This window comes from Streptopelia decaocto (assembly GCF_964273445.1).
Source record: "Streptopelia decaocto genome assembly, chromosome: 9".
Taxonomy (NCBI): domain Eukaryota; kingdom Metazoa; phylum Chordata; class Aves; order Columbiformes; family Columbidae; genus Streptopelia; species Streptopelia decaocto.
This window is the reverse complement of record NC_138664.1, coordinates 10,790,682-11,367,397: the sequence shown is the minus strand read 5'-3', so window position 1 is coordinate 11,367,397 and position 576,716 is coordinate 10,790,682. Positions and strand designations below refer to the sequence as shown.

Below are 576,716 nucleotides of genomic sequence, written 5' to 3'. Positions count from 1 at the left end.
TCAAAGAAAAAAATTCAGAGATCAAAACTGGCCTTCGCAACACGTGAACACTTTTTGTAACAACAGTATCACGTTCAAAAACAGGTTTCGAGCTTCGCAGATGAAGGCGAAAGCATTAGACTAATGATGTGCAGGTCTGGTCCTTGCTCCAGCTGGATCAAAGGCAGGCGGTCGGGATGCCAGCCTGCCCTGCAGCTCCGCTCGGCTGCTGGGGATTCCTCAGAGCTCCCGAGCACCGGGAACAGGCTTTTGCTGCTCACACACAGGCTGACTCAGCATTGGCAGCTCGATGCTGCATCAGGCATCCGTTTGATTGAGAACAAACTGTCTGCGTCCTTGTTGGCAAAGTGGCAATTGAAATTGTCCCCTGGGAGCACTTAGACGCGTGGTCACATTCCCATGTCCCGACAAGCGAGGTGAGCAGATGCTCAAGTTGGTGGTTATTCAGAGGACAGAGTAAAATAGGGGAATATGCTTAAATCTCACTGGATTCAGTTTACTTCATGCCTTTCCTAAGTGGGTGGTTTAAGGGAAGGGAACACCTTTGGGCCAGGATCATTCACTTGCTGCCAGACTGACAGCATCTTCCACAGCAGAGTCACATCCCTGACCTGGGTTCTCCCCTTGTCGCAGGACTACCAGTGCATCCCATTTATTTGGAGCCCCAGAGAGAAGCGTGACGGAAGCAGCTTGGACAGTCAGACTGGAAGAGGCTGAGAAATTAAAACGAAGTCTTTCACGATGCAAATTGTTACCGCAAATCCTCAGAACTAGCAAATTACAAAAGTAACAATAGCTCAGTTTTTCAAATCAAAGTTCAATGAAATTGCCATAGACTGACAAAACAAAGCAACTGTGTCAAACCTGCAGTTTCCCTGAAAGAGTTTCAGGGTTAAAAAAAAAAAAAAGAGTTAACAATGACCCCATTCTGCTTTGGAATGCCTTTATTTGAAAATAAACCATGTGTTAAAAAAAAAAAAAAAAACCCACTGTCTGTAACATTATAGTTTTCAAGGATTGTGCAGCCAGGAATTACAGATAAGTCCTCTTAAGACCATAAAGAAAAATCTTTTGATAGTGTTCAGCATATTGAACTGGCTTCCCCTAGTTCTTGCAGTAATAAACCTGTCAAGCAACCCAGAAAAGGAGAGCTAAGCATTTCAAGACTCAGACACGTGAACTTCTATTAACCTGCATTAACGTGTAATTGTTGCTGTGAGTGCACTGTTCTCAGTGTCAAGTGCTTGTAAAGGACACGAGGAAAATCTTTCCGTGTGAGAAGGACAGGGTAAGGGCCGTACTGTCCTCTGAATTTCTGAAACAGTCTTCCTGGCAAGCACTAAATTGATATGTAGCAGTTATTCCTGGAAACTTCCCATATGGTTAGTAAAATTCAAAATGGAAAGACATGTTATTTCACTTTAATAACTTCCATGTTTTACATCACACCAAGTAGTTACTAGGAAGTCTAAGAGCCAAATGAACAATTTCAGTATGATCACAGATGAGTGTTTCCAGCCTCAGCAAGGCAGCAGGGGGTTGGTGACCATTTGCTTCAAAGTTTTGAGGCACCCCGGCCAAACCAAAGAGGTCGTATGGCAGGAGGAGATTCAGGATGCAACTTCAGTGTTTTCATCTTCCACTCACTCCAGCTGGCTGTGGCCGAGACGGATGGGAACACACCTGTAATCCTGCCGGACGCGAACCCGAGCTACGAAGCACCGGAGGACGAACGTTTTCTTTAGACCTGGCTGAAAACCCCACACCAAGCCTGTTCCACCTCACCTGGAATCATAACACAGAGCTCTCTGCACCGCTCTTTGGGCACTGCAAAGATGCACCTTTCAAAATGCAGCCAAAGCAAGGTGGGGAGGAGGTACACAAGGCTCTCTGTAAGTAAATCGGAAGGGCAAACAGCAGGAAGAGCCATCTAATCTGAAGGAAAACATTTGCACAACAAGCAGTGGATATAAGCCAGCTATTAATAAATTTCTGCTAGAAATTAGAAAAAGGTGCAGAAAGATTCTGGCACAGCTTTCCAACAGGATGGGAGAAACACAAACCACACAAAAATGTTACTGTGCTGTAAAATGGTTGTTTATAAATTCACAAAGATGAGAGGACATAGTGACCTGTGACTGTGGGACCTGGACTTTCTCAGTTCTTAGCCTGGATTTGTGCTTCATGTTCCCCCAAATACCCTTCCTTTCAGCCAGGGTCATGTTCTGGCACTTGTTTAACTCCCATGAAATACAAGGGTGTCACTAAAAAGACGCTGTAGGTGTGTTCTCAGAGAGTAAGATGTGATCGCATAGGGAGCTGGATGTGCTTATGCGGGGCTGATCACTAGCTCGGCCGCAGATGCAGGTGAACAGGTCACCATGTCTATTGGACTGCTCAGTTAGTCCTCTGCCCACCTTCCAGACCCTGCCAGACAGACGTACAAGCAAAACTGCCCACGTAATGATGCCCTAACTGTACATCACAGTGACAGGGGGTAAGAAGTGCCGAGCTGGGATGCAATCACAAATGCCCCAATACAAGTGGACTGAAGGGAAGATGCTATCCCATAAAGCATGGCAGCTGCGAGAAGGACGGTGTGATAGAATCATTTTGGTTGGGAGAGACCCTTAAAGTCATGAAGTCCAATCGTTACCCCACCCCTGGCACTACCCCATGTCCCTGAGAACCTCATCTCCATGGCTGTTCAACCCCTCCAGGGATGGTGACTCCACCACTGCCCTGGGCAGCCTGTTCCAATGCCCGACAGCACTTCCCATGATAAAAAGATTCCTAATAACCCTCACCCAGTGCAGGGGCAGTTTCTGGGGATAACAGATGAGCACTGCCCTACCGAAACAGGTTGTATTTTCTGGAATTGCTTCTGAAAGTCCTGCTGTGCTTCCTTGAAGAGACTAATGCTGGACAGGTAGTGCTGGTTAAACTTCCACTGACTGGATGTAAAGGCCAATGTATAAACATATGCTGCTGAACAGGTGAGTAAGGAATCAACTCTAGGTTTTGTAAAAGCACAGCAGAAGTTCAAGATGCATTTCTTCCTTTGGGTTTCATTCCACTCATTGTAATCTGCCTCCCTCACCTTTCACCATCTTGCTTTAAGAAATATAGCCTGGGGGGCATTTCAGAGCCTGTATCCTCACCTCAGGTTAAAGTGGTTGCTGATGACAGACAGAGCTAAGCACACGCCTTCAGAATCCAAGCTCTCAGGTAAGAAGCACATAGCTAAACTTCGCCAAATTACTTTCAGGAAAAGCCCTGATTGAAAGGGATCTTCATTGTAAAATGCTGAAAGACATACACACACAGGAACCCCTGAAACTGCTGAATTGCACAAGAAAAAGCAGGAAACAGTCTGGGTTTTGACTCTCACAGAACTGCTTGTTTTCAGCTGATGAGTACATCAGTCTAATGTGTTCCAGAGCAAATGCCCTTCACATAGGACCTGCACACAGTCTGACCTAAAGGCCAGCCTAATTTCCACTGGAGTCGGAGCTGGAGGTCTGCTGAAATTTGTGCAAGCAGTGAAAATGTCTCCATGGAATTGAATCATGTCACTTTTGCCCCCATGTTATTCTTCCTGTTTAAACACAACTGCTGCTCAAAGATCCAGCCATCAGACTTGTAACTCTGGCTACCTAATGACCTTCCCCTTTCTGCACAGCTTTGGTACCATCCACATAATGGGAGACTTCTGCTGGAGATGCTCTGGGGATGAGGCTAACGAAAAAAATAAATAAAACACATCCATATCCCAAATCCAGCTGTTTCTGTGGCATCCCCAACAGTGGAGATGCCCATAGGCTGTATTAGCATAACCTACTTAAATTCACCAGAAGACAATATCTAAAGCTTCAGGTTTAGTACAGAGGAGCTCTCTTGAACCACACAAGCCTCCACTTCTCAGAATACAAGAAACGAAAAAGGGAAGGATTAAACACTGTTAATGCACACCATTCTCCTCCGCTTCCCTGGCACTGGTGTCCTTTCATGTGGTAGTTTGTTTTCCTATGACACGATTTCAGAAATACATCTCTCCAAACATCTGGAAAACATCCACGTGCTCTGCCCACCATAGCAGGAATCAGAGAAAAATCAGATTGTCCGTGTTCTCCACCTCTGCCCTCGTCTAAAGGCAGCTTCGGAGCTCATTTTGTGGTTACCTGCAAGCCTGCCATTGCCTCCAGAGAGCTTCCACAGCACAACTCCTGACGTGCTGAAGGCTTTGGTGCCTCCATCCCTGACAGCCGTGCCTCCTTTTAACCCTCTCCAGTTGCCATAGATCATCCTGGGATGAAAGTACTCACGATGTACACTACCATATGTTTAAATCTGGAAACAAAGAACAAGCAGCAGCTCACTTCTGAAGACTGAACGTGAATTCTTATGCAGAACAAGCTATTTTCTTAGCCCTGAGTCCAAGCCCCCTTACATACTGGGCAGAAAGGGGAGCAGAGAAGGCCCAGAGCCCTCCTGAGGGCGCTGGCAAGCAAGAGGCCGTAGCATCTTCCTGCTGTTTCAGTATCCACAGCACCAGCAACCACTTTATAAGAGATCCACACTCCTACCTCCATCAAGAGCAGATCCAAGTGCCTCTTCCACTCGGATTCCAGCATCCCTGTTGACCGAGAGCCATGGGAAGCTTGCTGCCTGTGCACACAGGATGTGGAACATCGCGAGCCACATACACCCAAATGATTTCACCTTTGTTCCCAAGACATATTTCAGCCTGAGTGACCTACTTCTTCACATTTTCTTCAGAGAAAGGACAGGGCAGCGTTCCATAGAAGGACTGCCAGAATTCGCCATCCAACAGCTCTGTTTTGTAACACAAGAGCTATAACAACTGACAGTAACCAAGATCTAGGACACGATGGCATCCGCTAACCATTTCATGGAATTGAATGTATATGAGCAGCAAAAGGAAACATCAACAAATTCCAGATGCAGAATGTAATTATGTTTGGATGGCAGAACGTTACATATTGTTTTCTATAGGGGAAAAAAAAAAAAAAAAAAAGAAAAAAGTCATCATTAAAGCAGTAGAATTTCAGTAAACTATGTTTTGGGTTACAGCCCAGAATAGTTACACTTGGCAGTTCAGAGGCATGGGTAAAATATTCCAAGGTTCATAAATCCTTGACTTTAATTTGTAGATATAGGTTACAGCTTTAGTATCACTGCAAGGGGGTAAATCATGCTCCCACCTAAACAGTTGCCAAAGGGCACTGTACCAAGCTTTCAGCTCTGTTGGGCAGCTTTTAGGAAAACCATTCATCAATGCTTTCGGGTTCCCAGGCCGCTCAGATGCTATATACTCATGGCAGAGGCTTCCTCGGCTGGAACCGGCTCTGCAGCACCTCTTTTTAACTGACACGTTTAGATGGTGGTGACCCAGGAAGGAAAACATACCTGGAGGTGGACTGGACATGAAAAAGGTGATGCCTCTCTCCCATCAGGTTACATCAACTATCTCAGTGTGAGGAGCCAGTCTGGAACTGTTAGGAATTCGTCTGTAAAACCAATAATCCAGCAGCATTCAGTGGCCTATAAAGAATTGTTTTTAAATTGCATTCTCTGGGACAAGTTAAAGGGTTCCAGCAGTACATGTCTACAAAAAAACAGCTACAAGTGTCTGGGAAGGGCTACTTGACTAAGATCTCATTAGATATTAGACACCTCATCTGCATGTTTCTTTCAGAGCTCAGGTTTTTGCTGTGTTAAATTAAGGGTTTAAGAAACTGGTACACAAGACTTATTGGTAAGATGCCGCTTTGTACAACAAAGACCTGATAATTAAGATGTCACATGGACAACATATCATGCCACAGCAGGGTAATAAAGCCAAAAGATGAAGCACGAGCCTGTATCGAGAGAATGTACTCTACAGATAGTGCCCAGTTTGTCCCATTCTGTTAAAATCCTTTGCTACAACAAAGCCTTGTCACAGCTAAAAGCAAATTAGAGGTTTTAACTTATACTAGTGAACAATCAAAGGCTCAGTACCATAGGCCACAGTCTGAAAATTTAAGCATGTGATTAAGGAGCACCTGAAGAAATTCCAGTGAAGTCAGTGGGACTTCTGAAGTGTGTAAATTGCGATGCTCAATCCAACAAGTTACAGAGTCAGCACGGGGAGAGCCAGAAAGTTTCTTGCAACAGTATGAGTTTAGGAAAAAAACATTCCTCTTTCTACCAGGCCTCAGTCACAGGCTGGTTTCAGTTCACTTTTGTACCAGCTGCATAATTATTTCATTCATATGCCCCCTCGGAAACCTTTCCTGGAATCTTTTATTTGGAAATCGTGTGATTTTCCGAGCATCAGACCATCTTCTGAAGTCCTATGCTCTGCATGCAAACCCTGCTTACCCCAAATGTTCACCAGAATTTGGTACCTACTATTCTTCTCATTTTCACATGGTGACAAGAAGAGCAAGCCTTCATTCTAAGAGAGTCTTTGGTTTGCAATCAGTTATAACAAGCTTATGAGAAAGGCTTTTTTTAAACAGAGAAAAAACAAACAAACTAAACAGCAGACTACTTGTGTACAAAGGTGTGGTAGGATGCACAAGTAGACTAGGCAGTATTGGTTTCTTCAAAACATTCAAGTTGACACCTGTGTTCTAAATTCTGGAGAAAGGGTGTCCCCTATAATCCAGCCAGAGCTCCTCCATTCTTTGAATTCCGGCTCACCCGCCCCAGCTCTACAAATGCAGGCTGAGGTTGAGCCAGACTCCTCCAAGCCACTGGTGCCACCATCGTCCCATTGCAGCACCCAGGTGCTTCACCCCAAGACATTTGTTTCCTCGCTGCTTGTTTTTACTGGCAGCCTCCTATTAAACTAAAGCAACATGTCCATACAGTAAACATCCAATAACCGGGTCACTGTCTAACATTCAGAAATTAGAGAGCAGCTCTGCGTCCACTACTGAGCCAAACCCCAAAATGAAGTGCTGGCCTGGATTAAAAATTCTCCCAGACAGGGAGAGAATTGTGGCCTTGTATGTGACAGTCTCGCAGTGTCTCCATCTCGGAGGGTTTCCAGGCTTGGACCCAGCTGTGCCAGGCAGTAAACCTTCATTGGAGATAACAGTGCTTCTCCAGAGGAATCTACTCTCTCAATAACAGCACTCGATAAAACACAGTTGTGCTGTATCACAGCCTATCACACCAAACGTATCTTACCCCATAAATGTTCCAAAAGAAGTTGAAAAATCAGTAAAGACATTTCCAATAAATCCAGATTTATATATGAGACTGTAGATGTCAGTGGAATGTAAAATGCTTTTCTAATGGAAGAGTTCAATAAAAAAGCCAAAGCTTTAACATGTAAAGAATGCAAATATCCTGCAAAGTCTGCAGATGTAAGTGCACAAATCAAACAACTGGGTCTGCAGAAGGCTGTGTAGAAACCCCAGCGCTGTCTATACTTTCATGTTACTGCCACCCACAATGACTATAATGTCTTCGGGTTCTCATAGACCCAGATCCTCAAACATTCAAATCCGTGAGCCTTGGGACTCATGATGATGACACATAAAATTACCTCTGGTCATAAACCAGGCATCGCAAATGTGCTGTACAAAATGACAGTGCTGGCCGCAAAGCCTGCGTTTGGAATGGGAAAAGACATGGATATAAAGAAGCAGGAGAAGGCAGAGAAATGCTTCCAACTCAGGAGGAACGGAATATTGGCAACCCAACCTCATTATCCCAAATCAACCAATTCCAGGAGTCAGCAGGAGGTTGAGCCAGGTACCTCAAAGCACCAGTTCCACCACCACCCTATAGAACACCCATGGTGGAGGGGCTCAGCGTCCCTACATGGTGAAGATATTAAGCCATCGTGAAGAGCCAAGCAGAAAGTGTACGCACCCCGAGGAGGGAGTTCCTGCAAATACGGGCTGTTGTTTGCACAAGCAAAGGTCAAAACCAGGCCACAAAAATTGTATTGGAAAAGGTCGATGCATCTCGGTTCACATCCGGCCTATAACAATTTCTTTTTTATATCTTATTTACATCTTTATCTGAAGAGAAACACAATAAATGAGATGAAGATAAAACGGTAAACAAGAATTTCAGCTTTAAGCTTTGATTTAGATGATCTCTTTTCCGATAGTGCTTATGTGAATTGTGCCGTTGGGTTATTTCTGGAATAACAGTAGGCAGAGTTTATAAACAGGTAACATATAACAATGTTTCTTATTCCCCCCACCCGCTTAATAAAGTGAAGGATCACCTAAATTTAAAACAACATATTTGAAACATTAAGAATCATTTCCTGGAGTGTTGCCTAGTTTGTTTTAAACTTTTTTTTCAACAACAACAACAAAAAAATAGAAGCCCAAACTGTGAACGTTTGTTTATTGCTTTTATGTTTCAATTGTACTTATTTCTGTGCCTTTACAAGTGGAAGAACATGACTTTATTTTTGCAAGAGCTCTTTCAAAAAAGGAAGTCGATTGTGCTCCTAATTGTGTATGTTTTTCAACTGAGAACCATAAGATATGAGAAAGTGGACCACGTAATGATAGCAAAGATTAATTTTAAAGGGTTTTTTATATGCAATAATGAGTAATCTGAGACCATGTTTAGATATGCTTACTTACAAGAAGCACATTATGCCCATTCCAATTTTTTTTTTAATTTTGGACTTCCCTAAATTCTTAAATTCCCTGATCTAAATGTCTGGAGACTCTAATGTCTCCCTCCCACAGCTTCCCCAGGGATATTTCCTAATGCACTAAGAATTAAAAGATAAGCGTTTCTTGATGGTGTTCACACTATTTGCTGCATTGTTTTGTTTTCCCCCAGTTTTCAAAGAAATATATACGATAGTGAAAATGCCACCCTCTCATTGAGAACATGTTCCCATCGACATGGACGGCAAAACAAGCAAGGAAACAAACCAAAACAAACCAAAACAAACCCAAGAACCACAGTGCTCTAAGACTTTGTTCACGTTGCAGTCATAAGCATTACGTTTTTCAAAGTATTTACAGTTTGCCACCTAAAATGGAAGCCCCAAAAATCAAAGTGAGGTTCTGCTGTATCTTCACCTAATACTGAGTATTTTTTTGAATGGATTTTTTTAGGATTCCAGCATACCCCCTGGAGTCAGGCTGAAGGTCCATCGTATGGCAATGACAGGAGGAGGGCAGCAGGGATTGTGTCTCCCTTATGATTCCTTCAGCACCCGGTTCCTCGCTGGCCTGGAGGACATTGTGCTGAGTCCCATGGAGATGTTCCTGCCTTTCAAAAGCATCTCTTCGCTACACAGCTGTGGTTGGGCCACCTATATCATGAGCTTGACCTTGACTCTGAACTGCCTGCTCTGCTACAGGCTCCCTTTCTCCAGGGACAGGCAGGGGAAGGTCATATTTCACAGCTGCCATTCCAAAGCAAAAGCTGGAAATCCAAGAGTCTTGACTTAATAAATAAAATTCCAGCAGTGATGTCTCAGTTTACATGGAGAGTTGACAGAGTTTTCTTCTAGCTAAGGGGCTCAAGTGAGTTACGGCGATGAAGGAAGACCCAAGAATGTTGATTAATAGATACTGTAATCTACAGAACGGAGGACCAAAATTCACATCCATTCCAGCCGTCACGGACAGCGAGAGGCCAGGGCTAAAGCAGCAACCAGAGATGCAGCAACACGCGGTATCAGTGACGCTCTGCCCAGCTCAAGTAGCACTTTGCTATTTGCAAACCCAGGAACAACCCATGTTAGAAAAATTCTAAATATCAGCACTTCCAGCTGCATGGAGACAAAGCTGTGAGGACACTGCAGGGTGTGTGATGTATTTGAGGTACCGACCAGAAGCATGAACGGAAATAACACATCGCTCCAGATCTTTTTTCTTGAACCCATTGGCACAAGAATTAGTTAGGCTTCTCTTTTTTTTAGGTTCTACAGTTTCAGGGCTAAACTTCCCCCCCCAAAATTCTGCCTGTTGATACGGCACACTGCAAGTCTGTACAGCACATTTTACTTCCAAACCTGCATATCTCGGTTCCTCCAGAAAAAGGGAAGCTTTGTGAGCAGGTCCCAGCTCTGCCGGCTGCCAAGGAGCCACCAGAGCCTCTCAGACATTTGGCAAAAACCTTCAGTGGTTCAGGTGGGGACGCCACGGGCTGTGATCTCGGGATGTCTGAGAAGGGGCTGGGTGAAGAACTGGAAGAGTGATGCTGGTGTGGGTGATCAAAGGAATGGACGAGATCTCCCAATTCAATCAGCATTTTCACATTAACAGCCATAGTAATCTGAATCTTATTTCTACACCTAATTTTACAATAACAAATACGTATCTAACATCCTCAATTTCACTGATTACCAACATCATTTACAAACCATCTTTCAGCTCACACTGCCAGTGACGCAAGCAGAGACACATCTGAGAGAAATTCCCTGTCAGGCTCAGACATCCCAGCAGAGCATCCAGCTCACGGTTATTACAGATCACTCTCCAGAAACTCAGACGATCACGAGGAGCAGTTTTTACAAATTTTGTTTAGCTCTGGCACAATGACAATGCAATAAATAAACATTTCAAAGACATTTTTGTAAGGTCCCTCAGTTGTTCACTGGGCAGTTGCCAGAAAGAATAGAAATGTTCCCCAGGGGTGAGGTTTCTGAGGGCACGAGGTGCTGGAGCCGAACTTACACACTGACGGATCCCACAGAATATCAATTATAAGGAAACTGGTAATTCTGAATTTGATGTTAGATTTATGCAAAACAAGGCGATAGTTGTTTGTTTTCATTCAACAAAGCAAAAAGCAAGCAGTGCTTGAACACTGATTGTTCAAAAGGAAAAGGAAAAAAAAAAAAAGAAAACAGAATAAAACCCAAAAGCCACACTCGTGGGGAAGCGAGTAACCATCAGCCATCTGTTAAATGAAACCTGGTCTTTCCTTCAGATCAGCTACTGTCTAGTGGTACATAATTAATATTGATTTGAAAGGTAGTCTGCCCGAGGGATCCAGAACAAGTGACTGTAGTACATGCTGACAAATGAAATATCATAATGGCCAGTTTACAGCACAAATTGAAGGAATATCTATCAGTAGGAAGGTTTTTTCCCTCCCCCAGACTTCCAAAAGGCTAAATTTGAATTTGACCAGATTTTAAACATTGGAAAATGGAAATTATATTTGAGGAAACTGGAACAGTCCTGTTCTATTTTATCAAGTACTTTAATCAGTTTTTCATGTCGAGCCCAGACTGTGTGTCTCAGTGGAGGAATTCCTCAGTGAAAGTCAATGGACTAAACGATGGCACTAAAACCTGCATTCCTGGGCAGTTTTTCTGCGCATGTTCTGTCAGCTGGAGACCTCCCGACGCAATTAGGGGCAGGAGGGCTGGAGGTCAGTGCTGGAACCTGGGATTTTAGCAACCTGAATTGCATTTCTCCCGCTGCTGCAGCCTTCCATGAGACATAGAGCAAGTCTCTGTCTTTTTGTAGCTTATTTTCGTAGCCGTGAAATGGAGGTAACAGGCTCCCCTCACAGAGACACGGAAAGGATAAAAACTGAAGAGTTCAGGGAAATTAGGCCTCTAATAGAAGAGCGATTGCCAAAGGGTTAGAAGACCCTAACGCTCTGCAGACGGTGCTGTCAGACACACTTGCTTTCAGAACTGCAGCGGAGGGACCCATCTTCACAATACCGAGCACTTCCACTAGCATTTTGCTTCATAAATACAAGCAGTAATTTCCTTGGGGGGAAAAACAAAGGCAGCAAAAGCCCAGGGTTATCGTTTCCCCCATCAAGCCTCACAGCCACACTTCCAATTGAGCACTTGGCTCAAAGGAAGGAGGGAGCCCTTCTGCTCTTCCTCTGCCCCTCCTTCTCTCTCCCAACGCGAAAGTTCGGGGAAAGGGTAGGAACACACTTGGAGTGAGAACATCCTAAAGTGATAATTAATAGGATACACCAAAAATGATTTGCACAAGTAAAACAGCTGCTGTGTAAAAGCATATTTACACCTTGTACTGAGCTTGCTTTCATCTCTCCAACAACTCGTGCAAGAAGCGTTATCAGAGCAACCCAAACCTCTTACTCTGTCAGCTTCACCACACTAAAATATCAACTCCTGAAATGCAATTACTCTGCGAATGCAAGAGAGTCTACTAAAGCAGACAGTGACGCGACATAATTAGGTAGAAGACGTGTACATAACCAGGACAGGAGCTGGAAAGCTTTACTATGTTTCCATAAAACATCCCGTTTCCCTCTATACAATCCTATGTCAGGAAACAAACAAAACAAAGTCTATTAATTCTGGGTTTTAAGACTAAAGAAGGAAACGACAAGTTATATTAGGAAAAACAGAGTGGCGCTTTAAAAAAAGATGTTTAAAAAATAAAAATCAATATGTCTCCAAATACTAGAAGCACATACACATGTCCCCTTTGGTGCTGAAGCAAAACTGAAACAATTCTAGTACTGCTCCTTTTTCCTTCAGCTTACTTTTAAACAAGTATACCAAATTATAGATTTGTCTGAATAAAAAACAAAAAATCAGGATTAATTCCAGAAATCAACATATTTCAATAAAATTATTTAATCTCCTTAAGCTGTTTGTTTTCAAGTCCAAAACAGTTTAAAGCTTAGTGTGTAAATACTGGGCTTCCAAGCATCCTGCTGAATTCAACAGAACAGAAGGTCTAAGGCATCATTAAAAATAACACATTGTTTGCATTTTTCATAAAGACATTAAGAGTATTTCATCTCTCTGAAACACGATCTCCCCCTGGGAATTATGGATGAGCAAAACCAGAACAAGTGGAAGTTAGATAATTTTTTTTTAAATGCCAAGAAGCCAATGGGTTAAGCTCTCAATTTATCTTTGTTTCTCCAAAGATACAACACTATTTCAGTGACATTAAGAGCGAGACCACACCTGTGTTTCTTTAGCAGTGGCCTGCTGAAAATATTTGTCAGGCATTGTGTCAGAATCCAGAGCACATTCTTTCACTTTATGATTAACCTTTAAAGAGATTACGTTGGGAAAACACTCCAAGTGACATTCATACTAAATTAACTGCATTCATCCTGGAAAGGGTTTACCCTTGAAGTCGGTGGTGTTTTTCAAACAAAGCCTAAATCAGCCGTAGAGGACGTGTCCGTAGGAAACAAAATACACAACCATATGCTGAAAACAAGCCAGGAACATTTTGATATTTAGACAGTAGTAAATTCAATACTCCATAGGAGAAAAAAAAAATAGGAAACTGATCCTTCTAATACAATCTGGTCATAGGGATGAGCAAATCAGCTTCAAATAAGTAAAACCTGAGCAGAACCTAGACTCGTGTTGCAAACAGATCCCTTCTTCCCCTCATCCCACAAATACCCAAACGTCTATAAAAAGTTCTGCCACCTCTGCAGGGCTTGGCATTGCTCCCGACTGTTCCTCCTGACAGGGTTTGCTCCCTGGATCCGTGTCAGCTGGTGCAGCTCCAGCCTTGTTTCATTGAGAGTTTATCTCGGAGACTAAAGCAAAAGTCAGAGGCTGCCTGAATCTGGGAGCTGGGCCAAATCTCCAAAGACAAAGAACTTTGTCCAGCACAATGCTAATAAGTGATTACACCCTCCCTTTACAAAACATTAATTCACTTGACTTGGGGCATAGGATTCCTTTTTCAAGTATACAGTAGGGGTTTAAAGAAAAAACTCGCTCGCTTGCAAAGCAACTGCAACAAGACCTGATCAAAGATATTATGTTGGACAGACTCCATCGCCGCACATCAGAGTCATTTGTACCGTAAACAAAGTGGTAGGAACGATACAAAAGTAAACGTGATCTGCGTGTTTTTGGAAGAAATGTGTCAGCAGCACAAGGCGAAGGCTCCACCGCATTCCCCAACATGTCACCACTTACAGTGGCAACCAGGAGAAGAATGGGCCCCAACCACCCAGCTTCTCATATTCTTCTGTCTAAGCACCAATTGCAGGCGGCTGTCCTGTCACAGCACTCTGACTTGGACCTGTGCCCAGGCCACATGTTCTTTTGTTTGTTTTCTTAAATTCTTAGTGCAAAATAATGCAGAATACTTCCAGAATAGCCAATCTGCATCTGCACTCCTCTGGAGGGGAGGCTGACAAAGCTGCTGAGTGACAGCACTGCACAGAGCAGCCATTTGGAGTACAAAAACCTCAAAAGCTCCACAGCCCTTCAAAACCTCGAGAGGCCATTCCATGTTCTGGAGCACCATCTGCTGGTACCTTGTATGGCCACCTCCACCTGCACTGCAGCAGCCTGACGCTCCTGTCTCAGGGAGGACAAGGGCTCTGTCCCCAACAGCAACTGCTGAGCCACCTTCTGCACCGCTTAACAGCAACCAGGCAGCGCTTTATGATCAAGGACAGCCAACTGACCAAGCCAGATCTTCTTCTCAGGGGTAGCATCCACAGTAAGGTAACTCCAGGTGTATCTGCAAGAGCTTTGTAATTCAGATTTGAAGCGATTCTTAAAGCAGTGCTGCAATGTCAGAGAGTCTGACTTGGTCTTTGGGGGCTGGTGTTGGTAACAGTGCTGCTGCATCGTTCTGTACCAGTCTGAATCCAGCTCCGCTTGTATTTGCAATGTTTCATAAGCCAGAAGTCCATCGTTTCAGGATGAAAATGTAGCAGCCTGGTCTCACACAGAAAATGGATGATGCCCCTCCTGAGAACGAGGGCTTTCCCAGAAAGTCCTGGGTAAGGACTTCAGGTTCTGTGATTTCATCTCCATCCCAGTGTTTAACTTCTGTTGCTTTTCAATCACAGGTATAAAGAGGACAAAGAAAATTGTAAAGTTTACTACTACAAATTTTAAACACAATCTTAATACTTTTTTTTTTGTTTTTGTTAAAGACCATGGTATTTCTTGCATGATTTAGAACAATATCCTGTCTTAAGTCATGAAGATAAAAAACCCGTGATCACAAATTAACAGTTGTTGATCAGTGACCACTTAGAGGTTTCACATTTCTGTAATAAAGTCAATGTTCAGTTTAAAGGTGAGAACACCCTGAACTCATAGAATGGGGATTTCTTGACTGCTTGAGCTTCTGCAGAGTCTCAGTTTCTTTTGACGTGCTTCTGTCTTCTATACTGGTCTACAGCAGTTTGGAACTCCAGGAGCTGGCAGCGATTCTTAATGCATTTGTTGGGAGTCTGTAAACTCCAGATGGAAGCACAGGATTAATCGGTGTATGTGGTTCCTAAAGCATCTGATATTTGCAAACATCTGGGGGTTTTGCAGTGTCCCGCAATGCAGAATTTTTCTACCACCCAATGATAAAACCCAGATTTCTCATGTAGAAGAAAAATAGCAGGTCTGCCAGGTCTCAGTCTCACTCTTGGGTTTTGGGGAGCTGTGGGGTTTTTGTTAATTAGAAAGACTTTATGTCAAGTAAATATTTGGAGATCACAGATTTTCTTTGCTGACTGACTTCTCAATACATAGACTTTCTGTGGCTGTTTATGTCAACATCAAGGATTTCTGCTTTTTCTTTTTTTTTAATCAATTCCCCAAAAAAATCCTTGAAAAACATTAAGACAAAGGCATGACTCACTTTCAGAATTTCCTGTTGATTTTTTTTTAATGACCAGGATGTCATTGGACAGCTTGTCCTAAAATAGACTGATCACAATAATTTTAAAAAGACCAGGCATGTAGAAGGTTTAAAGCAGCAATTCTGCTTTACGAGCCCCTTTTTCTAGCAGTGCTGTGAGTGGCCTCAGGGCAACCACTGGGACTTTTGCAGGTACAAGATTCTCAGAAAAAGACTTTAAAGAGCGAGTTCTCACCGAACACTGACAAAGCAGTTAACAAAAAATGAAGAGAAACACAAAGCCAAAGCCATCTCCAAAACCAGAAACGCACTTCCAGGTTTGTCCCTGCAGTTCTGCCACCCAGCCTCACCTCTCTAAACTCTTTTCTGGGTTGCCAGGGCAGAAAGGTGAAGATCAATGGGAAGGAAGCACACTCGCAGAAAGAGACAGAGGAAGGGGGTTGGGCTGGCGCTTGGAAGTTTCTCCGGAGCCCTGGGATAGGAAGTCAGGGCAATTACTCTCTGAACAGGCACATTAACTGCAGAAGAGAATTTTGGGTTTTTCTCAAGCTCTCACATTCATCCAAAACATTTCTCCCCTTGAAAAACATTCTACTTTTTCATTAGACGTGGGGGATTTCTACTCAGTAGAAAGACTGAATTTGAATGCCACATGCTCCACAAATCCACTTTGATAATTTTGATGATCTGTTGTTATTTCATTAGCATTATGCAACTACAAAGGGCGAGAGGCCATGTTAAACTCCATAAAACTTTTAGAATCCTGTGGAGGAGGGGTGGTGGGGAGGCAACGAGGGAACAAATCAGCTTAAGGAAAGTATTGGGGAAAATAGTTCCAATGACACGTTATGAAACTCAGTTTTGGTCAGGCTGACGGGGTCAGCAGGTGGGCAATGCTTTCGATACACATGGATATTTTGCAACTGCAGAGAAAAGCATTAGCACAAAATTACAACAGGTTGAACAGCAAGAGAGGCTGTTCCTTGATGCGTTTTGAACTGTGGTTGATCCCAGAGCACGAATCACAGAACTGCTGAACGCAGGACGCTCGCTGGGATGGAGACGGGAGCCGAATCTCCCTTTGCACCGCTATGGATCTGAAAACAACAGCCAGACAGGCTGGGAGGTGGGGAAGCTGTGACTTGGGAGCACAGTCTGTATGACTCATTCCTCAAAGAGAGACCTTTAAATGTCTCACGACTGAGAAACAGCCAGCCAAGAGTCTCTTCCTATTCAGAAATTTAGTAGACAAGGGATAAAAATTCACTAGGTAGTTACATATGGCACTACATCTGCAAATATTTTACATTTCCAAATGTTTAGAGAATTATAGAAATAGTAACTCGTACAGCCTCCCTGTAAACTTTCTGAACACATTTTATAGAATAAGCTGAGGCAAAAAAAAAGTAGCTCCCTCCAAAGCCAAACAGTCAGTAGCAGTTTTGAAGAGATCCAGAGCTAAAAATATCGCAGAAGATGAAGAAGGCTCAAGTCATGGCAATGCAGTTTTACTTCAGCAGCACTCACCGAGCTTTTTGACCTGGGTCAGCAGGTTTTTGTATTTCTGCTGACAACTTCCACCAGGGAACACACATTTCACAAAACCTGCATGCTTCTGGAATCAAACTTCCATTTTTATTCTTACAGTTTGGGGATTACTTTTTTAAATAAAATTCTATCGCATGTTTGTGGCAGCACCATCAGCACCTTCACATCAGCTATAATAAAGCAAATAAAAATCTCTAGTTATTTTTAGATATTCATTATTTCTGTGTACATCTCATGATATTAATGAATGTTGACAATGAATGTTATGCTGACAAAACCAAAAGCTATGTGGAGGATTGATAATGAAACATTGAAAGCAAAGAGTTCTTTTGAAATCCTGATTTAACTCTTCCTACTTACAAATTCCCAGTCAGCCATTCAGGAAACAGGATCCAGGGAATCCTGTGCAGTTTAGTTGCCTAATCCAGTACTGCAAATACCAAATTATGAAAGAAAAAGGAAGCAAAAAGTTTAAGAACATCTTATGGACTCTAATCTGTTCTAAGGAAATGACTCCTGCATAGTATATATGAGTGAACCAACAAAAATGTAATTCTGTTAAAAAAATAATCTATAAAGAGGAAAAAAATGCAGTAAATTACTAACTGCAGGCTCTGGTCAGGAGTTTCTGGCTCCCATGCCCCAGCTCCAGCTCCTAAACCACATCGGTCTCTGCCACACAAACTCCAGATGGAAAGGGCTCAGCTTTGGGTCTCCTGGTTCAACCAAGAGCAGGCAGGGCTGCTGCCCAGGGATGGAAACGTTCTGGTTCAGGTTTCTGGCATGTGCAGTACACAGCTCTCTCAGACATGTGCTGCTGCATGTGCACGCACACCCATTAATAAACCTGGGCTGTTACCTTTAGGGAATAGCCAAAAAACTCTAAAGTGGTGACCTACTGTTATTGCAACCATATCGTCTTGAAGCTGTAACAAACCTTTCCTCCCCTCCCTCCTCCCTCTCACTCTCCTCATGCATTTTCAGCACAGATGGCCAAAGCCAGGCTCGGAATTAGGAACCTCCGCTCTTCTGAGCCGCACGTCGATGTAAACGAACGCTCAGTTTGGTCGGCAGGATTGTGTATGTTTGTAAAGAACACAGGAACTGATAGAGCACATCTGCTCCCACTGCTTCTACAACACTATTTCTTTCATCTGTTTGAGTTTTGGCTTCTCCGAGAGGAAGTAATTGGCTGTTAATTATGGGGGCTGAGAACTGGTCACATCACAGAACTGTGTTTGCAAGCATGATTCATGACAGCATCATTTCTCAGCAGCTGTCAGCAGTAAAGGCTCAGCACTTACAAGAAACTATTATAATATTATACCAGCAAAGGATGAAGACAAATGCTGCGCACAGCTGAGAAAGCAGCAAACAAAATATTTTTTTAAAACCTTTATTCGATAGAGAATCAACTTGAAACATGCTGTTTCTCAGGAGAGATAAACAACAATCCTGCCAGCATGACTTCCCAGACCATGAAACTGAAATCCAAACTCTTCAGATGTCCTCCCCAGAGCTGGATGAAAAATGAAAGACCTCTTCTCATTAACAGCTGGAAATTTTAAACTCATTCTTAACGCTCCTCATACCATCTCTGTTCCCGTGTCTTTCTTGTCTTATGTTTAAATTGTTTGCTCCTTGGGGAAGACATTTAGATTTGTTATCTTCATATAGGCCCTAGGAGATCTGGCCAACATCCAGTACTACAGTATTTAAAACCGGGAAAACAGTCAACCTGCATCAGATCAGAAGTCCATATAGAACAGCATCCTGTCTCCAGTGACTCCCAGTAGCAAATGCTTTGAGGGAGAAAATGCAAACATCAGAGTATGTGTGCACTGAACTCCTTCCCAACTATGTTTTTTCTGCTTCCTGCTGCCAGCAGTGTAGTAAGAAACTAATAAGAAATTAAAATTGACATTATGGCATAACAGAGAGATCTAAATTCCACTGAGCATCTCAGTCCCTATCGGCTGTGCTGCCACACTGTCATGGTTGCTTTCTTCAGAGAGAGCTTTGGAGAGCAAGGAGAGGTTTGTCCCGTAAAGTCCTAACTCATCATTGCAGATACCATCACCTGAAGCAGCTCCAGCTCTGCTGCCAGACACAGCCCATGGGTTGGACTCAGCCCATTTTACAACCCTGTGTCACAACACACTGAAATCGGTGGCAGTTCAGCTTAAAGTGCTGGGCTGTAAACCGGAGCAATTAGGGAGTGTCTGTCCCTGCTGCTGGGACAGAAGCTGGTGTCCCCACCAGCCATCCCAGCTAAACCTGCCCGCACCCGTCAGACAAACACTTTTATCACCCTAAACAAAGTCTGTTCTTGGAAAAATTTTCTCCCTAGAAATGAAGCATTAGTGCGCTGGTCATTAGAAGAGAGGGTTGTATGCAAATAGTTTGTCATAACCTCAGTTCTAGACTGGGTTTCCAAGGCATGAATTAAAATGACAAGTTCTGCACAAGCCCTAGACAGCTCTGGTCTCCTCCTCAATGGCAACTGCTAAATCTCCTCCTGTTTGCCAACATGCCCACTGTATGGAAAAATATGGTATAATAGACGGTACCTCTGTCCCAACTTAGTCATCAGCGATTGTGAAAAACAAGGTGACCCAAAGACAACACACAGGGAGGAGCGCAGTCTTTTATAAGAAATGAAAATACATTTACATGGGCTGCAAACTTTTTGGTGTGGTTTTACATACGCAGTTCCCTTCAGGGTAATTGATGCTGGGGAAAAGTCTGGTTTGCAGTAGGCAGGAAAAATTAAGGCATTCAAAGCAGCTTCGTGTTGTTTGTGGGCTAAACCAAAATACCAGGACTTGTATGTAAAACACAAATGAGAAGAAAAGAAAAACAATGTTATAAAAATCCCAGCGATGGAGCTTCAAGAGAGTCGATAGATAACATCTCTAACCTACCCCGTCAAAACAGGGCCTGAGCCTTGTTGCCACTGACTTTCCTTAGACTTTGGAGGATAAACTGAGCAAAATGTTTGTCAATACCCAGGAAAGTTTCAATTCAAGACTGCTTATTTCAGGAAAATGAGAGCTTCAGGAACTTGAAGATGATAACATACTGTCCTCGACAGTCATGGAAAAGAGCAAGACATTCCCTTATCTTCATGAAAACCAGCTCCCCCTAGTACTAGAAATAAAATACTGGAGTTTTATGGATGGGGAAGTGACTGCCAGAGAGAATAAATCCTTTGCCTAAGAACCAGAAAGCAAATCTTGATCTCTCAGTGCCTTAACCCCCAAGACTATTCTCTCACTCAGTCCTGTATCACAGTCCATTCTCTACTGACTCCACCAAAAAGCCTCTCAGTCCCCCTGCACTTTGAACACCTGAACTGGAGATTTACTGGAGTCTTGGTTGTACTGGTTGAATGATAAGAAGATACTAACAGAACTATAGGTGTAGTGCTTGAGCAGCAGAGAATGCCGTTCTCACAAATGATACAATTGTCTGCCCTGACTGGCAGTAAATTGGCACTTTTCAGCAGACACTCCTATTTTTCTGAATGTAAATGATTATATCTTTTAAGGTTACACGGGGGCAGACTTGTGGTGTCACAAGGATGGATGTACAGAAACACACATCAACATGTTTAGGTCTGTAGTTTAGATTTTGTCTCTTTTCTTCCTTGGTGAGCATGAGCTGGAAAAACTGGAGGTGCTTTCAGCACCAAAGAATCGCAGCTTATGATCTGACACCGTCTCGCTGAGCTTAATTGTATGGTGAACAGTTCCTGATTCATGCATCTCTGTGCAGCTTCTCAGGCCAAGTAACATCTCCGAAAACAGTCCCAGTTCCTCAGCACTGAGAGTCACATCCCTGCATCTGGCCAAGACGCTCTCGAGAGCAAAAGAAAAGCCACCCCAGAAACCCCATGTCTTCACAACTGTCCAGCGTTCCTAATCCAAACATAAATTAATGCTGGCCCTGCTGTCGATGTTCTCAGAAGCTATTCAAAGAAAAAAGTAGATAAGTCCTGAATCTGGTGGTCTGGAGGGCACCAGCCTGCATTTCCGCAAATCTTTCACAGAAGACATATGGTTCTGATGATAGGTGTGACCTATCAAGTTGAGAATTTAGTCTATAATAAATATGCCACAGACCACACTCGGTGTATGAGTTGAGGGAAGTTGCCCAGCCAAAAAAATCCAGCTCCATACAGCTGCTGTCTCTGGTCCATATGCTGCTGAAGAGCTTCCCACACGGTCCCTGCAAAACACTGAGACGGTCGGTGGGGCGTTAGTTCTGAGACCACAGAGACATTCAGCTTCACGGGACTAGAATAACACGGCCACAATCCGCTTGAGAATGGCCCCATTTTATACAGGACACAGTTATTAACTCTGCCCTCTCTAATGGGATTTCAGTCAGAAGGGTGCACTCAGTGTCTGAGAAAAGCTTGTCCACCAAGTCGCCATTTTAATGAACTTTTGGGGCAATGATTAGTAAGGCTGAAGATCTAGCTAAAACCCAAACATCTCAGCTGGATAATCTTTAACCAATTAATCACTAAGAAAAATCTTTTGCAAAACTCAGAGGAAATGCAGACAGTTCCCTTCTACACAGATTTATTGGAAAGGTTTTAATAAACACAGATGTTGGGAACGGATGGCTACTGTGTAATCCTATGTAGAAAAAGCCAAGGGACAAAATATGCCTTAATGAAGACCTGCATACCATGAAATTTTCCAAAACAAGCGAGGAAGAAACATGGTCAATGTTACAAACAGACAAATCACAAGAATCCAGATGCCAAGATTAGTATTTTTTTAAAAACTTTGTTTCTTCTCCCACACCTCATTTTTAAACTAAAGAAGGTCCCCGAACAGGCCTTGATCTGAACAACACACCAGAGAGCTCAAGAGTCCTACGCAGCATTTGAGTCCGTTTTGTAGACAATTATATCCAGTTTTAAACAATGACATTTAGATATGAGAAGGGCCTCACTGTTTCTGCTATCCTCATTTTATGGTTTCTGGTCATGCAGGTAGTGCATGCACATTTTGATGTCAAAAGGGACACAGATCCTTCCACGAAGAGCTTTTGCTAGATTTTAGTCTCTATTCTGTTTTGGTTTTTAGAGGAATCGAAAAAAATCACCATGCAAATATTTCGGAGGCAATGAACCCATTACTGGCCTGTTCAATTCCCAGTAACAACACTGTGATACTGTGTGACCAGAACTAACCCCGGTTAGCACAAATGTGTCCACTTTTTTTCCAAAGAAGATTCAAAAATTGTACACTAAAGCATAAAATGTCCAAATTCCTGGCTTCAACAGTTTTCAGTACAAAAACACAAACTGTAATTTTTCCTGAACTGACTATAATATGCTGTCAGAATATCAGAATAGCATTTTTACTGAGTTTGCCCCCTCCCTCTTTTTATTTTTTCCCTCCTTCATTTGGGACTTTCATTCACTAATCACAACTAAATAACCCCCAAGGAGAAAATGTTATTTTTGCAAGTCCAATATCCTTGTTATGCCAGTGAACTTTGCCGAAGAATCCAAAACTCAGGCAACTCAAGAATATATTTGTAATATTCAACAAAATAATAAATTCAGCACATGACACAGGAAATAATAATCAGATGATCTCAGCCCCTGAAGTATTTCACTGCTGTGGAAATGCCAGGTTGGAGAGTTCATGTGGAAAAGGAAAAGCCTTGTAACTTCTCCAAACATCAGTCATCACTTCCAGATACCTCTAAATACTGCCATTCATTTCACACTGCAGGATATTGTATCGAAAAGCAAGGCAGGGCCAACGCAGCACCTTCTACCACTAAATATGCACTGCACAAACCTTAGCTAAGTGTGTTTTTCCTATTTGGAATAGGGCTCTTTCATTTCCAAAAAAAGAGTTTCATGCTTCTCGCAGAGCAAAATATTTATAGCCACATGTGAAAAAAAAAAAAAAAATAGAAAAAAACCCCCAACATATATATATATATATGAGAAAGAGCTCAAAAAGGCAAACCCAGAGGTATTCCAAGATACCTCCATGTCAAATATAGAATGACTCATCCACCTCTTTCAATGAAAATGTTCATCCTAGATAGATCAAAGGCACTAAGCACACCAAGCCCTTTTTGCTAGACCTGGCAAGAGAGTAAAAAGGTTTTCAATCAGCAGCCACTTAGTGGGAGGTCTGTGAACAAATGAAAGCCAGCACACGCTGGCATATGAAAGAGGCCGTCCCCTACAATGCACAATGGGGACAATGTACAGAATCTAAGCATAGTTTGAAATGAATAGAAATTCTAGATTGATGTTTTTGTGCAGCTATGTACCAGATGCCATATGGATCTGATATTAGCAGCTCTGCATTATTTTTGTTACAGACTTTCAAAGATCTTCCATTCCTGCCCATCTTTCACACGCTTGCACATGGAAGGCCGGGACAAATCATAGAATCATTCGCTGCACATTTACTTCCAGCCTCACACTCTCTGAGGATTCCTCTCACCTTGCAAGCAGTCTCAATATGCCTTGCAGCAAAGGAGTCTCTGCAAACTCGTTAGGTCATATTTACCGCTTGGGCTCCCACCTCTCTCACCCCCGACAGCCGGGCTGCGGGAACACAGAACACAGGGAAGCAAAACGGCCAAAAGTCGCATTTCAAACCAGCCCGACCTGCCGCGGCCACCGCTCGCGCCGGGCACGGAGCTGCAGGTGACCTTGCACAGCGGTGTTGTGTGTTCTGCCCGGGCTGCAGCGCCTTCCCGCCCCGGCAGCCCCGGGGGGTTCGGCGGCACCGGCCGCTCCCGCGCTGCCACCGTGCGGCCGCTCGGCCGCGGCACCGGCAACTTACCGGGGAGCACCGAGCACCTTCCCCCGAGGGGGGAGCACCTGCCCCCGGGAGGGGGGCACCGAGCACCTGCCCCCGGGGGGGGGGGCACCGAGCACCTGCCCCCGGGGGGGGGGGCACCGAGCACCTGCCCCCGGGGAGGGGGGGGCCACCCACGATGCAGCGACTCAGGGGATAAGGGTGTCAAACGGCAGCCCCAGCTAACACCAGGACTTCTCTCCCAATGCAGATGGGAAAGCCCCTGCCACCCACCATCCCATTAAAACCTGTGCATTTCCAGAGATAAAAATCACTGGAACCATCTCCACTCTGGCAGTGCCTGGGTTATCATCCGTGCTGCCTGTTTCTGCACCTCGCGGGGTGCTTTACGTGTCCCTGTTACCTGAAAGCGACTGGTTGAGAGCAGGAAGGGTCAGGCCAGGAGCAGGAGAGTGGCTGGCAAAGCTCATCAGTCAGTAATTCAATGAACCTGTGCTGCTGCAGCAATGTTCTGCTGATTGACCACTATCCTTCAGGCTGCTTCAACATAGGAGAAGACAGCTGAAGTTACCTCTGCAAAGAACATGTAGCTATCGGACCTTCAGAAAGCAATGTGAAGCTCTCCATGGTTTCCAGAGAAGCTGGAGCTGTGTCTGGTACTTCAAAGGAACTGATAAATTAATTAACCCTACACTATAGTAGTTCAGTTCAAAGGTGATAAAGCTTCTGTGGAAGGTGAACACAACTGTCCAGGTTACAGGTCTCAGTGTAGAAGTTGAGGGGACCCACTGCAGGGACTTGGGCAAACCCAACTTCTCAGGACTAATTTCACAGATCGTGAGCTCTCCGAGGCCAGTAGGATGTGAATGGGCCCTCCTGCAATGGTTAAATACGAACAAATGTCTCTGGGCAGAGTGTATTCCATCCCCAAAGGTTTAGCACTTCTGTGCAGTAGAGCAAACATCTTGTATTCCTCTCATGGAACGCTTTACCTCACTGTTTGTGGGAAATGGAGAGAACAGTATCCCACAAAGCTTCCTCAACTCCTTCCCACTTTTCTTTGTCCTCCTGCTTTACTAGCTGTTGTTTACCACTTTCAGCAGCAGAGACAGCAGGCCCGGAGACTTATTTACATCCTATAGTGTGGCTAATCCGTGGCCAACAAATAGCCAGAGGGACTAGTAACACACAGGCTGGCCAGATCACTCCCGGTGAAGAAAGCACTGCCAGACCACAATGCTCAGCCTCCAGCTCACTCCACGCTGCGAAACTGTGAATACGAGTAACAGGGATGACGCAGACTCGTATTAACGCCAGCCTGACCAACGCACGGGTTCACTCCGGCTGCCTCTACGGTTATTTTCTGTACACACACGTGGGCTGGGCCAAGCCGCTCAAACCCCACCGGCGCAGCACCGGGAGCTCCTGCGCTTGGACAGAAAGTTTTTAGGGACTTTACACTTCATCGTGAGAATGGTACAGTGAGAAAAGCTGAGTTGCAAGTTACTTGGGTTCGGAGGTTTTTTGCTAAAGTCTTGTAACTCTTTTTAAACATTAACTGTGTGCAGAATTGATGAGTACAGAAGAGAAAATCCTGACACTAATATCCTTCTTAGTTATAAAGAATTCATGCATTTTGCCCTGTTTTGAAAGTCATTAACCAAGCTCATGGAAGCAGTTTTTCCATGACCCTTACACTTCACCAGTAACAAACACTTTGAAAATCTGTCTGGGTAACAGTTGCCTGCAAAGCACTTAAAATTTATAAACTTCTTGTACAGTTTCTGACATTTATCATTGCTAAAGTAAATGGAAGCAATGGAATCGACTATGCATCATGAGCGATATAATGCAATATTAAAGGACACCCAGTGGAGTACTTTAGAAGCTTAGGAATCTAAATCATACACGCAGTGCTGGGAAACCGCATAGGAAAATGTGCAGCACCATTTGTTGGTGGACTGTAGCTGTCACTGCTCAGTGTTATGGAGAGCGAAGCTGCGCTGCCGATGCGCAGGGTTACATAATTGACAGCGGTGATTTAATATTTACGTGAATTAGAAAAGGAACTGCGGAAAGAATTCCTAATGAGTGGTTGCAAGCGTTTCCACACTGCCCGCCACAGCCTGAGCTAAACAAAAACTTGCAGCAAGATGAGGAGGGTTGAGGCAAACAAAGAGATGAGTTCATGCCACCGGTCCTGAGGGTCCCTGGAGCTCAGCCTGGAGCATCCCAGCTCTTTTTGGGGTGTCCATCTGAACTATTTAATAGAGAAGGGCAGATAGCAGGTATGATGCTAAGTAGCACTGATGATCTAAAGGAGATTCCCACCTTCATCTCTTCTAACTTTTTTTTTTTGTTGTTATCCTCCACTGTCCTGGTGCAGGTAGAAGATGAACTGAGTACAAAAAAAACCAACTTCAAATGCACTTTTATGAACCCTGCAAAAGCTGCTGTGATCTCGGCATGTCCCTAGGCAGCGTAATTTTGGCAGGTTTGTGGCTTCCACGGGTCTTGAATAAACTGTTTTGGCTGCAGATTTTGTCTGGACAGAAGCTGAAAGCTCTAACCAAATGCCAGGAGCTTCCAAATACCCAGCAGCCCAGGGACAGGAGCTGCTCTGCACAACTGACCACTGACGTTCACAGCTCTGCAGTGTGTGTTCAGGTGTCAGATGCAGATCGGTTGTACAAAACATGCTCAGGGACTGATGGGCTGGATACTCTGTGCCAGGGGCACACACAAGGCAGGTTTCCAACTGGGAAAGCCCAGACAAAGGGGAAATAAATATGGTTTGTATGGGAGTTTTGTACGCACCTTCCTCCTCATTCATTCACTGCTTCTTACATACATTCCAGGGAAATATATAGATTTTTTTTTGAGTGATAAGAATGAGGACTGGAATTGCACTTTAGAATTATTTTCTTTTATCCTCTTCCTGGGTTTTTGTTTTATTTTTTAATCTTGCCTGCTTTCCTTTCCACCTCTTTTACTTCTTCCTTCAGTCCCGCTGAAGATACACAGGATCACGGTGTAAGAAATAAATCACACTTCCCATTCCTCTATTCCTCCTCCAATAATCCGCAAATTCTATTAGCTGAAACGCTGTGGGCCACTGGGATGGATGGGGGCAGACAGGGAGGCGCAGACAGAAATCCTGCCCGGCAGCGCCTGGCGCTCCCCGGCTGCGTGGTGCAGAGCTGCCCTGCTGCTGGGCAACAACTTCCTCAGCAGGATCCGTCCAAACCCTGATCGCATTACAGAAATTGCAAGATGAAAATGAAAGTTTAAATTACTTGAGTGTTTATCTTCATTTGTATATATTCAGCCGTTTAAGAAGATGGATGTATACACAGTACCACCCCCAGCCGAATGATGAGTGAATTTATGAAGGACGAAGCAATATGAACCGAAACCAAGGAAGAGCTGAGACCTCTGGGTCCTGCCAGCAGTTACAGGGGTCATTTTTGGGGCTATGGAAGCACCGTTAAGGCCACTGCTGAAGCTCAGCACCCCTCCTTGTGCTAATGCAACAGTCTGTGGGACCCCACTGAAAACCAGACCTCTGGAAAGGGCTGGGAAACTGCTCGAGAAAAGATATTTTTGGAGGACTCTCTTGACACTGTATGAGATCTTGAGGTCTAGACCCGCTGTGGAAAAGCTATGTGAATCATACATGAAGCGTCAGTTGAATAAAAGTCTCAAAATACTATTTAATTAATGTTTCTGTCTTTAATATCAAAATAGATATTATTTTTCTGGCATGATGGTCAAACAGTTATATTGCTCTTCTGGGGGAATTATATGTTATTATTAGCAAATGAGCAACTTCTGAAGTCATCAGTTGATTTTCAGAGTGCTGTTTTCAGGTTTTTTAATAAGCTTCTCACAGCTACAGAATAAAAGTTTGAAAGAAATTAGGTAAAAAGAGTCTAATGGCTCAAAAACACAAGGTGAATGACAAATTTGGAAAGTGTACTTATCCGTTTTAAGCTCATGGTCTTTAAGACAATCTCATGACTTTGGAGAGTCTTGGATACGTAGTGCTGGGATACGTAATGTTGCTCTTCACAGCCATTTCCTTAAAATCTTTGCAGAAAACTTGTGTGACTGACACAGAGAGCAAACAAGGAAGCAAGATTCACATAGGGCATGAGCACCTCGTGTTTCCCCAGTTTGCTGGTTTTATGGCATAAGCACATTTGTATGTAAAGCCAGCAATGCTTTATTTGTTAACCAATAACACGGATGACTCAGTGCAGCCAGTAAGCACGTGTGCCCCAAGAAAACAGAGATTCAGCTTGGCTGGTATTATTTACACACAAGGCTGTGTGGAATCTCTGCTTCTAATTACAGCTGTGCCTGGCTGGGGCGGGTGGGTTGAACGTGAAGCTCCCGGGCAGGATGGACGTGCCCATGGGACATCATCCCTTTCAGACAATTTTCAGGTCAGTCCCCCACCTATCCAGGGTGATGCCACCGAGAGTAAACTTGAGATGGGTGCAAGCTGTGCCCTCAACAATATCCCAAATTTATTTTGGCAGGAAGGACCAAGCAGAGGACCATTGGTCTCCTATTCCCAGCTCTACCTGACACACTCTGGTCACGTCATCTCCACCTCCAGATTCAACACAGCACCTTTGCATGGTCCTCCCATCAGCCACAGAATCACAGAATGTCAGGGATTGGAAGGGACCTTGAAAGATCATCCAGTCCAGTCCCCCTGCTGAAGCAGGAACACCCAGATGAGGTTACACAGGAAGGTGTCCAGGCAGGTCTTAATGCCTCCAGAGCAGGAGACTCCACAACCTCCCTGGGCAGCCTGTTCCAGTGTCTGTCACCCTCACTGAGAAGTTTCTTCTCAAATATAAGTAGAACCTTTTGTGTTCCAGTTTGTACGCATTACCCCCTGTCCTATCACTGGTTGTCACCAAGAAGAGCCTGGCTCCATCCTCCTGACACTCACCCTTTATACGGCCAGTGGGAGGCAAAGAAAAATCCTTATGTAGTCCTTGGCCACTGTACCGAAATATGGAAGAGGACTTAAGATCTCTTGTTTTCTTCTAAAAGAAATCAGAGATCAGTCGTCAACCTGACATCTTCCTAGGGACTGTGACGACAACTCTGTCACCAAGCCATCCCAGCACGCTCATGGAATGGTAAATTAGACTCTGAGCTGCTTGAAGATGTTTTGGGAAAGCATTAAAACAAGGCCACATTCTCAGAGTGCAATGTAAAAATCTAGTCTCTGTTGCTCTAATTCCCCAAATGCCAAGTCCCTGCAAGACACATATACTTCAAAAAACAAAACGCCATAAAAAGATCAAAGATCCCTCTGGGAGTACATTCTCTGTACTCTTCAAAGCCAAATGTCCCCTCACTTTCCCCCATGTAAACTGATTAATTTCAGCAGAAAGAATCTGCTCACAAAATCAGCAAATTCATGCAGTGAAATAAGTACCCATACATATTAATTCAGGGACTGCAAACAAAATCGAGAACCATCTGTATTTTTCTCTAGAAATACCAGGAATTCTACTCATTCTCATTTCCAAGCTGCAATTGTCATTTAATCTGTTACCAGGCGTTTTTTTTCTTGAGTCATTTTGCACATGGATGCGATACAAGCCCCTTTCCCTGAATTACCGAGTAAACGAGCGCACCATCTGGCCAGCCCCCCGTCTGCTGCAGCCCCAGCGCCTGCGGGGCTGTTCCAAAATGGGAGGAATGCTCACCCGGTAGACTCAGTTCACATCCTCCCTCCTATTGACTAAAGCTGCCCTGTCCCCTTCTGGGCCGCTTTATATAAGGGTTTGGTGGGAAGATGAGGTCTCTGAAATCTTAACCATCTTCAAATGTGCGCGTGTGTGGTCTGAGCAGGCAGCTTATGCAATGAGAAATGGGAAGCCGCTAAAATGATTCTGCTTCTAAATATTTTGACCTTTATTGACATTTATAAGTAGCAGGCAGCTTAATTACCAATGAAAGGAAGTTATTAGCTACAAAAGGAGCCTGTTCTTTTTTCTCTTTATGGCTCCTTTCCCAAACCAGTGCTGTTAGCTGAGGTTGCTGTGGCAGGACAAGGCACAGGAGCCCAGGAGACCCAGGCTACTTTACAGCTAAACGATACAGAAATCCTTACAGAACTCAAAGAATTTTCATAAAGTGGATACTCCAGAGACAGCCCATTATGAACAACAGACCCTCCCTTTCTGTTGGTATTAAAACCTCATATTCCAGCACTGTCACGTTTCTCTACATGGAATTGCTGGGTGGGCATCACTGCTGGCTGCTTCTCTTTCAAGCACACCCATAAACAAGACCTACCCTTTTTTTTTTTTCACTATATGCATTTAGGGGCTGGCACAAGGAGCTGAGATGTACAAGGCTTGGCTGCTGATCTTGATACATACTGTGGAAACAATGGGACGTTCTACCCCAGAGGTGGCTGAATTCCTACAGCAAACTGGAGTTCCGCTCCAGTCCCACTAGAGCGATAGGCTTATGTGCTGGGCGATGGCACTTACAAGAACATCCTAATTAGAAAATACTAAATATAGGATATTTATGAGGATGAGTAGTGCTCTCCCATAATTTTAGAATCTCTTTCTTTCAGTAAAAACAAATTAGGAGAACAGTATACCAAAACTACAGCATGACCAGAGGTCTGATTCTTTTTTTAACTAAATCAGTGCTAATATGAATTAAAAATAGACTTATGAAAGAACTACCCAGCTCTGTACATGCACATCAGTTCTGTAGCACCTATTAATGGTGTCTTAAGAGACTTTATATATGAAAGGAGAAGAAATGTAGGTAACTTATGGGAACCCAAAGAAAGATATATAAACAATTATTTTCTCACTGGGTGACTAATGCCAAGGTATAAATTCCCCAGTAGGTAGGACAGGAGCTACATGGTCAAGACTGCATTTCAGAGCATATCAAACCCAAAACATCATGGAAGTTCCAGCATTCTCCTAGACACAGTAATTTAGCTTTTCATCACTCTCCTCCTGTTTCTACCAAAAGAAGTCCCATGATCCCTTCCACCAGTCTCGGCTTCTGATTTTCTGACAACCTTGGGGAAGCTTAAGCAAGACATTTTTTTTCCTTCTCTGAATTCTTTTCCCAGGTCCTCCTGGCTTTTTTTGCTCTGTATTCTTTCCACCTCCTTTACTGAGTCATTAACTCACCCTCCATTTCAGAGGGGAAAAAAAAGTGCTATTCACAACTTATTTGAAACTAAGCATTTGATCCTGCAATCGCTAAAGTCAAAGGCAAAAATGGCATTCTAATGGGAATACAGTTCCTGGACAGTGTGTTTTTAATCAGAGAGCCTTCACATTTAAGAGGAAATCATTTGCATCATATTAGTATTCGTTGTCCACCTACACAGGATGGGAAATTTGAACAAAAAGGTTAAGTGTGCTGACGCCAAGAGGGTTTGCCCACTGCAGAGCTGCTCCCAGCAATGAAAGCGTCTCAGCTGTACCTGTTCCAGGAAATTGCATCCAAAAACCTCTGCGCTCATGGCTCAGGGGAGCCAGACCTGTTGCTGACTGCATGTAAAGGTCAGCTGAGATCACTGCGTGGAGTATTGCACCCCAGGAACAGTCCGAGCGTGCAGAAAACAAAAATAGAGCTCAAGTGAAAGGAGGTAACAGAAGGGAGGCTGCTGCAGCCCATCTGACACGGTTTACTCAAATATGTCACTTTAGATCAACAGAGAAATGTCCTCCTGCAAAGTGTTTATCGAGGGAAATGGAAAAATGATACAAGAGTTCTTTGTGCCTGTTGCAGAAAAGCATTCGTGGTCTTTGCCGTGCAGGACAGTTCTTCCCAGCCTGTGGTCACAGCATCAGCTGGAGCCTGGGGCTACTTCTGAAGAATCTGTGAAATGGAACCACAACAGAAAAGCTGATTGTGACAAGGCTACAATTCGCTACAGAGATGTGGCCCTCTCCATTGGAGAGTTTTAGGCACCTGCAGTTTATAAAAAGATCGCAAGTCAGTTTAAGTATTTTTTACAATATGACTTTTTTTTCTTCCTACAATGTTTGATCTGATATTAGATAAAAGACTCAAACCCCTAATTTTCTTTCCAAGAGGCTTCCCAGAGGTCCTCCAAGTCCTTTTTCAAGGACTTTTCCAAGCCTTTTTTTTCTTTGGAAGAATCTCTGATGATGAACAGCACCTTCTTAGCCTTGCACGTGAACCTGTCAGGCATGACTGGTAATGAATGTTAATTTAGTCTAAGAGTCCTCATATTAATTGCTGGAGTGCTCGGGAAAGACGGTGGAACACAACATGGGTGGAAACGCCTTTTCCTGCTTTGTGGCAGAAGCAGCTTCTTGTGAGTTTGGTTACATACAACTCGGCACACGTCAGGTAAGTAACAAAATGTTGTAGGAACCAGCTTGCCATCGGGACAGAAATTAATACAGACTGAACTGGATAGGGCAGGAAAATAATACATGGTGCTTGAGAACAAAAAGCAATGAGGCCCATTGGTGTAGGCAGACTCTTTGTGAAAAGACTCAATAAATTAGTTTTCAAGGTGGAAAACACCTTCCAGGGGATCATTTCTCTGACACGTTGTGGCTGTTGAGGACCACTGAATGTCACACCCTGAAAAGCCTGTGTTATCTTTTAGGAAAATGTCTCAAGTCTGATACTGCTTCTCCTTCGGCAGCTGTTCTGGCAGCTTCAGTTACCAGCTGTTACCGAAGGGATAGACAGGATCTCACGTCTCATGCGAACTTCTGGTTATCAAATGTCTGAGGAGAAATTAAACATATTTTCCTAAAGATTAATAACAAGCAAAGCTTGTGCAAATATCAGCCAAAGTAGCTGCTGATGTGCAGGCTCCAAAGACTTGGAAAAGCAACTCCCATCCAAGCTTGCAACAGGGAACAGGTATCAGTAGGAATTAAATATTTGCCTGAATTGTGATGAGCTATAACAATTCAGTAAATCACATCTCTCCACGTATGCAGCTTGATAGGAGTCAGACAGCTGCAGTGCCCTGGAGAATGGGGCAGCAGGTTCTGGGAGGAAGGAAATAGCTGCCACATGGAGTAAATAAAAAGAACGTTTTTAAAAAAATGCACACAGTTTGCTGCAGAATCATTCCATTCAGCCTGGCTAGAAACACAGGCAGCTACAAACCGATCATTCATCTCCAACATAAACACAGATTTGGTTAGGCTAGCAGTAACATAGGCTGAGATTTTTAGTAGATGACATAAATAAATGTATTTTTATATTTCCTGACCACATTAAGCTTGAAATCGGAGTTCTAAAATGTGAGCCACACACTATAAGACTGCTAATAGCCAATAAATTCAGAGAGTCACAGTGAAGCAATGTTTTCTCCTTAAAGGTACATTTTGCTGCCATGTACATAAATACAAGGGGATTTGGGTTTTTATGGATTTGAAATTATATGTAGCTGAACATGATGATTCAAAAAAAGGTTAAAGTTCTCTTAGGAGGACAGCAAGATGGAAAACACTTCAGAAGGCACAATCTCAGATTCCAAATATTATTTCAACATGGAAAGACTTTAGCAAGGAGATGGGGGAAGGTTGGGGAAAAGTACTTTCTCCCCAGAAGACACAACCCAGGAGAGAAGAGTGAAAGCATCCGCGTTCAAGAACATACATGTAATCCTCTGTTCCTATCACACCTCTGTCACGCTAAGAAAACACAAAACAAGTTCTTATCCTGCCTGGTGCATCCACTTCCCATGGGTATCATTTGGATTATAGTGCTAGAATTCCTTTAGGTGGTGTCAAAGGAATGAAAAACCTTAGAGAATTACCAGCTGCTAAAGGTAATTTTTAACCTCTAGCCCCTGGGACACTCTGAAGTGGAGATCAGCATTATCATTGTGATATCCCACACCAGGAAACTGAGTTCAACAGATGGTTGGACTCCATCTTAGGGGTCTCTTCCCACCAAAATTATTCTGGGATTCTATGAACTATTTTTGCATCTTCTCAGAATGGGTCAGTACCAACGTCAGGAGTGGTTTTTAGGTGGTAGCTGGCCATACAATACCTAAAAAGTCTCTCAGATCCATAAAGGCTGATGTCCAGGCTGCTGCCCAGCACTCAGAGAACTTCCTGATGAGAGAGGAAAGTCCTTCAATATGGAACAAAGTTATTTAGTTTTTGGACCAACGCTTTCCGCAGGTCTCTTGCAAAGAGACGTATTCCCAGTGGGAAGCAATAAAGAGTCAGCGTGTACTGGCTCCGCTGCCTGTTATTGACTGAATGTTGTCGGAATAGCCAAGATGAAAATATCTGAGCGCTGATGTCACTGCAATACAATTATTTTGGAGGCTTTTCAGTTTTGCTTGGGGCGCCTATTCATTTGAGGAGACTTGCTGATCGTCCTCTAATGCCTGGAGTTTTGTGAGCAGAAAGAAATGAAGGTGGCAGCTAAGAGCCTCACTTCACAATGAGTAAAATAATCCTTTTAGGGGAGCATTTCTCATTCCTAGCTCAGTTTAAAAACCAGCAATTGAGACTAAGTAGATGGAATGTACTAGCAGAATAAATTTTAAAACAACAAGTATTTTCAAGTGGAATTCAGATGCATGATGACAAACAAAACAAAAAAAAAATAACCACCTCTCCACCCACCTATGTTAAGGTTGAAAAGTCAAGTACTCAAGAGCGGGAAACACCATGAATTGAGGTCGCCTTGTACAGTCCTAATTCACTTCTCCTGTGTGATACAATTAAAAGATCTTTTTCCCCATGGCCTCACCCCATTTAGTGAGCAGGATGAACAGAGCTATTCAGTATTTCTTTTTTTACCTTTTTGAGTCAATGTGTGGCCTTGGTTTTATTTATAGCATGAAGTTTAAACCCTTCAGTGAAAACAGGATTATTCATATCCTTGTGGGTTTTAATATAACACTTATCACAGAAATATTTGCTTCAAAAACATAACAAATGTCTTATGACAAAACCCCTGCCAAGGAGGTAGGATGGTAGTGAGGTCCCTTTGGCTCAAGTGCTTAATCAGAACCAGAGGTCCCACAAGATTCTTTTGATTAGTATGAGATCATCTGAATGCAATATAGCATATAATATATTCTTGTTTTTAGCAAACTGATGGTAACAAAACTCCATTTCTCTGAGACAGAGCTCCAAAACTTCCACTGCCATGAGTCCTGTGTTGGAGAAGCCATCTGTTTCCTTTCAGGGCCATCCATAGCACTTGCAGACCTTGCTTTCTGTGGTTTAAAGCACCTTCTAAGAGCCCTGGGCAAACAACAAGCAAGGAGCCACGCGATGTAGCAGAGTAAGGCTAGAATTAAATCGTTCCTAGCTCCCTTGATTTTGGAAAATTCCCATTGAAATATGCAATTTAAAAGAAAAAAGAAATTACTCCCTACCTCTGTTTCCGTATCCTTGTTTAGAAGTACACGTGCACGAGCAACCATGGCAGGGGTGGGACTGGATGAGCTGTCAAGGTCCCTTCAGCCCAAACTATTCCGTGATTCTATGATTCCACGTGATTGTAAAGATACACCCATAACCAAAAAAGTAGCCATAAATGCTTGCAAAAAAAATGACACAACTTTATGTTTGTAGGATTTTTGTTTGAACATAACAGTCAAAAAAGTTCTTTTTCAGCAGCTAATCAACCATCAGCAAAGTTTCAAATAAACTTTAATTCAGAGACTACATAATCATTCTTCTCACAAACAAGACAATTTACATCCACCCTTTTGATTTGGATCTAAGCTACAAATCAAGTAACTCTTCTTTTGAGACATTGTCTCTGTGGAAAAAAAACATTACCTCGAGTTCTTCCATCAGTGTGTAACCCAGTTGAGAAATACAATTTTCAGGTTTATGCAATCCTGCAATCCTATCTGCACAATCTCTCAGAGAAATCAGTTTATTATTCCCTATGTCACACCAATTGTTTGACATTATAGTCTTAAAAAAATGCTTATATTAGAAATATTTACAAAAAGGAAATAGACTTACTGTTCTGGCAGCCATCAGGATCCCTTTATATTCTTCTGTTCCATATTGCTGATCTCAAACTGTCCCTCAACGATACTTTCTTCAGAGGAGAGAATCTGACAGCTGAAAGAAAAATGTGCGATGCTTACAGTTTATATCCACAAGACTGGAGATTTTGCATGTCTGGAGGCTTTAGCATTATTATTATTGTTATTACAAATATATTTTGGAATTTGTATTTTTGGCATAACTGGAAGATTCATTGTAAAGAATGTAGCTCTTCTTTTTTAAAATGTGTTAAATAAGCTTGGATTATTTGAAAATCAAGTACTTCAGCGATGACTGTAAAATTCTTTTTTGATTTGTTTTAGTAAAAAGAAAGATGATCTCAAGTATCATTTAGCAGCGTCTTTAAAAATACCACCATTACTATCCTAGGATGCAGCAACCTGGCACAGTGGCACTGCTACAACCTGCACTGCATCAAAACCATTTTGTGCCTGAAATTTTAATCCTGCACGTGAAAAGTGACAAAGGCTCTTAGAACCTCATCCAAGCCATGCTGTAATTAGCTACACTTTCTAACGACCTAGCTTTGGATTTGTCCCCAAAACAACAAGGGGGCTGTGATACAACGAAGGATTGTGGTGGATATTTCACTTAATACATTAAATCTCCATTGGCATCACTCGGTATTCTACTGGAGTAAAAGTCACTAATGAGAACTACTAAGGCCTCATCTCTGAAATTTATCCCTGAAAAAGTAAAAGCCATTGCTTTTTTTTTTGTGTAGGTTTTTGTTTGTTTGAATACAGAAAATACAAGTACCAGGCAGTGCCATCACACAATGGTCACTATAGTTCACCCCAGCTGTACAAGAATTGAGATTATCCCAGTTCATCTTCTCACTTTCTCTGTGAAGACTGAGAGTTTCCCCAGGAAACAAGGAACCTGGCAGATTGGAAGCCGCTCTCTCAGGCTGTGCTCCTGTAAGGAAAGTCAAGCTTTCCCTGGCAGACTCGACACTCCAGTCCCATTGACAGCTATCCTGAGGCTGCTAAGTACCTTTTATATCCCTTTGCTGCTCTTCTCTACTTGTACTGGCCAGATGGAAAGAAACAGGTCCCTATGGCTGAACTACTATTAGTAGTTCAGCCATAAATAACAGATTTCCAGTTCACTGTGCAGCATTTTTCACTGGCATTTTTGCAGTGGTCAGCAGAGCGGGTGGTGACCGGCATTGCAACCATGTCACAGGTGAGGGGAGTGAGGACGCAAGCCTGGAGTCAGCCTGGAACTCCCCTGGTTGTCCCCAAGCTCCTCCAGCGCTGGGTGATGCTGCTGCTGCTCAGGGCTCTTCAGGGGTTCAATTGCTCACAAGCCTGAACCTCTTCACCTGAACAGAAGCAAACATGGTCTCGGTGTCTTTAGTTATCAAGGTGGTTTATCTGTCCCCTTCCTTGCCAGTTGTGTCTCCCTGATCTGTGTGAAAAGGCCAAACGTCATCCCTTCGAGGGTAGCAGTAAAGATGAAATGTCCAAGGGGTATGTTGGAAAACTGGTGGTTAGATTGGACAACCAGAGCACTGAACTGGAAAGTTTCATAAGCTGAATATCCATAGAGAGAACAATTCTATGATTTTACTAATGAGCTAATTCAACTAATTCAATAATGAACAAATTCAATGCCTTCCAAAACAATTCATGAATTCTTATTCATTATCAATTTACAGTTCTTGGGGATCTTCATTAATTAGCAGTATTACTACTTGTTATACAAATTCATGTTCTGGGTGCGGTGTAAAGACCAACATGGAAACAAAATACAGTTGTGCCTTTTTGTTCATACTCACAAACAGTGATGGGAAAACCTCCAGAATCTTTCTCAGTGTTTTGTAGTTGTCAAGACACTTCATCTTCTCCCATTCCCAAGCTTCAGAAGTTTCCTCTTTGTGATTGCAAACAGATGATGGCAGAGCATGCAATTGGACGAACACAAGTAAATTCCAATCAGCGGTAGCCTGCAGCAGCGTCTCAGCGTTCACAGCACATGGAGGCCAAATCTTAGCATGAAGCTGTCAGCAGGAAAAGATAAATTAAAATTGATTTGGAGAAGCAAACTTCTGTGACCTTCTTCATTGCACCCAAGAGTATCTAAAATATGTGTCATTTAATATATATCATGGTTGGATTTTCAACCATCCACTGAGCTTGTGCGTTCAAAAATCTAATATACACCTTTGACTGAATCAGTGCAAAGTCTCATGAGTTTTGACCATTTAAGAGAACAGCATTCCACAAAAGGGGGAAGTTTCTGCACCTCTCTACATGCACCAAGAAGCATTTTTAAGACTATACAATTTGGGAGCTTACTTAAAAATGAGACCTTTAATATTTGAGCTTTTAGTACAACTAGAATAGATTCTGCAGATTTACCCTGTCCTCACCAATCTTTGCAAAACAGCAATGGTGGATTCTCAAATATCATAATTTTTCCCCAAATTACCCCAGAAAAACCAGCAGTTAGTGATAACAGCTATTCTGTGTGCCCAATGGCCATAAAATATGATAGCAGTAGCTTTCATAATAGTGTAGGCACTGCTAAATAAATATGGTGTAAGTTTCAGATTTATCCGTTTTAATCTCATCTCAGGGATCCCACTTCAAACACAAGATCTTCCAAACATCTGGAGGTTTTCTTCAGACGGAGACCATCCTCAGAAGCTGCCCACAGATCTCCCAGGACACCAGGAGCCTCCTGGTAGCCCAAGCGACAACAGGTTTATCAGCAGAGCAGGTCAGTGGTGGCGTAAAGAGCTGCAGAAGAGGAAAATCACAAGGTCAGGTCCAGCAGAGTTTATTGGGTCAAGGGCAGAGCTGTGCAAACATGATCGCATCAGTCTGGCTAAAAGCATTTATGTAAGAAATAAAAATGGCTCTAAGCATGGAAAAGTTGGCAATCTCTGTTCTGAAGTTACCGGGCAACCTTGCTGTATGTATGCAAGTTCAAAACCAGGCTTGTTAGAGCAGTGTCTTCAGTGTCATTGGTCTCTTTTCATAGGCAATAAAATGCATCTCCTGCTTTTCCAAACACTCCTTTCTGTCTTCAGAATTCACTTAGTCATAAGAAACACTTCCGAACATCTTCTCCATTAACAACTATATTCCCCCAACTGCTTCAAGTCAAAGCAGCCTGACCGATTGTACAGCAAGGCATCCTCATTTCAATTACTTCCAATTTTCTGTTTTTCTCTGAAAAGAGAGGCCAGGCCATCAGTACAGTTGAGCATTAGACAAAGTTTCCAAAAACAGCTAACATAATGCAATGAAAGTCATTTTGTAACACAGAAAAATATGAGTACAGTTATACAAGTGTTCTTGTTCCAAGAACAATTGTAAGTGGGTTTTGTTTTGATTTTGAAAAATCTCCAGTATCTCAGGGTAGTTGCAGTAGACCACACACTGGAAAAATTACGTGGTTTTCTGGTCACTGTATAATAAGATTTTTCTTTCTGAGACAGAAAAGGCCTATTTCGAGTTGGAACAGGAGGGCAGCTCGGAAGAATGAAGAATCAGGAAGCTGCAGAGATAAGTTAGAATTGAGTGAGGATGATTTGGTCTCATCTGAACAGCTGCCAGGGAATTAGGAAGCTTCTACTTTTTCATCAGCCTAGACAAAACATAAGGGTTAAAAGCAAAAATCAAATAAATACCAGTTTGGCAGTATCTGCTGTTAGGCATGACTCTATTTTTGACTGTCTATCTGGAGATAAGAGGTTTTGCAACACGAAGCATACCCTAGATAGAAAATCAAGTGGGAGGATAAGTATCAATTCCTTTAAGACAGGGGGTTTGTACCAGAGTCTCTGTGACGTGGTCACAGAGCAGTTCTGCAGCAAGACAACACCGAAATACCTACATCATTTATGGATAAAGATCCACTCCAGGCTGCAGAGAAGCAAACAGCGGATAAGCCGTAAGAGGAGAGTCAATTGTGACTTTCCCCCAACTTTTCCCCCACCACGCTGGGCCAGTCACATAACCTACTTTCCAGGTTATTTTACTGGAGTCAGTGGGCAATTTTGGATGGGCTCCACTGAGTACATTTTTTAACATTCTTTTTTACCAATAAAACAAAATAAAATATTTTATAGCCTTGATGTGTTTCTGGTGCATTTTAGAAACTACCACTTATAAAACCTTTCCAAGATGAAACAAGAGGAAAAATGACCAAGCTGTAGCAATGTAAATATCTCTTTTTTTTTTTTTTTTGGTAGAGTTGAGCTTTTATGCAGGAAACTGGGAAACAACATCACAGGAAAAGACTGTGTTAAGAGAAGAAAACCCATGTAAGCACAAGTTAGAGTGGAACAGAATTGTGTTTCTAGCAGCCCATGTTAAATGCAGTTTATGTGCACACCAAGGGCTTACTCCTCACCACCGAAGTGGGTGACAATTCACCAAGTGGCTTTAGTGACACACAAGCCAGTCCCTAAAGCAGCAGACTGGCTGGTACACAGGGCACTGGGCAGAGAGACGGAGATCTGAGTGGGGTTCCCAGCTGGATACAACCCCCGTGCCCCATTTCTGTCCAACCTCCCTGGGCCTCAGCTTCTCATCTGCAAAGGAGGAGTCAGTTTCTCTCCTGGCACGTCAAAGCCTGTGGTTTTGCTGTGGTTTTAGGTGCAATTGCGATTTAACAAGGAATTATCAACACACACCTTTAATCATCACAACTGTAGCATCACGCAGCACCGCAGTGATGCTTGTATGCTGCTGGAGAAAAGCATGCCAAATGTACAGCAGGTAATTAAAAATGTGCCTTAAGCACTGAGCTCATCTGCAGCACCTGACCTATGTATACAATACCGCCCTTTATGTGCACCATAAATCGCAAAGTGCACGAGCTGGGTGATTTTCAAGGATCTCCTCCTCCGTGCTTGCAAACAGTCCATCCTGATGAGTCAAGCAAGAGCACTGAGAGACCCGCAAGGATGAACAGGGAGCTCCTGACAGTGTTCCCTCTGGAGCTGCAAGACACTTTTTGACTTCTGAGATCAGAGGCAGTACATGAACTCCAGTGTGGTTACTGACTTCACGCTACCTGGCAGCATCTTTGATGTTAATGCTCTTTCGTGTCATTGACCACGAGAGGGCACCAGTACTGCTCTAAAAACAAAAACCAAAACCGAGTCGCTAAAGAAATAAATAAATTGAAATTTGCTTACACACTGTATAGCTTCAGAGGAACAGAATAGCAGGTTCCAAGCCCTAGCAATAGGTTTGCTCTTCTCAGTGTATATAATCTATGAGGGAGGACTGAATGATAACTCACAGAACTAGAAGAAGGAGCAGCTCAAGTTGGACAGCTGACCTCCAGGACCGGGAGAGCTGGTTTTTTCCACAAAGACCTCACCAGAAGGAATCCCTCTAGCAACAAGAGAAAAGAAAAGCCATATTATTTTTCAAGACCGCATCCTGAATATCTGATTCAAAGTTATGCCATGTAAAAACAAACCCTTGGTCTCACAAAATCACCCAGTGAGATCTCCGTGCCAAACACCATCCAGGACAGGGATTTGCATCAAGAGAAACATGCCTACTAATACCCTGTATTCAAGAGCAAGTACAATTATGAATGTATAGATCACTCAAAAAGCTAATTTTGCTTACCAAGGAAAATACCTCATTGCTAAAAGATTCGTATAGTTAAGCTAAACCTTTTCCTGCAGCATTGACTGTGAATACAAAAGGATTGTTCTTTTTTGTTTTGGCTGTAAGTGAACAAAATGCTGTTTTCAACTAGATGTTTCCCCTGAGCTTTTGTGACAGTTGGATTAATTCTGTGCAATTATTCCGTGAAAGTAAATTTATTCTGAATGCCCTGGTAAATTTCTGGCAGTTCACAGGAATCTCCCCGTTGGGACACATCCATTGCAAAGACCACCAGGTAAGCCAGAAATGGGGAAAAGATAGTATAACTCAACCAGGGTAGAAGCCAGAAAACAGTCTAAACCTGATGAACCTTTTTGCACTATTTGAATAGCTGTTTCTTCTGCTGTATTTGTGAAGGTAAAGCCAGAAAAACAGAGCAATGAAGAGTTCCAAAAAGTATGTATTCATTTGAAAATAAAATTAATTGATAGAATATTCCACAATGAGCTGTGCATAAAGTAAGACTATTTTCTTGGAAAAACATGTTTGTTTAAAGATATGTTTCTTGCCCTCAAGCAATTCTTGAAGTACTGAAATTATTTATAATACAGTTATCACACCAAAGAGTGAAAAAAATATTTGGATTCAACTGTTACTCCTAGCTCCAAATGAGTTAATCCAGATATGAATCAGGTAGTTACAAATGTCTAAGACTATAATAAGACTACAGACTACAAGACTACAGAAACCAGTGATAAGCCTCACGGAAAACCTTTTCTGTTCTCCTTGCTTCTTTTCACATGACTGTCAGTCATTTCAAACAAGAATACAAAAGGTAACGCTAAATTTAAACTAACTTAATGAAGAGTTAGATTTGACTGTCAATGTCTAAATTAAAATCACATCTATTTGCAACCTTCTATATTCAAAATAAAAATACTTATAGAGTATGCAGACCCTGCGATTTTTAAAAGAGTTGAATGGTCTTTTTTTTTTTTTTTAGCAGTTAAAAATACAGTGCATACACAGTAGCATTTTAAATTGATGCTGGAACTGGATAAAAGGGACATCATCAAGATAAAAGCTACAATTATTAAAACAGCAACAATTGCAAGTATTAATTTTCCTTTCCAACTTTCACAAGGTTTGTTTCTATTACATATTCAGGTGGCAAGATGCTGGCAGAATAATCACTCTTATTTCTTGCTTCCACTCACAATCCCTGTTGGCAGAGTTTTAGTTTCTGGGATAGTTTGAAACCCAGAACAAACCACCTACGGACAGAGAGACTTTTAGAATATCCTAAAGATAAGGAACATTATGGAAAAGATGCAGAGAGCGCTTCTAATATTTATAATTTTGTACTCCATTCTTCTCTCGTGTTCATCACCTTGCCAGAAGCTTAACTGCATTTCCACTTAGCCCAGATGCTGCTTTTAGCTGTCAGTGAAAATCATAATTCAGCAGAAAAAAATAAGCTTTTCTTTTTGATCCCCCTGAGCCTACATTGTGGAGTGGCAAAACTTGACAACGCTCTTCTATTTTATCAGGTGGGAACCTGCAGAGAACGCTTTGCAACGATGAAGACTCACATTTTGAGAATGTGGTGTGTGCTTGTGCCGATAATACAGCTGAACGCAGCTGAGGATTTCCAGTGGACAAAGAATAACCCAGGCTCCTTCTATCACGGCACTTTTCCAACTGGTACTTTTGAACTGCAGTTGATTGTGGGGTTTAAGGCTCTGGATCTACTCGTGTGTTTGCTCAAGAAAGCTGCCAAAAGGTTTTTCTTCGCCTTCCTGAGAAATAGCAGAAAAAAAAATTCAGGTTTTTGCAGAAGACATACTTAATATCATCTTCTGCACCTCACCCTGGAAATATAAGGATTCACATAACCCTGTACTTCATATTGTCACCTAAAACAGTAAAGTCAGAGGTTAATAGATTAACATTTCATACCCAGATCTCCCTTTCCTGTCTGTGATTGAATAAGATGCATAGTATAACAAATCACACCTCAGAACTCTTCTACTTTTCCATAAATTATCTACCACTAACAAAGAATTAGAAATTAAAAATGTCCTTCGTTACACAGCTAACTTAAGAAATCAGCGTGAGTGAAATAATTGTGTTGGGTTTGTTTCAAGCTGTTCAGTATTATCTAATTCACTCTTCAGCACTGCTTTATGAAACCTTGTCCTTTCTTCAACATATATTTATATACTCAGATATTTAATTCAACCAAAACTTAAAAAGATATAGGCACTGATGTGTTTTTATGCTCAAGTTTTTAAGCGGCTTATAAAACGGATTGTTTCCTTTTGTATAATACTAGGAAAACAGTCCAGCATTTCTCTATATATTTTATGTAACAGCAGCTAACTTGTAATCACTAAAAAAACCCCATGTAAATTAGCAAGCAGAAACTATGTGGGAACCTACATTTTTCTCCCAGTAAAACATTTCTGCCACACTATCCATGCACCACCTCGTCGCTGTAAAGTAACAGTAACAATATATAATATATGAAAGACTTTGATTCCTTTTCCAGTGCATCAGGAAAGAATACCTTTAGTCTACACCACATTTCCTGGCTGTTCCTTTTTATGCACTGATCCAATTTCCCATAGGAAACGTCGGCCTCTGGTTCAGTAGACGCGCAAGCACACACACTTTACACCAAGCTATGCGGCTGCCAAGGTCTATCAATTACTTTCTCATGTGAAAATTCAGCACAAAGACCAGTTTTGCAGGAAAAATGTTGCAATCGTAACTCACTCTTTTTCCCTTTAGGTTTTTTATGGGGTGTTGGAAGTTCTGCCTACCAGACCGAAGGGGCCTGGGACAAGGATGGGAAAGGACCAAGTATCTGGGACGCTTTTACTCACAAGAAGGGGAAAGTGTTTAGAAATGAAACAGGAGATTCCGCATGCGATGGCTACTACAAAGTGAAGGTATCGTTAAGGAGGTGCTATCCCTCCTGAAACATTCTGGAGCCATTTCATGAGACTGATTTCCCATTTTGAAACAACAGCAAAAAATGAAAAGCCTTAGTTATTCTAAAGGCTCATTTAACTTAGGAAGCCAAGAGATTATATTTTCAATTAGTTTGGTAAAATCTTCTTAATAACCTCATAGAATCAATAATGCCACCGTATTTGTCAAATACACCTCAGTTTTTCAGGATTTTTGTGTCCAAAGAAATACTCTAAACTTTGGGGCCGTCCAAATGCTTGGTTAGAACAAAGGCAGCATTTGAGCTTCAAATAAAATTAACATCGTTTTTGTGTGTGTTTGAGCAGCTTTAAAGGTTTTCTGTGTACATTTAAGAATAATAACACCAGCTTTAAAATTCAGTCTCGTGATATTTTAATTAGATTTCCTTTTCTCAGGCTGACATCCAGTTACTGAAGGAGCTGAAAGTCAATCACTATCTCTTCTCCATCTCATGGCCTCGGATTATGCCCACTGGCATCAAAGGTAAGCGTAACAATTTCCCAGATCCTTACCAGTACTAGTAGACAAACAATTTTACTTGTGAGTACAGCACAGTTGTTTAACATCACTGTTAAATAAATATCTGTCTCTCTGTCTGCAGAATAGAATTTAACCATTACCATACAGCTGTCACTGTAATGTAGAACTCCTTGGTTAACGTTTTTAGATTTCTATTCTTCTAGTTATTTGAAGAACAATCCAGCTAATTTATTGTCTTGCGTTTCATCAGCAGAGCAATTAAACGAGAAGGGAATACAGTTCTACAATGACACCATTAATAGTCTTCTAGAAAACAATATTACCCCTATCGTGAGCCTCTACCACTGGGATCTTCCACAGGTTAGACAATAGTTAAATTACTGAAACATAGAGGAACGTGGTAGGAAAATTTATGTCTAAGGATTATGTGTACTTTAGAAAAATATTTAAATATGCCTGCATGGTTTCGGGTGTGATTATAGTTATTTTCTGTTCATTTGCATTTTATATACCTTGTAGTTTACCTATGCCAAAGTTTTGAAAAATCTCCTTCTGAGCTACTGAAATAGAAATAAGTCTTTGTTAATAAGCAACTGAACTTTAAATAAGATTATTGATTCTTGAAATTCTTATTTACAAAGGTTCTCCAAGAAAAGTATGGTGGCTGGCAAAATATCAGCATGATAAGTTATTTTAACGATTATGCAAATCTGTGTTTTGAGAAGTTTGGCGACCGTGTGAAACACTGGATTACTTTTAGCAATCCGTGGGTAAGTTGCCAACGCTTTCCTTCCAATCACTCCCATTACACAGTTCCGCTCCCCAAATTCTGCCATTAGAGGAAAGCAGGTTAAAAATTGGGGAGGGAAAGGGAGAGACTTTTGCCATTAATCTTTGTGCCCAAAAATCTCAGTGGGCAGATTCTGCACAAGAACAGAGTTTCAAGATGTGAAATTCCAGGGAGGTTTTGAAAAATCATCAGCTGGAGAGAAAAGAGGCACAGAAATCAATTTTAACTGATGGGAGCTGAAGGGAAGGAAAAAGGGGACTGGAGAGGGTAGAGATTGAGAAACAGGCTGTGCAAAAAAAATACAGGATCTAAATCCATAGGACAGCAGCAAATTCATTACAATAACCGTGTGTGTTTGCAGGCGGTCGCTGAAAAGGGTTACGAAACAGGAGAACATGCACCAGGACTGAAGCTCGGTGGATGTGGAGCATACAAAGCAGCGCACCACATAATTAAAGTAAAATTAAAATCCTGCCTTATGTTATGTGTGAATGAAGAAGTTTTTTGATTTTTCTCTTTAAACAGAAATGGAATTTTTGGAATGATGCCATTTCCAACTAGCACACCAAAACTATAGCCCGACTTTAAACCACCAATCCGTATTCAGATGTAGCATGAGATGCTCGGTGCTTGATGTGACGCTGTTGCAACAACTTTTTCCTTATAATTTGTCTCTCTTACAGTACATTTCAAACTGGTTGAATAAGAAAACATCCAGGTTACTCTAGAAACAAGGGGCAAAATCCTGGCCTGTTGAAATGGAAATTTTACAAGTGTACTCAGTAAGGCTCACTCTCAAACTTCCACTTGCCTGAATAAATTAGGCAAAGACAGCCCAAGCCTGGAGACACTGGACAGAACAACGTACTGAATACAGCATATTACCTTCATGGGGACCTCTGGGAATCTAGAGGAGGAATCTTGCAAAAATGCTTTTTTAACATTTTACATGTAATGAAAGCATCCACAATATACATAAAAGAAAGATGATATTTTCAGACACAGCTTAGTGCAAAAACCACTCTTGGTCTTCACTGGCTTTCTAAACTATGGCATAGCAGATGAAAACGTGCATGTGATTATTTTTTTAACTTGCAGACTCATGCGAAGGTATGGCACTCTTACAATAACACGTGGCGTAGTGAGCAGCAAGGTAACAAGGGTTCATTCTGTAATCACATTTCTATTTATATTAAGGGCTTAAAGATTATGCGTAAGCTGCAGAATTGTCACTTTGTGTTTTAAGGTATGGTTGGAATTTCCCTAACAAGCAGCTGGGGTGAACCTGTTGATCCTCACAGCCAAACAGACAGAGACGCTGCAGAAAGATACATACAGTTTCATTTGGGATGGTTTGCAAATCCAATTTACAGAGGAGACTACCCAGAAGTTATGAAGAATTATGTAGGTAAGCCCCAGTATCTGACTGTAACTTCAGTAATTACATACTTAAAGCATATTACACCAGATTAGCCCTGACCAACATGTGTTTTAGCCAAGCACAAGGCCCCAGGTGAGACAAGACTGGGTGACAAATGGCCCATGGGGCAGACACAGCTCCAGAGCAGCATGGAACTACAAACCTGAGCAGCTGTTGAGCCCAACAGTTGCATGTCTCAGTTGCTCTAAAGCAGAAAGGAAGCAGCTTCCTCCCATTTCAGTCACAGCCCATTGCTAGTGGGAGTCATGAAATATTTTTCTGGATTTTCCACCTAAGGACAAAGCAGCAGCAGGTTGTGATCACTAAAGTCTGCGTGTCTACAGGGTGCCACTGTATGTTTCACAGAATGAAGATGACAGGCAAGGTACCCAGTAGCAACACTTCTTGTCATATTATGTTTCCAAGCATTCTGTTGATGTTTATCTCCCTCTTTGGAAAAAAAAAAAAAAAAAAAAAACCACACACAACACTTAAATTCACTGTCTTCTCCATCTTCTCCATGTATTGTACCCAAATTACTTCTCCAAACCAACAGGCTGAACTTTTATTTCATCTTAAAGCAATCAAACTAAACTGTCCTCTACACTAAGCTCAGGAAGTTGGTAATTATTGGTGGTGAGGTAAAGAAAAGCAATTTCTATGCTGCTCAGAAGTATGTTTTCTGTAATTCTTTTGCTAGGTAGGAAGAGTGCTCAGCAGGGCCTGGGGACATCAAGATTACCAACTTTCTCAGTGCAAGAGAAAATCTATATTAAGGGCACATCAGATTTCCTGGGAATTGGTCATTTTACTACTCGTTATGTGATACAGAAGAGTTTGCCCTTTCTACAAGTGTCCAGTTACCACAGTGACCGGGACAGCACTGAACTGGTGGACCCAAAATGGACAGCTGCAGGACCTTCATGGTTATATTCTGTGCCTTGGGGATTCAGAAGATTACTCAACTTCATCAAGGTGATTACAGAGTAAATCTTTAAGTGAACAAAACATCTGGTCACATGCAGAGCCCTTCAGGACCTGCACTTGCACCATTTCAGATATTCAACAGTTTCACCTCTGTATTTGTCTTGTTGTACTGGAAAGTTTCTTTGCCAAAAAAACACCTTAATTTAAGTACAGGAAGGTGGAGAGGTCATTATTTAAAAAAACCAAACAAACAAGGCAAAACAAAAAAAACAAAAATAACAAACACCCCACACACCATAGTTAAATTCCTAGTTACACATTCTTCTTACTACAAGTAACTAAAACTAGAAAATTGTTTTTAATGCATTTTACTAAGAATCTCAAGTTCTGTCAAAACAAGATGTTTTTTTTTTGATACTAACAGGTCTAAATATCTTTGTTTGCAGACACAGTACGGGAACCCTCTCATTTATGTGACAGAGAATGGAGTTTCTGAAAAGGTCCAGCGTGCTCAACTGTGTGATGAATGGCGGATCGAGTATCTGAAAGGGTATATTAATGAAATACTGAAAGGTAACTTTAAAAACATCTTAATGTACAAGCTTTTTAAGCTTTTTTCACATTACAATAGCTTTTACTTCTGTAATTTACATCATAAATATTGACAGATTAAATGGACAGCAAGCTAGACTAATAGTTTTTGACAAAAATTACAGCCTGGCCAAACATCCTTATGCTAATAAATACAATAACCTACAGGAGATTTAGTACTGGAATAGATCAACAGTTTCTACTTTTAGAAAGGAGAGATTGCCCCTTAGCTACCATACTTGTAGAGCTCTAGTACATCTAAGCTAAAGACATTTCCAAAGAATCTAAATTCCTTTTCTGTCCTACTCCCCATCTCTCGCTGGTGTAAAACAAACCACCTGCAGAATCATATTTGAAGAACGGCAGACAAAGGCAACAAGTTTAACAGAATAATTTGTATTCTGTTGACAGCTCTAAACGATGGTGTTAATGTCAAAGGTTACACTGCCTGGTCCTTGCTGGATAAATTTGAATGGAACAAAGGCTTCTCTGAAAGATTTGGATTTTATCACGTTGATTTTAAAAACAAGAACAAACCACGATACCCAAAAGCATCGGTTGACTATTACAAAAATATTATCAGTGCAAATGGATTCCCAAACCCAAGAGAGGTGATGTCAATCACTAATTTGATTATTTTTTTCTTTTTTCTTTTCTTCAGTATATGGGCAAATATCACACTGAATTTCATGAAAGCACTTGCATGAATGTGGTACATGAAATTTGACACTTGGATATCATAAATTAGGGATGTGTTAAATACACCGGCCTCCAGAGACAGAAAGAGGGGAAACACGCTCAATTACTCTTTCTAAAACATTTCACAAACCCTAAGTGAACTTATTGATGTGAAAATAAACCCCTTCAAAATCATAAGCTACCACTGCTCTGCCAGATTTCTAGGCAGACAATTATGCATACATGCTACCTTATTGAAAAATATTATCATATGCTTAAAAAATAAACAATTAAATATAAGAAATATATTGCAATTAAAAATCACAAAGATACGAAGAAACTTGCAGGAAATCATGTGTTGACAGAATAAAATAGTTCTAAGTCAGTGGTAGTGGACAAACGGTCAGGGGCAGAATGTCCCAGTCTAATAGAACTGCTGCATGTCAACCTTCCCAGGTGGAAAATTGGCGTAAGGAGGCCATGGACGCTTGCTCTGCCACACACCAGCTGCTGGCTACAGGTAATCGTGTGTCTTCTGTTTTATAAAAGCATATTGTGTAACTTTCAGATTTGTCAGTTTCTTAAAAGGAATTTTCTCCTTTAAAGCAAAATGGCTTTGAAAGACAACAAGCCTCTAAAGACAAATGTCTTTACTCTCTCCAACTAAAGTCAGTGTAGCTAAATTGATCAACTTTAGATCTTAAACACAAACTGTAAGAGTTACTATTTAAAATTAAGTCTAGGGATGACCCTTACTCTTAAAATAATGAAAGTGTTAAATGCTCTTTCAAACATCAAGCAAAACAAGACAAAAATCTGTGTTTGATTTCTTCCTACAACAAAACAATTAATAAAATGGGCTAAGCCCTGGCCTAAGGTAGCATTAAGCCGCATTTCTGCTCTTTTATACTCCTGGTAACAAAACCAAAACCAGTACAAGCAGCAGCAGCTGCTGGAGAACACCGAAATAGAGATTTTGCCTGCGGTTTCTACAGTGCTGGGCTCATCTGTCCCATTTAAGTCCTTCCCAGTGTAATCCAGGACCATTCATAATTCCAGAACTAGGACAATGGTCTACCGCAGCAAATTTCTGAAGCTTTCAAGAAAGATAAGTATTATAAAGTCTTCTAAGAAGGATGAGATAAATTTCTAAGAAGGATGAGAAATTCTACATGGTAGACAACATCAAAGCAGTTAACCTAACTTCATCCTGCTCAGCCTCAGCTGCTGAGCTCCATGTTCCATGGGAATTAACTGTGTTTACTGAATTCTTGGAGGCTTACCCGTGGAATAAAATTCTACAAACCAAAACCCATTTACTCTTCCAAAGAGCTGCAAAACAATCATAAAAAGGCTGAAGCGCTTCCCAAGGATTTATCTTTGACAATTTTCTACCTTTTCCTTGCGGTGGGGGAAATAAAAACAAAACAAAAAAAATAAATAAAATAATCAAAGGAACAGTAGAATATTGCAAACAGATTGAAGCTACTTCATAGTAAATATGATTCTTGCAGCCCTTTGAGCACTGACATTGTCAAAAAAATAGCTTAGAGAAAAAAAAAAAGAGGGAAAACTCATGCATTTCCACTAGCTTTTGCAGACTTATGAAATTTTGTTTTGTTTGCTCTTTATGCCAGTGTCAACATTTAAAATAATTTTAGTCATAAATGTTCAAAAAATCTATGGTAACTCTAACAATGAGTATGCTCCAGAAGACTGAGTTTCTAACCTATCACTCATGTCCCACATTTCAGACTCCCTGCTCACTCGCATGGAAATGCTGACAGAGATTGTTCTTCCTACAGCTCTCACACTCTGCATCCTCACCAGTATTGTCCTGCTAATATTCTACCTTCGAAGTCACCATTAAGGTCACATACTTACAGTTATGTTTTATTTATTATGCAAAATGAAGATAACTGTTTTACTGTATTAGTTAAAGCTGACCACAGATGCCTCTTTTGGTACCATTGCAAAGAACTGTTCCTTCACCTATCCACCTAGCACTTTTAGAGTTTTTTCCTATTCAATTCCCAACATTTTTTAATCAAAACCCAAAGAACATTTTCTTCCCGCGTTACTTTCTACTAGTTTTAAGTAGCAGATTTTGCTGCTTATTATTTTGGAAACGACTATACATTTTGTTCACCAGAAAAAATTGCTAGCTAATATTAAAGTGATTCAAATCTTGACAGTAGAAATTTCAAGTGATTAAAAGCTGCTTGCAAATTCTGATTTCAGTTTGTTCATCAATAGACTTTTAATTAGCACATAACTGCTACTTGAAGAGAGGTAGACACATAATTTTTAAGTGGAAAAAGATTTCAATGTTCTAAGAGCACTGCTTAAGCATTAACTTATTATTTCACATCTAAAAGTTTGGATAACATATGCCTTACTAATTAAGCATGGAAAATATTTAATGATTAATCAAATATAACTGCAACGATGAGGAATGATTCATACAGACACAGACAGATGCACAGAGTTGTTGTTCGCAGCAGGAGCAGAACCAGGCAGGCTGAGCTCACTTTCATTACCAGTTCTCAATTTATAGGTTTACAGATATGGGCCTGGATTTTTTTTTTTTTCAAAAAAAAATGTTATTCCAAATACCCCACACTCATGTTGTGACTGTTTTCAGTCACATTCCCATGCATATCTTGTGGGTGGCATTCCAACCCACTCATTCACACGCCCAGGCCCAACATTCACACATCATACATGGGGGGTGGTTTTCTGACCTGAGATATCATTCTCACTGGCCTGGGCTACCGCTTCTTATACTCATAAAAACATACTTCTGTACAACCTGTCCAAGGCCCTTTAGCTGGAACCGCACATCCTGCTGTTCCCACAGACAACATCTGAGTCAGATTTAACCCGACTCTCATCTCTCCAGTTTAGTTTACAGGGAGCTAGGTTTACCCCATCCAACCTAATTCACTTGGCATTGAGGGGAAAAAATATTTGAAGTTTAATAATACTCCAAAATATAAATACAGGGACACAGAACAATCAATCTGCCAGAAGTCCACAATGTTCTCGATAAATAGTTTTCCAGATATGTCTCAATGATTGTGTCTTGACACCAGGAAAATAAAACTAAATTACTTGTTTTGTTGAGATAATTCACTTTGAAAAGTGTCTGATAGCATTCCTAACAAATAAAAATAAAATTTCAAACCCCAAAGTGCAGAACTTTACTGAATGCTTGTAAACATACAAATATATCTATGATATTTTCAAAGTAATCATACTGTACATTCATAATTGCATACAGATGACTTATAATGCATTTTGGTTTATGGCTGTGTATGTCACACTTCAAGCATTCTGAAGAAAATAACTCACTAAGATGTGCTGTTGCTTCAAACCACAGAGTGTTTCTAGATGTACTGTTGGGACACAGATAAAACTAATCTTTCCCTTTTACTGTATCCATCCAGTGCCTGCCTGGAGAGTAACAGACAGCTACACAAAATGCACCTGACTGCACTGGGCCAGTGTAATAAAATACATTCTTTCTTCATGGCTTCCCTTAACTGTGGAATTCAAAAAGAGACCTGCACAAACAAAAGAAAAAGAAAGAAATTGTAGAGATTAGTTCCTGGAGCAGCTTCAAGAACCATTTTCAAACCTTCACTTTTAATGCAGGGAGCTTTTATGACAAAAATTGAGAATGACAGGAAAGCTTTACCAAAGCATTGCCCTGTCCCAAACCCCACCCCAAAAAAGGCAAATTATTTCTATACCAGTCCATAGGCTTAATTTTTCTCCCTTCTCATGCATTTTCTCTTGTCCTACATTTGACTGCAGCAAGATATATCTTCCCTCCTTAGCACCTCTCTGACCAGAAGCCAGCATTCAACAGGTTGACCTGCCTTCAAACCCACTCTTAGATACATCAGCAAAGATTTTTAGAAATAAGTTATAAGATACTGTGTAGAATATTTAACAATCATGTCACGCTTCAAAGGTGAGAAGGCAGAAAGTGACCACTTTGAAAATCTTTTATATTCTATAAATACCACCTCACCTGAAGACATAAGAAAACGCTCGGATCCACTGAATTCAGTATAAAAACTGGGTTCAAAAGGTGTACTTCAATTATTTCATATTCCTTACCTGTATTGTTTGATGTCATATGGTCAAATGGAGGATTAGTACTAACACACCATGTTGTTTTAACCTCCTTCGGTCCATGCCCACTAATTATGTCCACTTTCCATATTTCTGGGTGATCACTGAGAAAATAATCAAAGAAATATCAAAATTCAGTCAGGCATTCAGTCACATTTGAATTTTAATGCTGCAGATATTGAAGTTTCTCTTACTTTTGATAGAAATTCTTAACAAGTGCTGGTCTGATGGGCAGCTGAAACACGTGCTTCTCATTTAGAGGGTTTTCCTTATAATACTTCATGCAAATTCTACAATGAGAATCAACCAGTTACTAACTTCCTTTGGGGAAATTCTTGCACAAAATTAACTACAGTCAGACTTTGTTTTCCTTTGGTTTTCCATTTTAGTCACAAAGCAAAATTTAACAGGAAGATCCAACTGCTACTTCTGCAATCATCTACATCAAGGAGGGTTTTTTTGTTTGGTGGTTGTTTTCTCTGTTTTGTTTTTTTAGGAGAGTTTCTTTACAACTGTCAAAGAGAAAGTATTTGTTTTCATCATTTAAAGAGCAAGTAGAAAAAATGAAATAATTACTTTGTCAAAAGGTAGAGGTTCTCATGTTTAAGACACAGAAAGACTGTAGAGCTGACCATTATTTCCAGCATATGATGAAGCTTTTGAACACGATGAACTTGTTCTTGCAGATCAACTGATGTGGAAATGAAGTATTCCTGGAATAGCAAACAGCTTCTACTGTTAATTAGACACTCAGTTCCTACAGACACACAACATATCCTCAGATACTAAAATAATTTTCCTGCTTCTTTTGAGAACCCAAAATTTTAAGAATGGCCCAGCAGAGCCAGAACAAAGTTTCCTGCTACCAAAGTATGAACAACGGTTCACTGTCCTGTCCAACAGCAACCTGTACAACATACCTAGGAAATAATATATAAGAAAGCAATATAATGACATTTCTGCAGTATATTGTCCCATCCTCATGATTTGCAATTCGGTTTCTCAGCTTATAGGGATGATATGACTTGAATCCCAACATCAGCTGTGTGCTCTACTTTATACTGCTTTCAGAGTTTAAAAAAAACAGAGCATCTCACCATGTCGGTTAATGCTGCAAGATCACGGCCTGTAAAATGAACAGGGAAAAAAATAAGATTAAATACAAGCAACATTCAGGTAATCACACAGGAAATTCCACCAAAGAAAAGCACAACCACTAAGACTCTGATGCTCTTTATTGACATGGTTACTCATTCAAAACAAGAAAAACTGTAAAGTGCCACAGCTGAGGCATTATCTTATTTACCAGCAAGGCTGCACAACAAAGAAACTTATCACATACCTTGAGACAAGCACCCTCCTGGGGACATACAGGTTTACAAATAGTGAAAATAAAAGAGCAAATGAAACAAAGAATGAAAACAAGATAACAATGCAAAAAGAAATGAAGAAATGAAGAGGTGAAGGCAACAACAATGGGAAAACAAATCCCTCTCACAGATTCAGAAAAAATACAGCTACAATATTGAAAACAAAGGCACAATGTTTTCAAGAAAAGAATGTACTTCACAAAAATATTTCCCCTGCAGCTTGTTTCCAGTATAATATATATAGGAATAATATAAAATCTTTCAAAATACTACAGAATGTACAAACATAGCTATTACATATCAACACCCTTGCCTGATTTCCTTTTAACCCACATAGACCATAAAGAAAGAGAGAAACAAGAGGAAGGTCTTATTTTCCCACCTACAGTAAACAGATAAGAAAACCACACAGTCCACGGTTATATTAATCTGGCATTTATTTTACTTGAAGTTCAGCCTAAAGGCTTTTTCAAAGTGAAAAAGAAACATACAGTTGCGCAAACGATAGTTATTTAGAAACCAATTCATTTGTATCTGGCTTACCTGTGAAAAAACTGACATAATCCTTCTTCATCTTATCCAAACCAACCTCCAAAAGCATTTGAATTGGAGTGATGCCACTGAGGGAAACGGTCTCCATCTTTCCATGATAAGACTGTTGAACCAATTTACTCAGCAAACTGTTACTGCCTTGATGAATCTAAAAATTAGAAAAGTTTTCTTATGATGTAACTGTGTACAGGGCATCATAAACATCCTTTAGAAGTACACCACCACGGAAAGAGGCAAACTGTGACACAGGAAAGTAAGTTAAAAACACCACCACAAAAATGAGGAGTAGTAAAGTGACAAAAACTATATTTAAAGAACTACTTCAAACAACTCAAAATTATGTAATTTATAGTGAAATACAAATACATACCCACGGTTGTATATCACCACATGCCAAGGATTTTATGATCTGTGACAAACACTCTACCACCTCCTGATAGGAACCAACACCTTGAAGAAACGAAACATGCAATATTTGATTTATCAATCTCTCTCTAGCTCTTAAGTCAACATATATTTGCAAGAACAAAACCCCTCAAAGAACAACAGCTGAAATGACAGATTACACTTTTTTGTTAAAGCTTGTCATATCATGACTTTAAAAAGGGTCACTCTACAGAAACAATGACCAAGATAGCCCACAGAACTGCACATGACTCTTCGAGAACAGCACCTGGCAGAGGCAGATCATCACGTTGCGCATTCTGGCTACATTACACACATTGCAGCTCAACACGTTTGATAAATGTAACTCCACAGCATCTATCCAGAATATGAACTATTAAAATCCATTTATCCAACTAACCACTTCCTAAGCGAGGAACAAACCTCCACACATTGCACAGCTGCAGTCATGACAGGACATTTTAGCTATTGAGTTCTGATTTAAGCAACAGTGGTTGCACTAATAGGAATGAAAGGGATTAAGAAGTTACACATTCCATCCCTCAAACAGAAAGGAGTTGTTATCTCTGGAACAGTTTAACAAAATAATGCGTAACCAGAAAAAATAATAATAAATAAACAAAAAACCATTTGACTGAAGGACTATGAGTGGTATGACTAGAGTGATAAAGTTTGTGTGCAGCTTTATCAGCTTAAGATTGTCCTTCAGACCTAGAAAACTTATATATAAAATTTTCCAGTTTAGAGCAGATGAATACTCCCGATTGCTTAGTACCTTTTACAATGAAATGAAATAGATCTCCTGCTAGTAGTTGGTCTACCTTTATGTGTTATAAGAAAGGATTTCATCTTACATATGTCAAATTAGCTCTTTTGGAAAAAGCCTGTTGATAACAAGTTTCTGAAGAGCTGATCAGTCCTTAAAACCCAGAGAAATTTATATTCTCTTCACTTGCAGCCTGCTAGATACATAGAACAGAAGAATTAAAGGAAAAGAAGTGAGGTAAAAACCAAACAAACCACAATACACTTACTTCTCATTTTGCACCACACTTGTTCAGCAAAATCCAGGTCTCCTCGCTCACTGAAAATTGATTTTATTGCACTCTCTGCTGCAGTAGTGTCAGATTTGACTTCCTGAAAGAGGTTTTTTTTTTTTAAGTCAAAAACGATGCCTAAGATACAAAGATCTTACGAATTCAAGTTTACTCCAAAGATGAAGATTTGGTCCATCACTAATTTTTCCCCCTTTTCAGTGAAACTACCGCACAGCAACTACTAGTGCACAGTAATTTGGAAGCATACTTTTATTTAAAAGTGAGATTAATTCTCTTCAGAATTATCATACTGGATAATTGCTAGCTTTGGACCAGGAAGTGAAGCCTACTATCAAAAAGACTCCTGATTGCAGCCAAGTGAAGCTCAACCAGACAGTTCAGTAAAAACCAACTATTTGGCTCAAGATGGTCTGGACCTTTTCACCCAGACCGCTAGTAAATCACAAGAACACAGTCTGGCAGGTGCTAACTCAGAATATTACCTCTGCTACACTGACTCAGATGATGCAATATCTCTATGTATAGCTAGCAGTGCCCTGGATGCTGGTAGACCATTTACAATAAAAAAACAGGGAGGTTTTCTAAAGGTAAAAATGACAGTAGACTTTCTATCAGAGGATAAGCTACAGAACTTCTAACTTGGCCTGTAAGGCCTGCTTTCCACTATTTTTACACAGCAGAAACAAAGATCTCTCTATATACCCATGTACTTACATACATACATAAGTGATATACCAGATGTAGCCAAAATTTGAAATAACTACAGTTATAAGGGAAAAAAGACACAGCAATTGGTAGGAAACTGCATATACCTCTGTTTCATTCCCGTTTCCAGATGTACAAGATCCAAACATCTTCCTCTTTAAATCTAGTACAGGAGAAAAACAAATTTCACTACTTCAATAAAAAAATTATCATCAGATTAAGCATACAAATCCTCAGACACATCATAATTGACAAATACACTGACTGGATGGCTAATAGACAATTCATCAATTTAGAAATTATTTGTACAGGGTATAGTCAGAAAGGATACTTTGTTAACTTTTTTTATTATACACCATACATTTTCCCCAGATACCTTTACTACATTGTTACCTAAGCATTAACTTGCTAAGTTCCAGTGTGGAAGCACTAAGGGGTAGCAGGTGGCCTAACAAGTGTCTCTGGTTTTCTTCCACATGTATTTGTCAGAGTTTTTATCTGTTTCTCCAAGTCTTACCTACACACTGAAAAAAAATTTACAGTTCCATTTGAAAAATCTCTTCGTGCATTCCTGATTCTCTTTTTAGATTGGTTTTCTAATATCTTAAACTTCTGACAAGACACACTTTTACAACAGTTTTCAGAAAGAATCAGCAATTTTCAGTGCTTCATTTGAAGATGTCAGTATTCTCTTCTACCAAAGAGACACTTCACACATTTAGAAGTACACGTGCATGTCAGATAACCTGCAAGGCACACCCAGAACTCTCTCAATTGGTTTTTAAACATAATTGTGTTATTTTACAAGGAAACAATTGTTACTTTTATACAAGATGTTAAGACAAAATAAAATGATAGATGTGCAGACCAACCTATTTAAACACGCTGTGCAGGTGGTCATAACATAGAAAATTACATGTCAAATTTGAATATTTTACAAATTGTATTAACAAGTGGAATTTCTTTTTGCTCCTGTGAAATCCATCTCCCCCCATATAACAAGCAGCAATTACCAGTCAGAAATTCCTGGACCAGTTTAACAGCCGATTCAGATTCTAAACGCTCAGGCCACTCAGTCACACCCGTCTTCAAACCTTCAGCTAAAGCCTAATGGCAGCAGCAAAATCCAAACACCATGAGTCAGTTCTACACGTTCATATTTCCAAATGTAGTTGACTTACCCAAGAACCACATGGCTCAGTAGAGCTAACCATGGATTTGGAAACTTCTTGAGTTTCCTGGCTTTGTGTTGGTGAGTTATCCTCTTTGTATTTAGGAACTTAACTACTAACTCTAATAGTTTATAAAAACATCGGTCTTGTAAACGGAAGAATGAAGGCCATGCCCCTTCTTAGAGTTTACCTTATCAGAAAAGAGGAAATTAAACCCTCATCACCAGCTCCCAAAGCTGGCATTCTACATTAAACTGTTTTCTGCTCTCTTACCCTCCCCCCTACAGCACCTGAATCGCACCAAGAGACAGACCCTGAACAACCTCCAACACCACAAACAACATAAGCAATAACCCCCACCCGCTCAGAAACGCTGAGCTAGCTGAGGAAAAAAAAAAAGCTGAGGAAAAAAAAAAAAAGCTGAGGAAAAAAAAAAAGCTGAGGAAAAAAAAAAAAGCTGAGGAAAAAAAAAAAAGCTGAGGAAAAAAAAAAGCTGAGGAAAAAAAAAAGCTGAGGAAAAAAAAAAGCTGAGGAAAAAAAAAAGCTGAGGAAAAAAAAAAGCTGAGGAAAAAAAAAAGCTGAGGAAAAAAAAAAGCTGAGGAAAAAAAAAAGCTGAGGAAAAAAAAAAGCTGAGGAAAAAAAAAAGCTGAGGAAAAAAAAAAGCTGAGGAAAAAAAAAAGCTGAGGAAAAAAAAAAGCTGAGGAAAAAAAAAAGCTGAGGAAAAAAAAAAGCTGAGGAAAAAAAAAAGCTGAGGAAAAAAAAAAGCTGAGGAAAAAAAAAGCTGAGGAAAAAAAAAAAGCTGAGGAAAAAAAAAAAGCTGAGGAAAAAAAAAAAGCTGAGGAAAAAAAAAAGCTGAGGAAAAAAAAAAGCTGAGGAAAAAAAAAAGCTGAGGAAAAAAAAAGCTGAGGAAAAAAAAAAGCTGAGGAAAAAAAAAAGCTGAGGAAAAAAAAAAGCTGAGGAAAAAAAAAAGCTGAGGAAAAAAAAAAGCTGAGGAAAAAAAAAAGCTGAGGAAAAAAGTTTATGCTCAGCAGCTGAAATTGGAATTTCTCACTCATACTTACAAGGAGCAACTGCAGTTCTCTGTGCACCCGATAGACAGAACTTCCAGGGTCCCCAGACTCCAGCATGATATTCTAAAAGTTTCAGAAGTTTATGTCAGTCTCAAACTTTACATATCAAGTGTCCTAAGATTTTCATTAGCAAAATACGCATTAGCATGATTTCTAGATTAACACATTGTGCTGCTTATATAAAGAATAATAAGCACATATGTCCGGAGTCAAACTTATTTTTTCTCATTTATACCACTCATGACATAAGCTGCAGAAACAGTTCAAGTTTGTTTGCTTTTTCCTTCTTGACTTACTAGCATGGCAGCTGAAGTTAGAGGGGGCGTCTCCAGAATCTTATCTACAGTTTTCCATGTCATATCAACAAATACACGGCTTCCAGAGTCTCCAATTGTGTCCTCTACTGAAGGAGCTCTAAAAAGCTCATACCGAGCAAATCCTTTCATCATTACCTAGAATAAACAGATTTTAAGAAAAGAATGAAGAACACCGCAACATTGTTTTGTACCTACACAACATATTTTTGAAAGCATTTTACACACACATGAATAGTTCTAGTATCAGACAAATACACTAAAACACAGGGAGTTTAAATATTACTTCAAGAGACTGTTATACTATAGAATCATACTAAGATGAGATTCTAAATTGAAAAGCTTCCCAAAACCAGTACCACAAACTTAAAGCCAGAGTTTTTAAATCTAGATTGGAGGCATTACAGATCATAAAAACTTACAGTAGATGAATGATGTCTCATTTTATGTTCTGTTTTGAGCTCTTCCAGGTTTGGAAAGCAGGTTTTATCAGCTGTAGGACCTATGAAAGGAAAAAAAGCAAAAAATAAAAAAATTGACAAAACTGAAATTTGGGACTTGAAACTAATTCTCAAATACTCCATTTGGTCAAGTACAACTCGTGTTGTTCATCGTGCTGTTGTCCACATGTTGCAGACATCGTGCTTTCATTTGTCCTATTGATAATAAGAGCTGGTGTTAACATATAAATGTTTTGTAAGAGTCAGTGCTCATCTAAGAAGTTGAATTGTAGCAAATTAAACTTGCTAAGTTATCGCACCTGAGTAAAGGTAGGCCTGCACTAATACTGCTGCAGTAAGAAAATTAAAAAGTTATTTCCCCCTCAGGGCATAGGCTAAAAACATCTCTCTTTTGCTTTTTCTTGCTTTTCGAAGTGAGGAATATCGAGCAGCACCAAGCCAACACCACACAAAGGACAAAGACGCCCTCACTACATTAATATTCCCACATTTTTAAACCTTCCTCATTCAATTTTATGTGTATCATTATAACCTTACCATTACACGTGACTGTATACAAGTTGATCCCTGTGATTTTGTGTCCAGCTTTGAGAGGCTCAGCTCCAAGCCAGTAAGTGTGTTGGGGATCAGAACTGTCACACCTTATCCAGAGGGGAGGAAGCACAACCAGTTGTCTTATGTCCAAGTGGGTCATGTTTGGATTTTGTACCATTGCATATAAGGAATTCAACCGCCTAGAGACATAAGCAGGAGAAATAAAAAAAGATGCCAGCAAGTACAGCTATATCTCTCTTACAAAAACCTTAGCTCCTATCTACCACACTTCACTAGCAGACATCAAATCATTTTATAGAAAGCACACAGTATTACAATCCTCTTCTTACAGGTAGAACAACAAAGTCACAAAGGAGGAGGTAAGGTATAACAACTCAGAATATAAGTAATATTTTAATTTAGACTAAAGATTCTGAAATCATAACTGAATTTTACATTTTCAGCATATTAAAAGGATTAGTTAAGCAAACTAGTCACCATGTTGTGGTACCAGGTCTTGACATTTTTATAACAGCCACAGACCTCAACCAGATTTAATCGTGTTTGGTTTTTGTTTTTTTTTTTTTTAAGAGAAGCCTTGCAAAAACAAGCACTGAAGTCTTTACAACCTTTCTTTGCTCACCTACACCCAGACAGTCCTATTAACCTCACAGGACAGCTCACAAATGCTTTTCTAGTATTGACTTCAGCTATTTTGTTAGGAATACTTTTGGCTGGGGATGAAAAACAGTCAAATCTCTTCACTAAACTAATGAGTAATTTAGTTTTGGGGGACTGAAAATAACACGGGTTCTGAATACTAGGAAGAGAGAGAGAAGTTGCAAAATAAAACCACATCAGAATGGGAAGGCAGATCTTTGGCACTTACCTTGCTCTTGTGATGGGAAGAGCCACTGGACCAGAACCCTCCTGTGGTACAAGCTTAGACGCCTCAAGAGCATCACCTGGGTTTGATTCTTCCACTGGGTCACTTTCTTCATGGTGTTGCTTTAAGACAAATGCACAGGTAAGTAAAAATGCAAGGTATGTGAAAATATTTGATAATAATTCAGAAGTCTTAATTACGTTTAAAAAGTTAACACTGAACATATGCACTTACTGCTTTCTGCAAAACATACATCGTATTGCTTCCATTCCAAAAGCTTTCAACAGGACTTTTGCAGCTGTCATCAATCAAACAAATCTCCACATCAGTCTGGAAAAAAAAAAAAAACAAAAACACAAAAAAACAAAACCCCACAACTTTTTGATACAGTATATATGTATACATAACTGCTGCATTTTAGCATTTTATTAATGCTAGAAGCTGCAAAATTAACTAAGTGCACAAACTGTTTTCCAACCCTATAGCAACCACGGGCACATCTCAGCCATTGCCAGCGGCTGTGTGTTTTAATCACATATTCATTCGGGTTTCTCAGCTGTATTTTCACACACGCATTTACCTCAAACAGGTACGGCTCCTCAGGGTCATTTCCCCTTTCTTCATATATTCTGAAAGAAAAAAAAAAGTTAAGGTACATTAAGCTTTGTCCTCCGTATTCCCCATTAAACAATTAGGCGATGGGAGATCTGTGTTCCTGTAGTTTACGAACTTAAACTGAACTGCATAAACACCACGGGTACACCCAGCGCCTCAACAGCCCCCCCCCATGCCGCGACCCCTCCCTCAGCGGAGCGGCCCCCAGCGCAGACGCCGCCGTTCGCAGCCTCACCGGCGGAGCTGCCCGTAGAGCTCCAGAGCCGCCCGGCACTGCGCCTCAGCCGCCGCCATCGCCCAACCAAATCGCGCGCTTCCCCTGCCGGCACTACAGCCATTTTATTGCCTGTGAGGGGGAGTGACTCATCACAGAGAATCCCTCCGCCGGAAAAGAGTCCCCTGGTTTGGGAGGCAACGAGAGCGATGGAGCCGCCCAGGGGGAGAGTGCTCGGTACCGAGGATCGCGGCGCACGCGAAGGAGCTCGAGCCGGGGCTGGGGTCGGGATCTGCCTGGCCAGTGTGACAGAAGGCGGCGGGCAGGGTGCGGAAGGACATGGTCCATAGAGAAGGCAGAGTAACAAGTCTTTCCTTTTCCGGTCGGGCTGCAGCGGAGGCGGACGGGAGCACGAGAGGCTCTGGCGCCGCCGCCATGGTGAGGAGCGGGCGGTGGGACCGTGGCGGGACCGGAGGGGCCAGGGGTGGGGGTGATCCGGGGCGGGCAGCGGGCAGGGGATGGCGGGAGCCAGGCCCGGAGGGCAGAGCCGTGCGGCGGGCAGCCCGAGGGCTGGAGGCGTGGGGGCCGCCGGCCGCCATTTTGGAGCCGTCAGCGCCGGGGCTGCCGCGTGGAGCCCGGAGGAGCGGCAGCGCTGGGGGCGGGCGGGGTGCGGGGGGATCGGGACCCAGAGCTCGGCCTGGGCTGCTGGAAGTCACCCTGTCACTTCTTTACCCTTTCTTCGGGCACTGGGCGAGGTCGGGCCCACATGGCCTGGTCTGGCCTGGCTTTTTCAGATTTCTCTATTTCTCTGAAGCAGATCTAAAGCAAAACAAAGCTACACCGAAGCATTTGAGCTTATGTAGAGCTAAAAGAACGATATCTGTAAAACCCATTCTATTTTTAATTTATTTTTATTACTCTGAAACAGACTTTAAGATGCCTTGGTCTGAAGCCAGGTTGCAAATGAGCGTCTTTTCTTGCTAATACCATTTCAGTTGTCACCTGATTCCTTCAGCCTGAGCAGGTTTGTTCTGTGCTTGTGCCGGAGTCTCTGCACTAACCCAGAGCCTCACTCTAGTAACCAGCGTTCAAAACACAGACAGCACTTCTGGTCCTACTAGTTGGTTAGTTTTGAGATGTGCAGTATTTTTAATACCTCTGAAATTAATTGCATCTAGGAAAGAGAAGGAAGAGTCTTTGCCTCTTGTTATAGCCATGAGCTCTTAGTTGAACAAAAAATACAGCATAAAGCTGAAAGATTATTTTTTAAAGGGTGCTGTTCAGACCAGCAAGCTCTTATTTGACATCTTGTCATTTTTTGAAAAGGAAGCTGGCGCTACTCGCAGCTGGATTTTTCACCTCACAAATTGTGAGGCACCAGGGACTGCTCAGACCACAAAAATTGCACTCTGATGCTACCTTTGCTTTCCTGTAGTCATTGTGAGTCTCTAGATTGTATTAGAGAAGTTTGTTACAGCATTTCAACTGCTAAACATTGCCAAGCCTCTGGTAAACTGAATGAACACAGGTGGGTTTTAAGTAGTCTTTGTTAATACTAGATGAGAAGCAGTTTAGAAAGTGTTAGTAAAGAACCCAGAGATTTATTTCTAAATTAGTTTTACCCAATTGACTTGGGACTCTTGAATTTCAAAGCTCAGGTATAGTTTTCTGAATGCGGATTGTGCTGTGAAGCACTATTTCAAATGAAAATTATTGCTATGATGAAGTAATTTGCGTCTTATCCAGTGTTCAGCGACAGTTGCCTGATGTCAGCATGCTGGCACTGCTGAGCTGAAGACCCCTTCACTCTGAGCAATAGTCGATGGATTTGAAAGCCACCAATGTACTTTACTTGTGCTTAAGAGTTTGTTTTCTTTTTCAGGCTTGTGCTCGACCGTTAATATCCGTCTACTCTGAGAAGGGGGAAGCATCAGGCAAAAATGTCACCTTGCCTGCTGTCTTCAAGGCGCCCATTCGCCCCGACGTCGTGAACTTTGTTCACACCAATTTGCGCAAGAACAACAGGCAGCCCTACGCTGTCAGTGAGCTTGCAGGTACAGACAGAACTGCTTGTGTTAGCCTTTGGGTTTAATGTAGGTGGGTTAAAATTGAAACAAATTTAGAATTGAAACGATAGAAGCGCTGCTCAGCGGGATTCTGTATAGAAGGCAGGGCACCTGTTCTGATTATTGATAATCTGATTCAAAGTTGTATGAAATACAACTTTATTGTTCTGAAGAACAGCAAAGTGTTGTAAAAGTCTTGGTGCACTCTGGGGTCTCACCTGAAATGTGCATCACTGGAAGTATTGTGGCACCTACATCATCAAGTAGAATCTACATTTTTTGCAAGAAGTGCACTTTGTCTGGAAGTGTCTCAAACAGAAAATGGATGAAAAGCTGCACTTTGTGATCACTGCTCCATGCTGACCGCAGGGGACTGGCCTTGGGTGCTTGCCAAGACAAAACCTGTGTGAACAGGAGTCTGGACTTGCTTCAGGAGCAAACGGCTACTGCATCCCAAGAGATCTGTGCTAGGAACACCCATTTTCAAGTTTATTTCTGATACTTTCACATAAACATTTTAGTCCATTAGGGCAGCAGTGCCAATTCAGGCCTCTAGATTAAAGATCAAGCTTAGAAATGAGCATGGTAACCTACCTGATTCTGACCTAAGCAGATCTCTAAGATGGTAAGAGTTGAATTACCTGATCAGGATTTGTTTTGCTGAAATGATGAGATTCCACTTAATTGGTCCGTGTTTCTGAAACACATGATGACAGTGGATGTTCTGATTGCTGGTTCTGAACTCTGCCTGTTGGTGACTTTATGAAAATTGAAATGTTGTCTCAGTCTGAATTGAAATCTTTCTGTTCCAGGTCATCAGACCAGTGCTGAATCTTGGGGCACTGGGCGAGCTGTTGCTCGTATTCCTCGAGTCCGAGGTGGTGGAACCCACCGCTCTGGCCAGGGTGCCTTTGGAAATGTATCCTTTCATCGCTGCCCCTTGCATCGGCTGTGAAGCTGAACTCATTGAGCAGAAAAATTATATTTAAGTATCTAAATGTGAAATGGAATCTTCTTCAGGTAGCTTTCATTTTTCAATTTTTTTTTCAGTGCAAAAGTGGTAAATATAGTGAATCTGGTGATGCACACGTCTTGCCATGATGTCGTAATTTGCGTCTTACTCTGTGCTCAGTGACAGTTGCCTGCTGTCGATGTGCTGGTACAGATGGTTGACGAACAATTAACACTGAGCAAGGATTATAAAGTCCCACTAGACAAAAAAAGCTTTGGAAAGGTTGTTCTTAACTGCGGGTGCACAGATGTGTCGCGGAGGCCGCATGTTTGCCCCCACCAAGACGTGGCGGCGCTGGCACCGCAGGGTGAACACGACTCAGAAGCGTTACGCCATCTGCTCCGCCCTGGCAGCCTCAGCTCTCCCCGCGCTGGTCATGTCGAAAGGTGGGAATTCGCTCCCTGGAAATGTTTGCTGCTGGTTTTTATTGCCCAAGCAGTACCAGTTACTATGTGATTACTCCAGCTGTTTCTTGTTGGTAACTAAATTCTCTTTGAAAGAGTTCATGAGGCCATCTCACTGGTTCTGTCCAACTCAGGAAGGTACTTCGCCATTTTGTGGTGTTGGAAGTTTGGTGATGCTGAGGTGCTTTTTTGTGTGTTGCTGACACAAATGCTGTCCATGCAGCTCATGGAAACTGAATTTGGAATCATGGGGCAGTTGGGGTTCATTTCTATTCATGGAAGCCAACGATTTGCTTAGTATTCACTCAGGTACAGAAGGTACCATCTGGTGCAGACCCACAAGACTCCCCTGCAATGTCACTACTGTCACCACCATGTCAGCATATCTGACCACAGATTTAATTTCCGCTGTTTTTGATGTTGCATAATTTCTGAATACACAAGACAGGACGTTGAGAAACATGTACAGCCGAGATCAGCGGGTGACTTTGTGTCTTGTCAAATCCTCACTAGGCCACCGCATCGAGGAGATTCCAGAAATTCCTCTGGTTGTTGAGGACAAGGTGGAGAGTTACAAGAAAACCAAGGAAGCTGTTCTCCTTCTGAAGAAGCTGAAAGCCTGGAATGACATCAAAAAGGTGAGTTCCTGCAAATGTGTTCTTCACAGCGCAACCCGGGTGACCTGACCCTGCCAGGGTTACAGGAGGAATTCCAGTTCTGATTTGATGCCACTAGAAATAGCTTGGTAATAAAACTATAAGAAGCTAAAAAAAAAGAGTTGAAGCAAAGTAAATTTACTACTATGCTGCTTTACTCTCTGTTTAGTTGTCTTTATTTTGGTGATTCTTAATAGCTTTTGTCCGACCCTTAAGAATGATGAGCTTCTCACTGGTCCGTGTTTCTGATCAGCACTGATGATTGTGAAGTTCTGACTAAAGCTGTTTTTTGTGTCTTATTAGTGGGATTTGGACTATTTTGAATATTGACAAGTTTAATTTTTCTCTAGGTTTATGCTTCTCAGCGTATGCGGGCCGGAAAGGGCAAAATGAGGAATCGCCGCCGCATCCAGCGGAGGGGACCCTGCATCATCTACAACGAGGACAACGGCATCATCAGAGCTTTCCGGAACATCCCAGGTGACTGCAGCTCGGGACACGTTCACTGCTGGTTTGGGAAACTGGCTGGAGTGATGAGATTCCACTTCATTGGTCCGTGTTTCTGAAACACATGATTTGGTGGAAGTTCTGACTTGCTGAAGGAGTTCTTAAAGTTTGTTCTAAGAATCTGTTCTGCTGATGTTGAGGATGTTTATGACGAATGTTAGAGCTGTTACCAACCCTAAACTGCACCTAGAGGCGTTAAAAATAAGGCTGTCAAATTGGTTGATGGAAAAAAAGATGAGTATTATTTTTAAAGAAATATATTTTCATACATAGGTGTATGTAACTTTGTAGTGGAGAAGCTTCTAAGCCCACATCTGTTTCTGTATACTTTCTCATTGTTTATTGCTTAGTCTTGCATTCCTTGATTTTAATCACAAATTAAAGGGGTGGGTTTGTCCGTCTCTACAGGAATTACTCTTCTGGATGTGAACAAGCTGAACCTGCTGAGACTCGCTCCCGGGGGCCACGTTGGGCGTTTCTGCATTTGGACAGAAAGCGCGTTCCGCAAGCTGGACGACCTGTACGGCACCTGGCGCAAACCCGCCACGCTCAAGAGCGACTACAAGTAAGTGCAGAGTTACTAACGGGTTACAACGGGCTGGGGAGGAGAACCTGGGAGTGAGGTGGACAGCGATCACCGGGACTTTATCCTAGATGCCCTTTTTCACTGAATTAGCCACCGTTTTATCATCTAACTTACCGGATGAACATTTGTTTCGCAGCCTGCCGATGCACAAGATGACCAATACGGACATTGGGAGAATCATGAGAAGCCAGGAGATCCAGAAGGCGCTGCGTCCTCCCAAGTAATTATTTATCTAACAAACGTTGAGTGCGGTCTCTCGAAATTGTCAAGCGTAAGGCTTTGTAGCGAGATCAGGAACCTGTTGGGATGTCAGGGCTGGGATTCCTTCAGCTTTTGGGTGTAAATACTGGGAATTATAGTTCCCCAACTGAAAATTTCAGGGAAAATTGAGCAGAATTGTGACAAGAGTTGGTGACACGTGTCCGTCCTTTTCAGGAAGAAGATTCGCCGCAGGGTCCTGAAGAAGAACCCGCTGAAGAACCTGAGAATCATGATCAAGCTGAACCCGTACGCCAAAACCATGCGCCGCAACACCATTCTGCGCCACGCGCAAAACGTGAGTGAGCGCCCCACCTGGGAACCCACGAATTTCGCTTTAGCGCTTCCGCTTATACGTTGATGATATTTTTTCTTCTTTTTTAGCATAAACTGAAGGAGGAGAAGAAAGCGAAGGCCAAGGCCAAGCTTGAGGCGGAGAAGGCAGCCAAGGGCGCTGCAAAGGCCAAGGCTGAAGCGTAAATCTCATCTGCTTCATCCGTTTTGGTTCAGACAGCTGTACCGTGGACCTGCAACTATTAAATTCTATTGGAACAGAGAAATTGTGTCATTTTTCTGATTCTTTTTTTCCACTGGGCTTTTTCGGGCGGGTTTACAGTGGGAGCTCTTTCAGGAGGAGGGACCGGTGGGGCTGGGCTTTGCCGTGCTGGTCCGTGCACCCGGGAGCGGAATTCATCTTTTCCGGGCTTAAAACGGCGGCGCGCGGGGCCGTGACCGGAAGCGGCCACGCGGTGGCGGCCGCTGGCGGGAAACGCAAATGGCGGCGGAGTGACGTCACGCGGGGGCGCGGGCTCCTCCTGCGCGGCAGGGGGCGCTGCCGCCGCCCGTTTCCCGCCGGCGGGCCCGCGCGCGGAGGATGCTGAGCCGGCTGCAGGAGCTGCGCAAGGAGGAGGAGACGCTGCTGCGGGTGAAGGCGGCGCTGCACGACCAGCTCCGGCGCCTCAGGGTCAGCGGGGCCGAGGGGCTATGGGGGGAGCGGGCACCCCCGGGCTGGTCCCTTCGCCGTGCTGCCCCGGGACAGCGCGGCCGCGGGCAGCGGCAGGGCCGGCACCGCCACGCACGTCCCTTTGTATTAATATCTCTGATGCTCTTGAGTTGCGACCGAGCGGGAACCGGAGGGGTTTGGGTTGTTTCCTGCGGCCTCCGTGTCTTTTAGTCGTTTGGCGGCAGCTGCTTCGCAGACTTATTGCTGAGCTCAGCGCGGCTCTGCAGCCGCGTCCCGGGAAAGGGCTCTGGGGACAGCGGTGTCCCGGGAAAGGGCTCTGCGGACAGCGGTGTCCCGGGAAAGGGCTCTGGGGACAGCGGTGTCCCGGGAAAGGGCTCTGCGGACAGCGCCGTCTGCGCGGCTGGGGCAGCGTGAAACGAGTTTTAAAAGCTTTGCTGTTGATTATTCGAAAATAATTAAATTTTAAATATAATATAGAATTTTTGGGGGTTGGAAGAGACCTGGAGACCTTCAGGATAAGCGAGTCCAACCATTAACCCAGTACTGGCCCATGTCCCTGAGAAACTGTGTAAGCCTTTGCTAGAGCCCCAGAACAGTGACTGTGCAGAGCTGTCCCTGTTCCCTGCTGGCAGGTGGAGGAGCTGGCCCTGCAGTCCATGATCAGGTCCAGAGAGGGGAACGACACCGTCTCTTCAGCCACCGCTGCAGAGGAGACTCGCAAGGTAAGGGACACCCAGGGGACACCTGGTGACGGGATGGCCAGCCCAGTGTCACGGCTGTCACCGCACGGCAGGGAGAGGGGGGCTGTGCTGGTGCCAGGGGCTGCCGGGCTGCCTGTGGGTGGTTTTCATCTGTGGTTCTCGTGGTGACCTTATTGTGCTGCTCGTTAACAGAAAAGCTCAGCTCTAAAATCCATCTGGTTTGTGTTTTCAATGATTTTGCCTTTTCCCATCCCAGAAGGCAGCGTGTCCTTTCCAGGGAGGGTGGGAAATACCTGATTTATATTATTTGCATGGTTTCGGGTCACCATTTATTAAACACTGTGTCTAATACTCGGAACTATGCCAAGCTGGTTCAGCTGATGGTGGGGGATGGAGGTCCAGACACCACCCGAACTTCTCACTAAACATATGGTCAGCCTGAACTAGTTGAAACAATTTTAATAGTGATTTGAGAAGTATTTGGTATCGCTGCTGGTCTTGATAATTAGCAAGATAAACTCTTTCATTGTAGCAGACTCTGGGGCAGATGGACAACGAGGCTGCCATCAATCAAACGGAATTACACCTGAGTCTTCAAGACCATGAAGAAGAAGAAGAGGAGGAAGAATCTGATTGAGAGAAAAAAAACAACAGAGAAGTGTTTTAATACAGACTCAGGAATTTCTTCTTCATTTATATAAAATTCACCAACTGATTTTCATTTTGCCCTGTATGTGGATATGAAATAGCTCATTTGCAAGAGTCGTGGAGTCTGGGGAGGTTCCACTTGAACACGAGTGTCACAAGCTTGGCACATCTTGACTTAAAAGAATGAAAATGTGCTGCAGAAATATGTAGCATAATCTGTTCTGCATTTAAAACCTAATGTAGCTTTGTATGTTGTTGGGAGAAGTCATTAACCAAATCAGCCTAATTTAACGTACACTAAAAGCAATAATTCATCTACTGTTATTTCCTGATGCTGAAAAATAAAACCAGGCCAGGGAGGCTGGTTACTGAACCAGTATTGTATTACTAACCTCATTTGCTTAAAGTGGGAATTTTAGGATACACAACAAGAAGAGATGTGTCCGGGACGGTGTCTTTCGGCTGCCGTGTTCTCCATTGCACAGACGCTCCCTGTCAATGTGCCAGGACACTGGAGTTTGCACCAGGACAATCAGGTTCTGCAGCATGAACCTAATCCTGAGTGCGGGGCCTTTTATTTGTCCACAAATTGTACGGTAAGAATTGGTCTGTGTGACTTGTAAAAAGGAACTGATATTTTTAAATTAGCGTTATTAACTTCATAGATCAATGCAAGTCCACCTTCTGCTTTCAAGTGACCTTCAAGGAGGGGGATGAGTTCAGTAAGTGAGTTATAAAACAGAAAGTGACGTGAAGTCCCCTCCGCAATGTTATTAATGGTGCGGTAATGAGCTGGTGCTGCTGTAACCAAGGGACAACACATTCTTTCTCCTCCTGGAGTGCAGACACCATGCACTGCACTGGTTATTTTATCTAAAGACTTGTTTTAAAGGACAGAAAACCAAACTCTGTTAAGCTGATTAAAAACAAACAGTAAAAGTCATATTCAAACTGAGCCACTTTCTTACCAGGAAAATTGTTATATCCAGGGTTTTTCGTTGCACAAAAAGTATCTAATGGTGCTGTCGCTGCCTCTGGCATCAATTGGAGAAAATGGAATAAAGATTCTTCTGGAGTTTGCTTTCAAGAGCAGGAAAGGAACTTGGAAAAGTGTCCAGGGTGTGGTCAGAACAAACAATTCAACCTCCCACACCTTCCTGCCACCGTTTGAGGAGAGATTGGTTACGTGGTTTGTAGCATTAGAAACTGAATTTTGGAATGTAAATGCTGCTTTCTCTTCTACTAAACACTAATTGGTTTTTGAGAAACCTGATGTCTTAATGAAGGGGCTTAGAACATGAGTGCAGAAGATTTAGCAAAGCTTTCCCCAGCCTGACAGGTAAAAGAAAGTCCAAAAAGTTTGAGCTGAAAATGTTCAAATAATTGTGTGAGTACACGTGGGAAGGCTGGGGCTGTGAGGAGCTCCAGCCTCCCCTTCCTTTGCGTGCTCCAGCTCCAGAGTTATTCTGACTGTTGAAAAAGGTGATTTGTCCCCAGCATGGTCTCCAGTAGTTTTCATGGATCTACTTCCTGCTGCCTTCTGCAAATGAGTCCCTTGCTTGCTTTTGGATTAGAATGGACCAGTTCAATTGTATTTTGTAATAAAGTACTTTTCCTGGTGGCTTAATACACGTAACTCTGCTTGCAGTGTTCACTTATTGCTGTCTGTGGAGCAAACAAGGAAAATGAGATTTAAATCTCTCAAAACTTGCTGTTCATGTACTGCATGTTTATTTTACCAAATAGCAGAAAGTGCTAGTGTAGTTTTTCTGTGTCTAAGTGTGTATAATTCAGATATAAAGCTCAGGAGAGGTTTGTAATTAAACGCTGCACAGGCTTGTCACACAGCTGGTCCCGTTCCGTGAGCACAGGCTGGGGAGGCCCTGGATGTGTCAGTGACTCATTTCCTGCTGCTGATGGGTTGAGGCTCTTCCGTCCCTCTCTGATACTTGATACTGTTGGCCAAGTGCAAGTTCATGACCAGACTGAGTGGGATTCCTTTTGGGAAGGAACTTCAGCTATTTCTGTGTCTGAAACATCCTTTCAAGGAGCTGAACTTCTTACAGCGCTGCTGAGAGCAGGACATTGTGCTGAGGACATGTAGCTGTACCCACCTCCCCCTGTTCTGTTTCTGAAGAAAAATAAGCTGAAGAAATCAGTGTAGTCCTATCACTGGATCATTCCTGGATCACCTGGTCCTGGGGTTTGTGCCACGGTGGTGGCTTGGCCTGGGAAAACACCCATCACAGCCACCCAGGGGTTACAGCACCTGGTGTGAGCACAACAGACAAGAACTGCAACCACACTGCCCTCAGACATTGCACAGAAACCTGGGAAGCAGGAGAACCCCACACTGCGATGGCAACTGACTCGAGCCCTGTGTCACACCGTCATTTTACATACACAACGTGTACCTCTTGGAACTAAGAGTGTTGCATGGTTGTGTGGAAAAATATATAGGAAAAAAGAGTGTGTAATGCAGCGATGGTTAAGTTTTTGAGTTTTAAAAAAAAAAACTTCAAGAAGTTACTTGATAATATATTTATTAAGAGAATCCATTGCTAAACATCTGAGAGAATAAAACAATAGAGAATCTTCATACACTTTAGACATTAACACAGTTGTCATGAATCTTTAGGTTAAAAGAAAGCAAACTGCCTGGATCATGGTCTTGATTCTGTAGGACACTTCCAAGAACTAACTTTTAAAAATCAATTAGAAAGACATACATCACTAAATCCAAGTATGATATGTTTTAAAAATAAATATAGAAATATGAACAAGTCTACAATTAGAATATTGCCCTGTACATTCCAAGAAATGCAGAGCTCTTGCCTTCTTCACCTGGAAAGAGAGATCTCTAAACAACAGCAAGATCGGCACCGCTAGGCCTGACTTTCAGATACGGTTTGGCAGCAGCAAAAGCACGTTGGGCAGATCCAGTCTGGGAGCGTCCCCACCCCTCGCTGCGTGGGAGATCAGGTAAGCACGATTGGAGTACCAACAGTTTACAAAGAATCTCAAGAAAGTTCAAACAAGCTGGGGGGAAACACCCCCAGGGCTGTTTTCATTAAGAAAGAATATCCATAATCACTTAAAATCAGCAAGCACTGGAACTTAAACATCTTACATTTTGGTCAGTTAACAAACGTAATCCAATACAATACCAATTAGTTTATGACAAAATTTAAAACCGTTTGGCACATGCTATAAAGACATTCTTCCTTAAGGGGTGAAACACATGTTTGAACAGGTACAAGCTGAGGAAACAGGACCAAAATAGCATTGTTGTTACCAGATGCGCAGGACAGGGTTTGCTCTCCCCTCAGACCCCAGCGGCGTGTGTGGGTGTGCTCGGCTGGTTAAGGCCGATGGTCGAACAGAGCCACCCCGCAAAATCCACCTCCTCCGCTTCAGATCTCTTAATGAAAGCGTGAATCTGAGCACGGGAGAAAGAATACTATTATTCCAGCGCTCAAACCATGAAATAATGATTTTGAATAACAAGAACTACCATAAATGCAGTTTTATTTTCAGTATTCAAGGTAGCTAGAAAATTTGGCAAGTCATGTGAAGTGACCAGGAGAGCTTTGCTGCAGGATTACGGAAATAACCGGCAGATGAAATGTAGACATCGCAAAGTATTCCAGAGGAATGCTGCCTACACAGCGCCTACCGCGGAACGCTTACACCTCGGGATGTGATAAGGATGTGACTCAGCCACTGGAGATAATACTCTGGAAAATATCTGCCTGTGTACAGAAAGGCTTTTTGTAACAGCAAGAGCCTGATGGCATTTTGCACCCTGAAGTCCTAACATTATACTTAAGACTGTTAAAAGATCCACTGAAATTGGTAAGGTCATTTCATGCAGAAAAAAAAAAACCCACAACTTGGGATTTGTTTCTATCTAGTAGTTCTACAGGTTTTACAAGGCAAAACTGATTAAAAAAAGGCAGATTTTGTGTTTCACAAAAGATAAAAGTATATTTAACTGGTCCATAAGGTATGTGCAATTTTATTCTTTTGGTGATAATAAAGTATATAGATGATTAATAAACCAGAGAAAGAGAGATCTCTTTGGCTAATTAATTTAATAGCATTAGGTCATATACTTATTGTAATTATCAAGTGGCAGACTCCAAAAACCACCAGCATTCTTCTGCTTGACAGTCCCTGTCCCAGCAGCCCCTCCTCAACCTGAGCTGCTTCTGCCAAGGGCCATGAACTGCACCCTGGGCCATGTGCTCTGACCTTGGGTCAGCTGAGGGACCCAACCTGCACAGAAAAGTGCTCTTAGTTCAAGTTAAGAACTTCCACTTACCATCAGCTGCTTCAAATCAGCTCTCTCAGCAGGGTTTTTAATTAAACTAGGAAAACAGAAAGCATTACACAAGTTACACACTATTATCTTTTAAAATAAAGATCAAGTTACATCAATGTTGGTCGACTGCTTTGGTCCCAAGAAGATGCCACTCCAGATAAGAGCATTGGGTAATGAAGCGCCTCTCAAACATAGATCTGGGTCTGAGAACAATTCCCTTCTGTAGGTCTCACAGCTCGGGTTTTAGGTATGAAATCCTGAGTTGTCTGATTGGGTTCAGTGGGGGCAGGAGTGAGTGTCTATAACCAAACTGGAGAAATCAAATTCTCATTTAAAAAAACAACCTCAACAATGTGAACCACTTTATCTCTCAAGTTTCTTTCACCCAAGTATTTTCACGCTCAGTATCAAGCACACTGATTGCGTTACTGTTCTTCCTTTTGGAAACAGTAAATAGACCTACACAGCTTTTAATAAACAAACTAACTATCTAAACTGGAATGAACTGCCTCCTTTGGCACTAAATACACTGGTTCAGTGCAGGTGTCACTGAAGTGCAATTGGAAAAGGAAATACATGAGAGAACAACTGCTGGGATAAAGCTGTTATTTCAGTGAAGCACTGGGAAAGAAAAAAGCATCTGGAGCCTGCAAAGACTTCGGCATCAGATGGAATGGTCAGTGCAGAATGCTGGAAAGGTTACTCTGAAAAGTGAGGGTCCTCCTTTACAAATGTCTGTGTGATCGGAGCCCCCACATACTGTGGCATCTTCAACGCTGAGGAAGCACTAATCGCTAATTTAAGTTGCACCCAGCAGCAGAGATTGTATCTGAAAGGGGAACATCTCTCAGCTCTGGGGTTCTCTTGGGATGCACATGTTGTCATCTGGTGTCTGTAAAATGAGCTTTAGGCACATTAACAGTCAGAGAAATAGGATTATGCTGATTGAAATTACATTTGCTATGGCCTACAAGTAGGGACTCCTACAAGTAGGATTACCAAGTTACTGATACAGCAAGACAGCCGGGCTGATCCCAAATGTGTCCCTCTGCAACCTAGCCACAGAGAAAATACTCACCATTTGTTAACAAAATCTTGAAATTCAGAACCAAAAACACCATTGGGCAGTTTTGGAGGTGGCTATAAATAAATAAATAGAAAAATAAGCAGTCATTCAGCATAACTAATACATGATTATGCAAAATCTACCAATCGCATGTCCTCTATCTGGGTAAAGCTGAGAACCCCCAGCACTGCCCAGGGCTCCTTCCAAAGCTGAGCTCTGAAACAAATGCCAGGCAGACTTCAGCTTCCATCCACATCGATAAAGGATGTGCTGTCCTATGTTTCATAAAAGTAAAGATGCTGAGCTTATCACTCACTAATATTTGTTATTGCCCTCACAGCTGCTGGTTTTTAGGTGTTTCAATCATAAATCAGACCAGAGTTTCTATGGTGTGGGGTGGTTTTTTGTTGGGTTGGTTTCTTTCTTTTTTTTTTTTTCTTCTTCTATACACACACCTGAATGGGGTTATCACAGCCTTGAGTTGTCATTAAAGAGGGCTCAGCACAGCTGGCAGTAATTATCACAGTTATTCACCTCACTACTAATCTCCACTTTGGGGAAGAGAATATGCCCTGCACATCACTAGTTCCATAATCCTTTTGTTCTAAATATTCTGTCCCAGGGAATGAGTTTGTTCAGGTTCTGAACTCAGAAATAATTCCAATAAAGACAGAAGAGGTACCATATAAAACCTGCATACTATTGTCTTGTTCTCCATGACATCTGCTATGGGATGCGAGTTAAGTTTATTCTTACACCACAGGGCCTGTGAGCACTTAACCCTGTACACATGTCACCCAAGTGTGCATTCAGTTACTCCCTGGTGTAACTTTGTTGGATGTAGCAGCTGCCACTGATTGCTTGTGCTGCAGAGGGGGCAGCAGATAATTCACCAAATTCTCAACTAGTGCGGCTTTTTAGCTCAAATCAACCCCCCTCAGGGATGCTACAGGAGCAGGACCACAGCATCTTAAATAACCCAACACTAACTCTATTCAAAGTTAGTGCTGTCACATTAAAGTGTTACATAATATGCAAAATAGGTTTAATGTGAGAGGAGAATTGTGCATGCAGATGAGGAACAGAAGCAATTTATCAGTACACGTACAGTAGCATAAGCAATGCTCATCTCTGCAGAGCCCTAGGCACCAACTGTGCTTTTTAAATACATGTGTCAGACACTTTTTATAAGTCATTCACCTGGAACAATTATGTTATCCAGCTGTTACAAATTATAGCCAACATGAGCATGCTTTTTTTTTTTTTTGAAGGGCACAAGCAGTGGAGTCACAGGAGGTTCAGTAGCACTTGTGAAAATAATGGAAACAGATTATCAATTCTAAAATACAAATCTCTATTAACTAGCCTTGTAGGTTAGCTATTTGAAAGATATGGTATTATAAACTAAGTTGTTCATAAGACTAAAATTAAATTTAAAAAATAGTTTTACATGTACTTGACCGTACTGTTTGCTATTAACTGTCCTAACAGGTTACATGATGCAGGCTGGAAAACACATAAACCTACTTAAATAATGCAGAGAATTGAACTAGAATTTTCCTGGGAATAATTTAAAATCAAGCCAACACACATATCAGAAAGATGGGTCTCTCACACTGCAGCAATAACAGATCAGAAGCCCTGGCTTATCCTAACACTAATCCCACACGCCCTCAAATTCTAGAATGCTTTAAAAATTTACAATTGTATTAGTACAAGTGCAAGCAGTCGATTACCTCATTGACGATGTAATCAAGAAGTTCAAAGATGGCCATAGGGGGTCTGCTGTCTGGTCCGTAGGCTAAGAATAAATCATAGAAGTGGAAAACCAGAGTGTTATGCTCCTTCTGTGGTGGGAGGGGGTTAAGAAGCTACGTCATACACACTACTCTTACATCGCATCTAGTGGATTTACAGGAAAAAAATAAGTGGAAGAGCAACAGGGTAATACTTTCACACAAGGAGACACTGTTTTCAGGTCTGACCCAAGCCATTAACTTCACCGGGATCTTAGTGGTGCTCCGTTATTACCAAAAGCATCTCTGGTCCATGATTCTCAGGTACCTCCTCACACTGAGACCAACCCACGTGCCCAAACACAATCCTGGTATTTTTTCAAGTTCAGAGCCACACTATGCAGACCAGTATCAGATAAGGAAAACCTTTAAGCTCATGGAGAAGAGCATCAGAGAAGAATTTAACAGGTTGGTGTAACTTACAGCTCACTGGCCGCCCAGGTGTCCTTTGCCTGGGCGAGGTCTCTGTGACTGGAGAATCCCCCTCGACTGGGCAGCCAAACATTAACTCGAGCTCCTTGGAGTCAGGAGGAGGAATCGGGTACCTGCCAATGGCCATTTCCACCAGAGACAGCCCCATACTCCAAATATCCGATTGCACTGAATAATGAGTTCCCTGTAGTCTTTCCGGCTACACGTACAAAAACAAAAAATAGAGAGGAAAGACAGCATTGTAACAAGAAAGAAAAATATTGCATTCTGCAATAGCCTGGATAAAAATGATGGATGAAACCCCAACTTATTAGTATGACACCTTCCAATGAGTGACTTATTGATCTTCTTCTTCTTTAATAATCTCATCTGGAGTTCCAGAAGTTCCACAAACATTCCATAACACCACTGCAAATAACTTTGAGACTTTTAAAAAACAATGCTATTTGTGTTGCTGTTTTATTTCTTTAGCATCATATCTAAGTGCTACAACTATTAATGATGATGGGATAATTAAAGAGCAAGAAAGCTAAACTAGTATGGGCATCTAAAGATTCACCTGGGTCCCTGAGAGGCTGTTCTTGGTTTGCTTCTTTAGGAAGGAGAGGAGAGGTAATTTTATTGATTCTACATGGGTCCAAAAGTGCCCTGGGGCTCCAGAAATAATCCTGTGGTCTGCAACACTTCTCAGCTGACACCATTCTGACCGCTCCCTATAGCGGAAACGCTTCTATGCAAGGACTGTTATAGACGTGCATGTGGCAGATTTAGATCGATATTCAGTTTCTAAATAAACTGTTCAGCTCTATAATCCACTAAAATGATAATAATATAATTCAATTGATATGTTTAAGTCTTATGGAGGGCACAGACCTTGCCTGGAGATAGAATGATTGAAACAGATACATATTTATACACAAGATAGGAAGATAGACTTAGGCTGCCAGCTTAATCACTCACACATTATGGCCTGACAAACAAAAATACCATAGGCTTAAATTTTTCTTAGAAAAACAAAACGGGAAAGCACAGGCTAATGTAAATATTACAAAAATGTGTGCAGGTAAGGCAAACTCTGCTAAAAATATATTTTGTATTGTCTCTAGGAGACTCAAACAGTGGCCAGATATTTAGGGTGGAATTCTTCGGTCAGTTGAATCATGATTAAAACCTGTCAGATATTGCAGTCCCATTGCTCCAAAGATCCTCAGTTTTCACCAGCGTATCCATCTGCTGTTTCTGCCTGAAGAGCTACAACATAAAATTAGTCCTTAACTAATTCTTTTTGCTTAGTTTTTCCACTTGCTTTTTCACTACCATGTTGAGTGCTGAATATGGTTTCTTTAATTTCAATAAAATATCAATCTGGATAATCCTTGGATCCATTTTTATTAAGACTTCTTAAATAAAATGCTCAATTTGCTTTTTTCTTCTCTTTTAAAAATCAAGTTCATATTTTACCAGAGTGGTGCACATTCTTGCCTGACTATATGCATATTTTGGAAAAAATATATACGTAATTTGAAACATTATCATAGATTGTAAGAATGCAGTACGACTGTAAAGCCTCTTCCCTCTGCCATAATGGGTGATAGATTTATTAAATTAGTTTTTAACATTTACTGAAATTATATTTGAGCTTTCTCCAGTGTTCCACCTCAGCTGATGACAGGAAGCAAAGCTAAATCTCAGCCTGTTAAAACAATAAATCGAAGAAAACTGAAAGCGTATGGCACTTTGCTCTCATTCCTTCTACTTGAAGAAAAAGGATGAGCCAATAGTATGTCAAGGGCTCAGAAGAGATAGAGCTGCGATTTTTTTTTTTGCTAATTAGCAACGGCCTCTTGATGTACGTGGGAACACAAGCCACAGTTTTATTTCAAGTATGTTACCAACATTAAGTGAAAAAAAAAACAAACCACTGCCTTTGATGTTGAAATGCAGGTCGCATGCTGAGCTGTAGCAGCATTATTACACTTTTCTCCTTTAAGTTTAAGCCCACACAGTTTCAGTCCTACAGCAGGATCTCTGAGCGCTCTGATTGTAGGAGTTAATTGCCTGTATGCGGAACGAGGCGAGTACATGAGAATAAGAGACCTGTTATTTCCATTAGCTGTGACTTTTGCATAATGCAAAGAGCTCATGTGAAGTGCAAGTTTCAAGGTATTCCTCATTCAGAGGAATAAAGAACACCCTGTCACTAGTCTCGGCTTAGCTGCCACGACCTTGCCCACACCAGCCGCTCGTGCTTTCTCTTGCTGCTGCAGCCGTGTTGGGTTCTCGGGAGCGAAACGATCACGAGTGATGCAGCCGCTCACCTGAGTGACTGCAGCAAAATGCTGGAGTGGAAAGAGAACCACACTTACTAAGGAAAACAGACTATAAATACCGGGCTTTTCTGGAGACCCACATATACAAAATTCAAATGCATTAACAGCCTGGATTCCGTAATGTAGATGCAATTACATCTCTTTTGTAGCGTTATAAAATATTCCAAGTTGCTCGGCTTTTCTTGCAAGAGTTCTTCCCCCCGACACACGATCTGATACTGGAATAATCCTGGAATGCAGGAAGCACTGAACTATGAACAGCAGTGGAAACAGCAATAGTTGGTTTCTTATTTGGTTACCGGAATTGTGATGACTTTCCAATAAAGTACAGTAAACTCAAAACTATAAAATCTGTACTTACAGACATGTAGGAGCGTGTGCCAACAAATGAGTTTGCCATAGAATCTATCAGTTGTCCACTGACACCAAAATCACACAGCTTGATTTCACCTCTGGAGTTTACCAAAATGTTAGATGGTTTAACATCTGGAAAAAAGTGAATTAGTTATTTATATTTATAATAGATAAAATGGGAAAATTGGCAATGAAACCAACATGAAAGGTCAGAGTTAGTGGGAGTCTCCGTTTGTTTTCCTTCTAACTATGACATAATTCAACCTCTTCTCTGGGAACACTCAGAGATCTGGTTCCCTATCCAGGCGCATTTCACAGGCACTCTATTTAAATACAGAGAAATGAAAATAATTTTTTTTAATTAGAAGTGCAAAAAAGTTGTTAGCTTCAAGATTCAGTTTCACCCTATTTCCCGGCCTTCAAATTTTAAGTTTGGGTATCTACATCCTCCTTGCAATGACTAACAATTGAGATCAAACTGAAAGTGTATATCAGCATATCTCCTCTTTAATGTTCATTTGCCCAGAAATAATCAATAACGAGTCCCTATATATTTATTTTACAAAGCTTAATGAACTACGGCAGCCACACCATCGTAATTTGGCCTTTGCATGTACACAACCAGAAATCATCCTATAGTAAAACAGTTCTCAAGTGTGTTCTTGCTCTTCTGGGCTTTGTTTGTTTTTTATTTTATTTTTTTGGAGGGGGGTGGCCCCGTTGTTGCTTGGTTGCTGAGTTTAAGAGTTCTGAAAAAATAATTCTGCTATTGACATGCTGCATTTAAAATACTTGGAGATTGTTTACCTGTGATAGAACCCCCTTATGATTTTGTATTCATCACTTTTTCTAAATGGAAATTTAATAAGGGTCACTGGTAGCTAAGCAACTAATAACAGCTATTTGGGAATGCAAAGGTACAGAGAACAATTGTTTAGCATTTCTTTTATAGCTGTAAGACTTTTTAAAATGTATCTTGTGGCTTAGCTGGTCATTACTAACGCATTATCGAGACAAGTAACGACAACTCACAGCTGCAAAGTAATGCTACAGAACAAAGGGGACTGTAAATTGGTTCTGAGGAAAGAGATCAGCCTGTCAGAATTTCACTTTAGACTCTGCTATTCAAAAGCACATCCAGCAGTCTAGAGTCTGTAGCATATTTTCATTTGCTTTTCACTTTTAAACACTGATAATTCCAGGTAGTTTCCATTTCTGTGACTGTGGAACTGATCTTAGTTTGTGATGTCAAGAGAATGTCACTGGAAAGATGATACTGATGTGACTCTTCCCCACTGGAAAGAGATCCCCATGCAGGTAACACCCCACTGAAAAACATTCATGGAGACTGGAAATGAAGACAAAACTCTATTTTAGCTGTTTCTCCCCCCAACCCCCTTTTAAAGAAGAAAACAAAGCTTGAGTGAAATTTTCTACTTCTGGAAATTGTGGCTGCATTTTCTGGTTCCTGACATCACCGTATCAGGAAACTGAAGCTCTCCAGGCACACTGGAAATGGTGTTTTGTGATGATTTGTGTCTACACAAGTTGTTCCAGGCTCAGCTGCAGGACAGCAAGTCTACAGCTTGTCCAGTTTGCTTGAAGCGAGTATCAGCCCCAAAAACCCACCCAGAGATCAAGAGGAACCGCCCTCTGGGCCTGGGGACATCTTCCTCCTCCCATAGAGAAAATCCCAGCTGCTTTCCCAGGTAGAATCTTCCTCCTTATGGAGGGGGAAGAATATGGGCAGGTATTTTGTAGGTAGCACTTTGAATTTTCCACCCCTAGGAAAGTAACTGGCTTATTAACACTGGTCTCCTCAATAGATTCTCCTCCTATAAGAGCAGCAGAGGTTCTGGGCAGTTTGTGGAGCTGTTTACCAGAAGGAAAGAGAATGCTGCACACTGGTTAACTGAGCTGAGCTTCAGTACAGTGAGATTTCAGAGGCCTCCTGGGCAGACAGCTGAACCTTCTGCAAGTTCTGCCTCCTCTGTGTGAGTTTCAACTACTTGTAGAGAGCTCACCACAAGTACACTTCACAATTAAAAGGAATAGGAGCTTGACCTTTCAGTTTAAAATTCCAGCAGGGAAAACCAAAACCAAACCAACTAAACAAACAAACAAAATCAAAGAACAAGCAGATGGTGCAGTGAGTCAGGCAGCAGAGATCAGAGATTCCCAGCTACACAGGAATCTGCACCTAAAGTCTGTGTAAAAATGCAAGGTGGAAAAAACAATGTTTGCAAAATATGCTGGAAGGACTGCAGAGCCTAAACGAATTATAGGTACGGCTTCTGGATTGGTACTGCTTATCTGTGCACATCTACTAGTTCAACTCAGAACAAAGACATAAATCCTCGCTTATCTCTACAGCTCATGAATACTTCATGTTCATAATTAAATGGCAAAAACCAACATTGTCATTCTGTTCACTGACAGTGGAATGCTATTCTCTTCATAAGCATCTTCCATGCTCTAGGATCCACCTGGTCTCTCAAAGACTTTGCTTGTATCTTCAGTGTTTCTCTAGCTGATAATCCCACACTTTATCTTTCTTACAATAACACAGCAAATCATTGTTCCTCGCTGGAGATTTATATAAAATTTGCCTTTCCCTGAGCATTCTCATTTTCCTCGCAAGGCACCCAGTGTGATCGGAGCACGATGTTTGGAAAGCTGCTGTCTTTCTGCCCCTCTAAATGTAGCACGCTACGCTATTCTAACTCCAGCGTGCCCGAGCACTTCAGCAGCTTCTCTGAAAACTAGAGATTTGTGTTGCCAAACGGCACAGGAACACCAAGACATCCTTCAAAATACGTGCACTAACTTGCAAGAGACAGACAAATCTAGGGAGGAAGACCAAGTGTGTTACATCCGTAAAGTATTTCAGTTTTAAAGAAAATGAAAGGACATTTCACGTGTCATCCCAGACAACCCCGAAACAGAGCTGTGCGATTCTAGAGAAGTCTTCAGCCAGCTCAGAGGCACGGTACATGACACTGAGAAAGGAGCTAGTTAATAAAAAGAAGTTTCCAGGACTTACAGGATGCCTTGTAATCTCTGTAAGAGCTGGGCCTCCTCTGCCCGAGCTCTGCTCTCTGAAACCAAGGTGGCCCTGGACATTATCACAACACCATAAGGCAAGAATTTCTTCTGCGTGGAGGTTACCGAGTTGCCAGAGATTTGAGAACGTATTTGTCTTGCAGCACATTATTGGCACCTTCAAATTCTGATTTCCCGAGGCGGGATCTCATGAGAAGACTCCAGGAATCAACACCAGAACAAAGTACTGAGAGCATCCCTGCTCTGTGGCACCTCCTGCCCTGGAGCTGCTGGATGCAACTGCAGCGCAGGCACCTCACAAAGCATTTTCTATGCAAGAGGAGACTTACAGAGTGAATTACACTCCAGATTGTGCTCAAAAATACGTAAAATTATGTTCTGATTAACTAACTTATTCATCCAGAGACAAAATACAGGAAAAAAAAAAAAGTTTGTGCATCTTAATAGCCTGTAGCAATATACTTTGTAATTAGTTACAGGACATTTCTTTCACTGTCATTTAGTGCCTTCTGGTAATAACCACAGAGGTAAATAGTGCCATAAAAGTAGCATTTTCTGTAACATTCCCTGTTACAAATATCTTTATTTAAGCAAATAGGAAATAATAATGCAAATATCTACCACAGTCACACTCCTTGCCCCTTTCTTTTCTGTGCCTGCTTTGTACCCCGCCAGTTTGTCTTTCCAAAGTTTTGCAATTTCTATCATGCCTTTTCAGAGAGGAACAAAACAAAGCCTGGTGGCCCAGATGAGCTAACGGTCTATAAAAAGACTGTATTTACCATTCCTTCCTTAATTAGCCCTTGTGACTTCTTCCTTGAGCTGCCTGTAACGATGAGTGAATACTTTTCCCCAGAGGTCACAGTTTATCCAGGACAGATCTGTGTGCAGAAGCAGCTTAAGCTGAACCTCGTGTAGAGGAGCCACCATATTCCTTTTCTTTTTTCCCCCTAGTCATTTATGTTGATACTTCTTGATCAATCCAACTGAATGCAGCACTGACCAGTTTTGTTTATTTATTTATTTGTCATTCCTTTCTTTCAGGTCAGCATTATTATTGGTCTAACAGAGTCTCTCACACTTAGAATGCTGCAGGCTGCTGACCATTACGGAAAAATTAAAATCTTATAGAATCCTTACCATCCAAGACACTTCTGTGAATTTTTGCCCTATGGTGATGTTTTACGTCCTTGTTTTACTGCCCCGCATTAATGCTGAAATCTCAGTTGTACCAGCCACCCTCAGGTGCCATCAACCTGCACCATCACAGACCCTCAACCGCTCTCAAAGCGAGCGCTCAACCTCTTATCTTCAAAATAGCACTTGGAGGTTGCACAGCCCAAGAACAACAGGTCATCCTAACCTGTTCTGTATGAGCAGTTCATCGGAACACTAAACGCTAGACATCACCTGAAGCTCCTGACAACTCCATTTAAACTGATTTTTCTACCCCAGATTTATACGCAGTGCAACAAAAGCAGTGATATGAACACTTAATTTATAAAATCTACATTAATGTGCGAGACTAGTCAAGACAACAAAACAAAGCTGGATGCCTATGAGATTCAACGGAGGGTTCCCATACACAGATTCCTCCCCCTGCAAGCCTTACTTTATAGCCTTATATTGCATTAAAAAAAAAACACACCACCCACAACACACAAAAGCATGTAATAAACAGTTTACTTCATGTGGAAGGTGATCCTACAACAGACTGTGTAAATTAGGATTGCTAATTGCTCTTTTGGTCTGGCCAACAAATATAAACTCAGGCATATATTAGCGTTTGATGAAGATATTTTTAGAATCTGAAGACTGATCTTATATGGTACAAAACTCCACAAACAGTTGGCATGGTTGATACATATCGCATTATGACCGTGATGAACAGTGCCATTCAAACAAAACCATGAAATACTCCATCTCTAGTCTTCAATTTACACTCACGTCAGCAATAATGGTATTTATTACTTTAACATATCAAGTGTCATTTTTGTTTAATGGAACATACAACAGCTTCAAGAAAGAGCTGGATTTTAAAAAGGGCAACTTTAAGCTGAAAATAAGGCAGGGCATTTATTTTACATTAAAGTAACTAAAGACCCCAGAAGTGTAGGAGCAACACACACATTTTACACAGCTTTACTGTGTATGAAAGCCTGATGTATAAAAGAGATGAAATTCCATATGACAGATGTCTATAAATAGCATGTGTAAGAGAGCTGATAGAAGCAGTGACTTGCTTTCAGAAGTTTTAATGGCAATAACAAACACTGAATTGTCAAATTAATTTCAGGTCAGAGGTTGTGATTGTGAATCTCTCCAAAGATTTTGTCATTGCACTTCATAGATCTGTTACTACCAGAAGACTAGCAGTTGTGATGAAGAAAAGGACACAGTTGGACAATGCTTTTTGTAATATAGTTTTCTTCACAAACAGTTAATTATGTCATTGCACAAACCCATTCCTAGGTGTCTTATCTAAGTGGCTTCTGCTTCTCTTTCCCTCTTAAGCGAGGGCAGGAATGGAAACTACATGAAGGGTTTGCCTCACTAAGTGTTGCCTCATTTCAAATGCTGACATTTCTAAGAAAGATACCGCCCACAACCCTGCTACACAGGGTTTATCTTCACTGCAGCTACACCAGGCAATGGTTACTCAGCCCAAGTGCCACGGCTGCAGGTAGAACTGTGAGAGCATCTTTAATGCACAGCACAGTCCTGACTGGAGCCTCTGCTTCTGTGCCTGTGTTCACTTTTCCAGTATGAAAACAGTACGTGATAAGCTCCTGGGTGTTGTTCTCTCCCAGAAAAATGTGGGAAGACTCATTTGGTATTTAAAGGAAACAGAGGCTGAATCACTGGGGTGCTTGAACACATTCCTTCGCTGCAAAGGGAATACTTGTGGTCTGCAGTTACATTTCCACCTTTAGCATATCCTCCCCACCAGGCAAGTCACTCTGGCAACAAGCAGCTTCCAACAGGCAGAAATTCTGTGTGCACAGTTTCCAACAGAATACACACACACACACCAGGTTGAAGCATGGATTATAAACCCAGATAAAAGGCAGTAAGACAGCAGAAGTTGAAGATAAGCAACCATCATAGTGAAAGATTCGGATTAAAAAAAAAAGTTTGCTTTATACGACTCAAAAAAGCTCTCTGAACTTAAGTCATATTGAACCTTAAAGAACCCACCATATGAAAAGCATGTATTTTAACTTTAATAAAAACTAGATTCAAGGAAAGTTACAATGCAAAATTTTATCTTACCTCTGTGCATTATTTTATGCTTTTCTCTCAGATATGTGAGTCCTTTTATTACCTAAAGACAAATAAAAGAAAAATTTTCAATTTATGAAACAGCAAATATAATTGCATGCTTTGTCTGTACAAGAACTCCAGCTGAATGTGACATAACAGAAATCCCAAAGTGTACTCGCTGCAAACCAATATTTTAATCTGTACCTCCAGCTCAGACTAGAAACACAGAATCAACTGAACCTTTACTGGAAGTTTTGCATACACAGCTCGTTGCACAATAGATATGAAAAAGGTATTATTTAAAGTTTTTTAATGAAACTATGTTAATTTTATTCCCATCCAGAAGCAGAAGCTGATAGGAAAGCGGAAAATCAAAGTGAAGACAATAAATGTGTTATTCATCGCAATGCCCTGAGCTACCAAATAATGACGTGTACAAAGATTGCTTTTTAAAAGAAAGCACCAGACTTAAAAATCCAGTAATATTGCTCTTTCCCACATCTTTCGGTCCTGAAGTGGCCGTTTCCTGGATCTGGCATTACCACAGACACAAATGTACCCGCTTCCAGCCTCCCAGAGCAACGCAGGCACTTACCGCAATGCTGACTTTGCCCAGGATCTGCTCGGGAATTCTTCCAGCCTTTTTCAGTACTTGATCCAACGAGCCACCATCCTAATAATAAATATTCAAAGAGTCAAGCTCTAATCAAATTACTCTAAAACATTTTAAAACAGGACTACAGCCTGAAGACAACTTGGTGAGGAAAAAAGAGTCAGTTTTCATGTTTGATTTAATACTGTTACGGTACATACCTGAAAAAAACAAATCATTCCTCAGTAGGAATCAGTCAGCTTTATGTTTATTTTAAACAAACATTTGGCCAGGAACAACATCCACTCAAATAAACACTTCATACAATGATGCTCAATACTGTTATTTCCATGGTTTAGCTCCTGTTAAGTACTGTCCACAAATAGCTGTAGACCAAGCATTAGGAATTTTACAGATTTCTGTAACTTTCAGACCAATGCAATAACGTGCATTTTCTCCTTGTCACAGCCATCACATGAGAGTCTCTCCCCCTCCAAAGACAGAGCAAGGAGGACTGAAGGAGCGTAGAAGACTTTGTGAGCCTGATTATGGGGATAAAAATTCATTACACTGGAAAAGACCATGTTTTATTCCTAAATATAACAAGTGCCAATGCCACCCCACAACAACAACTAAACCCAGATCCCCGTTCCCACATCCCCTGACAAAATCCTGCGCAGGGTAAGTTGGGTTCTCTTAGTTCTGCACATCCAGGGTGGCTCTTCCAGCTTCCAAGGACAGAAGGTTGATATGGAACAGATCTCAAAATAATAAAATAGGAAAAAAATGTTTTTAAAGTTTTCATGGTAAGTAACAGCCTTGCTAATCTTATTAGCTTAAATAAATTGAATGCATGCACACGCATCCCCAGCAAAGTCAAATATATTCCTCTGTTGCTAAGGGCTTCTGAGAAGGAAAACTGTAAAAAATTATATTTAGCAACTGATTCAACAACATGCTTGTGCATAAGTTCTAGATCCTCTAGAGTAGAGAACATAAAATCAAAATAATAAATTAGAAAGTTCTCTCGAATTAAAAAACAATCCTGTTGTCCAGATCAGCATTTGACATCTCCCAGTACTCAAGACAAAAATCCAGCTTGAGAAAGTTCTGCCTTCACCCATCCTTTCGAAGTCTTCATCACCATTTATACATGTAAAGAAAAAAGCTAGAATCTATGCCAAGTTTTATTATTTGAGGAGAAAAATCTAAAACCCTTATGAGAAAGAAAGTGTATAAATACTTATTTAGTCATGTATTTTTTTCTAAAAATCACACCCACATAGTCCACACTCAATTAAAAATATACCAACAGAAAAAAAAAGTCTATATAAATCCCCTGTATAACCAGCCTGCATTTCTGGGCAGCTGTCTAAGCTGAGACACCAGTATATTAACAGATTTCATACAGAAAAACACTTTTTCCCTTCCCCAAGGACTAGATCCAACCCTGGGAGAGGCTGAATACGATTCACTTGCCCCGTGTTGGCTGCAACGTTCAGTGTCTTTCAAGACCAGTTTCCAGTCCTTTTGCCCGTTAAATACCTGCTGCTAAGCAAAGTTATGTATTTGATTTTGAATTTATGTGCCTAAAAATATAAACCACTTCAATCTTCAAGTTCAGCCTCCAACTTTTTGTTCATATTCATACTTAAGTTTTGTAACACGCTGCTAAAAATAAGAATTTTGACTGGCAATAAGTGAAAGAAAGATAAGTACAGAAAAAGACAGTGGAGATTCTCATCTAATCTTTTATCCAGAACGAGACCAAAAACTTCCACCTAATGATCCACATTAAGTCAACAGCTTAATGGCTTAATTAAGACTACAATTTCAACAATCCACCTTTTCTATTTCATATCCTACTGATCAATTGTTCTGTGTGTTAAAAAATCTTGTATCCAGGCTGACTTAGCCCAGATTCAGCCCTGAAAAACCAGATCTTACACTGCCTTCCCTTAAACTGAAGGGATTTCTGCTGTCAAATAGGTCATTCCCTGTGTAGGAATTTACAAACCCCGATCACTCCTGTTAATTTTCCTCACTGATAAATAAACTGAGATTCCTTAGGCCTTTTATTTCTCCATGTAATTCTATAAGGCCACCATCTCTCCTGCAGCATGTGTCAACGCGCACACTCTTAGCAACAGCAGATGTGCACATTGGTGACATTTAATGATGTATTGTGAAACAATGCCCAGAAAGTCATTTTTTAAATCTATTTTCTTCATATTTTTCATTATTGTTTTCAATTTTGAGAAACTAACTTTACAATTCCCAATAGTCATTTGTTTTTTGAGGTATGCACGCTTTCCATTCAGCCAGCACATGCTTAAAAACTGCATCATGATCACTCGTTCCTAGGCAACCATCAATTTCTTCTAAAAAATTCCCTAAGACTAGACCAGCATTAAAACAATCCCATGTACTTTCCAGAAAAAAAAAAAGTAAGGTTTCTCTCTGAAGTTTTGTCAGGGAAATAATAAAAAGGTCTTTAGATTTATTGTATTTCAGACTATTAATAACATCCTCTACTAAGCAAGGAAAAAAAACTGACTGACCTGTAATTAAAATTACAGAAAATTTACTTTTAGGGTTTGGTTCCATATGGTTAGAGAAAGGCAAACAGATGTCAAGAAGAGTGTGTACTTTTCTATTAAAATGAAACGCAGTTAAAAATATTTTTGGTATTAAAAGAAGTTGTTGTATTGAGTTTGCATGGCAAGGTTGTGGTAATAGGGGGGGCTACATGGGTGGGATCTCTGAGAAGCTGCTAGAAGCTTCCACCATGTCTGATAAAGCAAATTCCAGCTGGTTCCAAGACAGATCCACCGCTCACCAAGGCTCAGCCTCTGGGATAACATAGTTAAGGGAGAAAAAAACGATGAGAGAAACCACTCTGCAGACACCAAGGTCAGCAGTGGAGGGAGGAGGTGCTGCAGGCACCAGAGCAGAGGTTTCCCTCAGCCTGTGATGAAGATCATGGTGAGGAAGGCTGTCCCCTGCAGCCAGGGAGATCCACGGTGGAGCAGATCTCCACCTGCAGCCAGGGAGATCCATGGTGGAGCAGATCTCCACCTGCAGCCCCACGCCAGAGCAGGTGATGCCCAGAGGAGGCTGTGACCTCATGGGAAGCCCACGCTGGAGCAGGTTGTGACTCCGTGGAAGGGACACACGCTGGAGCAGCTCATGAAGAACTGCAGCCCATGGGAAGGACCCACACTGAAGCAGGGGAAGAACATAAGGAGGAAGGAGCATGAGAGACAACACATGATGAACTGACCACAATTCCATTCCCTGTCTCCTGTGCAACTTGCGGGAGGAGGCAGAGAAAATCAGGAGTACAGTTAAGTCCAGGAAGGGAGGAGGAGCGGGGAAGGTGCTTTAAGACTTAGTTTTTATTTTTTCATTATCCTACTCTGATTTTGATGAGTAAATTAAACCAATTTCCCCATCTCAAGTCTGTTTTGCCCAGGACAATAATTGCTGTGTGATCTCCCTTTCCTCATCTTGACCCTTTCATTGTATTTTCCCTCCCCTGTCCAGCTGAGGAGGGGGTGACTGAGCAGTTTTGGTGGGTGCCTGATGTCCAGCCAGGGTCAACCCACCACAGGTATATTAGATCCTTCTGGCCTTGTTCATTTCATGTGCACTAGTAGTGTTTATAATTGTGTTTTCTGTAAAACTGTGGAGGGAAAAAAAAAAAAAAAAAAAAAAGAGACAAAATATGGATTCATCTAAATAAGACTAAAATAGATTCTCATTATCATAGCTACCAAGGACTGTACAGCTGTAGTATGGGAGTGATCTGGTCCATTCTGCATAAAATAAACTAAACCCAAACCAGAACAAGTAGCAGAACTGGGTCAATATTTTTCAACAACACAGATCATGGATAAAGGAGAAGCAAACTGTACATCTTACACCTCTACAGAGAAGCAGATATTGGAGAAGGGGATAAAACAGATCATATCAATCCCAACCTCAGACTTGCAGAGCAAATCTGAAATACAGTATTTGATTATTTTTAGTGCAGAAAGGTCTACTTCGTTAACTTAAGTCCTGTCGACACACTGATTTTGCATTAATGGTCTGTTAATAACTTCAGGCTAAGACAGTTCTATACGTACTTACCATATGTTCCATGCAAATGCTGATTTCTCCATCACTGTAAAAAGCTCCATAAAAGCCCACTATGTAAGGAGAGTTGCACTCATGTAGAACTTGCAGCTCACGGATGATCTGGTTTCGAATAGCCGGCTTGATCTCTAGATGAATTAACTGTAAAATAACCCACTCTTATTATTTTCTTAGAGGCAGAGGGCCATTCAGAGGGAACGGCTTGTTCAGAGAGGTTTTCAATAGGTGGCTGGATAAAGCCCTGAGCAGTCTCGTATCTGATCGCTCCAGGCAGCTCAGACTACGTGACCTCCCGAGGCCCCTTCCAACCAGAATTATTCCATGACTTAACTGTAAAGTAATCCATCCTTATTTTCTTAGTGGCAAAGGGAAAAGAAGACACTACAATACAGCATGAGAAAGCTGAAACATCAGCACCCATGAAAGATACCAGATTTAGAGCAAAAGAAAGGGAAATTATCCCTAAAATAAACTCTATTATATAAACCAAGAAAGGTTTTCCATGTTACCCAAGCATTCTGCCTCCACATCCTCTTGAAGAGAACATCCAAACCCTTCTAACTATTTCCTGTTAAAAATGGCCAAAAAGTTCCTATTTTGGCAAGGTGTTAATGAATGACAGCTATTAAGGCATAATCTATTGAAACTACCGACAATGTAAATAACATCTAGGACTCTAACTTTTTAAATTTAATAACAAATCAGCAGCGACATTTCATGGATTACAAAAAAGTTACAAGGAAGCAGCAAGTTTACCAAGGGGACTTTTTCTAAGAGGATACATTTTCATATTTGAAAGCTACAGGAGCAATAGGAACATTCCAAATGAGTTGTAGATAATTTCTTCCTTCAATTCAAAATTCAACCAAAAGAAACTTTCAAACATCTATTACAAAACACATGAGATTGTACAGTTTCTCAACTCAGAAGGACAAAAAACCCCTATTATTTTATCAAGAATTCAAATTCTGATTATGACAAGAAACTAAAATAAATTACCAAAATTCCTACACATACAATTGCAATAACATTATTTTGAGATACTCCTCACAGCATAAGAGATTATTCAAGACAAGTTATTTATGCTACAAAACGTGAGATTTCTATCTCTACACAAAATACTTATCCATCAGAAAAATTTTGTTCCAGCACATTTTCTTCATGTATCTGTTTCCTTCCCATAATTTAGAAACTGAAGCTCTTTATGCTGAAGAAAAGCCATGAACAAACATCTAAAGGAAACGTGTCAGAGCCAAACTGACTCAGAAGCAGCTGCTGAAAAATATCTGCACAGGTGTTTGTCAAGCATTAGTGGAAGAAACAAGCTGAACCTCACATTAAAAACTCCCCAAACTGAATCTAAATGCAAGGGGGAGACTGTAAAATACTCTGTGCCACTAGATTGTTTATCTCATACAAACAAGAAGTCTGTTTCTTTTGTGAAAGAGAAGACTAAGAGACATTAGTCAATATATGAAAGAAAAATTGCAGTTCAGAAAACATCTCAGTTGAATCAAATATTAATGAATTGCAGCAGCATTTCCTGTTAAACCCACAGTAGGTGGAAAAAAAAAAAAAACACACAACAATCAATTAAATTTATTTAGTTGAAGGAAACTTCAGAGATTTGTGTATTTTGTAATTCTCTGCCCTCAGAAGCAGGCATTTTTCTTTGCTTCTCTCCCAGCGCCAGTGTACTGAGCACAGTTACTCTTAAAAGTCAGTACAATCACATTTTCCTTTAGTTTTGCTGAAGATGACAGTGGACTCTTCTTACAAAAAACACCAAAACTGAAGTCTTGCAACTTGTCACATTAAAAAATTGAAGTTTTCAGTGTAGTGTAATAATGGGATCTGGGATTTGAACGTGATCTGTGTTTTATCCCTCTCCAAGGCCAGGCTCTGTTTCCCAATCCTGCCATCCCACCCACTGCAGTACAAGGAACCTTTTCCTGGAAGAAAAATGGCACAAGGTGCCCAAACAGAAACAACTGGGCAGTATCACAGATGCATTTCCCTTTCTGTATTTGGTTCCCAGGTATATTGAGAGGAAGTGAAAGCTCCTCACATAAACCAAATGAGAATTGAAACATCAAGCCAGTTCCATTAACAACAACAAAACTCAGTTGTCTTACAAACTAGGTCACAACTGCTAACGGTTGTAAAGCAGAAAGCTGAATTCTTGAAAAGTACTCTTGCCAGAAGAACAAGTACCTTTTTGCGCAGAAGCCACCTGCACCCCATGATGAAACTATAAAACAGGAGATGTCACTGTACTCCAGTGTATTCCCTCATTCTCAGTTTTTGGAGTTCTCATGTTTTCCAGTATCATTCAGAGGCCCTTTTCTGATCTGCAGCTGAGAAGGAAGATCTTAGGACAGGTTGTACCCTTTTCCATTCCTCTAAACTTATAGCCCAGAATACAGCATATTGTCACTTTTCCCTACCGTATACCTTTCAGTAACGTTTGGGCCTTCGTCTTGTGAGTGAGCCCACCACATTTTCTTTGCAAGATATATACCCAGCTGAAGAGATCATAATTGTCAAAATGGGAAAGGAAAAAAAAAAGGGGGGGGGGGGGCAATAATTAATGCCTATCCTTTCATTATAAACACATGGGACACTATTTAAAAAAAAATACCACCACACCTGGGAAGTTTAAGATAAGCAAATGCCATCTTTCCTATTTTTTGAAACACATCAGCTTCCCTGAAAGCTGGCATAGAAAAGTCTTTTGTGTGTGTTTCAACACCACTTACTCCTCCAAATGAAGTCACTATATTTTATAAGACAACCTCCTTAATAAAAATCATCCCTAAGTTCCTGTTTCTAAGGCACGCACCTTTCTTGCCATTATGAGACCAGAAGGCTTGTGAGACACTTTGAAGACCACACCACCATTCCCTGCTCCCAGCTCACTGATCTTCTCAAAATCATCATCCTTCAGCTCTCCAACTTTCTGTTTCTGGGTAAGGAAAGCTTCAAGGCGCTTTCGTTGCTGTTCATCCAACTCTAGTTCTTCCAGCTTCTTCTGAAGTGCTTCCAAATTTGTCCTGCACGGCAGAGAAAGAACAGATGATTATTAAGCTGTTTGAGCTTACCCAGCAGTGGTGCAAGAGGAAAAGCACTGAGGTCAGAGACTAAACCCACTACATTTTTGCACCTATATCCATTATATAGAAGGACCTGACTTGTACAGTCATCCCCACGAGAGACAGATATTATTGTAACTCTGATTTAAGTAAGCAGTATCTTATTCCAGATAAAACAATGACATAAACAAAGAGATGATACCCAGCTTCCCCATCTTTGATGTTCCGCCCAAATTCACACATGTTAAGTTTCGCTACCTGCAGGAGCGGCTTAATGACTCAGCAGATCTCCTGAATCACAGCACATCATTCCACACTATTTTTAGTCTTGCATTTTCAAGGATTGTGTTGTAATCTCCTACAGAGTTTGTCTAAATGTTTTACCTACTTCAGAAGCTTTTTATTTATATATCAGTACAAAGTCAGCACACACAGCCAAACATACATTAAAAACACAGCCACTGGAAATACAATTTTTTTTTGGTTTCACTGCAGAAAAGAAACAGCCCAAAGGTTTCAAGCAAGATTTGTCTTTTGTTTAAACACCCATCTACTAGAAATCTAGGTTTAACATGATCAAGCAATACAAAATAGAAATACAAAACTTTAAACAGCAGTTAAATTTGGGACTACAAACAAGTTCTGTTTCTCAGTAAGATTCTTTTTTAATAACTTCAGATCCCATGAAAGTGCTTCATTCCAACAATATAACAACTTAAAGGATCATTTAAAATTCCCGGTTTCCAACTGCAACAATAAGTTGCTGCAAGAGTAAATATTTAACAGCAAATACCTGATTTGTTTAGCCAAATTTAATGTCATGTTCCCAGGGATACAGTGTTGCTATGATGAAAAGGTTGAGGAACAGAATCTACTTCTTCAGAGCCTAAGCCACTTCCCATTAAAAAAACCCTAAATTTTCACCAATAATTCAGAAAGCTATTTTTATTTATTACTTCATAAAATGTCCACTTTCGAAACATGCTGTACAAAGTGACATTATCCGAACGCCCTGCAAGGTGCCGGACAGTTGAGAATATATAAGGTTGATTCTTCAAGAAGCAACAACAAATAACACTCAGACTCAACAGAACGACAGAATTATGAGATGAAACCCTCAATGCACTCCCAGGCAGGATAACAACCTCGGTCTGACACCACGTAAGGTTTAACTGAGGCGAATAAAAATAATATAAATATTCACAGCTCTTCCTTACTACACGATGACTCTGACAGTTCAAGCAATGACACACTCCTACTTCATTTATCAGTTTAAATATGTTGGACAGGATGCAATTGTTAAGCTAACTTAGGAAGTGATAATGCTTAGAAGAATTAAACAGAGGAAGCAGAACGAGCCCTTTGATGGAAAGGTGAGTTCTGGTCAGTCTGTTATTCTGACACTTTAATTGTTCAAGTATGAGATTACCAGGCAATGCTTGGGAGCAAGTTTCACCAAACACTCACCCTGGGCCAGTGTAGTTTGTCAGTGCTGCTCGAAACCAGAACAAAACTGATGTCTTTCATTCTGGTCCGTTGCTTGAAGCACTAAATATTAATCAATTTCAAATGTAAATAGATAAATTAAAAAAAAAATAGTATTTATGTCATTGAAATTGTCGGTGGTGATCTACTCCCGGTATTTCTAAGAGGCAGGACTTGAGTAGTTTCAGTTTTGAACTTGAACTACTGTAAGAAAACTACCCCCTGACTGATAACTATGACTGCTATCTGGACCCTCACCACAGAAAAGCATCCAGACAGGCCACAGTGCGAAGCACAGACCAAAACAGGTGGAAAAGTAAATAACTGCATATGGAGTTCTACAAATCAAACTAAACCAACACATACAAAAAAACAGAAAAGGGAATATTTAAGTCAGTTCACCACTAGGACACCACAAAATGTTAAGGAGGCTTTGGTAGCTAAAAGTAGCAGCACGCTACTGTGCTCACATCTGCCTCCAGAAGGAGCACTAGTAGTTACTTAATCTTATATAAAACTTTAATTCAGAGACAAAGATTCCTATTAAAATTCATCACCATTACCTGCTGCAGTCTTGGAGCTGTTTTTTCACTGTCAAAGCACTACGCCTTTGCCAGAGGGGAAATCATCAAACCACCTCAGCACTCCTCTGTTCCAAGCACTACTCTAAAGCAACAGGTTATCATTTAATTTATTGTGATCAGTTTTAAAGCCAAGCACATACTAAACATACTGCACTAGGGAAAGAATCCAGCTTTCGTAACGTGATCATCTGAATGAAGCCACAGGGAGGTCAATGCCGTTTTCTCCATTTGTTAAAGAGACAGTGTAATTTCACAGAATGCTATCAATAAATATATTTTTACTTGGCTAGCAGAAATGGATAAATATGGATAAATAAGCTGTATAACTAGCAGATGACACCACAGCAGAAAATCTGCTTACTTCAGATACAATTATTACAAGATCTCCCTCTTCCAGACTAAATGGAAAGCTAAAAAACAAAAATATATACACTCAGGGCAAGTTTGGGGGGGAATTGTTTGTTTGTTTATCCCCTCCAAGTACATCACCAGGTACCAGGTGCTCTAGAGGGGGAATTATCTCCATCCACACTTGATCAGGTAGGATCCTTTCTATTAAGTCAACATTACTTCTTCCTTTTTACTCAAGGAATATGCTGACAGTACCGCGTCCTCCTAGTCATGCAGCACTTCTGTAACTTCAAAAGTTTAAAAAGAATGCAAAACAGAACTTCAGAGTGTGATCTCCTACCAAATACACACAACCACACCCACCTCCCCCCAAAACAGTGACCGCTGATGCGCACAGAGAAACTTCTCCGTTACTGCAATTTGCACTTTACAAAAGGCCCATTTTAGAGACCAGAAGACAACAGCAACGGGACATCCTGGGGGAACACACATCCATTCCTTCTGCAGACAGTTTGTGAAATTTCACAGAGGTGAGAAAGGTTTTCCAAGGAGCATCACAGAGATACTGGGAGCTTTTCAGACTCAATGCCACCGCACCTATATGGAAGCTCATCTCGGACTTTCAGAACTGCCTCATGCATCCCAGTCTCTCACCTCCCAACAATGGCCAAAAACGGATGATTCGAAAACAATAATACTGGGTGGCAATAACAACAAAAGAAAGAGCACAGCAACACCTCTAGTTACTGCTGGATTAAATGTTTGTTCTCTGTTCCCAAGGATGCACGTGGCATTATCCACAAACTCCTGAATGGACAAGATGTATCACAGATGCCATCACTCCACCAGGTTCCCAGGTCACTTTTTTAGCCCATAATACTTTTCGCTTTGAGTCTGGTCGCAGGTTTCTTCACACTAACTTTCTTTTTAAGTATCAGAGCCCCCATGATTTATAACCACTGTAAACGTGTGCCTACAACACCGTAGATACATATTACTGAGTTAGGAGATACAGAGCAAACCTGAATTTCCTACACACAGGTTGGGCAGGGAAGAATAACAGATTCTGCTGAGCGCTCTCCCCCTGTACACAAAAATGGGCAGATGGCAAGAGGAGACTCCTCAGTTCACACTTTTAGGGGCAACCACCCCAGCACTGAAGAAAGCGCTCCTGGAAGAGATGCCTTAACATCTTACGGCATTTTTTTAAATTCACATTAGTGAAAGTTAATCAGATATTTAGTCCTAAAGGCTGAATTAAAGCTGTACTCAACCCTGAGAGAGAAAGAAGGAAAAAAAAATGGTAGAAGAAAAAAGAAGTCTGACAGTCTTTGAACAACTATTTGACAAATTACTGTTAAAGTTATTACTATCAGCTTTGCAAGCGGAACAATTAGCGTGAGTGAAAGCATAAAGAAGTACATTCACTTTCAGATCTCCTGTCACATGAGGACACAGCTCGGGGGTTGTTTTCCAGAACAGTGACAGTGACGCTTTCCCCAAGCCCACACACCTGTCAGAGAAGGCAGGAGGCAGCTCGCTCACTGCTTCACTGCCACCAACAGCCTCGACCAGGGAGCTGAAATCAGCATTAGGAACACGAAGATATTCTGCAGTTTTGAAAAGACAGACTACTATTTTGCATGACTGTGCCAAACCTGGGCAATCAGACAAATTTTTACTTAACTTTTGCTTTAACAAAGAATAGTTCACATGGAAGATAAAAGTAATTGCAGTAGCCACATAGCTCGCAGCACAGGTGTGTCTGTCTGGGCTCACTCCAGTGCAGCCTCATAAAACCTGCAGTTAAACCAACAGCTCACAAAGATCCAAACTCACTGTAAGTGCAAAGGAGCCTTGTTTGGGAAAAAACACACTCTTTCAATTCCTGCTTATTTTCAATTCTTGCAACATGTTAGCGGTGCATCATAAATTACCCTTTAGGTGGGATATATGATTGCCCAATACACCTGCTCATTTCTAGCATGAACTTCAACGTCAGAAAATACCATTCCACTTTCATAATGCAACAGACACAGTCGGGCATATTGTGAGGTTTAATACTGCCAGAAAAAGATTACCCAGTAAGAATAAGAGGCAGACTATCAGAAGAAAATCTATTTCTTAGTCCAAGGTATGTAAAACTAAACCATTAGAGAAGTATTGTTCTGTCCAAAAAGTATCCTGCTAGACTAATCCAATGGAAGAATTCTCATTTCTGTAAATCTGAAAGCCTCAAATTTTAAAAAGAAAATATGCGATATGACTTCAAGTCTCCTACCAAGGGGACAACTTAACTTCAAAAACTCCTTATAGGTTGAGCTGGTGGGCAGGAATCTTTGCTTTAAGCTTCCTCCCTCTTTTCCTTTAGCCCAACCAATATCCCACTGAACATTTCAAGACTATTTTTTTTTAAATAAGCCAAAGCACGCCAAGCAACATGTTTGAATTGAAGAAGACAGAGCTTCAAGAGAGTAAACCCACAGACACAAGCAGTGGTACAAATGGGCAGATACCGGACTTGTGCCCTGAGTGCCTCTTCCCATCAGGTTTTTTGGCAGCTGCTCCAGCCCCACTCCAGTTCCAGCCCTTTCTCCCACTGGCAGCAGCTGCCAGTGAGACTCAGACACCCCGCTCGCATATTTAGCTCTATGGCAAAACAATCTAACTGCTGTTTGGTTTTTTTTCCCTTATTCTTCCCCCAACAGTTAAAAGGCTTCCTCAGGAATTACTGTAGCATTGAATTCACATTCTGCCTTCTCAAATATATCCAAGAACAGAATCTCCAGAACCAGAAACCCAAATTCTGGATCTCCCTTTCATAAATATTTGTGCACCTACCACTGGTTTTTCCTAGCCAGCACTACACACAACCAGAAAAAAACAACCAGGGGGCAATTAACACTGCCTTATGAACAGAAAAAGGAATTTATCATGTATTTAAAACACAATACAGAGGACAAATAGAAGTTATAAAATTCTGATCATCAGCCAACATGTATTCACACAAGTCCCGCTTTTCCATTGTTTTATGCCTCTGAACTATGAGTTAAATTTAATGATAAAACCAAGGGGTAAATACATGCAATAGTAACAGTAACAGTATCTTCACAATTCCCTTATGTCGTAGATACACAGCCTCTGAGAGACACTACAATAATAAAAAAGATGAAGTTACAGTACTGGTTTACAAGGCCCATGAAAAAGCCAGGATTAGAACTGAGATGCCTTCTGTGCAAGAGCTGACAAGGAGAAGCACAAATTTCACCAAAGCTGCAGTTAACACATCAGAGACCAGGGAAGAATTGCCAGAATGTACAGATGAAAACATACCAAAAAAGCCCACAACTGGGATTGAGAGAAAGCTCTGGAAGGCTTAGATCTTGCCTACATTTCAAATGGATAGAGTGTATAACACAGAACACTTGGCAGTATAGCCATTCAGTGAGAGAAGTTAGTAATTTTTACTTAATAGATGTATAGACTGTATACATATAGAAATATTCACATATTAATATACACATATCTATATCCAGACAGAATATTTTTCCCCCAAACAATGCATTCTGTGATTGCTATATTTGCTACATTGAATCTGCTGACTCATCTTCCGACCACATTGCAAAAAGTTCTAGAAAAGCACAGAACAATGCTGAGTTGTAAAAAAAACACTGAAAGAAAGATTTGTTGCCAGGAAGTTTTAATGGTTTGCTTTAAAAACCCGTAAATAGATTTTTAAGATGATATTTGTTCATCCAAAGAATCCCACACTGCTGGAATATCTCTGTCCTAGTTCTCAGGCTGCAGAAAAGTAAAATAATCTGCTTCCATTCTTACTCCTTTTGCATGTGTCACCCACTTTGCCCTTCCATCTGCTGGATGCCAGGGAGGTGACCCAATCCAGGAGAAAGACCAGAAGGTAGAAGTTCTGCTGAAATCCACTCTCCTGTTCTCCAGACAAAACTCAGGATGACAACAGCTTCTCAACAGATGTTCGTGCAGATTCTGAGCAGTAAATTGTCTTTCCCAGCTGTTCAGTTCCTGTGGGCACTGACTGGCAGAAAGCCTTGAGCATCCATTCCAAAGTGCAACTGAGATTTTGTCTAAGTAATATTGAATATATATCACATCAGAAATTATCTGATTAGTAATTTCTAGAAACGCATTAGTAAGTCTTCAGGAAAAAAAAAAAAAAAAAAAGCAACCCACAACATTCCTTCCTTTAAAAAAATAATTAAGAAGTCTTTGGAAGAAAGAATCTGCTTCCCCCAAATTCAACAAGCTGGAAACTAATGTTGCCAACTAATGTTGCTTCCTCAAAGAGACATTTTTGTGTTTTGGCACTGGAATCCGTACACTTTATAAAGCCCAGTCATTCCCCAGGGCAATGATGGGAGAACAAACGCAGCTGTAAATAGGGTAACACAGGCAAGGAGCGGTGGGGAGGAAGCTTTTTTGCTGGAAAATTTAGAACTTGATCATTTAAAGGGAACATCTAGGTTTAGCATACATAAAATTACTTTATCAGTTAATTTCCAAACATTTCTCCTGTATACATTGAAACATTAATACCCCCTCAAAAACTGGCTGATGTATTTCCTGTCCTATGTAAATACCCCACAACTTTCATCTTGCCGGGTGGTTTTTGTTTGTTGTTTTGTTGTTGTTTTTTTTTCAGCTAGTGCTGAAGCAAAGACCTTTTGCCCAGATCAACAACAGTAGCACTGTTGTTATGCCAAATAAATAATTCAACTGCATATTGGGTTTCCTTAGTTCATTTTTTTAAGCCTTCCTTGGCTACTGGGTAACACTGGAAGGTCTCAGAGGTAATCTGTTCCTCTCCAGACAGACCTGAGACTATGCAATTAAAAGATCTGCTACTCAGAAATTGTTGTAATTACTGAATTTCAATGTATCTCAATAGTTTCTCTCAGGCTCTGAGTATACAGTCATTTAATCCTGCAAGCCTGGGCTGCTGCCAGAGGAGGTGGCTCTGCCTCATTCTGCCCCCAGCCATTCATTCCTAAGTAACCAACACAGGTAACAGATCCATTTAAAAATTAACTAAAAAGTATGGCAAAATTTCAGCTGGAGTATTTCCCTGATTAAGTTCACCATGCAACTACATCAGTGCTGCCCTCCAAAAATTAATCTGGACTTCTCTGGCGAGTCCATTCTCCATCAGATCAGGATACACATCTGACTCACCAGAGCCAACACAGGAAAAGAAGGATTAGGATGACCCGGGCACGGCGAGGACAGGACTTCAGAGGGAGCAGGATCTTGTACATGCTGAACTGGGAAATCACACCTCCATAATTATCTGCAGAACTGGTGTTGTAAAGGACAGAAAAGTGGCTGGATCCATATTTACAGCCTGCACTTTCCTCACCTTTGCTCCCACTGGAACGCAACATCTGTTTTTAAAGCCTGTTTTTGTTTAACTCTCCTAAACCAACTTATGCATTTTGATCAAAGACATCATTATAATAACTAAAGTATGCCTCCATTACTGTCATTACACTTAAATATAAGCGCAAGCACATAACAAGACTTGGTAGTTACTGTCACCTCAGTATTAAGCATCTTAAAATATTTCCTGTGTCCATAAACTAAAAGCTGCCTATTAAGACCAGCACAAGTCAATTTGCCACTTGCATTAACTTCTGTACTAGCAGTGCACACTTAGTTATAAGTATTTTCAGTATACACATCAGAAATAATACAAGAAATTAGTAAGGTGATGCAGGCTCTTAATTTCCACTATTAGAACACATGTTCTGTTAACTTTAAGCATTATTAAAATGCTATTTCTTACTCAATGAAGGACAATGCCAGGCTCACGCACATTTAAATAAAATGCTATGAGTATGTTTTAATCTAAATGTGGAAAATACAGGGAATAACAAAAAGCTCATAGTTTTCTTGGAATTATAAAGCATTTATGATTGCCTGCCTAAAATGCATTCTCTCACACCACACACATGTATTTGTAAGCTTGGTTAATCCTTTATTAGTAATCAATTATTAGTAATCAATTAGAAAATCAAAGTTTCTGATTTTTTTTTCTTAAAAATATTGATAAGCTTGCAGTAATTCCACATACAAATCCAATGCAACTGCTATTTGTCCACATCAGTCATAAAATTCCAGGACCTAATCTTCCAGAACCCCACACACAGGCACAAAGCTCCCCTAAAGTCCAAGAAATTCCACAGAGGGGCTGCTCCTCCTCAGAGACTTTGTAAGTTTAGAAACAAAGGGGGGGGGGGGGGGAAGTCCCCCCAGAACACAGGCAGAAGCGACCCAGCAAGCATTAAAATTAACAACTCTTGAAAATCTTCCTTCCATTTCTTCCAAACTCACCTCCAAGAAAACAGACAAATCCTCTCAGAACAAGGTCTATTGGAAACAGCCTAGTCCTTCTGCTGCACCCTCCTGCTGCTTCATTTTACAATGCAAATTTGGCAGGGGGGAAGAACACCACACCAAAAAACCAACCCAACCACCACACAAACCCATACTACAGGTGATGGGAGATCTGCCTTTCTACTCCTACAAAGCCCAAAGTGAGTTCCCTTGGGAAAGGCATTGAAAAATAGGAAAACTGCAAGATGCCTGGTAAGCAAGCAACTGTTTATTTTGCAAACTGTAATACAAACTGAAGCTAAAACCAGTTTTGCACAACTCCCAAATTATCCTTTGACTATCAAATACAGGCAGGTGTACTCAGAGGTCATGCCAGCTATTCAGAGGCTTCCTTAAATGCAATTTGAACAGAATAAACAGCAAGAAACAACACAAAAAATTAATACTGCAGTTTTTAGCCTATGCCTGGAATTTGCCAGTCGTCCATTTCTACAAAGCTCCTCTTTGGTTTGAACGGTTCTAAGGCACAGATGTACTATAATTAAGACTTTTTTTTAAAAAAAAGACAAAACCCAGAACTGCTCATCATGGGCACAAGGCCCACCAGTCATAGCAGCATCACACCTGCTGACCCCTTTATCACCCCCACTTGTCTTCAGACTCTCAGGCCGTACCCTTAAAAATAATACAGTTTCTAAGCTGAAATGACCTATAGACAGAATCTTCTTAAATTCCTCTCAAAGACCTAGTTCTTCACAGCATATTCAAGATTCAAATTCCATTCCCTGATTTTTTGTTTATATTTTTATCTAATTAAACACAAACCAGAAGTGTTGTTTCACACTGTTCTTAGTCCTCCTCGCCAAGAATATAATTGTGCTCTGCTCATCCTCGATATTACACTCGCTATGACCCGTCTGAGGTTTGCTTGGCCCTGTCTTCCCAGCGCAGAGACCACAGTTTAAGCTTGACTTGGAAGATACCATTTGTTGCTAAAACACATACACAGTTTGTATATTTCAGAATTCTTTAAGCAGATGGAAAAAAAACCCAACCAACTCCAAACAACCATCCACACCTAAAACACACACCTCAATATAAAAATCTTATTTGAAACAAGACAGTGGAACTTCTGTTTCAGCCCAGTTTCTACAGACCATCAGACATGCCCTTATCTGTCATGCTAAAAATCTAGTTGTATCTTATATTCACTGGCATTCTATATCTAATTAACTTTCTCATTAGAAATATAACCCTTCCCTCTGCCTTTTTTTGGTAAAGATGTAATTAAAGAATGACATGAAGTAACTTTCTTTTCATGTGAACAAAAAACTTATTGTGATACAGAAAGGGGAATGATCTTGAAACCCCCTCCCTCCTGCTTCTTTGCAGAGGTAGCTACTTCATGTTCTGGGTCTACCTTGGATTTAGAGAAACACCAAATTTGGATAACAACTGTCATATCCAAAAGAACAAGGAGTCAGAAGCTTTACAGGAACAGAAAGTGGATATTTTGTTCTTCTTTCTTTTGGCTATTAAGAGAGTAAACTATCCCAGCATGCTCAATTGTAAGAGAAGACTCCCTTTTATTAATTTCCTTTCACTTTTGTTTGGTTGTTTTCCCTGTTTTCTCTGCAAAACCGTTGTACAGGTCTAGCTGTGCAGCTCCAAAAGTACCAGAATGAAATTAAACTCGCAGCTGGCCAACATCATCTTGGTTTCGTTCTGACGATCTGAAGCAACAGGGAGCTCAAGAACAGCAGTGCAGGTTCAACTCCCTCTCTGCAACTGCTTCTCAGCAGGAAGTGTCAAAACCAGAAGTGAAGCTCACAGTACAGGAAAATCTTTTATTCAGTTGTCTCTATTGTCCAGCAGGGTAGCTGGGGATTTGGAAGGCCCAAGAGAGAACGACAACATCCTGTACAAATAATTAAAGTAAGTGCTACAAATAACAAAAACTGCTGTCAGGGAAAAAACCATTGTGAAATTTTGATTAAAATATTCAGTATACATATAATTAAACTGCCAGTACTTCAACTGTCCTTTATCCTACCTTGCCAGGATACATACATACATACATAAATAAATAAACAGCCACACAAGTGAGAACCAGGCCTCATGTTCCTCACACTTGTTAAAGCCCTACACATCATGCTACACGCTTTTTCTTGCTCCCATCAATGAGTTCCCATCACCAAACAAGGATGAATATAGAGGACAAGACAGGAATAGAAAGCAGGACGTCCTGAATCATCCAGCCCCTTCTTTCATTTCCTCCCTCTCCCCTTCCTTTCTGCCAGGAAGTCAACATGTCATATACACTCATTCCTACAAGTACTAAGCTTCAATATTTTAAAACCAGCAAGAGATTCCGGGGGTCAAATACCCATCAGAATATGCTACAGAACCTTCCACCTCTGACAGCTAGAAAGTTTCTGAATTCCAGCGTACAATTACTGATGGCAAATCTATACCCGTTTGATTTTGTGCCAGCATTGCCTTCAGGCCTAAATAATTCCCTTCCTATGGATGTTTAGGTCCTTCATGCATTTACAGGCAGCAATCATACCACTTCGCTCTGAGTCTTCATTGCACTTAGCTAAGTAATTTGAGCTCTTCTCATTCTTTGAGAGGTTCTCTTCTCTGAAAAAGAACAGGGAAGCATCATTTGCAAAGTGACAGGTTTGTATATGGTGGAAGCAAATGAGAAACTGGAGACTCACATAGCCAAAATTCCATTATACCAGGAATAGAGCTTTAGAAAGTGTTAATTTGGTTGTCCACGGATGCATAGCATACTTGAAACGCTCAACAATGTACAAGGGCTGACAAACAGCTCTACTGTTGATTTCAAGCAGTAACCAAAGGGGAAAGAAAAGCACAGAGAGGAAAAAAAAGAAACAATCTTACAAGTGAAGAAAAAAAAAGTTTTCATTCTAATTCCAAAAACATTTCCAAATTCTGATGCAACTATTCTTTGCCATTTGAAATCATTCACAATGAGGATTTAATATTAGCAGGATGAGGGGATATTTCCACAATTAATTAATTCTGGCTGTTTAGAGAACAACAGGTTGCCAGGTTTAATTTCACTAAGCTACCTCTTTTAAAAATACTTGACACATCTCTAAGCTTGGCAAAACCTGGGTATAAGGTATTATATACAACAGAGAACAAAAGTCTAAGGGAAACACATACCAAACAGATCAACATACAAAACAGAAAATGAAGCAAGATGGTTTCATCGGTGTAAACAAGATTCAGCACTCCCACGAGCATCCACATACTCCTGACAAGCATTAGACATGTAGAAGTAATTTAAAATTAATGACATTCCCTGAGTGAATCAATACTGAAGAAACAGTATACTTAATACATTGCATGTTCAGTGGTTAACTTCAGGTAGCCAAACAAGCAAGTGGTAGGTGTATCAGATTTACTCTATAAAACAAGACTAATATGCCATATGGATCCCTGAAGAGTAAATCAGCATATCCACAAGTACTTTGAAAAAAAAAAAAAAAAAAACCCACACAACTGGAAGGTGCTGTACAGGTAAATATAAAAATATTTTCTCCCATCAATCCAGAACAAAAACTACATTATATTCTGATCATAACACTTAGAAACAATCAGTAACTCCTGCCAAAGAATACTCTCTAAACAGCTCATCTCTAAGTTAACCATCAAAAGAGCTTGCTAGAAATGTCACAGCTGGAGCTGCTAGATGCTGATTTTATTTTTTATTTTAAAAGATGTTTGGGTGGTTAAAGGAGATCTGAGTCTGTCTGAAAAATGCAGCAACAACAATACATGCAGAGCACTTTAAAGCCCAAGACTTGTAGGTCTCCCCACAATAGTGTGTCAGGGTGGTACATAAGCAGACCTGAGCTCAGTTTACAAATCCAAGAGAATGCTGAACTGACCATACAGGGACAGGAATCCATTCCGCCAAGACGCATTTTTGTATCAAGGCTCTGTTAAGAGCTAGTCCGTCACCTTAAGATAAAAATTAAGTGGTGAGCACAGACCTGCTAACCTTAAAGAAATTCCTTTTATAACCCTTCAGTATTGTAGGGTGCTAGCACTATGTGTGTGTGACTGAAGCCACCAGGATCGCCCAGATCAATAAGCTCAGAGGCTTCATAAACAACACATAACAATTCAATATTCTGCCTTTCTTTCTCCTCTCAAGTGTACCTGTGATTAGCTCAGACCTCCCTTCCACACATTTATACAATGTAATGTTTGTATTACACCCAGGAATGCTCAGAAGCATTTTCTCCAAACACACATCCCTGATACACCTAGAGCTACATGCTAATTACTGAAAAACAGATCTACTGAAACTAGCATTAGTTTGGTTTAAGACAAGGAGGAGGAAAACAAAAAACACCTTTCCTACAAATCTGGGATTTTCAATATTATTTCTCCCACACACATCTTTATGAAATATACAGGTAGAAATGTATAATTTGACACTCATTAGATAAACATATAATCTAAGAACTCAGCAAACACCATTAGGGACTACAAGAACAGAGTTATACAAGTTTTGCTCTATCATTTTTCTACAGCTTATTTACCTTACATATCTGACAGAAGCTTATTTATTGCCGAAGACATCACCCACTTAATCCGCTGAGGAGACTCTCAGCAGCCACCACGAAGGGGCCGCGCACCCCCCCGGAATCGATAACTTTGATTTTTCTGGAAATGAGGCCGTGCCGGCGGAAAACGAGACGGCTTAAGGAGAAGTGAACCCAGCAGCGCCGGGGCCCGTTCGCCGCCTCGCTCCGCGGTTTTCCCGGCGGACGGCGGCGGGGGCCGGTCCCCGAGAAGGCGGCGGCTGCGGCGGCCGCGCCCGTCACCTCAGGGATGCGGGACAGCGGGTGCGGGGCAGCCCCGGCCACCCCCAAACCGGCTTCACTCACTCTGCAGAGCTGGTCCCGTTGACGGCGGAGCCATCCGGAGCGGGGTTGAGCTGAATCGGCCCGGGCTTCTTCTTCGGCATTTTCGCCCCCAGACGGCGCGGAGGGGAAGGGACGGAGGAGCCCCAGCCCCACTCCGGCCAGGTTCGAGGGACTTCCTGCGGCGGAGCAAAGTTGGGGGCTCCTCTCGCCGTCGGTGCCCCCGAGGGCTGTAGGCAGGCGCCTCAGCGGGCAGGTGCCGGTGGTACCGCCGCCAGACCCCGACCGTACTGCGCTGCCCCTCCCGCCCAACACCGGCCTCCCCTGGCAGAGCAACACCGCACTCCCTCCAGCAGCTCCCGACGGGGAAAGCTGCCCAGGCTCAAAATGTGCCCTTCTTGGGAACTGCGCCTGCGCGCACCGCCCCGGCCCGCCCCGTGCGCAGGCGCGGTAGGCGGGCGCATGCGCGGTGAGGAGAGCGAAGCCCGCCTGAAGCCCTGCCCGCAGCGCGCGCTGCCCTCAGCGGCGGGGCGCGCACGTCGTGGGGCGGGGGAGCCGCTCCCCCCGGGTGCCGGCACCGGTGCCGGCAACGGTACCGCCACCGCCTCACACGGTTCATGGCTCATTAAAGTTTTCTGTCTGAGAATTCTCTTAGCGGTTAATTAAAATAGCTGCTACCGACAAGCGACGCCGCTTTCTCCGCAGAGAAATCCCGATCGTTAAAGCGATGTTTTATGGAGCTGCTTATTCCCCTCCCTCATTAACGTCCCCCGATGTGGAGGCTCCTGTGTTTATAATTAAAACACGAGCCTCAGCTGGGGTACTAACGGCTGCTAAATTTTTCCCAAAGTAAATGCCTGAATTAAAAATGGAAACGGAGGATTACGGTTACAAAACTGCGAATTATAAATAGTAAAATGAGCAGGAAAATGAAATGCCTGAGCTGCTCTTGCTAAATCTTTGCTGCAGCTGCCAGGAATGGGCAGATTTGGTCACATATAACGTGATGATGGTTTTATGTGCCCACATTTCTGTGAAGTTCTGACTTGCATCGCTATGATTTTGGGGCTCTCTAGCTTTTTGTAATTACATTATTTTAGTGAACCTAAAAACATAACTAAGAAAATTTCATTTTCTGGGAGCTCTCCATCATGTTTTGGCATTCAAAAGCAAGAATGTATGGCTGATAAAATATGATTGATAATATTATAATAATATTTATATTAAAATAAATGTATAAAATACAAATTTTAAAAATCAGTGTTATGTATAGTAGATTATACTTTATGAACCTGCTCCTTATTTAACAGTTTTAGGGTTAGACATAGAAGTCCTGAATGATTAGGCAGCCAGGCTGCGACCCAATGCCACGGAAAGCACAGCGCCTCTTTTATATGGGTAGCTGTGGGGAGAAAAACACAAATCTAAGGTTAAAATTTCAGAGAAAAAAGCTACCTTAGTGCTGAAAAAAAAAGCCACATTTGGATTTAAACTGAACTCTGCATTGTTTTAATATCAACTTGCTTCCACGCATGTTCAAAGTACTGATTTTTTAGAAAATAAGTCTGCCATGCAGCACTGGGGGACATATGAACCATATTGTTAGGAGCGGTGGAATCAGGGGGACTCCCCTGGGGATAGGGTGACAAACAGGCAGGGTGACAATGTCCCACAGCGGTTCAGCTGGGCCTGAGCACCAGTGCTGAGCAGTCCGCCTGACGCACTCCCAGCCTGTGACAATGCGGCGCCGTGTGTCACTCACCGCTTGGGACAACCGTGTGGCCTTGCTCCTGTCGGCTCTTCTGGGGCGGGCAACGTGGCTTTCCCAGTAATAAAGATGCTTTTTCTTCCATTAGTAGCAGTTGTTCCTCCATACCAGTTCTGAGAGGGAAAATTTAAATTTAAAGATTCCTGTCATTTAGTTGTAGAGCTTGAAAATGCAATATTAGAGTACTGCCGTATTAGAGTGTGGATCAACAAAGCCAATCTGGATATTACACACACAGAAGAGTTAAAACAATACCATTCCTAGGCAAATTGGATTAAACAGCTCAGGAGATAAAAGGAGTTATGTGTATTTGACTTTTCTGAAGAGTGACAATGCAATCCTGCCCCTACTGCTGACATCTGCAAAGAAATTTGGTAAAGATGGAAACTCAAAGGCCTGTACCCTGAGAAGTTATCCATTAAGCAGATTTCTTCTACTTTCTGACACAGCTGAGAATCTCTTACCACTACTACTGTGAATTTTTGTACTGTACAGTGCTCTAATCTCTCAACAAATGTGACACACCTAGAAGACTCTACAATTACTCATAAATTTGTTTAAGTGGTAAATTAAATCTCTTGCAGACACAAGTGAGCGAAGAACTGAAGCAGAACAGAACGACTTGGTGCTAAGGTGGTGGTTAATGGCTCAGTACTGAGTCAAAGCACAAAAAGGCAGGTTTTCTGGCAGTTCTGGCACTGACCATTATAACTGGTATTATATTTCTGTGCTTTATGGCTTTTGCCTAAGAGCAGAAAAAGATCAATGCCTAGAAATGCCACTCCTCCCCGCGAGGCAGCTCCAGCACCATGTTTGTGTCTCTGGGCAAGGCTGGGAACTGCTCCCCTGCTCCGGGAAAGAAATAAAGAAATTGGGATTTATATAGTTACAGTTAGTTGAGAATTTTTACTTTTGTGTTATTTTCCTTTCTTTTTTTCTACAGGATTAAGGCATTGGAGTAAAACTGAATGACTAGCATCTGCAGTAAGTCATGAAGTATCAAGTCTTTCTACACTAAAATAATTTTCTTTTTTCTGAAGAAGACACTGAGTTGCAGCTGAGGTTGTTTTTTTCTTCCCACAGCTGTGTGTGGGGAAATGCAAGGATTCTCTTGTCTGGAACACTGAACTCCTTCACAGAAAACGTGAATATTAGGCACAATTACTATATATGCCCCATATAATTGCAGTTGTGCTATGCTATAGTCGCCCACAAGAGTTATGCAACTCTTTGGATTCTATTATGTTGCGAAGTCTGGCCTCTTTTCCTCTGAAAAAATATCACAAGGAAGTTTCTGTTTTCTTGTAAATATCTGGACTGAAAAAACGAGAATTTTAGTTGTGAACTGTGAATTTGCATACAGAGTTTGAATTATTTTTCTCCTTGCAACACTGGTTTCTGCCATCAGAAAAAACCTACACAGAGGAATGACTGGCCATACCTGCTGAAAACTGTGGGGCTGGTGTGCAGAATGGTTGAAACACAGCAATAAAGAAGCGTGGATCACACTGACTGCGGAGTAAAGTCCATAATAAAAATTAAAATGTAAATACTTTGTATAAAGAACCACTCTCACCTCCATATGTTTTAATTTTCTGTGGTTTGCAAAAGTAAAATAATATTTTTAACCAAAGCAGGAATCAATGGTTTTATAGAAACTGAAAGGAAGGACGAACTTCCCTATCTATTATGTGAAAACGCTGTATCTTTTCTAACATCTTACCCATTTCTAAAGTAAAAACGTTCCAGTTATTCTTTTCCCAGCTCTGCCGCTCAAAGACACGCTCCCTCCACCCAGTTCCAGCTACTAAGAGACAGCTCCCTCCTCTGGGCCACTTCACACTTGCACCGCAAACATGGGGAATGTGAAAAATCACTGAATTCACTCCGCTGTTTTAAAGCCCCTTTGACCTGTAGCACGAAAACAAAGGTATTTTGAATTTCCACTATCGTACCCCTGGGACCTCAGAGGGACCCAAGAGCTGGGTGGCCTCTGGGCTTTGCTCAAAGCCACATGAAAGGCACTTTATTTATTTTGTTGCTGTTTATTTTTTATAACAGCTGTCACACGGATCTATGTAAGCGTATGGAACGACCAGTTTTCTTTTATATGATTATATAGCACACTTAACATGTTTCAAGGTTGTTGTAGGATGGTTTGAATGTCTGTAAAACAAACAGAATTAACTTCAGTGTATTCGCAACTGAAAATTAAGGATTTTTCCCCACCCAAACAACACGTGTTCTGAGAATTTGAACATTCTCGGTGGAAGGAACTGCATTTTGCTTTACAAATGGGTGTTTCTGAAGGCGAATCATGCAGGAAAAGGCAAAGAAAAAAATAAAAGGTAGTGTATTCTCTATGAAAGACTTCTAAGCAGGGTGATTTTCTGATTTTTTTATTCCACCACTGCTTGGGAAAACAGAAGTGAAATACACCCCTGTAAACAGAAATTGATCCAGTAGGCTTGTCTTCATTACCACTTTTTTCCCTCATGGAAACCTGAATTTTATCTAGTTTCTTGAATGAAAAGGAAAACATTACTAGATACATTAATTGCATCACTAAATTAGCCCAACTTGTAAAACTTGATTGCCACATAAAGCTGCATATTTTCCTGACAAAACGTGCACATCAAACGTTATTTGTAATATTTAATGCTTCTTAATCTTTTTAGTGTTTAGCAGAGCAATTTAAGGAAATAATTACTACCATAAGCAATGGAATATAAAAGGTCTGATTCCAATTTGATTGAAATTGGCCAACAGAATCAAAAATCACTAGAAGGGGCTGACAGACAAACTGGCTTTCAAACAGCCAGCGATTACAAGCTTTCTTGCACATTTTTCTGCAAGAAACAGGTATTGAATAGAACACCATAGATCAAATCACAATCTTATTTTTTTAGTAACATACTAAAAAGCTTAGAAATTAATGTTTAAGGTGACTGTATAGTGTAACGTTTAGATTAGATTAGCAAGGTAAAAATCATAAATAGCTGAAGTTTGCTAAATCCCTAAGATGTGGTTTCCCACTAACATAGCTGCAATGGTACCAGTTTTGCCGAGGATTTATTGCATGAACAGCTTTGCCAACATAACACTTAGAGGGTTTTTGCAGAACAAGTATTACTCCCATAGGAGTAAAGCCCTTCCAATGTAGAGGCAGTTGATTATCCATTTTACAGATTCTCTTTGCCATATATTAAATATAAAATAAAACAGAAAATTAGACAGAAATATAACATAAAGTTCTAATTTTCTGCAGTTTTTCTAATGATATGACATTGTTCCATACAGAAACAAGCAATATCTCAGTTTCACTTAAACTAGAAACCAGAAGTGTTTTCTAGAATAGAGGCAAGCTATGTTGTTGGATTGTTTGGGTTTTTTTTTCTTTCCTAACTTATTACTTTATCAGCATGTGGCTGGTTATTCATTTCCTGAGGAAAAAACAATAATCAATGCCTGCCAGGTTATGCTTTTCATTTAATTAGGAACACAGGACTGGAAGGAACCACATAGGTCATCAAGCCCAGTCTCTAATTAAACGCTCTTCAAAAAATATCGATTAATCAATGTTGCATAAATGTGGTAGGTTTCATAACACCGTATTGCTCTGCAGACGTGCTTTTCTGATTTAATCTTTTTATAGCTTTTTTTATACTTTTCCAGCACTTTTTAACGTAGAAAAGTGACTGTTATTTTCAGTGCAAAGAACTCATCATTTGATTTTCAGTAATTTTATGACAAAAATCTTTACAGTGTTTGGTGCTGGAAATTAGCAGCACTTGATCTAGAATTTTTAATACATCTTTGTGATTATTTTCATAGATCATGAATTTCAGTCAATTGAAGAAATTGACCATATGTAAAGAGTTAAGACAAATTGATTCAATGCTAACAAATCCATTAATGCATTCTTTCTATATTTAATGTATTTTTTACTATAAAAGATGATGCTGCATTTGGGAATACAGTTTAAACATTAACTGTTGAAATAATTTTGACTAAAGGATAATACTTTTTTTTTTTAACTGGAAAGTAACTGCAATTGATTTTGTCATGTTAGAAGGAGTACATTAAATTACCAGAAACCTTATTTGTCAAATTCAAATTAATAGAGAAATAAGGAAAAACCAATCAAACGTATTAGTATTTGACATTAATTCAGCCCATTTTGCTTAAATGACAAGCCTACCATTTGAGTCAGATACACTTCTATGGAGTGACCTGTAAAAAACACCAACATTTTTCAGATGGAACAGCACTGGAGATCACAGCATGGAGCTTCTGTACTATTGTTCCTGAAGCCCAAGTCCTTAAATGGCATTTTATGTGCACAGCTGCCAAATCTCAGAGGGCTCAGTGTATTTGTTGCAGCCTGGACAACTGCAAACTATTTAGATTTAAGCTACCAGAAGGCTCACAGGCAGCATGTGTATAGAGAGAGTCTTAGGGTCGCTACCTGTCCTGAGTGTCCTTTTCCTCAGAGAAAAGGGAGAAAAGGGCTCTGCAGACACTATTTTAAATCTCATTTCTGGCAGCGATTCATCATGGGGCCTAGCAAGCTTGGATACTTCGAATAAAGTTCTCATTCCCAGCAACTTTTACAGAATTACAGAATCCCAGACTAACTGGGGTTGGAAGGGACCTCTGGAGACCACCTAGTCCAATCTACCTGCTAACACAGGGTCACCAGAGCAGATCACACAGGAATGTGTCCAGATGGGTCTGAATGTCTCCAGAGGAGACTCCACACGCTCTGGGCAGCCTGGTCCAGGCTCTGGCACCTCACAGCAAGGAAGTTTCTCCTCATATGGAGTTTCTCTCACATGGAACCTCCTGTGCTTCAGTCCGTGCCTGTTGCCCCTCAACCTCTCTTTGGACACCACTGAAAGGAGTCTCATCCATCATCTTGACACCCACTCTTGAGATATTGATCACATTTATAAGATCCCTCTCAGCTTCTCTTCTCCAGGCTGAGCAGCCCCAGCTCTTGCAGTCTCTCCTCATAAGAAAGATGGTCCAGGTCACTCATCATCCTTGTAGCTCTCCGCTGGACTCCCTCCAATAGTTCCTTGTCCTTTTACCTGAAGAAGTGTCACTTATAAAAACTAAGTCGAGACGCCTCAGCGGCCCAGCCCAGCCCAGCCCGGCCCGGCTGCTTTTGGCGCCAAAAGCGTGGCCACGGCCCTCCCGCGCATGCGCGCCGCTCTCCTCAGCCGACCCCTCCCGGAGCTCTCGCGAGATCCGGGTTTATCGCGGCGCTTCCCGAGCGCGGTTGCTCGGCGGGGCCCACGGAGCCGCTCGCCGGGTGTGCAAGGGAAGCGCTGGGAGTTCATTCCTCTCTCCCCTGAGGAGGCAGCGAGGAGCCCGCACCACCCTGTTCCGTCAGCGGGGCAGCCTCGGGGCCGCTGTGCCGGCGTGAAGGGAGTGGGGCCTCCGTGGCACCCGCAGGTTGTGGCTGTGGGGTCCGGCCCTGGAGACCCAGCGGGCTCCTTCAGTGGCCCCTCTCGACTGCCTCCAGCTCCGTGGGAGTTTCTCAGCCCGGGATCTCCCCTCCGAAGGTCAGTGCAAACGGAGCTGCCCGGGGGTGTCACTAAAACCGTCTGAAAAACAGCCTTCCCGTAAAAAAGAGCAGTTCCTGGAACCTTGGGGGTGTAGCCGCGGTGAGACTGGGTCACCCTGAACCCGGTTGTGCTGATGTGCTGGAGTCTCCGGAATTGGCTTGGCTAAAGGAGCCGGAATAGGGCAGTCCTCCAGGCTGCATTTTTAAGTGAGTAAGCAGTAAATCAGAGTAATTATCGCCCAACCCCCCCTTTGATATTCAGGGCTGTGAGTGGCAAACAGCTGTATTGATAGGTGCTTTTGTTGTGTTCTGTGACCAGTACCCACCACTCCCAAGTGACTTCGATGAGTTGAAACATGAAAAACCCTTATATTATTCGGCCTACTGAGGCTGGATTGTGTCATCCGCCTGCATGGTACTGTTTCTTGATTTGTGTGACATCATTTTTTCTGGCTGGCAAATCTTTTTTTCTGTAAAAGTTGTCGACATATTGTATATAATTGATGTTTAGCTGCCTCTCTTTAAATGCATTTGCTGTTTTCCTGTAGGAGGGGAACAAGTTCATCTGTGGCAATGATGGACCCTTTGGAGAACAACTTGTTTGATCTTCCTGATTATGAGAATACAGAAGATGAAACGTTCCCACCTCTTCCACCTCCTGCCTCTCCTGGAAGAGACGATGTCGAATGGGCTCAAGCAAACGGAGGTGAACCCCTGTGACCCCTAAAGATCCCATTTTGCAGTATAGACAATGAAATGCTGTGAAATCAATATTATTGGCGCTGTACTTCACCATCTTGCGTTTACTGCATGAAAAGAGTCTTGTGTAGATAAGAAAGCAATTCATAAATTTAAATTGTTATTGATCCTATGATTCTAAGCCTGTGGGAAAAGCTTGATTTTGTAGATGCCATGAAAATTTGCACACAAATAAAATTTTACAAAATTCAAGCTTTTCTAACAAAATGTCAGTGAAGATAATTATACAGTGGTGATCTACAGTTAACCTTTATGCCTTGGCTTTCAGAAAATAGTGTTGAATGTAATATTCCAGGGAGGTATTAGTAGATTTTGTAGAACATATGACCTAGGAAAAATCCAAGACACGTCAGGACAGTAAAACATTTCCTTTTCAATGAACCTACTTTGTTAGAAAAGTTGATTCCTCAGTATATTTTTAAGAGACTGATTTATTTCTAATCTGTCTTGTGGAAGAAGCAATGTGAAATAAGCAGATGTTTGTTTGCAGTACTATACCTGCAATGGAATACTTGCGACTGTTGCCTTTTTGATAGGGTAGAAACTTAAAATTTATATGACTTAATTGTAGTTGATGACAATTGCATTATAGACTTAAAAGTATGTTATTTGCTTTATTAGAACCAGATGGAAACCAGCAGTCACAAACGAAGGATTCTGCTGTAGCTACACGGAGAGCAGTTAAACGACCGATGCCTAAACTGGATGCCCAGAGGTAATTTTTTTACAGAATATTTCTTTCTGTGATGAATTTGGTATATGGCTGTGGGGAATGATTAAGGTTACCGTGATCCCTGCTTGGTCACAGCCTGTGAGTTTTGGAGATCAAAGTGCCTCTTGCGTGCTGTATCTCAACCTTTTTACTCCTTGCTTACCTGTGTAATGCTATTACTAGTTGTAACTTGAAGACTTGAAGTCTCTCTGGGATTTAGCATGTGACTAATAATTTAAAATATTTTTTTATTCATACATAGGAATCTTCCAGCTGAATATTTTTTATTTTGCTTCAGGCATAGTATTATAGATTTCTTTCTTTAATAAAAGTGTGCTTCAAAATAAAATCTCAATATAATGATGACTTTAAGTTACTACTTAAAGTACACTTACACCTGACTTACGACAGGGAACTGCTGGAGAGGGTCCAGCGTAGGGCAACGAAGATGATTAAGGGAGTGGAGCACCTCCCTTATGAAGAAAGGCTGAGGGAGCTGGGTCTCTTTAGTTTGGAGAAGAGGAGACTAAGGGGGGACCTTATTAATGTTTATAAATATATAAAGGGTGAGTGCCATGGGGATGGAGCCAGGCTCTTCTCGGTGGCAAACAATGATAGGACAAGGGGTAATAGGATCAAGCTGGAACACAAGAGGTTCCACTTAAATTTGAGAAGAAACTTCTTCTCAGTAAGGGTGACAGACACTGGAACAGGCTGCCCAGGGAGGTTGTGGAGTCTCCTTCTCTGGAGACATTCAAAACCCGCCTGGACATGTTCCTGTGCGACCTCACCTAGGTGTTCCTGCTCCAGCAGGGGGATTGGACTAGATGATCTTTTGAGGTCCCTTCCAATCCCAAACATACTGTGATACTGTGATACAAGTTGGATAAACTCTGTATAAAGGATTTTAATATATATTTTAATATTTTTTCACTAAAACTGGTGTAAGTTCTTTATAAGCAATGGAAAGAATCTGAGCTTTCAGTTTCTTCTGTTTTAAATACACTGGTGAAGTTAGTGGTACCACAGGTGGATGCTCTGCTCATGCATCTAACTAGTTTTTACTTGACCTGTATAGATACAGGAACTGACTTTCCATGTAATCCAAACAAAAAAGCTCCTTGGACTAGAAATATACGTATGGTGAATTTTCCAAATAAGTCTTTGGTCTTGCAGAGTCTTTATCCTATTTTGTGCATTTTCTTAATGACTTCTAATTCTGTACATCTTTCGAGTAGAGCTCTGAGGCTTTACGCTATTTAAAGGAATATGAGGTTGGTTGTGTGGTTTGTGGGTTTTTTGTTTTATTGTTTGGTTGGTTTTAATTTGAAAAACAAAGTGTGGGGTTCAAATAACTTCACCCATTTCCTAATAACAGGTTAATTTCAGAAAGAGGACTTCCAGCCCTGAGACACATGTTTGACAATGTAAAATTCAAGGGTAAGGGGCATGAGGTAAGACACAGCGAGCTCTTGTTTGGTTTCCTGGGACATTAATCTAGATTTGATAGGTTACTGCACATCTGATACAATGAGAATTGATATTACACTCCAGTTAGCCAGCTTTCTACACTGATGGGGTTTTGTAGTTGCAAATATTAAAAACAAAGCGCCAAACAAAACACCTAAGCAATACTGCTCATCTGAGCAGAAATCTTTACTAGATAAGGTTTTCTAGATGTACATTTTTCTGTGTTCTTAATTTCACAATAAATGCCAGCTGAGCCCGTGGATTTTGTTGCAGTTTGGGTTCAGACCTGGGTTGCTGAAGGGCAACTTCTCAGAAGCCTGCCAGATGTTCTACAGTACATGCAGATGCTTTCCCTGAACTCACGTTGCTGTTCTGATAGCTTGAAATTGCACTTATGGATTGATTGTGGGAGGAAAGGCCACCCAAGCGTTCATGTTACGTAAATTTTCAAGAGACTTTCAAGCTGCAGATGCTTACTATTTTCAGAAATGTTACTGCGGTGTTTCCCTCTGCAGTCTGTTGACTTTGCCACCTTTTACTAGCTGGATGTCTTGTTTTATGATCTAGGCAGAAGACCTGAAGACCCTCATACGACATATGGAACACTGGGCTCATAGACTATTTCCAAAATTGCAATTTGAGGATTTTGTTGACAGAGTAGAGTCTTTGGGAAGCAAGAAGGAAGTTCAGGTGCGTATGGTTTTTATTGGGTTCGTGCAGAACTGAGTGGTGTTATAGGTAGGTTTAGGAGAGCAATTACGCAAGAAAAGATGACCTAAATTGTGGAAGAACGCTGCTTCATCTGGGTAGGTGATAGATGAAGGACTAGGAGAAAGATCCACAGCAATAAAAGTTGTGAGTCAAACAGACATGTTGTGAAAATAATGTGTTTTTTTAATCAAGTATAAAGAAAAAAATCAAGAGTAGTATTAAAAATACAGCAATGTTGCACAAAGGATTGTTGCAAGTGAAATAGCAGTATTTTAATCTCTCGTTTGCAGACCTGCCTAAAGCGAATTAGACTTGATCTTCCTATTTTACATGAAGACTTTGCAAGCAATGAAGGTGTGTGCGTTATGCTGTCTTTTCAGTTGTTCAATGCTTAAAATTGCTTCCACTCTTACTGCTTAGAAATGAATGGTTTTCATGCTTTTGTAATGTAGAAGAAATTGTTGAGTGGTCCTCTGTTTTAAAACCAAGCCTTCAGTGGTACTCAGATTAAAATGCTACATTACATATATATAGATATATATATGTATAAATAAAAGTGTGGGGTGTACTGAAAGGAAATGGAAAATGGGTATTATTACCAGCATTGTTAGAAATACTCTTTAAAAAAAACAAAACAAAACTGCAATTACTCTGTGAACATACTGGTTTGCATTGTGCTCTGAGGAGTGTCTGGGCTGTGACATGTGGCTGTCTTCAGCGCTAGCTGCATCTGCCAGAAGTGGAATGCAGCTGTAAGCAGCCACAAACAGTAAAGCGAATGGTTCCTGCCGACAGTGTCTGTCAAGCTATCAGATTTTTCTGTGCGATGGTTCCATACATTTGTAGTTAAATGCAGTGCTGATTGGTTATTGAACCTATTAATGAGCGTTCTGCTATAACTGGTCGTCTTCAGCTGAAAAACGTGAGCGGGTATCTTACAGTTTTGCAATAAACACTGAAGCCAGGGTATTGCATTGAAAATCAGGTAATTCTCTGTTCACAGGCTCAAAGTGGTGCAGAGGTACAAGCGTACTTGGCCTTGGGCACTCTTTCAAGAGTGCTCTGCTTCTCTGGTGGTGGGTGTTTGTCTAACAGAGCGGGGCTGCCTCTGTTTTGCATTTTTTATTGTTGCCAAATGAGTAAATATTCCATAATAGTAGCACAACAAATTCAGAAGTGACTGTTCAATGCCTGTGTTCAAACCTCTGATTCCCATAGCTGGTCCTTCCACCTCCCAAAGGGCAGTGTTGTATTAGGAGGGCTGGGAAGAAAATTATGTGGCCTTTCAGTGAAGATCGTCTACATTTACCCTTCCCACTTAACCCACAAGCACAGCTCAGGATTACACACTTATTACACAGAGCTATGCCTCTCTAAATTCAGGTATTTATTGTTGGGTGTCTGGGATCTCTGCCAAGCGTTTGTTGTGTACTTTGAATATGGGGTTATGTGGACCTAGGCAGAAAATTGCCCATTGAAACTAAATTACAGAATGACCTTTAGCTGTCAATACAACTTTAAAATGTAGATGCCTTTAAAATGTTCTCGCAACAGATATTTAGCAGTAGATCTCTCTCTGGGTTCGAAGTGTTAATTTCTGCCCCTCCTACCTCCTCATTTTTAACTAGATGGTGGAGGGGAAAGCAACGGGCTGGATACAGCCACTGAAGATGCACATTCCTGCTCTGGAAACGTGGAAGAATTCACTTCTCTGCCTGGCACAACCCTCACGGAGGAGCAACAGCAGCGAATGCAGAAGAACAGGCAGCTGGCCCTGGAGCGCAGGCAGGCGAAGATGCAGTGCGGCAGCCAGCCACAGCACACCGGTAATCAGCTCTGAGCTTCAGCCCTAACGCTGGGAACAGTAGCCTGAGCAGTTAAAGGAAAGGGTAGTGATGGCTTTTGGCTTTACTATTAAATAGCAAAATGCGTAACTCTCAAATTTAAACTCTCTTCCTGTAGTCAGACTCCTCCAAAGCTAAGTCAGAACTGTTCTTCCTAGCTGCTACACCAAGTTGTGATTGCTTTGTCTATGAAATGAAATTCAAAATTGCTGGTTGTCTCTGGCATTAGCTTTCCTGCAAACTCTGATTCTGGTGATAGAAACTGCAGTTAAACATACAGCAACAATGTTTCCTCATGGCAGGAAATTGGTTTTGTTTTGTTTTTCAACAGAGTTCCCCATTAGTTCCTCAGAAGAGGAGTTTACTACTCCAGTTGCTCAGGATCCCTCTGACCTTATTGAAGACACTCAAGTTAACACAACCAAAGTAGCTGTTACAGAAGCTGAAGCTGGAGATAGAGAATTGGAATGTGCCAGCGAAAAGCAGTGACTGTTCCCCCAGCTTTGAGTGACTTTCTTGACCAAAAGACCCCAATAGTTAAGTACTATCTTGATATTGAAACATTGCTGGCTCTTTGCTCTGACTCCAGAAGCTTCATGGACGTCTTCACCATGACATCCGTATTGTCTCTTGAAACTGCAGATGAGTAATTCTGTACTTTGGAAAACACAACAAAGATCTTCATCTGGATTTGAGACATCTCTTCCACCTCCCACAGCGTTCTTTAGGAAATGTTAACAAGTTTTTTACCTACTTTGAATTTCGTTTACAACTTATGTCAAATGGAATTAGCTGGGATATTAACAGGTGAATTTTCTATTAAAGTTGGGTTTTAATAGAGGGTATGTAAAATAGCAGCTAGTGCTATGTCTGAACACCTGTTGTGGATTTTTTTTAACTTGCTTAGCAAGTACCTGTATCTTTTTCTTATAAAATGGAAGCTATTAAATTGCAGCAGTCAAACCTGAAATTCTTCTATGAGGCTGTTACAGCTACAGACCCTCGAACCTTCCCCATCCCTTGTGTCAGTCAAACATCTCTTCAGACAGGGACAGCCCCTCAGGGGACATATTCTGGCTTTGACTGCATCAGTTGTCTTCCTTCAGCTGGCTGTGTCTCTCAGCTCTGTTTCACCCTCTTGCTACAGTCTCGCTTTTTTCCTACTTGCACAATCACTTTTCCCTTTTGTGGGATGAATAAGAAGCACCACAGCGGTAAAGCTGTGAGATCAGTGTTGGCTGTTGTTCCTAACAGAAACTGAATTTCTGGAAACTGAGGTAAGGTAAGAGCAGCACTGACCACAGATGAAATAAGTTAATGTCAATGGGTGTTATTTTAGGCTGGATAGGCAGCTAAGGGATTTCAGTAAACATAGATTTGGTATTCTAGATCAGCATGCAGGAGTTTGTTCTTTATAACCTTGTAGCTATAGTGCACAATAGCCAACAGCTGTAGGAAATACTTAGGTTTTAAGTACTTTCCTGTGTTGTCCATACACTTTTGAATGATAGTCAAAAGAATTCAACACACTGCCTTTAGTCTGGAAGATGAGGTTTATCATATATAAAACCTTGTAAAAATTCATACATGTTCATAATCAGATAAAAATAATTCTTATATAAAATAGACATTTAGTTTCTTCTTAAAAGGACTTTTGAATATTTAAATAGATCGCTTTTAAAAAACAATCATATGAAGTGAAAGGAGCAGAACATCAAGCAGCTGTTGCTGGGTCGGGGCTCAGGTTCTAATGTCAGCCGAAACATCTAACAGCGCCAACTCCCTGATCTCCTCCAGCAGCTGGTACAGGCTCCTGCCCTTGCTCTGGCAGTACTCCTGGTAGTCTTCAGCCATCACTTCAGCTCTTGAGTTTTCTTGGGCGCGCTGGGCTGCCTCTGCTGACTGGCTGACGGCTTTTACCAACTCAGATTTCACCACGTGAAAATTCTTCTGGGAAATTTCTGTGGCGGGAGCCTGGTACGGCGCGTTCCTGATTATTTCAATCTTGATTGTATCAGCATGGCAGCGGGAAGTCTGCACAAGTATTTTTACCTTAAAAGCAATACAGAAATTATTTTATTTCTGATGGTGCTATTTCCTTTTATTTCCTTCAGATTAAATACTCACTGTAATATGATCAAAAAGGCTTAAAGTAACGGATTCTCCAGTAGTTGTAGTGGAAGTAATTTTATCCTGAAAGCGATGCAGTGACCCAGGCTTCCACTCACAGCTCCTGTCACCTTGACAAGAGATGACTAAGCCTTCTTTGTTTTTCATATATGCAGCAGCTTTGATTCCGTATCTAAAAAAAAAGCAGGTGAGCAGAGAGAAGCTGTTCTAACAATTTTCACCCTTATCAGTTCTGATTTTGAGATCAACAGATGTGAGTGAGGATTATATAAAAGCAACATAAAGGGGCAAACACTGCAGCCTGATAACCCCGCTGCAGGGACACTGACGCGTGTTGTCAAAGAAACCCCCGCGGTACATGAAAACAGCGTAAAGATGGTGACTGTGCAGAAAAAGTAAAATACAGTCAGTGATCCATTATCTGAGGTGTTGGGTGGAGCCTGGAATGGGCGGATGCTGAAAGGAGAGCTGTGTTACAGGTTATTCCAGCCCAGGTGAGGAAATAGTTGTTACTGCCAGACCAGCAGCGTGCTTGCACTGGGCTCGCTGGGAGTGTTTTGGCTCCTCAGCCATGCACCTAATTCACCTGCAGTGCTGGAGACCACGGGCCTCCATTGAGCTGCTTTATGTCCAGGGATCAAGCAGCCACTGGCTGTATTTGTGAAGTCCAGGGATTCATGGAACAGTTCCTTTACCCATCATCCCTGGAGAACATCTTTTGGGGTTTGTTTCTTTCTGTTTTTTTGTACCTGTAGTAGCTGGGTAGCTGGGTGTTGCTACCAGCAATACAAAACCACAAAGGTTAACTAGTAAGGGAGAGGAAACGTATTTTTCTTCCCTCCAGCTTGAAGAGCTGGCTGAGTCTTAGCAGAGGGAACCCTCTCTGGTTCTCAGGTGGGCAGTTCCTACATCATTCACTAGTCAACTTATAAGCCAGATCCAGTTAGTATACTTTAAAATACAGATTTAAAAGCTCAGAAATTAAAACGTACTGTTAGCTTCATGCAAAGAGTTAATTTCTACTTGGATAGACCAGAGGCAGAGTTGAGATAAGCCAAACTGCCTTAACAGCACCATGGAAACATTCCTTTGCCACTGCCCTGCTGCCAATGAGAGTAGCTGTTCTGAAGGCACTCCTGCCCTGTGTAAACCCGTCTGTACTGAAGCAAAAAAGCACTGAAGAACACATGGCTTCACGATTTGCAAATTTAAAACCACCTTTAAATAAGCACTTCCTGTGGTTAAAAAAAAAAGGCAAAACATTCCTGTCCTTTGCTACTTGGGCAAAAAATGGCCTTTTAATGGTTAGAAATAAATCCATATTGTGCAGCGTAGTCTCATCATGCCCTCACAGGAACTCTTGTTCAGAGTCCATGTGTAGAAAAGCGCTGCTTAGGATTTACAACAAAACTTAAAACGCAGTCATAGGTCAACACCAGGCTTCACCATTAATATTTATCAAGCACCAGAGGTGTCATCTTAGTAACTCTTAGGTCTTATTTTTAAGCTCAGCCCAAGCTCAAATCAACTCACCTTGGTACAAAAACAAGCACACCATTTGTTCTAATCGAGTAAATCACACCGTCTGCTATGCAGCGCTCATCTGTTTCTGGGGTTTTGTCTTTGAAGTACATGCACTGGAAGAGCTCGGTAGACTGCTTCTCAGCATGCTGGGCTGCCTGCAAGCACCCCCCACAAAAAAAGATAAATATTTCAACAAGGTTTTTTGGCTTTGATTTCCATAGTTTCTTTTTCTTATTACTTACTCCCTTACCTGTCCACTAGAAAAATTACATCTACAAGGAAATCCTACATGTAGTACAGGTGAAGTCTGAGGTCACTTTTACTACCACTCTCAGAAGACAAGTGATAAAAAAGAAGTGACACTATGTCATTGTAGAACCCAAAAGCCACAGTCGGGACTGGTATCCTGTTCCGTTGGGCAGGATACAAACATACGGAGACACACACATGCACACTGAGCATCTTACCCGGTTTCTGTTATTAATGTGTCTGCACAATTCCTCAAGATCCTTATTACTGAATACATTTTCCTTAATGTCTCCTTTACTGTCCTTCAGAGTCGCTGCCATCAGGAGTCTGTGGACAACAATATCAGCGTATCTTCTAATTGGTGATGTGAAATGAGTGTACTTCTCCAAGGCAAGTCCTACCAATTAAAAAAATAAAAGCTAAGCAAGTAACTGCCTCCCGCCCAACAGTTCAGAAATAATAACAGGAATAGCATAAGAAGTAAAGTGCCAAGGTACCATAATGATGAAACTCTTCCTCAGGACACGAGCCGGTTGAGAAGTACAAGGCGTTAGACATGGCATGAGTGGCCATGGATCTCAGCAGCTTATTGACAATTGGATCCTGTGGGTCGTGTGCTTTATTCAGGGATTCTGCCAATGTTTTATTAGACCTGTCAAAAAAGTGTTAATTCTGAAGAACATTATGCTATCCCTGATCATAATAGGTTACGGTTAAAAATAGCACACAAAAGCACATAAAAATTTATGAATAGTTGTTAATTTAAAAATAGGAATGACAAGCAGAATGATATTAAAACTTTCAGCACAGTTTAAGAACAGCTCTGCTCTAGGAACATGTTTAGAAAAAAGCCTGTTTTCACCAACAGGCCTGTCTCCTGCAACCTGGAGAACTAAGAAGGGCTGGAGCAAAACCCATTCTGTGCAGCCCAGAACAGACAGTGAGCTGGTCCCAAACCTGTTCTGCACAGGAGAGCACAGACAGAACAAGGTGACATCCAAATAAAAGGAGGAACCAATGACGCCCTTCACACTCCATTTCCAGAAATGATGCCTCCCAATGCTGTGAAGCTCACAGTCTTCTCCTACTATCTAACGAAGTAATTCTGAATTATTTTGAGTCATTTAAAATGACGCTATTGCACAGAATTAACTTGATTTAAACAAGTACTCCCTTACACTAACAGAGCTTAACCACTACATACCGACCAAACAAATTTTTTGGGGGTATGTCTAAAATCATTCAGATACTGCCATTTTCGGTCCAGCCAGCAGAATGCAGGCAGGCACTCTTGTTTAGAACATCATCTACTGCTCACAGACAGGTTAAGGTAATTTTTTTTTTTTTTTTTTGAGAATTGCCATACAGTGTCTATTAACATTGATACTGAGAAGTGTAATGTTTTGTGACAGTAGCATAGCCAAACAGTTGATTGCTTAACTTTAATTAAAGCACTTAAGATAAGTAACAAAAGATACCGTGTGTCTATTGAGAAACCTTTGGAACTGGCACACTCTCGAAGTTCAGTAAAAAATTCCTGTCGTGGTGGAGGGTGTTGACGCAACAAAGCTTGATGAGGAAAATTTTCTGAAATCTTTTTTGCCACCCAGTGGTTGGCAAGAATCATACATTCCGCGACCGTCTCGTGCACCTCCAGCGGCTGCTTGGGGATGAGGTCATGGATATTACGTTGATCATCCAGCTGCACTCGGATTTCTACCCCTTCCAGTTCCAGAGCCCCACAGCTGTCCCGCTTGGCTCTAACATGTCGCGCTATATCGGTGAGTTTTGATATCGCCCAGACCAGTTCAGCTAACTTCTTCTCTCTAGTTCTTTCATCCAGGTTTTTCAGTTCTGGGATATCACCAACAGCACTTGTGTCTCCATCTAATAATCCCTGTGCCGTTTCGTAAGCCAGCTTGTACGCAGACCGAATGATGGTTTTGTTGTAGCAGACTCTCAGCACTTCGTACGATTCCTTTTCTAGTTCCCACAAGACGCTTACAGCATACCTTAAAGATAAGATCACAATCCCAGAAATAGTTCTGGTTGACTTAAACTACTATTTCGAGTGCATCCAACTGCTACAAATTTACAGGTTTCATTCTGTTTTTTACTGGAAACCTTTTTCTTCATAAAACAAATCAATGGCTCAGCGATGCCACTACAGCACCTTCCTTTCAGTGTCATTTATCACAACCTAATAAAGGAGGGCCAACTACGTCAGCAATATTTTCACTCCACCTGTTGAGGCAGAGTACCCCTATACAAGGCCACATCTATTTTAAAGTACAGCTCCAGTGAAATAGCTATTTTTATGCTTTTTGATTTTATTAGTCAGATGCATCCACTATGAACATATCTGCACCTTGCATATCCTAATACCAGCCAGGCAACTAACCCTGTAAATCGTAATAAAATGGGGTAACAGCACATTTGAGGAACAGGACAACAGTGAAGGCAGTGACCATTCACATGGGTGCAGGTACTGCAGACTGAAACGCATCTGAAAAAACACATGAAAAACAAAGATGCCTTCACCTTTAGGCTGCTCTTTAAATACAAAGCAAATTGCTCAAGGTATGGGTAAACACTATTGAAGGATGAAATAGTCACTGTATAATGTATTTCAGGTTTTTGTGACTCTCTACTACTTTGCTTACAAATAGTAACAAATAATTCAAAGAGCAAATGCATAAGCAGTTCTTACACCAAATCTTACCTATCAAGTCCACTGAGAAGAGAGCAGATGTCAGCGCTCAGGACGGAGGGCAGCATGTCATAACGACGATCCGCTAAATAATAAGTTGTTGCCCTGAGGAATAAAATACATTTACTATTCTTCTCGCAAGGACTCACTGGTGTGTATCTCCCAAGCAGTTTGTGGTATAAGCGTAACTTCAGCAAACCAAGACACATAGCATGATTTTAAAAGGTTATTCTTACAGAACCCACACGTGCAATACTGAAGTAAAATTATTTAAATAACTGTTTGCACAGTATAAGCCCAGTTTTGCCTTCGTTGGGATCTTCAGCTGCCATTAAGGCCAGAACTAGGGCCTTAGAACTAGAACAAAATATGGTCAACTAAGAAGAGGACATTCAATGGCTGTACTAAACATCTCTGCTGGCTTTACAGTTTACATTTCTTTGCATCTACAAAGAATACATTTCATAAAGTGATTCAGCAGTTCAAATCCAAAACAGTGGCAAAAATGGAAAAAAAGAACAGAATATTTGGCATATTAAAACACGAGATTGAATATTAAAGCATAAGCCTGCCAAATATTCCTGGAATTAAATTCATGTAAGATTTAATTCCATTTTGTGGGTGTTCTATTTTCTGTGTGAAGATCCAGCTCCCTTGGAAAGCAAACAAGTGGTGTTTCTTTAGAGCAGCATCACAAATGTCTAAGCTCCATAAATCTTCTAATATTTTAAAAATTATTTACCTTGCTCTGGCCTCAACATCAGTGTAAGAATTTGCTGCCACAAAGTGGGTGACATCAGCAATGTGGACACCCAGCTCGAGGTTCCCGCTAGGCAGAGATCTAACGGAGAGCGCGTCATCCACGTCCTCGCAGCCCTTTGGGTCAATGCTGAAGATCAAGTGCGTATCTCTCAAGTCCAGACGCTTTTTTTCCTCCTCTGGATTCACTTTCCATGGATTCTTTGAAGAACTCACAGGCATTTCACTCATCTGTACACAAACATTATTTATGAACAATTATAACTTTTCTACAAAAAGAAGTAAACAAATTAGATTTAATTAGCTTTTCCTTTTCTACTCTGTTGATTATTTTGTGTGCTTTTTATCCCAAACAAATCGTTCCTTTCTTGCATTTTCCAAGTCAGTCTACCACATCTACTTCACAAAAAGTATGAAACAGAATTGAAAAGAATGTTACACACGGTATTAACAACTGGTATTATTGTGGTGATACTGCAGCTCTGGCAAACATCACCACTGTATATATATGTTTTAGTTAATTGTAGGTATAATCAAAATACTTATCTATGAGAGCTGGTTGCTCTCCTGGTTGAAGACAAGGATTTAAGCAAAAGATTTCAGTAGCTCTGGGCCTTCAGGATCAGTACCATAAACACACACTAAAGTCAGTAATATCTTAAAAATCTACCTCAAATTAGAGTTTGTAATTATCTTCTCACAGCAGACAGATTACCTTCAAAATACTCTGGAATTGAGAATTTGTTGTATGTAAAGAACCACAGATCCAAATGTAATTCCAGAAAAATAATCTATTAATAGTTTTCAGCTTTTAAAAACCTGTTGGCAAACAAGACGTTCAGCTGCAAGAGGATCCCTCTCTTCAAGAAACAAGACCCTGGAAATCAACAGAAATAATCACAAAGACTAACCTGGATTTCTGAGAAAGGGGCAACACAAATGCTGTTCTCCACCAGAATAGCTGCAACTTCCCCCTCGAGATCTCCGATTTTTCCTAGAACTCTCACAAAGTGTCCATTGGGATATACAGACGTAGATTCCCAAGAATCAATACGCACAACAACCCTGTAATCCTGCAGCAAGACAACTCTGTTAGAACAGCAACCTGCTCCCGACCAGCCATCAGCAGAAATACTCCTGCAGGGGCAAACAACGCTATCCAGAGACTGCACCTCTAACAACTGGAGAGAAAGGAAAAAGAAACCCACAAAGAGAAGCATCCAAACAAATACTGAGAATTACTATTTATTTCCTGATCCAAGATCCATTTGGGGTCATTATACAGAGAATCTCTGTCTTAAAGCATAAAATATAAAAGCTAAACCAAGATGTACACAAATACACCAGAAGAAACACAACTGGAATTTACTTCCTGGCTGTGAAGAAATACTTAACATTGCAGGTGAAAACAGCTAGAAATGAACAAATCCACATTTCTTCTTTCTCCAGCAGTGCCAGGCTAATCATCACAATTCATTATTTGTTGAAAAGCTCATATTGCTTTCATCAAAGTCATACATAGTCATAGATCCATCAAAGCCACAAGGGCTATTACAATTGAAACCCCTAATATGACATTTAATTTATCAGAAAAAGAAAAAAAAAAGGCAGCAAGTAGTATATAAATGCTCAGGGTACCTGGACTGTGTCCCAAATTCGGAACTCAAATAAGCTTTATTGCCAGAATGTGATGCAGTTTTGACAGGAAATGAACACAGTCCTTCAAGGCAGAAACTGAACTTCTCTCACAGACCTAGCTTTATTAAAAGTTTTACCCATGTTTTTGCCAAAATAATCATCATTAGAGCACAATTTTGTAGGAACACAGACTAGTGAAACACAGCTTTCAAATTACCTGTAATGCTTCAGCCTGCTGAGTACTGATGCGGATTTTGGGAATTCGGTAGTCCCAGGGTGTAACAAGGACTTTCTGGGCGTTCCTGCCCTGGGACTGGCTCTCTTCTTTAGAGGGGAAAGTGACCACGTAATCCCTCCAGTTCTTCTGAATGATTCCAACAACTTTACCTTTTAATAAGGAATATTGTTGGCTGTACATTAAAGAGTTAAACAGAACACGAAAGCAAATATGTGGGATGTATAGAAGATTCAGTACTTTGTAATATGAATTAACGTGTCCAGAAATGTGCATAACAACTGCTAACAACATATGGTATGCAGCCAACAGTACAAGTTTGTTGTAAATTATTGTTGGCACAGAGAGATTTCAATGAGCTTTTGTTTATATGGAAACTAACTTCATTGTATAGATTTCAATCAATGGTACATAAATTATTCAGAGATTCCTACTACTACTGCAATGTGGCCAATTCCAGTAAAAAATAGAGAAAATTTTAAATAGCAAAAATCAAACACCATTTTCTTGCAGGAGGAGAATCAACCTCCTAAAACATTTAACTCTGACCTCAGCAACCTATTGTTTGTTTAGATGTAGCTATATCTGCAGAGTAATATTTTCAAATTAGACTCTAAGTTCTCGTGGCACACAGGCATGTCACATTGTAATGGAAGCTGGATACTTCTTCACCTAACAAAAACATGTTCATCTTGAGCATTATTTGTCATCAAGGAAGTAAAAGGATGCTGTTACCCTTTTGTATAATCACCAGTGATAGTGGGGGACCCTGGTAAATTGGTCTGTATTAGAAGGGCAGTTCATGTCTTGTAGAGCTGTGAAGAATGACAGCATGCATTTGGGTAGCAAAGTATTCCAAACCCAGTATTTCAGGAAGATAACCAAAATAATACAGTTATTTCTAAGAAATAAATTGAAAAGAAAATTAAAGAGAAAAAAGGGGGGTTTGCATATAGAAATAATCTTGTTGGGATATGTTAGAATGCTTTCATTTGGGATAATCACATCAAATTTACTGTGCTGAAAAAAAAAGTGACAATGACAGAAATGGAAAGTAGGGATTATGTAATGAATATAATTAATGTAATGTATGTACAACAGAGCTTGGACCACGAGAGTGAGGTGATGTTAACAAACCGTCGCCTCACGCTATCTGTTTTACCTGTGGGCATTGGGTCACCAGTGGTGTCTGCAGGTGCTTTGTCCTCGGTCTCATTTTCACAAAGGGCAACGGTCCGTCCTTTCCATTCCTGCACAGGCAGTAACTCAACAGCTACCACATCACCATGGATTGCACGATTTCGAGCTTTGGCCCCATAAATGAGGATGTCACTTTGAAGTTCTAAAATTAAAAGGAAGAGAACTATAAACTGCTAAAAAATCCAAACCCCTCCACTCTTGGCAGCATTTCGCTGAAATAACAGAAAATTATGTCTGCAATATGATTTCTTCCAAAAAGCACTACTGGCAAGTAATTAATACTGCAAAAAAAATTTACACCTTTTCATTTTTTTAAAGATGATATTAAGCAAATTCTTGGACAAAAAGCAGCATAGGCTGAGTTCATTGTTCTTAGGCAGCAGCTTTAAAAACACACAACACAGTTAAACTGCAGAAACGATTGCCACAGGATTCTGAGCAGGGTCCAGAAGAAAACAAGTTTTAAAAAAAATAGAAGTACATTGAACAGTGGTTTGACTGCAGGGTCTGTCACAGGAACATTTGAATGCACTAATTAGTGAAAGCTGGGACACTATATCTGCACAAGGATATCAGGCTGTTCCTTCAAAGGGATTTATTACTAACCCATACCAGAAAGACAATACCGGCATCTTTTCACCTGTTTCTTTGCTGCCAAATCCCTGAAGTCGAACAAAAGCTTCCAGTTGTGCTCTGTGCTTATTGACATTCAGCGTTCCCTACAAGAAAATAACAAACCAATGAACAGAATGAAACAGTCACACCTCTAAATAGCCAACTTTAAAGTACAAAATTTCTGGTTTTACAATTATTTTTACACAAATTAGTAGTTTTTATTGATATGTAGGATATTTTGAACACAACTGTTCTCTCTATAGGGGAAGAATGTATGATGCAGAACCTTAAGTACTCACTTCTGGAAAAGAATGGTAAGTTCTTTTAAATGCTCAATTTAATTATAAGATGGTAAAGGTCATTTTATTCAAAGCACAGACAGTGTAAGATTACTTTTGCTGCCTGCCTTGATATGGAACCTGGAGTTATTCCTACAAGAAAGAAAACCCTCAGTCTTTTTGTTCATATTCTATTTCTGCCTCACTCCTGAAATTGTCAAGAAAGGAACAAATTACTACCTCTGATTCTTTAAATTATTCTTAAGAGCAGGACACTTGTCCAGCAACAACCCATATTAAGGCCCTGAACAGCCATAAACCCATAAATTAATTTCACTGACTGAGAGATCTCGGTGCAAATGAAGTATGAAATGCTGCCCTTGTGCAGCATTATTTATGTTTAGGAATGAGATCTAGCTGCTTCATATCATGCCTAGTTTCTCAGTTTACAGGTATATCGCATATCAACCTGAAGACAGATCCAGAGCAAATTTAAGATCCTCAACAGCAATTCTCATCTTAACTCTTCCAAGAGAAAAAAAAAACCACATGCTCACAAGACAAAGTAAGTGAATATTTTTATAATCCAAATCCCTTCCATCCTCTAACTCTTGCTTTTTTGTTTTCTTTCCCTCTTCCCACGATAGCGATATTTCTTTATCTAATCAGTCAATTCAGGCAACTAAAGGGACCAAGCACAAGACTGCATTATTCTGTGTATGCTCTTGATATAGCGAATTACCTGTATGTATCTTCCAGATTTGATTCCAGCCTCCAATATTTCCCCAGGTAAATGCTCAGGATATTCTTTTCCACTGTTTTCTTGGCTTTCACTCTCCCGTTCACGCCGAGCTTGAAGTATAGAGTCAAAGAGTTCATGGGCAGCCTTTAAGTCCGGCCAAAAGTTATCCAAGTAATTCTGTGTGTGCATATAGAAACAAACATGAAAATATTTAGAGGACACTGTTAGAGGACACTTCCTTTGGAAAGCCCATAATGGACATGAGCCATCTCATATGCTGTACTCAAACAGCATTTCCACGTGGTAATGATGTTTCTGCTCTAAACGCCACAGATATGTTTGAGATTCAACCAAGCAAATTTGCTAAATTTAATACAACAACAGAGGCGTGACTGTTAAGACAGCATCCTAGACTAGAGATTCACAAACTTTTACTACCAATATACCCCATCCAGGCTACATGCTGCTTGTAAAGTGCCGCAGCAGAAAAATCAAACTGACAACCCACTATTATTTTTAATTATTTTATTTACACTTTTAATGTGATTTTGTTTGCTACCTTTGGGCCACTTTCCATTGCCTCATAGCAATTAAAAAAAAAAAAAAACAAAAAACAAACAACAAGCACCATAATTTTTATATAGCTTTAAGGTAAATCTATTTGGTCCTCATTTTACTCAACATCCTTTCACAGCTAAACATAAAAATCCCATCCACATATACCACTGAATACAAGTGGTATCAGAGATCAACAACTAAATGAAAAATGAATTGTCTTCCCATGCATCACTGTACCCTAACTAGTCAAGGCTGAAGTAAATGGGCAGAATAATGCTGATGGATATTCAGGCTACAGCTCTTTATGGACTGCTTGCACTACAGGTTTAGACAGCTGGCTGAGGTAACTGATTATTGTTCATCAATGCCAAATTCTTGAAAAACAAGGAAAACAATGAAAAGACCTCATAAGAAAGATGACCTCTATCTTTCATGCTGCTGGTTTTCTTTTCAGCTCTCTAGTTTGCTCACTGCCACCATTTTTTATGACATTCCCATGACTGACATCTTTGCTTTCTTTGATAAATGAAGACATGAGTTAACATCATAGTTTTCTTTCAATGCATTATACATTGGGCTTTATTGTACTTGCTTCACCATTTTTACACAGCATAAAGGAAAGCTGCTTCTATTTTTCTGGCACGTTACCTTGAAGGAAATCACAAACACTCCTTCTGTTTCATTTCCGTACTGCCCGATAGCATCTTCATCTTCTGTTACCATAACAACTGGCATCTGACTCAAGCAGTGATTATAATACCAGACTGCTGCATTGTAAATACTCCTAGGAAAGCAAAGTTTGAAATAAGATTTCTGGCATACCTCATTTGCCACTTGCAAGACATTTGCAGGCTTTGTATAAAGCAGACTTTGGTTTAACACACATAGTTTGGAGATACATACACCAAGCTACATAAATCTGATAGATCAAAAAATTTTTATGTGCCATACATAAGCACCAAAAGAACAGAGGAAAATAAAATGTTTCCTCTCCAGTACACTGACTTGTGCCCTACTGCAACATAACATATTGTTCCTCTGACTGAAAGTTTGTAAATGCAAGTTGGAAGTGCCAGGACACCAATGCTGCAGTGTTTGCAGGCTATCAAACTCAGCATCTAACATTCCAGTAAGGTGTGTGCGATCTATTATGCAAAAACGTTGTTTAAAATGGCTGTGTAACTTTAAAATGATCCAGCTTTTTTTTTTTTTTTTAGCATTATTGCTTTTAATTAAGTACATTTTTGTCTATTTTCCTCAGACAACAATGCTGATGGTCTCTTAATCACAAAAGGACAATCTGGACTCTCAGTTATTGTGAACTGTTCCAGAGCTAAGCAGAGCAGGAATATCAACTCTAACACATCCAATGCACGCTAATATTCCTAAATACAATGTCATGATGCTGTCCACCAGAATACTAGACAAGTGAAAACAAACCTGGTCTGCCACTTCTCCACAGATTCTCCCTTCTCTCTTGGCAAATAACAATGCTGGTGGAATTCATTAGCAAACACAATACAGTCATGACGGGCATCCTTTACTAGATTTCGTAACTTGTTGTATTGTCTGGAACACAAAAAATGTTAATATAATCTTGTGTTTTCTTTTGATAATACTGTTTTAACTACAGATGAAAATACAGCTGAAAAACTCAAGGAAAAATACAAAGAAATGCATTCACACGATTGCACCGTTGATGATAAAACCTAAAACATGACCTGTAAGCAAGCCCTTCTAATGAATGCTTCTGATATTAAACATGTTATGGCAATACATAGGTTAATGTCTGGTACCTTAAGTACCACACAATAGTGTTAATACAAGTGCTCAGTCTTTAATACAGCAAACCAAAAATATGTCCATAATCTGGTTGTGACACATGATATATCATTACTGCAAAGTCCCCTTAATTCCTGTCACAAACCATCTAATTAGTTAATAATGCTACAGGTTTAATATCGCTCCTATCAAGTGACAACTATGACAGGCATTGAAGTCTATGGATCACAAAAGATTACAGTTCTTTCCCTTCTCTAAAATTAGATTAAGATACTTGAAAGACCTTAAACCAAATTAAGCCCAGTACATTTGCTGACTTTGGGTTACCATGATTAAATATACATTTTAAAAAGTTACTGTCTTCAATCTAAATTAAAAATAAGTTTTTTATAGGATAAGTACCTGCGTCCTTTCTGATGTTGCACAGCTTGACATGCTGTTTGCATGAAAATAATCCCTTTCAGCTCCGGCAACTCGAGAATCTCAAGGTAATCTTGAACAACCTTGCAGTCAGGGACAACATAATGTGTAACATCATCTGATAACAATTTGCCATCTAAAATATAATTCAGATTTCAAAGGTTTAGCCTTTCAGTTGCAATACTGGTTCCTTAAAAATACTTTCAGATGCCAGGAAATTAGAGTTGCGTATCCTCAAAGGTACACCTATCTCTTTTTCTGATGAACAGAATTATGACTACAATTCTGTGCTACATTCTGTAAGATTTGTGACAGCACTCTTTTGCATCCGCCAAAATTTACTGCAAATTCTATCCAAATGGGTGAAAAAGATCCACTTTCATTATGAGAAGGATGTAACTTAAAGAGTGTAGGTAACAGTCCTTTTTTCTCTACTTCCATATGAATAAAAGAAACTGTACATCTGCCACATAAAATCTTTTCATAGAATTTTCAGAGTTTCTAGAATGATGGGTACTTCTGTCACACTGCTGCCACAGACCTCTCTATTCAACATTATCCGTTTACAGCAGGCTCTTTTTCTATATTTTTACATAAAAGAATACAGGTAAGGGTACACGTGGAGAAGAGCTACTGCAGAGAGATGTTCTTGAATCTAAACTATTAACCATAATTGCTCATTCTCTCTAAAGAGATTCCATCTCTCAGGAATACGCTGTCAAAATACCCATCACAGATAGCATTTTAAAATGCAGCTCAAAATTAATGAGTTTGATTGCTTTCGATCTTTCAAAGATTACCCAACAAAATTTCAGGTGGGGGTGATCACTGTATTTTCTCTCAATGCCTATGTATCCCTTATGATATTATAAACACTGAACTGCTGAACCTATCGTAGTGCATGCAAATTATATATGATAAATGCATATAGATCTTGACAAGTCAGGTTATTTTCATGTATTTCTTAGAAGATGACACAGGACAATCTGTGTATTAACTGTAATCGCTAGAAGTGTGAATCCAATAGGCACAATTCCGTGTACAGTTCCATGGATACATGTCGCACTGAGGCACATAATGGATGATGGCAGAAAGCATCCAAGAAAGCTAATATTTATTAATAATTCAGAAGTGCATTAGAAGTGAAATGTCACTTGAAGATTTATGTAGTCTGCCCATTTTAAGCTATCCTTGCCTAACCTACACATCCAGATCGGAACAGCTTCTAAGCAGACACAGCACACTATCACGAGGATCTGCGATGTGATTTATGCACACAGTCGCTCACAGGGCATGAAATAAGTTTGCCCAGCACACTGTGCAGAAAACAAATGTCCAGCTCACCTCTCAGTTACCTGGAATTATTAAAATGGGCATATTCTGCCACTTCTCTACAGCACAACTTAAATGTAAGTCCAGAAGAGGGGAAGTTAGGCACAGCAGGAGAGGTAAGACCTTTTTATGGTACAAGTCTGTAATTTCTCCTTAAAGAATTCATAACCAGATGCAATACATTAGGGAGCAGCAACTATCACTAGTCCTGACTTCTCAGAGAGCAGTAATAGACTGTTCTACTTCTGCCCTCAACTGCAACAGGCACTAAAAGCAACCATGACATTTGTACCAAGTACCATTCAGAAGAAAAAGAAAAAAAAGTTTTAAAATGCTCAATCTTTTCTTTTAGGCAAGCAAATAATTTTGTCAATTTAAATAGGTTGGATATTATGTTAGTTGTCTGTCAGTTTCTTGCACCAAATAAATAGTGCTATTTAACCACAAAAAAAAAAACCCACCTGAAATATCAACAACAGGTCACATGATGGTCTCTGATGCCCATAATAGCACCACAGGATGTATAAACAACAACAAATCTAGATATCATAGAGGCTTGCATGCCCGAAACGGCCAGATATAACACTGGCAAATACATTTAATTACTGAACAGAAATGACTGCTGATGCAGAACTACAAGATAACAGCTTGGCCCCACTGTAAGAACACTTCACAGGTTCGTATAGAACTTAATCCAGGCTATAAACCACCACCCTCCAGAAATTAACGCATTTTAAAAGATCTTTTAATAAAGGGAAGTATGAAACTTGTGTAATCCTTTTATCAGGCTGTAAACGCTCCATAGTTAACTCCTGTGACAATCAATTTCTCCATTCCTTTTTCTCTCAACACCTCGTTTATTTCTGAACGATTTTGCTTTGAAGTTCTTCGGCTGTACCCTTGATTTGGAACCGTTGGGCTTTTTCACGACTTTATTATAAGCTGTTGCTCGGCACCGCCCGCTCCCGGCTCGGGCCGGCTGAGGAGCGCTCCGGGACGAGCCTCCGGTGCCCGCACCCCAACTGGCTCCCAGCTCCCTCCCGCTGTTTGTCCTCTTTTAGTCACCGCTTTATTCCCGCTCGCTGCCCTCACACCCGGTTCCTGTCAGGCCTCCCGGCACTCCAGCCGCCAAGGCCGTGTGGATCGCTCTGCCCGGGGATCTCTCTGCCCACGGATCACCCCCTGGACCCAGCTCTGCCCCACGCGAGTTGCGGCACAGCGGCTCCCAAGCCAAGCCGCCCGCCGCTCCAGCTCGGCCCCGGGCGCTGCCGGCTCTGGCAGCGCGGATCCCCCCGCCTCTTCCCGCCTCCCGCCGTCAGCCCCCTCACCGCGCGGGCAGGCGGCCGGGCACAGGCCGCTCCGGCACGGCACGTCGGGCCGCAGGTAATGCTCCCGCACCACGCGCACCGAGCGGCCGTGCTGGCCCCGCAGCTGCAGCACCTTCTCCGTGCGGAGCATCGGGGCGGCGGGAACCGGCGGCCCCACGGCCAGGCCCGCGGCTCCCGGGGCGCTTGCGCGTGGTGCGCGGGGCGGTGCGAACGTACGGGGCAGGGCCTCGGTGGAGGGGCGGGAAATGAACGGGCCGGTGCTGGTGGCGGCGGCGCTGCTGGGGCGAGGCGGGGGAGTCGGGGCGGCAGCTGAGGGATGGGCGGGCTCGGGCTGAGGGAACCGGGGCAGCAGGGCGGCTGCGAGGCGCAGCCAGGCTAGCTGAGGGGCGGGCGGGACTGAGCTGAGGTAACCGGGGCAGCTGCTGAGGGGAGACGCTGAGGGACAAGCAGGAACGAGCTGCGGGAACAGGGGCAGCGGCTAAGAGGACACAGAGAGGCCGGGTGGGGGCTGAGGAGGACATGGTTTAGTGCTAGAGTTAGGTTACGGTTGGACTCGATGATCTTAAGGGTCTCTTCTAAGCGGGATGATTCTACGAGAAGACCAGCCATGGGCAGGTGCTGAGCCCTGGGAAAGCCTGAGCTTGTGCGGCTGCGGGAGCAGAGAGGACAGGTTCCCTGAAAGTGAGGGAAAACTGAGAGGTTTGGGACGCTGGAGAAGTGCTGAAAAAGTAGCTGTGGTCCCACATAAATGCGTACATCTCCATGGCCTTTCACGGCATCTTCCAGGAGAAGTCCTGGGCCTGTTTCTCGTACCATTTGTTTTTGCATAATCACCTGCCAGCACTTGGGGAGCTGAGGTGGGAAAGGGGTCGAGGGGTTGAGTGCATGAAAGCCCTAATGTCAGCTAATTTATGCACCGGTATTGCTCTTCACATTTACAGAGGGGAAGATAAAGGCACTGAAAGATTAAGGCTTGCTTGAGATCAAACAGAAAAGCAGCAGAAGGTCCTGAGTCCCAAACATTGTTTCTGGGTCTGAGTCAGTGCCCTGTAAATAAAGGCTGTAATGCTGTAAGTATGGCATTTGGGGGATGATTATTTTGACTATTAGAAAAGCATTTGTACTTTCTCAATATTAATTGCCTACACCATAATTTAACTTGAACATAAATGCATGGTGCAAACTATCTAGTGTTTGTCCTTAGGAGGAAAAGAGACTGGGAAAGAGCCAAGGCAGTATGTCACTGTATGTTCCTGTTTATTCTACTTTCTTATTTTCACATGTGTTATAAAATGTGTATCTCCAATGACTAATACTTCTAAGTAACCCATTGGTGCCAGTAAATGGAAGTACCATCTGTAAGGAACTGATTTGCAGAAGCCAAGTTCTCTAACAGATGAGGAGGAGGAGGTGTTATAACTTGGTGAGAGACGATTGAAGTGTAGACTTGGTTTTGGAAGTCAGGATGATTTGAGACATATTATGTAAGGAGGATGTGAGAGGAAAGGGAAAATGGAGATCAAAATGGTGGAGTTCTTGTGCTGTAGGAGCAAAGATTAAATAACCAGTGGTGATGGAAAAGGGAAGAAAACCACAATATTTGGGGAAAAAATACATCATGTAATTTGGTTTGAAATGTAGTGGATGACATAGTGAAGAACACAGACCAATGTGCCTAGTTGGTGTCATTCAATGACTGCAGTAAAATGAAGGTTAATTAAATGAAAGTGATTGACATAGCTACTCTTATTTATTCACTTTCAAAGAGAAATATCCAAGACCTTTGGGCTAAGTTCGTGCATTGCTGGTACCGTTGGGTAGCTGAATGCTTATTTCTAATATTCTAGTGAGAAAATGTTTTGAATTCTGAAAATTTACCCCCTCCCTTCCTTCCACTCTTGGAGAGGAACCTCATATAAGTAGCAGTCTAAGGTTGAGTCACTAAAACCAAATAGAACTGTTTACACTTTAACAACTGAGTTTCTCTCAGTGAAATCAGAGACAAACTTTCATGGGCATCTGGTAATTGGTTTTATGAATGGCAAGGAGTTTGTACAGGGAGAGCCAAAACTAACAGGATGACAAGAGCATCTTTAATTGTTTTAAAATAAAAGCTGCACAGTTCTAAGTATCAGTACCAGAAGATCTCATTAAATGCTGAAGAATGAAGGTGGAGTGCAGCACAGCTGCAGAATGGTGAGACATACATTTCTTCATGCAGTTTTCCTTCATTAAGTGGTTGAGAAAAAACATGGTAGAGCAGAAAGAAAGCAGCACAAATATTCTTTTCATAGATTATTCCTCTCTTCATATGGTTAATGCTTGTGAGCGCTAGGGAAGCTTTTGTTTTAAAGGAGTGAGAGAAGTTTCTTTGAAGTTCTGTTACATGTTTGTTCTTGCCTATATTGGGAAGAGCAAGCCTCTGAGGAGGTCTCCCTGCTTGGAAAAACATGTCGGGAGATGCAGGGCAGAATTTCAATGTATTACCTTTTGATAGAAATTGCTCAATATTTTGGCAAAGAAATGTCTCGGGTCATTGGACAATACCAGCTTTTGGCTCGAGTTTCCCAAGCTTGGAGCCTGACTCAGCTGACAAAAGCCTGGAAACAACATGACCCAAGAGACTCGTTTTGAATGCAGAAGTTTATTGTGTAGGTTATTAGGCATCTATATGTGGAAATGGAGTGTACGCAAGGTAAGACCAGGTGTTCAAATAAAGGCACAGTGTTGCTGACCATTTAATGTTGACCTGCTTAGCAATCAGTTGGCACTGCACAGATAGATCTTTTGAAACACCTCAATTCTGCCCTGGCAAAACAGCTACTGGGTTTTCTTCTTGCAAAGGGACTTTTTGGGTTTGTAAAGACTGTTATTATACCCTCCGCTCTCCCTCCTGTTGTGGGGTGGGCTGCATGAATAAATTAGGTTTCGTTAGACAAGTTGAAGATGGTGACAGAAAAATAAATAGAAAAGTATATATAGCAAATTTTATTCTGGTCTGCTGCTGTGCTTATGAACAGCTCTGCAGTAGACAGCCTGAAGATGGGGTTATGTAACGGTCTAATAAAGGCTGTTTGAGGAAAAAAAGATGGAGTAAAACAAAAAAAAAGGAGAGAGTATTAAAATCTGGGATCCACGCAGTCATGGAATCAATAGAAATCATATCTTTCAATTTGAAAATGGCCCTTTTTTTAAGTTTCTCCAAGAACTCCACCACCGAGGTAGAGGATGCAAGATTTGATTATCTTATAGCATATCTTTAAAGGTGGTTCTTCCATTCTTAAAGCAATTTTGAAGCAACTGGCAATTCAGCATCTGCTTCTAGCTCATAGAAAAGTGAATAAAAGCTGTCTTTTCTCTTGGAGATTCCTTCTCCTGGACTGCTGGCTCAGTAAAAGCCAAACATTGTAAAAATACTACCCGCATCTAGAATGGTCTGAGGATTAATATGCCATTCCTTGCACTCATAATGCACAGTTCTCGCCCAGTTGCACTCTGGATGCCAATAATTAGTGTCTTTTAGAGATTTTGTCTCCTTCCTACTATGCAGCAGAGATCAGTATCCATGGTTTTGTTACATGTTCCCATATTTCTGAAGTAGAATTCTTTGCCTTCATTTGTGAGAAAGCATATAAAAACTCTCCGCTTTTGTTAGCAGGAGGGACAAAATATATGGTGGTGTTATAGCTGAAGGTCTGGGAATTTTATTCTATTGGGTCAAAATGGTCAGATTGCCAGTGAGGCTCAGTTTAGCTGATGTAGCACATGCTCTTATATTATTCTGTTTATCAGCAATATTCCCAGCTGGAAATCCCTTTCTACTAAAGGAGCTGTACCAAGGTTAATAATGTTTATTGTCAGAAAAAATTGGCTTCATTTCTAGTCTGAATTTGCTGATGTTTTTGCCTCATGGTGTATTTGTAAAACTGGAAAGCTCTTCTATCAAATTTCTTTCCTCTCCTGCTTTTACACTGTCATCTAATGACCTCTTTTGCTTTTTTCTTTGAAAACTTGAACAGGTCAAACTCTTCATTTTTTGTTTTGCAACTCTTTAATCTTTTTGTGTCTTATTTCTGAAGAGAAAGACATTGCTTAAATCCTCGTTGCATTGTGTATACTAGAACTGAAAAGTGCACGGTGGTCTGAAACAGATACAATGTAAAAACTTCCTACTTCTTGTTCCCTTGTCTATGCATCTTAGAATTAGCACTTCCTAGGCAGGATCCCTGCTGTGTGAGCATGGCTTATGTATTTTCTTGCTTGAAGCTAAAAGTTTAAATTTGTTTATATCTGTATACGTTATTTGCTGGGCCCCGTTTTACGAAGTGATCTAGGTCAGTGGTCTGTGCTCTGTCAGGTGTGCCAGTCACAAAAATATGCAAAAGAAATCTCCACGGTGACACTTGTAGGTAATCTGAAAATAGGGTTTAATGATAAGGCCTGTTAGTTAAACTTCCCTTAGTCAAACTGATATCTGCCATGCTGGTTTGCAGCTTTCAGAGTAGCTGTGGATATGGTGACAAACAGCTCGTTTTCCAAAACCTTCCAAGTGCTGGCTGCATTCTTATTATAGTGGCAATATTGCTTTTGCTCAACAAAACTATAGTCTTTTCAAAGAAAGATGCCAAGTTATTTCCACCAGGTCTATTTACTGTAAACTTGTATCAACTGGAATTAATTATATAACCCTCCTTTAATTATTATTGTCGAATGCCATATTAATTAGACTTTCTGTTATTTTGCTTGGGATTGCACTTTGACTGACAGGCCTATAATTACCTGGGTTATGTCATTTATGTGTTAAAAATTATTTTATATAGCATGACAAAGAACCTGATAATATTATTTTTAGTTAACAGAAAATGATTTTGTATTCGTGCATTGTTAGACTTCTGTTTGTTGGTTTGTTTTTTTTCCTCTCTGGATTTCAGTCAGTCATAAACCATCTTAGTACCTTTAAGTTTGCAATACCGGTTATTACCACTGGGAGACACTATTTAATTGATTTTGGGTTGAAATGGTAACTTTTGCTACCATTACCGTGGCTAATAGGCTAAAATTCAACCTTTCAGCTTCTGTGAACAAACTGCTTTGAGTTGCTTATAACATAAGTAGGCAAATTTCTGCTCCAAAATAAATTAGAAACTGATGCTCTTCTGTAATACAAATTAAAAAAAAAAAAAAAAAAAAGAGGCTTGCAGATCTCTTTGAGCATGGCAGGAATATGAAATTACATGGTGTTTACAATTATTGGAAGCATAAAAGCAATTTATTTACCACAATACCTGTTTTTTACTATAGTATGCATTTGATTTTCTTCCCACCACCTTTTTCATCTTTGGATGCATTTCAAAAATTTACTACATGACTGAATTGCAAACTTGTGTAGTATTTTGTTCCACTTGTTTTCTGTACCTTTACTTTGTTCATTCCAGCATTTGAAATGTATTGACTGATGAGAGTTCTCAAATATTAATTCAAGGAAAAGAGCCTTTTTACTAACATCGTTAGAATGTTAAGCTTGAGCTGATTAAGGAGCTTTAGGTTATTTGTAGATGGTAATGATTTGGTGGATTCCAATAATTCTGCTTCTGTAAAATATGTTTATGTTCATTACACTAGAAGTTATGAAAACAATTTAGATAGATCAAAGGAGGAGTGCACTATATGAATGTTGTTGTCATCAAAACAAGTTGGATGTGTTTGGAGCTGTTCCATTGCAGTGATGCCCTGTGGTGCCTCAGCCTCTGGAGCAGCTCATGTGTGGGTTCAAAGGATAATCACGATTAGAGATGGAGAGACCTCACAGGTCACCTTTCCCACCCACCACCAAATTGAGATTGCTCCCTATAGTGTCTCTAGCTCATGTTTGGGGTCAGTACTGCACAATATAATGCTCTAAGGTTTATTTATTTATATGTCACAGTAAATAGAAATCAGAATTGCAAGGGTGACTTTTTTTTTTTTTTAACCCCTGCTTTCAAAATCACAAGCAGAAGTTTCTGGGTGAAACTAATTAATTTCCTCTTAGGCTTTTCTCATAAGAAATTAAATGGGGTTGACCTGTGGGGAACTCCACTGTTGTGATTCGCTGTACAAATGAGATAGAAAAGGTTTTCCTTGATCTCAGAGATGTATATTGAAACCAAAGGAAAATATCTTATTGTATTTTGTGTCTGCAGCTTTGCATCTTAAGGGCTTTATATGTTTCTCACTAAAGGCTATGACTAAAGATTTTATACCCGTAAGTGCTCTATCCTCTGGCAAATCATAGTGCCTAACAGGGGTGGGTAAATAAGTTTATTACTCTATTTTTAAAAAATTGTTTACAAGGGGAAAAAATGCAAAATTTCAAAATAGATTCTTTTATCATAAATATTGTCAAGAACTAAGTCTTAACTAGTGAATAATTCAGGGGTACCTAATTGTATACAGTAATACTTAGCTATGCTGCTGAGTTCTGTACATAATGATATTATTTGTTTCCTTACTGCAAGTGTATGAAAACTAACCAACAGTGAATACTTTGAATTTAGCGTAAAAGTCATAGAATGACATATGTACTGCTAACCACTGATTGTGCAATTTGAGCTTTTCATTTGGCAAATGTTCAAGCTTAAAATGTGTTTTTCATGATTATTCCCCTTATTAAAGCCCATTTGCTATTCATGGAAAGTGAGCATAAAAGGGATGTGAACGGTCAAAAGAAATCCATTTAAAAATTCAAATGAATATCCAAGGGAAATGGCTCGCAGTATTTGACCAACTCTACTGGGTATACTCTGCTGTGGAATGTCTTATTAATAGGTGCCTTTGTCATTGTCCTCAAGGCTTTCATCACAAATGTGAGATAGTTCTGTTATGACTTCATATTGCAGTCATTATGCAAAATTTGTTCATGATTTTGCTAAAATGGCCCCATTAGAGTGATGCTAGGTGAGAACACGTTCACCACGCAGTTGCTCCTTTTTCAATTTAATCAAAAACTTATTTGTTGTGATACTGACTCCTGAGTTTAAATGAGGTAGAGTGGAAGAAACTCAGAAAGAAAATCGATCTGAAGCCCACTGGTAAAGAACTATGTGACAAGTTTTTTTGGTGGTTTGTTTTTAAATAAAGCAAGTTGCAATGGCCTTAGCATTTGAGCCTACAGTAGTAATCTTTGTTTACTGTAATTTCTGAATGAAGACAAGGTGTTAAAATATGGGCTATAAGCTGTGTTCTGTAGTTAGATACCACAACATTTGTGTATCATAATTCCCTGTTATGTTGGAGAGTTAAAGTTCTGTGAGCAAGTGCCTGGTTTCTAGTGGCAGAAACTGAAAAAGAATCCGCTGCATCATTCAGCCTGAGGTTTTGGAGATGCCTTTACTCATGCGAGCTGAGGTCAAAGGCCTAATGCTTTTCAGAAAGGTCTTGCTTCTTAGCCAAATTTATAACTGCTTGAACTAAAGCAAATAGATCAAATTATTTGCCTGGGGTCACATGCCAACTGAGTGGCTCAGCCAGGATTTCAGCCAAAGATCCATTCTCTTGGTTCATCACCCTTGACTGTAAATAGTAGATTTCATTCTGGTTTATGAAGATATTAGCCAGGTAGCATAATGTTTTATAAGTTTCTGAAAGAGACTGAGCCACCATTAAATGAGGAAATAGTCTAATGGGTAATAAAAATTAAGAAAAGAAACAAGATACAAAAAAAATATTGTCAGAGGAAGAAATTAAACCCTGGACCAGTAGTTGACTCTCCTGTTAGTCTGGACCAGGATACAGGGTTTTCCTGGTCAGAGCAGTATGAGTTGCACAATCAGGCAGTTCGTCACCTGTGGCTGTCCCCATGACCTCCAAAGCGAAAATCCACTGTGGATATTGTAAGATACATCACTTAACTTCAACATATCAGGTAGATATCTAAAGTTAAGGAGGTAGGCTGACCTAGTTTCTTTCTAGTGAACAAGGAGAAAGACTGTTGTGCTTAGAAATGGGTGACATTTTTCTTACTGATGCTTATTTTAGCTATTTTTTCCACTTTTTCTCTAGTCCCGATTCTACATTCCAGTATGCAGTGTGTGCTGCTGAGGAAGGGCAGAGGGCCACTGCGCGCAGGTGTCCCACATGTTGGACCGCAGAGTGCAGCTTCAGGTAAGAGAAGCTTTTCTGCTGGTGCAAACTGAAGGCTAAAGACCAGACCCAATTCTGTGGCAGAACAGTTCTGGATTTAGAGTCAGGTGACATGAACATTTTCAGATATGACAGCCTGTACCTTTAGAAATATATAAGAAGATGAAGGGACAATCTTGGATTCAATCTCTTATTTCTGCTTAAAATTGAGTTTAGCATCTTATTTTCCAGCTTTTTTTTTTTTTCATTCTTCTTCTTCTTGTATGTCCTGTCCCTTCAGTTTAATTTTTTGGAATTTAATATCTCACATTGATGATTTCTGTTCCTTATCTTCCCTTGATCCATTTCTGCTTCTCTGTTAGATTCTGTCCCCTTGAGTCTTCAACTAATGTCTCCCCGTATGTCAGATTAAACAAAAAGATTTACAAGATGCTAGGGTGCGAAAGGAACTAGAGAATGTTTATGTGATTGTAGCAGGCTGACCATTAAAATGACTTTATTTCTACAGCTTTTCAGATGCTGGGCTTGACAGTTTCATTTCCGAAACTATTTATACTCACAAAAGTACATAACAGCATTTCCATTATTTTCGTATATGCCTTTTTTTTTTTTTTCCTGTATTTTATCAAGTTAGCTTGCTTCTGTTCAGGCCTGATTTCAGTGAATAGGAATACAAAGTGGAAAAATCCATTCTAAAAGAGACTGTAGCTCTTTATCTGTCCAAGCATCTTTGTGTCCCAACACATTTTTATCTCAGTCTACTTTTCAGCGTCTCCTGTTTATTTGATCCAATGGTCTGACGTGCACAAGAGGCTTAGATGAAAGTTGCACCTGAAGAATCTGTGTGCTCATAGCTGAGGAAACTTCCCAAAGCTGCCTTCCTCAGTAGGCACCAAAGTCCTCGCGCTGTTTAGGTACTGCTTCCAGAGCAGGCCATATTATAGCAAGGTCTAAATATAACTGTTGCTTCACATTGAAAACATAGAAGGAGTAGTTATTTTACAAAACTAGTACCAGTAGATCTAACAGTAGGCTAGGATGAAGAAGAATGATCAGTTTTATTGTCTTGCTTTTGTAAATATTATGCTGTCCAAGCACATGATGTTCCATTTTTCTTCTGTTTCATTAAAAGGAAAAAAACAGATCATAACTTGTGGCTTTGAAAAGGAAACTTCAACTAACTTTAAATATTCTTGAACAACACCATTGTATTAAATTCTGGCAGAGTTTGCATAGAGAGATTGTGCAAAATCATTCTCTAGAAGTGTGTGAGAACAAGTTCAGTAACCATCTGTTAGGAGTGGTCCAGGTGTAACTTGCTCCTTGCAGTAGTCAAATCAGTGATTCACTGACTGTCTAGTCTAGTGAACCACTGTCAGCTCCCAGGACTTCTCTACAGACCACCAGCCCCCTTAGTGTCAGTGATTGTGGAAAACATAATATAGACAATGCTTGCTGTGATCTCACAGATGACAGTTTGGGAACCACTAGACATAACGACGGCTTTGGTTGCCCCCAGCTTTGCACTTTGGTGGTTCTCTACTGTTGCTGTAATTCCAGGGCAATGGTAGAATAAGTTTGTGATGATATATGACAATAACAAGTGTCTGAGCTCCAGCTCTTCCTACAGTTTTGTGTGCTTCCCTCGAAGGGGCTGCTGGCCCAGGAAGCTCAACAGGGTGACAGCCACTGCCTGCCAAGCAAATGCATTTGTTTAATCTCTGCTGGTTGTGGATAAAAACTGCCAATAGACAGAAGAAGTGTTCTTTTAAAAAGCTAATTTGGACCTGGATGAAGATGTCTTCTGCCCTTAAACCCCGAAATATCAGTATCATCAAGCCCAACCGTAACCTAAATCTAGCACTAAACCATGTCTGATCTTGGTATAATGTGAAAAGTTTACTAGAATCAGATAGATTTTGCTTCCAGAGTTATGTATTCAAGTGCTTATGCCAATTTTAAGTGCAAGATTGAAATGAAATATAGGAGAGGTGAGGAACTGACTGAATTGATTTAAGGGAGGGATTCAGCACAAAGATTCTTGTGAATGTTCACAGGCTTTTGATCAAGTCCTAAAGACAGACTCAAGACTTAAGATGTTTTGACTTTGAAACAAGGGCTCTGGTGTAATTACATAATTTCTGTTATTTTCATTTAAACTGATGTGTGCTGATCAGATCGTGTTTTGTGTCACTGTACTGTTTCTGCTTTGATGATTGTGAGAAACTTAGTGACCTTTTTCAGCCTGTGAAGCTGTACACTTCCTTCAGATCCTTCATTTAGCTTGTAAAACTGTTTGTTAAGTTTTAGAGGACAAAATTTGTTTGTTTTTGCCAATTAGAGATTATGGGGCTAATGGTATTCTAAAAACACAGGAATACTTTTAGTACTGCTTCATCTTTGCCTCTTTTAGAGATTTCCACACCTGCCATTTGTGTGTAATGTGCCTGTTGTTGCCATCTCCCCGTGACAGAGGGCTATCTCTTTGGAATCCTTAGGATTTGCGGGTTTTTAATTAGAATGGATTTATGTTGATTAGAGTTGATGGGATTGAAATGCCATGTAGTTATTAATTTCCTTGTTTAATTTTGCTACTTAGTCATACGTTACCAAAAATATCTTAGAAATATAGCTTTTTCACTTGTAAAGTGGCAAAACAGAGAAATAAATGCATTGCGACATGCTGTCATTTTATGAATAAACTTCAGGCAGATCCTGACTTTTTAAATTCTATGAATGCCTATTGAGCTCGATGAAAACAAAAATAAATTTTTGCAGGCAAGTTTTCTTAAATTGTCTTTGAAAACTGAAATAAAACTTATGGGAATTTGTATTGGGATTTAATTGTTTTCTTTTTACATTTAAAATGTCAATGAACATAATTCCTTGAAATTCCAGAATTAGAAAATGTCCGTTATAATTTCATATCTGTAACATACGCAGTACAGACCCAGGTTCTGTACATGAGTTCATTTTAATCAGCACATGGAATGCTATTTCTGTTTTTGCAGGTAGGAAAAATGATATAAAAAAGATCTCACTGTAACAGGATAAGGTCTTCTGCAGAATGGACCAGCTTTGTAGGCTGCTCATCTCTGCAATGATGGATAAAAGCAGTAATAAAAAATCCCAGAGCAGATAAAAATTCAGATTATCCTCTTTGCAAAAGTCCCATGCTGGGCCCATGAAGACAGTGGGCTGCAGCACTGAGATATGCAAGTCCAGTTGGCTGAGTTTTGGACTGGAAATCAGGACTCCCAGGTTTTATTCCCTGCTTTGTCAATGCAACTGTAGGCAGTTGCTTTTCTTCTATTTTGCCTTCACTCTTGCTAGGGTTGTTTTTTTGGGGGGGTTGTATATTACTGTGAGTTTATGGGAATTGAATGAAATCCTGGTCTTGATTAAGAACTGAGTGCTATCTTTATGCAAATATATTATAATGGCCGAAGATAAATATGATCGTAGAAAAGGGGTACAGTTAAGGGAATGTTAATATTCAGTGTTCACATTCAACTAGTTCCTGAAACTGTAGGGTAAAAGTTCACGCAGAAATCTATCATAAAGATAAATTCACAACTTCTTTCAGCTTGGCTCTTCTTTCTGTAATAAAATCCATTCATCACTGAAAACAACACTAGTGAACTCAAAATTTCTTTTGATAGAAACATAACAGAGCAATGTGTGTTGCACAGCGTGTCCAAATAATGCCAATTGCTGTAACAGTACATTTCATACAGATTTAAGTTCTGTCCTTAATATTATGTCTATCTGGAGACGGCTGTTTGAAGAAACTGGCTACACCTGATAAATTTGCCCCAGCATATTTGGAAGTACTTGTAAATAAGGTATAAATGAAGATATCATATGGACATGTTTCAGAATGCCAGCCACATGAATTTCTGTCTGCTTCAGGGCTTATTTTAACTTTATCTGCTTTGCTGTTGCTTGGAATTCCGGTCAGCTTTCTCCAGAGAATTTCCTAAAGGAGAGCAGTGTCTTGAGTTTCTGTGTGAAGGAGCAGAAATTTCGGGGACCTCACTGCCGCAGTGTAGGCAGATGAAGTTAATCAGCATTATTCTTTAGCTCCTGATTCCATGCCCCTTTTTTGGTCTGTGTTTGTTCATGGCTGTTCTAGCCTTTGGGTTTCAGTGAAGGAGAAATTCTGGTGCTTACTATCACTACATCTCTTCACAGAAGACCTATTGCAGTATCACTGCTTTACATCAGTGCCAGCAGATTTTCAATTTGGTCCAACCTTAGTTTAAGAAAATGTAGATGAATAGTCTTTAAATAATGGCTCTCTGAATGACTGGACAAACTCCAGAGATTGGCAATAGTCTCTGCAGCTTTTAACCCCGTTACAAATGCAACTGATAATGTTCCCTAACCTGTAGATGCCTGTTTGGTGTGAAGTTGGGAATCGGTTCCATTTCTCCCAGATCCTTGATTTTACCTCAGCCAGCACTAAGAGGAACGTCCTGTAGACATGTGGGAGCCTGGCAGATAAACTGTCCTTTAATTCTCAAAACCAGAAGGTGAAGATGTGGTTGGAAGCAATGGGTTTCTTGCTTTAGTTGCAGTATGTGTTTTCTTGGTTCAAAAAAATCTAGTCTTTGAGGCTGTTTACATATGAGTTTTCACTAAAAAGAAAATAGTTTCTGTTGACCTATATGACATTTCTATTAATTATGCATTATATATGCAGCTTTTCATATTTTTTTTTCATTGTGAGCAGCCTCTTTGCTTCTCAGCTCATATTCATAACACTCATTAACATTAATAAAAATTTAGGTGTTCCAGGGTGATTGTCAATCTATTTTGATGTTCTCCAATACTCACCAGTTTCTTGTGATTCAAAGCAAGGCAGAATGTCATCCTTGTTGCCAGCATGTACTCGGGGATTCTGATATGTTTCATATAGAATTACACATGGAAATAGTTTTTCTGTGCTCCGGATAGCAAACCATTTATGGTATGAAGCTTGGAGACTGTGATATACCCAAGCTATTTTAACTGTTTAGGCTATTCTGATTCATCAAAATAGTAGATCTCTTTATGCAATAAAGCTGTCACAGCTATCCTGCGGCAGGGAATTCCACTTGTAAATTTTGTGAAAGATTGGTCTTTTATCAAGTTCCTTTATGATAAAAGGAGTAATAGCTGTATACAACTGACTTCCTTTTGCTATTTTTGTTAGTAGATCAAATTTCTCCCTGAAGTTAATCAGCTGTAGTTCAGTTGAATGAATGCCCTTTCTTCCATTTGCATATTTTCTTCAGCCTTACCAAATCCTGGTTTTATTTTAAAATAATTTCCATCATACTGAACAAAGAAAAATGTTGTGTCTCAGTCCAGTGCAGGTGCCTTGATTAAGAAAAACAGCAGTTACTAAGAATGATGGTCATACACACATGATTAAGAGCAGAATCTGACCTCATACAGGAAAAAATTGACACAACCCCCTTAGTCAGTGGCCAGTTCTTAACTCATTTTGAGTGTCCTTTATATTGTGTATGGGGAACAGACTTAAAAAACAATTGATGTAACTGAATCAGGCCCTCTATGCTTAGTGTCTCTTTGAATTAGATGAATAGCTTCTGCATACTTTTGCTAGTGTTATGCAGGATTTGTGTTTTCTGCTGGTTTTTGATTATTTGTTCATTAAGAGTACTGGGGCAATTGAGTGAATCCCCATACTTGGCAGAATGGAACCATGATGTAGAAAAAGGTAAATTAATGTTGTCTCTGGAGCAAACCCCAATACTGGAGGATGTCTAGGCTTTTTCACCCTTTGGATTGAGTTGTTGTGCTTGTCTGAACTTGGTAGCTAGTCAACAGTTTTGATGTAGAATAAAGTGAAATGCAAGTCCTATGAATGCAGGAATTACCTTTCTAAATGAGAGTAAATTCTCACAATCATTCTTTGGGTAGATCAGGGAAGTCAAACAAAACATGCACAGAGCTGGCTCTGGTTAAGACTGTAATTTCTACAGTGCCTACAACTAATATGTTTGTATTTGATTTGGACACTTTCTGTTGGTAGAAGGGAGTCATGCATGAATGAGGCCAACACTGTTATTCAGTATTATTAATGATGTTGTCTACTCCTAGTTTCTCAAAAACTAGAAAACTAATAAATTTTACATATTGGGAAAAAAATCACAGATAAATCAAACAAATATATAAATTCTTTAAAGTATTTAATATGTGTTAAGAGGACAGAATGATGAATTCAATATTGAAAACCAATATCAAGTTTACAATTATGTACCATTTATCATCACTGATTGCACAGACAGCATATTATTGCAGGGAACAGAATGATGTATAAACTGAAACCCTGATTGGTTTTATAAAAAACATGTTAAAATTCATGTTGTGTCTGAAAAGCTTTGTTGTTCTTTTTCAAGCATTATTTTCAATGATAATTTGTTTGTTCAGGCACAAATTATGCATATTTAATTTCTTGAACTTTAATATTAAATCTGTAATAGTTTTAGAGTGCTGAAAACTGATGCTTTTACACACAATAACATGATTCAGTATGCTGCTGTTCTCTGAAGCCAAATTCCCTCTTTAAGAAAAAAGAACACAGGGAAAATGAAAAAGTGGACAGGACCTAGTTTTGAATTGGACATGTAAAAACAAGTAAATGAAAGCAGTAAAAATGTTCTTGAAAGGTGATTTGCCTTTGAAGAGAAAGCATGTCCAAGTGGCAGTGTCTTACTCAGCAGGCCTCCTCCCAGGGTAAAATTCTGCCTCCCCCAACAGTCGATGGCAAAGGTCCTGGTGACCTCAGTGATTTCAACCTTCCCTTGTCTGGCTGCACTGAAGGACATTCCTGCTCACCTCTGTGAAAGAGCTGTGCTGCTTTCAACTCCTGTCACCCCAGCCGAGCTCTGGGAGAGGCAAATGAATTCTTCTCTGGCTCACACTTTATCAGCAGAATTATTAAGCAGCTTTCAGTTGCAGAGTCACTCTTGTAATGCATTCTTGCCTCTTTTTTTTTTTTTTCTCCCTCAAACTCTTTTCTCAGTTTCATGTTAGTGCTCAGGTTGCATGGAGATAACCAGAGATATCATTTCACCAAACTGAAGCCGTGCACCCATAACCGAGAGTTATTTTGTCCTTCAGAGCTTCAACAACTCATTCTGATTTATGGAAGAATCCAGCTATGCTTGAAGATTCAGCTTGAGTCTACAGAGTTATAACTCCAGGCTAGACTCCTTGAGTCAACAATAATAAGAAAGGAGCCAAACCATCTTTTTATATCTCTATTTGTAAACTGCACATTTTCAAAAGAGAACCACTGAACTAGAATCAGTGTGATGCAATCTAAATGTTGTTTATCCTGAATTTCTTTTTAGAGAGGGGTTGCATTTCAGAGACCAATAATAAATGGGTATTAGTCACCCTCAAATGTAAAATACATCCACAGCCAGATTCATTGACATTTACTAACATCTACTATCCTTCAAGGAGACAACCATATTGCAGAGAATACCAGAACTATACTTCGGTTTCCAGATGAAATTACTGAGCTGGATGGGATTTTACATGAGAAACAAGAACAGGGCTGAATGTTTGTCACAAGCATCTGTAAACAGTCATGCAACAATATAATTTGGGGTTTTTTTTGATGTCCAGGGCTGTCACAGTTTGACAGCACACTTCTTTTGAAAGTTTTAAAGAGAACTCTGAAGGATTAAAAAAAAAAGTAGCAGCAAGCTGGCCTAATTTATTTTAAGCAGACTGTTTGTTTTTTTTTTTTTTTCTCCATGCATTTCAGACAGCATCTTTCCTTTCAAGAAGAAAAGTTGGGGTGGCTAAATAGTTCCCCAACTGGAAACTGGTGACAAAACTGAGTCATAAACAATGACATCAGTAGAGAGCAACTGGTGTTTTTAATATTCTTATACAAACAACAAAACCTAATTATCTTTATTTATTCAATAAATCTAGTTCAAATTTGATCTATTAAATTATATTAAATATTGAGAATAATTTAATAAATAAACACAATTGCTAATTTATTATTGATATTCATTACTAGGATGTTTATAAAAATAATGAAAAACAGGTTGAGAACCATGGGGATTAATTCACTTCAGGGCCCAATAGTGCTGTGGATCCTAGTTAGGTTGTCTTACCCATAGCTAGTGAAGAAAAATAGCATTTTGGAGCTGGGGGGAGAGCGGAGAGCTGGGTTCGCAGAGAAGGGGGAGGATGGCAGCAGCTGCTGCCAACACACACGTGTTCTCCACCGGCCGCTTCTCCTGGCTGAGGTGGCTGGTACCAGATCTTGGGAAGGCTGCAAACTGGGTCAGCACAGCAAGGGGAAGGTGGGGAACCTGGGGAAGTTTTTCTGGGAGACAGAGATTGCAGGGAGTCTCTTATGGTACCAATTCTGGTCTAAAGTATCTATATCCATTTTGAAACTCTGCCAACACCTGCGGTCATGTGCTGGCACATTACCGAGAAACACGCAGTGCAGGACAAAGGATTTTGGCAGCCCCATGTGTGCATAAAATACTGTACAATGTGGGGATTCATCGTGTGGCTACAATGACAAAAAAGTTCTATGAGCCATTGTGGTACGTTATCAAAAAGGGACTTGGTCTTATGTTTCTTACATACTGAGATGATAAAAAAGCAGGAACTCAGCCAACATTTTTCTAATTAGAAAATAATCAGTAATAGTGCATAACACAAATAGAGCATTTTATCTTGAAAAGACTGTGCAAGCATGAGATTGCTGGCTAAAAGCTAAGTTCGTGCAGCTGTTCAAATCACCTGTCATAAGCATTTCAGTCTAATGATTTTTATCATCATACATTTGTAACTTCTGATACATCTTTCAGGGAGAAAATTACGACCATGGCGTGCAATTTGCTCCCTGTCTGATACCCCTCTGAGCGTCCAGCGGCACCGAACCACCCAAAAAAGCAGCAGGAGTGCAGTGATTCGACAATGCGAGGGCAGATGCTCTGGACGGTAGAGGATGCTAGAGAAGAGGTAAATTTTCCGTCGCACTTTTCTCTGTCTATTAGCATCCCCTCAGCCTCCTGTTATCAGCTCTCGCCAGCTTCTCGCCATCCAGGGGCTGCTTTGGGCTCTCGGAGCTGCCTGGGTTTGCTCACGCCTGCGCGCCCCTACCACGGCGTGGAGTTGTAAACCGAGCCGCCTTGAAACGGGTCCAGAAGTTTGCATGATCTCCCGCTAAGCACATCCGAGGAGTTTGATAGGTGATCCCGTTCTTGCAGCTGCGGGGGGCAGTGAACCTGGGTTTCCCCCATCTCCTGCCCGCTGCCTCAGCTAGAGAGTTTGCTTTCTCATTCCCTCATCACGGTTCGGGCGGCAGCCTCGGGATGCCGGGGTGTCGGTCTGATTCTTTGTCCTTTTCGTCTATTTAAGGTATTTTAATTGAATCGGGCGGAGGAAAAAAAAACAAACAAAACAAAAACAAAGCTCGTACACAAACCCCAACGCTTCAGGTTTAGATCTCCCTCCTCCCAAACAACAAATGGTTAAATAATTAACGAGATGCCAAACCAATCATCACCAAACGAATAAGCCAAAAAATCAGCGTCAGCGCCGCAGGAAACGGGAAAGTTTCTGCGCGCTGAAGCTGCCCCTGTGGTACCGCGGGTAACGCAAGAGTCCAGGGGGAGCGGAGCGCGGCCCCAGCCCGGGGGCTGCACCCAGCCCTGCGTCCCAGAGCGACAGCCCGAGAGATGCTGCTGTGACTTGGTTCTGCGCTGGGAAATGAGCGGCTTGGAGCCCCCACCTCCGTCTCCTCCCTCCCTCCTCCTCCTTCCCCCTCCCCCGAGTCCTGCGGGGAGGCGGGTTTAAGGTGGGTCGTGTGGCCGCGGTAACTTTGCTAACAGAGCCAAAGAGGCGCCCGGAGTCCCCCGCAGCAGCATCGCCTCCCCGCGCTGGGCAGCGGCACCAGCGCGGTGCAGCCGAGCGAGCGGCCCCGGCTCGGCCGTTGCAGCCCGGGCTGCCGCCCGCCGCCGCCTCTCGCAGCGTCGCGCTGCCACCGCCGCAGCCCCACGGATCCGGCCCCTCGGCGGGGGCTCCGGCCCCGGGTCCCGCCCAGGTAGGTGCGAGTCGGGACAGGAGCCGGGCGCTGCGAGGGGCGCGGTGCCGGAGCTCGGCTGTCTGCAGCGGCGGCCCCCGCGCCCCGTTTGCTCCTGGCGCTGCTGCTGCGGGGCAAGGAGCTTCCTCTGCACCCTCTGCCTGCAGGGGAGGACACCCCTTCCTCGCTCCTCCTGGAGCTGCCCAGGCATCCAGGGCGAGCCCGAGGAAAGGCAAATCTCTCTCCAGCCTCCCCTTTCTGCTCCTTTCCTCGGTCTTTATTCAGGTTCTCGTTGGTGTTTTTTGGAAGTGCTGATCTAGGAGATACGTGCGTGGGTGAGATCTTATGGCTTTATTAGGACTCTCCCCTCTCAGCGCTGCTCTCAGAAGCTGCACCCCCCCACCGCATGGTTTACTGGGGTGTTGTGTCGGCAAAAACTTTCTTCTGGTTGCAGGAGGCAGATTTGGTCTCCGCCCGTCCCCGTCCTCGGGCTGCTGCTCCGCGCGGGCGCGTGGAGTGCGGGGCTGGTGTCTCGCTGCTCGGGGTGGAGCGGCTTCCCTGACCTGTTTTAACGGGACTCCTGATGGACGGGGACTTTGGGGCAGGAAGAAGCACAAGGGAGTTGTTGCAGGATGCAATGTGTCAGTGACGCCTCAATTTTGTGAGGTTGAGGAGCTTGTGGAATCTCACTCTTGCTGGTGCTACTCACTGCTGCCAAACATTCCCTTCTTTTGCTAGGAAGGACTCTGTCAGATGGTTCTTAACAAAGAGGGAGAAGTTTGGGAGTGTCAGGCCATCAGCTCCCAAATTCATTGCTCAGCTGAGCTCCTCAGGTGATGGCACTTAGTTCTGATGTATGTGTTTATTAATACTAATCTGCAAGCACTTGGCAGCTGGTTGGCCCAGAGGGGTGGGCAGAGGGTCAATCTTTTGTGAAACCAAGGCAGCCATCTCTCAAAATGTTACTGGGGTGGAAGATTTAAATAAACCCTGTGATCACAAAATACTGTGAAGGCTGGAGTTAGACCTTGCCCTCCACCCCAGCAGGAAGAAGGTCCAGAGTTAACTAAAAGGAAGTCTACGGTTCATATCTGTATGACCTCCTGATTTAGAACATCAATATGTAACATATCAATTATCCAGAATGTAGCAGCCTGTCTCCCATCCCTATCCTGTCAAATGGGAGAGCCTCCTGCCCCCCACCATGGTCACTCTGTATTTTGGTAACAGCAGTCAGGTGACTGGATGTTATGTCTCTTTACTTCCAAATGAACTACTAAATATGGGGCTTCGTAGTGCTGTGGAGGTTTCTCCTTGGACAGCCGAGTCTCAGTCCGAATTCTTCCCGTGCTTAGGCTTCTCTTAGAGTGCAGGCAGAGCTTTTCTGTCCCTCTCTCTGTTTGGACCTTCCTTACATGTCCACTTTGTTATTAAATCCCTCAAGTTTTTCTTCTCAGAGTGATGTCTGATGAATGGTTTCAGGGGTATTGCCTTGCTTATAGTAGTGCTAAATAAAGGTGAGTAAACCAACTAAACATGTTCACCATAGGATCTGATTTTATGTGATCTTTTATAGACTGAGGATCTGGTCTTGCAAAGGCTTATGAGCAAGTTTATGTTCATGGGACCTGGTCTGGAGTCTATTAAAGTTAATGTGAGGCACTTGAACTGGCTTTGCATTAGGACAATACATACTAATAAGGATGTATGTTCAAGGATAATGATACACATTTGCAAAATTAGCCTCAATGCAAGTTCATGAGTTCTTATTTATCAGTAAAAATGGAGACTTCTTCAGTGTTCGAACTGTTAAACTTAGTTTTCTTTCTGCATCTTCTTAATACCTGAGTAAATCTGTTACAGAATTGCAGAAGTTTTATAGTGAAAGTGTTTCAATATATGAACCACTGAAAATGGTCATGTAATCACTGTCTGTTTCTCAAAATATAATTTCATTGTTGCCTTTCTTTCCAGTCAGTCATCTACTTTATATAATTTTGTGATTTTAGTTAAAAATCGGCTGAGGTAAAACATGCAATATTAGATTGCATGATGTTGATTTTGTTTTTTACTTATTGAAAAAGGACTAACTTGATCTCTTATTTTTATAATTAAATGTAAATTAATAGTCAAAAGTATAAAAAAGAAGCCAATGCTGTCTTTTAATAAGCTGCATGTGTATAAGCATATTTACTATGAATGGGGCATTCAGCCATTTTCACTTTGAATAATCCATCGTCCTTTAAATGCTAGGCAGCAGAATTAATATTTAAGCGAATGCATACAGCAAAACTATAAATCTCTGAAAATGGTTAATTATACTGGAACTGTGAATGTATCTTCATGTACAGCCTGTAGAAACTATTTCTCTGTAGTGTTATCACAGTTCTTGCAAACCTTTTATCCTTGTCTGTGAAATCGGTTCTAATTCTGTGCTCCTGCAAAGCATGTGCTTGGTTATTGTTTTCAAAACCATGTGGTTTGAGGTACTATTTAAATATAATATTTATGATAGTACTTTGGTTGTTCAGCTTAAAAAGAGAAGTGCTGCATACCGTTGCATACTAAAAAGCTTCTGTACAATTACTACTTTTTGCAGCACTGCTGTGCAAATCTCTGGGGCGGGAGTTTAAATGGAGACTTTATGCAGTTCACAGTTACTTTATATAAAAGCTATAAACTCATTTTCTTGAAACACAGGGGCTGCAGGCATCAGGGAGTGTGGTAGTATGGTACCTGCACTAGTTTTTACAGTTTAATTATTGCAATGTGTATGCTTGCCGTTGGCCTTTGTGTACTTCAGTGCACAGAGTGTATGGTGGGTTCCCACACACTATCCATCTGTACCACTTTGGGTTTGAATTACGTATTTAAACACTTCGGTCTTGTTGTAATTTTATGCAAATATGTCAGTTCTGATTGTGTCTCTCAGAGGAGCGCTGAGACATGTGGGGTCAACTCCACTGCCCCTCTCGCCTTGCATATCTGTGACACTGCAAGAGTCACAGTCTAGTTCCAATTCAAAGCTGAAGTCACAGGGATTTTCTCCACTGATGGTAGTGGACTTTACACCACACTAGTTGCAGGTAGGATTCAGGTCTCACAGTCATCTTGGGTTCTCTAGGGTGTCCTACCTGCTCCTTAGTTGCTGTTCCATCAGCATTCAGTTTTCCTGGGAGACACAAGTCATATCTGGTGCCCAATGCAGATATTTTGGTTTTCCTCAGGTGTCTTAAATAGCGCTTGGCATCCCTGTTTAGGTAACTGAGTCCTTCCCTGGCTGTCTCACATATGACTAATACGTAAAACCTGGGATCAAGGAAACAGTTACAATTACTGTGTGAATGAGTTATCCCTAGAAAGGGTTGTTCAGATGTTAATGGAAAAGATGAAAAAAATTCAACCTCGTTGTTCTGTACCATGCAGACTGACTGTACTGCAGCAGCGACTTGCACAAAACTGATTGAAACCTCAGTGAGGAAGTTCTGTATGTTAAGGGGAGATGAAAAGCTTGTAGAAAATTAGAAGAGCTACTCCCAAAGGAGACAAATCCCAGATAGAATCAGATTTAAAGGCTGCCAGATAATTTCTGCCATATGATACTTCTGTGTGATTCCTTTGAGTGATTTATGATCAGTGCATGCATACAGAGAGGAAGAATTTTGTTTAAGAGTTTACAAAATGTGATCCTTACCTTATGAGTTAAAGTTTATGTACCAAATTAATGAAGAGACAATATTCCATGCCCTTGTGAAGATCAGACTCGGTAGCTGTAAAACAGCGGGCTACAACCCTGAGTCTCTAAGATATTCAGTCAGGGTGTCCAAAGGTAAGTCCAGAATTCTCCAAGGTAAGTGTGTTACAAACCCTTGTATGTGAAGAGTAGTGCTGAGACCTTCAGGCCATTTCTCCTGTCTGGCTGCTGCTCTAAGGGGAAAGTATTGAAATTTCTATGAAAGCTGCTTTCTGAGAGAGGGAGAGAGATAGAAGATGAAGGTCACCATGTAGCCTGCTCACAGAAATGCAGCAGTAGAGAAGAGCGCTTCCAACTTGCACCAGATTGCAAACAAGGCCAGAACTGGTAGGCCTGACTTCTTCCTTTGCAATAAGAGCTGGCACTGGGAATTTCTGCCGATAACAGCCTGACTATAAAGGCTGATGAATGAATAGGCATGAGGCTGAAATCGGATTCACTGCTGGAGAGATGCTCTCCCTGGAAGAGGAGTAAGATGCAGTAGCTGAATGAAAATAGCTCTGTACTCTACTTCATTTTCTAGGTTTTTCAACCCAAAACATTTGATGAGCACCAATAGTCACTCTGAAAAATATCTTGAAGGGTTAACAAGGCACCAGAGGACTGGCAGAATATGACGGCTTAAAGGTTAGCCAAGTGTGAAATTTGTGAACAAATCATTTTTTTTTTCCTTGCTTTTAATTTAACTGGTAGATATGAGTGGAAATGCATCCAGGTTCTCTTAAGTTCAGATATGGAGCTGAAGTCTTGTTTAGCCTTTTTTCTTGAATTCCTTGTTATGACCTAGACTTTTGCTAACCTCCTGTTTTCATCATTAATCTTATGGTACAAGGTTTATGGAGTGTTGTGAACACATGAGAATCTGCTTTCTCTGGAACAAAGGAGGCAGGAAAAAGCTATAGAAAAATGACTGGGTAGAGTATTGGAATTCACAGTTGCCTCCTTAAGGGGCCAAAAAGGAAGGTAAATTAAAAGCTCCAAAGTCCTTTGGATAAAGGACGTAACCCGTTTCTATAGATTGTATGGCCAGATGAGGTGTTTTCAGAGCATATTCTACTTTTTCATAGGGTTTGAATCTTTCAAAACACACATCCGTTTTTGAGACAAATACTGGAACAGTATAACTGTCATTTGACAGAGTCATTTTAAGAGCTCTTAAAGGTTTGGAGAGGGTTTGGTACAATTACTTATCCCCCCCCCTTTCTTTTTACCCAGCGTAAAACATGGAAGTATGCTGATATAAAGCCAGTGTAAGCATGAGGAGAATCAAGTTCTTTATCATGCTTTTAAAATCTCCCAAGCGAGGGAAGCATGGATGATTTGTAAGTAGTCGACTGGCATATGGTACCATTATGATAACATCATGTTCACAGCACTTTCCAGATTGATATACAACCTTTCTAAAATAAGCTCGGTAGAAAAAGAAAAGAGAATGTAAAGTCATTTAGCAGCCAACATGCTTTTGGTAGCAGTGTAGGACATTGGTAGGTGACTTCTCTGGCACTCAGTTTGTCGAGTGAGTTGTGCATCGTAGTCTGGTACCTACTTGACAGGCAGTCACTCCAGAAAACTGCCGTTGCAATTTGCACACCGGAGTCTGGTTCATGCTTTCTTACTTCAGTGAAATGCTGTATTTATTTTCATTTCATACAGTTTTGATGAAGTCGTGGGGGTAGCACAGGGTACAGAGTTTGTTTCTCAGGGGGAAGTCTGGTATTAAGCCCTTTTTTAGCAATATAAGGAGAAAGACTGGGGTTATCTGGGGATGGAGACTGAATGATATTCTAGTTCTGGATGGAAATAACCAGGCTGAGATTGAAACTGTCTCATTGACATGCTGTGTCACTTATGGTTCTCAAGGAACGGTGAAATCATAAATATTCTTCGAAGCAGGAGCCTTGACAAGACAAACTATGGCAATGTTTCACTATTCAAAGGGGTTTTATCTACTTGCCACAGCTAGCTTAATTCTATTACAGAATTAAAACAATGATACTTTATGTGTCATTATTATAGCATAAATTATACTTTTGTTTGCCTTCATTTAAATGTAAAAGCTGTAAATATCACTTTAAAGAAGTGCTGGCTGATTAATTTGAAATCATATTAACTTCTCTGTGTTAAAATGGATAAGGCAAATGAAAACCATTAAAGTTATAACACCTACCATTTCTCAAACTTAGTAAAAATGTCCAATGTAGCAATGTTCTTCATCCCTTCTCCTCTTCTAATTTCCTTTTTTCTGCATATTTCAGGCAGGCATTTTATCAACCAAACAGGGCCAATCAGTTATTTTATAGATACAATTCAGGCATCAGAAAATTTACTTCTCAATGTTATAATGCAAGATACAATTCAGGCATCAGAAAATTTGCTTCTCAATGTTATAATGCATTGCCTTCTACGAAACACTGTGTGGTTTGCTGTGCACTGAAACACCAGGGCAAGAAGGGTTTTATACCAGTGTTTCTTTGCAAAGGGTGAGACATTTGTGGGCTTGTTTTTGCAGCTGGTATCACCTTTAGGATGAATTGCCTTCTGAATATGATGCCTGTCCTCTCCATCCAAGGATGCCAAGGTAGTTCTTGGTAGCCTGCTGGTCCTCAGAGCAGAATGTCAGAGCAGGCCGGGCGTTGAACTTTGAAATTACTCAGGTGTGGTGAGATAAATCCCACCCTTTCATAATAATGCCTAGTTTCCATTTCACTTGCAAAGAACAGTAAAAAGACTAAAAGCTTTATTATCAATGAATGAATGAACAAATGTGAAAATTATCATTTGTTACTCTGAGCTTTAATTTAGAGACGATGAGTTTTGATAGCTGTAGTGTTAAAGCAGGACAGAACTATGCATGTATCTTACAGTACCTTTGCCTGAAGGAGGATTTTTGGATGTAGCCCCAACTATTACCAGGTAATGTTACAACAGGAAATGTTATTGTACTTAGTTATGTAGAATTTTGTTTTGAGGAGCAAAGTCTAGTAACTGCAGTCACTCATTTAAACTACCAATAATCACTGTTCCAGAAGACTGCAAGAAACTTGAAAAGTTCTCCAACAAATCAGTCTTCTTTAGTGGTGGTAAGTGTAAATTACAGTGTGAAGTTTTCTTGGAGTCTTTGGTGCCATTATAGTTGTTATTAATTATGTATTATGCGCTTGAAAGGAAAGACATCAGTACCTATAGGATGTATTTGCATAGTAATTGAGGATTGATTAGGTGCAGTCACTGCAGTGAGGGCTACTGGGAATAAGTCACAGAAATTACAACAGTGGTAAATTATATTTACAAAATATTCATTTATGGTAAATGATGATGGTCTAATATACAGAAGGATTTGTATTATGCTGCAGCTGGAAGGAGACTGGTTGGCATGGTGTTGCCTGTTGCAGGGGGGGATCCACCCGCAGCTTACCTAGCACTGGATGATAAACTTCAGGGCAGATGTTGTGATTTGTGTAAACTGAGGTCTGAATTCACTAGAAGTTATTAGAGTTCTTGTTAATGCTTCAGGGTTGTTTTGGAGCTTTTTTTTCCCCTTTTGCCATTGCCAACAGAGAACATTATACATTTGTTAGCACTGGATTTACTTCAGTGGACACGTTTAGGAACATTGACTCTCTTTACAACAAGGTTACTTTTTTAATTTAAAAGTAGCTCTTTTCCATATTACAATTTGTTTATTACATTGTGTGGGAAAACTATAAAGTAATATAAAGTCTTCACTCTTGCATTAGAGTTCTGGAGAAGAAATCGTGTAAGTCAGCCCGCATAAAAATATCACTGTTAGGAGGCGATGTTGTAAATTATGAGCTTGACTCCCTGTGTGTGAGGGTTAGTCCATCTGCTCTCATGAATCATTCTTGTTAGCAGTGTGAAGAATGCAGTCTTAAAAAAGTTATGTCACTTCAGGTGAATTCTTAAGCCACAGTGAGAAAGATCTTCTGAGCAGATCCCTGTTCAGACCGTCTGCCCCACTCCAAGAGCGAGTGGTGCTTGAGTGTTTGAATTTCACACTGAAACCCCAGCTCGTAGGCAGGCTCTTTCTTTCCTTTCCCTTTTCCCTTTTCCCTTTTCCCTTTTCCCTTTTCCCTTTTCCCTTTTCCCTTTTCCCTTTTCCCTTTTCCCTTTTCCCTTTTCCCTTTTCCCTTTTCCCTTTTCCCTTTTCCCTTTTCCCTTTTCCCTTTTCCCTTTTCCCTTTTCCCTTTTCCCTTTTCCCTTTTCCCTTTTCCCTTTTCCCTTTTCCCTTTTCCCTTTTCCCTTTTCCCTTTTCCCTTTTCCCTTTTCCCTTTTCCCTTTTCCCTTTTCCCTTTTCCCTTTTCCCTTTTCCCTTTTCCCTTTTCCCTTTTTTTTTCTAACATCTTGGACACCTGGGTATGAATTAAAATAAGTCTTGTGTTGCATGTTGCGTGTCATAAAAAAACAAACCAAACCAAAAAACCCACAAAACCCAAAAACAAACAAAAACCAACAAGCCAACTTTGATAAAAGTATTTTCTTGCATTAGCATAATAGCTTGTTATTCATTATGTATGAGTTCATAATGGACAAAGAATTCTTCTCATCTAGCTGAAATGAATTACTCAAAGGGATCGGATACTAGGCTGTTTGGAAATAGGATAAGGTGATCTTCATGCCTTTCTACTTCATACTGTAATATTCTTTTTTTTAGTTGTACACAAGACTTAAATCTGTACAATGTATGTCAAAAATACAGTATAACCTCTGTATTGCTCACTAGTGTGTTGTATCAGACATTCGTAACTTTGCTGTGTGAAGGACAATTCTATTGTTTCCAGCCTCTATCAGCTCTGAGTTTCAAACCTGAACTCAAACCAGGCCCACGATGGTGGGCAGTCTAGTAGTCGGAATTTTCAACTGCATGGAAGTCTTGCTGTTCTTTTGGAGATGAGACTTTGATCAGAAATATGTAGGACAGGAAGTCTTTTAGGACAAACAGTTTCTTTAGATGTCTTTTACGTAATATATAGGCATTCATTCTGCTTGAGACCTTAAAGCACTTTACTAAATTTGATATTAAGTAATAAGTGTTATGGTTACTGTTGTTTATTGGATAAATCTACTGCCAGAAAAAGATGTGTTGCAGAATCAGGGAAGGTAAAGCCTGTTCTTGGCTTTGTCAAAGAATGTCTCTAACATCCGTGTCATATATTTTCTGGGAATACTGATGCTCCTGATATGTTTTTTTTTTAATCTTAACACATTTGTAGAATACTCCAAGATCCTGTGCAAAGTTCCAGTGAGTACTGTATGCATCCCTGGGCAAATTAGTGTTGCATTAGCTATAGAACAGTCTGCCTTGCTCATTCCTCTTAATTTTATGGAGGTGACTGCTGTCAGTTGCCACTGAGTCTGAAGCCAATTAGTTCTGTTCCAGTTGTTGCTGTATTTTGTGCAGTTGGATGATGATAGTTTGATACCAGAAGATGTGATTATATATCAGTTTTCTCATCTATCTGGAGTCGTCTTGAAAACAGAACTGGATGTGTAAGCACACTTTTATTGTCTGATAAAATAATATTGGACTTTCCTTCTAACTTCTGATCAAGCAGAAGCCTTTGTAGAAAGGAAAAAAAACGTTGTGAGTGGGAGAAACACTGTTTCAATAAACTAATTTTAGGTCAGCTGGGGCAGCGTTGATTCTGGTTAAAGTACAGCAAAAGAAGAACACAAAATAATTTTAATTACTTAAAATATTGCTTGCTGTGATACAATTGTAAGATACGTGTATCTCTTTGCTTCAGATGGGGCAGGATCTGGTTTTGCAGCAGTGTTTGAAGTTAGCTTAAACTTTTCTAACACTCAGGGGAGTGAACAACAGCCTAACCCAAAACCAACTAAGGGTGTGTTTTAAAGGATTCAGAACTTGAGCCTAAATAAGAGGCTACATTTGTAAGTGGTACTCATAGTGTTATTAAAATGTAATAAGATTCTGTGGCCTGATTAAAAAAAACCAAAAACCAAAACACAAAAAAGACCCCCCAAAAACAACCAATCAAACCCACCCAAAACCAAAACAACAAAAAAACCAAACACAAAGAACACCACAACAAAAATTCCAACCCCAAAACAAACAACAAAAACCACCAACAAGAAAACCCCAACCAAACAAATCCAAACACAACACCACCAACACAATAACCAAACTCCAAAAACTCTCCAACTTGTTTTAAAAAACAACATATAATGAAACCCCTACATTCATGTCTAAATATGTAAATTCTGTTGAAGTCACATTGAGATCTGTGTTCCCTTAGTCAAGCCACTTCCTCACAATATATGCTCTGCTAATCAATATCCAAATAGAAAGAAACTGAACTTGCAAATGATGAGGCAGTCCTTGGGTTTCTCCACTTGCTCCCTAAAGCTTCGTGTCAAATACAGTAGACAAATCTTCACATCTAAATAATTCATCTGCAAATAGTGGGAACAAGAGGAGGAGAAAAGGAAAAAAAGAAAAAGTTGTTCCATGCTAAAATACAATAATGCATTAAAATTAATCAATTTCCTCCTGCTGGGGAACAATCATTTAGAAAACATTTTAATTACCAAAACTGAATAATGGGATCAGTATTTTTGAGAAGGTTGGATTCGCCCTACTGAGCGCTGGAGAATCCTCTTCACAGGAGCCCATAAAAACATTGCTGTTTTCAAGTTGCTACTTTCAATCATAATATTTCTGGGGAGAAATCAGATTTTTTTTCACAGCAGCTTTTAAGAAAATGTCGAGTGGACAGCAGGCATGTGTTAACTATTCTCTGCCCAGAGCTGAGCTTTGCATGTACTCCAGCATTTATTTTTTTCTTTTTTTATTTTTGGATGACAATTTACCGTGCATTACTTAACACATATCTGAAGTCACATTTTCAAGCCAAAGTGTTTGGCTGCAACAACAGACAATGCTGTAATATAATGTAAAAATAGCATGCTTGTGTCTGTGTTCAGCCTAGCAATGAATAGAAACTTGCAGAAATAAGAAAACTGGGTCTGTTGTTTTGGCCAGAAGTGGCGTTCAAGGAGAATGGTCATGGCTATTACATTAGATAGAACAACTTTGACTTTCAGAATTTGCCATAGAGGAGCCTCTTTCCCCCTTCTTCGATGCATAAGGGTCTTGGCCTCCAGCTCTGGTTTCCTGGGCATTTGTCAGAGATCTGAATGTTGAACAGAGCCATGACTCACTAATTGCAGAGCATATGGTGACCCCCAAGGGCTACCACTACCTGGCCATCTGGGAAGCTTGTAGGAGACTGTAATAAAAGCGGAATATATGGAATATATTTCAGTCTAGAACAGTTTATGCCAGTCATAAGTCTTTTTCTCCTATGAAACCATTGAAGCTTTTCTCTTTTGTAAACACAGCAGGGCGGGCACATAGTCACATTCACTGATTTTTGCCTAAGTTTCTGGGGGTGCTGGATAACACTCATGCAAAGATGTGGCTGATACTGTTTGATGTCTGATTCCAAAGCCCTCTTGCAAGTCCTGCAGCTCAGGTGATGTAAAGGGGCTCCTGAAGAACACGTTTCAGTTAGATGACAGAAAATTTTGTACAGCATATGTTTATACTGAGGCCAAGTGAGAACTGGTATTTATGTGTTAGTCATGGGAGGGAAGCTGTTGTTTTCCTAGGATGTATTGTAACTTTTCTTTCACAACACTGGACATCGTTTAGCAGAATAGTTAGTGAACTGGCTAACTGAGTGCCTGCTGGAGATTTAGTCACATTAAACTTTAAAGATAAGCATACACTGAACAACTTTGCTGAAGCTGCTCTGCAAGAATTTCAGGAAAATTTACATGGACCGGGGTCTTGAGTGTGTGCTTAGGTTAAGCTCGGATCTTAGTACTTTGCTGAATCAGGATATGAAGTTTGCAAAGAACATTAAAATAGATTCACTGAGAATGATGTAAATATGTTCACACTAGGGCACATGAGCAAAGCTGAATATCCTTGTAATAAAAGTACCTTGTAACTTGCGAAATGAACAAAGTTCCCAAAATGATTATTGCATGCTGTCTTTTCTGTTTGAGATTATTGAAATAGAATTACTGAGAATGAAGTTGTATAAAAGGAATTTTCTTTTTTATTTTCATAATTATTCTGTTACCCACATAAAACTTTTCTCTATCTTGAAATGATCTTGGTTGGTACTGCAAATTACTGTAGGCCAAGTAAAACCAGTCTAATTGAGATTCATAAATCCACTTTTTAACAAGTACAATTAGGAATAGTTATTAGAGACCAGCTGGAAAACATTAGGAATAAAAATTTACCATAGGAGGTTTTTATGTGTTTGAAACAGTTTGATACCAAAACCTAAATTAGATCACCAGAGAAATGAACCTGCTATTTAAAATCTAATTTGTACACAGAAAGTTAATTCTGAATATTCCTATTGATAAAAATTTTATTATTAGGTCTTGTTAAACTGCCTATTTTTAATGGAAGTCTGACTTTTACAATGCTTTTCCTATAATTAAAATATGAGAAGTAGCAACTTGATTATATTGAATGCATTTGTGTCTAGTGGCTGTGTAATAAACTTTGGTGCTAGTCAATTCTATTCTCTATTAGGATTTTTGAAAGTAGAGAAGTTTATTTGGCCTGGTTCCAACCAATTCAATTCAAAGGAGCTATTCAGTTAGTGCATTTTGGATCAACATTTTAGGAACCTGAGCACAGGTTTTCAAACACATCAGAGTACAACTTGGCACCTGGGGAGGTAGGAAAGAAGTAAATCACTGAGACTTTCTCCCAGTAAGGAACTCAGTACTGGAATGTGCAATAAGAAAATGGTGCTGGCTGTGTTGCGGCAGATCAAAAGCTCTTCTTGTTCAGTACTGGGCCTGCAGCTGTAGCAGGGCCAGACCCACAGCAACACCACCCCCAATATTCTCCTCGTTTCGTTTTCATGGGCTCTTTCTGCAGTTGGTGCTGAGAAAGAGAGGCTGCTCGAGTGGCTGAGCTGGAAGGGAAGATCAGCTTTGAGATTGCGTGTAATCCTGCTGACCAGTATTTGCAAACTGGAGTTTGCTTTTGTATATTCCTTTTTCAATATTTTTCCTTACTGTATCAAGGAAACCATTCTAACAAGTAATTTCTGTTGGCTATGTATAAACTCAATCACTGCTCAACAGAGGAAATTACAATATGTGGAAAATCCTTCCTCAAACTTTTGGTTCAGTTTTCACGTTATTCCTGTTGCAATTTTCAAAGTGCTGTTGCAACAAAGAGAGAATGCTTTTAGTGTAATTGAAGTGCCTTAAAACAGCATCTTATCAGTCAACTTTGAATTTTTTCTTCCTATTTGTGGTTAATTGTATTTCCCTCCTGGAAAATTGGACAAATGAATGCAGATGAAAGAAGAGTATTATATTTTTTTTTTTTTTTTTTAGGATAAATAGGTAAACAGCCATAATAAGCCATCTGTGAACAATATGAATCAAGGGTGTAAATTCACTACAGTCAAATGTTTTCCACCATTGATAAATTTGACACATTTATTACTCATCTAATTAAATTGTGCACGCGGAGCAGGCAGGAACCTAACAACCTATGCAGATGTCAAATGGGTATTTAGTACACTTCTGATTAATACCAGCTAGTTTACATCACACTGTGTTGATTTGTTATGCTCAAACAAAACATGTTCAATAGAAAAGAAAATGATGGAGCCAAATTCTGGTTTTACGTAAGTTTGTCTGTTCTGCAGCCTCGTCTGGCTGGGAGATGCTGGTGCTGAAGATGCTGAAGTGACACCTGGGACAGCACAGCTGTGTCTGTGGGACACGGGGCAGCAGCGCCGGGGTCGGTACGTTGGACACAGAGGTGTCTTGACTGAATTTCATGGCCTGTGGCATTTGGATGGTCAGGTTAGAGTGTTGTCGTGCTTCGGAGATTAGAGATCAGGAAAACCCCAGGGAAGCTGGTGACGGAGGCCAAACTGTACATGAATTATGGGATGCCTGATGTTTAAATAACCTTTGTAACAACACGCCTGTGGAGGCAGACAGTTGAACTTTTTCAGTTTCCATCTTAATTTCACAAAACCCAATCCCCACTGCCTCTTTTGTTCATCTGATTTTCAAATACCTGCAACAGCAACCAGTTTCTTAATGGGTAAGAATTCGGCTTTCTCCTTTGTGTCAGTTCACTCCTACAAGCTTTTTTGTTGTGAAATACAAGCAAAGGGAAAGAGCATCTTTCTGTCTCCTCTTTGAAGGCTCAAGGTGATTGCTTCCCGCATTGCTGCCCTCTGGCTTGCAGCAAGGGGAGGGAAAGTTTGGTATTCTTTAGCTGGCTTTTGTCTATCTGCGTGTAGAAATCAGCTAAAGCCTTAGGCTGACATAAAATTCAAAAGGAAGAAGAATGCAGGACAGCACAGAACTTGTTTATCAATTTTCTTTTCTGCGAACTTCATGAATTGGGTTACCACCTAGGAAGGTGGTTTTATTTGTTGTATAATCAAAGTGGTTAGTACTCAGGCCAGAGCCATTTATTTGAGGCAGTTAATTACCATTTGTTATTCCCTCCACACTCCATTGCCAGGGGCATTCTGGTTTTGGCAAGACCAGCATGATTCCACGATTGGGGTACAGACATCCATACGAGTCAAATCCCACAGCAGCCTACCTGATTCCCTGAGGATAACACAAGGATGAATCTCAGGGAAAGCCCGTGCTTGCCAGTAATGGAAAGCAGAGATGCAAATAATTTGCTCATGGAGCAGAAAGTAGAATTCTAAATGTAGAGATTTACTGATTTCCCAGCCCTTCATTTTCTGATTTATGGCACTGAGTCAGAAGAGAGAGTTCAAGAGACCTGCAGGTGGGACTATTGAGGGCTCGTACCACAGAAAGTGGCTTTGGGATGTCCATCCAAATGTGACAGTCAGTGCCACACCAAGACATTTGCTGGTCTCAGTCTATTCTGTGTATAAATGGGCAGATACCAGGTGCTCTAGAAGGATCTTTTAGCTCAGCATCAGTCAGAGCAATAGGCCAGAAAATAGAATGTATATGATTTCAGATGACTGTGATATGTTTAAGAAGATTTAAAAGATTTGGAGATAAAAGCAGTTGTTTTGGGTGCCTGGGTTTTGTTTACTACATCCAGGAATATCAAGGAATCCAGTGGGATTTCAGGCCCTTTGGTAGCTTTGAGCTGTGGCTTCTCAAGTGTGCAGGAGTCCCCTTGGTTTACTGGACTGTGTCTAGAACAAGATTTCCTTTCTGGTCTTGCAGCCACTGAAAAGCAGATTGCTGATAAGAAGTTGATAATATTTTTGTTTATACTAGTATGTTCTTTTAGAGCTAAAAAGCTGATGTAATTCAACAGAGACACCATTAACTTTAGCAAATTTAAACCACTACTGTAAGAGAGCATGAAACTCATCCCATGATTTGATTTTGCTGCTGTATTCTCAATCTGTTTAGGAGATAACTGAATAACATTTTCCAGTCAGCTTCAAATTAAATACAAATCTTGGTTCAACTGTATAACTTCTAACTTAGAAAGAGCCAGAAATATCCTCCCCTGAATGTCCAGTGCTTGGAGGAAATTCTATGCCTCACACAAGGGCCATGTTTTGGGCCACTGGTAAAAGAATCTATGGTGGCTTTGTCACAGAAAATACACTCATTTTAATCTGAAACTTCGAGAGTAACTCTCTTAATTCACTTCCTCATGGAAGCTTGCAAAGCATTTTAAGTGTTTCCAATTTTTAGCTTGTATATTAGTCTCATTTTGTATGAATTCCTGGGCTATTTCAGGAAGTTTGTCAAAATCAATTATACATATTCCTATACTGTTTGTGTCTCCAGGTTCTCTTCCTCCCGGTGCTCTGGCACCTCGTGTCCCACATCTCCAGCTCCCCAACCTTCTGTACGACAGATTTTTGTCCTGATCTCCTTTGAAGACTTTATTGCTTCGCTGGCTTATTCAGTGCCACACGGGCCATGAGCATTTAGGATGAAAAATAAGGAATGTTCATTGCAATGAAGATGTTAAATGTGTTTTACCGTTTTTGAGAAGGCGGAAGCTCCACCTCCCTTACCGTAGTGTTGTGGGACCAGGATTTTAATTTGGTTGGTTTGGTTGATTGTCAGGCTCCTTCACGCTGAGGTGAAATAGTGTCCCCCTCAATACCAGCACCCTAGTTCTTTTGGTCAATGACGGCAATGCCTGTGAGCCAGTACTAGGGCAAAACAAAGAAAGGCATTAATACATCTGCTCTCTTTAGGAGCTAGTTAGAGCTGCAGCTTATTAACCATTCGAATTGCTTTTGGTGTAAGATTTTGGGTGGAAACATTTAATTACTGAAGATCTTGCTCTGCTTGGAGTTACCTTTTTATTTTTTTTCTTTACCTGACACTGCTTTCATCTTATTAAAAAATTTGTCTGAATAATCAAATTGAGCCTGGTATAAGACATAAGGTCTCTTCTTGCTGTGGCCAAGTTTACATGCATAATTCCTTTTAATTTAGAAGTACATCAAGAAGAACATATACCACTTGGTGTTCTCAAAGCCTCAGCTTGAATATTAAAATATACATTCCTGTAGCAGGTGTACATGTATGTATCCATTGTCAGAACATGGAAAATAATATTTTCAAGTCACTGAAAATATGTCAGTCAAATCATATACGTTGGTACTTGCTGACTTCACTGACCCTCATGTTTTTAGGAAACAACTGGTTATTTGGATATAAGTGTAGAATTGACTGACAAGTAAGATTTACATCAGTTATATCCCCTTTTGAAAATGAGGACGTATTTTGTAGGGATAATTTATAGTGAATTATCTTTGAACCATCATCTGAAACCTCAGAGTACTTTAAATGATGCTGTCTTGGTCATCATTAAGAAATATTTAATATTGAAATCCTCCATTACTTGAGAGAAATCTCAAGGCAAATTACACTTTTGTGTAGTTCTTACTGTAATTAGAAGGATGGTTCTCAAGGTCTGTAAGTGTGGGAGTTTAGGGAGAAAACAGGAGATAAATACACACACATAAATATAGGAGAAGCTGTGGTTGTGCTTGTGTGTATACATATAACTTTGAATATTCCATACACTTTGTTTTCTGGGGTTTTGGTTCTGCAGGTATTTCATTTGGTTAAAGAAAGGTTGGGTTTTTTCCATATTACTGACAAAAGTACTCATGGTACGTATATATTTAGATAGGTATATCAGGTGGCACAGCATACATGGCAGCAAGTAGACTATCAGCAGCTTCTTTTAGATCTTTGGGTCAGTATTCTCTTTATAACAAAGGTAATGGGAGTTGTAGGATTAATGTAAATTCATGTGTCTTTTTCTAAGCAAGTAGCAGAATGAAAAAACCCCAAACCACACCAATACCTAAAAGTACTTGTTTAAATAAAGTTATCATTACCTCATGAGACCTTGCAATAAAATTTGTCAGTACCAAACCATTTTCAGAAGTTGTAGAAAAAGGACAATGAAGTTGGAAATAGAGAACGAAAAGAATATAGAACATATATATTATTAATTAGTAGGGGAAGCTTTATGGAAGGCACAATAATCTGGAAAACAAAAGGGACATTGGGTTTACTTCTGGCTAGGCTGCCTGATATAGAATATTTGTATTTATCAAAAGATTTTTCTACTTTATATTGCTTATTGATTACGGGAACAGGATGTTTATACTGTGCCAAGTCCTTCTGTGTATTCCAGGTGAGATCAGGGCATTTATCTGAGGGAAACATGGCTTGAGCACAGGCAGAATACATTACTGAAGAATATCACAGGAAAGCTATTCATAGTTGCAGAGACAGCTATAAATTAATTACTTGAGCTGGTTCTGATCATACAATAAAAGGAATAGAATTGCAGCAGCTCATTCCAGTCACAAGTGTGTGCATACGTATTCTTCATACTGACCATTGTGTTTATTTGGGAAAAATAATAATAATAATAATAAAAAGTCTGGCTAGGTTTTCACTGCTATCTGTGCTGTACCAGTAACCATTTTAGATGAGGTGTGTTAATTGTCCTCATGAAGTGCTCAGACCATTGAAGTGAACTCCTCGCAAACTACATCGGGTCAGCTCATGCCAACTTTTACTGGAATGTCTCCTGTAAATATTCTACAGTGATGCTGCTTCTTTTTGTCACCTCTTTGTGCATGTTTGTGAACTAATGACATAATGTGTCCTATCAATGTGCATGTTGGTTTTTAATTCATTTAAGTTTGATTTAATTAATTTTAATTTCATGAGTGGAAGTTAAAAGAATGTTTTAATGCTATTAGCCTACAGTGGCATTAAAACTAGAACTATTAATTAAATGTAAACAATAGTATTGCAGTTGTAAAATTTGCTGAGAAACCTGAGCAGTCACTTCTGTGACAAATCTTTATTTCACAGACAAGATATGCAATTAATAAATATATTGGTATGTTAAGGTGTCTTACAATTTAGATGTTGTTGGCTGTCTGTGTTCAGGTTCGCCCCGATGCAAACATATTGCAAACATATTACACCCAGCTGTAGTTAATGTTCTGTCAGCAAACCACAGGGGATTGATAATGAGTGATCATCATGTAAGACTTTGTTGTAAGTATTGAAATTAGTACATAACATTAAACATCTATCACAATACACACCCAGTTTGGTCACCATTCCAATATGAAGCAATGTAAACCAAAGTTAGGGTCTTTTTTGTCTTCATTTATTTTTCCTAAACTCTGGAGCTTTCTACTCTGAGCTGGTGAAATCAATATTCTCCAACCGTTTTTAAAGTCCCAGTGACCTCCTCCCTGCAGGGTTGTTCTGGCATAGAAATGAAATCGGTTGGTGACTTAGACGCGAGATTGTGAATGGCAATAATATCTTCAGATACAAGATGTTTGTCACGTTTGCTCTTTGGAGATGCTAGCTGAGTGTGAGGATTTGTTTTTAACACACACACACAAATTAACATCACTCATAGATACAAATCAGTTTATGCAAGTATATTTGCATCTTATTGTATATTTCACTTATAAATCACATGTTCATTTGCTCTGAGCCTCTATCAATCGACTATATCAGAGTTGGGCCAAAATCATTGGTGTAAAACTCTTTTGACCCAACTGGAATCAAAATAGTTTTAAATGCATCATGAATTATCTGACTTCATGTCCCTCTCTCACCAGTTTTCTGTGCTGTTCCTGTGTTATGTGGCACCAATATAAGCTACATTTATTAATGAAGCATGGAACTAGTGTACATTTATTGACAGGCATTGTCTTAATTTGCTGCAATATTTGTGATTTACCTCAAACATTCTTAGTATCCTTCCACTTTTGAGGTGAACAAATGCAAATAAATAATAGAATTCCACTTCTGCCAAGGAAGATTATTTCTTTTTCTAATATGGAATGACTGTCAGGTGGATTTTTTCAGTTATGCCACTGGACTCTGTAGTGAGTGATCTGCACTTTACAATTCTCATGTTTTGGCAGTGAAACTTTTAACAATTATAGTATGATCAAATTATTTTCTACTTTATAAAATGTTTTTGTTTATTCCAGTGATGTAAAACTTTTTTTTTTTTTTTTTTTAAATTTTACTCTAAATGCTTCATGACCACTTGCCTCAATAAAGCTAATTCTACTGTAGAAAATGTTGATGGCAGCACCAATTCCAGGTGCTGTGATAGATTTAATTTGCAGTTACAAACTCGGTGCTTAGTAGGTATGGGCAGCTATTATTGTTTGCTTGGTGGGGACAAATTGGATTTAGATTTCAAATTATTAATTCTTGTTGCATATTGTGGATGTTAAAGACGTAGATGTAGTTACTTCTAATGAGAAGCTGGTAAAAAACTCCATCTGAACAGATTGAAGGATACAAAGTTTGGACATGTGTTTTATTTATTTCTTTAGCTTCTGTTTCTAGCATTTGGAAATCGTAACAATTTTAGTTCATGTTCCACATACATGAAGTAATACTGGAATATGCATATCAAATACAGACTTGGATTGTGAACCTTATGAAATCAGGTGCAAGCCCAGTAATTTAAATAGTGAGTGCTGGGGTATAGTAGGAATATGCTGGGTTTTGGAGACCTTTTTAGCATCCGTGTCTCCTTAGTGCTCAGGAACCAATGGCCTTTGTAGTGCGCTTTTCTCGAGCAACAGTGTGTTACAAAGGTGAATTTGCCTATGACAACCTTGTTAAATAATTTCAGATCAAAGTGAGAATGTTTGTATCACAGAGCTGTGCTATGATCTTGAAAATGTTTCTTTTGTTACCAAAAGCCCCCTCTTTGAAGTGGCAGTTGCATTTGGTGAATATCTAAAGCATTTTTTATCAGTGTCTCTTGGACACTATACCCAGCAAGGTTTTGTGGTGAGTCCTCAAACACTTACATGAAGAATGTGACACCCACTGTTGTATGGACATAGGCCAGAATAAGGCTACCTGCAAGAATTTGTATTCAGCTGATGGGTTTATGTTGTTCTTAATCAGAGAAAGACACCTCGTCTGACGGGGATCACTGTGGGGTGTTTGGTGCTCACTAAGAGAGCTGAGCTGGCACTGCCTGGTTAAGTCAATTCTTTGCTTCTCTTGCTCTTGATGGAATGTCATTGGAGATCAGATCTTTATTTGGTTCATCGCACAACAAAAATTGCGCTATGTTGTTGCAAAGCATCTTTTTTTCCTGGGGCAAATATACCACATTCTGTACAACTGGCAAAAGCTCCCGGTTTGCCCACCTCTCCAGCTCGCAGGCGTTGCTCACCCCACCCTCTGCTGTGTTCCAGTCTGGCAAAGATACACCATTGTTCCAGTTCTTTTTGCAGTACAAGCCACCGCAAAGTGCCTTTGAGAACAAAAGAATAGCCAAAGCAATGTGGATAATGACATATGAGGCTGGATACAACATGAATCTCTGAGATTGGGATGAGACTTCAGATAGGATGTGCCATGAGGATCTTTTATCTTGAAACAATAGAAAAAAATGGGTTTAGTGGGTCTTTGTTTCCATTGGGGCAAAACTTGCACGGAGGCAGCAGCACAGGGAAAGAAATGCAACTGAGAAAAACCAGAGAGGAAAGTGAGTTGGTTATTTTTTTTTTTTCCCTCTTTATCTTCTTCAGCAGCTGCTCTCAGCCTAATCCTCCATCCCAAAATGGGGGATGCAGAGTCACTCCCAGATTAGTCCACTCAGGTTCTGAGGAGGGCCCAGTCCGAGTGACTGAAACAGGAGTGTGAACCCTGAACCTGAACAAGGGGACTTTCCTCAGGTGGAGTTTTGGCAATGCTTTGCAATTTGTAGGTCTACAGGAAAGCATTTAATATGTGTTTATTTTTAATTAGACCCAAAGGTCCCATTGATTTCAATGGGAAAAGATTGTTATAAGCAAACTCCTGAACTGAACTCTGATTTATACAGCAGCTAACTTTAGAGAGAGCTGAGCCATCTGATATGCATATGGAAATCCCAAGGCCACAGAGAAGATTTGCAAAAGACAGAGCTTTAAAATCACAATATCTGAATCTTAACTGAATGATGGCAACTGCATCATTCAGCTCAGGGCATTCTATGATTCTATGAAGGTTGTTTATCTTTGGTTTCACACACAGTATCAAAAAAAAAAGGTACTCATGATCTGATCTTCCCTTGGTTTGCTTGAGCACAGTATGATAAAAAGCAGCTTTGTGCAAAATCTCTCTCTTTATGTCAAAAGGGCATTAATTTGTGACTTCCCATTCCTCTTGTTTTGGCATAGTCCATGTTTTGTGCCTTGTACCCTGCCAGGAGCTGTGGGGAGCTCCCTGCATCCCCTCACACCCAGCCCGGAGCTGTGAACTCCTCCAGCAGTGAGTCCTGGAGCCTCTGCTGGGAAAGAGGGCACGTTATGGCTTAGTTCTTGGACACTAAATAAATTAACACTGAAATTATGCACCAAATACTGAGCTAAGTGATAATAGACCAAAACCTTTCTATTCCATGCCTGATAATAGTTTTAATGATCAGAATATAATGGAAACTCTGCGATATGTTTATTAATATCTTTCCCATAAATAATTATCTTTAAAATGTTACTACTCTACTTTTTTCAGGACTGCTGTTTGTGGGTGACCTTGTCTGTCTTCTTTTCAACTTTGCCTGTACACGTCACTCCTGACTTCCCGCTGTAGAGCTATAAATCCTCAGCACCACTTGCAGGCAAGAACGGATGATTCAGGACTATCTAGTTCATTGATGTACAGTCAAGCAGAACTTAAACTACAAAGGCAGCCTTGTTGATTGTGTCATCCAAAGGCACGAGGCAGGAAGCTGAGAGACAGTACTGGGTATTTACTTCACAAATGAACAACTTTTGATCTTGAAAATCCCTGTATGTTTGCTTGCACAGAATTCATACTGGGCTTTTCTGGCGGCCACAGCAGCCCTACGTTGCTCAGTGTGTAGTGCATCCTCTTCCTATGTCCCCTATTCAGAAAGCTAAGCAGAGCCTTCATGGAGCATTTGGAAGAACTTTGGTGACTCCTGTACACCATGAATTTGCTACTTTTTCTGTTAGTGTTTTAAGCTGAAGTTCAGGAGAAAGTGTGTTCTTTTATGCGCTTTATGGCATCACCTTCAAACCATCTGTAACTAGCCTGTGGAAAAAGATCAAAAAGTTTGCTGGATATAGAACTTTTTTATCACCTAACTTATTTTTGAATTTATTGATGATTTATGATACTGTAAAATGTCCTTATTTGCACCCTGGAATACCATGCTCCCTTCTCAAGCTCTTCATAAAAAGAAAAATCTCTAAGACCAGTTTTCAAATTTATAAGCCTGAGGAAAGCCTGAGACTTGTGTGCGGAATATGATTTGCTCAAGTTCATACAGTAAATCAGTGCCAGGTGACAAGCAGGACCACTTTGATCCCCTAGATAGAATCAGTTCAGGTCATGAGTTTATTAAAATATTGTTTTAAGAAATAAGCATAATATTTTTTCCTTCATTTCTTTGCAGTATGATAGCTTACATTTTATTGAGAACATCCAGCTGCAATGGAAACTTGTGCTTTTATTGTACGTTCCTGGCATAGAAATATGTTGTCAATGCCATATTGATCCAACTGCACAAGCTAGTTTAACAATACAGTGTAACTTTAATTCCTTTTGATAGTTTGCCCTTTCTTAATCGGGCTGTACCATCTTCAGAGAATCAGTCTTCATGCCTGATTACTATTGTAATTCTTGCATTCTCTTCTCATATACATTTTATGATTTGAAGTTCAGATACCTCTTAGAGAAACTGTCCAAAATCTTTATCTCCCTGCTCCTTCTATTCCTACAGATTTGACAGACGTGGAACCTTAACATCTTTTAAATCCTTACTTAAAAACCTTCAACATGGCCATTCTAGTGGATTGCCACATGTCACTGGCCAGGCTGGGAGTCAACCGTGTGTGAGTGAGGAGGTTCATGGTATACCAGGAGTCAAACCTGTGTCTTTATTGCAGGACAAGAGGACTGTGGCGGTCAGGGCAGTGACCCCGATGGGGCTGCTGATTACTCTTGTACCTCAGAGCGATGCACTCAGCCCTGCCCAGGGTGACTTCAATGTCAATAGTTTGCAATAACAACTTCAGGAAATGTGCGGCTGCGTAGTTGAAGTGATATAGAGTTTATGCAAGAGTAGTGTATCTGCAAAGCAACATTGCCAGTCATTCATTAAACTTTGTAACTTTGTGGTGGTTTTTTGTGGTTGGTGGTTTTTTTTTGTTTGTTTGTTTGTTTTTGTTTTTGTTTTTGTTTTTGTTTTGAATATCATATATCCATGTTACAAATAGTTGTTGCTTCCAGTTGCAGGCATAGTTAAAAAAAAAGAAAGCTAAGATCAATGCCTACTTTTAGGTGTAACTTAACATCCTGCCCTAAATGGTATTTTGTCCCCTGACACAGCGCTTCTTTTATTTCATTTCCTCTGAATATTATATCATAACAAATGTGATGCTTTTTGCAGCATGCTTTGATGTGGAAATCCCAGTGTTAAGGATCAATGAAGTTAATTAGTAGTGATTAATGAGAGAACATTAATTGCTAGACTGGCCCTTAGAATTGCAAGCGGTCACAAAGCTGTCAGAGAGCTCTAACTATTCAGCCAGCAAAGTCAATTTAGATTGTGTGTTGCACAGTATGCAGTTTGGTTAGTTGTATCATAATGCTAATTAAATACCTTGAGTGGAAACTATTAATGAAGGATGTAAGTTATATATCACCATATCTGCAAAAATATCTCAATGTATCTTTTCAGTTTGCTAAATTAATGCTATGATTGTCCCATTCTACTGCATGGTGGGTCAGTCTGGAGCAGCACAGTTGACTTCATTACAATTATTTGAATTTACCACAGCGTGACTGAATAAAAAACATGCCCATTTTGATTTGTTTGTTGACTTGCTGTACCTCAGATTTTTTGTACTATTCACTGAATAACTCTAGATAGTAAACAACTAGTGTGTGAAAGTGACTTTTCCCCCAATACTATGAGGTGGATCTGTGCATATGTTTGTGTAGATGTGTGTAATATACACTGACTATGTGAGTAATTGTAGCTTATTTTTTCAGCATAATTTTAAATATCTACATAGCTTTGGCGATGTACTGGGCTTCTTTCAAACTGTAGCAAAGTTTGATAATGTTGCAGAGCTTTAAAATGCAGCCCTTCCCTGTCCTTACATAATGAAAAAGAAGAATGCACAATTCCAGAGAAAACCCTTTTCTTTCTGCATGACATAACCCCTTTCGTATTTGAAAGTGTAGTGCCAGAAGTTGAATTGCTTGCTATTTAATCTTTACTAGAAGCAGCACAATTTAGCCTTTGGCTCTCTTTAGGAGGGTAGGAATTGGAGAACAGAAACAAACAAAAATACATGAATGTCTTTCTAGTATAGATAGCTATTAATGGACTCCAACTCAGGCCAAGCTTTTACTCAATAGCACAGCAGTTTTTTATATACCAACAGAGGGCTTTTGGTCTTTGTGGCATTACGCTTTCCTGCTTTTAAACAAAAAAGAAATAAAGCTTGTGTTCAGTTGATGAAATGTAAACTGACTTTCTTTGAAAAGCCAACTCTTGCTCTCACAGTGGGTTGCGCAGTTAAGCTTTCCAGACTGAGCAGAGGTTACCCAATTTGATTTTAAGAATCTGAAAAATTGTCAAATATTCTGAGGATTCTGATTAATTGATTTTTCTTGTACCTATAGTTAAAACACTTGCCTGATATTTTTCAGCCAATAAATTTGAGTAGAAGGGCATATTTATACTCTGTAAATGAAACTGTCAGCAACTGAGATGGGTGGCCTGATGACTCAGATGTAGAATTAAGTATTTGTTTATGAAGAGCCTCGCTCAGGATGATCAAGTCACAGCTGAAGCATGTAAATGCTAATGCAAAAATTAAAACTGGTTCTTGTGGCCTAAATGATTTGTGTCCTTCTCACAGTCTGGATAAGCAGTAAAGTCCCTAAAGTCAGGCAGAAAAAAATAAGAAAAAGGTAACAAAGGAGAAAGTTAAATATAAAATACATTTGCATAATACTAAGAGTAAAGAAAATAAGGATTCGGACATAAACTAACAAAACTAATTTGTGTTCTTGCACAATGAATTCTCATACTATCAGATTGGCTTGTTGCAATATATATTTCCTTGAAACAGAAAATTTGCAAATAAGAATATTTCTCTTGTAAGAGGACATATTGAAAGTATCATAAAAAATCTTTCCTCCTTCTCCTCTTGTGTTCACGGCTTGTTGCAAAGGAGAACATTTCCTATTTTTCATCCTTCCAAGAAGAATGGCAGCTTTGCTTTAGTGACCCTCCTGTTTCTACCTGGCCTGAGCAGCATGAATTCGAAGGATTTCCTCAACTGGGATCTTTTGCTTGGCAACTCACTTCTTAACATGGCTTGTACAGGAAAAACTGCCATCATTTATAAGCGTTTAGCACTTCCTAAATGTTAAACATCTAACTAAGTTATTTCTCACTTCAAGTATCCTCAGCCAGCAAATTGTGCTTAAAATTGTGGTTTGGAGTGATTTGAGAAATCCAGGCATCAGCAGTTTTGAGGTGAGGGCCGTGATCCGCTGTAACAGCCGCTGGTTCTGATTCCTGCTTCCAGGATTGGAGAGAGTGTCACACACAACTGGAAGGAACTGACGTGAGCCTGGAAAGACACATTGGTGCTCAAATCAGTCTTGCTGGCTCAGGGAAATGGTAAGAGACTCCTCAAGGGCATCTCTGAAGGGATCAGAAAGTGATTTAGTTTGGGGACAAACTTACTGGTACATCTTGGGTAGCAGCCTTAATTAGCTAGTGTTGCTTCTCTTAACTATTTAGTGCCTAGAACATGTCATAGGTCCTTGTCTAGGCAAAAAGGAAGGAATGGCAAAAAGATTTGTGATGTTGTTTGTGGATGCTGCTTTGTGTACAGCTATTGATATAGCCAGTGGAGACAGAAAGGGCATGGAAAGGTCATGTCATCCATCCTTCTGTGCGGATGTGAATGGGCCATTCATGATGTTACAGAATCATAGAATAGTTGAGGTTGGAGGGGTCCTCATGAGATCATCTACTTCAACCCCGCCCCTGAGTCATCTAGAGCAGGTTGCTCAGGAGCTTGTCTGGTTGGGTTTAGAGTATCTACAAGGATGGAAACTTCATGCTGGGATGCTGGGAGTGTCAAAAGCCTTATGAAAGTCAGGATAAACAACCACCACTGCTCTCCTCTCGGCCAGCAAGCCAGTCATCTCATCACAGAATGCTATCGGGTTGATTAAGCATGATTTCCCCTTCATAAATCCACGTGGACTGCTCCCAGTCACCTTCTTGTCCTTCCTCTCTTTGGAAATGGTTTCCAGGATTATTTATTCCGTCACCTTCCCAGGGAAATGTTGTGTCCTTTGTTCATGGTTGCTTGTGACTCCTCTGTGTGCGGATGCACTGGACACTCATGAAGGATGGGAGAAAGGACCCTCCTATGCCCCAAATATGCCAGTTGACATGACTGAGATTGCCACAAGCCCTGCTAGCAAATGATAACAAATTGGAAGGGGATTTGCAAACTATTGCCTTGCTAAGGCAAGGTGGCAAAAAATAAAGTACTGCTCTCAGATGGGTGATCTGGTCTTTGTATCACTCCTATTGAAGTGTACTTCTGTTTTTCTTTTAAACTTATTGGGAGACAAAGAACTGTAATTATTTATAGATTTTCCAACATTATGAGTCTAAAACACTGTAAAAAATGGTCTGGAGGAATTGTTTTTAACACATGTGTATCTTAATAATAGAATTTAATGTCAATTTGTAATGCTGAGCGTATGTGGCACATGAAGCAACATCAGTGCCCAAAGGGAAGAATCCTTCACAAACATGTTCTGCATTCCCTAACATGGGGAATGTTCTTTGCAAATGGGTGTGTCCATCCTCCAGGCATCGCAAGTGAATGACATTTAATCTTTGGTGCATTAAACCAAACCTTGTCTGAAACTGTTCTATAAGTATTATAATAAATTAATTAAAGCAGACCTTTCTAAACCAATCAATTTTGATGTAATTATCATGTTGGTGTTCATTACTCAGTAGACAGAACAATGAATTCTAAAGAGCTTTTGTTTTATTTAAATCAAATGCCAATACCTCAAAATAGATTCTCTGAGCAGCAAAAAGATTATCTCTGTGGTTTACTTCTGCATGGGGAATTATCTCGGCGCAAGCTTTACTCAGTTCTTCTCAGGTTTTAGTGCCCCAGACTCAAATAGTGCCAGTGACAGCGGAGAGGGAGCCAGGAGGCCCCTGCCAAGCACTGACCAGGTATGAGATGTGGCGTAAACTTCTCCCTCGTCCTCCTGGAGACAAAAACTATCTTCTTGGGTTTTTGAGACCAAGTTCTTTTGCTAAGAGTACCACGAGCTCGTTTTGAGTAGGATGATCTGGTAGCCACACATGTACAACATTCAAGGACTAAGAAAATATTTTGGAGACAATAAGTACACCTCAACATCTTGTGTCTAGGAACACAGTATGAAAAGCTCAATTGTCAGGTTTAGGGTTTGAAGCAAATCTGTGTTTCGGATGTGCTTTAGTTTGAGACTTGTAGTAGAATGAGTGTTTGAACTGCTGCATACATCTCACGGAACAGAGACTGTGAATTCATGACCTAACTTTGGACTCGGGCTGCATGAAGGATTACCTGGAGCGCATCTCTGCAGTGCCTGAAATGCAGATTTACTGCAGCTGCTCTCTGCATCTTGTCCTACAAAATGAATCAGCCAGTGGAGCCTTATTTCCTCTACAATTCTTTGACCTTTTCCTATGCATGGAGGGAATGTGAAATTTCCGTTTTAGCATTGACCACCAGAAGGATCAGATTCCTTATTTTTGCCAGGAGTGTCTTAGGCAGACAGACACACGTGTGTGTGCTCCATGTCTGCAGAGAGTCAGATATATACAGATAGTGTGTTGCCTTTTGCATGTCACTTTCCCTTACATATAAAAACTGTCTTAAAGGCTTGATTACTAGCCAGTTGGAATCAATGGGCAAATTCTCATTGATTTCAATGGGTTTGGCTAAAATCCCTAATATCTAGTATTTTTCACCTCTGGGCATTAGGAGCATGGGATAGTGCTGTGGAGAGGGCTTTCCGGTCCAATACCACATTAAAAAAAAAAGAAGTCACTCTTTGATTAAATTTTGAAATGGGCATTTTCATTCTAATGTCTTCTCAATCATTAATCCTCAGCTGTCTTGTCAGCAATTTACTGTTAGTTCTCTTGTAGGTGGGACTGTGTTTTCTGATGGCAGTTAGCCAGACTTGCTAAGAAAAAGTTACAGATTCTAAGTTCCTCGGCAGTGAATTCTGCTGACACAAGTAGACAGTGTGAAAACATGTGAAAGACTTGGCTTTAGGTTTGGGGTTTTTTTCCGAAGCCTGGAGAAAAAAATACATTACAATTTCCTAGTGCTATGGGCCTTGTGCTGACTGAGGTCCTGGCTGGAGTTCTCCCTTCTGTCCTATGGGAATTCTACCTAAAAGGAATGAAAGAAACTCTGAAGGAAACAGGAAAGAAAACCAACCAAACAGCAATAAAAAGAAAATAGTGAAATCTGACATTTTCAAATCCCATCTGAAAGTCTATTCAATGAGTTTTCACTAGGCACCTAATTAATATTTTTATTTAGAAGATTAGCAAGTTGCAATACAGCTAGGTTTAGAATAATTTAGTTTTAAAATATGATGGCTCATTTTGCTGGTCAGTAGAGGCAATGAAAATGCAGCAGGCAACATGATTAGAGTGATAAACTCCCTGAGCAAAGGTTCATGTTTCCCACCCTCAGGATGGCTGAGTCGGTTACAGTCAGAGACTTAATTCTGCTCATAAACTGTCAGTGGCGCTCGTGCTGTGTGCGCCGTCCGAGCCTGCGGGTGCCTTGAGAAAGACCTCAGATGAGAGAGCAGAATAAAGTCGAGAAAGATTTATTTCAGATTGTGACATTTTAGTGGGATTTTTTTTTTTAATATATAAAAAGGTTATTATGCTCTTTTTGGTTTGTGTGTTTGTTTGTTTGTTTGTTTTCCCGGGTTTACATTGAGCACAGATCATACAGTTGCATGGCTTAATGATAACACAGCTTTATTATCTTTCACTAAGTTGCAAATAGTGGTGTTGAATCTGGGATTTGTTGAGGCTTGGTTTGGATAAACAGCTTAAGAACAAGGTTGTCAGTGCAGGTTCTATCAGCTGACTGATGTTTTCCACTTATTTCAGGCCACAGAGAGACTTTCTTTCTAGGTGAAGTAGTTGAGCATATTAATTCTCTCGTAAGAGACTGTCTTCACTGAGCAGAACTGGATGAAGTCGTACTCCTTAGTGTTAATTTAGTATTAATGTTACGGAAAGTTGGGCGGCTTAGCTGGTGATTTGAGATAGGTTTAGTTTTGCAGTCAAGCAGATGAAGACACTTGTTCGTTTGTCTGCTTGTATTCCAGCAATGGGACTGCAATCGGCAGTTGAGGAACTTGCAAAACTAACCTATGCTGAGCGAAATTCTGCCTCTTTGTTTTTAACACAGTGTGAAAATGTTCTGTTAGAATGTGTCATTCCCACTGTGGAGACTCCAGTGTTCCACACCATGCTGTATTAAGTATTTGAATATTCTTAATACGCTTGGCTTAAAGCATATGACAGCCTGTCTGCAGCAATGGATAATAAAAAATGGCTAAAAAGAGTCTATTTCTTTAAGGCAGCTCTTAATCAGTAAGATTTTGTTTTGCCAACTGATTTAATGTTCAAATAGCATTATTACAAAAATCACAGCACTTGCTTGAAGTGCCTGTTTCTTGTCATGTCAAGTACCTCCTGGCCATTTATTTTGATCCTTTTCTTGGTAAAACACACTTCCTTCACAGTTTGCTGCTTAGTATTCTGCTGTTTCCTTTACAGTACCTCTCTGACTTTCATGACATATTCCTTGAGTTTGAAAAGATGTCTGTCCATATAGATTTGAAACGAGACAAGGTTTCATCGTATACCTATAGAAGCTAAACAACATTATTATTAAATTACAGTGTCTCTGCCATGGAAATATAGATTTATGATAACACAGCATTAAGTCTTCTTCTGTAAAGTAATCCATTTAAATAACTCACTCATCTTGAACAATACTTATTGAAGGATTTGGACCTTGGTTCATACATCATCTTTAATGCATTCTTATCTAAATTCTGCCATACTTGGAGAGATCAGGACATGGAGAATATGAATTCAAGATGCTTCCTAAATCAGGTTTGTAGGTAGAGCTGGGAATCCTCACTTGCCCCTGTGCACCTGACTGCAAATGTGCCATCTGAAGAGCATGATAATAGAAGCAGAAGAGCAGAACCGATATGCACACATGTTTGTGCAAGACAAGAAAGGGATGGGCTGTTGATCTTTTCATGAGCATGCGAATGCCGTGTTGGATCATCAATAGAATCTGGGGCAGAACTGGAACAGGAAGGTGCTGCTGTACTTTATATGGATCTCCCTGCAATGGGCAAGAAAGTAACTGAGAAAAAATATTCTCAATGTTCAGGAGTCTGAAGGATCAATGAAATGTTTTCAGCGTATTTCAAAAGACAGGAGCTCTCCTATAAGTTGCTAAAAATGCATGATTGAAAACTAGAATGTTAGATAATTAATCTGTGTACCGCAGAGTAGGAACACAGTCTTGCAATGACTATTAATGAGTCAGAGCTCACTGGTGGTCCATGCAGAGTTTTGGAAAGCAAGTTCTGCAGACTGAGGACCCAGTGCTGTAATCCTGGGTGCAGCAGAACAGTCTCGACGCTTTGCAGGTGTGTAACAACATGTGCATTTACAGGAAAGGCTGATTCAGGTTCCTGGTTCATACTTGGAAGGGCAGAATGGCTTTTTGCAGGACTATTTTAAAATACAGATTTTGCAGACAGTGGTGAACAGAGTGACAAAATCCCCCCATCAGATAATCATTGGTGGGTCAGGCAGTGATTTTCTTCTGTGCCATAATGACATTTCTCCATGCAAGGGAGTCCAGGTGCTTTTGTCAAATATTGCTGATCCACCCGGTACATCTGCCGGTGTTGACTGGTTTATAAGCAAGGGAAGGAGCTAGATAAGGGTTGTCTTCATTCAAAAAGACTTGTATGAAAGTTCCTTGGCACCTCTGTTGTCAGCAAAAATTACTTGAGCAGCAATATACATTATGAAAAGAAGCAAATTAATATCTGGATTTTACTATTGTCAGAAGTTTCGTATTACAGATACACAGTATTAAAATCTATTTTTACATATTTTATTTTTTTTTTAATACGAATTTTTCTATTGGTTTCTTTGGGGAAAAATTTGGGAAGTGTTGTATGGCATTTGAAGCTGCAGCTTGAGTTAAGTGCTCAAATTCTAGTGGTTTTGCAATTAAGGGAATTCTAACTTAGGTAAAATTTAATTTTGTAATGCTATCATTTTGATAATAATTTACAATGAAGTTTTAATCTTATAAACCACTGAAAATGAATGCACCTTTTTACCCCAGAAAGTTTTATATCTATGTGTTACGTTTACAAAGTATGGCAATTTAGATGCTTATTTAGCTGTGAATGTGTATTTCCTTGCTGTATCTTAGAATGCAATAATAAATGTAAATACGTTTTATTCAGTCAGTCAAACAAGCTTAACTAGAGCATCTTCATGCAACATGCTCTAGAATTTAGGCTTTCCAAACAAGTTCAGTGTGTCATTGATGTCCAGAGCAGATCAATAGAATGGGAATCGCTTGCAGTTTCCCCTGAAGTGCTGCAATGTTTTACTGCTCTCACATTTTCACTCTGCAGCTTCTTCTCTGCCAGTGAGGACACATGTCCACGCCAAGCACACGTTGTACAAGGATACAGAAAGATGATGTATACCAATGAAGTTCATGTTCTTTTTGCTTTCTTTGTTTTCCATCCTGCTCTGGTAAAGTTCTGAGCTTCTTTATCTCCCCAGGGAGCAGGAATTTCTCTACGGGTACTCAGGCATTTAGATGAGGTTCTCAGGGACATGGTTTAGTGCTAGATTTAGGTTATGGACTTGATGATCTTGAGCATCTCTTCCAGCCAAAACGATTCTATGATTCAGTGTCTGCAAGGTTTGGACCTCAACTTTGTGGGTGTTGTTTAAGTAACATCACTGCAGCAAAGAAGTGGGTTCGAGTGCGTATACTCATTGTGAGTATCTTCTTCAAGAGGCTCTAATACCCTCCAGATCGCTGCGATATGTGATTGTAGCCTGGTTGCTGCATCCTGAGAGCTGCAGAGAGCAACGTGGTGTCCTTGTGCTGCTGGCCAGGAGGAGGGAGGCGCAGAATTCGATGAGTGAGCAATGGCCTTCGGCCGCTGCACTGGGGATATGATCTGCTGACCTGTCTGCTGGATTCAAAGCTTCTTTGAGCTGAAAATTAGGGCCCAGAAGCCCAAGAACTAAGCTTGAAATGTGTCGGAATATTCGTGTGTATTTTTCACCTAGTAACGATGCCAAGCTCACCCCGAAGCCAGGCTTTGGCACGAGCTTCAGTAGTAAAATTCAGTAGCAGAAGGTTGTGCTACTGCAGAGCCCCAGCAGACACTGCGGAGGAGCAGGGTTAGCGGGCAGCAGCGAGGCGCTTTTGGAGTGATAGTACTTGATTTCACGTTAATGGGAGTTACTTGTGTGCATCAAACACAGATTAGACGCTACAAATGAGTCTGCTATCTCCCCAGCTCTCCCTCCCCCAGGTTATATTCCATATGCTGTGCAGTATTTTGTTTGATTTGTACCCACACAAACTCGGGGAAGCTGTCTCTGTAGTGCCTAGGCCAGCACTGGTATGTTCATTTGTGGCTTGGTTTCTAGTCTAAAGCAAGTAGATCACATTTTCACTGTTGAGTCTCTCAGTATATATGCAGGATGCTAATGATTTAACATGAGGCAGATTGAGGTGAGAGTGGCCTCTTATTATCTGGTAGCTGAAACCTGCCCAGATGAATACCTATTACTGTAGCAATTACTGTTACTGTAACAGGGAAACCCTCCACTACTGTTATCTAGTATATTTAGTCAAAATTAATTTGACGTTAGCCTAAGTCATTGCCAAGATTTGAGTTCACTGGAGGTTTTCCTAAACAGAATGAAAATTAAAAAAAACACACAAAAGTTCTTTTTCCTGTGACATATTTCCCATTCATTTTGCCAGGTTCCCCGTTGCCTTTGCTGTAGTTGAGATCCAAGCTATTTCACTTGCCAGCTGCAATAACTTATTCAATGAGCAGATTCCTGGGCCTTTGTCTATTCTTTATTTTCAATCTGACATTTATATATTTCTCATTTTGATATTGGTAGGCTTTGGCTTCTCCTTGTAGGTAACAGGCAGTGAATTGGGTGTGGTACATACGTACACACCCTTCAGTTTGTTGCAAATTGGGGCCATGTCTCCTGCAGTATGGAGAACAGACCCATCTCAGTGCGGTGTCAGGAACAGGAGTCCCGCTGGAACCTGTCCCTGCCATGGGTCTCGCTGTGGTGGCGTCCAACCCGTCTCGTGATTCATCGTGGGACAGCAGCATAGAGGAAATCTGCAAACTCTGTGGCATATCGTGGGTCAAATCTATTTGGTATTACACTTTTCAGATAACAGGCTACATTTTTATGTTCTGTATTTCTCCTACTTGTGGTGAGACTTATTCTTCAGCTTCTGAAAACTGCTTCAGGATTTTAGGAATGAAAGTTGGTGTGCCCTGTGTGTAACAAATTTCACAGCTGGCTGCTAGGCCTGAATTTGAGAACAACCTGACAGAACATCCCTCCAGTGATGTGGAGTTAGACTTACCGAAAAAAGCATTAGAAATAGATGGAAGTAGAGGGTGGGAGACTGCCAGCCAGTGCTGTTTGCATTCCTTATGCTGACCAGTTTAAGAAAACGGTGTTTATGTTTTTCATTCAAGAAGAAGGGATATGTTTAATGAAATACCGTGGCTACTCTTTCTCTCACTTTTTCTTTGCATCTTTGAAAGAGTATGAGAAATGCATAAGTTGGGCAATGATGTTTGACAGATTATCTCTTGTATCTCTTGGAATGAAATGATTTTGCAGTCAGGCTTCCTGATGTGTTATTTAGCAGAGGAGACAGACCTCGAGTCCTTTGGTTTCCCACTTTACAGGCTCTTTGAGTACAATGGAAGTACATGCTGTAGCAATGTCGTTCTCATATACATGGGAAAAAGCATTATCAGATAATTAGACTGTGTCATGGAGATGTAATAAAAATCCTTAGGAAATTAATTAATGCACATGTACAATAGCTACTTTAAACCACAACACTTTAGCCATTTAAAATTAGGCTCTTTTTAAATAGCAAAAGCAATTAGTCTGCTCTGACTGATTGCTTGCCAATTTTTTTTAATGTAAGACTTCTTTGATTTATGGGAGTAAAAAAATTAAGAAGGGGAAGGGTAAAATTCCATCGTGGCTGTTCTTAACAAGGCAAGTATTGAGCTCAATAGCTGTTTTTTCTGTGCTGCAGTTATCTCTTGCTTCCTACAGTCCTTAGGTAAAGCTTTGGAACTTTTTCTGCATTATCTTCACAAGTATTAGCTTACTGGCACAATAATGTTTACTAATATCTGTTATGTACAGATAGAAGAGTTGGAAGGTATTTTTTATGTTAAATCTCTCCTCCAACAGGAAAGATTATTCAAACTGAAAAATCCACATTCTTTTTGGTGGCATCCTGGCTTTTGAAATAAAATCTCCCCTCTTAAGTCCATAGTATCACAAGTTTTATTTTAACAGAAGTAAGCCAGAATATCAGCTATGAAAGCAAAGCAGGAAATGCAGCGTATCACTGAAATGGCCATGACCTTCAGAACTGAAATAGAATTTCTGCTCTTGGGCTGAATTCAGCGTATCTGTCATGCTGTATGCCTGACTTCAATGGGTTCATTGCTTCTACTAAAGAGCTTGTGCTTTGGCATGTATTTTAGTATCTAATTGAATCGCAGCTCATGTTTGCAGTCAGGCAGTATTGACATGAGGCTACGAATAAATACGAAAATTTCCTGCATCAGTTCCTGTCTCTCCAAAGGTAGGTGATGTGCTGAAACATTGAGGAACTCAAGAAAAGTGTGGCTGTGTATTGTAGAAATTTAGGCGAGTAAAGAGTAATGAATGCTTCATAACTTTGATGGTGACAACCATCATTCCCTTGCAAATGTTCTCCTGTCCTGCTACACCTAGTGCAGTCTGTGAGGATCTTTGGAGTAGCTCCTGCTCTGTGCACGTTCTGCTTGCCCGGGTTCCCTCCGTAGAGGACACGTTGACTTGGCTTCCCACCTCCTGCTTGCACGACCCAGAGCAAGATCTTTGGTAGAAAGGGACAAATTATTGAGTAAGTGACACAGAAGAAGAATTGCTATGCATATTAAACAGGGGATGGTTGCTGACAGCATGTATTATGGAAAAGGGGAATCTGCACAAAATGAAATACAAACCTTGCTGGAATTTAGCTGTTACCTGTGGCTTATATTATAGGACTTAGAGGTATTGCATTGTCTTCTAGAGACTACCCACCTTAAATTTTCTTACAGTTCTCATAACATACTAGCGGTCTTTCTGTTTCAGCTACAGGTTGAACATTTTCTTGTCACATCAAGCTTGTCTCCTGTCGCTGGTGTGGGTTCAGAGAAAGTAATACCAGAAAAAGCATTTTTCTTTTTTTCAAGTAAAACATGGGCAACCTGTTCAATCTGTGGTTTTCTTTCAGTCTCAAGGTTTTCTCAGAGCTTGTGAAAACCTCTTGTCATGGCATATGACAGGCTGAACTGCTGAGATGAACGATAGTTGTGTTCTGCTCAGTGCTACTGGATTTACCGTGTACACATATTAAGAAAAAAAAAAAATAAATCAAGTTTATTAACTTGGAGTGTTAATAGAACTTTCACGTTAAAGTCTGTATTCAAGAGGCACACAGAGGCACAGACAATGTAGCTGGTATGTCCATAGCTATGGGTAGAGTTTGACCACAAATCATTCAGAAAACCAGGAATTATTATAGTAAGAAAAGGAAATACTTAATCTTTAGTTCAGTCCTCTGTAATTTATACCCTCTTTGAGAACTGTGTTTTTTTAGTTATTAATACTTCCTGTGTCAACACTGTGCTCAGCGGTGAACACGCTGCGAGTGCAAGGCTGTGATTGGCACGTGGAGGCGAGCGGGACGTCCCTGTGCACTGCAGGCTCGGTGTACGGACCCTTGCATGCAGGTGGATGACACAGGTGATAGAGCACTGAGAAAATACCGTGTGCCAGGAAAACAAAAAGTGTGTCCAGTTTTCTGTGAGGTTAACGAGTCAAACCGGTTGACTGTGCAAAGTCAGGGCTAGAGGAAAAGGAAAATAGGAAATAACAGAAAACAAGTGGAGAGATGTAGGCAAAAGCTGTTATGTTAGGAGATGGTGGGAAGAAACAGGTTGTCTGAGTAGCCTGATCTATGTTCTGTCAGAGAAACTTGAGATTTGCATCACTTTAGCATTATTACTGTGACCTTATAGATCTTGGTGTTATCCATCTGTTATTGGTGAAGTCTTGTGTGTGTCACTTTTGTAATAGAGGGGCTTATTCAGCAGGAGTACTTGACCTGAAATCAATGGCTCAGACTTGAGATTGTAAATTAAACAGCTTTTGACTGGAGCTTAAGATTTGGTACTGCATAAATAAAAATTCAGATAATAGCCATTCTATGAATAATAGAAAAGCCAGACGCCAACAAACAAGCTGGGATGGAGACAAATGCCGTGTTCATTTTACTTATCACAAAATCACATTCGGAATATATTTGGTTATGGTACCAATCAGATGGTAGGTTTCTTGAAGAGTTTTAGTAGGATGTTAACTTTGTACATTAGAATTAGTAATGTTGGTGGTTCAGCATGAAAAAAGAAAGAAAAAGATTGTGCATTTAGTAAATGTGGTTGAGGTAAAACTGAAGGAAGCTGCCGACATATTTGCTGCGATGGATTTTGACAGAAAATGTGCAGGTTCACAGTCTTGGAAAGCGTGAAGTACTCAGATTGTCTCAGTTCCATGAGTCTTCCCAGGAACTCAGTCTGTTGTAAGACAACTGTAAACAGCTTTTAGAAACCTCCAAGCCATCCATTGGGGTATGTTTGAAACCATCCTGTGTTTTTTAAAATACTACTTAGTGATGCCAAAAATTAAAAGACTGTACATTAATCAGTAAGTTAAATAAAATATTTTACCTGGTGTGGTTCTGATATAACCCAGTAAGGAATAACCCACAGAATCAAGGTATCTGTTGCTTTCTGTATGCTCTCAAAACATGTATCTTTTTTATGCTGGGCTTTTCACAATTATCCTTAGTGTTTAGTTTTACCGTTAAATTCAAGTAGCGATCACAAGGGGTTGCTGGAAATGTGCATAACTCTGGAAGCAGCAGAAAATTGCTGCACTACACCTGTAATCCACCTTGCAACATGGATGATGCTTTGCAGTTACTGTCAATACATGCCCAGGTGTTCCCAGAACTGTTGGGCTTAAACTGTAAAACTCTGTGATAAATAGAGGGTGGACAGCTCCTGTGCTGTGTCCACCAGGATATTCTTTCCTAAGTCTCTTCTTCCAAGAGAGAACTTCACGTTATATCGAAATGAGGGTGGATTTTCTGGCTGATGCCAATGTCCTGCTGTTTTTACTGGGGAAAGGAAATCTCTTCCTTCCCAGAACTTTCTCCTGAGTTTCTGTACTCTGACTTGTTCTCAAAAGGCTCCTCTGCTTTTATATCAAAGAGCTTTTAGTCCCATCATATCAGTGATCATTTTTCAAAGCGTATCAATAGGGCCTTTTCATTCAGGGTGTCTGAGACAAATGGACAGAAGTAGCTCGGAACAAATATGTCAATTTGCCCAAAAGTACATTACAACTGGAGGATGTAGATGGAAGAAAAGAGGGAGGGTTTAACATCATGTTGGTCAGTCTTGTTACAGCTGATTGGGAATTGAATGGTGAAACAGGAAAATGCTGTTTCCTGGAATATAAGGTTAAAACATGAGAACTATTTCAGAGTGACTAAAGCACTTGGCTCGAATGGGAGGGATCAAGAGTCAAAACCCTGATTCACATCTATGGCTTGTACCTGATGTTTTCCTATCCTAAATAAGAGCCTGGATCTTTGGCTTATAGAAACAATCTTCCTCTTGATCTGAGATGATGGATAATTATGTATGTAAGAAATGTAGATGCTTCATATTTTTCTTTTTCCTTTCTGTAGTATCTAGATATTATTTAAACCTTCAAAAATATTTTCAGAAATTAAAAAACCTGCTTGTTTTCCCCTCATAATATATTCAGATAAGTTGGAGGCTTCATTTAGGTGGAAAAGGTCTCTTGTTTTAGGAATTATCTGTCAGATTCTGAGCTTTCAAGGCACGCTGCCAAACCCACCTTTTCTGCAGGCAGCTGGTAGGTCGATGAACTGGTTTGTGAGGAGTTATCATATAGTGATTACTTAGATGGCTTGTGGTAATGTTATAATGGCAGTTCAATTAATATGATAAGATCTTAATTGGTTGTGTAGAATATTGTCTTTTAATCTATGCAGAGTGCCAAGGGTATAGCAGAGGTGCATATAAATCTGACTAAAACCAGAGTGCCTGTGCCTCTCACTTGCTTAGGCCCAGGATTTAGACCACACAATGTAGATGAATCTTGTAGGAAATTCATTTTTCCCCAGTGACTGATAATAGTGTTAATGAACATTCTGTCCACAGAAGGGATATAGAAAGGTCCTGTCTCCAAAAACAGAGGCCCTACCTTCTACTCAGAGAAATGAGGGGCTTGATCAGCCAAGGGCTATGTCTGACAGTCACATCGAAGGCCAAAGAAGTGACCTATGGGCCTTAAAACACACATTTCATGAATTTCAGCTAAAAAGTTGGGCTTTGTAGGTAGATGCTTCAACAAGTCTGCATTACTGAGCCCAGTTTGTGAATCCTGGACGTTTTTCAGTTTAGGTATGGAACTCTGTATAGGAAATATAAGTCAAATGATGGGACTTGTTTTTTCTTGATGACCTTTCACCGGCCTGTTGGAAGTTTCTTCAGCCCCAGGAATTCTTAGACCAGGTTCAAGTCTGAGAACTGGGCACAGAGAAAGGCACAGTGTATAATAGGAACTGATAAGGCAGCTTCCCAGCCCAGTTGTATCCAAGTTCACCTGAGCGATTCGCAGAACTGACATGTACCTGCCTGCAGATTAATTAGGTTTTAACTAAGCATGCACGTACCCAATTTGCATGAGCAATTAAGGCATTGCTGCAGACCACCAATTCACCTGTTTTGTACACAGGCCCTAAGTTCTACATTTGGAAATGAGCTCTTTGGGTTAGTTTATTATTATTAGGACAGAAAGCCTTTTGAGGGGAGTATAATAGTTGTGTTTTGGTGGGAGGTGTCATGCTTAAATGGAGGTCTCACCTTCACCAGAAAGAATTAAATGTACTAGGGCACGGAATATAGGCCTAAAGGAAAGTATTGTATACGTCAATCCATCAAACCTCATTGTTTTTCACAAAATAAGTGGAAGAAAAAAAGTTTAACTGATGGGCTATCAAAAAGTCACAAATCCTGATCTGCACCAAAGGGGTGTTATTGTAGGAACACTGCATTAAGTAATGTTTAGTCACATAGTTTAGAGTATAATTATTTCCATGTAAGTTGGTATCATGTGAATGCAATGGGACATGGTAATGTATTAGCCAGCAGGGCTGTCAAACTGATTTGTGCTTTTTCAGTTCATATGTATTAATATGTCTATTGGTGTTGCCGTGTAGAATGCTCACCACTGTGTAAATGCAGAAGAAAACTCAGTGTTAGAAAACAAAACAGTAAATCAGGGAGGCAAAATACCTGTGTAGCTCAGATGGTGATCAGCCACATCTGGAATGTGTTACTTACCTCAAGTTTTAAGGCTTGAATTTTTTGGAGTGGTTACATTTGGTCATTAAAGTACAGCCAGTTCCCAAGCATTATCGTGCTCCACACAAATGTTTAGGCCTTTGAACACACAGACACATCAATTGGTGACAAGTCAAGCTGATGCTGTTTTAAAAATCCCCAAACACAAACTCTTAGCAATGCTGGAGCTCTACCCTACATTGACGAATAAACCTATGAGTGGAACACATGTGTGTCTATGCACACGCTGCTTATTTCTCATTTCTCAAATGTTGGTTGGGTCATTTGTGTGTAATTGCCACGGTGCTGCTTGCTCCAGGTTTATGCCTGGACCTTTTCCTTGCTACTACGGGTTGCCTTGGTCATAACATGATCAAGGAGCTGTGGTGGAAGGGTTTCTGAAGGACCTGAAAGGCACAAACTTTGTGGATCAATTTTGACTGTTTTACACAGCGGAAAGGCTATGGAGAAAATATAAAGAGGTGCCAGTGGTTAAGTTGAACAACTGGGACATAGGTGATATGGAGGAGATAATAGGGTAAAAAAAAATAAGATAAGGCAATAACTTCACGATTCGGGCCCATAAGGCAAGAACAGCCTTATTGTGGTGAGTGGAGGGGTAACAGTGCAAAGCTTCAAAGGTTTTGACGTGGTTTAATAACTCAGAGTTTCTTGACTACGAAAGTAAAACAGTTCTTCAGTGAGAGAGGGAATCCAGCCTGTCATTAATGACATTAGTTCCGTAGATCCAGTGCAGTCTAGAGGGCACATGATAGGTCCAGCCCGCAGCTGGGCTATCACAGTACATATTTCTTGCCCTTCTGAATAATTCTCCTTTGCAAAAAACTAACGCTAAGCTGATGCAGATGTTTTGCTCTTCTTCCTCAGTGTTCAGGTTGTTCATTTCCCATGTGTACGTGGCCTAAGAATAAACACAATACTGCAGTTTTCAGAGAGCAAGGGAGCGTTTACTTAATCATCTTGAGCACGTGTTCCCTCAGCTAGAGAAACTTTTGTCTTTATTCTGTTTTTCAACCTCTGCCTTTTTATTAGGAAAGAGAACTGCTGCATCTTTAATGCACTACTTTACAACCATTTATGTAGAAAGATTAACAAAAAGGAACCACACTTAATTTAAGATGACAACTTAGGTTTGCCTCTGGATTCTTTTTTGGCAGACGTTCTGTTAGTAAATTACATTTGACAACCTGAAATAAATTGACACCAAGATTTATGCCTGCATTTGCTCAGAGGGCTGTGGTTCATCAGACTGTGTGGTTAAAAAGCTATGAAAAGTAACAACTAATTTAAAAATTTATTTTTAGACAACCTACATGGGCTACTGATGCTAAAACTTTGTTTAAGAAGAATCAGGTTTCTGAACACATGGAGGTAGTTTTTCAGTTGATAATAGAGTTATAGATGTTTGTGCAAGAAAAAAGAAATCAACATAACAAAATGAAGAAATGAGTCATAATGATACATTTTCAGTTGCAGATTAACACACACAAAAAAAAGGTTTTAAAAACAAAACCAAGGACATGGCATCATTGAAAATTTTCCCAAAGGAGAAGTCAATGTTAGCGGAGATTGCCAGAATTTACTTTAGCTGTTACCATGGATGAATAATTATGCTCAATTCAGCCAGTGATATGGGTTCACAGCAGGTTAATTGGTAATAATGGGTTTCATTCCAAACAGTGAGGAATGATATTTCAACAAAAAAAGCGCTCTCACTGAGAGCTGGAGATGTCCTTGCTTGCAGCGCTCCACGTTCAGAATGACATGGATCGGGGACCTGTGTTCTAGTTTCTGCAGCAATGAGGTGCCCTCAGTTTCTCATGGCTATTGAAAGAGGATGTAAGAAGCTAACGAAGCATCTAAACTCTGCAACCTGCTCCTGGGTTTTTATTTATTTATTTATTTATTTATTAAATTCTTTACCCCCCCCCCCCCCCCCCACTAAAATTTGCATTCCTTGGGACGGGACAAAGGAGAACAGAGCCATCTTGTTAAAATCACGATGCAGATAGACTTTTATCTCTGTTACATAGTTGTAAACACAGAGTTAGCCATTTGATATAAGACATGCTGATATTAAATGGACAAAGTAGAATTTTCTGTGCTCGTGAGTGTGCCTGTGCCTACTGCATAACATAGGAGTTCTCCATCACTCCCTCTATCTTGTGCACTACACCGTATAAATAATAATGAAGTAGGAATAAGTCTATTGATTATGATGTGGTTAAAATAGGATCTCAGCCTCTCAATTCAGAATCTTCTCTCACTTCAGCATGTTTTCCTAAGCCTTGTGTATCACCTGTCATGTACAGCGTCCCAGCAATGAGGACTATTAGTAAAGACAAGAGAAGATATGAATGCATTTAATCCTCGCTAAGCCTCCTTACGTGGGTTATACCCCAAGTCATCACTAAGTGTTGTATCTAGTTCTTCCATCCTTCAGCTCCTGGGAACCTGTGTGATTCCTGTCTCAGCGTTCAAGTCCATGTTTTCCTGTTGCTGCCTGGAGTTGGATTTCCACATTTGAACATGCTAGTGACCCCAGCAGAAGCTTTCCAGGCAGCGCTAAGTAAATCTCTATTTAAAAAAAAGGAAAAAAAAAAGAAAAAAATAAAACCTTTGAAATCTTGTCCTTTCATGACTTGTTCAAAAAGAGAAAAAACCCCTCAAACCTCTATCTACGTGTTCAGAAGCAGCTAAATCTAGTTCTATTGGATTTGTATGCAAGTCATTCCATACAAAGAGAAGCTGGAAATACATTAATAGGACACTTCCAAGGTTGAAATTTTTGGGCCATTATTTTCTCCTCTGCCCGAACAGGTTTGGTGTTTTTTTTGTGAATTTCCCCGGAGAGAAAACACTATCACAGTGTTTGGATTCTTCCTCTTTACTTTTGATGAGCCAAAGGCACCACACCATGCCTTGGGATCTGTTGTAGCTACTTGAGCACTGAATTGTGCCCATAAATGTTTTTCCTCTCAGCCTCCTGAAGCCTGAAGTCAGGCTGGAAATCCTGGGCTTGCCCTTTGGTTCAGCTCCTCAGACTTTTCTTCCAAAATATTCAGCGTATTTCCTATCAGCAATACCTGCTGCAAAGTACGAGAACACAGATGTAAATGCCAGAGTTCATTATGTTTAGACATAATAAAAGAATATAGCAATATTTCAATCTATTTTTTTTTACTGGCAAAGTAATAGTTATTAGCCTGTGTTCACACATACCCATGCAGTACCTGGTGCTGTGGATAATCAGCTCAGCTGGGATTCTGAGTGTCCTTCCATATAGAAGTTTTAGGTAGTAGGGAAACATGATCGTATTGGACTTTTCTGTGGAGAGTGTGGGCTGCTTCTCTGCTGAGTTTTCTGTTGGTTTGTCTTGGTGACTGTGCTGTTTCTTTTATATAAACTTGCCATACATTTTGTAATCTTCTTGTCAGAACACTTCCACTAATATTCCATTTCAGTATTCTCTTAATTTAAAAAAAAAAATTATTCTCGATTTATTCCTGTGTAATTCTTCTCCTTCCTTGCTATTTGTGATTTCAAGCAGAAAGAGACTTTTGTGAGCTGTCTTGAGGGAGGCTGGATCCTGTACTGAGACACTCATCCTCATCTTCTGTTGCCACAGATAACTCTGAAATACTGGCCAGCACTTGCCTGCTCCACTCCCCAGAGGTTTAGGCTGCTGACCACTTTGCCTGCCACTAATTACTACTACCTGGAATCTCACCTTGGACTTTTAAAACCTTATTTGGTGTTCTGTCGAAAAGATTGTCTCAGATACAAATTGCAGGTAATTATCTACATCCATCATTCTTCACTGTGCTCACTAAACATGAAGTGGTTCTGCACTGGGGTCTTGACTTCCCTGTCTCGCTTCCCTTTCTGCCCATCAGTGGCATTAAGGACGTTTTGCTTCCAAGATCTGCAAAGGGCAGGTAAGGTGAAGTCTCACGTATTGGGATATTGGAACAAGACCACTGCATCCTCTCAAGAATAATAAAACATACAGCATATGTCTTCGGTAAAATAACCTTTTGCTTCAGGCTTGGTGTCTCCTGGGAGCTATATTTTACCTTAGGAAATATTTTACTGCTTTTGTTCTCCGAGTCTGCCACTAGAGTGATTATATATAATATGCTTTCCATGCAAAAAACGAGGTGACCTGTACATCACACATTCAGATTCGGGAAGCTGATTAACCAAGAAGGAACACTCCTCCAGTCAGTAAGGATATTTCAGTCAGAAGCTGGTGACAACAATATATTAAGCCACCAGGTTGTTCTGTGACTACAACAGGAAAGCTTTTCCAAGTGCTTCCAAAGCTTTTTCTTGAGCGGATCCTGTGCAAGCATGCAGGAGTGGACAAAAACAGCTACAAAATTATCATCCATCACAACTTATAAAAACTTTTCAGCAGAGTGTGGGCTGTCTCATGCCTACAGTAAGGATATAATTCATTTGCTGTTTGCTGTTGCTGAAGTAGCAGAGCCTTTCTCTGAGACTGGCTTTAGTACGTGTGGTGTTACCTCCTGATCTTCAGTCCCTTCACTGTGAGAACACAGCACAGCCTTGTCTTGCAAGGGACGTGTAAGCAATTTTCCCTTACCATTAAAGCACATTTCTGAAACATTTCTTAACCAAATAGGTCAGAAAAGACACAATTATATTTGGTGCCTTTCCGTTATGACAATTCTGGAAACGCTCCTGTGTCAGTGAGGTGCTTTGTCACCTTCCCAGTAAATGGATGGTCTAGTTGAACGATTCCACTGGTGGCAATCAGAAGGAACTGGTTATATCATGCTCATGTTTATGTATATACATGATATGTGTATATAATGTTCATATAATGCTATATGAACAGTGTCTGTAAGTTGAAGGCCCAGACCTAAAATCGAACTTCAATGTCTGCCACTGATACCAAGTAGAAGTTGTTGAAGTGTAGGGAAAGTGAAATACAAACTAGAACATAGAACTACTTTACTGGTGCAAGTGTTTTTGATAGACATTCAGGTGTATCCTATACTATTTTGGCAAAAATCAATACTCCAGTTCCTTCAGTGTTGTTTGAAAAATTGTACAGTGACTTATACAGCAACTAGTTCAGCAAACAACTTTGGAGGTGTATGAGTGTACGTGCAGTGGTGATTTAAAGCTATGAGTTCATTTTTTAGGAGTTAGTGGACAGAAACTGATCGGTAAATTAGATTATAGAAAAGCAAAAGGTTTGCAGTTTGTTCACTGCAAAGCTCTCATTGCTCTTGATTTACAAGTCACCTGCCTTCCTAAATTCTCATGCACTCCCTGTGTCAGCCATTCGTACGGAGCAGCCACCTGAGCTGGCACTGTGAGCAGATACTTTTGTGCCATGATGCTGTTAACCAGAAAATAGTTTTGGCTTTTTAGAAGAACAAAGTCCCCCGTGGTGTCAGTTTGGGTAGTGGCTGCAGGGGGGTATAAACCATAAGGTGAAACATTTGAAAAGTGCTCCTGGATCTCTCAGTCCTCAGACATGACTCCAAGTAGCTTAATCTTAAGAGAGCAGACGTTCAGTAGTTTTAAAACCAATGCCAGAGATTTTATATGCGCTGCAAAATAATATATTATAAATTGCTTTGAAATATCTGATCAAATCATTAGTCATGACTTGCTTTTGTCTTCTTGGTACTAGTTAAGCAAATGGACGTGGAAAATCACAGTTTCCTTATGAAACAACTAGGAACTAAGTAGTTGTTGCAAAAAAAAAAATCGGTGGCTTTAACTGAACTGTGAAAATTAAATTTAAACCATATTCTACTGCATTTTTCACATCCAAGACATGAAAATCATATCTAGTACATTTTCAGCATCTGGCAGTGATTTGTGGTGTTAAACCTTATGAGCATTTTCATCTATGTAACATTAGGCCATATCCCTTTACTTGAAAAAAATCAGTTGTAAACCAATAATTACTTTGTTAAATCTGGTGTACAGTGCTCTCACACAGGAATCTTCCTTTTATCCAAAGGTCTTAGAACTTGATACCTCTTCGCATTAAAGAAGTAAACAAATCTTTAACCTTCCCTCAGTGATTCATCAGAAAGGTCAGAGCTCTGTTCCCTCCAATTTCCCGGGCTCAGCTGGGAGCTGATTAAAGCTGCCGGCTACGACTTGTCGGGTTTGTCAGAGACAACTATATAAACTCTTTGTTATTCACTTTGCTGTGTATTATAAATATATTTATCTTCTTCTGTCAGAGCCTGGCTGGACAGGTGCTAGAGAAGCAGTGAAGCTGTAACATTGAGTGCTCGAACAATGTCATTACTTAGTAACTCACAACAAAAACATGAGCAGAATATTCAGGAACTTTCTGTAGTTCTTCCTCTTGTAGGTGACTGGAGTGATTGAAGAAAGAAATGTTTGTTATTCCAGGAGGTTTCCAGCAAGTGTGTGTCTGTGTATAATCAGAATATGACTGTGGCTGTTTGTTATTTTGTGTGTTTGGGGCAATGTTTTGGTGCTGGTTTTGTTATCCAATGTGTTTGATAAGAAAATACAACAAACTTGAATAATAAAGAGCATTTTAGGACTATGTAGATTGCATCTTGATTTGGAAAAGGACTAGAATATCATAATCAGATTGGGTCAAACTAGAACTGTTAAGCTGTTGAATGTCTTTCATGAAGCAAAGAGTATCACACATTGGCATTTCGTTCAACAGAACAAGATTCTGGAAACATGGTTGGTTTTTATTTGAGTTTGGTTTAAGAGTCTTGTGACTTGCATATATATATATATATATATATATATATAGGGGAGCAGATAAAGCCAAAAAATGCCGTATGATATGACCTGCAAAATGCAACAGCATCCTGAAAAAGAAAATGTTGCTATATTTGAAAATGATATTTGTAAATAGAATGGTTTTACAGGAGAGAAAGTACATATTGCCTTTCTGTAATACTGACACATTTCAAACTGTGACATCGATGTGATCTGGAACAGACAAAATACCGAAGCGCAGAGTGTGGTCGGGGTGAGCAGGTTGGGAGCAGGTGGCAGAGGCTCATTTTGAGAAATCTGCCATCCATTAATTGCCTGTTCCTGCTTTGCAATCTAACGCTTTGTAGATGTGTGTCACTTGTTTCTTTTATGTCTCAAGGGTCATGAAAAACAGCAGCATTTTAGAATTTTCTGAGTGTTTCTGCGAAATTCTCCTACTTTTAGGCTTGACTAGAGTATTATGTCACGCAGCAATAAGTTGATACGAGGCCGTATCGTGTTCTGCTTTGCTGCTTGGAAGATATGTCTGTTAGCTTCACAGGCAGCAGAAATGTAATGGTTTTAACAAATTCCCTCCTGGACTTTTTCATCACCAAAACTGATGTTCACAAGTTTGAACATGCTGTTCTGTATCAGACAATCTGTTAGAAGAAGTGGGAATCAAGATGAAGAAAGGCAAAGAGAGGATTTCTTCCAGGTCATGTCTGAGCGATAGTGTTAATGTGTACATGCTTGTAGAAGACTTTAGTTTCTAGTTATAATCAATACTTGATATATTTTTCCTATTATTAAAGCTTGGAAAGTCAGATTTCACTTAGGAGAAAGCAAGTGACAAAACAGTTCATTAGTGATCTACGTCTAATCCTAATAAGTGCTACAATTACCTCTACTCTCATTCATTTATTTGTCCCCATTTCTTCCTGCTGGCCTACTGCCCAATAACCTTTTTCTTACCACCCACATCAGAAACGGTTCATATGTGTGGATTTGCTGTCTTCAGTACTCTACAGGATTCCTTGTTAGTAAGGTAAAAGAAAACATGTTAATATTACCAGTGTTAGAGCTGTATTTCTTCTGCATAATATTTTGCAAACAAATTATAGATGTTCAGTGTCCTTAAGATTCTCTGTTAGGATCCACATGCTGCAAATTCCTGGAGTAGGCAAGTTTTCCATCTCAGGAGTAAGGGCAGTGAGTCACTGGGTTCCAGGTGGCACAGCTGTTGGAAGCTTTAGGCCTCTGTAATTTTTATTTCTTTTTTTTCTTAGAGGTTGGATTGGCAGTTGGTGCTTCCTTTGCCTTGTGTCCACTGGTATTTTTTGCAGGGGCCAGCTTCATCCTCCCCACAAGAGCAGTTTGAATAGATTCTGGAGGAGCCTTTTTGGAGTCGCAGTGCGAACAACAGTCCCCAGCAGGACAGCCCGAGCTCACCTGCTCTGTGCACCATCTCAATCTTGTTTCTTTTTCTAGGAACACAGGTCAGCAATCACTCTTCCATTAATCATTTCTGCACCCTGAGTCACTTTCCCTGTGGCTTTTTGAAGGATTAGCCGTTGGAAATAAATTTTCTTTTACATCTCGCAATTTGTTTTCTTTTGCTTTTTCTTAGACCGTGGAAATAATTAAACTGTTCTGAATCTGGAAAATTAGTATATTAAATCAGTTGCCTGTTTCATTTCAAAATCGAACATTCTTTGTGCACTGCTGTTGAACTATGGAAACCTTTAAAAACACCTGACAAGTAAAGACGTTTAGCCAGTTTTTCCCGTGAATAGTGGAAGATGCAACAATGTTGTCATTTCTGCTACATTCCTGAGGTAACTGGTAACAGACTATCAGATTCTATTCATATGCAAAGCTGAAAATTGTGGTAGCATTAAATTAAAACAAATAACTCAATGCTTATGATGTTAAGTCAGAGACAGGCTAATGCTATGCTGTCTATGAAGCCTACAGTTATTTACAACCCAGATGTTTACAGAAAACGAACCAACCTTTTTTTTTTTGAGGAACTACTGTATCCTCATTAAGTCTCCACCTCCACAGTGGGATGTTTGGCTCTTTCAGGCAAACACTGTTTGTGACACATCTCAGAACTGATGTTGATTCAGAGGAGAGCAGATAGAAACTGGGAATAGTTCAGTTGCAAAAATAAGCAATAGTTCAGGTGTTAAACTACTGATGCGGAAAATTGCTCTGACAGTTATGATGTTGTTCTGTCTTTTCCTAAGACTCCAGGTATCATTTACTTCCAGTGCACCGACGGCTGCCGTGTTTCCCAGCACGAGCTGCCCTGTGCTCTGCTCCTTGTCTGTGGCGGCTGATGTTCAATGCTGCGCATGTGCAAACATACTGAAAGAACCTTACAAACTGCACCAAAGAACTTCTGAGATTAAAACAAAAACACAACAAAACAAACAGACAAATAAAAAACACAAAAACCACAAACAAGCAAACAAAAACAAAACCCCAAAAAACAAACCACAAGCACATGGACTATTTATCATGCAGGCATTGTTCTCTCTCATCTATATTGGGACAACTTGCTGAAGCAAACTGCAAATAATAAAATATAGGAGCAGACCTATCGAGCTTACTTTCACTTCTGTATATTCAGTTACAAGCATGTAGCTAATTCTTGATGGAGAAATGCATACTCTTTAGCTTATAATTAATTTGAATGCGGACTCCAGATATTCCATTTACTAGGTGTAAAGTTTTGATTATAAAAGGCAACTGGATGAGATGAAGAAGAATTTGTTAACTTGAATACTTGAATTTAGGTAGTTTAAGTTCTACACTAAATGACTATGTGTGACCCTGAACCAAGGTTTTGCTCATGTGTTATGTCATGGGATTTTCATCTGGGAAAGCCGTGAGGTGTCGGAGTTCTTGGCTGTTCCTTGCTTACCAGCAGGGTCCTGGCTACTCTATATTTCATCTAGGGGACTAAGGAGCTTCTCAGTACCAAGGTGAACTGGCTGTACAAAGTTGTGGTGGAAGTTCATTTAGAATGTAATGTACCACTGCTGTCTGCTTATTAAAGAAAATAAAACATTGAACAAATGTAGAGAAGGCCAATATGGTCATTAAGGCAGGGAGAAACCTGTCACATGTAAACTGAAATTGAAGAACTGCCCTTGTTTCCTCAGTTTCTGTCACTCTTTTAATGCATAATATCCTGAAAGACATTTGGAATTGGGCATTGCAGGTCATTTAAAATTATTAATTGCTTCAGAACAGTCGCTTTGGAAAAACTTGTTGTTGATAGTGCCAAAATTAGTGACAAAATAATGGTCCACCCATGTGACAGTGGTACAGTTGAAACTGAGAAAGAGATTTATGTGGCTCACAGCACTTGGGGTTCTACCAGCAGTAGCACCTTCTTTCCTTTTCTCCTTTATATGCTTTTCCTATAGTCTGTCATAATTCTTAATTGAAATAAAGGACAAACCTTAAATAAAGAACTTTTCCTGTGCACTGCCTGTGTAGTTGAATTTGACATGCTGAAGAGTGGTCATGAGTGAACAGAAGAATAAAATTTGGCAGAAAGAAATAGAAATCTCTCTCGTGTGGAAACTTGCTTGTTCATGAACATCATAAAGCCCGTAATTTTTTTCGAGCCCACTCACAGCACCAAAAATGGCAGCATGGGGAGAAATGAGCACAAGCACAAGGATCAGATGTGCGGCTCCATGATGTCACAGGGTCATTGTGTCACTCCATACTAATTGATTTCTGGGGCTGATTGTAGCAATCGTTAATCACGGTGCATTGAGCCGCACGCCAGCTCCACAGCTGGGGCCGGGACAAGTGGCACCTGTTTAACCAACATCCTGCTCTCAGCACTTCCACGCTTGGTCTTTAAACTAAACCAAACTGCTAGAGGTGCAGTAAGATTATTATTTTCCTGTGTCTTCTTAGGAATTTAGGTTGTTGAAAACTTTAATTTATAATAAGTTCAGAGTTCCCTGCTCGTACTGACAATAATGTGCCACTGAACAATGAGGCATGGCCTAGATGGAATTAATAGAGCTGCTGTAAGAATATTTAACATTTCTGGATATTATTATGCTACTCTGCATATTTATTAGAGAGAAAAATGTGATAATATGAGGAGTGTTCCTTTTTTACAAATCTGTGTTGGAAAAAGTTGTTGCAAGTGAGGTGTTTGCTCGGATTCTGGTATTAGAATAGTCTGACCGAACCCAGGGTCTCATTTACTGTATGTAGTTAATACTAAGCAAGAGCATTAAGATGTTTATTATCCAAGCCAATATCTCGGGAAATGGGAGCTAACTGACATGACATATTAACTATAGAAGCTGCCTTATGATGTTAATATGATGCATTTATTCTACCCTTCCTTTCTTGTTTAGAAACAGACATATTAAACCTGATGCACTGTTTCTGGTGAATCCCATGGTGTTTTATAATAATGAAGAATTCCCCCCCACCTTTCTCCATGTGCCTGGCAATCATGAAAAGTTACTTAGACATGTTACATCCAATTGGAATATTTTTAAATATAAATGCCCATCAATGGCTGGGTTCTCAGACACTCAAAGTCATTGGTAGCCAAATGTTGCATTCCTAGGAGATTATGAAATACTTTGGCCATCTGTAATCACTCTTCTCTAAGGATTGTAGCAATTCTTTTGAAATTCGTGCTTAATCTCTGCAAGTTCTGTTATATATTTTGTCAGTAATTTCAGTCATGATGGCTTGCTGTCAATCATCCATTGTCAAAAGATAAGTGAATTTCATAAAATATTCTCTTGGTGCTGTCCCACAGCCCAGGAAGATTTCTCTGCAGACTTTGGTATTATAATGAGATGTAAGGCATTAGTGAATGGGGCTGTCTGTTGTACACACGCTGGCTCAAGAAAATGTTTCTGTAAGGCAGGAGAAAGTGTAGCTAAAGAGGACTTGTAATCCTAACATCATCTTCAAGTATCCTAAACAATAGTCGTTGATGTAAACGTAAATTACAGTTATTACATACTTCATTTTTATGGTACATTATTAGATAACTCTTCAAAGAACTTTTTATCACATGCATTTTCATTAATTACCATTAAATGTTGTTAGCAGTCAGGTCTGCTTGATCAAAGACAGATTAAGTTGTAGCAAGATACTAAGAAGTAACATATAGTTTACTAATTATATTATTGATTTTATGGTCTGAAGAATCCTAATTATATGTGATACACACTGGCCGTCTCTGCGCCTGCTGGGGGTGCTTTGAACACCAACAGTTCGGAGCATCTCGGCTGCATCAATCACTGCTGGGCCTGATTGGGCGTCTGTTTTCAAAGGTGATGTTTTAATGGAATCTGAACAAGTGTATTCTGTGTGGCTCCACATGAAAGAGGAAAGAGATTTGGGATTTTTTGCTACTGATTTTAATCATTCTGCAAAGATTTTAGATCTGTAGGCGGATACTTTTGAACAGTGGTAGTAATACGGCAGAGTTGATTTTAATTAGTAGGCCAGCCTAATGCAGAATTTCCCACAGCTCCCTATGACTTGTTTGTAAAAAGTGAGTTTTTAGTACTTTCTTCAAAGTTAATGATAGATTCAGACTTCAAAATTTTAATTTCACGTAAAGGCAGAAACTGGAAAAAAAACCAAAGTCATGAGGTGAATATTTGATCAGAACAAATGCAGTTCTGAGCAACAGGAACAATCTCAGACGTGTCTTATGTAAGTATAGCCCTTTCCTCCAAAAATGAAAAGGAATTTAGATCGATGACATAATTATGAAATGTTACTCTTACCCTTAATTGCTTATACTTAAGAACATGAAAAGCCTAGTTTCTAAAGTATGTGTCTGTGTATGTAATTAGCCTATTCAGTTGCATGAAATTTCAATTTACTCTCAATTTGTCGTAATAAGGTGATATGTTACTAGTAAATATTTTGTTTAAATTCTAAAGTGTGAATATCTTTTAGATCTAGACCGATATCCATATTTGCAGCTGTTACAAGGTCTGAAGGGGATATTTTGACCAAATCCTTCTGAGGAAGACCCTACAGGCAAATAAAGTACTTTGACAGAGTCAAGGGATATTTTAAGTGTCTGAAAAAAAGAGAATTGCTTACTATAGGTTTTTTTAAATCAACTTCCAAATGTCGGATTTTCAAGCTCTTAGAATAGCATTCTACTTTATTCTCTTCTACTAGTTTATTTAGCACTTTTATAACTAACACTCACGAGCTAAACTCTTGGTTCCTGCTCTTGCGCTTGGGTTGCAAGACTGGCTTTCTCTTCCTTTGTATCAGAGACACTTTTAAAAATGAGTAGTGAAGTAAGAATGCCTTGAGGTAGAATAAACTCACTAATTTCCAAGGCACAGATGTAAGGCCAAGGTCCAGCCACACGAAGTGCTTTCCCTTGCAGCCGCTCTGCTGGAGGACTCAGGACAGGGCGGTGATCACAAGATGGGGAGCAGGGGGGTTGAGCTCTTTGTTCCATCTTTATGTGGAAGAAAGCCACTATCATCTTGTGTGCTTCGCAGAAAATCCAGAGGATATTGCAAGGTGTATTGTCAACACAGCCCTCAAGAATCACTGAAAGGAGCAATTCAGGAGTTATTTGGATAGTCCAGGAAGTAAAACAGTAATTAATGATGTATTCAAATACTTTGGTGCTGTATTTATCTATTTATCCTTGTGGCTATCTGTTGTTTAACTGAACGGTGATTTCTCTGTCCCAGGGAATTGGCTTATACTTATCTGTTCAACTTTATATGTCACAGGTACAACAGGAGTAAATCATGTCCAGTGTTGGTTTATGGCGAGAGAAGCTGTAGCTCAGCTTCTCCAGACTTGAAGAAGGGAAGCAGTGCCGTGTGTGATGAGAGACCGGGGGAAGAGGAAATGGTGGGTAAGAGAGAAAAGCAACATGCAGACTAGTGAGATTCTAATGAGTGGCAAGAAGAGAATTTAGAGTCATCGATCTTGCTTCCGGTGTTCCTAAACTTGTAACATTTTCATGCACAGAGAAGACTTATGTCTTCTGTGGTAAAGAATGGATCACAAAATTATAAGATCTTGACACTTTACCCTGCAAGACATGACATACCTGGTGACCGAGCAGATGCTGAAACTTGTAGCACAGGTTCCCTTGGAGACAGACTTACTTAAGTTGCGGTTTAAATAAATAGAGACACAATTGCTTGAAGTAAAGAATTGGAAAGTGGCTCTTGATCTTGGGAAGAAGTCTCCATATAATTTTTAATGGGTTCTTCAGAGCAACTTTTGGACAGCAGTGTGCAAGGTAACAACACCTTGAAGATGATGAGAAAGTCAGAAAAACAGCCGACAAGGGAAATGGGACTCACTGGGTGCACCTAAAGAACAGTCGGGGGGAGCCTGGGAGACCTTCACTAATGCTGAGCTCTGGAAGGGAGACCAAGATCACCTCTTTCTTTACAAATATAAATTTTCCACAAGCTTGGTGCTAACCAGTGCAGGAGTCTCAAAGCTTATGCTGCCTTTACCTTGCTGAAGATTGTGTCAGAGAGGACAGGAAAATGGGGAACGTGCTTCTTTTCTGCCACCCTTGTCTGCTACGTTGGGTTTTGTTTGGTAGGAGACATGTAAGAGAGACTTGCTCACATAATCTCATGATAATCTCAGATACCTCATAAGCTTCAAGTTAAGTTGACACTAAGTTGAAATATGTTTAAACAAATTTAAGCTCCTGGTTTTGTGCCTCTGCAGAGGACTTAATGAAGCACCATAGGGGACCATTTCCCTTGGCTGTCTGAGCACTGTGGGTCTGAGAGGAAGACACAAGAGAGGGCTCAGGAAGAGGGCTGAGGAGGTGGCACATGTATGATGGTGATGAGGGTAGAATACAAAGAGAAAACTGTACTTGCCTTAACTTGTGGAAAAAAAACTTAATTAGCACATCTGTAAAACGACAGAAGCTGAGTCCTAAAATTACCCCTACCTCTTTTATAATTTTTGTTAACCTTTTTTCTCAAAGTAGTTAAATGAATTTTCAGTGCCAATTTCAGGAGAAGGGCAAAGACGTAGTTGTATGCACCAGTTGTTCAGATCTGCTTTGGTCCGTAGTGATTTTTCTGGCTACTCTTTTTCTGCCGGAAGGAAAATACTGCCTGTAACCTGGGTGGTCCCAGTACTGTCTGTATCTGATGGTTGAGCTGGTAGATCCAAATTCTCTCCAGATTCACGTTGGCTTAGTGAACTGAGTGGAGTTCAACCATTTATATCAGTAGAGACTCTGGGCCTTCCGTCTTCTTTGTCTTCTACCTAAAATACTCCTCTTCAGCCCCTCAGTTCTTTGTGGATTTGCTCTGCCTGATCTATTTATGAATGTTCTTCTCTCGGCTGTATGACAGATATTTCGCACAGTGCCCTGTTACTGTAAGCCAGGTGCTTTTATCCTTAATGAACAATTTCCTGGAAAAAAAAAAAAGAAAGAAATAAACAATAGATAAAGTAGGTCATGGAGACAGCAGAGTCAAGAGCTTTGCATAGTGATGTAAAATTAAATAAGGCTGGGGTCGTGTTCTCATTTATCTCTCCAGTTATTGCTCTAACAGTGTGTGTGATGGTTCCTGGAAAGATGAGGGTATTTTGGGACACTGTTTGGATCTGCTGGGAATTCTGGCCACAATCTCCTCTTCCCTCTGCTCTGCATGGGGGAGAAAACAGGCACAGAAGTGTAAGACTTGGATGTTATGAAAAAGACCTTGTTCACACACCATGGCCTTCTCTGGGGCTTCAGCTTTCTGTCCTGGAGAAAGGCAGATCCGCTCAGCATATTTTCCATGTTGGATGCCTAAACCCAAGAGCTCAGAGCCATTTCCAGGTGCTCAAGTAACCAGCTTCTGAGAGAGGCAGAGGTTTGTGCATGCTCTGAAAAATCAGATAAATTACATGGACTCCTAACTTCAGGCTTTTAGTTTTGACATGATTGAACCAAATACCATTCCTCCAGTATTGATAGTGTTCCAGATATGTCCTGTGAGAAGCACAGGAAAGCACAAAAGATTATTGCAGTTTCTGAAGAATCCTCTCATATTTCAAGTGAAATTGGCAGTTTTTAAGTGGCTACTCTAATTCTTAAGCCATTAGAAATCTAAAAATTGATTTAACATTTATCTTACATGTATCAGACATTCATAGAAAAAGTTACATTCTGTGTGGGCCAGTCAGTGTTTTTAACAGCTGTGAAATTAAAAAAATTAGAGTAAGATTTCAAGAGCCTGGGAGGGAAATTGACTGCAGGAAGAGAACATCTGAGCACTGTTGTGACAGAGAATGCCCAGGAGAAGAAAGCACTGGGAAAATCCAGAGCATAAAAGATGAAGATCTATGGTACTGGACCAGTGGGGTTAATAAAGGTACAGATGCAGAAGAAACAAACATTATTTCCTTACTCTCTTATGAGGAAACTGAAGATAAAAAGCTTTGCCCTGCCTGCATCGTATCTTGAAAATACATGTTTAGTTTCAGTGTTCATTTTACTCCAGTGTTCAGTTCAATTTTGTCTGGATTACCATCTCCAAAGTTCAAGGCATTCACCAACTTAAACCCAAACTGGAAAAACTGAATCTGGATTCCCAGTGCAGCTTCAGGGTTTGCAAATCAGCCGCCTCCCATCAATACTGCACCGTTTCTGGAAAAGCAGAGATGGGTCTGTAAATGAAAGATGAGCTGCAGCGTTGGGCTGTGGTGGTGCCGCGGATCAACAGCCATCAATCTGTGTTACTTAATTTGTCCCTGGCTCAGCTGTTCACTGTACTTGGAACTTTTTTGGCTGTTTGTTTCATTTGATTTTCCTCTGAGATAAATGAAGACAAAAAGAAGGGGCCAGTTGTTCTTGACAAATAGAAGTAATTTTTAAAAAATATAATGGTAAAGGGTGTTATACATTTTCAAACAGCACGCTTCTTTACTGACTTTTGCAAAATCAGACTTAATTTATTTCATTGGATATATATCAAACATCCTTATGTTTCATTGCTTGTCACTCCCATTTTCGGGTCAACTTCATGTGGACTCTTAATGTTGTAAAAAAAAATAGCTTGGAATTACTGGTTGTGTTTTTTAAGCTAAATACTTAGAAACATATTATTGCTCATCAGTGCGTGCCTCTAACACTTGGGTTGCTTTATTTATCCTGGGTGTTCTGGGGATACAAGGTCTTTGTTGCTCTAAGTGTCTAAGGAAGCATATGCTGTAATTGTTTGACATCTTGAACAGGGATGAGGTGGGCGGCTGTGTGTAAGCAAGATAACTCGGGTTCTTGGAGATGGGTTTGATGTGTGGCAGCTCCCTTGCTCTTCTGAAGTAACGTATGTGGAGGAATATCTGAAATATGCATGGGATAGCGAGTATAAATATACTGTAGAGAATGTGACTCCCCACAGGGTTTCAGCAGCTTTAAAATCCCGCTGTGCAAGAAGCTGTGGTGGGGACGGGGACGCTGCGGCCCTGCTGGTTTCTCCTGCCATCCCCTCGCAGCAGCGCTCGCGTGATGAGGTCAGAGCTGGAGAGGGAGGCAAGCAAATGCTTAGAGTGTCTCGTTCTGACTTGTTTACCATATTTTAATTGAGAAGGTTCAGATATAACCACCCCAGGAGGGTTTCTTAGCTTGCAGGAGATCATCCTCTCTTGAAATACTGCAGGGTCCTCAGATTTTGCCTTTGCCGCCTGCCAGCACCAGCGTGCTTTTGGCAGAAAGTGCCGGTGGAACGTCAGCCGTCCCCTGTCCTGCCCGGCAGGGCTTGGGAGGTCAGGAGCTACAAGGAGCACTGACGTTGCAGTGGACTTGAGTTTGGATTAATAACTGGAAGGGCCAAATGTTCAGAGGGCTGGCTTCCAATTCTGCACTGGTAGCTGAGTACATGTACAAAATTATGGGCAGAAAATCACAGATAATTTTTTTCCGAGCTGACCTTTCTGAAAAGGAGCCAGCAATAATCTGCATTTGGGCATCATTTCAGCAATGTTTTTAGGTGTTGTTAATGTAATATTTTCATTATATTTCTGCCTGGACTATTGATTAACTATTCAATTATTTAAGAAAAAGAAATTTAGTATTGTAATGAATAATAGCTTTTTGGATTGGTACTTGTGCCTTGCACAAGCGTGCATGGATATGGAGTTTGTCTAAACACTGATAAAATAAGAGCGTCTGCATTTCTTTGTGTGTTAATGTGGATTTCATCCAGTGGATGGATAATGCCAGATGTGTTTATGCAGATAATGCCAACTGTGTTTATACATTGTTACTTCAGTGTCTAATCACTATTCAGTTTGGAATATGCTTATTCTTAAGACACTTGGCAGGTTGATCTGTCCCCTTCCCCTGTCTCCTGTGGAAGAAACTGAGACTCTGAGAATTTGTCCTGAATGTCACGTGAAGTTTCGGATCCCAGTGGTGGGTGGTGTGGAGGTGCCTCTGAAGGCTCAGAGAAGCCCACAGAAAGTGCTGGATGCAGAACGTGGGTAGAACTGGAGCTGCCTGGGTCCAGCCCACTTTGCTGACCCCGTGTCACACCTTAAGTCTTTGACAGTGCAATTTAAACTCGGGTCCTCAAAATCCTGGGTGCAAACACCAGCCTTTGTCTTGATAAACATATTTCATCAGCCATAACTAAACTAATTGCTTAGACTGTTTTCTAGTGGCACGTCGCTGTGCTATTTTGACCAGGTTTTCCTTTGAGAGCACTGAAGGAACAATCCTGAGCTTCTAAAAATAACATTTGATAGATTGAGAAGAGCTTATTTCATTATTTATTCCTGCTTTGCTGTAGCCAAGCTCCCAATGACTCCAGTGGAAGTCAGCTTATAAGAGTACTTAGTGCTGAAACAGATTTTCAGACTTCATAACATATCCATGGAACTATAACAAAATTCACTGTAGCAATTGCAACTCACACTGATATATTTTAGAACTAAGAAATGTGAAGTAGCTTAAAGAGATTTGGACATTCAGTTCCCATTAAAATCAGCCCCCCCCCCCCCCCGCCCAGTTTTGGAAAACTGAGCAACTGTGGTTCAAAGAATATAAGAGAGAGTCAGGAGGGCACTTTCGCAGTTAGGACCTTGGTGCATTTATCTGGTCTTTCAAAGAAAGCCTCTAAAACTACATCTCAGGAAACAGAATTAGTTCCTTTATTTGTACTGAACAGCATCTACTTCCTCAGTGATGGAGCAGGGGTGGCCGAGACTGAGCAGACAGGGCTCAGGATGCAGCTCTTCATACTTTTCCTTTCCACAGACTGTGAAGATCTCTACATTTTACTTTTATTCTTTTATTTTTCAAGTCACATTAATTACAGAAGATACCACAGAATCGTTTAATTTATTTCATTCCCAACATTCACTGTAACTTCAGCCATGAACTTCAGTTGAGCAGCAGAGGAGCGTAGTTAACTTTCACAACGAGAGCATAGAATACTTTTATCCTGAAAAGCTGAGGTTCCTACTTACATTTATTTGCATTACCCTTATGGCTAGAAGAAAAAAGCTGCAACAAGCTTTTCTCCATTGTATGAACTCCAGTGTAAGGTAAGAAATGTCCCGATTTTGTACATCTTGTTGGTCTGTTCCGAGCTTGTACTGCTGCTGGGACTGGTCCTTCCAAGACACTAGGCGGTACAAACTCCTCCTGTGCCCTGAGCCTTCCCAGGAACGTCCAAAACCATTGCATTGTCCTGCTCAGCTCCATCCCTCCCCTTCACTGTGTCACCTCCAGGTGACAGGAGACTTGAGTCTGGAAATGGTATCAGGGATATTGCTGAATAGTCATGATTTCTATATCTACTCCAAGTATTTCCAGTTGTTCAACTGCCTCTTGAAATCGCAGGCAGACAGACACACAAACCTCCAAGTGAGTAGTGCTGGAAGAGACCGTGGAAAAGCAGAATTCATGACTGACAGCTTGTGTTTTGTAGCCCAAATTATAGACCAGTTGTTTTGCACTGCATGTAAGGGATAATAATCTGCGCTCAGTACGATGTCTCCTAGAGGCTTAAATAGATCCTGTTAACTGAAATACCATCTTTGTTAACAGGGGCAGGTCCTTGTCTGCTGCCTTCCCGCGCTGATGGTGTCAGGCGGCCGTAGAGGGAGCCCAGCAACCCAGCGCATGGGGTTTCTGCCAGTTCTATCACTTGAATTTCTTTGTGTTCAGATGATAAGAATCACATTCTCAGTGTTTTTGTATTCAGTACCTGCTCCTTCCTGGAAGTGTTTATCTGTTTAAAACAGCTTTAAATTTTCATTAAAAACCAAAACAAACCCACATCTTGTCATTTGCAATACTTCTGTTGCTCATGGCAGCAACTTTTAGAGGTGACTACTGCATTGAAGCGGCCGAGTCCTTGACTGCCCAGACTAAAACAACCTGTTTCTTCACATTCATTCTGAGCTCTGCGTATCATCCAGCCCTTTCATGGTATCTCAAGTTATTAATCATAAATGGAGGCATCCAAAAAATCCTGATGAGTTTTGAAACTCATGGCCTCATTTAGCTTTCATAACAGCTTGTTTCTAACAAAATCTGATGTAGAGCCAAATGAAGTGTGTGTTTAAATGATCCCTTGCCTAAACTATCATGAAAATTTCAGCTGGGATGAGAAGGAGGAACGCCACCCGGGGCAGCTTTGGTGGAAGCTTGTTACTACTTAGAGACTGAAATAGCGTAATCAGCAAACACTCAGTCACTTTAATGCTTCTTCAGTGAAATCCAACTTTTTGTTTCCTGGCTTAACTATTCTCTTGCATTTTCCTTATTCACTTACATATAAATACTAGAATAGATTTTAATTTTAATGCACCTAGATTTTCTTATTTGGTAGAAACTATAATTAAGAACAGAATTAGGGAACCTCTTGATAAATATAATACGTTTATGAAGAATCAACGGGGCTTCGTAAAAGCTTCATAAATTATTAAAGCCTTTTGTAGCAAGATCAAGAAGATCCAGTTAAGTATCCAGAAGGCTTTTGCAAGATCTTTCATCAACCTTCCTGAAAGAAACTGAATTTTCTTTCTGGGATATAACAGAAAAAAAAGTCTATATGTAAACAAAATGTTGTTTATGTGGTAGGAGATGATAGGAAACAAAATCTGAGAGTCAATAGTTGATTTCTAACAGTGGAGCAAGAAGTGAAATCGAGGAGATGGACAGAAAAACAAAGGAAGTGTTTCCTACAGTACATGGCAAAGAGTGAGACCATCACAGGATTTTGCTTATGCTAAAATGTAAATGTAGAGGATTGAAATTAAGATTTTCACAGATCAAAAAGTATTAGTCAAATGATTGGAATAAAATCCATTAAATGGTATCAAACACAAAGACCCACTAGTGGCTGAGGAAGTTGCAGTTACAAATCGCTGGAGGCTGGAAGGTTTAAAGGGATGTGTAACTATCAGCTGCCTTCTTGGGTGGCTGATTCGTAGGCACAATTATCTTGTGATATGTAATTTTTTAGAATGGTTTATCTAATTTCTGTCTTAATTTGTTTCCATTCCCCCAAACACACTTTCTTTGACCGAATATGTTTTCTGTTTTTTGAATCGATTGCTCACAGGGCCAAGTGTTTTCCGAAGAGCTTTCCTGTTCACGTGCTGTGTGTCTCCATGTGCTGATAATAAAAAAAAAACAGGATTCGCGAGGAAGTTTTAGCACTTTGAGGTAAGACTTTTTAATATGGCTCTTTGTTAATTTCATTGCATGGAAGTTTGTCAGAAAAAAATCAGGCTCAGTTATTTGACTACGTATACGTTTAGACATCTGAATGAATGATCTTCAAAAATGCATAAGGATTGAAGGATATCGCATGCTAGTGAAAGACACTTCTGTAAATGTTTTCTTTAATTGCAGCTGGACACCAAATTAGGTGTTTGCCTGATTCAGATCTCACTTCATCCCAAATTGAGAGAAAAGCATTTAATTGAAAACTTTGTCATGGAGTGGAAATTCCATCTGAATTTCATGTCAAAGTCATGTTATGAAATATTTTTATGACAGATATGCCTACATGAAATGTTTCACTACTTCTGCCCCTGAACAGGCAATCCTCAATGGTCATTTTTAGTTATATTTTCTGGTCTGTCAGCCAAAGAAGCAGAGGAGAAATTTAATCTGTGGTTTTGGTTTTGCTTTTCTTTTTTCTCTGAGCCACTTGAAGTATAGACTTGTCTTCTTTCACAAGAATCTTACCAAAGCCACGTCCTTGGCACCTAGGGAAAGCTTTAGAGGATATTTGCTTCACCCAGCAAGGATTCTCTGGACTCTTACTTTCTTTATGTGTAGGTCCCAATCTTGTGGGGCACGGTCGTCCTCAGCTTGTGCTGTGTAAACTGCAAAAGAGAGCAACAACCCGCTTTTGTCCATCCACATTCTCATGTACTTATCCAATTTAAATGACCATCTGCATCTTTTGGTCTATTGGCAAATCCCTGCGGAGTTTCCTCAGCAAAGGTTTCTGTAAAGTGAATCCACAGACAGATAAACCAATGACTCCCCACCTACTAGTTTTTCTATAGCAAAGATTTGGGGCTGAATGGTGAAAGTGTGTGTCCTTTGGTTTGTGATGGAACCAGTGGCTGTATCAATATTGTAGGTGAAGGACTGAAATTTATTCCAAAAGGAGCGAGGTCTGTGAAAATGGCTTAATGAGTAGCAGGTACCTAACCTAATCAGTTATAATTACCAGAGAACGAGACGCTTGTGAAAAATCCCCTGATTGTGTTTTGGATTGAAAGCCTCTTTTTCTCGCCGAATTGTGCCTAAATTGACTTCTTTCGCTCCCAAAAAGAAAAATCAGGCCTGGAGAGGCAGAAAATCAGAGTCCATTTAGGGTCTGCACAGAGGACCTGCGTGTCGTTTATTTTCTTGTTAAGCTCAAGAGGCTGCCTGTCCTCAGGAGAGTGGCCGTGGCAGACACTAGAAATGTTTCTATCATCTGGATGTATCTTTAATGAAGTTACAGGCATCATCCCCCTGAAAGACTCATGTTGCCTCCTTGTAGAATATGTTCCAAACATTAAATGCAATGCAGGAATGTAGAGTATATTATGCTGAGCAATAAAAGCTGAAAAAAAACCCCATATTAGATGTAATTTCTGGATTCCTTTTTGATGTTGGTTTTTAATATATGTGCTCCTATTTTTAGACACTTATTCTGAATCTTGTATTAGCAACCATTCCATTTTGGTATGAGGTCTTTTCTATTAACACTGATCAAAGTGAAATGTGTCATTTGAGTTAGAAAAAGAGACACTTGAGATGAATGAGGTTCTGCTGTGTTTGGAGAGTTGGATGTTTCTGATACACAATCTGACATACAAAGTTAGAAAATTAATTGCACAAAGCAGTTCATTTTGAAATATATAATAAAACAGCATTAGCAGTAAAACTTTAGAAAATAATTTTGAACCTCTTTCAAATACATTGTAAACAAATATTCTGTGTGCTATTAGGGATTATAAATAATTCTTTGGTGTTTAAGTCTAACCCGATACATTGTTTTCTTAAGAACAAGCTGAGGTCTCTGAGAACTACAGAATTCAAATAAAGAGCTGCTCAAATTAAATGCGAAAGGGCTCAGTCTCTGTAGGAAGAACTCAAGCTGTCTTTCTGCCTCTAAATAATTGAAGGGTAAACCTGGGCTGCTGATGTTCTCAAGAAGTTAACACACCGAGCACAGAACTACGTTTTGATCAAAAAAACGCCTTTCTTAAGGGTTGCATTTCCTTAAGCTGTTTTGCTTTGCTCTGACTGTTTCTGTCGATGAGAAGCAGGTTTTCCTCTAGTCCATGTACCAGTGTAGAGAATGAACAAAGCGGGGAACTGCAGCCTGAAATACCGTGCTCAGTAGAACTTGTCCTCTGTAACTTGGTATTAATCAAGTGCTAAGCTTGTGTAACATGTTAAAGGCATCTTTTGAAGGTATTTTTGTGAAAGGGCGGTCTGTCATTTTGTTGACCCTGATACTTGAGCGCTTCACATCTATTGGCACATGTTATGATAAGAGATCAATTCTGCTCCCAAACAAGCTCTCAGTTTTTGAACATTTTGTTGTACTTGTTTCCCATGGGCACTTGCAGGTCAGCCATCCAAGACACTTTTCCTCCATGGAGAGGGGGTGTCTGGGGCGAGTGTGGCGAATGACTTTCCAATAAACAGAGCTCTCTCTCGTGCCCTTTTCTCCTCAGTCCTCTTAATTTCCAGAGTGAACTTTTGCGTTGTTGCCATGGGACTTTGAAGCACCCTGCAGGTAGAGAAGGCCACTCATAGACTTAAATCCATTTCATGAGGAACATTAACATTAAATCATGTTAATTAAGATTAACATGACTTATATGGCTTAAGACCTCTCTTTGGGTTTAGCAGAGCTCTAGGAGTAATTTAAAAGACGAGCTATTACTCCCACTGAGACCTTGCCTTGCAAGCCACTGAAGGCGATGAGTGTCCTGGGTCAGGAGGTGATTTCAGTGCCTCTTTGCTGACTGTCCCTCTGCCGCTCGTTCTGCTGTGTGATGACTCTTTCCAGCAGGCTGTATATCAGCGCCATGCAGAGCAAGCCACTTAATGTCTCTTTTGCTGTTCCAGACCATGAGGCAATGAGCCATGTGTTTTTTAGATGATCATATGAAGATTCAATCTATTTTTAGATCTTGTTGCCAGGAATAATTTATGAGACTTCTGATTTGAGTGGTGGATTATGTGATGATGTAAATGCCTGAAATGGGTATTTTAAAATATTTTTACAGACATAACATTTCACAGATTAACACCTCTGATGCAGTTACATTTAAAAGGAGCTTCAGATTCCCCATGTATTTTATATTTTTCACTCATGTCATTAGGAACCTCTAGGCAAACACCATGACTTCAGTTTCAAAGCCCCAAGTGAGCAATAAGTAGGTATAATTCAGCACACTTAATAGATGAACTGTAAGATGATGAAGAGACCACACCTATTGAATTTTATACAATCTATTTCCAGCTTTGGTGCAAATGTTTTTATTTCATGTTTAGTGTTCAACATAATGTGACCCAATATGCTGACCTCTGTCGTTCTAAGTGATTCCCCAGCTAAGAGTTGAGAAGTGGATTGATTTTTCTTCAGTCATGTAATAAGCATATGTCTCAGATCTAGCCTGCTATATTGACACATGTAAAACTCATTTACATAAATCAAAGAGGGTATCTGGATATTCTTCCATTTGTCTACAGGTTGATGAGAGAATAGATTATTTTAATACCTCAGTTATTTATTTTGTTGGTCCAAACAGACAGTTGTAAACATGATCAGTACCAGAAATGTTTTTTGGAAGAATCATTGGGGCTATCAATATCTTGGGTGTCTTAATCATCAAATTCATCGGTTTTAGTAGGTTTAAACATATTAATTCCTTTTACAATACATTTGCACTTTTAAAAAATGTTACTGTTTAATTGATTGCTTTTGCAAGTATTTCAATTTGTGAATAACTGCACAGTGTTTGGATATGAACAGAAGCAAATATGAAAAGGCCTAGAAGGAGGTTTTGTTCAAAGTGATCTTTAATGGCGCTACTTTCTTTTCTTTGTCTAGACACAACAATGGTGGCACAGATCCTGTTCAAGTGGATTCTAAAAGGGCTTATTCTGCCTTTTCTGCTCAAAACTACTCTGTCCCTAAACCCAGATGATCCAAATGTTTGTAGTCATTGGGAAAGGTAATGTATAACATGCCAATTTTTAATTTTTTTGACTAGCCATTTCATATTTTTACATTTAAAAGGCAAAGGAAGAGCCATGATTTGCTGAATACCACCCTGCCTCACAGAAGAACGTGGATTTGTGTGACAGAAATAGTACTTCTGAGTGCTTTTGAGGATTTGGATGATCCCAAAGCACAGGTTCTAAAGCTGGAGCTATAGCCCACAGACCCCTGTGTTATCCGTCTGCTCAGCTCGACTTTGGAAAGCTCCTCCAGAGTTCCAGCGAGAGGACTGCAGAGGCATTTTGTCATTTATCATGGAGAGACCTAGAAAAACAGTGGCCCTGTTCTGTCTTGCTTTTTTCTGCTTGTTGCCAAGCAAGACTATTAGAGATTCTGACTAAGTTTTAAGCCCTTCCCGCTGCAACATGCAGACTTGCTGTGTATGTCGTGAACTTTGTGGCCAGATCTGCCAAATTCGTGTCATCATCAAAGAGCATCTGCATAAAAGCACGGGGAATTAAAGTCCCTGGTAGTTCTGTTCTTCCTATTGTTACAGTGTCCTTGTCCTAAAAGTGGATCTTTGCGAGACGGTTCTTACGAGTACACAGAAAGCCACTGCCTTTGATCGGGTTCACATTCACACAGGGTCTGTTTGCAGAGGTTAGAGTTCCTGTACTCTTAAGTTTAACTTGCTAAATTTCCAGTTCTGTTCTGTGGTTCAGTTCCACACAAATATAAACTACCTTACACTCTAGCAAAATAAACCCCTTAACAATAGCAAAAATGGAATCCTACTTTAAAGGCACCGTGTTTTGATTTTAGAGATCTTAATTAGAGAACTAACTGTAGGTAACGCAGCTGCAAAGCAAAGACCAAACAGGAGTAGGATTTTGCAGTCTGTGTTGTGAGGTGAAGTGCATTCAGAGCACAGGAATAAAATATTGATTTTGTCTGAAGAAAGTCAGCAACCTAGAGACCCAATCAAGGAGAAACAAAAATTAAATACCAAAATTGATTGGTTGTACTGACCAAGATGACTTTGTTACTTAGATGTTAATAAATCAAAGGGAAAAGATTGTTAGGGCAATTGCTGGATAACTAACGGGATCGTAAAATAATAATCAAGATTTGTGAGTGTTATTGTTTAACATTAATAATGTACAATGTAAATCTTTTACATTTTGGCATTAGTAAAACTAAAAATGTTACTGTCAAACCCAGCAAATTTGGTAGAGGACAAAAGCAACATCTAATAGAATCTCAGCCTGTCCAGAAGGGGCATGACAAGCAAGGCAGAAACAGTCCAGTCTTTGATTTCAAGCCAATCAGACCCTCCTAGCAAATATTTTGGTATTCCTGTACAGGTGCAACCTCCCAGGACTTAATCACATCAGCAGTCCCGTTGGTGGGAAGGAAATCACTTGGGTGATTAAGACGATCGATATAATGAATGAATTGGAGGATCTAATTCCTGGGTCCTGACCCTGCCTAGAATGATTTCAGGATCATTCTCCAAAGATATTGTAGATCTGATAAATTCGAGCTTGTTTCCACATCAGAGCCTGAGATTCTGAGTCTCTTACGCAGTGCACACACTCACTGTAGGGCTCACAATGTTCTAAAGTGACACTAACAAGTCAAGGAGATGTGTTCCTATATCATGTGGGTGGCCCAGACACTTTCAATATAATCATAGTAATAAATATACTATCTGTTGCATGAATAAGTAGTGTTTTGGGAAGGAGACTGCTGGATTTTTAGTCTTCCTTCTAATAAATTTGGCCAATTTTTGTTCCTGTCCGTTCATTTGTACAAAGGGGGGTAATCCCATTCTAACCACACTTCAAAGTGTTCCAAATCTAGATACCGGTTCACTCTTGTTGCAATTTTCAGATAGTTCTGAGGTTATTTCTGCTACAAATTAAAAGGATTAAATTTGTGCAGCAGAAAAATAAACACTCTTCAACCTTTTACAAATGATCCCATTTGACTGGTGCACCTAATATTTGAAGTAATGATGCTGCTTCATCATAAAATGAAGTGTGAGCATCCCATTGTGCTGGCAAAATGCAGCAGTGCTGAGTTAATATGAGCTCTTATTAGCATGGTGGAATACAAGCAAAAATTAACAGTCCTAGGCAGGAAAGCAGCTGAGACATTTTAAAAACGTGGTGCTTTCCTCTCTCTTAAAATTTGCACTATCAAGTTAACCAAATGCTCTTTTCACCTTCTAAACTACCATGGATTTTAGTAACACTGGTTTATTTTCCAGAGGGAATGGTTCATTGCTCAGCCTGCAATCTCTGTCCCTAGTTCAGTTATGGAGCCCAAGGCTGACGCATTTCCAAAATTTTCAGGAAGAGCTGTGGTTGAAGGAAGCCTTTTTTTTTTTTTTTTTGATAACACCTAAAGTTTCTAAGATTATTGATTTAATTATTTTTCTTACTGGAGTGAGATGAGTAGCACATACAGGGAACCGAAGCTTTTCATGTTGCAACAAACAGCCTTTCTCTTCCTTTCTTTCTCTACCCCTAGCTACGCTGTGACAGTGCAGGAATCTTACGCTCATCCTTTTGATCAGATCTACTATACCAGATGTACTGACATACTGAACTGGTTCAAGTGCACTAGACATAGGTAAGAGCTGATCCCCAGATGTTTTAGTTTTAGTTTGCCTTTTTATCTCCTCACATACCTTTTATTTATCCAAATTTTTGTGGTGGTCTGATAGAGATACGTACGATGACTGGGGTATTTGATGTTCTAGGGCATTGACTGAAGTATTGAGATTTTTGCATGAAATTGGAGTGAGATCAAGGGAAGTGTCAGTTGCTTATGGGCCATTCAGCAGTGTATATTCTTGCCACTCACCCTGCCAGGTGACTGAAGTGTTTATTACATGACCAAACGTGACCAGCTGTCCCTTCCAAGTGGTCAGTGTGTGTCCAGGTTTATGGTAGGAAGTCCCTGCAGCTCCTAAATCTTGGAGAATCAGGCACTTGAAGGTTAGTGATAGTTGTAAATCGATCCATATTTGAAATACTGCACCCAAATCTGTATTGAAAATCAGGTAAAATGAGGATGTGTCCATTTTTAGCACTGAATGAAAGCTGACACTAAACAGTTCGTTTATCCCAGGCTGCATGTTATTGCTGTTACATTCTTTCTGATTCCAGGTAGAAAAGTATCCTAATAAATATCCACTAATATTTTTACTTTTCCAAGGGAGTTTTAGAAGGCTACTTGGCACCTTAACTTTCACACATTCAGTAGCAAAGAAGCTGTTCAGCACCATCCCCGTCTGACTGTGGGTTTTGCTTTTTAGCTTCTGTGTTACAATGTATGGAATTGAACGGAGATGCAGAAGTTTCTGGGCTATTGTATAGCTTGGAATGCAGCAGAGTAAATCAATTGGCTTATCTAACATGAGGAATAATAGATTTTGTTCAATTTAGGTAGTGTCAAATAAACAAACATGAACAAAGCTGTTTTGCAGTGTTCGCTGTTAAATATTCTCTGTTACATATTCCTTTTCTAATGTGGTATCATTGCTAACGCTGTGAATAAGTCTAGAAAAGCTACAGAATGCTTAACACCTTTTAATTTCTGTGGACTACATACTGTGGTGGGGAAATATGCTTTAAAAACTGACCTGGGACTATAATGTCATTCTGCCAGGCATTGATGCCTTGGAAGGGTTGGCAAGGAGGAAGAAATCACTTGGGGTTAACTTCACGGTTTGGGGATCGAGAGCAGTTTCGGCTGCGGTAATTCCTTGTGCACACCCTGGCACAGTGGTCCCCGTGGAGGATTCTGTTCCTTCCATCGATGATCGCTGACCTTGCTGATATGCAGAATGAATTGTTTCTTCTTGAAGAAACTCCTTGCCCTTGCTTTAGCACTGGGGAAATGTTTTAAGGTAGCAGTCCTAGGAAGGGCTGTGGTCATCAACTGTCATGAGTACTGTGTTTATAATACAAGTTATATTTCAAGTTTCAAAACAAGTATTGATTTTTTTTATTGTGGCTTTTAATATCAAAAGCTTACATGCATTTTAAAATAATTATTGAATGCTATCCTTACTATAATTTAACAGAAATATAATTCCACCAGTAAGCATTGATTTTCAGTATTGTCAAATGGCTTTCTGTCTTGCAATTTAGAATAAGTTATAAAACAGCGTATCGAAGAGGACTAAGAACTATGTATCGGCGAAGATCTCAATGCTGCCCTGGATATTACGAAAGTGGAGACTACTGTATACGTATGTACAGAGCTTTGATTAAGATATGACAATTAAAAGTAATTTCTGGAGGAGCTGGAGACAAATTAAAGATGTATTCCAGTAGTAATATTAAGGGCTGATTTTCAGAGCTGATTTTGGTCACAATTGCAGGTGCAAAAGATTTCAAGTCCTTTCAGGTTTGTGTATTTCAAGCACCTAAGTAAAATTTTGCTGAGATCGTCAGAGAGGGAGTTGATCAAGTTCCCAAGTTCCTTGAATCAGACCTGACTTTGGGGGGTAATTTACAAAAGTATGCACTAATTGTAAAGAATTAGGAGAACTGAGAACACTCTTGAGAGTGAAGTATTACATAGTTTTAGAAGCAGCGTAAAGTTTCTGCCTCTTAACTTTGAAAGTTCTTTCTCCAGGTAAGAACAGTTAAAATCTCACTATGTTTCATATGGCCCCCTCAATAATTTTGCCATTTCTAAAGCTTCACAAATGTCAGAAGAATTTTTTCCTAATTGCACCGTATAAGTAAATAAAAAGCTCTGGAGTGTGTCAGGTCAGTCTGAGGGTGACAGAAAACGAAACGGATCTCTCAACAACACCTAGGAGTTTTGTTAATTAAAAATGGCCTGTACACGCATGTCACGCATTTTCAGTATGGCAGCTTTCTGAGTGCTCTGAGACAGAACACATTTGCTGTACTTTGCTCAAAACAAAGGCTGGAGCTGGGGAACTCTTGTCTACATCTTGTTAGATTGAGATTATGACCCAAGAAAAATCCAAGGAGGTTTTGAACAGCATCAGAACCCAAATTTTATTGACAGGTTTAGAGTGCCATAGAATAATTTAAATGTGAAAATGATACAATTATCCAACTAACGTGAAGTATCCTGACACGGTGCTTTAAAGCTATTTAGCTCTGTTGATGTTTTTATCCGAATACCTATATTGTACTTATATTGTAACATATGAGCACCTCAAAAACATGAATAGACCCAAATCTCATTTTAAGTGACCTCTGTGCCAAACAGTTACTTTGAAGAGGCTTTGGGCTGTGAAAAATTACCAGCCCTTTGAGACGAGGCATTAGAATTAGCCTTATTTACAGGGACACTAATAATTTGATCTTTTGAAGTGTCAAGTGCTGTTACTTAAGTCCTGAAAAACATTTAATGCAACCTATTGTCTTTGCTAAAATCCTTCCTATGATAAATACGTACTTTTAAATTTCTGAAGTGTCAATATCATTTCAGCAGTTGTTCCACATACTTTTATTACCACCTTGAATTTTGCGACTCAAAATCCTGTCTGGCATAGAACATATTTATTTTCACTTTTCTCTCTGCGATCTGTCAATTTTTTTAGCTTTTAGTTTTTAATTACCGTGCTGGTTGCAACAACGGGAGATCTCTGCAGACTTTCTGATTCTTTGAGGATATGAACATTTCTTTTAAAGTGCTTGTTTTTTTAGTATTAATACTCAAGAGTTCTATGGCTGCCAGGCACATGTTGTCTTTCTGCTATGGAGAAAGAAGAGCATTCACCATAGACCAAGGTTTTGCTGGTGCAGAACAGGCAGCAGGTATCTGCTCAGCCTGGGAGTTTGTGTTTGACACTGTGCAGATTATACATTCTGTCTGTAATTTACATTCTGTAATTGTAATTTACAAGTGCAGGAGTTGGGTTCTTTTCTTTCACTGTCCGCTTGGTCATAAATGCCAAGTGCCTCAGGGGTGTTTTCTGTCTGTCCTTCCTGGGAGATCTCAGCAGCAAGTGCAGCTGAGAGGGAAATGATGTAAAGGGAGAAGTTTCCACCGTCACTGATTCCAGACCCTCAGACTTTGTTTTGATACCACAAGTAGCCACATAACAGAAAAAAAAAAAAAACCCAAACAAAAAGCCTCATCAAAACTCTTTGACCCTGCAACCAACAGTTTGAAGACACAACAATATTTAGCTAATGGGATCCTTCTCTTGTCATTCCTTTTGTTTCTAACACATCAAGCCCTGTTCTGTTAGTTTTGTTTTGCTTTTTTTTTCCACGATGTGTTCTTGTGCCAACAAGCAAATTCTCCCATTCATCATTCTTTGTAGTCAGCAGTGAATTCCATTTTCATTCCTGGTGACAACTGCCTGCTTTTACCTCTTTCTTTACCATTCTCTTTCCCATTTCTTTCTTTTCTTTAAACCGATATTTTCTGCTCTCCTCACAAGGTAGTGCGATACTCCTGCCCCACGTTCTCTAGACACATTCAGTGCCTGCGTCTCTAACAGCAGCTGCTACAAGAGAGGTCAGGAGACGCCATCCAAATGGTTCCCCTTGCCCGTGCGGTCACAGGGCAGCGTGGTTTGGAGATGAACGTCCTTCCACCAAGCTCCACCGGCTCAAAGGGCAGAAGCCCCAGCCCTGCAGAGCAAGTTCCCCCCACTCAGCCAGCTCTTGAAAATCTTTTCCATTAGCGATGGTGGGAGCCACTACGGCATGGGGAGGAGAGAACATATCCTGCAGTGAGCCTGCTGATCAAAAGAAAGTTTGATTAAAAAACACTGTGTAGATTAAAGGCTAATTGGTTCTTCTTTCATTAATAGCAGTCTTTATTTCTTGCAAAAGTTAAATAGCTTTGTAATTAACAGTGACATGTTTAAACTAGAGAAAACTTGAGTTTAAATCTCTATTAATGTTTCTTGGATTTTAAAACAGGAGTAAAGGCTTTCAGCTACTGTTTTGATCTTTTCCCTTCTCATTTACTATTTTTTAAAGGAATGTCAGATACATGTTTTTATCTTTGGCCTCCTGTTGGGACTTACTACATGGATTATGTCTAATAAAATCTCAGTTCTAAATGATCAGGTTGACCCAGAGCCTTCTGCTCTGCCATTCTTTATCTGATGTGGTCTTTGCCCTTTTGAGATCCTCATATGCTGCTGCCCCATAAAATATGAAATTCAGGCACAAGGTCAAATAATTTAACTTGTTGACTGGTAAGTTATACACCTTGCCAGCCTGTTAGTACCTAAGTTGAAATTGTCTTCTTTGTGCCTATAAATGTATTGGAATATTTTGGGGGTTGTAATGATATTCAAAAAATACCACCTGAAAAATGCTGCAAATATACATCTGCTTTTTTTTTTCATTGATGTCTTAGAAATGGTTGCTACCATTCTGGTAGTTTTGCAAAATGAATCCCCTTCTCTGAATGTTCTTATACATGACATAGCTTTTCACTGAGCTGTCCCTGAAAACAAGCAGCATAGTCTGCGTAGTAAATCACAGCAACTATGATTGACTGTACTTTGTATGCTAAGGCAAGCTTTTGGCAGAGCAAATGCATAAACCGCAGAAAATCTTTTCTTAAACAACCACAGGGTTCAACTGCCCTTCAAGGTTTTTGTAAGGATGTTTTAAGATTATATTGCCTAGATTAATATCTGTGGTAGATAAAGCATCTCTGAATTCTTTGCTGCTCAAAAAATGAGAAAAAGAAAAGGAATATTACATGGTTCTTCCGTGATTTTTACCCTCTGAGTAGATGGTAATTGAATACTTCCCTTTAAGAATATGTCAGGCAGAAAGATCTTCTATGTACTAAATGGATACATTTTTGTCTGAGAGACCAATGCTTTGTTCAGTCTGTCCATTTTAATCTTATTCTTGCAGTACAGATTTATATAAAAGAGACATCTCTTCTAGGTAACAAAGGGTCAGAGACCCAAGCATCAGAGAAAAGGAAGATGGGACTGCAAGCGGCATCTACTTAGATCTGACTTTTTGGCAGAAAAAAACAACCATGAAACACAAAGTTGAGAATTCATATGTTCTTCAGCGATTGAGATATTTTAGCTTTTAACAGTTTTATTTTTCACTTTCATACCTTCCACTCTTTTTCTAATGTATAAATCTATGCAGTGTGACAGGATGTAATAATGACAGGATTAGTGATATAGCAATCTTATTTACTGGCATTTATCTGTCATTCAAACCTGCCAAAATTTAGCAGTTATAGATTGACCATTTAACAGTTCTTTCCTTCCTTTGCCAAGATATTATTGATCTCAGATTGTTTCTCACCATTCAGCTTTCCGCATTACAGTTGCCTCAACCATCATCAGGGCTCCTTCAGTTTGGCAAATCTTTTAGTATTGGTCTCACCGGTTGAATTTCAGTTCATCACCCGGAGCGGTCGTTCGCTCAGGCCAGCGGTCAGGGACATTGTTATATTTGCATGTAGTTATTTACCCATCTTTTCAGCTAGACCATGCCTGACACCCTTAATGAATTTCAAAAACAAATGAGGAACATTCTTTTAATAGCTGGCAGTGAAATTAGGCCAATCTTGGACCTGATTCTTTTCAGGATTTTAAATAATGTTTCATAAATTCTGTAATTCCAATAAACATGCCAGCTTCATGGTATGATGTATGCTTTTACATTATAGCAATGTGAACATTCCTACCTCAGGATCGCACTCACATTTCTGAGGCTGCATGTCTAGTGTAGTATTTTTAATCTTTGAAGAGGCTGCCTTATTGGAGCCATATGGCTGGATTGTTAAACATCTGTACCATAGGAGTAACAATTCCAAAGCTTCCTGCCATCTGGATGAATTACAATACTTGCAATTCAATGCGTATGTTACAACACCACACTGACACTGCAGTAGAGCGCACTAGTGATGAAAAGGAAAATAATAGCTTTTGTGATCGGTGCAAAAGTTGTACACTCTTAGAAAATGTTGAATCAGCAGCTTAAAGTTCCTGAATATTCATAATGTTTGTTCATACGTCAGATTTGTTGATTATTTTCACTTTATAAGTCAGTAGCTCATTAACATTTTAGAAGAAATGTTGTCCCCCCTCTCTTCACACCTCAATTTTAAATTCCTCATGGTGAGGGTTCCTGCAACTTGAAAATATATTGTTTGAAAACTGCTGGACTTAGGAAATATATTTTTCTTATCTTTATAGACACATTAAAGCTGGTGCTAGTAGTTTCTGTAAGAACCTTACTGTTACATTATTCAAGTATAGCGTTCTGTACATCAATAATGCAAGATAAATTAAGGGAACTGATACAGCAGTACATAGATACTTTGTGTCAGGGGATGTTATTTTTCTCTTTCTGGTTTGGGATGTCTGAGTGTGAGAAAATAGTGTGAAAGGCCATTCTGCATATACTGTCATTAATTATGGAGTTGAAATGACAGTAGGAGATGCTTTGAAATTTGTCCTTTTATAAGCATTTAAGATGACTCCATATATCTTTTCCCAGTGAAGAATACAGGGAAGATAATTGGAGTCCTTGGTTCCCATCTGAGGGAAAACTTGCAGAGGAATTAAGAAATAGCCGTAGTCGTAGTCATAGTAGCAGCAAGATTCTTAGCTCTGCATGGTGAGCGGGAGGAATCCCTGTTTTCTGTGGAATGAGCCAGTGGGTTGATGGAAAAGCACCAGAAGGAGCCTGTGACAGATCCGGTTATCTGCGTGCACTGCAGGGTGGAACCTGGGGCCATACACTCATACCCAAAATACCGTTTTAAACCACCAGGCCCCAGCTCTGCCAGCAGCAGAGCCTGTTCGTCCTGAGCATCTTGCGAGGCAGGTGCTTGCAGGTAGGAAGGGGGAGACCAGCCTTATAAGTAGGTCAGTTCATTTTGTGGCATAGACAAAGACACTATTTAGCCTTAAGATAATGGAGAGACCTCTTTGACGGGAAGGTGAAAAAATCAATTTTCATCTCACATCCATCATTTTATATTTGCAGTCAGCTTTTGGATGCTGATGGATTTGCAAAGATGCTGGTGGGGAGTAGTAATGAAATAAGGGAAGGACTTGTGGAGGAAATGCAGTAGAGAAGGAGGAGAAACAAAATGTTCCTACAGAGGAATGAGAATAGCATGAAGGCGGAAAGGGAGAGCATGCTGGAGCTTTATAATGTCTCAAAGGGCTTAATAAATATCAGAGGAAAAATTATGCAGGCATTATACTTAGAAAAAGATTTAGACTATTGCTAGTGTAGCAGTAAAAAAGCTTTTCTGGCTGCTTTAGGCAGTCTCAGTTGGATCAGTATGGAGCACACTGGGAATGCAGACACAGAAGGAGACGCTGGATCCGGAGCTGCTCAGTGTTCATGCTGATGGCCTGGATGCCAGGAAGCTTCAGCAGGATCAGAAAAAAGGCACAAGAATCATAGATGTGAGCTCATTGTTGAATGCAAAGGAGGAGACATGCAAAATTTAATCCATTAATTTGCCTACTTTTAGCAAAGACAGGTTGGACCCCAGCTGCTGTAAGTCAGCACAGGTCCACCAGGGTTGGATGGATATCTTCAGTTACTTCATTTCGCTTCCGCATCTTCCTGCATGTCTTGATTCCCTTTCCAAATCCTCTTCCTCCTCCTGCTTTAATACACTTCAGTGTTGTTAATGCTGATCTAGAATGGCTTGGAGGGCACTGTTGATCCACAGTAGCTTTGTGGCTCAGTCCTTCCTATGTTGCTGACATCCACTCCCTTGCATGCACTTATAATAAGATCCTGTCCATCCCATGTATGAAAGAGCTGGTTTTGAGGACGTACACATGCAGGATGTTTGCCATTTATCAAAGAATGAAGGCACAGAATTCCAGAAGATGTTTTCCCTCCAAAAGAAGTTGAAGTTCATTAATAGTCCAGACATATGGAGAGCTGGGTTAACTTACCAAAATCAATAGGGTCAGAAAGAAGATGGATGTGTGAAATGAAACACATGTTTGAAATTGAACTTGTTTTCTTGACCATTCCTTTACATCCTTTTCCCATTTGATAGATTTATTTCCCTTGTGCTCTGAAGAAGTTTTAAAGCTGAGCAGAAAAGGAGGGAGAGAGATAGAGAGGAAAAGAAGTCACTTAAATAATCTAGGTGGCCTTTAAAAAGAGCTTCTGATGTACATACAACATCCGGTCACTTGCCATGGTGGGACAGGGGAAGAGGAAAGGAAACTTGTGGTTCGAGATTAAAAAAAAAAAAAGTTTAATAAGCAAAAGAGAAGTGGAAGAAGAGAGAACCAAAACAAAGGATGGAAAGGCAGTCACTCACCACCTGCCCTGGGCAGATTGATACCAGACAGTCACTGAGCAAAAGGTGGTTTATCTGAAGGCCTCTCCTCTCCCTTTTTATTGCTGAGCATGATGGTACTGAAAGCATGGAATAGCTCTTTGGTTAGTTTAGATCATCTACCTGGTTGTGTCCCCTCCCAGCTCCTTTGGCATCTCCGATCTCTTCATTGAGGGGGGAAGCAGCGTGAGAAATGGAGAAAGGCTTGGTGCTGTGTGAACTCTGTTCAGCAATAGCTGAAATGTTGGCATTATCAGCCTTGCTTTGGTCACAAATCTAAAACCCAGCACCATCCAAGCTGCTATGAAATAAATGTACTCCATCCCAGGCAGAGCCAGTACACACAGCCATAGTTGATAAAACACACTCAGCTATATGATCCTAATGAAATCTCCTTATGGCTTTTTTTGGTCTTTCCACCTCTTAGTTTTAGTGGTGACAGGGCACTGCTTTGAAAGCTGGTGTGAACCACTACTCACTTCAGAACTTCAGAAAGAATGAGCCCATGCTGGCAGTTGTCTGAGCTGGCGGAGGGTCTGTCCCTTGTCCCTGCCACCCCCTGGTCTCTTGGCCACTTACAGCAACAGCCCTGGATGCCCTGAATATGTCAGCCTTTGCGGGCAGGAGGAGCCATTTGGCTACCTGAGTGCATTTACTTATAGTTCAGCTATTCCTTGTCTCCTCTGTCACAGGAATGAGACAGTCTGAAAACACTTGACAGGTGGAATTTGGCCCTAATGAAATTTAACAAGGGAAAGTGTAGAGTCCTGCATCTGGGCAGGAACAACCCCAGGTTCCAGTATAGGTTGGGAGATTACATATTAGAGAGCAGTGTAGGGGAAAGGGACCTGGGGGTTCTGGTGGACAACAGGATGACCATGAGCCAGCACTGTGCCCTTGTGGCCAGGAAGGCCAATGGCATCCTGGGGTGTATTAGAAGCGGGGTGGTTAGTAGATTGAGAGAGGTCCTCCTTCCCCTCTACTCCACCCTGGTGAGACCACACCTGGAATATTGTGTCCAGTTCTGGGCCCCTCAGTTCAAGAAGGACAGGGAACTGCTGGAGAGAGTCCAGTGCAGGGCAACAAAGATGATTAAGGGAGTGGAGCACCTCCCTTATGAAGAAAGGCTGAGGGAGCTGGGTCTCTTTAGTTTGGAGAAGAGGAGACTGAGGGGTGACCTTATTAATGTTTATAAATATATAAAGGGTGAGTGCCATGAGGATGGAGCCAGGCTCTTCTCGGTGGCAAACAATGATAGGACAAGGGGTGATGGGATCAAGCTGGAACACAAGAGGTTCCACCTAAATTTGAGAAAAAACTTCTTCTCAGTAAGGGTGACAGAGCCTGGAACAGGCTGCCCAGGGAGGTTGTGGAGTCTCCTTCTCTGGAGACATTCAAAACCCGCCTGGACATGTTCCTGTGCGACCTCACCTAGGCGTTCCTGCTCCAGCAGGGGGATTGGACTAGATGATCTTTTGAGGTCCCTTCCAGTCCCAAGCATACTGTGATACTGTGAAAAGCTTCATGTTAGGCTTAAGTACACTGCTTTCAGCATCTTCCTGTGCGTAATGTACATTTCTGAACTTCTGGAACACGTCTGTAATTATTCTGCCCTTTTAGCAGTCCCTCTTAAAAATGCCAGTGGCATTCACTCTAGGAATACTACATGAGCCTGCCTTAAAGAATCATAGAATCATTTGGGTTGGGAGAGACCCTCAAGATCATTGAGTCCAACTGTTCCCCCACCCCTGGCACTACCCCATGTCCCTGAGAACCTCATCTCCGCGTCTGTTCAACCCCTCCAGGGACGGTGACTCCACCACTGCCCTGGGCAGCCTGTTCCAATGCCCAACAGCCCTTTGGGGAAGAAATTGTTCTCCAGATCCAACCTCAACCTCCCCTGGTGTAACTTGAGGCCATTTCCTCTCGTCCTGTCAGTTGCTACTATGCAATACTGTACCAACTTAGTTGGGTTTATTGATGTTGATTTCTTAAATGCTGGGTAATACATAGGAACGACTTTACAGGGCAGGAGTTTAAAGAGGTTGTAGTTCCCCTCACTCCCGATCAGCTTTGTCTGGTGTGGCATGTATTCCATGCCTCATGGTAGAATAAAGATATATTCTTCCATGGATTTCCAATTGCATTTGCAACTGCAACCATTTCTGGTGATTGTGTGATAGCCCAGAAAAATAGGCCAGCTGCTCTGTGGCTAAATGCAAACAGATAGTACTGTGTTATGAAACAAGTCTTCAAAATTTGTAGTAAGTGATCACATATGGTAAAATACAAAAATACTTACAACTCTGAAGCGTAAATCATTTAGACCAAAGTGTAAAAAATATTAAGATGCCATATTTTGCAGAAGATCACTGTGGGACTTCAGAAGAGAAGTAACAACTTCTTATTGCAATGATACTTTTGCATCAGGAGCCTGGCTTTCCAAGGTGTTGAACGCTACCATTTCCATCAACTTGGCTGAGAACTGTGGATATGCACCATTTCTAAGTAGTGTTAACACCTCAACAATAAAGTGTCAGCTGTTGCTGTTGAAGTAGCAACTGATCTGCAGACTGAGTTGTGCTTTCATATGGACATACTAATGCTTTCTGTAGCTTTATATAGCAAAGCACCTTCCTGAGACATTTGCATGAGTTACTTCAGTGAAGTGGGTGACAGTGAAGCAAAACAGCACAAATTCTTCATGGGGGAAAAAAAAACAAACCACTATGATAGGGCAAAATGGCAAGTAGGAGTGAACTAAAGGTGCCCAAAGTGCACATGATGGCAGTTTCAGGTTTGCAATAGTCACTTGATGAATCGGTGTTCATTTTTGGTTCCCTAACTGTTCTCAGTGAAAGAAGACAATGTCAGCTGATGGCTTGAAAAGCATCTGTTAACACTTCACTCTCTAGTGCAGTGCAAGAGTATCAATCAAATATCAAAAAGACTAATCAGAGACAGAGCTTTTCTAACCAGCCACGGCTGCTTCCTCGAGAACCAGATACTCCGTGACTATTTACACAGACATTCTCTTTTTCTTTCTGTTAGAGGATTAGAGCATTCAACTTCATATTTGTGTTTTGTTGCGCATGCCTTTCACTTTAATAAAGGTGTTTTAAGGCTCCTCAGGGAAATTTTTCGTGAAACTTCAGTCCATTGCAGATTTGATCACAAAATATTTTTGCATGATTTATCTCAAGCTCAGTGTTTCTAACATAGGTATTCACTTTAGCAAACCTCACTTACTCTAATGCAGTAAGTCAAGAGATATTTTCAGCCTATTTAATCCCAAAGCTTTCCTTCTTTTTATCAGGATTTTTTTCCTTACTGAATACTATGATTTACTTTTATTACTGTAATGTCCAGAAATCCGTGTGCAAAACCACTAAAAGATAGCCTTACTTGAAAAAGGTTACAACTTAAGTATGTAAATCGACTTGAATAAAGACATTTTTTCTGATTAATATTAAGAAACTGTGTATGAAACATGTGATAAACATACTTGTAAAGAAATTAAACCTGATATTCAGTGTAGCAAGCAACAAAAGGCAGATTTTGGTTAGAGCAGCGCGGTGCATGTCACTGCGATCACAACATCTGCATTCACAGGTGTCATGTTTTAGGAAAATCTGCAATTTAAACAGAATTCTTTTAAAAAAATTATTAAAAGCATCCAAAATGATCTCTTTTTTTTTTTTCCACCAAATACTATGTAATAGTTTTGTTTATGTAAATGCTATTTAACGTTTACCTTACAGCAAAAGGCAGACATCTTCAATAGTTTCTGACAGCGTGGGTGAAATTTTTTATTTCCAACTCTCTTTTTCTATTTTCAGGCAACAGTGTGAATCACAGGAACTGCAAAGTACATTTTACCATGTCTCATTAGTAGAAAGTTTCTCTAGGCACTTAGATATTCCTAAGAAATTGGATTTGATCCTGAATCAGCTGGCTTCCCGCAAGCTGGACTTGGTTAGAGAAAGTTTAAACTAGTGGCTTCAGATAAGAGTCAGCACCCGTAATTATAAAATAACTTGTTTCCTGGGGTGTTTTTTTTGCAGTTCTTTTCAGTAAGATGTTCTGAAACACATCCCTATGGTTCCTTTTGAAATGTGAGAGAAGTGAAAAGTGTCTGCATTTAAATATTCCATCCCCGGTTGGCGCAGCTTACACATTAACACGATCTTCAAACAGACTTTAATTCTCTCCTCGGTTTCAGCAGGGTGACCTTCCTTTACATTTTGTGGCTTGATGTTTAATGGAAACAGAAATGCATTGGTGCTCTAGGGCCGGTGCCATCTAATAGCCTGGCCCCAGCGACAGGTTTGCCCTTAGAAGTTTGTCCATATTCATCCTATTTTGGTGAGAAACAAAGAAAATATATTTGTTAGATTGGCTTGATGAGATTTGGAATAAGAATGAAGAAAAGTTTTGTTTGAAAATCAATAGTTTATTCAATGTGCTACAGGACTCAAATTTATCTAGGAGAATCGGGGTAATTTAGTTTTATTGGGTGTTGCATTGCTCAGCAAAGATAGCCAGGAGTATCATGCAGTCCAGATGCCTTCATCTATCTACTTTTCATCTTTTAGGAACAACATTTTTGATGCACCCATCCTCAATCTTACACACAGCACATACTCTGGGCCTATGAGAATCAATCAGCAGTGGAGCTGTGTCATTTACTGACAGAAAATGGAATTTTCTTGGCATGAGACCCACAATTCAGGGCAAGTCAGTAATCAGAGAACTACGGACATGTAGGAACGCTACCAGAGCCAAAAATAAGTATTTCACAGGAACAGTAATACGATGGAATTTGTACACAAAGAAGTTCACTTAATGCCGTAAGTGGGTAACTAGCAAAATATGCAAGTGCTGTAATTTTGAGGTGATTTCTAGAGAACAAGGCAAGATGACTTAGTTATTTTACCAGACTCTTTAGGCCAAACTCCTGTGCACGTCTCTCTTCCTGTCTGCGACAGCACCTCTGAGAATCTTGCCCTTGTTATAAGGGTTTGGTTTGGTGGTTTGTTTGTGTTTGGTTTTGGTTTTTTGTTTTTGTCTTTGTTTCTTTTTACTAATAGTTCATTTGCATTGACATTATCCTACACGCTTCCTCTATCGCTGCTTAAATGGAACTGCTACTCAGCCAGTGTTGGAACACATACATTCTTGATCTGTTTGAGTGATACAGTCATAGTAAGACAGCAGATGTAGCTGTGATATGAACAAGGCAGTGGTAACGTACTAGTGAAATGTCTACAGTGAGAAATGCCATCCCACACCTGCTGAGCTTCACACAGCTCTGCCATGTGTGATACAAGTATTACCTGTTGATTCCCCCAGCAGCCTGTCAAGTGTGGTTTGACACTCCCTGCCACCACAGGTCCTTTGGTGGATCACGTTACGTTTGCTCTTCATCAGGTAGGTTTGGCTGCTTCTCCATAGGTTGGCAGGAAAGCTGGAAGGACCAGGGATCTTAGGTACGAATTTCTCTGTTCCCCAGCCTGCCGACAATTTGATTCCCTCAGGCAACAAAAAAAAATCCTGTAAGGTTAAGAACAAAATTATTGGGGAATACTTCCCCTGGTTTTTATTACAAGATAATTTGCTTTTTCCCTCTTCTCTCCTCAAAAAACCTGGAGCCTGCTGCTGGCAAATACAGCCTGGTGAAGTGAGGTCTGCTAGATTGTATGCAGAGAGAATGAAAGACAATGTGTAAGAGTAAATGTTAATATTTTACATTACTTAGAGAAAAATAGTAGTGCCTTTTCTAAAGGTGCAATATAAAGCACAATTTGCAGACAAATTGTCATTAAGTTTGCTGGTTGGATGAATCAAGTTCCAGTAGAAAATTAACTAGTGAAAATGTATTTTGTACAAATTGCTAGAAAGTGTTGGTCAATTTGCTAAAATGGAAGGAGTGGGCAGAGGGCACAGGAGGGGAAACACTTTCCTGGGTCATAGATTCTGCTCTGCTGATTCAGGATCTCTCTTAACCTCATTAACAGTTTGAACTAGTGATAATGATTGTTTTGAACCCTGCAGTGAGGAAATGGGAAATCGTTTACCAGAAAAAGTTAAATGCTGAAATTATCCCAGAGAATAATATTGTATTAGAACATTGATCAGCAGAATTGATCTCAGCATAAGTCTTTCCACTCAACATGGCAGAACGCAATGATTATTTCTAGTTGAAGCAGTGGCAGAAAATACATAAAATCAGTTGCAGGCCTTGAACGATCAACAGCTATCAATATTTAGCCGATCTCCAGATAGTTCTCTGTGGTCTCAGCTTCACTTACTGTGGTGGCAGTCAGAAAGGTTGAGCCTTAGAGAATGTAAGTGGTTTAGGAATGTGACATGTTAGAGTGGTGAGGATTTCAGCTGATCGTGGAATTTCTCTCTTTGCCCCCCAGAACAAGCCCAGGTGCGTGGATCTCCTGATCCTTACAGAGCACTGGGGGTCAGCAAGAGACCTCCCTGTGGGGACTGTCACCTCTGACCTTGGGCTGAGGCCTTCTCCTCATACGTGACGTTAACCATGGATTTGTTGAAGTCGGGCATTAGACAGATGCTGTGTCTTTGTTGCAGAATTTCCCTAGTTCTTAACTCCCTCGTGCCCTTGCACTAATTCCTCATGCCGGAGCTTGGCTGTGATTTATCTACAGACTAATGAATTAGTGCTGCTTTTACCCAGCCTCGTAACCTGTCCACTTTGCAGGGCTGATGCACTTCAGTGCTCAGAGTCCTGCAGCGCCTTCCCAAAATTCCCTTTTTGTGCTTTGAAATACTGCAGAGTTCTTCAGTTATTCGCCCAGCCAAAGACACAAAGCAGTTCAGCTTACTGACCCCAGTTCTGCTCCTCTGACATTTGCTGCTACAAGGAGGATGCTTTTCAGCTCTCATTCAGACATTATTAAATGCTGAGTACTGTCTCCCATTCCTTCTCTCTTCCAGAGCTGATGAAGCCAATGGGGCTTCAAAATGACACAGAGAGTCTGTTAAATATGTGACTCCCTTCGACCTCTCCTTTTACAGGGCTCTAACCTTCTCCTCTATTACTGTCTCTGGCGCTATTTTATGGTCACCGATGCGATGCCATTCCTGCCTCAGGGATATGCTGCTCCAGCTCAGCACCAACCAGATTGCAAGCCCAAAAAATGTCCCTCCATTCTTTCTTTTCTCAGGGCATGTAGAAAATGTGATAGTCTCTTCTCTCCCATGACCTTCCCCAGAACAGTTTACTTCCCCAGCCAGTCCCTGGAGTAAGGTGATAGATTGCATTATGGACCAAAGTAGATCCCCCTCAGTGCCAGATCCTCCAGTAACTGCTGACCGTGAGGATTCCTCCTGTGAGGGGCCTGAAACCCTGAGCTCTGGCTGGAATTGTCCCAGGACTTGTACCCTGGTCCGTGTGCTCTGCGTGGGACACTCAGCCATGACAAGAGTGTGGGAGTCCCTGTACTCACCTGCTCATTAGTCACCAGAGCCCCAGATTGCCATTTATCTGGTTACAGAAATCTGAGCTGAAACTATCATAGATTTTATGCTTATTAACAAATCTTCACCTTCTAGTGATTCATATAGGGATTTACTGATATTTTGTCAGTGATGACACTGACATATGTCAGATTCTGCTCCGGGGAGAAGACAAAATCCCCAAAATATATCTCTTCTTTTACTTGAGATGTTCCCAAGTCTCTCTGGCATAGCCCGCTCCCTGAGCTTTGGCAGGGTGTCAGGACTGAGGATAACGCAACCCGGCTGCTCTCTGGAACAGATCAATGGCTCACTAAGGCAACGGCCAGAGACTGCTCCTGTCCCAGGAGACAAAAAGGACCATTGGTCCTGTTCTGATCGCATCGATGCATAGTCTCTAATTCCAAATCTGCCAAAAAATGCAACGGAATTGCACCTACGGGAGAAGGAGTTGAGCTTGCCACCCATTTTTGTTATATGACCTGTGTCAGTCTCATCTTCCCTTTGCTCACATGAATCTCCTTGTTTTTGTACTATTTTTTATTAGTACTTTCATTGGATACCAAGAGGGAGATGAAAAATAAGGGATGCCATACACTGAAACAATAAATTCCTCAAAGCCTGAGCAGACTTTGATATCTCTTCATATCTTCATCTATTAAAGCTGCTAAACCCTGCATTAAAGTGCTTTCCAAGGTGATAAATTAATGGATGTATCCTGAGTGATGACCACAGAAATAGACATTAAGCAATGCAAGGAACTATTATCCCACTTCATTGAAACAATTATGCAGAAAACCACCTAATCAGCATGATTCCTGACAGAAAGGCAGTGATTTAGGGGGGGAATCTTCCGTTCCACAAATAAGCAATAATCTAAGAATAAAGAAAACCTACCTACATGCATTAGCTCTAGTCATCTTTCTTTTACTATCAAGCCTCCCTTTTCTGAGCACATTCGAGGAGAACCCAGCCAAAAGCTGACTACAGGCTTATCTAATGAAGCCAATATCGTAGACTCAGCACAACCTGGATTCGGGCCAGCACATTAAGATGGAAACACCAGAGTGGCCCTGAGTGAATAGAATCCTAATGGAAAAGGGGCAAGCATCTTTTTCATCTTTTTTTGTCTTCTTTGACCTTTCTGCATTATCTGAAACCACTGGCCATGAGATAACTGCTATTTCACCTGAGCAAATTATTCTTTCCTCTAAAAGTGGCGTGGGGGGCTGGAGGAATGTGCTAAAATGGCCCAAATTGTTCCAGAGACACACATTAAATAGTGGAAGAAAACACCAGTTTTACCATTAAATTTCTGCTTTATGTAGCCCAACAACTATTGAGCATGGGGCAAACTAGTTAGATGATCTGAAGTTAAAATACCAACATCATATAAAAAAAATACAGGTCTACTTTTGGTTCAGAGCAAGAAAATTAAATTGGTCTGAGTTTGGGTGAAAACAGTGTATAGTGAAGAAAAACTGGCAGAGACTGCCTAAGGTAGTGCTGACAAAATGCAAATATTTTGAAGAACTTGCACTCACGGGGCAGCGTCCTTTAGCCACGTGTGCAGTCAGAATAGAGCGGCTCGTTCTGTGCAGTTCTGGGAGAGACCTTGAATGTCTCGTTGTGTCTGTGCTCTCATAGAGTAGCATCTGTATCTTCATTTAGCAATGTTTTCCATTATGATATTGTTTGTACGTTTATTTATGTTTTCCGTCACCTCCTGGCTGCGCTGCCATCCCTGGGCAGAGCGCCCGCAGAACCCAGGAAACTGGAATTTATACAGAACGGCTCGTCAGCGGCTCACGCTGCTATGAATGAGTGCAGTTCATCGAGCTCCTTCTCTGCTTTCTATGCTGGGTTCCTTCAGACTTTGTAATTATCCTGATCTTTGTTTTGAAGGTATTTTGCACAACAAAGTCCCACTGAAACGGGAGGGAGGTGGAACTTGGGGCAGTGGCTGGGAACCCCTCTGGGTTCAAAGGGCCCCTACAAATGTCACCACGTTCCATCACAAGCAAAAGACGTGTTTTTTTGACTCTGCCTATTGTGAAATAAATACACAAGTTATATTTTTGGGCAAGCTAACAAAACTTTACCAAGCTAAATCACTCCATCGTTATTCTCCTAGAATGAAACTCTTCTCTAAACGCACTTTCCCCTCAAGGAAAGAGGCTGAGAAGGTGGTTGTGGCAGGTCTTAGTTACTTTGCTTAATAGATGCAAGAAGTCAATGTGTTGGTAATGGGATATAACAGCGCATAAGCCAGCGCAGTACAGCAGGGTAAACCCTGCACAGTCCTGGTTGGGATCCACACAGAGGAATACAGCAGCAAGGAAACCAGAGCAACTCCATACCTTTGTAGATAGGAGACACGGGGAACCCATTTAGAGCATATCTAAGTTCATATTCAGGACAATTAAAAAATAAGTGCTAATGTTAGAGACGTATATGCAGCCATTTCAGGTGTGAAAAGAGTTTAATCTTTAGGTCTGTTTCCCAGAGGATTGACCTTATATGTTACAAAAAGCACTGTTTTTAATTATAAAATAAGTGATAAGCATCAAATGAATTGCTACAGAACCCCTTTGTTGACTTTATTCTGTGATAAGGAGCAGTTGCTGTGTGACCTTGAATACGGCCAAATAACTCATGCCAAACGCATTGCTACAAAGATGGCATTTTGGCAGGTCTTTGATGTAGGTCATTTTATTACCAGCCTGAATCAAACTACAAACTGATCTTAAACTCATGCCAAGAATGTTAATAATAAACTGATCAATGGGGTGCTGTATTGTTCAGGAGAATTGGTCGAGGGAAAATGTGGACATAAAAAGTCTGGAATTCCAAAGGTTGAGCTGCTCGGGCTATTATACTGGGAGAAATTATATTCCTTGCATTAGTACAAGTTTTCTTTACCCCAGGGGCCTTTACCTGAGTGTTGAACAGGACAGTGTCAGAAAGTATACACTTATCTTTATTTTTCTTGACCTTTATGTGCAAGTAATTTTTATAGTTCCATTAACTAGTAAGATCATTTGCAAACCACTGTACAAAGTATATTATGAAGAATGCCTTGGGGACCATTGTGTCCTATTATGTTGAATGTTAATAGAATGAAAAATTAATTTAAACTCTAAAGATTAGAGCAAGGCAAGACCTCCTTTTTATAGGGGAAATTTAAAATTTTATTTGCTATGGTAAAACTTTAGAGTAGTATCCTACTGTGACCTTTATATGGACCTTTATAGGACTGATTCAAATCAGACGGTACAGGAAGCTGATGGAATAAATAACTTATATTAAAGCTTCCCCTTTAAAAAAAGGGGGATTTCTGTGACCCCCACATATGGGATTAGTCCTGTGTAATTTCACAGCTTTAAATAACTCTATGCTAGCGAGCTCATAGCTGCTTGTTTAGCAAGTTAATAAACCAGATCTGAGAGAACTCACAGTTCCAAGCGGTGTCTTACCTTACTCGACTCTTTAATTGCTCATTAAACATTGTCATCTTCCGCTATGCGGGACTTCAAAACACCTAAAAAAAAAAAGATGCGGTTCTCTATGGTACATTTTTATATTTTACATACCACTGATCACTTGGGAATGAGGAATAATATCTTGAGACTTGCTTCTAAGTCTCGCATAGCTCTCCTCCCTAGGGACTGGAGCATTTCTACAGAAGTCAGTAAACTTTATAGCTTCATTAGTGATTATTATTTCATATTTATGTTAGCATAGTTAAGGTGTGATATATTTGTATGGCTAAATCAACTACATTTAGACTGGTAATGCGTAGGAGTTTTGTTATCTGGAAGAGCAAAGAAATATTCCACCATTGATCTTCTTGCTCACAAACTGTGCCTTGAGCTGGGAACCTGGCCTAGTCATTTTACATGTGAGAATGATTTATTATTGTAAGTGTCCATACAGGGAACAGAAAAATCTCGGTTTTGATTTCCATACCTCTTATAAAAATAATATGTGTTTTATTAATGAGGAACCTGTTTTTAGATAAAGCCATACAGGGCAGAATTTTCTAAGTATCCCTACCTCACCATATCGTATATCTTCTAGTACACTGCACTTTTAATAACAAATTAGAAGTTTGTGGCTGTTCTGGATGTGAACTTCTTGTCACAGATAACTAGCCAGTTTTGAATGATTGCATGAAGGCATGTATTGCTTTATTGAAAAATCCTGTTTTCCTAATACCCTACCTTGAACTCCATCTCACAGCTGTGGCCTAGGAGGCCTCACTGTCTTCGGAATCCCTAACTCAAGAAAAATAAATGTGCAGAAGATTAGGACAATTAGTGACTAGAGAATTAGCTATCAATATTTCATGCCCCCTGCAATACTGTCTAAACACAAGATATGAAATAAGAATAAATTGCACTTCTGACATGCAGCGAACCAGGAAATGACTAATCCAGAAAGATCTTGTGGTTGTTATAACGAGGCGACATTCTAATCAGTGGTTTTCAGTACAGCAGCACAAAACTACTTCCCAAATCAGCTTTACTGACCTTGTTTTATACAGGAATGAAATAATCTTTGTCTTGGAAAAAGTCTTTTGTAAGCCAGCTTCAGCAAGCTCTTAAGTAAACACAAATATAAAAACATAGGATATACAAACACAGGTTATATATGATATATATTATATATATGTATATATATGTTAATATAATGATATCATTGCCACTACATCATATTTGTTGATAAATCACACATGTTAGTCTACATGGAAATTATATGTTCCAACTCAAACATGCAGTTTGAATCACTGAGAGGCTGAGTTTTTGGTGATGTCCTGAGCAGTAAAATGGAAATAAGGCAGGAGGCAGTCAAGTTCAGCCTTTAATGTAGTTATTCAGTATTGTCCAAGTTTTTTTGTGTGCGATGAGCATACTGGCATATGGGAAAGTAAGTCAGACACCAAAACAGCACAGGAGAAAAAAAGTCTTGAAACCATGAGCTGCTCCTGCTCAGGGAGAAGAAAAGGAGATTCTGCCATGTACATCTCTAGTCAGCTGGGAAGTAGGACACTAAAACCAGCCAGTTTTTCATTGTTTGAACCTTGAGGATATTGGACTTTCAATAATCCAACAGTGGACAAATAAGATATAGAACACTGTAGTTATGGAAAACTTGACGGCCTTGAAAAGAAAAGCCTGCACATAGAGCTGCTGCATCATGTAGTAAAATTATTTCTTTTCCTTGAGCTATTTTTTACACCTCTGTTTTGGATCTTAATATACTTTCAAAACTGAGCTCCATTTCATCCTATGAAGAGTAGCAACTGGAGTACAATGGAAGAAGCTGGTACTCTGTAATACAATAATAATAAGTGTCAGTTTGCTGAAGATGTTGTTATGAAGCAAAACTGCTAAGCAAAGTGATTTCTGGTGTTACGGTTTTTCATTACAAAGAGCTGAAGTGACAAACGAGTTTATTGCTGTCAAGAGACCTATATTTTATTTTGGTCTCTTAGTATTAATTAAATATTGCAAGTAATTTTTGTATGGGTGTTTGCTTTGTTTAATATTTTTTGAACAAAATATTGCTCTTGAAGGCATAGTTCAGTGTATGTTTACCAACCACTTAATGTGTTTACAATGCCCTGTATTGTTTGTTCCTAACAGCACTGTGCACAGAGGAGTGTGTGCATGGGAGGTGCGTTTCTCCTGACACTTGTCACTGCGAACCAGGATGGGGAGGCACCGATTGCTCGAGTGGTGAGTAAAGATTACAAAAATGTGATGAAGATACATACCGCTCTTAGCAAAAAAAAAGGCCTGACATAAAGCAGTGACCTTAGAACTTGGATGCTTTAAGTGGAAAAATGAAGGTTGTCTGTTGGTTGTTTTGCAACAATATGTGATAATACCCCATCCTATGATAATGACATTCACCTTTTTTTGCTCGTTTTTACAAAGAAATGTTAAATGCAGTGGAGGATGCTCTTAATGCTTTCGGTCCTGGTATTAGGATACTGGTATAGATAATACAGCTCTACTATGATTGCTTTCTCTCTTTAATCTTTAATACAACGTATTGTTCATTAAATACTTTGTGAGCGCTTGGAGTCATTTGGAAAGCACTGGTTTTAGACAGAGTCCTTGTCCTGTTGAAGCCAGTGGGAGTTTTGCCATTGACTCTTCACACAGCCCAGATTCTACCATCTGACTTGAAATCCACTCCTTAAATTAAATGGTAGAGGTGGGAGTTCTGCATCTTTTCCTAGGAAACTAATTCTCACTTGAGGCTTTCAATTCTTTCAACTGGGGAAGCTCCCTATGTCAGACACTCTTAATTGGTAATGATAAGTTTGAGTCCATGTTATTGGTTCATGCTGGAATGGAACAGCCAGCGTTCTTCCCAGGACAAACATCAGAGATGTTCTGCAACACAGGGCCGATACGTTATTGGCAGAATGGATATAAACTTGTTAACTGGAGTCTATTTGTGCGTCCGGCAAGTAAATAAAGCTGCATCAAGAAAGATGCTGTGAGTCATTTACTGAATGAACGTTTCGTTTTGCCTTTACTTCCTTTCTCCCAGATTGATTTGGATCTTAAAAAAGAGGCATCATTACCAGGCAAAGAGATAACAGAAAAGGGATCTATAAAGGGAGACATTGGAACAGAGTTCAATGTGACTGGGAACAAACACCTCCAGAGCCTGAGGTCGATGGGCAGACCGGTCTCTGGCCAAGTTACTGGTGTTTTGTCGGCAGCTTTCCTGATGTCTCCTCAGATAGAGCAGAAAAGGCAACGGACTGAGCAGGGAGGAAGGGCAGAAGGAAAGGCCAAGCTTTGGGACCTGATGCAACCTTGCCTGACATGTAGGCAATTAAAAAACTGGGCAGCATAACATACTGAATATCTCTCTATAACAATATTTTTTAAAAGAGAAAATAGTATTTTTAGTTGTAAAAACTGTAGAGAATCTCAGGAGATCATTTTATCCTTTGGTTATTTTTAGTAACAGATATTTTAACCTAACAGCCAGTGAGTATTTATACAGTGCATGTGCACTTAGAGTAGTTAAAAATAATAATGATATTTTAAAAATACTGTGACAACATGGACACGCACATAGAGATGTATACATTTTTACACACATGATCACAGAGGAACAAGCACTCCATGAAAGGGTAAGATGTCAGGGCACAGAATGGTCTCATGGGCTAAAACTACCCAGTGACTCTTATTAAACTGCACTCCTCTTGCAAGTGAAGATAAAAGGAAAAGAGGGTTTTTCCTATATTGAATATTTAGCTTTTAAAAGTAATTAGGAATATTAAAGCACTGACAATGATTGAGATAGAAACATTATTCATAACTTTTATTTCCGCACTGGGCAGCAATCCAGTATATTTCATTTATGAGGTTTCAGCGGTGGAAAGAGAAGAGTTAGCCAATTCCTAAATTAAATATGCCCTGTTAACATTTATAAATGATAGCCCAGGATTAGCTTTAAAATTTAAGCTTTCATTTTATTAATATAATTAGTGTGTTTGCTGGACTATAGTGCCCATTGTCTTTCATTCCATTTGTTATCAGCTGGACAACATGAATTCCTGTCCCAAGGTCTGCTCTCACAAGCATTGTCCAGTGTAATGCTTGTAAGTGTGAACAGCCCCCGAGAAATCGGCTTTTCCTGCAGCCGCGAGCGCTGCTCACCTTTATGCTTCACACTGGAATTTGGATGACTGGTCTCTTTATTGTTGGGAGAATTTATTGAAATTAAAAGGTACAGAACAGATATCAGTGAATCCACTAGAGTTGTTATTCTGTTTCCAGGAGAGAAGCTGGGAGCCTTTGCCTGGCTGAGGTTAACTGGGATTTTCAGATACCTTGGTGATCTACGTATTGAGTCATGTACTGTTAGCTGGGAGTAATCTGGAAAACATTTTTCACTTCTACTGCAATAATGTATTACCTGTTCTCACTTTCTCCCTGTTCCTTCATTCACGTTGGCCAGCTGCTGTGCAGGTTACATGTTTGCAATGACAACTGTGAATTGTTGGGTGTTTGTGAACAGCTGCCTCTTGGGCTGTGCTCTGCACGAACTGAAGCCGTTGGTGGGATTTGCGGCTCCCGTGGGGCCACAGGACTTTCTATTTGGTCCTTGGTGATTTTGTTAAGTCACAGGCATATTGCTTTTAGTGTTGGCCATTTGAAATTATTTTACTGGGAAAGGGATTGCTAGGAAAAACACCTCTTTTAAATTTAGAAAATTGCACAGGAGCTGTTTCCTAAAAACCGTGTTGAGAAGTGGAGCCTACCTGAGACCGGGGGTCATCTGTTACCATTTGCTTGGAAAAGTTCTGGGGACACTTGCTCCTTTTGAGGCGGTATTTCAACACCCTGCAGATGAGACCATCATAGCTTTCTAAAACTTATATCTAACTTTCGTTTGGTTTGATGGGTGAAATTCAACCCTAAGCAGAGCTCCAGCACAAGTTCCAAGTGTCACTTTGAAACCAGAAGTCAGATCCAAATGTTTCTCTTTTTTTGGTGCACCACAAAGCCTGCCTGTGCCAGGAGGGGGTGGGAATTCCAACACTGAGCACAAATTTCCTATGGGGGGCAAGGTTTTGGTGTTAATGCAGTTTCTCAGTGTTACCATTCTCCCTTGGCTAGAATATTCTCAGTTTAATCTTTTGAATAGTTACAGCTACAGTCTGTGGTCATCCAAACAATTTAATCATCTTTCTCAGACTTTGTTTCATGCTTTCCTAAAACTCACCCTTTAGAACAACAACCACAAAACTTGCTGTTCAGTGCGGCCTCCCCCTGACTAATCATGGTGCGTGTTAGAGTTCATCTGTTGTCAAGGTTAAAATCACTTCAGATGAATTGCTAAACAATTATAAAAAACCCTGTGCCATATTCAGCTCTGCATGCCTCTATACCTGTCTTTTACTGCATGCTGGTGGACATCTGTCGTTGCCCGCAGGCTCAGCCTTGATTTCATGCTATAAAGCTGCAATATATTAGGACTTGATTACCATAACAATAAAAAGAGAAGTAATGAGGTATTAACTAAAGAAGCTCTTGAATAAAATGTTTTCAAGGTTTTAATGATACAAAAAATGAAAATGAAAAGTCTTTTAAAAAAACCCATAGCTTTTCCCTTTCCTTTTAACTTGTTCTACTAAAATCATGCCCATTTTGTCCATGCAATCTGCACTGTTGTCTTTTTAAATACAAAGGAAAATCGCAAATGCTCTGTGTGAACCTACCTGCTCACCTGTCCAATTATTTCAAAGCAATTAACTTCAAACAGTATGATATACTGGCTGGAGGTTCTGGTAGGAATATAATTGACTGTTGGTGGTTCCCTGGCCTCTTCTGGGTCTCGAGAACAACCATCTGTATTTACAAGCCGTTCGGCCCCACTCCAGCAAAGCACTTAAGCAGATCCTTCACTTGACGCACGAGTAGGACTTTTCATCTGCTTTAAGTTAAGCCAGTGTTTAAGGATGTTGCCGAATCAATTTTGAAGAAAAAGCTAAAAAGACCTCAGCGAAATCTAAACAAGCCTCTCCCTGAATTCATCAGGCCTACAAGGTGATCTTTCTTTAAAAATGCTAAAACTCACCAGGTAATGTTTTTAAAGACCATTTTTACTCTCATGAGCATTTTTCATTGCATGGAGGTTAACAAAAATCTTCGTGGTTAGAAGGGGATTCACAAAACAGTGGACAACAGGCAGGGAAAAGAAAGTTCAGGGCAAGAGCCCTGAATTAAAAGCAAGAACCCTCCAAACTAGTGTGTGTGCCAGTTTGAGAAATTGCAAAGGAAACAAACACAGAGGTCGTAATGAAAAAAATAAAGTGGTTTTGAAAATGTTTGCTTTGCTATTAGTTTCAGGAGAAAATTTAGTACTTGCCTGAAGTGTAATTAAAGAGATGTTGGTATAAAAATGCCAAACCATCTTTCTTCATGTGATGTCACCTGGGGAGAGAGATGATAATATTGCTGTCTGGCATAGTCTGATGGGTAATGTACACATATGGATAATGTGGTTTCCTTTGGAAAGGATGTTTTGTACAAACTGTCATTAGGAACAAGAGCATATTTCATCTTTACCTCTTTGTCAAAAATAGCCAAGGTCAGAACAACCAGCAAGTGTAACATCACAGCAAGATCACGCTTATAGGGTATAGCCCTAGAGCAGCCGGAGTGCTTCAGTTCTGAGACCAGTGATGAATGAGGGCTGCAGGTACTTTGCTAAATCTGAAAGGGGACAAGCTATGGAAAGCAACAGTAGATGTCTCAGGAGAAAAACAGAGTATTTTAAAGTGAGTCTGTGGTATTTTTCAGGCTTGATTTTGGCTTCTGTGTTCTCAAAATACTTTGAACTATTTCCAAAGAAGAAATCAAGTTCAAAGGAAAGATTCCAGGTTTGTGAATAAAGGCTCAGCCAAAATTTAGTCTAATGTCAGGGACTGATCTACTGGAATCATTAGTTTATTTTTTTTTTGTCCTCAGGTTTTTAGGACAGGATTGGCCAAAGTGCAAAACCTCAGCTGTTCTCACCTGTTGGTGGCCACTACTTAGATTCAGTCCCCGAAGGACATCTGTCTGTCTTTCTTGTATGGGAATTTGACAATGCTGTGGGTTTTATCACAGTGACTGTTGTATCTAAGTGCCAAATGAGGTGACAGAACCGAGCACAATGTTTCTGCTTCTTCCAAATCCCATGTATTTAATTTGCCACTCCAACTGCTCCAACTGTTGAGTTAGGTGCAGTTTCTAGAGATCTCTTTAAACCTGAGAAACTTCAGTTTGCATCCAGGCTTAATTAATGCTTTAGCTGAAACAGAATTTCATATCCATAGCATGTGGATGTTAAAGTTTAATACACTTTTCATTTAAGCCAACCTCAAATTGCACCTTAATTTTGATGTGATTTGCAGACTCAGTGACAACTACATCATGCAAAGAGATGCAAATGTATAAAAACAAGCCCCAGCGAGGCTCATACAAGGATCTTTCCCTAGCAATTACGGGCTGGAATTGATTTCTGTCTCTTTCAGTTCTAACAACTTGCTCTTCCTTAAACATAAAAAATCTCCAGCTCCCTTCAACCACTGCTGAACTGGTGTAATCAGGTAAACAGCTTGTGTTTAATTTTTGCCTCTGCTGGATGTGAGCCCACGCACTTGGGCTGCCGTACCCAGGTTTCATGTGTTAAGCAGCAGATCTTCATGGGCCCAGCCCACGCAGGACAGCCTGTAACCAGGGAATCAAAGTGTAAACACAAGCTGCTGTTCAGTGCAGTTAGTAGCACAGCAGCATGTCCTGTATATATTTTTACACAGATAATTTGGCTGCATTAAACTGGGCTAATCCATCATTTTTCATTCAGTGGGAATATTCTGTCTCTTGCTGAAACTGTTAATATCTGCTCAGTTATTTGTGGCGGTTTCTCCTTGATCTGTTAGAGATATGAAGTATCTTCTAAGATTCTGTGAGTTTTGGAGGTGCTGCAGGCTAATGGAAAGATACAACAGTTGTATTAACTGGGCTGAGCAAAAGGCAACAGTTAATTCTGAAGAAAAAGTAAAGTAGATCCAAGATTTACTTTGGGAAGAAATTTCTTTCTACACTTCTGTGTGATTCATCGCTGATGAATAGATCAGTTGCCAGTTGTTCTAAGTCTTGTACTAAAGTGAGTGAAAAATAGAAATTCAGCACCCTGTGTCCTTTTACTTCCCACCTCCACCTTCGTGTTCCCTGTCAGAGTGTGCGAAGGGACTTCCTGCCTCAAATCAGCTGGTCACATCTAACGCCAAGCTAGTGACAGGTTATTTCCCCCGCAGTCCCAGCCCTCCTTGGTGAATGTCTCTTCTGAATGATTTTCAAGAGTCGGTTGAGCTGACCTGACTCTGCTCCAGTCCCTGGGTTCTGCCTTCCAGGGTGTGCTGCTGCTCTCAAGGCTTGGTCTAGCAGCGTACTTCATGCATATGAATAGTCCTTTTCAAGTCAATAGCGAACAACTGATGTTATTTTAGATAAATGCTTAAGTCGTTATCTGAATGAGAACTTAAGAGATGAGGGGGGAAATCAGGTTGATGAGGATCGCATTTAGGGACCAAGAGTTATTGAGTATCCTGCAGGCTGCACAACAGCAGGTACTTCCTTCAGTGAACTAAAACCACCATCAGCTTCCCCAGAACCAAAAAAAAGAGGCAAAAGCTTAACGCCAGGTGTCCTACAGAGAATGTGATACATGGGTCAGTGATCTGAATATGCTCCGTAGTTCTAGACAGAGACGATGTTTTAACCCAGCACATAGGCGAGTGCCAGAAGATAGAGATGTGATAAGAAAACAGTTTAGGTGTGCAGTGTAACAGGCCTCCAGCTGTCCAATAAAGATTTTTTTTTTTTTTTTTTTAGTGTAAAATGTTATCAGAATAAGTCTGCACAATTATATGTCATTATTACTATAGTACCACAGTCATCTCCTCTGTTGAAGCATTTGGTTCTTTCCCTGTTTAGTGCTTTGGTTTAAGAGGTAAGCCCATAATGAGTTGCATGCTGGAGTGAATATTCATATAAAATTCAGATGATCTGTTGAAACCGTGCTTCCCATTTATACCCAGAGTAGTAGCTGCTGAGGCTGCTGCATACTAAGAGTTTGTCTTCTAAACTGGCCTGAGGTGACAGCACCATTTTGTACTCACTCTCTTTCTCTTGATATCATCTTTCTGTGTTCCGTGTAACCAAATTATTAGGCAACTGTATATGCTGGATATCCCTGGAAGATCAGTCTGCTGGTACCTTGAATACAACACTGAGTTCTTGCTGAAAACCAAGAAGGGAAGCTGTGGGCAAACCTTGTTGTGTAAAACCTGTCATGAGGACAGTACGTCAGGGACTAAACCTTCCAAAGGGAGTATAAAAAGACATTTAGATTTCAGAGAAGAGAGGTGGGTGTGGATTTTTGGGAGCAAGCAGGGATATACGTGGAAGTTCTCTACCAAAGCAAGACCATGGTGTTGATGAGGTTTTGAAACTGAGAGTACAGCGTGACCAGTCCTCCCAAAGCTGAGCCCCACTGAACCTGGAGCACATCTGCCACATCTGGAAATGAACTTTATAACGTAGCTCTTCTATTTTCTGGGGAACGGCTTGATGGTTGGCTAAAACTTTACAGTTTAAGGATAATTTTCAGTAAATGAAACCATGGTTACTAGTACTGAATAGGCTGGATGCACTCCCATGCAGGTTTGATGTGGTTATGCAAGGGGGAATTTGGCTCACACACATGTTCCCTTGGCTGCCGAACCAGTGAGAGCAGAGGAGACTTCATCGAAAGGCAGCGTATGTGTGACGAGTTGCTAGTTTTATTAATTTCGCTGAGGTTTTTCTCACTTTAGACAGGGTAATAGCTATAAAAGAAAGAACCTACTAAAATATGCTTTTTAATGAACTGAATTGCTGATGCTAAATTTCATTGCTGGAGCATCTTACAATAATTTGGCTTTAAATGTGCACTATACACATGAACAGACTTTAGATCAATTTAGAAGAACCCTTGGTATAATTTTATGGTCTGGTCACCAAGGAGCTGTCACTTGGAGAAAAGAGCAGAATTCCCTCTCCCAAAAAGTAGGTGAAAATCTCAGATGTGGACATGCACTGGAAAGTGTTCCCGGGGTTTCCACTTGCTGACAAACAGATCAAGCAGTACAGTGTCCTTGGGAAAGCTTCCGAACCACCTGTCTCTGTGTTTGGCACGGTGAGGTGTTCCAGGGAATGCCTGGAGAGGGCAGAGCTCAGCTCACTGCCCAGCATTAAGGCATCAGAAAATCCCCTGGGAGCTACTGCAGGCACCTGAACCTGGAGTAGCTCTGACTTTTTCTGCGTTATGAATAACTGTCTCCACAGTCGTCTGCTACGGCTGGGAAAAGCCCTACTGCCCCATTCAGGATTTTTTCGAAAGATGCTATTCTTCCCATTACAACACAATTTAATGAGCAGTGATGAAAGGTTGAAATGAAAAAGAGAAACGAAAGGTTTCATTCAGAAATAAGACTTGACATTTCCCTCAGGCCCCCAGCAGGTAAAATTTGTTAGAAAATAGCATTCATTCATCACCTAGCGTTAGATACAAGGCTTCTCATGTACTGATACCCGCGAGCTGGGGCAGAGCCAGCAAATTCATTCGAACAGCATCAGTGAGCATGGCCGAGCACGGGAGGAAAGGTTGCAGGAACAAACCATGCAGAGATGCATCTTTCCCTGATAGTGAGTGTTTCTTTGCTTAGCTGTAAATTCCAATGTCTATCACAAAGATACTAAAATACTTTATTTCAAAAAAAATAGCAGCTGGGTATATTTCAGCTATATTTTGGCTGCTCTACTGAACAGCTTTCTGAAATGAAATCCATATCATTCCTATCTCCTCCCTCCCTGTGCCTTCTCACTGACCTGATGGTTACGTAGGCAGTGTTTTGCTAAAGGAAAGTGTTACATGCTAATTTTTTTCCTCAGAATTCACCCTGATTTTGTGTGATCCTAGATAAGCCTCCACAAGGTGAGGAGTCCTTATTTCTTTTTTTATTTCCATGGCGCTGAGTGTATTCATCATGTGGATGAAGTGGGCCTGTATCGGAGCTGAAAAAGGGCAGCAGATTGCAGTGGAGCTGGTTCCGAGCTCAGCCATCAATTAATATCTTTGCTAAAGATGAGTGAGGTGATGTGCGGCTGGCCTTGGTGTGTTGGGTGGGTTGTACTTAAAATACAGCTTGGAGGCAGCTTTACTAACTTTAGAGATGTGATGATCAGATCTGCAGAAGATTATGCAGAAGTGATGCGACATGGCAGTTTAAAATGAGAGACCGATAATGCCGGTTTACTCCATTGCCTAACGGCAATGCCTATATGACAGTATATTGAATCCTTCTGTCATTTATGGTTTTAAAAGTTATTTCCATGTCAGTAAAATATTTGTGTATGAGTAAGAGACCTCTTTTAGAGCAAAACCGAGAGATGAGTTTGCCATTGTACGGGTAAACTCAGGTAAAAAAATTCTTCGGAGTGTCTTTTTACCACAGCCTCACAATCACTTGCATTTCTAGTAACTTCTCAGTGCCAAGAGTAGGCCATGATGACCTTAAATCACTCTATGTAAAATGTGAAAGTTTCAGAGAGTATTCTTCTTTGTTTTACTCAGCGTTTGTGCTATTGGAAGTGTGATAGCATACTTTCGAAGTGAAGTATTTTCAGAAAAAATTGCTCTGAGAAATCCTGTTCTCATGAAAATCCTTCCTAGACCCTTCAAATGATACCCTGACACTTATTTGTAGTCCTTATAAAATGCTGAAAAAGAGTTTGCCACAGAAGCAGATATCTCGTCTCCCGGTGAAATGAATGTTTGTTGACACAGCTTGTCTGCCTCAGTGACGTGGAGAGAAATAATGAACTAGCAGAGGACTCACCCAGTGCAGATCCGAGTGTAAACCCAGGGTTTGGCAGGACGGAGTCTTCTCGCCACTGCGCGCAGGTGAGCGCTTCGCTCCGACTGATCATCTGGACCTGGCAGGGAATCTGGGGGACTCATATTTATCTGTTAAAAAAACATATAATATGAGGAAATGTGTTGTGACCAAAGGAAATAAATGAGCAGATGGTGCGTAGCATCCTTCTTGACACTCCAGAGGAGACTGTTGTAGCGCAGCCACCCATTACAAACATATAGTCATTAAGAGAGGCCAGATCCAAGAAGAGCCGGGGGAAGGTGATATGCATGGAAGCATGGAATAGAAAGCAGTGCAAAAGGAAGACTGAGACATGACAGAGGAGGGATTTGGAGGGGAAAATGGGAAAATAAGCAAGGTGAGATGGCAGCCAGAAGCAGCTGTGTATGGGAAAGGAGCTCAGTGTGCAGATAACTGGATTTGAGACAGCGAATAGCTGAATTTAGATGTTTTGCAAAATGAACACACTGCTGCATGTGATGCACTAAGAATTTCACACTTGTGAGCAGACAGTTACTGGCTGATTCTACCAAGTAGAAATTACAGATTTTGTCAAAATAAGAAAGTAAAGTGGAAGGAGAGAGGATAGAATGGTGGTGGGTGATGCCACAGCCAGGTCAGTGAGGGTGAAGGTGACAATGAATTTGAGAAGACAAAGGGAACGGCAATGATAAAGGGAATGCAAACTTCAGCACGCCAGCAATTGTCTCAAATGGCTGAAGCCAAGATGCTGAAAGAACATCTTTTTATCATGCAAACAGTTTAAAAAGTGAGAAATAATCTAATGCTTGCAAACCAGTGGTGATAACCTGACAGAAGAAGGATTTACAGGTGAAGCGCTCTGGATGAAGTGGCATTTGTCTTTTTTGGTGTCGGCGAAGAACCCCATGTAAGTGTTTATGAAGTGATGTAAACATCTATTCTATAGTAGTCATCAGCACTATAGCTTCAATAAACACTGTTCAATGTTTAACGTGGTGTATTGAAGAGGGATGATGGAAGTTATAGTGCATTCAGCTGTCAAAACTGCCTTTTCTTGGCCTGGAAGGGTAGTGCAAGGAAAGAAAGTGCAATTTGCAATAGTCAGTTTTTATTTTGTCACTTACAAAAGAAGAAGCAGAAATTCTGCATATTATGGAAAATTTCTACAGTCAAGAGTTCACTTGTATTGGTGTACTCATGAAAACACTTTACACCTTCAGTCTTAACCCTTTTTTTATACCATTTGATTGTCTTGAATGTGTGGTCTGTATCAAGCACATCCTCCAGTCATTTCTTTACAGCTCAAAAAGACTTGACTTGGTGCAGAGAAACTGCAGCATTTTATTTATTAAACATGCCTGTGTTAACCCAGCAGAGTATGTGAAAGTTGGGGAGTGAAAATGAGAGTTGAAGAGCCCTGAATCTCATTGACAAAAGCGTGAAGGCCATTTGCCAGGGAAGCCGGGAATAGACCCAAGTGTCACAGATATGTCTGTGTCTTTGCAATGGCAAGAACTCATGAAATACGAGTGGTGACCTAAAAGACAAGTAGAATCAGATAATAAAAATGCACGTTGAGTTTCTGGCTTGTGGAGTAAAATAGAAAGAGATCTACTGCTAAACGTAGACATGTTTAAAGAACTGTAGGGACTTCATTGCAGAAAGTTGGAAAAGGGAGAGTATGTGAGAAAGTTTCCCATCCACAGCTACTTTGTAATAGTAAGTTTTAACCACTTTGATAGCTTTGGTGTGTGTTGTGCAAGAAGGATTTAGGCCCCATTAGCAACAACAGTAAACGCCAGATAGAGATGATGTGTGTGTTATTACTGAGAGTATTTCATATCAGGAAGATCTTTGTGGGCATCAACCAGAAAGAAGAGAGATAAAACACTCATTCTTTGATCTCGGAGGGTGGTCATTCAACAAAAAAGTCTCTGCGGTTCATCATTTTCAATAGGTTTTCTGCCTCTCATACAGTGCCTATTCATGCAAAGGCCAGAGACTGTGAGGCTATAGAAGCCCTGTCCAGAATGCTTAAAAATATGTGTCAAATGCAGGTTAGATGGGTGAAATGAACCTGCAAAATTCAGATTTTTACAGAAATAGCTAAAACATGAAACAGTGGATGTTTGTGGTAGTAACAGAGGTAAGAGTGTCTTACCCTGCTTAAATCTCACTTTCATGAACCCTTTCTCCAGAGTTGCTGTGATCTAATTATGTAGCAGTATCAGTAGATCAGGAAAATTGATTGCAGGATAGTTTTTAGCCAAGGACCAAGGTCTGATACCCCACCTCACTTACTCAGATTGCAGTGATAGTTTCCAAAATAAACATCAAAGCCTGAAAACAAACTGCAGAAGGAGGCAGGTTTGCGGCAAGACATGAAAGGCAGGGAAGGTCCATTTTTCCATAGGGATTGCAGGGTTTCCTGCTGGGGTGCGAGGCAGGGAGAGATTAATTTTAGCTTGATGAATTCTTGGGAATCCAGAATAACTTTGGCTTTTTGTTTCTGAACTACTGTGTCGGTCTGGACGTATCGTTTCCATGTTTTATTTCGTTTGCTGTTTTATGAGGTGGTGAGTCTAACCTCCTTTGTGTGGGATACTTGAGTTTCTACAGGGAAACTGCTACGGAAGAAATAGGTGTTCTCATTAAATTAGTACAATCAAATGTTGTGTGTTCTGTAGTGGATGTATGTGTTCTATCTGGCAGGAAGAAATGACGATAATTAATTACTTTGACATGCAGTCACGATGTTGCACTCTGTATTCTAGATGTCCAGATGTTGGGTTGTTCTTCCAGGATGCAGCATGTTTGAATGGATTAGGAGGTGCATTTTTTCTTTGTGTGTGACTATGACAAATGGAGGCCCAGCCAAGCTGCTAACTTGCTTGAAGGCATCTTTCACGCTTCATCCATTGCATGAGTGATAGATGGTATTAAACCACTTCTTTGTGAGGAAAAACACATTGTGGATAATGGAAAGGAAATCATCAGCACTAATATTTATCCCAACTTTGTTTTGTATCTGCAAGATCAATGTTTTTCTAATTCACTTTTCATTCTCTTTTGCTTCATTTGCTTTGTTGTTGTAAAGAACATGTTGCATCTTGGGAGAGCACTGGGTCACACTTTGATCACAGTTTTATTCATACAGAACGACACAAGTGGAATTATTCTGGATTCATATAAGTGACAACAGAAACTCAGCCATTGTCAAATGTTTAAATTCAATATTTAATGTTTCTGAGTTGTGTCTTTGTAGTAGGTACAACTGTTCTCATCAGAAATTTCTTCTAATTTGATTACAGAAGGAGACTTTGATGTGTCCCTGTCATCTCTCCTTCACTCACCAATCACCCAAATCAGTGCTTTGCTTTGAATTGGTTCTGGGGCTACGGCTACTTAGGACAATTTTAATAAATATTTGGTTCATGAATATTTAAACGTGCTGCCTTTTCTATATGTGCATTAGACTTGTAACTGTTATTCTATCATTGTATCATTTTTGTATTTGTCTTGGCAATTTTTGAGGACAACTCTTAGAATTCAATACTAATTCTTTCATTTAATTGATTCTTGAAATATCATTTTAGTTCTCTCTGTGTTTTCAATAAGAATTTTTTTAAAAAAGGTATTCTGTACCCTGCTAGATTTCCTGTGCAAGTTCTTTGGGCTTTAAAATATCATTTTAAACTGAAATAATTTTAAATACTATCAAAAAAACCCATAATATCCAGTAAAGAAAAGTTTGTCTTCTCTTGGTATCAGTTTATCGAACAGTTCTTCCTCCCTTTTGAATTTTTCAGGAGAAAACTCCTTAATTGTTTTATTATGTTATGTGTCAGCGATAACAAGATCATTGATTCTCTCTTGCTGCATAAACCAGCCTGTTCAGACAGTACTACCAGAAATTTGTTACAGGGGATGCTTTTATTTTTATCAAATATTTGCTATCTTAACTCAGGAGTTAAGCAGTAAAGGTTCAGAGTGGACACAGGAATTTTGGACCGACCAAACTGTTATTTAAATGTTTTTCTCAAGTTGAAGAGTAGAGAGGGGAAATTTCTGCTTTTTAATATTCATTACTTTTTCTGTGAAAAATCAGCAGTTTCTAATCCAATAACAAGACCACCTCTTGAGAAGAGGCTCCTTCCAGTTGTCTTTTTACCAGAGAGTTCCCCAAATTAGGTTCCCCCTCTTAATTTGTGATTAAAGGCTGCCGCACCGTGCTCTGCTGCAGAGAAAAGTCCAAATTTTACCTTTTCTGTATGTCTTTCACAGACTAAAAAGCAAGAGTAGCAGTAAAGCATATTAAAGTGAAACAGAAATGATAAAGCTCCGTGTCAGAGCTGGGTACGAGTTGTGATCAAGAGACGTTCTGACTCTGTCGGGATCATTTTCCCTGGTGCTTCCTGTGCTTGTTGCACAACACATAATTTCCACATTTCTTTACTGAAATTGAATAGTTTCTTTAATAAAATCAGCAATGATCAGCACAGGTACTTGAGTCATACTTCTTGTATATGAAATTCAGAGTTTCAAAACATTCAAGAAAGGCAAGTTAAAATTATAGTAAATTAGGTTAAAAATCCCATTTTTCTTCATCATTGAGTACTTCTTCTTGTACTCCCATTCCGATGGGATTCAGGAGGGACGCGTGTTTTGAAGTTTTCTATTTGGAATAAGCACCTTTGTGAAAAAATGACTTTGTCCCTGGAAGTCTGTCCACTGATGTTTGCAGTGCTGCTCCCTCCTTTGCCAGGAGAATTCTGAGGTTCCACTACCACTTACATTTCACTGAAGATCTCAGAATGGGGCTCAGATCCAACTCCTGTCCATCCTAAATGAGACTTCACTAGTTAATTGATCTGATGTGAGTTCTTTGCACAGAAGCTGTACTTTCCCTGTACCTGCGCGTAGGAAACATGTTCATTATCATCCAGCAACTCCATGACTGATTAGCTTATATTTGCTTCTCCCTCCACATCTTCCTCTAGAGCCACGCATTTTCCCTGTTTCAATAGAGAAATGGAAATTAAATGTCAAACCCATCTCTGATATTTCGAAAGATACAGACTTGAGAAACAGAAGAATGACCAGAAGAAACATTTAGAATGTTATTTTAGCCCAGTCATCAGATACCCAGCAGCCAATCCTATCTGTGCCTTGACCGTGTGTAATTGCATTTTAAGTAAGTGAACAGACCTACCTCAGTTGCAGGATTGTTTATTTTGCTGTAATTAGGTGAATTAATCAGTACATTAACTTCCTAATGCAGAGGACAGTTCTGAAAGGAATTGCAGATATTTGCCATTTTGATAAGATTTAAAGAACAAAAACCTCTGCAGGATGTCAGCGTTACAAGGCTACTAGAGCTCTGTAAATGTGTAAAAGATTTCAAAACTCCATGAAAAAAAAATTGTATAGTACAGAGAAAGTTACACTCGAGTTGTTTTTTGTTTTAAGGAAACGGGTTTAATTCAGTTGTTCTCCTTTTATCTAAATTTGTAAACATCAATGCAGAAGTAGCCCGGACCCAACCTATAGTTAATGAAACTACATTTCAAACCCATGAACAAAGGGCTCCCTCCCTGTCCTTTGCTGCAGTTTTCCCACTGGCATCACCCAAACCATCCCAGAAACTCCCATGGAGCCGGGATTGTTTCATGTTCTGCACAAGGGACAACTCGGGCAGCTCCTGGTGATGGTGCTGCCAGACTTCTCAAGGTCCAAAGTCTTTCTCACCAGAATACTTAACATGCTGCGCCCTGTTGTTAACAAAGGGACATCTGATGCTTAACGGTAAATATAGGCCGGCACGTTAAATGAGACTTTCTGGTTTCGCCTGCCTCATCCACGCTTTCATGTCAGGCTTTCAACACAGTGATTCTTCGGACACATTAAACATGAATCAATTCCTTTGTTTCAGTAGTTGAGTGCAGTCCTGTATCTCATTAAAGAAACTAACAGTGAACAATGCCACATTACTAAAACTTTTTTGTATCTCAAATAAATACAAACTAGCAAGCAGGCTAAGTTTTTGCCTGGGTATCTTCTTGGGAAGGGAGCTGGGATTTGTACTGAGGCATGGTTGGCTTCACCCGTTCCTAAAATGCCCTGGTCATGAGCAGGCTAAAGTGAAGAGATGATCCTTTGTCCCCGACCCAGGCTCTGCCCTTTGTCCCCATGTCCTTTCTGTCTCTTACCATCTCCTGTCTCATTTTTCTTTTGCTGTCTGCTCTTATCCATTCTTTTTCTTTACTCCCCTCCCTTATTGCCCTCACTACACCTAACTCCTGGGTGGGGAGCAAGTCCCACACCCTCGCTCTCACCACCGTGCCGCTTTCAGAAAGTCAGAGGCCACAAGCTTGTTTGTGGAGAGGCTCCGCATGGTGAACTGCCATCCTGATTGCATTATCCACCGGGCAGGGAGTAAAGTAGGTTTCAAGGAGTTGCCTACTGTTTAACCCATGGTAAGGTGTTGTGACAGAACAGCGAAATGGCTCTCAAGCAGAGCAAGCACAGATTTTATTATCTTGAGTTCTCTGTTATTCTGTGTCTTCCCTGGGATGCTCTGGTGCTACTTAGCTAGCCTGGCTAAGAGTCTACAACACCGTTTTATATCATGGAAAGATTCATTTAATGTGTTTCAAAATGACAGTCTGCCTTTTCAGGCTATGCATCCAAATAACAACTGTTCAGTGTGGTTACTTTCTTAGCTGAGTCACAATTTAAGTGGAAACTGCCAAGTGTGCCACCAGTGTCACGTCGTGGTCTCCCTCTCACATAATAGTGGAAAACAGAGAGAGGCAATCAGGAGCACTTATTTAGTGTAATCTGTGTTATGAGAATTCAACGTTAGCAAAGGATGCCAGGCTGGCACCCAGGGGACTTAGCAATGTATTTCTATATTTGAACTTCAAGTGGAGAGAAGAGAGATGGGGGACGGGAAAGGTGTATATATATATATAGAGAGAGAGAGACAGAGACAGAGAGGTTTATGAGGCATTTTCTAAAATTTAGGAAGAGTCCATAAAATACAAGAGGATTTGTATTCACTTTAATAATGGGCAGAGGACTGTTTCTGCAAAATCAGTGATTGTTGCTGAAAGGCATCACAGTCCCCACCTGAGCCTCCTTCCAGATAGCTGTTCAATACAGGTGTCCCAGCTCCAAAAGCCTAATTAGAATGAACAGAGTCTCCATTTCTTTAGAAATTGAACTCAAACCGATCTCAGCTGCTGGCAGATTTGGAGAACAGGTGAGGATGATTAAGTTTTCTGACTCTGACCATATCCTGAGTCTCCTGGCACCTGGCACCTACCTAGTGTCTTTTGTTTGCTTATGATCATTAAAAGTCATTAGTGAAATTAAGGAATTCTTCTGACTGGATTGTACTGTCTCTTTGAAAACAAGATGAATTTTGGTGGAAAGTCTCAATGTAGTTCCTGGCAAAGCAGTTTACATTACGTGTCAGAGATCAAAATATGCTTGGCCAGGTCTCTGTTTGCCACATGTAGAGCAAGTTCGTGCCTCGGGGAAGAAGAGCCTGGAGCTTCTGCTGCCTCCTTTGTACAGCGGCAAAGCTGTGGCTTGAGAAAAGGTGAATATGCAAATATTCTTTCTAGTTGCAGGGAGTTGAATTATTTGTATCCAACATAATTTTTAATGCACTCTTTTGTTCAGCAATTAATATTTAACAGTCTCAAATAAAACTGTCAAACAATATGGTCTTCGCAATACAGTTTTAAAATATCTACGAATCCTTCATATTCTATTATAATAAAACATTAGAATGGCTAATGTGAGCAGTGATTTAATTTGGTTATTTTAGTACAAAGATGAGCTTTAATAATCTTTATTTTACTTAGGGTTTTTGTCTGTGCATATGTGCAAGAGAAATGGAGAAAAATGTGAGTGTGTGGGGACATTAATGATTTTCAGGTGTCCGTTCAGTGGCTTTTCTCTTACACCCATTTGTAGGCTGCCTGGAAATTTATCTCAACTTAATTCTCTAGTTATAAGCGATTTGCAAGTTGAGCACTAATCTTCATAACCTTTGCTACAGTTGTGTCCTTGCTGTAATAGGGAAGGTAACGCATTAGAAGTCACATGCTGAGCTCTGGCTGTACCTGAGATTTAATGATATTTAACTCTGGACCTAATTTCAGTTTACAAGCGATTACACGCTGTCCTCTGGGACGTTGCTGCAAAGAATTTCCAAATAAGTTGCAAAATAGTGACGAATTAACTTGTAGTCTTGTCAAAATCAATTATCTTACGTGACAGCTCAACTACACTTTTCTGTTTGCTGCACTGCAGCATGCTAAACATCAGCCAAGGCGTAAACACAAAGTCCTTCTGTGTCAAAACTCTGGAGTAGATTGATCTTGTATTTCATGTGCATGCAAATCTCCTGTAGGCTTAATGGAAATGTTTTGCTTACATTCACAAAAAGAGAATATTCTTTCCTGCCATGTTTATAAACAGTTGCACTATGCAGTTGTGTAAATTGGGTATAATTTGATCAAAACATTCTCGTAGATGTTGTCCTTGGTTGATCCACGGGGTCTTTAGGAAACCTGTCAACAGCCAATAAGATACAATCCCTGCACCTGATGGGGCTTTGGGGAGGAAAAGGAAGGACCTCGCAAGTCAAATCACTTTTTCTGTATTGAGGAATTTAGAGTTAAATTTCCTGGCCTGGAGGAAGCGCTGTGATTCAGCTGCGCCTGTGGATCCCGTCAGTTCCTTCTGTTTGTGTGAAACTCACACTGCAGAGAGCTCTTGTTTGAAGTCCTGAATGCTTAGGAAGACAAACTCCTTCAGTTCTTACTCAGTTTGTCGTTTTAAAGGTTTCATCCCATGCTGTGTGCAAAGAGACATTATCTGTGAGAGCATAGACTCTTCTACAAAATGCTGTAATTACATGATTATAAAATGCACAGAGCCACTTTATTATAGTTTATATATAAAAGACAGTTAAGCTGACAGGGTAGCATTATGCTGTAGGGTTATGATCGGCTTAAGAGAAATAAAAGATAGTAACGATACATCAACATCTGTTTAGGTCAAAATCTCTGCGGGAAAAGCTGCTAAAAGTTGTGAGCGGTGTCGTGCGAGGAATCTGTTCTGCAGGTTTAGCACTTGACTTGGCTGTATGGGGAGGCCTGTCAAATGTTACTACAGAGAGAAATACGTCTAGGACTTGAATCATTTCCAAGCTTTAATTTCTCTGATATATTTCGGAGAACAAGCGTTACTGAAATAGTAGATATTGCTGCCAACAGATTACTGAACCAGGAAAATACTATTTCAGTTGTAGTATTGGTAGATAATGAAGACAGAATCAATGACCCAGTCATAGAAAATAACATCAAACTGAATAATGACCATTTGGTTCATTTAAATCCAAGGGAAGTAAAAAGAAAAAAAAATCACATCTCTATAAAACAAACATTCAAAAATAAGGAAATTCATTTGGAATGTTTTATGGCCTGGAACATTCAGGAAATTTTGTATGATAGATGCCCTGAAGTCCAGGTTCTAAGAAAACTGTCAGGAATCAACAACTTAAGAGGCAGAAACTTGTAGTTGGAGACACTAGAGCCAATTTCATACTAGTTATCAAAAGAGAAGACAGTAGAAATAAGTAGAGATCTGTAAGGAATAGAAGAAGGAACTGAAAAGCAAACAAAACCATGTCTTAGAAGTCAGGCTGTGTTAGGGATAAAGTGAGATTTGCCAGAAGCCGACACGGGCCATTAAAACAAATAGCAGCTGTGTGGGTGAAAAGAGAAAAGAGAAGGATGGGAGAGTCCTGCTTTGGTGGCAGTGGAGTGGGACACTGGTGTCACCAAAACTAGACAGAGGGTTTGCCAGTTTTTCTGAAAGAATGAAGATTCTTGCAGAACAGAATGATGAGTAAAGGGGAAAGAAATAACCGCAACTTAGGTAGGAGCAAAATGTGAAGACGTTCATATGTTCACGTAAGAGAAACCAGATAATCTGCCAGCCGCGTCCTCAGACAATGGTGGATGGAATGTGACCTGCTCGGCAGCATCGGGAATAGATCTTGCCAAGGCGAAAGGGCTTCGTGCTAGAGGCCAACATGTATTGACCAGCTTCTTGCAGATATTGCACACGTTGGGGCGTTTAATGCCTAACACAGAGTTTACTTATTTGAAGTGACACAGTATTTTGATTTAGCAGAGGGCTACAGCAATGCACTTAAATTACAGTACAAGTGCAAATTGCAGAGTGTAGCAATTGCAATATCGAATCGTAACACAAACACAAATTTCATTCCTGTGTATTCCTGTGTGTTCATCATCGTGACGCCCTGTGTCCCCAGCTGCTGGGAGGGAGTGTGTGGGTTGAAACCAGCTCAAGCCCATTGCTCTCATCAAAGTTCTCCATTGTTCATTTTTTATAGCCCATATTGAGCCCAGTATACACTCCCCATGCTGATGTAACTAACTGAGGAAGACTTATATTTGCATTCTTTTGATTAACTCAGGGAAAAGCACTTACACAGGTGGCTGATCCTCAGCTGATGCAGCCAGTTGATCTAGAGAAAAGGCCACCTTCCGATTGCCTTTCTGTGGAGAGAAATTGGACCCCGTTTTCTGATCGTTGTGGTCAGTCACTTACTCATTCATCCCCAGCCCCAAGGACGCGCAGCCTTTGCCTCTCTCTGCAGAGTCTTCTTCCATTGCAGCAGCTCATTGATTGCTCACAGGCTTGTGGATGTGAAGAAAATCAAACATAGTTCTACATTTAAGAAGGCAGAAAAATAACACATGTAGCTAAAACCTGTTTTTCCAATTTCAGTAATACAAACATCATAGAATACCTTTTGAAGGAAATAAGAAAATCAAATGCCTAGAAGTAAATGAAAAATGGAATAAAATACAACATATATTTATCTAAGGTAGATAGTACTAAAGGAAGCTGATAGGTATCTTTGATAAAATAACCAATTTTCCAGGCAAAGGGGACAGTGGGAAATGCTTTGTAAACATAAACAAGTGGAGGCAAATTGCTGGCTGACGTGTCCACTGTAAATGTTGCCTTGCCATGAATTCTGTAGCTTGTGGTACATTAACTAAAAAATGATGTTCAGTTTATTTCTATGAAAACATCAGCATGAACCACGTAATGTGTACAAGGCAGCCGGCCACATCATGTGCACACTGTTGGAGCTGCCTCCTGTTTGCTGGAGACGAGTTGAGCTGTATGGTCAGGATGGGGTTCACAGCATTCTCCCATATGCACTGAACCTTGGCCCCGTGGCTGGGATTCAGTTGCCCATCTTGGGCGCTCGTGGTCGCTGACTGCTCTGGAGCTAATGAGCTGCACGTGTCTTCTAGGAAAATATATGGGAAGGGCAAAGGTGGTGGAGCTGGAGAGTCTGTGTTTGTGGGTGCAGGAAGCAGAACAGAGCCTTTAGTGTTCCTGAGAAGACATTGCAGAAGTTTGAAATGTGTCATTGGCAAAGAATTTCTGAAAGAACATTTGTTTTCTGATGGAAGTCCCTATTTAGGTCTACACAGTTACATTTAACTATTAACTCAGCTACAGAGCTGACCTCTGTGGGTGGGTTGAGAGTCTGCAGTCCCAGTGCAGGTTGTCCCGTTATTAAACCTCTTCCCATGAATGTAAAGGTTGTTTTCGTACTGGGTGCATCCAATTCCTCATCTTGTTGACAGTTCCTCAATTCTCTTGATAGGCATCGCTGTCAGTCAGCATTTCAGCTTAAAATACTCTCCAGTTGACCCCTGCATGTTAGAGAAAGAACTTAGTTTCTAGCTAGTGTATGTAAAGAACACTTTTTTATTAAAAGTAGCAATGTAAATTTTTGTAAAACTGAATTTGACTATTAGCCTTACAAAACAATTCATTATCATTTATACCTCGTGGCAGTGGGAGGGATATCTCAGCAAGGTGAGGACTGACTTGTGACAATGGTTTAAATATCTGGGCTGGCGTGACCCAACAGAAGTTTCTGGGTGCTCTCGTCCTGATGTGGGTGCCTGAACAGAAGAATCAGCTCCCATTCGGACCCTGAAAGGTGGCATGAGACACCTGAAGCCACCAAACTGGGGCCTGGAATGGAAATTCTGCCTTCAAAGTTCATGTCTGACTTCACCACTCTTCTAGTTTTCAGGCACTTTACATCATTAATAGTTGGTATTTTTTGCCTTGGAGGGAGTCTCAACTCAGCTCCATGGAGCTCCATTATGCAAAGTCCATTTTAACACTTATTTAATAAGGAGAAGAGGAATTAGTTAGCATGCTGAATTAAATAAAGAGTGAAATCCTAGTCCTGGAAGCCAATGGGAGTTTGGAATTGGCAGCAGTGGGGTATGGATTTCAAGCACAATATTCATTTCCTTTTTCAGGAATACTCATGTCTGCTCTAATGTAAATAAATATTACCATGGAAAGTTATCCTACTGCAATTACTTTGTGCATTACATCCTAAATATCTACTTGTACATGACATTTACTAAAGAAAAACACTTGCAAATTACATGTTTGATTAACATTACATCTTTCACAGTTTAAAAAGGGTATGGTAATTGAAAGCTGCATTACTTAGAAACCATGAACTTTATTTGAGCTCTTCTCTATAACTGCAAATCTTCCCTTTTTTATTGAATATTTCACTCTGGATTTATGAACATTTATAATAGGTGGAAGGAAAGTCCTCTCAAAGCAAACATCCCAGAACATGAAGGTAATGAATATTTCCTGCTTTGTCACTCAACAAACAAAGGTGCACATGAAAGGACAAGCGGGTAGGACAGTTCAGGATTTGCACCCTGTCGGTACCTGCATAAATGTCCATAGCTCTGTAGACCTCTGCAGAGGACCTGCCTGCACCGCCGAGAAACAGAATCATAGAATGTCCTGAGTGCCGTCAGAGCACGTTTTTGCACCTAAGCGTGAAAACAGACGTTACCTTTGAAAATAGACACCCTTGAAAAGAAGTTATAATTCAATTCAGTCCTTGCAAGACTTCTTCACAAGTAGAACAATATCCTGTGGTGTTATTCTTGTGAAATGGCACTTGAAATATTGTTATTTCAGCTCTGGTGTGTGGAACCCACACTGGTGCAGTTCCAGTGGCTTCAGCAATGTACCGGTTGATCCCCTCTCACAATCAGGGCTGGTGTCTCTGGGTGCTGGTAGGTGAACTCTGGGTGAAGCTGGAAGGAAATCTCTTGTCACGCGCATTATACTTTGAGTTAGAAATGAGCTCCTCAGTTTTGGGAGAGAATATACTGTTTCTGTGGGAATTTATTTGTACTATCTTCTGATTTCTGCATACAAACTAAGCCCAAAGTTAGACAGAGAATTACAGTCCAGTTCCTGTTTGCCTTGGTGGGAACTGCAGGTCCTCAGCCTCTTGGGAGGCGACTGAATTTCTCTTTGGGAAGACAGGGTTAGCATGAAATGAATATGAAACACTGGTTCTAAGCCTAAATAAATCTTACCTGTGCTGTTCTGTTGCCTCCTCATGATGCATGTATGACATAAATTCTCAAAATCTATTTTTGTGCTACTGCCAGCAGCGTAGAAGTCGAGTAAATAAGAATGATGGCAGCCATAATGGCATTGCTTATGAGAAAATAAAAGAAAAGACAAACATGTCCACACACTGCTTATAAATCTATTATAAACTGTGGTCTAAGCTTTGCTACAATGTTTGTAATTTAATCTCCATTGCAGTGTACAGTTGATACAGTAAAGGAAATTTACTGTGCATTAAAGTTGTGAACCAATTAACTTGTTTAAATATTGGAATAAATTTTTTTATGTGTGTATAGATATGCAAGGCTCCAAGAGCTTTTGAATATGTGATAGTCTTGTAGGGAAGAGATTTGCCAGGTCAGTTGCCTGTTAATTTGAAATGGTTACGCGTCTGTAATTGCAGCCGGTTGTTCAGAAATGTCCTCTCCCGGCAGGCGACGGCAGGACCGCGTCCAACGCCAGTTCCGTATTGCACCCTGGGACTGGTGCTGAAGAAACAATCACTGCACTGATGTCCACCCAATGGCGATAACAACCGCATGTGCTGCTCAGGGCTCGACGTGGCTCTACAATTAGAGTCACACACTGGGCAGTCACAGCCCAAGTTCTTTGCTTAGCAGTTAAATGTCCTGTCACTGGGTAATTTCACTTCATGGGCTGGTTTGAAATGTGAAGTGCAGCCCCTGGTGAGGGATTCAACCCATTTAATCCAGTTCATTGCTCTGGGAAGCACAATTCTTTGCCATCTTGCTCAGGGATGGAAGTGGATGGGGCTGTGGTGACCCTGGTGTGTCCCTTTCCAGCAGTTTGCTCTGGGCTGGCCTGTGTCTCGTCCTTGCAGCTCATTTCTGAGGCGCTGGGGTTTTGCCTTCGGCCCTCCCCTCTGCCCTGTGGCGTGGGCCTGGGTTGTGACTCAGACAGAGTCTGGGTGGAAGACAAAACTGAATAGAAACAGAGGAGTTTTGTGAGAACTCCCTTACAAACATGAATGCACAGTTAAGTCCTGTGGAAGTTCCCCCTCTCAGACAGGGTTTTATGGTTTTTTAACCCCTTAGGCCACCCAGACCACATTCATTTTACCTTCTCATGTAATTATTCAGGCGTTTGCCACACAGCTCCCAGTGACATTCCTAGAAATGTCATGACTTTTTTCCTTTCCTTGGGGCTTGGCCCTGTGCAGCGTGCTCATTTTCAGTAAACTCCGCTGATTAATAACTGTGTTTCTATACATTTTATTTCTCAAATGGCCTTTGTACTCACTGGAGCAGCCAGGTCACCAAGCAGTGGAATGAAAACTGGAACAACACACAGCTGAAAAATAAATAAATAAATACCACACACCCTTTTCATGGCAAGCATTAAATAAACGGAGTCTAAGAAAGATACTGCACTTGCACTATTCAGGCCTTTGAAGTACGGTTGTATAATGTATTATTTATTGTGCATCTGCCACTACTGCAATATCAGCTAATAGGGGAAAGATGTTTTAGATGTTACTTAGGAATGTAAAAGAACTTGTCTTGGTGGTTCGTAGGCTGTAGGAAGGATTTTTCTGCTGCTGCTTCTGTGGCTGCAGGTAACAGAACTCCTGACTTTTCCTGCTGAATAATGATTGAACATTTCGTAGTCCTGTCCACCAAAGGGAGACTCTGGAGCTTCACAGCTGGTTTCGTAGAATCATAGAATCATGTGTTTCTATTTGATTTTCACTGGGTGAGTTGGTTTGATTTTCACTGGCTGAGTTATCAGCTGTAAGAAAGAGCATCCAGGAAAACACTTCCCTCCTCCCATGGCCCCGCAGCACCAGAGCGTCCTGGGGACAGGGCGGCTGTGTTTCCATTTCCAGGCTGCATGGAGGACTTGGGTACGTGGGCAGCTCTGGGGCCACGATTCACAGAACACAGGCAAGAGTTTAACTGCCATGAGATCACTTGGAGGTGGACTTTGGATGCTGTCCCTTCCCTCTTCATAGCCTGCTCCACAAATGTCCCTTTGCGGGGCCGGGAGGCCTTGGCTTTAATGCCCTGGTGGCTGCTGGTGTCTTCACCAAACAGGATGTATCTGGGGTAAGGATCTTCAGAGAGCTTTTCATTCCCATTGTTCCAGCAGAGCCATAATTTGTGAGTAAGTCAAAGAGAAAAATGCACCTTCTATCTCTGCTTTTAATTCAGAATCCCAACAATCAAACGTGAGTTCGGTGAGAGATGAACCGAGTGGCTGATCTCTCTGCTGCACGTTTGGGGGACGAGATCTGCATCCTGAGGCATATACATACACCCAGTACTTTGTTTTGTGAGGGCATGTCCCTGCTAGTTGGAGCAAATGTCTCTGTATGAGGGGAAAGAACTACTATATCGTTTCAACGCACTGCTCAGCTGGAACTGGTTTAAATATCTGTTAAAAATATTTGCTTATATTTATTTAAAAGTTGCATAAGCTCTCACTACTGCACATGAATTAGGGCGGATTCTGTTTCGGTGTTACTGTAATTCTCATATTTGCCACTGGCAGCCTATCTACATTATATAAATCATCTCTAGAGCACCTAATTTAGTACTATTACAGTCCAGATGAAATATTTATGTAATTTCCCTTCTTTTGATATAAACTTCAGTTACAGAGAGAAAATTGACTGTAAAAATGACATTGTAGGACTCTATATTTATCTTCTCTCAGTGATTTCCATAGCAAATTTACTCCATTTACCAGCTGAAGACTTTTTTTCCTGTTGCCTGATTGTAAGCATGGCAAACTGAGCATGAAATTGTAACATCATGGTGTGTTTCTCCAAATCACGCTTGTCACACTTGTAATCTCAGCAGAGGCAAAAGACGGATTTGCTGTCTGGGCTGCACTTGTAGCAGTGATCCCTCTGTAATTATAGAATCACTGTTTCATTGAATGATACCACACCTCTACCATTCCTAGACAAAGAAGAACATGTTGATATTAATACTTAGAGTAGTGTTTTGCAGCTCCAGTCAGGAACTGGCGCTTTGTTCCGATAGGCGTCGTATTATCAGGAGACAAAATTTAAAACCTTTGCTTCCAGCTGATTAGTCCCATATGCATCCTTTAATGGTTAAAAAGGGGCTTCTTTTCCTCCGGGCAGGAATGAAATAATCCTTTCTGTCTCATTATCTGTCTGCAGCTGGAGAACTACAGTGGTATTGGATATTCTACCAGCCTGCCAAAGGCTGTTGTAATTGGCCAGTGGGTTAAAACAAGTTCTTGGTGAGGGTGGGAGGCAGGCAGGCAAACACAGACACACGGTGACAGTGGAAATCTTATTTCAAGAAGAAAACAAAAGAGAACTTTTACACCAGAGACCTTGCATTAATAGCGTTTTCAATTCAGCGTCTTTTCAGCTCAGAGTCTTGTCTGAATGCCCAGTGGCTTTCGTAAGACAAGGTTGAACTTGTTGGAATCGTTTTGTATAACATTGCAGAAGATAAATCAACACTGATCTCAGCAGGAGTTCAGAAAACCTCAGCGAGCCCACTGAAACCACCAGGAAAACTGTTTCAAGTACCGACCCCTCAGGTTCTCATATTGTAGAACCCTTAGCAAAGTGGATCTATGCGTGGAGCAAGAACGTGGAGTGAGAGATCTGGTGGATCTGGAGTTGTGTAGTGTAGATACATTTAAATATCACAGAGACTTCAGGAGGTTCAGAGCATGTGCTCAAGATGAGATTAGGCAGCATATGGTCCTGGTGTCTGTGACTGTCAACACATCCCTTCTCCTTCATGCAGACAAGACTGTCTTCAAGAGGTAACCTGCTGGTGGAAAAAAATCACTTATTTATTGGCAGTCTACTCAAAAAGCCAAACTTTAAAAGCAAGAGTGACATATTAGAAAGTATCAAAGATCCAAAATTAATTCCTATTAAATATCCTTGCCAAGCTGTTTTGATAAAGGGCTATATTTAAAGGGAACAGCGTACCCATTTTGGATAAAATCCAGTGCATTTCTGTGACTTTGTTTTGTTCACACAGGTGGTGTTCAGTGAGAATCTAATGCATAACCTTTGAACTGCTCCATCCACCATATTGTCTTAGTGCCAAAGAAAATTCAGTGTTCAGTTTTCCCTGGCATTGGAGATGGGGGAGGGAGTTTCTGACTAACATCCATTTTTGGTGTGCAACAAAAATGCCATATGGAGCCAAATTGGTGATCACTGCTGCTTCAACTAGAGTGTTATTTCTTATTTGTGACATCTTAAAAAATCACTTAAAGCTTGTCTTTTAGTGCTGGGCACTTATATGTTATTGGCCAAGCCCTTGACGAAAACAGGGAACAATCTGTAGAAGTCGGTTTTACGCAGGGATCTTCCTTCATTTTATTTCAAAGCAGCTATTAATAAATTGTTAAGAATATTCTTTCAATCCACTAATGTACCTTCTCATTAACACGGGTTCATTTCCTGTGATGACAGCGGTAACGCAGAGCGTGCCTCTGTAAATCGTGGGTCGTGGAGCCCGACCTAAACCTGGAGCGCTCCTGCGCTCGCTGCTGCAGAGGCACCGCGTGCTCCCGCTCCGATTTACGGACAGCAGTTCGCTTTCTAAAACTACCAACCTTTCAACCTCCTTCCTCTTCTCACTGGGGATAGTATTGACATTTAGAATCTGCAGACAAATGCTGCAGTAAGAAAGTGAATGTTTTTTTAATGGAGACTTCTGCCGTATCTGTGAGAGTGTAAATGTATGTACACAATTTGCATGCATTTCAATATATATATCCTGATGAATTTCAGTGGGCCATTTTATTCAGGGGGAAAAATAGCCACTACAGTCACCATAATTGAATGAATATTATTTTAAATATTCTAATGTGAGAGAAAATCATTTTCTGCAGAAGGCCAAGATGAGCCTGTGTACCTACAAAATCACATTTCAGTCCTCAAAATAGACCTGAAGTAATACATAGACCTTTTGTTTTCTTCTAGCACAGAGATAAGGCCCACAAAAGGCCGGAGGATGGTTATGTATCTAGTTTACTGGTAAGCCTGTCACCGACTGGGATCGGCTCCTTCTTCCCTTTTGTTCTCTCTGGGCTGAGCCATCTGGTGCCTCCTGCCTTGGACAGGACGTGTGTCTGTCCCAGCCCGCCGGGGCGGCAGAAGGTGGATGTGCTTCAGTATGAGCTGTGTGAACCCACACAGGCTCGATATGAGGTACAACAGTGCTATTAATGGCTGAAGTCTGGGCAGGAACCTGTGGATTTTGGGGCAGGCTGCCTTCACACCTACAGATCCCAGCCTCGTGCCTCGGATTGTCACCTTGTTGTGACAGAGATGGCAGTTCAGCTCGGTGTGTACAGCCCAGTGCCACAGGAGAACACAACTAACAATGGGATTAATTTGCCCTGGCAAGCTGACCCTCATCTTACTTAACCTTTATTAATGGCTGTGGGAACAATCAGGACACTCAGCATTGTCCAATTTGAGCAAAGGTTTATCTACCCCAGACCGAATCCTTGGCAAGCTGCTTCCCTCATGTTCTCTTACAAACCCAGCTTTAACTGGGGCTTTTCCTTCAGTAGTTTGTTGTTGTGTTGTTTTTGTGTCATTGTTGGTTTTTTAAGGTAGAGAATAGAAAAGAAGTGGACAGAATCATGTTCCATCCCAGTGAATCACAGTAGACACACTTGACAGACTTTCTTGTCCATACTCATGGTTAGTTACTCATTATGGTGGAGGATTTACAGCAAAAACTATCCAGCCTCTTCCAAAAGTGATGTATTATGTATTTGGTTGTCAACATGAGGCAGCTGTTGAACCACAAGCCAAACTATTGAAGGGTAGCCGGAGTTCCTTGGTCTCCAGCTCACTCTTTGAACAGTGAATCAACTTCAGGAACACAATTTGTTTATCTATATTTAATGGTAGGCTATATCAGTTTTTTGAAGAGAACAGGACAGGCTGGTTTGCAAAGTGGTGATCTTCTAATTCCATTGAAATTAAACCAGAAAACACAGATTGAATAATGTCCTTAGGTAGGGACCTACATTTGGATTTTCTAAGATTTGTTAATCCTGGCTTGTTTCAGATTGTCAAGTGACTGTGAGCACCAGAATTACTTGTGGTATATTCATAATATAATATTTTTGTATATCCATAACATTTTTAAAAATTTGGTGCCGAAACTCCCACTATTTGTACCATGGCACAAGTGACTCTTTGAGGTGAATAAGGGCATGATGGAAGTAGGAACCAAGATAATATATGCATCATAATCCATCCTTTACTAAAGGCAAATTTTACTAAAGTGATAAATTCTGTGTTATTTCCACAAAACCCTCAGGGTGCCTGGAATGCAAGGACACAATGTGATCCACCTGGGTTTTTTTTACTTGTCTCCAACCCAAAAGGAGATCTCTAGTCCACAAATGATCAAGATGAGTATTTGCTTTGCTTTCACGAGAGGTTATCTGTAGAGTGCCTCACATCCATTGTGAAATTTATTTCCTGATGAATCCAATTTACATTAATGTGGGCTCATTAAAAGATAATTATTGTGCTGAGAAGAGGACCACAGCATACATCAATAGAACATCTGTAATTGTTTTAGTCGTATGATAAAGAGATAATTCTGAGTTCAGCTTTTCATAATGCCACTCTTATAAATGTCAAAACTGGATTCTTATTTTAACAGCTATGGCTAAACTTAATTACTGTGATAATTATTATCAAGGAGCAGATGCCCAGCACCAGCTTACCTTCTCTCTATTAGCATGCTATAGAAATCTTTAATGTTCTAACAATTATGATTTTAACAGAGACTAGTAGGGTCATAAATGTTGAAATATCTGGATCAGCAAAGTTTTGCTCAGAGGAAAATAGCACTTTTAAAGTTAGCATTTGGAAGACACTATTGAACAGTGATCCAGTTGCAAAGCTGCTCTATAGTTTCCCAACATAAATAAAATCTGAATACATTTAGCGAAGATACTAAATAAAAAAATGGGGTTTATCTGTTGAATTTTTCTCCATGTTTGGAAGTACATATCAGAGTTTTGGTTGTATTATCTGAGTCACCCTCTGCTTGACATTATATAACAATAATTAATGGATACTTGCATTAATATCTTCATTTTCCAAGTATTTCATAGCATTAACTAATTAATCATGACAGCAGCTGCATAAACTAGGAAGAAACACTGTGCAACAGAGTTCATGTTCCTTAGCTCTGCCATTGCAGAGTAACAGCGCAATAATTTCTTCTTGGAGTATGTGAACAAATGCTTGATAACACAGAGGAGAAAATAAAGCACATGAAGCTGGGAGGCAGAAGCAGGAGGGCAGGTGGAGGACCCGGTCGGGTGCTGGAGATCAGTGGAAGCTCATGTGGGTGAGGTGGTGTGGGGTCTCTGTGGTAACAGTGCCGGAACAGCGAATTCTCCTGTCTGTTGGGAAGGATGTCATAGTGGACCAATAGAAAATATACTAACAGGGAGTGTAAGGTTGTTGTGAGTAAGGTTATTTTCTCTGCCTCACTGGAAAACTAATACAGAAAAAAAACAAACCAACATTTATTGACCCCTTTGAGAGCCAGAAAACCAAAACGGTCAAGACTAAATTCATAAACACACTTACTAGAGGGGTTCTAAATGTCCAGCAAAAGCAGAAGACAAAGAAGACAAAAAACAAATCAGCACCATTTGATGCAAAGAATATACAGGATGTTTCAAAAAGACGGACCCAATTTCAAAGCATTCTTGCTTTCAGATTGGGTCCATCTATTTTAAACACCCTGTACTTTAAATCCTCATTCCTCAGTAGGTTTCCTTTCTCATTTGTACTTATAGAAGGCACTTAAAATTTTAAGGACATTTTTCAGCCTGAAACTTTGCTCATCTGTTTAAAGAACGTCCTCAGTAGGAACTGAGTCACCCATTTAGGTTTGGTGTAGCTGCTGCAATCTACCACTTTGATTAAAAAGTCTAATTTAAATTTTAAAATGTATTTTAAAAATCATTCTTTCAGCTATATAAATGTTGAGATTCTTTGTGAAGTGTAATACAGTTACTTTACTTTGTGAAGTAATACAGCTCTCTGTGTCTCACATAACGTCAGGCTCTTAGATATTCCAGCTATGCTATTCAGTTAATAATGATATTTGGGATATTAGCACCTTTCATCTGAAAATCCTGAGGAAATGTAAAAACAACACTTAAACCTCAGCGAAGGCCTCTGATGGGCAGAGCAAGGTGTGAAAATGTGGGACATTATTCATGTTTCCCAGTAGGTCGGCCACTTCTCTTTAAGTGCTCGGCTCTCAGATCATTTCCCGTACAATGGGCACAAAGCCAGTTTTCACGTTGTATTTTTATGATACCACGAAGCAAAACCCACCTCCCACTGCTTCTTGCATTTCACAAAGGTGGGAATATGACTGTGATGAGGCTCCGATTCAGAAGTTCATCCATATTTAGAACAGCACTTAGCACATCCTAGGCCAAGTTTACATATGCATATGCATGTGATTAAAGCACAGCAAATGCTCGAAGGCTGCACCGAATTAGCGTGAAGGAACATCCAGTCCTACGACATGGTCTAAAAGACAACAGGGTGAGTTTGGCATGAAATCCGCCCTCTGGCTGCCCCAGGTGAGAGCTGTCACACCTGGTGCTGTTGTGCCCCACATGTGCCCCTGCACGTGCCACACACTTTGCAGAAAAAGTGTCTCCCGAAGCGGTTCCGAAGCCCCGCAGTGTTGTTTTACTAGAATTACTACAGATCCTGAAGTTGTCGTGAAACCGCCAGTGCAGATCGCTGCGATAGTAGCGCTGCCTGCCTAAAATAGTTTGTGACTGCTTCCAATGGTTTCTACGCAAGATTTTGTATCTTAAACCATCTTGTGATTTGGAGAAAGTTCTGTATATCACAGTGAAAAGCTGGGGTTCTTGAAGAATATCACTCCCATATACAGTGGAGTAAATACGCTGCCTGTTGAAAGTCTGAAGGAAAGAGGTGCAGACTATACCTGCAGCTGAAATACTGAATATAGCTGCTTTCAGATGAAAAACACACATCTGAAATACCTCGTCACATAGCATTTTTTTTTCTAAAGTTAAACCTAGGCAGAATCTCTCCTAGGAAAAGGGAAAATTGATTTGCTTACCGAATTACTCACAGAAAAAGCTGATGTTGAAAGTTAAAGTAATTACAAAGAATGGAAAACAATTGGGTCCAAATCACAAGGTTTTTTTTCAAATCACTGCTCCACTGGGTGCCTTTGAGTTTTGCAGTGCTGTAGGTGTCTGTTCCCCTGTCACAGGGAGGATACACCGTGCATAAAGAGACGATCGCTGTGTTGGGCATACACTGCAATGTCTGAAAACCAGATCTATAACTCCTTTCTTCTCTCTCTTGCTTGACTTGCCAAGCTGTCCCTGGGGTGCTCATTGTTAAACATATTCATAAAATCGTTTCAACTTAAACGGAAACGAAAGATACAGAGAAAAATCCTACTTTGGGTTGTAGCCGAGCAACACCAGTAAAATTAGCCAGTGGCTCAGATCCTCACTCAGTGGAAATCAGCACTTTCAACCCCAGATGGAGTTTCTTCAGTTTACACCAGCTTGTTTTGTTTGCAGCAATGCAAACAAGAGCTGAGTTGCGCTTGTCCTGCTGGAACGAATAGGAAAAGGAGAGAACAAAATGCATTTTTCCAGCGCTTTCCAGATGATCTTCCTTTGCGATAGAAGTGTTTGCATTTTAGTAAGTGCCTTTTCCACACAGCCCAGCTCCTTTTGCGTGAGCCTACAGAGCAGCGATTCGCGCGGATCCTGGGTGGGTGCCCATTGATGCAGCCTCAGCGGTGTCAGTGTCCAACTCCTTCCAGCAGAACTTAAACACCTGTAGCTCTTCCCATGTAGAAAATAGCATCATTTACTATGAGGTGAGGTCATCAGAACAGTTATGAAAAGCACCGAAACTATGCAATGATCTGATACAGACTGAAATTTTCCCACCAAGGAAGTCCCCGTGCTTTCTTTAAAGATTATTATGCACAGCCAGTTCAGGTTTGTTGCTCTGTCCTTCCTTTGTGTTGGAAAATAATTGATGTGCTCTGCAAATCTGTGACTTCTTTATAAAGTCTCAGTTTTATGCTTTTAAATCTATACCATATGAAGAATCAATCTGTCCACTTTTAAGACTGTGAATATAATTATCAAGCTAAAACCAATGTCTGATAGAAAACCAGATGCACTTGAATTGAGATTGGCTGGCTGAAAAACTCTGTTGAATGAAAAAGGGCTAAAAGCCACGTCGTCTTGTCACCTTTCACTGTGACAGTGCTTCCCCCTCACCCTTCGCTTCCCCAGTTTTGCTGATTTGGAACATGCTGCTTTGGAGTCTTTGCCTGAGAGAGACTGGGCAGACCTTGAATGAGCAAAGAGCAACATCAGTGCTATTTTTAAAAAGCATCTAACCTTTTGTTGTCCTCATCATTGATTTGCGATTGGGAAAAAAGAAGAAGAGTAGAATTTGATAGGTGACCTCTGACATGAAAGAGTGCAGCAGTTACACAGCCAGAAAAAGGAAGAAAAAGGGGAAAAAAGGAGAATGTTTTATATAGCAGCGATGCGTCACATACACATATATGACCGATAAAGTATAAGAAACCATATGTTTCTTATTCCAATTGTCCTCTGCACCCTTCTCTCAGAAGAAAGGATAGTCATGAAGTTTTATTACACATAAAATTAGCTTCGGTAAGTGCTACCATTAACTAGATAATAAAAAGAGTTGCCTGAATGTTGCAAAAGACTTGTTTTTTAAAACGTCAGTTAATTGCTAAATGGCTCCAGCTCCTCTCCAGCTTCTTTATCTTTGCAACAATGGAGACTTCAGCAACTGAGGGAAAGATTTTATGCCCCTCTTTGTTCCCTGCAAAGAAATGCAAAAGTTAGAGCCTCTTATTCACTGCAGCAACTTTTCGTATAAGAGCATCCAGTCTGTCCCTGGTCCCTTCAGCATCCCTAGGACAGACTGACAGACCAACTAACCAAACTCTTAGGGTGTTCACCAGACCTCTGCCAGGCCCTGCCTCAACCCTGGTGTCACCTGGACTTTCCAGGTATATTGTCACAGAATCATTTGGTTGAAAAAAGCCTTTAAGATCGAGTCCAACTGTTAGTCTAACTCTGCCAAGTCCAGCTCTAAACCATATCCCAACTGAACACTGAAAATGTCTTGGATTCAAGGGGAAAGTGCCATAAGCCCCGAGTCAGGGTTTAAACACATTTTGGGTAGCATATATGTCTCTGAAATCAGAGATGAACCATTAATGAACACACAGACAAGAGGGAAGTGGGACAAGGGGGCAGGCAGAGGTGGGGGGAGGATTCACACCGACAGGAGCCGAACTTGCATTTTGAATCCTCTTCCAAACATGTTTATTACTCCTTTGGACCCACCCCTGTGATACTGTTCACAGTACGAACTGCTGCCTGAAAAGCAGCTGGTCATATTATCAGATCATTAAACTAACAGATTGTAACATTTCATTACTGTTGTCCCATTCGCATGAAAACTGAGTCGGTGTTGGGGACAGTCTGTGTTTGGCCAACACCACGTTCCTTCAGGCCCTGGGACCTGACTCTGCTTGGCTTTGGCCGTCTGTTCCCCTTGCTTGCAATGTCTACTTATTTAAACCTAGTTCAACAAAGCTTTTAAGCACATGCTTAGAGTTAGTCGTATGCTTTGCTGAATAGGAATGGTTTTAAGCATGTTTAAATTGAGGCATATGGGTAAGTGTCTGGCTGGTATAAGTGCTGCCATTATGAGCAACTTTTGAAGAGCCCATCAGTCGTGTGCGTGACGCCTGTGTGTCCCCACACAGAGCACTTCTGTTTGGGAGCAAGGGAGCCCAGGGACCTGCACTTTGTGGCTTTATTCACAGCCTCAATCATCATCAATAACAGAAAATTGTATTACTGTGTCTTACATGTTCATTTATCCTTCAAGAATTCTGTTTAGTTTATTGTCTAGATTAATATGAAGCAAGTTTTTGCTTTGCTTTTATACAATGACACTGTCTTGGCCTGCAAGCTCTCCATGTGCTATATGGAAAAAAACACTGTTTTCCATCAAATCCTGGCACCTTTATCCTGTTCTTGTTGGATGAAATGTCTGTTGATTCAGATGTCAAGATTAGTTCCTGTTTTATTAAAAAGTGATAGGAACACATATCAAAGAGGTTGAATTTTTTGCAGCAAAAATGCCACCTCTAGATTGTGTCTGGACTCTGCATGAAGTTTTAACGGGGAGCTCAGGGAATTAATTAGGTATGTAAAAATTGTCAACAGTAATCAGAACTCATGCCCATCACCAAAAATGTAACCTGTGGCTGAAGAAAACATACCCAACACTGATTTTTATGAGAGATCCCATTGACTTCAGTGGGAATTAATTTATGGATAGTGGACTGTGGCACCGCGGTTATTGCTCCTTAAGAGGCTTTAGCCGCCCCACCAGACAAGGGAGCTGGTCTGAAGGTTTTATGTGACGTGGTTCTGAGGTGAATGCATAAGTGGTGTAGAGAAGCCGGGTAAGAATTAAGTGGGTCATCTGAAGTGCATGTAAATGAACCCTTCGCCATGTACTGCCAAATTGTCTATTTTAGATAGATTTACAGAAAAAACATTTTACGTAAGTTTCGCGAAGCTTAAATTCATATTCTTGAAACAATTTTCCATATCCTGGCAAATGTAAATGTAAATTTTATTTAGGTATGCTGGCGGTCCTTCTGAATAAAGATCAGAGGAATCTTAAATGTCTCAAAGCAAATCAGGCTCTCCAGATATTGTTGTACTTTTGAATATGCAAAAACTTCATGACTGTAAGGTCTTTTAGCCTGGAGTTTAGCAAGTCTCCGAGCTGATAAGTTGTTGAGGCCACTGACAATCCAAGAGTTTCCCTTCCCACAGTGCAGAAAGTTCACAGCTGGAATTCTCCGTGCCTATAGGAACCCCGGAGCTGTTCCAAGGGCGGTTTTGCCCCTGGGTGTAGCTTCAAAGCGATGGAGGCAGGGACTCTGTAGCCTGGCTGGTGGGCAATGGTAGTTCTGTGGGATGACCTCGGAGATGGCAGCAGATCTAAAATCCAGAGTCTGATTCTGTACAGGGAAGGTGGATTAGTGGGCACAGCACCACTCGAACTTGGACTTTTTTTTTTTTCTTTTTTCATTTATGGTATGGATTTTCATTCATTCACTTTCTCAGGATACGTGTGAACTAGTTGCATAGTTACAGGTGCTGGTGTTCATGCTGATGGGAGTTAAAAATAATTCATTGCAAATGATTATTTATTATCTGTAAATAAAAATATAGACACTATACTCCTCCCTAGGAACAAGTTTGATATGGTGATGAAATACTATTTACGAGTAAAGCAAGATGCTGTTACAATGCTCTAGTAGTGAAGGGAGAATTCTGTGGATTCATTGCTTCTTTGTTAAATACTAAACCAAACAGAGGGATTTGGAAGTTGCCTGAGAGGGATGCTGAGGACAGAGTGGAAAAAAAGAAAAGGAGAGAATGGTATAGATGAGAACACACACAGGCAGTTCCCTCTGGTTTGTATTCTGATCACACATTGGTGTCACTCTGGAGTAACTCCTAGACACTAATGGTTTACAGACAAAACAAAATTGGTCTGGAGAGAAAAGAAAGTATTAGAAATTTGTAAAAGTGGAAAAGGAATTTGACCCCATCTAGAGACATTAACGAAGGGTAACTGGGGTTGAAATTCTCAAAAGTCTTAAATTGCACTTTGCAAATTGATGTAAGATATATTTGTCTCTACATATGATCACAGTACAAGTACAGATAAACAAACTAGATTTCAGCTGCTGAGTTGAGATATTGTTGGTGACGCAGACGAGGCTCCTCGGGTGCCCTGGCAGTCGGTGCTGGGTGTCGATGCCCCGTGTGTTCTGCCAGCTGTGCCACAACTGCCTGATCCCCACCAACCGAGCGGGAGCCCGGGAGTCACAGCTTCAACACTTTAGGTGTTTCAAGCCAGTAATACTACAGCTTTCAAGCTTTTTATCACTTCTGAAACATAAGCCAAGCGGTTGGACTAGATGATCATCATAGGTCCCTTCCAATGGAAATATTCTGTTCTAAGATTTAGTTTCCTGGTATGAAAAGTTTTTGAAGATTTTCTCCTAGAACTCATTTTCATTATAGAAATGAAGCAAGGTGGCAATCATCTGCATACCACAACTTCTGTGTCCCTGTGTTAGATGGATCTTCCCTTTGACAGCTGTGGCCACTTGAAAAAGTGACAGGTTTAAGGCAGCACATTTGAACTCACTGTTTGCCAAACAATCTTCATAGTGTATTCTCCAGAATGATTGGTGATTTTGGGACGTTGTTTTTAAAGAAATGGAAAACACTTGGCAATGAACCCCTAAAATACTACCAGGAACATTTTTAACTCTTTCAAAAGTGCTCAGAAGTATCAGCTCTTCAGGGAGGTGAACACTGAGCGTATTAAAATGACGCCTTTCCAAAGCTCTGAGGGTGTTGCTAAAATGTTACAGTAAAAAAGTCATTTCATCCAGAACACATTATCAGTTAATGCAAACACAGGATTTTTACAAAGCTATTGCATTCTTTTGGTGCTCAGAGCAAGGAAACAATGAAGTGAATAGAATCTCATCAGCTCGGAGTTGTGACCTCGCGTGGACCTGGTACATCCCAGCCGCTAAAGCTGCCAGTAACCACCGTGTGAGTCAGGGCTTTCTGCTCAGACAAGAGCCTGTCTCGAAAACAGCGTCATCTCAGGACTTCATTGGCACTAATTAGGGGACAACAGGCAGGGAGAGCTCCAGAAGTTTTAAATGGGGTCAAGAAAACCTTTTGATCGACTAATGGAGGCATCTCAGGATGGAAATCAGGAATGTTAAAAGCCCATTTCAAAGCAGCATTGGAATAGAATGAATAACACTTCAAGCACCCGAGATCAAATAAGCAATTGTTTTGTAGAAATTCTTTATCCAAGTGACAGTGGTTACCTGCCTGGTGAATCAACAAACTGTGAGAGGGTGAAATCCCAAATTTAGATGTATCTCAAAGCACAATACTGTATAGACATGGGGAGCTGAAATGTGCAGGAGCTGAGGATACATCCCCACCTTCAGCACTATATGGAACAACAGAAGTATTTTCCTACTTGAGTTCCAGATGCACGCAGAAAAAAGGATGTTACCAAGGGGAAAATGCAATATGCTGCCCATCTGGTGAGGCACTCGCAGGCAGGGTGAGATCTCAGCTACAGGAGCCGATCACCCACATCTTCCCTCCCCAGCCTGCCAAGCAGCAGCTGAGATCCTGAAAAGGTTTGTCTATTAAGAGGTGCAACGAAATATCATCATACTTGAGAAGATTAACATGACTAAGTGCAGGCTTCAGCTTCTTGACTTTCTGGATGTTTTGCGCTTGGATTATGTAACATAATGCAGCAGTAAATAATGTAGTTTTACATTTGACCATATGTTTAACATTAGCATGTGTGATGTCACACACTAATTATCATGAACAAATGGCCTATGGTTTAAAAAACACTATATCAGAAATGTACAAGCTTAACTCTGTTTTAAGTGAAAATTACAGTCAACAGTTCAAATTATGGAATTATTATACTGGGCAATTATTAAGATATATGAAAGTACTGCAGTAACAGGGTTCTGAAGAGATACTTGGATGCTTTTTTTCTCATTTCTTAGTTTTTCTTTTCTGATTTGTGGCTTACAACACAACTAAGACTTTTAAGACTTTATAGTTAAAGCTTTCTCTGCCTGTCAATATGATGGCAAATCTGCAAGTAACTGCATGTCTGTATTGCCCCTACTGATGAAAGAGCTTTTTGTAATGAATTTGTTAGCATTAAACATCGTCACTTTTATCCATGCCATGTTTGATTAGGCATGGGTTTGTCACCCTTTTGATTTCTACTATGTGATATATGTGGATTTTCTGCAGCTGACCAATACTTACATCTCAGACTTCCATTTCTGAATTTACAGAAGGTCCTTGATCAAAATGCGTTGAATCTCATACACACCTATATGACAAATTAATGTTTAGAGACTATCATTCCTTGTTTCTCTTCTTAGAATCAGACCCAGCATACCCAGTTTTGATACATTATTAAATACATCCACCAGGTAGTCAGGTTGAATAGTGTTCATCCTAAAGGCTCAAAAAATAGTACATTGCAAATACAGTTTTTACTTATTATGCAAGTCTTTTACTGCAAGCAGAAGTGAAGAGTGGGAGAGGTGGAGATACAATCCCATGTGTTGATGGAGTGATTACTTTAAGAATTCATTTTTGTTTTCTAAAAAACTTTATGCAGATTTGTCCAGGTCATTTGGATCTCTGCCTCTCAGCTGCGCACATGCCGAGGATTGTGAAACCCCACTTGTGCTGCATCGTACTGGAATTTAGTGAGAATATGTTATATCCCTCACTGCAAAGTTGTCATAACGCATTTAACGTGGCCTGCATATCAATTACATTCCTATAAACAAGAATATGTGGGTTAAAGAGTCTGGAACGACGCATATAAAGAAATCAAGAATTTAGATTTTATAACCAGGGGCTTGTAGTTAGTGCAAAATAAAAACGCAGGCAGGCTGGGTTTTCTTCCCTTTCCTTCCTTGGGCAGCTGCCCAAATGTTGCATCTCTGAGTTGTACGAGGGAGTTGGGTTTGGCTCCCGTACAGATCCCACATTCACTGAGCTGCTTTCTTCATTTAGCTAACGGGCTTTCTGAGCAACACTGGGTCGCATTCATCTTTATTAGGCAGTAATGGGAAGCCTTGATCTTGAGTTTTGCATAAAACTGCAGCTTGCAGATGCTCTAAGCCTACAAGCTATTAGTACAATAAACTTGTAATTGATATATAGGTATAAGTCTTCCACATCACCTACTGAAAGCCAAGAGTTATGAAATTTAATAAACCGCCTGTGTCCTTGGAGCTGTGATCTCCCTTCATTTAGGAGAACAAAATGTCCATGGCTGCTCCTGACAATTATCAGAATAATTGTTAATGTACTATCAGAAGTAATTCAAGATCAGGGCCATTTCTGAGACACAGTGGGCAAATATAACACATTTTATTGTGCTAATATTGCAGTTACAAGTGATATTTTAAAGCAATTTACCATGATAATGTCAATGCAGTGCTAAGACAAGTAGTTCCTTTTAATGCTGTTCACAGAAAAGCTGGTATCCACACACATGTAGGAAAGCTTCTGAAAGATTGGTTTAATGAAATTAAAAAGGAAAATCAATGTTACACAGTGTAGTTGTGAAGAAAAAAAATGCTGGATGAATTTGTAGAAGTGTGTGTGAATGCCTGGTCTGAGGCGTCGTTGAGGAACATTGCAGTCAATACGTGGCATTAACCACGCAATCGTGTGCAGTATAATTTATGTCTTTTCCTTTCTAATAAAGATAGAATCTCTGTAAACACGTGCAAAAATATTTAAGTATTATCTCCAAGGCACTATTTCACAACATTTCTGAAATATGAAGACTAACTAATCACATATGTGATAAAGAAATGTTGTTTTTCCTTAGCAGCATGCAAGGGAAGTACCGTCTTTCTAGAGATGTGTATTTGATGAACTACAGCAATGATTATTTGATTGATTTAGCTATCAGAGAGGTTATAATAATCATAAAACAATTCAAAACATCATTAACTAGCAGGGCATTTGAAATAATACAAATGAGACATTGATTCATGGTCTTGTTTAGTTTTTCTTTTATGTGCTGTTGTGGTCCTTAAATATTTAGACCTATTTTACACAAAATTTTGGACACTCATGTAGTACTGTTTTTTAAGAGAGACTCTTCATTGTAACTGGTTTGTAACCAAGCAAAAAAAAAAAGAAAAGAGCATCTTATGTCCCTAAAACAAAAAAGAAAGCACCAAAATCTCCAGAAGGATTTAGGAAAATGCAGCAATTCAAAGGAAAGCTGAGAATGGGAGCTACGTCCCAGCCATTAGTGCGGAATGGCTGTAGTAATGTAATTGGGAATTAGGGACCTCAGATTTGGTTTGGAAGGCTTTGGAAAAGAAATAATTCAGCAACATTTTTCTTTGTTCTGCTTTTTTAATGCTTCTTCACCTATAGATGTCTTTAATTATGCATATCCATGCCTTAATGCAATTATGCCTTTTATTGTAGACAAATATAAGTGATATTTGTGAATGTTGTGCAGGGTGAATTCTGGCTTCTGTGATACTTGTATGCCAAGCTACCATTGGATTAAAAAAATGTAGCTTATAATTGCAGCAATATGATTAGTGAAACTTCTGAGTTTTCATTGTGGAGTCTCATGAAGTCCATATATCTTTGCATAGGAGCATTGACATTTTGGGGATCTTTAGCATAAATAAAGACTTTATAATGATGGCTTCCCCATTCTCTCCTTCCTTCTGACACTGCACATCCTTTCCATCCAACGGGGAAAGCCGGGCTCTTGCAGAGGATTTTGAATCCACAGAAGAGGCCTGGGAGGCCTCTCTTCCCTCTGAACCCCATCAGACACCAGAATGGGGGGACTGGATGTTCCATTCAGATTTTCTACAGTTCCTTTTATTTTTTTGCTGCAACAAAGGATTTGCTTTAACTAAAACACACATTAATGATCAGATACTTTTACCCTTTCTTGCCAGATCCCAAAGTCTTTTCTCCTGTCCATAATATTCTTTGCTTCTTTTTACTTGATAATCAATGTGGGCAGTTTTATAGTTACGGTACCTAATTTAAAATGAAAAGAATCAGAGCACCTCTCTGGTGTGTGAATGGCTGGAAGACCCAGTTCAGGGAAGACATAGGGCCCGTTAAGTGTTCCATAGGAATCGGATTTTCTGTCTGCCAGCATTGCTGACTGAAATGCAGGCAGAGTGACGGGACTCCATGCTGGGTACAAAGGCAGCAGTGAAGTCTTTTTTTTGTGCTACATCCCAAAAGTGGGCCTGTGAAAATATTTCCTAAGCTCTCCATCACCGCTCATATTAAACCTTTTAAGTCAATGTGTAATCTGGTAAATCTTATTCATCTGGATAGATGCATTTGAATGAGAACTCGCCCTGCGAGTAGGGACTGGCCAGTGAAAAAATAAGAGTTCGTATTTGTCATTCTCCGTTATTGTAACCATATTACAGAGGATAATGAAGTGCAAGTTCCAGCAATTAGTTGGTGGCAGCACAAACGATAAGCACAGCACTATTACTTTCATATACTGCGCTGTGCAATGCAGCCTATTGATTTAATGGCAGCTTTTCTTTTTTCCCTTTCACTCCCTAGTAAAAAACAACACTGAGATTTATGTGAGCAGCACTGTTTTGGAATACAGATCAGGCTGGAGAAACGCTGGTGTGAATCTTTGGATGCTCGCTATTTATAAAAGACCAGCCTAGGTTAATTCATAAAGTGCTTTACAAAGAGGATAAATGCCGTGTGTCCCACAGTGGGGCTCCTTGGCTGTTTTCCTCACACCTGACTGCCTATTAATCTGCCTTTTAAGTGCGCCCGCATGGAGCCGCACATGGCTGGAGCCACCAGCAATGTCCCTCTCTCCAGGCCTCTCTGAACTGGGTCACCCTCGTGCTGTTGGTGAGTGTTAAATAATTCCCTTTGAGATAACCAGGACACTCCATGGGGCTGCCTATTGTGGTGTTCTGGCACTGCGATTTTAGAACAGATTATGGGCAATCTGTCATCGCAGGCTGTTCAAGGAGATACGAAAAATTAGACACATGTTGCTCTCTCACACTGAGAAATCTGAACAAAGGCAACAAAAAACTTATTTTTCTCCATTTATTAGTTGATTATTAGTGTCTAATAAAATATAGTAAATAAAGCATGAAGTGCACCTTGAATAAACAACTCTAATGATGTAAAGGCATTTGTCATTATCCAAATATTCGCATGGATTTCAATGGAGAATAATTTCAGTTGTCTTGAGTTGGTTTTGATGTGCAGCAGCTTCCAGAGATCTCTTGGGGTTTGAAGCCCCATCCCGAAATTGGCTTTTGATGGCACCTGAGAACACACTTCACCAGGCGTTATTTCGGGCTTGAGGCCAAATGGTGTGGGGATTCTACTGCTTTTCAATTAGTCTGTAATTAGTGCCTCGTGGTACAATTTTAAACATTTGCTTCCTCTTTTCATTGGAAAATGAGACCCCAGAAGAATTTTATTGTCTATTTCATGAGGCTTTTAAGTTCAGTCTAAATCATGGCCTTTGTGTACAACCGGGCCACTCACATCGTAGGAATCTTGTACAGATTCCAAGAAGTTTTGAATTTTATCCAGGTAAGTATCTCATATCCGAGCGCACATATGTACACCTGACTATATCAGTTCTGACTAAACCCTATACATTCACTGTATATTAATAAGGTGTACATATATTTTATATTTAATTTGTATGTTTTACATATTTTATACATATATATGTAATATACATTTTTATAACCTGTACATTTATGTGTCTTTATATTTGCATGTATGTGCCTGTGTGCATATAGATGTGTGTTTATTGCACTCATGGCTGTTCATCTTCAGTTATCTATGGTTACCTCATTTGTCTATGTGTTTGCCCACACATAATCTCATGTCAACAAACAAATTTAACTAAAATGTCTGTCTGGACAGCTCATGTGATTTGTGTTTCAGAACAGAAGTATTAATATTATTAATATTTGCATCGTCCTCTCCCCTCTCGCTGTGCTCCCTCTGCTACCTCTGTATGGCGGGGGACGCCACTGACATTCTCTTTGTCACCCAAGCATACAACAGGGTTTTCTTTGCATTGGTCCCCTATATGTTCACATCCAGGCTATGTCAAAGTTCTTCCAGATTCTTTCTGCACAGAATCTCCCAGGTGTGTTTTCCTTCCCTTCTAATGCTGGATTGTGTAATTTAGGGAATTGCAGACTCAGAATTTAACAGGGTCTGGCTTTTATTGTGCTTCTCTCTGATAAATGGCCGTCGTTTGCCATTGAGCGTGTTTAATATTTTCAGCTAATATTGTATGTTAAGAAGAGAATTGTGTTGGAAATGTAATTCTGAAAAACAAGCAGCGAGATGATAAATGCCGTGAAAAACAACTCCAGTCACTGCAATGCTTAATGTTCTCTAGTCTTGATTTTGTATCAGATTCCTATTACCACTACAAAGACAGAGCACCAAAGTCGATATAATTAAAAGACATATAAGCAAATTGAGAATTCAATACGTATTTCAGAGCTTAGAATAAACAATCCTAATAACCTTTTTTACACCATTAAGGCAACCTGTTTCTATATTTTGAGAAAGGGCATCCTGGTGATGGCTGAACAGGGACTAGCAAGTTGTTGTTTTGCATGGGGCAGAGTTGGAGAAAGTGGTTTATTCTGGGACAGGGGATCCCTACCAGCCCTATAGCTGGTGTAGGTTATTTCTCTTGCTGTGTGTTGGCCGGTACAGTCACTGGATGAAGCCTCAGCTCTTGGTTAAAACCAGAAAGCAGCCCTGTAAATGCTGCACTCCCATGCCCTCTGGCAAGTTGTAGAAGTAATGATCCAAAAGGGTTTAGGAGTTTTACTGCGGCAGGGAGGCAGCAGGGGTCAAATCTGCCCCAGAAGACCTATAACTAAGTCTGTAATTCTTCTATGGGCAAAGCTGCAGGGATTTCTGCTTGATTAAGGATTGCATGATTGAGGCCAGTGACATTAACAGGCACAACATCCACTCTGCATCTCAAAACGGTGATCTGAAATGCAAGAAAACGCCATGTAATAGCAAAATCCCAACACCTCTTTGCAGTAAAAGTGGCTGTATGCTTCCCATACACATGCCAAGTCTGTAAATTGAATTTATTTCTCATTTTTTCTGTTATCAAAGGCAATTTTAAGAACTTTTGTGTTGCATTAAATGTGAGTCTTTTGCCTGTATGGGCTCTGAACTTCACCAATATTGTTTTGAGGCTACATGATCAATAAATGTCAGCTTCTGAAGTGCTTTGCCAGTTCAGGTATCAGAAATGAAAACATAAGCTTCAGCTCTCTTTTTCTGGTCATGACAAATTGATTCTTTTCAGTCTACCTTGCATTTCTATCACTTCATCCGTCTGAAGAGAAGTGGATTTCTCTCTCTTACCTGCTCTTAGGCCAACCTGAATTCCAAAAATCCTTTCAAAGGTTTGTTGCATGATTTGTCTTGTGCTCACATGCACAATAAAATGGGAACCAGTGGGATTCTGGATGTGCGAGAACTGGGAAAGCGAGGCTGGGATCCGCGTTGGCTTTAATCGTTCATAGCAATAAGTGGAATGACACATTTCTTTGGAGTGGGGTCTCTATTAGTCTTCAGCCTTCAAGCAGGCAGTTTGCAAACAGAATCCAACAGCTCATTATATTTTGAAACCTTTTGTGGTTTGGCAGGTAAAGATAGTAAAACAGTGACTGTACATGCACAATGAACATGTACTTGTAATTGCAATTCGTACATGAATATTCATGGTTATGCAATTAGGTGAGGAATGATATGCTTAAATGGCTACCTGGGGATTCTATGGCAAAATTAAAAAGTAACCATTCATACATACAGGTGAATATATGTTTATTTAAAAAGAAACAACAAAGAATTGTTGAATCCCCAGTGCAACCACGTCATTGCTTCCCCAGCAAACAAGAAGGCCAACTCGTGATCAAGGAAGGATTTTGCTCCTTGCTGCCAGAAACCTTAGCAGGGTTGTTTTCCCGTTACTGTTTCAAGCATCAGCACAAGTTCAGGAATGGACTGATCTTAAACTATACCAGTAGTTCCCTACAATATATTCAGTTTACTCTATTTTGCACCCAGCTTTTCCTGAGACACCGAAGTGCAGCGTGCACTGCAACTTGGTTTAGCTTTTTCCCCAAAAAGTCTGTTAACGAACACTTTGACTGTTCTTAAGGGTTTGCGACACTTATGAAATGTAGCACTTGCATTTTTCCAGAGCATGTTAATGAACTGAGTGTCCATTGCCGTCTACTGAAACCTGTCTCTGAGATTTCCAATTCCTTTTTGCTTAATTTCTGTGTTCTGGAAGTTTTAAAACTGTCAGCTAAGATGTTTTACCAGTCTTCACATGATGACAGTAATCTGAATCCTGGTTTCATTAAAGGGTGGAAAGGGCTGCTAGTTACATTTCTGTTCCTCAGATCCCATAGGAGGAAAGATGGGTGAGCAAAAACTGCTGCTGAAAGAAAAAAGAGCATGTAAAATACATATCCACGGGAAAAAAAAAGTGTTAGTCCTCTATGCAGAACATATACAACACCTAATTAAATCAGGTTTCATTGAAATTAAATAGCATGAATTAATGAATGCATTTTGTGATGAACACCCAGCTCCCTTGTGCAAGCAGATTTTACCAGAGGCACTTAAGATATTTTTGTGGGTCAAAAACTGTCACTGACTGTATGTTTGTCCCACATATAAGGACAATGGACAGAAGATATAATAGATTTCTCCTCTGGTGCCTGGATGGGTCCCAGCTCTTCTGCGTCCCTGCTGGGTGACCTTGACAAGTCCCATCTCCTGTCCTTGTCTCGGTTTCCCTGTCTGCAGAATGGGGATTATTTTACTAATCTCTGAAAGAATTTTATAGTCTACTCAGGAACAGCAATATTTAGGAGCAAAACATTATTATAACAATAATGCGTGATTTGCGTGCCACTTTATTCCCCAGTATGAGGCTTGAACAAAATTTATGGGCTATGCTGGCTTGTGCTGGATCTCTGCACAGGAGTGAATCTCATCCTAGATCGATATAGTTGTTCCCCAGTCCTGCGGGTTTTATGAGTTCTACAATATAAAGAAATCAGGTCCTTCCACAATAAAGCATTATGCCTCTGCCATCATTGTTAAACTTGAGAATTGGATAAATACTAAATCCCGTTTTTCCAGTGTTTTCCGCTGCTTCTGTAACCATTAATGAAATTACAGTCTTGCTAATAACAATAGGACACCCTGTCTGGGTAAAAGGTATGTGTGAATTGTAAGGAAATGCAAGTTTGAGTGAGAAATGGGCAGGTCTTCACCTGTTCTTATCCTGCCGACTTCAACCAGTGTTTTCAAAAACGTGCAGGAAATGGAATTTTTCAGCTTCTGCGATTCTAAGTTATAATGTTGATGTTCTGTTAAATACATCAATAGCACTCATTTACAAATTTTGCCGTAGTGTTATTTCTATGTGGAATTGGATTTTTGGGAAAAAAAATCAACTTAAGGCAGAAAAATATTGACTTACTGTTAAAAAAAAAGAAATAGAAATTTTCAGTCAGAAATCTTGATTTTTTTCAATGCAAAGAGGCATTTTCAATGGAAGAGAAAAGAAGAAAATCCTTTTATAGCGCAGCTTTGTTGACATTTCCAGCTGCCCGTGCTGGCAGGTCCGACAGGCGGCACAGCCGGAGCGTGTGGTGACGGAGCTGGTGGGACGGTTTGGTTACAGATGTTCCCTTCCCCTTCTCTTCCCCTCCCGTGTCTCCTTCATCTCTTTCTGTGTTTTCTCCCCGTTCCGTGTCAGGAGGGGCCACCTCGGGGGAGCCCAGCGCCGCGCTGGCCGAGACCAGTGGGAACGGCAGCTCCGACAGTGAGTGGTTTCCAACACGTCCACAGCTGGTGCAGGTGCCGGGCGGTGGGATCCGCGGGTGCTGCGTTCAGGTTTCTCTCTTGAATGGCACATAATCCTTTGGACTCCAAACCCGAGGGATGCTGAGCCCCGCGCTACCCCAGAAACTCAAGGGAATTCATTGGGGAGCTTCATAAAGTGCTTCAGGCCTCCCAGGGTTTTGTCATTTGTTGGGTTAACTTTTTAAACCCATCCCAAACTCGTGTTTTAGGCAACTGGATGGATGCAATTTATAGTGCGATGTCCTTTAACACCTGTGCTGCAGCCCTGTCCTCTGCTCAGGCTGTTTGACGCCTCCAAACCACCACACTGGTGACACAAGATCACCTTCTGCTTTTCTCTACCATGGTGTTGCTGAGGTAAAAGAGATGTCCTGAGCTCTTCTGACCATGTGGAACTGTGTATTAAACCAGCATTTGGTCACCATGTCCTGGCCACATTTCAACATGGATAATCTATCATGGCCTAGACTTGGAAGTTATCGCTTGTTTTTTTTTTCTCACTCCTATTTAGGCAAAAGCCAAGATACAGTATTTACATTTCCTTGGGCATAGCTCTCAGCTTCAGTTAAAAAAGGCACTTACCATTCCTAAAGTTTTATCTGCTGTCTCGATCTACAAGTTAGATAGCTGTGATTCGTTTGTTACAGAATCCCCATATTATGTTTTAGGATTGTATTTTGCCCCTTGTAATAGCACACACTGTATGAGTGAAAAATGTTATAACGTGGTATTTTCAGCATCCATTGACTCCCCAGCTGCTGTGTGCTGAGCTGAATCAGGAGTTGCTTTGAATCACCCTGTGGCTGTGATGGTTTTACGTACTTTCCCATTCATTCGATGGCTGTCAGGAGAGAGTGGGGCACCCCTGTATGACGGGTTGGTGACATGGGTGGTTAACCCTCCGTGGGCTGAACTGGCTGCACCAGCTGCCTGTGGTAGCACCGCACCCACTTATACCCAGAATAAATGTGATCTCGCTTCCTCATGCAAAACATCTAATGAGAGCACTAGAGTTTCTTCTTAGTGCAGCCTCTGAAGACATAATGTATCTGTATTTGCTCCTTTAATATATTTTCTCGTATGTGTGGGTATATTCACAAAGCACATGGAGTTAAATGTCACTGAAAAATATAATTAAAAATCAATTAAGAGACCATTTATAAAATGAGAGGTTATAAAATGGAATTTACAATAATAACCAGACTAAGAATTTGGCATTTACGTGTCTGTACCAAATAGTGATTCCCTTGTTAGCTGTGCTTGAGTGACAAGGGGCTTACTTATCGCCTGGACAGAAATTGCAATATTCTTGTTATTGCTGGGACAAATAAATACCTGCATAAAGACTTCTTGCACTGCCAGCTAACACAAACTGATTAAATTCAGACAACTGGGTTTTTTTTTGTTCTTATCTGCTCCCAATGCCAAAAATATCCCATTGTATGAAGGGCCAGATTTTGCCCTCAGCTTATCCTCAGTTAATGCATAGCAAATTCTGACCTACCAGTACAAGTCTATGCACAGAGAGACATTTAAAAATGTTTTTATTTCCCATATGAAGCCTGAACATATTTAAAAGTAAGTGTTGAAGAGGTGGTTGGCCTATAATGTGATACGATGGTGAATGCAGGTGCTGTGACTAGACCTCTCTGAGCTCTAAGGACATCAGTGCGTGAGATGTTATCGCACCCTGTGAGATACAAAAGTCCCCATGACACATTTTGGCATCCACAGAAATGCAGCCAGAGAGAGAACTGTCTGGCAAAGTCCCTAAGGAATCATTAGGATGTGTTACGTGCACATATGGAGCTCAGGCCTATGTGGTCTGGATCCCTAGCGTGCTTACACAAACAGGCTTTGAAATGGTAGGAGTTCAACAACTGTCTTGTTGTGGGATCAACCATCTCCGATTTATATCCAAACCCTGTCTTTTTGCTTGTTAATATTCATATTGTGCTTCCCCTTCCTCTTCCATCTCCATCACAAACAGTTGGCAAGTCTTTCCGGGGGTATTCCCAAGGTTTTGTAAAAGAAGTGGGGATTAAATGTGTGGAGAGCATTTTAGAAATCATAAACGCACAGAAAATCCTGGGTTATATGTTGAAGTGCGAAACATCACACATCCTTCTGTTGGACTCCTGATGGTGTTTTCCCCGGTGTCTGCCCTGGGTTCCCACACTTCAGCCGTCACCTCTCATTTCTCAATACACACACAGACCACAAAGAGTCAAAACCCTCTTGAAAATCTGACATCGCAGCCCTTTTGGATTTGGGTGATACAAGGACCCTGTTTCCTCTATTTATGAGTAATCAGAGGCTTTTCATGTGCTAGTCCGTGGTCTCATCAGTTTAAGATCCAGAAATCAGCCCCTTTATTTTAACATTACTTGCTTCTTCATCTCTTAAGGTCATCATTAAAATCTCACTGTAATAATCTGTGGTTTTCCTCTTTTTCACATCTATGGATAGAATTGAAATAGCATTACTTACACAAATTTTATTACTTGCTTTAAGTGTTTTGTTGCCTTTTAAAGGTCTCTCTTTTTGTGTCCCATGTTCAGGCAATTTACAAAGGTGACTGCCTGTGACATTCTTGTGACACTGCAAGCAGGGAGGATGCTCCTGTAGTCCTCACTACACATCTTCTCACTGAGCCATGCGAGATGTGCTCAGACTTGGACTGAAGATGGGTTTTTTGTGTTTGCCTGTGAACATCTGCTTCAAAATCCCCAGCCAAGAAAGACAAGAAGCAAATTAAACTATTTGTTCTTCCTTCTCTTCCCTTTGATAGCAAAGTCATTTCTTACGTGCTATTTAAGCTTCCACTTTTGATCAGGAGATATTAAAAATGAATCTAAACAACTTACATCTTGATCATATTCCTTTGTGAGAACAGGGTGTTAAGTGAGGATGAGCTGAAGTAAAAAGCAATAACTGCTTAGCTGCTACTATAGATGCCAGGAAACTGCGCCGTGGATTCTCTGTCCTGTCCCTCCCGACAAGCCCCGTGGCCAAGCACGAGCCCTGGGTCACGTTGTGCGGCTCGAAATCAATCTCTGCCTGCGCTGAAATAGCATCTGAGCAATTCCCTGTTGCTCTTTGATTTGTGCTCGAGACCTGGCAAAGGGAGAGTTTGGAGGATGACTCAGACGTTCCCTGTTCCCCTGGGCTTTCTCCATGTACCAGCCCAGCAACCAGTCACCGCTCCGGATGCTGCATTTTCAACTTCTCAGGCTTTTTCCTCCAGAGTGTCCTTTAAGTTTAGAAAATGCCTTTAATAAAAAATAAATGAAGCCTTGTATGTTTTCACAATCCTGAGCAGATTTTAGACAAGATGTTGTTAACTCCAGGAGGAAAAACAATAAATTATGGTGCTAATTGGATTCAATCAATGAAAAATTAAAAGACAGTAATTGAAATGAAGTTTAGTTTTTCACAAGAAATTGGTCATTCTACACAAACCTGATTTCGTTCTTTGATGAGATCACAGATTTAGTTGCTGGTTTAATTAGGGTAGCTGTGCAAATATAAACTTTTGTAACGTGATTGATTCGGTTCTGAAGGATATTCTGATTAAAAAATTAGCACTGTTCAAGTATCAGTAATATGCAATGAAAATTGAGCTAACTCACAGATCTCAAAAAGCAGCTGTCAATGTGGAATAATCATAAAATGTATTTTGGGTGGGCTTCTGGTATTAGACTCACTCCTATCAATATTTACATTAATGATCTAGAAGTAAATATAAAATCACTGCACATAAAATTTGCAAATGGCAGAAGAACTGGCAGAGTGGTGAGTATCGATGAGGGCGCAGCGTTCACACAGAGGGATCTGAACCATCTGAAAAATTATTTTAGCATTTCTAGAGGGATGATGCCATTTGTCTCCGTAGGATCTGCAAAGGGTTGAGCTTCTTTCCATAGGCACTTTACTAACCTGGGCTCTGAGAACGGAAAGATCTGAGTATCGGGCTGGAGGCAACAGGGAGGGTTTGCTGAACAGAGGGATCCAAGGAAACTGTTGGGTTTTCATCGGCCCAGGTGATTCTCTGACCCTGAGGTGAACTGGCACAGCCTCAGTAATGTCCATACAGCTCAAATCTTGCATTTTCTCAAATAAATCAACTGGCTGCATCCAGCCTGTCCACCAGGATGAGTCCCTGGGCTCTGCTAGCCTTTGTGTGGCACCTGGACGTGGTTTGAAGAAACACTATTTCATGCTGGCCTAACAGTGTGGGATCAGCCGAGTACTCTGGGCAGCCAGAGCGGTGCTGGCCCCACACCCACCTGCTTTACCAATATTGTTATAACTAATGAGGCCGAGTTGTTGGCGTGAGGGATGATGAGAGCAGCGTTCTGCACACCTGCTGCCTCCCCGCTGCCAGGTTGCTCATCTGCCGCGGCAAAGGAGAATTTCTAAGGAACAAAATGATGGAGAAGAAACGCGATCCCTTTTCTGCTGAGGAGTCATCTCTCAAGCGAGGAGGCACAAATGCTTTGACACCCCAGAAGTGCACAAGGGAGTCCAGCATGATTTCCAGGAAAAAAAACAGCATCTCATTTCCATGCATCTGAATACAGTTCAGTGTTTTGATTTTAACAGAGAGCCAGCTTAGGTCAGTGGAAAAATGTTAATTTGTTTTGAGAGGTTTACATTGGGCTTTGCAGCCCTCTGCATCTGCATGCCATAAACCTTTCTCTTGCCCTGCAGCCTAAGGACACAATGGAATGGAAACTGCCATCCTTAAGGGAGACACATAACTGTGAGGATTCTTTTGTTCTTCTTCTCCTTGTGCCAGCTCAGGCTTCATGGATAAGTTAAGAGCTGCTCTTCCTCCAGCTCTCAGGTCAGCCATCTATCACCAACACTGAAAACTCTTGGAAGAGAAATATTACAGTGGTTTGGGGAATATCTTGCCCTGCCTTTAAAGGGGTGCAGGGTTTAGTGGGCAGCTGTATAAATGGCTTTGGTTTATGGATATTACATGCTATAAAAAAAACAACTCACAACCCACAGTGTTAATTAGAGTGCACTGTACTGTTAAGGGGAATGTGGGAGCTTCGTCCGTGCCAGACTGAAATCACCAGGTGTAAATCTTACCTAGGACACAGTTTTGGGGGAAAAAATTCACTCTGTTTGGATGTGTTATTCCAATAAACATCTGTTTGCAGTAAAGTGACAAATAGAGATATTTCAAGTCCCACAGCTCATGCCTTTTCAGAATATTGCAGATCTGTGAGTCTTCGAACTCCCACAGGAGTTAAAGAATGATTTTTATAATCATGTGTAAAGCCATTCTCTTGGTTGTGTAATAGTCAGGAATGAGCCTGATGTCTCTTACAGCACAAACGTCCTTTCCAAGTGAGGAATGAAGGAAGTTCACAGATCTTCTCATGAATTGTACACCAATTTCTGGTTCCAGAGTCCCATTCCTGTAGCTTGCAAGCCAGAAGATCCTGACAGCAGTCCAGGCCTCCTCTGTCTTAGGATTTTATGGACACCTATAGAATTCACTACGGATTTTCCGCTCTCTGTTTGGGGTTTGACTCTGTGCCAAGAAGATCAGCAGTTCTTTGTCTCTCCTTCTACATAGGCATCCTAAACCAAAATGCCCCTGTATATGAGGGCTTACACAGCTAAACACAGTAAAGAAACCTTTATCAGTGAGCTGGCTGACATCCATCTCCTCTTTATATGTACTCTGCAGGTTAATAGTTATCATAATCTCTATGAACCCAGAAACCAACCTGCCAGACAGTTAATCCTCACATCACACCGTTGCCTTTCTGATTTGACTTGCATGGGTTCCAGAGTCTCTCCTTCCTCTAATTGTCAGACATTAAGTCATCATCTAGAAAAACAGCAGGTACAGGGGAAATGAGCATCTTTGAGTCACATGAACTCATCCAAATCTTTCCCGGCTTGTTAAGCTCACTCCCAGTTTTCCTGAACTGTGGTAAACACACCAAGACCATGCAGACATCCCAGGAACATGGGGAGAAGAACGTCCTTCAGCCCAGGAAAGCCCCCAGAGGCAGGACAGACGGGACCCACTTCACTTGTGAGCTGCTGCAAGGCTGCGGAGGCTGCAGTTCCACCTTGACTTGTAATATTGTAAGATTTATTTTGAGATCTTATCAGCAATTCACTGTGGGCTGCTCTCTGCTGAGCAAAAATTCATCCATCAATCTACTCCTCTGGCCACGTTCCAGCCCACGCTGGGGTGACAGTTCAGTTGTACTAATGATCAGCCTCACATACGCATTCCCCCCTTGGTCTGATTCTTCTTCTCTTATGATGATTTAATTGATTGAGCACACTGGCTTCTAGTCAAGAAGCTCTTCTCAGCTTAACTCTCGCTTAAAAAAAAAAATCACTGCCCAACATCTCTATAATTAGAGTTAGTTGCTAAACCCTGTACCCAGGTGATTGCAGGTATATGAGAGGGACATATCTTGATCTGGTCAAATCAGGGATTTTAGAAAAATGTCCTTGATTCATGTTGCACAATCTGTTAATGTCTTCTACTTTTTGTATTTTTCCTCTTTTTAGGTGCCCAAATGAAGCTGCGTTAGGAAGGTCCATGTAGATGAGGACATTTGGGGTGGCTTTTTTGTTTGTATGCCTGTTATTGTTTGGGGAAGCGCAATATGGTTCGTTAATGTTGCATTTACAATGGAAAGGGGCTCAAACAATTCAATGATATTCTGAAGCCTGCAGTACAAAAATGTGCAGCGCAATGGGTTCCTGATGTGGCTTAAGACCAACTACGGAACTCTACTCAATAGCGCTGCTCTCTCCTTTATTCCACAGCACAGTTGTGGAATAATACGAACTGAAACCAAATGGTGTGATTTGAAGGTTTTATTCACTTTCTCGTACTTGATTCAGGTTCTGTGAGAGGCTCAATAAACAAATCTTGGGACTGACGTCCCTGAGGGACAGTCTGAGCCATCCCATGAGCTCCGGTGGCCCTACTTCCATGAAGATGTATATTCAGCATATATGTTGAAAAACTCTCACTGCGTAGATTGAATGGCAAATGGTAAAGTGGAGGGGAATTAACTTGCTTTGCTGCTTTTGCATTTGCTTGGCCCAACAGTACCATTCAAGATGTGCTGATCTGCATCCAGACTTGTGTAGAATGAAGGATGAGCCCCTGCAAACTCTGACTGTTCCCTCCATCCTCCCCGGCTTCCCCAAGAGAGACTGAGGACTTGAGATTCATTGCAACAAAAGCGAGATGGTGCTTTTGATGCAGAGTAGGCCGCTGATTTTCCTGATGCAATGTGATCTGCTTGCTAGGAAATGACGATTCATATGAATTGAATTTTTTTTTTCATTTTTCTTTATAGGAGACACCAAAGTAAAATTTGATTTTGCTGGATTTATGGCTTGATCAATCACCCTATTAAGAACAATGATTCCACTCTCTGACCTCGAAGGGCACCAGCTATGAAATTTGATATGATGGCCCAAACATATTTACAATACAACTTTTAGCTAGTGTATGACAGTCTATTGACTGAAATACTGTCATTGCACAAATGAGATTATAACCACAGAAGGTCTTGATTGCTTTGGTCTTTTATTCAATACACTCCCCCGTTACAAGCAACTTCTTGACTTTTTTTTTTGAGATAGCCCAGCCATTTTTTTTCTGACAAATGATACATTAGTTGATCGTATAGACAGGCTCTTTTCTGCAGGTTTTTTCTGTCTGTAGAAGTCTTACCTATAACAGGACGATTGCATTGGGTGTCTCTGCACTGTTCGAGTCTCTTACTCTCTAATAGCCTCTTTGAGCCTTATTGCCTGTTCAGTTTTCCGGAAAGTCTGACAGAGCCGTGATGGAGAGAACCGGCGTGGTTTTACACTCTGCTGGGGCCTCGTTCCATGGATGGAGAAGAAGAGAGGGATGGCTTTAGTGCCCGACTTTCATTTCATTTAAATGAGCAGAATTGCTTTACTTCCCCCCTAGGTATAACAATTATTAAGAATTTATATTGCGATTCATTCTGTATAATAATGAACAGAAACTGGTTTTGCACTCTTAACCTTTGCTGTTAGGTAGAAATAAAGGAGCAGCGACAGTGACTGCTATGAGACCTTATATATCTACACCACCCTACTTACTGCCACTTCTTATACTCGGGGACACAAGGAGTTTATGCTGTGTCATGCTCGTACTTTCCCACTGCAAAAAATAACTCGCTAATGCATTTTTTACTTTCTTTTGTGTGTTGCCAAAATAGATCTATTTATCACTTAAATAAATCCAGCCAGTACTCCTCGTGTATTCTGATTTTTCAGTTAAATATTGTTTGTATTTAAATATAAATATTGCCCAAAATGTAGCATTAATATTTTGCCTACTGAAGTGCAGTTCTGTATCTTATTAAAATTTAAACAGCCATTATGTACATGAAAGATTTTTTTGTTGTGGTTTGCAAGGTGGTATAACAATAATTACCAGAGTGCATCAATCATTTTTCATTGCCTCATTTATATCATGGGGATAAGTAGCTCCAATTAAAATCCCATTTTACATAAATAGATATGGTTTGTATCAAACCACAGTCTGTTTCCACTTCAGAAATGCTGGGCATAGGAAATCTTTCTCGTTATTCAAAGTGTATGATGTGTACTGCTTATCTTTTTGTGCTTAAAAAGACATAGCTCTGCAGGCAGGCCTGCCTTACTGCACGTTTGGCTGCGAACAAATAACTGTTACTGTAATTGTCTATCGGTTTTTACCATTCCAAATATTTTAGCCAAAAAGCTAACTGGTATAATCACATGTTTATTACTGACATATTATGGTTTGAGTATGCAGAAAAAGAAAATGTTTAATATGAATTAACAGCTATAGAAAAATTGCATTTTTTCTATTACTGGTGATTTCACCTCTACCACAGCAGTTTTTCTGCTTAATCTACTTGCATTGTCAACTATTGTGAGAAACCAAATAAGGGGAAACTTGGTAAATTATCTTCTGCTAGGCTGTGATTTGTTCTGCAATGAAAAAAGCAGATTAAAAATCACAATTTCCCTTTCACTCTGCTCTGCAAACGCCGGTCCCAGTCCCAGGCTGTTCCTCCTTGCACTTGGGGCAAGAGAACACTCAGACCTGTGTTCCCGCGGGGACGCTGTGACATTGGTGGCACCTCTGCCGTCCCCTCGCCTTCAGTAGCATCCACACTGGTTTTTCTTTACCAGTCTTTAGTTTGGCCCAGCCTGCAGGTCTCATTGCGTGTTTGCAAGCAAACCTGGGAGGAGCTTGGTTCCGGAGGTTCGATTCAAACATCTCAGTCTGTGCCATTATAACCTGTATTCTGTGCTGCTGGAATATATTGCTATATTCTGTTTTCCCCTGGATTCTGATGCTTTTGCTTTCTTTACTACAAATCTGTCATTAAGTGAGGCAGTCCTAGGTGAACACTATTAGTTGCTCCACACCATAAATTAGGCTTTTTGCATCATTTCTGCAGAATTTGGAGCTTGATGATTTGAGAAGGGCCCACCCTGCTGCCTCTACAAGGACCTTCATAGGTGAGCTATTGAAAAAAAGGGGAAAAATGCTGGACTCAGGCTCAAAAATGTACTGAAGTGCTTACTACAGATTTTTAAGCACGTGCTTAAAGTCAAGTAGATGTTTTGGGGCTGTCCAAAATGAGTACAAATGAGGAACTTGCAGCAAATGATTTAACTCAGTTTTACAAAGACTTTTCTAAGCGCGTTCTTACCATTTGCTTTTTTCTTCAAATCAGTGCCTACCAGCTTTATTTCCCTGCTGCTGTTGTTGAGTGAACCCCCTTATTTGTGTCATAACTAAATCGCCAGATTCCTCCTCCGAAGTGCTGGAGCAGTGGCTAATGTCTATATTTGTATTTGTGAGGTCAGGAGCGCCAGTTCCTGGCTCAGGGATCAGCAACACACGAGCTGACAACAGAGTCAGTCCAGCTTGTGTTTTCTTACAGTCGCGCAACAGAAAATCAATGGTGTCAGGAACATTGGGATAATTCTACTGTTACAATCAATACATGCTGATTAAACTAGTTGTGTCTGTTGGGTAAATTTGCTGCATCATAATTAGAATTATTAATTAAAAATAGGAAATCAATTGACACAAATTAAGCCAAAAAGAAATTTGCTTTATTTCTTTGACAGTCTCTCCAGAGGCCTCAATAACTGTGACAACACGGACGTGACCGTGTGGCATTTGACGGTTTTTTAATGCTGTCCCGAGTTTTAAAAATTGACTTATAAAACCCTGCTAATGCAGCTCCCAGGGAGTCCGACATCAGGTGTAGCATGTGCAAGAAGCAGTTATTTGCTTTATTACCGTTAGTCATTACTCCCTGCCCACCCAGGAGGAAAATCCTGTGTGTGTCACCGGGCAGAGGACACGCTAGGGAATGAAAGCCTTGGGGAGCAAGATGTGGCCCATCCCCTTATTACATTGTTTTCTGTTTTCAGTTAACGAGGATAAACAAATTGATCATTTCTGCAGTGGTTGTAATGGGCTACTCATTGCTGGCTACTTCCCATAATGTGCTGGTGACCTTCATTATTTTCAGGGACACATGATGTGGGACACTAAAGCAAGGGCAGTAGGAACATTCGTCGTCTTTCCTTTCAGCTGCTTGTTTTTCTCTCTATTATTTCTGGATTTTACACAATTTTTAGTTTCTTTCTTTTAACCTATTTTCCTCTTTATTCTTTCCTTACATACCTTTTCTCCTTCTTTCCTCCTTGTCTGAATGATCAGACCTCCGTCTAATCCTTCCTGTCCCATGCTTTCTTCCTCGTGTTCTTGCACCCGTTCGGTAGGGGAGAGCAGCAGCAAAGAGCAGGGATACCTGGGGTCTGCTCGCTCCTGGGCTTGGCTCAACCTACAGCCAAAGATTTTCCCTGAGCTTTCACACCTGTGAAAGACCTGAGGGCAAAAATGATGACAGGTTGGGGTAAACATGTGACTGATAATCCACGGTGCTCTATAGTATAATGCACTTTTAGTACTGTTTCCCTGGAAATAAGAAGGGCCGGCATTAATTTTTGCTTCAAAAGATGCTTACTTTTTTACATGTATAGGTACTTGGACACTATTTAAATTGACTTTTCTTAATGAACTGTAACTAGGACTTATTTTTGGAGTAGGGCTTATATTTCGAGCATCCTCAAAAATCCTGAAAAATCATGCTAGGGCTTGTTTTCAGGGTAGGTCCTATTTTAGGGGAAACAGGATAATCATTAGTGGTAAACTAGTGTCCAGATTATATCCAGCTTGTGACAATTTGATTGTGAAAGAGAGTAGGTCACTTATAAGAGAAAATCTCATGTGTGGAAAACCTTAGGGGAGGGCAAATGTGTAATAAAGGGATCCAAGGCGATTACCCTGTATATTGTCCTTAGCCAGTCCATGCATGCAAACATAAACCTCATCTCCGCTTATTTTTGGGATATCTTGGGCATTTATTTAGGTTTTTTTTATAGATGCTGACTTCTGAATGGTAAACTTTTAAAACCAGCTGTACAAGATGAATGGCTTTGAGCTTTTCTCAACAGTTTGTACAGCGCGGTGAGATTCCAGACGGGAGCGTGCAGGTGTTCCCCGGAGAAAAGCTCTGCTGCTGTTCTTTGCTGTCAGGCTCTCCGGTGGTTCCTGACACACAACGTGCTGCCAAGTGTTTCACAATGGCTTTTCATTACCCACTGTGAATTGTAATGGACATTATTTGTGTAAGCTCTGGCACCTTTCTTATTATATTTTCAATCTCCTTATTTTTCTCAGGAATACCTTCCCTATGTTAGAGTGCAGGAAGTAGTAGATAACCTGGGAAATCCATCTCAGTAAAAAATAATTCCTGCAGTCTTCCCAAAATGCAAGATCAAAACCTGAGAAAAGTTTTAACTGCTCCACTATGTCTATCTGAAAATACTTAGGGGGAAAAAAAGCCCTCAGCTATTTGATTATGATTGCTGTACATTAAAATTGGGTAAGGTCCTTTGTAGAACAGTAAGTATTTTCTTTTTTAATGGGATGAAATGCTGATAGGAAAACAGTTCTGGACATTTCTGGGTTTTGCAGTTAAAATTAACTGGTCTGTAGATTTAACCCCTTATTATTTAGATCATTGCTAATTATCAAAGTATCGTTGCCAGATGTGCTAGTGAAAAAGATTAATATGATTGAATTCATATAGTTTTTCTGGACCTAAATCTGGTTTTTAAGGTGTTTTACAATAACAGTATTTCATTGAAGCGTATTTCCAGGAACAGTCAATAATAGCAGCAAATAAAAATGTCTTTAGTTTAAATGGTGAGACAGATTGAGTGGTTTGCACAATCGTTCCAAGCCCTGATCCCAGAGACTCACGGTTGTATCTCGGGTGCTGAGCAAACTGCCAGCATTGACCTCACCAACAGCTGAGAACATATGGGTAGAGTGGAGGGTCTTTCAGATCTATTTGAGCACAACTGTTGAGTGCCTTAAAATTTCGCTGTAAAACCTTGGCATCGATATAGAATTTTACAGCACTAGTGTAAATAGTGTAAAATAAGGTGGATGTACTCAAGTGTCAGGACCTGCGAGCAGGGATGCTGGCACTGCGCTGGGGTGAGCTGCACCATGGGCTGTGATAATGATCTCCCACAAGGAAAGTCTTACGATAGTTGAGACTTGAGAAAACGACAACTTGAATCAACAATTTCAAATCTTTTTTACTATGGCAATATGTGGTAGGTGGCAACTAGATGGTCTTTTGCCAGAACAATTCTGAGGATAAACTGGGTTATAAGGCTACACTTGGAAAGCAAGTGGTGGCTTTTGCTTTTGTTTCAGTGGGCTGTGGATCAGGGTTTTAATTAGCGTATCTGCTTTATGAGTCTTTGCTGTAATATTAGTTCTGTGTGTAGAAGTGCTGTCAGCGTGGTAGCCCAGCTCCACGACTGGGTCCTGTTCCCATAAGTGACACGTGAACTGTCATCGGGGTGGTTTGCCTGTCATTAGAGGACAGACAGAAATCAGCTGCAGGGTTCCCTTTCTAGGTGTAGCTATGATGATCTACAATTGCTATTTTTTCAGAGGCTTAGAAGACGGGATAAGTTAGCTTATACCTTAAATATTCTTGTTGTTGCTTGGCAGTCAAGTGGCATTTTGATTTTTAATGAATTTCAGAGTATTTGCATTACAAGGTTATTATGATTGGGTTTAGTCCATAGGTGTAAGAGTTAGCCTGAAGTCTCTTGACTTGAGCAGACAAAAGTAACACTAAAAAGCTATGTTCACCTCTGACATGCTTTAGAAACTTTAAAAAAAACAGCATTATCACCCATTAATTGTTGATTGTAGAGCCCTGTATTTAAAAAATGTACCGAGACTGATACCAGACTTTTAAAAATTGAATTATTTTTCAGACTGCTATGAGAAACTTGGCTTTAGGTCTTTTATACAGGTCCTCTTACAGTTCCTGAGAGTGTGAGCAGAGAACAGGACGTTGGTTTCAACAACACGCATTGCAGTGAGTTCAGATTTCGTTATGTGGTTCCTAATAAAGCGTTCCCGGGTTGCTTTTGACTCTGTTTAGCTGCTGGATTTCTGGCTGCCAAAGAGTCTTTCCACAACCGACTGACCTGGTGGGTTAAAGAATTGGAAGGTTGTGATAAACAGTCTGAAAGAAGCTGATTGAATTGCCATGTTTACTGCAGTTCCTCAACAACTTCCTTGCTTTGCTAGCAAATTTTAAAGGTTAAAAATGCAGATTTTTAAAATTATGTGCACCTGTGTTCTCAAGTCTCAGTGGGAAGTCACCTTCTTAATCTTTTAAGTGCACAGACCCAATAATTTCTACTACCTTAATGCTGATCTCCCAATTTAATTTTCTGTTTGCCTTTCAAGAGTCGAGGATAATTCTTGGGCTCATAACGTTGCTTTCAAGTCTTCCTTCTTTCAGATCTGCCTAGGAATGAGGGAAATGAGTCAACAGTAGAGGTTTTTTTAAGCTTTCTTCAAGATTTACACCAGCTCCCTGACAGAAGATGTCAGAATTCTTTTTGTTTGACAGAAATTAAGGATGTGCCAAATAGAGGAGTCTGCATATATGCGAGTTACAGAACAATGAAGCATTTAAACTTTGCTAACTATGAGGTCTCTAGAAGGACAATTTCTTCTGGTACAACATAAACTTAATTCTTTTTACATTTAAAAATTCTAATTAACAAATGTTTGAAGAAGCTCCAACAGTGTGTGTGTAGTTTTACTGCTTTTTGGATCTCTTGCCTTGCAAAAATTCAACTCTGTGACCATGGCAATCAATGGGGCAACAAAACATCCCTGGTCCGGTGCCGTCTGTGGAAAATCTTGCAGCAAATGTTGTCTAACTTATCTCGGGTTTTGTTTTGTTAGAGCCTAAGTGAGTGTGGAGATCTGCACAGGTCTGTAAAGACCAGTGTCAGTGATAATGGTGATGGAAGAAAACACAGAGAAACAAACTGTGGCCGGAGAATCTGGCATTCCCTTAAAGAGAATAGGAGAGCTGGGACCTGGAAAATCAGGAGAGAGAATCATATATAAAGCAGAGCGTTTTTATTGAATTACTGTATATCATTGTGTAAAGGAAAGACTCTCAGATTTTCCTCCTTTTCTCTTCCATGGGTTTCTGGTGCGAGCCGGGAGAACTCCCGCCGCTGGGAAGGCTGGGGATCCAGAAACCCTCTTCCTTTGACTCGGGAAGCTTGGGATGGCAGTTAGAGAAAATGAAGAAGTGATTACTGTTTTAGCCATCTTTAATTAGAACCTCATTATGCTGAATAAGCATTTATTAAGGTTGCATGCACTTTGCAGTCAGAGGGGTGGTTGAAGCCGACAGCCCTGTTACTTCCACCCAGCCTTGGCAATTCCCAGCAGCGAAGCTGAGGGCAGCGAGGGCTTTTACCGGTGAAGTTCCCAAAATTGCCGAACGCTCTGCAGATGTGACCTGAGTGTCACCGAGTGTCACTTGTCGAGATAGAAGTGGCTGAAATGATGCTGGTCAGGAGGTAACAGGAGTTTGTGCTGGGAACCTTCCCCAGGGTGCTCCAGTCCTCATCCAGCCACACGCAACTTCTGTCTGCACACCAGGGATGTTGTCTGTACCGAGTTTAAACACTATTATTGATAAGAGACAGAAAAATACTATACAAATTCATCTATATATACATAAAAGAATCATTTTTCATATGTTTAATTCAGCACAGAATTATAAATGTAGAGAAGAAATATACTTTAAAGTATTTATAGCATAAATTTAGACTTTAGAACTTGGAGCTGTTCTGTCTCAGTGCTACCACTTACTTTTGGGGAAGCTTTGTAGTTTAATGTAATTGGACTTTCTCAGTTTCCCTTCTATGAAATGGTGATAAGATATGTTTTCTAGCTCATAAATGGAGCATGAGAATTAGTCAGTGTTTGTATGGGACTTTGATGATGGAGGCAATTCTATTAAATGTGCAAAAAACCCTACTCATTTTGATCTTATTGCACAATTTAGAACCCAAATTGTTGCATATTGTCATTTTTTATTATACCAGAGTACTCTGAATTTCATTTAGCAAGGTACTCTGAATAATTAATTATTCAACTAATAATTATCCCTTCCAAATAAAACAACTTGATTGCTAAACCTGATGAAGAAAATCCAGTCAGGAAAGAACCCTTTCAAAAACAACAACATTCTGCAGATATCCTTAAATATTTAAAGGGTGAGCTATATTTAGTAAATTCTTCCGAAGGGGGGAGATGAAGGGATGGTAATTTCCTGTGTCATCAGATTTGTGCCTGTGTGTCAGCAGCATTCCTAAATCACCATCCACTGCACAGTCACCAGCTACACGAGCATCAGACACTGTTCAGCATTTCCCTGGGTGGTTCCTGTTTATTAGCCAGGAAAATGGTCTACTTTGAGGTCATGTCATTTTTTTCTCATTGAGTATTTAATATTTGGTGTGTGCATGCAGCGTTTGCTCTGCACAGATACTCAGCAGTGAGCAGAGAACCTTGCTCAGCAAAGGATACGTAAAAGTTGTGGCATCAGTGTTATTTTTCAGGTGACACTATGTCGAGGGTTAAGATTGAGAGGTGACAATAAAACCCTGGCAGATGTATTATTAACCCCCTCTCCCCCCACTTCCCCCTCTTTGCCCCTCCCTCTCCCCCTTCCCACTAAGGACAGGCGATCGGGAGGAAAAGAAGGACAGAGAGAAGAGAGTTGGAAAAATTAAAGATGTTTTACTAATGCTACTAATAAGAATAGAGAAAATAATACAAAATATACAAAACCAATCTTGAAAGTCTCAGCAACTGCAGAGCCGGCAACCAAAGTCCTGGATTAGACTCTGCAGCCAACCAGAGCTGGATTCAGTCTCTCACTAGGCCTCAGTTCACAGGGACGACTAGCAAGGTCCTCTCCTAATGTCGGCCATAAGGAAAAAGGGAAAAAGATCCTCGTGATCTCCCACTTTTATATAAAGTATTCACGTGAATGGAATGTTATACACAGTTGGTCAGTTTCTTGGTCACCAGTTTCTCGTTGCCCCTCTCGCGAGATGTCCATCCGTGCTTATCAATAAGTTTGCATTCCATTGCTAGGTTTACCAAAACATGTGTCTGGTTCTCCAGGAAAATGCAGTTAATATGAAGGCTTTAGCTGACAGGCAAAATTCACTGAAAGATAAACTTGTTTTTAACAAAACCAGGACACACTAACTTAACCTGCCGTGGCCAGTCCCTCTCAAAGACCTTTATAGTCAATAGAAACAAATTTCCCGACTGCAAGGGGCACTGGCTTGAATCCAAGTAATGAGCACCATGGTCAGTGGACAATTTTGATGGTGGTCTCATTTGAAAACCACTCTTTTTCACTGTGGCTTTTAGAAATATAGCGCTGCTGCTGCCACTAGGAAAATGTAGATGTCGGAACCTTGTAGGGAACCTGGCATTTAAAAACCTTAATGCACAGATGCTGTGTTCTCTTCCAGCACAATCCCGTTCGCTTCCCCGCTGCCATCCAGCCAGGAAGTCACGTCTGTCTGTTTTCACTTTTCACTTTTCACTGGCAGTTGTCACTAAAAAAGAGAGAAATTAAATTAATCCAGAGAGAAAGCTGTTTCACGGAGGCAGCTTCTCGGCCTGCTGGAAGTGAGACTGAACCTCAAGAACTGACACAGCAGAGCCGGGAACTTGAGCTGCTGTGGAAATTTTCCATGTTTCTTTGAAGCTGACCCACTGATAATGCTGGAGGCATTAACTCCTTGTTTCTAAACAATGAGGAAAGAACATGTGGAGTGATGATTTGCTGTTTTCTGCCTGCCTGGCATGTGATGGCTTAATGCAGTAATCCACAATGGGTGAAACTGTTCCGAAAGTGCTGGCTTCCATATGGTTGTGATTTTGTCAAAACATTTCAGTTCGGCAAACCTGTAACTGATTGTGAGGATGAACAGTTTTGATCATCCTGTTTTTCAAAATGTAAAACAGTTTGAGAATTGTCTGTTTTTAACATCATAACAAAAAGTTTCATTTCCCAGTTTAGAGCAACTTCTGGTTTAGAAACCGGCATTAATTTATGCTTCTGTGAACAAAACTTGAGCATGTTTGGAAGTCAAAATAAAAGATAAAGGTTTAGACAACCAATCTCAATAATTTATGAGACAAAACTTTATCTTCCTACGTAGCTCTCCAGAATGAGACCAAAGCCCCACCAACATGCAGAGGAAGCCATAGGGAGGCAGGGAACGGTGTCTTTATTTTCTACTCAGCTCTGGAGCTCGTGCTTTGTGTTGGTGGCTGGGATGTGAGCGCAAACTGCGGGATCGGGTTCTGAGACCTGTGGCTGCTTTGCTCTCTCAGCATCCGCATCCCCAGCAGCGCTGCAGAGGAGCTGCAGCCGCGGTGCAGTCGGAGGAGCCGCCTCAGGGACGCCGGGATTTGACTGCAGAAAGCTCTTGGTGCTGGGCTGTGTGTCCTCTGCCGTCCCCTGCCCACCCGCCGCCAGCCTTGCTCTGCCCCCTGGTATTTAAGCTACGCAGTATTTGTCTACCTCCCTGATTATCTGTTTTTTAACAGAACAGCCCACATATCGGTGCCCGAGTGACGTGAAAAGAGGATGTAATATTGTAGTTTTTCAGTATTTTTGCTCCCCCCTCCCCCTCAATAGTTTTGAACTTGCTATTTTCTGCTGGTAAATACAAGAAGGGTTTTGCAGAGACTGTGTGTGAGTCTCTCAATGTGGTTTTGATGAGTGAACATTCTCATTTTTACTGGGTTACACAGGGCAAGACTTTTAGAAAAATTGATTCTTTTTATGTGCCTGAAAGGGGCATTACTATTAATGGGTTATAAGAGAAAGGCTGCAGTGTATTTAAGATATCTTGAAGACATTAGGTAACTTAAAGAGCCATCTAAGAATTAAAGTATGCCTAGAAGAAAAGAGAACAGCAAGTAGCTTGTGCAGATGCCTGCATGCAGCTTTCTGTAAGCCTTTGAACTCTTTTAGATATAAAAGACAACCCCATTTCAAAGGCCACCAGGCCTCCTGCTGCTCTAATTCTCTCCCAAAGTCTTAGGTAAGAGAATTCACACCAGAGAAGGTAAGATTATTCTGAGATCCAGTTACTGGGGCAGAACATCCTTTAAGCTGGTATTATTTGGCTGGAAACAGCGCACAGGTGGCAGACATTGGGATGGGACTGTGGCAAAGGGGAAGAAGCGGGTTTTTTTTAATGCCACAGCTACACTGTGGGAAGTAAAGGCAAGTCCCACAATCCACAGTGTTTACTTTGGGTTTCGATATCAATGCAATAAAATAAATCGCTTATGCACTTTTAAAATGACTGTTGGGTCAGTATTGTGTGTTATGTTATACATGAGGGATGTGCTTATACATGCCCTTGAAGGTGAATTTTGTGGTATAATTTGAAGCTGGCTAGCAAGCTGTAGCATTTCTTCCATATGCTTATCTGGATAGTGCCATTTTATCCACTGGTCAGCCAGCCTTTTTGCTCATGTGAATTTGCTTGCTGACCTACGCAGTCAGAGGTGAAGGCACACGCACATCCCCAATGAGAAGGAGCACACTTGCTGTTTAGTGACAGAAGCTCTTCTGCTTTAAGCGCTGCTTTAACTGCAGATAAAGATATATTGCATATCTGGCAAAACATCAATAGGGTGACCTTCCAATGCTCAGTTTATGTGCTGTGAAAAATAAAGAGCTGAGCACGTCTCCTCGAGAGCTTTGCCAAACGGGGCTGGTCCCACTGGGTCCTGTGCAGTCGCAGAAGGCGGGAAGGTGACTTCAGTGCTCAGGTCGGATTCCTGTCAGCGTGGTGGGTTCCTCAGGTGAGGGACAGTGTTCTCCTGCCCAGGTGCTAAAGACCATACACTGTTTAGAATAGCAAGTAGCCCTACTTGCACTTAGCTTTTTATAAGCTTTTGAACTGTTGCACACCATGCACAGATGGCGCATCGGCAGTTCCTGATCTCTGGTGGCAAAGGCCTCTCTCTGTTTCTGTGGAGTTTGCGTTGAATCTCCTCAGAGCGATGGTGCCGCCACCACTCCTGAGTCTCTCTGGTGGCCTCTCCAACCCTTGGTTTATGAAGGATGCTTCATCTCCTCCTCTGTGCTTGTCCCGCAGTGTTTTAGGCATATCCACAGGTATTTCTACCCCTTCTTGCAGGAAAAACTGGTAGTACTTCTGTGCAGAGGCATTACTGGAAAATGTCATTATATTGTCAATGAAAACATCTGAGGTCCATTATAGATGTTGAGAGAGAGAGACAGAATGTTGTACCCAGTTGGAAGACAGAATTTGCAAGTAAGTTACTTGCAGATCTTATTATTACAATCCTGTCCTAGACAATAATAATGAATTGTTGATGGAAGTTTTGCCAGAGCAAAGACTGCTGGGTTTCATACAGAGGAAAGATAGTATCTTAATTTAGTTTTATTAGACTCTTGATACTCTGCCCATGTTTTTTTTTAATTCACCACAGTAAAATTCTAATTAAAGAACAGACTTTGCTTCCCATTAATATAACACTAAAAAAAACATTTTAAAGAATGCAGCATCTTCTCTGAAAAAAAAATTATAACGAGAAGACAAACCGCCAGTGTTGTATAGAATGTTGTCACTCTCTTATGAAGCGTTTCAAGATTTTAAACTCTTTGAAACATCTAGAGTGTCGGTAGAGTCAAAGGCTCATTAAACTGAGTGGTAATTTCTACAAAAAGAAATAGGAAATATTCTCAGATATTTTTGGGTTCTAATTTTCACTTCTTTTGAAGCCTCTGTCAAAATAGCTCATGATGGAAAATCTGAAAACACAACACTTAGATATCTGTCAGAAGTAGATGATGTTTCTCTCATTTTGCCACTTCCAAAATATATTGAGTTCATTACAGGATTTGAGGAGGCTGACATCCAAATAGTCAACTATTCTTTGACTTAGAGGGATTTTGCGTTCATTTATCCAAAATAAAAATGTACAGCTAGGTAACTGCGCTAAGTATTCTACAGAATACTGTAGGAATGTTCTTTAAACAAGAATTACTTTGGAAAGAAAATGTTTCCTCAGAGGATGCTAAATAAACTGCAAGGTCTCTGAAGTGCTGCGATTGAATTAGGTACCACATGTTGGAGAGTCAATGACTAATGGGATCATCATCTGAGATTAAATCATGGCTTAAATCAGCCACATGTTTCTTATCTGATTCAGACAATGAACTTCAGAGTGAATCAGTACAATCTTTTCTGAAGGATGAAAAATCTGTTCTCCTGTCTCTAAGAAAAACAAAAAAACAAACACAAGATTAGATTAATTTCCTCTGGTGAATAATAATCTACCCGTTTTGGGAAAAATTAGCTGGTGTTCCCTTTCCATCTTTTCCTTTCCATCTGATGAGGACTGATCCATAAACCCGGAAAATGAGATTGCAGGTTCTGGCAGCCTCAGATTAACTTCGGGTTTTTGCCACTCAGGTGGATAGTTTTACAAACGCATATTTACCTATGCAAAATATATTCTCTGGGCAGTCTTAGGGATGTAAACACTGAGACTGACATTTTCTTCATTATACTTGTGTATGCTGTGACTGAAAGTCTGGCGTTGGAGATAAAAAAGCTGGTGCATACACCGTAGCACAGAAACCCATGTTTGGGAACCTTAAGGATGCAAAGCAACAAGCTCAGAAGACAGAAGATGCCAGGGCATGTAAACAGGAGCCTGTGCTCACATAATTAAAGAAAACATCATCATTCATAGGCTCAAGTACTGAATTACTCCTGAACTTCCAAGCTTTAATCTGACATTTTCTTATTTTTGTGACACCAAATCCATAAGTCAAATGCCTTATTTATGTGCGATGTTCCCCAGTTTGTTTGTTTTTTCTTTATAAAGCAAATGGAGAATATGAAAAATCCCTTCAAGAATGTCATCAGGCTGATACACAGACAGTTCATCAGCATGGAGCAGAACAAACCTCTGACATGTGGGTAACGGACTGAGTAGAAGGCTGTCACCCTGCCTGGGGACCACTTACTACATGGAGATTAACCAGCCAGTGGCCCATGGCTGCTACTAGGAGCAGTTGTGAGAGAAGTCCTGCTAAGCCCCCAAAGCCTTTAATTGCAGATTGCTTTTAATACAGATGAAATCTTTGAGGAATGTAGGTAACGAATTATCCAGAGGTGGCACTGAGTGTCTGCAAATTGCTTTTTTTTATTGTTTGATCAAGTACAGGTGGGTTTTCACTGGGGGCACGTGAAGCACACCCCTGCGTGTGGGACAGTGCTCAGCCAGATTTCAAACTATTGCTCTGTACATTGAAGCTGCCCCAGCTCATCAGTGAAAAGGAAATAAAAATGTACTTTAACAAGCAAAAACTACCGCTTTAGCTTACTGATATAAGCTAAAATTCCCTTATGTCTGTTCCTCAAACCAACAGACTGAGTGAGGCTGAAGCTAAAACTGGAGACTGTAAATTCTGAGAAGATATCAGGGACTGGACAAAGCATCTTACAGTGGAAAATGAACGATCACAGAATTATAGAATAGTCTGGGTTGGACAGGACCTTTCAAGGTGACCAGTGCCACCCCTGCCATGAGCAGGGACATCTTCACCAGCTCAGGTTGCTCAGAGCCCCATCCAGCCTGGCCTGGGATGTCTCCAGTGCTACCACCCAACTGCTTGTGACTTAATTCAGATAATCTAAATTATATTTGGAGCAGGATTATTTATTAAAATCTATTGTTAACTTCATTGTTCCCCAAAAAAGTATTTATTTACAGAAATCCAATGTATTTGTTGCTTTGACAGTTATAGGACCTCTGTCATTTGTAAGACCTGAGCAAGACATGTTGCATGGTAGATTAGCAGTATCTTCATATGGTTACGAAGAAGAAAATCAGTTGCAGTTTGAGCAGTGAGGCCTAATCTGCCTGTACATGTGTCTGTTGTATGGATGAAGCAAAACACTCTTATGAACAATTTATTGGTTTAGAATTGAGCAGATCAGCAGGTGATTTTTCAATATATGGGCTCCTGCCTTCAGGAGTGTATCGGAATTACCTGCAGTGCCAGCACGGGAGGGACCTGTCGCTGCTCAGAGCCACCCCCAAAGGGATGTGAACTCCATGGTGAGGGGATTCCTTCTTCATGGACCCCATTTCCAACCTGTTGCAGGTTTGGCTTCTGTTTCCAAAGGTGTCGAACTGTGCCAAAATGAATCATGTTTGTACAGTTAGTAGACATCAGCTCAATACAGGAACTATAATTTTCCTATTGAGCTAAGTGCAGGGAATAAAAAGGTAATTGATTATTTTAGCTTTTTATTCACTGCATCCAGTCATATGTTTTAGCTTTTGCTGTTTCTTTGCTTGCTTTGTGTTAGCTGGGCCATCCATTTAAAACCCAGTCAGATTCCAAAACTGAATTAGATCCAAAAAAAACCCACCCAGAGTTCGGGTTGCATTTCACCTTAATTGGTATTCATATAATCATTCTACAGCAGTATGGTTGTATTAAGGGGAGAATCTAGCCCTAATTTCAAAATAAATTATAAAAGAATGTATCTTATACTATGTCCTAGATTTAGTAAGTTAATTTTATTTGCTGTTTGCATTTTTAAAGGACAGTATCTCATTTAAACATTTCAAACTGAATTCGGAAATATTCCAGAATATTGATTATTTCCTATGAGCTGCATTCTGTGCTTTAGCAAATTTGCAGAAAGTTCCTTTAAAGTATGGATTAATTGAAGATCACCATCAGCCAAACATGGGCCTGAGCTCTTGGGCTAAGAGAAGCAACCACTTGATTTTCAGCTGTGCCTTCTGCAGAATGTTGATGAGTGTCCCACTGACACTGCACACCCAGAATGCAGGACTGGGCACGGGCTATAAACACAGACACATGCAGGCTTATGCTAATGAGAACAAAATAAACACCTTGAGACCACAGATTCTTGTGTTACTGTGATAGAAGATGCTGTTTTCATATTAATAGTGTGTCTTTGCAGTGATGGAAAAGCACTAGAAGAACCCTTTTGACTCTCTCTTGTTGAGATAAATGATGTGATAAATGTCATCTCTTCCTTGGGAGTCCTTTTATTTATCTGCTAAATTTTCAAACCTGTGTTTTTACTTCATCGTTCTCTGACCTGTGCTGCAGCACTAAATGCTGGGTAGCTCTATTGACCCAGAACACAGTGATTCACTCATCATTCCTGGAGGGGAAAAGAGCTGTTCGGGAGTGATCAGCACTCCCAATGTGTCCTCCTGGTGTACTTAACAGGACAGAATTGGTAGTAGGATGTCACACACGCCTATAGCGGTGGAAATGCAGAACCTGCTGTAATTAGCCCTCGTTTCAAACAGCCACTGAGGCTTTGAGGTGCGGGAAGGGATGTGGGGAGAAAAAAACACTTTTGCTGTATTGAGAAGCATTCCAGCAAGGGGTGATTCTTTCACCTGTCAGGCTGCCGTGTGCAGACAACCGTAATTATGCTTAGGTACCCAGTGTCATCCTTTACAGAGTTATATTCATTTTTGCTGGTGGCAATTAATCTCTAGTCATGTTTTCGGAGGAGAAGAAGTGAATTAAGTTAGCACGTTTGCAAGGGTGTGTTAGCACGTGACCTGAAATATGGCAGCTGCCTCTAATGGAGCATCTCCCAAGAGAGCGGTAGCTTTCTCAGACTCATCTCTCCTGGTATGGACATCCACACATGCAGTCTAAAGGGACCATTTGTACCTCCCCGACTTCACCACGCTCAGGTTGCTTTTCTTATTGATGGTATGGTTAAAGTCTCTGTATCATTTTGACATTTTTAACGGTGTATGCATTTACAGTGGAGCTCTTGTGTAAGCTTTAATCAGCTTTCTGTTCACATGTTGTTGCTATTATTATTTATCTCTATTATGGTAGCACATAGAGGCTATCAACAAGAGCAGGATCAGTCTGTGCTCGGCTTGGGTTGTATTTTAAAGTGGCCTCTCTGTGCCTATAGGAGAAATGATGCTGGCGATCCCCAAGTGCAGCAGCTTCCGCGGCTCCAAGGCTGCTTTGCCCAGTATCTCAGAAACTGAAATCGCTCTCACACACCAGCTGGGATTTGCCACACTGATGTATATAGAAAAAATATGTCTTGGTTGCTGAAGTCTTTCATTTCTGCTGGTTTTTAGTTTTCTAGCTGGAACTACTAGACCCCAATCCCAGAGCTAGTTACACACTTGAGTAGTCTAGCACACAAGTGGTCTGATTTGAGCTCGGTGGAATTGTATGAATAAGTATTTGGATTTAGCTTATCAACTCGGTATCTGCCTACCTTTGTAAAGGTACAGAAGTTCCCACAGTGCAGATCTGTGACTTATTGCAATATAAATATTACATAATGTCCCAATGAAATCACATAGGTAAAGAATTTACTTGCAACTCCACAGTCTGTCACTGCAATATGGGACTTGAAGGAAAGGGGCAAAGAAAACCAGCAGGAATTGGTGAACTTTGAGCAACAAAGTTCTTATTTTCGTGTGAGATTACTGCAACATAAAATCAGGTGAAGATGGTGTTTCATTGTCACAAATTTTACACTAACACATTGCCAATGAATTTCACTCAATTCCCTTTGCAATTAATCAGAAGTGGATTAACTGGTACTGTATTAAATGCCTCTGCTCTTTCTGACGTATACAGGGCTTGCACTGATAGCTAATAGCAGAAAATCTTTGTCATCTAAGGTCAAGACTTAAATCCATAAGAGACCAAATTGTCATTGTGTAGATATGACCCCATCACTAGAGAGACAACAGGATGTTAACCTTGGGTACAGACATGTACTCTGGTTATACACACACATTATTACTTGGGTTTCAAACCATTTAGAGAACTGTTCTGAAAACCTGTGTGTAGTTTTAGGAACATCTAAAGGAGCCAAACAAGTGCAACGGCTGTGTCAGCCATTGGAAATGAGACATGATACAAGCCTCATCTTTCTGTAGATGTAGAATTCTTTTTTCCGTGTCTTCCATGAGCATTCAGATGTACTTTAATCCTCATTTTTATGTCCTCTCCCTAATAAATCCCCATGAAATTCACATTCTTAGTAGGTCTCTGCTATGCCAAGCTGTTTTATTTCATATATAATTAAGACATTTTGGCTAGCTACTTTGGGCTAAACATACTGAATGTTGCAATGTGTGCTTACTGATGCCTTGTACTTAGAAGCCTTTGGAAAAATCTGTCTAACTGCCAGCTGGTTTTCTGGTCACTGCAGGTTTCTTTTATTACCCAGATTTGAGGTTTTTATGATTTTACAAGCAATTAAAGGAATTTCTGCTCTTTACTTCAGCATTTTGCTTGCGAGGTTCACATTTCTACCCTTTGTGGGTGTTCAGGTTCTGCGGAAAACAAATCAGTGTTTCTGGAATGGGAATTGCTGGGAAACTCCGTCGGCTCCAGATGAATCACAGAGTCCTAGTGAGCGTCTGTGGGAAATAAAGACACATCATCTCTTTCCACAGATTCTCAGTAATAATTTAAGTCTTATAAAGAGTAAGATTTTGTTTGCTCGGCTCCCAGGAGTGTTAGTGAGGAACTATCATTCCTGTTTACAGCTGTGGGAAAAATAAGGCAAAGCGATAAAATAACTTGTGTGAGACACAAGCAGGATCATGCGCAGGGACATGTTGCACGCTCTGCGTTCTGCAGGACATGAAACCATCCCTCTGCACAAGCAGCCTGTAAAACCCTGCAGATCCCTTTGAAGACCTTGGAATTGTCTTCTCAAGGGTTTATTTTGGCCTTTTACACTGTTGCTCAAGAAACACGAGTTTGTAAATTGGAAATCAGTGGTGTGAGTTGAGTGAAATCTCGCTGCTGAATATCCTCAGACTGACCACTGGGTATCCTGCTTCTCAAGGAGGGGGACCAAAAGATTGCCAAAACTAACTGATGTGTGTACTTGTCTGGTGTGGGTTTATAGCCACGTGCTGTAGAAGAGGAGGGCTATGAAAGTTCTAGGATGAGCTTCAGGCATAAGTGGGCTTTACATTTGCCTTGCTAAGTCTGGAATCAGAGATCCAGGCCTGAGAAGCAACCAGTGTCACCTGGGGATTAGTTTGCATGTTTGCAAATAGAAGAGTTTGTGATGACAGCCCTGTTGCTGGGATTACACACTTGTTTCCTACATGGCAGTGCATTTTTACACTGGCAGAAGAGTTGTTTTTGGTATAATTGAAACCAGCTCTCTGAGAACAAACAGTATTTTCTTCTCTACCATCTCTTTACTCCAGCAAAAAAACCCAAAACAACACCAAACCAAACCAAAAAACAACACCAAAAGAGAAAACCTTCTTTATATTATTGTATTTATTATCTTATGGGAACAGTGCGAAGAAACAATATTTGATGACATTAAATCGACGGGATTTCCTTGGCAGTACTACCAGCTGTTAATGACGCTGCAGTCAGGACGTGATCCTCTGCATCTAATTCCACTATAAATTCGTTCCTTCCAGCTATCTAAGAGCACTAAGAAACAGGATATTAAAAGATTTAAGTCCTGATCCAATAAGGGTGTTAAACAAGTCCTCAAATTCAGGTGCATAACCAGTGCTGTTATCTCCTTGCATGCTAAAGTACATTGGTGGATCAGGGGAGTAGTTTGAAGACCCTTTAGCAAGTTCCTGCATTAACGGTGCCTCTGCTGCTTGGAACCCGAGCAGGGGGGGCTGAGACGTGCTGCTTGCGATGCACTTTCCTAATTATCTTAGTAAAAGACTGTGTGTTTTTTTCCCAGGTTGCGACAGCGATCACTGGGGACCCCACTGCAGCAACCGCTGCCAGTGTCAGAACGAAGCTCTCTGCAACCCCATCACGGGCGCCTGCGTCTGTGCTGACGGGTACCGTGGCTGGCGCTGCGAAGAGCTCTGCGACCCCGGGAGCTACGGCAAGGGCTGCCAGTTCCAGTGCCAGTGTCACAACGGAGCCACCTGCGACCACAGAACGGGAGAATGTCACTGTGCTCCCGGATACACGGGGGTATTGTAAGTTCATGGATAGGTGTATTTTACTCTGCATTGTTTACTGCTTTTCATGTAATGAGTAATTGGCAAAATTTCATAGAGTCAGAGCGTGGCTGGGGTTGGAAGGGACCTCTGGAGATCACCTAGTCCAACCCACCTGCTAAAGCTATATCTCTGTATTATTATACACCTTCCTTTGTAGAAATCACGTAACACAATTTCAGAGAGACTAAATAAAGGAAATCTCTTTTACTGCTAATTATACCTGTCTGCATAATAAATAAAATTTAGTGCTAAATTGAACTTAAAAATCCATTATATTTTCCAGTTTGTTCAACAACTGTACCTGTTCATAATTTCAGTATGTGAATACAATCCAAATTACAGTTGAGTTTTTATAACCAATTGGACATTCAACTCATTAGCAGTCCAGTGCAGTATCGAATGGGACTTACCATCCCCAATTTATTTGACTTTCAGCCTAACTGAGGAAGCATTACTGTTAACTATATCAGCTTACTATCTAGGGGGTAAATTTTTAGCATAGTGAGCAGGGATTTAGCAGTGTCACTCCCATTAACTTTAACGAGAATCATGTAGCTAAATCCCCATCCACCAACCTGAAAGTTTACCGGTAGGATTCACAAAATCTGCATATTAATTTTAGGACAGCAAGCAGTAGCTCCCTGTTTAAAATTGCCCCCAGTGTAACATCAGTTCTCATTAGAGATCTTCCAGTAGTTTCAGAAGTAATTATGTTTTTCAAAATTATTTAAGAGGAAAGAGAATTTAGTCACTGCATTTGGTTGGAGATCTATTATAGGTGACTTAATACTTTTGCAGTCTAATGTTATTTGTTGACCTGCATGAAGGGGAAAGTACAAAAGAAAGACAATATTAACCCTCATGAATAAGTGATATGCCTTTTAAATATTTTATTTAATACCTGATTTCCTCATAGACTTGTGACCTCAGTCCTGGACGCACTCACTGCTATAGACTCTGCTCACTGTTAGGTCCTGTTGCCATTAGTATGTCAGTTCTCAGAAGTAGGTACTTGCAGGGCCAGCCCCTGATAGGTTTTATGAACATCCTCATCAGAGGATACTCAGGGCAAGAACTTGCTGTAGTTTCAGAACCTGGGATTAGAGAAAGAAGCAATGCTGGAAAGCACCAGTGTGCACATGTAGGAGACACCGGTTTTTGCAGGGACTAGCCTTGCATTGGCCCCCCAGGAATGCAGAGAGACACCCAACGAGCTTAAATAGCCTTTAGATGATGCCGAGTTCTTGCCTGTCCATTATATATGCAAATGTTAACATTTAGTAGAGACTGGAGAAATCTTGAGCATTTTAATCCCATCCTTTTATCCTATTTGTAGCTTCTTTTATTGCCGTGTCACATAATTCATATCGAGGCCTTCATCCTGCAACTCTTAATTTTCTGGGCTCTTTAGTGGATATGACTTGTTCTGTTTGAGAAGGGTGAAATTTGGTATGTGCATCAAGATTACACACACGCATCAGCCTAAAAGGGCTGGACCCATGACACACAAATAACCCTAGCAGAAAGCAAAGAAATCTTGGCTAATTGGTAATGCCAACTGAGGCTTATTGAGGTTTCATAATTTGCATAAGGACTCCCATGATGACTTGTGTTGTGGATTTTCTTCATTTACTGTTTCATGTAAATTCTTCTAACTTGTCTCTTTGGTTTTTGTTTCTTCTCTCTCCACAAAGCTGTGAAGAGCGTTGTCCCCCCGGCAGCCACGGAGCTCAGTGTGAATTGCGCTGCCCTTGCCAGAACGGCGGAGTTTGCCACCACATCACCGGAGAGTGCTCCTGTCCTGCTGGATGGATGGTGCGTACTTTGTTCATGCTCATCCCTCATTTAGAGGTTGGAATAGGAAGTTAATTGTTCGGTGTCTCAGCAGGCGCCTTCCCTGTGTGTTTGTGATGCGATTTCTTGTCACGAGGCTCTAACAGTTCTGAAAGTGGGGCCACTTTTGTTTTTGTGTGCACAGCACTTGGCCACCATCATCAAGTTAAAGGAACAGCAGTACACCAGGCAGTGACTGCTCGTCGCTCTTTTGGGTGGGAGAAGAGACAAGAAAAATTGTCTCTGAATTGCAGTTCCTTGGAATATTCCTTGCACCCTTAGACACAGCCCTCAAATGGGACAGAAAGCGCAAAGCTCAGCTCAGTGTTGTGAGAAGCTCTGTCCTGTTCCTCCTTCAGGAGAGGGAGAAGCCAGCGGAGTTCAGTGGTTTAGGCAGTCATTAACGCAGGAGGCTGAGAGGAGACCTTCTCGTTTCCCCGAAAATAAGACAAGGTCTTATATTAATTTTTGCTCCAAAACTTATTACTTTTTTACATGTATAGCTGCCTGGATGCTATTTAAATTGACTTTTTTTTTTTAAGTGAAAGGTAACTAGGGCTTATTTTTGGAGTAGGGCTTATATTTCGAGCATCCGCAAAAATCCTGAAAAGCCATGCTAGGGCTTATTTTCGGGGTAGATCTTATTTTGGGGGAAACAGGGTATCTGAAAGGACTTTGGAGCATGGAAGGTGTTGGTCCCTTCTCCCAAGTAACAAGCGATAGGATGAGAGGAAACGGCCTCAAGTTGAGCCAGTGGGAGGCTTAGATTGGATATTAGAGAAAAATTTCTTCACAGGAAGGGCTGTCGGGCATTGGAACAGGCTGCCCAGGGCAGTGGCAGAGTCACCATCGCTGGAGGGGTTTAAAAGGCATTTAGACGAGGTTCTCAGGGAAATGGTTTAGTGCTAGACCTAGGTTATGGTTGGACTTGATGATACTAGGTGTCTCTTTCAGCCGGAATGATTCTATGATTCTATACAAAAAACACAGAGACCAGTTCAATGTCCTGTCCTTACTCAAGCATAATTCCCATTGATTGCAAGAGATTTGCTTGTATCAGGGATTGCACTGGAGAGAGCAAATTGCCCTAATCTTTAATCCTTTGTGTCAAGAAAGCAAGGCCAAACATTTTAAAAGTCCTCAGCTTTATCAATAATGTAATAATTAAGTCTCTTGGGGTTTGCCAAATCTCACAGGCCTGCATAGCATTTCTCTGTACTAAATTTCCTGGCATTTTTCCTGTATCTGACAATTAGTCTCTTGGCAATATTGCAGGATTTTAACATACACAAGGACTGTGACTTTTTATTTTGATAAGTGGAAGGCCCTGAAGATCATCACACAACTGTGGCTTCTGATGTGGACCTTGTACTTGTTGAAACGTGTAAAGGCTGAGAGAGATGTTTATGTTCCTTTAGATTAGTACAGCAAATGCTGCCTCCATTTGATCACACAGCTGCTTTTAGTTAAAAAGTCCCAACCATGAGATTCTGGTGGCTGTCAGGCAGTAACATGAGAGAAGAACATAATTTTTCCCATATTTTTGGTGGCAGACATGTATGGAAAGTCTCTCTCTGACTGGAGAAGAAGAGTCTCCCTAACTTGGCTGGTCATGGCAAAGGTGCTGCTGATGTTATTCCATTTCAAATGACAAAACAGGCAAATTTTTTCAGAAACTTAAGTAAGCATATGGCACCTTACCCTCAGCTGGCATTCGGTGGAGACAAAGAAAAGGTTCTTTCCGAAAGGGTACTGGAGCTAAAGCATAAAGGAAGCAATTCAAATATTTTTGAGGTCCTGTGAATCCATTCTGGCACTACCCCTAAGAAGTGATCGATAAAGTGATTAACAAAAATATTGCTTTCAGGCTATTTTTTTCACCTCCTCTTATCTTCTACATGCCAATATTTCTGAGGATCTGAGTTGTTTTGCTGTACTCTTTCTTACCTGTATTTTATTAGGAGTTATCTCTTTTTTGCATAGTTAAAAAATTACTGACAGAGGAATATCAGAATAGAGCAGGAAGTTTTTAGGGGTCTTTTAGGAGGCAGTGTAGACCTTAGAGAAGAACCACAGCATTGGGGCTGCGCAGCATCTGTGGTTGTGCCTTCAGGCCCAATTCTGCCCTGGTCCATACAGCCTGGAGTTTCTTCTCTTCATTTTTAGTGGCCCAGAGAGATCTTCCTGAAAACTGTGTTGTTGACTGTTCAGTCCCCAGAGAAACCCTAGAGTTAACAATTGATGTTTGAAACAAGCATAACTTAAAATTGAAGAACGACATCAAGTATGCCGGGGAAAGAAACTGAAATTATAAGTAAAAGCACTCAGCTTGTAAATGTTGAGATTTTAAGCATAAAGGGTCTCTCCAGGGTTTTAATGAAAAGATGGTAATTCAGTACACAGAGAGAGAAATCTCGTGTTTTTTCATGCTATATTTTTAACTCTTGGTGGCTGGAATGGTTTGGGAAGTGAGACATGAGTGGGCTGTAAACAAGCAAGCAAGATGAGATTGCTAGACAGCATTTGTTTTATTTCACACCATGGATAGTCTTTCTCTGACATCAGGAATTTTACTTGCTGATTTTGAGACTTGAACCTGCATGTTGGTATTGAATATACCTTCATGCTGGAAGGAGACAATTCTCCCTGGATTTATACAAGTGCAAATCCACCTGCATTTTGTTGCTGCTGGAGGAGCTGAGACTTTTATCCTTTCCTAGAGCAGGTTTCTTAACAGCAGCTCAGCTCCCTCGGGGCTTGGTTGCCCATGGGGTATGAAAGGGGAGGCAGTAAGTTGAATAGAAGGAAATTCTCAGGTTCCTAGGTTCTTCCTTGGATCTGCCATCTTCAAAGCCTGGTTCTTTTATTACTTATAATATTTCTTTCCTCCTACCCAGTGCAGACTCTCCCAGAAGCACAACAAGTTATACGAACTGAATCCTGTGAGATTTTACTGTCCTGTGGGTTTTTCTCCAAGAGGATGATGGCTAACAGCAGATACCACTGAACTAGTCAAGAAAATGTAGCTTCCAGCACACTGCGATGTTGGACTTTTTCCACTCTGCGTGTTTGTGGGTGGCTGCTTTAGGGCCTCATTAACAATTTACGGGTTTAATTCTATACGTCTTTCTCATTTGCAGTACTAAATTCTCCAAGCACTCTTAGGAAGTAGGGAGAAAAGTTAAATTTAGCACTTACAATGCTTCTCAGAAACACTTGTGAAGGACTAGATCTTCAGCAATCTTTCCTTAGGTGACAGAACATTCGTCACTGACAACACACCCTGTTTGGTCCCAGATCCCGTTCTCCAGGCATCATAGTGCCATGTCAATACAACACGTTCTGCTAAGCGCTTTTTCTCATTGCCTCTGGGCTTTATGAAGCAACTATAATTTGTATTTTTGTCTATTTTTCTTTCTGTTGTGGATTTTAAACATAGGGGTGTGTGAGAAAATGGAGCAGGAAAATATAAGTTCCATACTACAAAACAGTAATAATACATCAAACAATGTCAAAAGCAGAAGCTGATGAGCTCAGGACCTTAAAAAAGGTGCTGATGGGGTGAACTTTACTGATTAGATGTATAAGCAGCAGGAAACGTTGGTCTGACATTTGATCCTCCAGAGAGGGATGTTTTGGATTCCCTTAGTACACATTAAGGCAAGAAGTACGCCTAAAGATTCTCTTGGCTCCAGGGGGATGCATCACAGAGTATTGCTTTCTCATCATTTGTTGATAGAAATCCTGTTCTTTGTGAAATGTGAAGAGAGAAAGTATTTATTATCAAGATAAATGGATACTTACATTTTCAGATATATAGTGTTGTGTACTACTCAAGTCCAGAGACACCAGTTTTTTAACGCTGTAATCTGAAAGTTCTTGAACTGAGGCCAACCTGTCTATTTTACAGCCAAGGAACCACCTATCACTGGTTGGGAAAGGCTTGAAATATCTATTTTATGATTAAATTGAAGAGCAGCCTCTTCACTTTGAGGTTGTTGATATTGCTAAGCTTCCCCAACTGTTGAGCGAGAACCCCATGGAGTCAAACAGCCATTACATTCCTGGTTTATGTTTTGTATAAATTGTGTCTAATATGCGCCTTGTTCAAAACTTGGAGCCCCTGGGGCTGGGTTAGGGAAATAAGCCTGCTGAGAGACTTTTTAAAAATAATAATGGGGACAAAGCCCACCGTTTCTATCAAACGCTGTGCGGCTCTGGCAGCAGCACCACTTGCTGCAGTTTGCCAAACCTTTTCCATTCTAGGACCCTGTCTTCACATCCCAGCACTGCCAGACTTGTTTTGGCTCAAGTTACTCAGCTGGATGCCAGGCACAGATTGTATGTTTGCTCACATTAAAAAAAAAAAAAAAAAAAAAAAAAAAAGAATTCATAGCAATTCTAAGGAAGTCTAGGGAAATCCTTGTAAGGCCACGATGCTTGGCAGGGGACCTTATGTGATACGTGGGGCAAAACCACCTGAGTATGGCAGATAAATTCTCCAAAGACACAACCCATGGTCAGCAAGGCTTGCCCAGCGATTTTCCTGATGAACAGCCTGGCTTGTCTTCACTTTCAGGAGTGGTTAAGCAGCGAGGGGAAGGAGGAAACACCTCAGACATGGAGATTTGGGTCCAGATGAAGGAGAGGACTAAAAGGGAATTTGCAACAAGGATTTGGGGTGGACTGAAGTAAAGCGGCAGCCGAGAAGAGGGCTGAGATGTATCTCCAAGGCTGGGGATAAGAAGCTGGGAGGATGTTGGATGATGCATCCAGCCAGTGTTCAGGGAGCAGGCAGATTCTCCATTGCATTTTCTGACACACCAGCTGCAGTTTACAGGAGAGATCCAAAGAAAATAATTAGCAGCAACTGTACAGTGGTGAGAAAAATCCCTTCTGGAGGTAGGGTACACAGGCATTTACTCTGGTAGCAGAAATTTGAGACTGTGTTTGGCCCGTCTTAAACAGAAGAAATATCGCTGCTATACTTAGATCTAGTTTTCACAAGAAGGATGATAAATATCCAAGCTGCATATAGAAATTTATTGCATTATGAATGTTGACTGAGATATTGCTCTCTCTGTGACCTTACCAGGGGCTGGTGTGTGCGCAGCCATGTCCTCCTGGAACATTTGGAATTAACTGCAGCCAGGACTGTCCATGCCACAACGGAGGGCACTGTGATCCCGTGACAGGAAAATGCATCTGTACAGCTGGCTACATAGGAGACAGGTAAAAATCAAAACCACAAAGCTTTTAGTTTTAACCATGGATTGGCAATATTTTTAGCCCTTCTAGGACAATCTTACTCTCTGAAAAATGGTGTTGTGTTTCTATTGCTTCAATTAGGTTCATCCTTCTGAAGCAGTTCAGGCATTATAAATGTGGCAATATCATTACTTTTTATCGGCAGTGCTCTCCATTTACAGGTTTTTTTAATATAACTTTTAAAATTTAATGGATTAAATTTAATTTAGATATTTACAGTGATAAATTTAATAGAGAGCATTACATGTTTACAAGATATGTAAATGAACTATATTTATACAAATTAATATCCTCAAGAGTAAGCAATGCAGCAATTTAATGTTTCCTTCAGTCCCTCTGTGCTGCTGCAGCACTGATCCATCTCAGACACCAACAAAAGGTGATAAATCCTCAAAATTTATAAAAGAGAGACTCCACCCATAAATCGATCAGAAAAGATGATAATATTGTTTTACAAAGGTGTCATGGATTTAGCAAAACGACTGCACAGCAAAATGAAGGTGAGATTGTAACACATGTTGGTTTAGCCCTCCAACCAATCCTGCCAGCAGGGCTGACACTGGGGGGGGGGGAACCTGCAGTTAAACAAGGTTTTCTGTGCGGTTTGTGCTGGGGATGAACAGTGTCACCAGGGATTCCAGACATCCTGGGCACAGCTCATTGTATCTGCTGGGCTAAAGCCATTTCTCCTGTGTCTTCTTTATTAGGTGGAACAAGCTGGGATCATGTGTGCTACAATTATACCTTTATGCGGTAAAGCTCATTGGAATTTCGCATTTCTTGCTTCATTGTACAATCAACAAGTCTTCATAGCACACACACAGCCCAGCCTGCAGCATGTGCTGGGGTTCAGAAGGCTGTGTTCTTTCCAGGGGAGGTTAGATTGGATATTAGGAAAAACTTCTACACAGAAAGGGCTGTCGGACATTGGAACAGGCTGCCCAGGGCAGTGGTGGAGTCACCATCCCTGAAGGGGCTGAACAGATGTGGAGATGAGGTTCTCAGGCACATGGGGTAGTGCCAGGGGTAGGTTAATGGTTGGACTCAATGATCTTAAAGGCCTTTTCCAACCAAAGCGATTCTATGATTAAATGCGGAAATTCCTTGTTTCCATTCTATCGACAGCGATAATTGGAGTGGGCTCTGGATATTATGTCATGAAGATGATGGAAATACTAATTATTTCAAATTAATTTAGTGAAGAAGACATCAGTGTGTCTCTCTGTTCTCCATCTGAAGACAGTGATTTCAGCCATAGGGCACCATGTAATTACTGTTCCTAACCAAAGCTTTCTCTTTCTCTCCTTTTGGAGACAACTTCACTAAAGGAAGCAGCTCTGCAGCCTGGACACTAATATTGGTGCCAAAGTCCAGTCCCCAGCCCTGGCCATGCTCAGGAAGGCTGACAGAGGCCCTTTTTACCTGGGTCTCCTCATTTGGTTGTTGCACAGCCAGACTGATTTCTGGCTGCTGCTGAATCAACACCATTACAGCCGTCAGGAGCTCCAGCCAGCAGCTTGCAGCTCAGCCAGTGTCCCTGCTCCACCGCGAGGGAGAGTGTGGCGGAAGAGCTGGCGCTGCTACAGGCACGTGGCACAGGGAGAGGACTGTAGTGGAGTTGCCGAACAGCAACACTTACCCACTCCAGCAATAAAAGTAGAGAAAGGCCCACTGGAGATGAGAAAAGGAGGTGGCAAGTAGAAAGCAGAAGACCTAGTTCTGCCTGCTGTCAAAAGCGGAGGGTTTTGCTGCTGATCGCCCTTAGAAAGGGGCTGGAGAAGTGGCTAGAACAGCTCTGATGGGAGGACAGGCTGAGAGAGTTGGGGTGTTCAGCCTGGAGAAGAGAAATTCTGGGGACATCTTGTGCCCTCTCTATATTTAAAAGGGGCAGATAAGAAAGATGGGGACAGACTTTTCAGCAGGACCTGTTGCGATAGGACAAGGGGTGATGGTTTTAAACTAGAGAAGGAGATACAGGCCAGACATGGGGAAGACATTTTTACCTTGAGGGTGGTGAGAGCCTGGCCCAAGTTGACCAGAGAGGCCGTGGATGCCCCATCCCTGGAGACATCCCAGGCCAGGCTGGATGGGGCTCTGAGCAACCTGAGCTGGTGAAGATGTCCCTGCTCATGGCAGGGGTGGCACTGGGGGAGCTGGGAAGGTCCCTTCAACCCAAACTGTTCTGTGACTCTGTCATTCTAAGGTGAGTTGAGGAGAGGCTGAGCAGAGGAGCCACTACAGGGCAGATCTCACAGACGTTCACAAGAACTGTCCTTGAGCGAAGGGAGTGTGGGCTCTTTAGATCTATATGTGGAGAAAAATATGAGAGATTTGGACTACAAAGAGAGAAGTGGCTTGGAAAGACAGAGACAGGGAGCAAAATGAAGTGTGATCAGCAGGAAGAGGTGGAAAAGAATCCAAGGGAAGGTCTGCACACAAGCAAAACCCTTAGGAATGGCTCACTTGCCCTCTCCTGGGCAGGGAAGTAAAAACCAGGCACTGAAGGGAGAGGCAGAAGAGCAGAAATGCGAGTGTGCAGAAGGATGAATTGCAACAAGGAGAAAGTTAAATAAACGGGTGGTTCAGAAAGCTTTTCTAGAAGCAGAGAAATACTATATTAGCTCAGAAATGTCACCCTTTCAAATGGGTTCTGAGAAAGTTAAAGCACATTTATCCATCAGCCTTTAATCAGCCTTCAACAAGTGAAACCTCAGGCCCATTGTGTTCAGCTGCAGTTGTGTCTCACCCGCGCGAGGACGGTGTGTTTTCTGATGGTTCGTTCCAAACTGACGTGCACACCCTTACCTTGCTGTTCACCGCAGCCAGCTCATGGTTGATTGCCTGTTGATTTCAGCGAGGGCAGGAGAAGGCACAAGGTCTTTTAAAAGTCTAAATTGCTTTCCTTAGTTCCTTAGTTATGTGCTCATACAGCGTGGACAATGGGACAGATCAGGCAGCACCTTTTTAGCTTAAAGTCTATTTTACTTTCTGGATCTTGTGCAAATGTTGCAGTGTTACAGTACAATTGCAAGTATAACAGTGGAGTGCTGCTGCACAACAAAACAGTGTTTTCTTTAACATTTTACAAGGCACTGAAAAAAATTTCCTAATAATAACAGATATTGTGAATAACATCAATACAAATGTAAACACACTATCTATGATCATCTTTTTAAATCTTCAATAAGTACTATAGAATTCCACAGTTCATTGTCTTGTGTAGAAGATAATAACAAATAGCTAGATAAATATTTGTGGAGATGAAATTGTCATAAAGTTCTACGTAAGTGTAATTGCCACACTTTGTTCCCTACATGTTTTCCAAGACGTGACACTGCACTAAATATCCAGGAACTTGGCAAGAACTATTAATACCTCCAGGCAGCTTTGTGCTCTGCTGAAATGACTGGATATGTCATGTAAATGTATGTTTTGCAAACTAGAAAAGAATAATAGCAGAAGCACAGTTAGAAGCTGAGAATGGGGTGTCTAAGAATTCAGTGGCTGAGAGGAAAAGCGAACATACTGTTTTAGCTTTGTTTGCCATATTGCCATTAAACCTAAAGATTGAATCTTAACAGAATAAATACCACATTTGTTATAACAATATGAGCAGACATTCTCCTGTTGTGTTTGTATCTGCATCTTTTATCAACAGAATGGCAATCTCCACGTTGGTGTATTTTGAATGGCTTCTAACGTTTGTCTGTGCTACCTAAATGTGATCACTGTTTCCAAAGGAAACAAACAAACAAACAGAAAAGACTAAAACACTTTACAGCATTTTTCTGTGAAAAAAATTTGGCTGGAAAAAATGTAGGTGTATGTACTAAGTTCATCTTTTAAGGAGGCTGTCTTGTGTTTGATATTTTGTGAAATTGCTTCCATTAATTCTACAGGTGACAGCCATATTATCCTACCCCAACCCAAATAATTATAGTACATATTAAAGTTCAGTGGGTATTATAATACGAATCTCCCCAGATAGGCAGAAAGCAATGTAAATTAAACAAGAAACATAACTAGGGCTTAGCAGCTCATTTTGTAATTTAATTGAACAATGTATCTGGTTGTTAATGGTGCTATGGACACATTAGATTGATATGTTGCAAAGGAAAGATGTTTAAGTAGAAAGCTAATTCCTGCTGTGATTATTCTTCTGTTCCAGAGAAGCCATTATTAGTATTCTTCGTATAAAATTCATTAGCAGTAGCTGCTTGATCTCCAAATAAATAAGTTGGTTAAATTGTTAGTAGAAAAAGGCTAATTATGTAAATGGATTAGGTCGTCAATATTTCATTTCCAGATGCTTCTCTCCCTGCTAGGTAATGCTTCATCTTCTATAAATATAGAATGATATAGTACACTATTGACTAAGTATTCATCTCATTGAGTACAGAGCTCTCCTGCTAACTAGTAGAGCTGTATCCAGCGCTGGAGACATAAGGCATCTTAATATCTTCTTCATCACATTTCATTTGTTTAAGTGTTTCAGTCCTAATGTTACCACTCTTTGCTGTTATTTCCTCTGCAGCTGAACCCCCTGGAGCTGCAGGGCCACCAGCTGGGGGTTCTCTGGGCTCCTTCCCTGTTTGTCACAGGCTTTTCTCTCTTTTCATCTCCTATAAACTCTTGAACATGGATTGTGTAACTAGTAGCCGTGTTGATGCTTGCTGCAACTAAATCACTAGCTAGGCCTTTTGCTTTGTGCATTTATTTTTAGTGAAACATGATCATCAGAAGCTGCAAAAGTAATGCTCTTCTTATATACTGCCTGTGTTCATTGCAGTTTTGCCTGGCTTGCATCACACATTAATCTTTTATTACTGATCATTATATTAACTCTCACCTGCCAGCTGTGAAATGACCTGCGGAAAGACATTTAACAATTGCCTCTATCCACTGAGTTTACAGTATACACTTTAATCAATGCTCAGGATTAAATTAATGCTGATAGGCAATTTCCAATATCTGGCATCCATGCGATAAGGGAATTGGGCTTTTCTGGGCTTCTTTTTCTTTTTTTATTAACTGAAAAGGCGTATCTGTATTTCACGGTGGATCATGTAAACTGTAGTACTGACTCATTGCAGAATTTTGAAACCACTGAATTATGTCAAGCACAGAATCGGTTGCTTTCTTTAGGACCTTAGTTGAGCTTTTCAAAGTGGGAAATATTATGAACACTTAAACTGGATGTGTAGGACAATGAAACAGACTTTTTGGCAGATTTTATAGTGTATCCAGTAGGGGAATATTTTAAACGGTGCATGGACGGTGCAATTTAAAGCAATCTGTGTGAAGTGTTTGCAGGTTCCATTTTTATGTGTATCAAATATTAAAAATGTTGGCAATTTTGGAGAAGATACTACACTAAGGAGCGTGAAAGAGATTTATCTTGAGATTTTATACTACTGAGCATCTATGGAGTAAGAGATGAAAAGCAAATTCGAGCTTTAGTTACTCAGAACACACACAAAAGACAAAGGAGTGTATTTGCTCCTAGTTGGTGTGAAGTTGGTGCAATGACAACGTAGAGGGAAAGTAAAAGTATTGGTTGCTGAGGAACACCTTATTCAATATTGCTTATAGACCACATTTTCTTTTAATCCTCATTAACACTAAGAGGACCATATGCTTTTAAAGAAGGTGCACAATCCTTCTCTAATACAGAGTAAACAAAAGATGAGGGTTTTTTTTTAATAAAGTATCTTATTCCATATCAATTTCTTATGCTTGATGAATGGAATTGTCAAGGTCCAGGAAACAAGAATGCCCTATGTTAACTAAGGTAATATTAACTAATGCAAATTTTGCAAGATATGATTGAACAGAGATTAATGGACTTTCAGTTAACAGCAATTTGCATGCCCAAGATATCACATCACTCTGATGATATCATCAGTTCACAGTATATTACTTAAATAAATGAGCAATGATTTTGTACTTAATTCATTAACAAAAACATTCCCATGTAAAAGTCATAAGCAGATTAGACTATGGGATTTAATTGGATCCTGTCTCACATATTTCATTGCAGGTGTCAAGAAGAGTGTCCTATCGGGACATACGGCTTTCAGTGCACGCAGAGATGTGACTGCCAAAATGGTGCAAAGTGTTATCATGTGAATGGAGCGTGCCTGTGTGACCCTGGATTTAAGGGGATTTATTGTCAAGAAAGAATGTGTCCAGAAGGGTTTTATGGCCTCAAATGCAACAAGAGATGTCCCTGCAATATTACCAACACTCTCAGGTATGTACATCGTATTATATATACTAGTGCAGCGACTGGTCAAAAAAAAGCATTAGGAAAAAATTCAATTAACTACCCCTACTCCTTTTTCTCTGTAGTTTTGATTAAGAACACAGACTACTCCTCTAGATTACAATCTTTGATTTAAATGACCTCAAGTTTGGAACCATAAGTCTCAGTCCAGCCAGGTACTCAGCATGAATCTGTTAACTATTTGAACGGTTCTACCCAAATCTGAATCAATCTGACATACGGCCTTATCTTGTAACTGCAGTCTTCTAGGAATAAGAACTATCATATTATGCCCATATGTATGTATAATAACCCACTGAAGTTTAGAAAATACAGATATATTTACTCAAATCCATAATTTTGGCTCTTTTTATGACATGAGTTTTCTTGTTAGTTCTATAGACAGCAAGGGGACTTTCAAAATGAAACCTAGTTTGCTTCAGTTTATCTCTTGTGACAAATTACCTTGTTGAAAACACTTGAGGCAGATGTATAAATAGACTGAAATCAATATCCCCAAGTCAGTCTATGGGACTGTAATGAAGTTGACATTGTCACTATAGACATCTCCTCTCATGTGTGCCTGGTTTTGCTCTTCATTCAGTATGTGTGAGTGTGAAATATTCAGGAAAATAAATATCAGGGAAGTATACCTAAATTGGAATAAGCCTCACTTAAAAGGTCAGGTTTCGATGTTTTATTCCCTTTTGCTTTATTGAGGATGTGATTCTTGAGGTTCCCATTACTAAGACCTAGAGCCACAAACAGACTTGAGTACCTAACATGAGATAGGTTGAATTTACCTTCCTGTTGAAGCCTTGAATAAACCCTAAAAAAAGGAAGAATTTAAGACTCTTCCCTATTTTCATATTTGTTACCTCAGAGAGAGGTAGAGATAATTGATGCCCAAGAAAATATGCCCTTGATACGGACATTCTTCAATTTTAAACCAGACAGGTAGGGACCTGACTGTCCTGCTGATGATGACAAACCTCCCTTGCAGCCTGCTAAAATATAAACATTCTCCTCCATTATGTATGCAAGAGATACCACCTAATTTGTGTGCGTGCACACACGCACCCTCACACACACACACAAACACTTCAGGCAAATCTGTTTGTGGGCTTGAGATAGACTCTGTTTGTCTCAGTCTTGGAAATAAACAGGTGAACTTTCTTGCGAATTCAAGTTCAACTGGGAGTGGTGAGGTTTTGCTTAACTGGAAGTCAGAGCTCACAGTGGAGTATTTAAAAGCCTTGTAATTCTGATGGTACGAGTCCTCTACAGAAAGACAGCTCTAACTCTGCCAGCCTTGACAGAAAGGATCCAAAGTATTCAAGGTAGCTCTGTATAACAGGCTTCTATCTTTTCGGATCATTTTGTGTATCATGAAATCACTGGAAAAAATAACATCCCTAAGGCATGAGCTGAGCATTACACACAAAAGGTGGATGTTGTGTTGTACTGAGGATGGGAGATGTCTCAAGAATTACGGCAGGGTGAGCTAAGGTATAAATTCCTGCATGTCACAGTGCTGTGCAAGTACTTGCCAGTGTGCATGACTTAAACCTGTGGTAAATACAAGGTAAACTGCTCCTCAGTGGAAGCTGTTGTTCATGTGTACTGGAGGGGGAGGATGTGCTCTTGGACGGTATCTGACACTGTGTCCTCACCGCCCTGTCAGCCTGCAGAAACGTGTTTGCATGCCCGTTTTCCCAGAAAGGTGGAAATAGAGTGGAAGGACTAAAGAACACAGGCAAAGCTGAGCTTGGCTGCTGTTTCTCGGCTTAGCACTTGATTTGTTAAGAATATTGTAAGTGGGGGAAGAGTGTGGGTTTGAGGGTGCAAGAGTTCATCCTGGGTTACTCAAAGAACTGCATGGGAGATGCTCCCAGGGTTTTCCAGAAGATCCTTCCTGGAAAAACAGACTAGCACCATCCAGCTGTGAAGAAAGATGAGGTTCCAGATTTGAGAAGAGCTCCAAGAGGTGGAGGATCAAATTGTCTGACAGGGCACGTGGTCATTCTTGCACACCATGTACTGGACCTGTGCCTGGTTGCTGTCCGACAGGTACATTTGATGCCTTCTCTCCCATCACTGCTCTGTCAGCTTTCCTTGCAGCATCCTCTGCTCAGACGGTATCTCTGTTTCGTTAATAAATGAGTCTAGTCTCTCCATTGATAAAATCTCCCTTTTTCCTACATCTTATCACTGTTGTTATGGAACAAAGAGCTATCAGCAAGCTGTAAATCTGTAAATGTTCTTACATTCATCTGTGGTATTTCAGCTTTCTGCTCTCCAGTGAGCTCCTCAGAGTGCTGCCGGTTTCTGAGCCAAGGACTGTCCGAGTTGATGGAAAATGACCTTCTCCAGAGACACTCCATATTCTGCACATTTCTTAAGGATTGTTGAACCAGTCCCATACAGCATCCTTCTCTTCCCACCCACCTCCTCCCATTCCTCCCCTACATTTTTATCATTACTGGAACAGTGGTCTTGCAGCGTGATTCATTTACTGACAGCCATCTATTTTCCCCTGAAGCAGTTTAAACTTCTGGCTACTTGTGGCGATACCTAAGTGTGTAGGATAATTACATAAACACTTCAAAGAAGGTGAGGGAAGCTTCCTTATTTCTGTCAGTGGTTTTGACTCATTTGATCTAGTTATTGGAGAGGTGGCTGGAACAGAAAGTTCTGGGGGCTTTGAGGAGCAGGTTATGGAGAAACATTAAGAGCTACACAATCAGTTTTTCTATTTTCATAGATCTATTTTAATGTTTGAAGAGACCAATGTGATCATCTAGTCTAACCTCCTGCATGGTAACAGCTGAAGAACATCATCCAATAATTTCTGCATCAAAGCACGGTGAAAGGCACTTTGTACAGGACTTTTGAGCAACCCCAGAATTAGGTAATTTGGAATGCATTGGTGACTTGGACTGTCCTTCGACAGGAAAGGATACACCTGTAAAAAATTCCGCTATGCAAAAAGCCCATGTTGAGACAGTCCACAATAGTCAGAAAGGCATAACCCTGGCTTACTCTTCTGAAAAGCAGAGAGGGAAATGAATAGCTGGAATAATCTCAGCAACTCACCCTTCTTGAATACTGGTGTGGAGTGAGTGTGTGGAGCTGTAGGACATAGCAGTGTCCTTCTCTGGTCACAGACGACATCAGGAGGGGTGGAAGACACGGTGACCTCTTAAGCCATGACACTTTCCTACTGTGACAACATCACCTGAAATGGATAAAGATCCAGAGGCTCTAATTATTGCCTCAACACTCAAAAATTTGGAAGGACCAAACCCCATGGACCTTACATGAAGTTTTGGCTTGACCTAAATCAATAAAGCGTTTGAATGAAGCTGGCTCAGAAGATGTGCTGGAATGAAGAAGTGGCCCTATAGTCTCCTTGTGGCTATTTCTTTAAAAGCAAGAGGGCATTTTAGTAAGGGAGACTGAATGTAGTAGCGACACCAAAAGACAGAAAATGCTGTTAAAAGAGGAGTAGGGCTGTTGTTAATTAAGATGAGATGACGGGTGCTAGTGTATAAACAGAAAGTCAGGAAACTCACTGGGAAGAAGTTGTTTTGGCTGAAAGATGTGTGGTGAACAAATTCAGAATTTGGAACAGACTGTGCTGTCTAAAGCATTTCTTTTCCCAATTTGCCTTAAGAAAGTTAAATTACCCAGTTTCCTCAGATTTCCTCAAAATTAGATGCTTAAAAAATTTAAAGGTCAAAAAGACTTTTTGTTTTTCAGCTCAGCTAGTAAATTTTAAAAAATAATAAATCATTTATTGCTGTAAATGTGGCTCAAAAACCAGGGAATGTACAGTAGCTTCGGAACTTCAGTGCGAGGCATGAAGGTTGTCGACACCTTCCAGTTTCCACTCTGCCTGGCCTAGAGCCAGAGGAACGCTTGGCTGCATTCGTTCGGGGTTTTCTACACTATTCCTGTTACACAAGAGATTTGAAGAAATAAAAGTTGTTAAGAATCAGTGCAAAATACTAATGTGTAACACAGCCAAATGCTTTCAGGAGTCTAAGGTTGCCTTCCTGCCCACAGCGAGTGCTTGGAAGGCAGATGTTGGTGGGTTTGCCTTCTGCGAGCCTTTGGAGGCCTCACATTCTCTCACTGATAACATCCAGGGATCCTTCTCTAGAGAAATTGTTTCCGTTTCTTAATTTCAGTTTATTGGTGGCACGGAGAAGCGCCTTACACATGCTGCACCCCATGCTGGCAAAATGTTACATGGACTCAAGACCTTGAAAGGTGCATTCGGAAAAGGAAGGGAGGAATTATACAAATAATTCACATTGCTCACTGAATTTCCTGTTCTTCAACTTAACACTTTTGCCTTTAAGTGCCTCAAACTTTCCAACTTCACTGCAGCAAGCATTTAGTTCACTGGGTAGACTGGATGTATGGCTGGCTGGCGGGATGATAGATGAGTTTCCTATTTATAGTTATAGGTCTAGGTACATAGTTTAAACAGAATGGATTTTTACAGAATACCTAAATAAGAGAGAAGTGTTCTCAACTCACACATGGATATACATACGATTTCCACATCATGAGCTGCAATATACTTAATGTGTAACTCAGATGACTTCAGTTACTGGAATAGTTCATACACACCAGAACAGAAAAAGCTAATAATAAAAAAAATTAAAGATAAAAACTTAGTACTGTTTAGTGATGTCAGCTGCGGATCTTTAAAGGGTTTCCAAAGGTAGAAAGGCATCATTTTACAGGTGGGAAAGAAGGATGTAGAAAGAGTAAGTTACATGGCCACGATTCACTGGGAGGATTGGGAAGAGAACAGCTGTCTTCTGAATTTTGGTTAAGCATCTAAATCTCAGCCATCTTCAAGTTCACACTGCATCAGGGCACCTTCATTGTCAAACAAGTGTTTGTGATTTAGGGCATTGTGTTCTTTGTATGAGACAAGTCTCCTGTGTCCCCTGGCTGGGCACAGCCTGGGCCCTCATTTCAAACCCAGCTGTGTACATTTGAGGTCCATTGCTTGTTATTCTACCATAACACTATGGCGTGTGCTAATGTTTGCCTTGCTAAAAGCTTTGGGAAGATTTATCCTCCCCCTGCTGTAGCTTTTTCATCAGTTGTTGCTACCTACTCAGAACTATTGTTATGTGTACCCTAACTCTGAAGTATTTCAAAGGACTGGAAGACTACAAGTGCTTGTTCTAGGCGAAAAACAAAACTCTGACCTTCTCAGGCTGGTAACAAAATTGTTCTTGCTTCATTGGGATGATTATATAGGTGCAGGGACCCAAACATCTGCATTGGACTTTTGCTAACTCGTAGCCTCACGAAAGAGTGGAAAAGGGCTTTATAGGGGACAGAATATGGTCTCAACCTTCTACTGGACCTTGTTTTGGAGTCCAAGCCCTCTGTCTCCTGCGGGCTCTTCTGCAAAGACTGTTTGGTTCCTGCTTCTTATTTTGGTGTGTGTTAGGATGACTTTTAGTCCTTAATATATAGCTTGCATCCCATGCATAAAAGCTGTCTGTTTTGACAAAGGAGCCAACCTTGGAGTAGAAATTCTTACTTAGTATTTTCAATTGAATTGTCACAGACTGATTTCAACTGCCATGATCATATATTGCCTTTGAAAGATTTAAATTAGCCCACAGATGCAGTTCTCACGGAACCATATGATACATGCAGTAGTAGTGAAAATAGAGAAACAACAAATCCACTTTAAACTATTCCTTTAATGTTCAGCTTTCTGCTCCTATTAGGTAATGATTAATAGATGCAGAGGGGGAAAAATGAGCTTTTATTATTTTCATCTGAATGTTAAGAGGTGCTTTGTGAACAACCATAATTTGAGGGACTGCTTCGTCAGAAGAATTTCATGGATGGTAGTTTGTTAAGCTGATGAATTGTTTTAATTAGTCAGTAAAATGCTATTTATGATGAAACATATGACACTCACAAAATTTGGTCATTCTTAGTCACAACAGTATGTGACTAACCTCTCCTACCAGTAATTGCCAGAAACATACTTGGAAATTACATTTTATGAGGTTACCTTGAAAATTAACATATACGATATTAATTTTATAGGTGTAAAGAAACCCATTCACTCATGTCTGCAGTATTAAACTATAGTAATAAATAATCATAAAGGAAGATAACATTTCTGTGAGGCACTGGTGGCACCTGTCTATGGACCTGTCTCAATTTTTTTGCCTCATTATGCAGCATAAAGGAACTTGACCCATTTCCCTGCATAGCTGGAATTTAATTGCAGGGCTTCTGTTGATTCCTGCTGCAAATAAACCCCAAAGCTTCAGGTAGTGATCAGTTCTGGTCACCTTGGCTGAATATTCCCTGCAAAAGCCTTTTTCCAAGGAGCCTTTTCACTTGCCTTTCTACCTCTCCCTGTTGAAAAGTTCTGCTAAGGTGGCACTTGCTTTTAAAACACAATTAGACTAGACTGGAATAGACTAGACAAGACTAGACTGGAACAGAATAGAGATAATATTGTGCTACAGGACTCAAGTTCCTCTTCACGACTCTCCTGATTGCATTCCTCCAGCCGCTGGAATTTCTCCCCACCCCGAACATCTTTGACTGTATTACAGCCAAGTAACATGACACACAAATGTCATACAACAATACGGATTAATCATGTTGTGGTTATTCTCAGTAACCCAACTCACATTGATTTGAGAACGTAAAAGCATAAACTTCAAAGGTGTAAAATTCCCAGTGCTGTGGCAGTTTCCAGATGTTTGTAAACAATGTGCCAGGCTGGTATTTAGCACCATATTCCCTGTTCATTCCTAAGTTATATGGCGGCTGATGTTCACCATCCTCAAGAGTTTCCAGGTTTACTTTGTTTTAGTGTGCCTCCTGCTGGCATTGCCTGTAAAGTGTTCTACAGCTGGTTATGGACACATCTCATTGATGTCTGTCTGTCTCCATTAGCTGCCATCCATTGTCTGGAGAGTGTAGCTGCAAGGCTGGCTGGTCTGGACTCTACTGCAATGAATCCTGTCCCCCGGGGTCATACGGCGAGGGCTGCCAGCTCACCTGCCCCTGCCACAACGGGGCAGATTGCGACAGCATCACAGGGAAGTGTTCATGTGCACCAGGATATATGGTAAGTGACTTTACTCTGATTTCAAATAATATTTGCATAAAAGTGACCAAATGCAGGTAATTTTTCTCCATTCTGAGTCCACGTAATTCTCCTTGGAGCAGCATCAACTTATTACTTCTGGTTATTTATTTAACATTGGTGTTTTAAGTTTGATAAAAAGATGGTTTCCTATCATATATTTTAAGTCAAGACATAACAAAAAAGATGTCAGATTATTGTCTGCCTGGAAGAGCAGAAAAATAATTCTCATAGCCTTTCAGCATGTTCCTTGTCAGTCACACTGTGATTTTAATAGATAAAGATCTTTTAAACTGTTACAAATGATAGAGCAGTTTATGCCTTTTCTGAACATATATGGCAGGTGTCTTTTACCCGAGCATCAGAAAGAGCTTCAGACATTCTGAGGTAAACAAGCATCATGTTTTATAGATGAGATATCGAATGGCTGAAGAAATCAGCCAAGATGAAACAACAAAAAATTCAGAATGAATGATTGCCAGGTTGCAGCAGAAAGCATTAGGACACGGATCCAGGTGTCCTGCTTGAGCTGGGCATAATGTAATTCGTACTAGTAAATTCTCTGGTCATCCATACATGAAGCACCTCCTTACATCAGGAGCACACCATGGAAGAGATCTGCAGGCTGTGTTTGACAAACAATACTTCCTGAAGAAAAATATTATTTTCAAGAGAGCATTCCACCACAACTTCATTAGTAGTTGTTTTTCTGCAGTTTGTGTCCTTAATTTTACAAGATCTGTCCCCACAGGCTTATCTATATGTTTTCTGTACCATTAGAGTAATTATTTGTTATATTTACTGAGTTTACTAGACATCAGGCTTCAAATTTAAAGACACTCCCAATATTTTAAGAACTTCCACTGGCATTTAGCAGCCAACTGAAATGTGCAGCCTCCAAAATGAGTTTTACCCTCTATTGTTTTTATCCCCCCTCCCTTTTAAAACCACACCTGAGTTTGTGATCACCACCTGCCATCTCCAGAACTGGGGAACTAGAGTTTTGGCTTAAGGAAGTTTTTGTTCTCTGCTGCATGTCAACAGCTGAACCCAGAAGCTGGAGCTTCCATCTGATTTCCAGGCATTCTCTCAATGCCGTGTATAAACAGATTTATTTAGGTGTGAGGAGCAGGACTATTGAAAGCATCTATGTGAGACGCTAGTACTTAGAGATGTAGAAAATATACAAAAAAGGGCTTTGGGGTTTGATTCTCCACTCACACTAACAAGAATTTATCATCGCTATACAGTGCCAACACACAAGTATTTATATGAAGTAGAGGAAGAAATGAAGGCAACAGCATGTTAGTAACAAATGCAAAATAAAACGATACCAAGATCCTCTTTCTTATGAGGAATATTGTTCAATTTTGCAATACAAAAAATATTTTAGGACCCTGTACTGTACACATTCTTTAAAAAGCATAGTTTGTCCAATATATATTGCTCCAAGACAGTATTATTGCAGGCATGAAGCCTGGGAAGTTCCTATTGCATTGCTTCAAAATAATATTTAATCTCATAATAAAGAGCTTTCTTGCATTGACATTTAAACAGCTTGGTTATTGAGGATAGCTCTATAATCACTGAAGCATATTTAGGCATTAGTATCATTGCTCTCTCATAATATACTATAATCTCTGGCAATTAGTCCATGAGGGGAAGTAAAGCCTTGAAATTGCTAATTTATTGTCTCTGAAGCATGTTTGTCATTCGTATGCATGCCAGATGACTTGCGTTGCAACGGTTCTTTCAAATGCTAGAGAACATAGGCTGTAAAGAAAACTTGACAGGAACCTTTTCCTTCCTACCCTGGCTTGGCGACGTCCTCCCGAGCAGCCCGTGCCGTTTGCTCCATCGTCTGCGCAGGAGAAGGAGTCGGCGCTGCCGCACGGTGCAGCTGCAGGTTGTTTGGAAGGTGCTGCAGGGCCAGAACCCTCTCCAGGCTGGAAGTGGTTTGTCTCAATGACACTCTCAAGACCAGGCTTTGCCTTCAAATACGTGTCTCTGCCCCTTGCTGAGACAACTAGGAGGTTTGCCTGCAGGGAGGATTTTGCCCTTGAATTCGGGTAGCCTGCAAGCAACTGTTCCTGAATGCAGGATCTCTTTGGCAGCGCTGACAACAGAGTGATGCTAATACAGAACCAGGCAGAGCTAATTATTCAGAAAAGCCATTAATGCATCCCTCTTGCTTTTTCTAGCATGAGGCTTGGCTGGTGCGGCTACAGGGTCGGGAATTTTGCCATATGATTGGAAAAAATGAAAGTGGGATCAACATCTTACATTTTACATCAAATCGCGTTTGATCTACAGAGAATTTTATAGAGCAGAGCAGGCTGAAAGGTTTCTGAGTATGGGGGAATGAAGGGAATATGATGGGACATGGGATATACCTGCCAATTCTAAGTGCAAAGGCAGAAAGGTTGGGCCCATAGGACTTTTGGGTTGCTGGATGCCTAGAAAACATAGTGACCAAGAAATGACAGTTGTTTCTGAACAAATCACTCCCCCAGCCCACTTCTTTTGCACAGATGGTTTGTTTTCTTTACTGTGCCCTGTCTTGGCTGTGTCAGGGCAGCTGGGCAGGGTTTCAGAATGAATCATCTACAATCGCAGCCAAAACAGGGACATTTGTTTGGGATGCAGAACAAGCCATTAAAAACACAAAGCATCTGGTCACCTTTATTAAATGTATTAAGTGGAAAGGCAGTTATGCCATAGGTGGACATGTACGTGAGCTGGGCACTTAATTTTTGGAAGTTAAGCAGATTCAAGTTTTAAAATAAAAATGTACCTTGTAGATCAGAAAATAATACATTATTTATTAGCTGTGACACTTCCAAAAATTCAAATGCCAAAGATAAATATTGGTGAGCTTGCAGGTTTGGATGGAACTTAACAACATTTTGTGTGGTTTTTTGATGAATATTTTGGGTCAGACTCAACAACCAGATTTGCACATACCTAGCTCTAAAAACGAATTACACTGTTGTAAAGATGTTATTGGGCTCTGGTACAGGTGATTTGTGTGAGGGTCTGGTATGACTGTGCTCACATGAGGGGATTGCACTATTTTAACTCTAAAACCACAGTGTGGATTTGACTGAAGAGGTAGCTCAGAAATCTGAGTGATCCACAATCATACCCAAAACAGCTCAGTTCGTGGAGGCAGCAAACAGGACAATAAAAATAGGATAATAGGAGAAGAAGAGACACGACAAAATCTTCCCCAAAATCACAGAGCACGTCTAGAGCTGCTCCTCATGTGCTCCAGCAGTGGAGTCCAGGCTGCTGGTCTGTTGGAAACCTTGTGCTTGTTGCACCTCTTTGTGAAGGGAGGATATAGGCTTGTATCCCTTTCATTAAGATGATTGCGGGGAATCATCGTGATAAACATGCCATAGGGCACTGCCCTGAAACTGGTATTTGTAACGTATTTAAGGATTGCCTCTCAGTACCCATTTGAGGAATTGCCGGTGATGTTTTTCTGAAGAATGATTCTGAAAAGCCATTCTGCTGCCATCTCATTTGTGGCAAGAAGGAATCTGCTAAACACACAGTGAGTACACGAAGATTAGCCTTGAAAACTGTACAGGGAAATTCCTGACTGGTAGAAATTGGATCCTGGCTCCCACATGCAAATAGCCACTGTTTGCAATAAATTACTTGGATGCAATTATGGGGGTGGTGAGAGGGGTTATACCAACTTATACTTTCCCCTCCTTTCAAATTCTGCTTTCAGGTGCTCTATTACAAGCCCACTGAAGTCAGTTGTGCAGAAGGGATGTAAAAAATATCAGAATTTGCCCTGTCTTCTCTTCTTTTGTTTTTGGCTCATTGAATTTTATTCCTGTAATTCAATAAATGTGGTGAAGAAGGCCAGAGGATATGAATTAAATATGACAGGAGACCACAGGAATCCTGACCTTCTGTCTCACAAGGAAATCTTGAAACCAACCCCCTGCACGTCCCTATCAGCGTTATAGCTACTGAGATCATTATTAATGCTATTGAAATACAACTAAGTTCACCTTCTCCATTGCATAGCTAATTGCGACTTTCCTGGAAAGAGCGGCTATCTAGAGACCTCATCCTGTGCTATGCCTTCATTTCTTTATGGATGCTTTGTTTTCCTCCTTTGAAAAATGGATTTATCTTCAAATGCTTTCACTCTGTCTATTGTGGCAAGGAGAGATGTAGTTAAAACATTTCTCAGCCCAAGACACTCTGAGAAAACTTCAACACTTATCTATGGAATGTGTGGTCAGCTTTTACTTCGGCGGGCACTTAGGTCTATATTTCACATCCAGATGACAGAACTTATATTACTTTAAAGAGTTCATCTATTTATGCTGCAATTTTTTGAAGACCTGTCTGCTTTTATTGAACTCTGCATGCTGGCAAGCAAAGCTAGCACTTCATCACCAAAATGAAAGAATTCATTCTGACATTTTTCTGTTCCTTGACTATATTGGTAGATCCCATAACAGCCAATCACAGTACAGGAAAGTATGGGAACTATAGCTGTGGTGACCTCTTACTAAAAGATTTTTGAGCTTTTGGAATGTCACTTGGATTCCCTGAGACTTTCTGAGATATATCCCAGTACTGTGCATCTGTGGCCATTTGCATCTACTGTTGATGTTGCATCAAAATTGCAATTTAAAAATATAAGAAAATAATGCCTTTCAAATATATCCTTATATAAGTACTTACGTATATATATCTCCAACTGAGCTCAGTGGGAATCTGTGCACTTAAGAACTGAAACAGACTAAATCTGGGTCTGTAAGTCCCTAATTTTGTCTGGCATGCCAGCGTTTCTCAACATAATACTTTCTCTGCCACAGGGGTACAAATCACTTCCAAGGTTTACATGTGTTAATACGTGCCTACGCATTGGAGCACCTGTAACACACAATAAACAATAGCTTGAGCATTTAATAGAAATAAGTGTTTATTATAGTGCTATAAAGCTACTCAATCTCTGTTGGTACAAACACCCACGCACACAGTCTCAGGCCAGTCTTAGTCTGCCCCACACCTACCCCAGGAGTAAAATGACCAACTTACCCTTTTAGAGAAATGAGGACCACAATTTTGTGTTACGTATAGAAGTCATAAGAAACTTACGGGTCCAGTCAGTTGAGTCTTCCAGCCACAACTGGCTTCCTTCTGGCACATACAGCACTTGTTCCCTGAAGAAAACATACAGGAGAGAACAAACAATCCTTCCCTCTGTATTAAAAATAATAATAATAAAAAAAAAGCCTGCTCTCTTGTCCTACAGCTTTAAAATTCTGTCTCTTGTCTAACAAACAAACAAAAAAGTAAATAGAAAGGAGCACGTTATCTTATCTTCAATTGAATTTTCCCTGAAGGACCAAAATCCAGGTAGGTCTGGAGGAATTTGAAGAGTCATTGCCCATAGGTGTTTTCTAAACACTCAAGGTTGATAAATACAAATGTATCAGAATATTCGCTCTCTTCTACATATTTGCTTTCATCTTTATTCTGAATGTATCATTCTTCACTACTTCAGAAGGAAGCAGGCAAAAACGAATGAGACTTCTTTGTCTTATAAGCCCCTGGTTCAGTAGTAAAGTTATTTTATAAATTTCACAAAACTCTTAATATAAAAAATGAACCTAAGGTTGGAGATAGTGGATCTGTTTGGGGGGCTTTAACTTATTTAAATGATCTGTTTCTCTTTGAGATAATTCCAAAAGTACTTCAGTGGAAGCACATCTCAGAGCAACAGGGCACCTCATCAAAAGGTTTAAAAAGAAAAGACGAGGGGAAAAAATCTTCAATAGCGCCTGTGTCCTTTTATCCTTGATTTACCGAGCATATCAGTTACCCCCCTTTGTTAAGAGCTCTTTTCATTTATAGGTGTAAAATAAATCCAACCTTTTTATCAAGATGTTCTTGTTACCAACCACCAGTATAAATTTTACTTGCTGTAGGTGGGGAGAAGGTTTTCTGGCACAGCAGTTGTCCAATTAACTGGAGTATTATAGGCAACAGAAATAGTTTGCCCAGTCTCATTCCATGAATTACCTAGATGTGCAAGGAAGATGCATTTTCTTCTCACGGGTTTCCTATTTATATTCATAATCCCGTGTCCCAGAGCCCTGTGAATGGCCAGCGGTTGTGGCGGTGGGTGTGCAAAAAGGCATCCATACTGTGCAGGTGGGTTTCAGTGTAGGCTGTAGCTGGCAGTAAGTGTATTATTCTTTAATAATAAAAATAAAACAAGTTGTCCTGTAAGCAGTGGAGCTAAAAGAGCCTTGTTTTCCCAGGTTTCTATCCCTGCCTCACTGTGGTAACCCTGTCTCTCTCTGCCACATCTCCTCTGACACTTAAGCTGGCAAAGGACACTCGGATGGGCTCATGGACCTCAAATTCACATAATCCCCTCCCTGCACAACCAGGTTAACAGTACTGTGCATTGCAATCCCTGAAAAGGAAAGGATTTTGCCTGAACAAGTACTGAATATTAAGTCATGACGTGGATGAAATTGTTTCCCAGCCTTTGAACTCTTCCCTAGATCCCCCTTTCCTGCTTCTGGTCCCTGAGGAGTCCACTGTCCTTCAAACAGGCATTTTCTTGGTATCTTCTGGATGGAGATAACTCATCTAGATGGAAAACTCATCTGATCATTATTAAGCTTACAAAATACTTCACAAGTGGATGTGGAACAAGAAGTGGATCTCAAGTAGGCAACAAAAAACACTCTGTTCCACACAGACTAATTAAGAGTGGGCTGGAAAATTGTTCTTGAAATGAAAGAACTGGCACTTTCTAGTTGTACAGAAGTTTTTCTGTCAGCTGGGCTGCATGTCGGAAGGTCTGAGTTTATTAACATAAAACAAAACATCTCATTCCCAAGGTTTTGGTATATTCCTCACAGAAATAGAGCTGGTAAGAAATCATTTGTACCTATCGGGATTTTTGCATATTCATAGATTGGAATAAAACAGCCTCTGAGTTACATCTCGATACCCCTTTTCATTGATGACCTCTGAGTTTTCTTGCCCACTTCTCTACACATGCAAAAGTACGTATTTACGTGTGTAAAATGGCTGTACCTTTTTTTTTTTTTTGTAGACCGCTGGGACTAATAACAGACTATGAGCTTTGCATCCCTAGGCTGCTGGGTCTGAACCAGGCCAGGTCATGATAAATTGGAAATTATCTCCTCTTGGCTCTGCAGTGGCCTGCAAGAAATGACTTTGATCTCAGTCCAGCTCCCTATGGATCAGTATGTACATCACAACCCCCCTTTCTGTTGGCAAATTTGCTGGCAGACTGAGCCATTTTACCGTTTTTACCTTCACAAACCATTGCTTCGGATCGAGCTTGGTTGCATGGCTGCATGATCCGTTTCAAAGGCCCCATAGGATTTTTTCTAGGGACAAACAGCACAGGTAGCCAGAGCTTTCGGAACAGGACCCTTGGGAAGCATTGCAAGCCACCAGATCGTGCTGTGTCTTTCTGAAATGGCAGGTGCCTTTCTGAAAAGCCGATCCATTTCTGAGCTGGCCCTGAGACTGGGAAACAATGAACATCACCTCTATGCAAAGAAACTGGATGTGGGCTAAAGCTGGTATTTCAATAACTCACAAATGGATTCCTCTGGCACTGCGATGTTACAGAAGATCTCCTGTGTTCAGATACCAACAGGGAAGATCATTATGGGGAGGCCTCCTGGGTATTCCCAGGCTTTCAGCCTAAGCTGCTCCCCTATGGATTTTTATATCAATGTCCCAGGTTCTTGCTGCCCATTGGGCAGGTTGGTGCTCTCCCCCCGGCGCTCGGACTGAGCAATTAGTCCTTTCTGCCGGAGCACCGGCAGCCGCAGCGTTCAGAGCCCGTGCTTTCCTAAACCCTGACGGTGTCCGTGGCGATGTCTGGCTGCGTGAGCCATAATGAAGGGTCTCCTCTCACTTCAGAGCGTTTGTCATGCGCTTTTGAGCAGATGAACTATTGTACCAGAGTATTTAACAAGGTCACTGGGTGTATGAGACACAGTGGGTCGCCCTCAGTTGTGGAAACCACATCCCTTTCTTTGAATTCAATGGAATTTTTCAGACCCTTTTATGAACAACTTCTGTTTCATTCTGTTTGCTCATTCTCTTACTGATGTGCAAGCTGCAGAAATTTTCTGTGACAGCTCAAATTCTCTTTTGGCAGCCCAAGTTTACCTGAACACAACCACTAGCTTTGGTAGGATGGTCCCGGACATACAAGAGTGGAGTTTGTCTCACCAGCTGTCTCTACTAATGAGAACTTATTCAGTCACACACAGTGTCTATAATTTAAAAGAACCATGAGCAAGTCTCAGGTCTCCCCCTCTTCTTATATTTACTTTTACTTCTGGGCTCTGCTGCAGTTTTATTTACCTGAATAACTCCAAAGTTTTCGTAAGTGGGTCCAAAGGAACCAACTTCATACAGAAATCCTGAATGCCTCTGCCTTTGTAGCTAGTTGACACATTTCCTGTATTTTATCCTTAATTGGCAATGTGGCTATGTCAAATTGCATTTCTGTTCCTGTAGCCTCATTCAGAATCAGTGGAGTTCAATATTCTGTCCATACTGAGTTATTTGTTCTGCATTTTGCAGAGGAATAAACTGCTTGCCAATAACAGTGTCTCTTTTCATCTATTAAGCTTCTTAATGCATGTATCTTTATCCACACTGTCTGTGGATCTGAGCATAAAAGTGTTGGTACCTGCCTCTCCTGGTACTTCAAATTGCAAACTGACTTCATTAAAACCATGTAAGTATAAGATTTTAAGTCACAGGTTTGTTATTCAGTTTATTTTCTGGCTTTTCTAAGGAAAATACTTTATCCTTTACAATCAAACGTGTATAAACGGAAGATCCTGGTGTGTTTTCTTGTGCCAAAGAGCAACTGGAATTTTACCACATGGTGAACTCTTGCTGTAGGTTTTTGGATTTAGGAATATCTGTGAAAGTTTGACAAGATATCTGTTTATCTGCCTCTGTATGATTGCCAGGTTATTTACCAGCTTTTTAGTAGGTACATCGCAAACCCCATTAACTTGATGTTGAGATTTCTTTTTTCAGATGCTTTCTTTTCTTTTTGTTTTTTTTTTTCTTCCCACTTTGATCCTTTCACACATGGCTCATGCAGCTCAGAACCAAGTTCAAGCGCAGGTGTTTGCAGCCTCAGCCCTGTACCTGCGTATTTTCCATCCACGTTGCTGCTTCTGTGGCCCCAGGCCTGTTAGCAAGAGAGCAGCAGAGGAGACCTGCTGTGTGCAGCATGTTTAACTCCTTCTGGACTCCAGCCATCCCATCCGTGTGAACAAGAGTTCAGACACTGATGTACTGAACTTCTTTGGCAGCTTCTGCTACAGAAATTTGCAGGTCGCAGCTGGTGACCACGCTGGTGAGCACAGACGGTCCGTGCGGTAGGAAAGTTTAGATTTGAGCCTATGCTTGGACATTATCCTTAATTGTATAGTACAGCTGTAGGAGAATTCTAAAAGAAGGTTTGCAAATAGTGCAAAACTATGGGGATTGTCAAACACAAAGCTAGTAGCAAATTAAGGGGAAGGTTTCGTGTTACTGAATGACTGGGTAGGTTGAAATTCAGTGTTCAAAAATGCAGAGTAATAGACCAAAGTAAAATAACGTGAAGTAAATAGACAAAAGGTGAGTTCTAATTTAATTGCCACCATTCAGGGAAAGAGATCAGGCAATCACAGTGGATAGTTGTCTGAAAACCTCAAATGAATTCTCAGCACCAGTCAAAAAATAAGCGAACCCAGAGCACCAGACAGAATAGTTGGAATGATCAGGAAGAGAACAAAACAGGATGGAAAAACCATTTTTGTGGTATTGTATAAATCCATAATATATCTAAATCTCAAATTACTGCGCACAGTTTGGCTGATTCCTGCTCACAAAGGATATAATGGAAGGAGCGAATGGTACCAGAGATCACCTTTTATATGGAATAGCTTCTATACAAAGAGGGACTCGATAAGCTAGAACTCGGCTCAGGAAGCAGGTGGCTGAGGAGAGATACGATAGAGATCAATGGAACTGTGGATGGTGCATAGAATATGAACGAGAAATGGTTATTTACTGTTTCTAATAACACAGGAACAAGGGGCAACCAATTAAATGATTGCACAGCAGTTTTAAAGACAAAGATAGTGCTTTTCACAGAATGCATAATTAAATTGTGAAATGGTTCCCATAAAACGAGAATAAGAGAGCGCATGATTTTGCTTAGAAAAGGGGTCACTGAGGGTAGATATGTGAGGAGTCCCTTACACCGCGAAGGAAGGGGAAGAAGGAATGCGTGTTTGCTATTTATCACAGTGTGAGAAGTTTCCCAATTACAAATCAGGCAGTGAATTTGAAGCAAACATAAAGATAATTTTTCTCCTTTGTATTTATAATTAAACCATGGATCTTCTTGCCAGAGGACGTCATAGAGGCTGAAAGTATAAATAATACCTTTTATTGTCTGTTTTTACTAGTGTCCTTTCTGCAGAACTGTTCAGACTTGTCAGCCAGAGCCCAAATTTATTATTGCCAAAAAGTCAGGAGGCCACAATTGTTCTACAAGGCAGATCCTGGACTGTGCCACTCAGGCTATGTGGACAGAACAGAAACCATCTCTAATTTCCAGACAAAGACACTCCCATAGAATAACGGGTGCAGAATTGTCATAGCCAGCTCTGAATTCCCACTCTGAAGTGCACTGCACTGCATCAAAATGCTTCTCTGTATTTCCAAATGGTTTCAGCTTCTGTTAGCCACTGATCTATTCCACCCAAATCTGGGAAAGAAAATTATAGAACTGCACACAGGATGTTAAAATCTTTCCTTTACCATAGTGATAGCTCCAATTCAGATGTCTTCATTTAAAAAAAAAAAAAAAAAGCAGAAGAAAACAGCTTTTTTCATCTTCACCAGCAGCTGTGATTTAGTATTTGGACATATTAATGCTTAGCTGGTTTCTGTCCCACAGTTTGGACACAAGCAGCTTGTGAGTACGTCACGAAGAACATGTGTACTAAGTGTATACTTCTCAGTCATGTAAATACTTCCCACTGACTTGCAATAATAGACATTATGCCTGGGCCATTTAATTGTGATATAGCCATATTTTTTGCAGCATTTTAGAACGGGAACTGACCAAAGTTGATTATAGTAACAGCAGTGAGCCTCACAGATGCTTGACTCTTTATAGTTTCCCCAGAGTTAAGTTTAAAATATTCTGACCTGCCTTGATAATCTATCCTCCCATTTACCAAATCTAAACCCATGTATTATAGATATTTTCATTTCCACCTGAAATATCTGCTCTGTAACCCGTCTCCCCAGCTCCACTGTGAACAGAATTAGGAGTTTGTTTTCGTCTCCTGCCTCATGTAGCCGAGCTTCGCACACCCACCGGATTTAGCTGAACACCGACCTCCTCGTGTTTTTTGAACCGTACTCGGCTGCATTGCCCGTACTCCATTAGCGGCTGCGGGGGGACGCTGATCTCTCAGGTATGAGGCGCCATCACCAGATGAAATGTCCCGAGGAAATTATGTAGGAGTTGTTTTACCAAGTCTAAATCCAATCTCCTATTTTTGGAGAGGTCCCTCCTGGATAAATGTGGTTTGTGATACTTTATTAGGTGAAAAGTGCTGACTGTATAAAAAAAATCTTGTTCAGAGGTTGATGATCATCTTTTTTACTCTCCACATCGCTTTCCTTCTGAATACATTTAATTATATGATGCTGTATTCATTGCCTCGCTGACACTAAAGTGCTCTGCAGTTAAGGCCTAAGTACTAAACCAGGCAGATATTCAAGCGCTGTAAAGTTAGGCTGGATCTTTTTGCCAGCAACAGTGCTGCACTGATTTATAGGAAGAGGGAGGCAGGGTGCTCTCTCTTGCCTGCTGTCTTTATTGAATTCTCTTTCTTTTTTTTTAATGCCCATATTTAGGTGGCTTGAAAAACAGGAATGGATTTTTTTAATTGCAGATAACTGACTGATATTGGGCATATTTTCCTTGCAAACTAAAAAACTATTCCCTGGTGATGATGGGATTATAGTGCTCACTGACAGAAATCCAACTCAGGTTTGCTGAGTTGTAGTAGGCAAAATCCTTTTTTTTTAGTGAAAATTTCATTTGTATTTGTCTTCACTTGATTTCACAGACACAAAAAAACCTCACAAAGCTGGAATTTGCTACCTTTGTTCTTACAGAGCACTGCTCCACTTCATCATCAGTTTTACCGTGCTGCAACTTTGTTCTTTTTGGATGTGTGGAGCATGTTGGAGCTCAGATGCTGGAGGACAGGGAAGTGGTGAGATTTGCGCACCTAGTTTTTGCTAAATTTTGCAGAATTCCCAGTTTGAAAGGACAGCATGCAATGCCCGACTCCTCAGATGCACAGTTCATAGAATCATAGGATCGTAGAATCACAGAATCATTGCACCTGGCTCAGTAAACCCCTCACAGCTGGGATTTTCTGTGCTGGAAACCACGAGCTCTGTGCAGTTGATTCCAGCTCTACACAGGCGTATGTGGTATCCAGGCTGAAGGGCTGCACAAGTTCTACAGTGTTGATAGGTACAAATGATTCTCCAGGAAGCCAAATCCTAAGCAAAGGCTTTTCTAAGCTGTGGCCAAAGGCTTCCCTGGTCAATGTGGTGCAGGAGATGGACGGATAATTTTTGCTCTGAAGCCCCTACAGCTTTGGAACCAAAGGCCAAGTACTCCTAGTTTAGAAATAAAAATAACCTAAATATACTGCTAATGTATCTCGGATCAGTTGTGAGGTTGTGCAATGGGAAACAGAAAAACCCAGATGGGGGAATGAGGCTCCAGGGGCCCAATGGGCCAGAAATGAGAATCTGGCCCAGGTTCTTCTGTGCCCTTGCTGAGGGACTAACACGTGTTACACCAGTACCAGCCACAGCAAATGTATTTGGGTTTATAAAATAGGAATACATGAAGTTTGGCCAGATTTTGTACAAACACTTTGAAAAACAACAAAACAGTTACTTTGTGGTAACTTTTACTCCCCTCACAGTCAGTCCTCCCAGCTTTGCTTTTGCACAACAAAGGCTTTGGCTATAACCAGTAAAATGAAATTAAATCGTATTCAATAGAGTACTGTAAGTACTTCAAATTGACAGTATTTATAATAATTTTACTTACTAATCTCTTCATAACAAAGTCTCTGTTTTATTTGTGTGCGCATGTTTTGCTGCATACTTTTGATCAAACACCAAATTTAAGAATTATTAGCAGGATGACTAATTTTGAACTTGGCATTTACTGTGAAATTTACTGTAGGAATTAGCATATTCACACAAATTCGGAGGTGAAATAAAATGCTGACATCCATTTCTAAATGTTCCTAAATCCTTGTAAGACGATAGGAAGCAAAGCGGTAAGTTCCCCCGCTCCCATGGGCAGGTGTGCTCGGTCCTTCTGGCATGTCCAGGTTTTACAGGGTGATCGGGGACAGCGATGCCACTGAGGTGCGGACTGGGAAAAGCTTTGCAGATGGCTCTTGGAAATGCTTTATGATTTAATGAAAGACTTCAGCATTCAGGAGCACCAATAGTTGTGTATCTGGTTGAGTCACAAGCTGTAAAGTAACTTTTTAAACATAAGAAATCTCTTTCCCATCCTTTCCACCTTATCCCGTCTTCTCCCATAAAAAGTGCAAAGGAAAAGGAGACTGAATAAGGTCATCAGTGGTTTAATTGTGCCATTCTAGATGTATATCACACAGCAGCACAGCTGCCTCATATAACATTACGAAGTGGGTAAAAGAACAATTGTCAGTTCTTAGTAACAGTGATTACCTTCAAACTTGGCTTGTATGGGGCACAAGATCCTTCCCCAACCTTTTTTCTGCATTTTATCGTTAGCACCAATAATAGCATCTGCAGGGAGTAATTAGTAACACCCAGAGGGGAAAGGAATTTTGCCAGAGGACATCAGTATGTCTGGAAAACTAAAGATGCTGTATAGTAAGGTCGTGAATAAATTGTTTGATTCTAGGGTGGAGGAGAGGACCAGTAGAAGTAGAAAGTTTCCTACTGTGGCTAGTACGCTTGTGAAGAGCACATTAATTTCCACTGGAACACCATTAGGGAAATTAGTTTGTTCTGACAGTTTGTGTGGCTGGATACCATATGTTTACCTTGAGGGAATGTTTGTGGAGAACCACTTTGGGTTAATTGTAAATGTCACAATTAAATAAGTAAATATACAGGACTGTATCTGTGATCTGCATCAGTGCCCAGACACAGTGTACCAGCACACTGGTGTGCCAGGTAATGTGTGTACATATAAATATATACTTTTATGTACTAAATCCATACCAATCAGCTTATCCAGACACACAGACAGCAGGTACAAACAGCACCTGCATTTTGTCTTTCTGATCTGTTTATCGTTGCATACACATGGCGCCACACCATGCCCATCTATTTAATGTCTGCACTGTGAGCTCTGAGGACGGAAAATCGAGCTTCCCTGCTCGGGTGGCAGGTGTTGCACCTCTAATTCGCCTGGCACGAAAACAGGTGAGAAGGGGGAGAGGGAGGAGATCAGATACCACGTTAAAAATCTCAGATTAGTTAGAGTCACATTACAGATTACCAAAGGTCCAAATATGTTGCCTTTCAGTGTTGTCAGTCCCCCCTAATAATCTGCACGAGAGCTGAGGATTTTCGGCACCTTGAGAGATTAAACCTTAAGAACACTCGAACAAACCCGTCACATAGGTTTTCAGCATGCAAACTTGAGGCCAAGTTCAATAACAGCCCTGTTAGTCTTCTGCATTGCAGAGGCCTTGAAAAATTGATTTTCTATTTTGCCACCGACTTCAGTGGAACCAGACTTCAGCCCTCTGAGGCAAATTTATTCCCATAGATGGTAGCTCCTTCTGAAATCCTTAGTTTCACATCTTTAAATAGTCAAACTTTGAGACAGATCAGGTAGGGGTGCGGACTTCTCTCAGTGGTGTTGATCATTGCTGAGTTATTAACTCCCCTTATGGTCTGGGATACCATTTTTTTTCCTTCAAAAATGCATTTCAGGGATTTAAAGGTCTGATACAAAACACACAGGAATAAATACAAATCTTGGTATTGAACATCAGAAAATAATTTTAAAGGGAGTTGATATTGTTTACAGCATGAATGTATTTTTAACAGAAACAAGAATCTAATCTGTTAGGGCAACATTAATCCAGGGAAAACACTTTCTGAAGTGTCCGGAGCTTGTTAACACAACAAACACCTAAGGCAGCAGTGTGTCTTTAAGCCCTACTAATATTGTACCATAATAATTTTTGTGGAGGAAAATCTTCCCCTCTCCCTGAACAGAAACAAGACATATTATTGACTGCCAGCCGGGAAGATGTATGCTCTGGCCCTCGTGAGTCTATTAATATTTGATGCTGATGGATGTGAGCTTGCAGCCTGAGTTATTAATGGAGTTTGGTTCCTTGGACCTAACCCTCAATACATAGGGGAGAATTAACAATAACAACTATATGCCCAAACCTCTCATGGTGCTAGAATGGTCTGTCATTTAGTTGCAGCAACAATAGTATTTCTGAAGTACTTAAAGGTACGGAAGGTCATATAGGTGGTGTTGGTGGCATTATTGTCACCATTATTTTGGTTTAAAGATGACTTTTTAGGTTCCCAGGGGCCATGGATCCTGTGTCTTTGCTATGTTGGGATACTCCCATCAGATTTGGGTTCCAAACATAAAAAGGCTCACTTGTGTTAGGTTCTGAGCAGCTGTGTGGAGATGTGGGACCCCTGTCCTGGGTGGGACGGAGGTGTCATCTCACCAGTCAGGGCCCAGGAAGGTGTAAAGCAAAACCAAGGACAGGAACATCCTGCTTCAACACGAAGAGAGGCTTTTACTGAACCTGACTCTGACACAACATCCAGTATAGAGAGTTTTTCAATTGGTTATGTTAGAGTTAGAACTGACCCCTGAAATTAGGAAGGAATACATTGGATAGATTTCAGGGGTATATTTTGATAAACTGGACCTTCTAAGTGAAAATTATGAAGAAAATTAAGCACTTTTGAAAATTTGTGATGTTCACATGGATCACTCTGACTTGGAGAACAGAGATGTAAAATACCAAGTTATTTATAGCTAGATTTCTTAATATAGCTTTAACATTTTCATGGGTATGTGTTTGATTGAATAAGCTACTCCTTCCTATCATGTATACCACATCCAGACATTCCACTACTCTCATTAACCTCCCAATCTTAATAGAAAAAAGAATAATCAACATAAGGAGCACAGCTGTTGATTAATTTTACTAAATAGGACAGAAATATAAAGTACCATATTGCAAGAGTGAAGATTGAATACACAACATTTGAAATCAGTTTAACAGAATATATAACTCATTAACAACTGCATAGACATACACTGCAGCATTATTCACTTGGGCAGGTGGTGAGAGCGAGGTGAATTTACATATCTTTAAAAGTACCTGAATGCATTTAATTTCATAGGTCATTCTGCCAAATCAAGTTCAAAATGTTAATAACGGGGTGTGCATTTATAATTAATAAAATCTTAGAGCCAGTGCTATAGTTCAAGTGCATTTTCCTCTTATGTAATTAAGAAGTTAACTGTATTTGGCAGTTGTCGCTCAGAGAGCTCTGAAAGTCTTACTTGTCAAAACCAGGGACACAAATCTCATTAAGCCACTTATTTTTTCAGTTAAGGTTTGCTTGCAAAGGAAGTGCGTGTAAGGTGGACAGCCAGAGTCATCAACCTCTGCTAGTCCATAAAGTACAGTATATTAAAGCAAATGCCAAAACCGGAAGACGTGTTGAATAAGGATGAAAGAGACTGCTGTTTATTATAGCGTGTGTACTGTAGCTGTTCTTTGGGATACCCAGTGTCCGACTGTCCTCCATGCAGAGCAAGTCTACAGAAAACCAGTGCATCTGCACCAGACCATCACGCACATGGCCAGGGAGAACTACACGTCACACGAGCTGCTCTGCGGTCCCAGGGAGCCACCGAGGAGCTGGAAATCCACCTCCTGCTTCCACCCAGGGCCCAGGGCTAGTTTAGTTCATCTGGTTCCCACGGGGATATTTTAGCTCCACATGCCTGTGTTCTACTCTTTGCCTTTTTTTTTTTTTTTTTTTTTTTTTTACTTCTAGTTCAAATCCAGAAAAGGTCAGTTGTCACAGAAATTATTAACGGTACCAGCACTTGTGTGTTGTACATGAAATGAATTGGGAGTTCCATTCACACAAGATATGGCTTTCTAAGTGCTGCTAATTGGCTGTCTAATTGTCACAGGCAGGAGAAAGGCGGAGGATTGATTAGGCGTGGAGGCTGAATGTCCCTCTGCCGTCCCGCTTGCTCAGGGTTCCGCGGCTCATTCCGGAGCCGTGCTGGCAGGGTAATGAGGGGCAGCCGCCTTCGGATGTTCTGGCTGTCGAGACAGCACCTTTTCCTGCCAGGCCTTTTCAGGGGAACTTGTTTTACTCCGCCAAGGTCAAAGATAGCATCTTTTACAAACACAGCTTTCACTCAAAAATCACACACTCGTAGGATTTATTTCTGAGCAGTACTTATTTTAACCTTTTCTTTTACTTCCCCTTAAACCAAAGTTTTTAGTATAAAATAGGATGAGTCATACTGGTGCTAGGCAGAACTGCTACAGCAAGCATATGGGGCTTCATGGTGCTCAAAAATCTGTTCATATTTCCTTTTACTGTCTCAGTGTCGGATGCTGTGATATACAGGCTCCTGGATATACTTGCCATGGCATAGGGAACCTGACATTTTGTGCATTTATCTCCTGATAAATGGATCCTCCTATCAGACAGTGAAGCCTCTCACCTGCAAAAATACATTTTGACCAATATCTTTTCCATTGAGCTATGGTATAGGTCACACTGTACAATGTAGTTACTATTTAACTTTGGAGTAGGATAGCTTTCTCTGACATAGAACTAAATTATTAAGGTTTGACTCGCTGAAGAAGTAAATTTAGGAGCTAATTTGTGATGTGAAAGTCAGGACTACACACGGAAAAAGAAGAAAAAAAACCTTGTGTGTGCTACCGTATGTAGACCCAACTATGGGACACAGTAAGTAGGTTTAAAGAATTGTGCTCACATTTTAATTCCTTTGTTGTATCAGATGAACAATATTAGTAAGAACTGTGTCTCTCAGCCAAACAAGCTCATCAGTGCATACAGCGTACCATAATTTATTGTTGAAATATTCTATATTTCTGTATCATATAAGTATTTACTCTCCTTTCCCTTGTTTTCCCCACACCTAAAGGCGAAAGAAGATGGAGGCGTGAGGCGGTCTCTTTGTGTGTTCTGCTCTATGTGCCTCCTCTCTCTGACAGATGCATCGCTCCTTGTTCAGTGTTCTTCCTAAAGTCACAATCTCATGCAAATTCATTGAAAACAAATGCAGGTACCAGCTACGCATCAAAAAGGTCTAATGCACCTGCCATGTAGTTTTTCTCTCTGCCAGTCCGTGGAAGATGAGCATGTACAAGATCCTTCGGCTTTTTAACAACCTGATTCTTAGAATATATTTTCCAAGAAATGCAGAGCAATCTTTGCACGGTTTCAGACTGTATATTTTGTGATTAGTGTTTCATAAGTGATGTTTTGCTTAATGATCTAACATCTGTTCTAGGAGGTTTGTTTTTGTAACTTCCCCACCTCCTGCTGAATGAATGCCAGAAACTTGTCCCTTCCCCCCAAGTCAATCAAAGCATTAATTGCATCGTAATCATGGGAAGCAGCGGTGACTGCACAAGTGCTTGAGACTCAGCAATCAACTCATAACACTCTGCTCACTGTTTTGGAAGAGAAAGCCTCCCTGTGCAGAGATGGGAATTTCCTGCAATTTGGATTCCTTCAGCTGACTCTGTCCTTTTTTGGTTTGCAGGGAGATGACTGCACCATTACCTGCATGGCAGGAACCTACGGAACCAATTGCTCATCAGTTTGTAATTGCAAAAATGATGGTGCGTGTTCCCCTGTGGATGGTCTGTGCTATTGCAAAGAAGGTAAACAAAATTCAGATTTAACAATTGTCTGCAATTTGGCATCAACGCTTCTCCCCTTTTCCAGTGGCACAGCTGTGCAGCCAGTAACTCCACTATTTTCTTGTGCCTGTCAGTAATTCAACAATCTGCCCAAGTATCAAAACCCAACAGTGGCTTGACTGTATGTTTTGTCTCTGCCCTGAACAGGGGCCAGACTTCACTGCTCTGCCACGCAAGAACAGGTCACAGAACTAAGTGTGCTGGCAGAGCCACAGCTCCTCTCCAGGGCGATGCAGAGCAATGCCCAGACTCTTGGGGTTTTTTTCTCTATCATTTTGCTGCCCCATTCTGCAGGACTCCTGTCCCCTGAGCCAGCATGGGGTTGCAGGATGTGGATGTTTTTATCTGGGGAAAGAAGAAGACTTGCCTGCTTCGGAGACATTGCAAGACAAACCTCTTTTCTTCCCACATGTGTCCATAATTCCTGTATGTGCACAGAACTGAGCACAGCCCGTGTATCCAGTAATCACCTGAGGAACCTTGTACCGTTCCATGGCACGGTGTCCCTTATGTACCCCATGCAGCAGCACCTTCCCACAGAATACCAACCTGAGCTATGGCTGTGTGGCATACATAAGCCCTAAAGCAGAAGTGAGGCAAATAACAATAAAATCTGGCATTTCAAACATGAGTTAATGGATCACAGTAGAACTCCATTTAATGAGCATGTATAAACCATGAGTTACTGCTCAACTCCATTACGTACAGCTGCAGTGTAATGAAAGCCATTGTGCGGCTGGTAGTTAAGATTTGAGGCTTAATGGCTAGAAATGATGGCCTTGGTCTTTTTATAGATGTAATAGCTTCTTTATATTAAAGAGCATTCTCAAAAAAATATGAGGTAAGAAACAGGCAGCGTGGAAGGGCAAGGCTCTTGCATTCTTGTTGATCAGGAGGCCTCCAGCCTGCCAGGCATTACCAGAGAGGCACCAGACACCTGGGTCTGGTAAACAACCAACACAGGGATACCTATATCAACATTCCGTACATATAGATGCTGGTGGATTAAGTCAGGAGGTCATAATTAAAGGGTCAATCTTATATTTACACCAAGATCGGGTCTTGATCTTTAAATCAAAGAGCTGCAGTTTGAAACCTGCCTTTCTTGCCGTCTCTGCCCTGCTTTTTTCATGAAAACATCCCAAATGCTGTTTCTCTGCTGCGTTTCTGTAGGGTGGCAAGGAGTGGATTGCTCTATTCCATGTTCCAGTGGAAGTTGGGGTCTTAACTGTAACCAGACATGTTATTGCACAAACGGAGCAGCATGCAGACCATCCGATGGCTTTTGTCTCTGCTCACCTGGGTGGCAAGGGGACTTCTGTGACCAGCCGTGTCCCGTAAGTGCAGCTGGGGTGGTCTGGCATCCCCTGTAAAGCCATAGCCCATGTAGCTCTTCTAAATGTGCCGTAGGTCAGTATCTCATTTATCTGCAGATAACTGAAGGAAATCATGTCTAAATAACAGATTGGGGTTCTAGCAGTCAAGCAGATGTATTATACTCTGCATTATATTTTACCAGAACTATTGCCGTGTTATCTGCATTTTCTCGAACATCATTTTTTAAAGTGATTCCTCATTTGGTTCTATACAGAAATGTTAGGCACTCAGTTGTTTCTGTCTTCTCTCTGTGTTAATTTAAAAAATGCAACTCAGCATTAAGAGGGACATGATAGATGATTTTGCACATTTTAGAACAAAAACTGATTACTGAGAGACTTTTGTATTTATATTTTTGGAAGGATGGAACATATGGTCTTAATTGCAGTGAACGTTGTGACTGTAGCCACGCAGATGGGTGCGATCCTGTCACCGGTTACTGCTGCTGCCTTGCAGGCTGGACAGGTAAAATTAGCAATTGCCTTTGTAAACCTTTGGGGCTTTTGTTGTTTGGGGATTTTGGATGGGGGTTGGTAGGTTGTTTTGCTTTGCTCTTGCATCAGTTATAGCACTGGACTTGTGACTGCAAATTTTTAAATAATAGATTGAGACAAGATCAGCTGAACTTACCCATATTTAAATCACTCATGATGGTGACAATAATTGACACTCATTAAATTTGTATTCAGATGAGCTGAAGATGGCTCCAAACGTGGAGCCAGGTGTTAGCCTTCTGTAAAAAAAATCCTCGGGAGGGATGCAGATCATCTAGAAATCCTGCAGAGCTTTTCTCCTTGAGTAGCCCTTTCCGCAAGCGTTCATTTGGGGTACAGCGAATCCTTGCACCATCACACCTGGGGGTGCAGGTTGGAGTTTTCTGAATGCAAAGAGTCATTGCAGCTGCTCCATCATACAAACCCCGGGTTTGGCACAAAACATTGTCTTTATGCTCTTCCACTTTTCCGATGCTTCTTGTCACATAGAAGGGTAGTTATGGAGAGGAGATTAGTGCTGGTTTGACAAAGAGCTCTCATAATCGAACAAAGGAAAAGAGGAATATTCAGTGAAGTCAGAGAGTCCAGGCTGGAGTACAGTCAGACCTGTACTTGACTCCACACCAATATGTCCGATATGTCTCTTTGCCAGCTTTTGACAGCTCACATAACAGCAGTGGGGACAACTTATTGACTCAACCGGTATTTCACACTTAGCTGCCTAAAATACTGGTTAGTCTCCCTCAGCTCTCTGGAGGGAAATAAACATGTTCTTGCCCATAACTGCAGAACCACCAGTGGCACTGACAATCAAAATCCATTTATATTAACAGCAATACATTTGGAAGAATTATTTTTTTTTCAAACAAGTACAAGTTGGAAGAATGTGTGGAGTGAGGCAGGCTGATCAGGCAGCCAAAGCTGGGATACGGTCACCTTACCCAATGCATGCCTTCCATTTCTGATGGAGAGAACATCACCACAGCAGCTCAGCTCCTAGAAGCATGAAGCAAAAGCCATGAAATTATACCTAGAATGTACAACAGAAAAAATCTTTTAAGAATTAAATAAAACACAAAAATAGGAGGTTCTACACACTGCTTATAACAAAGCCATTTTTCAAAGATACTGGGCATGTGTCCCCAAGAAGGGTGTTTTTCCTACAAGAAAACCCATTTTATAAGCTCACTAGTATCTCCTCCTCCAGCTTGCACTCTTCACTCACTGGACTGCATTAATCTTTCTCTGAGCCTCTTTACCATCAATATATTAATTTATCAGGCTTTAAAACCCTACTGTGCATTCTTGATGTTCATCAGAGAAAAAGCTGGTAGGCTTTCCTGTAGTCATTGTGAGGTTCTTTAAGGGAGAAAATGGTCTTTAAAAGTATGCTAAATTAAAGAGATATATTTATACACTCTAAAAGTTTATTACGCATCTTTCTGGATGTAACATTCTAGAAGAAACTGCAGAACATGTACTTTGCAGACAATGCAGACTAAAGACGTGGCTTTTTTCAAAAGCATTTGCAACAAATACCCTATACTTACTCCCATGCACATCTATAAATGCACATCAAATGCAGATGCAAATTACTCCAAGTAAAGGTAAGGATAGTTTCTCTGATATCTATCTTTTAATTTCCATATTGAGCAAGATAAATATATATTAACTTGTAAGGGACTTAATGCAAACTGACCTCTTTATCCTTCCATGTGTCCCTGCAATTCAGGAACTTACTTCTTCAGGATCACATTTCAGGGAGGACAGTATTACTTTAGTACTGGAGACCAGGTTGGAGTTGAGATGTTGACAGGGCCACGTAAGATGCACACTGGAAATGCTGATAGACAGACAGAGCCAACATGTGTTTTGTCAATTCTGCTTTCAGTGTTTTTTCCACTTGGATTAGCTCCAGACACCAGGAGAAATTCTGTTCATACCGGTTTGAAAGTATGCAATTTAAGAAACTCTTCTACTAAATAATTATATTTTCATACTAAGGAGTGTGGCATCGGAGAAAGATTAATCTTATCTGTAGTTGTTGTGAATTAGGCCATGATGTGTATTGCGGTGCATTTTATAAATATGATGTTATAAATAATTCAGGCTTAAATTTTTGCTTTCTGAATTTGGTACTAATTAGGCATGGCCTGAAAAAGATCAGAAAAGTTCAGGATCATGGAACATCTGAAGGTTTTCCTGCCCACTCGCACCAGACAGAGAATTCACGTGGCTTTCTGATCCTAATAGCCACAAAACTTCATCTGAAACAGCATAGTCTGTATGTTCATCCCACACGTGGGACCCCCTCTTGATGTCATGTTCTATGTAAAGATCAAGGGGAAGATTGAACCCATTTTCTTTAAAGTGGTTTTCAAGATGCTACCGATATAAACCTTCAGAGACTGATAGATGGTAAGATCGTGGAAGAAGACTGGAAAAAGAATCAAAAGGCATATAAAGAGTATCATACATTGTCATTAATAACAGTGTACCATCCTTTTATGATGTTACAACTGCACCCATCGAGACTATTACTCAGGACAATGCCCTTCCGTGTCTACAGCTAGGGAAGGGTAATTTTCAGGAGCTGGGTGTACCCAGCAGAGGGGAAGATGATGAAGAGATTCCCACACGTCAACCAGGAGATCACAAAGCTGAACAAACCAGCTGCATACACAAATAAGCACATTGGCAACAAGCTGCTTAGAGCCATACATGTACAGTTTCCATTCAGTTCAGTGGGGAACTGCACATGTGCAGCCAAAGGCAGAAGTTAGATCTGATCTAAAGATGATTGTGCCCTGTCGTCAGTGCCAGGTACACAGGCATGTTGTATCACGAACGGCTTTGTAGATAGAGTGGCAAACATAATATTTGTACATAAAAGACCAAAACCACGGTGGTAAAACATTCTGATGTGGTACAAGCAAAGTGAAACATATTCGAATGTGGACAAGATCAGATCTGTGACCCGTTGTCACAGTGCAGAGCTGAATTCTCTTCCACATGAAGGAAATGTCAGCTGCAATCAAGGCTCAGCCTTGCACCGACTGGAGTTCTCCAGCTTGCACCAGTGCTGCGTATGCATGACCTCATAAGAGAAATAGTGCTCTTCAAATCAAAAGAAGACATGTTCGTATCTATTGCTAGGTTAGAAAGAAGAAGTGTAGCCTGCAGGTGGATCAAGTCTTGACTGATTAGACTGATTATTCTCTAAAGATTAATAAGGGTCTCTCTTACTCCAGATCTGCCATGCGTTTTAGATACATGTCACTTCTGTGCTTGCAGCTCTGTGTATGTGTGCACACAGATGCCTTAAAGCTCCCCACACACGAGTCATTTGTGGAAGAGGTGTTATTTTGTGTACACGCAGGTTAAAATGAAAATGCTTGAAAATGGAGTGCTTCAGTGCTAATTGCATTTGGTTAATTAGGGACCTGGCACACAGTGAATCCTTGAAGAGAATGCAAGTGCAGAAATCTGCGTGGTGGAGCATTGCTTGGAAATACTGTGCAAGCGCACAGGTCCTAGATGTGGGTATGGGTGTCACCTCGCTCAGATGCAACCTCCTCTCCTGGATGCTCAGTGACAGTGACAAGGTCATAAATTTCAGTTATGCTCCTCTTAATAAATAACCTGAAAGTGGACAGAAAGGGACCGAATGCCCTGGTAGCCTTGCTGAGGTGGGTCAGACGCTGGGTAGGCGACGTTCCTCTGGTAGAGCCGTGTGGGGTTTCCAATTGAACTGCAAACCCCAGCAGCTGGGTCCTGTCTCCTCAAGGCAGCATGTTCCCACCAGAAACGCCTTCCTCACAGATACCAACTAGTTATTACTCCATAGCCTTTAGCTGGGTCACTCAGTATGACCCTCAGTAATTAAATCGGTCGTAGCTACTGATCTGTCCTCTAATTTCTGGAGGTGCTGCCTTTGTGCTCAACCCAAGCCAGGCAGCAGGACTCCGGTGAGCCAGACGTGTCTATTGCTCATCCTGTCTCCGAGACCCGAGTCCGTCCGTTTGCACAGTCAGACGTCCCGCTCGCAGACAGATTACGGAAAGGAAAGCTGCAGGCCTGGCTGCTATTCGCAGCAAACTCATTTCCTCCCTGGAACGACTCAATGTGCTTCAAGTTAATTGTGGCAGTGTGTATTTTGTTAACCTTTCAGATATTACAGTGGGATTAAATAAGAAGCAATCTGCAGGGGGATATATTCCATTCCTGTAAATGTTAAGGTCAGTGAAAATCCTGTTTATCTGAATTCCTTTAATCTGAAATGCTGCCTTATCCAAATCTTAGTTCTGTCTTTCTTTTTTTTGTGTCACATTCTTTTTTACACAACGCGATGCTATCTCAGTTATCCACTGAACTAGTCTACTCAGTAGCTTTTCTGAATATCTGAAGCTGAAGTTTGTTCGGTAGATTTTAACATCCTAAATGTGTGTGGGGAAAATAGGATAGTACTGTAGATGTGAGATGGAAAATAGAGAAGTGTGCATCCCATAGTTAATTATAAAAGAACCCCTCATAGATTTTCCTTAATTACGAAGGATGGCAAATACAGGTATGATAATAATACATGCTGGTAAGGAAGAAACATCTTGTTATTGCATTGGTACTTTTCACCTTTGGGCTTCATTCATGTCTCATAAGAGCACCCTCCCTCTTTGCTGTTACATATGGGAAATCAAAATATATATTGCGCTGTCCTTTACAACCTCAATAACTTTCATATATTGCGAGCAACATAGACCCTAATTGTCTCTTATCATGTCCAGAAATATTGTACGGGAGTTGTGCTGGTCTCGAGTTGTAGGGATTTCCATGTGTGACTGTATAAGCGAGTTAACGGGGTCAGGAGTCCTGGGCTGGTCACAGATAAGGTGAGCTTTGAGGAATGAGCCTTCGCATTCGGGAGAATTTGCAGGCTGCGAGTGACATCTGCACTGTCACTCAACCACAGAAACATGTTTCTTCCCTCCTGTGGACACATTAATTCAGTAAAACTGATAAGCCTGTTACTCAAGGGAAGGCCTTTTTGAATTTTAAAGAAACAGTGGCCACTTTGACGGTGAGCTCTAAGGTATTTTTAACTTGACTTTTTCTGAGTTCTTTGCCAAAAGTTGGTCTGTCTTTTGTGAAAAAAAAAAAAAAAAAAATCCATTTAGCTTCCCATAAAATGCATTTTGTTTGCATTAATATGACTTTTCTTCATTGCACTTTATAATCTTGGGGCCAGATCCTATCTGCAGCTGTACTAAGTTGAAGCCAAAATAATTCCATGGCAAAATATTGCTGTTAATAGATCAGCTCCAAAAACATACTGATATAGTTGGTAGCTGACTTTTCCATGCCTCTTTAAAACAAGGAAAAATCTAGGACTTGTTTTATGCACCTACGGGTTTTTAGCGGAAGAGATCCACAGTATTTTAGAATTCATAATGTTGTGGGTTGGCTTTTTATTAAAATCAGGCTGTTTCTTACTCTCATGGTTTCTAATACAAAGCCTAAAATATCAGAATGGAGCAATAGTAAGTTCCTATTAAACGTGCATTTTCTAGATGTCTAATCCCATTATCTAAACTACACTTTGCACTTATCACTTTTGGCAGTCTTATCCCAGATTTTTAAATTAATAATTTATTTCTGTGATTATTCTGTATCCTGACATTAGCTTTAAACAGGCAGAAAAACTAGACACTTTTAGAGTCAGTCTAAAATGGTGCATTTTAGCCTCTCTTCTGGCCTCTGCCTTTCAAATGTGAAACGCTTTTCCATATGAAAAGGTATGCTTATGCTCTGGATTCAACAAGTGCCCTTTAGTCTATGAATGTAACATAAGCTTATTAGAAATTAGCTTTAATTTTTCATTGACTTAATTTCAAGTGAGTTGATAAGATTTTAATGTCAGGCTGTGCTTAAAAATTCTCTCTTTGACAGGAGCCTTTAAGTATGGTTCCCGCTGATATAGGGCTAATTTCAAAAAATATGAATTATGAAGTTATATCAAAGACTTCATTGATGTCCTGACATTAATTATGTCTGTGCATTCCTTGGCAGATATCTAGAGGGCTCCAGATTCTCATCTAAGAGAGGTTTGGTTGTATTTGTCCTGCGCCAGATTCAGTCTGTATTTCACCTTTCATGAAATCAACTGGATTTTTGCCACTCATTCAGTGGGAGTTGGATCAGACCCTCAGACTATAATTAGAACCTGCAGTAAGCCTACTGCTAAACCTAAGCATGCATGCAAATTATTGCAGTATTAGTCTTATAAACACCGAAGAAATACGGGTTCATTTATCTTTGTATTTATTTTGGGGGTTATTTTCACTTATTAAAGGACAGCTTTTAAATTAAATTTAAAGATATAGCTTGGATGACATCCTGACTTGTATTAATTTAATGGTTTCTAAAAAATGAAACCTGATGATAGAGATATTCAACCATTTTCCGTTTTAACACGGAGGCATTCTATGTATAACCTTGGCTGTGTGTACAATACATTCACCTATAAATAAATGTGGGCGAGAAGCAGTGAAAAATTATTTGTGAACGTTTCAGCAGACTACATACTGGATGCTGGCATGCTGTGTGTGAGGGAAGAAAAAAGAAAGATCATTCAGTAAACAGCCAGCAAGCTAAAACGTGGTGTATATATGTTCTTGGTGAAAGTGTTTGCAGTGACAAATGTCATCAATATCTTCCTTCCCATTCTGCGCAAAGGAGAAAAAGTTGAATTTCAGTCGATGTTATTGAACACGAAAGGCTCCCACACATTTGGTTGTACAACAACTCTTGATATTCTGTTTTTAGCCGATGGCTTAGCTTGGGGGCTTGGACGTTTAAAAGCCAAGAAAGCAATATATGGCTCCTGCTATCCAGTTCCTCCCTCCTGTTCATCTGCCTTTCCCAGGTTTCTCTTCCTTCTTGGTCTGAAACATAGGACTTGACTAATTTCGTACTGTTTTCTTCAAGATCTGCCCTTTCTGCTAATGACAACTTTGCTTGCTGCAGTAGTGTACCCTGGAGAATACCCGGTAGCAAAGGGAACCAGATGATCCTTAATTTTAGCAAACATTTTGACTTACTCAGTTTCTTGTGAGGTAGGTCTCTTGCCTCAAAAGCTTTTATTGCATAAATTCCCTGAGTTGGATGATTCATATCTGGAGTTTCCTCTAGATAATTAAAAATAGGGGTACGATTAGTGCTCCACAGAGGTGCATTAGGCTGTAAGTGTATTACTTTCAGAAAAACACTTACATTAATGGGTGCATAAATCGCCCATGCAATGATGAGAGAAGAGAGAATTTAGAATTTTTTCACTGGCTGCGGGGAAGGCTTTTTCTTCATTATGTAGAACCAGATCATGGAGCTTTCATTTAGACTGAGGGGTGTTACACGCAGTCGCCCCTCTGAAGCTCACCAGTGAATAGTGCTTAGCAAGGTAAGTAAGGGCTCCTCCGCATCAAATTGAAAATAAGTTCACTGTTCTAAAAGCATTTTGAGAACACCACAAAAGTTCATAGATAATGAGAATGTGGCTGCTGTTATGTCTGTTGAATAGTTTTGCTGTATAAAAACATAGCTTATTTTGCAGACTGGATGAGCAGCTTCAGTTCTTAATGTTTCCGTTTAATTTTATGAGAGATCCCGTTATGTTTTCTTCTCTCTGCTGACCTCCCCAAGCAGATTTTCTTGTTCTTCAGCATCCTTAAATGCTGAGCTGTCACAAATTGTCCTGTGGTGTTTCTGACTGGATCTGAGTCAAATACTTCAGGGTTTGCCTCAGGTGGGAATAAATATGAAGATGCAAAAAGTGGCAGAAAAGCATCAAGAATTCTTTATGAACTCTTGTTCGTATGCTGTTGTAGTTCCTTCTGAACAGCTGGATCCAGAGCTAATTGGACAGTTCTTTCTTATGTTATTATTCAAGTTTCTTTTACCTTTTATGGAGTGAAGCAGCAAACTATTCAGTACTTAGGAAGACGCTCTGATCTAATCTCAAATACAAACCTGATTTAAATAGAATTTATAGGGAAAACATGAGTGTAATAAGAGTACTGGGGAAAGAGAAGAGAATAAGCCTGAAGAAAATGTGAACGTATGATTGTAGAAATCATTACTGGAAATAGAAATACAACTTGGGAGGCCAAGGCAAGATGTCCAGGTGAGCTCAGTGGACTCTGCCCCTGGCCTGGCACCCGCAGGCCTCAGAACCGCCGGGCTGACGGCTGGTGACAGATGTGCCACAGCTGCCGAAGGGATCGTCCCTCGTGAGGGACACCAGAGCGGGGCAGTGGCACGAGGGAGCCATCCCTTCTCGAGATCCCGTTCAGTGGTACATTCCCAAACCTCTTTGCAGTCCGACCAAGTGCTTGCTGGCCCACTTTCCACAATTACTCATCAGAACAGCCTTGCAGTTGTGATCATTAAGCTGTTTTCTGCTATTGAAGCAGTATTGCTACTGTTGTGGTTTTGCCACCATGTATTGTCAACAGGTAGAGAAACCACCATTAATGATTAGTAGTGCCAGGGACAAAAGCCACCAGGCATTCCAGATCAAAGCCAAGCATGACTCACCAAACTTCAGGCCTCCACGGTATTGCCTGCATAAATCCAAAGCCTATTTATGCACAAAAAGCAGTTCTTTCCAAAGCTATTCAAATGCCAGAAATAAGAGTTTATTATGACTTCACATCATGTTGAAAGACAGGTGGAGGAGAGCACAGTGTTTGTGTTGGATTCAAATGTCTGCTGAAATCATTCCTGTCATAGCTAATTGATGTTGCATCTGTCTTTAGATTGTGACTATTAAAAAAAAAAAAAGCTGAAGATCTTATTCAGAGAAATAATTACAGTTGTACACTGGTAGATATAAAATTAAAGTACATGGGGGGAAGGGAGCTACATCCTATAATTTATCAAATTTCTCTGTCCCTGAAAAATGATGAGATGCTGGGCAGCATGCAGGGCCTGCTGCAGAGGCTGCTGTCAAGGGGATACCAGTGGTCAAAAATAGGCCACTGCTTCTTATTTATTCCATCCATTTTTGCTCTTCTATTGTGTTTGGAGTATTAGTTTCCAACTGTCTAGAGACAAAGCAGAAAAACAATGGTGGGCTTTATTAAGAGTTAGAGATGTAATCCCCAAGCACGAGTGCAATTGCACAAGTAAGCTGGAGAGGGGAAAAAGGGAATTCTGCTGATGTCTGGCTTTCAGGAATTTCATCCTCCAAAGTCCTTCAGTGTGATGTAGTTACAGGCAGTACTAAATCTGCATTACTTTGACAAGCTGTCATTGAAGCCATCAAAGATTATTATGGAAGCAGTATATGAAGCAGCTCTTCAATAGATGCCTTACATCCCTGTTGTGTGGCTTGGTTTGTTTTTTGGTTGGTTGCTTTTTTTTTTTTTCCTTTATCTTGCTCCTTTTCATGAGGGTAGTATGGATGTTGGCTGAATCCATCACAGACTGATTTGTGAATTTTAATCCACAGAACCAACTTAATCTGGTAAAATTTTTACACTGCTCCATGAAAGCCAGACACAAGCTTATATTGGGGTCACCAGACACACACTTCTCCAGCCACTATGCAGCAGAACCAGACTACAATATGTGATATGTATTACTACCATACAAGATACGTGAGTGCAGTCATGACTGCTCTGGTGGGTTAAGTTCGTTCCAGATTGTGTTTTTCACACCATACGCAGCAATCCAGGTGCTTAGTACTGGTTTTCCTACCCACTGTGTGAGCAAAGGAAGATCCTGTGGGGCAAGGGGAGCAAAGCTGCTCCTGGGACAGAGCTAAATCCATGTCCAGAGCAGTCCAAAAGAAATCCTACTGAGAGCAGACAGTGTTTGCAGAAATCCAGTAGCCCAAATCCATGAAGTTTTACAGCTGCTGTTTCATGAACTGAATTAAAACCCACAGCAGATCCTGCTCTTACCTTGGCTCTGGCTCGCTGCATGAAAGTGCCAATGTCCTTTGCCCACGCACAGTGGATAACTGTAATTTTATATGTTATATGAATTTCATTTACAATTCACCCCCAGAACATTGTTTAAGAAGGTCTTGGAAGTGTAATTTCCTACTAGTATCTGCAATTGTGAACCACAGCCTCAGGCAGTAAGATAATTTTCCTGGTATCTAGGCAGTAGAGTTTATGTATAGAACTGCTCCCTGCAGCTTCAAGGACTTCTGATAGTTGTCTTTCTAATTTCTACAGCACGCTTGTGAAACAAGGAATTTGTTCATAAATTAGGAATCTGTTGTTGTAATATGGAATAATACAGAGATGTGTCAACTTCAGCATTTTTTATATTTCTGGAAATTGAAAACTAATTGTTTATCGGAAATGTTCATCAGCAAATTCCTGACTAAATATTAAAGTTTTACATGAAAGAAGTTTGCTGGTTTGCTGACTCTGATTGTAAAGTAGCTGGGAGGGATGGACTCCCCCTTCATATGCTGTCAAGTTAGGGAATTGTAAAATTAAGGTGCTTTTTTTAGTACAGTTCCATAAGACACACATGTCCAGATGTAATTTTAACTTCTGATTTACATTTGCAATTCAATAGGGTGTAGGAGCCTCCAAAAATGAAGTCTTGCATGAGAATTATCTTAGGGTAATATAAAGTAATAAAAATTGATTGCGGCACCTTCTCAGTTGTCTTCTGAAAATTTATAAATAAATAACTGCTGTAATGGGTATCGGTGTCTTCTAGAAGGTTTCCTTTCCCCCCTTTTACATTTTGTTACAACAATTGGCCTCACAATGACTCATTGCCTTCGTTAGGAGCAGGAAGACATCCCTCATTATTCATTACTAAAGGAAGGACTTTGCTGCTGCAAAGAACAGCCCTGGCATTCTAATGCAGCCACCTTCTGAGAGAAAGGAGGCAATGTCATTCTTCCCCAAAGTTTGCCAAAAAAGACAAGAAATAATGCCGTTTAATTGTCTCCGTTTATAAATAGTTAATTCACAATGAAGGAATTGTATTTTTAATGCTGCTGTCAGGAGGAGAAGATACACATTTTTCTACATTTGTGTCTGAATTTCATTTCTGGGAGCTTGTGCTGAAACTCTCAAAACTATAAATATATATGCACACAAATATGAAATACATTTATTTATTTACAATTTATTGTATGACTTTTTAATTACAGAGCACCGTAGCTGCTGTATTACATACATGCACACACACAACATTTACTGTTTAAGTAATCCAAGGGTATATTTGATTTCTAAGGGAGTAGGGAATAATATATTAAAATAAGTGTTTTTCTTGATTTTACTAGTACAGATGTTCCTTGTCTCTTTTTGCATTCCTTTTTTTCAGATTTATTTACTGAGATATTAAGAAATTGAGCTTGTATTATGTTTTTACTGTATTTTAATGTGTTTTTTATTAAGCTCTACAGCATGGACCATGCCTCTTTATAAATAAAGCTATGATCATGTATTACTAGAAAACCCATTTCAAACTGTACTTTTGCCAGACTTGGTTAAGATTTTCTAGGAAGGGACATTATAATTGTGTGATTAATCTTCAGAAAAGGGAAATTTTGCCTCTGCAGTATTTATTACCGTATTAACTTCAGAGATTTATAAAACCAACTTGAAACTGCACCGTAAGTGTGTTTATAATGACTTTTAGCTGATTTAATAATCCTCAAAGTTTGGTGACTGTACAGATCAGAGCTTCACAAATACAGTCCATTACCTGTAGCATCCAGATGAAGTTATCAGACGTGGAGGAAATTACTCGAGGTTGTATTTCTCCTTAGCTGTGCACTAATCCAACCTCTGGCCGAGCCCTTGTCTGCATTTATCCCATTATGCAGCGGGGACATGTGCATGGATGATAAAGAACATCTTCATGTTGAAAGTCTAGCTAGGGCCCGTGTACATCCCATCACATCTTGGCGGCACAGTTGTAAGGCACCCGATGTGGTAATGTCGTTAGGAGGATTTTTAAGCCAGTCTGTGATTCATTTTTGCTGTTTTTATCATTATCTGCAGCGTGCTGCCGCTAACGCTGCTCCCTGCAGCTGGCACTGCTTCATGTCTCTGTTAGTTCACGGTCCTGCAAAGCTTTTTCAATCTAAGGAGCCCTTGATCATGCAAATAGCTCTGCTAATTGCAGGTATTGGTACTGTCTTGCCCTGTGGTGTAAGAGCCTCTCGGACAAGTAGTGGTGTGCAGGATCAGATCCTTAGATTACATGCATACACAACAAGCCATAGCACGAAGTTGTTTTTAAAAGTCGCCGGTTAAAACACAAACAGTTGAAACAATGCCAGGAGCCTCATGTTAAGCTTTCTGACTGTGTGCTTCTTTCAGTGTTTCCAAGCTTGGCTTTTCATAATAATAAATATCAAACAACAACCCCAGGAATCACTGGGAGCTAGACTGGCAGGTCTCAGTCTCCATCGAACATGCAAACGGTGCTGGTGCTCACATATGGCCGCTCACTCCATCAGAACTTGGTTCATTAACATGGAACTCAGAGCTCTGGGTGGGTGTGGGTTGTGCACAATAACCCAGAGCACTGTGTTTTAAGCCTGCTTTAATCTGAATTTACATATGTTCAAGAATCCAAACACTGGACAGGTTTTTGCAGAACCCTGATTTTGCTTTTTTTTGGTCCTCCAGTTCACAACAGTTAAGTAATCAAACTTCAATCAACTGCATATTTCCAGACCAGTTGTTTGAGATATTTTGTGACTTTAAAGCAGTTCCTGACCTTCATCTCTCAGATGACATGCAGAGTTTCTTTAATGGTGCTAAGGACTGAGCAGGAGCCCACTAACACCTGCAGAAATCACCTGTTTGGCATTTTCTTAATTTTCACTTATTAAGTAGATAAAAGGATAGCTCTTTTCCTTCTAGGCTCCCTTGCTTGCTCTGTGATGTACTGTGAGGTATCAGTCCAGCCAAATGTTTCTTTGATCACTGAGCAGAGTGAGCTGTGTGACATCTGACGTGTCCCTTTCCATCTTCAGGCATCCACTGTGACAATACATGTACCCAGGGCCGCTGGGGACCAAACTGCTCCATCTCCTGCAACTGTGAGAATGGGGGATCCTGCTCCCCTGAGGATGGCACCTGTGACTGTGCACCAGGATACAGAGGACCCTTGTGCCAGAGAAGTAAGGTTTTCCTATTAAACTATTAACACCCAATGGGGTGTTAAAAGGTAGAAATGCTCATTTATAACACCAGACAGAGCCACAGGTTTCTGTGTTGGTTTAGGCCATAGCCTCCAAAGGGCAAACGCTGGCCTGAAAAAATGTTTCTTGATCAAGAAGTTGAGACTCTACTGTGTTGCGTTGTGCCTTGTGTTTTTTCTTCTGGCCTTCCACAGCACCTGGGTGTCACAGGTGACCTGAAGGGAGCAACACCTTTGCATACCAAACTTGAGAGGATCTGGGCAAAAACAGTTTTACAGTTAAGTGGTGGTAAACTATAAGATATCTATTAAACAGCCACCTATGACCCATCACATAATGATGGGTGGATGAACATTGGCTATCAAAATAACAAGACACTGTTTTCTTCTATACCAGAAAAAGAAACACAGCAGCCTGATACAGCTCCTGTCAGATGCTCTGCTGCTACATATTAAAATGTGCCAAGGACATAAAAATCCCCTCATTTGCTTTATCTGGGAAGCTGCATTTGCCCCTTAGGGACCCTTATTCACTGATCCACTACATGCAGCCTTCTTCCTGTGTAAACAAGAAATGGATTTGTCTTCCTTTTCTGCAGCAGCTCTTCTTCCTGTAAGACATTATGCATGCCCAGTTCATATATCTCTTTTGATTTCACCAGTTACACTTGACACTAGAACACACTCATCTCTAAAAATAATTTGTAGCTGACAGTTTTTATTTAAAGCCATTATAACGATGACCTCTAGCACTGCTGTAGTTAATGGCCTATAAGCATTTCCATTATAAACCCCAATTTCCAGGTGCTTCAGCATATCTAGGTAGCTGTAAAACCTCTCTCCAAGGCTAAAATGTGGTGCTCAGAGCTTCAGGGAATTGAGGAAGAAATTGTTTTACAAATTTGAAGCCCTAAGAGTGAGAAACTTCCAGAAGTTAATGGTTTCTGACCTTTCTGAGATGACAAAAACCAGCTTTGTTTTATCAGCTGATGGCACGTAGGCTACAAGGGGCAAACCATATCCCCAGCTTGCAACTCCAGTCAGCAGGCTGCTCCCTGAGGATATTTGCTGAGGAACTAATGGGAAGAAATTTTCCTCCTGACTGGGGAAATGCCTCTTTTGAATATATGGCCATGGAATTCAGCTTGCTCCCACCTCTTCTGTGAGACTGGGGCTCAAGACACTTCTGTAGGTAAAGGTAGCTTTAGCCTGCTAAGTTTGCTCTCAGAATCATTCCCTTTTTTCTCTTGGAAATTCATTTAGAAACAGAATTTAGCCTGTAAAGGGCAGTACTGAAGATAATACTCAGCCAGCTTGTTCTGTGTAATCAGGATTCCACGAGACACCAGGATAGTTTACTACTCTTAGGCCTGCCAAAGTGTCTCCAGGAATGATCCAGGTTGTTCTGTAGCTAGTGCATCATCAACAAACCTGTCAGCTGAGTTCCAGCTGGAAATCTGCAGTAGCGTAAGATCTTCACACCCTCTGTGGATGTGGGGACCAAGGGAAGAATTGTCATTTGGTGAAAAAATACAACAGAATGATACAGTAACCACTGAGCCAGAACTGTATAACAGAGAATGACAGGAGTAAAAATAAAAACATATAAAGTTATTTTTACAGTTACTGCAATTTAACATTTCTTTGTGCTTATCTATAGCAGTGAATGTTTAGATGGTAGGTGGTTTTTCATTCTACGTGTGCTTAGAAGCAACAACAGACGTTTATAAGAGATATTGAGGCATAATCTTGGCCCTATACTTTATGGACAAATTCTATAATAATTTCAATCCAGCTTCTAAGCAAATCAAGCACACAGTTCATGACCAATTTACTCAGCTATCTGGTGTGATTACTGATGCAAATTAGGTGATTTTGTATGCTGTTACTGTAATTACCATTTTTATATTCTGTTCATCACTGATGGGTGCTGCTCCTGCACTGGCATGTATAAACTGTCCCAATTGCACACAGGTATTGCACCTAATATGTTTAGAAATCGGCTTTTGACATAGTTGTTTAGACATAACATTTTGAGCATTTCTTAATACACCTTCTCTGATTTCCTAGCTTAATTTCCTAAGAAAATGACATTCTGAGTTTCTGTTGTCTGTGCACGTGTGAGTGTTTCTTTTCCTGCCTGTGGAACACGTTATGAGGTATTAACCATATCTGCCAGTGGGCTATGAGGTCTGAAACATCTTCAACTCTCATGTTTTGTAAAAGAGTTTAGCTGGAGCAGGCTAGAGAGACTCAAATTAGTGTCTTGAGAGAGAACGGCTGCTGGGAGCGCTCAGCTATATTATTAAATGGCCAGGGACTTAAATGAGTTAGGATGGTGTGAATATTTGAACCACAGGAGCAGTTTTACTCAGGGCTTGCACTTTATTAGAAGTAGAATAATTCAACAGGCTTCATAATTTCAGCTGTTCAAAAAATTGTGTTTTTATAAATGAAGAAATATTGGTTTGGGGTTAAGACAGAGGGAGAATCAGAAATGCTCAGCAATGAGCAATCTGCTGAAAACCTGTGACAGATTATTTTGGTTTGCCTTCAGTTTGTCCCCCCGGCTTTTACGGACACCACTGCAGCCAGCCGTGCCCTCAGTGTGTGCACAGCAGCGGCCCTTGTCACCACGTGTCGGGACACTGCGACTGCTTGCCTGGATTCTTCGGCGCTCTCTGCAACCAAGGTACCGAGCTCAAGACCCCCAAGAGCCCCCTTCTTTCCTAAGTTTCCGTGTCTGCGACTTTGCAGCGAGATGGATCACAAGGTTCCTGCCTTTTTTCCCTTGTTGCAGCAGTCTAGGTCACAAGAAATTCTTTACTTCAGAGGTAATATGCAAATAGTTACTTAGTCAACCTTTTGTAAATATGATGTGCTCCTGCTTTCATAAATAAAACAAGTCTGCTGCTCTATACTGAAATGAATATGGAATGAGACACCTGCTGTAAATATATCAGCTAGGCAATGGTTTAATTTTCCTTTCTGCTAAGCCTGTCGTACCCTAAATGTCGATGGTACCTTCGTGCACTCTTTTTCAGCGGGAGGTGTAGCTACTGGTTAAGGTAAAGGCCAGCTCAGATGCACAAGCCCAAACACCCAGTAAATGCACAGAACCTTATTTACACTGTCTGCGCCCTGACTTGGAATACCTAAAATCATGCACACCCAAACACACTTGCAGGAGACAGAAAAATTTGCAATGAGATGGTGAAAGTGAATTTATTTTCACAGGTGAAGAGTAGCTTCAACTCCCCCTAATGTCCATGCCCTTTCTGTACCTTTGAAAGTTGGTCCACTTTTAACCACAAGTTCCATTTTCAGTCTTATCCTGAAACTGCCCACAAAATCATTCGAGTCTTCTGCAGACTCTCATTTATTGTGTACTACCAGGGGTATTTTCTACATACAGATTTAAAAGAGCTTATTTGTAGTGGTTACTGCCCTTGTGAAGTCACCATCCCTGTGAAAATTGAAGTGACACTTTTTAATGACCTGCTTTTCAGTAAGTTAGAAATTTCAGGCAGCACTTATGCACAATCATTAAACATAGATTAAATATAAGCATGTTTTCTTTTTCCCGTGCTGTATAGTCAACTAAACATTATACCAATTAATTTATTAAAATGAACATATTTCAGTGAATTTGTCCATTTTATGTGAAAAGTTAGCCAAATTTCAAAGCGTAAGCAGGGCTAATTATCCTCTAAAGAAAACTATTTTATTTTTGCTCAGATGTTCAGCACTTCTGGTTTTACTTTGAAATGTTGATCTATCCAGCAAATTAATTTTAAAATATTCATGTCCTAATTAAAATCAATTTGTGCTGCAGTTTGTCATAATGAGTTAGCATGTAACTTTATTTTGTAGAAAGAAAAATGCTAATTAATGTTTTCCATTAGAAAAACGTGAAACGAAGCTTTCACTTTTGGATTTTCATCTCCTTGTGCTGTCTCTTTTCTGGCAGCAGGAATATTCTTCTATCAGCAGCACGTGAACACGAGGAGCTGTGCAACCTCCGAAATTGCAGAGGTTGACGTGGTTGTGCTAAGGATTCTGAGCATCAAACAACCAAGCAGCTGTTTTATTAATATCTTTCACAATCATGTAGCAAGATGGATTGATAATAAGTTGTTATTGCTGCTAGAGCACACCTGACATCCCACAGGGGCTTTCGGGGCCCCACTTCAGAGCTTTTATAGCTAATTAGCATCGCTATCTGCATTGTACAATGAGATTGCTCCCAGAGAATTAGCCGTGTTAGTCCTTACTTTACAGCTTTGTTTAAAAACGTTTGAGACATTTGAAAAAGTACTTATATTTGGATCTCACATCTTTACAAGAGAGTCCCTGTGTCAATCCACAACAGGTGACTTCAACTAACAAAAACAACAATTTGGGCAGGCCTGGGTTTGTAGTCTCTCTGTGCTGCCATTCTGGAGGGCATCGTGCTCTTATATTTCATGGAGTCAGGAGGTGCTCACATGGTAGGAACCCCTCTGGTAGCTCACACTGTGCGGAACCAAAGCATTTCTTTTATGAAATATGACCTGTTGCCTTTGTCAGCATTGGCACTTGGATCACAAATCCTTTCCTGGTTCATTAGTATTCCATGTTGCAGTGCATATCAGCTCCTATTTTAAGTAAGTCTTTTGAGAACTACTTTTTTGTACATATAAAAATCCTGCCTTCATTTAAGTGGTGTTATTTATCTCCATCTGTATAGAGCATTGGAACTGACTAATGGTGTAGCGTGTATGAGAAGCTCAGCTGACAGATCATTTCAGTTTTTGCTCTTTCTGTGATATGAGGGCTTTTCTTTCCTTCTCATTTTTTCTCTTTGTGTCTGTGTATTGTTCTTTTCATTGTGTCTGTATATTGTGTTTAGTTTTATCTCGTTTCAGTTAGAGAACTATTTTGTTTAGTACACAATTTTTAGAGCCAAAACCAGCTTTACTTACTTCTGCAGATAAGTCTGTAGTATCTAGAAATGCATGCAGAAAACGATAGTATGCACGTTCTTAGGTTTCTGCCATGGTTAGAGGATGGCATATTGTACAAAAGCAAATGAATTACAGCTCAGGATTTCAATCTGAGACTGATTCACGGTCAGGATAGATTGAGGTCACCTGTAGAGACTACAGATGAGAAAGTGAGAGTGGCTGAATTGGTAAAATAGTTGCATAATTCAGGGAGGTGCCTTAATCACTTTTTTGACATCACCATTATTTAGCAGCATACAAGTCCAGTTCCATCTGTTACATTCTTTGCAAAGATGGACCGTATGTTTTATCTTGTTTTGAAAATACATCTGTTTTTGTCAGGGAACACAGCCAATAAGAGCACAGAAATTAAACATTTCATTCATTACTGAGCAGAGCTTTCCATCAACTTTAACGTTAAAGATTTCCAATAATTTGGTGGGTGGCTGAAGATCTGCATGTCTATTAGCTTTATGTCACTGTGCTTAGGCTGTTAGAAGATGACTCTGAAAAAAGTTTAGAGTTTCTTTTCTTCCAACTTCAGGAGAAAGTGAGGTGGACAAACAGGAACAGACACTGATATTGTTAGGATGCAGCACATCTGTTTGACAGTTCTCTATCAAACATATATATAATCCTTGGAAACGACATTTGCAACCTAATTGAACACTTACTACAACAAGGGGTACTGGAGAGGAGTGGGTGGATGGGTGCCAAAAGACAAGCATGACATTTCAGCAATTGGAGATGCGCTGTATTTGTGGGAGCACTCTTCTGCCAGGTTTATATGGTAAAAATACTTATGGAAGTGGCAGTCTTGCTCCTGCTTTACTCTCTACTTGCATGATTTGAATCTGAGAGACTGCTGAAAGCTGATCTCCAGCAAAGCCAAGTGGATTTAGTAGCAAAGGCCCCTGCCTCTCTCACGACCCTTTGATGCAGAAGGAATCAGGACAGGGATGCAGTAGGAGCTCTGGCATAGCCAGTTCTGCACTGTCACACGGTGCATGTTGTGGTGCAGGGAAAGGACTACGGCTCCTTCAGCCTCTTCTTGCGAGCTTATCTGCCACCAGCCCTCCCCCATGGGCACTGGCCTCCTCATATAAAACCCATGGCCGGTACGTCTGGCCAGCACGTGGGGCACTAAGGTTTGCAGCTTTTGGTCCGTTATTACTGTCATTATCAGTTGTACAATGCAAAGGAGTCAGGTTCTAGGGATCAGACCTGAAAGTAAGAATCCCCGTTGTTCTTCATCTGCTGGAGACTTCTTCACTAGGCCGATATTTGGCTTAAAATGTTCTTTCCTACTTTTGTTCTTGTTGTTGAGGCTGAAATCCTCTGAGCGGGCACAGACCCCTGTGTCAGGGTTAGCTCCAAGGGATCCCCTTGGCCAAGTCCCCAGATCTACCCCCTCCCACCACTTACTTGTGTTTCCTTCTACTCTTTGGATTCTCCTCAGCTTTACTGTTCTCTTCCTCTCCCAATAACCCCTTTTCTCTGTGTTTTCTGTCTTCCTTTCATCCTTCCATAATGCCCTTTAATAATTGTAATGTCCTAACCATATTACATTCATTTCCCAGCAGAAAAACAGATTTTGAGGTGACATTTTCCTTTTACTTTTATACCTGGGATGTAAGCAAACAAAATGAACTTGAATTAGTTTCTGCCTTTTCCTTCTTTCTGGAAGAATTTTGCCCATTTGGCTTCAGCAAAGAAAAATGTTGTAATTATTTTTCTCTCTAATTGCTAAAGTCTGACAACTTCCTCATATTCATTATGAAGAGCCTTCAGTAAACAGCCTTATATTTTCCCAGTCTGCCCCAGTGGAAAATACGGGAAGGACTGTGCTGAGGTGTGCCAGTGCACCGAGAACGGGACGTGCAATCCGATGGATGGATCGTGTCAGTGCTTCCCAGGCTGGATAGGGACTGACTGCTCTCAGAGTAAGCAAAGTGCTATTTTTTTTTTTTTACCCTGTGCTTTAAAATAACATGTTTTCCTGTTCAGAGTTTTCTGAGAGTTAAAGACATTCTGGGGAAATCCCTGAAGTATTACAGCAGCCAGTGCCTTACTCACTTTATAGCTTGTTTCTTTTAATTACTCTAAGTTAGCTCTGGCTTGAATTAGTTTCTGCATTTGGAATGTGCAGAAGCTGTTACTAGCTTCTATTACAGGAAAGGGAGGTCACAAGCTTTTATGAGAAAAGAAAACTCCATGCTCTCTTTTAATTTGTAGCTGGATTCTATTTTATTTATTTTTTGAAATAATTTTCTTTCGGCTATTACACTAGAAATTATTAACCAGTAAATGTTTCCATGTACCGAGCCCCTAGAATTGAGAAATTAGGCAGCTAAAATATTTCTATTAAATGTAATTTAATTGTAAAAGTCATTGTGGGCTTGAAGGGATGGAGATTTCTTCTTGAAAATTGCCCAGGTAGAAGATTGGCATTTGCTGATCCCAAAGTGTCATTTCCTGAGAGCATCCCTTAATTGAAGATAGATCACAGAGGGAAGCAATATCCTATCATTCAGAAATGTTACTTCATATTCAGGATACAACTAGCATATTAGACAGCATTCCAGAGTAGAATATATTAAACTTCAAGTGATAAAGTAGGAATCGGATAAAAACAGGCGGCTGTAATTTTGCTCTTATTGTGTATCTTCCACAGGCAGAATATTGCTGTCTCTCAAAAATGGGAAAAAAATAAAAAATAAATAATAAATTTAAAAAATAACATAGAAAGCTCCACAGATTCCTCATTATGTTTAGCCGTGTAATTGGGAAATGACTGTTGGTTTCTGTTAACCTTGAAAAAAGATGGTTTTTTCTTACAGAGTGAGGCAAGCCAGTTCAGCAGCAGCAGTTTCCAGGTTAGCAGGCAGAAGGACCTGGCGATAGCTATTTTGTGTTTTGGATGAATAAAGTGGGAACCTGACTGTTTCCTTCTTGTAAAGCGAGTGTAAATCTCCCAGCGCAAGCCTGGCCTCGCACCAGGCTCCTGCGGAACCGGCCTCCCTGGCCCAGTCCCATACTGGGCTATTTCGGTCAGACCTCCCTCCGCACCAGTTAACCTGGAATGACCCAGAGACGGAGCTGCAAAGGAGATATTAATAATTCTAGCTCCAAGCCAGTCCTGGAGATGCTAACGGACCCTGCAGCTCTGTCTTACAAAGGGATTGTTAAAGTATTCTGTTTGCTTATAGTGCGTATACTTTAGGTCAAATCCTGCTCGGCTTTACATTGTGTGAGTTCAGTGAGTTTTTGTTTGATTTACGTCATGGCGGGGGGAGGGGGGGGAAGGTTTCTTGCTTTTCATTCTGGCTTTAGAGATGCCTGTCACATGCCAGAAACTTGCATTTATCGTCAGAATTGGAGCCAATGGCATACGTGGAAATAGGCACGGTTTCTGTACTTTCAGGTTTCCTGGGAACCATGCCTTATTAATTCATGTCTTTAATAGGAAGCAATGGAAAGTGCTTTTTAAAGCAAAAATATAGTTGTTATATTGAAGGGTTATCATCATTTTGGGTCTTTTAGTCTGGCACTAATAACTGTAACTTACTGTATTCATTTTTGGAGGGAGGCTTAAAATAACTTTTGAAAATGTATTAATAGTGTACTTGTTGAAATATATAATAGACCTGGAGATTTTAATTTAATATTAGCCCCATCAACAAAAGCAATCTGATTTTGTGGATGGGAATTCACACTGTAAGAAGTTTTCTTTACATTTTTATGTAATTTGAGTAGCACTCTATGCTTCAAATGGATGTGATAATTTTAGTAGTTGATTGCATAGCAAAGGTAAGCCATGAATAGCTGTGCTTTATTATGCAAGAATTCCAGAATATCAAAAGGAAAATTAAATTACCTCCATATCTTAAAGCCCTGAGAAAATTATCTTCACAGATAATGCCAGTGAGGCAGAGAGAGTGGTGTTTAGAGTAGCGTGGTGTCAAGTTGCTGTTGCAGAGGTTCTCAGTGCCCATATGCAGCAAAAACCTGATCCCGACATCCGATTTACATGGGCGGAGCTCCCTTGTGCCAGGACTTGATGGCGCGGGTGAGGCTGCAGGTTGGCACCCGGGTTTGCAAAGCGATCGCCGCCTTGGCAGAACCTGTCATTGCTTGGGAGTTGCTCTGCAATGCAAAGTTCTGCCTTTGCTGGTGTCTCCCAGGTTCTCCCTTTGTTGTTGTTCCTCCACAGCACTAACACAGTAACATTGCTTTTATTTTTTTCTGGTCAGCTGATGAATCTTTTTTTATTTCCATAGCTTGTCCCACTGGGTTTTGGGGCCCTGATTGCTTTCATTCTTGCAACTGCCACAATGGAGCGATGTGCAGCCCTTACGATGGAGAATGTAGATGTACCCATGGCTGGACCGGGCTCTACTGCACTCAGCGTAAGCTTTTGAGACACTGCTGTGCCAGGGCATCTGTCCAAGGATGTGCTGCGACCTCGTGTCGATTCCCAGTATTGCAATCTTCTCTCTTAAACCACCCGCTTCTTGTGATAACTTCACATCACCCCAAAGAAAATAGTCCTGAAGCTTTTCAAGGGTTATTTTAATGCCTTTGGCACTCAATAAAGGAGGGACTGATCATTTAGATTATTGATTCATTGTCAGAATTTACACATTCAATGTCCCTGCTTGTTAAAGCCCCAGTATATGTGGTCTGATTTAGGAAAATGTTGGAGATTTCTCAACCTACCAGTGCCAAATTATCAGCGCTGTATGAAAGAGGAGATCAAATTCTGGTGAGCCTTTTAAGAAGGCTCTTTCACTCACAAGTAATTCGTTAATCTCTGGCCTTGTAGAGACTTTCTGTTTAGCCAGCTTCTTTGACTTCTTGAAAATGTACTTTGTATAGATGGGTCAAATTTTTGTTCTTCTGAAGCACTTAAGAGGCAATTCTGTAAGATATGAGAAACACTACTTCAAGAAAATTGGCTGTCATAGTATCTCTGCATTTAGATGATCAAATAAATGTTATTAAATATACAGAGGCTGAAAATCCATAGATTTATAGGCCTACAGACTTTGTGCTGATAACGCAACTGAGTCTGTGTTTCAGCTGATTTCTTCGCCTTTCCTTATTCTGATTCCTGAAAGGTTGCCCAGCTGCTTTTTATGGAAAAAACTGTGCCAATGTTTGTCAGTGTCAGAACGGAGCGGACTGTGACCACATCACTGGCCAGTGCACCTGCAGAACGGGATTTACAGGCAAACAATGTGAGCAAAGTAAGTAGCAGCATTACATCATTTTTCTCTTTCTCTACGGTGAGCGTATATTTCAGAATTCTTTGCAGAAATAGGCTCTTAAATGAGATGTCAGCAATACAGTAACCCCAGGCACCTTATATAATCCATAGGGAGAAGAAGGCATCTTTGGGAAGCTGGCTGGGCTGCTTAAGTGTAAAGAAATACAGTGAATCCTCTGCAAATTAGGCCTTTCCATTCCCAGCCTAAAGTTAGGTGAGATAAAAACAAGGCAGAGCACTTAGTACTGACTGGTTGTAGCCTTCCCGAACAACTTGTACCTAATTAACAGAAAAATACAAGCTGTATCGTGCCTTGCTAACACTGTTGAGAACAACAGCATCAGGTTTTCCTAGGCATGAAGGAAGACAAAAGAGTTAGAAGCAAGAAGTCCTTTCTGCTCTCTGCCTTCCTAGGAATATAGGGGTTTTCTTGCATAAGTTGTTATGCTATAGGTGTGGACCAAAAAAAGATTCATCTTTACAGTGAAAGCAGATCAAGGAAAACAAGTTGCTTGCCATTTTTGGAAGGATCTGTGTTTAACTTGAGCAGTGAACAAGTGTTTAACAATGAACTTCAATTACCTTGCAAGGGTGCTGGCATATCTTACTGTAATTGGTGTCAATGTCTTGCTGGCATATTTAGCACGCTGTGCCAAATGGATTTTTTTTTAAGAACAAAGGGTAGTGGAAACTGTATGTGCTGTAGTTGAATAATTACTTGTTTGTCTAGTATAGTAAATCAAAAGAAAATTCTCACACACTTACTTTGGTTCTAAATGCAGGGTGAAATCCATCTCATCTTACCAAGGCATTAATTCCACAGGGTTCTGTTCCTCTTTTTGGCAGGAAGGTAATACAGTAACATTCCTGCTAGATTTGCAAGTGAAAGCTTCTTAACTGTAGCTTACTACATGGATCTTTAGGAAAGTATTTGTACATGTACCTAAATTCAGGAGAATCTTTTCTTTTTGCACATACTTGCATTCAGATTTGCATGCTCATATTCATGTGGGGATTACATATGGCACCACTAACTCTGTAAGTGGCCGGTTTACTGTGAATTTGTGTACACCCTTCCTGCAACCATAAATAAAATAGGAAATTAAGAAGTTCCACACCAGAATTGCATCATAGCAGATTTATGCAATAAGCTATGTTTGTAATTTGACCTCTGTACAAAGCCTGAGGCTTTCTTCTCTATCCAGACTATAAATGTATTTATTTGTTTGCTTTTTTCCTATTTAGTCTGAAAGTATCTCTTCATTCAGACTTCTTCCTTTTCAGAATACTGTTGGATGCACTGTAGATGAAACGCCTACATGCAGACATCGTTTCTGCAGTGCAGTCCCAATATTTAGGCCTGATTCATTTCAAATAGGCTACAGGTTAATATCAGAATGAGCATTAATTGTAATAATTTTATTTTTCCTTGTTTGGGGACCTGCGGATGAAAGAAAGAGGCACGACTTTAATACACACTGCAAATCTTTATACAGATGCTGGCTACTGTTCATTACTTAATATTAAAATTTGGCTACTTGAAGTTACTTAGAGACTGAAATTGGGACGGCATTGCCATGCTATGCCAAACATTTGCAGTGACACACAAGAAAGAAGTCATATCTTAAAACAAGCAATATATATTCTAAGGAATCATAGCAAGTGTGTGTGCGTTCAATAATGCACCTTCTCAATAGAAATAAGTAGGATTTGACAGAAGTTGTTTCTTTCAATTTATTATTCAATAGTGCCTCAAGACATATAGTAAGCTGCCTACAGATTTATTGTAATAGCCCATCATGGTAATTGTATGAATAAATTTCTCAGCTGGACATTCAATCATTTTGTCTTTGATGGAAGTGCAAAGACAGGATAGAAATTCCTCCTATATCAGGAATCCTAGTACAGAAGCAGAGCAAATCAGACCATTCAGATGCTCAGTTCTGTAATTCTACCTACAATGTTATATTCACCTTCTAGCACTAGTAGGGATAAGTATAAAAGCACACAGAATTTGTTTGGTAAAAGTCTATTGTTTTCATATAAAGGTACATTAAAACTTTTATTTGCAACTACCCCCATGAAAAAAGATATGCAGAGCTGGTGGAGAGCACTGGGGTCTTTCAAGATGTTGTCTGCAGCTTCTGAACTCATGCCCTGTTAAATTCTGAACACTCGTAATATGTATCAAGCCTTTTAAAGTCTCTGTACATATTATTGTTTTCACCCTTGTGAAGTCTCATATGACTTTTCCAGAAAGTTACACCTTAATAAGTAATAACCCAAGTTGTACATGAAATACATTTATCTCCTGCTTTAAAAGAATAATCTAACACTAGGGTGTCATCCTAGAGACACTGAAACCAGGGAGACTTTTCTATTGACTTTTCCATGGCAAGGATTTCAGCCATTAAAAAAAAACCAAGTAGAATTCTTTACATTCTTTTTCTTTGGCTTCCCAGAGTGCTCACCAGGAACATTTGGCTATGGTTGCAAACAACTATGCGAATGCATGAATAATGCCACGTGTGACCATGTCACAGGTACTTGCTACTGCAGTCCAGGCTTCAAAGGAATCCGGTGTGATCAAGGTACAGTGAAACTCTATCTGTAAAAACTCTCTCTCTTTTTCTCTCTCTCCCCCTCCAATGATGTACTTGCTTTGAAAATATAGTAATTCAGAAATGAAATGCATGATTCAATTTACAGTGTGTTATGAATTACTTTTAACAGCGGCTCTTATGATGGAAGAATTAAACCCCTATACTAAAATTAGCCCTGCTCTTGGATCAGAGAGGCACTCAGTGGGAGCAATCATTGGAATTATTATTCTCCTTCTAATTATTATGGTCTTGCTGGCACTGTTTGTGTGGTATCGACGGAAACAGAAGGAGAAGGGCCATGACATGCCAAGTGTATCTTATACTCCAGCCATGAGGATGACTAATACAGATTACTCACTTTCTGGTAAGGGTCTTTTTATGTTAATCAAATATAGACTCATATGTTGGGGAAATATAAGCTTCTGTGATGTATGACATGTGGTACTGAGCCTCAAAAATGATGACAATTCTTCCCCTGAATACCATGGTCTCTTAACACTTAACATAGACAGGAAAGCATATATAACTTAAAACTGGTTTAAGCTGTTTTATATATGAAAGTTAACAAGATATGGCATATACCTAGGCAAGAATATGCTGCACGGAATGCATCAACTCTATTTTTAAAATCGGCTGCCTTCCTACTGCAGTGCAGACAAGTTTTCTGTTAGTGAAACCTTCAGAAGATGACTTTTTTTGCTTGAGAATGGGGCTGACTGGGTCAATCATAAGGTTTTATTTTTGCCTATGTTGCAGTTTGTGATTTGAGGCCTCCTATTCATTCTCACTTCTGTGTGCAGACCAGTCCCCATCGTCTAGACAGCTGGTGTGAATTTTCTTCACAGGAGCTGGTGAAAGCAGGAGAGAGGAAGAGGAAAGCTCTTTAAGATTTTTTTTTAAAAAGTAATACTGAGATCACATTTCTTGCTTCTTTCTATCTTCTGCTACTGCTATGGAGGACAGATTTTCTTGACAGATTGGGTTAACTTTGGAGGACATGGTCTCCTTTTTAATGATGCCATTCCTCTTCATTCCTCTATGGCCAATATCAGATAGGATGCCAGATAGGAGATAGGAGATGGCTTTACTTCCTTCGTGTTTCCTCCGACCTGTCTCTTGTGGGAATCTCCTCGGGGCTGCTGCCCTCTGACTGCATTTCACTTCTTCATTCCCTTTAAATGGCTGAAACTGTAAGTCTGAGTAAATAGACCCTCAAGATCATCAAGTCCAACCGTTCCCCACCCCTGGCACTACCCCATGTCCCTGAGAACCTCATCTCCGTGTCTGTTCAACCCCTCCAGGGATGGTGACTCCACCACTGCCCTGGGCAGCCTGTTTCAATGCCCAACAGCCCTTTGGGGAAGAAATTGTTCCTAATATCCAATCTAAACCTCACCTGGGGCAACTTGAGGCCATTTTCTCTCATCCTATCACTTGTTATTTGGGAAAAAAGACCAAACCCGCCTTGTTACAACCTCCTGAATACAAAATACAAGCTCCCAAAACAGGCCAAGGCTGGCTCTGCAGCTCTGCTGTCCCAGTCCCGCATCTCCTTTTTCTTTCTCCTTTCTCATCTGAATGCCCCAGGCCCACACAGTTGTTGTTGGCTCTGACTCGGCTTCTGTGCCGGCTCAGGGTCAAGAGCTGGAAGCTTCATTCTGGACGGACTTCCCTGCCCAGGATACACCATTGCCTGAAGTCATATTTAGACCTCTCAGGCCTGTACTAGAGCATTCTTTCTTCTGATAGCTACAAGATGGGGAAGAAAAATCACCCTTGGACTTCCTCCCGTTGCCTCTTATTTGTAAATTTTAGCTTTGCAGGCTTGTGCTTACGCTGTGCCATTTATGTAAGAAACTTATGAAAGTGTTGCCAGAGAGGGCGTGTCTGTTCCTTGGCTCATTGCCAGCACTATTTGGGCTGAAATTTGTCATTTCAACATCATTTGAAGAGCCAGACCGTGAACGTGCAAAAGCTCCGTGGCACATCTCAGCGGCTGCGCGGCTCCAAGTTCCAAGAGAGCAGATCACAGCCGCTGGCATGGAAAGAGGCTCGGAACTTTTCAGCAGTCCATTTCTTTCATATTGGCTTGGGCCTTACCGAAGCTGGTTTTAGCCCTTCACTTCTATAGAGCAGGAAAAAAGCAAAAGATGCTGATGTGCGTCTTCCCCAGCAGAAAATGGGGAGATGGAAACGGAGACAAGATCCTGGATAAGAAATAGAGACTCGTAGCATGGCTGGATGGCAAGAACCACACATGTGGATGTGAGTCCACGTGTGCAATTGGACGTTGCAGAGGATGCTGAAGGACAGTAGTGGTATTACATAGAGGTAACAGGGATTTCAACCTTCACCTGGAGTTCTGTATGTGGATTAAAGGCAGAATACTATGCAGGTGTACTTACCCAATTACTATAATCCCATGTAAACCCATGGACTTTGGCAGGAAATCCACCTGAACAATGACTGCAGGATCCAGCCCTATATGAGGTGTAAAATTGTGATGAACCTGAATCTGAACCTGTTTTGCTTGTTTACTCCTGTTGTTGTTTCTGAATAGAGTCACAGTCACATACACAGATCCCTAGCTCCTGGCAGCAGTAATTTCTTCCAGCACATTAATTTATTTCTGGAGGCTGTTTTTGCTCTTTACGTCTTTGGCTCTTCTGATGCTGATAATCCGTGCATATGTGGGAGAGAGATTATAAGGAAGGGGAACCCCCTGGGCAGCCCTTGGACTCTTTCGCATTTGTGGATGAAGGATGTGGCAGCAAAACACACATTCTGCCCAGCAGCCAGTGGGCAAGAAACCCACCCATGCTGGGAGAGCTTAACCACAGCACATGGATCTGAGAGCAGACTTGCCCAAATAAGCCTGGAATCAAAATGCTGCTCCTCAGCATGAGAACAGTACATTGCATCCAACAAAAGATTTTAAAGTGCAGACTGTTTAATTCAAGGAGATGAGGACAGAAGGGCAAACTATCCCATAGTGTTGGAGAGCAGCAGAGATTTCCTTTCAGAACTTTCACACAGGGTTGGTTGTGGGCTGAAGTGGTGCTTGAGGTCTCCTTGAAGCCTTCACGAACTTTCTGGTATGAGTGAATCCTGTGCTGAGAGCCAAAACCTAAGCAAAGCTTGGTACAAATAAAGTGTTGTGGATCCTGCAGCCTGGATAAGACATTTACAGAAATGATCTGCAGATGAGGTGTAGTAGGAGGTGTCAGAGTGCACCCTCCTGCTTGGAGTCTTCAGCCACCCCACCAACACTCCATGTGGGTGGAGAAGATGCACAGAAAAAGAAGAAAACCATTCCATTTTGTAGCTTGAGACTCCTGGGTTTGTATTTACTGCAGAGCGCTTACTTATTCCCTTTTTTCCTGGTTTGCCTTGTGCCCAATTTCCGTGCCACGCTGTCCTGTGCGGGATGGGGACCAGGGCTCTTTGTGTCACCTCGGGGCAGAAGCTTGGGTTTAACCTTAACATAACCTTTGGGGTTTGTTTTAATTTAAATAATTCCCTTTCTTTTAGGCATTGAAGGCTTTGCTTACTGTTCAGAGCAGAATAAAATTCCCATGTTTGGAAAGAGAGGGGGTTTTGTAGGTTGTGGTTTCTTTTTTGTTTGATTATTTTTTTTAACTGAGATAGCATTAGATTTGAATTTGATGTATTTACAGCCAACAGTTATAAGAGCTTCGTGAGTAAATGTGTAGAAAACGAACTGTGCTATCAAGGTAAGTGAGCCTGAGTGGGTACTTACGTATCGACCAAATGGAACTCTGTAGAAGGAGTAATTCTGAGTATACGGTGCTGCATGCAGTGAAGGAAGAAAAGATTTTTGCTGATGCAGACTTGTGTCCGAGCTCAGATTCATTAATTCAGCACCGTACTAAGTAGCGGGGCAGTCTGGCAGACTTTTCGTTTGGCTCATTTTGGGTGCACAAAACAAGCCATGGCCAGATAAGCTGGGTGTGAACTCGTAATGTGTCAGCTGGCTCTCGGTAACCATCAGTTTCTGCCCTCTTATCTCACAGCCAAGGCAGCGAAATGTCCCTCTGCTCCTTTGCTGAAGGAGAAGGCAGAGCTGAGAAATGGCGTGACTCAGCCGTCAACACTCACCCCCAGAGCAGAAAGACGTGGATTCAACTGTCTGTATTTAATTTTGTAAGAAGGGTAGATGAGTTCTGCTCCCCTGGCTCTGTGTGAGCAGCTGTGTTTGTGATAGGCAGACACTGATCACCGTGCTCAGGTTCCAGCCCCAGTTCTCATTTGCAGACCCCCAGAGTTATCTGTTGCTTGTTAATTCTATTGCAAATATCACAGAGTTAGAGCTAGGGGAGATGGCAAAGTCCTGGCAGCCTCGCTGCTGTGCTGGAAGAAGTTAAATGCAAAGACTTTAGTTGAGGAATCACACCCTGATCTGAGATATTTTATTGGCAATAACCTCAGAAAATAAGTAGAACTAAAAAGCTCTGCACTTACTACAAAATAGAGCTGACCTCAAAAATTGCTCTGTGTGTTTCAGCAAAAAATAAGTACTGGGTCAGACATGCACATGTGTGCCGTTCCCTCTGCCGTGGCACTTGTATAACACACACCCTGCAGATAAACCCACTCACTCAAAACAGGATATTTTGCAGTAAATTAAGCTCAATCTGGATCTCCACAAGATGTCAGCAAAGCAAAGTGCATGTTCACAGGGATGGAAGCACAGAGGGCACTGTGAGAAGCGGGGATGGTGAGTGGGTAGGAGTGCCAGCAGGTCCTGTCCTGCTCTCCCATCTCCTGCCCACCTTCGTTAACCATCTCTGTTAAAGCCACCCCAGCACTTCGTTACCCTAGCCATGTGCAGGTGTTTCCTATAACTAACCTTTCTGCCTACAATTTAAGCCCATGGTTTAATAAAACTAACCCACTTATTTACTTCTTACAGGACTCGGCTGTTTAAATCATGCGGTTTCAGTTTTTCATCCTTTCTTGTGATGCTACTTCGAAATATTTATCAATTTGTTATTAAGCTGGAACCAGATTAGGATTGATATTTTCATTAGAACTTCCAGTATAAATATGATGCATTTCTTGGTAAATTATTTTGTTTGGTAAATGTGTTCATAAGTAAAAGTAAGGAAATAGATGAAATGCCTCTAAGCATAACAATGTGACTGCCCAAGTTTGCCTTTCAGTGCTACAGCTTTCTGTTTTGCTAAGCCTTTGCACAAAAAAAAAGTTGTGTCAAATGTTTTGGACTCCTCAGTATGGTTATAGCACCTTGATTTCTAATATTAACTACCTTTTTATAACAAAGTTTTAATTAAATGTTTCATAACTACAGCGGTTGTTCTCATCAGTAGCTCTTATGTGTGTTTAAGGAAGAAACTGGGTTACAGACAGTGCATTTCTTGTGTTTTGCGTTTCTTTCCTCATCTGCAAAGCAGCTGGACTGCTAGGAATTACTTTTCTAAGATCTTAAAAAAGATAACACTGTATTAATCAAATACTTTGCTTTTTTATCTCATATTTAATGCTAATAGTCAAGAGCTTCACACCATGATAATATAGGACAGATTTCATCTGGAGATGCTCTATAACACCCATTACTCGGTTTTCTAACCTTGATCATCTCTAACATGTTTTCAGTTTCTTAAGAATCATTATGGCTGCCAAAGTATTTTGTGATGACTTGTTTTCTTCCCAGATATATCTCAAGGTAGCGGCAGTGTACATTGTTTTTCCAATCCAAGCTACCACACTCTCTCATGTGGTGTGACTTCACGCTTCTTTACCAGTAATCTGGATGGAAACAGCTCCAGTAAGGTAGATATTATCCCACCCCGCTGTCGCAATGTTCTTATCAGTTCAAGGAAATCAGCCAAAGCGATGCCTGTTGGATCCTGTTATCCGCCAGCATTATTTAAAACTCCAGCATAGCAGTTCCTGACATGGCAGCTCTAACAGACACAAAAAGTCTCTTTTCCCCTGTGTGTGTGTCTTCGTAATCTGTGCGTGGTCACTGGAGTTGCAGCACATGCCTGTCTGGGTCAATAAGCCTCGGTGTCTTAGCAACTGTGAAATATGTTTGCTTCTCAGAAAAGATAAATAACTAGACAATTGTCATTATGCATGAATACAACAAAAGTAAATCGATGAAGCATTAAGTCAGTAATCTAACTTCGCTACATCTTTATTTCCCACATCAGCAGCCACACAAATTTCCTACTTTTAGACAAGCAAATAGATGCAAGAAGGGATCCAAGGTGCTTCTGAACACTGTTCTGGTCTAAGAGCTTTCTGAGAGCTCTGCTGTTATTTCTGGCTCTCCAGCTGAGCTTTTCAGACCATCTCGCTCAAACATCCACGAGTACCTCATTTATCACATGTTGCTCTTGATTCCCCAGGACCACTCATGGACTACACTGTGACTCAATTCACCACTTTAGCAATAGATCTAGATGTGGTAAATGGTAAGACCGCTCTTCCTTTAGAGCCTTAATAAGCTGAGGTGGGGCAAAGGATAAGGAGCAGAGGAAAAAGGAAATACAATTTATTTCATCGAGGCTGTCAGCTTTAAAAATGATGGGGCTTGCAGAGTGTGTCACCTTAATCCAAATGTAGCTCTGCTAATGGGAAAGCCATGAGAACAAAAGACAAAAAAGACAATATTCTACGAGACGGGGTATGCAAAAATATGTCTTCATGTGCTCTTGTAAGTCATTTCTCAGTTATTAAAAGAAAATCTCATTAAAATGTAATAAAAAGGCTGGCTCCAGAGATTTCTCAGAAGTGTAGACAGATGTGTAAATATGCTTTCTGATGTAGATGGTCCCTTTGCATCGTGCATTTTTGGTCCCCAAATTGAAAGTGCAAACGTTCATAATGTCAAATGTAGGATGAACACCATGAGTGTGGGTCTGGACCACTAATCCTGTTGCAGTAATTTAAATGAATTCAGAAAAGGTCAAAGCAAGCACCTCTCCTGCTTTCCCAGCCTGCAGTGCCATCTTGTCATGGTGATACTTCAAATATTAAGCCGCTGAAAAGGTTTAAAACCCAAGTGATGCATTTGGACTCGCCTGGAAGCTGCTCACCCTGATGTAGGTCTGTCTGTCAGTGATCGGTCAGCAGTCTGTCCTGATATATAAACAAGAAAACCCAATGGAATTGGTATTTTCAGGGCACCTATCAAAATATATGGCCTGACTTTTCCTTTAGATCTCTCACCACCTTAATTATTCATGAGAATGCTTTGCAGTGCTGAATAGCTGAGGATGGCCAAAAATATGCTGCTTCTGTCCATGCAGTTCTCCAGCCAACTAAGACAAAAGAGAATATAAAGCCCCTAATGGCCTTCTGAACGAGTTTCATTTCCAAATTGGTTTGTCTGGTGCCATTCCCACTTTCTGCAGGGAAATGTGCACACGTTGTACTTGGAGGATTCATTTCTTTATAGTGCCAGCTGGGGTCACAAAGGAACCGGCGCAGATGCAAAATGAAAAAAAAAAAAAGGCAGAGGAATCTCTGAACTGCTGAGCCAGAGCCTGAGATGTATTAATGTTGTGCTCAAAGGAGATGGTGCCCTGAGGCGAGGGGCTGGAGCTGTGCCAGGACTTCTTTCAGAGCTTGGGCAGAGGGACAATACAAAACAGGGCCAGGGGATGTGCAGCCCCGCTCCAGTTTGAAACTTTCTGGTATGCTTCCCATGCTCCTCTTGTCCTCTTCACTCTTCCTGTGTCTTTGCCTTTTCCCTTGGTGTTCTCTTCATTCTGTTATCTTTTCTCTTTCCTCCCATTTCTGTGTTCCTATTCTCTTTTCTCACCCAGCCATCTATCTATCCTTTCTGTTTACCTCCTTGCTCTCTCTGCTTTCCTCTCCCAGCCCCGTCATGGCTCAGCGGGGTCAGGACACCAGGCGCAGCCGTCCCGCGCTGTTGGCTGCGTTTACAGCCCCTGCCGCTGTTCTCGGTGCACACAGCGGTGAGCGAGGTGGGCGAGGATGGCTGAGAGCAGCAGCTCAAAGGTCCAGCATTGCACTGAGCACTGGTTTGTGAGACAAGGGAGCAGTGCCAAGCCTTCCCACATCTCTTCCAGGATGAGGGGGAAGGTATCTCTCCTCTTTCCTCCTCTGCCAGACAGACATTTGGCCACTTCTAAGGACCCTACACATGTCCTGGAGGTAAAAACTTTGAGGCTGCTGAGCAGCAGGTATGAACAGAGGCATTAAAACCCTCCTGTTGTGTACAGGAGCGGTGAGCGGTGCCAGCAGAGCGCTCAGGCTGCAGCACATGCAGGCAAGAGCAAGTGGGAGGATAAGGGGGAGCATATCAGAAGAGACTAAAAAAAGGCTTGGCTTCTTTTATCTAGCATAATGAATGCTGAGAGGGAGTATGATTGCCATCTATAAATACAATGAGGTAAACACTAGGAGGGAGAAGAGCTGTTTAAGTGAGATGACAGAGCTGGCACAAGAAAAAATGAGGATGAACTGGCCATGAATGCATCAAGGCTGGAAATGAGATTTCTAACATCAGATCAGGGAGAGTTTGGAATAGCTTCCCAGCAAGACTAATGGGACAAAGAAATCTGATTACCCTTGAAATGGAGCTTGATCAGCTATCTAAGTGATTACATGCATGGGTGTTTGCAGTAGAAGGCGGCTGGACTCAGGGCCTGAATGATCAAAGCCTTTCCAGTCCTGTGTCCCTAACACCCAAACCAGCTGCCAGCAGGAGCTGGTAGAGCTGAGCTTTGAATCTCTATGCAAGGTCCAGGAGAACAGCTCTGGGGCTGAGGCTCCTACATCTCAGTGCAGGATATTAACTGCCAACACTTGCTACAAGTAAATGCTCTTGAGCTTGCAAAGTCAGCTTGGGTGAAATGCTGGCCACATTTCAGTCAATCAATATTTTATTATGCTATTAGTTTAAGTGAAGCCAAAATTTGACCTTTGCCTATTAAGTCCCACAAGTAGGTTTGGCCTTTATTCTTATTATATGTGCAGCAGCAAATAAGAAGTTACCAAAGGTATCATACATAATCTCAAGTGAGATTGTGCCACAGAATTACTGCTCCAATATTTGTCAAAGCGACAAATAAGAGATACACACCTCCGTACCTGTATCTTCACATCAGAGCTCTCATTGCTTGAGTTAAAGAGCAGATTTTCAGCTGCTGGGGACCTATTTTGCTCAGAGGGAGCTCAGTGGGACCATTCACAGAACCACTCTCAGAACTTCCACGCCAGCTCTGTATTTGAGATTTTGAATTGTGCATGGATGTAGGAATATATCTCACTTTCACAAAAGGCTGCAAAAATATGTGAAAAATACTCTGTATAAAGCATGAGGCTGCCACGCTGGTGTGTCACAAGCAAATGGAGGATTCTCACCTTGCGCTTTTGCAGAGCTCTTAATTCCACCCTCACTCCCTGCCAAAGGACAAGAGCATCGCAGCTGAAGCCTGGGTGTTGCTGGTGTCTACACACATCATAAAAATCAATTGCTATTTGATGTCGTGAATTTTTAAAGCCAGTAGATTCACAGCTATTAAAGGAAGTTCTAAATTCTGCCAAGGACTTCACATAAAATTAGAAACTGCGAAAGAGAGGTCACTGGAAATGGTCTGACTGGATGTCACCCAGCTAATAAAAAGGAATTCAACCACAGAAACATCATTAGACTACCTGTGACTAAAACTTTCCCAAGGAAAAGGAAGACAGCAAATACAGGATCACTACAGGGTTTCAGGATGAGCATTTTAAACTGAGAAACGTGGGCTTGGCCCATGGAAACCCGTAGTCAGGGAAGCTAATGGGAAAACTCTTCTCAGTTGCTCTCCTGGAGGATGAAAGTGTGATGGAGTGACTGCCAGCGCTTCCCTCGTCACCAGGGCTGCTTCGGGAACCTGAGCTGTGACAAATGGCATCGCCACTGTGATCTATCCAGGCTTTCAGATGGGCAGACAATGACTTTGCTTTACTCAAGCAAGTATCTCATTGATCTTAAAGGAAAAGTTGCCAAATGTGAGGTAGTTTTAACAAAGTCACTAAAATTACAAGCTTGGATTTTTACTGGGTAAATTTACTGTGAAGTATTATTTCCCTCCAGAAAAGCAATTTTGCTTCACACTAACAATTGGAGTATCTTCTATCTTAAAAAAAGTTAACAAATTATAGTGTGTTGAGAAACGATAGTAGCACAAAGAGACAGCTATAATCACATTTCTTTGTAATTACTGCATTCTGAAAAACTCAGAAATGTCCCCAAATCATTTCATTAAAAAAAAAAAAAAAAAATCAATTCTAGCCCATAGCTCTTCATGACAAATTTTAGGTCGTGAGCTGATTTATAAATCCTGCAAAAAACACGGCTTTTAATAGAAACTCAAAGACTTTCATAAATGTCATCTAAGTGGTGCAGCTGGATTGAAAAAAATCAGCATTTGTGGTATTGCTGCAAGTTTTGAAATGAAGAAAACAGCCGTGGGCTCTGCTGACGGTGCTGTGAGTGGGGCTGCGCTGATTTACATGGCAGGTGTGGGGCCAGAAGTATCTGTGTCCTTCCTCAGTCACCACATCACAAACCGATCTGCTTTTCATCCCCTTGTGTTTCTTGGTTGCTCCAACTGCCCCATCCCTCCGTGTATCTGCTGTTGGTGTTGAGGGTTTCAGTTTTGGGAGAGTACAAGGAGCTGCTGGATGATAAAGAAATGACTCCGGTATTGTCAACAGGGACACACCAGATACAGCCCAAGCAGGGAGCGAGGATGTGCAGTCACAGCTGCTGCTCTCAGTCAGCGATTGCTAGAGAAATATTGCTGGCAACCAGCTTCATCAACTTTCTCTCTGCCCTGGGCACGTCCTTGAGGAGAGCAGCGGGTGCAGAGGTGCCTAATGAGCTGATGACACGTTACCTTAGCGGGAATATATAGAGACAGAAAATGAGAAGGAGCAGGACGAGGCACTCGATACTGCTGTCGCTGTGCTGCTGGTGTGTCTGATGTGAGATTCATGCGCTGTGGGGCCACAAGGGACTGTTGTGATCATCCGGCTTCACCTCCCGCCCAGTGCCGGGCACAGAACCACTCAGAATTAATGTCTGTGCCAAGGTCGGCGCTGGCGGCTCCACAGTGGGCCAGAGCCTGTGAAACAGGCTCCTCTTGCTGTGCTGACATTCGTCTGTGTGTATAGTTTATAGATGTGTACACATGGAATTCTATGATTCTATGTATCTACATGTGTGTATATATACACACACATCTACGTGCATGTGTGTGGTCGGTGTATTTGCGCTATTGTGTGTCCTGAATCTTTCTGCCAGGCTGGAGTTCAGCTCATTTGGAGCACAGTTCCCTGCTTTGCAGACAATGAAACCTATTTGTGTAAAAGCTTCAGCTGAATAGCTCTAAAAATATTGCACATTTGCTTGTAGAGAGAGAGACCCAACATTGTGTGTGTGTTTGTGCACAGGCCTTTCGTCTGCGCCGGCTCCTGTGTCTCTGTGCAGTGCTCCGTGGTTTCTCCTGTGTCTGTTTAAGCCAGGGCAGATTACATTTGGTGTAAAAAAAAAAAAGGCACATCAGACCACTGTTTGCAGCCTGAACCGCTGGGATTCAACCAGCAGGGTTCAGTCAATGAGGGCAGGGGTTTGCCTCTGCTTGTTACGAATCTTCACCGAAGTGAAACCCAGTTTCTCGGATGAGATAAAAGCTTCTAAATGTCAATACTTGTAATATATAGTGTAGTTGTCCTAAGCTCCTGGTGGAGAGGAGTGTTTGCAGATGCTTTCCCTAGAGCTCAGGGAGAGGATGCAGAGCTTTCTAGATTTATTCTCCATGGCCCAACTTTGGGAAGCTGCAGCAGAACATCTGCCTGGCTGGGGCATCCTACTGCTCCCATTGCCCACTTTACAGAGGAACTTTTGCCAGAGGAGATTTCCTGAGCCTAAAGCCTTCTCAGGGCGGTCACCACCTGAACCAAGGGGCAGAGGAGCTGGATGGCTCCCCCGCCTGTCGCGGCTGAGTCCATGAGTTCCTTGAATTGAGAGAATTCTTGTAGCCATTACATCTCTTTTATCTCAATATCCAGATGTATTGGCAAACCCCTTTTTGTTCCGAACAGCTCCTGTCTGCATGCTTTATAGGTGGTTTTGCTCCATCCATCTTCATCAGTTATTTTGAAGCTGCCATCACGTCACTCCGTCCACACAGGCAGCCAAGGTGTGGTCACTGGTTACTTGAGGAAATCCTGTATTTTCCAGCATGCTTGTGTTCATTGCTTGGTGAAGTGACTTCCCTTTGTGATTTTCCCTAATGCTAGTGAACAGCTGTCAAATTCCTACAGATAACGAACTGAAATGGTGAGGCCAAGGCAAAAGTCATCTCCCACTTTTATTCATGACACCATTGGGCTGAAGGCTGGGGTGGGAACTGTCTGTTTATTCCAGCATTAACCCATTATCATACTTTTTGAACAGCTCAGTAACAAAATCCTTGACAGAGAAACTGCAGACTGGAGACCCTACACCTATCTGAATGAACTAGGTCAGTAATTTTTAAACAATTTAATCATTTTAGTAGACTTTAGAGCAATTCCAAATCCAAATCAGCCTTTTTTAAAGGCCTTGACAATAAATGAATATTGGTGTTGTCTTTATTTCACAATCAGCGTTGCCGGTAGTGAAAGGTTAAGAGTTGAAAATTGTTTCTTTTACCATAAAACATAGATTGGGAAGGCAGAGTCAATATTCATTCCAGTCTCCCTTCCTAGGTTGCTCAGTTGAATTACCATCTACTCTATAAATGTTTTTTTAAGGTCTACCTTAGAACATTAACATTTCAAATTTGGGATTTTTTTTTCATGCTTAATAAAGTTTAGCACTAAATACTGGCATCTTGATGGAACTGCGGAGCCTCTGGCAGGAGCTGGAGCATGCGAAACACCCTCTTATCTCCCAGTTAATGACACGGTGGCCATTTTTCAAGCAATTTTGAGCCACCAGCCAGTGCAAACAAGCCAGGACTGAAGACTAATTGCCCTTTCTGAGTCTATTCTCCCTGGCTTCAGTTTTAAGAGGGTTTTCAGCAGCTCTTATCTCAAAACCTATCCAGATTTAGTGCTCTGGACGCTATTTGTTTTCCTATCTAAGCATTTGAAGTTTAGCTTGTCAGTGGCAGAAAGCATTTGCCCTTTGCTGGAATTACTAATATCTTACTGAAAATATGCACTGTGAGGGAAAGTGCAGTATTAAGTGGTATTATGGGATTTTTAAGGCCATTTATCTCGCAGCTCAGGCGGCAAAGGAATTAACGTGAGGCCCCGCCAGGCATCACATCTCATCACTGCTCTCTTGGTCACACACCACAGATCAAATCTTCCCTGCATCAGGAAAATCACAAAACTGTCGAGCTTCCACGCAAAGCCTTTGCCATCATTATCAGCCATCAATGTTTTCTTTATTATAAACTGCAGAAGTGCTGCTGTGCTTATCTGTACGTAACATGGAGTGTTGGGGGTGGTGAGGAGTTACAGATTCTTCTTAAATCGAGTTAATTTTCCTTTTATTGTTTTACTGCTTTGCTCACTAGCTTTATTTGGTTTTATCTTGCGGTGTCCTGAACTCCCTGTGTGCCACATTTGTTCATGCATTTTACTTTACCAGCAGAAGCGATGCTAAACGCCTTGGCAGTAAGAATGATGCAGAAGTGATAAATACTTCAGCTAAGTGGTCTCCAGCAAAACAGTCACAATGTTTTCTGTAGCATTTTGCATCCCAGACACTTTTTTCCTTTTATTTCTCGTTGTTTCTTGCAAAATGCCTGTTTCACACCCATTGATAAAAACTAAATATTTTTTCTCCCCTTTCACTACCAAAAATTTTTGCTTAGGCTGACTTTCATAATGTTGAATTCTTGCTCAAATCATGGCAATTTTTACATGAATCTGTAAAACGTTTTCATTTCCTGGTCTTACTTCTGTGCAGTAAAAGCTACAGATTGCACTTATATAGGACAATTTCAGAAGAAAGTGAAACATTTCAATTTTTTATTGTAAACATAAAATATAAGTGAAGCCTAATAAGGTCACATACGGCATGAAAGTACCGAAGAGTTAAGAGACGTTCCACCTTCTCATCCCAGTGTTGGCCTCGGCATTTACGGCATGGATGCTCCAGCTCACGTGTTGGAACAGCAGCCAAGTGTTGTGCACAGCTGGATTCAGTTAAAAATAGTCAACCCAGCAGTGGACAACTGCTGCGACCCCACGAAATGTTACACAGCAGATGAGTCAGTGTGCTAAAGGGACTTCAAGGGAAGTTGAAGAGAAACTCAGAATGGATGGAAAACCCTCCCTGGTTCTCCAGCCAGTGACTCCTCCAGCGGAGACCGTGGTGGCCAAAATATCTGTGGGCTTATTAGACATTTCAAGTGTCATAAATATGAATTATAATCAGAGGAAAGGAAATTGTAAGCATACGCATGTGAAAATGAACTCTGACAGTCATCTTCTAAAACCTGCAAGCATAAGGAGTTTTCGTAATATTTTTTTTTACCTATGCAATGTGTTTCTGATCGAAGCTGGATGCTCTGCAGACCGGTCCCAGGCTGGCACCTTCTCTATTCCAAGCTGCAGCAAAGCATCAGTGCTCAGGGTTGTGGCAGCGCTCAGGCTGGATGTGAGGATGCAGGGACTCTTCTGCTGGGGAAAACTTTGCTTCCCAGTGCCACCCTGGCTCCAGGCTTAGACTGCCCTTCAATTTCCCAGCTCAGGGAGAGCAGAAGCAGCTGCTCCCAAGGAGAAGGTGCTGCTTTGCTCGGGAGCCGGCAGCTCAGGAGAAGCCGGATGCAGTTTCTTGAGCATCACTGCTCAGCCAGTCGGTGGCATTGTGCCCTTTGCTGTCTGCTTGGCACCACAGCTCCTCGCTTCCAAGCAATGTATCTCCATATCTGTGTCTAAAAGAGGATCAACAGGATGCTTTCTGGAAATGCCATGTAATTTATTTTGATTGTATATCTCGTCAAGGCAATCACACAGGTAAAGGGCACACAAGTGCTTTAATTAACCGCACTTTGCTCTCCTCGCTCTCACCGGCTGCGCTTTTACAGCTTTGGGAAACACCTTTTGATTGCTCCCGATTTGCATCACTGGCCTTTGCAGAGCCAGGAGTCATTCCTCAGACATCTTATTTGGAAAATTAAAGAAATGTGTTCTGTGAGGGAGCAGAGAGAGGGCTGTTCACACCAAGCAGGCTCAGGGCTGGAAGATCAGCCCATTTCAAACCCCACCGTGGTCCTTACTCCAGATGCAGAGCCCCAGCCACACAGATCAAGGAGACAGAGCAAACGAAGGGTGAGAATGAATCCGCCTGATCCAGCCCCAGCCTCCCAGGAAGAGCGTGACTCAGGGCTGCTTGCTGTACCTGATGCTGAGGAAAACTAGTTAGTCTTAACTGAGGACCCAACGTAACGCCTAAGTCGTGTGTGTTCCCTCTGGGATCCCTGGGGCTCTCTTTGAGCCTAACAGGAAGAAATTGTGTAGAAAAACATGAGTCTTACGTATGTGTAGGCATGTCTATGTATATATGCTAAATATACATACAAGCATACACATAGGTCCGCTATACATACACACACAGTGGATCTTACCAGACTGCACGTGTTTTGCAGGACTTCAGTTGTCAGGTGTGTGTTCTTCCCAGCCAGGAAATGCAAGGAGCAGAACAAAGCCCGTGTTTTTCCTGCTGGCACATTTGCTTGTGGGCTTCAAATATTAGTTTATCAGGCTTTGTCAGAGAGATGATGATATCTGTCCGGTGGAGTTGGAGTCTAATGGTGAGCACATTTTCACACACAGTTCTCATGGACGTGTGCTTGAGACAGCAGAGTTTGGGGACTCTGTGGCGCCAAGAAGAGACAGCTTTGTCACCTTTGCTGTGTGTCACTACCTGCTCAATGCAAATCCCCCTCATTCCCAGGAGTGGCTTGTCTTTGCATTTTCTATTTGCTCTCTCTTCTTGCAGGACCAGAATTGTTTGCCCCATGACTCATCTCTCTCACTCAAGTCCAGTCCGCATTAAGCAATCGCACAGTCCAGCCTCTTGCTTTTATTCCAAGCAAGTCAAAAATCTTAAACCATCTACTGAGTTTAGAAAAGGTTGTTTTGCTTATAGCTTGAGTGCTGGGCACAGTGGGCTGCAGACAAAACTGGTTTTATCTGTAATGTCTTTTTTAACAGCAGTTCTCAACGCAGAAACTAAAGTGTGATTTGCAGCACATCTTGAGCGTCAAAGCTGCATTTATTCCAGAGGACCAAAGCCATAAAGTTTGATTTAGAGCTGACTTTGCATTTTTCTCAAAGCCAAGAGGTGTGGAAAAATATTTCCAGCCGAGATTCTGGCTTCACCCCAGCAGACAATTTAGCTTCAAACTAAAACACCTTCTTTCAGGGAGTGAGTCTGGAAGTGGCTCAGAACAAGTGGTAGAAGACAAATCAGAAGGTGCTCAAATAGTTTTGGGGGGCTCATTTGTGGCCAGAAGGGAAAGAGCCCAACACAGAGTCAGTCATGCACCACCAGCCCTTGTCCTCCGCTCTGGGCTGGACACTGACAATCAAAGGGGCTTGTCTTTGATGTGCCTGTAACACATTTCTCATCTAATTCAGTGATTTTCCTTATTTAGCAAAAAAATGAAGCTGTCATGAAAAAGGGACTGGTACAGCATCGCTAGTGGTGGTGACAGCGTTTTCTGTAGAGACCAGAGGACAAGCAAGGACAAATATCTGGGAGACCTCCGGGACACACTGTTTGCAGAGCTCTTTTACCAGCATGACTTAGTTACTCGATTGGGAATCCCATAAGCCACAATGACATTTCTATCTCAGTAATGAAATTTGTGTTGATTTTGCTAGTCAATAAGAAATATTAGACTCTATACTTAAAAAGATTTAAAGGCTTATATTAGATTTTCCTTTTCACTGGTATCTCGAATAATTTGCAGGAGTGAAAATGGAAAAGGTTCCCATCCCATTCTGTCTCGGCGAGTCCTTATGGAGCCGCAGAAGGCAGAAGGTTTTGCTGTCGGCTCTGAGCTCTCGGCTGCTGCACTTTCAGACTGTTGTAGCCACTTACAGACTTTTGTCACATCAGCTATTGAACTGTGCAAATTTATCAGCAAAGTTATATAAGGTGATTGTACACATCTCGAAATCTAAGATTGTGAATTAAATAACATACTACCGAGGAATGAATCAAAGCCTAAAATTAGTCACAGACTAATGTGATGCAACCTGCAGACTCAGGTTGGAAAGGCTGTGCTTTAGGCTTTTTTTACTAATCCACCCTGGTGTTTTAGTAACAAACACATCAGAAGATGATATTTTTTCTGTTCTCCTGATGGGTAGCTGTTCTTGGTAATGAGCAGTACCCTGCGTCAGGAAAGCCCTCCCTTCCAGGGAAGCTCTTAAGCATATGCATAAATTTAGGCATGCCCGGAATCCCCACTAAGCCTGAGTGCATGCTTATGGCTGAGGATGTGCTTAAGAGCCTCCTTAAATGTGGGCCTTGATGTACAATTGAGACGAAAGAATATGTGCTGCTCAGTAGTCAAAGCAATCCAATTTACATAAATATTTATTTGTTTTCCATTATATATCATTTTCATGCAGGTGCTTGTGGGATGGATAGACGTCAGAACACATACATAATGGAAAAAAGCTTCAAAGGTATGGTATCCAGTGCCCGCAGCCACCCTGGCAAAGAGTTTGAGGAGGGTGTCGTAGAAGAGGTGAGATAGGAGCTTCGAGCACGCGGGAGCGCGGCCGTGCAGGGACAGAACAGCGATTACCGGCACAACCCGCCCGCGCGGCTCAGCTGGCAGCGCTCCTGACTCCGAGCCACATGTCTGGGGCCCATAAATTACGGATTTGAGTCTTTCCAAGGCTGTAGGCTCCTGCCTCAGCAAAGCAGCAGAAGACACAAAGGGAGGGTTGTGTATGTGTATGAAACCGCGGGGACAGGAGGTGCAGGGGGAGCACTCTGGCCAAGGAAAGCTCTTTTAGGACCTCTCAGCTTTCTGGTGGCAGTTGCTGATGATAAACTGGTGTGTTTGCCTGCAAAGTCATGGCTCTGTAAGGCTCTTGGCCATCCTGAGCTTAAACAAAGCTCTAGCAAACAAGCTGACCCTGCTCTGTGGCTTGTGCTGAAAGAGATTTATAGCAGAGCTTGAGAAAAGCCCTCGCTCAGTACATTAACTCGTCACGCCAGCACGAAGCAATTAATGGCATTGACTCTAGGGCAGTTCCAAAAAAGGCTCAGGGATGAGTCATGAGCACAAGGCCCAATGATCTGAGATTTCAGTTGTCCTCCAGGTTTACGTTCAAAATATTCCCGTTGCATATAGACTCAGCACAGCTCCCCCCCCATAAGCTCCAGACTGACCAGGCTGGGCTTTGCCATGTGGAACTTGTGGTCCAGAAGCTGGAACGAGGGGTCTGTCTCACTCAGAACAGGCAGGTTTCAGGCCCTCAATCTGAATTCAAGGCTTTTGTGTCTGGACACACCAGCTAGGAATGTCCTTCCAGCCGCCAAGGGGGTAAATGCTGCTCAGCCTCTTTCCGTGACATCCTCGAGCTGGTGTCGGCTGAATAACGGGGAAAATGGGACCTTCACACAGGGCTGGTTTCCAGACACCCACTGGTCTGCTATTGCCGAGGTGTTACAGAGCAAGACCTTTATCTGAACTAACAGGGAATATTGAAAGATAGTCTATATAAAAAGCAATAACCAGCTCATAGCCAGGCCTAGAGAACACTTAATAACTTCATATTTCATGTTTGCAAAACAAAGTGATATAATGATTGCTAAAATATCACCTTACCACACAGAATCACCAAAGAAAACCAAATATCCAGGACCAAGTCTTTCTTGATAAAGCTAAATTTAAAATATTTAAAGGGTTATGTATATATGTTTGACTCAATCCACTGGTTTCAGCTACTTCAATTAATCTCTTATTCAGAAAAAAAATCTTATAGTATAGCTAGTTGTTTTCTTTACATGGAACTATTAATTTCAAGATTAATTTAAATGAAATTACTGTGTTGACAATGTTCAAAAGCTGCTTTAAACATATGTGGTAGGAATTCTCATCCACAGACACAGTCCCACTGACAGTGGGGTACCAGTGTGAATGAGAGAAAAAGAATCACCATGACAGTGAACTGTGAAATGTATTTTCTGCTGCTGCATATTTTGGTTTTTATTTAGGACCTGAGCCATTTTCTTGACATGTTGATCTCCATATGAATTGAAAGATCAGGCCTAGGAGCCACTCCAACAAGTTGATGTGTTCTCAGGCGCGGGCAGGCAGGGCTGGCGCTGGCAGGGACGGGGTGCCAAGGACACCCCGCGCTCCCCGGGGGTGCTCGGTATCTCACCTGCAGGTCATTAGCAGCTGAGATTTCTCAGAAGCATCTGCCATGGGCGGCTGAGGTTTCCCACAGCCTGGTCTGAAGGTGATTTTCTGGCTCTGGTGGCACTGTGGGCGCTCTCAGTCCCAGGTGGGCGTCCCAGCAGAAGGAGCCGGGCGATGTGCCGATGCTCCGTGTGCAGCTCTCCTCGCCCTGCCAGGATTTGTGTTGGCCCTGACCAGCCAAATTCATCTGAATGATGGAGATGAAGCATCTCCTAAGCTGGGCCATTCAGATAGATGAGAGGAAATGGCATTGACCTCAGGGAAGGTTGAGGCTGGATCTTAGGAATAATTTCTTCCCCAAAGGGCTGTGGGGCATTGGAACAGGCTGCCCAGGGCAGTGGTGGAGTCACCGTCCCTGGAGGGGTTGAACAGACGCGGAAATGAGGTTCTCAGGGATATGGGGTAGTGCTAGATTTAGGTTATGGTTGGACTTGATGATCTTAAGGGTCTCTTCCAACCAAAATGTTTGTATGATTCTATAGTTCTATGATAAAAGGAACTTCGAGTCCCAAACAATTGGATTCTGTCAGCAAAAAGACTTGGCAGGTGGGTGCTGTGTTTTTATAGACTTTTATGCATTTTCAAGATGATGTCTTTTCCCATCAGTATCTCTTAGGTCTGACTGAACAGTCACAAGGTTCTCAGAGCAGTTTCTTTCCCGTGCATGGTGTTCAGTGATGATACCACTTCTGAGCTCTTCCTTGCAGCTGAGTCCTTTTCAATTTTTTAGGGTTTTTTTAAATGAATGCTGATGCACTGGTAGAATAACGTGACCTCAGGCACTAATATGTTAAGGAAAAAAAACCTTTGCGCGATTCCCAGCAAAACCCCAGCAGTTAGAAACACTAATGAACTCACCTCAGGGGCTTGGTTCAGTGTGGTTCCTTTGTTTGTCGTACAAGAATGTCCCCACAACTGTGTCACACTGAAAAGCAGCAATAAGCTGTTGCCATAGGACTGTTCCTGCAGCAGCAAAGGTTGGCCAGGATAATGAAAGCAGCCAGAAAGGCACGGTACGCTGAACACCATGCATAAATGTGATTAACCAGCAGGAGAGCGTGTTTTACCTGTGTACATTATATTTCCCTAGCACTTCAAATTTGGCAGTAGGTACCAAGGCTTGTCATTAACGTGCCAAAGGAAATTTAGGGCAAGAGACAGGAACTTGGTCTTTAGGAGGGACAGGGACATTCAGTAACAAAAATAAAATTTCCTCCAAAGGTCTGGTGGTTGGTATCCAGGCAACACAGAAGATTGGGACTCCAAAATTAGAGCATATTCCCCATATTTCTGTCGTGTGTACAGCTGGTGAAGGAGACAGCGAGGCCCAGCAGTGCTGGTGGCTGTACCAGGGCTCGGGCTGAGCTTTGCAGTGCCAGGAGAGCCCGACCCCGCGGGGACGCGGGAGGACAAAGAGGTGACATCGCCGCAGCTCCTAGTGGTGAACGGGCTGAGAACGTCTAAGCACATCGCTCTGGGTTCAATTAATTCATGAAATGAAATTTGACAATTGGTGCCAGACTTTTTAATTATCCCCAAATTACCTTAATAACAAAGTAACTCAGATGCCTCTGCATCCTTTAAATTCTCTGCGATCTCGCGCATATTGTGTCTTGGGGGGCTAATGGTTCCCTGGTGTATTGCACGTTACCAAACATACGCTGATGCTCCGTAAATTATATTATATCTAGAGCGGAGGCTCTAATCCCTAGCTAGACACAGAGTTCCCATTTACGTCAGCGGGAACGGGCTCTTAGATGTGCTGTTTCTCAATATCTGCTGGGAAAAGGCCAAATGAGTCTGGGCAGAACCAGTGGGATGTCCCTGATTTTCCCTGGGCAGGGAAGGGCTGGGGCAGCCTGGGAGGTGCTGGCAGCAGTGCAGGTGAATTTTACCTTGGGCAGATAAAAGTAGCAGAACTGGACTTAATAAAACATAGAATGCGCTGGTATTTTTGCCTGTGCCAGCTCTGGTGTGCCCACTCCCATAACCAATCCAGCATTTGCCTGCGTGTTACAGCACCACAGGAGCAGGACGTCTCACTCGTCCTCCTTTTTTTGCTGTAGTAGCCAGTGGTGTTTTATAATCTACATTCTATGAATCTCAGGCTGGCTCTGTTTTGATGTGTTCCCTCCCAGCCACGGTGCCGACAGGGGGTGCTTTGTGGGGGACTCTGAGAGCTCCAAAAGCCACACACCCCTATTCACGTTACCCATTTTGGTGAGCTCCTGCCTTTCACCCCATGAGCAACATGGCTTGAGGCAGAGAAGCAGGTTTGCAACAACCCCCCTATCCTCCCACCCCAAACTTTAGTGCTGCCCAGGTTCTCCTAACGAGCACCACCTACTGCTAGTAACCACCAGCAGGTGAAACTTGCTGGCAGGTGGAGCTGATCTCTTCTTTAACGAAGAATTAAACATCCTCAGGGCTGAGTCTCTGTCATCAGGGCAATGTCCCTGAAGCAGTAAATGCTCCTGCAGTGGTATCAGCTCTGGAAGCACTGGCAGCTTCCAGCATGAGACACTTCCCCCATGTACAACCTTCCCAGTGACTGAAGTCTATATAGCACAGGTATTTTTGGCTTAAAGATTTAAATTTTGTTATAGAATTTGCTAGTTTTTGTCTGGTTTCTCCTCACCTTTAAATGCTAACAGATCCTAAGCTGTGTGGCACCTTAATTTAAGTCACATATGTAGCAAAAGCTAATGACATTGAGCTTGCTCACCTGTGGACCCTTTGGTCTTGCAGGGTTGCTCCATCACTTGTTGGATGGACAGGATGGGAGAGATATTCACTGATTTGCCTGTACTGGGATGGGGCTGGTGAAGCTGGAGGCTAAACCTGCTGCCAGCAGCTGGGAAAGCCTGTGTTGCTTTGGTTCCTGCTGCCTGCGATGTACCAAAACAGACGTGCTTTGTTTTGAAGCCAAGGCATTGTTAATCTTGCCCTGGCTGAAGTCAGACAAGGAGTTTCTTAATTTTATATAAAGGTTGCACTGGTGCCAGGGCCTCTGCCAGCCCTTGCATCCCCAAAGGTCCCAGCATGGTCCGGCTGGTTTGCTTTGCAGTGGAGCTTCCTTCTAAGCTGGTTTTGCTCACCCAGACAGCTGAGGCCTCTCAAGATTTGCTCGTTTTGCTGAAATTGGAGCACAGAAATGCAATAGTGTGCCGCAGGGCAGGACCCGACTCCTTGTTCGGGACCATCCCCCAGCTGAGCCGAGGGCACCAGGCACAGGGACGCGTGGACACACAGACACAACCCCAGAGCTGAGTTTTGCACCACAGAGTGAAGCAAACACAAGTGAGTTAGCAGGATGGGGCAGATAGGCACAGAGATGAGGTTTGTAAAGGAGAAGCGATATCTTGTTGTCTGTCTATTTCTTAACCTGAATTTCTCTTTTTGTCTCCCATACTAGATAGCGGGGGCAGCTGGGATTGCAGCTATTTTGCAAGTCCCGCTATTTCACCGGGAGTATTTCATATATACCAGGATCTGCCTTTGTACTGTAACCCAGCACAAGAAAATGCCTCATCTTTCATTGCATCGCTCTAATTCTAAATTAATGGCACTGCCCAGCAGGATGCACACAGCAGCAATGGCACGTTCTTGAATGTCAATGTTAAGACCTGTTTATTCTCTATTGTTTTCTTTTTTTTTTATTTTTAAAGCAAGACTGGCACTGTACCTTGCAGCAGGCTGGCAAACCCCAGCCAGGGTGACGGACAGGAGAGCCTGGTGGTTCCAGCTCTCAGCCAACCTTGTTCTCCCCGTGTTCACCTCCGTCACCATCTCCTGCTTTCTCCAGCCTAGGGGAGAGGAGCAGAAGATGTACAGCAATGAGGTGGGGGGGAAAAGGCAAAACAAAATCAAGGTTCAGAAGGAGGCTTGTACCCCCCTGCGGAAACCCAAGCGTTCCCTGCTTGCAGGAGCAGCCTCCTCCTGGTCATAATGGCAGAGGGAATGTGAAGAAGTTGGTTTTTCCTGGTGCTGGATAAACCCAGAAGCTGGAGCTCTCAGGGGATGTATGTGCATACGCTGCACTGGTGCAGTTCTAAGCCTGCTGGAAATGCTTTGCATTCAAACATAAGGCATTTGATGTTGGCCAAAGCCCCCGGGACACTAACCCTGTAGCTGGCCCAGCAGGCCAGGAACCGGCAGAGCTGACGTGCCATGGCCACGTGCATGGGGCTGTGGGATTTAAATCAGCTCCCTAGGAGTTAAGGGGAGGGAGGGAAAGGATTGCCACCTCAAGTTAAATATTACCATAAATGACAACTAGAACCTTTTACAGGAAAACCTTCGGTATGGAGCAGGTTTTTATTTCTTTCCTGCTAGTGAGCTGTGGATGCGATGGGCTGGACACACCCAGAGCACACGCAGCGCGTGTCTGCTGGATGCTTCAAGGATCTGCCTGTCCCCCCTGGCCCCATCCCCAACTCTCCCGCACAGGTTCAAGTGTGATTAACATCAGCAAGCTGACACCCCTAACATGCCCACTCTGCTCTTGTTTTGCAGATTATATGAAAGAATCTGTGTGCAGCTCCAGCACTTGTTCTCTGAACAGCAGTGAAAACCCATACGCCACCATTAAAGACCCCCCCATTTTAACATGCAAACACTCCGAGAGCAGCTACGTGGAAATGAAATCGCCTGGTCACAGGGAGTCCCTGTATTCAGAAATGCCAACTTCATCGACCGCCAATAAAAACATCTATGAAGTTGGTAAGCGGGGTGGGCAGCACAGGGTCTGTTCCAACAGTTTGTGTTTTATTGTAGATGACAATTTATATATTTTATATATATTTATATATTTACATATATATAAAAAAAATATATATTCATATATGTATATATATTTATATATTCCCCCCCTTTCCCAACACAAGTAGCAGGGACCTGGCACGGTGCAGGGAGTGCTGGCCGGGGGGAGGTTTGTGCATTAGTGTGATTTGAGGAGCGAGTCTGGGCGGGGGTCTGTGCTGGGTGGTGGCTGTGAGCCCGGTACAGCTCCAAATTGCTCCTCCAGCCCCTGCGGATGGGGCCTAAGGCTCCCTCCTTATGCTCGTGATTTATTTGCCACCCCTGGAATAGTGTGGTCAATTTTGGTCCCTGCTATACAAAAAAAAAAGAAAAAAAGATGTTGACAGGCTGGAGAGGGTCCAGAGAAGGGCCACAATGATGATCCAAGGACTGGGCAGCCACAATAAGAGGAAAAGCTAAGAGAACTGGACTTGTTCAGCCTTGAGAAAAGAACGTTTAAGGGAGACCTCATCACCATGTTCCAGTTTGTAAAGGGTGGCTATGGAGAAGATGAGACTCCCTTTCTACAAGCAGGCACGTGGAAAGGACAAGGGGCAATAGGTACAAGTTGCTCCTGGGGAGATTCCGATTCAACACAAGGGAAATGTTTCACAATGAGAACAATCAGCCACTGGAATAATCTCCCCAGAAAAGTGGTGGATTCCCCAGCATTGGCCACTTTTCAAATTCAGCTGGACAGTGAGAGCTGGGCCAGCTTGTCTAGACCGTGTTCTTGCCAAGGAAGATTGGACCAGATGATCCTCGTGGTCCTTTCCAACCTGGTATTGTATGGTTCGGTGATAAGTGTTGGTCTGCTGAAGGCATTATCTGCAAGGCTTTGGGAACTACCTGCCCTTGGATCTGTTTGGTGTTTTTTCTCCCTATGCTGCCAGTAAAGCTGTGAGGGGAAGAGATGGTTTGGGAAGCAGATGTTCTAGGCTTGTGCCAAAACACTTCACTAGTTTGGTTAGTGCTGCTGGTTACCATAACCTTATTTTCCTTGCTTCCCCAGAGCCCACTGTCAGCGTGGTCCAAGACGCCCGCAGTCGGAGTGCCAGTTACCTCCAAAATCCATACGACCTGCCTAGGAACAGTCACATTCCTAGTCACTACGACCTCCTCCCCGTAAGGCACAGCCCAACGCACGGGCCATCTTGGGACAAGCAGTCTTAAAAGGATGAACTTCACTGGCGCGCTGTGCTGCAAACATGAACTTTGAGGACGCAAAGAGCAGACAATCCTTTTCTGCGCTGCAGGATGCTGACAAGACTTCAGACTCTCTTACGCAAGGACCTGACATAACACAACATCAGCTTGGGCCAACTGCTACTGCATGAGGTTATTTATAAAGACTTTTTTTTTAATGGGTAATGGGAACTAAGGAGACCCTCCTCCACGTGTGACCGGAATACGGCACCCAGGAAGGTGTCCGTGTGGCTCCAGGCAAAATCTCTCCGTGGCATGTATTCTAACCCTGGCTTTGCTGTAACGTAAAACACAAAAACGTGCTAAGCAGAAGGACTTACAGATGTACATTTCTACCAGCTGCATCAAGAAACCTTTTACTGTTAGGAATGCGTTGACTAGGAATACATGGGAATATAATTTACATTTTTGTCATGGAAATGGACATTCTTCTGAACAAAGGCAGGGAAACTCGCCATGTCACTTTCTAGAAACCTCATTTGCTGCCGTCACCATGTGCAACGTGTGCAGATTATGCTTGGTCATTAGCACTGAGATTTTCATCTTTATATTCAGTACCAGTGTATTTGTGTTGAGAACTATTACCAGAAACACGTTCTGTGCAGTTCTTAAAAATGGAACATCTTGGCAAATGTCCACTGATCTTTGCTAATAACCTGAGTTTCTCTTCTATTTTGTTAGATAAATCTAGGTGCTGTAAACTTCATTTACTTCCCTGGGACGCTGCAGGTTTGCACAGACTCGCCCTGGTTAAGCTTCCTTTCCTAAAGCTGAGACACATTTTCTCTAGACCCTCCTTACAAACCATCTCATCCCGCCGCACGCAGCAGCATGCCATTGGTGACACCCTTTAATTTGATGTGCATTACCATGTAGTGCAACTTTATCTGTTGTTGATTTTACCTGAAATGTCATTAAATTGGCTGAAACTGGGTTCTCCTTTTCAGCAGCTGTTTGTGAAGTAATTATCAAGGGTTTTGCCCATGGTAATGTTTTGGACTAAGCCACCATGATTTTTTTTTTTTTGGTAATCTTTATTGACCTAGAAAGTAGAATACTTGCTGTTAAGCTGTTCCTTGTAGATTTTGAGCATGAAGTAATATTGATTCTAAATATGTAATTTTATTAGGCAAACATGGAAGTAGCAAGTTGATTGCCTCTTAAATATAAAAAAAAAAAATCTGTTGCACATTTGCCAGTCCGATGGAAACAGAAGAGAATGAAACCAGCACCAATACATTTGTTCAAAGCATGATCGCTCATGGAAGCTGCTGGTCCAGGGGCCTGTGGAGAGGAGCTTGGCGGCAGCGGCTCAGGCTCAGCCCAGGCGCTGGATCACTCCCAGCACCCGTGTCCCTGCAGCAACACACTCGGGCCAGGGGCTGCTGGAGGAGCTGGGACCCCGCCAGGGTCCAGACTCCTCTGTGCAAACACCGAGCTCTGCAGGGGCCAGTGCAGCCGAGCCCAGAGCTCCCCCGGCTCCCAGAGCAGCTGCTTTTCCCGTTGCAGGATAACGCACCCGTAGTTACACGAATGCTGCATGTGTGCATGGGGGCAATGGCCGATCAGCAACTGTAATTTTCTTTTCCAGGAGAGCCTTATTTGCGATGTAAGTAGTCAATTATTTTTAGCACCAGTAGGAATATATTTTATGTACATGACTAGAAAGACTTACCTCAAAAATACCACGACAAAGGCAGTTCAATAAGGAATACGCTTGATCGGGACCCACCTTGACACCCAGCACAAGCCGCCTCAGCTGCCGCCTGGCCAGTGTTTGTGTGTGTTGTAAAGTTGGTGATGAGACTCCAGAGAGCAGAGATGTGCTCAGTTTTTTTTTTTCAAAGCTGAATTTTCAAACCAAATGCAATGATGTGCATAGAGCTTAACAGGAAAACAAGCAAACAAAGTACGTTCTTGTATATTAGCTTAGGAAATAGGCACCAAAATGGCAATACTTTTTTAAGGCAAGACAGATTTGTAATATATTTGTTCACTGTGCAAAGGTATTCCGCCTTGTACAAAAATAAATTGACTTTCTCTCAGTGTGTATTTCTCAAACATACTCCTTTGCAGATTAAACTTCCAGCCTGTGTTCAGCTCTTAGTTCTTCAGGCCATGGGGCTGGTCACCAAGGGGCTGCCCCCCAAACAAAACCCACAGGATTGCTCAGAAATGTGCACAGTGGAGGATACAGGGCAGCAGTTCCACCAATGTGAGGACACGTGGCAGCCACCTGAGCAGGCCTGACAGCGCCCAGGAGCCTCAGCAATAAATCAGATTTGCAACAGAAACACCTTCAGCATTAACGATGCCCAGGCAGTGCGGCAGACTGCTACATGGTGAAGCTTTTTCACTATTTGTGGTGCTTATGTCTAGAAATCTTGTCAACCAAAGCCCAGCATGTAATCTTATTTGACAAGCCACACTCAATAAGCTGTTTAAGTCTGGAAATTCATCAGGTTTGCACTGATAAAATAAATAATTCTGGCTTAATAAAAATGTCTTTAAATGAGCACAATTCCATGTCCTCTCTACTTAAGAGTCAGAACCTTAGCTCCCACCAGACACCAGAACCACTGCTGCTCACTGCACAGCCTCTGCAGTAAAGCTGGGACTTTCAAATATGTAAATGATGGTGAAAGCTTTTGGCAAGTGAAGCCAATTTTGCAGCATTATACAGAGTTCTCACAGAGAAGAGACGCCAACTGCACAAGAGATGATCAACCAGCAGTAAAAATCCCAAAGTGGTTGGTGAAGCCCCTGCTCATCCCAGGAGTGTCACCCAGCGTGGGGACAGCCGGGATCCACGCAGCCTGGTCAGGAAAAAGCCATACAGAACCCCAGAATAGGAGGCAAAGGCTTGAACAGGTAAGAAGTGACATTTCTGTACATAAACCATTTGATTTTGCTTTCAAAGCCAACGGCTCATGAAGGCTTTACAAACTATTGCATGGAAACTTTACTTTCCATGTTGCAGCAGTTTGTGAGTATAAAATATTTTCGCACAGCATTTCTAAGGCCTATTTTAGGATTATTAATTTTAAAGATCTGGTGGGGGAAAAAGAAAAAAAAAAAAGAGTTCTTACTTTGTCTAACAGCACACGTGGCCGTCTCACAGCTGCTCGGGACTTCCACACAGGCCTGTTTGTTGTGAGGCGAAGGAAGCGGCACGTCCGACACGCAAACGCGCGGCCTCGGCCTCCCGCAGCCCTTTGTGCATCAAACCGTGTGAAATCCAAACCTCTCACAACAGCCGAGTCGAGCTGCCTGCTTAAGTGAATCAGAAAAGGAAGCGAAGTGAAACTCATCCTGCATTTCCAGTTGATAAATTTAGAACTTGGCTGCCGTGGTAAATTTGCTTAATTCCAAAATATGCTCCAGCCTGACCGGAGAAAGTGCTGCAAGAACAGCTCCCGCAGTCAGCAATGTGGAAAACAAACAAAAAACCACCACCAAAACAGGTTTGTAAAAGCCACGCAGGGGTTTGATTAAAGTAAACCCACACACTTACCAGAGTGTAAAAGCTTCCTGAAGCTGCCAAACTGGCTCTGAACAGTAGCAGCAGCCCCAAAACGCTGCAAGCCTGGTCTAAGAGAAGAAAGCAACTGTGTTCCACAAACCTTTCAGTTCCCTTTCTGGTGGTACTTCCACTTCGGCACCTTCTCCCAGCCTGCTGCAAGAAGTTTACTGGGTTCCAGTAAGTAAAAACGTTCATCTCAAATCCCAGTTCTCCCAAAAAGTGCACCCAACACGGTACGGAGTCGTCCCCTGTAATTCTTTATTAGAATCATGGATGAATATATTTTAAATCAATCTAAAAAAATAATGAATCAAGGTACAGTACATGCATAAAATACAAAGTAATTTACAAACAGATCCAAATAGCATCTTCAGAACTAATACCAGGAGGAGAAATGAATTAAAAAAGAAAAAAAAACAAGTGACCGACTACAGCAATGCCTTCCGTGTGCCTTACACATCATGAGCACCGCAAGACAGAAAGGTTGGGTACGAAACGCAGCTGGCTGTCCCTACCCAGATTTGGATGTTCCCAGTGAGTCATATCAGGGTTTGAGAAACGTCCCCTACAATCAATTTACTTCCCTGTAATTGTATAAATAACTGCAGGCATTTATACAACAAACAGTTCTTTTAACTAGTGTAGAATTGCAGTGCCTGTAGCCCCCAGATCTGGGTTCAACGACTGTTTGGGAGTGGCGTGTACCGAGTGATACAACAGAAGGCACCGTCCATGTGTCCTGAACAAGCAAATCGAACAATGATTTGTACTGAGCGACAGACCACGGAAGGAAGGCATCCAGTGAGAAAACTACTCCAGGTGGTTTTGTTCAAGAATATATCCCAAAAGACCGGAATAATTTAACAATACCAGATGGAACAGGACTGAAAACTAAGAACAGGTTGTGGAAGTTATTGATTCATCAACTCAAGCATCTGACTGTATTAATATCCAAGGCATGGATTAATAAACGTGATATGTAAGACATGGTAACACCCTTCAGGTCTGTGCACCACGAAAGAAAAATCCTCAAATCCTGACAGCACCAGCACTGCAGAAGCCAACTCTGCACACAAACCCGCTGCAGGTTCCGGGCGCTGAGCGACCCCACAGCGGTTCCACAGCTCCTGCTTTTGGGTTCTTCACCAGCGGCTCCACCGCACATCACAGCTCCTCGGCAGCAGCAACAAACCACAAAAGCTCGTTCACAGGTAGCAAGAACCCTGCTGCTTGGTTGCAAGAAATTCTCTTTTCTCCCCCATAATATTCTATTAAAAAAAAAATCCTTGACAATCTGAAGATGTAGCCAAAAACATTAACTTACATTAAAATTGCACTTCAGAGCCACGGGCATTTCATCAAGCTTTAGATGCAGTATGCAACACCTTAAGACAAGGAAAGATTATCCTGCCCAGAGATATTTTCCTAGTTAACCTGACAGTAATTGCTTAGCAAGGAGCAGAATAACATCGTCGAGTGCTCACTAAAGGTGTGTGTGCTCTGACTAGCGGGCGTCGTGTAGGAGAGAGATCAGATCAGTTCCGAACAATTTACTGAACCAAAACCGACAAGTCGGCATTGGGAAAATACTGCAGCCACACAGAAGCAATAGATTTATAAACACTGAAATCAAAGTGTTCAAGACATGGAGAAATTCAGAAGGAATAAGCAGTAACTAAACACAAAAAAGTAACCACAAGAATTACAAATATATTTAAATCTTCGACCTGGGGAAATATACACAGCCTTTTAGGAAAGAAGGAACAATTCTATATATTCTGACAGCACTGCATCTTTGGTTTGTTTTCAGTGGTTGGAGGGACGTGAATGGGAACCACGTTGTTGCTTGGAGACATATCATTTTCACGTCTGTCGGACATTTGCTTCTGGGAAACAATACGATAGATCTCTGGAAGATGAGAAAGAGCCAGTCATTATGCAGACACCAGCAACACGCCATCAGAAAGTTAAATCAGTGGGAAACTAAGCATAAAATATATAAAGATTTCCCATAGTTTTGGAAATGTACAGGTAATGCACAGAAACATGCACAAGAAGCTCAATTGTGATGCTTTCTATGTTCAGAAAAGAAAATAATTATATTTTTTCAAAAGAAATTATTTTTTAATGATTGTTTCAAGCGATAGGAGTTAGTAAATGGACAGAATTCACCTTTTTTTTTTCTGGGAATCAGAAACTATGTACCCCGTCAATTCCTCCTGATGGTTCCTAAGGCTCTGAGGACAGCAGTCGCGTGTTTACTGTTGTATCCACAACCAACAACAGGATTAAAGAGAACCACTCAAAATTTCTCTTTCTGACAGGATTCCAAGGGCAATTTCTTCTCTCTCAGCATTCCCAGCATGTACAGTAGCTTCTCTATCATCCAAGTGGTTTTAAATCGTCAAAAAAAGGTTGAATATTGAGGCCCAAAAGGGGAGACCCAGACCCTTAAGCAGAACACAAACCCTTGACAAAATTTGCTGTGTTACTGTAGCTAAATTTCAAAACTACAGACAAGAAATACGGACTCCAGATGAAGGAATTCCAGCATAAATCACAGAGCGTGGGTTAAACTCCTGCGCCTTTCCCCGCATCCTGCCAAGCGGGGAACGCCGCACCAAAAGCCTGGGATTTGTTAGTTGCCGATGTGCTGTACATAAACTCAGAGTAGCTACAACAGCACTTATTTCAGCTGCACAGAAGAGTATGGTATGTGTAGCACTTCACCCCCAGAAAGGAAATAAAGCACACCAAAAATAGAACACGGGGAACTTGACTTGCAAATTTGAGTTTTAAACCATAAAAGTTGAAAAAAAACCAAAATAGGCATGCTAAACCTCAGTTTAACAAAAGTTGGAAAGAGTTTCAGATTCAGCAAAAAGCCGGACTGAAATGACAACATGACGACTTCTACTTTGCACAACAGAAACGCGCGTTGGCAACAAACCCAGCAGCGCTGCCGCCCCGGCTGGGCAGCACGAGGGCGTCCGCACTTCACTGCGGAGCAAAGCGGGAAGAGCGCAGCCCACAAACAACTCCAGCCAAACGAAGCAAAGGTCCAAGGGCTTTTCTCCAAAAGTCTCTTCTCAGCTGGATAATGACTGTCCAAACACACACCTTGCCTGACCCCAAACCAACATGTGTTTTCCACCCATAAATTTGTCATTAGCAAGTAGCCGTTGTTCAGGATTTTAATGAGCTGCTGCTTAGCACACACCCTGACATCATTTCAGTCCTGGAAATCGAGCAACCTCGCACAGAGAGGTCGTCTCTGCTGCCAAGGGCCGAGCACGCAGCCAAGTGCCCGCTCTTACAACAGCAGGAAGAGATGGCATTGAGGAGCTACGAGGAAAACCTTGCCCTTGACGTAAGAAGCCTGCGCTGATTTAAGCTGCCAATGCAAACAGAGGCCGAGCACCCCACACATCCACGAGATCACTGGTAAAATAAAAATCTTGCACATAAATACTGTGCTGTATGTAAGGACTGGACAAGTAACATCAGTCTTTGCAAGTGGCACTTAAAAAAATGTGCCTGTTGGCCCCCCAAACTGACAGCTCAGACTGGAAGTGTTCAAAAAACTGGATTTTACACACACATTGTTACAGATCAAGTTATTAAAGCAACCAAGTGAGCTGCACACGTAAAAGGATTTTCCTATTTCACCCTTTCTCGAGTTCACTCTTCTTTCCAACAGTCTAACACATAAACAACTTCACAGGTTAAGTGAATCCCATACAACCAGATCTTTAAAGCCACCTGCAACCCCAGGTGGGAATTTGCAGAGGAGGATCAGCCTGGCCCTGTGTGTGTGTGCAGGAGAAGGCTCTCGCTACCATTGATACTGGAAACTCCCCAGTAACACCTTCAGCAGCAGCAATTCTCGCTTTTCCAAAGAACTTCCTGCACAAGTTCAGACTAGTCCCCAACATGAGCTGTCACACGTGTCCCTCACCAAGCACGGACTGGAACAGGGTGCCCTCTGTGTAACACCCTCATCTTACAGCAAAGATGCTCAGTAAACAGCCCTGAAGCCTTAAAAACAATCTCAAGAGCACTGATTTCTCTACTGATGAAGGGTCTATCCCTTCTGACTCTGGGAGCACATTTCTGTGATCCCCAGCCTGCCCAGCAGTCCTGCAAGGACATTTACCAGCTGTGTTGCTTGGATCAACTTGCAGCAGCCCCAAGTTTGTTGCTCGCTGCCCTTTCTACCTCCTCTGCAGTGCAAAGCTTTGTGCAGCCACAGCATACTGCCCTCGACTAAAGCCTAAACAGCTAAACCCAGCCTCTCCCTCGATCAGCTGCACCCTCTTCAATCACACACAGCTGGGCTGGTGTGAAAGGGGAGGTAGGAGCAGCTTAGATCTGCTCTGAGCAGGGCAAAATGCCCAGCAGCAAAGCCTACTCTGAAACTGGTCTGCACCAAGGAATGCCAGGCTAATGAAGACATGCACTTTTTAATGAAGACGCCACAATTTATGCTCTGCTCAGTAGCCGAATGAGACCTTATTAAGAACACAGTCAGCAGAATGCATCACTGCATAATTGGTAACTGCGCGAGACAGGCCTTGCACTGTAAGAAGGCTGGGAAAAAGTGACACTGCTCCCAGGAGGAGCTTGCCCAGTGCTTGTCTGCTCAGCCTGCACTAGCGTTGCATTCATTTTCAGGTGTACAGAGCTAACAGAAGGGAAATCCCTAGATTTTTCAACATTAATGCTCTGTGCTGTTGTTTCCTTGGAGATGGAATTCCTTAGAGATGAAACCATGGCAGAATGCAGTGTGGGAACAGATACAGCGGAGAGCTGAGCAGAGAACAGAACCAGACTCCAGTTTACTTTAAGGATGCTTTATCCTGCTGTGAATGCTCAGAGTAGACAGGATTATAATACCAGTCTCTCCTATTTTCCACATGATACAAAGCAGCTTTGTGTGCACGACAATCAGCCCTTGAAGTCTAGACATCTTGCAGATGAAGAATTTGGATAGTGACCATTGCTGTAAGCCACAGATGGAAAAGGTCCCCAAAACCTCATCCGGTATACAGAAAGAAAAAGCTTTCTCCCCTTTCTTCCACCTATAACAACAGCAGATCACATACTCACTTAGGCTGTGCTAACTATCAGGGTTATATATGCACTCATATTCCCCATGCCCAAAGCTGTCTATTCAAAAGGGCTTAATCTGAGAATTTGGATGTGGTGAGGCTTAACGCAGACCCTGCTACACCTCCGAGGGAAGTTCTCTTACAAGGTTCCAATGCTGCCCCAAGCAGACCAGCTTCATTCGGGATGGAGAGGAAGGGAGCTTTGCTGTAGCCTCTGGTGGCAGCGCCCTGCTCAGGAGAGATCTAAACAGCTGTGTGAAAAGCACCGGGAGCAGCTTGGGATGTCTCGGCAATGCCGTTCCCAGTGCTGCAAATACTGGCAGAGCGGGTGCCGCAGCGTGCCCTGCCCCTTCTTCTGTCAGCCACCTCCGCTCGCAGCCTGGGGCAAAGCCCGGCGGCTTGAGCAGCTTCTTTCTTCAAAGGACAGCGAGCGTTCCACCCGCAGGCACTGTGCTTGGTGGCAGCCTTGCCCTGTACAAACTATCCGCGATTCTGCAGGGTCACTCTGGAAACCACATTCCTCAGGTGACTGCTCCCCTCCTTCCTTCAAAGCAAATCATTAACAGAAAAAGCCACCTGTGAAGTGTTATCGAGAAGTTTACTGGCAGAACATTCATCCTTAACATGCCAGTCACAGCCCAAATGGAGCCGACCTGCTGCTAATGCATTATTTACTTCATCTTTATCTCCCTGAAACAGGAGCTCCTGTCTGGAGCCAGCCACATGCCCACTAATCAGCACAAGTGTTTCTTCCAGCACAGTTGAACCAAACCCTCCTGGACAAGGATCCTGTCCACATACCCAAGAGCTTTTTACCCAAAATACTGTCACAGCGACATGCAGGGACCATTGACGTTTGTGGAAAAGCAACAGCCTCAACCATCTGTCAGAGTCCACCGAGGACAAGTTTTAATCGCTCATTCTCCCATTACAGACTGCTCTCCCTTACAGAAATACTAAACCAGAAAAAAAAAAAAAAACAAACATTCACAAATTAGAATCCAAAATAACTTCTGGAATAAAAGGTGCTATTGGAGGCATGGGAGGAGAGATAAAGAAATAGCCTTGCCTGTGCCCAAGAGGGGAACTGCTTCCCCATGGCAACAGCAGTGTATCTATCGGCTGGGTGTCACACAGCTCTGTGGAAATACAGCAGAGCCCAGGACACACAGGAAACTTTCCACCTCCTCATCCGTCACGGGTATAGAACAGAACGGTCCAAGAGGAGCTGGGGACAACCAGGTGACTGGTTTATATCGGCTATGGCAGCCTGACAGTCACCTTGGGAGGAGATAAACAATGTCTGATTCATTTCTAGTTCTGTTTCATTAGTGCTGGTGCTGAAGGAGTATGAAAGTTAATCAACAAACCTTCATCTGAGAGCCCTGATTCCCACTGAAAACTGAAAGCACAGGCAGCAAGGCTGCTCTATACCACACACAGCACATTTATCCAGAATCTGACCTCAAAGTTCAGTCTGAGAGGGGCTACCAAGGACACATGCAGAAAGGAAGAAGTTTCAGGTTTTAGCAGTTACAAGTAAGCAATAAAAATGTCTTCTCCTGAAAAATCCATGCCCAAATTCATGAGCATTTTTGACAGACTGCCTTTAGGTAGCTAGACAAAAGAGGAAATCCAGCAGGCATCCCAGATACCATCACATGTGGCCACTCCTTAAGCCACCCACCCCCAGCAGTTAGTCATGTAGGGAGTAAATGTATAAGCAAACATAACTTCTCTCTTTTTTTTATTTGATTTGTGCAATATTGAATTACAACCAAATGACTGTGCTGAAGTTAAAAGGAAACCATGTGGTTCAGCTAAAGAGGAAACAAACTCGAGTTCTCGTCCAAGCTGACAAGCATCCCAACGCACTGTTTATTCATCTAACATGGACATGCTTTTTTGCTAGTAGATGCACAGGAGCACTACTGCTTAGGAACCCACCGTAAAAAACACAACAGAAACAGAACCTACTGGAGACCTCTTATAACTAAGGATAAGACAAGAAACAAATGGACACAGGCACATGATACTCCAGCAGCTTAATAGCTCCACTGCTAGGGTGCTCATAAAGCATTTCAAATTACTCAAGAAATGCTACAGAACATACTTTCATACAGTAAATAACTTCCTAGCTGATGCTCCACCTACATGTTGCAGTAAGGCTAACGAGTCCTTTTTGGTGTGTTTTTTAAAGAATGTCTAAATTAGCTGGCAAAGAGAAAAAAATATTCAAAACTAACTAGGCACCAATGTCACAGCAATGAGATCTGATAAATGGAGACCCAGTTTAGCAGCAGGGCTGCTGCTCACACCAAGCACATTGTGCAGCCCGGCACACGCTACATTGCCAAGGAGGATTTTAAATTTGCAACCGGGAAACACGTTGGATACAGTCAGAAAAAAACAGATTCCTTGGCACACTTAGAACTAAGAGACATCCCAGAACAGGGGAGTCTCTCAGGTGTTTTGAAGACCCAAACTAGAGATCTGGAGAGGCACTTGCCCAAGCTGGGAATGACAGAAGCACAAAACTCCCACACAGCACTGCTGTCCCACTGTGCCCTGGCTGCAGCTGGTGGGGTGGACAGCAATACAGGACAGCCAGTGATTTCCACACCAACGTGTGAATTCCTAACCTATCCCTGTAAAGCACAGTTAAGCTCCCCCACGTAGCTGTAGTTGAATGTCTCAGACTCTCAACAAGTTTCACCTATCTAAAAACGGTTTAAACAAAAAGGAAGTACTTTATCCACGTAGCATAAAAAATGCAGCACCCGCTGCTATCACATGTTACAGAGGCCTAAGTCCAGACAGGACTATTAAAACGCAGTAATAGTGGCTGCCCTGCAGCTCAGGAGTCACTGCGGCTCAGACTAGCGATGTTGTTCAAAGGAACTCCACATTTTCATCCGTTTTCCCTTGGCAACTGCTATGGTCACCATTAAAGACAGAACCAACTAGACTGACTTCTCCTCTGAAAAACAACATCTCTTTTAACTTGATGTTTGCATGAGAGCAGTCTATCCTCTGGGCACTCCCTATACCCTACACAAATGGGAAACTGAAAAACTAGGCTGACTAGAAACCTGGCACACATCAAAGGGAACAAGGATTCACTCCTGAGTCCAAGGCTGGCCTTTCAACTGTCACACTTTAAAACTGGACTCCAAATCTTATGGCTCTGAAGAATTATTAAATACCAAAATTTTAAACACTTTGTAAGCAAAGAAATGCCTATTTGCATCATATCCGAGCAGCCTTCTGCCCTTCCCCCTTGAAACACAAAGCACTAGATGACTCACCTGTCAGAATAGTCTGGAAAGCTGCTTCCACATTTGTAGAATCTAAAGCAGACGTCTCAATAAATGACAAACCATTTTTCTCTGTGTGGACAGAAATACTGTAATTAGAGGGGTACACCACATATCTGTTTCCCATCTGGAAGAGCTTCTGTACCAGATTATATTTGTAGTGCTCCTGATTAGACACATGAGTAACAGGGATAAGTATTAAAAGTTGTGGGTTTTTCCCCGTTATGTCATCTGAAAGCAACACCACCCAACACCACCTCTAGAATTTACACTCATCCTCAAGCACAGGGGCAGTGCTGTGTTACTTTGAGACACATCTTCCTGCATGACTGAAAGTGAAAATTTGTTGCACTTTCCAGAATTGTGTAAGGAAGCTTCTTGGATTTTCTTTAACCTCATCGAGCTTCACCTCCCACCTGCTGGGATGTCACCGCAGCTTATTTAGCAGGACTAGCCCTACTGGGGCATGACAATCCCTCACCTGCAGACAGGGATCCTCACTGACCATAAACTCTGCAAATGCAGCTACAGCAAAGTCTTAATGTAAGAAACCCAGGTACACTCCTGGATTAAAGAAATCTGGCCTAAAACAAGGTAAGATTTACAGAAACTAGAATTCCTTTTCACAGATGTTAATTGCAGAACAAGAGTCAGAAAGCTGGTTTAATGAAAGTCTGTTCAGCCATGGGCATCTGCATAGGGGTCCGGATCAGTTGGTACAAAGATAGCAATATACGGGTGCAAAACTACCACGATACAAGAAACACAAACTTAAAGCCATAGGCACAGTTTCTGCAAGAAAAGCAATGCACAGGCAAGAGAATAAGTCTGGTTTAAAATCTTCAAGTGCCTCTAGCTGCTTCATGAAACCACATCAGCGTGCATGTTCTACAAGACCACCTTTTTGACTGAATTAAAGAGGCAACCACCAGTATGTGCCACTGAGGAACATCACCAGCAGCACTCTTTTATCCCTCCTACCAGCACACTCGCGTATCTTAGACCAAGGAGGCAGGTCCCTAAACAGTTAACGTTAAGAAATTATTTGGAGTTCACCAACCTGCAAAAGCTCTGGCCTCATCTGTAGGGACTGCTCTCAGGTGGCGCAAGTCACTTTTGTTTCCCACGAGCATGATGACAATATTGCTGTCAGCATGGTCTCTCAGCTCCTTCAGCCATCGCTCTACATTCTCGTAAGTAAGGTGCTTAGCAATATCATACACCAATAATGCCCCTACAGCGCCGCGATAGTACCTGTGGGTGAAGAGATGTGTTAGAGAACGGCAAGAAACATTATTAAAAGTGACAAGTTACTGTGCGATAATGGGAAATAGCTATTACTAAGACAGCAATACAAGAAAAGACCCAGAAGCAGGCTAGGTGGGAGGTGAAGCAGTGAAGTAGTGCATCCTGGCTGGGGTTACAGCACAGCATCACCGGAGCAGCCAGGACAGCTCTGAGTCCAGGGGGTAAGCAGAGAACCCTGCACCCCAAAAATGAAGCTCTGGAATCTGTGGGAGCTATTGTCCTATTGTCACCTTCAACCTCTGATCCACTCCGGAGAAGTCTCCCCCACCCACCACCGTGGGTGCAATACGGGCACGGCCCATAGTGATAGACTTTAGAATGACTCACTGGATCATAAAAACCACCAACCTCATCTATTCCCTTTACAAAAGACCACAGCTGCTCTCCTTTCAGGCCAGAGAGAGGCACAGTAACACATTCAAGAAGAAACAAGCTGTGTACCTCCAGCTTCACTTAAATCCCGCTTTTGCCATGCTATTTTTTTCCGATTAAATAAGCAAGCAAAATAAGCAGCCTTTCCTTACTGCTGGTCTCAGGTTACCACTGATAACACCTCCATGAACAGTGATATTACTTTATCAATCACTTGCATTGAAATACATCTCTCAAAGCTCTTGCATTCTAGGCTTGAAATGCCTCCAGTTATACATCACGAGAGCACTGAACTGAATAATATTTAATCTTCCTTCCCCCATAGGTTGTGGATACTACATGATAAAATAACAACACCCCCCGCTTGCAGTTTCTGAGGAATCAGAGGTGTTCAAAATTACCCTCCTCAGCAAAAGTCTCTCTTCAGCCACACAAGCTCTCACTTACGCTGATGTTATAGCTCGGTATCGCTCCTGCCCTGCTGTGTCCCATATCTGAGCCTTTATTGTCTTCCCGTCAACTTGAATGCTTCTTGTTGCAAACTCTACTCCAATGGTGCTTTTGCTTTCCAAGTTAAACTCATTGCGAGTGAAGCGAGACAGAAGATTACTCTTGCCTACTCCAGAGTCTCCAATAAGTACAACTAAAAGACAAAAATGACATGAGAATCAGATTCCAGATGTAGATAATACATTGACAATCATCTGCAATAAACATTTCTTTTCCAGAGTGAAACATTAAATAAAAGAATGGCAAAAACACCACCTCTGTCGTGGGTTTACTGTCCAAATGTTGACATTTCTGGAGAACCAGAGCTGCCACGTTCACCAGCATTTTGAACAGACATTAGCCTTGGCTTTTACTTGTTACACTTCAGTCTCCTTTGCCCAACATGGAAGAACATTCGTCCTCCAGGAAGAATGTACATGGCTGTCACTGCAAAAGTCGGGGACAGTTTGGATTTCATCTCCTTGTAACAGCACTAGAACTAAAAAACCAAAAAACCCCACACCACACAACTGAAATCTGCTTTGCTGAAGAAGTCCAAAACACAGGGCAGGCAGCAGACCCTGCCTGTGTTTTATACTCTTCATACCTTTGCAGAAGAGTCAGAAAATGGAAAAAAAGAACCATCAAACCCCCCAAAAACACATGACCACCATAACCCTGATGGCCAGTTTAAGATGTCAGCCTAGCCACAGCACTCTGCCCTTTGGCAGTCCATCACCGCTGTGGACACTCCCAGCCACTTTAGGCCAGAGCCTAAAACCGCTCTAAAATAATGCCAGGGTATTGCTGGGCCTCAGAATTAGAACCACCAGCCATTCCCCCTTCCACAGATCAGCCTGACTCAGCCCAGTGCCAAGCAAACTAATTGGAAGGATTCAGCTGCGCTTGATGAGAGATGGACAGAAAGTCTAAAGTCCAGTTCCTGCAAGAAGAAAAGCATCACGAGGATTTGCTGCAATATCCTGTAATGCTGAGTTGAAAGGTGCAAGTTTAAGTGTAACTTAAAACTCACTCCCAAGGCCACTGGATGATACACATTCACACCCTTGAGCCACACCAATGGGAGCCTCTAGCGATGATCTTACACCCTCAAAGTTCTGAATTGGAAACACAAGGAAATGGAGGAAAAGAGGATGAGTAAGATCCTTGAGAAGAAAGGCTGATAACCTTTAAGTTTGGTGGTGAATCAAGGCCAATTCAAGCAAAAGAGTGTGTGCTCAGGTGACAAAAAAATGTTGTGGCTATGCATGTTCAGGGAAAAAAAACAAATATTTGTTCAGTAACATACCTCATCAACAGTTAAGACACTGCAAGACAGTGCTAAAGATGCTGTATGGTACAACAGAGGAATGAGTCCAGCAAACACACTTCAATCACATGAGAAACCCCCACCGAGTCTCAGTTGAGCAGCACAAACACTCCCATCTGCTGCTGCACCACACAGCAGCCCTCTGGACACCATCTCCTACTTAAATAATGCAAAACAATTCTGACAAATGGGACTTTCTCTGACTGTAAGGGCAAAGAAGCACCTTTTAAACACCCTCCATAAAATAAAAATTGCAGCAAATGCTGGTTTCAAGCATGGCCTTGTAGAGAATACTTCATCAAAATAAACATCTTTGCAGCTTCCTCTGCCAGCTGACTCAGCACACAGCCAGCCAAACTACACAAGTTGCATAAAGCAGAGAGTGGCTCTGTTAACCGCTTCTGTTCACCAAGGTCACAAGGACAGGCAGGTGACAAGCACAGATGCTGAATGTGAACAGGATTCTGCTTTCCTAGGTGACAGGTCAGCACCATGCAGTGCCCTGAGACTGCTCAACAGCTTTGCTGGCACAGATGCTAAACCATAACAAACTTAGTGCAGGGGACAGGGCACCTAATTGCATCATCACCACCTGGCAAGCTGTCATAGCTCTCGTCTTTCATTGGCAAATAAGCTCTGCAGTGCTATTTTGGCAGGTTTAGGCCACAGTTTGAGATGACATCATATTTGTGTTCACTGGGATGTGTTACTAACAAGTTCCTAGGAGGCCAGAGTTGTCAGCTCCCTTCGCACACCTCGGTCCTGTACTCACCCTGTGTTAGCTTTGGCAGCAGCTAAAATCTTCTCTGAATAAGGAAAGCAATCTACACACATAATTTCCTTTTCTTAACAGGTTGCATCATACACCTATTAAGTATTCCCCTCAAACATTTTTGTCATTCAGTGCATATTTCAAAGCACAGCTTTAAATCATTTAATAGACTGATCATTTTCATTCTCCTGCCAGGTTTTTTCCTTACTTTGTCTGAATCCCATGCTGCTTACGTTCGGAATGGTTTCCAGCACCAGATTAATATGTCCCAATTAAGAGGGGAAAATATTAGACTTTCCTCCTTGAAGTAAGCTATTTCCTCTACTTAATTAGGCCACTGCAGCTCCTCTTGAACACAGCCACAAGAGCAGCTTGCGATGTCAGCAGGCGCCTGAGACTCCTCAGACTATCTGCATTTCTGCCAGTCTGAGCAAGTATCACTCTTTGAACACAATTACAAACTGAAACAGCTTTAACAGCCACTCATATTATTAATTTTAATGTTGTTTTTCTTATCAAAGACTTAATTTTGATATTTTATACTACACAATGTTCCCATGTATCATATTCTTAGCACAGAAATACAGGAGTGACCCTGGAGAGCTGAGTCCCATTCAAACTCTCCCAGGCAGCTTCCGAGGAGGAAATGACATTATCTAGTAGCATATTAAAGGTAATTGTTCCTGCGCACACACTTGAATTGGGCTTTTCTTCCAGAAACTCACTCCTAATGGTTAGAAATTGCCTTCTGATTTTCAGAAGAAATTAGCAGTCAGCTGATGGTGGTGTTCATGCGCCAGCATTGTCCATTAGCTTATTAGTTTCTCCTCCCAGCAGTGTTTATGCTGGGGTATTTACAGAAAGCAACCACATCTCTCAGCTTCGTTCTGCTAGCTAAGCATGCCAACCTCTCAAATGTTTCCTTATAAACAGACTGGCCATTTCCCCAAACATCTCCAATTTCTTTTCCACCCACTAGCAGGCAGGTTTAGTTTTGTGATGTGCCAGTTCAGTACTCGCAAGCATGTGCTTTAAATCAATGCACGTGAGCATCCAGAGCATCAAGCACCCCAAAGGTTTAAGATAAGAATTTGGTGGAGGAGGGGGGAAGAGCATGAAGTCCAGGCTAGTGTATAAATTCCATTCTGTATTTCCGGTTTTATTTCTGTAGAAGACCAAACTAAGAATTCAATTCCCTGTGTTGCACGAAAAGCAATTTAGAGAACTACGTCAAGAAAGGATTATTATTTTTTCACCAACATTCCAGCTCACTCACCCTATTTTTATTTCTGTTAACCTCTAACATAAAGTATTTTCTGAAAATTTCAGCTATCTCATGAAATATGTTACTGACAACCTAATCAGACTGAAAATAGAAAGTCCAGCACGATGGGCTTGTATTGTCTACAGTAAAAGTTATCACACAAGTTGCATATTCCACAATTTAAAATAAGTACACCAGCACTAAGGGATTAGAATATCTCAAAACTCTTGTCTCTGCATTGAGCTCTGCTATTAAGAGGCATCTAGATGAGGAGCCTGGACACATCTAACACAGCAAAGGCACAGGGCTTGCTGCTCCTGTAAAAATCAATAGGTCTCATGAAACCTCTTTTCCCCACAAATTTCTCAAAACACTCAAGGACAAAAACGTGTTTTCTAAAACCCAAGCCAATAAATTTGTTCTGTTTCAGAGGCTTTTCTCAATATTAAAGCAAAGAGTTGGAGAAATGAACATGATGCAAAGTAGGAAGCTGATGGCTGGAAACAGAGTTTTTCTAACAAGAAGGTGAATGTCACCACAAGTCAGGAACATGTTCAGAAATGGGAAGTTTGACCCCAAACCCAGAGTTCCTGATGGTCAAGGTGCAGACATAATCCTGTGAAGCTTTGTCCACAGAAAACATCTACAAGTGCCATTGCTGTGAAAAATACTCATCTGCTGCAACTACACTAATCAAAAAGAGTTAAAAGTTCCTGCATTTAAGCCAGGCTTAATTTATTAAGTAATAAAGTAATTTCCTTATGTCACCATTATATTTTCCTTCCATTAAAATTAGAGCAAGATTTCTACAAACTGGACTTCATAGGTCCTGCATTTCCTCAAGCGCGGTGCTGGGAACAACAGACACTGCTCCCAACTAAACCCCCAAAGTATGGAAGAACACAAAGACATGTAGCTGGACAAGAAGAATGCACCAGAAATTATCTTTTTACAAGCGAGGCTTAGGCTCTAGTACATGCTGAAGTTTTGCAACAGCATCAGGAGAGAGGTATTTTGTAACAGCTACTGAGATTCAATTGTCCAGCAGCACAGGTGGGCCCAGCTTACCCTCACCAGCAGAGTCAGCCAGATTTTGACATCCAGCTGCTATCAGTGGCTGACAGTACCAAACCAGAGGTCTCGCGTGGCAGTTTAGCTCAAGAGCAGCAAAAGACAGCTAGACTAGAAAATATCACCTAATTATTTCAACCCACGCCAAACCCTGAACTTGGTCCCCCCAACCTACAGTGTCCCTTCAAGTTCATAAAACCAGGAGAGCTGGCTGAGTTAAGTGTCTGCATAGACCAACACCCAACCTGACTGTCATGAACTGATGTCTGGGAAACATTATGTGTGACAGAACAAACAGGATAATCTTTGTCCCAGCAAGCCCAGCATCTTCAAACAAGCAGTATCTGCAGACTTGCCACTGTAATCGCCGCACTAAAACACCCTGATGGACATTTTTCTCCCTCTATAAATTTGTGCAGCCTTTCAAACCCATTTATAGTGTCTATGGCAATGCACGACTCCAAAATTTGCATATACATCTGTGGAACTTTCTGTCCTTCTGTTTTTGCCTGCTGCTCAATAAAAGCAGCATTGCAGATACTCAGAGAAATCACGACAAACGGTCGATGCTTTCTCTATTTGCCCTTATCACTCACTGGTTTAATTCTGGTAAAAGTTGTACATCACATCAGTACAAGGGATATGAATCCAGCAGGTCTCTTCTGATTGTGATATCCTTCTCCATCTTCTTAATTCTACTATATCGCTTTCAAAATGAGTATGCCTGTCCTGCCTACATTTCCCCTCAGGCCCCAAGGTGCTTATATCTCAGATTCAAACATCAGTTCAATGTCCCCCCTGAGTTCTCATTTCCTTTTCCAAGAGTTTTTACCTCCCTCTTCCCTTTTTTGACGCGTTTCTGGTAATGAGACATTCATTCCAGAGACTGATGCACAATAATTTCAAGATCATTCCAGAGCAGTGGCAGCTTGTTGAAAAGCACCATCACCTTTGGGAAGCTGCAAAAGTTTCCACAATTTGTATTACTCTGCATTTGTTATGTTATTCCAGCTGCCACATTAATCCCAGTTATATGACATTGCATCAACTTCCTGCAGTCGACTCCAGCTTTACAAAACCCAGATTGCTCATCTGCGCAACACCATTTTCATACCATTCCCTGCACTCCCAAGAGCTTCTATAAACTAGTCTAAACAGAAAAAGCTTTAGGAGGGGCAATCAATCAAACCAGCTTTGAACTTTTCTATATAACTTGATCCCAACTCAATTATTTTCCAATTATATAAGGAAGTAGGTCTAATAAAAGATACGACCTATCCCAACAAACTCTGCATCACAGGCTAAAACATTAATTATGAGTAAAGTGACAGAACTGCATGAACAAGTACAAGTAACGCAATGGGTTTGGTAACTTGTACACATGAAATATGTACAATAAGGTTGCTTAACACAATTAAACTAGTGGTCAATGCTGCAGGCTGAGCAGAGAGGCCATTCTTGGTACTTCCCAATTTGATTTTAATAGCTGTACAGTTGGGATCTATAGCTAGAGATAATATGACGTTCCACATGACAATTGGATAAAACAGGCAACAACAACAACAACAACAAAAAAGGTAATTCCTCAAAGTTATTACAGGAACTTAAGGGTACAGAAAAAATAAAACCAGTGATGCTTTCCTTTACCCAAGTTTCATGATGGGTCTCTCACCATCACAACCTAACAAGCAATACTCTAAATCCTAAACTCAAATTTACAATGTCACACTGCAACAAACAGCTATTTTTTACAATGCTTTGCTTACTTTTGCAGCAACGGATTTAAAAAATTGGATCGTCAACTTGAAAGCATCAGCATTTCTGTACATGTTTCACAATACGCTTTATGAACCTTTACGGCAAACTGGTGTTTTACTCCGCAGGGAGTGAAAACTGAGTCCTTAACTGCAACATTTTAACCCAAATTGGTGCTTTGCGGATGACAGAGGGGCATCAGCCTTGGAACATAAGGGATTCCTGACCTTCTTTGCTTGGTGTGGGATGAGCTGCCAGGACAGAATTTAACCCAAGATGCTGCTGCAGAGCTGACAGAGGGACACCGGGCCTAGAAAATAAGGGATTCCTGACCTTCTCTGCTGGGCGCGGGATGAGGTGCCAGGACAGGACGAGAGCACTGGGTGTGAAACAGCCCTCACCAAGGGCTCAGAATACAGAATGCAGCAAATAACGCCACTTTATTAAATTAGCTGCATCATCTACCAACGCTGAGCATATAACTCATTGACTTTACAGCCCCATTTAACAGCTGGAAAAGGAAACAGCCCTTATCAACCCTGGGCATCCGCACTGCCGACCTCTGCTCGCCGGCCCAGCCCGGGCCTGTTCCCGGAGCACAAACCCTGGACAAGACACAGGCCGGATCGCCGCAACGAAACCCGCCCAAACCTGGCACTTGGGGGCCTCCGTTCGCCGATCGAGCTCCAGAAACGGGCGAGTTTGGCGATACCCGGCCCGGCAAGGCCCACACGGGGTGCTCGGAGCCCCCCCGCCCCGCAGCCGCCTGGGGGAGCCGGGACCCGCCTGTGGGCCCGGGCCCCTCTCCCCGCCCTCCCCTTCGCTTGCCGGGGTTGAGCGGCGGCGGAGCGGGGAGCGGTCGGCCTGGGGCCGGGGGGTCGCGCCGTGAGGAGGCCGCTCCGCACCCCCCACCATAGGCGGGACCCCCTTCCCCCAGCGCGGGAACGTGACCCCTCCGGTTGCCGCGGGGATGAGGCGGCGCGGCCGTTACCTTTGAAGAGATAATCGTACTCGTCGTCGCGGGTGCCCATGGTGGGAGCGCCGAGGTCTGGGAGCGGGAGCCGGGCCCCTCCCTGCAGCCGCCGCAGCGCTTCCGCCCTCCGCGCTCTGCCCGCCCACACGCAGGTGCTTCCGGGGGAGCGCCGCGGTGACAAAAAAACTCCTTCCGGGGTAGAGCCGCCCGTGCTGCTCACCCCGTTTGGAAGGGACGGGGCCCGCAGCGGAGCGGGAGGACGGTTCGGCCCGGCTGGGCTGAGGCCGCGCGGGCACATTCCGCCACCCGCCCGGCGGTCACGGCAGCGGGAACAGGGCGGGCGGGGAAGCGACTAGTGCCGGCCGGGAGGAGGGTTGGACAGCGCGGTTCCATGGTGTAATGGTTAGCACTCTGGACTCTGAATCCAGCGATCCGAGTTCAAATCTCGGTGGAACCTACTCCTTTTCCTCCCCTCCGTTTATTTTTTTTTTTCTTTCCACACGACCTCCTCTGCCCAAATTAAACCCCCGGGCTCCTTCACGCAAAAGTTCAACAGCCACACTTCACCTCTGCACTCTGCACACCATTCCCACCACACCATGGGGGCCCCCACCCAGGCGATGGCTCCTACTCCAGGGCTGCCCGCACCCCCTGCACTTCCGTGTGAAGCCCCCCAGGCCCATCCTGTGAACCAAGCCAAGAGGGGCGAGCGAAGCCGATGGCGCTAGAGGTGGAGGTGTTGGAGATCTCAACGAGCTCTTCCAGCTCTTGAGGTGAAAGAGCCCACGAGCGCCCGCCAACCCACTTCTCCCTCCCCACATTGGTTCCCCTCATCTGGCCCCGTGCCGTGGAGACACCAGCTTTGTCATCGGCTTCCCTCGGCGCAGGCTTGAGACCTGAATAGAAAAGGATAAAAATAGCACTTGTGTCCAGATGATTAAACCAAAGCCCTTAAAACTGCTCATTTTCCACCAGCAGCAGCAGTTCGTTTGTCGTCACCGCAGTCAGCGGCTGTGTTATCATTTCTGTGCGGGGAACATGCCCCCCGGCATCGGCGGCAACGCTGTGCATCAGTTACCGTCTGCTGGAAAGATAATGAGCCATAACATGATCCTCTGCGTTTAAAAATAAATACTTCACACCGCCTCAGAGCTTCTGAGCGAAGAAAACAGCACTAATAAAAAAGACATGCAACGTGTGACCGTGATGTGTCGCACCACAGTACGGCGCTGCTGCCAAAGACTCTCCGGGAGCCCACCAAGCATCCCTGGATGCCATTCTATATGTCCTGTGGGAATATGTGACAGTTCCATAAGGACATTGTGAGGCCAGACCTCGCAGAAGCAAAAAGCACTCTGATAGTGTAGCAGCAAGGTCTGGAGGAGTCAGCGGTGTCTTTGGATCCATCCTTTTTATCTCCAGAGGAACACAGAACGCCCAAAAAACCTTGAGGCTGAAAACACTCATCCTGCTCCTGCCAGCCTTCTCAGAGGTTATCCTAAAATCGATAATGGATACTGGTATGTGTGGAGGCTGGGGTATATTTGTAACCCTGTAGTTTAGGTTTCCTTCTGACATCCTATTTGCAGTTCTCCATTGAACTTTGTTGTTTAAAAGCTCTTCATTTTCACTTGACGTTTCTCAGGCCTAGTTTCATCCTCCAGAAATGCTATTAGTTCTGAAAAAAAAATAAAGATAACACAGATACAAGTATTTTTAGTTATCCTTCTGTAATAGCTGTTCTCCTTTTTGTGTTTTGGATTTTGTTTGTGAGCCTGGAAACACTCTTTATTTACGTCTTTCCTATGCGTGTTACTTCCTCTTGCACCTCATCTGGAACTGGCTCATCCTATTCAAGACTTTAAGGCACAAAGTGAGGACAATGCCTTTTCTGGCTGAGCTAAAAATCACAATCCCTTTATTGCTGTGCCGCTATCACTTGTTGAACTTAAGACATTACGAAGCAGAGGCATTTTTACCAACCATGCATTGTAACATAGAAGTTTCTGCAGATTGCCATGCATATGAGCAGCAGCGGAGGTTATTTCTAGCTAAGCCCATTTAAATGCTTTTAATCATTGGGTTCATCGTGGTGTAGAGAAATGGAACAGTACAAAGGACATTGCACCTAAACATGAGTGAACCAACAGCAGGGCATGAGGATAGCGCTGGACTAGCAGGGAGCTCCAGAAATTAAAGTCTTATATTCTGTTCAGTCCTGGGTTAATTTTGTTCTTGTTCAGGCAAACCCCAGATGAGAATATGCAAACCCTCAGGAAATGTCGCTGTTGGCACGGGCTGGTTTTGGCTGCTCTGCTCTTCCTTTGTGTCCCCTCCTGGCATGTGCATCTGTGGTTATGGGATGGCCAGGGACACCTCCCGTATGTATGATACATGATCAAAAAAGCAAAAGCCAGGCCTGAAATAACAGAGGACCGTGTGCTCTGGAACTGACAGCTTTTAATGTGAGAATAGTCATTCGGCACTCGCATTTCTGCTGCATTCATTGCTATTAGTGTCATCCTTGTGGGAACACTATATTAATTGCAAAGCTTGAACTAGTGCGCTCTCATAATTCTTCGGTTGTTACTTCGTCACAGCCATTTGCAGAGGGAGCACGTTCCAAGCAACTGGAGCAGAGACAGCGAGTGATACTCAGCTGGCCCTTTGATGTCCAATTTAGTGAAGAAAAGAAGCCGAGGTCACACTCATAACTGCGTATTTATGATTCTGTTCTGGAAATTCATAGAGCAGCTGCCAAAAAAAGCCCCAGCTTTTGCTTCGGCAGCACCGTTAACGTGCAGATGTGTGTCAGGGCTATTGGCTCTGAGCTGCTCAGCATCAAGGTCTGCCCACGCCTGATTCTCACTTAATTCTTCTACTTCCCTCCTGCCACTGACTCCTGAGACCCTAAGAGGAATCCTGGCCTAATAAAAAGGAAAATTTGCCACCAAAGTTGATGGCTGTAGCATTCCCACAACAAGGTCTCTTTGCAGAATACACCAGTGGTATTTGACATGGAAACAGAAGAACGTGAAACAGGGATGGTCAGTATTTGCTGCTGGTCCCAGCTTTTCTGGCACTGAATTCCCTGTTCACACTTTCCAAAGCCCATAACTTTGCAAAGCTCAGGGAAAGATTTGGAATTGGAAATTGCAATAATTCAAAATTGCCCTTGAATGGTTGTTGACCCAAACTCCTGTTTCCCAGATGAAAGGAGTCACTGGCTTCTCCAGGGCAGAAAGCAGGAAGGGCAAAAGTGAAGCCCCAGAACATACTCCGTTTTATTAGGGGAGAGATATTTCCTGAGGGGGAAATCCAATCAATACTTTGCAATTTTCTAACAATCCATGAATCATTGCAATTATGCAGAGGTAATTCAAGCTTTCCAATCCAGCTGCTAAATTAGAGAAAAGCTCACTCTTAGCATTCACTACCCCCAGCTTGACATGTCAGTCAGAAAAACAGAACAAAACAAAGCAACTTCAAATGTAAAATCCATCCACTGAAATACAAACAAAAAAAGTTATCTCTTTTAAAAACCGTTGATCAAATTAAAGGATCTACGATGTAGATCAAGTTTTATATTTCAAGTAATCCCATGACAGAGGCAGGAGTAAAGAAAATCCATGGAGTCAATAGGAATTTTTCTGTTTATAACTCCCTTGAATTCCAGCATCTACTATGTCCTTTATCTAGTTCTACAGCTTTAAGGAAAATAAATAAATAGATAAATAAATAAGAAGAAATTGACCAAATCAAAATTATTTTCTATAAATCAGCCTTTTCTTTGTCAACCCTGGAGCTGGAGTAAAAAAATACCTGAGTCTGAATGGGGACCTATCCAAAATCAAACCTCATCCTGGTTTTGCTGTTCTCTGGGGATCTCTAGCACTGAAGGAGTGGGAAGGGAGCAACTCTAGAAAAATTAACCATCTTCTGGAGTCATTTTTTCACTAGTCCGATATTACGGTAAGCAGAGAGGAAGATTTTCAGCACACTTTGGGAGCGGGAATTGAATGTGAGAGACCCAATGATTTGGTGTTTCTTGTGATGACTGTCAAAATGACATCATCAGCTTCCTGCATCCATTTTGGACGCAACACAAATTTCCTTGTCTGTGTCTGCTGCCTCCAGAGACATATTAGCAAGATAATACTGGCAGCTCCATGATAACTGCTGGCCAAGATATAATATCTGAGGCACAGCTCAAAATCTTCTTCCTCTTCATACACCCTGCCACAGGGTTTTACTTCCTATCTAGGGCCAAAATCTGCCTGATGTTGGTGTATTTAATGGGAGTGTTGTTACCAGACAAAGACAATGTCAACAACAGCAGTGCAAGCATCGTCACACATCCCATTATCTTCCAATTTGGATTCAGAAGATCAGCCCCAGGGAATGGAGAAGGCAGTTTGATTTCAGTGGCCAGTTCATTCACTGCTGAACCACCGAACAGGGCTGGCTGGCTGTGCTCAGCATGGCGATGCTCGCCATGAAGCTCCACAATTATCCGGGGAGCCAGGCTGACACTATAAAACTTTGCTCGTTAAGATCATTAGAGAACTGTCAGATGGAACAACTGGGATGGCTTTGATCTGGCAGAACACCCCTCCTCCTGTTCCCAGAGTTTGGGAACCATCCAGTTCCCTGTAAGGATTTTTTTCCCAAGTCATTCAAATGATACTCGTTGGATTTTTATAGGGTGCAATAACTTCTGCAGGCAAACTGGAGGCTGTAGCAGCTATAACAAGATTAATTTATTAAACAGAAACCCAGATATTTCAATGATTCCTCCATAAATATGTTCATAGTTGGTTTTGCCAGGAAAATGACAAAATGTTGCTCAGAATCCCAAAGATATTCCCTATAAATCCACTAGGTGTCCTACTGTTTTCAAGCAATTAGGCTGAAGGTTGGTTTGAGTGCTTTTCCCTAGTTTTGTCAGTGAAGAATTAGTTTTGAGTCTTTAGTGGAATTATGTCTGGGTTTGCAGGGTGGAGAAACGTGTATGTACGGTTTGTGCATCACAGCAGGACATCTGGCTCACAGTGGCAGCTCTTGTGGCAAATGCCACTAATGTTCCCCACAGAGACCGACTCAAGGTTAGAGGCTGGAAGAGAAGAACAAAAAGAATCTGCTTTCCTCTCTCGGGAATGCTAAACAAGATCCATCAGAGCCAAATCCTCTTCTCGGTCAACCTGGGGCAGCTATTTATAGGATTGCTAAAGTGAGCCCAATGCTGACCTCAAAGGTGGTAGCAACACGCATTAACCTTCATCAGGCTGTGATTTTGACATTCCTGGTCCCTGTTCCAGTTCATGACGAGCGTCCCGCTGCTTGCCAGTGCTTGCGCTTGTCTGCAAAGGCCAGGATGAGGTGTCCTGTCGCTCCAAACACAGAGGGCATGTCAAATACATACCAAGAAAAATAGGCTGAAAAATAGCCAGAGGATAATTTTCTCATCTCAGAAAATACCTGGGGTGGAGCTTGGCCATGGGAAAGCGGCCAGCTGCCCGGGTGCTCCTTCTCTGCGCAACCCCGGGCACACGCACCGTGTCAGGTTGTGCTATTTGGGACATTCCTCATCCACCTGGGATGTGCTACCTGCACCAAGTCCCAGCACAGCAATCTAGACTTCTCTGAAACAGCCATGTTCCGGGTATCTCAACTCCACCTTTGATTATTTCAGTGTCTTTCAGCGCTCAGAAATGGGTATTTGCGGGATATATCAGTGAGGGACAACTACAGGGTGATTTTTATGGTCTTGTCACTGAAGCACAAACCACATTCTGTATAAACCCCACAGCCTTACCCTCCGCTGAGCAGCAATTGTTGCGTTTGCAAATACCCCTTCTGTTGGCTCTACTTTCACAGGGGTGCCACATTTTGAATTTACCCCAGACCCACGTGAGGCAAGTGAAGAGAAAATCAGCTTTGTTTTCTATTTAAACAACGCCAGAGGCAAAGACGCTCTCAAACAATGAGGTTATCGCCTTTTCACAAGGTGCTTCATGGCCAGAAGTACTGGCCACAGGTATTGGCTGTGTCAATAAGCACTGGGCACCAGTTTTATCACAAACTGCAAGGGGAAATCAGAGGGGGAACCAGAGCCTCCTGTCCTTGGCACATCAGGATTCCTCACCATCAGGCATCGCGCATTGCAGGAAGCACCAAGCATCTGCCCCGCACCATGTGTCACTGCGCTGCCTCTGTTTCTTGCTATTAATATTTGTGTTGAAGGTATGACAGTCATTTTCCTGACAACCTGCAAGAAGAAAAGATACTCCAGTCTTCCGACTGCATGTATATATAGATACCTGCTGTAGTATCATCCATATGTAGCGTGCACCATATGCTGTGAGTTCAACGTGGTCCAGCACGTTTGCTGTTATACATAACAAATACCTCAAGCCTTGCCATGATTCAGTGCATTATGCATGGGAGCCATCTGGTCCCGTAGCTTAAGAAGCAAACTGAAAATCTGATAAAAGCACAAACAGTCACAATGAGAGAGACTGAAAAGATGTGTTGGTATTCCAAGCAGGGATCTCCTTCCATGAGAGCTAAACCCATCACTCATTGCCTCTTTTCTGCTCCTTCCTCTGGAAAGCTGCGGTCAGACAGGTTGTACTCTCAGCTCTGTGAGTACATGCACCTTTTGGATGCTAAAAATGCTTTTTTTGTGCTTGATCAAACCTTCTGGGACAAGACTTTTCTCAGTAGCCAGCTGTGCAGTGAGCAAGATGTGCAAGATGTTTGGAGCACAGCACATTTGATGGAGCTCGGTGGTTGAAAATGCACTCTCAGTTATGATTAGTCATTAATACTGTCTCACCACTGTGCAGAGTTACATCTTATGGCTCTGACAGACTGAAAGAAGGCCCATTTCAATTTGCCTACATATTCTCAGCCCTAGAGATGTATTTTGGAGGGACTGGAGCACCAGAGGGGCAACAAGGATCTTGGTGCAGGGATGAGGTAGAGTTTGGGTTGGCTTGGATTTAGAGTTTGTGTATAACTTGGCCAGGATACTGGGTTACTAAAACTGGCTTAATTAGATTTTGGAGACAGACCAGCTTTTCGCCATCCTGACCCTGGTTTCTGATGTTTGGAGGGCACAGGGAAGGAAGGCAGAGAGAGATGCCTGGTTTAGTAAGTCTCTGCAGGGAATGCACACGCTTCAGCCAGGTACACATTTGTTTCCTCTGACACCGAATTAATGGGAATTGATGTATTGATTCTGCAGTTCTCCTAAAAATTGCTTCAAGTTCTGGCCTGTTTCCAAGCTGGTTAGATGCAATGCGCACACAGTTTGAGACAGATATTTAGTTATTCTAATATGAATACAGTTTAAAAAATTCAGTTCCCTGTGAAATCCAGAAGACAATAGCATTATGATCCTGCAAATAATGCAGCCATTCCTGCTTTATATAGCCTATTTTCATGCCCAGCTCCTCTTTTTGGCTTAATACAATCAACCCCCTCAAAAATCACAGAATTATTAGGATATTTGCCACTAGTACAAATTCATTCAGTATTTTTCTTTTTCTTAACCTGTTTCAGAGTACACTCTTCAGAGCAAATGCAATATGCTTTGGATTATGGTAGGGCTCTACCAAAATGAATATGCTATCACCATCACTACTATTATTATTAACATTATTATTACATTACAATTACAATAACCTGAGACAGTAATTTTCTAGTCTCAAGGATTAAAGTCCATTGTCTTTGTGGATATTCCCATATTTAACTAACTAAATACTGCCAAAGTATCCATCTCATACACTGCATTTGTGGACTATCAGAACATCTCTGTGCCAGGTGAGCTCCTGGTCCTAGATAGAGAAATCATCTTGTATGAGGGACAGAGTAAGAGTCTTGTTTTCACTTGCTTTGATCACTGTGTCTCTGCTTTTATGATCTCACTAGGAAAGTTACTTGAGGTTTATTTTGAGTGTCAGCATGACTTCTGCAAATGTTTGAAGTCATCTTTGTATTTCATTTATTTTCTGGCAAAGCAGCATCCATCTGCAGTGTAAGAATAGAGCATATAAAAAAAACTGCATATGACTCCAAAGCACAGAACGCAGAATTTCTGCACAAAATTCTCTTCTTGCTTACACTTACATAACCTTGAAGTAATGTCTTCATCTTTCTTGTTGTTACTCTGAAACCCATTTTGATTTCGTTGCATCAGGCCCAAAGGATCTACCATATAGGGATAAATCCGATTTCATCACAACTGTTGTAATTTCCTAGGCAAACTTACAATCTCAGAGGAAGTACCTAAAGAAGCATTTACAGTACATGGGCCTCAATACTCTAAGAAATGTGCTGCTCTCAGTTGTTCTCTGTTAGTGGTTTTCCATGCAAATAAAAATATGATGTAGGTGCAGAACTGCTGAAATGACTGGAGCAGAGGTTTCCTGTGTGTACACAAGCAGAGAATCTGCACTGTCATTTTTAAAACATGATGTTTGACAGCTCTTTCTTTAAACAAAGAAATAGTTGGCTCTAAATTGTTTGCTATTTATTTTGTATAACTCTGTTCCTTGGCTGTCCACACTATAGAAATGCTGTTATGCTACAAGAAGACAGATTGTCCGAACTGGAAGCCCCAGCCCTGATTCAGGGAAGTACACGGTTTCCTTACAATGATGATGATGATTGTAACTGCTATTCAGTATACGGTGCGATTATTTCTGGTGTTTAAGACAGAACAAAACAAAGCAAAACAAAGCAGTTTTGGAAAGGAAAACAGAACGTTCGAAAAAAAACGTAATTGTAAAATAGGAAGTGGTTGACCTTCAGGAGATAACTCCATCTGCAGCGTCTGCTGTCCAGTGTTTCTAGACAAAATGGAAAGAAAAAAATCCCATTAAATATCCCAATACTCCTTTACAAAATAATGCACCTCCTTTTCCGTAGGTATAACATTTTACATGTCCTGTGCAGCAGCTGCTGGTGTCAAAGGCCAAGCCAGGCGTACGTGGAATGCAGAGCCTGAAGTTTTTCAGCGGTCGCTGAAGGCAAAACCATCTAAAGCTGTAGCAGATGTTCATTTGCTTCCTGTCTGCTTATCAGCCCTGCAAAGACACTTCAGTTTTGTGCTTGTTATGCCAAGGGTAACTATGGAGATCCAATACAAGCTGCGCAATAGCGATATGGTGAATCGTTCTTTACGTATTTGGTTATGAATGATCGAGCAAATATTATGGTTTCTAAGAACTCCCTCAATTTTTTCCATATGTACATTAGTCATTCTCCTCGCATGACAAGAAAATGACAGCGTACAAAATAATTCAAGAAGTACTGCATTACTGCAGCTCTATAAAGGTTAATTTAAATATCATTAATGAATTGTTGGTCATTGGCCTTTCCAGTTTGACCTGCCCTTTTGACTGGGATGGTTGTTCAGGAGGAGTCCATGCAACACATTTATCTTACACCAATGGTGATGTTAAGTACCAGCTTTAGGTTTCAGGAAAAAAAAAAAAAGGGTGAATTAGACTCTGCTGGGTGACATTTCTGTGGTGAAATTCTTCACCGACCATTTCACACCCCTTTGTATAACAGGCAGAGTGAAGATGCTAGTTTGGCCCCCGTATGTTCAAGTTTTATATGTTTTTTCTAGTACACCATGAAATAAGGAGTGGTATATCAACCAACTCTACTCCTCCAAGGCCTTGAATACGCTACAGAAGAGAGTTCTTAACTGCCAATTTAAAAATCATTTACCCTAAACATTTTTTGTTGCACCTCAGCTATTTTAATTCCTATTTATATTCATTATGAGCTCCTGTAAATTATAATTTTAGTATGAATGACTATATGCAAGTGTTAAAGCATTATTAAATCTATTTCAGGGCTTTGAGCTGGTTTCATGAGACTGATTTTCACACTGATGCATTTAAATTTATATGCATTCCCAGTCCAGGTAGGACCCAAGGCAATTAACTTTATTGCTCAATAGACAGGAGTTCTTTTTCCTCCATGAAATAGAAGAAATAAAGAAGTTTACATAAATCTTAGTACTGATGTTTGTGCTTTAAGGTCTTAATAGCAACAGAAAAGGATGGTTTGGGAATGATTCCTGTTGACACTGGAACCCAAAAGTGGCAGCTTTGGCCCATCACTGGTGAACATGGTTACAGATATTCCTGAGGGAAACAAAAGGTTTCAGAGCAATAATGGCTCTGTGGTGTTTGCCTCCTTTCATTAAATGCTCTCAAGGAAAAAGAGCACTAAGTAACCATTATTGCCACTTTTAAGATGTTGATGGCATTGCAAATCTGCGTTGACCTGGAAAATGCAGATAGTGAGCACAGTGGTTCCTTGAGTCATTGTTCTACTGGTAAAAATCTGGGGTATTATGACATTAAGGCCCGTGTCCTCAAAGGAAATGAAGCACTTTGGGACAATTGGTTCCAGGGGAAGTAGGTTATATATATATATATATATATATGTATGTATTCTTTTGAGAAAATGAACTTCCATATGAAAGCTGTAGACCTAAAATTCAGTCACCTTTCTTTACCCAAAAGCAAGCGATGACACGGCAACACATGAAGCAAAAGAGAAAAGTAGTTGCAAATGAAGATGTAAGGAACTTTATGCAAAGAACAGATTTGCAGGCAAAAATGGAGTTGATTAATGCAGCGATGGAAATTGCCTGAACAACCTGGGAAAACACCACAAGAAGTACAAAGCTGGAAGGGAAAAGGGGAACCAGGGATTAAATTTGTATGAGTTTGGATCTGAGGCTGGGAATGTGGAGGTGGTGAGCAAAATTCTTTGGGCAGGTTCCTGGAAAGGATGCAGTAAATATATTCAAAAAGCAACATATTGTTACTATGACTGGGTAAGGCCTTTTTTCAGTTGAAATATTTGAAAACAGAGGTCAGTATTTAGACTGTAAGAGGTAGCACAGGAAGAAGCAGCACGGGTGAAATGGCTTTACAGGGCTTCATTTTAGTTAAATTAATTCAGTTTAAATAATTAATTCTCTTTTAAATTGACTCTACTCTGCACACTTGACATTTTGGAAAAGCTTCCATTCCCTGGCCTTCTGGTAAATGCTTTTGCATCTGTTTTCCATTGTTTCCTTCTTGAAAAAAAAAAAAAAAAAGAGTTGTCACTAACAGGAACCATCAGCAGCATGGAACAAATTGACTTGCCAGAGACATTTCCTCCAGTCTCATTATTTATACTGGAAGTATTCTTTTTTGTGTTAAGAGTCAGACTGTAGTTTTTAAAAATTGCCATATATTAAGATAGTTTTCTGCTGTCATTATGAGTCAAATTCAGACTTGGTTATGTGAATGATAGAATAATTTGGGTTGCTTCCATTGCATCAACATTTGGTCATACTTTTTCATGGAGGTGATCAAACAGTTTAATTAATCCACTGTTCTTCCCTCATATAGGGCTCCCTACTGCTGCAGCAGAGGGTGTTCCCCAGGTATGAATCAGATATGTCACTCTCCCTCTTTTGCTATCGGCACATGGATTTTGAGACTTAAGCAGATGAAACTGAGCAGATCCATAGTATGATTTGGGACAGCTTGAGTTAAACAACTAGGTTTTGTATTTTATTCTCAAGGTGCTTTGGTTCGTGTCCACTCTCATCTCCTCCATCGCCTCCAAGCCGTGGAGCAGTTGCTATGAAAGTGTTCATCTCTAAATGCTCACATTGAAGTGGCAGTGCTGTTACAGCAAAAGAATGAAACATCATTTTGAGTTCTGACTGCACGAGAGGTGTGTTGAGGTTCGGGGTTCCCTGGACCAAACCCTCAGAGAGCTCAAAGAATGGCAGAAGCTCAGTCTGACCTATATTCACAGTGACTCACCAGTGAGATTTCATGTCAATTCTTTGTTTTGTCCCTGTTGCTCAGCAGTTGCTCACATTTTAAACAAGCACACTCTTACCTAACCAAATCAACAGATAAGCATAATTAGGACCCAAAATAATAAGGCCAGGAGTTGTAATAATATGAGGGAACATTCCGAAGTAGTCATAGAATAAAAGAATTTCAGATAATTAGGAGAGGAATTGGGCAGTGATACAGATTTTAAAAGTACCCAAGATAAAATAACAGATACTAAAAATATCTACATTGAGATGAAATCCTCATGACTCAGTACTCGAGCCAGCCTCCATTCTCTAGAAATTAGTAAGAAAATTGTCCAAACAGGGTAGATCGTGGTGTATCGCCTTACTCCGGCAGGCTTTCACTTACACCTCAAAGAAGTATCTTGTGCTAAAAAAGGGCAGACACAAGTCTGACTTAACAGAGCAATTGCAGAATTTTTCAAATATATTCTGTAGCTGTTGCTTTTTAAAAATTGCTGCTTTTATGTTTACACAGAAAAAATTCTAATAGTGAACACTCTGGATCTTGAGTGACAAAAGCACTGACAGCAGGGCCTGAGATGCATTCTTTTAGTCAACCAGGACGTATCTTTAAAGACCTGTGGCTCTCTAGCTAATAGTTGAGGAGTGACAGGTCTAGCTCGCAAATAGAAACATGGAAGTGCCATGTTTTTCTTCTTTTTCTTTTCTGCATGTTTTTTCTGGCTGGATGCAAAATTTTGAAAGTACTGTAAGTACTGAAAATATTTTGGAAGAAAGAATTGTTTTGAAATGTATTTTGAAATGCTGTAGAGTTTCAGAAAAGCTGTGTTATGAGAACACCAGCTATAATCTGGGTCAGAATTTCAGTGCAGACATGTCAGATGCATTTTCTTGGAAAGCCTCCATGGCAGTTAGTGAGAGGAGTGACCCAATGTTTTCTCACCATCCAAAATAACTGTTCTGTTTGGTGATGTCATGTGGATGAAGTGCTGCTTGTGTTTCCAAAGCGGTGTCCTGTTTAAGCTTGTTCATGAGCAGAGATTTTTCTCTCAGAACAGTTTCAAACAGGGAGTCTCGCAGATCTCTTTGGTACATCTTGACTAATCTCAGTCTGACTTGGCAGTTTTCTGAATTTTAATGACCTGGGTTTATTTCCAGATAATGACTATTTATGTAAATGAGATGTCTTATAAATAAGTACGGAAATCATCCCATAATTTTAATTACAAGCTTTATGGATCAAATACTTAGTATATTAAAGGCAAATGGTGATGTGGATTGTCTTTGAGTTTATTAATGTAGTTATTTTGGTGGTTTGTTTTATTTTAACCTGACTTACGTATGTCGGACAGTGTTTCCTGAACTAAAGCAAGCTATGTACCTGGATATATCAAAGGATATCAGAAAATAAAAATGAAATTTTATCATATAGTGGTAGCAGTAAATACAAATCAGATTTCAGATTTCAGAATGTTTTTTGTCTGAGAATCAAATAAAACCGTTTTACTTGGAGAATCTCATCTTAAATGTTGTTAGTAATTTTCTCAAAAATGAGATAGTTTTAAAGTAATTGTAATCCTTCGCACTTCTATAGCTGCTTCTCTTGAGAATTTCAGTGGTGTTCTACAAACATTAATTAAGCCGAATAGTATTCCTGAGAAGTGGTTAACTGATAGATATACTTCACTTTAACCCATCATTATATAAATGATCTCTAGAACAAAATACAAAAACTTTAAACAGCAGGACTACACAAGAGTTTAGCGCCTGAAGTAAGTATCTTAGTCAGATAAAACTGCGGGGAAAGTTTAGATGCATGGAGTGCAATTACTTGGCTTAGGCACGATTTGAAGATAAATAAAAGTGCAAAAACTAAGGAATTGAGACCTTTAGTGAAGGCAAGTGTGCTTCTATCTGATGTGAGAGAAGGTACCCGCAGCACTGTAGGACCAGGCGGTGTGACTCCGGATGCTGAATGGGACGGATCCAGAGAAAAGCCTGCTGTTTGCAGAAATCACCTCCAGACAGGCCAAAGAGCATGGGACCAAATCGAACGGTTACGGCTGGTGCACGAGCAGCAGCAGCAATAGCAGTTCAGTCCTTACTCTCACCCCTAAGGGTACAAGGGCTGCTGAAAACAGCAACAAAGCAGCAGTATTTGTACATTTACAGCCCGAGACTGGTATTTTTGCTGGCAAATCTGCATGCATAATTTCCTTCCTGATATTACTCCACAAAGAGAGGCTTTTGTTATTTTGCTTTACCGATGAGAGCAATGCTTGAAATGGGTCAGTGCTGGAACAACAGGTTGGTTTTGGTACATGCATTAGGACTTGGGCCATCCGCAAGCAACCCTTTCCCAAAACATCCACTGCAAATATTTGTTTCGGAGCTTCCAGTGTCTACAGGGAGAGCTATTCCAGAAATTCCAGCTGTACATATTTATTTGCCTACTGACGACAGAAGAGGAATGGCATCACTTACTTGATAACCTTACATGCAGCAATGCAGCAAAGCACAATGTTAACTGTTTTCTCACCAATTAATACCGACAGCCACCTCTTATCATTCAATATCTGATAGTTGCTGCAATGCCTTGTGAATAGTTTTAGCCTTCGCTGAGGGAAACTTCAGGATGCACAGTCTAAATTCTCAGATGCACAGTCTGAAATCCTGAGGAAGCAAATCAGCACTGGAAAGGAAAATGATGACAAGTTTGCATCAGATTCTTATTTATAGAAATGACTTGGAGATGTTTGGGTCTTCTCTTTGGACACGTTGTATTTCCTTTTTGTTTCCCAGCATTTCTGTGTTTCTGGGACTACGAACTCTCACATAAATACTGGCAATAAATCCTTGCTGAGGAAATCTACCTGCTGGAGAAAAATCTGTTCATTTTATCCAAGTGGAATGCCTAGATACTGCAATTAGACTTTATCCTTACTCATATACAACAGTATTCTTTATTTGTATTTTGTGAGTTGTAATTCATGACATACATGACTCTGACACCTCATGATCCCCCCCTGCAGAGCTTCTGCTGTGTTCAGTGGCCTTTGGATCAGGCCCTGTGTTCACTTCATTTCCCCATATTTTTAGCTACTCTAGTTCTTTAGCTTTAGCTTTAGCTACTTTAGTTCTTTATCTGGAGGAGGGTCTGAAACCTTTTTTTTTTTTTTTTTTTTTTTTTTTCTGCATATATGCATTATATTCTATTACTTCTTTTATAATTTATAATCAGTAGTTTCCCTGGAGTACAAAAACCTTTTCAGAAATACTATACTTGAAGCAGTAAAAGGAAGGGTAACTGCACTGTTGTACTGCTGCATCATAATATTTAAGTACTTTATTATTTCATAATCTGTCCTAGAATTTAATCAATCCAAGCAGGGACGGTCTCTTTATGTCAAAAGGGATAAGTTCCAGATTTTCAAATATGCATATTTAAAAAAACCCCACAAAGATGTTGCTTCATTTCCAGTGTGATTCCAGCTTGCCAAAGGCTCCATTTCATTGTGTAACCCTCCGGATGTCGATCCATTACTGCACCGTAAAGTGGGTTACTGACAGGGTAAAGCAATTCATGCTCTGAAATGCAGTGTTGTTTTGCCAGTTACATGGTTTATAATTATCCATTATCATTACCTTTAGAGTTATTTTTACCCGGGTTACAGATATGCCATATCTCTTTGAAAGATGTTCTGTTGGGTTCTTTTGGAGCCACATTCTTCCTCCCATAGATGTCAAGGAACAGTGCACATAGCACAGCCAAGAGCATTCAAAAGGAATGAAACTGGTAAGAAAATGAACAGATTAAGCCCCAAATTGCATACTTAAGATACAGAAGTGGTTTTGCCTATGGAAGCCAGTCTCTGCCAGGAAATACTGTAAATAGTAATATCTGCTTTTTTGGGTTTTTGAGCAATGCTGAAGCCTTATGAATGATAAATAGTCAAATCTCAATCCTGGGACAAAGTCTGCTAAAACCATATCCTGGGACAGGGAAGTTCTCCGTTCCATTCCTGGCTTAGTCACTGACCACCTGCCACTTGTCCTCTGCCTTGCTTGAGTTTACCCATATGTAAAATGCACTTAAAATAAGCTAAACCAATACTTTGAAAATGGCTTTGGTGCCACAAGCTGGAAATGTAGGGTTGCACCATGGAACAAAAAAAAGGTTGTGGCTGCCAGGCCATAGAAACCCTGCGCATCTCCCCAGCTGCACTCCTGGGCAGGCTAAATCTGGCTGAGGGTGCTCCACCCTGCACACGCCAGGCAGCAGAATACCACATTTAGCATGCTTGATGCAGCTGTTAACTTGTTTAATTAACTTACTGTGCACAAGAAGAATCTGATCCAACACTACCTGAAACTAAGGGGAAGACTTCTGTTGATTTAAGGATATTGGGGTTGGTATCTGTATACATGGACTGAAGTATACGTGGGGCTGAAGTCCCCATGAAGGGAAAGGCTTTGACTGACACACGGACACATTTCTGTGCAATGAGCCTGCAGGAGCTGGGTACACAGTAAATCTGCACAGTAACACTATTCACTGGCGCTGTCCCTTATTGAGTAATAAATACAGCACGATACTTATTGATCATAGAATCATAGAATCATTTTGTTTGGAAAAGACCTTTAAGATCATTGAGTCCAACCATTAACCCAGCCCTGACACTACCCCATGTCCCTGAGAAGCTCATCTCCGTGGCTGTTCAACCCCTCCAGGGATGGTGACTCCACCACTGCCCTGGGCAGCCTGTTCCAATGCCCAACAGCCCTTTGGGGAAGAAATTGTTCCCAAGATCCAGCCTCAACCTCCCCTGGTGCAACTTGAGACCGTTTCCTCTGCTCCTGGCGCTTGTTCCTGGGGAGCAGAGCCCGACCCCTCCTGGCTCCGACCTCCTTTCAGGCAGTTCAGGTCTCCCCTCAGCTCCTGTTCTCCAGGCTGAACCCCCCAGGTCCCTCAGCCGCTCCTCACAGGACTTGTTCTCTAGACCTTACACAGGAAAGCTTTGCAGCTCGATCTAAGTCAGGAAAGGTGACTTCATAAAGGTGATGACAAGCTAATAATGAAATTTAATATTGCAATTAAAGGTGTTGCACAGCCAAGAGAGAGAGAATGAGTACCAGGTAGGTCAGGGAGAGAAAGCAGAGGAGGTTTGGTGGGACAGGGTGGGAAGAAGGGGGAGATGTAAGAACAAGAAAGACAGGACAGAGATAAGCGCTGTGTTAGTTGTGAGGGCAGGATTGGGCTGAAACTATTTTATTTGGTGTTTGTATCAGGCCTTGCAGGGTGAGATCTGCATTCCCAACTGCTATTTGTTGACATTGACACAATAAGTAATTAAATGCAGATAAGTCCTAGAAGGACAGAAATGGTGGAGGGAAATAAACAGGTTGGGCTATGAACAAACAGTAAATCAAAGACATCTACGCCAAGTTTTACCTATGATGTGACCTGAAAAGTATTAAAACCGCCACAGAATGTTTAAGAATTACGTTTCTGTAAAACCAAAGTTTCCATTATAAATAGTTAAGAATATTTTAATGGTTATGAACTCAAACTCTGCCCGGTGAACTATTTGTACATCAGTGTGGAGATTTTACAGGCAGCTGAAAAAATACTCTCAGAAGTAGGAACAGACTCATTAATCTTGGATGTTAACACTGAAGCCTAAAAATTATGCCTACATGAAAAACTAGCAAGGGCAGAAAGCAGAGAATAGCTTGAATACCAAAATTACTAACACGAGCCAGAAGATGGACTTAATTATTGTTATGTATTTGAAAAACATTTCCAGGGTTAAAATATACCAGAAACTGTCAAACAATTTAGAAAAGTTTCTACCAGTATATGATATAATCTGAGGGCTCGCTACAGAATGCAGACCAGCGTGCTGCAAAAAAATACTGAGGTTCTGGATCTCTCACTTACTGTATATTGAGAGAGAAAACGCTGTTATGGGTGTGGCTAGAAACACTTTTTACTTAGAAATACAAGGAATGGGCAATGTTGTTCCTGTAGTCCCTGCCTGGGACGGCGTTTTGACACATTCCTTAGTCAGTATGCTGTCTGTTGAGAAAAAAAGAGACAGACTCAGCTCACAAATATCAAACCTGGCAGCACGAAGCTGTGGCTGCATGTGCAGGCTTGCACATGGGTGCTCCTGCCTGGGTAGACACCGGCTTGTGTCAGCTGCTCCGTTTTCTACTTGGGAGGCAGGATTTCTGCTATAAACAGTCATGTTAAGAAGAGCCTAGGAGGGGAAAAGAAGGTAATATTTTGTACTTTTTGCTTTTATATTTGGTCAGATTTTTCAGAGGGATGAGGTAAACCAATACAGGAGGTTTTAACATACTTAAGCATTTACAGTCCAAAATGAGAACTGGGTATGATTTTTTGTCTCTTCATAATGAGCCACATTTAAACTCTTGAGCCAAACATCCACAACCTACCAAAGCTTGAATTCAAAGCCAAAATTGTATGGTCGGAGCCTATCCCTAAACATCACTTCAAAAATAGCACGCGGGTATAAAACTTTGAAAGAGAGGGTTTCACACAGAGTTCCAGAAAAGTAGTATTTGTGTGTCGGAACAAGCAGGAGGGCTCATTTTGTTGTCCTCAGCAACATCTTGACACGCCGCACTAATCTTAGCCCCACGCTCTTAAAAGATTATTTTTGTCTCGGGTTCTCTCCTAGTCTTTGATGCAACAACCTGGTGCGGGTTACATCAAGCCTGCAGAAAATCCCTCCTTTTCTCTCCTCCCTTGTTTTCCAGACAGCCGACAGCTCCTCCGGGTCCTGCCGGCGGGCGCCGCAGGTGAGCGAAAAAAACGGCATATTTGGGCCGGAGATTAAATTCGTGTTTAAATTAAAAGGTGGTGCCAATGGGCGGGAGACGCTGTAGAGCGGAGTGTGGGGGTAGAGCCGAGCCCGTGGTCTGTGCTGAGGGGGTTTCACTGAAGGGGTCCTGCTCCCCCCTCACGGTTCGGAGCCGCCGGCGCCTCGCCGCTCCCTGAGGGGGGAAGGCGGGAGGCGGCGGCCTCCGGACCCGCCCTGTGAGAGGGAGCCCTCAGAGGCGAGCGGGACGGCCGCACACGGCCGTTAGCAGCGCGGGGGTGGCGGGACTGAGGTTTCACCGCCTCTCGCCGCGGAGCAGGAGGACCCGGTGGCCGCGTTCCCGCGATCACGAGTCGGCGCCCGCCCCGCTCCGCTCCCCAACCACCCCCGTGACAGCCAAGATGGCGGCGCGAGGAGGCGGTGCGGAGGGGAGGGGGGATCCCGCTTGAGACGCCCACACGGCGGGGAGGCGGCGAAGGCGAGTCGGGCTCCGCTAGGATGAGATAAGGGCCCAGGGACCGAGCGCTTTTACCCCCCCTTACCTCCCTTCACCCTCCCGCTCCTCGTCCCCAGGGGCAGGAGGCGCCGGCGGCCGTGCCCCCTGCCCGGGGAGCACGGCCCCCGCCTGAGGTGAGGGCTGCGGACGGCGAGGGAGCGCGCCGGGCTGTCAGCGCGGTGGGGCGCAGGGGAGGGGTGGAGGACTGTGTGTGTGTGCGTGTGTGTGTGCGTGCGTGCGCGTTTTTCCGAGGAGAGATCGCGGAGCAGGCGCTACGGCGAGCCTGGGCCGGCGGGGAACGGGCGTCCGCCCGCCCGCCGCTGTCAGTGCCGGGCGGGGGCCCCGCGGGTGAGGCGCTGAGGGGAGCGCGGGAGCGGCTGGAACTTTCGGCTGGGCCGCGGTGGGAGGCGGGGGGGAAACTTTCTCCGTTTCCACGTCGGCCCCGCTGCGGCGGTGGCCGGGCCGGAGGAGCTCAGCCCCTGCCCGGCGTGTGCAGGCGGGCGGCCCTGAGGGCGGCGGAGCGCTGCGGGCTGACCTGCCATGTTACAGAGGCAGGAGCTGCTCGGGGAGAACCCGGCCGAGGCGTGTGTGTGTGTTCCCCAATTAAATGTGTAATTTTAACATGCAGCGTGCGCTGCGTCAGCTGGAATTGCACAGGTGGGGTTCAGCCTTGTGCCCTTTTGGCTCCCGCAAGCCTGGGTTATGTGCACCTGGGTTAATGCGGCGCGCTGGAAGTGATGGTAAAAACTTCGTTTTTATCTTAGTTCTGTCATGACGTCTGCACGTAGCATAAGTTGCTGGCCAGGAGATGATAATGTTTAATAACTTCCTAGCGATGGTGGCCATTCTGGAGTAATTTCAACCAGGCTGTGTTTAAAAATCTGCTGCCTCTGAGAATGTCGATTTGCTAAAAATGAGGTCTTGACTTGGCACTTAGTTCTGAAGTTTAATATTTTGTTGAATTAACTGAGTAGAATTGTGGTGTTCTGGGGAGCTTTTTACTTAATTTCACAATTTTTTCTGGAACTGTTGCTCAACTACAGGTTTCCGTAAAGAGTGTTACATTACAGTATATAATCTTTCACTTTCTGAATGATTAAATGCAAATATTTAATCTTGGCAAGTATCTGTGGTGGTTTAGGAAAACTAATTGAGTTAGTCTAGCCAAGGAAGGCCGAGGGGGAGTAAGTGGATTCTTTCTGGTTTCTGTGTCTAGCATACAAGTCTTACTTTGTAAGAGTCTCCCCTTTTATTTATTTATTTTAAAAATTATATATCTAGAGTATTGGTGTAACTCAGACTTGCTTTTAGAGTATTGAGGAGTCTGTAAGCTCATTTAAAATGAATGCTGATGTGGAACTGCATCTCTGGTAAATGAAGCTAAGTTTTTTTGTCATAATCATTACTTGGCATTGAAATGGTTTAATTATCAAAAATAGAGCATTAGGATTTTTGTGGTTAGCTTTTGGGGAAGGGGAAAATTGCATGGAGCCTTAGAAACACAACAAAAAAGATTTAGCTTTTCTACAGCTTTAAGAGCTTATGTGATATACATGTTTTATTTATTCTGGGAGCATTAGGGTCCAACTGGATGAGGTACTTGCCTCAAGTTTATGAGCAGCTTCTGCTCCTTTGGAACAAAACAGGCTTTTACCCAATGGCCTCTTCTAAATAGTGGATTTACTAGAAACTAGCACAAAAGTCTAGTTCTGCAACCAGTAAGCCAAAAGGCACTATGACTTTTGTTTTTTTTTTTTAAATACAGGCTTGCTTAGAAATGTTTTTCTAGTATTGAGGATGTTCATATGCTTGAGTTTTCATACTTTTTGTAGCTGTGTGGTCGCAGGTTTCTGGAGAATGACTTGTTCTATATTTTTTACTTAGGTATAACACCGATATGGAGCTTAATGGAATTTCTATATGCATTAATGGCAATATTAGCAATATTGTAGTTACTTTGCCAGAGTTAATTATTAGTTAGTAAAAGCATAAATATTGACATAGCCTGGCACATACTATAGGGCTCAGGTGAGTGTAGCTTATTCAGGTCAAACGTTAGGAACAATGTAAATAACCTGGTCCTGTTTAAGCTATTGGCTTGAAAGGGAAAGCAGAGAGCAGAGCCCAGCTGGTGCTCTGAAGAGAATGGGGTCTCAGGAAGGTGTCTAACTAATACTGCTGTTCTTTGTCATTCTTGCAAAGGAATTGTCTGCACCACTGTTCAGAAGCCAATCTGGTAATTTTAAATCTGCATTGAGGGTTTCATTGATTTCTAGGTAAATTCCTGTTGTAGTGTGTGATAGCTAGAGGAAAGTGTCTTATGACTCTTCACTGAAGATGATATCTAGACCAAGCTGAAATAATGGGATTTGTTAATCTTGAGGTTTTAAAAGTGGAAAAAGAAATTTGCAGTGTCACTTAAATATTTAACATCCCTTTTCAATTTCCATCATACTTCTGAGCAACTGGAGTTAATTTTGCAAGTCATAGTAGGTTGAAATGTTTTAAATAGCTGGCTGTAGAAAGAGTTGTGCTCATGATGGAATGCCAGCAGGTTGTGGAAGGGGAATAATACTATAACTACTTAGTCAGAACCTTTCTCAATCTTAAGTATCTCCCAAAACAAAGACTTGTAGGAAGTCCGCTTTCTATTCATTGTCCTTTACTCAACTTTGACCTTATTGTTTAAATATGGTGTCGGCATGACCAGAAAGTTGGAGGCTAAAAGGTTGCACAATTTATATTGAATTTTTTTTAAAAAGAGAAGTCAATGTAACCTTGTAACCTTATTTAAACATAATGTTTGAGGTATTGGTGATTTCCAAGTATCTTGGTGTCTGACAGACAGTTCCAGTAGCTCAGGTGTTGATACTTCTGTAGCTGTGGATTTAAGGGATTTGTTCTGAAGTTTCTTGGAAAAAAAACTGTAATACTTCTTAAAAAGAGGGAGAAAGGACCAAAAAAGACACCAAAATAATTTCTGTTTAAGTGCCTTCACAAAATATGATACAATTTATGTGAACTGGTGTGTTTTCAGTATGATTCTCTTGTTTATTAGAGGAAGTATTTACATCAGGTTTCTCTGTGATGTATTGAAATCCACAATCCCCCTCCAGAATCAAACCTTGTCAAGATGCAGCACATTTGAAGAAAGTTTATCTTGAGCTTGCAAAAAAAGCAAAGGTAGAGATGCGGTTTGGAGGGCTGACTTGTTCTTGTCCCTCATCCTTCTGCTGTAGTCTCGCTGGGTGGTCTTAGACAGGAGCACAGAAAAGGCGTCAATTCCCTCATGTAGCAATTCTGTATATAAAGAATAAATGCTATTGCAAGCACAAATCGTGATAGAAATGTTATGCCATACTAAAAGCAGCAAAGCTAAAGCCAGTTATGTCTTGCTTAAGCTGAGGATAGCTAACAGGTTGAAGATGAATATGTATAAACAGTGAATGCATCACCATTGTTCAACTATTTAAAATCAGATCATTTCTAACAGTGGTACTGACCAAGCAATTACTTAAAGTGAATGCAATTCTTAGCTGTATTGCATAGTAAACCTTGGATATTTTCTGCTGTCCTTCAGTCCAGCCTCAGTCTATGCCTGGTCTGGAATCTTGGTCTATGACTGATCTGGAGATACTCTGCTGATGTGTATATGCTTATAAAGTGCCTCCACAGAGCACAGAGTCAAAATTAAAATGTACAGTGAAAGCTATGTGAGTCAGTGATGGTGAGAGGTTTGATCTATAGCAGTCATTTTAGTAGCAGTTCATGATGCAGAAATAGTCCTTTGTAGTTCCCTAAAGAGCTCAGAAACAGTACCAGGAGGAAATTGTGGAGAAGTAGAAACGGCAGACTTCAGAAAGTGTGGGCCCTACTTTTTAAAGTGGTATTTTTTTACCTTTTCAAAGTGTGCTTTCATGTATGAGATACAGTTGCTGTAGAGGTAGAAAGAAATTGCAGTAAACAATCATGGGGCAGACAGAGTGAAAGAAGAAGGAACTATGGTATAAAAATAGGATGCAAAGAGTAAGGAGGACTGTTAGAAGGTAGCTAGTTATATCCTCACTGTTTGGTTTTTACTTAAAAATTTGGCTTTTTAAAAATTTGGGTCAAAAAAAGTCATTAATCCTAATTAATCAAATTATTTCAATTTAGCCATCTGAAATAAAAGTTGACAAGTGATGTGTTGTATAAGTTGTACGAACATATAGGCAAATGAAGAAGTCCCAAGAGGAAACCCCCGCTTTTTTTTGTGTGCAAGCATTATACAAAGAGAAGGGGATTGTGAGCTGCACTCCTGATTTCTGGTTTTGTCTTCAGCTTCAGAAGAAACTTGCAGGCCTAAGAAGTGATTCTCAGCTGTACAAGTAAAACCAGAATCTGGTCCAGGTCCCATAGTTTCTATATGTCAGCAAGTTTGTCTGCATGATATTTTGACTGTAAAATTAGAGCAAAAGAGGTGATGCTGGTCAGATCCTGCAAGTGCAGAAGTAATCAGGCTCAGCACAGCACTGCCAGTTAAACCCTGATACTGGAGCAGTGTTCTAACGAATTGTACAGTTGCCTCGTATGCTGAACGCCTATTCAGGACAGTGAAGACTTCATTACGTAGAATGCCAGGAGCAAACCCTTCTGTGAGTACTTTTCTCCTAATATTTAGCAGATAAAGTGACTGTCCCAAACTCAGTATGATCCAGCCTTTCTTTGAAGGCTGTGGTTATTTAATAATTTTGCTCCAGAAGATGAGGAAGAGGGTTTAAGATATGTCTGTTTTATGCTACAAAGAGATATTTTGAGCTGGCTCTGGAATCCTGAAGCAGTAAGTTCTATTCACATATCATTATGCTAATTTACTGTGATTATCAGGTGAGAACACTAGCTTAATGTTGCTTTATATTGCTCCGCTAGCTAACCTAGCTAGGAAACTTTCACAGCAATGTGTGTTAGTAGATAGATAAGTTTGTAGCTCAACTGGTAGCAGTAAGTACATCCACCCTTGTTCTTCTGTAGAAGGTGAGCATTTCGCTAACTGGATGTAGAGATTTACTAGATGCAGGAGGTATTAGTGTTATCTCACCATTAAACCTTTCCAGTGTGGTGTAGATCATCTGCAAATGGCAGTTGCAGTCCCTACATGACATCTGCTCAGTTTTCTTACCTTGCAGGACATTTTTGCTGGACAGAGAAAGAAAAAAATGTCAAATGTTCCAAGTTGCAGTTTAAAGTGTATTTTAAAATGTAACAAACATGTTAGAAACAATTCCCATGGGTCTTTCCTTCCACCGCACCATGAATTCAAAACATTTATTTGGGTAGAGAATGGCTTCAAAACTAAACTGAGGGTGTCATGTGTGTCCAGATGTGGCTGGGTGAAACAAGTCCTCTTCTGTCACTCTTGGTTGATGCACTTTGACGTTTTTGGTGACAGATTTTGCTTTTGAAGCTCAATATTGGAAGATTCACTGCTTTCATTTGCTTTTATCTGCTGCACCAAGGAAAACAGAACATTCTGTTTGGGGCACTTCTCTGTTTAAAAAGTTGTTGTACAATAAGTGATTGTACAAAAACCACGGACTAACTGGCCTCCTGAACTGTGTTTTGGGTGAAGTAATATTTACATTTTATAGTGCTTACCTTGGCTTCACTCCCCCTCATTTACTATAAATTGTTTTCTGTATCCCTCCCTACAAATACAATTGTACTTCAGAAATTGTTTCCATTGTTTGGTTGTGCTTTTTGACCATAAATACTGTAATTTAGAAAGGAAAGTGGAAGTTTTGAAACTGGCCTTCTTAAGATTTGTCTCTGCCATGAATCTCATGGGATACTTGAACATCCCTTTCTTGATTATTTTTTTTTTTTTTTAAGTTAGATTTGAACATCATGGGATTGTGCTGTGCCACAACTGTAACAATTACCTAAGCAGCCTGTGCCTTGTTAGACCCTCTTAGTAAATGCTTTGATTTTATTGAGACTAAAACCAGCAACGAAGAACAAACAAATGGAAGATTTGGTGGAGGGTACAGAAGATGTAGAAGATGCCCGATCTCTCCCTCAGGGTGAATTCTGCTCCATCCCACCCTCTCTGCCAGTTATTCTGCTGCCTCCTCTAAGCTTTGACACTCTAGATTGCCAGTTCTCGCTCACTGACTGCAGCCATCCCACTGAATCTAGATTAGCCTCTGAATTTAGGCCTATTTTTTCTTCTTAGGTATTGCAGTTCTTGGCCTGCATTCCTATTTTCTGCTCCCAAACTCATGGTCTTGTGTTCTGTCCCTGCGCTCTTACCCAGCACTTTTCTGTTTCCTGGGCACCTCTTAAAGATCCTTTGTTACCACGTTTTCTGAGCGTTCTTGATTATCTCCTCAGCTGTTTGGATCTCAAGTTAACCATGAGTCGGTACAGATGATTGTGAATGGGCCAGCAAAAAACTTGATAACAATTCTGGTCTAGTGATGCAGGGGCAGAATAATGTTGGGGTTTTTCTGTTGTCATTTTTATATGCCACTATGTTTCTTAGCACTAGTATTGCTATTGATGCAACACCGAAGGGAGCTTAGTGGAGGCAAGTGATTTCTTGTTAATTACTGTGTTGTTTAACATTATTGAGTGCAGATATATGCAATAGAATCTAAAAAGTAATGCAATCGATCACTTTAAACTTACTTGTTAGCAACTTTCTCTGTTACTGCCATTTGTTTAACTTTAGTGGTAGGAAATGTGAAGAAAGTATAGGCAATGTCCTACTGAAAAATAAAAATGCTATGAGAAGTCCTAGTTGTATTGGGGTAATAATGTGGGTCCTTCATGCCTTGTTTCTTGAACAAGTAGATCTTTTACTTGATAGATGGAGGACAACAAACTAGTTGTAAATATGTTGCACCAGCTGCAGGTACTACCCAATAGAGCTGCAAGTACACTGGCCGTGGTTCTCGCTATGTTCTCTGTGATGTGTAAATATATATTTTTCTTTCCTTTAACTCTACTCTTGTCTTTCCAGGTAGTTGACTAGGAAAGATGGTTTTTGAAGTGTCCGTGGGGAAAATATTAATGTGTTAGTGCTGCTTATTTCTTAGATGTATTGCAGCTGTACTTGAGGTCTGCAGGTGATCCCTAAAATTATAATTTCTGGCACTCCTTGAAACTTTATGTTACAGATCAAGTCATTGGACAGAAATATGTAGTGCTACTGCTGCATATTCTCTTTGTAGTTGTGTGTAAAAATGTATGAAGTCAGTTACTGGAGAGTAACTGCCTATGACTGGTACCGGTCCATAGTGGTGTATGGGTTAGAAGGATGTGCAGCAGGGGCTGGGTTCGCTTGCCAGGCTCTCATCCGACCTCCTTGCTCTAGGAGTCATGAACTAATGGTGCTGATTGCTTCTGCATCATCTGAAACAAGTTGTCTTGTACTTTGGGTTTATGCACGCAACCTTGAACTTTGTGCTTCCAAAAATATAATTCTGATAATCTAGTGTAGGGATTTTCCCCCGTTTTCCCCCCCACCTTCAGGAATGGAAGCAAATATTTAATGGTTTGCACAAACCCTCCTGAGATGTTTCTTCCCAGTCTTGCTTATGTTACACTTTGTTTTCTGAAGTCATCTCACAGTAATTTTCTAGGAGTGTTCTCTGAGTCTTGGCAAATAGAAGCGTCATTTAGACAAGGTTTATTTTTGACTACAGCCTTGCTGGTGCTAATAGTGGTTCTTGGAGACTGAAGTCTGAGCGAGTCTCCAGTGAGGTGTTCTCCTCAATCCCGGGGGGAGAACTGTTGCTTCAAAATGCTTAAATGCAGCACAGGCTGCCTGGCTTGCACATGCCTGGGTGTAAAACACAAGCTCAAGCTGCCTGTGGTCACATCAGTGTTTAAAAGTGGTTATACTGGTGTTTGCCGTATCTGAAGGAAAACAGTGAATTGTGACAGTAAATGGCAAGAATGGGAACTGGAATAAGGTGGCTAGATGGAGTACATGTGTATTACTGATTGTGGAGTGAGAAGGATCTGCTTAAATATCAGAATCTTGCAAAGAGGAGCAATGTTTCGAGGTAGACTTTGAAAGGTTATTGAACTAAAAGAGCACTTTGATAGCTGGCTAACACCTCTGAATAGACATGGAAGGTATTTATCTTCAGAAAATAGTGGAAGAGTTGAATTAATTCCAAGTGGCTAGCTCACCTGTTCTCTAATGTATTTGGGGGGGGGGGGGGGGGGGGTGGTGCTAAGCGTTAAATGTTGTTTACTTTCTTAAAAATATCAATGCAGCATAAAACTTGATATTTTGTTTCTGAAGTCTAAAATCTGGTTTTATATACTTTTTAAATAGTTAAGTGACATGTAACCTTGTCTTGGCAAGTGACTCCTACAACAATTCACAATATTCATTTAATGGGACTGGTGCAGCAGAGTGTGCAGTAAGCTAAGTTTCAACAAAAGTGTATATTGTTTAATTTTTGTTTTCACTGTTTCTATAGGGAATGAAACTTTAACAAGAAGTCTATGTTAAAGCCTGGCTGACAGCAAGAGAGGCAAAGTGTAGAAGCAATGCCCTGATGAAAAGGTAGGGAAAACATTGGTAGAATTTCCAGGAAGCCTGTGTTCAGACTTGGGAGAATTCCTGTAATATTTGAGGCACTTCTGCTTTGTTCCTAGGATTGTTTGCTCGCTATGAAGAAAATACTGGGGAAAAATGGCTTTTCTGTCACTTTTGACAGGCAACTTGGAAGTACAGGGGTGGGCTGAAGATTTTCCCTGTGTAACTGCAGTTATTCACATGTTCTGAGACTGTTGAGCTCTCATGTGATTTGTGCAGTGTCATGGCTGAGAAATGGTTCTGAGTAGCCGTAGTGGGACTGACTGATCCAGTTAACTTCATTTTACTCTTGCATGGCTAGCCTCGACATTTCTGTGTGTTGGCAGCACACTCGAACAGGATAATGCAGCAGTACACAGGAGACTGAAATGCTAGGGGCTGTTAGAACTTTACTGGCAATTTTTAAAAACTGATCACTGATTTGTCTGTCTGTTGTCTGCTCTTTGGGTGCCTTCGAAGGAAGGAAGTTCTTGGGATGTGATTATATGAAGAAAGCTTTAAAAAGACATAATGACCGTTTTTATTAAAGCTTTGAAACATTTTTAAAAAGGTGTATTGCAGAGCCTTGCATTGGTTTCCAACCTATGCTAGGAGACCTTCATTCCTTGTTTACAAACAACATCTCTTTGGAGTCAGGCTAATAAAGTAAAATGTCACTTGCTTTAGAGAGCAAATGGGCTTTATAAGGAACTTAAATTAATAAGCTATTTAATATTCTCAAAGGAAACTGCAGGAAGCAATAGGAATGAAGATGAGGAAGATTAAAAGATTACAAGGCAGTTGTTGTATTTATTTCTGCCAGCCGTGGACTGGCAAAGCTGTTCTACCAGAATCAGATGGTCCTTACTGCTGTCTTTCACACATCATGGATCTCTTGCACATGCAAAAAGCACACAAGCCAATCCTTTTTGCTATCTGGGAAAGCTGGCTCCTCGAAAGAAGCTGGTGTTGCTAGAGCAAGTTCTTCTCGTCTGCAGCCCACTTACAGGTTATCTCTACAAAAGTCTGTGGGTAGGAGCAGGTTGTATGAATTATATCAGTATTTTTTTCCCTTGGAAATGGTGCAGTGCCTCTATAGCAAACTCTACTTCATGAAGTATCGTGCCTCGTGCTGCTGCACAGATGGAATATAAGCCACATCTGCATTAGTTCTGGTCATGTGGTGAGGAAAAAGCTGATTTATACACCCATCTTATAGTATTTGAACAAAAAATGTGGTCTGTTCAAAAAGCTTGGACACCGAGTTAGTTATTTTGTCTGAAAATAGGTGAGCTGATACGAAATCGTGCCTTTCCATTTTTATTTGCTTTCTGTATGAGAGTTGTGAGTAGTTTATAGCAAATAGAAAAATTTGTTGGAAGCAAACTAAGTGTATGTGCTGCTCTTTCTGAATTCACTGGTGAGATCAAAGTTGCACTGATATACCTTCATGGTAAGAGTTTCTACAGAAATTATTCAAGTTAATCAGTTTGTGTTGCATTGCTTTTCACAGAATAATTATTTGTCACTAAATTAGCTCACATTATATACCTTATTTCTGGGGTCTGTTAACATAAAGTTTGCATAAATCTGTTCTCACAGTAAACAGATGTTGATAATTTGAGTATCATAGTAGCTCTAGTAAAGTCTGAAGTCAGCTTGAATAAAATGCCACTGAATTGTTTTGATATCTTCTGCATTTCATCCCATTTTTAGCAGCACGCCTTTGTATCAGAAGGCAGAGATCTGAAGGATGATGCATCATCAGTCAGGCTTCTTCTTTCCCTTCTGTAAAAGCTGCATTAAATTATGAAACTCTTGCTGATTTGTGTATTACTTGCTGTAACCTTAGGAAGCATATTTGTGTGATAGCAGGTGTTTGTATGTAGGGGATTCTAATTTTAACTGGCTCTAAATGAGGAGAGCTTGTCCCAGTTTTTCCTGAAAGTGCTTTTGGGAATAAATGTATGTTTGAATTTAAGACTTTTGGTATAAACTTGACATGAAATAATTAGTAGTGAGGCTTAAATTGTGAGACAGGTATGATTCTTTAGTATAATGTGTATATATATATTTCTGTTTAGTTGCAGTGCTGTCTTGGCTAATTAAACTCGAATAAGGTGCTGCTAATACACTGAAGTTCTAAGACTTGCAGTTTTAACAGTCACAGTTTGTATAATTTTTTGATTGCTAAAGTTGTTAGAAAATATTTAGAACTTCAGTGGTGTTAGCTAAAAGATGCTAGTGTTTGGCCTTATGTTAGAGTTTAAAGATGCTTTATGAAACTTCTTTATCTCTCCATGCATTTATTGCTAGCCTGTTCTGGATTTGATGGAGCCAGATGTACAGTGAAATAGTAGGCAGCATATGCAGTGATTGAATTTGTGTGTCTTTGGATACATTGCTCAAAGAGAAGTTTGAGTTTGTAGTTATTACTCTCATATACTGCTTATTGAGTAACATATTTCAGATGTTTTTGAAGTAACTGCATTTAGGTTAAATTAAACTTAAGTTTGTAACTGCATTCTCTCTTCTCTCAGAAAACAAGCTGAACAGTTATTTACAAACTGTTACACTACTATATATTGATTATTGTTTCCCAGTAATCGTGTGTTCTAAAGTGTCCCATATTGCTTATTAACCATACAGAAAGAAATAAAGGTTGGATAGTTTGGAGGTTTTTCTTGGCATTTCCTTGAATAATGTAAATAACCGTAAAGTAAAAACTGTTACTCGTTTCCTTGCAATTGTAGAAGCTTGTCAGGTCCGTTACTCCAGCAAAACACATCCAGCCTACAAAGTAAGAGCAGGAAGGTGGAATGACCTTTCTTACACTGGTGGATGAGGTTGATAGTGGAGAATCTGGCACAGGCTGACATTCCTCTTGAGCAGGGACTGATGCTGGGAATCTGAGGTCAGCTTGGAACAATTTGATTAAATGCACAGTATCAACTTGGGACACAATTTCCGCAGTTATTAGTGAGAGATGTCTAGATTTATTTTGCTTGTTTTAATGACGGTTTCTTGGTAAAATCCAAGAATCGTGATGGTATGAAGTTGGATAAGGCTTAAACGTGCTACCTAGAGCAAAAAATAAAGGGAAATAGATAAAGCAACTGGAATAAAGGTAGCATGAAAACTGAAGTCTTGTACCCACCATTCAAACTGTGTTAAATTCTGTTTCTTGAGTTCCTGAGCGATAGTGAACTCCTGTGTTTTAACAGTTTCTCTTGCAATCAAATTTTACACCCAAACAAAATTAATTCAACAAAAAAGTCTTAAATAGCTTGTCTGGTTTAAAAAGTCTGGAACTTCATGACAGTAAACTTCTGAAGCTCCTTTAGCAAGGTTCCAGCACATATGGGTGATTTAGATAAACATTTTTAGCCCATTTCTCAGTGTTCTATGAAAGAGTGGAAAGTATTTTCTTTATTTGAAAGATCAAGCTGTTAAATGAGACATGGGGTTTAAGTGACTTGCAAAGGTATTCAGGAGTCTCTGGTGGAGAGGAATCTGAATCATCTGATAATGTTGTGCGCTGTGTTGTTTGCAAGGCCATCCTTTCATCCTACAGATCTTACTTTGTCCTGTGCTGAAGTTAATTTACAACCTTGGTAGCAAATACTACAAAAAAGCACCGTACAGAAAGAATTCATATGTAAAGAATTTTTTATCAATATATTCCAGGAAGAAATAATGTGTTTTCCCAGCACAGTTTGGCTGGAACATCAAGACTGTATTCCTTTTCATTATGAAAACCTTCAGGTGGTCTTAAATGTTTTTCTGTCACAGTGGTCTGTGGTCCATTGAAGCTGACTTGGTTTAAATGTCTTGTATAAAAGCTGGTGTATTGCTGGCTATCGAGGTTTTACATATCAAGGATCTGAGCCCCAAAACACTATGAAATAAAATGGTATCAACTTTTAGCTTGCAAAAGTACTCCATGAAGATCTGGCCTTGGTATCTGATGTAAAATCCCACAGGGTGAGGTGGCTGCAAATATTATAGTCATATCTTTAGAATAATCATGACACGCTTTGCATAAATGTTTAATATTCAGGAAGCTAATTAATTCCAGATCATGCCTTAAAGATCCATTGTCATGGTGAAACGAGCGCAGTAGCAGACTATATGCAAAATACGTAAGAGCTGCTTTTTGTCTTAGCCACGAGTTTTAATTAGTGAACTCTTTGCAAAACTTTGCACGCTATTTTGCTGTTACTGTTCCTGTTGGTTCAGCTACTCTAGCGTGTAAGTAGAGGGTTTTCCATCCAAAGATTTAACAATTAGCTCTCATGATTGTGACTCAGAATTCCAAATTGGAAAGATCATGATTACAAATGAGACATGTTATATGATCTGATGATGGATCTCTCTTATTTCTTTTGTATTCTTATGTTGTGTTTTCATTTATATTATTGCTAGTTTTCTGTTTTTAAAAAATAAACATAATTTTAATCTTTCTGATGTCTTAAGTTTCCTTTAAAAATACTGATATATATTTCTTTCTTACCAGTTAGAACGTCTTGTAATGGAAGATGGAAGACAAAGGGGCTCGTGTTGCTGACTACTTTGTTGTCGCAGGATTAACAGATATTTCAAAACCACTGGAGGAAGAAATCCACTTCAATGATGCTTGCCATAAAATTGCTAAACCAAAAGAACCTGTTACAGATGTAACAGTAATTAATAAATCTCTGGGGGAGGAAGTTCCTCAGGGATATAAATGCATAGATGTTACTCCCTCAGGACTGTCTGCAGATCTTAATAATGGCAGTCTTGTAGGACCACAGATATACCTTTGTTATCGCCGAGGAAGGGATAAGCCCCCGCTTACTGATTTGGGGTGAGTGGTTTTTCTGTTCCCGTAAGCGATTTTGGCAGTTTTATTTGACTAACAAGATTTATTGAAGTACCATGCTTTTCTAATATAAGGCAAAACTCTAAAGAGGAGGATATTGCTTGACTTGAGCATACTGTAACCCAATATGGTAGGAAAAATGCATGCTGAGTGCATTTTAGTGAAAAGTCTAGACCTTTCAATTTGGAGGTTGCAAAACCATTTATAATTTTCAGTGTATATATTTTGGTTGAGATAACATGCCTAACCTATTTAATACAGATTGAAAAGTGGTGAGTTGTATGACGTTCTTAGGATCAGGCAATGAATCTTTAATAGAATTGAAAATAATACTATTTTACGGTAAACAAAACACTTAAAAGCAATTATACGTAAGGAAAACTAGTATAGTTTAATCACAAAGCTTTTCTATTCAAATGCAATTTGATACGTGACCTGAACTTGTCAGTAAAAATGTTTTACTAGGAGATGAGACGAGAGCTGCTGCTAAACTAGTACTGTTCGGTTATAATTCTTACTATAGTATTAGTATTCAAATGTTAAAGAAAATTATGTGCCTTCTGACTTTTGTTCATCCCATTTTTAACTAGGGTTTTATATGATGGGAAAGAAAGAGTAAAGCAAGGTTGTGAAGTAATTCAAACTACTCCATATGGTCGGCCTGCTAATATTAGTGGCAGCGCCTCGTCACAAAGAGTGTACATCACTTACCGAAGAGCATCCGAAAACATGACACAAAACACATTGGCTGTTACGGATATATGTATAATCATACCAAGTAAAGGAGAAACCCCGCCACATACGTTCTGCAAGGTTGACAAGAATCTTAATAATAGTATGGTAAGATTCAAAATCTGGATTTTGAACAGTTGTTATTCAATGATGTGATGTTTGTGGAGTATTTGTGACAGTTCTCAGAGGACCTGGTAAAAAATTTTGGTAAGCACTCTCCAAAGATACATCAGATCTTGGACAAGTTGGAGGATTAGTCCTTAGGACCTGCTGTGTCACCATGTGCGTAACTGGAGGTTTTACAGATGTGACTATTTCTGATGCTGATTTTACTGTTGTGATGGAAATTCTATATCTAACAACTTAATGCTTAATATGGTTCCGAAGCCAGACCTGCTAAAATGCTCAGGCATCACAGCACTTTTTTTTGCATAACTTAATATTTTGTTGTCTCCTAATGGAATCTGCAGCCCTGTGTGCCGGGTTTCCTAGGGGACTCAAAAGTCAGCGTGCTGGCGAGGATGCTGGCTGCATATGGGAATAGTATGATGTGAAAAAGATCGTGGTGGAAATTGATCTGCACTTATTTTTAAATAAATGTCTGTAGACATTAACAAATGGATTTTTCAGTTCTACCAGTCCCTGTGTAGACTGGGTTATGGGAGTGCTGTCTTATAGAAATTGCTGTATCTTTCTCCCATCCCTAAAAGCTTTGCGTCCTTAAAAGGTGCCGGTCTTTTCTGTGGCTTTCAGTGTTCTTTATTCTCATGTCCAGAAATTGAGAACTTCAGAAATATTTTAAAACGTTAAGGAAGTTGTTGTTTAGAAGCTGCAAAAACTATGACTTTATGCCACAGTGTTTTACAGACCATGAAATCACAGATGAAATAAGGAATGTGGCCTAAAGATTAGTGTGATTAAAATATAAATGCAAGCACAAAAGAAAATTGATAAGTATTAAAGTAATACACAAATGTAGTTAATAGCAGAAACATTGCACTGTGTGTGTGTGTGTATATATAAATACCTGCATGTATGTATATGTATCTGCCTATATACACGTTTAAGCCAGAAGTTTAATGGAATGGAGAAAGGCTTAAATGTTTATATGGATGACAATTGTACTTAAAATTCCATAGTTATGTTCACAAATGTTTTGGAGAAGAATTTATAGGTCTCATGCCTCAGTCTAGAAACCAGTTGTGTTTGGGAGGTCAGGCTGTGCCTGCTGTGGATCGGTGGCTCAGAGCTAATATGGTGCTTTGCTTTCAGTGATCTGTTTGTGGCTGTTGTCTGAAAGGATGGCATAACAGACACTGAATTCCAATATTTTAAAGCTCTATGTTTTTGTGTATAGATTATGGTCCTTTGTAAAGAAGGAAGAGGAGGCTTTCCTCCACTATTTTCTGTTACATTATTTTCTTATACTTCAGCATGTAATTCAATAATTTTTTTTGTTTTACAGTGGGGCTCAGCAGTATATTTATGTTATAAAAAGTCTGTGGCAAAAACCAACACCATATCATATAAAGCTGGTATGTAACTACTATTTAGCTCTATCGTCAATTCAGGGTGTACAAGCTTATTTGTGATGTAATACATTATTAATTGAAGAATTACTTGACAAAGACACTGTCTTGGCATTATCCAGAAAGGAATCTTTCCCTAGAGAAGCCTTTTAAAAGACTGTCCTAACATAAGCCTTAGAATTATGTATCATGGCCATTTGTTTTAAAATTGCTTTTAATTGAAAGCTCAGTTGTGTTTTGATAGGTTTCTACAAACCTGTGTGTTTCTCACCTCTGTTTTTGTTGCTAAGAACTGTCTCTTTAAGAATGCATGTGTGTGTATATATATATGCAGAAGAAAATACTCAAAAAATTGCTTGAGGAATTTTCACAATCACTTTTTCAGTAAACATTTTGACGATGTTGGGGAATAGAGCAGATTTCCACACTGCCCTGAACGTCAGTGGCATTGAGCTCTTAAGTATTTTTGGATTGTGTATCATCTTTATTTTGTTTTATTTATGAGACAGAATTAATTTGCTATGACTCTGATGAAATGTGTTGGTTTTTTAAAAAAAAAAACGAAACCAAAACAAAACATGATATTGTTTGAATGCATGTCATGAGCATGATTCAGGCTTAAGCTTTAATTTACTTATATCCCTTTGAGATGCTGCTTTCTGTAAACAACAGTAGTTTCGGACTAGCTAAAAGGTGGACACTAAGTTTGTAAATAAATACAAATATTAAAAAGCCCCACATCTGTTAGTAGCTTACACAAAATATTGCTTCTTGGGAGGAAAAACCAAACCAAACCACTGCCCTTCTTGATGACCAGTTTTTATTGCTTCTTAATATTTCACTGTATATTAGATTAGAATGTGTAGTGATTGTGTTTTCTAATGTAGAGAAATCCTAAATCTCTTCACACAATATAAATTCTCAGTTTGGAGTCCCCTGGGCTGGTAATGAGCACAGATAGTTTGCCACAACCATGTGATGTAACTGAAGACCTGTATGAACTTCATGTTTTACAGCTATGTTTAAAATTAAGTCTAAACACATTAGTCTGATAGCCCATTAGCTGAATCCTCAGCTGAGGTAGATCAATATAATTAATTGGTTCGATTCAATTGAAACTAAAAAAATAATCTGTCTAATATCTAACATATCAGATATTTCAGGAAACTAGTTGGCAAGAATTACTTACTTTTATAATTGAAAGTGTGAGTCTAATTCCTCAGTTACTCAGGTTACCATTTTTTCAACTAAATTTTAAATCTTTACTCATACTAGTGAAGAATGTGAGCTATTACAGTAATAGCTGAGATGCACAGAACCTGCGAACAGAAATAGATAAATTACTTGTAAAGAGTTCCTAGAATGGTAAGTAGCACTTCAGCCCAGCGTTTTAATGGGTGATTCCTCATCAGGCCCGGGGAGCGTGCTGCTCCTTGCCAGCTATTTGCTGTGCCTGATTATTTACAACTTTACTGAAGTTTATTGAAGTCAGTATATGCTGATACACAATTTCTCTGGGCGTTTTTTTAATGGAATGAGCTATTACAAATGTGTTTCTGCTATTCCTTACATAACTTCCTTTTTACAAATTGCCTTTATAGGTTTAATATGCAGATATCCTGAAGAAGATTATGAATCATTCCCATTACCAGAATCTGTGCCTCTTTTTTGTCTACCTATGGGTGCAACGATTGAATGTTGGCCGTCTAACAGTAAATACCCTCTCCCAGTTTTTTCTACATTTGTACTAACTGGAGCTTCTGCAGAAAAGGTATTCTAAAAGCTTTTAAAAAAAAATCATGGTTTATAATTTGAGTTTAAAAATGCAGGTGTTTATCTTTTCAGGGTGCGTATTTTCACAAACTAACTTGCATCTATTTGGGCTTAATTCAAAGACTACTTTAAAGAGTGACTTGCATTTATTTCACTGCTGGACAGTTGATCATATAAACATGTTCTCCCTTGCTTTCCAATTATGTTGGTCTTTGAAACTACAGAGCTATAAAAATTCTGAGTGCATATACATGCAAGTATACCATTTTTATTGCAAGCGTGGACACAACCTTGCATGTATATGCTTGTTCTAAAAAGTAAATTGAATGTCAAAGGAATACTGCTTTGAGTTGCTTATAAAGGATTCCTAAAATAGCTTTAAAAGCAATTGTAGGAGCAGTTGACTATATACTCTGTATAATAATAATTTTTCTCTCACTTAAATAGTTTCATAAATTACTCTTTCTCGTATGACATTAAGTGTTTTAGATGAATAATAGTCAGTCTGGATTTTCACAGCCATAAGAATATTCCAGAATAGATTGCTTCAAAAGATGGTACATTAATGTAACTTTTCAAACAGTAACACCAACTTGATTTTCCTTGCGTGTTTGGGTGCTGTTAGATTGCTTTGAAGATGGAGGCAGATTCACTGACTTCAGCTTTGCTGTTTGCAGGTGTATGGTGCTGCTATTCAGTTTTATGAACTGTATCCTGAAGAGAATCTCACAGAGAAGCAAAAATCTCAGCTGGGACTAACAGCTGCTGCCGAGGGAAAGTCAGACACATGCCGAACAGTTCAAACGAATAAATGCATCTGTCTGCTCTCTCACTGGCCTTTCTTTGACGCTTTCAAGAAGTTTCTTACCTTTCTGTATCGTTACTCCATCTCTGGTCCACATGTTCTACCCATTGAGAAGTAAGTACTTTCAAAAATTCATAACAGTACTTTCAGTTGATGAGAGCTTTTTGTTTTACTTCTGTTTCCTATAATATCCTTTTGATTTCAGTCATCAAACATTGAATATAATGGTTACAGCAGATTAAGCACTTTTCTCTGTTGATTAAATGTATCTTTACTTCCTGAAAAAGCCCAGATTTTTATTTGTGATTTAAGTGCTTGCAGAGGTATCTCTGAAAGCCCTTTAAAATTAGCTTTACACCCTTTATCATAGTGATTAGGAGAACAAATTATAAATCCTTTCTTAATTTTTAATACATTAAAGTAGAAGAAAAAATATCTAGTTGTGAATTTTTTCAAATGCCTGATGTGTAATGAGAGATAATAAAGTGGATTTGATTCCCCCCCCCCCCCCCCATTAGTAATCCTCTTCTATTTGTGATGAATAAACTTAGTTTCATTCTTACATAAAGGATTTCCCTTTTTAAAATGCAGAGGAAGTCCTCACATCCAAGGAGAGGTTGATATCTGTAATTGATATGTGATGCCATTTAACATTTTCTAGCCTAACACAGCTTTTCAATACATCAGACTTCAAGTGCAATATTGGTTTGGTTGTGTGTTGGGTTTTTTCATTACACATCAGTATTCTGATTAAACTTTAATATTAAACTTCATGCGACTTTAATTTTTATGGATTAAGTGAGTTTTTTGTGATTGTTTATCCACTTCATTATTTCACTTGGTATCTACTACTTTTGAAATTCTGATAGGGTCAATTTCCAATAATGAAAAGTTTGGGTTTTTTTTTAACCTGGGAACTATATTTGGTTTTTGAGTTTTGCAAATTAATTAAATGAGGAGCAAATGTAATTAATAATAATAATAACTGGTCAATTTACTGTGGATAATTTAAATATAGCTACACTGCCTTGCATGAAGTTAAATAGTCTGTTGCCTGGTTTCTTCAGCTATTTTAATGCTAATGAAAATTGTTTGTGCCATACGTGCGTATTTGAACATTTTCTGCATGCACAAGCAGCCAACCTTGCCCTTCATGTTTCCTCTGTGTTCCTTATGCCTGCCACCATCCTTGTACACAATGTATGAAATATATAGCTTTGAATCAGAAACATAGAATGAGTCTTCTGTGTAAATCAGTGTGTGTTTGTGGATTTCTCTGAATTTCTTCAAAATTTGGTTGTCTGCATCATAATAATGGTAAAAGTTGCAGAAATCCCACTAAAGGATGTGCTGTAGCATGCAGTTTCTGATGGATTACCTCTGCCTGAGTTTCTACTGATTGCAGGTGGTTTCTTTCAATGGGAAAATGTGTATTATGTAGAACTCCTACACTTTTAGACCTTTTGTACGTTAAAGCAGTTTATAAAACTGACAACTTAAATTTTAAATACATTTTTCTGTATTTTTAATATTTAGAAAAACTTTAACACTTTTTTCCTCAGAAATTTTGCATAGCATTTTGTATTTGGAAATGGAGAAAATTAATTAACTCAATAACTCAATGACTCAATACTCAGTTCTGAGTGTGTTTTTGCAAATAACCAGTGCTGTCTCTGAGGTATAGCACTTTATCAAGCCAGAAGCATGATTGTAAAATGGTATTGTGATAGTCAAACATCGATATGTCTACTTTACAATATATAAAAAAAAGCGCTACTTATTTTTCAGTGTCATGAACCAAGCTCGTAGTCTGAAAGATAATCTGGCCTGCCATTTTGGTTGTCACTAGTAGAAAAGATTTTTCAAGGTCAGAACGTCCCTGTAGGATTTGAGGCCTGTGTTGGTGTTTGGCTTTTTTTCTCTCGGTCTTCTGAATAAGTATGTACTGCTTTTGTATAATAATTTAATTTACAGGCCAAAAATTGTCTTGAAGTAAAGCAGTTTAAGCTTCTAATGTCTACTAAATCTGTATTTTTCTTTTCCTCTAGACACATTTCCCATTTCATGCATAAAGTTCCTTTTCCATCCCCTCAGAGGCCACGAATTCTAGTTCAGGTAAGTGTCCATTTCTTCTTAATTGCTGTGTTTTAAGTGAAGGCAGAACAACTGTTGAACAGGTTTGTAAATGGAAAATATAGTATTTATGTTAAATCTTTTTTTTTGTTCAGTATTTTTTTTTCCTAAATTCATACACTTGATTTTTACAGATTTCTCACTGTTCCAATGCCACTTTAAGTTAAGGACTTTAATGAGATATTACAAGATACTGTTTAGTGAGGTTGGACCTTAATTTCCATATACTCTGGAAAAAAAAAAAAAAATTAAAGAAAAACTACTCAAAGTTGGAATCTGGTTTGATTTTTGCAACAACTTTTGAACTGTTTTCTTATTACAACTGTATGAAGGCTTAGTGTGAAGTAAATAAACAGAATTAAAAGCAGCTGTGAAGCATATATTCATGATTACCAGGTTTCCGCAAAGGGTAACCCAATTGGATTATCTGTTGTTTAAAATTTCACCCATGTCACAGTTTGTAGGAGAGAGGAAATCCCTATCTCAAAGACTTCTTAAGAGAAGTGTTATTATTTTTTTTTGTTTTTTCTTTTCTTTTTTCTTCCCAAGAGGCAAAATAGGAAGAGATGTGTAAAAACTTTATTGCTGAGAAGAGACAGCGCTGTTCTGGTTGTAGTTATTCTACCAATCCTGTGGTTTTGAACAAGTTGTTACAAATTGATATTACTCCCTGTTGGAGAACGCTGTGCAGTTTTAAGTCTTAATGCAGTAGCCTGTGTGCTAGTGAAGTCTTGGGTTATGTCCTTATAGGAAGTATGGAACATCAAAGATCCTCCTTGGTGTACTGGGATATTCTAAAGAAGTGGCATTTATTACTGTTAATGAAAAGGGGTTGGAGAACAGTTACACTGAAACTGAATTCCCCCTGCCCTTTGAAAGCTGTGGATGAATTACGGGTCTTCACTTAAAATATAGAAGGCATCATTTTTCAGTAGTTAATATATTACTTTTTTTTGCAGCATTAGCTAGTTTAAATTCTTCTTTATGAATCTGCAATGTATTCAGTTCTGATTAAGAAAGGAAGAATGTGCTTTGCCTGGTTTTTACTAAAAGATACTGATGCACAGCATTGCACACCACTTCTTGCAGTGTGATACAGCTAGGCTATAGAAGGTTTGGCTTAGTTTAAATTTTACTTTTAGGTGGTTGGTTGTTTTTGTTTTTTTTTTTTTTTTTGGTTATAGTTGCATAATTTCTAATAAATATTTCCAAAGTTCAGAATAAAAAGAATGCATTTTAAAACCTCTTTCCAGCTATCTCCACATGATAACTTGATTCTTAGCCAGCCTGTGTCATCACCCCTTCCACTGAGGCAAGTACAGAATCTACGGTTCAATTGTGAAATGTTTTGTGGCTTACATTGCGGGAAAGATTTAGTATTTCTAGTTGTGATCATGCACATTAACTTACCTTGTCTGGTGCCTTTTGTAGCTAGCGTATCTGAAGCTTATTTATGTGAGCAGACCTACACCCTGGCAAAGATACATACTTAATGAACAATATATGTGTTTTTGCAAATAACTTTAGCTGTTGTTAGATCCCCTTTCTAGGAGTTGGTACCTGGGCTCCCAAGATAGAGCAGCTTTTGCATTGAAAGATAATTGAAGCGGTTCTGTGACCGTCTTAACTTTCGCGTCTCTGCAGGATAATGATTAAAGAAATGCATGTTTTCTCCCTGTAACTTGCTTCTCAAAAAGAAAAATCATCATGCACATGTCCTGAAAATAGTCGAGAGTGATTGAAGTAATGACTACTGGGAAGTAACTGTTCTTCACTGACCAGTGAAGGGTACCACGTAGTCTGCCTTGCAATCTTCTTTAAAAGAAATATTTACAGATTGAAGTTTATAAAATCCTACTCTAATGCCTTGGTTTCTGTTTTGTTATTGAATTTTTTTTATTGTCCCCTGGAACTGTCCAATGTGTTTCTATTCTGTAACAGCGGGGGCAAGTTTTCTACACTACTCCAGAATTTAGGACCTGAAAATGCCGTAACTCTACTGGTCTTTGCTGTGACGGAACATAAAATTCTCATCCATTCATTGCGACCTTCTGTCCTTACTAGTGTGACAGAGGCATTAGTCTCTGTAAGTAACATTCTTTTAATCATACACCTTTGAGTAGAAAAGATAATGTTTTTTAGATAAAATCTAAAATTAGTAATAGTGCTGTTAGCCTTAAAGGTTACTTAAGAATAAAAGTAAAGATTGTTAGAGAGGAAAAAATAATGTTGCTAATGATATCCATGAAGACAGAAGAGAAAGAATAACTATTTGTTCTTTGACTGTAAATACTGTAAATAAGCATCTTGTTTGGCCATCACAATGCACCGAGTTCTTCATTTTCCCACATAGCACTGTATTCTCTCTTGCAGAAGAATTTTAAATGAGTGTTATTTTCTTGCCTGTCTTCACTATAGGCATTGTCTTACTACATCTACTATATACAGGTTGTTATATAGAAGAGCTTTTTTTTCCTACAAATTGAACACACTGAATTTTAAAGGAATTAGTGCATTTTTATTTAATAATCTGCACTTAGATTTTTCACTAATAATTATCTACCATATTAAACACTTTTGAAGTGGTGGTTAGTGAAGTGTGGTTTATACTTGTGTAGATTATATTATTATACAAGTTTAACCTATGTTTTTATCTCTGCACATTTTCAAAGATGATATTTCCCTTCCATTGGCCTTGCCCATATATTCCTCTCTGTCCCCTGGCACTGGCAGATGTGTTAAGTGCCCCGTGCCCCTTCATCGTGGGAATTGATTCAAGATACTTTGATCTCTATGACCCTCCACCAGACGTTAGCTGTGTTGACCTAGATACCAATACAATTTCTCAGTAAGTATTTATTAATAATTTTTCTTCTGCATTAATTTTCAAAGGCAAAAACTAGCTTTTTGGCAAAACTTTGCAGGGTTTTGTTTGTTTTAAACCTCTGATTTTTCTGTGCTTTTTCTTGGAACAGATTAATTCCGTTTCATCATATGGAAAAAAGTATTACACAGACGCTTATAATTTTTGCAACTTTGTGACCAATAGGGTCTTGAGGTATGCTGGTGCCCTCTGTTGACAAAGGACATTGTAATATTTTTTTGTCATCATAATGGTATAGTTAAGTCCAAATCTATATGTACTAACCACAAAGCAGTTATCAAATTGATTTCAGGTTACTATGAGCATTCTAGTCATTATCTCCATCCTAGTTGAAGTAATTACAGTTCAGAACATGGTGTTTGTGGTGGCTGTGCAACAGCAGGTGCTTAATACTGTTAATCCGCCTTTCGTGAGTTCTGAGTGGATTGGTTTCAGTGCTAAAGAGTGTGGCTCCTGAAATCTGGCACATTGGTTGGTTGGCAGTGATCAAATCTCCATATAGTAAACCAAGTTTGACTTTTTTGATTGTTTTTCAATGCTTCTCAGTCCTGTTTTAATGGAGCAAATTGTGTATGATGTTGGTGGGATATAAAAATCCTCTGAATGCAGTCCTGTCTGCACACATATTCACACATATTCTAGTCTATATTCATACCTTGTTTTTTTTATTTCCAGAACTGGAGATAAGAAAGCTATTGCATGGAAGATCTTGCCAAAGAAACCTTGTAAAAATCTGATGAACACTTTAAGTAATTTATATCAGCAACTGGCAGAATGTGAGTGGGCAAGTGCATAGTAAAATTTACATTGCATATAGCGTGCCACATTAACAGATAAATATAGCTAATTAAATATCTTCTTAAGTCACCCGTTACACTAACCATAATGTTTTTGTGCAGAATTGGGAAATCTGTGCTTTAAGTCTAGAGATTAGAACCCATGTAGGGCCTTTGGGGTGGAGTAGACTTCCATCTATATAAGGTGATGCTCAACAGAAATATCTTTGTATTGATGTTGTCATTGTACCAAAAAAAAAAAGGCAAGCAGAACTTATATGAGAATAGTAAAGCAAAGAGTAGGCCAGGAACTAATAAAGCCCTTTGGTTTGTCTTCAAGGCCTGCTTAAGTCTTGACAATTGAGATTACTTTGGCACTCAAGCTGATAGTACTTTGCCGAAAATTTTAAGGTGGAAATAACAAATTTCCACAATTGGAAATGTTTTATAACAAATGTTTTATAACATTTGTTATAAATGTTTTATAAACGTTGGGGTTTTATAAACGTTGGGGTTTTAAATGTGTAGCACAATTGCTGGACATTTCTGAGAAAAAAAATTGGTTGTTGATAGAATCCTCAAATATTGCGAAGAATGTTGAACCTTGATGTGAGAAAGCAGAAAAACAGGGATGATACCGGTGAAATTCTTTAAAACAAAACACCTGGAAATAGAAATGCGGAGTGTGATGAAAATTGTCTGTTGCTTCATAATTTTAATATATTTTACTGTGAGGATTTCCTTAGAAAAAAATATTAAACCTTATACTCTCTATATAAAAAGAGTGGTATTGATCTTAAGTTCTTATTACAGAGTAAATTGCTTAAACATAATATCACTATAAGCTTGGCTATAATTATATTATGTGGAAAGATGGTGGCGAAACCACTTGGCACTTTGTATGTCTATTTTAAGACCAGGGGGTTTGCTAGAACTTAAAAAAAAAAAGCCCGATTTCTCTCTCTATCAGCATTTTTCATTGTGCTGGGTTTTAAAGGTTCCACTTTGCATCTGAGTGGGGTTACTCTGTGTATATAGGTCCTTAATATGGAACACCTTGAAATGAAAGGCACTGTAGAAAAAAAAAATACCATATCTATGTGTTTGTCCCTAAAATATGCTTCTTTAATCAGCTCCTGTATAAATTTTCATATGTTTTTATAAATAGCTTTCTTTGAGGGTTTTTTCAAGCCTTGTCCATACTGGTTCACTCTGTTGCTTTAGTAACGAATGTGCTGAAGAGGTAAACGTGTCTTGCTTTTGGTATTATCCAGAGATGCATGAGTCGTACAAGGTCAAGCTGAATCCATTGTCACATGTCATGACTGAGTTTAATAGCATATATTTTAATCTGTTTCACTTTTTTTTTTCCATTAAGTTTGGAACATTATAATATTGGTTTTGTTCACAGTGCAACAGAGACCAAGAGAAGATGCATTAATGGAACTGGCAATGAATGACTATGATTTTAATTCTGGGAAGAAACTGCATCTGTTAGATTTGGAGATCCAGGAAGCATTTCTGTGTTTTATGGCCTCAATACTCAAAGGTTACAGGTCTTATCTCAGGCCGATAACAGAGGCACCCTCTGAAACAGCCACAGATGCAAGTTCTCTCTTTGAACTACAAGGTGAAGAGTCAGAAACTTGTTTTATATGCATTAATTTATTACCTTAAATTCTCTCTTATTTAAAGAATGAAAATATTTGCGGTGTTAGTGTTGTGAGTGATGGTAGGAATGTAAATGCAGAAAAATGGCTTAGTAGTGGCAAGGAAAGCAAAAAGTTTGTTTGTTGGTAGAATGCTTGCTGACTTTTGATGAGGGCTTCTTTTTTTTTAGGTTTTCTTACCTGCTTCTGATTTCACTTCATAGGTTTCCTCAAAAGTCGAGATCGTTCCCATCAGAAGTTCTACACACTGATGACCAAAACTCAGATGTTTATTCGCTTCATTGAAGAGTGTTCTTTTGTCAGTGATAAGGACGCAAGCCTTGCATTTTTTGATGACTGTGTAGATAAAGTAAGCATGTCTTCATGTGCATATAGCTTTTAAACTTCAGCTGTTTCTTACATTATCTGATATATAGTACAAGCAGAATGTATTTCAAGTGCAAGTTTATTTCTATTTTTCCTTTTACTTTTTTTCTAGTCATGGTAGCCTTCCATTTTACTTTTTTGTTGGGCTTTCCTTCATTCTCTGCTTCAGATTCTTGAAAGTGTAAATAACATACGGTGAGCACAAATTAGAAGTGCTAATTTTCACCTGTATGTAAGGCTCTGAAATACTGAGCCATAAGTAAGTGTAATACTCTAAGGTAGGAACTTTGAGGTTCTTCATCAGAGAATTATGTTCCTTTGATAAAACTACAAGTGTTTTTATAGATTGTGTAGTACTTCATGCAGTTGTTTAGGAATAGGGTTGATGAGCAGCACACTACAAGACAGAAGACAGCCTCACTATTTTTTATCATTATAAATGGAAGGTTCCTTGGGCTTTTTTGAAACAGTGTGCTGACCAGTTCTCTCTAACAGTAGTTTTCTAGTTACTCTTAGAGAAATATAAAAGCATGGTCTAATGGTGTTTAATGCTCTTCATAGCTTTTGCTGGGTTCAATATTCTATTAGTAGCAGTTCTCAGAAGTGTGTTTCAAAGTTCTACAGCATGAGTTACAAGTATTCATGGTTTATAAATGGATTTAATTGCCAACATTTCTATAATGTTCACTCAGTTATCCTATAGTTCAGTTAAAAAGCTCTTCAACACACAGCGCTTGCTTTGCTGTGTGCTGATTGGTGTTTAAAAATGGGAGGTCTCATAGGCAGGAATATACCCAGTAACTAAGTGCTCTTGAGCAGTGCTTAGTTTCTCTTGTGTTGCAGGTTAGTTCTTTGACTAATGTTGAATTGTATTTTTATTCAGAATGTGCTGATCATGTCGGCGTCCGATTCTGTCTGTTATATTTCATTTTATAGAACAGTTTGAGGGCACTGAAGCTGATGCCCTAATGAAAGTTATCATGCCTGGGAATTCAAAGAGTTCTTCTGAAAAGTAATATGTAGTTTGGTGATGCCAGAGTGAGACTGCACGTAATCTGTGGAGCTGGTGGAGCTTTCACCTTTTCTCAGAGGTTAAGTAGCCACTCATGCAGCTGAAGCAGAGACTCATCTGTTCTAATGGCAGCTATTTTGCTAGTTGATGCTGTGGGCAGCTTCTTTCCACAATAAAAAGGTGCTCATGATGGTTCCATGAGAATCAACTTTACAGAAAACATTTGTACACTTGTGCTTCTCCAACTTCTGTTTCTCTCAGGGAGGGTTTTATTTGGTTTTATTAATGGGACAACTACTTCTATGCCTATGATAATTGTAGGGAAACCGAGGCACTGGAATTACTGTGCATTTAGGATTTACCATGGCTTTAGAATTGCTTGTGAAACTAGGTTTTCATTGACGTGAGAGTGGGTTCCCATGTAGGATTTCTCTGAATAATATTTGCCTCATCTTCTCTTTCATTTCTCTTATTTCTGATACTGTGCTTAACAGTAACATACAAAGTCAAAATATTGAAGTATACCAAGGTCTGCTGTATGAACCAGAGCTTTATCCAAGATGCTTTGCTTTGACCAGATATCAAATTTTCATTATTCCAATAAAGTGAATATTTATTTATATATTAGTGTCTTTCACTAGGTGAACCAGTACCTGAAAGGGAATGCATGAACGGTGATGTCACAGGTTGAAAGATGATATAACACTTTCTTATGGGTAGTTACAGGCCACTAGGTTGAGACAAATTTTATGTGCTGTGAAATTAGTTGTGTATAAAATATAATCTAAGCCTTGCCTCAAATAATTTATAAGAACAGCTGAAGCTGAAGACTAATCTCTTCTACATGTTAAGAATAGTTGAAGCTGAAGACAAATCTCCTCAACATGTTATTTTATCTTGGAGAGCAGCAGCAGAAATTATAATTAGTTGCCTATTTTGTTTACTGAAAGATGTGGTGCAATTGTCTCAAAAGTTTTTATTTTTCCAGGAATTCAATAATTATATAAATTCAATACATATTTAAGTTACTAGCTTTATTCTATGTCACTGGTGAAGCTTGTAACTGTGGGGTTTCTACATCCTTAGAAGTATTTAAATTGCTAAGTAAGGTTTCATTTATATCTACTTTTCAGGAGCCATATGTTCTTGTTGCTTGGCTGGTTCTATTTGCTAATACTTTCCATCTGTCTCATGCAGTAAAATATGTAATTAAGAACACCTCTCTGTATGTTTATCAAATTTTAAATATTGAAGAATTGTACTGAAACTACTTGATATATTTCCACCTCACTGGAGGACAAGAACTGTGGAATGTGCTTCTTTTTGTGCATTAATTCTCTCTTGCTAAACTCTTAAGGCACGAAGAACCCACATCTTTGGGTTCCACAGGTTGCTTATTCATTTTCTTGAAGTAATGCACCATTTGGCTGTAATTTGGTTGCCATTTAAACCATTTAAATAATGGCTATAAAGGTAAACTGTGGCAATATTTGAGCTGAGCACAGGGGCGATCAATATGTGAATAAACAGCATGTTCTGTGCGCTAGGAAGTAAGTAGTTTTTGATAGTGCCAACTCTGAGATGGAGACGCATCTTATTTCGTGAGCAGAAGCAGCACTTAGGTATTGGAGGAGACACAATTGGGGACAGAAGATCAGAGGAAAAGCAATACAAATACCAGCACACATAGCAAGTAAAGGCTCTCAGGTGGAATGTAATAACACATTATATTTGTTCTGTTCCTGGTGGTATCTGTCGTGCGAGCAGTAGCAGTAGGAAGTTTGTAATATTGTTAAAGGCTCGTCTGTTCTTTTTCTCAAAGGGAAACAGTTCATAGTTTCCCAGAATCTTGTGTGAGGTAGCTGAATTTTGCTTTGGTTCTTTATTTTTGTCTCAAGCAGTTGAATGAAATTCTTTAAGTAAAATTGTTGGACAGTTTTCTCCCACTTGATCCTGCAGTTTGATGCTTTGAAATTAGGCTGGAGCCTTGGAGCAGGTCTGTGCTGCTGTCCTTAGAACAGGGGCATTCGTTTGGGAAGTGCAGATTTCTCCTCCTCTTTGCACTGCATGACCATATAGCTTTAATGGCAGAAGATACAATAACCCTGGTATCTACTTTTTCTTTTACAATAACTTCTCCAGGTAGATATGGACAGAACTGGGGAAACACGACTTATAGAGCTGGATGAGTCATACAAGAGCGAGCACACAGTTTTCATAACACCCCCTGAGATCCCTCACCTGCCAAATGGCGAAGAACACCCTCTACAATACAGGTACCCTAAAGACACAGTAGGACACTGGCAAAAATTGTTACCCCTGCTCTCATAGAGTTTATTTCAAGTTTCTTGTGACAGCCACAAAGTGCAGATTTTTCCTCTCCCTATACGTTGCCCGAGTAAAAATGTGTATGTAAAACGGCTACTGTGCCAGCTCTTTTGAATTTTTAATGATTTTGTGCATGTGTATACACAAGCAGTAACAACAAAGCTGTGTGTTCGCATCACATTGTGCTAGCAATTGCCGCTTTTTAAGGTTAAAATTAGCATTAATGAACCCAGTCTGTTGGCCTGTTGCTGTTGATAACGATACAAGCTGCAGGTACTCTTTGGTAAGAGAGTATCTGAAAACTGGTGTTACTGATTTAGTAATTATGTCAAATGAGTTTATCTATTAGCTTCTTCATTAATTCTGAGAAAGGTTTTTAAATCTAATCTTTTAGATAGTTTGATGTTGTTCATATTGATTTTATAAACCTCTGTCGTGTCATGCTCCCTAGAGACTAAGCCACACAGATTTATTTTTTTTTTATTAGCTAGAATCAATACTAAAGCATTTGGCACATTAATTAAAGAAAATGCAAGGAAAGCAAACTTATTTATCAAACTTATTTATCAATTTAAGTTGCTCACACTGAAATAACAGTGTAAGAGACTGTGCAGGCTTATGAAATCATACAGATGGTTTAGTAAACCGCTTTGTCAATGGATTCTTTAAAGGTTGACTTGTATTTTCTCTTTCCTGTGTAGATTCTAGTGCAACTGCGTAATTGATTTCATTTGCTATTATTTGACGTGTTTACTTTGGAACTGCCTTGCAGGAGTTAAGTGACATGTTTCTTTTACAGCTATAATGGATTTCCAGTATTAAAACTAGATTTGTTCGAGCGACCTGAAGGATTTCTTAAAACACCAAATAACAAACTCTCCTCAAAAGCCAGTAGTCCAAACAGCCCGTTGCCGATGTTCAGAAGAACTAAACAGGTACTTTCAGACGTTTGTATAGCATGAGGTGCTTTGTAAAGTGTGAACTTACTGCCTTCATCTGGAGTTTGGCTATAGCAACTGGCAGTGGCTGCAGCCTGACTAATGATTCTTTATTAATAGAGTAGCCATACTAATTGTTCTTTAGGTGTTTACCTGTCCTTCTTGCCTACACTGTATCGTACAGAGCCCCTGTACACAGGTTGTCACTGGCTGTGCTGTCCCTACACCTTTCACGTTCTTCATGCTGTTCTCCACGAGCACAAATTGTTGGGCTTCTGCACCCACTTTTTGATCGCTTTTCACAGTGTGGGGCTTTAAGAGGGGCTCCAGTTCTCAAGTTTTTCTTACAAAAATGCAGACCAAAAGTCATAGACATAAATTTCAAGAAATGCAAGTTTTTAGGAGGGCAATATTGGACAGCAACTCTTTTTGGTATCACTCTGCTTTTGTTTTCTTTCCCACTTTGAGTATGTTGTTTATATTAATGTTGCAGTTTCTGTAGGAATAATGAGATGATACATGTTCACTTTTTAATATATGTGTGTGTACGTGCACATATCCACAAACAATATTTATGATTCTTTACAGGAAATAAAATCTGCACATAAAATTGCTAAGAAGTACTCATCCATACCACAGATGTGGTCCAGATGTTTGTTACGTCACTGCTACGGTCTTTGGTTTATCTGCCTTCCCGCATACGTGAAAGTCTGTCATTCCAAAGTCAGGGCCCTGAGAACTGCTTATGATGTGCTACAAAAAATGCATACCAAAAAAATAGATCCACCTGATGAGGTAAAATAAACCAACTCCAGAATTCCAGAAATAGCCCAGTGGTTTTAGGGAATGGAATATGTGTTTGACTATAGCAGCCCAGTACTAATCATGTGTATTTTCAGGTCTGCTACCGAGTCCTCATGCAGCTGTGTGGACAGTACGGTCAGCCGGTGCTGGCAGTGCGAGTGCTCTTTGAAATGCAGAAAGCTGGTGTTGACCCTAATGCCATTACTTATGGCTACTACAATAAGGTAAGTATTTTTGCAAGAGGAAAAAAAAAACAACATATTTTTATCCAGGCAAATAGAACCAAGCAAAATAAGGGAGCAATTCAGATGTAATTTTGTCATTTCTAGTAAGTGGAAGAAATACAAGATAGAATAATTGTGTTGTCTTTGTTTTTGTGGGTTTAAAAGTCTACTTCATAACTACAAATTTAACACAATTTGAAATTTACGTTCATGATTTTGCACCTGACTGTTCTTTAAAATTACTTCATTTGATTTCGATATTTCCCAAATAGGCTGTTTTGGAAAGTACATGGCCTTCAAGCAATCGAGGTGGCTATTTCCTATGGATGAAAATACGAAACGTTGTTTTAGGAATAGCACAGTTTAAAAAAGCATTGAAAAAGCTACCAGCAAGCACCTCACATACTGCCGTTCCTGGTAAAGTACTCACATCCCTATTTTCATGCTGATAAGAAAATTATTCCAGAAAGCTTTCTGTTGTGAATTTGATGATAAAAACAGTCTTAAAGAAAAAAAAAAAAGTTCTTGCACAATTTAAAAAAAAATAACTGGGTTTTTTTTTTTTGGTCTTTGATTTCAAAATAGTCTACTCTTTGTTTATTGTATCAGCTCCTCATGGATGCAAAATATGAACCTGAAATTTATGTGATAATTATTCTAGTACATACAATAGCCAGTTTCATAAATGGCAGAAACTTCTGCCCAGTCTTTCTTTTTTTTTGTTGCTTACTCCATTTTTTGATGTTAGTTGAGAGGTATCTAGAATTAGTCCTTGAGTTTGGAGTTCTGTATACCATCTAAAATGATCGGATTTATTTATTCTGTTTACCATATTCATCTTTTTCTGTCATTTCCCTCTTGCAATAGGGGGACTTGCAGACTTGGGCAATAACACGTCACTCAAAGAAGAAGCCAAGCAAGGGAAAACTTCTCTTCAAGATATAAAAGAACAAAAAGAGGACAAGAGAGAGAGTGACTCCAGTTCTTGTATGTATCTTGTGAACACAGATAACTACTTCATTGTGGATAAATAGGGATTTCAGCAAAAGCTAAGTGAGGCAGCATTTTTTTTTTTTTAACAGTGTGTGTGTAGTAATGACAGTTTATGCCCATGTCTTAAGTTCTTTTCTCTGGATGTCTAATGGTTTAACTTTTGAAATTACAGTTCTTTTTTGCATCTTCTGTTTCAAGTAAGTGATAAGAGTAACATAAAGACTTAATGATAATTACAGCTTAATGTTTCTGTCTTTTAAAAAAAATGAAATTGCTTTATAGCCATCATCTACAGGAAAGCCTTTCCTACCAGTCTGTTTTCTTTATAAAACACATAAGAGGAGAATGGGTGAATTTCTGCTGGTCTGTGAGAGATAGCAAGTCTAACTTCCAGTTATAAAAGTAATGCTGAGAATTAAATATCCATATGTCAGTTGTTCTACCTTGAAAACCTCTGCCTATGTATCTTGGGATACATACAACATGCTGTCACTTAATCTTCCGTAAAGCATCTAATAGGTAATGGAAACTTAAGATGTAAATTAAGTTGCTTTGATTCTGAAGAACTGTCTGTCCTTTTCTATATACAGTGTCCGAAGTGGAGAGCGCAAAAGGGAGTGGTGACTGCCTACCTAAACTGAATTATCAGAACTCGAGTGATGGCAAAGCCGCTTCTAGCATAGTGCGGCTCAACGGTACAGTGGACAATACCATAGCAGATGCCAGCACAGGTGAGTGGAAGAGAAAATAGATTTTGATTCTTGTGCAATTTTGTCTGTATAAATAATTGCTAATAAGAGCTCTATGTAACACACTTGAGTTCTTTGGTCCACAAAACTTAAGATATAATGTATTTGATGTAATGGCAGTAGCCAGTGAAACTTGTGGGAGTGAGTTTAGGTTAGATTCTGCATATGCTGTGTCAGGGAGATATGTCTGCATATTCTTCATTTCCAGATTTTTTTTTTCCTATAGTCAATATCTGCTTACAAAATCCAGGTTCTTGTTTTTTGTTTTTTGGTTTTTTTTTCTTATATCCTTCAGCAACTAATAAATTCCTTCAGGATGGACAAGAGGTATCTATGCAGTACAATGAAAAGAAACTGTCAGGCATTTTCACAAGTCTTTAATGTAAAATCTGGTTATTTTAGTAGTGTCAACTGTGCCTAAAATACTGTAATATCATACTTTAAAGTCTGCATCTTCATGCTCTGGCAAAACAATGGAGTTTTTTCTTACAGTAACTCCTTTTGTTGGCTCTAATTCATCAGGTTAGAAAGTGTTGCACTTTTTTGACGTTTCCTAGATACCTTTACTATCTTTAGATTTCAAACCTCTTAATTATGGAGTATGTGTCTGGAAGAGAAACCTAAATACATCTGAGACTTTTCTTTATGATCTCTCTTGAAGTACTACAATGTTGTGTGATTTTACTTGCATATAAATGTTTTATCATCTGATCCCTCCTGAAAGTTGTGACCGTGGTCAGTTCAAGGTTTCAACCCCTAGCACAATACATAGTGAATTCCATCTTTCAGTGTTGTAAACCGTTTGAGATGAATTTGCATTCTTTTGTAATTTTGTTAGTTTTCTTGCATAGTAAGAAATAAAGCACTGTGTTTCATCTGTTTTTCAGAGAGTTCCGTAGGATTGCTGTTTACATCATCTTTTGAGGATGCCGGTGAAGCAGGAGTTATAAAAAGTAAATCCTTAAGAAAGAGACATAAAAGCGCAGTAGAACCTGACCTAAGGGAGATACCATGGGAAGGCAGGAACCGTAACCTGAGTGGAGATGGCTTAGTGGGACTCATGATAAATAGAGTAAATCAGGAAGCAAACCCTGGAGAAATTGTTGAAAAACTGGGAGCTGATGCCAAAATCCTATCTAGTGCATTACAGAAAAGCATAAGGCCAAAAACTCTTAATATCAGAACTTCCTCTTTAGGATCTAAGAGAGAAAGCCTGGAGAAAGAATCAAGTGATGAAGATGCAGCTTTTGATTGCAGTTTTACAGATAAAACAGAGTCTCCTGTTATCTTTGATCTGGAAGACTTGGATGCAGAACCTGAAACATCTACAGCAGTGAAATCCTCCAGTGACAAATCTAGAAAGCTGCAAAGAAAGAGCAGCTTTCCAGTAAAACCAGTTGAAAAGACAGATGTTGAAACTGGATTTGATCCGCTGTCCCTGCTGGTTGCTGAGACAGAACAGCAGAAAGAGGATGAGGAGGATGATGATGATAGAAGTGTTTCTACTCCATCTGCAAGGCGAGATTTAGCTGAAGAAATAGTCATGTACATGAACAACATGAGCAGCCCTTTGTCGAGTCGTGCCCCAAGCATTGAGTTGCAAAAACCCTACGATGACAGAAATGCTAATAAAAAAAGCCCAACAGTAACCCAGCCCTGTAGGAGGTCCAGCCTTCCCCCAAACTCCCCAAGGCCATCTAGGCTTACCAAATCCAAGAGTTACCACACAAAGAGTGAAGAAAGGCCAAGAGACAGGCTTTGGTCCTCCCCGGCTTATTCCCCAAACAGTCCCACAAAGGAACAGCTCCAGGATGCAACTGGTGCATTAACACTTGTGTCTTCACCGTCCTTCAACTTGGATACGCTGTTAACACCGAAGTTTGATGTTCTAAAGAGCAGCATGTTCTCTGCTGGAAAAGGGGTTGCAGAGAAAGCCAGCAAGTGGTACTCAAAATTTACAATGTATGCTGCATCCTCAAAGGTAAATTTTTATAATTATTTTCCCCCACATCACAAAACCTAAGTACCTATAGATTAAGGAAGAAGCTCTGTAAAGGTTTAATCACTGACAGGGTGGAGGAGACTGATCTGCCTTCCCTTATTTACCTAAAGAAAAAATACTTTTAAAATGTTTTAAATTTTTTTACAGTTTTTATGAAAAAAGGGAAGTCTGCTCATATTGATTGCCAAAGTCATCTAAGGCTAATTTGGAACTGAGGTCATTTGGTTAGAAAGTTCTTTGCTGCTACGGACTCAAACAAAACTCATTTTCTTCCCAGTCCTTGGGGATGAAACGGTGCCATTTGCTGGCAGTGTATTGTTTTCATGTGCTTAAAAACAATCTGAGACTAATTATCTAAGGTATCAATGACACCTTGCCTATCCAAATGCATTCCTATGGCTGCTAATAACTTCTATAGCAATGGCGGGGAAAAGTTACAGGACTGAAATATTTAAGTTTTCATTTAGGTCGTTTTACTTGGAGAATCTCTTAAAGAGAATCCTCATGTAGTTATTTAACCCTGAGTGAAACATTTGTTCTGAGTACAGACCTGAGCTGAGTGACTTTTCAAGGAGAGAAGTTCATGCCTTGAATTTACAGAGGTAAGTCTGCCTGTTATTTTCAGAAATAACTTTGCTTTCCTTTTCTCAGTGGAATTGCTTTTTTCCTCTCAGGATCAAAATTCAGACCGAGCAAGTGTTTCATCTCTTGGAGCTCTGGACTCAGAATCCACTTCTCTAACTGATGAAGATGTCTGCAATGATTTTGAAAGTGCTTCTCCTCAGGAAAATACCACATCAGAAATTAAGAGAATTGGCCTCAGCAGGACAAGCCTAGAAAGCTCAGCTTCCCACGATGGCTCATCAAAACAATTTGACCAGTGTGGTAAGTGACGACTTTTGCATTGCATTCACTGATCTGAACAAAAAAAAAAAAATCCAGTTTTACTTTTTCTTTCATAATTCTCAGTTTGGGATTATCCTAGTTGTTAGTCCTTTTTGTGGCAGAAGAACATTTTTCTTTTCCTACCTGCAAACTATTACTCATACAGATCTGTCTATACCTGTGGATATTCTTATTGTAGAACCTTGGTTTGGTTGTTCTTTCTTGTGGAATAACTTGCACAGTAACATCCTGTCCCTGAATAAGTTTTGGGATGGTACAGCTATGAAAATAAGAGACCCTTTAGGTCCTTTAGTTTTTGTATAATTATCTTATTTGTGCAAGCTGTACAACTCCAGAAGACATCTATAAAAATTTTCAGAAGGTCACTTTATTAGTCTGATTTTGTTTTCTAAAAGTAGCAAAAATCCTTTTTTGAAAACTGTTGTTTTCTACAAGCTGCAGTTGAAGCTGATTATCAAACTTTGTATTATCCAACCCAGATTAGGGAAAAAAAAAATCTAATTGGTTGTGACTGTTATACCAATTTCTGTACTACTGTCATTCTAGAGCACAGTGTGTTAAGCAGAATCAGGGTGAAAGGACAATCTGTTTATTTGGTTGCCTCCACTTAGCACCTAGAAGAACATGTCTAGATTTGGCTCCTGGTTTGTGGGATGTGGAAGAACTGGAGAGGGGCAGTGGACGCCATCGTGGCCAGGGGACCAAGGATCCTGAGGCTGAGGGTTGGCAAAGAGCAGAGTCCAGGATATTTGCAGTCACAAGCAGCAGCTCTTATCCTTCCCTAGTTTTAGTACAGACAAAAAAAGTGTGTGTATGAATTACTTAATCTGTTAAATTTGTTTCCAAGCTACCAATTGTTGAAAAAAGAAAACTGAACATATGGAAATTCTATGTTTGTAGATTTTATTTTTGCTGCTGTTGGTGCTGGACAGATGGCAGCCTCACACTCCGGCTTCAGATTTATTGCATCTTCCGTTACACATTTTATAACTGCAGTATTATTTGACTAGAAAAAGTTTACTAAAAATACATATTCTGAATAACTAATACTTTGGGTTTTTTTCTGTTAATAGGGTCTCTTTCAAAGTTCCCTTTACCTGACAAATCAGAGCTGATATCTTCTTGCAGTACAAGTAGTACCAGTGTGTTTCAGAACTACGCTATGGAGGTACAGGATGATTTATTGATTTTAATTGATACACTTAAAAGCATATGTCTTCAAATATAAATGCTATCTGAATCTGTTAAAACTCAAAGCTTAAAATTAATCTATTAAATATTTCTGTGACAGAGTTAGGTATCATTTCAGATCTTGCTCTAGAAATGTCTTTATTGCAGTCACGTTTTTGGTCCTTAAACTGCAGTTCTCAAGAGTTTGAGAATTGGATGCCATTGAATTCAGGCATCTAAATCCCTTGTGCGGCTAAATTTGTCTGAGGTGAAAATACCAAATCGTAAATAGCACTATACATTTAAAAATATGGAATAGATAAGTAGCTATTTCTTGTTGTAGCATCTAGTAAGATCATTGTACTTCTGACTGTTAACATCAGGTTTGGATTAATGACTGGTCATTTTCGTCTTTTTTCCCCTAATTTATATTATACTGGCAGTCACTGCCAAAGAGTGCTTAAAATCTAAGAATAATTTATATAGGTGCATAAATACTCCTGTACTATTATGGTTGCAAACAAAATACAAATGACATAATGTTAATAAAAATATTTTTGAATAACTGGCTGGTTTTACTCTGGGAAGCTGTAAAAGGATCACCTAAGCCACTTAGCTAAATTATATTTATTTCACAAGCATAGTTCCAGATCCCAGTCTACTTTCTACAACAGAACGAAGACCTTCACTTAGTAAGTTTTTCAGGCAATGCTCATTCCAGTCATTTACCATATCAGCTGTCTGCTGTGGCAGTTTCGATTTATGATTTAATAGCTCTTCTGAAATACTTACATTTAAAGCCTGGGAAGATCTGAACTTGTATGCAAGCAGAGAGCAGCATTCATCTAAGGGCAAGGATTTTGACTCTAGTTTTAACTGCTTTGTAAAAGAAGAATAGTTTTGAGAATGTATCATAGTGGAGTTCTGTTATCTGCCACATGCAGGTCCTCATCTCCAGCTGTTCACGGTGTCGGACTTGTGACTGTTTGGTTCACGATGAAGAAATCATGGCAGGGTGGACAGCAGATGATTCAAATCTCAATACCACATGTCCTTTCTGTGGCAATTTATTTCTGCCTTTTTTAAGCATAGAAATCAGAGATCTTCGGCGACCTGGACGGTAATAACATTATTTGAATTTTCCTCGATTTAGAATGTTCATAATTGTGAAGTGGGTTTTGTTTGTTCTTTAGCTAATATGAAGCTTTTGCTCTCTGTGCAGTTATTTTCTGAAGTCCAGCCCTTCTACAGAAAACATGCATTTTCCATCACTTTTTGCAAATCAGAGCGGGAAATCCTGTAACACAGCAGCCACAGTTGGCCTCACTACATCTCTGATGTCTGTTCAAGAGGATATAAATTCAAATAGGTAAATCTGCATTTTCTGCATAGAATTTAGTTGGGTGCTCTGTGGATGTGGATGTATTCCACATCAACGTAAATTAATTTAATAAGATACACTCTGAAAAGGAGAAACTGATTTGAGAGAGGATCTCCTCGCTGCCTCTCCCTTACCTCTGAGTTGACCACATAGTGCTTTTTCAGCATGGTGTTTACCATTTCATCCCTTATGTAACAATTCGTGTAGGCATCTGTAATTCTGCAAATTTTATGAACTCTTTTAGAATATTTGTGTTAATTATCAGTACAAGGGGAAATAAAACTTGCACTGTGTATATGTTTGAGCACTCAGAGTAAAACAAAAAGCTGAGATTCTTAATTTTTTTTTTTTCCCCTAGCAAATCTAAGCAGCATGACAATATTTGTGCCAGAAGTATCCAGATCCCCTCGGGAAGAAGACAAAATCCCTCAGGGTCAGAATGTCCAAGTCACCCTGTAGCAAGGAGTATCAGCACTTTTGGCCCATTGGAAGAAGATGAGAAGGAAAACCAGAAGATGAGCCATATCATTCCTACTGGTAGCCTGCCTGCTACTTTGCAAGGACCAACAGTGTGTAGTTTTTTTTTTACCTTAAATGTTATTTTTTCAAAGTGTGTGATAGAGAAATGTGAAACAGCATAAATTAGAACAGAATTAACTATCCCAAATTATGAGAAATAGGTTTTATTATTTAAACCAATATTAGTTGTAACTTTTAGATGATGGTGTGTCTGGTGGGGAACAAAAGCATTCATAAGACTTTCTAAAAATAGCTACGTTCCAACTAATGACATTTTTTTCTTTTTACCATAGGATTCCTTGGGCTTAGAATGGCGCTTACCCAGTCCTGATCCTATAACAGTTCCTTATCTCAGTCCTCTTGTGGTGTGGAAAGAACTTGAGAGCTTACTTGAAAATGAAGGGGATCACGCAATAACAGTGGCAGACTTCGTAGATCATCACCCTATTGTGTTCTGGAATTTGGTGTGGTATTTCAGACGCTTGGACTTGCCCAGCAACTTACCAGGATTAATACTTTCTTCTGAGCACTGTAATAAAAACTCCAAGGTACAGAAGCAGATAGGAAATACTGACGTGTGAGAAATGCTTATTTTCCCATATAGGAAATCGTTAGATAATTCAGTAACTCTTAGAAATGTGTCTTAAAATATGCTCGGCCCAGTCCTGAATTGGTAAAGGATGTGTCAACTGAAGGAAAATATGTGTGAGTCTGGAACTCTGGCTCAGCAGGACTTGCATGGGGTAAATGTTTAGCTCTTACTAGTCATGCTGTAATTTATGATCCTCAGTTACACAGACAGTAAGTTTCTAGTTGGTTTTATTGCAGTTTGACTAGTTAAGCAGCAGGAGGAGGAGAAAGTTACGATTTTTTAAGGCTGTAGGAAGACACACAAAATACTCATTAGCTATGTCACTATTCAGATTTAGCTTTCTCTGGTTTTACAACAGTTATAATATTGGAGCGTTTTACCATGAGGCCTGTAGACATGAAGATATATTCTAAATATGTAAGTCCTCTGTCATGACTTTGTAATAAAATGTCTTTGTGTATGCATTTTCCTGTTCAGATTCCACGAAACTGTATGTCAGAGGACAGTAAATATGTTCTTATTCAGATGCTATGGGACAATATGAAATTGCATCAGGATCCAAGGCAGCCTCTGTATATTTTGTGGAATGCTCAGAGTAAGATTTGTTTCTTGTGGTTTTTGGTGTTTATTGATTTTTTTTTTTTTATATATATATAAATAATAACTTTCATTTTGAGCAACTGAAGAATGTGTTTTGAAAATATGTCTTTGTGAATAGTTCACGTGAGATATATAACTGATTTTTTGATCATATTACTTTTTGTCTTGCAGGTCAAAATCGCACTCTTTTGTTTGAGAGTGAGTGTTCAGTTTGGTGTTGCTATTCTAAGCTTGTGTGACTTGTTTTGGGAGGAAGGGTGAATGTAAACTGCTTGAACAAGTTTAGTTTTCCAGCTTATCTGTTTCAAATCGTTAACCTGTATCTCCAGTGGCTTTTTCTTCATTGGGAAGGGAGGAATAAGAGGGAATGTATTTCAGTGAAACACTGAACTTACATTGACACTTCATTCACTTAGCTTGTTTTCTTATTTTTATAAGTCGCTTACTAAGAATTTTGTTGCCAGTGTTGGATCATATGCCTGAAAACAGCTCATGACCCATTACAGCTGTTGAGTTTTCTCCTATGTGCTTTTAGTGTTTTACATTGATATTATTTGACTTGGTTTATTGTTCTTTGCTCACTACATATATGTCAATGTTTTCAGTTTGTGTAGCCTCCCACCTTTTTTTTTTTAACGACTTTCTATTTGCTGCACAAATAATATATTTATTCTTACAGCATTTCTCATGTTTTTCAGCCCAGAAGTACCCAATGGTCCATTTATTGCAAAAAGATGATGACTCTTTTAACCAGGAGCTCTTGCGGAGTATGGTGAAAAGCATTAAGATGAATGATGTGTACGGACCAATGAGTCAAATATTGGAGAGATTGAACAAATGGCCACATATTAAAAGACAGAGGTAAGAACGTGAACAAGCCTAACTGGAGTGAGGTTGGACAGCAGTAAGGCTATTGTAATACCAATTGTATTTTATAGTGTGGTTTTTTTTAAAGAAAAATAGCACTGTTTTTCAGCAGCATTCTCAGATTTATCACTCAGTCTGGTAAATATTCTTCTTTTTTGTGATAACTTTTACAAACTTCTTTTAGAAAAAAAAAATGGAGAAAGCGTTTTTCGCTTTTTCATCTCCCTTTCTCCTTTACAGCCAGCTTTTTGCTCTTACCTTTGAATGATGACAAATCAAGTAGGGAGTGTATATATTTTGTTATTAAATATTATATATATATTAGTGTCATTCCTAGGGTGCATGGGTGGATTTTTTTTTAAGTTTCTAGTAGAGAAGAGAAGGGGAACTAAGAAGAGAGGTTAGCTCTCATTTTTAAGAAGTGTTTTTTCCATTAGCAGTGGAATTAGTGAAAATTATTTCCTATGAATTTATATTTCTTGCCTGGATTTACTGTTTTTTATTTATAAAAAGATATATAGCAGCCTTTTCAAGAGCTGGAGTATTGACAAGGTATTTATTTTCTCATCTGCCTGCTTTTTCAAGATAAGCTGGGACTGCAGGAAAGCGGGTTCCTGACCTGCTTGTCAAATCTGGTGAAATTTGGTTGAGTATATTAAGTGGATGTTTCACTCTGGTGGCACTTGGGTGATCTCAATGTGGGGAGTCCAGGGCACTCTCCAGAGGTCAGAAACAACAGCATTTTGGAGGTGGCGATCAGGAATCATTTTCAAAATGCCACTTAAAAAAAAAAAAGTTATCTTTAGGTAATTTGATCTATTTTTAATGTGGTGTATTATTGCATTATATAAATTGACATTTCTCTTTACAATTTCAGGAGCCTTTACAGAGAAATACTGTTTCTTTCACTCGTTGCCCTAGGAAGAGATAACATTGATATAGGTAAGTTATTCAGATAGACATAGGTGAAGAATGTACACAAACTAGTTTTTCAGCTTCCAAACAACAACAAAAAAATCTGTAGCTTTCATGTGCGTCTTTCTATGGTAAATACTGATAAAGAGGACTTTACAATTATTTTTTTGCTGATAAGCGTAGTAGCTGTCATTGTATTTGGGTTGTGGCTTTGAGCACAGAAATTGCTTTTCTGTTTCTGCAGATGCTTTCGACAGAGAGTACAAAATGGCCTATGATCGACTCACAGCTAATCAAGTGAAGAACACTCACAATTGTGATCGACCACCAAGTACTGGAGTGATGGAATGCAGAAAGATTTTTGGAGAACCATATCTTTAAATACAGCAAGATAAAGAGATGGTGTCTATGATCTGTACCTGTGTAAAATAACCACTTCGGTCCCAAGGAACATCTCGGTCTTCAGTGTTCAAGAACGTGTGTATGAACAGGCGGTGGCAGAAGGCCTGGGAAGAATTAGGCCTGTCTACAGTTGTGGAAATGGACAGAGTGAAAAATGGGCTGAATATTTTTTCCCCATCCCTTGTCCTTTCTGCAAATCAATGTGTAGAAAGGAAGATTCTAAACAAAATAAGTTCTTTAACTTGGGACAACATATTACAGTTCCCTTCGTAAAAAAATAAAATAAAAATTAGAGAACAGGTGGACAGAAACAATGCACTGAAACTAATGTGAGCAAAGTAAATTCTTCAAAATCTATTGTTTACGTAGAATATTCATGATGTTATGAAGAGCATACAAAGTTGTATTATACATATTTTAAATTGTTTATAGTAAGTTGATATTTTTTTAATTTTTTTAAATTACTGGAGTGAATTTTAAATGGACTTGCTGCATAAGCAATGCAGTGTTTATTTTTTTTGCAGTACACTGCTATTTATAGTAACTTGTCCAGTTACTTTTTGGAGAGTGATTTGTTTTTCGAGCAGAGTAGAAAACGTTCACCTTCACCTAGACAGTGCTCTAGAGACAGGATTTCTCCCATGCACACATGGAAAAGGTGTTACCGCAGCAATTGGAAGGAAGGTTTGGTAAACTCCTGTAAAACCCTACTAATGCACGCCCCGCTGTCTCTGTAAAATAGAAATCTGTTCCTCTTCCCTTCACTCCTCACTCCCTAGGAAAGAGAGTCTTGAAGAGTCTTACAGATTGTATAGAATCAATACATCTCAGCTGTTCATTGATGTGGCCTCGTTACTGGTGTAACACAGAGCAAATACCCTGCAAGAAGTTCTTCATAAACACACAGTGTTCAGAGTCTGGGTGAGTGTGTTTGAGACACGCTAAATGTGACACGTACATAATGCTCATCCAAAGCTTTAAACTCAAGTCGATAAAGTGAACTCGCTACCAGGAATACGTAGAGAATGTAGCTTATTGGGGCATAATGTGCATAGCTAAACATACTTGGAATGTTTGGTCTCTGTTTTACAGGCAAAACAACTTTATTTTTTTTCTGTGAAGAAGAAATCCTATGTCAGTCCTTGTGGTGGAGTCATGGCTTTTGACTCATGTTGTCTTGCTCTACAGATTTAAAAACTTGTGCTGTGCTTTCAGTTACATAGCAACTCCGCACCAGAAGGCAGGCTACAGAGAAATGGCAGAAGTCTTGTACGGAGGTGGGAAAACAGACATTGCTTTGTATAAAACACCCCAAGCAAATTAAACCATGCTTTAACAAATAGTTTTATTTTAAGTAATCTTAATGGGTTTCTAATTCTAATTTCTTTTACTTGTTGTTATAATACTTCTAAATATTCAGCTGTTACATTAGATTTTATATTTTGATCTGCCTACGAGCAGGTATTTTTAAAAATCTCTTTAGTTTGCAAGTGTAATAATACAGCAGTATTTAGTTAGGCAGGAAGGAGATAAACTTTAAGGCTCGCATTTACTTTGTTAAATGAAATAGAGTGAGCCTCTTAGAGGGTTAAAGAAGTAATGCTGCTATGAAGCTCCGTGTAACCTCCTCCCAGACCTCTGTAAAGTTGCCAGGAGATGCTACCTTAAGGAGAACGGATGTAAAATGTGTAGAGCTGCAGGTGTATGCTGATGCTAATTGCAAGAGGCAGTCTTGTTGAAGACAGCTTTTGTTGGGTAATACCTCTTTAATTTGCTGCTAATTATGTAGCTGACCTTTTTGAAAGTATCCCCCCACTCTGAGGTGGAGCTAGCAATGTTACACTTACCAACATTTTTCACATTTAATTTATTTTAACAATTTGTGACGCTCTCTTTTGTACTAGCACGCTTGTAAAGTATTCCTTGCGCATGAACTGCAGCTCGCTTTTCCGCCCAGGTACACAGTAAGCAGCGTATCCGTGTAGGTGGATACACACGCCTTCATCCCTCTGAGCTAGCATGGAAAAAAACCACCTGCCTATTTTTTTAACATATTCATTGTAAGTACCTATTAGTGTGCATGTGTGCTCTGCTTTGTACAGTACATACGCTGTATTTACCACGTAAAAATTGCACACAGCACTTGCTGTGTATCTAAATGTTTGTTCTGTGTGTGGGTGGTGTCCCCACGTCCCCAGCGCTTGGCAGTTCTGTTCCCAGTGTCACTCACCCCTTGGGGCAGACGCTGTTTTCTAAAAGGACCTTCAAGCCATGAAGGAGGGCAGGTGCGTTTTCCAGAGCTGCTGCGGTGCATTAGAGGTTCTGGGCTATGACGCAAGCTTCATGCTCCTGATTTTAGTCTGGCAGAAGCGACCGAGCCCGGTCTCTAACCACCGCTCCCTTACTGGGACTTGATGCTGCAAATGGGTGCGCTGGCACGGGAACAGATCTGACACTTGCCATCCACGGGCCACCTTCTCCGTTCTAATCCCAGCTTCATTGTCAGTACTTCCAGCTGCTTCAGACTTGTAAAACCAACAAGTTTGCCACTTCATTCAAATATCATCAGTATTATCAGAAGAGCAGATATTAATACAGTACCATTAGAAGGATTGTCTGTGCGTCCTTGAGACAGTCCAGCTGTCCCTGCACTCCCGGCCATTGCTGACCTTGGTTTGGCTGTGCTTTTAAATATCATGTCGTAGTTCAGCAAGTGAAATCGTTACACTTAACGAAGTGCTTTATAAAGTCTGTTGCAAGTCAGTCCACTGTAGAAATACTGTAATAAAATATAGTTGGAATAGCGATATACTTCAAATGGAAAAATTTCCTCATTCAAGTTATAATGTTCAAAATGTAGGTCCTGAGGTGGGTAGTTTTTAAGCATCATACAATTCAATGTTGAAAAAAATTTCAAATCTCACTGTCCTTTATTAGAAAAGCAATTTGAGTATATTTTCCAATACTGCAAAGATGGATAAATAAAATATTTGAGACATATTTTCAATTTAAAATTTTGTATGAACTGAATTTTCTCCTTTTGTGTACTCAATAATGCTTATGTCAAAAACCTTAAAGGTTTTACATTTGCAGTGCAATATATATTTTGCTTTACTTATGGTTCCACTGGAATAATTATTAGAGATGAAATACTGAAATGTGAATAGAAATTGTGCTGTTTCTCTGACACTGCTGTTTCCCATTTGGAGAAGGTTTGTTGTTGATACAGTTAGAGCCCGATGAATTAGACTGGCTAATTAAATGACTTGTACCCCAAGAAGGAGAAAATTTCTGCTTGTAAAAATCTTCGTATAACAAATGGGAGATGCAAATGGTAACAAGAGAGGGGTATTTCTGGATATTATCTCACTGGGGTTTAAAAATGGTACTTTGTCAGTCTGCAAACAGCACTTTTTAAATGAATGGTTGTAGATTTGTAAATATGTAATGTTTAAATTTTATTTACCAAAAACCAGTATGTTGGATGTTTGCTTTGGTTTGTAGTTCCTTTAAAATATGCAAGTCAGTGTCCACAATGTTAAAGTTTTTTTCTGTCTCATCCAAAAAAGTTTTACAGTGAGTCAATAAAAAGCTTAAAATCTTCCTGGTTATTTTCATTAACGTTTTATTAGATGGATTAGAATGACAGAAAAGTCTGCAACCTCATTGTTTGCTCACACGAGGTGTTGTTAACAATAAACCTTTCAGGTTTGTTGATAGTTGATGTTGGTGTTTTTTGTAGTGGTTGTGTAGAAGACAGTGTGAACAATAAGAATGAGTCCTGGGTACACTAATCTGTGAAATTCAGATTAGCGTCAGGATGAAAACAAAACTCAAGCAGTTCAACAACTTCTTGTTTTTCTGATTCCTGGGTTTAGTTTTTATTAGTGGTAATGCAGTATTCTAACTCCAGATCTGTTTAGTCTTGTTACAATAAGATGTAAATCCACTTGACATCACACTGGTATTGGTGGCACTTACTGCAAATTTTAGGGTCTGTATTGCAAGATGAGGGACAGGTTTAAAAGGAGCTGTTTGGATAGTTTTCAGGTTTGCTGTGCAACTCTCAAATCCTGTGTTCTGCATGCAGAAATAATTTACTGCTTTGCTTTTTCCCTGAAAACCCAAGTGTTATAATACATTTCCCACGGCCTTAAGAGGGCTGGCAGAAAACTTTTCCCCTGATGTGCACCACGTGCTCTGTGCATGTTTTTTGAGGTACGTGTACGGTACCTGTTGTGGATGCTTTGTCGTGGTGTTCACCAAAAGGATGAGCAGCTGCAGCACAAACCTGGGGACCCGCTGCGCTTGGTGCTTTTCTGCAGCGGGAGGGAGGGAGTTCACTCCTGGCACACAGGATTGTGTCTGCACAAAGACTTCAAGCAGGGTTTGGGAATTCCATTCCTACTGACGTAAAGTTCACTGATTTTGGTGAGTTTGAGCAATTTACTTAAAGTAATTTAGAGTGTGTTCCTGAAAATATATAATGAGTAAATATTCTGTACTGAAAATCGGCTCCATTAACTTGAGGGGTTCAGCCATACTGAAAACTTTGTGCGAAGGCCTAAATGTTATTTGACATCTGTCACTTCGTTATCTGATCTTTTCTGACCCTAAAGAAGAACAGTAGAGGCTGCTATACCACTGGAGAATTATTTATTTTTTTAGTATGTTAAAGATATTTTATTCTCAGTAAGTTTGTTAGAATTCTGATTGCTTTTTGCCAGTAGAACAATTGCTACCTTAAACCCTTCTGATTTTAGCATATGTTCCCATACATCTTGAAGCGTCCAAATGTCATACGGAGACCGGGCAGGATATGATCTTGTCTTCTAACATCACACTGATGATCAAAAACACGAAGTAAAGAGCAAACATGGTGAGCCCCAGCAGTTTGTTCATTTTCCATTTACATGCAGCGATTGAGATAATCACGAACAGGAGCATGAGGAAAAGGAGAACGATTGCGCAAAACAACCCGTTGCTGCTGACCGCAACTGGGCTGAGTCCATTGAAGAGAGAAAAAAGGAACCAAGGAACTGGCAAACTGCAAGAAAAGGAAAATAATTGAAATAAATGGTTTAAGGCAGTTCATTTTCTGCATCATAACTAAGCAATTTCTAAACTGTTATGGAGAAAAATAAAAGCACAACTGCATTCAGTATAATGCAGCGTGAATAGAAAATTGATGTTGTTAGTGTCAAAAACTGCATTTGGATAATACTTGCACTATCATAATGCAATCCAAGAATCAATTTTCAAATAATACTTACGAATTAAGCATCTGAGCATGCTATTGTAAAGTAGTGAGTGCTGGTGCTTTATTGATGAGAGATTCAGACACTGAGCCTGGATTGTGCAGGATCTGCACATCTGAGTGAGTGGGGAAGTGTCCTGTCTGTCAGTCTCTGGGTTTTGCCAAAGCTTTGCTGCATTTTTCTCTTGAAAAATCAATGATTTTCTGTTGATTCCGAATTAGGTGCAGATGGCGCTGTTTCTGGTTTGAGCTACATACCGTTATTTGAAGCTGCAGGACAGCGACCTGAACTATGCAACTTAATGTTCACTGTTGTACTAAGTTATAAAAATCTCTGTTTCCTGACTAGCTGAGGTTTTAAAAAAAACAAAACAAAACCAACACAGCTGCCTTTTACAGCTAAAATGAGATCAATTAAGACCCGGTTGGAATAAAAACAGCTTTGTATTTCAGAAGAAAAGCATCTTTCAGCATTGAACTGACACTCACCCAACAGTGATATCGAAGATGTTGCTGCCGACAGAGCTGGACACGGCCATGTCACCCAAGCCTTTCCGCGCCACGATGACGCTGGTGATGAGGTCAGGAATTGACGTTCCTGCTGCCAGGATGGTCAACCCCATAATTTCCTCTGATATTCCAATTGTTTCACCAACCTAAAAACCACAAAGTTGGGTATGGCTGTTAGTTTTGTTTTGGAACATGGAATTCAATTGCTCTGTTCAGTCTTTTAGGCTTCATGCCATATTTGAGTTAAAATATTTTAATCCTCTTAAACATGGTAGCATTTTTTTTCTGTTTTACGGCATAAAAAGTTGAATTTCATTGTGAATGTTGATCTTAGATTTGCTCTATAGTGTAGGGCATCTGATTGCACTGTTGCCAAGACTGAGCAAGGTCAAGTCAGCTACAACACGACTCGTTCTGTCCCAATTTCACCTCTTCTGGTGTCTTCTCCCTTTCCCTCTGCAAAGTTCCCATCAGCTGTGTGTGATCCAAGAGCTTTGGGAAATGACAGTCCTTGGATTTATGGCTTGATGGACTCTACTGTGATTGTGCAATAGATCACTAAATCCAAATAGTGGCCCTGGTTCTACAAGATGTGAAGTCTTATTTCCCAGAATGCCAGGGGAACATTAAGGCAATAAGAGCTGAGATCATTTAGCAGCTTCCAGAACTGGTATTTTCCTAGAATTTTAATTAGGTAAGGGATAATTATTTTCTGCACAGAAGCATTCATCAGTGAAAAGGCAGTATTAAGATAAATGTTGACGGCCCTTTTCACTGATGCACGAACTCCCTTGGAAGCTCTCAAATAATAATGACTCTTTGTCAAATCAAAAAGAATGAAATTGAAAATTCCCTTTTGGGTTCTAACAAAACAAAATTTCTCCTGTTTTGATGGATGAGTGCAGCTGTAATTCATCAGATAAAATGCCATACTGACACTGTTCTCTCTATTTGCTTGTTCTGAAATGGTCTTATTTGCAGAGAGAAAATAAACCCCTCACCTGGTGAGCCCACCACACCATGAGGTAAGAGAATGCAGCAATCCAGATGATGGATCCAAAAAACGTGAGGACAAAGAATTTTTTTGAGTCCTAAAATCAAGTTTGAAAAGGAAAAACATGGAGAATTTTCAGAAAAGTTAACAATCCCTGAAGGAAGTTATTCACCCAAAACACTTCAATCAATTGCTTTAGTGTGGACCTTGGTGTCTCTAATTGTATTAGTTTGATTAGATGACCAGTAATTGAAGTCTTCTGTGGTTTATTAAGTGTCTGAACTATGCTGTGCCGCAGCTGGGGCTCCTGTCCCGCTCCCTGCAGCACTAACAGCACTTGGAGTACGCACAGACTCTCGACACGGAAAAATAGAACTGGGGAGTCTGCAAAGGGAAATCTATAGTGCAGTTAATGAATCCAGACGCAGAAGAAAACAGATTCTTACTGGGTTTCTAACATCAGGCATAGTGCTCCAGAGAGGGAAGACAATGGGAAAGAGGAAAAGGTAAATTGCTTGTTTTTTCCTAGTTTCTGGCCATGCAAGAGATAGCGGCTCATCATTTTCATCATCATCATCTGCGCTGTCGTCATCGCTGTCTTCCTCACTCTCGGAGCTGCTGTCTGAGGACGTATCGCTGTCTGAAGAGTGCTGTAGATCAGGGAAAAAAAAAAAAAGCCAATATGTTTTCAATGCTTCCGCATAAGGAGCTGCACAGGATTTATTCACCATGGTTCTGCCAGATTTATAACGTGGCTGGGGGCAGCCGCAGCCTGCATCTTGCTGTTGTGGCACAAATTCCAAGCCCACCCTATCGCTGTGCCTGTGTACTACAGTAATTAATTGGTATCGGTTAACTAGAACCAACTTTTATACAGGGTTCTGACACAAATCAAACATTTATTGTGTGTCCTTGAAAGCCCTTTCTCATTAGAACAGCAAATCACATCAATTGAAAGGAGGGATCAGGGAAGCAAAATGAAAATGTTACTGATGAGCAAAGGGCAGGAAGATGCTTTGTCTTCCCCTACACTGGAGTCTCCCTCTGACCTCAACAGAGTAATTTGAAGAGAAAAAAACTGGACAGTGTTAGTCGCTGTTATATTTTGGAGCTGATTTGTCTTTGTAATCTGAAACGTTTCACCTAACACTTTAATATATCTCATCACTACACACAGTCTATTAATAGTTGCCAGTTATGGGAAATGAATTGGGTTCTACCCCAAAAGCTCTGCAGAGGGAAGAACGAAAGTGCAGGGGAAGTCCGATCTGAACAGAGTGCTTCTTGCCAATGGTATTTATTCCAATACCTGTCCATCCTGTGGTGTGTCTGCCTTCTGTTTGTCTTTGCTGGGCTCGGAGTCACTGGCAGGAGTTAGCTGAATGGTGCCCGGTGCCTTTTTTTCCTCTTCTGCTAGAAGGGATAAGAAGCAACACCGGTTTCAGTCACACCGGTCACCTTCCCTTGATCAGCAGGGAGATTTGAGCTCCATACAAAAACGTAGTATTTCATGTTAAACCCAGCCTGATTGCTTCAGTTTTCTGTTTATCCTCCCGTTTAATGTGGATTGTGACGACTAGAAGCAGGGCATAATCTGGCACAGAATGATCCCTTGGTGCTCCTATGGACTATCTGAAACTGCTGCAAGAGGCACATGCACAACAAGAAGGAAATGCTAATCATCTGATCTACAGCTGATGGACGTTTCTTGGTTTCAGTCTGGAGATCTTATTAAAGCCATCCTTAAAGGCCAGAAAGGACATAAGGCTTTGCTTCCTTTTTTTTCTAGTAGAGCATGGCCTTCTCCAAGGAACTGGGAAATGATTGCTATGTGCTCCCAGACTTCAATCCCTAATAGTTTGGTAGGTATTGAAATGCAAATAAAAAACTGCTGACACACACGCGGAAATAACTGCAACGTCCGCTGTGCTGCTCCTCTGTTAACGTATGCACCCAAGAGGAACATGGAAACCTCTGTACAGAGCTCTGTAAAATGTGGATAACACAGAGCAGAGGTGAGGGGCAATGCCCGACTCTGTGCTCGGTCATAGCAAGGACCCTTCTGGGACGGCTGCCATTTAGGGGAAGGGATCCCGTCTGTGTAGTCAGGTCAGTAGGATCGTGTTATCCCAGGAATCACACCTGGACAAGTGTGATGGGAGCGGCTGAGAGACCTGGGGGTTCAGCTGGAGAACAGGAGCTGAGGGGAGACCTTCTGATCTCTGAACTGCCTGAAAGGAGCTTGGAGCCAGGGGGGGTCGGGCTCTGCTCCCCAGGAACAAGCGCCAGGACCAGAGGAAACGGCCTCAAGTTGCGCCAGGGGAGGTTGAGGTTGGATCTTGGGAACAATTTCTTCCCCAAAGGGCTGTTGGGCATTGGAACAGGCTGCCCAGGGCAGTGGTGGAGTCACCATCCCTGGAGGGGTTGAACAGGAGATGAGGTTCTCAGGGACATGGGGTAGTGCCAGGGGTGGGTTAACGGTTGGACTCGATCTTAAGGATCTCCAAAATGATTCTATGGTTATAGGGTATCTTATCCTGAGCTGGATGTGCTGATTCAGTACAGAGCCTCCCAACTGCACTAGGGAGCAAGTCTAGAGGGAAGATTTTCAGAAATGTCTGTTTTCAGCAGGTGCTGGAGATTTGGGATTTCTGAAACCAGGGCTTAAGAGAGTTCACCTGGGGGACTTTCAGCCCCAGGTGAGAGACAGGGTGATAAAGCTTTTGGAACGTGCACAGCCCTATCTATGCACCAGTGAAGTTTGTGGAACACGTCATGGGGTTAATATTCATAGTTTGGTGAAGTCAATGTGGTGTTGATTCCTCAGACTGAGAATTTACTTATTTCTTAAATAGTATTTTTATTGAGTTTGGTCTCACTCACATAGGTGAGGGTCAATCCATGTTGTGAGGTCCTTGGGTGACTGCTGTAGTGCAGCAGTGTGCTTGTGGACGTGGGACCTTCCACACCAAAGTTTGCTTGTTTTTCAGAATCTCTTTCAAAACGTCACCAGCGGCACAGACCCACGGTGTAGCACAGGCCAGCTGCTGCCTCAGAATCGGCTCAGAAAGCCTGTGTATCAGTAGTGATATTGAAAAAGCAAAAACTATTACAAGGGAGGATGCACAGACCCTTAGAATTGATACAAAGTCAGTGTGGCTTTTCTCTCTGGAGGAATGTTTCATGCTTTTCTGCAAATGAGCTATATTTCCAAGCTAAATCAAAGGTACTTTGTTTTACTGAAGACCTTATTTGCAAGTTCTACCAAAGCTCAGCAACACAGCAGCATCCAGCCACTGTCTGTAATGGCCTCATTTCCCCTCTTCCACCCCTTTGGTGGCAATTTACACCATTCCATCCCTGTAGCACTTTCTGTTGGGCTGGGATCTCATTAACCACTCCCAGGCTCCTGTGAGGATGGCTTTTATTGCCCGCTGTTCCTGTACATCGATTAGCAGCCATCTGTGACCAGTAATAACAGAAAATTTGTGTTGGACTATAGTGTTTCTTTGCCAGCCCTTGGGCGCTGAGTGCTGGGAAGGTGAGGGATTGCAAAACAGAGCAAACAGCACGGACTCCTGTGTGCTCACCTTCTGGTTTGGATCCTTGTCCAGCCGAAGCCTCTGCCTTGGCGATGTTGCTCAGGACGTCAACCTTGTCTTTAAATTTTGCTGTGAATGAGAAAGACGCATTTGTCAGCTTTGCAAAGCCCCCTTTACCTGCCCCCCGACACACAGGCTCTCTCACCCTGTTCTTTGTGCATGGATTGTGGTTGATGATGACTTGTGAGTTGTCTTTCTGGCCGCAGTCCCAGGTTTTGGCTGTTGCTAGTTGATTATAGCTGTTATATTTAAATACTTAGTACTATGCCAATTATGCCAGTAATTCAACATGTAACTAATACTTTCATATTTAAAAGAGAATCTAAGGGGAAGAGAAATAATTTCCAGTGCAGTAATACAGGGGATACCTGTACTTCATAGAAAGCGAATGCAGAAAGAACACAGGAGGAGTTATGATGCAATATAATTCTGTTCCCAAATTACTTGATTTTTTTTTCAGACTAGTTTATGCGCAAGCTAGAAATGACACCTTCCTTCTGCCACATGGCTACTGAAGAGGCTTTACTGTGCTGCTTGCAGCCTGGCAACCTGATGGTAAGGAAAAATAAAAACCTTTTCTATTTATCTGGAAAAGGATTGATTTCTCTAAGTATACATGAGTGTTTCCTTTGCAGGAGTTGATCTAAATTCCCAGTATCCAGGTTCAACTTGGCCCAGGCTGCTCAAGAGGTGATCTTCACCAGTGCAGTGTCCAGCACTGTATTTCTGGGACTGCTGAGGATTCCTTCCCCTGCAAACCGCGCTCTGCTCAGGTAAGCTGCTTTATTGTTGTTTTACACTGAACTGTGAACCAGTGTGTGTCTCTATAGTTAGGTGTTGTGCTCAAATATCTTAACTCCTCCTCTCACTGAAATGAGCAAGTTATTGGCTGAAAGAAAAACCTCATTTTGCTCTCATCTGTATTCTCTGTTGAGCTGCCACTGACCAAGCCCAAGGGTCACAGGGTATGCACATGGACACCAGCCACAAGAAACTGGCCGAGCTATGTTGGCTTGTGTGCAGGGCTGGAAATTAATTTCCTCTGAAAGTTTTATCACACTGATTTAATCTGCTATACTGTTGACTGTGCAACCAAGACGTGCTGCTGTCATTCGCCTCAAGGGCAGGGCCCTGACACCTTATTCATCACTGCGATACTGAGTTAATTGAAATAGCAGGTCCAAGGCCCCGAGCCATGCAGGCAGATCTGCCGCTGGGGAGATGAACCTTGTGAAAATCAGTAAACTCTGGTCTAGTCCAGTAGCTGGGACCAGCTCAGACATTAAGTCCTCTGGGGACAAGACCTATTCTGGTGAGATTCATGTTACCCTCTGACAGAAACATTTTTCACTAACTGGGATTCCTGCTGAACACTGGAATGGCAGGGCAGAGATGAAATGATGAGCTCTTCTCCTTTGAGAGGCTGCCTGGGACTAATGACCCTGACTCTTCCATGCTCCTTGTCAACACTGAAACCTCCCAGGGGGATGTGAAACACTTCGCTTTGTTCCTCTTCTGCTGATGCCAAGCAAGAGCGCACCCATCGGTGCAGGGCAATGAAAAAGTGACCTCTTGCTCCCAGTCTCCTCTAAGCACTGGGCAACGCATCTTTCTGTCCAGCTTTTCCCAGAAGCTGTTGGAAAAGCTCCTGTCAGTAGGGTCAGGGCGGTCAGGCTCAGCCTGGAAGAGATTAAATAAATTCAAGCTCCTGGCTTCCTGCCCTCAGCGAGGCTGCAGGCTGAGAGTGCCAGGGTCAGCAGAGCCTGCGAGCATCTCTCTGTCAGGATTAACCAGATTAGGTCCAGCCCGCTATCCAGTTCTCATGAGATCAGCCTCTTTAGAAAAGGTGTTAAGTCCTCTGACACACATTTCAAGCAGGATGGACAGAGAGGGGAGGAAGAGCTGGCTCTAAGTTGGCCAGATCTGCAGGTCAGCATGGGGAGGAGGGATATGTGTCAGCTCAGTCCTTGCTAGTGCTGGGATTAGCTGAGCAGGGCAGCATGCTTGCCCTGGGGTGTGTGGTCCTCTCCCCAGGACTGATCGCCCTGGGGCACCCGCTGCACTGGGAATTCTCCCTCTGAGAGCCCCTCACACAGGACGTGCTGCTGTCCAGGGGCCCTGAGATGCTCTTTGGAAAGATTCCCGTCCTGTGGATTGACAACATCCAGGCTGGACTTAAGGTGGCAGCTGAGCGCTTACCTGGAGTTTGGCTCTTATGTTTAATTAATTCTTTGGCTCTAATATTTAATCTAACAGGACTAGCTTACAACATGAACAGCAGGAAGGGATTTTTTTTCTTTAAATTTGGATAGAACCTGGAGGATTTGGAGATTCTGCTGTCTAAAAGTAGAGGGGGAAAAAAAATCACGAGTCCTTTTACCCCTTAGTATCATGATTGTTTTAAAACAAGTGACTGCTAATAAAACAAGGAGAAACTGTAGCTGCCTTCAGTCTTCCAGCTCAGCTTCAGCCTGCAACACTGCCTGCTGCTCTATTCTAGTCTAATTTCCAGACTGATTAGCTTGTTAACTGGGACATCCAGAGGGCAGACAGCTCATTTTGTTTCATACAAGGGAAGGGTTGCATTAGGAACAGTGAAACAAAGTTTGTATTTCAGACTTCTACTTTCTTTCTAAGACCTCTGTCTCTGGAACTCAGTTTTGGAGGCCCCAGCGCTGGCACTTTTTCCACATTTTTGTTCTCTTGCTGCCCTGAAAAGGCTTCTGTGCTGTCCAACTAAAATGTAACTCCAGCATAAGGAAGGAAACCCTACAGAGATCCTAATTTCAGCAGGTTAAGTTAGGAACTGCTGAGAAACAGTTGCCAACTTTCTTCTTTTGCAGAGAGCTCTTTACCACAGCCTCTAAGTGCTGATGCTGTAGGCATTGGCAAGAAGGAACAAGGACCCTTGAGGAAAGATAAATTGCTTTGGGATCATCTTTTATGTTGTAACCTAATTACAGAAGCATGTCCAGGACAGAGAGTGCTGCAAATACTGCAAAAAGGACTTTGCTGGTGATGAGTGGGAACCAGGCACCAGCTGGCCTGAGTGTACCAAAGGGCTCCAGCACTACTAGCACAAAGGCTGAGCTTGCAGTCCTGATCTGCTTTTCATGTTCAAACTCTTTGTCAGAGTCACCCTGGGGAAGTCACTTCACCTTTTTGGCCACTCAAGGCACTTTGGTTTTTCAGTCTATTCATAAATGATTCCTTTTCTCCAGACTCCCTTTTTCTTTAGCGATGAATTTCTCAGGGTAAGGAGTGTCTCCTACAAGATGCACAGCACCTGGGACACTGTCTCTTTGATTTTGAGTGCTGTGCTGTTGAAATATCAGAAACTTTCTTTATCATTATCTTTTCTAAGGATCTGTCTCTGTTCTGACTGTGTGGAGTGGGGCAGAGGTTTTGCTCTTAACTAGATGTTATTGTAGTAAAGGATCTAAGAAACAACAACCTTTTGGAGAGACTGTAGCCAATCCTCACATCATCCCTGTTGTGAATATTAGACTTGCTTAAGTACACATGGTGACACTTCCATCTAGTGGCTGCCACATACTGAGACAGTAACTCACCTTCTGCCCAGCTGAAATGAGAGCGGGAGTTGTCTTTCAGAGAAGATCCAAACTGTTTCCCCCAGTTCCATTCATTCAGTACTCACAAGTCACAGTAATAACTGCCTCTTTAGCAAAGCCAGTGGCTCACAGCTGCATTGAGAGCCCCCAGCAGTGTATTCTGGGCCAAGCTGGCCATGGCAGCGCTGGAACACTCTCCTTGGTCTGGGTTGGCATCCCCAGGCCCCCACAGCTCCTGCTGAGGTCCCAGGGTGTCACCAAGCTGAGGACACCAGCCCGGCCCAGAAGCGTGTGCAGCCCTGGGGTGGGCAGATGCTGCACAGAGACATTTAGAGGTGTGACAGGAAGGGTGACAAGGCGCTGGTGTGGCAGCAGTCCCTCAGGTCTGGTACCTTCTGATGCTAAAGGCAATAGCATGTCCTCTCATAAGTTTTTGGTTTCATCCTTGGGATGTTGATGCCACCTTTTGGGGGCAAACCCTGATGAGTCTGGCTCGTTAGGCCGCTGTTAGTATTATGATGGGTCCCTTCACTAAAATCTATCAAAGCAGACATTTATCTGTCTTGCTGTCCTTACCAAGCCTCCTTTGTTCCCTTGACCAGTTTGTGCAGCTGGGATTTTGATCTGGAGAGTCCTTTTTGTAACCTCTGTGACAGACACAAGAGGTGTTGATCTGCTTAGCTTCAATCTCTCTTTGAATGGACAAGAGATAATCTCTTTAGAACAAGTAGGGCAGCGGAGGGGCAGGGTGTGTGCTGAGCTAGGAAAGAAAATCTAAAACCCATCCTTTTTTAACATGCTTCATCATTTCTTGGAAAAATTAACCTCCATGCTCTGTTGTATGAAAGTTGATACAAAGCAGCACATTAAAAGTTTGTGTACAAAGACCCTGAGTGTGTCTGGAGATGTGGCTTCTCTGCACCCTGGGCAGTTTCAAAGAAGGTGTCTTAGTCCTGAGCCGATCAGCCCTTGGCCATGAGGAGTTGGCCCATTGCCTGCAGAGTGCCGTGGGTACAGTTTATCATGGCAGGGAGGATAATGTGGTGTTGCAGGTGAGCTTTTAGAGGTGCTCGGTGTAAGTCTAAATTAAGTACAGGCTGGCTTAACCATCATAATTAGAACCTGCTGTGTGTTTTAGTTCTCAGCCAGGATTTTAATGACTGTCAAAAAGCTAATTCTTCAAGAGTTTTAACTTCTTTTTCTGCTCCTTCAGGTTATGTCTTGTGAGGGGCTGTGTACATAGCTGGGGAGGTGTATGAGCTCTCCCCGTGTTCATTTTCCCATTATAAATCAGACTGATAGGTTGAGCGGCTCTTTCTCAGAAATGTAGTCAGTACTGAATGCTGCTCTTCCAAGGTTGGGGTGAAGTCTGAGCTAATAAGAGGAAGGAAGATGTGACGCACTATGAGATGGAGAAAGCCCATAACTCTTGTTTGCTGCTCCTGCTGTCAGAGGAACAGCAGAAGCTGGGGAACAGCACTGACCCCATCACCAAGGCCCCGTTCAGCCTGGCCTGGGATGTCTCCAGGGATGGGGCATCCACCACCTCTCTGGGCAACCTGGGCCAGGCTCTCACCACCCTCAGTGTAAACAATTTCTTCTCCATGTCCAGCCTGAATCTCTCCTCCTTTAGTTTAAAACCATCACCCCTTGTTTTATTGCAACAGGCCCTGCTAAAAAGTCCGTCCCCATCTTTCTTGTCAGCCCCTTTTAAGTACAGAAAGGCCACAATAAGGTCTCCCTGGAGCTTCTCCAGCTGAACAACCCAACTCTCTCAGCCTGTCCTCCCAGCAGAGTTGTTCCAGCCTCAGATCATCTTTGTGGCCTCCTCTGATGAGCTCCTGAGCCCCAACACCGTGACACCCAAAAGCTGAATTCCCAGTTAAACTGTTGTGCTGCAAAGCCCCGTCCCTCAGCCATGGCTCATTCGCTCACCTTCGGCCAGGGGGTCCAGGGTGTGGATCATGAGCTGGAAGATGGTGCTGCGCATCTGCGAGTTGTGGAGGGAGGCTGAGCTGCTGCCTCGCTGTAAGGCCGACGAGGGCTATGGAAAGGTAGAACACAGCAGTCAGTAGCAGTTTCCTCCTCCAAACATCTCCACTGTGGGTTCCTCTCTGCCCCGAGGACGCATTTATGCGGAGGCTGATCTCCCCAACACATGGAGCAGCCTCAGCACGGATTTTAAACAGCCGCTGCATTCAATTCATGTGCAATTGCATTCATATGGGCTGTTTGTAGCAAGAGACATGCTCTTGAGACAGCAGGCCAACCCATCCTTAAATAAATACAGGTCCCTGTAAAGTTGCTTAGACCTACCTGCAGCTTCCTCCCATCTGCTGGCTTCTTTTTTCCATCATCTGCAACTGCCACACTGCTTTTCTGCGTGCAAGCAAGAACAAACACCATTGAACACCACTACTATTTCACCTGCTTTTTCAGGGTATAGTGAGAGCTCTTCAGGCTAGTGGCTGTGAGACAGTGGGAAAGTTAATGCAGGTGACTGTGCAAGGATGCTACTGCAAGAGCTAAAGCCATGTGCTCTCCTTAAAACCATGTGGCCTCCAAGAGAAACAGGATTCTACCTACAGCTCCTCCATGAGGATGGAGGTACCTGGAGAAGGACTCAAATGTTCTCTACCATCTGATTCCTGTAGATACAGGTAACCCTGACTACATCCCCAAACATCTGCATCCTTACTCATTTTCCAGCAGAGAGAAAGTGAAGGTGCAAAGGGATATTTTTTTTCCAGTGATCAGCACTACTTTCCATATAGGTACGTTATTTTTCCCCAGGTTAGGTTTGGCAACTCTCTATCATGCTACTATGTGCTAGTGAGAGTTCTCCATAAGCTTAAAGTGCTGGTTTTTTTCCTTCATTCTGAAGGGTTGGATTCAATCTGTGATAATTTGTTATGTTCACAGTGATGAATGTGTACAGCTGCAGTATCTTGCACATGTATCCCTCTGGAATGTAAGTCCCAGCCTCAAGCCCTGATGGAAAGACAGTCCGGGAAGAGAAAAGAAAAAGATTTTCTCAATTCAGCACTACTTCAGCTATCCTCACCCCTCTTTCTTTCTTACCTTAAATTATGTGAAGGGAGTGGCAAGACCAGAAGAGGCAAAGCATGCGTGAGTGTCAGTGACAGACATCTACTAAAGCATGTCAAAAGCCAGAGGACAACTTGAAATGTCATGGTTTCTGCTTGACAGTTGGCAGTAGCACAGGTCGAGGGGACAAAGAGGCATTAGAAGAGGTGGGAGGGACAGAGGAGGAAAAAGTGGGCAGGTACACTCAAGAAGACAAAGTCCCAAGTGTTTTGGAAAGCATGTCCTGGCCAGATCTGCCAGTCTGAAAGAGTAACAGGCTTTAGCGACACCTTCAGACACTCTGTGTAAGCAGCCAACTCTTCCTTCAAAAGACAAGGAGTGAAGGAACCTGGTCTCAAACCTGGAGTGTGTAGTTCCAGTCCCAACCCTCCCTGTCCAAGCAGCAGTGACACACAGAACTGTTTCTCTGAGCACCTGCAGCTGCACTCAGTGTGTGGAAATGGGATCTGGGTGTTTCAATCTTGGTGCCAGCTGCTGACTGGGAGAGGTGGCAATGGTCACTAAAGGCTGCCAGATCCCCTGCTGCACTGCAGATTAGGTAATGACCGATTCCACCAGTGTCCCAGCAACACACCCAACTTCAGTGCCTCTTGTCAGAAGCCTCTTTTCCTCTCTTTAACACAGAATTGTCCAGTCATGTTCCCAGACTAACAATGTGTTCCTGTAAGTGGTTTCTTTGAAACCCCTTTACAACAACTGAGTGAGCAAAATCCCACACATCTTTGAAAGTAGTTAAGCGGTTGCAAACAATATCGTTAGTAATAGCAAGGGTAGAATTCCCTTTTAGTGTTCTCCAGTTTCTTAAAATCTCTACTATCTACATTGCATGCCCTTAATTTTATAACCATAATTATTCACCAGTACCTGTATCCTGAGGTTTGTTTGAATATGCACTTTGTGACGGAGATGCAGATTTTCTTTCTGGTTTACTTTAGAACAAATTATTTCCAACTTGCCCTCTGAACAATAAGGACACCAACCTTCCGTATACGCTCTGCTGATGCTGCCTGCACAGCATTTAGCTTCTTGTTCAGCTCCTGCTTCACCCATTGCTCTAGGTACACGTTGTGTTTCATAGTGAACACGTATGTGGCATAGGCAGTCAGTAAAAGGAGGCTTTCCCACCAATCAATGACACTGTCTAGGAAAAACAGGATGAGCATCAGTAAGTCTACAATGTAGAATGAGATGTCTCTAAACAAGGGCCACCATGTCAGGTGGAGTATCTCCCTCGAGAAGAGGGCACAGGTGCCAATGACAAAGAGGATATTAAACACGGCCGAGCCCACAATGGTACCGATGCCCACATTGCTGTGTGAGATGAAGACACCTATGAGGGAGGTGAAGAGTTCGGGTGCTGATCCACCTGCTGCCATGAAGGTGGCTCCAGCCACATCGTCAGAGATCTGTAACTTCTCTGTGATCACTCCCAGAGCAGGGACAAAATACTCATCACACACTATGGCCAAGGCCACAAACACGTATATCATGCCAAAGATGTGAAGTACAACCCACCCTTGCCTGCGTTCTTCCACACTGAAAAGGTCCTGGGGATATTCTGCTTTGGACTCGTATGGTGGCTTTGCACCTGGGTAGCTTTCACTGACGTTTTCTTGCCGCGGTGTCGTATCCACGGATGTTGTGATGGGCACAGTTGGCTCAGGATCCACATATATACAGTGCCTTATTTTGGGTGCTGCTGTGGCATTGCCTGCGACAACAGTCTTGTTTCTGGAGGCCACTTTCTCAGGGTCCGTGGTGTGGGGTGCTGTGTGGGGCGCTGGAAGGGCAGAGGGGCTGAACTGGAGCTGGTAGAGACAGAGGACCAACACTATAGCAAGGAAGAAAAAGATTCGGTTCCGTTGTAGCCGCCTTCTCCGTGGTAAATGCATTTCCTAAAGGTTCAAAAATCAGAGCCGTGTCTAGAAGCCACTGACGACTTCTCTTGATCAGCAGTTTGCTCTTATATCCACCATTGGGGTTTCCAGCTGATCTTAAGCATCAGGTGTGAAACTGTGTGACACAAAGTGTACAACCCTGCAAAAGAAAATCTAGTGTAAAAAATACAGTACTGCAGCTTCTTACTGTGTGGTAACATTACCTCACTGACAGCTTTTCTACTTTTCAATAAAAAAAAATGGACTTAAGCAAGTAAAATCAGGCTCCAGTCTTTTTTAAAATTTATGACTGTAGGCTATGCTGATTCATAATCATAGGTTTTGCTTAATATACAGAGGAGTTGGCCAAGACAGTCCAATCTGAGCTGAATTCTGATTCCATCTAATGCCCATTTCCAGGAGCTGTCAAGGTTTGTGTCTTTATGTGAATCCAGTTGTTACTCATTAACAATTCATTAACAATTGGGTCTGTGTTCTGCAGGAGGAGAGGACATGGCTCCTGTCAAGGAACCTACTTTAAATTGCTAGAAATGAAGACACTGAAGACAAGATCATGCTGTCAAAACCTCCTTCCAAACACCAGTTATTCACCTAAATAAACTCAACAGGAGGATGAAAACCGCTCGATAGTTCCCAGCGATACCGCTCTGTGGCTCTCCAGTCCTGCGCTTCCACAGAACACAAACCAGGGGTGAGCTTTTTTCTTTCCCTTTGAGAAGAGCAGGAGGAAGACTTGGGTCTAGTAAAACTGAGGGTGCCGAATATCCATTTGTTTCTATGACTACATCTTTGCAAGCCTTTCTGTAGAAATCAGAACTGGCAAAGTGGAACTGTAATCACACCTTTTATTAGGGGGTAATTAGCGTACCTTGCATAATTATTTGAACAGCATTTTGAAAGGGAGAGAAATTGTAAATGCCAGAGTGACAGAGCCTGTAGCTGTGACAGGACGGAGACAGTGATTTGAGGCTGGACAGAATTTACCCTTCAGCACTGGTTGAATGTTTTACCTTAGAATATCGGTCTTCATGGATTTTTAATTTTTTTTCCCAGAGTGCGAGAGTTACATTATGCTTGAGCTGGATGCAAATCAGTTTTGTAAGCCATTCTCAGATAAGCTCTTCATGCAAGTTAGCACACACCCTCTTGCATAACACCCAGAGAAGTAATCAGCCTAAATTTCTTGCAAGACAGGCATTATTATCTTCTTTTAAATAGTTGGGAGGATCACTAAGGCAACAGTAATAGAGGGTCATAGGAGTACCTAGATAAATAGATGATATAAGCTTTGCTTTTCATATGTAAAAAGAGTTATGAACATGCATATGGCAGAATTGCATGATATATGTATAACAAACTGCACATTATTAGAAAATTACCTTTCCTAATAAATATAAGAGAGTAAAAATGAAGTACACAGAAGACACATGTATACACCCCTGTTTAAAAACTGGTTTTATTTCTTACAGATCAGCTCCGTTCTCACTGGTTGTACTGTCTCAGTCATGGGAGATCTGAAGCAACCAAACCCACCTCCTCAGCTTACCTTCCAAAGATGCTGTCCAAGAGGAAGAGGAGTACCAGCAGTCGAGCGTGGCGCAGGAGGCTTCTTTGATACTTAACAGCCAGTTGGGAGATGCTGTTGCAGAGAGAGGCAGATGGAAATGATCCCACTTTCACGATGTCTTTGCTAGCGCAGCCCTAATACAAGAGAGGGTCAGGTGTGAAGGACATATTACTGGAGGAATAGCCAATCCAGTTTAATAGCTGCAGCCCCTAAGAAGATTAAATAGCATTGTATAAATTTGGGTCTATCTCTGAAGCCAGTATCTTTGTCTCTTACTACAGGTTATTCTCAGTACGAGGGCAGGTGATTATCTCTGTTATAAACCACAACATGAAAGCAGCAGCTGTGAGACATGGATCATTCTCACGGTAAGTATGGAAGACAGCAGCGGAGTAAATCCCAAGAAAACTTACACGTAGCTTCATCTTGAGGCATCTCATACAGATGACATTCTAACAACCGCATCCCCTTATTGATTTATTTAAAATATGGATTGCGGGCTCCTTGGTTACCCTTTCCCCCAGCTTACATTTTTAAATAATCAGTTTGCATTCTGCGATTAGTTTGAAGGGACTTTGTTTTACATTAAGGATTCATAGTCTGATGTCTCTCAGTCCTTTACCCCCCACCAGGGTCAGGTGCCAGAAAAGTTGTAGAAACAACATCCCTTCATTTAGGATTCCTTACACTGACTCCCACATTTACAGAACTGGAAGAAGGAGGTTTGCTCGCCAGCTGGGACACTCTTCCATAAATTCTGTTTTTTAATCGTGCCACAATAGGCACGAGGCTGCCCAGCCTCAAATCAGTGTCTCCGTCCTGTCACAGCTACAGGCTCTGTAGCTCTGTAGATGCCACAATACCGGCATCTAATGAGCTGCTTTCCCTAGTGTGTGCAGTATCACAGACTTCTCCTTTTACTGACGAAAACACTTTTTCCCCTTGTGGCTGTGCGGGCAGGGCGGCCTGGGCTGTGTGGAGCGGGGCCGGCAGAGGGCCCGGCCCCTTCCCGCCTCGGCCGCGGCGTTCCGGGGGAGCCGCTTTCTGGGACGGACCGATGGCGGCACGGCGGGACGGGGGTGAGCGGCACCGTTTCCCTTCCCCCTCTCGCCTTCTTCCCCGAAACACCCCGAGCTGTCCCCGGGCTGGAGGGGTTGGGAGGCTGGGAGGGAGGTCTGGCTCCCCGTCGCGGTCCCCGGCCTCTCCTCGGCCCTCGGGGTGTCCCCGCTGCTCCCTTCCCCCATGGAGACTCAGCCTTGGCCTTCACAGGCTACGTGTGGTTCAGAAGCAGATCCACTGAGTTAATCTGCACTAAATCCGGCCTTTTTGAGGGGCAAAAGGGTAATTGCCGCTTCCCCCACCACACAGCGGGGTCAGCGTGAGAGGAGGAGGCACGTCGCCTCATAACTTTAATTATCACACGCGGCTTTTTTTTCTTCCCTTTCCACGCAGCGGATCGCTGTTCTCCACGACGGTAGCGGGGAAGGAGCTGCTCATCATGCCGACGGTGGTGGTGATGGACGTGTCGCTCTCCATGACGCGGCCGGTGTCGGTGGAGGGGTCTGAGGAGTACCAGAGGAAGCACTTGGCGGTCCACGGGCTGACCATGCTGTTTGAGCACATGGCCACCAACTACAAGCTGGAGTTCACAGCTTTGGTGGTGTTCTCGTCACTGTGGGAGCTGATGGTGCCCTTTACGAGAGACTACAACACGCTGCAGGTAGGGTGTGCGGGGCACCAAAGCAGTAAGTTGTCAACACACAAAAAAACACCGACAAAAAACACCAACAACAAAACACAAACAGAACACACATGCACAAAACCCAACGAAACAAAAACCACAACAAAGCAAAATCACAACCTTCAAACCCTCCTGACATCTTTCAGAATGACACTTGAAATTGTGTGATTTCCTGTCATCCTCTGCAGAACGTCTTGAATTGAGTGTTTTATCCTTATTTTAAGGATAGGTGAAATCAATGTGTTTGAAACATTTTGCAAATTGCACCTTTACAGGTAACCACTAGAGTGTGATTATTTAGTTAAAAGTGGGGGTGGAGGAAAGGGCTGCCTGATGAAGCTCTTACAAACACCAGTAGTTCTATGATGTTCATGTTTTTGTCAGTAGTTGTTAATTTGCTCTTGATAAATGATGAATCAAATAGGACTGCTTGGCAAGGTTTTGACTCAAGTGATTTGGTAGAGAGAAGGTGCAGTTGAAGCAGGGCAAGAACGAGAAAAAGGTGATAGGAAGTGCAGATGTGATAGGAAGTGGAAAGAAAATGGAGAGGAGAAAGCCCTAGATGGAAATTTCATACAAATTCAGTAAGGTACTGAAAGTCTCTGAAGCCAGTAAAAAATGTATATATATATATATGTCTGGTTATTGCATATAATATCAAGAAGAAATGATACGTCACTGTCAAGGGTACCATGCTTTAGTTTTATCAGTTGTGGGACATGCAGATTTTAAGAGATATTCTCTGTTATGTTTGCCTTTTAGCAGATGAATGCCAGTGCATTCTCTTTGCCAAGAATCCAGCCAAGCTCCTCTAGCATGTTAGTTTTATAGCTTCACCTTTCTTATAGTGCTGTGTTAAGTGTGAGGTTTTCATTTTAAGGAGAAAAAACTGGTTTATGGTTATAGAAATGGGGTGTGGGTATGAATTTTGGATTCTGTTATTCTCTCTGCCAAAGAGTTTTTGAGACAACCTCCTTGTGGCCTATTTTCTGAACCTTTAAGAAGTTAAATTTGTTCTGACACCTGGGAAAATTTTCTAAGCTAAATGTTTCATGTTACACATTACTTCAGATTTTTACTGTTTCTTTGAGACATGCAGAAGATTTTTTTTTTCTCCCAAGGAAGTTTGTTTATAATATTATAGTTCCTTCAGAGTCAGCTTTAACTGTTTTCTTATTATATCGTTCACTATTTCCTATATCTTTTTTTTTTTTTCTTTCTTTTAACTTTCCAGGTCATAGATAAGAACACAGTACTTTGCATTATGTTACAGTACAAAGCAAATATATTGACTTACAACAGAACTGTGAATAACTTTTCTGTGTTAGTGATATTTCAGCCAGCAATGACAGTGGTGTTTGTCTTTCCAGGAAGCCCTGAGTAACATGGATGATTATGACAAAACCTGCCTGGAGTCAGCGCTGCTGGGGGTTTGTAACATTGTCCAGCAAGAATGGGGGGCAGCAATTCCTTGCCAGGTACGACTGATTTCACTGTTCTTAGGATCTGACGTGTACTTTCTACTTCCTGTAAGTTGCAGATGGAAATGTAAATGTAATTTGAAAACTTTGTATGCTCTCTGGCACGCTGGTGCTACAGGAAGACAAAGAATTAGTATTTTGGGTGTAGCTGGGATGTGAACAGAAGGTGGTCTGTATTAAAACATTCAGCAGCAAAAAATGAGGCTGCTTTTTGCCTGGTATGTTAATGTAGTGGGGTGGATTATAAAATCTGGCCCAAGAGTGTTATTTTGGAGGCTTGACATTTGATCTGGATACAATCTTCTGTCCCAGGAGCCTCACTCAGTTTGGAAGGGGTATAATCACACACACAATAACCTTTCTCTCCCAATACCTAATGGTTTCCAGTGCAGGTAACAGTTCCAGGTCTCAAGCAGAAGCATGGAACTGCTGCTGAGTGTGTTTTGAACTGTCTTCTTTCCCTGATGAGTCATTTGGCCTCTCTCTGCTCACGTGCTCTGTTTAGCCATTGCAGCTCTCAGCCTTCTGAATTTACTGTCTCTTGTCGCAAAAACTGATTTTAGTCCTCAGTTTTCTGAGACACCAAGGAGGCTGTTGCTTTTTGGGTTAGGATTGAAGTTCAGTAATTGTGCAGCTCAGTGAGCTGGGAAGGTGTGTCAGGAGGGTTATGGGGTGATGAAAGGCAGTGGGGAATGACCTGTGCAAAATCTTGTAATAGTGAAAAACATTATGGGTGAGCAACAGTTCAGATGATAACTGGACAGACTGCAAATGAGAGAGAGAGGATGGAGAGAGAATACAAATCTGGAGGTAGCAGATACACACTGAGTTTCAATTGGATTTGTTTTTCCTTACCTCTCAGCCAAAAATAATGCATGCTGTTTCTGTGCAGTGTTGAAAGAGCAGCTGTCTTACTATTCTGGAAATGACTGGGTCTCAGCTGGTGTAAATAGCTCTGTTATGCAGCGTAACCTGTTAATGCAGGTTTGTACAAGGAGTGACTTTGGACATGCAACTGAATGGAAAAATATATATTTTTGCTTTAATAATTCTGCTGCAAAATGTGAGCATACCGCAGCTATATTTGCAAAGAATTAGGGTAATTAATACTACCTTTTGTATGGCTTCTGTAGCTTGTAGTGGGAGTTGCGTCACCCTCCAGATTCTGCAGAAGAAATGGTCACACTTGGCTTTAATCTTCCATCTGAAAATAAACCCAAAGTTCTCGAGTCCATCAGCAGCAGGCTGCTTTTTTGGCTGTATGATCACTGTAGTTCTAGTGTACGCTTAAAAACAGCCATGTTTATGCACAGCATGGTGTGTTTCTAGCCATGAAATTTATATGTATATTTACTATGTACATAACTGAAATTGCAGTGGTTAAATCTTCCATTTCTCATTTGTGTGCCTGTCTCTGGAAATTTTACTTGCAATTCTTTCCCCGGTTCAGCAGAGGAAATCCCCGTGTAAGAAAGGATTTTCAGCAGAGAAGTTCATGCTGCTAGGGAGGCTGCTGAAATGTGTTGGCATATAGTTGTCCTCTGCGGATAGAAATGTGTCTTTTCTCGGAAGTGCTCATCTCTCCTCCTGTCATTCGAGGTTGTCCTGGTCACCGACGGCTGCCTGGGGATCGGCAGAGGCTCCCTGCGACACTCCCTGGCTACACACAACCAGCGAAGTGAAAGCAACAGGTTTCCGCTGCCTTTCCCGTTCCCATCCAAGTTGTATGTCATGTGCATGGCAAATCTCGAAGAGGTGACGTCTTTAACACATACCTTCTTCTTTGTTACGTTGGATAATTATTTTCTTCTCTGAACTGATGAGCAGGTCAGCACAAAACATACTTCGATGTTCTTGTGCTTAGTTATAAAGTTTAGTTGACATTCCAGTGCTTAATGTTAGTTATTTGATGGAATGTAGCTTTTTAAAAAATTATTATTGCATTATTATCATAATCTTTATAAATCATGTCAGGTTTTTTCTGGGGAATATTATTCATTTTTATTTTTTTGCATTCATTACATTGATTGCATTTGGGGGCTTTTCTTATTCTACAGTTAAATTCTTGAATAAATCACTTCTATTGTGAAGAAATGCTCAACATTTAAAACAACAATAGCTTTATGTAGAAATGTGAGTGAGCAAAATTCTGAAGTCCTCGAGCCAACATTCAAACCAACTTCCCTTAGTTTTGTAGGGAAGGTGACTGTTTTCTTTCTCTTCAAGTACCTTTGAAAATTTCAGTACCCGCTTTAAAAATCTTCAAAGTAGGTAGAATTCTGTTGAATAAAAAATGCATAAAAAGAAGCCTATATAGACTAAAGTTCCTTAGATTAGGTTTTATTAATAACATTGCTTTTAACTCGACACCTGTATTTTTCTGTCCAACACAGAGGGATTTTCTACTTAGGCATGCAAAAGGTATTTCACCTTCAAGGTGAAATGATCCTCTTGATGAAGCTGATGGAGTGAAGCATTGTTTACATATCAGAATAACTGGAATAATGTTTAAAATGAATAATCTATTTCTGGTAAGTTTAGAGCATTCTAAACTTATCAGTAAATGGAGGGCGTTCTCTAAGAACTTCTCAAAAATAATTGTATCCGCCTTCACTCCTAAAAATAAGATTTTCCTGAACGAGGTGGAAACTTAGCATTACTGATGAAATGTTGTTATGCTAGTAAGGTGTTCCTGTGCTCTTGAAGACCAAAAGCTTCTGAGATTTTTGGTTGTTTGAACCTGCTTTCGAAGCAGAATTTAACACGATAAAGCAGTGTATTGGGAGTTGGACTCAATGTTCCTTATGAGTCCCTTCCAACTCAAGATATTCTGATTATTTGTTACTAGGCCAAATGCTGCGTCTGGTCTAATATAAATGCAACATAAAGAGTATATTTCCTGGGAGACCAAGGTTGTTGGTTTATTCAGAAAGTAGTGAGATAACAAAAAATCATTTTATCATCCAATCAGGTGCTTTTTGCTGTTGTGTATATTTTCTGAAAACATACTTGATAATAAAAAGAAAACTTTAAGAACCCCTACTGTTTCACTTTACTTTTTTTACAGCTTCAAAGCACAGATTCCTTAGACTGCCTGGAACGGCTCATAGATTTGAACAACGGGGAAGGGCAAATTTTCACCATTGATGGACCCCTTTGCCTGAAGAATGTACAGTCTATGTTTGGGTGAGTAGATTTGTAGATAATATGCCTTAGTGAAGGTTTGCAGATAGTATCTGTAAAAGAAAACAAATATAACAAGAAATCTGATGAGATAGGTATTCTAATTCATCCTGTTTTCTTTTAGTTTATGATCTTGTTTACTGTATTTTCATCTTGACCTTCACTTGTTAAGGTCAATATTTATTTTGGTCATTCTGTAACAAACTACAACATCTGTTTACAATTGGCAGATAGAAGGTGCCAATTTCCAGGTTTATTGTTAGTTTGCCATCAGTGTGATAATAATCTGCTTTGTTTTGTCATTTAGCAATGTTAGAACTACTGGATTAACTGTAGTTAAAAGGAAAAAATGTGCTTTAGACAAACAATTTTCATTTGAGATATATTATATTTTCCTTAATAATAACCGATTGTGTTCTAGAAAGCTGATAGACCTGGCTTATACACCATTCCATGCTGTTCTCAAGTGTGGCCACTTAACATCTGATGTGCAAGTATTTCCCAGACCAGAGCCTTTCATTATAGATGAGGAAATAGACCCCATCCCTAAAGCAATTAATACAGGTAACCAATCTTTGATTGTTTTTCGCTTAAATCCGTTCAATTTCTACCTTTTCACTACCACCTCCTTTCCTGTATAGTTGCTGTTTCATACACATTCTCTCTGTGAGGATCAGTCACTGACTCTGTAATTTGTTGGTGTATGTGGCACCAGGGGACAAGAGCATTGTCCTGTTGCAGCCACATGTCCCTGGTAAAAGGGCTGGAGGAGGGTAGAGGAACTTTCAAAACTCAGGGTGCCGATTTCTGGGGGCAAGGACTGTGGCAGAGAGTCACAGGCTGCTTTCCATGAGTACCTTAGTACATAAACTTTATGGGGGATAGAAGAGGTATGTTGGAGATGGGGCTGCATTTTGTATTAGAGTTGCTTTTATCAGAAAGACCCTGTATTATAAGGTCAGACAAACTGGCATTTTTTTTGGAGGCTTCTTCAAGGAATCCCCCAGGAACAGAGTTGAGAAGAATTGGTGGGGCAGCACAAGTAAAGGTTGAGATTTCTGAAATCTCTGGCTTTATAGTTTGTCTGTTATCCTGGTGCTTCATACAAATACCAAATTGTTTTTTAGAACTGTGCAAAGAAAACCTGTCTCAGCACTCCCGCTCCTGGACACGGCTCCCATGAACAGCAGGGAGGCTGTACGTAGCCCATGCCTTGTGAATGGCTAGTTACACATCTTGGAGAGAAAACACTGAACTTCACTGCTCTGCCTTAAGAATTTAGTTTGAGCCACAGCACCAATATTGCTCTCAGCTCCTCAGCATTGCACTTGGCCACGTGCCTTTCGTTGTTCTTCCCAGTCAGGCAGTTCTGTGGCTCTTGGGCTAAAGGTTGGTACCCTTGGTGACACCCCAGGGTGGCAAACTCTGCAAGGGACCTGATGGGAGTTCCTGCTGGCTTTGTGTTGTTCAGGAAATACAAGAGTGACTTGGCTAGATCATGTGCCCAGATGAGTTTTCAGACAGTTTCTTTTTTTGTGAGTTTCTAGCTCCACTGGCAATTCCATTTCCCGGATCTGTCCTGTAGACTTCCTTTTTCTTTTTTCTGTGTTCATCAACAAAATGTGCACAGTTTGCATGTGAATGAGGACATGATAGTGGTAAAATTCTGCAAGGAAGTGAACTGTAACTCATAAATTCCTGCCACCAAGATTGCCTTCATTTGTTTGGGGTTTTTTAAATATGCAAGAGAAAAAAACATTTCTCATTTGGGGTGTGATCACTTGTTATTTGTAGCTGCATGCTGTTTAAATAGGAGTGAGTACGTCTGCAGCAAAATAGCAAAAGCCAAGAAAAAGAGAATGCGGTGTGTCTTGATGAGAGGCTTTGTGTTGCGTTTTGAGTTCCTCCTGTCATTCCAAAGATGGGAAGTCGTTAGGAAGGAAATGTTGTTCTGTGTGCATTAAAATGCAGTGTATGGTGTTCCCACCCCCTGAATTCCTCCATGGCTTTAATCAAGGGTTTCAAAGCTGGTAGATTTGGTTTAGTCCTTTGTTTCTCTCCTTTTGGATTTATAAAATGGCAGTGGTTTGGGTACAGTGTGAAAAACAGGCAGAATCTTCCAGATTCTGTATTTGTCCAGTAACACGGTTCATGGACAGCAGTATGTGTGATGGAAGTTATGTTCTCGGTGTTCTCTTCTTAAAGTGCTGTGGTATTATGTGTGAATGTTTGTATCTGTGACTGTCAAGGTTGTGCTACCTCTAGTCAATGCTTCAGGAAACTCAGTGGTCTAAGAAGTGGAAAGGTTACATTGACTCTGAATGCATTTCAGCTGTTTCCAAATCTGACTTAAACCTGTTGCCTTCCCACAGATCTAGAAATTGTTGGGTTTGTAGATATAGCTGACATTTCCAGCCCTCCTGTCTTGTCCAGACACTTGGTGCTGCCCATTGCACTTAACAGAGGTGAGCAAGTTTTGTTTCTTTTAGCAAAAACTGCTGTAAACTTCCCTTGTAATGTCTGTGGTGGTTTAGACTAGAAGCACAGGTTTTATGCTTTGTGAAAATGCCAGATGTCTCTAAAGACATGTCTGTGTGATTACATTAAAATTAAAACTTGAATACAAGCTCTTTTGATTTTGACTACTGTGTTCTTTTGAAAGTGAATAGAGGGAACGGTGTCCTTATGGCATCATTATTAATAGAACATGCCAAACTTAAAGCTAAAAATAGTTAGGGGCCATGAAATGTGTGGTGCAAGATGAATATTTAATGCCTGCATCTAATTGGTTCTTGGAATTATTTGTTGTTGTGAAAAATCTGATCTTAATCACAACTAGATTGCTCAGTTGTACTTGAGCATTAATTGCTGCTCATTGGGGCCAAGTGTTTATGTGTCTATACAAATGTCTGGTGTAGGCGTCAAGGATGGTTAGCACATTACTGACTTGCAGCTACTTGTGTGCATCAGCCTGTGATAAGAAAGACTTTCCCTTTCCTTTCTTCACGGCTTTGGAGTGGGGCAAAGAGAAAGTGAGATTTCTCTGGGTAAAAAAGAATGAAAACTCTAGAAATGCTCTCATCTGTGTATTAACACTCTTATCCTGCTAGGCCTTTCACCTTAGAAGATACTAACAGTTAAATCACAGCTATATTCCAACTACTAAAACATTTCTTATAATGACCACAAATCGCAAAGGACAGGAGAACAGGAAATTCAGGGTGCTTTTGGTTCAGAAGCAGCCACGTATTCGTTGCCAGACTCTTGGTGTTTTTTCATTTCACTTCTAGTTTCTTCAAAGCTGAGGTTTTATTTGCAGTTTTTTGGTAACTCTGTTTTGTTAGTAGAATGCGGTGGTTTGTATAACATTATAATGCCACTTCACCCAAACAATTCATTTAGCAGCTGTTTGTTCCACAAGAGAATTAATAGACTCTTGCATGGCAGAAGATACAGGGTGGTGGCACAGAAACAGAACTCCTTTGTTTGAGTTTATTCTTATGTTCTCTTTCTTTGCTTTTATTCTTCCCCAGAAGGTGATGAGGTGGGTCCTGGGATCACAGATGACACTGAAGATGAGAATTCAGCTAATCAGATTGCTGGGAAAATCCCCAACTTCTGTGTGTTATTACATGGCAGTCTGAAAGTGGAAGGCATGGTGGCTGTCGTCCAGTTGGGGTATGGCGCTGGATGTCTGCCTGAAGAAATCTCTTACTTTGCTTATGTTTTATTTATAAATTATGCTTATTTATATCTGTACTCTGTACAGAACTCTGCACTGCCAGACAAAGCTGTGGATTTTTAATTCAGGACATGGTTCTGCCAGTATAAATTGCAAATAGTGAGCCTCCACACAGTGAGAGGGGGAAATTCTAGGCAGAGAGGGATGCAAGATTTTCAGCCTTTGGGATTTGCTCTTTTCCACAGGCCTGAGTGGTACGGAATGCTCTATTCACAAGCTGACAGCAAGAAGAAATCAAACCTCATGATGTCACTCTTTGAACCGGGCCCTGAGCCCCTTCCATGGCTTGGGAAGATGGCACAGCTTGGACCTATTTCAGGTAATAATCACAATAATTTCAATAACTCTTACAGATTTCAGTGTTTTCTTGTGTGAAACTCTTAGTTGTTAAGTTCTTTTTATTTTCTTCCCCAAGATGCGAAAGAAAATCCTTATGGAGAGGATGACAATAAGAGCCCTTTCCCCTTGCAACCCAAGAACAAGCGCAGTTACGCACAGAACGTTACCGTGTGGATTAAACCGAGTGGCCTCCAGGTAATGATACGGGTTTTGGACTTGATGATTTACTTTGATCAGCAGTAGCCGTCTTACCAGCAAAGCGGACTCTATCTGTGTCTTGTCTGTTTAATGTAATTGCTTTATTGCTTTTCTTTCATTTGTATAAATGCTGCCACTTTAAAATATCACGATTAAAATGCAATCAGAAAGCATAGCTTGTTTAATGAAAGCTGTGTCTCCAGTGTAGCATCTGGCTTAGTTTATTTGATTTAGTGTAATTACCATTTATACTTCAGCCTTTGTGAGCTGCGGTCTGGTCAATGGTCAGGATAATTTCTCAATAAATAGCTGAGGATTTTTTCTGCCACTTCCCCAGCAGTTGCCAAGTTTTTGTTTTTCGTTTTTGCAGACGGATGTACAGAAGATCTTGAGAAATGCACGGAAACTCCCTGAAAAAACTCAGACCTTCTATAAAGTGAGTAACATTTCAGGACAGCCCAAATTTGGTCCATACTGATAGTGGTGCATTAACAGAGGAACACATACCATCTCTGTCTGGGGGATGTTCTGTGCAGGCTTGTAGGGCTCTGGAAAACCAGAGATGGTTCTGTAAACGCAACATCTTGAATCCATTTTACAGACGAGTTAAGGTGAGACAAAGGGGTCTGGTTTCCCTGTCACCACGTTCTCTGGCAGGGTGACATAGATGTGTCATATTTATAGGTGCCTCTTAGGATCCCTGATCCCTGTCACTTCCATGGTGAACTTCCTCACAGATTATATGCTGTTGTCCAGGCAGAAATAAACTGAGGAATCAGAGGGGAATAGGAACACAGATGTCATTCTGAGTCTGGAAATGTCTCCTACATTTTTTCTACAACTGAAGCAGAGAAAGAAAAAATTCCAGGCACATTTGGCCACATCATAATAATCCATAATCTAGACTGTAGGTGGAGGTAATAGTTTCTCTTGTAAGCTTAGTGATGATGCAGTTTGTTATTGTGGCCCCCTGAGACTTCAAGAATGAATGCCCTGCCTAAATGCATATAAGCACTGTCAGTTTACAGTGAAGAAAAATTTATATATATATATCACATTTTGCTGGACACTGTGGTTAAAGGCAGCAGTCAGTGAAGCCTCAGTTGGAGGCCAACCCCAGCTGAGACACTGACAAAGCCCGTGGGTACAAGAGCTGAATGCACAAAAGAGAAAAGGGAGAAGTGGAGATTTATAGGAAGGGATCAAGGGCAAAATGAACTGTTTAGTTGTGCCACTATCATCTTCAGCCCTGAAGCATTTTTGATCTCATGAGCAGCTGGGTGGTTTCCATCAGCTGTACTGATTGCTCAGGTTAGTTTCCTCTTAAGTAAGTGAATGAGCTTGCCATGAAAAAATAGAAGAAAACCGTGTTTTATGTAAAGCCTTACAGTGGCTTTAAAAAGAGTTTTCCTTCTTCGCAGGAACTTAATCGTTTACGAAAGGCAGCTCTGGCCTTTGGCTTTCTGGACCTGCTCAAAGGTGTGGCAGACATGCTGGAGCGGGAGTGCACGCTCCTTCCCGACACGGCGCATCCCGACGCAGCGTTTCAGCTCACGCACGCTGCTCAGCAGCTCAAAGTGGCAAGTACCGGAGCGTCGGAATATGCTGCCTATGACCACAACATCGCTCCGCTGCAGACAGACTTTTCCAGTAGCAGCACTGAAAGGATGTGAAGTCACCATTTTCGGATCTTCTATAGATTAAGACACAAGTGGTTCAAATTTTCTCATCCTGTTTACTTTCTAGGGCCTGTTTAGTTATTGTTTAGAGAACTTCTTATCAAAACAGGGTCCCTTACCTGCATCAGCGCTCTCTAAATAAATGTAGGTAGTTTGTGGCGGTCTTTAGTCAGACCTGAAAACTGTGGAAAGTGTCCCAAAATCAATGACTCTGTTGGATGCTGGGTGGAACTTATTCAGTGTATGTGAGGAGTGAAAGAAAATGCCATCAGAGGCAGCAGACTGCTCATGGCTTTTGGCCTCCCTAAAATGTGGCAAAATGTGGTTACACGTAACTGAACTCACTGGTAAAGGTATCCTAAAAGGCAGCTACTATACTTTATACACCAACTTGATTAGTCCAAAGAAAATGTGTGAGAATCACTGTGCAGGATCAGATAGACAGTTAATTTCAGGGTGTTGTCACTCATTTTATGCCCAACTTGAAAGCCAGTCTGTACTGCCATAATGGGAGTTATCACTGGCGGTGCAGTGCTTACACTTGTGAAAGTAACTTAATCTTGTGCGACGTCTTTTTTTTTTATTTGTGTAATGTTAATAAAAAGTAATTCTTCATGAATGTAAGTTGGATTTGTTCCATTTTCATAGCAACTAGACTGTGTAGCCTAAAACATTGACTGGGTGAAGGCTTGGCTTCCACCTGTTTATCACATGAATTAAATAATAAATTATACAACTTCTCAGATTCAGGGAAAGAACTGAACTAAAGCAAAATTTGGTTGTAAATCTTTATTAATAGAAACACTTTCTTTCTGAAGGACTAAAATTCAGTAGTGTAAGATCCATGACAGCTTGCACTAAGTACCACAGTTTCACTGAGAAATAAGTAGGAATACATACGGATTTCCTAACAGAAGTTCAAATGCCCAGTGGAGAAATTGAAGTATGAAAGTGATCCTTGCTGTTCCATTGCTCAGCTAATTCAATCCTTTGACATAGTTCAAACATAGGTACAGTGTGTGCTGTAGTGAAATACTAAGTGTGTAAATAATGCTCATCTCTCCTGAGTAAAATCAGCTGCTCTCTCCTTCGAGTGGGAGTCTCAGGTATCCCTAAAGAGAAGTTTCATCACGCCTCTTGTTGACAGAACACAATTTGTGAAACGCAGCATGGAGCTTCTAACAGTTCTTCATTAAAATCTTCTTATAACACTATAGCCTTTCCTTTACAGCAACCATCACTGGGCTCCCATCACAAACTGTAAGCTGTTTGTTACCTTTAATATAGAAAATAATTTTCTGGAAAAAGATAAATACTAAGACAGCACTAAGCTAATCTCAGCTTTAGTGCCTGTTCTGGATTTCTGGCATTGCCCTGGGGGCAGTGGCAGTTGTTGGGAGGGAACCTGTTTGTAACCACAATTCGCTTTTAGAGCAAACTTTTTGTTGAGATCAAGTCAACTAAAACAAAGGTTTCCACGTAAGAGAGCAGATGACCTGGAATGGGGGGGGGGGCTCCTCTTTTTTGGTGTTGTTTAAAGCAAGCACAGAGGAAAGGGTCACTTAAATCCCCTGTGGGATCTCTCCTACTGAGATCTGATACCTGCTATCAAAATAATACACGGTTTTATTTGACCCATTACTCTATCCCACTGGGTGCCACTCCTAAGTTTAAGTATTTACCGCCTTTCTGAAGAATATAAATAAATTTAAGGAGCTACAGCCCTGCCAGGAATTATCAGAGGAGCCCAGTCTTCCATGACAGGTCCCCGTTTTCCCTTTGTGTGGCTGGGCTGGAGTTCTTTTGGGGTTCACGTGCTAGGTGGAAGCTGGTACCTATGTTTCCTTGTTTTATTATGTTTCAGTGCTTGCATTACCAACCACAAAAGCATCTCTGCCCACGGCACAGACTGGCAGCTTCCATTCCCCACCGCCTGAATAAGGATGTGTCCCTAGAGGAAAACTGGGATCCACACAGCGCTCCTGTTCCATAAGGCTAAACTAGAAACAAACTAAGTCGGTAGCATTTAAATCAATATTAGCTACTTCCAGTTTTAATTCTTGCAGCATCAATATGCTGCAGAAGAAAAGGAGTATGTGCTGAGCAAGTTTACCCCAAAATAAACATCCAAATGCTGTTCAGTGGTCTCAGATCGTGCTCCTCCTGCCATCCAGCTGCGCCCCAGAACAGCCCAGGCCAGCAAACAGTGTATCCCCACATCAGACACCCTATCTGCATGCAGTACTGAAAGAGCAAATATCCAATTTAAAGATAAACACTATTTCTATGTAGTGCTGCTCCACCATTTATAAGCATGTTATATGCAGATAATAGGATTTCTTTCTAACATGGTAGCTGACAGGATACAAGTTTAAATGTTACTGTTCGATGGTGAATGCCATGCACCGAAAAGGAACAAAGTACAGTGTGTGGGAATGTTACCTGAATTCACTATGAAATCATGAAATCTAGCGTGATCATTTAATTTTACAAAATTCTTTACATTACAGTGGGTAAAACCGTAATAATTAGAGGCTTATCTTGTCATAAGTTAGGTAAGAAAGCATTGCAGTCCTCCTTTACTTCATCTTTCTCTTCTTTGGTCCGAGGTGATGCTTCCTTTGCTTGTAGAGATGACGGAAGTTTACAAATACTCCTGTAAAAGAGAATGAAGTGTTTAGGCAGGACAGGACACTACTGCTTCTTTTTAATACTAGATGACTGTACCCAATTTAAAACAAAGAACAAAAATCCCCAAACAAACAAACCACCACACAAAAAGCAAGTTATAAATAGATGTTAAAGAACTGAAGTTATAAATACATGTAAAAATTACTCTCTTAACCCAAATGATCAGTAGATAAAGCTACTAACTTGTTACCAAGGTCTCCTTCTTGGAGGGCTACCCAGTGCTAATTGTAGGTGTGTTCCCCTCCATCACTGACAAATTTATATAAGTAACAAGGATAATTCTTCACCTCAAGCAATTTTATGTTGCCGTGATCCCCAAGATGCAGAAATTTCATTTTCTTTGAAAAACATATTTATTTAGAGGAAACTGGCCATTCTATTTCAATAGTGAGAAATACAGTTAAGGATCTTACCTAAAAACAAGGCTATAAGGTATAGTTGAAGCAAAAATGAAAACTGGATTGTGATGTTCAGTGGATTTGGCAATCCCAGACTAAATTTCCCTGTTTCACTGAAGATTGGAATGGATTGAACAATACAGACGGCTGAAAGCAGAAGGCCATCATCATTAGCAAACACAGATCAAATATACAATTGCCCAGCCCGCAGCAGCTTTTTCAGGATTTTCCCTTATTTGCTAGCTCTCATTAATTATAACTATTTTAAAGCTGTTGTTTTTTTTCAAACACGCAGTATGACGGAAAGCAGCTGGCTCAGGCAGTGGCGCCGTTTAGCTGTAAAAGTGAACTTGCCTGGTGAAACCCTGTTCTCACACGCAACTGTAACCTGCAGCGCCCACAGTATTTCCCACGCAGAAATACCCACAGTGATGACACAGGAGAAGCCTTTCCTGTGCCTGGAGATGGGCAATGCACAAACCTCCTCCTGCCTCATTGAAACAGGTTCTGACAGGTAAGATTACAGCACATTACTTACAGCTAGAGGCTGAAGGGTTGATATGCTTCCTAAATAAATAAAAATAATCCAGACCTGTTTGCTGTAAAGCCCTGCACAGAGCAGAGCCCTACCTGGCAGGCACCGTGCCTGTCTCAGAAGAGGCTCTGCTGCTTTCAGGGGAGAAATTGGCCCCTGCCTGTCCTGTGCAATGATTTACAAGATAACATCAACATCTGTGAGCTGGTGTGAAGCCAAGCTAGGCTGACCAAGTCAGGTCCAGCAAACAAAAGAAAATAAAGCGCTGCTTTGGATCAGCAGAGGCAAGTAAGCATTGGATGGCAGCACATGCTTGGTCACCTTGTCAGGTAACATTTTCTTGCCTTCACTTTCCAGTACCCAAAAGGAAGATATTTTTTCACATCAAATTGAAAAACAAAATTGATTCAGTAAGAAAGACAGAAATGCTCACATTGATTTCAGCTCAAAGCAAATGTCTATCTATCTATTGTTCTATTATATTATTTTCTAGTCCAGCAGCCAAACCAAAAATTGAGTTATTTGCCCAGCCTTGTTGTTTATTAAATTGTCTTTTTTGGACATACCTTCTGCCAAGCCTCCTAAAGGGTAGAGAGGGATCCAGGCGGTGTAACGGAGCCAGGTGAGTGGTTTCCATTCAATACCGATGCATGAAAGCATGTAATATGGATACCTAAAATCAATTCAGCATGTAAAGAAACACACTGTTTAAAATGGAAGCTGCTACTAGAATTAGCCTTGCATATATCTGCTTTACAGAAGAGTCAACATAACTTCCACACAACATAATATTCAAATTGTTCCTATGGATCATGATGGGCACACCCTTATTTGGCAGTTTATGGAACTAATGCTGCTATTCTGGCCATATGGATGAATGTAACAGCCTAATAAAACTTTCAACATACTTATTTTGAATAGTGCAGCTCACTTAATGGAAGTTCAAAGCAACAGAACCCTCAAGGTAAAAAAGCAACAGGTTTCCTCAGGTTCAGGGCAAGATTACTTTCAGACTCCAGCCTTGTCCCAGCTTTTGGGAGGTGGAGCAATGCAGGAAGGCTGTGACAGTCTGTGACTTTTACCCTCTGGGACAAATACACTAGTCCCACTCTTCCAAAAGGTACAAAGATCGAAATCTTCTATAAAGAGTTCTTGGGAACAATCACATTGGTCTCTACACACCTGCTAGAAGAAAAATCCCACAAACCTGAACAGCTCAATGATACTCCAGAAATAAAACAGGAAGAACACCACGGGTTTGCTCTGCATTTCCTCTAAGCTTCCAAGGACAACAAACAAAATAAAGTTTCTCCCAAATATCTGTTTAAGAAAAAACAAATTTAAGGAACAGTCACTCTTCATCAAAAGAAAGAGCAAGTCCTTGCTGTCAGAACCCACACAGGGTATCTACTCTTCACACCGCAAACACATGCTGAGCACACAACTAACTGCAGCTGAGCTATGACCTGCTTCTGACGAGCACACTTTTTGCTCTATTTAGGTGCAATCCAAGTCCTAAATCATCCATCCTCATTTTTATGCACAACAACCACAAGCAGGATAAAAAGCACACTGCAACCCAATCAAAATAATGTACTTTTTGTCAGCTGTTTCTCATTTTTGCTGTCCTGAACTATCTTACCAAGGTGATGGAAGAGGAAAGCCAAGACTGGGAAGACTCCTGCCTCTAGAATAATATATTCTCTAGTCCAGTGCCAGTGAGGTTGTATCACTCACTTTAGGAGCATCTCAACACTTGTGGAAAATAGAGATTTACTTTAAACATGGGAAGAGCAAGAAGAATTTTAAAGTATTACCTGCAGTACAGCAGGTATCAGCGGTGATCTGACTAGTCCTATTAGGGAATTCATGATCTCCATTAATGCCAGGGTCTGACAGAAATACATCATGTCAGAAATAGTGTGAAATGTGTCATAGAAGGAATCTGTAAGACAAAGGAAATGATTTTGAGAGAACAAATGAATTTCCATGTGCAGGAAGCTGGTGCAGCAGCTGTTATCTTGAAAACAGGATTCTAGTTGTATTTCACAAAACATTATGCATAATTATGTAACTTCTTTATAGGCTTTATCTTGAAGTTCCAGCAGTTAAGCCAGAAACACTGCTCAAGTGCTCTGTTTCACACACAGAAGGATCAAGAGCTATTTCAGTAATTACTTTACAAAAAAAGCAATAGTGCTGTACCTCAGTAGAATACAGTGCTCTTGCTTCAAAACAAAATATTCTGCCTGGCGCATTTTCAAAAATACCAGCACTGCAGTGAGCGACACGTTTTGCTCCAACTGATTTCTTTAGCAGTAATCCTGGCAGAGTACAAGGAGCATTCATCAGAACATGCAGTTGTGATTTACAAGAGGACAGTATTTTCCTGTCCTTGACACTGTGATGGCTTTTGAGAGGCTTTTGTTGCATGCTTCAGTGATGCTTTTAAGGTTTTGTTTCCTCAATATGTCTTCCTTTAGATTTCACTATTTAGAAAGTATTAAAAACAACACTAAAAAAAACCAAAACAACAATACAAAACCCAATGTAAATAAAATATTATTACTTGCCTTTTCCTAAGATGAACAGTCGTACTGTCATGTTCACAAAAATCCAGGAGAATCCCAAAAACTGTACAAGATTATACATGATTAAGTATCCCTTCTTCAGGTGTCTGAAAGCTACAATCATAGAATAAATACATGGGGTGAGCAGAGGGCAATGGTAACACTGCTGCAAAGAGTACAGCTGCAAACCAGGCGTCCTGGGAGAATAAAGCTTCCAAGAAAAAGTGAAGCTATTGATCCTGATAAAAGGGTTGCTGTGTGCACTGGGGGCTCTGCCTGCTTTTATCATCATCTCCTAGAACTCGATTTTTGCTAGTCGGATGTTTTAAATTCCTTGGAAACTGCAGTGCATTTTTATTAAATTTCTAAATAGCTCACAATACAAAGATTCCCCTCCAAGATGCACCGAGCTGGTCAAAATTGCCCTGTAAGAGCTGAAATTTGCATATAAGAGTGACAGCAGCTTTCTAAACCCCACTTTATACATTAAAAAGGTACAGTTACTTACGGTCTTTCGGGACTCTGGATTCTATTTTCATTTTGTTAATCTTTTCTTCTTCCTTAAGATGAAGGATAAGGTTGTAAAGACTTACTGTAATTAGCAAGTGATTTGTTAACTATACTACTGCAAAGCTAGTGGCTTTAAAACTCAGCTAAGCAGCCAGTCGCTAGAGGGTTGAAATACTCACCTCCATAAAACAGCACATTCTTCAGCCAGAAATTCTGGTATGGTAAAAGCTAGAGGGTGTTAACTAGTTATCTTGCCTTCAGAATGTATTTTATTCTAGTAATTAGGAGCTTTTGCTGCAAACCCTCATTTTCTGTGTTAATTCTCAGTTATTAATATTGCTCGGAGCTGTTCCTTATAACATTTCATGACCCACCAAGTGACCTGAAGGGAACTGAGAACATCCAGCCCAAGTTTTCTGGCTCCTGGCATTGCAGCGGCCCTTTGGTAAGCTCAGTGTCTGAGGAGGGGAACAGGGCAGCGCTTGTTGTAAAATAAGATTTGCAGAAACGTGACCTGTTCAAGTGTTTTCCAAGCCAGTCTTGCACCTCCCTGCTGCAATACGCCACTCAAGCTCACCAGGTGGTGGGAATGCAGCATCAGGACCAGCCCAGCAGCTCAGGAAAGCCCAGAAAATCCCTGATTTCCAGACAAGCAACGTCCGGGTCTGGCATCTCTGGGCTCCATACGGCACATTGATATGATCCTGATAGGGAGAGGGACACGAGGCTGTGAAGCCACCAGTTCAGACTGGAGCTGCTGCTCTTTCTAGCCAAAAGCGTGCCTATTTTGGAACTCCTCCTTACAATTTGAGCTGTTTCACCAATTCTATATGGATCTGTATGAAATAGGAGTAATAATCAGCATGCCAGACGCCTCCAGGTAAATGAAGGACACAAGCTCATGCACAAGGGAACAGCTGCCCCTGCTCTGTAGCTGGCAGCACAAGCCACACGCGTCCACAGGACTGACCTTCTCCTTCAGCTCCATTTCAGCATCCGATTCATCTAACCAGCGGTCGAAGTCAGGAGCGAGGAAGAGTGGGCGCTTCTCTTGCTTGGTGAGTCTCTCCCACCAGTTACTCTCTTTTTTCTGCACGGTGATGTTCAGCTGCCTTTGAGTCACCCTGCACACGGGCTGAGGGGAAGACACGAGAACCAACATCAGCAGAAGTCCTCAGAAACACGGGCCAAGGCTGAGTTGATACTTGAGCTCTCCCCATCAGGGAAGCTGGGATGACACAGACTGCTGCAGCACAGGTGCCTTGCAGCTGCCCAAGCCACTGGTAAATGTAATAGGTTCCTGTCCAAAACAGGGGACCCCATGTTTGGACGTGAGCCAACAATGTGCACTGGCAGCGCAGAAGGCCAATTGCACCTTGGGCTGCATCAGAAGGAGAGTGAAGAGCAGGTCAGGAGGTGACTCTGTCCCTCTGCTCTGTGAGACCCCCTGCAGTGCTGGTCCAGCTCTGGTTCCTCAGCACAGGACACACATGGACCTGCTGGAGAGGGGCCAGAGGAGCCACAGGAATGATCCGAGGTTAGAACAGCTCTGCTGGGAGGACAGGCTGAGAGAGCTGGGGTGTTCAGCCTGGAGAAACTTTGGGGAGACCTTATTATGGCCTTTCCATACTTAAAAGGAGCCAGTAAGAAAGATGGGGAGAGACTTTTTAGCAGGGCCTGTTGTGATAGGACAAGGGGTGATGGTTTTAAACTAAAGGAGGGAGATTCAGGCCGGACATGAGGAAGAAATTGTTGCTCCTGAGGATGGTGAGAGCCTGGCCCAGTTTGGCCAGAGAGGCGGTGGATGCCCCATCCCTGGAGACATCCCAGGCCAGGCTGGACGGGGCTCTGAGCAACCTGAGCTGGTGAAGATGTCCCTGCTCATGGCAGGGGTGGCACTGGATGAGCTTGGAAGGTCCTTTCCAACTCAAACCATCCTGTGATTCTGTGTGACACCTGCTACAGCAAGAGGAAAAGCTAACAGCCTTAGGAACCACCTGGAAACAATGGGGAGCTGATGGACCTGGCAGTGTGGTCACTGCCACAGCCACAGCCACACTCTGCATAACAGCCCACAGCACTGTCATGGTGGGTGCCCACCTTACTGACACCATTGCATCCGTCCGCACCTCAAGCCAAGCCAGGTTGCTCTGCATGGAACTCCCTCTCAAACCAGCTGGAAATGATGCATAACAGCCATGAACTGAGCTCTCAACTGTGCACATTATACCAGCACTGCTCTGTCAAGGCTGCCTGGATGCTCCCAGGACATTTGAAGGCTGCAGCTGTGATTTACAGCTACCGTTGTCCGGTCCTTGCCTGTCAGAGCCTCCATCTCCCACTAGTGGCCACCCTGGCACCAGAAAAAGGCACTTAGGGTGCACATCAAAGAGAAAACCTTGGACTGCAAAACCATGGACTCCCAACCATCTGTAGTTACACACATTTTGGAAAGCTGATTCTCCTCCAGCCCCTCCACAGCGACTCAGAGTGACCAGACTTTTGGAAGGAGCCTGCTCTGCAGAGGCAAGGGCTTCCCTTCCAGGCCTGGCTCCTGGCACTGCCCCTGTTTGCCAGCGCAGGGGACAAGCACAGGTGGTGGTGAGCACCCCTTCCCACGCTGTGGACCAGGCAGCTGCTGCTTTACAGGACAGATGACAAACTGGTGACCAGATCCTGGAACCAAGGGATTTTCTGCCACTCAATACCTGGTAGGAGCCACCCAAGAAACCCACCAACAGACCCTAGAAATACACCCTCCGGTGGTCTCGACTCCCTCGACGAACGGTGGCTCCCAGTCTGACTGCTGCTATCCCCAATGGGCAGCCAGGAATAAGCAGCACAAATCCTGCCCTGGGAGCAGAGCTCAGAGCTTTCTCGTGCTTTCAACCACTCTGAGAGGTAAAGCCAGACTTCACAGCCACCTGTGAGTAACACAGAGAGAGGGGCTGCTCCTCCAGCCAAGCACCTATTGGACCACAGCAGCAATTAAGACAAGATTTTGCAACAGGACCCACAGCCTGGCAACCTAAAAAATCTGCACCAGCCAGAAGCACTAGTTCTCATGACTTTATTTTGTCAGCAAAAGAAGCCAGGAGACACCACAGTGTTGCTTCGCAGCAGTTTTGCCATGTCCTCCAGTCAAGGCTGCATCAGACAACACATTTTGCTGCTTTAAATCCACCATATTAACCGATACCTGTAAGGCCCTGTTTCTCTTAAAGTTGACCCACGTGAGCACCAGCTCCAGTGAGGCAATTTGCATCGTGGCCTTTCGTTTGCAGCAGTTACAGAATCGCCAGGAAAATCTAAAACGGGCATATTGTGAACTTTACGCACAGCTGTTTTCCCTTCGAGTTTTCCAAAAATTACCTTTTCTTTGCAAGAGTTAGTAAAGCACAAATACTTACTTTAGGCTCAACCGGTTCGAGGAACTCAATCTGAAATTCGTAGATGTTGTCCCCTTTGGCACCATGACCCCGAGCTGGAAGACAAGAATTAACAGCATGAAGGTCTTTGCCAGCTCCGCACACCCCATGTGCAAATGACACTTTATACATAGAAATATTCAGCAGTTGTTGCTTTTCCTGCCTTGTTGAGAGGTGAGAGAAAACCACACGCATACAGGGAAGGCACAAACCGCCCAAAATGTTACTCAGAGGTGCAGTCGCTGGAGTCTGCAGCTGAAGCTGCTGCAACTCTGCACAGCACTGGAAAAGGGTCCTCGCTTGCAGGAGGGGGTGTTCATCTCTCATTTCTTGTCTTGTCCCCAGACGGGCTCCAGAAACCTGCACGCCGAGTTTAATTTCCACCCTTCTAAGCCGTAAACCGATCCTGAAGCAAACACGATGTGCAATGACACCCTATCCAATGGCCCTGGCTGTGTCTCAGCAGGGTGGCAGCATTTCCCAGACAATGCATCTTGGAGAAGAAACACCAAATAAACGGTAAAAAGCCAAATAAAACCAGCTACAGCGTATCCTTGTGCTACCTGGACACGCCAACCAGCACGAGCTCCATGGTGCTGCAATGTGCAGCCGCCCAGCTGAAACAAACCCATATTTTAGGAAAATATCTGCTTTACCTTCCAAACCAAGCGCTACTTCCCCGTGCAGAGGTTTGGTAACAGTCGCCAACAAAGGTCTTTGCGGAAGGAAAAAACTGCCGCGAGTTCTTTGCGGGGTTCAGCTGAGCCAGGACAGCAAAGCCGTATGGAAATCTCACCGCTATTTAAATATGGGGAGGGTTGTTTTTCATTTATTAGGCAAGAGACAAGCTGCTGTTGTTACTGGCACTGGGACAGAACGGCTTGTATGTGCGTGCGGTGCTGTACCCAGCACAGCGCTCGGCCGCTGCACCAAGGGCAGCGATGGGGACCGGGCACCGCAACCGGGACACGGAGACCCGCCCGCGGGACGGAGCCCCCACCTTTGAAATGCAGCACGTTGTCGGTGATGGCGATGTCCGGGTTCTGCGGGAGGAGAAGCAGCGTTAAGGCGGCAGCACCCGCACCCCAGCCCTCCCCCGCTCCCCCTCGCTGCGGCGCGAGGCCCCGCGGAACCTCCCGCTGCCCCCCGGTGGGCGGGGCTTCCCCGCCGGTACCTGCACGTCACTCAGCTCCACGCGCAGGTAGAGCTCGCGGTGCCGCTGCGCCCAGTGCACGTGCGGCCGCAGGCTGGGCCCCGCCATGGCGCGCGCCGCGCCGCTCCCCGCCCGAGCGGCTCAGCCGGGGCGGGGGGGAAATCCTCCCGCGCGCATGCGCATCACGCCCACGGTGGGCGGGGCCTACTGCGCCTGCGCACGGCGGGGAAAGGGCGGGAATGGCCGGCGGGTTCACAGAGTCGCAGGATGTCAGGGATTGGAAGGGACCTCGAAAGCTCATCCAGTGCAATCCCCCCGCCGGAGCAGGAGCACCTATATGAGGCTACACAGGAGGGTTTTGAATGTCTGCAGAGAAGGAGCCTCCACAACCCCCCTGGGCAGCCTGTTCAGTGTCCATCACCCTCACTGAGAAGAAGTTTCTTCTCATATTTAAGTGGAACCTCCTGTGTTCCAGTTTGCACCCATTACCCCTTGTCCTATCACTGGCTGTCACTGAAAAGAGCCTGGCTCCATCCTTGTGACACTCACCCTTCACATATTTATAACCATTAATGAGGTCACCCCTCAGCCTTTCCTCACACAGGAGGTGCTCCACTCCCTTCATCATCTTTGTTGCCCTGCACTGGACCCTCTCCAGCAGTTCCCTGTCCTTCTGGAACTGAGGGGCCCAGAACTGGACACAATATTCCAGGTGTGGTCTCACCAGGGCAGAGTAGAGGGGAAGGAGAACCTCTCTGACCTACTAACCACCCCCTTCTAATACACCCCAGGTACCATTGGCCTTCTTGGCCACAAGGGCACAGTGCTGGCTCATGGTCATCCTGCTGTCCACCAGGACCCCAGGTCCCCCAGGGTTCGGTTCCTGCGCTCCCCCTTCCCCGGGCAAGCCGGGCCTCGCTGTGTCCCAGCGCTCCCTCTGCATCCCCGGGTGTTGTTTGGTGCACCCACAGTCTCCCTTTTGGCCCCTTCAGGCTGTTGTGTGTTCCCCCCAGTGCCTGTCCCTCACTGATACTTGTATTTCTAATTATTAGACCGAATTTTAAGTAATTATATAACTCATAGTTTAGGAGACTATTGGGGTAGCAACCTTTAAAGATCAACCAGCCTTGTAACCATAGAGTCTTCGTATAAGCAGACCTTGTAACCATGGAATCTTTGTACTTAGTAACCATACCCTATTCTTAAACCTGACATAGCTTTATGACATATTCTTTTAAAACATTTAACTGAGAAATATGTGAATGGTAGCTGAGAAGTAACTGAGAAACATGTGAATGTTGCTTAGCATTGCTTAAAAGACAGCTTGTGTTAGAACAGGCATGGAATATGTTAATGGTTGTCAAGAATTGTTATGAATATGTAATTTTTTCTGCCAATATAAGCCATGTATGACCAACTGGTCAGCATTGGATCTATGGAGGGACATCTCCGGTCTGGCCCCAGCACTGGATAAGAAATGCTGCTTTTAAAACCTTAAAACGTGGTTTTAAGAGTCCGTGAGAAAACATGTCAGGTGTTTTAACTGAACTGTGACTTCTTTCAGGCACCGTTGGCTTTCAGCCCTCTTTGGCAGCTTTCAACTGGGTAGGACACCTAGTGCCTCAAGCATATTCTTGTCATCGCTCGAGCCCAGAGAGGTGGTGGATGCCCCATCCCTGGAGACATCCCAGGCCAGGCTGGACGGGGCTCTGAGCAACCTGAGCTGGTGAAGATGTCCCTGCTCATGGCAGGGGTGGCACTGGGGGAGCTGGGAAGGTGCTTTTAACCCAAACTGTTCTGTGATCCATGTGTCACCTGGGGCTTCCTGGGTCCCCGTGCACGGGCTAAATGTGTGTCCCGGGAGGAGACACGTGCGTGTCCCGCTGCACGCGGGGAGTGTGGCACGTCCCTCCCCTCGGCTCCCCGCAGAGCGGCCTCCCGGCCGGCAGGTGGCGCCCTCGGCCGTATCCCGCAGTGCTCGGTGCGGCTGGCGCCGCTTCCTCCTCACGGGCAGGGGGCGCCGCCACGCCCAGCGCGGCCCGGCGGCCCCTCCTGGCGGAAGCGGAAGCGGCCCGGCGGGGCGGCCCGGCAGCGTCGCCGCCGCGGAGCGCCGTGAGTACCGGGTGGGTAAGGAGCCCCGTGGGACCGGGCTTCCCGGGGGAAGGGACCTTCCCGGGAGCGGGGGGAGCTGCTGGTACGCCGTGGAGCGGGAGGAAGAGGGGGCTTGCCCAGAGCTGCCTGGCTTTCCGTCCCCGGCGGTGGGCTCCCCTCCCGGGCTCTGCTCGCTTCCTCCGGCCTCGACGGCAAGGGCAGGCCCGTGGCTGTTCACCCCGCTCCGGCCTGACCTGCCCCAGGCGTACCCTGCGGATACGAGGCAAGGGAGAGTGAGAAGTAGGTCGAGTTAAGACCTACCAGCGTCTGGGTGTAGGTGGGAAAGGAGATTTTTCTTCGTTGGAATTCTGCAGATTGGATTTGAGTTTTCTGATTCAGGATTGAGGCCTCATTGCAGTGTCTGAGCAGAGCGGTGTTCTGGGTATGCGTTTGGACTTGCCTTCCAGTGCTACAGGGCTGTTTAACTCGTGCTGCTGTACTTTTGTGTTGTAAATAGCTCAGACAAAAGAAAGACCGTTTTTGTTGTATTTATCTTGTCAAAGGTGGAACCAAACTTTTAAACAACCTTCTGAGCTTCATTTGAAGGGAGATGCAAACAAACCCCAGAAATTCTAGGAAAATAATGGGAATAAGGTCACAAGGTTGTGTAGACCCATTGTGTATGGCCAGGTGCTTCCATACTAACTGCCAGTGTTGTTTCTTCTGAGGGGTTTGTTCTAGATCTTGCTACATCATCCCCTGTTCTGTTATCAGTGTAGTAAAGTGATATTCGTGCAGAAGCAGGTGGGAATTTAACGGGAAAGAATTTGTCCACTTCGTGAACTGAAATGAGTAGTTGGTGTGTGAGGAGATGGCAGAGGCAAACAACAATAAATCCATGTCGTTTTATGAAGTTCTTATTCCATTCTGAAAGGCTGAGTGATCGCAGCCTGTTTTCTAGAGCAGAAATCTCCTTCCTTGTCCTTTACATTCCACTGTTTTATCCCCCCATGAGCTAATGGTTTTGCTGTGGTGTGTTCTGGGAGTCTGAATGTTTGCTGGACTGCTGGAAGGTGATGCTGAGCCTCTGCTATTCTGTCCTTCCAGAAACATGCAACATGGCAGCAGCCATGGAAACTGAACAGCCAGGCCTTGAAATCTTTGAAACCGCGGGCCGTGAGGAGCCGGTCCAGAGAGAGGAGCAGCCGAAACTAGAACCTTTCTATGTGGAGAGACACTCCTGGAGCCAACTTCGGAAACTGCTCACAGACACACGGAAGTATCATGGGTACATGATGGCAAAAGCCCCTCATGACTTCACTTTTGTGAAGAAAAATGATCCTGAAGGACCTCATTCTGACAGGATCTACTATCTGGGTGAGCTTGCTGTGACAGCCTTGACTAAACTGCAGAAGCTGTTTGGATTTGACTGTTCTTGAGAGCTGGATGTTTCCTGCAGTTAAATCAGAATGGATTTCAGGCCAAAGTGGCTGGACAAATGTCATGATCATGATTTTAATGTCTCATTAAAATTTGTGATGTAAACTCCCATGGAAATGGTGTGGTTGGAGGTGACCCTTTAGGTCAAGGAAGAGAGCTGTGAAGTGTCCTCCTGGGTATGTTCCCTGGCTGGGAAGACAGATTAAGTTTGTTTGGTCCGTGTTCTCTCACTCCAAGTACCGTGTCCCCTCTCCAAAGGCTGTGTCAGTTTGATCTCCTTTTTCTTAGTTACAACTAGTGGGTAGAACCTTTTTCTCCTTTGAAGTTTTCTTCCAAAACAGAGATCAGAAATGGAATCTTGAAAGTCTTTTCTGCCTCAGCTAGTGATGGAGTTGGTTTTCCAGGGATTCTGAAGGGAACAAATAGCAGTGTAGGGCAGAGGCAGCTTAAAGACTAAATGTTTTTCCTCCATGGTTTTTGTCTTGATAATGAAGAACTTAATGTCATTTATTGTTCTTGGCCTCTGCCTCACTTCTGCATTGTTTTACTAATTAGTGTTCATTTGATATATCTGCATTTTTGAGCTGCAGCTGTGCTTGAAGTGACTTGGCGCTGTAAGTGCTGCTGTGAGCAACCTTTTGGGTGGCTTTTTGAGCAGGCCTTGTGGTAGAGGAATGCTTCTGTCAAAAGCTGCACTAGCTGAATATAAGTTCATTAAAAACTGGGTTGGGGAAGAAGCAAAGGCCTAAGAGCTGGAACCGTGTTCTAGCCACATTGCTTGCAGCTCAGGCTAGTGCTTAAGCTCTGGTTTGTGATTCACAGAGTCTTTGCATGTGCTGCGCAGTGACAGAGTCAGAAAGTTGCCGATCTGGCCCCTTTTTCCCCCTTTTCAGAGGATGGGGATCATGGTCCTTGAACGATACTGGGTTCAAGCCGGTTGAGGGTGAGTTAAGGCTGAGCCCAGCTGAGACGAGCTCTGGTTTCCTGCGTGCAGCTTCCTAAACTGTAGGTCGGACCTGGCCTTCTCTGGGGCACGTGTGGCTCCCTCTTGGCTGACCCCCTGTGCCTTGGCAGGAGCTTTCAGAAATCCGACTAGCACCGAGGGACAGGAGCAGGAAAGAGACATTCAGACCTTCCTAAAGATGTATTTTATTGGAAACACAAGCTGCATCGTGCTGTGTTTGAGCCAAGGGAATTAGTGGAAAGGCTTTCCTCGATTTTAAAAGCCTATAAAATAAAAGGGTAAGCCTGGATGTACTTTTTTGTTCTCTGTCTTCTCCATGACTTGCATTTCTGTGAGGCTGGGAATTCCCAGAGTGAAGCTGCAGTGCAGACACTGTCTACTTTCTCTGGTAGGAAGGGCTTGTGAAACTGTTCCTTGGTATTTTTTGAGAGTGTTTGGATTATTAACAGAAAGCTAATACATGTTATTTTTTTTTTCTTCTCGCTTTCACAACAGCAATGTCCGGGGAGAACAGAGAGAACACACTCTTCTACTCTGAAATTCCCAAAACCATAAACAAAGCTGCTGTCCTGCTGCTTTCCTGGAAGCCTCTATTGGATCTTTTTCCGGTGGGTCCTGATTTCCTTCTTGCTTCTTTGCAGTGTGGCAGGTACACAGGCTTTGGAGTTGCACCTATAAGCTCTCATTAAAATTTGGAGTTTATTATCTTAAATATTTTAAGATTCTTCTTGTACTTGGCTGACTCTGCAGGCATCTCAAAAACAAGCACAGCTTTCTCATCGGTGTTTGGAGCTACAGCCTTTGTGCGTCATAAAAACTGTGTGAGCTGGATGATTCCTGCTTTGCCGGCAGAGATTGCAAGTGCTAATTTGCATTTAATTCTCTGCTGTGAGACCCTGGGGGTTGCCGAAGGAGCCTGTAGTCTCCAATAATCGCTGTCTTGCAGGGGGAAGTGATGAATCCCCCTGAGGATCAGTGAGTGGCTCTGTGACTCATGCTGGAGCTGAGCGTGCCCCTCCCACTCACTCTGTGTCCCCTTTTCTCCCCTTTGCATGCCAGTCCCACCCCATGGCAGGTTGGAGGAGGTGGGACAAACCCCATGTGCAATTAGGTGTGGTTTTTCCTATGTTATTTCCTGATGCTGTCAGCCAGACAGAATATCTATGCTGTGCTCTCCTCCCACCAGCCTAGTCACTGTGTATCTTTGCAAAAGTTAGCAAAGACTCTCCTGTTTGTTCTAGAAATAACAGACCTTCGGTCTGACCTTTCTTTTACAAGTATATATTTGAAATAGTGCCCACCTTGTTATGGGAGGAGTGGCCATCACATCTACAGTTGGGTAGGATCCGATCGTGACCTGCACCTGCAAGAGCTGGTGGCAGAGGTGCGAGCAGGAGCGTGTTTCCAGCCGCCAGCAGGATTCTGGAGGAGGAAGGTGTCTGCACAGCCATCTGCTCCTGGAAGCCTGGCGTACGCAGGCACTCTGAGAGTGTAGTAAGACTTGCAGAGGTGTTAATTGTGCTTCTCTGCCTGTATTCAGGCCGTCCTGGACTATGGGATGTACTCTCGTGAAGAGGAGTTGCTCCGGGAGAGGAAGCGAATTGGCACGATTGGGATTGCCTCTTACGATTACCATCGAGAAAGCGGCACCTTTCTGTTTCAGGCTGGGAGTGGAATTTATCACGTAAAAGACGGAGGCCCTCATGGCTTCACGGTGAGTTTACTCATCTCTCCCGGTTCCTGCGGTACCACTGCTAGAAGCACCTTTGGCTTGGAGTGAAAGCGGAGTGTGATTGTCAGTTATTGTTGCATTAGGATGGCAATTAGCCTTGATAACCCTTGAAATGTGGAGAAGTCCTCCACAGGGATGCACTTCCATGGCAGAGGAAACTCAGGTGAATTACAAGAAATGGTAGAAACCATGGCAGCATGGCAGGACACCAGATTTTGTTGATTTTTCATAAGTTGCAATGCCAATAAAAAGCAACACAAAGGCTGTGATGCTGCATGCTTTCTCATGTAGTCAGAAGTCACGTCAGAGGCAGCTTTTGTTCCCAAGCTGTGGTTTAGGGGTCCAAGCTGTGTGTGTGTGTGTGTGTGTGTGTGTGTGTGTGTGTGTGTGTGTGTGTGTGTGTGTGTGTGTTACAAGATTTGGCTGTACAACTTGCAGAACAAGCAGCCTTTGCTCTGCTGGTGCTGTAGCTGGGCTTCAAAGCTGAAATAATTTCTTATTATTATAACAAATGCCTAATGTCTGTCTAACCCTGTTGTCAGGGAGAATTTACTGTACCCTGAGGACAAGATTGTATGTTCTGCCAGCCCCTTTTTAGGGTGTTATTTTTAAGAGTGTGCCAGTCTTCTCTAGGCAACATGCCTTCTGATTTGTGGCTAATCCTCAGCACTGGTGAAAGAGGCCCTGGAGGGATCTGTGCAACCATGGTAGAAGCACAACTTTCCCTATAAATTATCTGCATAATATTTTTCTGTAGAGTCCTCTGTTGTAAACCTGTGTATTTGAAGTCAGCGTCCACACTCCTGTGGTCTTAGAGACCTTCTGAAAATCCACTTTAGTTTCTCTAAGTGCCCGTGCTTTATCATTGTTTACTGTGCTTTTCATTTTTCTTTCAAACAGCAACAGCCTTTAAGACCCATTCTGGTAGAGACCAGTTGTCCAAATATCCGCATGGATCCCAAGCTTTGTCCAGCTGATCCAAATTGGATTGCATTTATCCATAGCAATGACATCTGGATATCTAATCTAGAAACCAGGGAAGAAAGGAGGCTGACGTTTGTGCACAATGGTAATGCATCCTGAAGTAAAACCTCTGCACCTCCTCTGCACTTGTTCTTGACAGACTGAACTCAGCAACAGCACCAGGGCTGCTTCTGAAGTCTGGAGGAACGGCCACTGCTTATTCCACCTTGTTTGTCACATTCTACATGTTTCCTCTAGTGCAGATATTGTGGGATGATTCTTTTCCCTGCACTGTAAAATCTAGCAAAATGAGTTCTTGAATCCAGATGGAAGGGCTCTTCCCATGAAATACAGCACGTTCCTTTTTACTGGAACAGACTTCTTTTGTGTGGAGGAGCTGTGGGTGGAATAGAGCAGGAGGGAAGTTTCTGTCAGGGAAATAAGGCTGCAGTGCCTTTTAGAAGCAGTACAGACAGTTTCTGAATAGCACTGTGGCTTCTGCAGACCCCTCATACTCAGTAACTTCAGTCCTCGCTTTTTAGCCCCTCCAACTCTGTTTCTGACATGTATCCTGGAGGAAGGAAGATAGGAAATTGTGGATAAAGCGCTTTTAAAAAAATCCATTGCATTTTGTAGTTCACTCATACTTTGTGTATTTAAACTATATAATTTAAATTTTAGCTAAATTAAAATTTCTATTATTTTATAATAATGTTTTAGCTTATTTAAATGTTAACTACTAAAATATTATGTAAGTACATTAAAAATAAACTGTAGCAGTGACTCCTTCTCCGATGAGAATTATTTATGGAGCACTGCTAAATTACCTCCAGGGTAACAGGAAAAATATTGAAGCCCTAAGGCTGTGTCATCATGTTGAGATGTTATGTAAGTCTGTTGCTTCTAGTTGGCACAGTGAATGAAATACTGATGTTTTAATTTTTCTGAATCTTGATATTTTCAGTATAAATTGATCAGAAAGATTTGAGAGTTTGGGGTTTTTTTCTCTTTGATTTTCTTAAAAGTTGTGGTTCCAATTCACTGAAATTGTGTAGAGAGAACATTTTCTTTCTTGGACTAGTACATAAAAAATTGAGAGACGAATTGGGTAGCAGTAAGAAGGGAGGATGGCTTTCCGTTCTTAAAAGAAGCTGCCAGGACAGAGAGGATTACATCCTCCCTAAATAAATTGACAGAGCAGGGTGGAAGCAGAAAAAATCTGCTGAGAAGTCACATTTATTATCATGCAATTGTTCCCGAGGGCTGAACTTGGGCCATGTTTGGGATAATGCAGAACTGGTTTGGTTCTGTGGTACATCACGAACTAATTCTTTTGTGTCTTTTTTTAGAACTGGCCAATATTGAGGAGGACCCAAAATCTGCTGGCGTAGCTACTTTTGTGCTGCAGGAGGAGTTTGACAGATACACCGGCTACTGGTGGAGCCCGAAGGCACAGCCAGGTAAGTCTATCTGACACACACAAGTAGTGGCCTCCCTGCTGTGCTGCCCAGGGCAGGGTTATTTTTTCCTGTTACATTTATTTACACAAAAAAGGAACCTTACAGCTCATTCTGAACTATCTGTAGCGGTTAGCGTGTTACAGTGGCCTTGTGAGTACAAATTACTGAGGGAAGAGACTTCTCACAACAGGAGTTGTAAGAGTCTCAGAATGCGTTGCTTAATGAAACATGAATTACAAACTTTGTTGGAGTTTTCTTCATCCTTCCATCCTTCTTGTGCTCCTGAGAGAATATTGCTGCCTGCAGTATTAACTGGTAATGAGAGCTGTTCTGACCAGGCCTTCTTAATTCATTTACAGCACTGAATGGAGGTAAAGTTCTTCAAATTCTTTATGAAGAAAATGATGAGTCAGAGGTGGAAATTATTCATGTCACATCGCCCATGCTGGAGACAAGACGAACAGATTCCTTCCGGTACCCCAAAACTGGTGAGACCCTGATACATTACATCTCTGTTTCTGGGAGACACAGATTTAATCCCACGTGCCTGGCAGCGGTAACTCCCAGGTTAGAGAGGGGCGTTGTTGGCGAGGTGTTGAGTAGTTTTTGAATGGGTGTCTGGGTGGTGGAAATGTGGAACTGCTGCTGTGGTGGGTAGATTAGTCACTGGTGACTATTCTGATATTCCAGCCACATAGTTACTAAAAGCTCCAAGTCTGGGTGGCTCAGGGTGGCAGAAACCCCATCTGACTGTCACTGTTTTGGAGCTGCTGTCTTAGATCCTGGCAGATCTGGATTGTTGAGGAGTTGATTCTGATGACAGCCCCGTGTCTCTGGGGGAGTAGCTACAGAATTCTGGCCTTTTGATTTTTTTGGGGAGGGTTTCTGTTTAGCTGCTGGTAGTTCAAGTTCTGAAGGACTCTGATCTCCATGATTGCTCTTGGACTTTGAACAACAGACTCAACATGCTGACAGCCTACCAGGAAAACCCTCTGTTGTTAAACAACAAATTATCTGGAGGGTTCAGCAGTAAAAGGGTGAGGGCAGGCTTGAAACATATTAATCAGAGAATCATTTTGGTCAGAAGAGACCCTTAAGATCAAGTCCAACTATAACCTAAATCTAGCACTAAACTATGTCCCTAAGAGTCTCATCTATACATCTTTTAAATTCGAACAATCTAACCCTTGTTCTTCTGAGACTTCCCTGTTGCTTCAGTAGAGCATGATTCTCACAGATAACAGTGGTTCACTGTTTCCTCACTGCTGAAATCTTCATTTTACTAATCATGGCAATAGGTTTTTTTAGTGTGAGTTGCTCTAATATTCACAGGTGCTTTTTAGCCCTGGATCACTTTTTATGCATGATCTCAAGAAAAACAACCAAATAGTAAACCAAAGCTTGCTTTGCTATCATGATCACTCCTGAGCATTTACTTCCAAATATTACGTGCATCCTTTGACCACGGGAGAGAAGACTACCTGTGACAGTAGCATGGTTCTTGATCTGTTCTGTTTGCGGGATTACATCCACTGAGTCTGCCTCGTGTTTGCAGTTTCTTTATTCCCTGCCAGGTTCTGGGCTGTCTCACACACATGCAAGTAGGCTATTTGATCAAAGAGCATTCTGCTGTTTGCCTTTTCCAGTTATGTAGGAAAAACACCACAATAATCCACCATTCAAGTCTGCCCTCTTGGAAGCAAACAGTTGATACCTGACTGCTAACATCCTTTTTTTTATAGGTACAGCAAATCCAAAGGTCACTTTCAAGATATCTGAAGTGACAATCAATGCGGAAGGCAGAGTAAGTTCTATGTTCTGCTTGTTTTCCAAATAAATTTTATTTCTGTGACTTTCTTTGGTAAAATTAATTTTCCAGTTCAGTACAAATAAACTTTCTTGGTTGTGATAACTTAATGGCAGCTCTGGGGGCAGTGTACTTGACTCATTCCTGCACAGATCCTTGCTGTCCATGTGTGCAGCCCTATTTCTCAAGGCTGTGCTTTCCTTCCCCACCACTGGTTTATGAACTCAGATGAAGAACAGAATATTTTAAGTGTGGATGGTTAGACCTTCTTGTGTGACTTATCTCTTGACGGGCTGCAGATATTGGGAAAATTTGATTGCAGAGAGAATATATCACCTTCCATAAGCTTTAAGGTATGGAAAGAGATGAACCCTGGAATTTTTTTAATACATGCAGAAATTTCCATAGCCCAATCCAAGATCTTCAGACGGTTGGGAAATTAATCTTACCAAACAAAGTCACAGCCATACATTATTGGGATCCTCTCTACTCTTGAGCTGCTTCAGCCATCAACAGTCGCCTAATGGAATAGCGGTGCTGATGTCAGCCTGCAACGCAGGGAAAGCTGTCACGACCCTTTGGGTACCACTGGAACTTGTTCCTGGTCCGAGCAGGGACAGGCTGCAGAACTGCATATCATGGATTAGAACCACATTGATAGCTGGATGTCATGTAGGATGTTCAACATCTGCTGATGGAAACACCTTACGAAATAGCTCAGTACAAATCACCTCTCCTGTGCATGGGGAAAATTAGTGTTCAGGGGCCTAGTCCAAGGTGAGTGATGGATTTGTGAGCAGCATCCAGATTTCTCAAGTCCCAGGTGTGTCTGTACTGTTAGTTTGCGGCTCTCTACTCTGCTGGTGTCTGGCTACAGATGGGATTGAATCCCCTGCGTGGCAAAGACTGAACAATCTGAATTGTGTGAGCTGCACAGAAGAAGCCTTCTGTGTCCAGACCCTCATCGTGCATGAAAACTGGTTGCGGGGGTTCATCTCAGTGTCACTGAATTGCTGCTTTGTCAACAGATTGCAGATGTTGTGGATAAAGAGCTAGTTCAGCCGTTCGAGATCCTCTTTGAAGGAGTAGAGTACATTGCTAGAGCTGGGTGGACGCCAGAAGGAAAATAGTGCGTATGTTAATCCTGTCTCTGCTTAGAGGGTTTGGGGTGATGCAGTTAGAAGCAGAACGTAGTGGCCTCTGTCTTCTTCAAGCTTAAGCCTGCTTTCATTTTTAAACTGCTACAAACTTCTTCATGCAAAGGGGATGATTTTTCCAGAAAAAACAAAACAGAATCCTCCTTATCTCTTTCTCTGGTACCGGGCCCTGCTGCTTCGGTATTGGGCACTCGCAGCCTTTAACGTATGTGTCCTCTCAGCATCCCTGTGAGAGAGAGTGCAGCGCTATTGTCCCCATTTTACAGATGGGGAACTGAAGCCCAGAGAGGCTAAGTGACTTGCCATGGTCACACGGGAAGTCTGTGGCTGAGGAGAGAACTGAGCCCAGGTCCCCAGCCCTAGGCTAGCGCCCTAACCACTGGACCATCCTTGCTGACCAGACTTACTGATCAGAAAACCTGCTGTAAGTGCTACTTACATTTGCATGTCATTTTTAACCCTGTAGATGATGTAGTACAGTGTTTCTAACTCACCAGAAGCTTCTCCAGGTTTGCACTTCTCCAGTTCTTGAATCTAAAGATGGCTTTCCCCTTTTTAATTATTTTTTTTCCCCAAAATGTGGGAGAAATGCAGGGATGCATTTGCTCCATTATCTTGCTTTTTGTGAGATTATTGTTAGAGCTACATGTTAAGTCATCAGAAGCATGGCAGGGTCTGTTGCCAGTCCATTTAGTTGCCAGTATTATCCTCTGCCAGCTATAGACTTAAAACATTAATATTTTCACAGGTATCCTGAAATTTCAGTTGAAAATTTTCTGCTTTGTTATTACCTCTGATTTTTCTTTTCTCTTCCTCCCCTGAAGCACAATTCAAATCTGGGAGAAAAGAATTAATTAAACTTTTGAACCTGCAGTGCTTATGCAATATTGAAATGAAGTGAAATGTATTATGAAAGAGATTTGTTTATGAGGGTGAAATTTTACATGTTGCTTTGTGCTTAATCTGAAATTGAACGTTGTTGACTCCCTCAAAATTCATAGTGCTAATGAGTGTCTGTTGAGATTTTCACACCAGTCTAATACTCATGGTTGCATGTTATTTTCTCTAATGTCTGTCTCCTCAACAGCATCTGGTCCATCTTATTGGATCGCTCCCAAACTCGACTTCAGATAGTCTTGATCCCTCCTGCATTATTCATCCCCACAGAAGATGATGCAATGGAAAGACAGAAACTTATCGATGCTGTACCAGATTCTGTTACACCTTTCATTATTTATGAAGAGACAACAGATATCTGGATAAATGTAAGAATCTGAATTTTAGCGTCTTCTGACTGTTGTTCAACACCTTATTTGTAGTACTTGAGCAATGTTGGTGTTATTGTGCTGCCCAGGAGAGTGTTCCTGTTGTGCAAATTCTGTGCTTCCTGCTGTAGAGAACTCAGTATGTAGAGGACAGAGATATTTGAGCTGTGAAAGCAAAACTGCTTTGCTTGAGGCTGCGCAGTGGTCAGACAGGACTAGGAGCAGGGTGCAGGGCTCTGTTCCAGGGCAGCCCCTTGCCTGCAGTGTCACCCACTGACACTCTCTGGCTTCTTGGTGCCCATTCACTACCAGCAGTGCCAGCAGATGAAGGATTCTTCAGCCAACAAAGATCTGTCTGCGTCATGTTGGGTGAAGAATTCTCAAAGTCTGCTCATTCAGCAGAAAGCATTTGCACGAAGCCTTGCAGTGAATGGTCTCTATACAGCAAGTGCTCTCTATTATTATGTTTTCTCCTTAGTAATAGTGTATATGGTTTCAGGGTGGTGCAGTGAGTTGTCCTTTCTCTGTTATTTTTACTGGCTGGAATGGCTTTTGACTGGCAGCTCATACTGTACGGATAAATGCTCCCGAGTCCTTCAAAACATTGTCCCTTGAAGCAAGAGTTGGCAAGTTCATGAGTGGAAAGATTATGTCAGCTCATCTTTCTTTAAATAGCTCTTCACTTGTGGCCTTCTGGACTGCTGCAGACAGAGGAGGCCACTGAACTCCGGCTTCTCTGGGTGACTCATATGCTGGCTGCAGAGTGGGACCCACCTCTGGATCTAAGCTAGAAAGGCAGGTGCAGAAAAACTCAATTAGTTTGGTGGGCAGAATTTAGAGTTAGACTAGCAAAAAGCCTGGAGCTCCACAGCTCCACGCCCCCTGGCTCGTCAGCATAACCGGTTCTCCCAGTAAGGGACAGTGTTGTACTCTGCTAGTGTGAACTGTGTTATCTGCTGGGCAGCAAAAAGAACTTATGTGTTAACTTCAGTGCTGGAGTCCTGCTAATAACAATTCCCTGCTCTGCCTCTATAGATCCACGATATCTTCTACGTTTTCCCTCAAACCCATGAAGATGAGATCGAGTTCATTTTTGCTTCTGAGTGTAAAACAGGATTCCGGCACCTGTACAAAGTCATCTCGGTTTTGAAGGAGAGCAAGTATAAAAGGTCGTGTGGAGGCCTCCCCACTCCAAGTAAGTAAAATTATTCTCTTGCACTTTTTTGGAGCATTTGCTGGTGACTGGGGAGGAAATAAATGCCTTTCCAGGTGGCAGGAATCGTTGTCTTATTGGAAACTCCTGCTGTTGTCCAGGAAAGTGCTTCACTGTACCGTCATTCCTCTTGAAATTGTACAGGGGTTATTCTGTATTCGGCATGCCTTAGTTTTAACCCTGATTTTTTCCTCACAAACTAGAGGGAAAAGTTTAAAAAAATCAGCTGGGAAGCAAGCTCCCTGTGATACTCTGACATGCACTTAATTGGCTTTTCCTTGTCAGTGTTGTGACTGTTTGTGTGCTGACTTTGCCAGAGGTTAATCATTACATTAATACCAATAACATGGCTCCCTCTGATGTGCAGGGTCCAACGTATCTAATACATGATGCACATTGGTTCAGGACTTGATTTTACAAATAAACCCAAGTCCTTTACAGCCTTTACATGCAGATTGGTAGCAGAGAGGCTGACAAAGAGCACAGTTTGAACACACTGTAAAAAGGTCCATAGAGGGCCCCCCTATCCCACGTTAGTCCCTTTAAAATGAACATGTGCGCTTGGCAGCAAAACCTATGAAATGACAACTATGCAGAGAATTCCTGTCTGCTCCTAAAAAAAATCATGGTATTGCTGTATAGACAGATATGTTAGGAGGAGAAAATCACTGGCAGCTTTTGGAAAGGGTGATGCAGGAAGAGTTGTTTCAAGCAACAAAAAAAATCAAGGACCACATGCTTCTGAGCTGCACTCAAAGTTTGGCCTTGCTCAGATGCATGACATAGCTGTGTTTGTCTGGGGAGCTGGTGGAGGTGTGGGGCTTCTGCAAGGCAGGTTGCTCTTGGGTTTAGTCTAGTGACAAAACTTGGAAGGAATAAGAATTATTGCAACCGTGTGTTTTGTAAGATGTAAAAGTGTAAAATCTCTCTATGCTGGTTATTTGCAGGTGACTTCAAGTGCCCCATCAAAGAGGAGATAGCAATCACTAGTGGGGAATGGGAAGTGCTTGGCAGACATGGATCCAATGTAAGTCTCTGCTCCTGCTGTGTGGATGTCCTGCATCCTTCTCTACCTCTGATACGCTATTCCAGACCAGAGGTTGTGATTTTGGCCGTGTGGGAAAGCAACGCAAGCAACATTAGTTGGCTCTCTTGTCCTGCATATTCCTATGTGGATCCTTGTCAACAAGGAGTTTTCCCCACTAAGTTCAATGCTTAAAGGGGAGAAGGGTGCAAAAATACTACAAGGCAGCAGTATTTTTGAGCAGCAAGATGTCACAATGGTGTCCAACTGCTGTCCTGGAATCAAGAGTTAGTCACTGGAGGGATCCACATAAATCTGTTAGTCCTGTCTCTTTTTAGCTAGAATACACAGTGTTTATGTTCCCTGTTGCTTGTAAGCTTGCACAAGGAGTTCCCCAAACTGCTGAACTGGATGAATTCTTTGATCATTTGAATCAAACAGCAGTTTAAGGAGAGCTGTCTGACTCATTTGGATTTTGTAAAGCTCTTTAAAGTCCTTCCTAAATGGTAGTAAGAAGTGGGGTTAGAGAATGAGGTGTACAAGCTGACCTGCTTTTGAATCTGTTCTGCTGTCTGCTCAAAAGGAAGGGACAGCTGAGGAATATTTAACATGGCAGCAATTTACAGTCAGCTGCTGCCTTGATTTTTTTCTGGAGTGGTTCATATCTGATGTGATTTGGGAAAGGGCCTGAAGAGTTGGGAGGTGACAAAGAATGGGGGACAGAGTTATTTAGCATAGCAAACAGCAGGGTAGACTGGGAAGAGTAGAGGATTGCACGAGAGAGCTGAGCAACAAGGTTTGACGTGCAAATCATAACTGACAGAGTTGTGGACAGTAAAAACAGTCATTTGGCTTATTCCTTGCAGATTGTTGGGCTACAACTCAATTTTATGGAAGTGGGGCAGGGGAGACAGAGGGGGAAACTGGGAGATGGTAGAACTGGGTATTGTTTTGGCAAGCAACAATATTGAGTGATGTGTTTGTTTTCATTTTAACAGATCTATGTTGATGAAGCCAAAAAACTGGTGTACTTTCAAGGCACAAAGGACTCGCCTTTAGAGCATCACTTGTATGTTGTTAACTATGAGAATCCTGGCGAAGTAAAGCGGCTGACAGAACACGGTTACTCGCACGCCTGCTGTGTCAGCCAGGTACCTGCTTGCGAGGCCATGCCCGTGCTGGGGCTTGTCACCAGTCCTGTCCTTCATCAGTCAGCAGACAAGGCTGTATTTGAACGTAACAAAAGTAGATTTTACACTGAGTTTTGTGCTCCTGTATGTTGTACAGTGAGTGCCTGAAACGAGATTTGGCCTCCCAGTTCAGTTGCTTTTCTGAAAGATCTACATGCAGAAAGAAATGATCATTTTTGCTTGTGCCTTTGCACTGAAGAGTTCAGTTCTTTTTCTCCTTAGGATTGTGACATGTTCATCAGCAAGTACAGTAATCAGAAGAACCCTCACTGTGTGTCACTTTACCGGCTGACAGGACCTGAAGATGATGCAGCTCACAGGACGAAGGAATTCTGGGCTACCATCTTAGATTCAGCAGGTATTGGCATGGACGAGGAACTGGAAAAGGGCAACCAGGATCACAGAATGAAAGATATCCCAGAATATACTTGCTTGAGATTTGCAGTTGGGGGTGACTAGACTTGTCTCTGGAACTCATGCCCATGTGAGGGGTTCTTGGAAGTACCTGAGTTACATTTTCAGCTCACCAGCAAATGGGTATAAATTGGCCATGAAGGCATTTAGAGTGGAAATTAACAAGTTTTTACTGCCAGAGCCAGTAGAAGCTGTAGAAAGTCAATTTTAGCATCGGGGAGGGGTTTAAGTGCTATATTCTGTGCTATATGCCTGCTAACAACCATGTTTCTGTGCCTCTGGGGGTATATACACTTCTTAAATAATTTTGTGCTTCTGCCTACTCATGTCCTTGTGAGACAGCTCTTACACTTCTCTTTCTCCATTGTGTTTCTGTCCCCTTTCATCTCTCCTTCCCTAAGGCATTGTTTTCCATATATTAATGCAATGAGTCCTAAGTGGGGTTGGGAAGGGATGGGATACTTGTAATGGCTGTGTCAAGGGAGAAAAGTTACTCCTGTTCAGAGGAGAGCAGGGATGGGAACGTGATGGGACTGAGAAAGCTCCCCTGGGGCATTCCTGGTCTCTGCCCGGTCCCAGCCACATCCGCTGGAAAGCGTGGGAGAGCTCCACTGGGATTGCAGCGAGATCAGTGGTGGGGCAGGGCTGGAGCAGAGGCTGCGCTATCCATCCATCCATTCCCTGTTAAACCAGACTCTCTGTTCCCTCCTCCGGCAGGCCCCCTTCCTGATTACATTCCCCCAGAAATGTTCTCCTTCGAGAGTTCCACGGGCTTTATGCTCTATGGGATGATGTACAAACCTCACAATCTGCAGCCTGGAAAGAAGTACCCGACTGTGCTCTTCATCTACGGAGGGCCTCAGGTGAGGGCGGCGTGTCAGAGAGCAGTGGGCTGGCCTGGATCACTGCGCTGCTTTCCTGGATGAGCAGTTCCTGCTCTCCTGGATGAACAGTTCCTGCTCTCTGCAGCATTTTGCTTCTTTTTTGAGAAGGATGAGGGTGCTGTAAGCAGCCATCATTTCCAGGTCACAGATTGAGGTGCTGCCACTTGTCTGAGAACAGCTGTGGAGTGGCAGAGCTGGAACTGGGAGAAAGGGGAGTGCCAATAGTCCCTGTTCCCTGTTTTATCTCTGACACCTCCATAGGGGCTCCTGTTCTTTGTTTCTCCTTTCCCTGTGTGTGTGTGAGCAGAGCTTGCTCTCCAGTCATCCTTTTCCCACTGATGAGTAGAAGGTGAGCCCCTTCGACCTGCCTTGGTTCCCCCAACTCTGCTGTGCTCTGCTGTGGTCCAAGACAGCTGGAATGAGACTTGGTGAAGGGAAATATTTTCTCCTGGTAAAAAACAGGAGAGCAGAGCTGCAGTCTCAGGATTGGGTTGTGCTGTCAGTGGTCACCCCTCTTGCTCTCTGCCCGTTGGTGCTGCAGTGGAGCTCAGTTCTGCTCTTCGTATCTGTGACAGAACAGCTTGTTACTGGGGGAAGAGAGTTTATTTCATAGCAGACCACAAGCAGGAAGAGAGAATCCTGCAGAAGAGAGTAGGGATCTTGAAAACTTCACATTATAAAAACATATAAAACATTTAAATTAAGGTAAATATAAGTAAAATCTGAAATCGGATTGAGAGATGACCTCTGCATTCCATTACATATGTGGTTGTGTCATTGCTCTTCTGTTCCAGGTACAGCTAGTGAACAATCGCTTTAAAGGAATCAAGTATTTCCGTTTGAACACTTTGGCATCTTTAGGCTATGTGGTGGTTGTGATCGACAACAGAGGGTCCTGCCACCGAGGGCTGAAGTTTGAAGGAGCCTTTAAATACAAGATGGTAAGTGGAGCTCTGAGTCTGGCTCTTCATTTTGAGCCAGAGACAGGTTTGAGTCCTGGCGTTACCTGAGCTGAAGCACTGTTGTGGTACAGATGCTCAGCATTGCCCGTGTGATGCTGCCTGGGCCTGGGGAGCAAAACTGCATGCAGTTGAGTGTGAACTTGAGACAGGAAAGATGCTCAATGCGGGAAAGATGTAACCTGAGGGCATGAGACTGCAAACCAACTCCAGCTTGGGACTCAAACCAACTCCAGCTTGGCAGGCGTAACGCAAAGTGGTTTGTAAGGGGTTCTTGACTCCCACCAGATATGCTTTGCTGCTCACGCAAAGCAGGGTAGTTTCATGCACAGCGTGGTTACTATTTAGGGCAGTTCCTGCATTAGGCTGGAGAGGTGAGGGTGTTTGGCCATGTGTCCAGGCAGGTGGGGCCCATGCCAGGCTCTGCTGACTTTGCAGTGCAGCTTTGTGTGTTGGGAATGGCATTTGCATGCACAGAGCTAGAATGCAGCCTTGCTTTTGTAACAGCAAAGAGCAGAAATACAGAAAAATCTTACCTTTTGAAATCCTGAGAATGTAACTTTTGTCTGGAACTAACAAAACTTACCTTTTGTCTCTCCCCTGCCAGGGGCAAATAGAAATTGACGACCAGGTGGAAGGGCTGCAGTATTTAGCATCCCAGTATGACTTCATTGACTTGGATCGTGTCGGCATTCACGGCTGGTCCTACGGAGGCTACCTCTCTCTTATGGCTTTAATGCAGAGGTCAGATATCTTCAGGGTATGTTCATACATTGAGTACTTATTCTGGTGGTACAGACAGAATTTTTCACTTAATCATGTAACCTTCCATGGGTGTTCACAGCATAGACTTTTGAGTTTGCTCTAGACAAGCCAGGACACAGTCTTCTGGCTGTTTTCTTCAGGATTCTTCTATTTGGGTGACTTCAGAGAGAAGTTGCTTTTCTAGCAATAGTTTCTTTGATGGTATTTCTAATTAGGCTTCCAGGTTTTGGTTATTTTTTTGATACTTCACAGACAACAGATCTGAAAGTCTATTCACTCCTTAAGGCGAGTGCCTGCTAACAAGTCACGCTACCTTCTAAAACCAGTGATCAATGGGTGTTGCAGAAACAATTCTAAGTTATTGGGTGACCTTGGGTTGTCTCCTCAGTTCTCTCTACTTGTGTTTCATGGGGATGAGATGCTCTTGCTCTGTAAGCCTGTTGTCACTGTCGTGCTCTGGGAGGTGTCTGGGACTGGTATTCATGTTGAGTCTGTACTGGTACAGCTATGGGACTTGGCTTTTCAGAGACAGGGATACCAGTACAGCCCCAATAATTAATGCTAACAGAGATGCCTCAAATCAGAAAATTGCACTTGTGCAATTAAGTGCTGCATTTTCCATACAAATTTGCAGCTTTTCTCCCCAGGAGACTGTGATATTCTTATTTGAGTGTAACCGCCCCAAAACGTGTGGCGTGACTGCACCATCACTGTGCTTGCTTCCCTGAGCTCCAAATGAGCCAGACATAACCCTGACCTGGTGTGAAGGTGTGATGTTAGAAGGGGGGTGGTTAGCAGGTTGAGAGAGGTTCTCCTTCCCCTCTACTCTGCCCTGGTGAGACCACATCTGGAATATTGTGTCCAGTTCTGGGCCCCTCAGTTCAAGAAGGACAGGGAACTGCTGGAGAGAGTCCAGCGCAGGGCAACGAAGATGATGAAGGGAGTGGAGCATCTCCCATGTGAGGAAAGGCTGAGGGAGCTGGGGCTCTTTAGCTTGGAGAAGAGGAGACTGAGGGGTGACCTCATTAATGTTTATAGATATATAAAGGGTGAGTGTCAGGAGGATGGAGCCAGGCTCTTCTCGGTGGCAAACAATGATAGGACAAGGGGTAATGGGTACAAACTGGAACACAAAAGGTTCCACTTATATTTGAGAAGAAACTTCTCAGTGAGGGTGACAGACACTGGAACAGGCTGCCCAGGGGTGTTGTGGAGTCTCCTACTCTGGAGGCATTCAAGACCTGCCTGGACGCCTTCCTGTGTAACCTCATGTAGGTGTTCCTGCTCTGGCAGGGGGATTGGACTAGATGATCTTTCGAGGTCCCTTCCAATCCCTGACATTCTATGATTCTGTGATGTTGTCTGTAAGGATTAATGTGAGCAGGGTGCATTTGAGCAGAACATGCTTGCCATCCCAGAAGCCTGGTACCTAAGAGGAGTGTGGGGCTGTCTAGATAGGCCAGTTTTACTGAAATATCCTTTTACTGGAATAACCAAGACTGTTCTCATGAGCTGGCGTGAGGAGGAACAACTGTTCACCCTGTTCAGCTGAGCACAGAAGGATATTCCCTCTCTGGAACTGTGTGAGAGACCTTTAAACTCTTGGACTGTTGAGCCTGCACTAACTTGATGGTGCTGGTATAGCTATTGCAATCTCAGGTCACCTGACCTGAAAATTCCTGGGAGATTTAATAACCACTTGTCTCAAGACCTTAAGACGTTAAGAATCATTATAGTTTTACTTTTAAAGATACTTGCCTTGCAAAGAGTTATTTGGTGGTTTTTGTTTTCTCATTGATCTTTTTTTTCACAAGCCTCTCTGCAAGCGGAGTGAGGATTGCTTTTCTTTTTCCACTGCAGGTTGTAGGCTGTAAACTTCTCAGTGTGTTTTGGGCAATTATAGTTGCACTGGGCTGGAGCTGTGAAGGGAGGGACGTCCCCAGCTCGGGGGCACAGGTGTTGCTGTTCCCTCCCCATGCTGACAGCTCTGTTGAACTTGCAGGTTGCCATTGCTGGAGCACCCGTCACGCTGTGGATTTTCTACGACACTGGTTACACAGAGCGCTATATGGGCCACCCAGATCACAACGAGCAGGGGTATTACTTAGGTTCGGTGGCCATGCAAGCTGAGAAGTTTCCTTCTGAGTAAGTTTGGTTCTGGCTTTTGCCTTGGCTTTTCCTACCAGGAAAGTTCAAGCCCCACGGGCACATTTTAATCTCCGTGTTCTTGGCAACTGAATCCTGGAATCACAAATGCCAGTATTAAATAATCATTTTTAAAAAGAAAAAAACAAAAGGACCAAACCCCAACACTAATAGACTTAGTACTTGAATGAACATTTGCATGATTACAGGCCATTCCATGTAATCCTTTTTATATTAGCCATAATTAAAGACTATCTTTTATGTCTGAAGAAATGACAAATATATCTTCAATTACGATTAGCACTTCAGAGACACATTAAGCTAGAAAAAAAAGAGTTGATCAGGATGCTTTCTGCTTGTTCTAAGACTGTACCAGCACACAGTTGTCTGCAGAGCAGGCTGAGACCATGGGCTTTCTTGCCAAAGAGCTGAAAATCAGCAGTGATTTTGAGCAAGTGTTAAGCCTTTGTATTCTCCAAGCTAGGAAATCCTCTGAGAATAAAGAAGATACACAGATAAAAGGTCTGACCGTGATGTGCATATGCAGGAAAAACTTTCAGAAGAGGAAAGAATAGGTTGGGGAGACACGTCCATCCAGAGCGATTTACAATAGTGAAATCACTGTCTTCAATGCACGTATTTTTTTCCTGTTGATTCTTTTTGAAGGGATGTGTGTGGACTGTGACATGACTGGCAGGTTTGGGGATGCTGTTCAGAAATGTTTGTCTCTTGCTTTTCTCAGACCAAACCGTTTGCTGCTGCTACATGGATTCTTGGATGAGAATGTTCACTTTGCACACACTAGTATTTTGCTCAGCTTTTTAGTGAGAGCTGGGAAACCATATGACTTACAGGTAAGGCTAGAACCAGGGTGTGAGGAACTTCTAACATCGCTATGCTGGGTAACTTGTAAAAACTTTTAAAAGGAAAATGTTATGAGTAGAAAAAGAAATGTGTTAGGCAAATGAGCAGTTAAAAGCAGGTAAGGCTGCTCCCAAGGAGATCTGCAGTTTGGAGGCAGTACAGCAGTGTTTGTGCAGCACAGAACAGGGTTTTGCATTTAATTAAACCCTGCTGTTTCTGTGCAGATGTAGCCCAGGTAACCCACACCATGCCGCAGAGCTGGGAGCGTGCCAATGTATTAATACGTGATGGCTCTGGGCAGGATCTGCCTCTGTTTGACCAGGCTGGTCCCCTGCAGCGCAGCACCGGCGGGATTAGCGGGTGCGGTGGGTTGTTTCTGGGTTCAGGCGGTGACAGATGGGCTGTATTAGGTTAAATAGAGAATTGATTCAGGGAAATAAATGAACATTTTGAATGTGATGCTGGGGACCGGTTTAAATATTGGTGCTTGTGACTCTTGTGGATACTTACGACTTTTATTTTATATTTTAGATCTACCCTCAGGAGAGACACAGTATAAGGGTACCCGAGTCGGGAGAGCACTATGAACTTCATCTACTGTATTACCTGCAAGAGAATCTGGGCTCCCGGATCGCTGCCCTGAAGGCAGTTAACTGACTGCAGAACTCTGCTGCGCTGGCTGCTTTAACAACCGGGAGATACAGGATAGAGAAAATAGAATGGAACATTGCATTTTGGTGCCTGCCACATGTACACACACGTACACACACACAGAGACACTTTTTTTAAAAGTAAATTTGGTGCCATACAGGAAATTAAAGTACGGTGACCTAATAACTTTAAAGCTTGAGGTGTAAATAAAATCAAATGTCCGTGGTATAATGCAGTACCATGGGTGTTCTTTTGGGGGAGGAGCTGAAACAAAATAATGTACTTCTACAGCACCAGATCTTCACTTTTTAAAAGCATTATGACATAATTGATGTATTTTTACAGTGTGTTCCTTGGTATCTTATGTAATAATACTAGATGATTTTCTCACTACACAGCAAGAGTTTACCCAAATGGTTACAACCTGCATTACATTTTTGAATGCTGTCATATGGTTTTTATGCTTCATGAAAAGGATGTGTCTCACTGCTTAGAAGCTGGTCACACATCACTTATCTAGATGTTAATTGTTTTTTAAGAAAGAAGGATTTTTAAGCTGCCTCGTAAAGAATTCAAATTTTGGATTCAGGTGATGCCAGGTTCAATGATTTCTTCTCTCCCCAGGATAAATTATACTACTTTTTTTTCCCCCTTTCAGCAGCTTGAGATCCTATCCTGATTCTACTTGATTTCAGTGGGGAAGTGAAATTATACTTTACTGTGATATGGACATAACAATCTTTTATTCTGAGTGCAAACCGAACTCAAAGAGCTGAAACTGTAAATTTTAAAGAGGCTTAAAGTGCAATCCATTTCTTCCTAACATTTTTCCCTGATGTTCATTGTGGAACTGGTTTTACAATACTCTTCTTGCATCAGCATGATATAGGCTGTTAGGATTTTAAAATTCAATACTGAAATTCAAAGGTCTGCAGAGGGTTTAGTGAGGAGAGACCTTACAAACACTACATGTGAGGCAACCTGAAATATTTCAGTGCATTTCCTGCTTTGTCTGAGGGACTGTTGCCCAGGCTCTTACTCTTTGCACTCCTCCATTCCTGGGTCCTTTCCAGCACTCCTGTGTGGCATGATGATGATGCTATATTTGAGAAACCCCCTTCTGTAGAGCTTCAGGTAACCCCACTAAGCCTCAAGGATGTGCAATCCCAGTTTTAACTAAGCAGCAGGCTTGGCTAAAAAGCATCAGAAGTGTGTGAAGTCACTTTTAACTTGCAAAAGGTCGTTTAAGATAGAAATCCATAGCAAAATGATTCTCTTTAATCCAGGAAATTCTCCCCTTGGGGCTTGTCTCTGAGACTCTGTAAGTTTTAATGGTTTTCTTAGAAACCTAAGAACTTCCTTTTCTTTCTGTTTTGGTGCTAGAGAGAAGCAGAGCATGATTTTCTTTTCATCTTCTAAAAATCTGGAATCACTCTCAGTGTTTACGCTCTTAGTGCTCCACATGTTGTAACCTTGTCTTTTCCTCGCTTTGTACTGTTCGGCTTGATCCCGAAACTCCGGGATTTAACACAATCTGGCTGTATTGTATCAAACCGCATCGTTTTTCAGTCAGGCTGCTGGGCATGTGCGCCAAAGCTGTGGGAGCTGGTGCAGTTACACGGTTGTAAAATGTGCGTGTGAGAACAGGATCTGGTTTTTGGGTTACACAAAAGAGCCAAAGCAAACAGCAAATTTCCTCCGAGGTGCGGATGTTTGGTTTGGGCTATTTTCTGGTTTTCAGATCACAGTGATTGTTAAGGGGATCAGTTAAAATACCATTAGCAGGTCAATAACAGGCTCGCAGTTTTATTTTGGGAAGGACGCGGCAGGGAAGGAGTTCAGCTCCTGTAATATCTTCTTGGCAATTAATTATGACTGAAGCAACCGAGGGATGACTACGTGTCTGATGGATTTGAACTAGAACACCATGGCAGTGAATAGAGACAATTATAAGCTATTACTATGGAATTCCGTTGTGTTCCTTACGTATTTATGCTGTATTATATATACATATATCTATATCTGTTCATATATACATATATGTATAAAATTACACGTGGATAGTATCACCTTTTCCAAGGTTGTTTATATTTTGTTCAGTATTAAATTGACTTGCTTTTCGGGGTGTTTTTGTTCTTTTTCTAGAGATGATTACCCTCAAATGTAAATGTATATGATTTTTAAGACAAAACTGATCCTTTTGTTTAAAAAACAGAACAAAAATGGCCTTCATCAAACAGTGCTTTTTCAGGAACTGAAGAACTAGATGTTATGCAAGCAAACCAGGCTGGGTTTTGATTTAGCACAAGATGTGATTATAAGTGCTGACATATAACTTTTTAATAATGCATCCTCTCACTGTTTTAAGTATATATATTGAAAAGCTATTAAAGTACAACATACTTAAGTACTCTATTTTGCAACATAAATTATGTATTTCTCTCTTTCCTTCAGTTTTCTTTTTTGATTTTTACAGTAGTTAAGCACTTTAAGACCCCATGCTTTCTCATCCTGTGGAAATGCTGGGAGGATTTCTCGTCAGAGTTTATGGTTCTTGCAAAAGATGCCTGCTGGTAGGTGAAGGTGTGAGAGCTGCCCTGTCCGAGGTGTGATCCAGCCCCACATGGTCAGCGGCTCCATTCCCAGCACAAGGGATGAAGGGCAAAGCGCGTTGCGCTGAGACTGCAGAGGTAGGAAGCTGTTAGTGCTGAGGGCTGGTGCATCAGTATTTTGGGGGGCCAGAAACAGTCCTGCACTTCATATGGTGGAGTGTTGATCTGGCACTGGAGAGTGGAGAGTGGCGGCTTTGTCCTTCTGGAGTCACCTGCGATCCAGGAGATGGTTCTGTCACTCTAAAAGAGGTTTGCAGCCTGTTTGATGCTTGGGATTGTACTTTCTCCCTTCCTGTGGGTTCAAAAATATCTTGGTTAATGATAATTTTAAGCAGAACTGCTGAGATCCTGGGTGAGCGCGTACAAGGGGCGTTGTGGAGCAAAAACACATGAGGAGGAACCATCCTGTGGCTCCCAAAGCTGATGTTGGTTTGTTCCTCTGGGGAACCTTCTGCTGTGTGCCCAGCGGGACACCTGCTCTGAGCAGGACTGAGCCTTCAGCTCATGGTGGATGTTAGTGGCACAGGTGTCTGAGATGAATGTTTTAATTTCATATATTTTTAGAAATATATATGAAATATGGGGATCTGAGCGATGAGATACTGAAGTTGTTGAGTGGTGGTGCTGGCGGTTTCTTCTCATTTGCAGTGTTTGGGTTGGTTGTGGTTGTTTTTGGTGGAAGGACATTCTTTCACCCTGTTTTAAGGCAGTTTCCAGCAATTCCTCTCAAGTGTCCAGTGCACAAAGCTGTTGGGTTTCACTCTTTGCATTGGAGTTGCACCCCTTACCCCAGCCCTTGTTTTCAATTATCTCTTTTTATTCATAACAAAGCAGAATTAGTAACTACCCAGAACTGCTTAATTTTTATAAACTCGGTTAACTTGTTAGTGAAATAATGAGTTCAAAGTGCTGAGTAAAGCTTTGAAAATCAACTAACTTCATTATATTAGAATGCAAAATGCTTACTAGTGGCATTTGGGCACAGGCTATAGAAATACTCTCAGAGCGGGATGGTGTAGCGATGTGTTAACCCCGGAGCACCGTATATCTGAGCCTGTGTGGCAAATCACCCAGAATCGCACCGAATTCCAGACTGGGAGCCTGGGGTCCCCAACCCTCATTCCCCGCCAGGAGAAGCGGGTTGTGTTCCTGCCGTGTGTGTCCGTGTGTAGGGCAGGCTGTGTGACGCTAAACTCTTGACAAGGCAATAATAGGGCATAAATAAATAATGAGCCAGATTAGGACGCTGCCTTGAATTGCCTGTTTACTTGAGCACCAGAATCCTGTAAAGAGTTTTCGTGTGCCCCTCCTGGGTCTCCAGGCTGTTCCTTTGGAAGGGGAAGCGAGATCTTCATGCAGTTTTTTACTTGGATGTTCTGCACAGTACAAGTTCAGGTGTTTAATTTTAGAACATGAAGTGCCTGCTGTTTGTGTTAACAAAATTGCATGTCTCACTCCAGTGGGTTTATTGGTCTCCCTCCTTCCCCACCTTTCTAGCTACATGGCTTTTAATCATGTAAAGTGGAGATGTTAGTTTTGCTGCGTTTTATTACAAAACCTTTGTTGCAATAAAGATGCTGCTAAATAAATTGAATTAAATGGGGTTTTTTCCTTCTATTTTCAACTGTCTTCATGAGTTAGCAGAGTCTGTGTATAATTAAATCCCTTCTCTTTGTGCTGTGGAAAGCAGCAATGATGAAAAATGTGTGTGTGCATTTTATATCCTTGTTGGGTGCTTGGCAAAAGCGCCTGTGATTTTTCCTGTCCCTTGTGGTTAGGTAGAGGGATACGAATGGGAAGGTCAGGGTTTTTCTTGGCATAACTCCGTTCCCCCTCTTAGTTGTTTCCCTGTGGATGCTGTTGGTGGCCACAGCAGCCACCAGCCGGAGCTCTCGCACCGGCTACGGCAGAACCGCCGCTTCGAGATGGGCCAAGTGCCACGGGGGAGGAGGTGGCAGAAGGACAGAGGGACCGTGTGTAGCAGACAGGCTCTGCCAAGAGAAGAGATGTCTCTTGCACCTCGGTTCTGCTCGGTACCACCCCAAGAGGTTTTGGGGTGTGCAGGGCAGTCACAATTCATGTTCTTACTCATTTGTTCCCGACTTTTCACCCACTGTTTTGGTGGCCTTCAGAAATAAGGTGGTAGCCAATGGCTTGTTGATCTGTTGCATTGTGTCTCCCTCTGGGGTTTGCATAGGCCCTACCATAACATGGCAAAGCTTCCTCAGGAGCCTTCAGCAATGCAAGCCAGGACACGAGTGTCACACCAGCAACTGGCCATGGGCTTTTTATTTTCCAATTTTGATTCTGCCAAGCACAGGAGGCCAAGCCTTGTGTTGGATGCGCGTGGAGGAGTTCAGAGGAGGAAAGGACGTGCAGATGGACAGAGGAATCCAGCGGAGGGAGGGCATGGAGATGGGCAGTGGAGCAAGATGCAGGAGCGGTGACCTGGGTGGTGATGGCGGCTGCGGGCAGGGGAGCGGCAGGGACCCAGTGTCAGCCCCGCCTCAGCTGCCGGACAAGGGACTGCAGGAGCAAATGTCCGTGGCATCACAAGCCACCCTTCACCCCATCGGGCTTTTCGGTGCCAGTTTCTCCCCGTCCCTGGCGAGACGTTGGCCCTGGCACCTTCCAAGGCCGCTCGCTCGCCTGTTGGAGATGAACCAGCGCACAGTTCCCATGGAGACTCATCCCTCCCGCTGCATCGGTGCAGCCGGAGCCCCAGAGCTTCACGGCCTTTTCAGGCTGGAACAAAACATGTTTTCCACCGCATTTTGAAAGGGGGATATATTTGCAATTGGGCGAGCTGGCAGGTTTACGTGCTTTCTGTTGGTCACTGCTGGAGGGAGCTGGAAAATACCCTGGGTGTCAGGGAAAGTGTTTGGTTCTGCTCTGCACCGCACCAGCCCTGGGCACGGAGAGGTTTTCCCCTGCACTGCTGTTGAGCTTCGTGTGGCCACGGCACAGTGGTGACCCTGAAAGTCTGTCCCAGGTGGCCGATCCGTGAAGCGACGCTCAAAATTGGTCACCTTTACTCACTCTGGCTGGCACAAGGTGAATCCCGCTGTGTAAGAGCAGAAAGGTTCCCATTTTGGGGTTCATGGTGTTGAGATATTTGCTCTGGAAAAGCCGTTTCCCCCTGCAGGTAGCGGCTTTCGGCACCACATCCAGTGTGGTGCGGCTGGAGCCCTGTTGCTACACAAGGTTCACCGTTCCCGATCCTTAGTGCGTGTGCCCACAGGGGTTTCCGAGACCCGAGAGTGTGGAGTGAAGACATAGCAAAGTCCTTTCGGGGCTAAAGTCGTGGTTTCTTTTTAATGTTCAGGGTCATAGTGCTGGTCTGGGACAGGATAAGGGAAAAATCTGCCTGGTAAGAACTTACAGCCTGGGCAAAATAAACCCTCTCTTCATCTTAAGGGATTCGTAATGAAAATGCAAATGGTAACTGGGATTAAACGGCTGCGTTTTCCTCCCCAGTGTCAAGTCTTTTCTCAAGATGAGCGTCCTCCAGGCTGCCCACGCCAACTGACCTACAAGGAACTGCAGGAGCTTCATGTGGGCTCCCCAGGGCAGGCAAGAGCCATCACACGTCTCATGGTGTCACTGGGCTGCCTGCCAGCCAGGCTGCACATTTCCTGGGGGATTCCCAATTTCAGGATTTCCTCTCTTAAAAGCAAACAGCAAAGAACCGCTCCGGCAGGTGAAATCCTGGTGAGAGGAAATCTGAGATGTTGTGCTTTGAATTAAGCCTTTTGCGGTGATGTTTGACAGTGTTATAGTTGAAAATTTAAAGCTTGTTTGAAGTGGAAAGTCAAACTTGCAGGAATGGAGCCATTTAGAGCTCTGGAAACTTTCTCTGCGTTGTCTTGCAGGCAAAATTTTGCCTAAATAGGCATATTGTACAATGTGACCCAGGTTAGAGTTTGGGCTCAAAATACCCCCTTGAACCAGGATTTTGTGTTGGATTTGGCTCTCGTCACTGCTCAGCAGTGTCTGTGTTCTCATCAAGGGCTGTTTTACTGCCCTGTCCATGAGAAGCCCTTCCAGGGGCTGCAAGGAGCTGTTTACTACCTTCAAGCTGCTTTTTGCTGAAAAACATAACTTAAAACCCAGACAAAAGCTTGCAGAAACGTGAGAGCCGAGGAAGGTGCCCAGCTGGGGCAGGGTGCGAAGCGCTGGCCCAGGAGGGAGATTTCATGCAGCAAAGAGCAGCTGCGGCTCGGGACTTAAAAGGCAGATTTTGTAGCGCATCGTCTTAATCATGCGCCCTGGAATTTGGGTGATTTGGGGGCAGTTCGGCACAGCTGAGGCACCGTGGCTGACCCTGAGCGAGATGTTGGAGGCATCACCCACGGGTGAGGTGCTCGGAACAGGTCGGGGTGGGTTGTCTGTCCATATCCAAGGTGGGTGTTGAGCCTGAGGAAATTTCTCCCATGTTCACAGCTGGGTGGGAACGTCGTGAGGCGGGTGGTTGGCAGCACCTCGTCTGCAGCTCCGCAAAAACTCCGTTTGCTCTGGCTCTACTGGCCCCAGGGCAGCCAAAGCTCCTCCTTCCCAACTTGCAAAACCCATTTCTGCCTTTTTTTTTTCCCCCAGCTTCATTTCCCATTGAAAAAACGCAGGGAAGAGCAGTGGTTTGGGGCCGGGGCAGCATCCCACTCCCTCAGTGCTTGCTGCCACGCTGCTTTGCATTCTGCATCAGGTCTCCGCACCAGGAAAAAAAGCCCTTTTGCTTTCTTAATGAGGATGATTTTGACAATTTGCTTGCACTGTCCCCCCTCTTCCCTTTTCCTTTTCTATTCTACTTCAAATTTCGTTAGAAATAGATGAGTAAATACTGTGTACGTTTGTGTGGGAGCAGTGGTGGCTTGCGGTTTTATGATTTTCCCCCCAGCTGTGATTCATTGCTTTTTATATTTTTTAATCTATTCCCCCGCACCCCCCTCCTGCTTCTCCCTTTCTCCTGTGCAGCCCAGCAGCTGTCGTTATCAGTGAAATGACTTGACATTATTTTGCCGTACTTTGTTTCTATTCATTGATTTGTTGAATGAAAACTATTTATCTGGGACTGACAGGCGAGATTGGAGCCTTTCAAGAAGAGGCAACTCTGCGGTATAATTTTGCTCCAAAGCGCGCAGAGCCAGAGCTCTGTGTTAAACCAGCCTGGCTGAAATCTTTGCCCTGATCATGCAGAAGCTGTGGCTGCGAAACCTACAGAGGTGTTTTATGGGAAAGAAACAAAAAAGTGTTTTCTAGGAAAAGCATCTTTCGTTTCCCCACCTGGCCGCCCTGGGCAGCCCTGCTGGGTTCTTGCCAGAGGGAAATTTGGGGTTTCTCTAGGGATGGGGCTGGCGGGAGGTGTGTGTGGGGAGGCAGATGCTGGGCAGGAGGTATTTGGGTGAGGATGAGCTGTTCCCCCTTGCGTGGTGAGCAGGAGCGGTGTCCACGTGTGCTCCTTTGCCTCCCATCTTCTCCATCCCACATGAGCACATGCCTATTCGATGCTGGGCATCCAGCAAAAATTACCCTCTGGGACCTGATGAGCCTGGAGAGAGGATTTCAAATCTCCAAATATAGGTGAGAAGCAATGGGGATCTGCAGGGAGCACAATCAGCCTGGTTGCTGGGTTTTGCGCATTAATATTAAGGATAACACTGGATATTGAGGCTGCAACGTCCACGAGGTTGTACCATCCATGGTCGAGGCTGCAGCAGGTCCTGGGATGCTGATGCTCATCCCCGGGAGGATGGACGAGATGTGCGGGGTAAGAGATGCTTTGCATTGCTTTGCATTGCTGCACAGACAGAAGTAGGACTGGAAAATACGCTTGGTTTTCACATTGTTCGTACTCAGGTCTCCAGGTTTGGGGTTTTTTTAAAACTAAAATCACAGCAACCTCTGTGATTTTAGTTTAAAAAAAAAAAACAAACAACAACCTGGCCACTGTCACCTAAAATGACAGAAACTGGTTCTCTGCCAGCACTGCTCAGAAGAATCCCACATCTTTTGCTCCATCAATACCATCCGCACAGTTGAAGGACAGGTTTTGCCTGGGGAATACGCTCTTGTTTGAGGGATTCAGGATCCCTTTTTTCCCACAGAGCCCCGGGTCCTTTCTTCCTGGCACAATCAGCCCTCTTGCCGCTTTTCTTGCCTTTTCTTCCACCGCTTTCCCACATTCTGTTCACACCTTCATGAATATTCAGAGGCCATTGGCCATATGAAGCTATTGAGAGCTCTTGTTAACACTCCTCCTAATGACATGCACCTTCAATAGAAAACAAAAACACAGATAAGAGCTTGTTAGCAGAGACCCTTGTTCCCTTCCTAACAAGGTTTCCATTGACTCGGACACTTGTGGTGACACATTGCTTGCTCTCACTGTTGCCTCTTTTGATTTGCGACTGGCTTTTTCGGAGGGTTTTTTATTTTATTTTTTTCCTTTCCTTTTTCCTTTTTTTTTTTTTTTTTTTCCAATTGTGCAGTTTTAAGCTAATTAAGAAAAAGGTCAGGTCTCCCCGAACAATGAGTTACGGTGCTACAATGAGCCCGGGGAGCCCCGCAGCCCCAAATTGGTGGCCGACGGGCTCTCCTGCCGCAGCGTGTGGGAAAGTTGTGCAATGAGGGGCATCTCTGCCCAGCGGAAAGAGCTGCACTCGGGTTGAGAGGTGATTAAAACCCGACGAGAGGCTCCGCAAAGGGGCTGAGACCACTCGCCACAGTTCCCAAGGGCTCCAGCCTGGCTGGATGTGCCCGGTGGCCAAAGTGCTGTCCCCAGTGCCATGCTGTGGGGTGACTCTTCCAAAACACAAGTGGGCTCCTGTGACTGCGTTGCCATGCTCCCGAGATGCTCCCGGTGATGTTGTTTCTGATTTACGGCTGTACACAGAGAGCAGAGCCTTGTATCCATGTCCCAAACCACCTTGGGGCTTTTCCCCAAGACAGAAATCCCATCCAGCTTCCGTGACTCTTTCTTTTTTCCATCCTCCAGCTGTGCTTCGTCTTCCTCCAGCCACTTTTATTAGCCTGGTGCCACCCATTTGATGCTGTGAGATACCATACCACGCTTGTTGCTGATGTTTGTTTGTTTTTATTGCTGTTTTTTTTTTTCTTTTTGGCCACACTTCATTATTTCTGCTATTATTAGGCTCTCACAGCGTTGTTTGTCATCTTGTCAGGCCCCTGAGTTTCTATGGATACTGCTCCCCTAAGTGGCCACACTATCAATTAAGACAGATCCGTGTCTGAACTCCAGAGGACTTTGGGAAGAGCCGGAGAGAATTTCCCTGCAATGCTCTGGTTGTTACCGAGCTGCCTTTTCAGTAACAACTGAAAATAAGCGTTTCCAGTCTCAAAGGCAAGATCACCTACTTGGCAAGTAGAATGAGATAGAGGGTGGTAGGAGTTAATAATAAACCACCAGATTTTATATAGAGAGATATATATATATATGTATGGTGGGCTGTAATATATAAGCAATAATGACATAACCATCGTAGTTACAGAAGTAAAAGGCACCAGC

At 41.4% G+C, this 576,716-nt stretch overlaps 14 protein-coding genes and 2 long non-coding RNA genes across 31 annotated transcripts; 9 read left to right on the top strand and 7 right to left on the bottom strand.

Annotated features, from left to right (window-relative positions):
* Window positions 1–38,480: 38,480 nt before the first annotated feature.
* Window positions 38,481–43,314, bottom strand: LOC309443992. The gene is made up of 3 exons (XR_014184898.1): window positions 43,181–43,314; window positions 41,269–41,363; window positions 38,481–38,750 (listed from the first exon to the last, which is right to left on the bottom strand). It is a non-coding gene; the product is annotated as an uncharacterized lncRNA (long non-coding RNA).
* Window positions 43,315–44,067: 753 nt separating this feature from the next.
* LCTL (lactase like) lies at window positions 44,068–52,506 on the top strand (the record flags this gene model as incomplete). Its single annotated transcript, XM_082061089.1, has 11 exons — window positions 44,068–44,085; window positions 44,219–44,542; window positions 44,981–45,068; window positions 45,316–45,425; window positions 45,707–45,835; window positions 46,217–46,312; window positions 46,954–47,008; window positions 47,102–47,263; window positions 47,976–48,250; window positions 48,649–48,775; window positions 49,205–52,506. The coding sequence occupies 11 exons, from the start codon at window positions 44,068–44,070 to the stop codon at window positions 49,498–49,500; spliced, it is 1,680 nt and encodes a 559-aa protein (XP_081917215.1). The 3' UTR covers window positions 49,501–52,506.
* A 144-nt stretch (window positions 52,507–52,650) lies between these two features.
* Window positions 52,651–63,164, bottom strand: ZWILCH (zwilch kinetochore protein). Its single transcript, XM_082061451.1, has 18 exons — window positions 62,992–63,164; window positions 62,722–62,770; window positions 62,376–62,471; window positions 62,145–62,263; window positions 61,259–61,455; window positions 60,683–60,762; window positions 60,243–60,398; window positions 59,938–60,009; window positions 58,718–58,811; window positions 57,812–57,867; window positions 56,976–57,078; window positions 55,907–55,986; window positions 55,528–55,684; window positions 54,712–54,740; window positions 54,191–54,327; window positions 53,809–53,904; window positions 53,600–53,718; window positions 52,651–53,037 (listed from the first exon to the last, which is right to left on the bottom strand). Exons 1-18 carry the CDS (start codon window positions 63,048–63,050, stop codon window positions 52,946–52,948), a joined length of 1,791 nt encoding a protein of 596 aa, XP_081917577.1. The 5' UTR covers window positions 63,051–63,164; the 3' UTR covers window positions 52,651–52,945.
* A 97-nt stretch (window positions 63,165–63,261) lies between these two features.
* RPL4 (ribosomal protein L4) lies at window positions 63,262–69,019 on the top strand. The gene is made up of 10 exons (XM_082061452.1): window positions 63,262–63,408; window positions 64,853–65,024; window positions 65,849–65,955; window positions 66,296–66,434; window positions 66,966–67,090; window positions 67,459–67,588; window positions 68,024–68,180; window positions 68,338–68,421; window positions 68,637–68,757; window positions 68,844–69,019. Exons 1-10 carry the CDS (start codon window positions 63,310–63,312, stop codon window positions 68,937–68,939), a joined length of 1,230 nt encoding a protein of 409 aa, XP_081917578.1. The 5' UTR covers window positions 63,262–63,309; the 3' UTR covers window positions 68,940–69,019.
* A 261-nt stretch (window positions 69,020–69,280) lies between these two features.
* Window positions 69,281–72,408, top strand: SNAPC5 (small nuclear RNA activating complex polypeptide 5). Of its 2 annotated transcripts, none has more exons than XM_082061039.1 (3): window positions 69,281–69,423; window positions 70,056–70,145; window positions 70,660–72,408. In XM_082061039.1, exons 1-3 carry the CDS (start codon window positions 69,334–69,336, stop codon window positions 70,759–70,761), a joined length of 282 nt encoding a protein of 93 aa, XP_081917165.1. In that variant the 5' UTR covers window positions 69,281–69,333; the 3' UTR covers window positions 70,762–72,408. The 2 variants fall into 2 exon arrangements, with proteins under 2 accessions (XP_081917165.1, XP_081917164.1); XM_082061038.1 differs by having other exon boundaries at window positions 70,657–72,408.
* An 890-nt stretch (window positions 72,409–73,298) lies between these two features.
* On the bottom strand, window positions 73,299–109,311 carry MAP2K1 (mitogen-activated protein kinase kinase 1). Its single transcript, XM_082060980.1, has 11 exons — window positions 108,949–109,311; window positions 94,976–95,186; window positions 92,128–92,274; window positions 87,997–88,074; window positions 87,411–87,462; window positions 81,082–81,206; window positions 78,382–78,589; window positions 77,899–77,963; window positions 76,175–76,236; window positions 75,097–75,142; window positions 73,299–74,211 (listed from the first exon to the last, which is right to left on the bottom strand). Exons 1-11 carry the CDS (start codon window positions 109,026–109,028, stop codon window positions 74,098–74,100), a joined length of 1,188 nt encoding a protein of 395 aa, XP_081917106.1. The 5' UTR covers window positions 109,029–109,311; the 3' UTR covers window positions 73,299–74,097.
* A 6,571-nt stretch (window positions 109,312–115,882) lies between these two features.
* TIPIN (TIMELESS interacting protein) lies at window positions 115,883–122,730 on the top strand. Its single transcript, XM_082061450.1, has 8 exons — window positions 115,883–116,262; window positions 116,813–116,970; window positions 117,645–117,738; window positions 119,114–119,189; window positions 119,773–119,895; window positions 120,207–120,270; window positions 121,545–121,742; window positions 122,092–122,730. The coding sequence occupies exons 1-8, from the start codon at window positions 115,898–115,900 to the stop codon at window positions 122,247–122,249; spliced, it is 1,236 nt and encodes a 411-aa protein (XP_081917576.1). The 5' UTR covers window positions 115,883–115,897; the 3' UTR covers window positions 122,250–122,730.
* DIS3L (DIS3 like exosome 3'-5' exoribonuclease) lies at window positions 122,287–139,455 on the bottom strand. 2 transcript variants are annotated; one of them, XM_082061448.1, is made up of 17 exons: window positions 139,261–139,455; window positions 136,583–136,736; window positions 135,839–135,967; window positions 135,047–135,182; window positions 133,841–134,017; window positions 132,846–132,924; window positions 132,168–132,347; window positions 130,988–131,157; window positions 130,044–130,205; window positions 129,116–129,363; window positions 128,386–128,478; window positions 127,142–127,675; window positions 126,161–126,315; window positions 125,882–126,060; window positions 125,424–125,569; window positions 123,888–124,062; window positions 122,287–123,812 (listed from the first exon to the last, which is right to left on the bottom strand). In XM_082061448.1, exons 1-17 carry the CDS (start codon window positions 139,388–139,390, stop codon window positions 123,501–123,503), a joined length of 3,159 nt encoding a protein of 1,052 aa, XP_081917574.1. In that variant the 5' UTR covers window positions 139,391–139,455; the 3' UTR covers window positions 122,287–123,500. The 2 variants fall into 2 exon arrangements, with proteins under 2 accessions (XP_081917574.1, XP_081917575.1); XM_082061449.1 differs by having other exon boundaries at window positions 136,583–136,683; window positions 139,261–139,376.
* Window positions 139,456–156,364: 16,909 nt separating this feature from the next.
* On the top strand, window positions 156,365–418,842 carry MEGF11 (multiple EGF like domains 11). Its single transcript, XM_082061380.1, has 26 exons — window positions 156,365–156,396; window positions 219,122–219,225; window positions 223,136–223,259; window positions 225,782–225,883; window positions 227,410–227,510; window positions 247,708–247,800; window positions 323,133–323,379; window positions 325,098–325,218; window positions 330,332–330,468; window positions 336,545–336,757; window positions 343,733–343,907; window positions 362,911–363,031; window positions 364,244–364,407; window positions 364,810–364,912; window positions 377,957–378,103; window positions 380,681–380,815; window positions 384,923–385,051; window positions 387,389–387,517; window positions 388,229–388,357; window positions 390,840–390,968; window positions 391,111–391,344; window positions 396,676–396,794; window positions 403,447–403,513; window positions 408,633–408,689; window positions 414,956–415,162; window positions 416,253–418,842. Exons 3-26 carry the CDS (start codon window positions 223,144–223,146, stop codon window positions 416,411–416,413), a joined length of 3,336 nt encoding a protein of 1,111 aa, XP_081917506.1. The 5' UTR covers window positions 156,365–156,396; window positions 219,122–219,225; window positions 223,136–223,143; the 3' UTR covers window positions 416,414–418,842.
* Window positions 418,843–420,207: 1,365 nt separating this feature from the next.
* Window positions 420,208–437,896, bottom strand: RAB11A (RAB11A, member RAS oncogene family). Its single transcript, XM_082061330.1, has 5 exons — window positions 437,750–437,896; window positions 430,525–430,720; window positions 429,458–429,651; window positions 428,389–428,469; window positions 420,208–421,878 (listed from the first exon to the last, which is right to left on the bottom strand). The coding sequence occupies exons 1-5, from the start codon at window positions 437,787–437,789 to the stop codon at window positions 421,739–421,741; spliced, it is 651 nt and encodes a 216-aa protein (XP_081917456.1). The 5' UTR covers window positions 437,790–437,896; the 3' UTR covers window positions 420,208–421,738.
* A 17,546-nt stretch (window positions 437,897–455,442) lies between these two features.
* Window positions 455,443–503,041, top strand: DENND4A (DENN domain containing 4A). 9 transcript variants are annotated; one of them, XM_082061434.1, is made up of 33 exons: window positions 455,443–457,069; window positions 465,410–465,495; window positions 470,028–470,353; window positions 470,959–471,208; window positions 472,566–472,635; window positions 474,231–474,400; window positions 475,080–475,321; window positions 477,256–477,322; window positions 478,594–478,652; window positions 479,282–479,426; window positions 480,013–480,188; window positions 480,900–481,000; window positions 482,412–482,630; window positions 482,874–483,019; window positions 486,191–486,324; window positions 487,176–487,311; window positions 487,903–488,109; window positions 488,214–488,342; window positions 488,615–488,759; window positions 489,210–489,329; window positions 489,926–490,066; window positions 490,972–492,065; window positions 492,761–492,971; window positions 494,066–494,160; window positions 495,107–495,282; window positions 495,385–495,531; window positions 495,902–496,112; window positions 496,356–496,610; window positions 497,132–497,249; window positions 497,426–497,452; window positions 497,953–498,115; window positions 498,999–499,063; window positions 499,281–503,041. In XM_082061434.1, exons 3-33 carry the CDS (start codon window positions 470,046–470,048, stop codon window positions 499,415–499,417), a joined length of 5,664 nt encoding a protein of 1,887 aa, XP_081917560.1. In that variant the 5' UTR covers window positions 455,443–457,069; window positions 465,410–465,495; window positions 470,028–470,045; the 3' UTR covers window positions 499,418–503,041. The 9 variants fall into 9 exon arrangements, with proteins under 9 accessions (XP_081917560.1, XP_081917563.1, XP_081917561.1 ...); XM_082061432.1 differs by having other exon boundaries at window positions 455,444–457,069; window positions 470,024–470,353; XM_082061433.1 differs by lacking the exon at window positions 455,443–457,069 and adding an exon at window positions 461,555–461,569 and having other exon boundaries at window positions 470,024–470,353.
* A 568-nt stretch (window positions 503,042–503,609) lies between these two features.
* Window positions 503,610–518,373, bottom strand: SLC24A1 (solute carrier family 24 member 1; the record flags this gene model as incomplete). The annotated part of the gene is made up of 9 exons (XM_082061441.1): window positions 503,610–504,485; window positions 505,185–505,351; window positions 506,207–506,296; window positions 506,646–506,849; window positions 507,509–507,612; window positions 509,790–509,870; window positions 515,309–515,417; window positions 515,690–515,752; window positions 517,462–518,373. 9 exons carry the CDS (start codon window positions 518,371–518,373, stop codon window positions 504,236–504,238), a joined length of 1,980 nt encoding a protein of 659 aa, XP_081917567.1. The 3' UTR covers window positions 503,610–504,235.
* LOC309443987 lies at window positions 509,216–520,017 on the top strand. Its single transcript, XR_014184897.1, has 5 exons — window positions 509,216–509,425; window positions 510,262–510,356; window positions 510,437–510,574; window positions 518,861–519,070; window positions 519,849–520,017. It is a non-coding gene; the product is annotated as an uncharacterized lncRNA (long non-coding RNA).
* A 972-nt stretch (window positions 520,018–520,989) lies between these two features.
* Window positions 520,990–532,928, top strand: INTS14 (integrator complex subunit 14). Of its 3 annotated transcripts, none has more exons than XM_082061444.1 (12): window positions 520,990–521,025; window positions 521,399–521,666; window positions 523,058–523,165; window positions 524,768–524,923; window positions 526,236–526,354; window positions 526,773–526,915; window positions 528,724–528,816; window positions 529,888–530,029; window positions 530,279–530,412; window positions 530,509–530,627; window positions 531,001–531,066; window positions 532,052–532,928. In XM_082061444.1, exons 2-12 carry the CDS (start codon window positions 521,445–521,447, stop codon window positions 532,301–532,303), a joined length of 1,554 nt encoding a protein of 517 aa, XP_081917570.1. In that variant the 5' UTR covers window positions 520,990–521,025; window positions 521,399–521,444; the 3' UTR covers window positions 532,304–532,928. The 3 variants fall into 3 exon arrangements, with proteins under 3 accessions (XP_081917570.1, XP_081917568.1, XP_081917569.1); XM_082061442.1 differs by having other exon boundaries at window positions 529,885–530,029; XM_082061443.1 differs by lacking the exon at window positions 520,990–521,025 and adding an exon at window positions 521,073–521,287 and having other exon boundaries at window positions 529,885–530,029.
* A 155-nt stretch (window positions 532,929–533,083) lies between these two features.
* HACD3 (3-hydroxyacyl-CoA dehydratase 3) lies at window positions 533,084–543,768 on the bottom strand. 2 transcript variants are annotated; one of them, XM_082061446.1, is made up of 11 exons: window positions 543,616–543,768; window positions 543,442–543,484; window positions 542,424–542,497; window positions 539,984–540,148; window positions 539,012–539,063; window positions 538,507–538,617; window positions 537,751–537,878; window positions 537,141–537,253; window positions 536,500–536,606; window positions 535,414–535,545; window positions 533,084–534,965 (listed from the first exon to the last, which is right to left on the bottom strand). In XM_082061446.1, the coding sequence occupies exons 1-11, from the start codon at window positions 543,700–543,702 to the stop codon at window positions 534,889–534,891; spliced, it is 1,089 nt and encodes a 362-aa protein (XP_081917572.1). In that variant the 5' UTR covers window positions 543,703–543,768; the 3' UTR covers window positions 533,084–534,888. The 2 variants fall into 2 exon arrangements, with proteins under 2 accessions (XP_081917572.1, XP_081917573.1); XM_082061447.1 differs by lacking the exon at window positions 535,414–535,545.
* A 1,886-nt stretch (window positions 543,769–545,654) lies between these two features.
* Window positions 545,655–568,703, top strand: DPP8 (dipeptidyl peptidase 8). 3 transcript variants are annotated; one of them, XM_082061155.1, is made up of 20 exons: window positions 545,655–545,717; window positions 546,793–547,062; window positions 548,585–548,697; window positions 549,630–549,803; window positions 550,722–550,890; window positions 552,134–552,244; window positions 552,604–552,732; window positions 553,987–554,048; window positions 555,080–555,180; window positions 556,296–556,473; window positions 557,509–557,668; window positions 558,634–558,713; window positions 559,709–559,861; window positions 560,123–560,258; window positions 561,032–561,177; window positions 561,993–562,139; window positions 562,765–562,917; window positions 564,925–565,067; window positions 565,810–565,921; window positions 566,463–568,703. In XM_082061155.1, the coding sequence occupies exons 2-20, from the start codon at window positions 546,804–546,806 to the stop codon at window positions 566,586–566,588; spliced, it is 2,652 nt and encodes an 883-aa protein (XP_081917281.1). In that variant the 5' UTR covers window positions 545,655–545,717; window positions 546,793–546,803; the 3' UTR covers window positions 566,589–568,703. The 3 variants fall into 3 exon arrangements, with proteins under 3 accessions (XP_081917281.1, XP_081917282.1, XP_081917283.1); XM_082061156.1 differs by having other exon boundaries at window positions 545,671–545,706; XM_082061157.1 differs by lacking the exons at window positions 545,655–545,717; window positions 546,793–547,062 and adding an exon at window positions 548,347–548,367.
* Window positions 568,704–576,716: the final 8,013 nt, after the last annotated feature.

Coding starts and splice junctions, on each gene's coding strand:
- ZWILCH (XM_082061451.1), bottom strand. CDS start 63,050: ATGGCGGCGGCTGAGGCGCAGTGCCGGGCGGCTCTGGAGCTCTACGGG. Junction 62,771..62,991: donor CTCTACGGGCAGCTCCGCCG/GTGAGGCTGCGA, acceptor TTTTTCTTTCAG/AATATATGAAGAAAGGGGAA. Junction 62,472..62,721: donor AGGAGCCGTACCTGTTTGAG/GTAAATGCGTGT, acceptor TTTTTTTTCCAG/ACTGATGTGGAGATTTGTTT.
- RPL4 (XM_082061452.1), top strand. CDS start 63,310: ATGGTCCATAGAGAAGGCAGAGTAACAAGTCTTTCCTTTTCCGGTCGG. Junction 67,589..68,023: donor AGCTTTCCGGAACATCCCAG/GTGACTGCAGCT, acceptor CCGTCTCTACAG/GAATTACTCTTCTGGATGTG. Junction 68,422..68,636: donor AAGGCGCTGCGTCCTCCCAA/GTAATTATTTAT, acceptor CGTCCTTTTCAG/GAAGAAGATTCGCCGCAGGG.
- SNAPC5 (XM_082061038.1), top strand. CDS start 69,334: ATGCTGAGCCGGCTGCAGGAGCTGCGCAAGGAGGAGGAGACGCTGCTG. Junction 69,424..70,055: donor ACCAGCTCCGGCGCCTCAGG/GTCAGCGGGGCC, acceptor CCCTGCTGGCAG/GTGGAGGAGCTGGCCCTGCA. Junction 70,146..70,656: donor CTGCAGAGGAGACTCGCAAG/GTAAGGGACACC, acceptor CTTTCATTGTAG/CAGACTCTGGGGCAGATGGA.
- MAP2K1 (XM_082060980.1), bottom strand. CDS start 109,028: ATGCCGAAGAAGAAGCCCGGGCCGATTCAGCTCAACCCCGCTCCGGAT. Junction 77,964..78,381: donor ACCTGGGCGGCCAGTGAGCT/GTAAGTTACACC, acceptor ATTTATTCTTAG/CCTACGGACCAGACAGCAGA. Junction 74,212..75,096: donor CTGATTTGAAGCAGCTGATG/GTAAGTGGAAGT, acceptor TCCCGTGCTCAG/ATTCACGCTTTCATTAAGAG.
- TIPIN (XM_082061450.1), top strand. CDS start 115,898: ATGCGCGCCGCTCTCCTCAGCCGACCCCTCCCGGAGCTCTCGCGAGAT. Junction 119,896..120,206: donor GAAGCAAGAAGGAAGTTCAG/GTGCGTATGGTT, acceptor TCTCGTTTGCAG/ACCTGCCTAAAGCGAATTAG. Junction 121,743..122,091: donor CAGCCAGCCACAGCACACCG/GTAATCAGCTCT, acceptor GTTTTTCAACAG/AGTTCCCCATTAGTTCCTCA.
- DIS3L (XM_082061448.1), bottom strand. CDS start 139,390: ATGCTCCGCACGGAGAAGGTGCTGCAGCTGCGGGGCCAGCACGGCCGC. Junction 136,737..139,260: donor CCCGGCCGCCTGCCCGCGCG/GTGAGGGGGCTG, acceptor ATTATATTTTAG/ATGGCAAATTGTTATCAGAT. Junction 124,063..125,423: donor GTGCTTGTTTTTGTACCAAG/GTGAGTTGATTT, acceptor CTTTTTTTTTAG/ATACGGAATCAAAGCTGCTG.
- MEGF11 (XM_082061380.1), top strand. CDS start 223,144: ATGGTGGCACAGATCCTGTTCAAGTGGATTCTAAAAGGGCTTATTCTG. Junction 343,908..362,910: donor CATGTGCACCAGGATATATG/GTAAGTGACTTT, acceptor TTTGGTTTGCAG/GGAGATGACTGCACCATTAC. Junction 364,913..377,956: donor CTGCCTTGCAGGCTGGACAG/GTAAAATTAGCA, acceptor TTCCATCTTCAG/GCATCCACTGTGACAATACA.
- RAB11A (XM_082061330.1), bottom strand. CDS start 437,789: ATGGGCACCCGCGACGACGAGTACGATTATCTCTTCAAAG. Junction 430,721..437,749: donor GTACGATTATCTCTTCAAAG/GTAACGGCCGCG, acceptor TTTGTCTTTTAG/TTGTACTTATTGGAGACTCT. Junction 428,470..429,457: donor TGAGGCCAGAGCTTTTGCAG/GTTGGTGAACTC, acceptor CTGTCCACACAG/AGAAAAATGGTTTGTCATTT.
- DENND4A (XM_082061437.1), top strand. CDS start 470,046: ATGGAAGACAAAGGGGCTCGTGTTGCTGACTACTTTGTTGTCGCAGGA. Junction 474,401..475,079: donor CTGGAGCTTCTGCAGAAAAG/GTATTCTAAAAG, acceptor TGCTGTTTGCAG/GTGTATGGTGCTGCTATTCA. Junction 492,066..492,760: donor TGTATGCTGCATCCTCAAAG/GTAAATTTTTAT, acceptor TTTTCCTCTCAG/GATCAAAATTCAGACCGAGC.
- INTS14 (XM_082061442.1), top strand. CDS start 521,445: ATGCCGACGGTGGTGGTGATGGACGTGTCGCTCTCCATGACGCGGCCG. Junction 526,916..528,723: donor CCCTAAAGCAATTAATACAG/GTAACCAATCTT, acceptor GCCTTCCCACAG/ATCTAGAAATTGTTGGGTTT. Junction 530,030..530,278: donor GTGGCTGTCGTCCAGTTGGG/GTATGGCGCTGG, acceptor TCTTTTCCACAG/GCCTGAGTGGTACGGAATGC.
- HACD3 (XM_082061446.1), bottom strand. CDS start 543,702: ATGGCGGGGCCCAGCCTGCGGCCGCACGTGCACTGGGCGCAGCGGCAC. Junction 543,485..543,615: donor TGGAGCTGAGTGACGTGCAG/GTACCGGCGGGG, acceptor CTCCTCCCGCAG/AACCCGGACATCGCCATCAC. Junction 537,254..537,750: donor TGATACCTGCTGTACTGCAG/GTAATACTTTAA, acceptor TTTCTTAAACAG/ATATTTGGGAGAAACTTTAT.
- DPP8 (XM_082061155.1), top strand. CDS start 546,804: ATGGCAGCAGCCATGGAAACTGAACAGCCAGGCCTTGAAATCTTTGAA. Junction 552,733..553,986: donor CTTCCGGTACCCCAAAACTG/GTGAGACCCTGA, acceptor TTTTTTTTATAG/GTACAGCAAATCCAAAGGTC. Junction 565,068..565,809: donor GCTGAGAAGTTTCCTTCTGA/GTAAGTTTGGTT, acceptor TGCTTTTCTCAG/ACCAAACCGTTTGCTGCTGC.